This window comes from Acinonyx jubatus, chromosome D1 (genome assembly GCF_027475565.1).
Source record: "Acinonyx jubatus isolate Ajub_Pintada_27869175 chromosome D1, VMU_Ajub_asm_v1.0, whole genome shotgun sequence".
Classification (NCBI taxonomy): Eukaryota; Metazoa; Chordata; class Mammalia; order Carnivora; family Felidae; genus Acinonyx; species Acinonyx jubatus.
This window is the reverse complement of record NC_069390.1, coordinates 111188686-111679726: the sequence shown is the minus strand read 5'-3', so window position 1 is coordinate 111679726 and position 491041 is coordinate 111188686. Positions and strand designations below refer to the sequence as shown.

The 491041-nt window shown below is 42.0% G+C and overlaps 2 protein-coding genes and 1 long non-coding RNA gene across 15 annotated transcripts; 2 read left to right on the top strand and 1 right to left on the bottom strand.

The window, feature by feature from the left end:
* Window positions 1-95268: 95268 nt before the first annotated feature.
* DCUN1D5 (defective in cullin neddylation 1 domain containing 5) lies at window positions 95269-121325 on the bottom strand. Of its 5 annotated transcripts, XM_027051993.2 has the most exons (8): window positions 121187-121321; window positions 119219-119310; window positions 113919-113989; window positions 113427-113518; window positions 99607-99715; window positions 99417-99521; window positions 97730-97832; window positions 95269-95592 (listed from the first exon to the last, which is right to left on the bottom strand). In XM_027051993.2, exons 1-8 carry the CDS (start codon window positions 121270-121272, stop codon window positions 95537-95539), a joined length of 714 nt encoding a protein of 237 aa, XP_026907794.1. In that variant the 5' UTR covers window positions 121273-121321; the 3' UTR covers window positions 95269-95536. The 5 variants fall into 5 exon arrangements, with proteins under 5 accessions (XP_026907794.1, XP_026907795.1, XP_053060164.1 ...); XM_027051994.2 differs by lacking the exon at window positions 119219-119310 and having other exon boundaries at window positions 121187-121325; XM_053204189.1 differs by lacking the exons at window positions 113427-113518; window positions 119219-119310 and having other exon boundaries at window positions 121187-121208.
* A 6-nt stretch (window positions 121326-121331) lies between these two features.
* LOC128311964 (uncharacterized) lies at window positions 121332-130327 on the top strand. Of its 2 annotated transcripts, XR_008290733.1 has the most exons (3): window positions 121332-121785; window positions 128183-128415; window positions 129616-130327. It is a non-coding gene; the product is annotated as an uncharacterized LOC128311964 (long non-coding RNA). The 2 variants fall into 2 exon arrangements; XR_008290732.1 differs by having other exon boundaries at window positions 121332-121800; window positions 128183-130327.
* A 6865-nt stretch (window positions 130328-137192) lies between these two features.
* DYNC2H1 (dynein cytoplasmic 2 heavy chain 1) lies at window positions 137193-477504 on the top strand. Of its 8 annotated transcripts, none has more exons than XM_053204186.1 (91): window positions 137193-137542; window positions 142699-142869; window positions 143295-143430; window positions 145251-145369; window positions 146330-146474; window positions 147476-147708; window positions 149251-149385; window positions 149485-149598; window positions 149703-149814; window positions 150349-150473; window positions 151604-151779; window positions 154776-154971; window positions 159517-159612; window positions 163274-163426; window positions 164292-164390; window positions 166833-166972; window positions 167055-167283; window positions 168104-168231; window positions 173540-173655; window positions 174295-174422; window positions 176785-176934; window positions 177860-178065; window positions 178944-179099; window positions 179190-179304; window positions 179840-180010; window positions 181235-181617; window positions 183558-183690; window positions 183781-183898; window positions 186111-186223; window positions 188156-188275; window positions 192313-192463; window positions 194460-194665; window positions 195770-195952; window positions 196543-196725; window positions 198525-198748; window positions 199443-199558; window positions 202240-202439; window positions 204198-204462; window positions 205781-205988; window positions 207725-207854; window positions 213392-213547; window positions 214318-214577; window positions 215406-215652; window positions 216652-216803; window positions 217777-217921; window positions 219336-219438; window positions 220020-220166; window positions 225632-225762; window positions 226400-226648; window positions 227399-227507; window positions 230039-230152; window positions 231317-231459; window positions 234647-234731; window positions 236423-236577; window positions 238331-238468; window positions 247482-247595; window positions 249202-249362; window positions 250641-250764; window positions 251581-251702; window positions 254624-254710; window positions 258376-258502; window positions 266907-267048; window positions 267603-267712; window positions 275702-275722; window positions 277074-277172; window positions 279067-279190; window positions 286864-287027; window positions 288030-288107; window positions 288513-288632; window positions 289162-289296; window positions 290899-291042; window positions 293621-293731; window positions 301362-301427; window positions 303133-303183; window positions 303934-304011; window positions 310362-310493; window positions 311434-311506; window positions 320318-320478; window positions 323000-323125; window positions 326755-326865; window positions 331580-331735; window positions 342373-342448; window positions 347386-347594; window positions 350202-350306; window positions 371936-372052; window positions 392481-392690; window positions 414415-414504; window positions 429369-429478; window positions 430422-430503; window positions 448705-448821; window positions 475464-477504. In XM_053204186.1, exons 1-91 carry the CDS (start codon window positions 137348-137350, stop codon window positions 475620-475622), a joined length of 13023 nt encoding a protein of 4340 aa, XP_053060161.1. In that variant the 5' UTR covers window positions 137193-137347; the 3' UTR covers window positions 475623-477504. The 8 variants fall into 8 exon arrangements, 7 of the variants coding, with proteins under 7 accessions (XP_053060161.1, XP_053060160.1, XP_026907789.2 ...); XM_053204185.1 differs by having other exon boundaries at window positions 219999-220166; window positions 293642-293731; XM_027051988.2 differs by having other exon boundaries at window positions 219999-220166.
* Window positions 477505-491041: the final 13537 nt, after the last annotated feature.

The window sequence follows — 491041 nt, the reverse complement described above, 5'->3', positions numbered from 1 at the left end:
GGCAGTAGTGAACGAGGCAGTAGTGAACGGTCATGGCCGCTTTACTTCCAGCGAAAAAGTGGACCACATGGGCACCACAAGCTTTAAATTATATTTAAACAAACTGAATTCGTTTGAAGTATGTAAAAGAAGCAGCCAACCCTGTGCTGGTAACAGGTATGGGCCCTTTAGCCAGGGAGGCCAGAATGCATTTCGTCATTTGTGCAGGGGGGATAATAAAATCAGCCTTATAGGATTAGTGACCGGATTTAGTTGTCAAGCACACGGCACATTATAAGACTTCAATTAGCTTTTGTTGTTACCTATATTATTAATACCCACAGCACCCGGCAGTTAGTAAATGCTCAGTGTAAACTGTCCACAGAGATTAAAATCCGAACTGCGTGACTACGGAATTTCTCCAAAGTTCGGTTTTTTGGTGCTATGTTTTAAAGCAACACTAACATTTGCATAAAAATGATACACATGCCAATTGCAAGAATTTCTGTTGATTCAGGAAAGCCTTCTGGCAGAAAGCACTTGGCAAATATAAATATTAGTACGCGGTGGATAAAAACACACACACCTTCCTAATTCCACGCTTGCCCAAGTTAGGGAAATTTTTACACCCGGTTTCCTGAAGCTGGCTAGGTTACTATGTGGGATGTGTCTTCTGTGCCAGCTGGGGCCACAATCACATGTTCTGTTTCTAACAAACAAGTAGAGAGGTCGAAGGGAGACACTTAATGCCTCTACCGCCTAACTCTCAATAATATAATATTTAGTCAATATTTGATGAAGGGAAGGAAAGTGATAGCAGCGAAACATGCAATAAATATCCTTGTTTTCTATCTGAATGACGACATGTTCTATTAGCAAATCGCTATAAGTAATTTTCACCGCATGAAGTTTAAATGACCAACAATTGGTAAACTCTGTTACACTGTTTTCAACCACAGGTGGAAACTGGGTCAGGATGAACTTTCTAGTGTGACCACATACCCCCTGTGGTGTCAGCTCGACCCTCCCAGACCCCAGAGAGCATGTGAGTTGATTCTGTTTTATTGTTGTTTGGGGACAGGAGATGGAAAACACAATGTTTTGGCCCCTTATGTACATGAAACGAGCAAAGCAATTTTCTCCCGAGGGAGAGAATTCTGTAACTTTGACCACTCTCCATGTTCAGTGACTACCCAAGCCCAGTGACCGGGATCACACAGCCTTAACCAAAGAACGTTCACCGTTACCTGAGGAATCACTTGCCTGGAGTTCACTGTCATCCCAGTGAACCCTGTCTCCCAGGGGGGCACCTGGAGGAAAGGCGGGAGCCGGCTGTCCAAAGGACCCGCCAAATGGGACAGGAAGCTCCATGTTGTAACAGGGACACAACTCAGAAAGCAGCTGGGAGAATTGTCAAAACAAGAACAAAACCTATCTCTTCGAGGAGAGTGCATTAGAAAATTGGGAAGTCTTCAATAAAGACAACCCGTTCACCATTACTCTCTGTCTCCAGAGAAGGTGTTGATGCCGGCAGTGTCCCGGAAAACTCTAGAGCAATTGGCTTGGGTCTCATCTCCGCAACCTTGATGCTTTGACAGCAAAGACCTGGAATGCCACTCGCTATTCTGACAAACACACGTGCACACAGAGGCGTTTCAGGAAGCCCCCGAGTGTCACCTTTTAAAGACAGTTGCGCTTTGAGCCTCTGTCCTTTTGATGATTCTTTTTTATTTCCTTATGGAATCAAAAATCTAAGATACACCACAGTATGGTAAAGATGGCCTCAAGTTTGATGTGTTTACAAGTATTCTTGGTTAAAAAGAAATCCAAACTGTACTGTCATCATCCAAGATGTAACCACTGTGAGACATTAATGATGTTAAGTAAGAATGGGAAAATTCCAGTTATGATAAAACATGTGAATTTTGTTTTAATTTCATCAAGGTGTCAGGCCAGAGATAACTGAGAACAACTAATAAATCAGTCTTCAACCTACCCCACGACCAGTAAGTGATACATTAGAAGACTGAACAGGTGGTCCTAGAGTTCTGAGTCACCATCTCAAAGAAATACTGTTTTAAAAAGCTGAAAATCTTTACATGTATAGATTCTGAGAAAGAATCAGCTCCTGAACGCTCACTCACTTTCCCTTTCAAGTACGACGAAACGTTAGCACATAAAGACACTGACGTGTTTCTTTCTCCAACATTTTGCTGAGACTTACACACACTATGTGTGTAAATGTATGTAACCATGTTATGTGTTTAACTATGTATGGATTTAAATGTATGTATTTAACTATGTTATCAGCCTTTAAGTCGATGCAGGTTTACTTTAAAGGGCATTCACCAGTAGAGAAATATCTTTCAGATGCATTTGAAATTGAACACAAAGTTTCTTACCGATCTTTACATCCTTAAGGATTTGGCTCATGCTTCTCACACGTTAGGAGCTCAATTGAGATGTGTCGAATGGATGAACAGATGGAAAGAAAATGAGTGGACACAGATAAAATGAGTGGGCTCAGGGTGATTATCTGCAGCTTTCTTGCTAAATTATCTCAGTCCTAACTGTCTGCTTCCCTTGAGGTGTGATTTAGCTCGCTTGAGAAGGAACCCAGCACAGAGGGACTGTGGCACGTAGCTGTCCCACACCCTGCAGACACCTTTGTCTGGGGGTGTGGGTTTGGGGGGAGAGAACTTGAACAGCCGCCTCCCTGAGCTGCTTTTACAGGGTCAAAACTTAGCATATGATTTGTTTCTTGTCCAGATTTTGTTTGCATTACTTTCTGTTCAAGGACGGGGCAAGTCTAGCACATTTGTTTTTATCCAAAGGAGAAGCTTATCAATAAATACAGAGGCTTCAGTCTCTGTTTCATGACCTTAAATTGTAGAACATAGCTCTGCTTTTTTTTTTCTGGAGGATTTTATCTGTCAAATTGGTTATGCAACAGGGAGCTTGTTATTTGCTCTGTGATGGAGGAAGGGAGGGAGGAAGGGAGGGAGGAAGGGAAGGGGAAGGAAGGGAGGGGAGAAAAGAAATGGTATTTATTCCAAAACAGCCAAGGGCCAAACACTGTCCTTCTGTCTTCCCTCCTACTCACTGGAGAGTGGCCAAGAACCTGAGTGGGGCCGTCCCAGCACCCGGGTGAGGATAGGAACTAGACAGGACTGCAGGGCTCGAGGAACTGTCCCAGCAAGTGTCACTGCTAGTGTGGCTCAACATGGACCCCATCTAATCACCTTGCTGCGAGGACCATCTTCACCATGGGCCCAGCCCTCAATGGGATAACTTCATCCAGATGTAGGAAATGAGCCATTTGCCCGGTAAAGCATCATTAAGGCTATGTGTCAAGTTCTTCCAAAACCAAAATTCTTTCCAGAATTTCCAAAACACTGACAAACACAAATGATTACGTGCAAATGTCCAGCTGATGAGATTGATCAAGAAAGAGGTTAAATACTGAATTTGATCTATTCTTCTTCCAATGATACACATTTACACATTTTGGAAAGTTCTACACCCGCTGGCTTCTGACTACCTTGCGAGTGCTTTCAGCTCGAAGGGTCAAATATGTTGCATAACTGGTAAAAATGGAAATATTCGTCCTATTTATTTCATTTGCTCCCAGGGTATTTTTCCATATCCGGATTAAATACACGATCTGAACCTGTGTGCCCCATCATTAACCAGGATCTTATTACAGAACCACGTCAGTCGATAGGGACGGAGGCAGGTCACAAGCCCCCAAATTAAGATGACCCTCTCCTCCAAAGTGAGGCACGAAATCAGGAAGCGGTTCCCAGAAACCAGTGGTGGTCACACATGGCTTGCTGGTGAGAGCTGGGTTCACTCATCCATTCTCAACCTATTTTCTGCCGTCCCAAGGGACGGCGGACGGTCAGATGCACATTTCCTCGAACTGTACAAGGCACTGCCTCTTTCTCTCCGTTGCAGTGACAGTGACATCATCATAAATGATAACCCAGAAAATGACACAACAAATTTTAAAATGTCAGTCATTTTATTATTATAATGTCAGCACTTTATTATTATTATTCCCCATGACTGACCTCACATAATTAATGGAGACAACGTATTGAATTATAACCAACATCAAAGTGGAAGATTTCCCCCAAAATGTAGGATATGAAGATGAGAATATTGAAAATCAATGCGGGAAAACTTGATCTATAAATGGTGAAATGAAAGGCTATGCAAATAATTTGGTCTTTTATTTTAATAATACCCTTTTTAACTATTTTGATAATTTATTTTGGAAAGATAACACATATTTCAGTGTTAATACATTTTATGTTCTATAATGTTCATAAATTTTTAAAGTAAAATATATTGGGGTGCCTGGGTGGCTCTGTCGGTTCAGTGTCTGACTTCGGCTTAGGTCATGATCTTGAAGTTCGTGAGTTCGAGCCCTGCATCGGGTTCTGTGCTGACAGCTACTCAGAGCCTGGAGCCTGCTTCAGATTCTGTGTCTCCCTCTCTCTCTGTCCCTCCCCCACTTGTGCTCTGTCTCTCTCTGTCTCTTGAAAATAAATAAATGTAAAAACAAAAAAATTTAAACTCTCTCTGCCCTCCCCCACTCGCATTCTGTCTCTCAAAAATGAATAAACGTTAAAAAATTTTTTAAAAAATTTAAAGTAAAATGCATTAACTATTTAATTTCAATGATTTTTAAATGTTATGAATTCTGAACACATTTTTAAAAATATGAGTATTAAACAGAATTTTACAAACCAAGTATTCTCATTTTGTTCTTTTTAGAAATTTATTGAAACCTCTCACGCGCTAACGGAGCCTCCTAATCTCTTGGGTTCCATTGGGCCTTACAAATCTTATTCCTTCTATATCATTTTTAAAGAGGAAGGTTTATATATAGGCAAATTTGCCTGCAGCACTCGCTGTGGTCTTCGGCCCGGGCGCCTAGTCTGTCAGGGAGAAGATCAGGTCTGAAGGAGGCATCCCGTAAGGTCACGCAGGGCCCTTTGCTCTGCCTTCAGATAAGCTATAAAAACCCTACTCTTGGTTCTATTTCTCACATATGTATCTGTCAGTGGAAAAGAACATGCAGATTACTGGATAGAATTTTCCATTAGTCGTATTTGTCCCTAGCAATTGCGTTCCTCGGTCCATGTGAACACTGAGGTGCTGACCCGTCAGCTGCTGGTGAATATTTCGGGTCCACGTTGAGCTGCTATGGTGTGAAGATGGTCTTCAGGGTAAGGGACGTTAGAGCAGAGGAGACACAAGAAGATGTTGAGGTCCCGTCTAGACCAGCCTGACCTACGTTCCCTGTGCAGAAGCGTATTTACGTGCCCTGCCACAGAAGTGTGGCCGCCCGTGTGGTGCACGTACACGTGAGCTTCAGGAAAACCGACAGCGGACTGTGACACAGCTCCCTGGTCAGGACACGAGTAATCAGCAGGAGTCTGAGAGACTGATTGTCGCTGTCTGAAGAGAGTCCTCTGTGAACCTCCTGATGATTCATAATCGTCTTCCCATGGGCTGTATACTATTTGTAATTATTTTTTTAAGTCTTGAATTATGAAGTCGGTGCTCAAGAAGGACTTGGTCGATAGATGGATTAAACATAAAAATCACCGGGGCGCCTGGGTGGCTCCGTCGGTTGAGCGCCGACTTCGGCTCAGGTCACGATCTCGCGGTCCGTGAGTTCGAGCCCCGCATCGGGCCGCTGTGCTGACAGCTCAGAGCCCGGAGCCTGTTTCAGAGTCTGTGTCTCCCTCTCTCTGACCCTCCCCCGTTCATGCTCAGTCTCTCTCTGTCTCAAAAATAAATAAATGTTAAAAAAAAAATTTTTTTTAAACATAAAAATCACCTAGGCTCAATTTCCATTTAAGTTGTAATTAACGTCATATCCAAAATATATAGGGCACTTATACAACTCAACAGAAAATAACCCAATCCGATTAAAACACGGGCAGAGGACCTGGATAGGCATTTTTCCAAAGAAGACACCCAGATGGCCAACTGACACATGAAAACATGCTCAACATCACTGATCATCTGGGAAAGAGAAATCAAAACCACGATGACATATCACCTCACACCTGTCAGAGTGGCTAACATGAACAACTCAGGAAACAACAGGTGTTGGTGAGGATGCGGAGAAAGGGGAGCCCTCTTGCACACATGGTGGGAAGGCAAACTGGTGCAGCCGCTCTGGAAAACAGTATGGAGGTTCCTCAAAAAATTAAAAGTAAAATTACCATACGATCCATTAGTTCCACTACTGGGTATTTACCCAAAGAAAACAAAAACGCTAATTCAAAAAGATACATGCACCCCTCTGTGTGCCTTATTTACAATGGCCAGGATATGGAAGCAACCCAAGTGTCCATCAACAGAGGAATGGATAATGTACGTACACGCACGCGCGCGCGCGCGCACACACACACACACACACACACACACACACACACAGATATGCATCCTTACCGAGAAGGATGCAATTGCGCCATGGGCTGCGACATGGATGCAGCTACAGGGTGTTAGGCTAAGTGATACAACTCAGACCAAGAGAGAGGCAAATACCATGTGATTGCACTGGTAAGTAGAATCTAAAAAAAACCATGAATAGACAAACAAAAAGCAGACTCAGACCTATAAATACAGAGAACAACCTGAGGGTTGCCAGAGGGAAGGAGGTGGGGGTTGCCCAGCATGGGTGGAGGGCAGTGCCAGGCCCAGCCTTCCAGTCACGCCATGAAGTCAGGGGCACGGAAGGCACAGCACGGAGAGCACAGTCTGCGGTACTCGAAGTGTGTTGCACGGTGACAGGTGTGGCACACAGGTGGTGAGCACGGCATAGCCTACACATGTGCCAATCACTATGTCATACGCCCGAAACGGATGTGACCCTGTGCGTCAACAGACTCAAGTCAAAATGATCAATCCAGAAGTAAGCCAATTGTCAGTAACCCTCTTGATGAGAGTGTTCGTGACCTAAATACTGGTTTCATACTATTGACACGAACACGTACGGTTTGAAAAAGCTGTCTATAATGTCTTGTACGTTGATAAGATTCAAGGCACCCAGAGTCACCGCACAATATGAGTCACGTTGTGTGACTTCGGCTCGAGACAGTATTTGTGGTTTGCACTGAAGGCAGGTATGAACACTCTGTGGGCCGCGCCCTTGGGGTAGGCAGCACAGAGCTGCACACCTTTAGTAGAAACTTTGAGGTTGGTTTTATGTGTCTGAATCACCACTGGACTTTCCAGAACTGCAAAATAGGGAGAGAACTCTAGATAACAAATCAATGATTTTCTGTTTCCTTCAAAAAGCCATTGAAGGAAGAGATGTCTTAGCTCAGAAAGGCAGAATAGTTTCAAAACAACGTATAAGGTTGTTAAGCTCACATTTCGGTCTCTAAGTCACAGCAGCACATGAGACACAGAGTCCCCTCAGAAGAGCACGGAAAATGTGAGCCATCAGTGTGCAAGAGAAGCAGGCACCGAGTTTACTCTCGATCGGGGCACTCGAAAGCTGTGCCACTTTGGTAAAATCACGGAACCTTTCTGACTTTCATTTTCCCCATCTGCAAACTAGGAATGAAAAATACCCTTCTTTCAGGAACAACATGAGGAACAGAGACGAGGTAAGTAGAGCCAAGCAGCGTATCTGACACAGGGCAGGGTCCCCACGTTACGTCGTTGGCGTCACTTACTGCTGCTATCTGTTACAGCGAACACTGGTCACCGTACGTGGGGCGTCAATCATGCACGAAGCACGGGACTTGAGGTTTCAGAAGCCACGCACGAAAGAGAAGACGGAGCTTCTCAGACACAAAGCAAGGGAAAACGCGGGTGGACGGAATCCTCTTTGCAAAGCAGGATTTCTCTTACCACGTTCCTTGATATGGGACGGCAGGAATAACCAAGAGCTGGCACACTCAGGGGCAGGCCTGCCGGCTGGAGGCCGTGAATTCCCATCACGTTCTGTGGGGATCTGGAGGGGGGCTCGGACCGCCGGACAAAAGGGCCAAGAGCATTTTAGGTGGCCAAAACGGCACATGCGGCCGTGTACGGAGATAAACGAGATGTCTTCCGGTTGATAAATCACGTGCTTTCTTGTTTTAAGGCAGTCACAGGAGTCTCCCCCTTGACCTTTCTCCTCCCAGTCTGTACCTTGAGCGCACAGTGCACGGGGGTGTCAGCCAAGGCCAATCCGGGAGGTGACTGAAGGTCAGGGTCAGCTAGGTGTACCTGCCAGATGCTTGAACACGGAGGCCCACAGGCGATGGCAGTCTGCTGGCCAAAGAAAGGAAGTAAGGAAATTACAGAACGTGGTCGCCTGTGAGGGCCAGCACTACCCAGAGACTGACGGTCTCTCTCCGTCTTTCCCCTCTCCCTCTCCCTCTCCTTCCTTCTTTCTCTCTCTCTCCCCTCCCTCCTTCTCTCTCTCCCTCCCCCTCGAGCTCTCTGTCCCTCCCTGATATACTCTGAGAGAATCCGATTGGTTCATTTAGACAGTCTCCAACATAGAATCGCTCCTCCTGCATGAAGTTTTCCACAAGCCTATAAATGGCTCCCTTTGGCTCAGGGTCCTGCTAAAGCAGGCGGCCCAGATGACGTTATGGCGGTCGACATAAGGTGTGGCAATGACTCTGTTGGGCATCAGTCTTGGGCAGGCCGCTCTGGGCATAGTCATGAACTCCCCTAAGATTCTGCGGCTTCTCAGTCTTCACTGGGGCTGGCTGGTCTTCCTGTTAGAATACAGAAGATGGGGTAAGATGACCAAAGAGGGAGGGTCAGGTTAACAATTCCCAGAGAGACAGCCCTTACACCAGGCTCGTTTGTGCTGAGGAGTTTTCTCATTGTCTAATGTGTCCCCACAGTGGTGCTGCGTTAGACACGCTCATAGAAATTAAATAAGGGTGATGACAATAGCCGCTGATGCTTATTTAGTCACTAGGCCAGAGAATCTCATTCTATTTATGTGACAACATATAACTGCACTTTGTTATTACTTTTGTCCCTTTCTCATGGATAGTAACACTGGAATTCGGAGAGGTCAGTCACACATGTCAAAGCTAACGAGTGCAGGTGTAGGATTTGAGCCTCGCTCTCTCTGGCACCGAAGCCCACGGGCTTAATCGGTTTCTTACGGTGTTTTGAACCTGCAAGGAAGAATATGGCGGGAGGGAGCATATCTCACGGAAGAAACCTGAGACTAGAGATCGGAGGGGGGGAATACGAAGAGATAAACACTCAAGACTGGGAGATTCAAAAGATCTCTCCACAACACTCAGTCAGCGCCATCGATCTGGTCGGGGGTAAACACCAGTCCAGTCGCTTTGTGCTCATGATCGACAATGTATGCGGGTGACTTGGTTACCCGTTTGCTTTGAGAGTCCTGAGGCAGCAAACAACAGCCCGCATCGACGGCCAAGCTGCGAAAAAATGAAACGTGTCCCAGATTCACGATTCCCTAATAGGTGTTACCCCAGTACCCCGCACCCCCCGGCATACACTAACGCATTTTACCACGATCACAAGTAGCTGTCTTGAAGACATAATGCACACCTAAGTGTGCTGCATAATTCTGAGCTTGATCATGTCTTCCCTACATCAGATTTTGTCTTGTAGGAAGCCAAATGTGTCCACATCAAAATTAACATCCCCCGTGGCAATGACACACAACGCTACCTGTCAGCCTTTGGGGAAACCTGCCCCAAATAATCACCGGGTAAGAGCTCTTCCAACTCCGGGCAGAAAAAAATTCCAAGTCAAAATAAAGAGGGCTTGTCGCCCAGGTCCCATTCTCTGTAAAATCACCAGCAACAAACCGACCAGGAGAAAAACACGAGACTGACAACAAGCAAAAAGCATGAAACATTCATCAAGGTCCCATTACAAGGTCTAGAATATTGTTACTGAGTCAAACATTTCACTGCTTCTGTTTTGAAGAAAGTGTCACATTAGGGAAACAGTTTAACATAATATTTTTCTTTAGGTTCCTGGAAGCCACTGTGCCACGAAAACCTGGCATCACTGTACTGCGGGATGAGATGCCCCCCACTTATGGCTTTTCCTCTTTCCCATACACCACAGCATATAATTGTCACCATACAGACATTGAGCAATGCAATGGGTCTCTGTTTGTCTGGGAAGAAACCTGACGAAATTTCTGTATTTGCTAAACCATTGGAGGGTCTCTCTGAACTCCTGATTCCAGACAACTCATGAAGCTAATGGAAATTGGGGTGTAAACCACCCAGCAGCTCTCCCTGTTGATGGTTCACCTCTTGTCCCAGCCCTTGGGAGGCCACATTCCTTGGGCTTTTCTTTTTTTAAGCCCAGAGGGTAAGAATTCAATACCGACACTAAACTGATCTCCTGACCTCATTCTAGCCCTAGCCCTGCTAACTGCGAAAAACAAAACATTCCTGACCTGAATCTTCACCATGTTGACCCAGTTCCTATTAGTGGTCACCTGTCTTCTCACTGGACAAAGCCACAAGAGATCCATTCAGCCACTGGGTAGGAAAGTCCCCCGGGGGAAAAGTCAGGATCTGAACCATCAATCAGGAGACAAAACCTGGGGGTGGCAAGTCACTTTCAGGAGGCTGAACACGGGGGTGGCCAACTGATAGGACATTGCTCATTGCAAGTCTGAAGACCTGAAAAACAGTCTAATGGGGCCTGTCTCGGGGCTGGCCCATTCCATTGAGATAGCAAAGAAAGGTTACAGAGCAAAGGATTATGACTCACATCCTGGCATCAACATTAGACAACACCTCAGGGTTAATTAAGGAAATAAAAAACAAGTACTCAGGCAATATCATGGTGTATTTTCAATTTGCCTTGGCAGGTTGGGCGTATTCTCGTTCTCATCTTACGAATTACTTTCTTTTTTGAAGAGTTGACATGAACACAACGTCTATACAGCAAAATGGCCCTAGTTCCTGGTTCAGTTCTCTTGTCCCCTTTGTTAAACATGTACTAGGGACAGACAGGAGTCTACTGCTCCGCCTTTGTGTCTTCTCTTCGCACACTACGGTGTGTGTGTGTGTGTGTGTGTGTGTCACATTGGGTCAGGCACCCTCCGCCACGTCCTCAACCGTAGACGTGTGAGTTCTTTAGCCCAAAGAGGCAGTCCTTCTTACCTTCTCACTACTGCCCATCATTATTTCTACACATATTAGGTCAAAACATACGAAATTGCCATGTTTCCTAGGTAAAAAAGGGTCAGTGCCGGTGGTGGGTGAGCCTGTGTACGGATTATATAATGTGTGTGTTTGCACGTGTACGTGTGTGTGAGGCGGAAGCCCTGTGCATCCTTTACTTCAGTGACTTTTCACAACATCCCATCAGGCCGGTCAGCTTCTCTAAGGTACACGTGTGAAAACAAGAGCTGGGAAAACACAGTAACTTGTCTATCTCCCGCATTCTGAGTTCCAGCCCCGGGTCACATACTCCCTCTTGGTTCCCCATATGGAGCCGAGAGCAGGGTCTAGTTGGTTCAGACTACGGAATCCTGTCGACTTCAGAGGCATCTTGAGAAGATACCCGGCCGAGAGCTCCCAAGCTTGCAGACCTCTCTTCCCCCATCTTTTCCCAGGATGTGGCATCACACAGGGGGATACGCCAGCATGTTCCCTGTGTGCTTGGCCCACTCGCAAACACTGCTAAAACTAGTTTGCAATGTTTCTATGACTGAATGCTTATTTCTACAAGAACCTGGGAATAAGTTCTTCAGATCGCTTTTTGGGGGAGGCCCAGGTTTGGGCAAAATCTTGCATTTACCTCAGAAGAATGCTAGTTTTCCCAGAAACTTGAAGGGGAAAAAAATGTGCTTAGGATACAGTTGAGCAAAGGTGTCCAAACACTGTGAAATTTAGTTTCTGTCTTCTCCCAAATTACAGAGCGTGAGAAGTGGTTTCCTTGGCTTCCGGTTCCTGCTCTGTGCATTTTGGGAAGTGAGACCACAGAGTCTAGATTTACATTGTTGGGAGGTTTTTTGTTGTTGTTTTTTTTCAGTAAATTCTGTACAAATCCATCCTTTCCTGTTGGCTTTTGACTAGTTTGCAACTCACATTCTTGGCTGAACTGAAGTGATTAAAGAAAAAAACCCTTACACTAGGTTACGAGAACATTGCATTAAACCCCACTCATGGCTCACGTTTTTAGGACCACTGGCAGCAAGAAAGCTGCGTTTGCAAGAGAAATCACACCATCTTGAGGATTCTCTGAGCAGGGAGTAGGACAAGAAGAGGTCAACGTAACACAGACGAGGACAGCAGAGCGATGACACCAGGTATCTCTGTCCCAATGATCTCGTTCACGAACTGAAAAGTCAGGAAGAGAGAGAGTCACCCCCAGTGCAAACCTTCGGGACCACACTGTGGTCAAACTGAGTTCACCGCATGCTCGCTGGTTTGTTCTTAGGGGTCTGCAAGGTCCCCGAGAGATTTTGTATGTGTGTTCATTTTAATGGGCACCTAAAAGTATCAGCATAAGTATATCCTGGATGATCTGGATGACTGGCCGCCTCGTAACCAAGAACTAGGCAGGATTTCGGGGCCCATGTTTGAAGCTGTCCTTACAAATGACTGAGAATCGTTGAAAAAAAGAACAGGGAGAATTGAATAGGGCCAAACAGTGTCAGGAGCATTATGGAGGAAGTTTCGAGGGGAGCAGAAAGGTGAGAGAAATGCATCCCCGCCCCGTACGCTGAGGAAAGTCAGAAACATAGAGGGGGCGTCATGACATGGTTGCGGCAAAATTATACCAATTGTCACACTAATTAAATGTAGATTATTTAGAACTGGTTGGACTTATAACGTTAAGTGCATGCATGTTGTACATTTGTGTTGCTTTGATGGGTATGAAAGGGCCGTAAGCACTTGGAGTGTGTGACCAGTACCAGTCTGTGCAGCCATAAATGTACTTGTTTGCTAGAGCGGCTCTAATGAAGCGGCTCGGGCTGGGCAGTTCTGGCTACAGAACATCGCATCTCACAGTTCAGGGGGTTAGAAGTCCAAACCAACGCGTTGGCCCTGAATCGGCCCTGAAGGCGTCGGGGAAAGATCTGTTCCAGCTCTGTCTCCTGAGTCTCGTAGTTCCTTGGCTTATGATAGCGTAACTCTGGTCTTCACATGAGGCTCTCCCTGAGTGCACGTCTGCGCCCAAATTCCCCCTTTCTAGAAGGATGCCCAGTCACACTGGAGTAGGGACGCACCCTGCTCCTTGGAGCATGACCTCATCTTAACTAATTACATCCTCTACGATGCTATTTCCAAATAAGGCCACACTCAGAAGTACCAGCATCAGGACTTTGCCATATGGATTCGGGGGGGTGGGGGGGGAGAGGGTCACAATTTATCTATAACAGGAAATCACACAATAAAAATAATTTAAAACATCATTAAAGAGCCCAAATATTTTTCCCTTTAAAAGTAGTCTACATATTCCTCATTTTGAGGAACCAGGAATTATAACTTCTCATTTGCCCACAAGAAACCTTATAACAAACCTTTGGCCATTAAAAATAAATTCCTGATGGATCAATTCATAGAAAATCTGGAAAAATATAGAATTGAACATTCAGTCAGACCTCTTCAAAAGGATGAATCTCTCAGCCTAGAGGGAAAAGAAGAAATTATGATGGAAAAAGACAAATAAGCTTAATGGTATAAAAATTTTGAGGGCACCTGGGTGGCTCAGTCAGCTGAGCTGTCGGCACAAGAGTCCGACGTGGGGCTCGAACCCACGAACTGTGACATCGTGACCTGAGCTGAAGTCGGACGCTCAACCGACTGAGCCCCCCCAGGCGCCCCGTGCTCCAGCACAGGTTAAAGGTCACATTTGCTTCATTCCATCCAGAGAACACACATCGAGCACCTACCATGTTAATCCCTGAGCCAGATGCAGTAGAGACAAGATGACTCTGACACAGTCTCGGCTCTGAAAGTTAACAAATAATGCTGAGAAGACAGGAATGAAGGAAGCCCAGTAGGTGGCACGTCTCCTCTGCGAAGCCAGAACAAACTGAGAAATAGCATCAGCAATAAAAAGTAGGTAGGTAATATGTCAGCTGTATCAACAGCAAAGACTGGGTTGAGAGCCAACCTGGGTGCAGCTCTTCTTTTTCTCACCGCGTTCTGCCCTTCCTTTGTCCTGCAGTCTAGACCTTGGAACAGCCCAACAGAGGGGAAGCTTGAACCTGCAAAGTAGTCACACACACTTCAAGTCTTACCTCCCCCTGGTCCAAGTGGCCAGGAAACGAGACAAGAGACCAAACAGGCACCCTCAGGACCACTGGTGGGTGCACTCCGTCCAGCTAAGATACATGGACCAAAACTGGCACCCAGTGAGCAGGACTTCCTCCATGAGGAAGAAAGTCGGGGAGCAGCAAGGAGCCAGGAATGTTAAGGGAAAAATCCTTCTTGGTGGAAACGAGGAGTGGCAAAGAGACCTTCACCCCCACGAAGACACACACACAACCCTGTACCTCCAGTCTGACTATGATGTCGGTTCTTTTTTTTTTTTCTAATTTTTTCTATTTTCAACGTTTATTTTTATTTTTGGGACAGAGAGAGACAGAGCATGAACGGGGGAGAGGCAGAGAGAGAGGGAGACACAGAATCGGAAACAGGCTCCAGGCTCTGAGCCATCAGCCCAGAGCCTGACGCGGGGCTCGAACTCACGGACCGCGAGATCGTGACCTGGCTGAAGTCGGCCGCTTAACTGACTGCGCCACCCAGGCGCCCCTATGATGTCTGTTCTACAAGTGGTATAAGCAATGCCCTTTGGAGACACAGAAAGGAAAGGAATCCATGCTGACGGGGGGAGCAGTACTGTGTGCAGAGGAGGGGGCTGTGTAATTGCACGGAAAAGATGAGTGGGGTTGGGACAGGTCCGACCAGGGCAGCAATGGTGGGGGGAGGGGCGGACTGCAAGGCACAGGGAGCAAGGTGACTCAAGGTTCACATGTGAACGCTCCCGGAGAGCTAAAGACACAAGTATCCAGAGGAATGGACGGGGTCATTTCAGGAGGCCAATTTCATCTGGACGGTTATGGGGTTGGCCTAAAACGCAAACTTCTTTCAACGTTTTAAATTGTTGAGCAATGGGAAAATGGACTTCTCATGACACAGGACGGGGTTAGGTTTGAGGCTGGGGGAGACTCAATTAGGGACGTGGGAACCAGAACTAGGGATGGAAGAATCTGTTGTCCAGGTGACTGGATGATGAAAAAACAATGATGGATGTCATGATGTGGCCATTTTGAAAGTGGATTGGTCAAAATGTCTCTGACCGCCCGGAATAACCTTTAAGCGAGTTTACAGTTTGTTCCATAGAAAACAGGAAGCGAGAGAGGAGTTTTGAACAGTTATTATATGGCAAGTGCCATACTAGTCACTGGTGTAAAGAGACACCAGCCTTCCAAGCGTTCGTATTCTCATCAGGATCCACACGTATGGCAGTGATCTACGTGTACGTGCGTGGAGGCGTAGGGTGACGCATCAGGCACGTGTCAGAAATAGCCCTCTGGTGACAGGGAGAGCCCTTGGTCGCAACGGGGACCGGAGGCAAGGACTCTGCACAGAAAGCAATCGCGACGGGCCAGGCAGGGATCGAGAGGATCGCGCAGTGGGCTAGGGAAATGAAACCAAACAATAACCCCACGTCATGTCACCTTTCAGATGTGCATGACTTAAAAGGCCCTTTTCACGTTTTGACTCAACAGGCTCTTTTTCAGAGGTTGCGATGGAAAGTATTCAGACCAACTGCTCAGATTCCAAGCAAACAACCTCCTTTTGTGTTGATTTAACTCCAATCTGACCCAGCTGTGAAAGAGTAACTGCGTTGGCCAGGCTGTCTGTTTGTACACTTAGAAAACTATAGGTTTGGTTCCCAGAGGTTTTTATTTTGCCAGGAATCAGAACCACAGTGGATGTAAAATTATGAAACTTGGCGGTCAGGAGGGAAAGTGGCAAGCTCATCGTGAGAGGACAGGGGGGAAGGAAGCACACGTGTCCGTGGGAATCAAAGGTGGCAGACCCCCCCCCCCGCCCACCCCCCGTGGATGCTTGGACAGAAGCCACTGTCCGCAGGTGGCTCTTCAGCTTCCCCTGAACAGCTCACAACATCAACCGCCCGCAGTGGCCCCATCCGTTCAAATCTCAAATGCTGGTGGAATGCCGACAGTGATTCAGGCATTCTTCCAGGGATAAATAGAATAGTGAATGAATACTAGACCAAACTTGCCCTCAAGGAACTTACATTTCAGGAAAGAAGGCAGATGAGCGAACCTGAATAATGGCAGGAATAACCAGTATGGGGAGGGTGGTGACGATTATCGAGGAAACAGCATGGAACGTTGGAGGGGACGGCCACCGCCGGGGTGAGTGGCGCGTGGAGAATCTTCCCTGGGGGGCTGACATTGGCACAAAGACCTGGGGGACATGAGAGAGTGAATAGGCGATGCTCCTCCGCCCGAGCACCCAAAGGCACCAGAGAGTCTGCAGGCTCGGGACTGGGCTCACCCCTCCCTTCGCGGTGACAGTCACGGGCGTTCCCTGGGTTAGCGACAGGCACCAACGCACGCTGGCTCCCAAGCGGTCCTGACCTTGACCGTTCCGTTAGCTCCACACACGGGCTTCCGTCAAGGCCTGCCTACTGCGTCCTGAGCCCCTCTCTGCTTTGTCCCTTCATCCTAAGTCAGCATCAGTCTGTCCAACCGCAAAAGCCCCCAAGCGACTCGCAGGTCTATGCTCCACACCACAGCCTGACTGATGCCGCCCTGTCGAAGCTAAATCCCCGCCGCGCCACCGCCTTGCGTAGAAGGCCGACCCACGGCCCCATTACTTCTGAGACATCGTGAAGCCCTCCGCCACGGCCCACGAGGCCTCGCAGGGGCAAACCCTTACAAGCTCTCCAGTCAGGTCTTCTTCTAAACAAGTAAGTGCTCCTCCCCAACACACACCATGCTCCAATACTGCGGCCTCCTTTTGTTCCTGTGACGCCCTCTGCTTGACTTTGCCCCGTCCGTCCACGGCTGCCTGTCGAGAGCTCCCACACCCAGCTTGAGCACCCTTCTTACAGACTGTTTATGCGTATCTGCTTTTTGCATTCTCCAGGCCGCAGTGTTGCTCTCTGAAGATGTGCCCATCTCCCCGCGGAGCTCAGCAGTCCACGGGCAGGTGGACACGTACCCTTCCTCACAGCTCGTAGCACATTCCCTGTTGAGCTTTTCAAATGAACCCAGTCAGGGCTAAGGTTACTACGGGGCAGGAAGTGCTTATAGTTTAGACCAAAGTTGGAGGTTTTCTCTACTTGTAACTCTGTCTACAAAACATAATCTTAAGGGGGTGTGAAATGGTTCGTTCTTCCCAGTGCGGGAAGCGGGAGAACACTGTTGTTCGTAACTCTCCCCTTGGGCTCAAAGCAGAGGCCACTCTGTGGCCTGCATGTGGGCAGCGCTGGTCTGTGCAGGACAAGGGAGAGAATTTCCTATTCCAGAACTAAGATCGGAGCGGTTGAGGGGTTCAGGGGTGCCCGGATGGCTCAGTCGGTCAGGCGTCCGACTCTTGGTTTTGGCCCAGGACATGATCTCACGGGTGTGGGATCGAGCCCCGTGTCGGACCCTGCGCTGACACTGTGGAGCCTACTTGGGATTCTCTCTCTCTCCTTCTCTCTCTGCCCCTCTCCCGCAGGTACACGCTCTCTCGTTCTCTCTCAGGAACAAAAGCAAATAAACATTAAAAAAAAAGAATCAGAGTAGTTGGCCACTTCACGTTGAGCTGGGAGACAGAGGAGACGGAAGCCAGGGGTTGGCAGAGGCCTTAGGTGTTCACCGTGAAAGTCTTGGTAACTTTTCAAATCTTACCGTGTCTATAAAATGCGTGGTGCACAAGTAGGCGGACCGTGTGCACGTGAACATGCATGTCTGCACGTACAGGTGGGCAGTTTGGGAGAGGGGCGTGGGCGCGTGTGCGGTGACGAGGGGCACGGGAGAGACTGGGTGGAAGCGTGCAGGCGTGCAGACGCTGGGGGCCCCGGCGCTGGCAGCGTTTGGTGTGTTTGAAGCAGGGCAGGCCCCACGGTCTATAGTGACGCGGGCCTTTAGGTCAGAACGAGGCGGGTTCGGGTCCCCACCCGGCTTCCATCAGCTGCTTAACGTCTCTGGGACTTCACCCACATAAAGGGGATAAATCAGACTGCCCTGGGCTGCTAGAGAGACGAACGAAGCACTCGGTGCTCTGCCACGGTGGTGGCTTTCGTCAGCTCTGTGCTGCAGGGCGGTGCATCTGGTGCCACCGCGGACGGAAGCCTGGAGAAAGTACAGACACGTGACCAGACGGCAGCGAGCAATCCCTCCGGAGAGAGAGGGTTAGGTAGCCAGACGAAGAGAGCCGGTAAGGGCAGGACTCGGCCAACCATGTAAGCATACCCAAGAGCAAGGAGGGTCTTCCAGGGAGCCGCGGTGCTGTGCATCTGTGACATGCTGGGTGTTCACCCACCCTGCTCTCCCCATGTTGGCAGAGCCCCCCTCTGATGTTGGCAGAGCCCCTCTGTGTTGGCAGAGCCCCTCTGTGTTGGCAGAACCCATGTTGGCAGAGCCCCCCCGTGTTGGCAGAGCCCCTCTGTGTTGGCAGAGCACCCTCTGTATTGACTTAGCCCCCCCGTGTTGGCAGAGCCCCTCTGTGTTGGCAACACACCTCTGGTGTTGGCAGAGCCCCCCGTGTTGGCAGAGCCCCCCATGTTGGCAGAGCCCCCCCATGTTGGCAGAGCCCCTCTGTGTTGCCAATACACTCCCTGTGTTGGCAGAGCCCCCCATGTTGGAAGAGCCCCTCTGTGTTGGCAACACACCCCCGGTGTTGGCAGAGCACCCCCGTGTTGGCAGAGCCCCCCCATGTTGGCAGAGCCCCTCTGTGTTGGCAACACATCCCTGGTGTTGGCAGAGCCCCCCATGTTGGCAGAGCACCCTCTATATTGGCAGAGCCCCTCTCTGTTGGCAACATACCCCTGGTGTTGGCAGAGCCCCCCCATGTTGGCAGAGCCCCTCTGTGTTGACAGAGCACCCTCTGTATTGACTTAGCCCCCCCGTGTTGGCAGAGCCCCTCTGTGTTGGCAGAGCCCCCCATGTTGGCAGAGCCCCTCTGTATTGGCAGAGCCCCCCGTGTTGGCAGAGCCCCCCCATGTTGGCAGAGCACCCTCTATATTGGCAGAGCCCCTCTCTGTTGGCAACATACCCCCAGTGTTGGCAGAGCCCCTCTGTGTTGGCAGAGCACCCTCTGTATTGACTTAGCCCCCCCGTGTTGGCAGAGCCCCTCTGTGTTGGCAGAACCCATGTTGGCAGAGCCCCCCCATGTTGGCAGAGCCCCCCATGTTGGCAGAGCCCCTCTGTATTGGCAGAGCCCCTCTGTGTTGGCAACATACCCCCAGTGTTGGCAGAGCCCCTCTGTGTTGGCAGAGCACCCTCTGTATTGACTTAGCCCCCCCGTGTTGGCAGAGCCCCTCTGTGTTGGCAGAGCACCCTCTGTATTGACTTAGCCCCCCCCATGTTGGCAGAGCCCCCCCTGTATTGACTTAGCCCCCCCATGTTGGCAGAGCCCCTCTGTGTTGGCAGAGCACTCTCTGTATTGACTTAGCCCCCCCGTGTTGGCAGAGCCCCTCTGTGTTGGCAACACACCCCGGTGTTGGCAGAGCACCCCCGTGTTGGCAGACCCCCCCCATGTTGGCAGAGCCTTCTGTCTGACACCTGCTGTCCTTTGCTCCCTCCTGGAGACCCCTCCTGGCCCCTCCAGGCTTAGCTCTTCATTCCCCAATCAGTTCTGCCCTCCAGTTGCTTAAGGACTGGGTACATGACTATGCTTCCTTCTTTGGGTTTTATATCTGACGTGTGAACTAAATTTCCCACGCTCTGTGCTGAGAACCAAATCTCAACCATTTTTCTATCATTATCACAGCCGGATGGTCCCCACCTACTCGTGGCTTCTGTGCCCTCACATTGACCACTTCCTTTGTTCTGGACCTTCCCCAAATACTTGAGAGTAAGCATATAAATCTGCATGCATGGGAGCCTCATAAAGAAGAGAGGAAGTTTAAGCAAGGTCAGAGGAGAAGCAGGACGGAAGTCCCAGAGAACTGACAAAACTGGCTCAGTACAGATATTTTGTACTCACCACCACAGGCCCCATCGTGACGACCTGCACTAAGGTTTACTGGACACCTGCCATTTCTCAGGTACAGGGATCACCCCGTCTAAACCTCCCAGTAGCCCCGTAAGGTGGGTACTAACACTATCTTCATTTCATGGACCAAGAAATGAGACCTGACTTCCAAATGTTAACAGCTAGTGAGCGATGGGAGATAGACACTCTCGATATTGTCATCCGACTCATTGAGTTGTGCTGGTGACCAGATTAAAGTAACTACTGAGGAGGAAGGTGAATGTGAACCTGAGCCAGGGTGGTGGAGAGAAGGAGCCTAGGAGTCACAGTTCTGGATCGCTAGACCTCCGTGTCCCTCATCTGGAAAATTAAGGGGCCACAACAGACAACCCTCTAAGATACATCCCAGCCCCACAGTTCTCTGTAGAAACATCACCTACTCCTTGATGTGATCAGAGCAGCACTTTTGAAGACAGATGCTTATATTCTAAGGGGTTATTGGAATTATTAGGAGCAGGTTAATCTGGGAAGGTCCCGTGAAGTTTTGAGGAGTGTTTTGAAACCAGAAAGGAAATGGCATGAAGTACAGACATAACAAAAGGTCAGGCGAGGATATGGTCAGAAAAATGACTAAAAGGAAGGGGTGGATGAGTCATGTGCACAGGATAACCAGCAGAATCTCCCGGTGGCAGTGGGGTCCACCGTCGCATCAGGAAAAGGATCAGGTGGTCAACAGTCGTGAAACTGAGGCACTGAGGTCAAAAATTAGTAATTGGGGAAAAAACCTCTACCCAGCAAGGATTTTGAACTTGCGCCGATAAAAGATCATTAGATACATTAATTTCTTCACTCATTAATTTATTACCTGGGTATAACAGGAAGACAGCTTTCTAACAGGAGCCTTTGAAAATGAAAGGTAGGGAAGGGGACACTGCTCTGGTGTCATATTCTACAAGCCACCGGAGCCAAATAAAACGCTCTGGGGATGCAAGGCTTAGCTCTCCTCAGGGCATGTTTACGAATGTGTGTGTGTTGGGAGGGCAGGGTGGATAGCATTGTCTGAGTCTGGTACGTGCACAAACGTGAGAGGAAACTGCTGAGGTCTGCGTGCTAGAGGGGTGGCTTTTTTTAAATGATGGCTGGCACATTTCTTACTTTATTTCCAGAAGGTGAACTTCCCCAATGCACCACAAGTTTAAACTTGGCTTTACCTTTCTAAAATCTTAGTAGTCAGTAAAAGGATCTTTATCCAAGAGGAATATAATTAATGAAACTATGAATTTTTTTTGGAAGATCGCTCTTCTTTTCAATTTAAAATCCTAATAAAATGTTTGGTTTTGATAATAAACTAGATACGCTAGTTCATATCAGACTCAAACATTCTTCCTGGAAAAATACATCATAAAAATACTTACTTTCTGCTCTCCTGTTTCTGAAATACATTTTCTTAAATTATATATGTGACATAGACACACTTAAGATTTGGATTTTCACTCAGATGTGAGATTTAAGAAACAAAAGAAATGAACATATGGGGGTGGGGACAAACGGGGAAACAGGCTCTTAACTGTAGAGAACACACTGAAGGTCACCAGAGGGGAGGTGGTGTGGGGTGGGAAAGAGGCGATGGGGATTAAGGAGGGGACCTGTGACGAGAACCAGGTGAGGTACGGAAGTGCCCAGTCACTACATCGCACATCTAACCTTAATATCACACTGTATGTTAACTAACTGGAGTTAAATTTTTGGGGTTTTTTTTAGTGTTTTTATTTATTTTTGAGACAGAGAGAGACACAGAGCATGAGCAGGGGAGGGGCAGAGAGAGGGGAAGACACAGAACCGAGGCAGGCTCCAGGCTCTGAGCTGTCAGCACAGAGCCCGACGCGGGGCTCGAACCCACGGCGTGTGAGATCATGACCTGAGCTGAAGTCGATGCTTAACCGACTGAGCCACCCAGGTGCCCCTGGAGTTAAAATTTAAAAAAGAAAAGAAGGGAAAGATTTAGATGGCTCAGTGTGTGTATGGGAAGGGTTCTGGGCCAAGCTGAGCTGTGCTGGACCGGGAAAGGAAGAGGTGCGAACGTGAGGGTGCACTGACGTGCCCGGCACCGGGCTGGACACTTCTTTCACACAATTTCACTGAATCGCCGTGATGCTCCTACAGGTGAGAGCAGAGCCCTTGAGGTGCTAGTCTGAGTCGCACACCGTGTAGATGAAGCTGTAAGAACGCAGACAAGTCCCGTCTACCCAACTTCAGGCCCATGACCCTTCAACCAGCAACAGATTCGTACTTCCAAGCACCCCATTTTGCCACCCAGGTGGCAAACGGGGAGCGCCTGTCTGTCGGTAAAATTCTTTGGTGTTAAAAATAATATATGTTGTATATCATGTTATAAAATGATATGACATTAAATGCATACAATACATAGGTGATTTACAAGGGCTATTTAGGACCCATTCCACTGAGCTTTCTCATTTGCTCATTTGCTCCCTTCGGGGTGGGAATGCGGGCTGTGGCCATAAGCAGATGAGTCACCAGCTCTCCCTTAAATCTCATGGCCGGAATCGGCTCCCTCCTCGTGGCCGCCATTGCCACTGCCTGGACCCCGCCTCCCCACCCCTCTTGCCCGGATTGGCGCCACAGTTCTCCGGCTGATCCACCTCATTCAGGCTTGGTCTCCCGTTTACCGGGCAGAGCATCCCGGAGGGACCCTTGACCGGCCGTAACACAAGCTCCTCCACGCAGACTCCTTGGTGGCTTTCCGTCTCACCAGAGTAAGACGCAAAGTGCTCGAGGGGCTGGAAGGTCCCACTTGATGTGGCCGGCGGGCGTCTCTCTGACTTCATCCCCTACAGATCCCCCCGCCCGCCCCCCCCAGCTTTCCTCTCTGCCAAACAGGTCTTCCCCTCCCAGGATACAGGCATGCTCCTCTTCAGGGCCTCTGCCCTTGGCTTTCCTCCCCGCTGCCCAGCTCACTGTTCCTCAAGGTTGGCATGGCTTGCTACATGGCTTCTTTCAGCTCTTCCTGAAATGCTAGCAGCTGGGGAAGACTTTCTCCGACGACCCTGTCTTAAATTCCAGCCCCACCCCCAGCCCTGCCGCTCGTCCTGTCTATCCTTCCCTGATTTACTCTTCTCTGTATCACTATGTCCTTCCATTCACTGCGTTTCAGCTGATCGCCTTTGTTTGTACTATTTTATTTTTGCATTTAAAAGTGCTTTATTTGGGGGGCATTTGGGTGGCTCCGCGGGTTAAGGGTCACTTGATTTCCGCTCAGGTCATGATCCCAGGGTCACGGGATGGGGCCCCGTGGCAGGGGCACGGAGCGTGGAGCCTGCTTGAGGTTCTCTCTCTCCCTCTGCCCCTCTCCCCACTTATGCTCCCTCTCTCTCTAAAAAACAAATAAACAAAATTACAAAATGTTTAAAAAATATGTTATTTCTGCATCTAAAAATGTTCCCAGAAGGGACCCAATACTAAGTTGTCAACAGAATTCATGGCACAAAACCACTAAGAATCCCTGACCTACAGGTTCTACTTTTTATTTTATTTTCGCATTTAAAAATATTCCAAGAAGGGATCCAACACTAGGTTGCCAATGGAATTCATGGCACAAGATCCCTAAGGATCCCTGAACTACATGTTCTACTCTTGAAAAACAGCTTTATCGAGCTATAACTCACATACTATAAAATATACCCATTTAGAGTGTAAAACTCAGTGGTTTCCAGTATATTAACAAAGTTATGCAAACATCACCAAAATCAAAGTTTTGAAGATTTCATCACTCCAAAAAGAAATCCCATGCTCATTAGTCACTCTTCCTCCTCTTCTCCCCACTTCTTGGCCATCACTAATCCACTTTTGGTCTCTACAGATTTGCCTGTTCTGGGCATGTCAAATAAAAGAAGTCATGCAATGTATGATCTTTTGTGACTGGCTTTTTAGTATAATGTTTTCAAGGTTCACCCACCTTGTAGAATACATCAGTACATCACTCATTGTTCTGGCCAAGTCATATTCTATTTTAGGAGGATATTATATTTGTTTACCTGCTCATCGGTTGATGGACATCTGGGGTGTTTCCATTTTTTGGCCATAATGCAGGTGTGAACATTGATATGCAAGTTCTTGTGTGTACATGTGTTTTCATTTCTCTGGGGCAAACACCTGGGAGCAGAATTGCTGGGTCATAGGGCAGCTCTACGCTTGAAGTTACTAAGGAACTGCCATGTTGTTTTCCAAAAGAGGTTGCACCACTCTCCAGTCCCAATACCGATGTATGAGGGCTCTGAATTCTCCAAATCCTCTCCACACTTGCTATTATCTGTCTTCTTATCACAGCTATTCCAGTGGATGTGAAGTGGTGTTTTATAGTTTTGATTTACATTTCCCCCATGACCATGGATGTTGAGCATATTTTCATGTGCTTATTGACCACTTGTATAATCTTTCAGGGGAAATGTCTATTCAAATCCTTTGCCCATTTTAATTGGTTTATTTATTTATTTATTATTGAGTTGCAGGAGTTCTTTTTTTATTAAATATGAAATTTATTGTCAAATTGGTTTCCATACAACACCCAGTGCTCATCCCAACAGGTGCCAACCTCAATACCCATCACCCACTCTCCCCTCCCTCTTACCCCCCATCAAACCTCAGATTGCTCTCAGTTTTTAAGAGTCTCTTATGGTTTGGCTCCCTCCCTCTCTAACCTTTTTTTTTCCTTCCCCTCCCCCATGGTCTTCCGTTAAGTTTCTCAGGATCCACATAAGAGTGAAAACATATGGTATCTGCCTTTCTCTGTATGACTTATTTCACTTAGCATCACACTCTCCAATTCCATCCATGTTGTTACAAAGGGCCAGATTTCATTCTTTCTCATTGCCAAGTAGTATTTTATTGTATATGTAAACCACAACTTCTTTATCCATTCATCAGTTGATGGACATTTAGGCTCTTTCCATAATTTGGCTACTGTTGAAAGTGCTGCTATAAACATTGGGGTACAAGTGCCCCTATGCGTCAGCACTCCTGGATCCCTTGGGTAAATTCCTAGCAGTGCTCTTGCTGGGTCATAGGAAAAATCTCTTTTTAATTTTTTGAGGAAACTCCACACTGTTTTCCAGAGCGGCTGCACCAGTTTCCATTCCCACCAACAGTGCAAGACGGTTCCCGTTTCTCCACATCCTTGCCAGCATCTATAGTCTCCGGGTTTGTTCATTTTAGCCACTCTGACTGGCGTGAGGTGATATCTGAGTGTGGTTTTGATTTGTATGTCCCTGGTAAGGAGCGACGTTGAGCATCTTTTCATGTGCCTGTTGGCCATCCGCATGTCTTCTTTAGAGAAGTGTCTATTCATGTCTTCTGCCCATTTCTTCACTGGGTTATTTGTTTTTCGGGTGTGGAGTTTGGTGAGCTCTTTATAGATTTTGGATACTAGCCCTTTGTCTGATATGTCATTTGCAAATATCTTTTCCCATTCCATTGGTTGCCTTTTAGTTTTGTTGGTTGTTTCCTTTGCTGTGCAGAAGCTTTTTATCTTCATAAGGTCCCAGTAGTTCATTTTTGCTTTTAATTCCCTTGCCTTTGGGGATGTGTCAAATAAGAAATTGCTGCGGCTGAGGTCAGAGAGGTTTTTTTCCTGCTTTCTCCTCTAGGGTTTTGATGGTTTCCTGTCTCGCGTTCAGGTCCTTTATCCATTTTGAATTTATTTTTGTGAATGGTGTGAGAAAGTGGTCTAGTTTCAACCTTCTGCATGTTGCTGTCCAGTTCTCCCAGCACCATTTGTTAAAGGGACTTTTTTCCATGGGATAGTCTTTCCTGCTTTGTCAAAGATTAGACCCATACTTTTGTGGGTCTAATTCTGGGGTTTCTGTTCTATTCCTTTGGTCTATGTGTCTGTTTTTGTGCCAGTACCATGGTGTCTTGATGATTACAGCTTTGTAGTAGAAGCTAAAGTCTGGGATTGTGATGCCTCCTGCTTTGGTCTTCTTCAATATTACTTTGGTTATTTGGGGTCTTTTGTGATTCCATACAAATTTTAGGATTGCTTGTTTGAGCTTCGAGAAGAATGCTGGTGCAATTTTGATTGGGATTGTATGGAATGTGTAGATAGCTTTGGGTAGTATCGACATTTTGACAATATTTATTCTTCCAACCCATGAGCACGGAATATTTTTCCATTTCTTTGTATTTTCTTCAATTTCCTTCATAAAGCTTTCTGTAGTTTTCAGCATACACATCTTTTACATCTTTGGTTAGATTTATTCCTAGGTATTTTATGCTTCTTGGTGCACTTGTGAATGGGATCCGTTTCTTTATTTGTCTTTCTATTGCTTCATTATTAGTGTATAAGAATGCAACTGATTTCTGTATCTTGATTTTGTATCCTGCGACTTTGCTGAATTCATGTATCAGTTCCAGCAGACTTTTGGTGGAGTCTATCAGGTTTTCCATGTATGATATCATGTCATCTGCAAAAAGGGAAAGCTTGACTTCATCTTTGCCAATTTTGATGCCTTTGATTTCCTTTTGTTGTCTGACTGCTGATGCTAGCACTTCCAACACTATGTTAAACAACAGTGGTGAGAGTGGACATCCCTTTCGTGTTACTGATCTCAGGGAGAAAGCTCTCAGTTTTTCCCCATTGAGGATGATATTAGCTGTGGGCTTTTCATAAATGGCTTTTATGATGTTTAAGTATGTTCCTTCTATCCTGAACTTTCTTGGGGGGTTTTATTAAGAAAGGATGCTGAATTTTGTCAAATGCTTTTTCTGCATCGATTGACAGGATCATATGGTTCTTATCTTTTCTTTTATTAATGTGATGTATCACGTTGATTGATTTGTAAATATTGAAGCTGCCCTGCAGCCCAGGAATGAATCCCACTTGATCATGGTGAATAATTCTTTTTATAGGCTGTTGAATTTGATTTGCTAGTATCTTGTTGAGAATTTTTTCATCCATATTCATCAGGGATATTGGCCTGTAGTTCTCTTTTTTTGCTGGGTCTCTGTCTGGTTTAGGAATCAAAGTAATGCTGGCTTCATAGAATGAGTCTGGGAGTTTCCCTTCCCTTTCTAGGTTTTGGAACAGCTTGAGAAGGATAGCTATTATCTCTGCTTTAAATGTCTGGTAGAATTCCCCTGGGAAACCATCTGGTCCTGAACTCTTATTTGTTGGGAGATTTTTGATAACTGATTCCATTTCTTTGCTGGTTATGGGTCTATTCAAGTTTTCTATTTCTTCCTGTTTGAGTTTTGGAAGTGTGTGGGTGCTTAGGAATTTGTCCATTTCTTCCAGGTTGTCCAGTTTGTTGGCATATAATTTTTCATAGTATTCCCTGATAATTGCTTGTATTTCTGAGGAATTGGTTGTAAAATTCCATTTTCATTCATGATTTTATCTATTTGGGTCATCTCCCTTTTCTTTTTGAGAAGCCTGGCTAGAGGTTTATCAATTTTGTTTATTTTTTCAAAAAACCAACTCTTGGTTTCATTGATCTGCTCTACAGTTTTATATTGTTTATTTCTGCTCTGATCTTTATTATTTCTCTTCTTCTTCTTGGTTTGGGGTGTCTTTGCTGTTCTGCTTCTATTTACTTTAGGTGTGCTGTTAGATTTTGTATTGGGGATTTTTCTTGTTTCTGGAAATAGGCCTGGATTGCAATGTATTTTCCTCTCAGGACTGCCTTTGCTGCATCCCAAAGCGTTTGGATCGTTGTATTTTCATTTTCATTTGTTTCCATATATTTTTTAATTTCCTTTCTAATTGCCTGCTTGACCCATTCATTCTTTAGTAGGGTGTTCTTTAATCTCCATGCTTTTGGAGGTTTTCCAGACTTTTTCCTGTGGTTGATTTCAAGCTTCATAGCATTGTGGTCTGAAAGTATGCATGGTATGATCTTAATTCTTTTATACTTATGAAGGGCTGTTTTGTGTCCCAGTACGTGATGTATCTTGGAGAATGTTCCATGTGCACTCGAGAAGAAAGTATATTCTGTTGCTTTGGGATGCAGAGTTCTAAATATATCTGTCAAGTCCATCTGGTCCAGTGTATCATTCAGGGCCCTTGTTTCTTTATTGATCCTGTGTCTAGATGATCTATCCATTTTTGTCAGTGGAGTATTAAAGTCCCCTGCAATTACCACATTCTTATCAATAAGGTTGCTTATATTTGTGATGAATTGTTTTATATATTTGGGGGCTCCCGTATTCGGCACATAGACATTTTATAATTGTTAGCACTTCCTGATGGATAGACCCTGTAATTATATAATGCCCTTCTTCATCTCTTGTTACAACCTTTAATTTAAGGTTTAGTTTGTCTGATATAAGTATGGCTACTCCAGCTTTCTTTTGACTTCCAGTAGCATGATAGATAGTTCTCCATCCCCTCACTCTCAATCTGAAGGTGTCCTCAGGTCCAAAATGGGTCTCTTGTAGACAGCAAATAGATGGGTGTTGTTTTTTTTATTCATTCTGAAACCTTATGTCTTGTGGTTGGAGCATTTAGTCCATTTACAGTCAGTGTTATTATTGAAAGCTATGGGTTTAGAGTCATTGTGATGTCTGTAGGTTTCGTGCTTGTAGTGATGTCTCTGGTACTTTGTGGTCCTTGCAACATTTCGCTCACAGAATCCCCCTTAGGATCTCTTGTAGGGCTGGTTTAGTGGTGATGAATTCCTTCAGTTTTTGTTTGTTTGGGAAGACCTTTATCTCTCCTTCTATTCTGACTGACAGACGCGCTGGATAAAGGATTCTCGGCTGCACATTTTTTCTGTTCATCACATTGAAGATTTCCTGCCATGCCTTTCTGGCCTGCCAAGTTTCAGTAGATAAGTCTGTCACCAGTCTTATGGGTTTCCCTTTATATGTTAGAGCATGTTTATCCCTAGCTGCTTTCAGAATTCTCTCTTTATCCTTGTATTTTGCCAGTTTCACTATGATATGTCGTGCAGAAGATCGATTCAAGTTACGTCTGAAGGGAGTTCTCTGTGCCTCTTGGATTTCAATGCCTTTTTCCTTCCCCAGATCCGGGAAGTTCTCAGCTATGATTTGTTCAAGTACACCTTCAGCACCTTTCCCTCTCTCTTCCTCCTCTGGGATACCAATTATGCGTAGATTATTTCTCTTTAGTGCATCACCTAGTTCTCTAATTTTCCCCTCATACTCCTGGATTTTTTTATCTCTCTTTTTCTCAGTTTCCTCTTTTTCCATAATTTTATCTTCTAATTCACTTATTCTCTCCTGTGCCTCTTCAAACCGTGCTATGGCTGCCTCCATTTTATTTTGCACCTCATTTATAGCATTTTTTAGCTCCTCATGACTATTTCTTAGTCCTTGATCTCTGTAGCAATAGATTCTCTGCTGTCCTCTATGCTTTTTTCAAGCCCAGCGATTAATTTTATGACTATTATTCTAAATTCATTTTCTGTTATATTGTTTACATTGTTTTTGATGAATTCGTTAGCTGTCGTTACTTCCTGGAGTTTCTTTTGAGGAGAATTCTTCCGTTTCGTCATTTTGGATAGTCCCTGGAGTGGCATGGAACTGCCAGGATCTTCCCCCGTGCTGTCTGGAAAAACTTGTGTTGGTGGGCGGGGCCGCAGTCAGACCCGATGTCTGCCCCCAGCCCGCTGCTGGGGCCATAGTCCTACTGGTGTGTACCTTATCTTCCCCTCCCCCAGGGGCAGGACTCACTGTGGAGTGGTGTGGCCCCTGTCCGGGCTACTTGCACACTGCCAGGCCTGTGGTGCTGCTTCGATGGGATCTGGCGTATTAGCTGAGGTGGATATGCAAGGTGCACAGAGGTGGGAGGGGCAGACTCAGCTCGCTTTGCCTTCGGTGGTCCACTTCAGGTGGGGCCCTGTGGCACCAGGAGAGAGGCAGACCCATCAGACGGATGGATCCGCAGAAGCACAGCGTTGGGTGTTTGCGCGTTGCAAGCAAGTTCCCTGGCAGGAACTGGTTCCCTTTGGTATTTTGAGTGGGGGATGGGCGAGGGAGATGGCACTTCCCAGCGCCTTTGTTCCCCACCAAGCTGCGCCCTGTCATCCGGGGCTCGACAACTCTCCCTCCCGTTGTCCTCCAGCCCTTCCACTCTCAGAGCAGAGCTGTTGACTTATAACATTCCAGATGTTAAGTCCCGCTGGCTGTCAGAACACACTCCGTCCAGCCCCTCTGCTTTTGCAAGCCAGACTCAGGGGCTCTGCCTTGCAGGGTGGGCTGGCTGCCCCTCCACCGCCCCGGCTCCCTCCCGCCAGTCTGTGTAGCGCGCACCGCCTCTCTGCCCTTCCTATCCTCTTCCGTGGGCCTCTCATCTATGCTTGGCTCTGGAGAGTCCGTTCTGCTAGACTTCTGGTGGTTTTCTGGGTTATTTAGGCCAATGTGGGTGGAATCTAAGTGATCAGCAGGACGCGGTAAGCCCAGCGTCCTCCTATGCTGCCATCTTCCCTTGCCGCAGGTGTTCTTTTTGCAACTTAAATACCAGCCCCTTACCAAATATATGACTTGTCAGTATTTTTCCCAGTCTGTGGGTTGTCTTTTTCATTTCCATTGCCTGCTCTTGGTTGTAAAGTTCACTTGAACCATTTGGCAATGTTGGTGGCACAAATTAGCATACCTTTAGACTGAACACATAGAAGTGTGGAGTCTAGATCAAAATATACCTATTGGCTGCTAACCTGAGCACTCTGGAATGATGAAATCAGTTAGGGCACCAGAGTGTAGAAGGCATACCCCAGAAAATGAGAGAAAATCTTCCCGGGTTGAACAGGGATCTGAAAATCAGTCCATGTTTCATATGAGGAACAGAATAGGAAGCAGATTATATTTAGCACAGAATAAGAATTCTCCAGCTGGTAAAGGACACCTGCATAATCCTCTGGAAAACAAACATAAAATAAATGGACGTTTGTATCCAAAAGTCAAGCAAGCTGTCTCAACAAGGATTAGGCTCCCATTAGTAAAATGTTCAATGAAGTAAAGCCATGTTGTGCCCTTGTGGTGGAAAGACTTCTTGCACTGGTAGAAAAGACTGGATGAGGTACCCTCCAAAATCTCTTCCACATCTAAGATTCTATTACTTAAAAAACCCCAATCAAGTGGCTGTTGATGGAGATTATAAGTTTTTAATTAATTTTACATTAGTAACATACTCACAAGGAAAATTTTAAGGTACAAAGGGAATACAGTGAAATATTAGATCTTGGGTTTTCCTCCCATCCTTGTGTCCCCATCACTCATCCAGTATCCCTCTCCAGAGGAGCCAGAGATGTTCTTGTTGATATGATTGTTTACCCAGAGACATTCTATATTTATGAAAGTATGTATGACAATACATTTTCACACAAACGGTAGCATGTTACACACAATGTTTTGCATCTTGCATTTTCTACTTTAATATCTACTTTGCAGGTTGTAGGTTCTACAAGTAGAGAATGACTAATTCTAGTCTTATTAAAGGGCTATACAGAACCCCATATTTGGAACCACTATAAATTTAGCCAGACCTCTGTTGATGGATATTTATGCCATTTTCCATTTTTGTTATTGCAGACAATGCTGCCGCAGATATTCTAATGCAGTCTTCATTTTGCATTTGTGAAAATAATTGTCTTTAGGGTAAATTACTAATAGAGCTGCTGGGGTCATAAGGGTCTGCATTTTTGTTTTTGGTAGAGACTGCCAAATTTCTTTCCAGTGATGTGCCACCAATTTACTCTTTCACCCCAAATATTTGGGAATATCTATTGTCCCTTGTTCTTAACCCCTAACACAACATGGTGTTTTTATTTTTTATAAGAGACTCTTAAAAACTTAGAATAAACTGAGGGTTGATGGGGGGTAGGAGGAGGGGAGTGTGGGTGATGGGTACTGAGGAGGGTACTTGTTTGGATGAGCACTGGGTGTTGTATGGAAACCAATTTGACAATAAATTTCATATTAAAAAAAAATCTTTGCCCATATGATGGTTGTAAAATGGTATTCACTGTCACCTAATTTTCATTTCTCTTATGAGTGAGGTTGAATATTTATAGTAATCTTTAAGATTTTAGTTAAAGAGCCAGTTGTATAATTAAAAAAATATATAGATATATAGATATATCTCCTAAGCTAGTTTGTGGTTATTTGCCTTTTCCTTAGTGAGTCATTTTTGAATATTATGCAGTTGAATTCAGTACTAGTGGGTTTTTTTTAATGGCTTCTGAGATTTATTTCAACTTAGATTCCCCATTCCAGAATCATGTTAAATATTATCCTATATATTTTTTATTGCCTTTATGATTTTGTTTTTCACTTTCTAATCTTTGCACCATCTGGAAGTTATTTTAAGTGAAGGTAGATTCAAGTTGCTAATTTTTTTTCCAGATGGCTACCAAAGATGTTTTATTGAATACAGATAATAGATGCATTTCATCATTCTGAGTACAAGGATCATAAATTTTCACATAAATTATCATCTACAAAAGTAGTAAATAGTGGGATAATAACAGCAACAATAAAAGAATAATGCTAGCTATACCTACACAGTGCTTACTATGTACCAAGCACATTTTACACAAATCCTACTAGATAATTATCTCTAATCCCAAGAAATGTCCAGATTCATTAAAATGATTGATGCAAGAAACCAGATCCTTCCTGGACTCTGGGATGACCTGGTTAGAATATGAACGAAAACAGAGAGAACAAAATGTCTCATCTTTACAGTGGAGCTGAGGAGAGCTCCAGGAATTAAAATAACGTATTTAAGTAGGTAAATGAATAAATACTAGTTCAGCTGGTATTTGTTGAGTACAAGGCTTTGCACTAGGGACGTGGGATAAAGACCATGTGATCAGCCAGTGCACCACAGTTCCAGCCCACGTGCCCAGTAGGGCAGACGCTCAGCGGGTACGTGTCACACTCAGCGGGTATGTCCCACAGACACTCGCCGGATACATGTCACAACAGCAGCACCAGCCGGCTCTGTTCTGATGGCCACACACATATTCTGATTGGCCACTGCCAGAGCTATACTGGTGCTAAATATTTGAACGGTACCATCGTGCCAAGTGCTATGGTAATTCTTTACGTGCATTAGAAGTGCTCTAATATCTCCCTATACATTTTCTTCATAACATTTACCACAATTATATACTTGTGTATGATTAGATTGTATCTCTGCCACGTTAAGATTGTAAATTCCCTGAAAGCTGGGACACATCTGTTTGGCTCAATATTTTACCTCAGTGCCTAGCATCGAGTAGGGTGCTGAATAGACATTTGTTAAGTAAATGGCTTCATAAATAGTTCTAGAAGGAAGCAGACCCAATTTCTAATTAACTCTTCCTGTGTGCACTTAGGCATGGATCGTAGTTCTCTATACTCTGGTTTCCTCACTTAAAAATGGACATCGTGGGTGCCTGGGGGGCTCAGGCAGTTAAGCGTCTGACTTCAGCTCAGGTCATGATCTCGTGTCCCCGAGTTCAAGCCCCATGTCGGGCTCTGCGCTGACAGCTCATAGCCTGGATCCTATTCCAGATTCTGTGTCTCCCTCTCTCTTCCCCTCCTCCACTCACATTCTCTCTCTCTCTCTCTCTCTCTCTCTCTCTCTCTCAAAAAAAAAAAAAACATTAAAAAAAGGACATCGTAATAAATATTACCTAATAGGGTTGCTTTCAGAACTAAATGAAATGATGTGTCATCACCAACCACCATATTGAGTGCTTATGATACACCCAGGTCCTCTCAACCCTAGGAAGACCTCCTTGGAGAATGTGGTCTATCCAGACACTCATCCTGAGACTATGTCAGAGCGTTCAGGCTTTCCCTTAAGCCTGTGACCCAAACTCCAACATCTGAAATCCACCAAGCACAGAGTCAGAAGAGAGCGACAGACCAAGTATTTCTTTTATGTATGTGTTCTGATTTGGCCTAAGGTGTTTGTCTGAGACCTTAAAACCACAGAGACAGGCACATGCTGCAGATAGTAAACAGAGAAGGAAGCACAGTACCTGTCAAGCAACTATAAACAACTTTGATAACAAGCCGTTTGTTCTTCCCTGAAGGTTTGTCATTAATATTGTGCAAAACTAAAGGGGCAGTGCAAGGCATCTGTCATGCGTCTGCACCTGAAATGCCCCGAGGCTCCCCCTGCTGGTTTGCTTTCCGTTTACTTTTTCCAGTATGAACTTGACACTCTATCCGGAAGGGCTTTAACACCTGTGCGGAACCTATCTGCTCTCAGGATGACAATTTGACAGAGTTTAAGAGGTCTTTGGACAAAGCTATAACGCACGTTTTGGGGACAAAATGCTCACAGGAGATCATAAAACAACTGAACTCACGGTACATCCCTCCAGTTGCCGTCACTACCCAAAGCCCTGCCTCCCAGAATAATGCACCTTAAAAATGTTCTTCGAACTCCCTGCCTGAACGCATTTCGGAAGGTAGTCGGTGAAGAGCTCACATATCTGAACTCACTTAAATGCCTCATCTGTCCAGGGAGCTCTTTGCCACATCTTGTGACTACAATCTATTGGTTCATTCATTCCACAAGTATTTGTTACACGGCATTTCTATGAAAAAGTAATCTAGTAAGTGAAGATTTGATGAATAAGACACAGTCCCTTCCCTTAAGGGGTATATAATCTAATGAAGAGGACAGTTCAGTGATAACAACGGAGGTGCTGTTTTTGTAAGTTTTTAAGTGCTCAGATGAGTCACCCAGACTTTGAATTTGATCCATGTATCACGCAGCCGTTCGCTGAGTGTCCACAATACATCCAAAGCACTAAAAGGAGACACTAGGGAATCTCCTAGAAGAAGCGGCAGCACTCCTGACCCCAGGAAGCCTCTTCACTTAGCTTCTATATTTGGGAAATGTGTGTGCGTGTCCAGTCCAGTTCTTCCTCCTCGGTTTCAGGCAGATGTATTCAACCGCCCCTTGGACATCTCCACATGGTGTTCCAGGAGCTCATCCACCCGCAGATTCCAGATGGAATTCATTATCCTCTGCCTGGTTCATGGGCCCTCCGCCTGCCCAGGGACCCTCACCAGAAACTTGGAGTGGAGACTGGGTTTCTGTCTCCCCTTAGTCCCCCCACAAGTAATCACTCAGAACACCTGTCAGTTTTACCATCTGCATTTTTCTTGTTTCTTTCTTTCCTTCTGCTCTCCCCTGCCACTGCCTTCACTCCTGTCCCCATCATCTCGAACCTGGACAATCACCGGTCTCCTGGTCTCCCTGGCCCCAGTCAACACTTCCTCTAACTCATTCTCTTCACTACTGAAATGATGGCCCCCAGTGCAAGGGTTATCGTGACCCCTCACGGCCCCCAAACCTTCTGATGACTCCCAAGTCCAGAGGATAAAGTCCAAACAGGGCCATTTGATATGCACACAAAGCCTTTGTCACCACCACTCCTACCTACCGCTGCGTCCTAATGTCAAATTTAAATGCAGTTGCCCGAACACCGTGCTGTTTCATCCCTGTCTCTCAAGCGGTGCTCGTTCTGCCTGGAGTTTTCATTCTCTTCCCGTTCTCTAAAGCCTCATTATCTTCAAAGACTCTGTTCAGACCTCCTCCAACTTGCCTGAACCGTGGTTGATGGCACCCCCCTTATCACACTGGTGAATCCACTTGAGTCTCTGCACTTTCTCACCGGATGGCCATTTGTGTCTGTTGGTACCACGTTCTAAACTCTAAGTGCCTTGAAACTGCACCTTTTATATAATTCAAATCCATCAAGCTCTCTCTCTGCCTCCCACCACTACCCTTGCCAGGCCACCATCACCTCTCCCCAGAACTAGGGCAATGGATTCCTGACGAACTAGGTTCTCTGCTTCCAGTGTGTCCTTGCTCTGCATTTGGGGTGCCTTTTGTAAAGTGTGTGTGTGTGGGTGTGTATACATATATGTATACGTATGTATGTACACACACACACACACACACACACACACACATCCTTCGCATCTTAACATGTGTTTAGCGCCTCCATATGTCCTTAGGATAAAGATCCGAATCTTCAGCATGGTCCTCATGCTCCTCAAGACCTCCCTGGCCTTCTTTGTGCATTTGCTCCTCCCCTCTCCCTCTCTCTACTTCTGCCAAACCAGCTGCATCCAGTCCCTGTATCCTAACGTTAAACACAAAGAGGGGCTGAGATTTTCTACTGAAGGAAATAAAGTCAGTACAGATTTCCGATCATGTGGGGATCATGATGCAAGTATACCAGAAAGACGAAGAGAGCCAGATCTATATTAATCAACTGGATGAATCCTGCGTGACCGGTCGGAAAATTGGTGCAAAAATCCGGGTGTCACTTGTGTGGTGCTGGTGCACACAAAAGAGACAGTAAGAGACAGGAGACATTTCAGAGAAAAGGTCTACAGGACTGGGCACCTGGCAGGTCGTGAAGGATGACGCTTGGTTTTCCTGACTCAGAGGGAACAAGCAGAATGGGGTGTTGGTTTAGAGGTTAAGACAAAGAGTCCTGCTGGACACTCGTTAGGTCAAACGGAGGGACCCCTGAGCAAAGGAAATATTCCTACGGAAGCATAGACCGCATAGCAACACAGATCTGGAAGCATCCACGTAACACAGGGAGGGGCAGACGCTTGAGTAGATCTGCTCTTCTGGGAAGACTGAAGAAAGCAGAGGCCGGAACGTCCAAACAGAGCCTGAGCCAGCACCCAGAGCAACGAAATGAGTCAAGAGGCAAAAAGGAAGCATCAGCAGAGAGGCAGTCAGAGACGGGAATGTGTGGTGTCTTGGAAATCAGAACAGAGGAGGCTTCAAGAAGGAGCAGGTGGTCAGTGGTACCAAGGGGAGGTCATGCAAGGTCACGGAAAACCAAAGACCAAGACAGTGCTTCTGGGTTTAGTAAAAACGACCACCACTCTTGACTTGTGAGAGGACTTCCCAAGAAGGTAAGTAGGAGCAAAACCCAGAGGAGAGAGTGCTAAGGAACAGGTTCCTATTAGCTCCTGGAAACAAAACCGGTTTTGTGATCAGTTTAATTCACATATTTCAAGAAGCTGAGAAGGCAGACCACTTTTCACTGACCGGGCGTCCTGAATCACCTCTTTGTGTTCAAGAATAGGCTGCCGTATTTTGCAAGCAGACATCCAAGACCACACTACACAATTCTCTTGAAACCTCTCAGGCTGGGGAAGCTGTGGAAAATCCCAGGATGAGGTGTTTTCAGACGCTTTCCTCATCTTCCATTTCTGCTTATTCAGAAGAATATCTGCAGGCAGTTGTTCTTTGAAATGATGTCTGCGCTCTGTCGTCGCAACATGCAAAACAGGCATCTGGCTGCATTCTTCCTGTTGATGTTTTCTCTTGAGTAAGTCAGACCATAGTCCATGTCCCCAGCTGTCTTCACAGGCTTCCTCACGTTTTAGAAGACACCTAAACTCGTACCCTTCGTTCTCAGCCTCAGAAATACCTCTCTCTGAGCTTTCATTCAAGGAACTCAAGTGGCTGTATCCAAAATGTCTTTCAATAATCACTTTTAATTCACCCCTCGGTGAATTTCAACGTGTGCCAAACATTATCCTAGTTTCTGGAAAGACAAACGAGTTCCCGGCCTCAAAAAGTTCACACGTGGGGATAACGTATGCCCTTTCCTCCCACAGGAGAAGTGTGAATTCCAAGAGCAGACAGACAGACGCATCACGAGTCCCAGCCCAGCGCCCCCCAGGAGAGCGAGGGAGGGGGACCTCGCTGGCTCCCTGGTGCCCAGCATTGCCCTTCCCGGAAAATTACTTTGTCATCACAATCCTTGAGTGGGGTGTGAACCCGGGTAGAGAGCCAAGGGCTCTGTGAGAACAAACATGATTTCGCTGGACTAGGCACACGGCTTACACTTGGCTCATTTCCCTTCGGAGTAGATGTGAATGATCATTTTCCTCTGCTGACTAGGAACCTGATTACAAAGTGCTCTAAACCGTGCAGGGAATGAGGATTATTAAAGGGACTGGAGGCACCTGAAAGGTCTTGATCTAAATGAGCAAGTGTATTCCTGCTTTTAAATGGAGGAACTCAGCTCGGTCACAGCGACTTGCTTGTCCCCGCCTCCTGAGAAGAAGTGTCAAGCTGAGGAAATCTGCCCGGTCCACAAAGCGTTTAAGATGTCTCATGTGTTCAACCTAAGCCCAGAAGGTTGCCGGAAGGATTGTCCAGGACCTGACCCTACTGTGGATCCCACTTGATCCTTACTATTTAGAGTTGATCGTTGTGTGGTATCCGTGCAGATGGTTTTTCTGCTGCCTGTATCCCTTCTTCTGCCGAAATATGAATTTCGCCCTTTGGTATTCGGACTATCAGTGACCGTGATGATGCCACGGCAAATTTCTAAATGTGTGCTTGTTTGGTACCGGTAATGTTTTCTTAAGGTTAAATTTCATTTCTCCAGTCATTATTGTAATGTACTGGCCTTTTGCCTCTTTATTCTTTATGCCTGGAAATTTCTCCTATTTTTCCGCTCTCGATTAGAAGGCACCACACACACCAGAGGCTGTAGACAGTGCCGGCCTGGAAAGAGATTAGGTCCCACCTTCTTGGTAGAAGAATTCTTGAAAATTCAAGGTTCATTAGGAGTTCCCTAAAGTGGAACAGTGGATTCATCTGGGGCCACCTTGCTTTTCTTTACATCCTGTTAGTTTAAACAGACGCAGACTAATTACTCTCCAAGTGCTCCACGTGTGTTTTTTGGGCCACCTATTAGAGCGGCTTTCTAGCAGGTGCTAATGATTCCAACCAGTCCACGAACTTGTTTCAGCTTCAAAGCTTAGCCTTTACAGTGAGGTTATAAGCTTCTCGAGGACAAGAATTCTTTTTAAATGCTCTCCTCCTGCTGAGTAACTAGCAGGAATCAGAACATTTAGAGTCATAGAGTCGGGGGACCAAGAGGACGTTATACACCACATAGGGCAGCGCTGGCCAATAGAAATACAGGGGGATCCATAACGAGGGCCATGCGTGCAATTCTAAGTTATCTAGTTTTCACTTTTAGAAAGCAAAAAAAAAAAAAATGTGGGGGGCACCTGGGTGGCTCAGTCAGTTAAGCGTCCGACTCTTGATTTAGGCTCGGGTCCTGATCTCACGGTTGGTGAGTTTGAGCCCTGTGTTGGGCTCTGTGATGACAGCACGGAGCCTGCTTGGGATTCTCTCTCTCCTTCTTTCTCTCTCTCTCTCTGCCCCTCCCCTGCTTGGGCATGCTCTGTCTCTCTCCGTCAAAATAACTAACTAACTAACTAAATAAATAACTAAATAATAAAAATGAATAAAGAAAAAGGAAAAGAAAAAAAGAGTGACATTAATCTTGATAACACATTTCATTCAATATCGCTAAAATGTTGTCATTTGAACATATATTCAGTACAAACTATGAATAAGAGATTTCACACTTTTTCACACGAATCTTCAAATTCCGGCATGTGTTCACAGGTGAGCAAGCAGATGCAGAGGGGTGAGGCGGTCAGCCAGCTGAGGAACCAGAGCGACGCTTCAGAGAAAGAGCTTTCACAACTTGGAATTGCAGGATTTCCCCTCCTGGGAAAGTGGTGATGACTTTTCCCACTCAGAAGCCCACGGGACGCCCCTCCCATTCCCCCCCCCTCCAGGTACCTCAACCCCGGGGTCTGGGTAACGATGATGAAGTCACCGCCTTCAAGTGCGGACAAGCAACCAGCTCCCGGGCACTGATGGTGAGATCCCCGCTCTGCCCACAAATGACACAGCACCCCTATTTATGGGGTTCCCCTGACCATTGTGCGGGCGAGCATTCTTAGACTCATGAACTGCTTTCCGAGGGAAGAACACGTTCTAAGGGCTCTCCCCATGAAGGGCTCTCTTGCCCCCTGAAGATAACTCCCTTTCTCACAATTTGGAACTTATTCCTCACGGGGGCCGTGGACAGGGAGCTCCTGTCCGGGGCAGAAGAAGTGTAGGGGAAGACTCATTGCAGGCTGGACCCTGTGTCCGGCACCGACGACATCGAGGGAGAGTAAGGGTCCGGCCACGCTTGATGGCGTGGTGAGTGGAGAGGGTCTGGGCACTCGAAGCCGGGTAAGAAAGGAAGGACCACTGGGAACTGAGAAAAGCAAAAACTGCTTTTTCTGGGATTCGCTTTCTGCAGAAACCTTTCCAGAAAGCAGTCGATAAGTATATTGCCAGTAAAACTAAGATTTAAGTGTAACCGAGAGACTCTGCATTCAAAAATGGGAACAGACCACAGGGAATGGGGAATTTTCAGGACAGATCACCCCGACGAGTGAGGAGGAAGCTGAAGAGTGAAGAATCTGTCCACACGATCGCCGTCTCTCTGGCAGGTTGGCCCGGACTTACAGAGTCCCTGGAGCAAAAGGCACAACAAATCAGGTTACCCCCTTGATGCACACCCCTGCCCACAGGCACAGGATGTGTCCGCACTCCCAGCTGCCTTTCCCGAAGCTTTCACATTCTACGTTCACCAAATTCGGAGACCACTACTCGGCAGCCTCCCCTGAGGCCCCCAGGACACGGGAAGGACTCGGCCCCTCGTGGCCCCATGACCTCCTCTTGCAGCTACGTCAGCACAGTGGACTCCCCCTCCTCTCTGGCCGTGGGTGAGACTTGACGGGTGAGGTTTTAAGAATTATTCAGGCAAGGTCTCCTGGAACAACTCAAATACAAGCTCCGGGGATAGAGCCTGCCCTGTCATTGGTATTTTGCTGATGACAGAGAGATTGCATCGAACCCTGCATCCTGAACACTGAGACACGGAGACCCACCCCCGGGCACCCACGTCTCAGTGCCGCCCTCAGCCCCGGGCAACCTGTCGGTCAGGCTGATTCCCAGAGGAGGGGCCTATGGGCAGTGACATCCGAAGGGGAGGAGGGCAGGACGAGGCAGAGGAAGGAGAAACTGGCGGCCGGCCTCCTCCTTCCACCCGTCAACTCTGTTCACACGGAGTCCGCTCTGCTTCTAAGGGCGTCGCTGGTAAGAAGAAATGCAGAGCCAAGAACTGCCCAGTACTTAAGCAGAGGGTCCAGTGTGGAAGCCGGGCACCGAACTTACGAATGAGGAAACAACGTGAGGAAACAGACAACGCAGACAGAAACTTGAAAAGAATATCATAATGAGCACATGAAAGGGCTCTGCCATCTGGGAGTGGTGACTCTCACGTCCAGGAAACACGGAGTGGATGCTAAGGAAAAAAAAGGGAGCATTCAGAAAAAAGACCGGGAGATCAAAATATACTAACGTTGAGATTTAAGTCAATAGGAGTACTGAGAGAGGAGATTTGAGGGCTTTTCCTAGGGAAGAGAAGAGCGACAGAAGATCACAAAGATAAGAAAAATCACAAGATCCATCCAGGAGATGACAACCAGCTACTGGCAGTTCTAGGGATATCAAATCACGGAGGAGAGAGTCCTCAGGGAAATAATACAGGGGAATGTTCCAGAACAGAAGGGAGATGACAAGCATAGAGATGACATGGGACCCTGGGAGCAGGGGCCCTAACATGGGGGGAGGGGGAGGGACACCCCAGAATTATGACTGCACACGTGACCATAGTGGGCCATGGGAGTGACTCCAGGGGGGTGTCCCCGGGAACAAACATGCTCCTGAGAACTTACCTGGTGTGTTTGACTTAAAAACATTTTGGGGCTCTGCCAGATGGTTCTGGATAGATTAGTGGTTAGTACATAAGAAGTTAAGAAGATGTAAAAGTGAAGCAATTTTGTTTTTGCCTGCAAAGATAAAAAACTTGTACAATATCAGGACATAATCATAGTCATAGTCCATTACGGGGCTCAGCTGTGCACAATTTGTGGGTGGTCCAAATGTACGCACGTCTCAGTGTCTCCACCAGAATGACAACCCCACTGTGTTGCGGGGGGGTGGGGGGTGGGTGGCCTGAGCTGCATGTTAGAACCATGCAGGGAACTCTCCGCCCCAGACCTCTGAGCTCATTGCTCAGAGATACAGTCTGGGCGTTGACAACCTAGAAAGGCCCTCAGCTGGTTGCAAGGTACGGCCTTAGGTCAACTGGGTTGGGGGAGGAAAAGGGGAGACAGAGCGTGACACGAGGGCCCTCAATTCTAATTGGTGGACTAGCCAACATGACAAGTCTTGGTACAGACAGACTCTGACCCCACGATTGTATGGATTGGCTCCGCTCACTTTGCCCCAACCCCAGCCCTGGGATCCTGCTTTTGTGGACGATCGTGATATTTTCATCATGGATTTTTGGCATCACTTGAAGTTTTAAAATATTTCGTTAAAATATTATTTATCTTGATTACTAAGTTTTGGGTCTGAAGCCAGGGTTGCACATGTCCCGCCTGGATTCTGGCCCTTGTAGGGTATAATGTTGAAAGATTAAGTGCTTCTAGAATAAATTTACTACTTAGAAAAAAAAAAAGATGGGACAACCAGGGGAAACTGTTAGAGGCATTAAACACCGCTGCCTCTTGGAAGCAGGAGTCAGAGGTGGGGAGCGGCACAGCTGGGGACCACGTTTTCTGTGTTGACAAGTCTTCAGGCACCATTTGAGCTTTGAGCCTGAATGTATGTATGACTGTAACACACTCTTAAATACAGAGAACAAACTGAGGGTTGATGGGGAGGCGGCGGCGGGGTGGGGAAAATGGGGGATGGGCATTGAGGAGGGCACTTGCTGGGATGAGCACTGGGTGTTGTAGGTAAGCGGTGAACCACGGGAATCTACTCCCAAAACCAAGAGCACCCTTGACACACTATATGTTAGCCAATTTGACAATAAATTATATTAAACAATAAATTAAAAAAACAAATAAATAAAGTGAAAGAGACATATATCAGCCGATTCTTTCTGTGGGCCACATGCCTGCTGATTTTAGACCTACCGTGCTTTGACACAAGAGGAAACTGAGGCACAGAGAAGCAGTTTCCCCAAGATCCCGGCCGGCCATCGAGAACCAAGACCACATATGAATTTCTGGTTTGTCTTTCCTTCTGCCCGAACAAACTTTCTTCTTCAGTCGCAACAACAAAAACCCTGTCCGACCCCCACCGCTACAGTCGCTCCCCCACACGTGTGTCCTTAACTCAGGACTCTGTGGCTCGTCTCCCGCAGGTCAGGGCTGTTTCAAGACCTTGGAAATCCTGGGCATTCAGACTTTCAGGGTCCCGTCCACATCATGGGAGACACATAAAAATGTACCCGCAGCTCCATAAAATACTATTTATTTTCATGTACAAAGGGTTTTTTGAAACGTTCTTGTGAAATTACTTGGCTTGGAGCAACACGTTTGGGCCAGTTAAGAGCTCTCGGGAATAACTTTGCACTCTGTGCGACTCTTGCATAGGGAGAAAACCCACCCATTAATTGCTCTGGAGAGCAGTGAGGTGCTCCCGCTCTTTGTTCCGTGACGAATCCAATGGACACAGCGGGCAACTTGTAGACGTTTGCACTACGCAGATCAACTTCTGGTTTCGCGGTTTTCCATGTCTCAGAGACCATCCCTTCCTTTCCAATCCTCAGGGCTTTTCACGGGTCTCAGAGCAGATGCTCCGCATTTTCCATGGTGTCCAAGAGGTTGAGTCATCCTGCGGGCCGTGCAATAACCTTCTCCCAGCCACCGTCTGAAGGGATTTCCCAGCCTTCTCCCCCTGGCCGGAGTCATCAGATTCCTTCCTGACACACCCCACGAGCAATGTCCTCACACACCTGGCTTCGGCTGGCTCTGCAGCGTCAGCACGGACCCTCCCTGTGGCCCTCCCACCTGCTGGTTTGTTTTCCGCTGAAAGGCCAGGCTGGGTCTCTCCTGCTTATCTGGGTGGGCACGTCCCGCTGTTTGGGCTGTCCTCTCTCCTCCCCACTGACTGCTTCCCCATTACTCCGATCTCATTTGTGAAACTGCTCATTGGTTTTTACTCTAAATGTTCGTGTTGCCTTCGCATAATGTCTGTTATACTACTTAAGTTATCACACTGTCGTGTTCCTGTGGTGGCACGTCCGTCTTGTCTGATAATGCCAGCCAGGCAAGAATCACGACCATCGCATGTCCCCGGCGCCTAGGGAAATGCGTGGCCCCCGGGAAGTGCACGATGGACGTGTCGAAACGAGTGCGCACAGCAGCCCGAAGCTCCCTGACCGGTGGTGGTAACTGGCTAGGACTCCGTCCAAAACACCACAGTTTTACTGCAATGGAAACAAACTGAACTCGGGTGAAAACCTCTTTGGGTTGCCGTCCGCTGGTTAAGTGACTCTAAAAAAACCTTAGTTTTCCCAGCATTTCCGTAAAATTAAGATCATGTTACCAAGCTGCCTCTTTCATAGAGGTGCCAAGGGAATCCAGGGACTCTTGCACAAACACACCTTCATGAAGCCCCACGTGCTCCCCCAATGTGAGGTCAGCTCATGACCATGCCGGTCACATGGTGTCCTGTCAGTGGTGACCGCAGGGGAGGGGCATCTGGAACTTGTCTCTCCCCCTCGGCAGCAGGGACAGGACGGCCCCCCTTGACGCGAGGGTCTGAGGATCAGGGCACAGGAAACCCAGAACCCTTAAAGTGTATCAGCGTTCATTCCAGACTAATGAAAACCTGACAGAGGAGTCAGGAAAGAGATTCTGCCATGATCTCCGAAGAAGAATCAGCACCAAGCTCCGCTGGCAGGAACCACACGGCCCGCAGGGAAGGCTTGCGTGTCCTTGCCCCCCGCCCCATCCAGGCCCCGGGTCCTCAGCGGGGAAAGGACGCTGGCCTGGTGACCCCTCTCTCCCTTCCAGTGGCAGCTGTGTGTCCCCGGTGGCCGCGGACTCACAGCCCTGCCCGGCACTGCCTGGATGTTCCCAGGAACCGGCAGGGCATGAAGTGGTTTTGTGCTCAGTTAAGAAATATAAAGATGGGTCTGTTCATCGTGGCCGGGAAAGCACATCACTTGTGACACAGAGAGAAGACAGAGGGTGAGAAGTGGGGCCAGAGCAGCGAGTCTGAATTGCCAAACCCAAACCGATTTTCCTCTCTGATGTTGGAAGCCAAGTGGTTTGAGAGAGAGTTACATAAAGATGTGTCACTCCCTCATGCCCTGGCCACCTCTCCTGGACCACCGGGAAGGTGGATAGAACATGCTCAATCCTGCCGGAGGCCTGGTAAGTCACTTACCTCTTCAAGGGATCTCTTTCCAGGTGAACGGGACAGTGGGGACATTCGTCCCCCAATGGGGTGAAAAGCTGGGACAAAGATCATGAACAGCCGTGCCATTGGGACGTGAACAGACGTTGTATTTGTTCATTGAACAAACATGTATTTATTGGGCCAGGCATTATTCTAGTTGCCGGAGATATGGGTATTTAAAAAAAGAAACGAAAAAAGAAAAAGCACCAGGCAGATATCCCTGCCCTCTTGGAGCTTCAGGCCCTGTTACGAAGACCATGATAAGGGAAGGAAACAGCAGGACAGGCGGTGGCTACTGCACAATGAAAGGGCAGGGCAGGGCCACGGAGGGTCCAAGGAGGGGAGGACTGCAGTCGAGTACCTGTAGGAGGAGGGCTGAGCCGGGCTGTGGGGAGAGAGCCTTCCAGCAGGGACGGGCAAGCACCGGGCCGCGGCGCACCTCAGGACCATCGGGGTGTCTGGAGGGCTGGGCACAGGGCAGTGGGAACTGGGGCTGGAGGTTCAACAGAGGGCAGGCTGTGTAGGGCTCTGCGGGGCTTTGGTTTTTACTCAGGGCAGGAGAGCAGCAATTGGAGGAATCTGAGCAGAGGAATAACTAAGCCAACTTAGGGTTGGAAGGAGTTCTCGTGGATGTGGAGACCAACTACTGGAAAGGAAACCTTGAAGCAGAGAGCTGGGTTGAGAGGCTACTGCAGTAAGGCAAGGGGCTGGCAGCTGGGGTTGGGGTGACAGCACCACCCTGGGGGACCGCGGTCAGATTCCCTATGTGTAAAACGAAAGGGATTTGCTTTCGTAAAATGATCAGATGCAGGGCCTGAGAGAAAAAGATGAGTCAAGAGGAACTTGAAGGTTTTCTGGCTGAGATACATAGGAGGGTGGGGTTGGCGTTTACCGAATGGGGAAGATGAGCTTTCCCCAGCAGAGAAAGGAGGTATGAAGAGGAAGATCGGAGGTGACTGAGTCTAAGATGTTGGCTATACAAATAGGGAGCTGAAAAGGCAGCCAGATATACACTCCTGGAGTTTAGAAACAAGGATGTCAGAACCAGAAATGTCCGTTTCTACTTTGTGTGCAGATGGCGTACAGGGCGATGTGGCTGGAGGGGCGATGAAGGGAGGGAGAGGAGTGGAGGTCTGAGCACGGGAATATGGGGCATTCAGATATTTGGTGGCCAGCAAGATAAGGAAGGGCCTGCAGGGGAGCCCGAGAGAGAGATGGATGAGGTGGGGGAAAAACCAGGAGACCACAATGTCTGGGAAGCCCAGTGAAGGAAAAAAGTGTCTTTCAAGGTAGTCACCTTGGCCCGATGCTGTTGATAAGCCACAAGGAGGAGGGAGAAGGGATCACTGGATTTGGCAATGTGGTGGGCATGAGTAATGCAGACAAGCAGTTTCAATGTAAACCTGATTAATGCAGCCGTGAGAGGGATGGAAGAGGGGGGAGTTGAGACAGCTGGTATAGGTCACCCAGGGAATTTTTCAGAGAAGAGAACTGGGAAAAGGCTGCATAGGAAATGGTCAAGAGAGTGTTGTATTTTTGAGGTGGGAGACTACACAGCCTGTTTGCCTTCTGATATGAATATTTAAGGAGGAGGAGGAGAAAGGTGAAAGAAAGATAAAAAGGGAGAGAGAGGAAGAGAGGGAGAGGGAGAAGGAGAGAGAGAGAAGAAGGAAGGAAGGAAGGAAGGGAGAGAGGGAAGGAGGGGGTAGGAAGGGAAGGAAGAAAGGAAGGAAGGGAAGAAGGGAAGCAAGGAGGGAGGGAGGAAGGGTGGGAAGGAGGGTGGAAGGAAGGAAGGAAGGAGGGAAGGAAGGAAGGAAGGAAGGAAGGAAGGAAGGAAGGAAGGAAGGAAGGAAGGAAGGAAAAAATGAATGAAGGAGTGAGGGAGGGAGGAAGGGAAGAAGGAGGGAGGGAGGAAGGAAGGAGAGAGTCGAACAGGAAGAAAAAGGAGGATGGGATGGCAGGGGAAGGACTGAGGAGGGAGGAGAAGAGAGAGGCAGAGGGAGAGGGAGAAGGACTAAAAACTAATATTCACTGAAAAGGAAAAAGAGAGAGAAGATGCAAATATCCAAAATCAGAAATGAAAGAGAGGACATTACAACCAATCAGCAGAAATAAAAAGGACTGTAAGAGAATCTATGAACAACTGTAAACCAACACATTAGATAACCTAGATGAGATGAGTAGATCCCTAGAAACACACAGATTACCTAAACTGATTCAAGAAGAAATAGAAAATCTCGACAGACCTATAACAAGTAAGGAAGCTGAATCAGTAATCAAAAGCCTTCAACAAACCAAAGTCGAAAACCAGACAGCTTCACTGGTGAATTCTACCAAACATTTAAAGAAGAGTTAACAGCAATCCGTCTCAAACTCTTCCCAAGAGTAAACTCATTCTATGAAGCTGGCATTACCCTGGTGCCAAAACCAGACAAAGACATCACAAGAAAACAAAATTACAGATCAACCTTCTGAATATAGTTGCCAAGATCTTCAAAAAAGTATTAGGAAAGTGAACCCAACAGCATATGAAAAGGATTATGCACCATGGGCAAGTGTAATTTATCCCAGGAATGCAAAGTGGTTCAAATTAAGAAAATCAACGAATGTAATATATCCTGTTAATAGAAAAAGGGGAAAAACACATAATCATCAGGGTTGACAAAGAAATGTCATTCGACCAAATCCAACAGCTTTTATGCTAAAAACTCTCAGAAAACTAAGAGTAGAAATGAACTAGGAATAGAATAGACCTTCCTTAACATGATAAAGGGTATTTGTGAAAAGCCCACATCTAACATCATACTCAGTGGTGAATTACTGAAAGTTTTTCTTCTCTAAGTTCAGGAACAAAACAAGGATGCCCACTCTCACCACTGCTACTCAACGTTGCACTGGAAGTTGGAGCCAGAGCAAGTCAGGAAGAAGTAAAATTATTTCTACTTACAGATAAAATGATCTATATAAAAAATCCCAAAGAATCCACAAGAAAACTACTTAAGCTAATAAATGAAATCAGCAGTTTCAGGGTCAACACACACACAAAAAATCAGTTGTGATTCTATATGCCCTTAATGAAGGATCTGCAAAAGAATTAAGAAAGCAGTTCCATTTACAATCACATCTGAAAGAATAAAATACCTAGGAATAAATTTAACCCAACAGATAAAATAGTTATACATTGCAAACTATACTGAAAGAAATTAAAGAAGATCTAAATAAATGAAAAGACACCCTATGTTCATGGATATAAAAGTTAATGTTGTTAAGTTAATGTCAGTACTACCCAAAAATTTCAATTCAATTTTTATCAAAATTCCAGCAGCCTGTTTTGCAGAAATGGAAAAGTCAATCCTTAAATTCCTATGGAATTTCAAATAATTCCAAATGACTAAAACAATCTTGATAAAGAATAAAGTTGGAGTTCTCAAACTTCCCAATCTCAAAACTTGTTACAAAGCTACAGGAATCAGAATAGTGTGATCCTGGCATAGGGACAGATATGTACATCAATGAAATAGACTTGAAAGTCCAGAATTAAACCTATACATCTATGGTCAACTGATTTTCGGTGAGACTGCCACATCTCTTCATTGGGGGAAGAACAGTCTCCTTAACAGACAGCCCTAGGACAACTAGAAGTCCATGTGCAATAAAGAAAGAAAAGAAAAGAAAAGAAAAAAGAAAAGAAAAGAAAAAAGAAAAGAAAGTTGGACCCATAACTCACATCATATACAAAAATTAACTTGAAACAGATCAATGACTTAAAATTCCTAAAACTCTTAGAAATAAACAAAGGGGTAAATCTTCAAGACCTAGAATTCAGCAATGGATTCCTAGATATGACACCAGAGGCAGCAGCAACAAAAGAAAAAAATTGAACCTCATCAAAATTAAAAACTTTGTGCACCCGGGGCATTATCAAGAAGGTGAAAAGACAACCTCCAGAACGGGAGAAAATATTTACAAATCACATATATGCTAAGGGTTTCATGTCGCAAATATATAAATAGCTACATGACTCAACAACAGAGTCAATTCAGCTCAAAAAAGGGAATCAAGTTCAAATAGACATTTCTCTAAGGAAGATATGCAAATGGGACATAAGCACATGAAAAGATGTTCAACATCATTAGTCATTAGGGAAATGCAATCAAAACCACAATGAGATACCACTTCATACCTATGAAAATGGCTGTAATCAATAAAGCAATAAGTGTCTGTTAGAATATGGAGAAACTGGAATCCTCATGCACTGCTGGTGGGAATGCAAAATGGCGCAGCCACTGTGGAAAACAGTTTGGTGGTGCCTCAAAAAGCAAAACATAGAATTACCATGAGACCCAGCCATGCCACCCTTGGGTATCTACCAAGTAGCATTAAAAACAGGGACTCAAACAGATGCTTGTACACCAATGGTCATTGAAGCATTGTTCACGATAGACAAAAGGTTGAAACCACCAAAATGTCCACCAACAAATGAATGAATAAACAAAGTGTGGCATATACATCCAATGGAACATTTTTCAGCCATAAAAAGGAATGAAGTTCTGATAAATGCTATAACATGAATGAACACTGAAGACATGCTAAGTGAAATAAGCAAGACACAAAAGACCAGATACGGTATGATTCCTTTTATAAGAATCATCTAAAACAGATGTCAAGTTCACAGAGACAGAAAATAGATTAGAGGTTACCAGGGGCTGAGGGCTGAGGAGAATGAAGAGCTATTGCTTCATGGTGATAGAGTCTGTTTGGGATGATAAAAAAAAAAACATGGAAAGAGATAATGGTGATGCTTGCACAACCTTGTGGATATTAATGCCACTGAAATGAATGGTTTAGTCAAATGGCTTATTTTGTTTCATACATTGAATTTTTTAAATATGAAATTTATTGTCAAATTGGTTTCTATACAACACCCAGTGCTCATCCCAACAGGTGCCCTCCTCAGTGTCCATCACCCACTTTCCCCTCTCCCCCACCCCCCCCCATCAACCCTCGGTTTATTCTCAGTTTTTAAGAGTCTCTTATGGTTTGCCTCCTTCCCTGTCCGTAACTTTTTTCCCCCTTCCCCTCCCCCATGGCCTCTGTTAAGTTTCTCAGGATCCACATAAGAGTGAAAACATATGGTATCTATGTTTCTCTGTATGACTTATCTCACTTAGCATCACACTCTCCAGTTCCATCCACGTTGCTACAAAAGGCCATATTTCATTCTTTATCATTGCCAAATAGTATTCCATTGTATATATAAACCACAACTTCTTTATCCATTCATCAGTTGATGGACATTTAGGTTCTTCCCATAACTCGGCTATTGTTGAAACTGCTGCTATAAACATTGGGGTATAAGTGCCCCTATGCATCGGCACTCCTGTATCCCCTGGGTAAATTCCTAGCAGTGCTCTTGCTGGGTCATAGGGGAGATCGATTTTTAATTTTTTGAGGAACCTCCACACTGTTTTCCAGAGCAGCCGCACCAGTTTGCATTCCCACCAACAGTGCAAGAGGGTTCCCGTGTCTCCGCATCCTCTCCAGCATCTATAGTCTCCTGATTTGTTCATTTTGGCTACTCTGACTGGCGTGAGGTGATATCTGAGTGTGGTTTTGATTTGTATTTCCCTGATGAGGAGCGACGTTGAGCATCTTTTCATGTGCCTGTTGGCCATCTGGATTTCTTTAGAGAAGCCAACACAATTTGAAATATTAATGACATAATGCACCAAAAACAATGGACTCATGAACTTTAAACGGGTCCACTGTATTATATCTCCACTGTGGATTATATTTCCAAAAAGCTGTGTAAAAAATTAATGATGCACAAGGTAGAGGGTAAAAACCACTGGAGTCCTGCCCTTGAGTAGGCAGGAGAAGATGATACCCACCGTGTTCCCACAGGGGCCGGGCTCCGCTAGGAACATGGATAGTTCCTCCAGAGTGACAAGGACAGAAGTCAAAGAATACGGACACCAACACAGGCAGTGGGTTTGGGGGTGGGAGCAGATGGTCAGTTGCAGCTGCCTTAAAGATGCTGTCAAGCCGCCTTTCTTACTGTGCTTATTTCTTTCTGCCAAGTGACCCCTGAGTCATTCTTCCCCTCTCCCACCATCACTCAACTGCACGTTTCTTACAGGTGAACACGATGCCGTATTCGCTTTGAATTTTCATAGAGCCTGGAATGACATGCTGTGAAAGCCTTCTGAACGAGCGGGCACATGAGGGATACGACAGACCATCGGCCTCGAAGAGCTCAGCTGATTTTCACTCCCCACGTTCAATTCATGAGTCCACATTCTCTGCGTCTGTGCCGTAAGTCAAATGGGTTTGGTGAGAAACGTCTGCAGCATCCATCCAACTGCACTCACGTGATACCCTTCTCCCATTCTTGTCACCATTCGTGTGTCTGTTTGTTTTTTTGCAGGATCTTTTATTCTTAAGTGGAATCGCCTCAAGTGTTGCTCATTGCAAAGAACGGTGTGAAAAGTCCCAGGGAAAAGCGACCTAGGGCTTGGAGAACCAGTTGCCTCGTTGCAGAGAGAGGGTGTATGAGCTAGAATTAAAATCTTTATGAATATTACCGTGAACAGATTCTAAATAGTGTTGGCAGCTGGTACAAGCTGCAAACGGCCTCTACCCCTAGGTTTTCTCGGTCAGTTGGAATCAGTCAGAGAAGACTTGGAGCAGCAGGGTTTGGAACCGGTTGTTAAAAATGTGATAAACAGCTTTAAGCGAAAGGAATAAAGATCTTCTCACCAGGGTAAACACGGCTAAAGTGAGCAGATGTAACAAGAAAGCCAAGGAAGGGAGAGGGGCTAGAGAGGGAGAAGTAGGAATAAGTTTTGTTGCGATAAAGCTGAAAGTTAATGGCTTAACATTTCAATCTTTAAGTCTTAATTCTTGGACAACATTTCATTTAAAGTGTAAAATATTGAGAAAACGAATCCAAAAATTACTCACTAACTGAATGATGCAACCCAGGAAATGTTTTGATACACACGAAGGGCCCTATCAAGTCATTATTACTGTGACTTGTGTTCTTATAAAATCTAAATGCCATCACAGCACTGTTTTGGAAATCATAGTAGAGCTAATGTCATTGGGTGCTGACTATATTCCACACTCTGTTTGATGTGGTCCACGTGTTGTTAATTCCTGCAACCATCCCACAGAGTAAGCCTTACTGACCACCCTTTTACAATGGAGGAGATGAGGCCCAGAGAGAAAATTTAGCTCTCAAGGTCACATGATGGGTCAGGATTTGAAGCCAGGCTGACAGGCTATGTGACAGCTCTCCTTCAAAGCAACGATGACAGTTAGGCAAGTTTTCCCTCTTAACAGATTCATTTGATGAGGACAGATTTATACACCAAAAAAGGCAGGAGGTAGGAGAAGAATGAGGCGGGAGAAGTAGTGTATAATTCTAAGGCATAGAATTATTGTGAAAGTACTGTATTATTGAATAAAAGGACATTGTGTGTGATGATACCAGATAATTCAATATGAATATATGAAGATCTATCTATCTATCTATCTATCTATCTATCTATCTATCTATCTCTTTACAGTCGAAGCCAACAGATGTGCTGAGCTCTTCCCATGTAAAGCAGTAGAGGGAATAAAAAGACACATGAATCAGTTATTGCCCCAGAGGTATCTATAATCTGATGGGAGAGCAACAAGCTAATTAACATTTATCCCATGCGAATGAAATAAATCCTGTTCTTGAGGCATAAGTACTGTGAGCTCACAGGGAGAAATATGATTAATTCCGAGTGGGTGGGGGAGAGAACATCAAAGTGGAGCCGGCCTTTGAGCGGAGGCTGGGAGGACGAGCAGGATGTTCGTGAGGAAAAGCAGCAGGGAACACAGTCTGGGCATGAACAAAGGGTGGAGATGGGGAAGGTCACAGACAGTCAGATGCGAACACTGCACAGGGGGAGGAAGGTGCACAACAGGAGTCTGGAGAGGCCCAGCAGTCCTGGGGCTGGAGGGCCCTGAATACCATCACACTGAAACATAGGGACTTAATCTTTCAGGCCATGAGGTTTGGCTTGTGTTTCGAGCTATAACGTAAGCTCTCTGAAAGCAAACACAAGGTTCATGTTTCAATAATCTCTGAATTCCCAGTACCTTATACAACATCTAAAACACAATTCACAGACACAAGATGGATGGATGGATGGATGGATGGATGGATGGATGGATGGATGGATAGATGGACAGGTGGCTGGGTGGGTGGATGGATGGATGGATAGATAGATGGACAGGTGGGTGGGTGGGTGGGTGGATGGATGGATGGATGGATAGATAGATGGACAGGTGGGTGGGTGGGTGGGTGGGTGGGTGGATGGATGGATGGATGGATGGATGGATGGATGGATGGATGGGCGGGTGGGTGGATGGATGGATGGATAGATAGATGGACGGGTGGGTGGGTGGGTGGATGGATGGATGGATGGATGGATGGATGGATGGATAGATGGATGGATGGGCGGGTGGGTGGATGGATGGATGGATAGATAGATGGACGGGTGGGTGGGTGGGTGGATGGATGGATGGATGGATGGATGGATGGATGGATAGATGGACGGATGGGTGGGTGGGTGGGTGGATGGATGGATGGATGGATGGATAGATGGGTACACGGGTGGGTGGGTAGGTGGATAGATAGATGGACAGATGGGTAGGTGGGTGGATGGATAGATGGATGGATGGGTGGATGGGTGGATGGATGGATAGATGGGTACACGGGTGAGTGGGTAGGTGGATGGATGGATGGATGGATGGATGGATGGATGGATGGACGGACGGACGGGTGGGTGAGTGGATGTATGCATAGACGGATGGGGCAGATTCAGTACCAGCCTGAGAAGTAGAAATGACAAAACTTAATGACTAATTGGATATATGAACATCAGGAGAGAGTCAAAGATGGTTTGAAGGTTCCTAGTACAGATTATGGGAGTACAAATGGATGAGCTGCTTTGAGGAGGGTGAGGAATATTTTAATAAGTCTGCATCTTTCACCTGAAAATGTGGAATGGCCAGGGGGTGTAGGGGGAGAGGGAACCACATGGCACAGAAGAAACAGGAAGGCATCAAAGTGCTGTTTGCACAATTGGAAAGACCCCATGGCTATGGGTGGGATACGAGGACACTCATCACTGTCCTGGGCCTGGGCAAGCTTCTTCCAGGGTTTGCTCAGGGATGTGATGAACACAATACCCTTGGGCATGGAGTGAGGGTGTGAATTCCCCTCAAAGCCTCCCCTTCTCCTGTCTCCAGCCTTGCCTGGGATACCCACCCCTACCTACTCATGTCCTTGCTGGCCAATGTTTACTGTTACCCCACAGGCCCACACACTTGGGGAAAGAAGGAAAAGAGCCAGAAATGTCATTTTGAGATTAACAACTTCTCATAAACCTTTTTGAATTCTGTCTAGATTCCTCTGGCATTTCAAAAGTCTGCATAGATCACTCACTCTTTGAAGGAAAAGGACCCAGTTCCTATGCACATGGATAAAAAGGGGAGGGGGCTTCACTGAAGGGAAAAACTGTTAGCAAAAATGGTGGAAAATGTACAGCTTCAGTAATGCTCTGTTAAACACAACTGTTTAGGCAAAAACACATTTCACACAGGAAGGCTCGTGTGAGAATGTCGAGTCCACAGACAGCTCCAAACCAACAGAGTTGGGCTGTCGTGTCGGCACACCGGGTGTGACTCCGGCACCTGTCACGTGTTATCCGTGTAAACTGTAGGCAATTTAGTTGACTTTTCTGAGCCTCAGTTTTCTCAGCCCTTCCACGGGTTTAACGATACCTCCCTTCCAGAGTTATCGTGAGGATTAAGGGGAGGACCGCGTGAGATCAACGTGTGTCATAAACAGGAGCTCCGAGACGTCAGTTCACCATTCCCCACCGTGAACAGACCTGCGCGAGGCTGGGTCATGTCTGCAGACGGAAGGACACCAACCGTCGGCTTGCAATCTGCGGGGAGGTGCGGACGACCCGGAAATAAAAGGGACTCGGGCACGGATCCACCACCGAGACCCTGGCAGGGGACAGGCACACAGATTTCCCGAATCTTTCAAGTTGCTCGTCACATGCCCTCCTTCTCTGGCTCTCCCCCTGGATTCTGATTACTAATCACACTTTGTAGACCTTCGCAAAGAGAGCAGGAAGAAGGGAAGCCCGGCCAACAGGCGCCAGCAGGCCGCTGAACTGCTCCGTCTTAACTGGAATCCGACGACACGATTGCTGAGGTCACCTAAGGACTTTGACATCCCCCCCCCCATTTTGAGAATACAATAATTATGTGAAATCAATGCTGACTGTGTACGTTTTAACCTCCACAACTGCATTTTTGCTAATGGGGCCTTTGCTACATTTAAATATGGAAAACGCTGTAGGAATCTCATTTGTGGCAGAGCGGTCATTTGGGGGAAAACTTTTTTTTTTTAATTTAATGTTTATTTTTGAGAGAGAGAGACAGAGACAGAGACAGAGTGCAAGCAGGGGAGGGGCAGTGAGACAGGGAGACACAGAATCTGAAGCAGGCTCCAGGCTCCGAGCTGTCACACAGAGCCCGACGCTGGATTCGAACCATGAGGTCATGACCTGAGTCGAAGTTGGACACTTAAGCAATTGAGCCACCCAGGCGCCCCTGGGGAAAACTTTTTTTAACCCAACCCCCACAACCTCCCTACTTAGTTTTTCTGCCCCTACAACCTTCTTATCTCCTCTCTGTGTCCTCCAGCTAATACGTCCTGGTTCTTTTATGTATTTATTCATTCATTAGCAAGTGCTAAGTGTCTACTGTATTCCGGGTACTCTTCAGGTACTGAGGATTCGGTACTGAGTAGCCCTGGGCTCCTGCTTCCTAGAGACAAGGAGAGGGACAGAGCATAAACACATAAATATGAAGATATAATCACTGGTGTAGTAAATGCCACAGAGAAAATAAAGCAAGTGGTAGAGTGCGAGGAGGCAGCTACTAGCTTGAGCACCCCCATTCCAAACCCTCCATGCTCTGGACGGCAGGCCTGCCCCAGGGTTCACCGCCCTGACCTCATCACTGCTTACCGGAGACCTGAGCCAAGGTGTGCAAACGAGCGGCGGGACGCCCCCACTCTCCAGGGCCGCCCATGTCAGTGAATCCCATAAACTGATACGAGGGCTGCAAACTTTTCTGCAAATGAATGCAGATTAGATTTGTAATAAGAAAAAAAATAATTCAAGCTTATGTAAAAAATCAGAATCAACTACATCGAGTTCTAAGAGAAAGATAGTGTTTCCATGGCTTTGATGCTAAAGTTTTCTCGGTGTCTGACGATAAAAGGAGAAAGGAATAACGTGGATGCAAACACGAATGGATAACCCAGACCCTGGATACAGACAAAATTTCAACATGTGTCTGCATCAGATCTCTCATAGAAGCTTTACACAGAACAAACTTTCCACACCAGGGAGGGCAAAGATTTGGAACAGGTGTCAAGGAGGAGCACAGAGGTCTAGATAATGCACCAAATCAAGTAACCGGCAACCAAAGAGCCCTTTCTATCCACCCATCCATTCGTCCATCCATCTGTCTACCTACCTACCTACCTACCTACCTACCTATGTATCTATCTATCCATCTATCATCTATCTATCTTTCCTTGTTTTTATTTCAAGTTTTTATTTGAAATCCAGTTAGTGAACATACACTGTAATATTGGTTTCAGGAGTAGAAACCAGTGATTCATCTCTTACATACAACACCCAGTGCTCATCCCAACAAGTGCCCTCCTCAATGCCCACCTCTCTAGCCCATCTCTAGCCCATCTCTCACCTACCTCCCCTCCAGCAACTCTCAGTTTGTTCTCTATCACTAAGGGTCTCTCATGGTTTGTTTTCCTCTCTTCTCTCCCCCAACCCCAATTTCTCATATCTTCATCTGTTTTGTTTCCTAAATGTTTATCTATTTATTTTGAGACACAGAGGGAGAGAGAGAGAGAGAGAGGGTGAATGAGTGGGGGAGAGGTAGAGAGAGAGGGAGAGAGAGAATTCCAAGCAGGATCCATGCTGTGATTGTAGAGCTTAGCATGGGGCTGCATCCCAAGAATCATGAGATCAAAGCCAAAACTAAGAGCTGGACGCTTAAGTGACTGAGCCACCCAGGCACACCCTATTTTGTTTCTTAAATTCCACATTTGAGTGAAATCATATGGTATTTGTCTGTCTCTGACTGGCTTATTCACTTTGCATAATACTCTCTAGTTCCATCCACATCAGTGCAAATGGCAAGATTTCATTCTTTTTGATGGCTGAGTAATATTCCATTCTATAGAAAAATAGGGCACCTGGGTGGCTCAGTTGGTTAAGTGTCCAACTCTTGATTTGGGTTCAGGGCATGATCTCACAGTTTATGAGTTTGAGTCTGATTCCACGCTGACAGTGCAGAGCTTGGGATTCTCTCCCTCTCCCTCTCCCTCTCCCTGCCCCTCCCCTGTGCATGTGCCCTATATACACTCTCTCTCAAAATTAGTAAGTAAACTTAAAAAAAATTCCATTGTATATATACACCACATCTTCTTCATCCATTCATCAGTCATGGACATATGGGCTCTTTCCATAATTTGACTATTGTCGATAGTGCTGCTAGAAACATTGAGGTACATGTGCCCTTCGAATCAGCATTTTTGTATCCTTTGGGTAAAAATCTAGTAGTGAAATTGCTGGGTCATAGGGTAGTTCTATTTTTAACTTTAAAAAAAATTTTTTTAACCTTTATTGATTTTTGAGACAGAGAGAAAGAGCATGAACGGGGGAGGTTCAGAGAGAGATGGAGACACAGAATCTGAAACAGGCTCCAGGCTCTGAGCTGTCAGCACAGAGCCCGACGTGGGGCTCAAACTCACGGACTGTGAGATCATGACTGAGCTGAAGTCGGACGCTCAACCGACTGAGCCACCCAGGTGCCCCCTATTTTTACCTTTTGAGGAACCTCCATACTGTTCTCCAGAGTGGCTGCACCAGTTTGCATTCGCACCAATAGTACAAGAGGGTTCCTCTCTCTCCGCATCCTCGCCAAAACCTGTTGTTTCCAGGTATTAATGTTAGCCATTCTGATGGGTGTGAGGTGGTATCTCATTGTGATTTTGATTTGTATTCCCCTGATTATGAGTGGTGTTGAGCGTCTTTTCATGCGTCTGTTAGCCATCTGGATGTTTTCTTTGGAAAAGTGTCTATTCATGTATTCTGTCCATTTCTTCACTAGATTATTTGTTTTTTGTGTATTGAGTTTGTTAAGTTCTTTATAGACTTTGGATACTAACCCTTTATCGGATATGTCATTTGCAAATACATTCTCCCATTCTGTCGGTCGCCTTTTAGTTTTTCTGATTGTTTCTTTTGCAGTGCAGAAGCTCTTTATCTTGATGAGGTCCCAGTATTTCATTTTTGCTTTTTTTCCCCTTGCCTCTGGAAACATGTCAAGTTAAGTTGCTGTGGATGAGGTCTGTTTTCTCCTTTAGGATTTTGATGGTTTCTTGTTTTATGTTTAGGTCTTTCATCCATTTTGAGTTTATTTTTGCGTATGGTGTAAGAAAGTGGTCCAGATTCATCGTTTTGCATGCTGCTGTCCTGTTTTCCCAAAAACATTTGTTGAAGAGACAAATAGTCCTATTAAAATTCACTATTAACTGTTTAACTGAGAATTGAGGCAACATAAAGTCAAGAGCTTGATTCTCAGACAAATCAGGTTCAAACCCCATCTCCACCCTTTATTGGGTGGGGGACCATGAACAGGTGGAGCCTCCCTTGCCACATTCTTAAAGTTAGAATATAATGATGCCTCCTTGATAGGCTCTAGAATTTGCAATGTCTAGAACATAGTAACTGTTAACTGAATAGGGGCAATTATTAACATTATTAAAAGTTTTCAGACTCATGACCAGTTCCACTCTATAATTCTTCTTAGATGACATCAACATTAATTAATTCATGATTCCTCATATTGTGTTTTATTTTATTTTTATTTTAGAGAGAGAGAATACAAGCAGGGGAGAGGGATGGGGGGGGGCAGAGAGAGAGAGAGAAAGAGAGAGAGGAAGAGACAGAGTCGCAGCATGAAGCCTGATGCAGGGCTTGATCCTGGAATCATGACCTAAGCTGAAACCAAGAGTTGGACACTCAACTGACTGAGCCACCCAGGTGTCCCAATTCTTCATATTGTTTAAATTAAATATATTTTAATAAAAATAATGCCAATTCACTGAAGACATATAATAGTATCCAGATAAATCATAAGAAGGACATCTTGTTTTTAAGTTTATTTACATATTTTGAGAGAGAGAGAGAGAGAGAGAGAGAGAGAGAGAGAGAGAGAGAATACTAAGCAGGCTCTGTGCTGTCAGTGCGGAGCCCCATGTGGTCTTTGACCCCACAAACTGTCAGATCACGACCTGAGACAAAATCAAGAGTCAGATGCTCAATTGAGCCACTCAGTCTCCCTTCATAAAAATGAAATCTTGGGGCGCCTGGGTGGCTCAGTCGGTTAAGCATCTGACTTTGGCTCAGGTCATGATCTTGCAGTTTATGAGTTCAAGCCCTTGGTTGGGCTCCATGCTGACAGCTTAGAGCCTGGAACCTGCTTCAGATTCTGTGTCTCCCTCTCTCTCTGCTCCACCCCCACTCATGCTCACTCTCTCTCTGTCTGAAAAATAAATAAAATGTTAAAAGAAAGAAGGAAATCTTAAAGATCATAATCATCTCACTACTTAGAAACAACTAGAGGTATATATATTTTTTAGATGTTTATATAAGTCAATTTATAAAAATGCAGTCGTACTATTGATACTTATTTTTTATTATTTACATATATATTGATTTATTTATTTTAATGTTTATCTATTTTTGAGAGAGAGACAGAGCATGAGCAGGGGAGGGGCAGAGAGAGAGGGAGACAGAGAATCTGAAGCAGGCTCCAGACTCTGGGCTATCAGCACAGAGCCCGACGCGGGGCTCGAACTCACGAAGCGTGAGATCATGACCTGAGCCAAAGTCGGATGCTTAAGCACCTGAGACACCCAGGCACCCCTATTTTAATATTTTTAAAAGTCTGATATGAAATTTCTTGCAAAAAATTGTTGTAAACTGCCAAGGTCTTACAAACATATGACTAAATTACCTTTCAAAAGCCGGTACTAGTTTATATCCTCATCAGCTGTAGGTGAGAGTGGCCTTTCCCTGCACCTTCAGTCCCGAATTCTTTCTTTCCATAATCTTTGTCGGTTTGATAAGTAAAAATTACGTTGTTTGAATTCACAGTCTTTTATATTAATAAGGCTAAATTTTTATGTTGATTGGCTACTTGTATTTTTCTTCTGTAAGTTGTTAATTGAATTCCTTTAGACATTTGTAAGTTGGTGTGTTCATCTTACAAATTTACACGAGTTTTTATTTATCAAATAACCTTTTGTCTGTGTCAATGTCACAAATATTTTTGCCCACTTTGTCATTTGACTTTAAAAATTTATTTTGTTGTATTTTAAAGTTAGGCTGAGATATAATTTAGAAAAAGTGATAATGTCCCTTTTCTATGAATTTTAACAACAGTATACACTCACGTAGCCACAATCAAAACATGGAATAGTTTCATTACCCTCAAAAAGCTCCCTCTTGTTCTGTCCTCCCCAACCCTTCTCTCTAGGGACCACTGATGTGTTTTCTGTCCCCATCGTCTGCCTTGCCCAAAAAAGTCACAGAAATGATACTGTACTCTATGCAGCCTTTTGAATCTGGCTTCATTCACTTGGCCTAGTGCCTTTAGGATTTATCCATGTATCAGTATTTTTTTCCTTTCTGTTGCTGAGTAGTGTCCACTCTGTGAATGTCCACAGTTTCTTTTTAATTCACCAGCTGATGGACATGTTGAGTGTTTCCAGTTTTGGGTGATTATGAATTAAAAAATAAAGTCTCCATGAACACTCATCTAGATATTTCTGTGTAGGCCTACGTTTACATTTCTTGTGGTCAAGTACCTAGGAGAGGGAAAATGTAGATCAAACTGTGTAACAAAGTGCCAAACTGTGTCCCAAAGTGGCTGTACCATTTTGCATTCCCACCAGCAAGGTGTGAGAGTTCCAGTTGCTCCACATCCTTGCCAGTGCTTGACACGGTCAGTTTGTCTTCTTTTTTCTTGACTTTTTTTCATTTTAGCCATTCTAAGAAGTGCACGATGACATCTCAATGTGGCTTTAATTTGCATTTCTCTAGTGATAATGATGTTGAACACTTATTCATGTATTTATCTGCCATTCTTACATCTTCTCTGTATTTAAATCTTTTCTCTACTTTAAAAATGAGATTGGGGGCACCTGGGTGGCTCAGTCGGTTGAGCGTCCGACTTCGGCTCAGGTCATGATCTCACGGTCCGTGGGTTCGAGCCCCAAGTCGGGCTCTGTGCTGACAGCTCGGAGCCTGGAGCCTGCTTCGGATTCTCTGTCTCCCTTTCTCTCTGCCCCTCCCCTGCGCATGCTCTGTCACTCTCTCCGTCAAAAATAAACATTTAAAAAAATTTTTTAAAAATGAGGTTGGTTGTTATTTTATCGAGTTAGGAGTATCCCTACATACTCTAGATGCTAGTTCTTTACCAGATGTGTGTTTTGTAAATATCTTTTTTTCCCAGTCTGTGGCTGTTTTTTTTTTTCATTTTCCAACAGTATCCTCTCAAAGAACCTAAGTGTTTAATTTTCATTAGGTCGAATTTATCAATTGTTTCCTTCATGATCCCTACTTTTTTTGTCTTATCTAAGAAATGTTTGCCTCTCCCAAAGTTGCGAAGAATTTATCCTATGTTTTATTAAAGAAGTTTTATGGCTTTGGGCTTCACATTTCGGTCTGTAATGTCTTTTCACCTCATTTTTGCCTATGGGGTAAAATATGAGTCAGGGAACCTTTTTTTTTTTTTTGCATATGGATGTTCAGTTGTTCCCTCACCATTTGTTTAAAAACACCATCTTCTTTCCATTGAATTGCCTCAGCGCCTTTCCAAAAACAACCTATTGACTATATATGGGTAGATCTATTTTCGACTCTATTTCTCCACTTGCTTCTTGGATCTACGCTTTGCCAATGCCATGCTGCTTTGATTACTCTCAATTTTATCATAAGTCTTAGCATCAAGAAGTGGCAATCCTTCAACCTTGCTCGTCTTTTCCAAAACTGTCTTGACTCCCTAGTGCTTTTGTTTTTCTATGTAAATTTTAGAATCAGCTTGTAGATTTCTGGAAAAATATCATGCTGGGATTTTGTTTAGAAATGAATCGAATCTGTCACTCAGTCCGGGAGGAAAATTCATCTCAACAAAATTGTCTTCCAATTTGTGAACATCTCCCCATTCACTCTCTCTCTCCATTTATGTAAGTCTTTTATTTTTTGTTTCTCTCATCAGTTTTTTTTTATAGTTTTCAACTATATTTGTGTAGGCGTTTCAAATGTGTTGGTGCTATTGTTAAATGATATTTTAAATGTTTCCCATATTTATGGCAGTTTCATTTATATATTTATTACAATTTGTGTATTTCATAACTGAATTTTATAAATTCATCTGTCCTAGATATTACCAACATTTTTGACTTTGCTTTTTAATTTTGCTTACAGCCAAATATTTAAGTCTTTCATGCATGGTTCCTCCTTTTGCATAGGTTCTTTGTATTTCAAATTATTTTAATTATTTTATCTATTTTATTTCATTTTATATTTATGATAACTACAGTAACAACAAAAAAGTTTATTCTTCCTCTATAGTTTCATACACTGATGTCAAAAGAGTAATTTCTCAAGGTTACAGTTTGCTAGAGGCATTCTTTAAACCAGACCCTTAGGTACTGTGATTCTCTTATAAATACTTTTCACAGACCCTGAACTCAAAGGACACACAGTCTAATAGGAAAACAGATTGAAAAGTGAAATTGATTGGGGTCAGCTGGGAAGACGGTGGGGTAGGAGGACCCTCGGCTCGCTGTGTCCCGCGGACACGACTAGATAACATTCACAATAGTTTAAATAACCCAGAAAATGACCTAAAGACCGGCAGAACAAACTCTACGACTAAAGGCAGAGAGGAGGCCACACAGAAGAAGGTAGGAAGGGTGTGGTCTGGGGGCAAAATGGACTGTGGCCATTCTGGTGGGGAGGGAGCTGGTGGTGCCGAGAAGGGTGAGAAACAGACTTTCACACCGGGGAGCCCATGAAATAGGAGAACAAATCTCTGTAATATTTGCCTTTGAGAGTGAGAGGGGCCGAATTACATGAATTTTTACAATCAGCAGGACTTCAAGCCTAGACTTTCAAAAGTCAGTAGGCTAGGCTCTGGGAAAGGCTGGAGGGTGTTAGGGGCCGAGTCCCTGCCCTCAAAAAGACCGCACAATAAAGAGTCCTTACAGATACAGCTTAGAAGCAGCAGTTCGAAAAACACCTGGGGCAGACGGGAGGGAGAGTGATTTGCTCATCCGGGAGCATGGTTAGACAGATAGGGACCGCAGGGTGGGGGTTAGGGGAAGCACTTCAGGAACTAAGGAGCTGGCAGGTGCCACTTCCTCTCCCCCTCCCAGCATAAACAATGGTCACCTGTGGGAACAAGCACCACACGCACACCTGCTATCTACCTTGCTTGCACCAAAGCCTTGCCACCCCTTTCCCGCACTTTGGTGCATCTGCCTTCCCAGCCACAACGGCCTCAGTCCTAGTGCTGAGGCCTCTCCCCCGGAAGACCAGCCCAAACCCTGCCAAAAGCACCTCTCCTGACCTGGCATGCATCCTGCCAGACTTCAGTTCTGGCGATGGCGCAGAAGTCTCATTCGCAAGCAGACCACTGTATACCTTGTTAGAATGCGCTTTTCCCGCGCTGGGGACCGAACACTGCCTACAACAGGCAAAGAGAGCCTCTGCAGACAACTGGACTGAAGGAAAAAGAGGCCAGGACTCAACAACAGAGCACACGCACGCATGGGAGACACCACCCGAAGCGCCAGGTTCTGGGGAACAGGGGACACTGCACTGCAGGACACGGCAGGCCCCCTTATTCATAAGGCTATTGTTGTTAAGAGCGAGACATAGCTAACTTTCCCAACACCCAGAAGCAGACACAGGGAGTCAGATACAATGAGGAGACAGAGAAACACCTCCCTAACAAAAGAGCAGGATGAAACCAGAGTGAAACAGATATAAGTAATATGCCTGACAGAGAATTTGAAGTAATGATCATAGAGATACTCCCTGGACCAGAGAAAAGAGTGCAGGACATCAGTAAGACCCCGAACACAGAGATAAAAAAGAACCAATCAGAGAGATCAAGCATACAATAAATGAAATTAAAAATTCACGGACAGAATAAATAGCAGGCTAGATGAAGCAGAGGAATGAAGTAATGGCCTGATAGAGTAATGGCAAGTAGCCAAGCTTACCAAAGGAGAGGCAAGAAAATTAGGCAAATGGAGAATAGACTTAGGGAACTCAGTGACTCCATCAAATGTAATAACATCTGCATTACAGGGATCTCAGAAGAAGAGAGAGATAAGGGAGCAGAAAATGTATTTGAAGAAATACTACTAGCTGGAGGGCCACCTGGGTGGCTCTGTCGGTTAAGTGTCTGACTCTTGATCTCAGCTCAGGTCATGATCTCATGGTTCCTCAGTTTGAGCCCTGTATCAGGGCCTGCGTTGACAGTGCAGCATCTGCTTGGGATTCTCTGTCTCCCTCTCTCCCTGCCCCTCCCCCACTCATGCTATCTCATTCTCTCTCTCTCTCAAAAATAAGTGAGTAAACATTAAAAAAGAAAGAAAGAAAGAAATACTAGCTAGAAAATTCCCTAATCTGGGGAAGGAAACAGGTATCTAGATCCAGTAGGTACAGAGATCCCCCCCCCAAAAAAAATTCAACCCAAGGAGGTCCACACCAAGTTACATAGTAATTAAGATGGCAAAAGCAGACCTAAAGAAAAGAATTTGAACGTAGAAAGAGAAAAGAAGCCAGTTACATACAAGGGAGACCGCACCCCCTCCCCATTCCCATAAGGGTACGAGTAGATTTTTCAGCAGAAACTTGCCAAGCCAGAAGGGAGTGGCAGGATATATTTACAGTGCTGAAAGGGAAAGATCTGTAGCCAAAAACACTCTGTGTAGCAAGGCTATTAATCAGAATAGAGGGAGAGATAAAGTGTTTCTCAGACAAACAAAAACTAAAGGAGTTCGTGACCGCTAAGCCAGCCCTGAAAGAGATATTAAAGAGGACTCTGAGTGGAAAAGAAAGACCATAAGTGAGATTATAAAAAGTAAAAAACACAGGGGCGCCTGGGTGGCTCACTTGGTTAAGCGTCTGACCTCTTGATTTCAGCTCAGGTCATGATCTCATGATTCCTGGGTTCGATCCCCACATCTGGCTCTGTGCTCACAGCATGGAGCCTGCTTAGGATTCCCTCTCTCCCTCTTTCTCTGCCCCTCCCCTGCTTGTGTGCTCTCTATCTCAAAATATATAAATATTTTTTTTAAAGTAAAAAACACAAAAGCGTAAAAACAAATATTTCTATAAAAATTTGTTAAGGGATCTTTAAAATAAAAGGATGTAAAATATGACACCATATACCTAAAATGTGGCAGGGAGAGGAATAAAGAAAGGATTTAAACTTAAGCGACCATCAGGGGTGTCTGGGTGGCTCAGTCAGTTGAGCGTACGACTTTGGCTCAGGTCATGAACTTGCAGTTTGTGAGTTTGAGCCCCACGTTGGGCTCTGTGCTGAAATCTCTGAGTCTGGATCCTGCTTTGGATTCTGTGTCTCCCTCTCTCTGTTCGTCCCCTGATCGCACTCTGTCTCTCTGTCTCTCTCTCTCAAAAATAAAGAATAAAATAAAATAAAATAAAAAAAAACTTAAGTGATCATCAACTTAATAGATACTGCTTTATACAGAAGAGGTTATATACAAACCTAGTGGTAACCACAAATCAAAAACCAGCAGCAGATATGCAAACAGTAAAGAGAAAGGAAGCCAAGTGTATAGCTAAAGAATTCCAGCAAACTATGAAAGAGAGCAAGAGAAGAAAGGATCTGAGAAAATCCATAGAAACAACAACAAAACATGTAATAAAATGGCAATAAATACATATCTATCAATAATTATTTTGAATGTAAATGGACTAAATGGTTCAATCAAAAGACATAGGGTGACAGAGTGAACCAAAAAATAAGACCCATCGATATGCTGCCTACAAGAGACTAATTTCAGACTGAAAGATACCTAAAGATTGCAAGTAAAGGCATGGAGAAACATTTATCATGGAACTAGATGCCAACAGAAAGCTGGGGTAGCAATACTGATATCAGACAAAATAGTCTTTAAAACCAAGACTGTAAGAGAAAAGACAAAGAAGGACACTATATACTAATAAAGGGGACAATCTAACAAGAGGATATAACAATAGTAAATATTCACACACCCAAAATAGGAGCACCCAAATACATAAAAGAGTTAAAAACAAACATAATTGACAGTAATATAATAATAGCAGGGGACTTTAATACTCCACATACATCAATGGACAGATCATCAAAACAAGAAAATCAACAAGGAAACAGCGGCTTTGAAGGACACACTGGACCAGATGGATCTAACAGATATATTCAGAACATTCCATCCTAAAACAGCAGAGTATGCATTCTTTTCAAGTGCACTTTGGGCATTCCCCAGAACAGGTCACAAAACAAGTCACAAAACAAGTCTCAACAAATTCGAAAAATTGAAGTCTCTATGCATCTTTTCTGACAACACTGCTCTGAAACTAGAAGTCAACCACAAGAAAAAATCTGGAAAGACCACCAATACATGGAGGTTAAATAACATGCTACTACATAATGAATGGGTCAACCAGAAATATAAGAAGAAATAAAAATTTATATGAAAACAAATGAAAACACCGAAGTCCAAAATCTCTGGGATGCAGCAAAAGCAGCTCTAAGAGGAAAAGTTTATAGCAATACAAGTCTACCCCAAGAAGTAAGAAAAATCTCAAATAAACATCCTAACCTTACACCTAAAGGAGCTAGAAAGAGAAGAATAAACAAAGCCAAACCCAGAAAAAGGAAGGAAATAATAAAACCAGAGCTGAAATAAATGATATAGAAACTAAACTAAAAAACAAACAAACAAACAAACAAACAAAAAACCAATAGAACAGATCAATGAAACCAGGAGCTGGTTCTTTGAAAAAAATCAACAAAATTGATAAGCCTCTAGCAAGACTTATATATACATACATATATATGTATATATATATATATATATATATATATACACACACACACATATATATGTGTATATATATATACATATATACACATGTATATATACATATATATGTATATACATATATACATATATATACATATATATATACATGTATATATACATATATGTGTGTGTGTATACATATATATAAAATATACATATATACATATGTATATAAAAGAGAACCAAAATTACTAATAAAAGAGGAGGAATAACAACCAACACCACAGAAATACAAACAAATGTAACAGAATATTATGAAAACCTATATGCCAACAGACTGAAAAGCCCAGAAGAAACAGATAAATTCCTAGGAACATATAAACTACCAAAACTGAAATAGGAAGAAATAGAAACCTTGAACAGACCAATTACCAGCAATTAAACTGAATCAGTAACCAGAACCCCACCCCCCCAAAGAAAAAGTCCAGAACCAGACAGCTTCAAAGGCCAATTCTACCATTTAAAGAAGAGCTAATACCTACCCCTCTCAAACTATTTCTAAAACTACAAGAGGAAGGAAAACTTCTAAATTCATCCTATGAGGTCAGTATCACCCTGATAACAAAACCAGATAAAGACACCACAAAAAAGGGAACTACAGGCTAACATCTCTCACGAACGTAGATGCACAAATCCTCCACAAAATATTAGCAAACCAACTCCAACAACACATAAAAAAAAAACCCTTCACCGTAATCAAGTGGGATTTATTCCCAGGATGCAAGAGTGGTTCAAAATTCACCAATCTATCAACATTATACATCACATCAATAACAGAAAGGAGAAAAACCACATGATCATTTCAACAGATGCAGAAAAGGTATCTGATATTCCTGATAAAAACCCTCAGCAAAGGAGGGTTGGAGGGAACACACTTCAATATTATAAAGGCCATGTATGAAAAACCCACAGCCAACATCATCCTCAATGGTGAAAAGCTGAGAGCTTTCCCCCTAAGGTCATGAACAAGACAACGATGTCCACTCTCACCACTTTTATCCAAATAGTACTGGAAGTCCTAGTCACAGCAATCAAAAACATAAAGAAATAGAAGGCACCAGAATTGGTAAAGAAGAAGTCAAACTTTCACTATTTGTAGATGACATGATACCACATATAGAAAACACTAAAGGCTCCACAAAAAAACTGCTAGAACTGGAAAACAAATTCAGTGAAGTCACAGGATACAAAATCAATGTACAGAAATCTGTTGCATTTCTATACACCAATACTGAAACAGCACAAAGTGACATAAAGAAAACAATCCCATTAACAACTGCATCAAAAACTATAAAATATCTAGGAATGAACTTAACCAAAGAGGTGAAAGTACTCTGAAAACTATATAGCACTGTGAAAGAAACTCAGGACAATGCAAAGAGGTGGGAAGACATTCCATGCTCATGGGTTGGAAGAACTAATACTGTTACAATGCCCACACTACCCAAAGCAATTTACAGGTTCAGTGCAATCAAAATACCAACAGCATTTTTATTTTATATTTTTGAGTTTATTTATTTATCTTGAGAGCGGGAGAGAGAGGGACAGAGAGAGAGAGACAGAGAAAGAGAGAGAGATGGAGAGAGAGAGGGAGAGAGAGAGGGAGAGGGAGAGAGAACCCCAAGCAGGCTCTGCAATGACAGTAAAGAGCCCGATACGGGGCTTGAACTCACAAAACTGTGACATCATGACCTGAGCTGAAACCAAGAGTCAGACACGTAACTGACTAAGTCACCAGGTGCCCCACCAACAGCATTTTTCACAGAGCTAGAACAATGCTAACATTTTATGGAAGCAAAGACCCCAAATAGCGAAAGCGATCTTGGAAAAGGAAAACAAAACTGGAGGCATCACAACTGCAGATTTCAAGTTCTATTACAAAGTGGTAGTAATTAAAACAGTATGGTACTGATGTAAAAATAGACACACAGATCAATGGAATAGAACAAAAACACTGAAATAAACCCACAATTATATGGTCAATTAACCTATGATAAAGGAGGCAAGAATATGCAATGAGAAAAAGACAATCTCTTCAACAAATTGTGCTGGGAAAACTGGACAGCAACATGCAAAAGAATGAAACTGGACCACTTTCTCACACCACACACAAAAATAAACTCAAAATATAAGACCTAAATGTGAGACCTGAAAGCATAAAAAATCCTGGAAGAGAATACACAGGCAGTAATCTCTCTGACATCGGCCATAGCAACATTTTTCTAAATAAGTCTCCAGAGGCAAGGGAAACAAAAGCAAAAATGAACTATTGGGAGCTCATCAAGATAAGAAGCTTCTGCACAGAGAATGAAACAATCAACAAAACTAAAAGACAACCACTGAATTGGAGAAGACATTTGCAAATCACTTCTGAAGAAGGGTTAGTATCCAGAACATATAAAGAACTGATACAACTCAATATCCAAGAAACAAATAATCCAATTAAAAAATGGGCAGAAGACTTAAACAGACATTTCTCCAAAGAAGACATCCAGATGGCCAAGAGACACATGAAAAGATGCTCAACATTATTTACCATCAGGGAAATACAACTCAAAACTCTGAGATACCACTTCACAGCAGTCAGAATGGCTAAACTCAAAGACACAAGGGGCGCCTGGGTGGCTCAGGCAGTTAAGTGTCCGACTTCGGCTCAGGTCATGATCTCACGGTTCGTGGGTTAGAGCCCCACGTCGGGCTCTGTGCTGATAGCTCGGAGCCTGGAACCTGCTTCCGATGCTGTGTCTCCCTCTCTCTCTGCCCCTCCCTCACTTATGTTCTGTCTCTCAAAAATGAATAAACACTAAACACACACACACACAACCAAAAAACACAAGAAACAACAAATGTCAGCAAAATTGTGGAGAAAAAGGAACCCTCTTACACTGTTGGTGGGAATGCAAACTGTGGAAAACAGTATAGTTCTTCAAAAAATTAAAATAGAACTACCCTATGATCCAGGAATCCCCCCAAATACAAAAACACTAATTCAAAGGTATACATGCACCCCAATGTTTATAAAAGCATTATCTACAATAGCCAAATTATGGAAACAGCCCACGTGTCCACTGAATAATGAATGGATAAAGAGGATGTGCTGTGTGTATACAGTGGAATATCACTCAGCCATAAAAAGAATGAAATCTTGCCATTTGCAAGGACATGGATGGAGCTAGGTGGTGTAATTGCTAAGCAAAATAAGTCAGTCAGAGAAAGACAAATACCATACGATTTCAGTCATATGTGGAATTTAAGAAGGAAAGCAGATGAACAAAGGAAAAGAGAGAGAAAGAGAAACCACGAAACAGACTTTTAACTACAGAGAACAAATGGATGGTTACCAGAAGGGAGTGGGTGAGGGGATGAGGGAAATAGGAGACTAGAATTAAAGAGGACACTTATCACGATTTTTAAAAATGAGAAAAAGAGGGAAACTAATAAAACTCCAGCAGTGGCCAGAGGAGGTATCGTAATCTCACGTCTGAGGTTCGTCAGACGTTGGTTGAGACCCTAAGTCGGCCCGGTAGCGGATGCAACGCCTGTATCATCACATGATAATTCAGCTCCTGATTGAGGCAGAACTGACAGGACTGAATTTTAAGACTTGCTTTACATCACTTTTTGGACTTTTGGCTTGTGTATCTTTTCTACTAAATGAAGACTCACATCACATCCTGTCATATGACAGCTCCCAGATGGGGTAAACCAACATTCTAAGTGCAAATCCATGTATTACTGAAGCGAAAAACAAAGAGCATCGCTCAGAATAACCCAAACATAGAACATATTGCCATCAGGGCTAAACATTTGGAAAAGCTTGCGTGTGGCTCAAAACGTAACATAATATTAATGGTACCGTGGATTTGCCTGGCTATTGGTAAAATGTACCAAGATATATAAAAACATGAACTATACTAATTACTTTCAGATTAAGATCACATAAGACTTCAAGAGAATGACACATATTTTCCACCCTGGAAAATATTACTAATTATCAAAATACAGGAAATAGCAGGGGATTGTGTACAGGATTTCAGCAAACAAGAGGATATTTCCTTAAGCTAAACATAAACGCTGATCAGTGGCCCCAGTTCACTCCATTCCCAGAAAACTTGCCCAAACCCAAATTGCCTTCACATACGACAAAGCCGTCACTGTGACTCAAGAGCTAAAGCTGGTGGTAAATAAGACAGATGATTTAATAGAATATTCTTAGTCTTCTGAGGGAAACAGATCTAGCCTTATAAAAGATCAGAAATCAGAATTACTCAGGAAATTCCTGTTTGGGTCTTTGTCGATCACCCAAATTGCAATAAATCCTCCAGAAGGAAAAGACTTTCCTTTCATTTAAGGACCACTGATCCACTCACCTGTGAACACAATTCGAACAAAATGTGAGTTGTATTGGTTGCAGAAATCTTACTTTTGTTTAGGTAGAAAGAATCAGCTCTTTTTTTTTTTTTTTTAATGAGATGTTGGGACACAAAATTTTATTCAACACACTTATAAATAAACTTTTGGTCAACTTTGGTCCAAAGAAGGGAAGAATCCAGGTAGGAAAAGAGACGGCTAAGAAAAGCAGAACTAAGGATAAAGAGAAGCCTATTTTCGAGAATGCGTTTAAGGACAACTGTTCAACTTGAAAAGACTGGAGTAAGGAGCAAAAACAGGGGCACAGGAAGGGAGAGGAAGGTGATGGATGTGGGGATACGGGACATAATGACGCAGAAGTCAGGAGACAGTAACTGAACAGAAGGTGTGTGAACACTTAGAAAACAAGTAGATGTTACCTATGAACAAGTATGGATGCGTTCACTGAAATCAAATCATATTAGCAGATCAACTTTCTTTCGATAACAGGGCTGTGCCATCTCTAGATAAAGGGGACACTTCCATCGATGTAGGGTACGCCTGACAAACTCTCCCTCTTAGTACTTTCACCGATATAAAGAGGGAAATGTAATTTGAATGTTGGCCCAGGTAGAGGGGTAGATGTCTAGCTGGACAACCATCCCCAAAGCAGGTAACTTAGTATCTCGCCATTCATCCGTCCGCTCCCTCTCCAAGTATAAGCTTCCATCAAGCAGCTACTATCTGCCAGGCACCACGTTAAGCCTCAGGGATGCGAGTCCAAGCTCACGATCTGTGGTCTCACCGTGTGTGAGAGGGACACCGTTCTACCACCCATAACTGTAGTTAATGTTTTGGTAACTGCGAGAGTAATCGAGATTAGAGGGAGATCTTTCATGAGAGGAGGAGACACTCACGGGTCCTCCCGCGTCTTACCTTGTTCCATGTTTTTACCAGGAAGGTAGCTAATGACAGAAAGGACTTCTCATTCTGGCAGATGTCAGAAAACCCACACAGGTAGCTCCACCTTGGCAGCTGAGACCAAGAGGGCAACGGAAGGGCAACGACTTGGAATGTCGGGCTAAAACCACAGCGGATGAAGTATCTACATTTAGGTGAGAAACCACAACCGTGCCCACATGGGCCCCAAAGACCTAGCTCGACAGCCGTGTGGACCTGACTCTTCACAGCACACACTCTCGACACGGCTCGGCCGTGAGTGTCACGGATGGAAATGCTGGTGCCTCACCGAGTGGTGGTACGTCCCAGCCTATGCTGGTGGTGGTGGGGGGGGGGGGGGGTGACAGGGAGGCTCAGCAGCATGGGGCCCTCCTGGGACACACTTCACCCAAACACCTGACATTTCAGACAGGATCTGGCAGGAGGCAGCCAGGAAGAGTGTTTACCTGAAACCCAACCCTTTTATATTTTTAAAAATATGTAAGGAAACAGAGCTCTTTAGTCCAAAGGAAAGAAGATGTAATGAGGCGTGTCATTGTTTTCTTTCACAGCGAGTAGAATCATTCTAGGAAGTCGCAGGCGGTGAAATAGGAACTAACTTTTCTGTTGGGATTTACTCTTTGCAAAGGACTGTCCCGTGCGTCATAGGACAGGCTCTCATAACGACCCTGTGAGTTAGGCAAGGTGGGTCTTTTCATACCTAGTGCCAGTTACCGAAATTTTACAGGTAGGGAAACAGGCTGGGAACGGTTGGGGCTTGCCTTAAGTGAAAACATCGGGTGCCAATCCCCAGGCCCGGGCTTTGCCCACAATTCCATGCCGTCCTTTGACGCAGAAACAGATTTTATCTCAGTATAAGGAAAGCCTTTCTAACGATAAGGACAACACGACAATGAACAGGCTGCCTCACGGATTAACTTTTGCCCTGAAAAAGGCAAACAGGGGCATGTTGGAGGGGACTTCTACTCGTAGAGAAAGTTGGGTCGGGTGATCCCCAAATCCACGTAAGTGTTTACGACGATAAGAGGGGAAAGCAAGCGAGTGAGAATTTTGAGAGATTCAAGGTGATATTCATGAGTCATCCACAGAATTCATTTGTTCCTTCAGCAAAGTTCACCGACTAACTATGGGGTACTTAATCCTGGAATAGTGATGAGAATACCAGACTTGAAAATAGAAATCTTGGCATTAAGTACCCACGGACTTAGTTATCAAGTGTATACCTCTTTGAGAAGAAAACTTTCCATATGTTCACTGTGTTATAAAACCCATCCTGAGGATGACAAGGATTGGATGAGATAACATTTTCAAAGGACTAAGTACAAGGTAGGAGCTCAATCAGTATTCATTCACTTCACCTCTTTAATTATGAGAGGGGCCAGGGCGTTCCTGGGAGGTAGTTTGCCTGAATCAAATACGACAGTAACTCAGGGCCTGGCTTTCCGTCCAGAAAGAGGAGGAACCAGATCAGGGGGCTGGTCTCAGGCTTAACTCTGTAAGTCAGTTCACCAGCCTAGGGTTTAACGTGCTCTGAAACCTGGTTTGACCAAATTCTCCATCTGAGATTTCACCGATCTTTGTCCGCGGCTGAGTGAATTGTTTTATTCTCAGACAGAACTGCAGAAAAGGAGGCTATTAGCCTGGCGGTGGCTTGTGCAGATGAAACGCACGGGGATCTTGTTTTACGGTGATCTGTGCACCTAACGCAGTATCCATCCAAACTCACTTTTGCCTTTTACTCAGAAAAAAAAAAAAAAAGAAGGCATCTGTCTAAAAACAAGGAAATTTCCACTGGGTAGACTCAGCAGTCACACATCTCGGTTCCAACAGTAGAGCTTCTGGGCTGTATCTGAGTGACTGGCTTAGCAGGTCATGTTTGGGGTAGTTTTACGAATTTCGAATTTCGTCTTCTGGCCAGAAATAAGAAAACCTTGGGGACAATGGCTCAGTTGGTGCCTACGCTCACCCAACTAGGGAAACCAGACTTGTAAACAAAACCTTGCTCAGCCCTGCTGAGCTATTCTTCCAGAAATAAATCTGGGCAAAGACTTGATTTATTTATTTTTTTCCTGTTTTTAACATAGAAGTTAAATATTTGCTCAGCTCTCACTTTAAGCTGTTAACAAAAACTATGAATTCTTGCCAAATACACGAGTGGTTTGCCCACATTCATGACCACCATGTACACAGAGGGTAAAAGATACTGAAGACGTCTAAGTGAATCCATGCCTGGGTGTGTTCCCACGTTGAGAATACATACTTAACACACATGAAGCCAATGGGCTACAATATAACATGTACTGATGTTTAGAACAAATATGTACTTGGTATCTAACCTATTATGTGTCACGCACACTTGTCCTTGAGAAACCTGCCGTCTGGTGACGGTGGAGGCTGTGGGATACGGACAAACCTGTAGTAACAGGACAGGGTGAGGTGGGTTTCATTAGAGTGTAGGACTGTGGGACTATCAACAGGCTATGACAAGACAAGATCGCGTGTCTGTATACACACACAGAGAGAGGGAAGTTTCCGGCCAAGCATTGCCCTATCTGAACAGCTTGAAAACTACATAATGCAAAGCTTAACAAGGAATGCAAAACAGGAATTCAGTTTCTAGCACATTATGGGTCAAAACAACAATTCTCAACTCCTAACTATCTAAGGATCACCTGGGAGCATGCTACATGCAGACTGGGCTTCCGACCAAGACCTTTGCTTCAGTAGGTCTGGGATGGGCCCTGGGCTTTGTGGTTTAAAAACACCGGGTGATTCTGATGTACATGCTGCGCAGATGTCGTTGTGAATTATTCTACTAAGGGGGGAAATTTCAGGAAAAATGGGATACAGCTTTTTCAAGTCACAGATTCCAAAGACTTAAAATGCTTTGAACAAAAACAAAAACAAAAATCAATTCGTTAAGAAAAGAATTCTAGGAAAGAAAGAACTGTTCTTAAAAATCCAAATAATTAACCCTGATCGCTGCCACATTTCCCTCTTGATTTCATCCAGATGCTAATATCCACTGCAAAGGCTGTGAAGTAGAATCATCTCTAAGAAGAAATCTAAGAGACTAAAACTCGGATGATTAGAACAAATTATTAAAGAAGAGGAGAGAACCTTTCTTCTCTGGTATAATTAGGTTATGACTACATGCCATGAAGCCATCGAGGAACCTAAAATATTGCTAGAAAGAAACTACAAAAGCACATGAAACACACACATACAATACAATAAATGTATGGTGTGGACTGTAAGCCTTGGACCGGCTCAGTGAGGGGTCATGTGCTCTGCATGGCTCTAGGGAGAAATGGAGGGCTGGAGCCTGACCTGGAGCCTGACCCGTAGATGGAATCCAGGCTGTGCCAGGCAGGAGGGATGCTGGCCGTGGAGCCTGACTCATAGATGGAATCCAGGCTGTGCCAGGCAGGAGGGGTGCCGGGCAACCCCAGCACCCTATTTCGTCTGCCAGGCTGCGAAACTGTGCCAAGGTGGAATCGTGCAGGCATCGTGAGCTCCCCGAACCACACCTTTAGTTTTTCAATGATAAAAACCAGTAACATGAGGTGGCAAGAGCAAGGAGATGAGGCCGACACAAATAACGGGGGAAACGAATTCCAACGCAGAAAGAGTCATTTCTGCACTTAGGCAGACAACACACTTCCTCACTGAATGCTCCTGGGTCGGTTTAAAGGAACGTCTGGAAGGAAACGGCCAAGGTTTCCCGAACACTGATCCTGCACCAAACACCATTCCCAGCACTTGCGTTATTTAATCCCCTGGCGAACGGTCAAATGGAAACTCTTCCCACGGTATTGTCAGGGTTCCTAACAGCCCAGGACCCTCTAAATCAACGAGCTTAAAGCAAAGATCTGGTCATTTTTATGCATCAGAGAAGTTTGCGTTAGGAAAATACCCTTTATTCTCCACAAACAGTGCCTTCAAGCAGTTGGAACGTGAGTGTTACAAGTTATGGCCCTTGATGGGGCGCCTGGGTGGCTCAGTCGGTTGAGTGTCCAACTTCGGTTCGGGTCATGATCTCACGCCTCGTGAGTTCGAGACCCGCATCGGGCTCTGGGCTGACAGCTCGGAGCCTGGAGCCTGCTTCTGCTTCTGTGTCTCCCTCTCCCTCTGCCCCTAACCCACTCGCATTCTGTCTCTGTCTCTCTCAAAAATAAACATTAAAAGTTAAGAAATTTAAAAAAAAACAAGTTACGGTCAGGAAATCCCTATTGAACGTTTAACACAAACTTCACCTGTATTTGCCTTATGTATACACTTTTTAAATATGTCGTATCGATGAGCAACAAAGTATACAAACTGGTGTCTAAGAGAAGGGCAGTCAGGGTGGAACAGACAAAACAGCGGGCAGCATCAGAAGACAGCCAAGCAAGCCAGACAGAGCACAGCCATGACCTCACGGCTGGGTGGGGGGTAGCTGCTGCAACCCTGCATTTATGGGAACAGACCAGTCCTGTCAGTAACAAGTCAAGCGGGTTTAAGAATTACAGCTTCTACTACTTAAACTTCCCAGCACTTCAGAAAAAAAATCAAGGTTGTTTTTTTTTTATGCAGTTGTGTTTTAGGGGAGACTCTTCTGGATAGTATTCACAATTCCAAACATCTCTTCTGATCTACTCCCCAATTCACTGAGCAAAACTGAATGACTTAAATGCAGATTCCGCCTTGCTTAGTAATGGCACGTTCCCCTCTGACACTAAGCAAGCACGCCTTCCTGCCACCTCGGTTTCCCCACAGACACCAAGCGACTCGTCCCTCCAGTGTCTGAAGAGGTTCAAACCACTAAGTGGCTTCACAAGTCAGTGCAATGGTCAGTGATGTGCTAATTACAGTTGTAGAGAACTTCTCGGTGACAAATTTATCGGACGAGCCTCTAATCACGTCGAGCCATCCATCACTTAGGAATTGTGTGACCGCACAGCTCCATGCACCTCTCACGGCTCATCACGGCATACTGCTGTCATTCACGACCTCTCTCAAATTGCTGAACAGCATGTGAGATCCTATACAGTGTCTTGCCATGACTTATCTTATTAGAACATTATGACAAACGCTGGGAATGATCCAGGCAAATCATCTGGCTTCTATTCCACAGCTCTGTCTACTGCTAATAAATAAGGGTTACGAAAATCAAACAGAAGAGTGAACTCCCAGCTATTAATGGTCAGATTTTCTAGTTTCCAGGGAACTAGTTTTCTTCGGCCTAACTTTTGGAAGGCTCAGACCAACCTCACAAAATGGATGTGCAAATTCCCTTGACATATTTATCTCATTCACCACAAAAACATGGACAGGCCATTCTCCCGGAAGCACAGAGTTTTATATTTAAGAGAAGTAGTTGCTGATTGGAATAACCAATTTCTGCGGATCTCTCATTTACTTTTAGACATCATTGGGCTTTTTCTCAACCATTTCTATTTTTTAAAATCTATTTGTTTATTTTGAGAGACAGAGCAAGCAGGGGAGGGACAGACAGAGGGAGAGAGAAAATCCCACTGTCAGCACAGAGCCCGACTGGGGGCTCGAACTCAAGAACTGAGAGATCATGACCCGAGCTGAAGTCAGATGCTTGACCGACTGAGCCACCCAGGCACCCCTCAACCATTTCTATTTTTTAAGTACTTGATAAATTTTCTAAATTCACATGTTAAACAGGGGGAGGCTGTGGCACGGCCAGAATCTGGTTCATGTGGTTTTCTTTTCCTACTTGTCATTCTTTCCATTTAATCACCCTCTGGAAATGGGCTTGTGAGCAACATATGATTGTCCCATCAAGTAAAACAATAAAGATCTGTTAATGCTTCTGAAGTACTTCCTGTTTTGTCTTTCCCATTCCGGTTACAAACGTGTATCAGAAGTCCAAACAATTTACTTGTCTTCCATTAGCCCCGCTGACTTCTTTTCACGCCTTTTTCCAATCAAAGGAACAGGACAGACAGTTCATGTCACTCCTAGCAATAGTTGCTGTCACTTTGCTTTGCCTTTTCATCCCTACTGCACACAATATACTCTGTATTTCTGTTTCTCCTGTATTTTGATCCATTCAGTGACCACCACCTGTACCATAGGCATTTGCTGCATTTGTATTTCAATAATTGGAAGTAACTTATGTAGTTCTGGGAAGGCTGCACATGAATCTATACTGGGAACTGCATCAAATCACAGCTTTTATTTCTAAGAAAGCTTATATCACTTGAAAACATAACAAAGGTTGGGGTGCATGGGTGGCTCAGTCGGTTAAGCATCCGACTTTGGCTCAGGTCATCATCTCACAGTTCGTGGATTAGAGCCCCACATCGGGCTCTTGGCCGACAACTCGGAGCCTGGAGCCTACTTCAGATTCTGTGTCTCCCTCTCTCTCTGTCCCTCTCCCACTTGTGCTCTGTCTCTAAGATAAATAGTTTTAAAAAAATTAAAACATAACTAAGGTTAATAATCACTTAAAAAAATTTTTTTAATGTTTATCTACATCTGAGGGGGAGAGAGAGACAGAGTGTGAGTGCGGGAAGGGGCAGAGAGAGAGGGAGACACAGAATCTGAAGCAGGCTCCAGGCTCTGAGCTGTCAGCACAGAGCCTGACGTGGGGCTCGAACCCACAAACTGTGAGATCATGACCTGAGCCGAAGTCGGACGCTTAACCGACCGAGTCACTCAAGCATCCCAATAGTCACTTTTTTAAAAAAGTCTTACAGATAATTTTTTATGTTAAGGAAAAGCATTTCATGAGTGTAACAGGGTCTTCAAAATGAAGTCACTAAACTATGAGCACAGCTAACTGTACTAAAAGGAGAAAGCATGGAAGTGAAAATGAAACCAAGAACGTGTCAAGAGCTAAGAGTAGTGCCAGAAGGTGAAAGCTCTGCGAACAAGGCAGAAGGTGGGGACCAGAGGGGGACAGCAGAGAAGCCGTGGGAGACACGGCAGCCACAGCAAGGATGGGGAGCCACGTAGGTCCTGGCTGAGGGGGCTCCGCTCTGCGAGTGTGACTCTGAAATTAAGTTAAAAATGGAACTATGCTACGACCCAGCAATTGCACTAACGGGCATTTACCCCCAAATCATGAAAACGGTAATTCGAAGGGGCACATGCACCCCGATACTTATAGCAGCGACAATAACCCCAATACGGAGGGAGCCAAAGTGTCCATCGATGGATGAATGGATAAAGAAGATGTGGTATGTATATACGATGGAATGTTACTCAGTGATGAAGAAGAATGAAATCTTGCCATGCCAATGACATGGATGCAGCTAGAGAATATTATGCTAAGCGACATTAGTCAGAGAAAGACAAATAGCATACGATTTCACTCACATGTGAAATTTAAGCAACAAAACAAGTCAGCCAATGGGTAAAAGAGTGAGACAAACCAAGAAATAGACCCTTAACCACAGAGAACATACTGACGGTCACCGGGAGGTGGGTGGGGGGATGGGGGCGACAGGTGATGGGGATAAAGGAGGGCACCTAGCCTAACGATCACGGGGTGATGTACTAAGTGTTGAATCACTACATCGTACACCTGAAACTACTATAACACTGTATGCTAACTGGAATTAAAGTAAATTAAAATGCAATAAAATAAAGAAGATATTTTCGGGGCACCTGGGTGGCTCAGTCAGTTAAGTGTCTGACTCTGGATTTCAGCTCAGGTCCTGATCCCAGCGTCGGGAGTTCAAGCCCCATGTCAGGCTGCACACTGACCGCACAGATCCTGCCTGCGATTGTCTGTCTCCCTCTCTCTCTGTCCCTCCACCCCTCTTCCCCCTCAAAATAAATAAACGAACATTTTTAGAATAAAAAAAAATATTTTCGAGAATGAGGTAACCAGTCTGCTATTCCTCATACTGGCTGTATCACTTCTGGAGTCTTATGTTTGTATCTAGGTTCAATATTTTAAGAGGATTCAGGGCACCTGGGTGGCTCAGTTGGTTAAACACCTGACTCTTGATTTCGGCTGAGGTCATGATCCCAGGGTCGTGAGATCGAGCGCGAGTCAGACTCCGCACTGGGGGCGGAGCCTGCTTGGGATTCTCCCCCTCCCTCCTCTCTCTCTGCTCCTCCTTCACTCATACTGTCTCTTTCTCTCTCTCAAAATACATAAATATTTTAAGAGGATTCAAGGAGTCACGAAGTACATCGAAGCAACAGTGTATTCATGGGTTCGTCTGTGAATTCACCTGTTCTTCAACAAACACTTCTTGAGCAGCCACTACCCACCAGAACCATGTTCCGTGCTGGAAGGTAGACTCCCTCCCTCACTCATTTGCTCGCGCGTGCCCACCACGTGCTGGGCACTGCGAACGAGCCATTTAGGTCCCCACTGTTGCAGAGCACCCAGATACGTGAAAAACTGAGAACACGGTACAGAAGTCACTGTAGAAAAGGGTGGGTAAAGCACAGTGGAGCACCTGTGAGGCAGAGGCCAGAGCACAAGGTCTGGCTGGGAGAAGGAGGGCCTGGGACTGGGTCCTGAGGGACAAGGATCAAGTGCCGGAGGTAACAGCGCTGCGGGCGAAGAATGCTCGTGCAGAGTTGTGGCGGTGCCAGACGCAAACAGGCTGCATCAGGGAGAAAGAACCATCTGGTCATAAGGGAAACAGGCAAAGAGACTAGAAGTTTCTAACCTGGAGAAGAGACTCGGGGCTGGGGCGTTACTGCTATTTTCAAATACCTGGACGTCTGTCCTGTGGAAAAAGGAACTCCACTACGGAGGACAAACCAGAATCAACCCACGGAGCACAGAGAAATAGGCCCAGGGTCAGGGTCAGAAAAACCCGCAGCAAGAGCCGCCGCAGAAGTGAGGGGACGCCTTCTGTGGAAGTGAGGGCCAACTCCCGAGAACACCGGGAAGCCTGGACAGGTCTGAGGGCCGCAGGGACGGCTTGTGAGCTGGCGTGAATGCTGCGCTCCAATGTCAAGTGCAAGTCTTCAGGTTCTTACACCACAAAAGGTCAAGGCACAGTACTCCAGGCCAGCATGTGAGAGGCTCGTGGACCGGAGAAGCATCTTGATCATTGAACCCCCACCTTTCACGCTCTAGATAAGACACTGAAGCCTGGGGGAGATAACAGCCAGTGTTAAGTCCCCCCAGCAAATCCGGGGCCCCATCTGGACCAAAGCCAGCTCCTCCACGCCGTGTGCGGATCGCACTGCACGGAAGGGAGTGCGTGTCTCTGGACCCAGAGCTCGGGTGCATACACAGGTGTGTAAGCGAAGCAGTCTGTATCGTGAGGGGGTGTGTAGACAGCTGGAGATGACCGTGCATTTTGCACGATTTCTCAAAAAAAAAAAAAAAATGTGCTTCTCCAAAACGCAGCCCCGTGAGATCTTTATCTGAACCCAGGGGAAATTCCTACACCAGCCTCACAAACAGCAGTAAAGACATCACGAGAAACCAACACAAGAGAACAATCCCTTCCAAAATGACCCTTCTCTACTTTTTAACCTAGTAGGAAAATGTATCTGTTTATTCCATCCTTCGTTCCTTCCTTGTATCAACGAGGAGAGATTGGTCTGAAGACCTGTGACGGTCTCGTGCTGAACTAAGCACGCGGGGAAAATGAAAGATCCCAAGTCTGTTACGGAGGAGCTCAGAGCAGCAAAATGCAAACTCGAGAGGAGGTAAGAGACAGTGTGGGAGAGTGGGTGTGGCTGAGGAAAGCCTTTCCAGAAGCAGCAGTGTCTTCATGGGAATTAGGGGTTTTGAAGGATGGGGGAGAGTTTTGAAGGCGGGGGAGGGGGGCGGGGGAAGGATGCCTTTTGAGGCAGAGAAGGCAGCATGTAGAGAATGATGTACCTGGTACAATGGAGGGGGCCCAGTGCTATGCTGTCATGACAGGTTTCCGCAGTGATACTATTGACAAAATCTGTAATCTTTTTGCATAATATAAATATGCTAGATAGACGGGTACTGACTGGCTGAAGGGCCCCTCCCCAAGAGTCAAAAGCAGGAAGTTGATACAACACACGGCCGGGGGTGGGGTGGGGGGCAAGGGTGTGAAAGGTTTTAATTGGCTTTGTCCAACTGTATTTATGAGGCCAAAATAAAGCAAAAATATGAGGGAGAAACAGCTTAATAATGACTAATGTAGGAGTTTCACAGATAGGAAAGCTTTAGTTAACTACAAATTCTGTGAGACAAAGTGAAGCCAGTTAAGGCACCTAAAAACACTAGAGAAGAAATGCAAGCATCAAGTACGAGACTTTTCTTTTCACTTGGAGGACTATCGTGCAAATGAGTGTTTTACAAGACAGGAAGCCCAAGTGACTCTGGCCTAGAAAGAGAATTTCCAGACCGCAGTCTAGATGCGCGATTTACCATCCATTCACTCTTGGGCAAATCTCTTCGGGATCCGTTTTTTCTGTCTCCAAAGAGAGAGGGTTGGGCCGGATACTCTATTAAATTCTCGGTTTAAAAGATAAATGTAGAAGTAGGTGGAGGGGATTAAGAAGTACACACTCCCAGTTATAAAACAAGCAAGCCATGGGTCGGTGACGCACAACATGGGGGACCACTGCAGTAAGTTTGAGACGGACGGTCACGAGACTCGCCAACGATCATTCCATGAAGTCGAAAAACACCCAATCACCGTGATGTCCACCAGAAAGTATGAAGATTTTGTGTGCCAATTAGACCTCAACAAAACCCAACAGAAACCCAAACTACAATTAGCCTTCAAGAATCTGACACTTCTCCTTAGCTCCCAAGCTGTGAGGACCTCCACAAATGCTTCCTGAGTGAGTGAATGAGTGAGAGAGAGTAAATGAATGAATGAGCGTTCCTCTCGTGTGGGCCCCCAGCGTATCTTAGGACACCATGGCTAACTGGGGTAGGCACGTGGGGAAGACGGCCTGCTGCCCTGGGTCCACGTGAACGTTTCTAGTTTAAGGCTGGTCCGTCCTCCTTCACTGGGAAGGTGTGTATAATCAGCAAAGGGCAAAGTATGCGCCTTCATAGGACTTTTATTTACTCCTTGAAATTACAAAAGTAATACATACTCATTGTTAGTATAGAAAATCGAGAAAATGACGTAAAAATTACACCTCCTGGTAACTCCATCACCGAGAAGCCACCATTTTTCCTGTTGTGGTACACAGCCCTTCAGTCTTTCCCAACACACGGACACACACACTGGACTAAGCCATCACACGCGCTGCTGTAAAACCTGTTTCTCCCCCATCAGGAACACAGCGTGGATTTTCCAAGGCAGAGTACCCCAAAGTATGAATATATTATAATTTATATAATATCTTTGACAAATCTGTAATTTATTCTTTAGGATAAATTCCTAGGCATGGAATTGGTAGGTGAGAGAGATAAGCACTATCAAGGCCTTTGAATATAGCTCCCTAAATGCCTTCCAGAAAAGGTTCAGCCAATATATATTCCCTTCAGCAAAACACAAAACCCTTGTTTCCCTGTACCTTTATCAGCAATGAGTAAGAGTAATTTTAAAAATCTTAAAATTGCCAATTCGGGAGGGAAAAACATCGTAATTGTTGTAATACACATTTTTCATTTGGATTTCCATTTGCTTCTAACTTTAAGAGGTCAACGTGAAAAATGAGGCTGTACTGGAATGTCTACCACACAGCGGAAAAAAATGCACAAAAGATGATTACACATCTTACGCAAGCAAAACCATTTTTTGTTCACCTGCAATTGTTCTGTTCGTTGAGAGCTTCCCCTATACTGTGGGAAGGTGTGAACCCTGCAGAGACAAGGCAGATAGACCATCCCCGCTCTCAAGGAGATCACAGTCTAGTCAAGAAAACACATATGTAAGTTACACAATACAGTGCTGCTGACACTCTAATAACAGTCTCTACAGAACTGATAGTGGCTGGAAGATGGGCAGGAAGGGCGGGTTTCAGGAAAGAGAACCAGGATAAGGGGGGAACCGTCAGTGAGAAGGGAGAGGTTACAATAAATCCCATCTTACATCATAAAGATCAAGCCATTACCAATTCATACAACCAAGTTAAAAAAGAATCCTATTTTCCCTTTTTCAGCTGGTGGCCTGCCACCTATTATTTTCAATTATTTTTTTTCAGTTATTGTGTAACATTAGCCCAGTCAATGTAACCATCTTATGACCAAATTTAAAACAAATTACCAGTGAGGGAATCAAGATGATTCATTAGTAAGGAAAGAGGCGAGCAGTTAAAGCAAAGGAAGCGTCCCTCCCTTGGGAAGCTTTTTTTTTTTTTTTTTTGGAAGCTTTTCTGGACGGTTTACTTTGTGGTTTGCCTCTTTCAAGAAGGCAGCATCCTTAGAAATAGTGTCAGCCTGAAAAGCCCATGACTGATTCACTCCTGACATAACTTTAGAGTCTCAAAGGAGTTTCCAAACGATCCCCTAAGCCTTTCTTCGGACCATGAAATTTGGTGGCTTTCCTTATTTACTTTTCTTTCCCTAAGTGTCGACAGGTTTACCGGCATCCCAGGCTCCATTCTTCTCATTAGACAGGATCATCTGTTCCCTGTCATTCGACAAATGACACACGTTCCCTGTCATTCGACAAATGCATGGCATCTGGAAGCCATGCATTGGGAGCCAGGCATCAGGTGTTCCTGAGCGGGTCCCGACACCAGGAAGCAGGGTCTCACAGGAACACCGGTCTTCCTCTACTTCCCGGAGGAGGAAGTGGGAGCACCTCAAGGTCGCGAAGCCTGGAATCAGCAAAGCCAGGACGGTGCTCGGATCCCAGCACTCGGGGCCCAGGGCTGTCCACTCGGTGCCCTCCCTCCGGGGGCCCGGTCCCGGCCTCGTCTTCCGCAGCTGACTAGTTCCCATTTTGTGACACCGGAGTAGCCCCCCCCGCCCCCCGTCAAGACACACCCCCTCCCGAGTCTCCTGGGCTCTGGGAACCCATCCTGAACATCTTGGTCCATCAAACAATCCCTCCTCTGAGCTCCTATAGCTTGTTGCTCATGTTCTTCGACGGGCACAAACTCCAAAAATGCTTCGTGAGGTAACTTCAGTGTCCATCTGGAAACCCCCGTGCTGGGCTGTGCAAGCCTTCCCTGCCACTACTCATGCTCAGTCACTCATTTAATGATTAATTCTGTAAGCAAACGCTTTCATTTTACTGGCCACGTGCTGCCCCTGGTCCCTGTCTTTCCAGGGGTGTGCGGTTTGGGGACAGAAGACAGACACGTGTTTTTGTTCATTCGATAAACCTCCATTAAGCCCTTACTGTTCGGTGAACAGTGTGGGGGACCACACGGGACTCACATGAGCTCTGCGTGGAGACCTGTTTCGCCACCGGAGGACTATGGTCCTCAAAGGCCGAGACTAGGAACTACACTCTTGTTTGTCCTGCAGGAGATGGGGCCACGGTGAAGGCTCAGAGTATAGACACTCATTCGTTCCTTCGTGCATTCATTCACTCACTCACTCATTCATCCCAAACCTCTCTCAGCAGTTCTTACATCTCTCTCCCTTTTAGACCAACCTCGAAAGTGAAGTGGAGACAGAATGATCCTAACTTTTATCGTTCTAGTGTCAACATTTCCAGTGACGCTGTAAACAGCTCCCATCATCCACACTAAAACAATGCCAGCCGAGTTTTGGCTTTTACACAGAGAATGAGATAGAAATTTCTAAATGGATCCACATGCCTTGTTCGTGTGTGACAGAGCAAGCTGCAAATGCGGAAGCAAAAAGTGTCCGTCAGAAAGCTCAGAGTCTCTCCGAGGCTTCTCCGAGGTGACAGTGGTGGTGGGGGTGACAGTGGCGGTGGGGGTGACAGTGGCGGTGGGGGTGCGAGCGGGGAGGACCCGGATGTCCCACTTCAACCGGCGCACATCCAGCTGGAAACACTGGGCTTCTAAGTAAAAGTTCTTTTGGAAAGCAGTCCTGTTACTTAAAAAAAATTTTTTTAAACAACTGGTTTAAGAGAATCAAACAGGGGTGTGTGGGTGGCTCAGTTGGTTAAGCGTCCGACTTCAGCTCAGGTCATGATCTCACAGCTCGTGAGTTCGAGCCCCGCGTCGGGCTCTGTGCACATAGCTCAGAGCCTGTAGCCTGTAGCCTGCTTCGGATCCTGTGTCTCCGCCCTCTCTGTCTGTCCCTTCCCCATTCATGCCTTCTCTCTCGCTCTCAAAGATAAATCTTAAAAAAATTGTTTTAAAAAAATCACTGTAATAAGGCATTACAGTATTTTGACTTTATAATTTTTATCATAAAAAAAAGCCCTTCCTATGAGGTCACACTGATCCCCTTTTAAAGACTGCTAGAGCAGCTAACATTACCCAGCACTTAATACTTGCCGTCAAGTGCACTCCAGACTCATCGTGTCATTTAGTCGTATGTAATATCCCTTTGAAAACTATTTCACACAGCCCTACATTAACAGAACAAATTAGTTTATGTCACTGACATTAAAAACTAATTTCCTAAGAGATATGCATTTTGGAATGGATCTGATTTACTGGGTCAACTTTTGTTGCCATTTGATGCTATTAGATAATAACAACGCACTCAACGAACACAAATCCAACCTACAAAGTCCAATGGTCTGTTGTTTCCAGACAGAATGTGCTAACACTTACTACATGCGCTATTTCATTTCATCCTCTAGAAGACCCTGGTTTTACAGGTAAACCGAGTGAGCAACTAGCATGGACAAGTAGGGACCCTCAAGAAAGTGAGGGAGAAGGATCGCGTGTGGACAAACTTTCTGGGTGAAAAGTGGGAAAAAGAGAAGGGTACCTTATTCCAGAAAGGTCCCTTTCACCTCAAACTTCTTGGATTGTACAAGCCAGACAGAGCGGTCCGTCTTCCACCCCAGTAACCACGAGAAGGCTGGGCCTGCATCGTCTAGGGATACCAGCAGGTTGTTTCTACTTAGTGCTCTTGACCACGGGGCTCGAGGGATGCTCCTGGTAGGGGAGAGGGGGTGGGGGGAGGCAAAGACGGAGAGCTGGAATCCCCTCCACAGCCACTCTCAGACATGTGTTAACAGGAGCGCCTTCCTGCAGGGGGATTTTTCACGAGGAACAAATTCCCTCACTGTTTTTTCTTTTCTATCTCTGCATATACCACGAACTAGCCCAAGTCTGGAGCACTGTCATGGGCATGTGAAGGGGCCAGAGATAAAGGAGTCAGGGTTTCCTTTTTTTTTTTTTTTAAGTTTTTTTAACGTTTATTCATTTTTGAGAGACAGAGCGTGAGCAGGGGAGGGGCAGAGAGAGAGGGAGACGCTGAATTGGAAGCAGGCTCCAGGCTCCGAGCTGTCCACGCGGAGCCCGACGCAGGGCTCGAACCCACGAACAGCGAGATCACGACCTGAGCCGAAGTGGGGCGCTTGACCTACTGAGCCACCGGGCTCCCCGCAGGGTTTCTAACGCTGGAGGAAAAAGGACACGTGAGTAGAGCACTCGATGTTAAGCGCTGGGAGACGCTCCGGCAAAGCTCACTGAGGCAGGCAGGGTACTGTACTGGTCCGTGCAGCCCCCACTCTTCCCACACCTGACAGCACAGAGTTGACAGCTGCACACACGTCCTGAACAAACCACGTGCAGAACCTCTTCTGCCCGACTGTGCACACGTGTGGGTGGGGCCCTGGATCAGACCTCACCGGCAGCGAGCTCCACCCCAGTCTCCTCGTGCCTGATGCGCAAATGCCCACTTCAGTCCCAGACGTCCAGACAGCGACCCGCAGCCTTGTTTCGTGCCCTCCCAGCAACAGAAAATACAGAGCACGTGGTGGGCTTGTCGCCTGAGAGACAGTGCCTTGCTGGGCGGGGGCTGAACGCCAGGACTGCGTGGCCAGCCAACCCGGCTGCAGCCAGCACTGCACGAACTGGGAGCAAGCCCGCCCCCTAGAGCCGACACTGCGCCACTGACTCAGGACAGCGGCTCCCAGCCACCGGAGGCTAGCATCCACGGGTTCCTAGAGGTAAAACCGCACCGTCTCAAAAAAAAAGCTTCATTCCAGGAATAATACGGTATTCACCCTTTAAATTTAAGTGCCACACGCATGTATTTATTATCAATCTCGACTGTTCAATCTCAACTGTTTCCAGAACGCTACAGAAAGCAGTGACGGCTGTGTACAGAAAATACTAGTATCACATTTCTACTTCTAAATCACCAAAGTCAGCCCTCACCTTCACTAATCAGGTATTTTCACTTTGGTTTTATTTTGACTGCACTTATTCTTAATCAGGGATCCGTGTCCTGACTCACAGGAGGGCTGTACAGGGATGACTTCCCCTGACAGCGCAGGGGTGAGAGGCGTCACCCGGCCTGTGACTTCTGACTCCCCCAAACCTTAACTGCTAAGAGCCTACGGATACCTGAAAGCCTGGACGATAGCACGGCCGATTAATCCGTATCTTGTAACACTGTACGTCTTGTAGACTGTATTCTTACAAGGAAGTCAGGTAGAGGAAAATGTTTTTAAATCGTAAGGAAAATGCTACACTGGAGAGTATTTGTCAACAAAAAAAAGTACGTATGAACCTGTGCTGCTCAACGGTCGACTGTGTAAGTGTGTGCCCAGTTCAGACCTCTCCCTTCAACTCCAGACTCCAGTACCCAACCACCAGCTCCACGCACCCCTTGGGACATCTAACAGGTGGGCTCCCTGCTCCCTAACTTGCTCCGCACAGTCCTCCCTAGGTTACCAAGCGGCTGCTTCATTTTTCAAGCGTTTCAAGCCCAAAATCGTAGTCTTCCCTGATTCTTTTCTCCCACCCTCATCCAATCCATCCACATAGACTATCTGCTCTACTATCAAAATACATGCCGTATCTGACGGTTATTTCCACTGCACTTGGCCTCACTTAAACCACACCATGTTTCATCGGGATTGGAACACCCTCCCACCTAACACTGTCGGCTTCCATCCTTGCTTTGATCAGAACCCTAAGCGCTTCCCACCTCACTCAACTGAAGTCTGTCTTCAGAAAGGTGAACAAGGCCCTATGTGATTACCTACAATCAGGTACCATCACTAACCCCAGTCTCTCTAACCTCACCTTCTGGTCTTGGCTACGCCTCTCCTCTTGCTCACTGCAGTTACAACGATCTCCTTGCCGTTTCCGGAAAACACGAAGCACATGCGCAGCTCAGGGCCTTAACGTGGAATATTCCTTCTGCCTGGTAAGCTCTTCCCCAGATATGCAAATGGCCACACTGCTCACTTCTTCAGATCTCTGTCCAGTGTCACTTTGTCAGCGTATGTGTACTCTGTGCTCACACACTCCCCAGACCCCTTCCTCGACTTACTTCCCTTAATTACTTCGTCATCATTGGATAAACTACACACACACCCACACACACAGTCCTAGAAGACCTGCTGGTATATATCAGATGCTTGGGAGTTATTGAAATATCTAGTCCAAGGGGAATGTGAACAAGCCTGATTATAAAAACAAATGGTAGAATAGAAGAAGAAACCCCTTGGACGTGTTTACACAAGATAGAAAACTTGTTTAACAAAACCATTATAACTAATCGTTTTTTGTTCAAATACCTGTATTCATTTAACACTAACTGCTATGCACAGGGCTGTTTGGACTTTCTAACAGTTCTGGTAGGTATTCATGCTATTTTACAGAAGGTGAAACTGAAGATAACAGATGTGAAATGACTTGTCTAAAAGTGACACGGCAAAATGTGGCAAAGAGAAAACCAACCAGGGTTCTCTGATACTTCTATACGCTTTCTCAACATTCAAAGTCTTTTAAGGAATGACATAAATCCAAAACAGGTAAGGTTTCCACATTTGTGGATAAAAGTGTCTGTTAATTTGCTACAAGCCATTTCAATTGCATGACAGAATAATACAGCTAAAATACTCAAGGTCAACTAACTGAATACCCACACAAATCAGTTTTGCTAAGCTTGATAAATAATACTAAGTCTCAGATGACAAACCGTTCCAATAAAGTATTAAAGTCTTCCATCTTACGTGGTTCACACACAACTGGTAGCAATCATATGAAAACAAAATTCTCCTTCCACCTTCAAAATACGTAAAGAGCTTCTATGCGCAATCTGTCTTTTACAAGGAAAAATAAATGACGGGTAAATTTTACACATTCAGTAGTACTCAATGCACACACACACGCGCCCATGGAGTTTCGGGTAAATCTGGCTTTGTACATTTTACTTACTCTTGTTAGCTTTTAAAATTAATTGTAAGTGTGCTATTTGATCATTTCAGGATATCCACGTTCTAAGTGAATACTCGAAACAATCTATGAAACCATCTTCATTAATGCTTTAAAGCTGAGAAAGCCAAAACACGGAATGATGAAACTTCCTCAAAGTGATTAAGTTTGGAGGGAACTAAGGAATTTTTAGTAAAACTTGTACTGTAAGTCTTCCATTTATGCACCATAGTTCCACAAAATACAACAAAGCTCCGATAAAACTGGCACTGTTAGGACAAGATTCTATACTCATATTCATTCAAGTCTGACCTTGTCACAGATTTTTTTTTTAATTTTTTTTTCAACGTTTATTTATTTTTGGGACAGAGAGAGAGCATGAACGGGGGAGGGCCAGAGAGAGAGGGAGACACAGAATCGGAAACAGGCTCCAGGCTCTGAGCCATCAGCCCAGAGCCCAACGCGGGGCTCGAACTCACGGACCGCGAGATCGTAACCTGAGCTGAAGTCGGACGCTTAACCGACTGCGCCACCCAGGCGCCCCTACCTTGTCACAGATTTTAAAGAGTATCGAACACATGGTAAACTAGAACTCATGCAAAAATGAGCCATATCATCAAAGGCTTTAATAAATTACAGACAAAGCACACAAAATAGAGAGAAAATGGTCGAAATAATAATAACTGGTCCAGGAAAGGAACAAGGAAACGCTATAGGATTCAAAGGACTGTAAGGGGTGCCTGGGTGGCTCAGTTGGTTAAGGATTCAAAGGGCTGTAAAGTGGATATAACAATTTTAAGATGTTTTAGTAAGACTGGTCTTTGGGAAAAGGTAAATAAATCGTGCCTTAAAAACTCTATAAAAAGATTCACTCCAATGAAATAAAAGTTCACGAGAAAAATCTCTACAGTGGTAAATTAGGGACAGTTCACCTGTGCTGTGGGGCTAAAATCCATCTTTCCACAATCTATAATCTACAAAAATTTACCATAAAAGCAGATTGCTTTTTGGCTTTGCAAGTACTGCTCACAGCTTAACTGCGACCATCAACAGAAACAACCAAGTCGTAAGCAATCTGTTTTTCTGGTTATTACCAAGCATTTGTGAAACTAATAAAACTACATTCATTTAAAAATCCTACTATGCAGAATAGTTAATGATTCAGACTAGCCTTTCCTACTGAGGAAATCAACGAGACTTTTTTCTCCCTAAGAGGAAATGTACTCTTCGTTGAAATGTTTCCTTGTAACGTTTTCCAGTGTGACTTAAGAAGTAATGCTTCCTCAGGAATTCTTTAGGGGTAAGAATTCTTTATAAGGTTTAGAGATTACTGGGCCTTCTCTCTCAGTTTATCAAATAAATGTGTTCACATTATGTACTGAAACATCCCTAACTTATGGGATACTGTAGTTACGTGATAAATGTATGAGATGTGCCACAAAACCTAAGGTGACAGGAGCCCTCAAAGCCCAAACAAAACATTATCAGACTATGAATTATCCCAGTTTTCAGTGCGCTTCTTCAAGAAAGCAAAGTCCACATTCTGACGATCTGCTTGTCAAGAGGACCCCAAAATATATTTCAGTAAGTCCTTTCATAATTTCACACTAGCAACTAGGCAGAAAGGACACGTTTTGTTACGGAAACACTGGAGTTCCAAGAGAAATGTTTCAGCGCGAATAGGCTTGTGTGTCCTGAATCTAAGCTACTCTACATAATATGTAGCTTTAGAAACTCTAGTTCTCTTAAATCTCCGCTCCCTTCCTCCCCTCCTTGCACGAAGTGAAGGCATTCAATACTGTTAAGGGTAAATTTTTGGTTTACTAGGTGAAAAGGCATTTAAGAAAAATACTCCTCAGGGTCAAGCTAACATCCCACAGAAGGCCCTCGTGCTCCAGGTTAGGAAACACTCATCGAGGGTACTTCAAACAGACTAAAATCCAAATCAGCAAAACCCACACATTACACATGAAAATACTATAACTATCAAACATGTTTTGTCAAGAACTGTATGGGCAGCATTTAAAAAAGAAGAAATCATTAGACCATAAAAGACACTGTAACGTAGACTCAGATCAGCACATAAGCATATACTGGTTTTTTAAATCTCCCACTCAGGTAAAATTATGGTAGCTGTTTAGAGACCACACTGTGTGACTTGAATCCCCGGCAATTTCCTAAAGACACCAGGCTGCGTCAAGAATTACTGGCTCCAAGAGGTAACCGGACAACAGCTGAGAATCCACACCCGCTCTGCTTCCTTCCAGTTGTATGACATCGGTATGCTCTTCTAGAAGAAGCAAGTCCTTTCCAACCATATAGCACCAGTGAGGATTTCATCCTGTACGAAGAAAGTAATTCTGAAAACTGTACAGCAGGATTCCTGGGAAAGCACTTGAAGCTAACTAATAAAAAGGACAGCAGGGCCAGTCAGGAGACATTTATATACCGTAGGCTCCTTACTACTGTCCTTTGCTTAGCCACTAAACGTCTTCTCGTAGATCTTCCAATAAGTTAAGTTGTTCAAACCTAACTTAAGAAATGAAAACCAAGAAACGAGACCACACCCTGACTGATGAATTAGTAAATGAGCCTCCAAAGCAGGTGACTGCTGGGACTCTACGGAGGCACAAGATCTAGAAGGAGGAAGAGTGCAAAGCAAGCCTGGCCTATACAGGGTCGGGCTGTTGACTTTAGGGAAAAAAAGTTTCATTTATTTTCAAATTCCAAAGTCTAAACGTACTTCGGGTTAAGTACAAAGTAAATAGTTTCGTATGTGTATTTTTCAAGTCATCCATATGTTCTGAGTGTTCCTTATTAACGAAGATGACAAAGACGTTACTATTACTTCAAAGGCTATAAATGGACAACTTGGAGGATTTCACTCAAATCCTGTTTTTTGAACTTAAACACAAGTGGTCAACATCCTTCAAGTTTAGAAGTTGTGCCACGGAGGAAAGAGTCGGTTAAATTATAAAGATTCCAATGTCTGAAAATCTGAACACTTTACTCATAAATAAACTTGATATTAAAACGTCACTCATGAATGTTAAATCGTAACACTGTTGGTATATGCTCTGTTCTAATAATTCACTGATTCTAGTACTTCGGAGGAGCATTTCAGGAAAATTATCCCGATTTTTAAGACATAGGAAAAAAAAATGTTCTTTGTTGTTAGATCAGGGTTTTACAGAGTCGTACAAGCAATTTCATTAAAAGTCAAGACAGTATTCATTTTCTCCCAGCTCATTAACCAAAAAGCAAACAAACCATAAGAATCTTTATATCTGATTCTCCCTTAAGGAGTCAATACTGAAAGTCACTCATGCCAGTAGAAATGTCCTTATGGAAAAATAATCTATTTACTTCCTCCATTCACACAATGAAATTAGGCATGCTGTTGGGGATATGGCCGGACTGTGAATGTGGACACTTCTCGTGTTACTGGGACGTCGGGTGGTTTGAAGAGCAGCATCCAAACAGCCCTGCTCCTGGCCCAAAAGGCGCCTTTGATGTGAATTAGAAAGGCTGTCCTTTCCTCAAGAGACTTTATCGCTAACATTTAGAAACTCGTGATAATTAGCAACACAGTGATTGTACCAATGTAACATGGTCCCCTTGAGTTGTGCACCACTCTCCATATCACACGATGATCATACAACTTCAATATTGGTCTTGATTCTCTCAAAAGGCTCATTTGGAGACCATTAATACATGAACCTTGCCCTTTCAAATAGAGATGGAACTTTTAAACTTTTAAAACTTAAGTCACATTAAGAATATACATACAATGCTGATTTACACTAATTGATAAAACTATTTAATGGTTAGGAAACAAAACAGCTGGACATAACATATCCAATTCTAAACTTTTCAGATAAAGTATGTGCATAAGACCATGGTACTTTCACACAAAACCAGAGCTGAAAGCTGGAGAACGCCCAATATCCAGAAATGTATTTATTTCCTGAATCAGAAAATCATCATCCCAGAGGTGAAGCCAACATTCTTCCTAACAGTGCACAGATGAATACATGAGCCATACTATCAGCAGGCCACACTCCCAAATATTAAGGTTGTTCAGAATCTTTAAAATTCCAAATCCATGGCAAGAAAGATCCTCTAAAATTCAAGAATTAAAATTTACAAAAATAAATACCACTCTGACACTCAAGGGACATCTTCACTTTAAGGCCTTTGTCACAAATCTGAATCTTTATTGTTCTGAAATAAATGTTATAAACATAACCCAAAACAAAAACTTGGATACTCAGTCTCAGAAGAGGTGTGGCTCAATGCCCATCACATGTAACAAGAAAACTTCCTTTTAAAAAAAAGGAAAACAAAGTACTAGGAGAAGTCTTTCACATGAAGGAAAATGCAGCCTTTGGATTTCTCCTCTCATCAGCCTGTACACACATGGGCATCAGAAGGTTTGCATTTTCTCTGCAAGAGCTCTTGCTATGATGTCTGACGGATTTTCTGCCACTCAACAAATTCATCGAGAAGAACAGGCCCTAGAAAGAGAGAAGCATTTGTTAGAATTCAGTGACCTCAGACCTCCCACTACAAACACTCTCCCCAAGTTCTGGTGGTAATGAGGACGGACCCCCGCGTCTAAGGTGTGTTTCCTGTCCTGCTGGCTACTTAGCGCTTTTCTTTCTCGGCCTGCTCTTTCCTGATAGAAGAGACTTTCCACAAGGGGTATTTGCTGCAGCTTCCTTCGCAAGGTTGCAATGGCTTCAGAACTCTCCAATAACTAAGTCAAGATTGACTGCTCCCTTTGTCTAAATGCTCACAGCACTGTTATTTCTATTAAGGAATATGGAGAGTGTTCAACATGTTTCTACATCACATCACCAAGAGCATGTAAGCTTGTTGAAGGAGTGGCCATATAAGAGAATTATTTTGTTCAGGTAACAGGACCGAGTATAAATCTAAACACAAAGCAAGTGCCTAATGAACACCTGACCTAAAAACTATACTGAAAAAACATGTGAGGGGTGCCTAGGGGGCTCAGTCAGTGAAGTGGCTGACTTCAGCTCTGGTCATGATCTCACAGTTCATGAGTTCGAGACCTGTGTTGGGCTCTGTGCTGACAGCTCAGAGCCTGGAGCCTACTTCGGATTCGGTGTCTCCCTCTCTCTCTGCCCTTCCCCTGCTCATGCTTGCTCGCTCGCTCTCTCTCTCAAAAATAAACCTTAAAAGAATTAAAAATAAAAAAACAATAAATAAAAAGACATTCACATAAAGCAGGGGGTCCACACTCATTTCCTTACAGAAGCCATTCCTTACATGAGCTCACTGTTTTTGTTCGTTGAAAAACAGGGGAAAACTCGTGGCCAGAAAAGAGTACGCTGGCCCTATTTTTCTTAAAACACATACCCCTCGATGGTCTTTCTCTCATTTTTTATTGACGTACCTCCCTACTCTAAGAAAATCGGCCGACAGGGACAATCATAAACGGCAACCAAAAAGCACCCTAGCTGGTGGCGTAGCTACAAGCCAGCGAAGCGAGACGCAAGTTGGACACAAGCTATTACTTGGCTTCTGTCACTAATTCCTCACATACTTGAGTCAGACTTTGTGCTTTTTCTTTTTTTTTTTTTTAAATTTTTTTTTAAATGTTTATTTATTTTTGAGACAGAGAGAGACAGAGCATGAACGGGGGAGGGGCAGAGAGAGAGGGAGACACAGAATCGGAAGCAGGCTCCAGGCTCTGAGCCATCAGCCCAGAGCCCGACGCAGGGCTCGAACTCACGGACCGCGAGATCGTGACCTGGCTGAAGTCAGACGCTTAACCGACTGCGCCACCCAGGCGCCCCCGACTTTCTGCTTTTTCAAACAAATCTGGAAGCTTTATTTTTATACAAAAATTGTTTTATATGTTGACTCAAAATACGCATGAATATACACATGTGTAGGCCTGCCTGCAAGCTTACTGCTGCTACCAAAGGGCTGTTTCCAAAAATATTACTGAATTTTAGAACATTCCGGGGGAGAGGTCACAATGTAAACTACAGGCAGAATAAAGTTATCCCTTCTTCAGCATTTTGTATGATCTTCAGGGTCGCAGAAGTCCACGTTTCAATTTACTTTTATAGGAATGTATCCTACAGCGTACTTCAAGGATCTGTTTTATGGTATTCTGCCCTTTCCACTGAAGAGTATGGACAGATATCTTAACTTGAACGACTGAAAAATGGTATTTCATCGAGTGTTTACTCAGGCATTTCTGCGGGAACTTATTGTGGCATAATCGCTATGCCATCAGTGGGCACCGTGATTAGCCCTGAAGGTTTTTCTCTTGTACCTGAGGTTTTGCTTTCCTCTATTTAAATCCTGACTGTTCTTTTCTTCCATAGGAAAATGCCAGGGAAGGCAGGAAAGCAGAATTTTAGCTTTTACATGCAGAAATTATCATTTAACCTTAGCTATACTGCTCCATTACATTTCTGAGAAATTGGCAACATTCCACCTGTCAGCACAGACTTTCTAACGTAAGCCCTCCCCCACACCTTCAACATGATTCCATAAGAAAAGTTACCGGCAGCAACTTTAAATTCTTTATGGTAAACGCTACACAAACGCGTGTTCCCACGTAACAGTTTCAAGAACTTCATCTTCCTAGGAAAACACGGTTATTATACTTACAAGCACCATCTTCATCGTAGTTACTAAGATCGGCATGGACGGTTCTGCTGAATTCTAACACATTGTACCACTGATCTTTGTTCATAACACGATACTTCGATTGCTGTAGAAGAGGATATAAATATTTGGAATACAGAACAAGCGTTATCTAAGGCTCTGACTTAAATAAATCTAGTTATGCCATCTTTTTGTGATTTGGTCTTTCTTAAAGCACTTAGTCCTCTTTAGTCACTTGGGCTTCTAAGAGAATCCTCAGGGCCGTTCACATGTTAACATCATCCAAGCTACTTTTTCTTTATCTTTCCTTCATTTTTGAGAAGTAACAGGAGCAACAAAGGTACCGATCTGATAAAACGCCTGAGTGTCTTCTGTGTAGGCACTTCTATAACCGTCACTGAAATCAAGTCATACAGCGTATCCTACATACACCAAGTTCCCTCACGCGGCTTCCCAGGAGACTGCTATGCGTGAGATTTAATGTTCCGCCACATCTTGAAGTTGGTGCTTTTGTAGGCAGTGGAAAGAGTACTGGCCTGGGTTCAAACCCCACTTCTGTCACTGAACTGAGTGGCCTTGGGAACATTACTTAACAACAGAGCCCATTTCTTCATTTGCTGAACAGGGATAAAACCTAATTTGAAACAGTGTCAAACACCCTCCCCATAATCAGCGTTGCAAATACTTTGTCCTCTCAGCTCCCTGTAGAGGTGACTATTTTTAGATTCAGTCCTCTTTATTTTTGCCCCGAACTACTAACAGGAGGAAGACGGATAACATTCATCAAAAACGTCTACTTTACCAGCCTTTCCTAGCCTACTCTATCAGGCTTAAAGATCTAAGTGTACCTGAAACCCACTCGCTCAAGTCCTGGTCATGACTGCCTCTCAGCAGAAGCTTTCAACAAAATTACTCTGGGGAATTCGCTATGATAATCAGCTTTATGAGAAATCATTTTCAAACCAAAAAGCAAAAGCATCTGTATTCAAGAAACGGTGGGATCTATACCAAAAAACCTGAAATTGAAAAGGCACAAAAACAGAAAACCAAAGAAAGCAGTGGAAAAAAAGAACAGTATCTTAAAACCACTGCCGGTAGTAGGTGCTACGCTAAACCTGCTAAATGAACACTTTCTTCATAAATTCAGCAGACATTTTAAAGTTGTTATTAGTACATTTAAGTAGTCATTCTCATATTTGTGGGCATAACATTTTAATTCTAACTATTTAGACTGAACCCAAGTGAAAAGGAAAGTGTTATCACTACACACAACGGGTTCCCTTATGTGGCTATCAGCCTAAGAGCTGGTGATTTACAAAGAAACCTGAAACCCGATTTAGAAGCATAACATTTGTACACGAGCATCAGTTCTCTGTCAAAAACCCAAGAAACTAATTTTGCGTGAAAAACGTCTTTGCTAAAATTTATTTGAGGGTTCATTTTTTTCATGGGGGGGGAGGGGGGCTGCAAGGCTGGAATGAAAGTATCTCACGTACAGAATATATTAATGAACATGAACTTGTGTCTACAAATGACATATGTACACAATTTATCAGAAACTTTTTACTTAAGTTTTTCTTAAAAACACACTATCTAAAAATCCATTTATGTTTCCTCATTTAAAGGTACGTTTTCAGAGTAAGTTTTACAATTAATATTTAATGCTTCCAGACGAGAACAGTGCACATACCTCCAGGTACTGGTAAAACACTGAAAACAGCGGCCATGTCCTTCCAAGCAGCAGGGCGAGCATAGACTTAGCGGTGTCGATATCAAGGCTTCTCTGATCTTTATCCTGCAATGGAAGTAAAAAATTTCCCTAAGTGCGGTTCCGAGATGAAAAAAATGTTAAAATTACAAAACATGGAAATTCTACCTACCCTTGCAAAATCAAAGGCATATCTGTAGATATTCTTAAACGAAGAAATATCATTCAACTGTGAGCGCAAAAAGTCAAATTTGTTCTGTAACTTTTCTGTGCAGTCACACCTTAAATTAAAAAAGCCAAATACATTATACAATCCATAAAATTAAATAAAAGCATCATTAGGGGGTCAGAAGAAACGTATTGAGAAGAAAGTGAGTGCATCTATGAAATCAATCTAGGTTTAAAATTCTGCTTCAGAAATTTAGAGTTACTAACAAACATATTGCCTCGTACTGACCAATGGGATAAAAAGGAAAATAGGAAAAAAAGAGAAAACCTGGCAACCAATGAAATTCAGTCCAATGACCTTTAAAAAAAAAAAAAAGGCTCAATCGAAAGCTCCAGTACAATCATGAGTATGTCTCAAGAAGAGATTCAGAAGATGTGCTTTTACTACATGTAAAGTTAAGAAGATGGCAGAACAGAGGAGATGAACCAGGCCTCGGTCACAGATTTCAGTGGAAATTCTCAGGCACAGCTTGGTGACAGGGATTAGCCATGAGTGGTTTTGAAAGTTCAGGCTATAACACAGAGAAAATTAACACATTGTATTAGTGCTTCTGTCATAAACTCAGATTCCTACGTTTTCAGTGACTAAGCACCAAGGCAATCAGTGGCAGCACCTGACTTCAAATAAGGTACAGATGCCAAGGAAGGAAACCAGTTAAAGGCTCAAAGAGACGCTCTCCCACGGGCTGACACGAGTTCCACTGCTCAGCAAGAACCAGGTCACCACACCGTGAGCTCCGGTCAAGCCGCACTCACCACGCACACTGACCACAGCTATGTGTCAGCACAGCCTCTACTCGACGTGGTGCTCCCTCTAACAGGCCGACGAAACCTAACTCACCAAAACCTAACTGCAAGGTTGCCATCTCTGAGCATACACCTGACTCCCTTTCATCACATGGGCCGTGCCATCTACCGTGACCCACAGTATTCCTCCCAGAACGGACTTAGTTCTCATCATGTACCAGAGATATCTAGCACCCAAATTTAACTAAGACCTTGACCATTCTAAACCCACAATGTGACAGGTGACTCCTAACTTTATTAAGGTGTAAATGTTTTGGATACTTTTCTAATGTTGATTAAACCTTGCGTTCCTAGAATAAGCCAAACTGAGTAATGTTTGTTACCGGTTTCGTACACTCCTAGATTTTCTGGCTATTTTCGTAAGTGAGACTTGCTGGTAAATCTCATTCCTTCACACTCTCTTCACTAATTTTGATAACAAGCTCATGGCATAGGCCTTAGAAAAATGAAATTATAATTATTACTTTTTTTTCTCTTTTCTGAAAAAGTTTACTAAACACTGGAATTAGCATTTGGCCAAAATCAGCTGAAAAGCCATCTGGGTCTTTTCACTGAGGTGAGGTATTTTCTATTCTGTATTATTATTTATTTTTGCTTTCTGTTTTTCTTTTTTTAATTTTTTTCATTTTTTTTTAATGTTTATTTATTTTTGAGCGAGACAGAGACAGAATGCGAGTGGGTTAGGGGCAGAGAGAGAGGGAGACACAGAATCAGAAGCAGACTCCAGGCTCTGAGCTGTCAGCACAGAGCCCGACGCAGGGCTCACACTCATGAGCTGTGAGATCAGGACCTGAGCCAAAGTCGGACGCTCAACCGACTGAGCCACCCAGGCGCCCCGCTTTCTGTTTTTCTTAATCATCTTGGCAGAATTTCTTAATTATTTCAACTGCAGGTTTGCTTTCCCTTTTACTCTAAACATCTTTTTTTTTTAAATTTTTTTTAATCTTTACTTATTTTTTGAGAGAGAGCACGCGCCAGTGAGCACGCAAGCTGGGGAGCGGCAGAGAGAGGTGGAGACACAGAATGTGAAGCAGGCTCCAGGCTCCGAGCTGTCAGCATGACAGACCCTGACATGGGGCTTGAACCCGCAAGCCGTGAGATCATGACCTGAGCTGATGCCGGACACTCAACCGAGACACCCAGGCGCCCCATTTCTCTTCTAATGTAACATTCAAAGCTACAGATTTTCCTCTAAGTACAATTAAAGCTTCAGCCCAGTTCTGATAAGTATTATTGCTTTGATTATTCACTTGTAAATGATGCCTTGACAAGATGGCTTCAGAGGACTGGTAGAGATAAAAGTCTTAGTAGAATAGGTTTAACAGACACTAAGAAGAGAGCAATCAGAGAAAATAAAGGTGACCCTTGAACAAGGGTTTGCACTGTGTGGGTCGACTTATATGGGGATATATTTTTTTCGATACATACAGTATAGTGCTGTAAATATATTTTCTTGATAGTTTTCTTAAGAACATTTCTTTCCTCTAGCTTACCATACTGTAAGAACAGAGTATATAATACATTTAACATACAAAATATGCTATTTGACTGTTTATGTCATGGGAAAGGCTTCCAATCAACAGTAGACTAGTAAGTTTTGGGGAAGTCAAGAGTTACATGCAGATGTCTGACTGTGAAGGAAGTCCCATGCCAGCCAGCAGTGAGGAGGGCTTCCTGCTCTCTCCTGCTGAGGTGGTGTTGGTGGCAGCCAGCTAAAACAGAAGGTTTAATAAATAAGGTCCAGAGTCGGGGCGCCTGGGTAGCTCAGTCGGTTGGGCGTCCGACTCTTGGTTTGATCTCACAGTTCATGGGATCAAAGCCCCACATCAGGCTCTGCACTGACAACACAGAGCCTGCCTGGGATTTTCTCCCTCTCTCTCTCTGCCTCTCTCCCCACTCTGAAAATAAACAAAGAAAAAATAAGATCCAGAGTTTCATAACATAATACTCAAAATTTCCAGGTTTCAATAAAAATTACGTTGTTCAAAGGTCAAGTGTACAGCCAAATGCTTTCAAAGAATCTGGTTCCAAAAGGGAGCAGAGGAAATCGACACTAAATAGTGTGGGAAGGGGACAGAAGGTTCGTTTGTTTTTTTTAGTAGACAAATACCTTCTGCTTCCAGGATGATGAAGTCAACGTACTTTTTATCCTTGGCTCCTGCTCATTCCACTAAAAGCCAGAGACATACACAAAACAAACACAAGACTGAAAGAACTCTGAGATTCTCAGGAACAATACAGTGGGGCGCTTCCTGGGTTTTCTTTTGCCTTTTCTCCACCAGATCTGGAGATGAAGGAGTCAGCAAACCAGAAATGCCAATGGGGTAGACAGAAACCAAAAACTTGCTCTCCCTCCAGCAGAAGTTGAGCAGCCTAGCACGAAAGCAAGCTTAGAAAAGATACTCTTCTCCATTCAAACAGCACAGAAGAAGCCCGCTCAGTGCCCACAGCTGCCAGCAGACTGAAGGAGGACCGCACGGCCCACCCACCCCAGGACGGACGTAGAGGCCCCCCTTCCACCTCCTGCACCGTCAGTGGGAACCACATACAACAAGGACTTCAGCTCCGCTCCCAGCAAGGGGTAAGGAGTAGCGCCCTGGGCCATCAAAGGGTGCCTGGGAGGAGGCGGGGCTACACCATCACGCTCACCCAGCAGTGTCGCCCGTGTCACCCAGAAATTCTTTGTGGAGGCCTCCTGGGGGCGGGACCTCTCCTGTCTGCTTACAACGATGAAGAATCCCCTCCTCCTGATGAGGTGGTGACAGAAAGCTAGCGAAAATGAAGGTTTAAATAAGATCCAGAGTTTCATAACATAATACTCAGTATTTCCAAGTTCCGATAAAAAAGCACTTCTCATACCAACAACCAAGATGGCAAGCAGAATGTAAAAAGAGGGCCAATACGTGCAAATATTGAAATCACAAGATGTGTTTAAAATTATCTGATGCAGATTTTAAAGCAGCTATGATGAAAATGGTTCAATGAGCAATTATGGACCCAATAAAACAACCCTTGAAAATGTAGCAAGTCTCAGCAAAGAAACAGTGAGTCTAGGAAAAGAAATCTAACAAAAAAGAACCAAGTGGAAAAGTCTGAACTGTAAAATACAGGGCAGACTTAAACCTTAATGTACTAATAATTATACTAAATGTTAAGTAGCCTGTACCAATCAGAACACAGAGATTAACAGAGCAGGTCAAAAAAACCCATGAAACCAAAGTGACCCAACCATATGCTATCTGGAAGAAATGGACTTCAAACACAACATAGGCAGACTGAAAGTAAAAGACAAAAACAAACATATTCTGGAAACAGTAACCAAAATAAAGGAGAAGCAGCTTCATCAATATGAGCTAATGTAGACTTCCAAGTGAAGAAAATGATCAGAACATAGAAGAATATTATGTAATGATAACAGGTCAATCCACCGAAAATATGTAACGATTAGTTTTGTTTGTTTCAGAGAGGGAGAGAGAGTGCGTGAGCACGTGCGACCAGGGAGAAAGGCAGAGGAAGAGAGAGACAGAGAGAATCTAGCTGACAGTGTGGAGCCTGACACGGGGCTCCATCCCACAACCGTGAGATCACGATGTGAGCGGAAACCAAGAGTCGGACAGGCGCCCCACAAGATGCAACAATTCTAAAAGTGTTTGCACCAAGCAACAGAACTGCAAAGTGAAGCAAAAACTTGAGAAGTAAAAGGAGAAATAAACAAATATGCAATTATTGTTAGAGATTTCAATACTCCTCTGTTGAAACACTTCCTCAGGAACCGACAGAACAACTAGACACTACATCAGGAAAGAATTCAACACCACCAACCAACAAGATCCACCTGGCACTAACAGAACATGCCACTCAATGACAACAAAACACGTATTCTTTTCGAGTGTCTGTACAACAGAACCCAAGAGACCACAGCCTGAGCCATTGAGAAAATGCTGACAAATATAATAGAACTGAAATCACGCAGGATATGTTCTCTGACTACAATGAAACCAAACTAGAAGTAACAGGAAGATAAAAGCAAAATCTCCAAACACTTAGAAACTAAACAAACTCCTAAGCAATCCATGGGTGAGAACAAGTCTCAATGGAAACCAAAAAAAAAAAAAACTGAACTCAATGAAAATAAAAACGCAACTCAAATTTTGTGAGACCCAAAGCAGTGCTGAGGGGGAAATTCACAGAACTAAATGCAAATATTCTGAGAGAAAAAAATCTCAATCAATAATCTAACCTCCTATCTTCAGAAACTAGAAAAAGAAGAGCAAAATAAGCCTAAAGCAAGCAGGAGAAAGAGCAGAAATCAGTAAAATTGAAAACAGAAAAATGAGACAGGAAAATCAATGAAACAAAGTGCTGATTCTTTGGAAAAAGAAAGTCAGTAAAACTGACAAGTCCCTAGCAAGAATGACAAAGAGAAAAACTGAAGACAAAAATTATCAATATCAGGAATGAAACAAAAGATACCATTACAGACCTGTAGACATGAAAAGGATATAAATATGTCCACTTAGACAAAATAGACCCATTCTTTGAAAAACAAAAACTACTGTAACACACACAGTATGAAACAAATAATTTGATACAACGATCTGAAATAAATAGTAATTTGAGTAGCCCTGTAACTATTAAAAAATCGAATTCAAAAATCCCAAAAATTCTGAAAAAGAAACCTGTAGGTTCAGATGGTTTCACAGGAGAATTCCACCAATCTCTGAAGACCAATTCTATGTTCTACCTTGCAAAAGATAAATTCTAAGGAAAAATTTCCTAATTCCTTTTATAAAGCCAGATTTACCTTGACACCAAAACCGATTAAAGGCAGTATCAAAAAAAATTTTTTTTCACAAGAAAAAAAATTTTACTATGATGATGGATGTTAATTAGACTTATTGTGGTAATCATTTCCCAAAATACATACATATTGAATCGTTACGTTGTACACCCAAAACGAACAATGTTATGTCTATTATATCCTCAGATAAATAAGAAAACAAAAACAAAAACAGACCAATATCCCTCATGAATCCTTAACAAATATTAACAAAAAGAATTCAGCACCATATAAAAATAATTATACACCAAGTGGGATATATTCCAGGTATGCAAACTGATTCAGTATTCAAAACCAATTAATGGAACCACAGTGTTAACACTCTAAAAGAAAAACTACATGATTAGATGATTTAATACAGAAAAAGCACTTAAAATATTTAACATCAACTCGTGTAAACTCACAGAAAAACACGAACAGAGGGCAACTCCCTCAACTTGATAAAGAGCATCTACAAACAACTCACAGCTAGGGAGCAAAGGAATGGGTGTCCACTTTCACCAGGCTTATTCAGCACAATGGTAGAAGTTCCAGCTGATGCAATACGTCAAGAAAAGGAAATAAAAGACATGCAAGAGCGGAAAAGAAATAAGATGGTCCCTATTTCCCTATTTTGTGTTATAATCATAGGACATGACTGTCTATGTAGACAACCCAAGGAAGACACCCATACACACACACTCAGAATAAGTGAGTTCAGCAAGGTCACAGGATACAAGACAACCACACAAAAATCAATTGTATTTGCTACATATTAGAAACTAATACATTGATATTAGAATTAAAAATAAATGGCTCAAAATAAAAACAAAATATTCACATGTAATTCTAACACAACATGTACAGAATCTGTATGCTGAAAACTACACACAATGAAAGAAATCAAACACCAAAAAGAGAGACATAGCTATCTTGCATGTATTCAGACTCTCAAAACAGTGGTCAATCCTCCCCAAATTCACTACGTAGTTTAACCAAAATCTCAGTAAGATGTTTTGCAGATAAAAAGATCATCCTAAAATTTTTGGAAGAGCTAAAACAATTTTGAAAAGAGATCAATCAGTCTTTGTGGTTTCAAGATTCTGTATACAGCAGCACCGCATGGTACTGGCAGAGGCTTAAGGCACAGATCGACAGAACAGAGAGCCCAGAGACAGACCTACGCACAGGCGTGTCCAACCGATACCGGACAAGGCGCAAAAGCAATTCAAAGGAGGAAAAGACCTTTTTCAAAACATGAACTATGGAGCAAGTGGACAGCTGTAGGCAAGGAATAAACCAAAACCTGTCTCTCACCTTTAAGGAAATTAACTCAAAATGGATCACTGATCTAAACGTAAAATATAAAAACATAAACCCTTCCAGAAAAAAAACCGAAAGGTAAAATTCTCTGGATCTAGGGAAAGAATTCTTGGATTTGACATCAAAAGCACAATTCATAGAAGGAAAAACTCATCAAGTGAACTCCGTCAAAATTAAAAGTTTTGCTCTGCCCAAGTTATAAGAAGCAAAAACACAAGTTACAGAGTGGGAGAAAATACCTGCAGTCCACATACCTGATGAAGGGCTTATATCTAAAAAATTCAGGAAACTCAACAGTTTAAAAAATTATCCACTATGTCCCTTATCTTCTTGCCTATTTTCCTCAGCTATTGTAGGTCACTGATTCTATACCCACCTTCTTCGTAACTCATCCATTGATTTTTAAATCTTTAATGTTTTTCACTTTCAGAGATTTAATTATGCATGGGAAATCTGATCATCTGAGGCCGTTCTTTATTCTTTAAACATAGTAGTTATTTTATGCTGAGATTCAGATAATTCAAAATACTAGTCTTAAAGAGTCTAATTATGAAATTTAAGATGTTCCCCAATATGCTTAGTAATTTATGATTGTTAAAAACTGAACCTTTTTCTGCAGAAATTGAGGCTTCTGTTTAAAACGCATTCCTGTACAGAAGAATCACTTCCACCATATACGTGAAAACACTACTCACCTGGGACATTTGTAAAATACATTTTTGGCTTGTGTCATACAAATAATGCATTCCAGCTTTGAATCTGCATGATGAAGAATTTCTGGTAAGAACTCTCTTGGAAATAAGCCCTTCACCGTATGCAGAACCAAGCCCAAGCAATCACATCTCCATCTACTAGCTATGTGTGACATCAGTGACTTAATATGAGTTTTTGATCTGATTCTCACCCTACTCAGGCATTGCCATTTTGTCTCCTATTCAGAATATGCACCACAAGTTAATGGCCAGACGCTAGGTGACTAGAAACAGATAGTAACCTTAAGGTTAAGTGTCAGATCTACATGTCCCTATGGTATCACCATCTCTCCTCATTTCTGGCCTCTGATTATTTTCCTTAATTTACAGTGAAGTCCAGGCATGCTTTTTAAAATATATACATTTTTGGGTTTTATCCTGCATTTAAGTGTTTTACATGACAAATGGCTTCTTTGCACATTTTATCTGCCATATGGCCGGAAAAGGAAATCAAAATTTGGATAGGTTAACCATCCAATTTGTCTGGGGCCTAGTTCCTATGTATGAATGAGGGCACAATATATTTCATGCAGAAACAAGATTCTTACTATTTATTAAAAAATGTATTATTTACTATTTCATTAAGCGGATTTATCAGCGCAAATGTTCTTCGTTATGCGAAAAACAAAGGTTTAATGGCATTGAAAACGTAGTTAACTACTACCAGAAGGATATGCAAAAGGAACAAATTCTCAGATTACATGTGCCTGTGATGCTGTGTGGAAATCTGGGTGTCTTCAGGCCCTCCAGAGTCATGAGCTGGTAAGTTCAGAGGGCACTGCATTTTAAGCAGCCAGTTACATGTACGATCTTCCTCGTGATGATCCATCCTAAGAGGCCTCATCTTCTAAATCTTTGTGGCTTCCTGAAGAAGCGTTTCGCACCTTATTTTTTAATGATGTGATTCACATTTTCACACAGACTCTCCCTTAGAACCTTAATACACCTGAGATTCAGGAAGACATACGATAAAGGCACTTCCCAGCATTCAGGCCTTCCTCTCACGACCACCAGGGTTTAAAATCTTTCTTCAGGGCCTGGCGTGCACAAGCGCCCCACAATTATTTGTTAAACAGAAGTAGGAATACCAAAAATAAGCCACAAAGTACATCTTTATTTAATTACAAAAAGTTTCAAAATCCCTCCCTGGGAAAGGTTAGCAGGAAATTGGAGTTCAAACAAGATTATCAAGTCTGCGAGCAGTGACTTACAAGTTACCAAGGAGAAAAGAATCCAAATACAATGACAGCCTTTTGCAAATAACACTCCCCAGGGACAAAGAGCACAAAGTCATTTAGGGTGGGCTCTCAGTAAGCTTAAGACGGACACGAGGTGAAGAACAAAGTTCCAAGTCACACGGAGAGACACCCCAAAACAGTGCACCTTCTCCGTTTCCACACATGTGGTTTCAGGAAGCTACTTAATCCTTCAGCCTCGGTTTCCTCATTTTTAAAATGACAACAATAGACAACCATGAGTTTGAGAACACACAAGTTCGACGTTTACAACAGTTCCCAGTGTGAGATGCTCCTTTTGAAGGAAATGGCTTAAAAATCACCTCAAAAAAATCACACTGTTGTCTCTGTCCCAAATATCCCACACCATTGCTCATCGTCTACCTAAATCTGGAGCAGAGAAAGAATCTAACCGAACAAAGAACAAGTAATGTTTTCTTGGAGAAGAGTAAAACAACAACAACCACCACCACCTTGCACATCACTGGTCTCAGAGAGACTGAACAGACCTCGCAAAACCAGTGAACACATCACAATTCTTACATTTAACCTGGCCCCAAACAGACTCAGCAATTAATAACGTCCACACCTGATAACTTGCGAGGTTTAGAAAGAGCATTTCCCCCGAAGTAAAAAGAAACGCATACTTAACTAGTGTATCACGGAAAGCAAGGGATAGTTTTTTGAAGAACAACTAAATAAAACCCCACAGATTTTACAGAACGCCGGCACAACAGGACACCATTCTCCAGGCCACCAAGGTGAGAACGAGCGGAGATGGGTTTAAATTTCAACATTAGGACTTGGACATTAATTTCTTGAGTATTGTAAACATCTGATTAACAAGGAAGGCTTTTACATTTCTGCTTCATTAAAGCCCTCTAAAATGAGAAGAAATCACCATCCATGTATTAGCTCTAAGTGAGGTCCTCTTCCTTAATTAGTAAGGTGCTGTGGCACCCCGATCTGTAACAGCAAGAGTTTTATCCACAAAGTTCCGTATTCAGAACTCTCTGTGAATGAGGTCTATTGACCAGAACAAAACAGCACACCCTGGGGATGTCTGGAAATGTGGATGGGGAATTAAAAATCGTCAAGATGAACGTCGGGGAGAGCAGAGGGGAAGAATGCTAACGGCAACTAGCAGTTGGCCCCAAATGCTAAGTGAGCGGCAGTCACACACCACACGCCCCAGAGCACCCCGTCCCCGCGGGAAAATCGGACAGACGCTCCCCAACTCTCCCCCTAAATAAGGTCAGGCCAGACCACCGCCTTCAATCCTCAAGTCCAGGGCCGAGAACGGAGACCAGAAGGCGCACAGCTCGTCACCTACCGACGGGCAGCTGCGTACTTCCATTCCCGTCAGACGCTGTCCTGACGGTTTTCTCAAGATCGCGACCAAGGACAGTGTTCTCCACCAGCATGGTTTTCCGCCCTCGCCCCAACCCCACTCCCAGCGGGCAGGTGTGAGGAGAGCTCTCTGCTGCAGCCAGCAAAAACGCCAAGTACCCGCGCCCTCTGGCACCCACCCGCAGACACCAGGAAGAGGGAGGTCCGCGCGCCACACCCTGCGCCTTCCGGGGCGGGGGAGGGGCCTGCTGTGGTCACGAGAGGAGGCGATCCCGCAGCGTACAACTGCTCGAGCGACGGCTCCCTGCCAACCTCCGACACGGGACCTGGAACACGGGGCGAAGCTCTCTCCGCCGGCCGGCCGGCTCAGGCCCTCCGTCGTGGAGCCGTTACCCCACCCCCCGGGACGCGGCCCCGTTCTGTCAATGTTCTTTCCTTCGCACGTGCTCTCCTTTCGCCGGCTCTGCTCACAGTCTCCTCTTCAGAAAGAACATGTTCCTAGATCCCGAACCGTCGTCATCCTAATCATTCTTCAAGGTCCGGTTCAGGGACCCATACGAAGACTCTCCCGTCTACTCGGCCGACACTCATCTCACCCCCAGCTGTGCTTCCACAGGACGTCATACTTTCACTCTAGCGCCTGTCCCCTCCGACCTGGCTTCCGCCGCAGTATTTCCATGCCGCCCCGGCCCTCTCAGCATGTTACCCAAGGGCAGGGGCCACGTCTCCAGCTTCCCTGTGATCAGCACTTAAGAGGCACAGTAGCTTACACAACGTGTTGACCGTGAATGACTATCAAATCCAATCCAATCTGAGGAGAAATGTGGCTGTTACTACACAACGACACAGAGATGGCAATGGCGCCCTCCGAAACCTACAAAATGGCCGTGCCAGTCTACTTACGTACCAACTCATACCCACAGATTCTCTCACACAAAAAAGGCGATCCAGTTATGAAAAGTAGGCATCAATAGCCTTAACATAAATGAACGTACAAGTATTGGGAATGCTGATCAACACTATATAATTACAGATTTCAACACTATATAATTACAGATTTTAACTACTCATGGCTATCACCGTCTACTACCTTTGACCACGGTGTATGTTTTAACTACCACACTGTCTCTACTCTTTAGCAGAGCTCTAAGGGTTAAAATTAACTAACTTGAAACAATCGATAACTATATTATGATATAAGGGACCACGAAATAACTATGCCCAGATTAAATCAAATCATAAAAATACTAAAAAATCTGGAAAGGGAATCGAGTCTGTGAAGGTTTACGTTTTATGATTATAAGTCAACATAAAACCAAACATACTAAGGCAACTATAAAATAAAGAATTAAGACTTACATATGTTCTTTGGTCTCTCAGTTTAAATTTTAAACTACTGTATTCCTCAGCAAGTTTTGTATAAGGAAATTCAGGGAGTAATAAAGACTTAGCTAATTGGTAAAAGATACTTGGTATTTCACATAGCAATCTAGATGAGGGGGAAAAACACAACTCTTTCCCCTCCCAGTCAAGAGGGCTTGCCTGACTTGAGCAGCTCCAAGGCCCTACAACACAGACAGGGCTCTAGGCAGACAGGCAAGAGAGCATAAAGGAGTGAAACGGAAACCTCTAGGTCAACTGTAAGTGTTAAATCATTGCTTCCATTTTGTGCAGCTTGTGAACTTCCTAGAGAGAAGACGTGCTAATAAAACTGAAGTTCAAGGGTTAAGTCCATTTCTATTCTTGTACCCAAAGCCAGATGCTAGTTATTCAAGAATAATTATTAGAAATGCTTTGTATTTAAAAGTTTCTGTTATACAAAGTCTCTTTATGTTATATCAAATTATGCGGACACATGATGAAAAAATTTTTGGTTTTAAAATACACAAACTGATTATTCAAAACAAGCAATATACAAAAAATACAGCAGGAGTAGTACAAAAAGCAGTTATAGTGCCAACTAAAATGTCTTACAATGAATAAGCCATGTTATAACTGACGAAAATTTCAATAAAACAGACTAAGCTACATGAGAACCAGTTTATATTCTTTGCATACTCCTCCGTATTTTATATTCATAAAAATATTTTATATTTTATCTTTCTCTAAAAAGCTAATTGCAGGTTGGATATTTCCAAGAATTTCAGAATCAACATCATTTTAATTGGTAGGTTATGACACCTAGATGAATGACAGAGTTCACACTTGGTTGTAAACACCATGATTCAAAGTTAGTTAACAGTCTTGCATTTTATAAAGAACGCTAACATACATACAGAAACGTGACGCAAACAAAGCACAGTATGCTAGACTGGTGATGAGGGAATTTAAATTCCAGGTCCTAGCTCTGCCAGTAAGTAGCTACATAAACCTAGGTGAACATTTTCTTTACCTTGGAGTCTGATTCCTCATCTCTCCTATAAGTAATTGAAATGACAGGTTTGATTTTATATTCTATCTTAGAAATTATAATTTGGTTCATATAAGCAAAGGTTTTCCCTAAAATATACATAAGATAGCTATATGTTAAGGCTGGTTAAAAAGGAGAATTACAAAACATTAGATGCTGAAAATTCAAATATAAAAATTTAAGTTCCATATGAACACTTGAAAAAAATAACCAAGGTATTCTGAAATGTAAGGACAGGCAAACAAGTAATAAAAAATAGTTAAATGTGTTAATAAAAGCATAACCACAATAGGAAACCACATGGCTAATTAACCTCCAGTTTTTGGCTCAAAAATATCATCAATTAATGCTTCCTCTATTTTAGAATGTTGATCATTAGTAACATCCTGCATGAACATTAGGAACATGACATAATTTAAAAATAACACATAATTACTAACTGATTCTGCAACTAAGCACACTTTACTCTGGAAAGTCAAGATCAAATTATTATCAAGAGGCAATTCTGTAACTTACAGAAGAATTCAAAGGCAGCCTCAGTAAGTAAGTAACCAGAACTTGGCTGAAAGCTGCAGGTGAGCCATATAAGCTTTCTACTTTTGTTCTTTATAAGATTAATTTGGCAAAAAAGAAACAACAAAAGTGCCATGTAACTCTATCTTCGGATTTCTTTTCAAAATAAAGCATAAAACTGAAGAGGCCCCAGAACTTGGGGCAGCTCAAAGAACAAACTCCTTCCGTGGCAGAACTCTGTATTCAGAGAAGGAAACTGCTCATTGCTCAATCTGTGAGTAAGTAACTTTGATCGCAGACCTCTAATTCACCCACGAAGAGTCAATAATTTTAATAAGACTGTACTAAGGTTCTCAGAGAATAGGAAAGATGGGGTAACTGTTCATTTTGCCAAGACCACAATATAAATTTTATCAAACCCTAACTGATTGTCACAGATCAAACCAATGTGAGTATTTTAAGGTGAAACCTTACTTCTAAAAATTATGAAGCATATAATATCAATTAAGATCTTCAAATAGGCCATCAAATTTGTTTTTTAAAAAAATGTCTTACTGTAATGAAGTCATCCCCTTTAACCATTCTTCCTTGGTAAAAAATCCCATGCTTTCAGCCTCCAATTTCCACGCTAAAACTAACATAATAATCTGGAAAGAACAGAACATAAAGGATAGGGGAAAAGTCAGCACAGAGATAATCATGTCTATATTTTATCATGGAGAGCATTTTTATACAACTATTTCCATCCTTCAACTATTAAAGAGTATAACCTCTGGAATTATTAACTCTGAAGAAGTGGGCCAATTTCTTAAAAGAAGTTCTAACAGTTTCTGAAGGTGGAATCTCTCTCACTCTATCACAAATGACATTTGTATTAAGAGAACAGTGCCCAACTTAAATTGATTAAAAAGACCTTAAATGAAAATCTACAGTATAAGACATGAAGAAACAAAATCTTGATATAAGATTAAAGTGTCCCAATTTTTAGACATTTATAAATATGCTATATCCCACTTGTATTCCATTCTACTTAGAAATAAAACATACATTTTCAGGTTCAACACCAATGTCTTCACAAAATTTTTCCATTCCTTCTGGCCCTACAACTTCATCAGGACCTTCAAAGACAAAAATAATTTATATATTTTATTGTTATAATTTAATACCAACATAAAACATAAGCCATTGTACTAAAGGCATCTATGAATACATCATAACTTTTATAAATAACTAAATTTGAATTTTGATATATCTTTGATAAAGTGTTAAATATCAGCTATACGATTTAAAATGTAAAACTTCTGAAATATTCTTGAAACACCACATTACAAAACGAAATTAAGGAAAGAAAAAATATCAATCACTTGTCTGTATAGTAACTTGAACCTATCAATTAAAAAATCATTCATGAGAGCCTATCTGAACAAAATATTTGGTAATGCATAAATATAAAGTATAAGAAATTCTACAACATGTAGGCCCAACCCATTACTCAAGACAGTAAGCAAAGAACACCTGTTTTCTTACTAAAACAGAAGGTCATTTATTACCCTTTTGAAACACAACCGAATAAAATTTAATACTTTAAAAAGATATACATATTATGAAGATAACGACTTAAAGAAACTACTATTTTCCTGATCATCTTGGTTCTAAAATAGCAAAGCATTAGTTCCACCACCTTAACATTGAAACTAAAGTTTAATTCCTCACTTAGCTTATGTCTACCATTCATCCAAAACTTAATGATACTTAGCTTGTTTCTTATTTTTCTCCCTCTATAACACTAAATATAAATCAATACACCAATTCTCCCACTTTTTTGTGTTATCAGATTCCCAAAAGATAGTGATTTACATCACTGCTGGGTCTCTTTTGTAAGTGAGAGATTGCAAACAACAAAATTTATTGTAAGATTACAACAAATTTGTGACAGCATGGATGGACCTTGAGAGCATTATGCTGTAATTGAAGGAAGTTAAAGACAAATAACATATGATGTCACTTACTTGTGAAATCTACAAACAAGCAAAAACAAGGGCCCCAAACTCGTAGATACAGAGGTGAGAGGCAGGGTTTGGGGCGGGGGGGGACAAAATGGATGAAGGTGGTCAAAAGGAACAAACGTCTAGTTATAAAGCAGGTAAATCCTGGGGATGTGACGTACAGCCAGTCTGATGACTGCAATCACTAATACCATACTGTATATTGGAAAGCTCCTATGAGAGTAGGTCTTAAAGTGCTCATCATGAGAGAAAATGTATAACCCTGTGTGGGTAGAGATGTCAACTAGACTTATTGTGATCATTCTGCAGTATATACATATATCAAATTGTTACACTGTACATCTGAAACTGTCCTTTGTTATAAAAAGATCGAACCATTTAAAGCAATTACGAAATATGATAGAAATATGCTATTACTTCTGATTTTTGAAAACAGTCTTGAAATATTATTGTTAAAGTGACCCAAAAAACCCTTGTTTTCCGTTCTTAAGAACTTATAAAAATACTCCAGCTTTATAAATCACAAGCCAGATCACAGCTACTGGGGGGGCGGGGGCACTTTACACCCACCATCATTCGTTCACAAGTACAACATGAAATCCACGCTCCACAGTTTGTCCTAACAGAAGAATGCAGCCGTCCAGTCTGTGTACCAATATAGTCCTGCAGCTTCAGACGAGATCCAGGCTGCTAAGAGGACGTTAAAACATGGTCTGAAACCAAAATGCTTAATTTTTTGGTTTAAATAAGTACTGCACTTATTTATGCAGTGAGGTGTTAAAAGGTGAAAGGGTGGTAATTATAGGACTTTCACTTCCCAATATATATTTGGAGAAGTTTTTTAATGAGAATGTGTTAATTATTGTAATTTTAAAAGCATACATATACAATAAAGCTGTTAAAAAATATAACTGAGTATGTTCCCCTACATGTGGTTTGGTTGAAAGTAAGTCAGGTAAAAAATTCAGTGGAAGAAAACAAAGGTTTTTTTAAGCCAAAACAAGAATGCATTGTCAATTTTTCTTATGAAAAAGAAAACTGACTTGACCTCAGAGCAGCCATCATCAGAAATCAAAAGACAAAGCTGAAGAGCTGTTATCAAGAAATATCAGTCACTATCATGAAACAGTCTCCCTAGAAACTGGGGAATTGACCAGTGGTTAAAATCTGATGAGATTCAAATTAAATTATGTCATAAGGAGATATATACGACATACACAAGATACATACGACATACACAAATGTTCAGTGCCTTTCCCGAAGCAATGCAAATAATAACAAATTTGAATCTAAAGCAAGGTCAATACTAATATTCTTTTCCCGGACCACATAATGTTAGTTTTACTTTCTCAAGTATACTCTTCCAATAAATCTACTCTGGGGCTGAATTTAACTCTCAGGCAAAAAAAATAGGTTTCCATTCAACTTAAGAAGCTTTGGAAATTATTTAGAATCTATCAGAATTATTTAGGGGTGCCTGAGTGGCTCAGTCGGTTAAGTGTCCAACTTCGGCTCAGGTCATGATCTCATGGCTCATGAGTTCGAGCCCCACGTCGGGCTCTGTGCCGACAGCTCAGAGCCTAGAGCCTGCTTCGGATTCTGTGTCTCCCTCTCTCTCTGCCCCTCCCCAGCTCGCACTCTCTCTCTCTCTCTCTCTCTCAAAAAAAAAAACCAAACATTATAAAAAAAAAAAAAAAGAACTTATTAGATTTATAATTTTATTAGAACTAAGCAATTCTATCCTCTTTTGGGTTCTCTGTAAGATTTAAAAAGTGCCCTTTTACTTTCCACGCTTTTGTTCAGTAACAGGCCCCACGTATTAACGAATCCTTGCGAATGTAAGTATCACTCAAGAGGAGAGGTCTTGTGCAAGAGCCAAACTATCAGGCTTACCACACGTCACCTATGATATTATACTAACCAGATTAGTGGTAAAATAGTTTTTAAACTAAAACAAAAAATCAATTTTTTTTTTATGACCATAAAATGTTCCTAGAGATGTGCAGAGTACAAAACCATGCCAGTCATAGCAGACGCTCAGGAATAAAAATTGTGCTCAATGAAACACACCTTCCCCATGAGCTATACAGGAGCTATGCTGTTAATTCTGGAACAGTACTGTTAAAACACAGCCAGTCCACCTAATGCTGTAATGCTATTACTCCTTTAACAACGGTTTACACGTATGAGTTCTGACTCATTCCAGGTACTGTGCTAAGTGCTTTACGTGCATTATTCCCAGTCTCCATTTTAATAAGGGACACCCCCATTTTAAGACAGAACACCTACTGTTCATTTGGCAAATAACTGGTTCCTCCAGGTCAGTTAGGTCTCCACCCAGAGTAATGTCTAGAGAGGCCTTCCCTATCACCTTATTTGAAAATCATCCAAACTTTCTAACTTTGTGTCCCTACCCCACACCGTATTTTAACATTTATAACCCTCCACAATCTCTACTTATCTTGCTTACTTACCTATTTACTGTCTTCCCCACTAGAAGTCAAGTCCCCCAAGGGTAGGGATCTTGTCTAACTTGTTCCCTACTGTGTCCCCAGCACTGATCAGTGCCTGACACACAGTAAATGCTCAGGAAACATTTACTGAATGAATCGTTCCATACATAAGATAAATTGCCTTCAAGTGCATTTACTAATATTTCTTTGTAGAAGGAAAATGAGTTTCCATGTACATACTGAAAACAGAAATGACAAGACAGTAGTCATTAAAAGCATAAGCTCTGCAAGAGAATGACCTAAATCTGAATCCTCGCTCTTGTCACCGTATGATCCTGGGCCAATTACTTAATCTCAACCTTGGTTTTCTCATCTCTAAAAAGAGGTAACACTGCCTACCTGACAAAATGATTGTAAGGATACATTATATAATTATGATTTTTGAAATACACAGAGCAATTATTATGCTGGCTACTACAAAAATGCTAGCATAGCAAATAAATGTTTAGCTAATTAGAATCTCATGCTACCCACCAAAGTCCCAAGGAGAGGTAATACAAATGAGCAGAAATGAAAAAAAAAATGCACTAATTTTATGGTATCTTAAGGTGTCTTTTTACAAGTGAAATAAGATGAGGGGCTTTTTGATTCTATATCATAAATTCCAGTAAAACCGGCACTTGGAATAATGGGTCACCATTTTAAATGGAGGTCAGTAAGAAATGAATTCCTTTCATTTAATTTGGGTTAGACATTGTCTTGGGATGCCAGTAATAGCAGTTTTTCTGGTCTAGAAAGAATCTGTTCTGTTACTAAACAATTTTTAAATTATACTTTGGGGATCCAGCTGATTCAAGTTACATCAATGGTCTTACCTTCCATACTGTTAGCCTAGGGTTACACTTCAAGTTCAGAGTATACTTTAGACCTTAACGGATTAGCACGAAATGTAAGAGTGACTCCATCTACACTATTCTATGTTAGACACTGAGAATCAGAGTTAAAAAAGGAGGACGGGGAAGCTATAAAATCATGAATTCTAGAAGACCAAAACCTAGATTCTAAGGGAAAAAAATATCTTTATACATACTTATAAAAAAGTTAGTAATAAATGGGAAGTGTTCTTGTTCACACATTTGCTGAACACCAAAGTCTCCTCCCTGGCTTTGGCTTTCACCCTTAAGCTCCAGCCCTACCATGGGCCCAGAGCTTTCACTACCTGCAGGGTTCAGTTTAAGTCACAGCTCCTGCAGAAGCTCTTCCTGACACCATGAGGCTGGGTTCTATGGGTTCTATCGTCCTCTGAACTATCGCAGTGCATCTTCCCAACACAGCATTTATCACACTGTATCACACCAGTGTTTCCGTTCGTAGGGATTACTGCACTGCTGGCAGAAACGATGGGCTAAACAGCAATTATCAAAGGGCAAATGTGCTGTGCCATGACATATCTGCATTTCAAATCTTTTACTACGTTTCCAAAAAGTTTCAGAAAAATATCAGTTTGGGTTCAGAAAATTGTCAACAGAATATGCAAAAGAACAATAAGAACTACATAAAGTGTATAATGTTTTATTACATGGTTTGTTTTTCAGAATATCAACTCTCCTTTAGCTAATGGACTTAAACCAATAAATGCACCTGTTCACAAATGGAATTAATAGTGAATCTCACCCCTCCCACTAGCACATACTAAATTACATATTTAAAGAAAAAGCATCCTGACATAGCACCAAATTCTTAGCCTACACATAATTCTCAGTCTTGACCTTGATCCCAGGTCACAGCACTAACACAAAGCAGGCCTGCAATAAATAATTGTTAAATGAATAAACCAAAACACTTTTTAAAGCACGTGACTGATATCTTCTTATATTAATTTCATTACCTGCATACTCATAAAACCAAGCCAGGCACTTCTTGCTTGAAAAATGTTCCTCTCCACTTATTAGTCTAGCAGGGGGTTGGGATCTGCAATAGCTTAGAAAACACACAAATACCTAAGAATTTTATCAAGTCTCAACTTTCAGTGAAAAGCTAAGTGCAACATGAACTACTTCAATTCAAACTAAACAAAGTGTTTTGTTTTGTTTACAGCTGGTATTATAGGAAAAAATGGGAGTTGTATTTGCAATTGGAAATTGGAAACAGTAGTCTATATGTAAAATTTTCTTGCTAACAAAGCCGGAAATGCTACTTTGCTCACTATCAAAGTCCAATAACATCAACTAAAATCATTTCCCCAGATTTGAAGTGAGCATGTGGAAGTTCAACCTAATGTTCTCGATACAGGACTAAGCTGGGAAAGTATAAATCTTCAGAGCGGTGAAAATTATATTTCTGTAAAATAGACAAACATTCGAAAACAAAATCTTACAAAGTAGATTTTGATACTTAATGAATCAATATTTTTTAAGAATTACATATTAACAGTTGTTGATCATCTGCGAAACTTAAATGGATGATTGAAGATAAAAGACGAGTTAGGACCCAAGAGTATAATTAAATTCCACACATTAAAAACAAAATTGTACAAATAAAAAGATAATACTTGTACAAATAATTGAGCCAAAGCTATTTAACGCCAAAGTCCGTACGTTCCATAAAATCATTAAAACTTGGGAAGCTCAAAATCGGCCTTTAGGGTTTAATGAACTTCAGAGGACCTTTCCCGAAGGAGCTCAAACAGTGACACCTGCACGAGGACCTGGAAACGCCGCGCCTTCGGCAGCTGAGTCATCTAACAATGGAGGCCCGCATGGAAAACTGTAGGTTGATACAGCGAAGCGGCCCCTGGGCTGTAACACCACGGCTCGGCTCTGAGCGTGCTCGGTGTAAATAACTGTGCCACGTTACGCACGGAGGACGGCCACACGTGGGAGCAGTAAAAGCTAACGTGTCTGCTTCATACAGACGGGCTGGCGGCGCAGCCCCGGCCAGTTCTGGGGCGAGGTACAGGGAGGCCCGGGAGGGTCGGGAGGCCGTGTCACCGTGCACCGGCTCTTCTGCTAACCGCAGTGAGACGGGAAAACTTCCGTCAACGACAAAAAGGAAGAGGAGCCTAGGTTACGTACCTCCCGCCGTAAGCAGACGCCTCTGCAAGGGGACAGCTCTGCCATCATGTCTACAAGGCTGACTACCGTCTCCTCTCAATGGCAGCAAGTGAAGTCGTTCCCTCGCGGGCCCGCCGGCGACACAGCCGGACACCCGAGGAGCAGATGCGGGACCACTCCCCTGTCACACCTAGCCTGCAGACCGAGCAGCACACCACGCCGCTGGGCCGCCTCAAGGACACGCCGCAGCGGGATCAAAGAGCCGTGATTACAGCTCAGCTCTCCCTTCTCCTTCTTTCTCGGGGGGGAGGGAGGGGGCACCGGGTAAAATAAGGACCAGATTGTTAACGATCACGTCGACCGCGAACAGCGTCCTCAATGCCCGGAAACAGAACCGCGAGCGGGGCCTTCCCGACGCCGCGCACACGGACTTGGCGCAGGTGGAGCCACCAGACTTCCAGAAAGCCGGCTTCCTGCTGGGACCTTCCGGCACCGGCCGCTGCGAAGACTCGGCGTGCAGCTCCCCCTCCCAGCCCGGGCGGCGGGCAGCGCCAGGCCGCTCCCCTCCTCATCCCCTCCCCTTCAAAGAAATTCCAGAGGCGACCCTTCCGCCGGTCTGCACTCCCGTCCAGGTCTGGAAGGGCGCGGGGCAGGGGCACGGCCCCGGGCGCCGGAGCGCCCACACGGAGCCCGAGCCCGAGGCGCAGCCCGCGGTGTCGGCGGGGGCTCACCCCCGGGCCCCGGACAGCCGCTCACGGGGGAACGCGGGAGGCTGAGGGCGGGGTGGGGGGGGAACGTGATACCTGGAGATTTTACACTTCTTGAGGCCTCCGTCTTCCGCCACTGCCGCTGCCACCCCAGGGGATTTTCTCTTCTTCTTCACCGGCATCTTCCGCCCTCCCTGGCGGGGCGGCCAGGGGAGCCGGGGAAGGGGGTCGCTGTCCGCCGGGGACGCCTCAGTGCCGGCACCCGGGTCCCAGGGACAGCAGCAGGCGCAGGAGCGGGGCCGCCAGCCCGCCCCAGCGCGGCCCAGCGCGGCCGCAGCCCGCCCCCAGGTCCCCTCCTGGTCCTCCGCGCGGGGCCGGGGACGCTCCTGGCCGGGGGGCACCGCGGCTCGCTCCCTCCGGGACGACAGAACCCGGACAGCGCGGCACCGCCACCACTCACACACTCGGAGGGCAGGAGGCTCGCTCTGACCCGGACGCGAACCGCCCAGAGCCGGAAGTGACGCGAGCGCGGCGCTGGCCGCCGGGAGGGGGCGTGGTCGCGGTGCTGCTGCGGCCGAGCGCGCGGGCCGGGCTTCCGTCGGCGGAGGAGGGCTCTCGGCGCGTCTCGGAAAGCGGGGAGTCACCCCGCGAGATGTCTGAGGACACCCCTGGAAGCCTGCGGCTCCAAGTGGCTGGTAGAGCACGCCGAGGTGCACTCGCGCGCGTCCTCGCGAGGGCCGCGCCCTGCCGCTGCCCCCGCGTCCGGGGCACGTTTCCCCTGGCCCGGCCGCGGCCTCCCTCTCCCGCACTGCCGGGCCCTCGCCCTGTTTGGGGGCCGTGGGTGCTGGCCGCCCGGCGAGGAGGGCCTCCCCCGGCCCCGCCGCCTTCCTTCCCCGTTCTGGTGCTCCGGCCCCCAGCCCCGGTGCTCCCCCGCCCCCACCGCCTCGATGCTCCCCCACCGCCCTGGTACTCCCCCCCCCCCCACCGCTATGGTGCTCAGGCCCCACCGCCCCGATGCTTCCCACCCCGGCTCTTCCCTCCACTGCCCTGATGCTCCCCCCACCGCCCTGGTGTTCCTTCCATCTCCCAGATGCACCCTCCCCTCAGTGTGCTGCTTCCTTCCCAGGCCTGGTGTTCCCAGCACACACACCCCAGTGCTGTCTCCCCCATGCCCGGTCCCCCTAACTATAGTTCTGGTTTGGTTTCCCCTCCCTCGTTCCTGGTGCTCTTTCTCCTCCCTCCTCCCCCCCCCCCCCCCCCATGGCCTCCACCATTGCCGAGGCGCTCCCTTCCCTGGCATTCCCCTCCCTCCCCCCCCACCATACTCTCCCCTGCCCTCCACCACCACTGCTCCTAAAGAGGCCACGGGCCACGACTGTGTGCAGACTGTGGGGGAGGGTCTTGGCAGTCGGCACACGTGTGACCCAGGGAGTGGCTGTGTGCAGAGGACCAGTGGTGCGGTGAGGCACCTCCACCTAGGCACTGTCCTTTGGCCACCCAAGAGATCTGGTTTCCTTAGTGCCATCAGAATGCACACGTGACCCAAGGCCGGACAGGCAGTGCCAACCAGGGAGGTCTGGTCGCTTTTCGCGAGTTGTCCTTTTTCTAGACTCCAGCTACACGTACTTTAGTTTTTGTTCACTCTCTCAGTCTAATGTCTTCAAGATCCATCCACATGGGATTTCCCCCCTTCGTTAGGGTGAATAAATAACACTCTGATGTGATACACACACGCACAGAACTTTATCCATCTCTTGGTGGACACTTAGGTTATTTCTGTGTCTGGGCTCTTGTAGATAATGCTGCTGTGAGCATGGGGTGAGGACATCTTTATAAGTTAGTGTTTTTGTTACCTTTGCGAGTACACACCTGACCCTTGAATTGTGCCAGTCACTTCCCTGCAGGTGTTTTCTGTAAATACACCTGGGTACTGCAAATGTGTCTTCCTTCTTTTCTCTGGATGACTTTGTTGTGAGAGCACAGTGATACATGTAACATACAAGGTACATGGTAACCGACTGTTGGTGTCACCTGTCAGGCTCTAGTCAGTAGCAGGCTCTTAACAGTAAAGTTTTCGGGGAGCCCAAAGTTACAAACAGATTTTCACCTGAGCATGGGGGTGCTGGTGCTTGTACCCCCACGTTGTTCACGGGTCAACTGTATTCCCACAAGTGGAAGTGAGGCATCATATGGTAGTCTAAGTCTTTGAGGATCCGCTGTGTGCTTTTCCAGTCTGCAGTCCCACCAGCAGGGCACGAGGCTCCATCCTCCACCCCTGACAGTGTTTGTTCCCTCTCTTTGACGACGGCCATGCTACCATGGCCATGCTACCATACGCGAGGTGATACCTTCTTGTGGATTTGCGATGCACTTCGCTGATGACTGGTGATGGAAAACTCCCTTCCTGTACCTGTTGGCCTTTCACATATTGAGGAGTTTCCTTGTCGAGTTGTAGGAGTTCTTTATATGTTTTGGATACTAACCCCTTATCAGGCATGTGCTTTGCAATTCTCACCTTGGTTCTTTCACTTGATTGTTGTTTTTTTGCTGTGCAGAAGTGTGTTGTAGGCCACTTGTTGATTTTTGACTCTATTGCTTGTGCTTTAGGTGTGACAGCCAAAAATCATCACCAAGACCACATCAAGGAGCTTTATTACCACGCATTCTTCTAAGAGTTTCATCATTTCTGCTCTTACATTTAAGTCTTTAATCCATTTGGAGTTAGTTTTTGTGAGTACTGTCAGATCAGGGTCCAGTTTTATTTCTTTACATGCGGATATACAGGTATCCCAGCACCATTTTTTGAAAAGACTGTCTTTTCTCCACTGAATACTCTTTAAAGAAGAGAGAACCCCTTTAAAAACAATTTTTTTAAGTGTGTATTCATTTCTTGAGAGAGAGAGAGAGAGAGAGAGAGAGAGAGAGAGAGAGTGGGGGAGGGGCAGAGAGAGAGGGAGACACAGAATCCAAAGCAGGCTCCAAGCTGTCAGCACAGAGCCCAACGCGGGGCTTGAACTCACGAACTGCGAGATCATGACCTGAGCCGAAGTCGGACACTTAACCGACTGAGCCACCCAGGAGCCCCAAGAGAACTCCTTTCTAGACAACAATTACCAGTGCTACTTCTAGACATAGGGAAGAAAATCCCCACCCCAGCCACCTGGAGAATTGACTGGATAGGATCTTGCATCTGTGGAATTCTCTGGAATAAAAATAACTGAAAGGCTGAGTCTATGCATGGTATTCATTCAGTTTATTACTCACATAATATCTAATGATCACTTAAACCAGGAACTGTGCTGGGTTAGCGATAAAGGTAGGCATGACTCCTGCATTCATGAAACTTACAGTCCAGAGGGGAAAATATATGGGAAGCATTTGCATTTAAGAGAACTCTAGGAGCAAGGAATACGGCCAGTAACCTGTGCTTGTCAGTGGTGTGAAAGGGATGACAATGTCCAGGGTTCCAGCCTTCTCTGGGCAGTACCTACTGCCACTACCATCTACCTCCGTTGGCAGAATGGAGTATTCTGTCATCCCCCATTACTCACAGAAGGGGCAGACTGATTGCATCACTGCTCATGAATAGTACCCCCGCGTATGGTTACGTGGTTTTAATCTTTCCCATTGCTCACTAACCCATGGGCAGCACATGAATTCACAGCTATTCACAATAATGGAGGGGCGATAGGACACAGCAGTGCGGTTCTCGCTGTGTAGAAGTTTTTAAATGAGAATAATGAGAAAGAAAGGGAAGCATGAAGCCTTACGTTGAGCAGAAACTCACGGGTGACTTTAGGTGAGATACAGAATTTCCTTTATTCTTCATTTCATCCAACTGTTAGGTAGAAGGCTATACAAAAAACAACTGAATATCCATCTATAACAACAGTGGGCGTGTATGCCAAATAGGGCGGTGAGGGAAGGACTGGGACTGAGCCATTGCTCTACTGGTGTCTACTCAGCGTCTTGATTATACCTACATCCCTTAGCTTTTGAAGGTTATAGAATCAAGTGATGAAAAAGATATTTGAAAATAGTTGCATTTGAATCAAGGCAGCCAAAATGGTCCACTGAAAGCTGTTAAGTTATTCCATACACAGTTTATTTTTTCTTAGCACTTCTTTAAAATAGGGCATTTGCACTTGCCAGAAAAAGAAGCAACGCAAAAATTAAGTGATCGATAGGATGCCACGTACATGGTCCCAATTCTACATCCTGTCCTTGCTATACATTAATGTCGATTTATTTTTATTTTTTATTTTTTTTAATGACCATTTATTTTTGAGAGAGGGAGACAGAATCTGAAGCAGCCTTCAGGCCCTGAGTTGTCAGCACAGAGCCCGACGCAGGGCTGGAACCCACGAGCCATGAGATCATGACCTAAGCCAAAGTTGGATACTTAACCCAGTGAGCCACCCAACTGCCCCTTGTAACATTGATTTTTAAAACAACCTTGCCACGGGTGGCTGGGTGGCTCAGTCAGTTAAGTGTTACACTCTTCTTGGTTTTGGGTGAGGTCATGATCTCACGGTTCGTGGGTTCGCACCCTCCGTCGGGCTCTGTGCTGACAGCTCAGAGTCTGCAGCCTGCTTCAGATTCTGTGTCTCCCTCTCTCTCTGTACTTGCCCTGCTCTGATGCTCTCTCTCAAAATAAATAGATAATAGAAAAAAAGAATGGAGCCTACTTAATAACAATAAATCATAATTGGTTCATTAATTGTGAGAAATAAACCATACTAACGTTAGATGTTAACAGCAGTAGAAACTGCAACATATGGGAACTTTCTGTATTGCTGCCACTCCCTTTAAATCTGAAACTGCTCAAATGAAAAAAGTGTATTTTTAAAAGGGTCGAAGTGCACAGAAATAAGTAGATCAGCATTTAAAACTAGCAGAGTGCAGGAAAAAGTAGTAACTCAAGAGCCCTCTAGGCAGGAACCCCTTAGGAAGGTCAGAATTCATAAAAATCTGTATGTGGGGTCGTAGGTAAAAAGCATTGTCTTGTACACCCGGTAGGCAACCCAGGAGGGCTCTGAGCTTGACATCTAACCAGGAAGACTAAGAGTGAGTGTTCAGGGGCCCCTGGCTGGCCTAGTCCATAGAGCATGCCGTACTTGATCTTGGGGTTGTGAATCTGGGCCCCACATTGGGTGTAGAGATTACTTAAAAATGAAAATGGAAGTGCTCAGAAGGGAAATCATATTCAACTGGCCCCTGAGTTGCCCTCTGGTAGGTGAATGTGTGTCCCGGATGAACACCAAGAGTTCCCAGAATTAAAACTACCGGCAAAGAGTGCACGGGTTTCGTGGCTTGCTGCAGAAAAGAGCTGCCTTCTTGGACGCGTAGTATAGTAGGCCAGAGTGGGTGCAAGCAGCTAGGACTTATGTGTGTTCTTAAAAGCATTTCTACGGTCTTAAGCATGGATGACTGTTGTGTTTTGTTACACTTTATACTCCCCCAAACCTAACGTGGGAAAGATGGCATAGTGGAAACGGTGTCTTAAAAGGAGAGCCACCAATGGGGCGCCTGGGTGGCTTGTAGGTTAAGTGTCCAACTTCAGCTCAGGTCATGATCTCACGGGTTGTGAGTTTGAGCCCCGCGTTGGGCTCTCTGCTGACAGCTCAGAGCCTGGAGCCTGCTTCAGATTCTGTGTGTGTGTGTCTCTCTTCTCCCCTCCTCACGCTCTATGTCTCTCAAAAATAAATAAATGTTAAAAGAAAAGGAAAAGAAAAGAAAAGAGAACCACCAACAGACTGATGGGCTTGCCTTTTAAAATTCTGCAACTGTGGATAAACCATCGAATCATGCTGTGACTCGTCTGTATGATAAAGTAACCATGTCTGCCGAATCAAGACGTCACAGCATTGGACTGTGGAGAAAGTGGGAAAATAAACATAAAGGTGCCAACAGAAGTGCCAAGGGGGGTGCACAATCACGTATCGGTTGGACTCCTTGGGGAACACCCAACAGAAGTCAAGTTCCACTCAGCTAGAAAGGGGCTCAATTTCAGGTCGTCCACAGAACCAAAGCCAGGAGGAAAAGGATGCATGTTAAAGGGGTGGTTTGCCCCTTTTTTCGATATTACCACCCAAATTCTGGTAAGGGGGCTTTCCCTCTCGTACCACTACCACCCTTTCTGAATGTCAACAGCCCTGTCTTTGGTTCCAGGGATCTTAGCCATGTTCTCAGCCATTGAAAATCGGGTTGTGGACACAGGGCCGTTTGAATGGGACTGAGCGAATTCTTGGGCCATGGGTACGCATCGTGTCTTTGGATGATCCATAGGTGACTCGGGCGGGGGCGGGGGGGGGGGCAGTTCCTGGAGGTCAGGGAAGACCAGTTCATGTGACTCTGCAGCAGAGGCCATGATTCCTGGAAGACAGGAAGTGGCCCGCACGCAATCTCAGACACTCGCTGGGCAGGCGCGCTGCTCTGTGCTGCCGTTTCTGCTCTCCACGTGTTGTTCACAGAGCTACTCCCTCGCCTCCAGCCTCACAGGGACCCCCTCCGAGGCTGAGTCTTCCCCAGCTCTTGACCCCTTTCCTAGCCCAGATGACCTCCTGCTGCTACAGCATAGCAGATTTGTCAGGTAAAAAGCCAAAATAGACTGGTTTTCTTGGCATTTCTGCTTTTACAGGCATAATTCTGAGACAACAAGAATGACCCTGACTATAACGGCCAGGAGCAAGCATGTGCAGACGAGAAAAGCACACACAAATTTTTTTCTCTCTACAGGCCAAAAATCCAGAGAGTTCTCAGACAACCTTCAGTGAATTCTTCCCCGTTCCATAGCCCAAGGGCTCTATCTGCAAGTCTTCTGGGTATAACCTACCTGTAGGCCCAGCTACATAATCCCTGGGGCCCAGAACAAAATGAAACGGCAAAATCCCTTGTCCAGAAAGTAGTGAGTGCTCTGGAGAGCATGAAACCCCTCTGAGCATGAGGCTCTGTGCGACTGCAGCCTGCATGCCGGGAGGCCAGCGCTGCACACACCTTAGAAGCCAGTCAGGGCCTACAGGTGCATTGAACGGAGCTTAGGGTTTGTGTCACTGAGGACTGTGCTCACTAAAACTCTTTCTCTTACTTCAGAGACACAGCGAGATTACGTTCCCCACTGGCTCAGGCTGTCGGGAACTGCCATCACAGTCTCCTGTGTCAGACTTCACCCTACCTGCCAATCGCCACGTTCAAAGTCCTCTGGAGAGAATTCTATCACCTGGGGGACAGTGGAGCCACACAGTGGAGGACTTGATGCCTGAGTCATCATGTGGAAGGCTGCCTGCCAAATACCACAGTGAACTCCAGGATAAGTAAAATTTCTAGTACGTGAAACCACTGAAATTGTGGGGTTTTTATTGGTAAACACTGCCATACCTAGACTGTACATGTCAGGACAGGGCTATGTTACAGTTACATACAACACCAAAATCTCATTATCTTATAACAAAAATGCATTTCTTGTTTTCGATACACCATCAAGAACACTATACTCAGTGAACAGCTATCTACTCAGGGAGCGAGGCTGATAAAAGTTCCCTCCTGACTTCTGTTTCCGAGATCACCACGGGACTAGGAAAGAACGTGGTAAATGATACATCAGCTTTGAAGGTTTGTGTGCATACGTGACACGTCACTTCTGCTTACGTTTCAAAGAAATGGTCATGCTTATCTTTAAAAAGAGCAAAGAACCGCAATCCTACTTTGTGCCACAAAAGGGAAAATCCAGACACATTGGCGAACGAGAGCGAGGGCTACCGTGTGAATCAACGTTGGTGCCTGGAAGAAGGGCACTGCCATACAGACACTTAAAATACGTCGTACAGAACAAGTCATTGGGCAGCAGGCTGGTCAGCGGGACAGCTCTTCTGTACCCTGGTAACATATTTAGTAAATCCGTCCCCAGTGGGACGTAGAAGGTAGACCAGGAGCCCAGTGAGACTCTAACTCAATGGGAAGTAGATGGAGGCAGTGACGTGTGTTAGATACTGTTATCTGCCTTTAGCAAGATACCGTGACAGCTCAGAGGAGATCTGCTTGGTTTTCTAGAAGACATAGAAAGGTATTAAGGAATTCTGATCCAGGTCCTCTTAGGGTTAGAAAAGCGGGCTGTCCCTAGACCCTCAGTAACAAGACTGTAAAGTGTTGAGTGACAAAGTTACTAAAAGATCTCTGATTTAAAAAAAGAAATGACACAATTTTTCCGCAAAGATGAGATTAAGGGTTCTAAGCTTAGTGTTTCAGAGAGCAGTCAGATAGTCCTTAGTCGAGAGAGAGGGGCACACACGTGAGGAGGCAAAAAGATACATCATCCTTGAGAGTTTTATACAGGAAGGAACTCGAGTGCGGAATTTACAATACGGGAACCAGAAGCACATATAGCAAAAAGGTCACCTTTTAAAGGTAATTGTTATTGTTAAGGAAACCATGGGCATGGATAAAAAGAAGACTTTGATCCTTAAAACAAGCGATCCCTCCGAGTGTCCCTGCAGGAAGCCCAGATAACTTATCTTTCTGGTTTACAGGGTGCCGCTGGACCATAAGGAGCCATGTTTCATACCGGATACAAGACCGTGTATCGTGTGGAGATCTTAGATCCTTTTCTCTAGTCAGGGCCTGCCCCAGATGTGTTTCCATTGACTCTTAGCCCCATTCCAGGCAAGATCATTCAACACACAACAAGAGTGACTTTCCCTCGTTTCAGGGAGCAAGTTTCTTACTGGTGTAAAATCGCAAATTCCGTTATTTTTTAGATGTCTTTAGGGACTATGGGTGCCAAGGTAATACTTGCAAAATGGGACTTGCAACTTGCTCTCTTATCCTTTAAATGTGTCTGGAGCTACCCTGCTGAGTAAAAGGAGGCTGCTAATTTTGTGATGTTCTATTCTCATAGCAACCGGCGGTGACGTCAGAGGGCTATTTTATCACAGAAGCTATCCAAAAAAAGAAGGAGACAGTCCTGGCTTCCTTGCGCTTTATGCAACAATCATTTCACATCGATAAAAACGGAAACAGGAAATAAAAGACTCTAATAGCTTATGTGAACCTTTTTATGAATAGTTGCCATGGTATGAAAAAGCTTTCATTTTAGCACTGATTCGTTTGTATCAGTGGTTATGTATGTGTGTGTTTTTCAAATAGTATTACAGGACATTCAGTTACAAGCCTAAGCAAGATTAGATAAGCTAGGTCAGGCACACAGGAGAGAAAGCAGCATCAAAGCATTTAAAAGAATAATTAGCATCATTAGAGAATATTACCTATTACTTGTTTTGACATTTTTTTTATCAAGAACCTTAAAACAGTAGGTTCACTAGCATACTTAATCACACTGAAAGGCAACATTAAAAGCACTAGCTTTGTTTGTCAGACAGATGACGGGCACCTAACTTGGTACAGGTGCAGATTTCAGGAAGACAGCGTCGTGTAAAGCAGCCTTGCGAACTCACACAGTCAAGTCAATTAGCGAACTGGCCCGGGGGTGTGGGCCGGGTGTGGGACAAGCTCTAACTGCAGCGCTCAGATGGGTGAGTTGGGCCACAGCAACAAAGACACCAACAGCTCCACCGTTTAAGACATGACGTTTGTTTGCTTGCTCACACTAGGCGGTGGTCAAGGGTCAGCAGGAGACTCGGTTCTTTGTCATTAGAGCAGCAACTTTATTCCTTGCTGTGGCAGAAGAAAGAACGAGGGCAGGTTATTTTGTGCGGTCCAAGCGGTATTGTTTCCCTTACTTTGAAAGGTGTTGAGAAGGTGTGCAGTCACTGGGAAGGCTCTCAAACATTCTACAGCTCTCTTCCCCACAAGCCACAGTTGCACTTACCTGTGCACTTGTGGCTAGATGTGACCATGTGACTTGCTTGGCCTAGAAAATGTGAATGGAACGGATGTGCAGAGACGGTCAGAGCCAGTAAGCGCTTTGCCATATGGTTTCTTGTCCCTCAATACCAAGAAGATACTTGTCAATTAAACTCTTACGGAAAGTAAATACAAACCAAACATCAAGAAGTAGAAACAATTTTTACCAAGAAGTATAAAAACATCACAAAACTATACTTAAAAAAAATTCTCTTGGGGCTCCTGGGTGGCTTAGTTGGTTAAGTGTCCAGCTTCAGCTCAGGTCATGACCTCACGGCTCCTGAGTTCAAGCCCTGTGTCAGGCTTTGTGCTGACAGCTCGGAGCCTGGAGCCTGCTTCGGATTCTGTGTCTCCCTCTCTGCCGCACCCTCACTCACACTGTCTCTCTCTCCCAAAAATAAACATTAAAAAAATTTTAAAAAAGAGAATAGATTTAGTTTCTGCCATACCTCCCATAATTCTTACCATTAATATTATGTTGAAAATTAACTTTGATATTTAATTTTTAAAACATAATAAAGCACCAACATTGATAAATAGGATTTAAAATTTGATAGAAGAGTCAAATATTTCAATTATTCAGTCATGTCTGTACTTTTTTATAATGAAACACACACACAAGTATCTGCAAGGAACTCCACACCTTTCATTCTCCTCTAATGTCTGTTTCTGGTTCTCTCAGTGGAGACTGGGGAAAATCTTACCCACATTATCACGTTTCCGGCCCATTCTCCTACCTCCTCAACTCTGCCCAGGATTCGCTGGGGGCAGGAGGCGTGCAGACGAAAGGACTGTCCAGCTATGAGCCCCCTGCTTACATATCTCCCCCTCCCTCCCCGTATCTCCAGTACACCTGACTGCAGGAGCATCTGGCTCCCTATTTGTCCCAGAAGTAGCGGCTAGCAATTTCTCAGGGACTTCAGAAACATTCAGAAAAAACAGAGTTCCTTGTCTTCCATAGGGACACATACACATGCAGAGAGTTGAGTAGATTTCAGTATGTGAGTTGATCATTGAGTGTCCTATTAGAGTGTACATTTCTCTCTGCTGGTGATTGAAATATGTGAGGGCTATGCCCAAGAGTGAGTTTCAGCCTTTGTAAGTGTGAAGGCAAGGTTCTGAAATGACATCTCTCCAGTATGTTCCCCCTAGCATGGTCTAAAAACACGAACGAGATGATTACTGCCTTACTACAAAAAATTGTCTGACAATCCCATGGTATTCTTTCTTTCCATTGGGTAAGTATAAAGAATATATTTAATAAAGGGAGCAATTAAAAAAAATTTTTTTTAACATTTATTCATTTTTGAAAGGCAGAGAGAGACAGAGTGCGAATGGGGGAGGGGCAGAGAGAGAGGGAGACAGAAACAGAAGCAGGCTCCAGGCTCTGAGCTATCGGCACAGAGCCCGACGCGGGGCTTGAACTCACGGACCACAAGATCGTGACCTGAGCTGAAGCCGGCCACCCGACCGACTGAGCCACCCAGGCGCCCTAAGGGAGCAATTTTTATAACTAACATGATAAATAATTTACCCAATATTTGTCAAAGATAACGGATAAAACAGAAAAAGCCCGTTTTCCTGCAGTCACCACCATAGAAAAGATGTAGATCCGTTAGAGATCATCTGGACCCCTGGGGGAACTTAAGACATCTTCAGGGGTTTGGGAGATCAAGCAATTTTCACAAGGTGGGACGTTCTATGCCTCTTTAACTGCTTGACATTTTCACCGGTGGTGCAAAAGCAAGGGTAGCTGAGGCAGGCTCAACTCGGAAGGGGCCCCAAGGTTTCCACTCCCTGGTGGGTACACCCTGTGCAGCCCTCTGACCTTGAGATGGGACGCCACACCTGCAGACAGCATGGGCTGTCATTCCCATGCTTAATTTACTAATCCATTGACTGAAAGTTCATGAAGGTCATCCACTGGGCTTGGTCTAATCAGGTGAACCCTTAAAAGGAATGAGCCTCTTTTCTGTTACAAGAGGTGTGATGGGAGAACCGATGGGTGGGAAAGTTCTCTGGCTGGCCCTGAAGCCAGACGTGAGGAATGTGGCGGCCTCCACCTGCTGAAAGGAACCTCAGTCGACAGCCAGCAAAGCAATAGGGAATGAGTCTCACAACTGCAAGGAACTCAATTCTGCCTCAATGGTCTGAACTTGGGAGAGGACCCCCAAGCTGCAGGGGAGAACTCAGCCCGGCCCATGTCTTGATTTAAGCTACAGGAGATCCTTAGTGGACATCCATGTATGCAGTTTCCCCATTACTGACAAGTGGGACTTCACGCTAAAAGAGGTGTTGTTTTAAGCTGCTAGCTTTGCAGTTCTTGGTGATGAAACACTGGAAAACTAATGCGGCTGCTAAAACTGCCAGCATCTTGGCCCAGATGGAGACTGGGGCACACAACTGTTCTAGAAGCCATCCGGTCTCCACCTCCATGCACGCACAGGAAAGGATCCCCGTTTCCTGGAAGAGTTCCTTAATAAAGGGGTAAAGATTACCATCTTGACTGAGTCCCAAAGCTTGAGGACAAGTCATTTCACGTCCTAGGTGATGAGATGAAGCACACACAAGGCACGCGGGTGGCTCAGTGACCCGCGATCTGCCTGCAAGGAAGGAGCCTGGGCCTGGAGTCCTGATCAGAACCAGCAGCTGTATTCACATAAGGCCATTTATGGCAGAAAAGCTCTGGTTATCGAGACTGAGCCTTTAGCAGACATTTTTCCCAAAAATGCATTCTCTAATAAGGCTATCTTCTTAAAATTTATTTAAATTCTAGTTAGTTAACATATAGTGTAGTAATGGTTTCAGGAGTAGACTTCAATGATTCATCACTTACAACACCCAGTGTTCATCCCAACAAGGGCCCTTCTTAGTCCCCCATCATCCATCTAGCCAACCCCCCACCCTCTTCCCTCAGTCAACCCTGTTTGTTCTCCGGTGGTAAGAGTCTCTTACGGTTTAAGGCTGTTATTTCAAGGAAAACAACTGCCAGTTTTCATTGCCGATGATAAAATTCAAGTTTGCATGCAAAAATTAGAAACTTGTACCCCAACGTTTACAGTAGCACTTTCAATAATAGCCAAATTATGGAAAGAGCCTAAATGTCCATCAACTGATGAATGGATAAAGAAATTGTGGTTTATATACACAATGGAATACTACGTGGCAATGAGAATGAGATATGGCCCTTTGTAGCAATGTGGATGGAACTGGAGTTATGCTAAATAAGTCACATAGAGAAAGACAGATACCATGTTTTCATTCTTATGTGGATCCTGAGAAACTTAACAGAAGACCATGGGGGAGGGGAAGGAAAAAAAAAAAGGTTAGAGATGGAGGGAGCCAAACCATAAGAGACTCTTAAAAACTGAGAATAAACTGAGGGTTGATGGGGGGTAGGAGGGAGGGGAGGGTGGGTGATGGGCATGGAGGGCACCTGTTGGGAGGAGCACTGGGTGTTGCATGGAAACCAACTTGACAATAAATTTCATATTAAAAAAAAGAAATTAAAAAAATTAGAATTTTGGAAAAGTTACATTCTCTGTTGTAAACCTAACAACATCTTCAGACAGAGACTTGTGAGCTGAGTGGTATACTAATGCATGTGATTGTTTTAATATTGTGTTATGAAACGTATCAACATTTGGAAGATCCTCATAGCTCAGTGAACCAGTATTTTCCAAATGACCGATGTATGATGTTATGAAACCGTGCCTAGGTAAAAAATCCATTCAGAGTACAAGATAACCAACGGCTTTTAACGTAGCTGAGTACGAAATGTGGAATCACTGATATGGTTCCAGATTCCAAAGGGCAACAGCCTTTAAGAACTGATGTTTGAAAAATACAAATATAGAACAAAATCAGGAAATTTTAGCTCAGAAAGGTCCTGTCCCTTGTCCTCCACTTCACATTTCATGCTACCTGCTAGCCAACTACTAAACCAATGTCCTACATAAAATTAAAAAAAAACGGGGGTGCATAGGTAGCTCAGTTAGTTGGGTGCCCAACTCTTGGTTTGGGATCAAGCTCCACGTTGGGCTCCATGCTGCGGGTTCGGAGCCTGCTTGAGCTTCTCTCTCTCCCTCATGCTCTCATAACAAACATAAAAACAAAAGAAAACAAAACCCCAAACAAACAAATAGCACCCTACTGCTGAGATCAGTTGCTCTATTGATTAGAGTGGCTTACGTTACTCTAAAAAAACAGATCCACATAAATATAATGTGAAATGGCTCAAACACAGTGAAGGTTATTTCTTGCTTACTTAACAGCTGCTGGCTTTACTCCACATGGAGCCAGGAGCCCTGAGGTCCTACTGGTTTGTGGTTCGGTCATCTCTTATGGCTTTGTTGTCTGTATCCAGCTGGCCAAAGTTGAAGGCACACTCCCTTCTTTGAAACTTCCCTTGTCAATGGCACACATTGCTTCTGGCCGCATTCTGCTGATGAGAGTTACATTATGGCCACACCTGGCTAGTTCTTTTTTTTTTGAAGTTTATTTATTTTTGAGAGAGACAGAGACAGCATGAGCACAGCATGAGCAAGGGGCAGGGGAGGGGCAGAAAGAGAGAGAACCAAACATTCTCTGCATTAGCAGCACAGAGCCCAACGCAGGCTGGAACTCACTGAACTGTGAGATCATGATCAGAGTCAAACCAAGAGTGGGACGCCCAACCGAGAGTGGGGTGCCCTGGTAGTAGCTACTTAGCTGTGGCTGGAGACAATGGATACTGGCGGATAGCTGGCTGCGTACCACTGTGGCGTCGTGCCTAGAGATTGGTTTGGAGTTGGAGCTTGATATGAATCTTGGTTCTACAGCTAATCATTTCTGTGGCTTTGTATAAGTTACTTATCTCTGAGATTCCTTCCTCCTTTTTGAAGCTTCAGGAGTACAGAGACCTTTCCACTCTATGCCTAATTCTAGGTACAGAGCAGTGAGCAAGACATACAAAATTCCTATCCTCACTCGGTTTACGCGTCAGCTGGAGTTTCTATGCTTCTGGACATCCGGGTTAAACTACACTCAAACACTCCAATTTCCTATCTCGTGGAAGCCCAAAGCCCACCCAAGAGTCCCACAAGTTTCTGGAAGGGTAGCATTCGTAGGATCTCAACTGCTTTCCTGACTCCTGTCGCTACACCTGCTGCCTTTACATTTACCACGTTGTCATGGATGCTAAATCCAACCGTTTCTGTTTCCAGCAAAACAACTCCTCCAGACCAAGCATTTGTGAGTAGTGGTGACTTTCCTGAAGACCCTGTGAAGGGTCATAACGCCCGCTGCAGAGCGGGTATCTCTGTATCCATACCAGCCATTTTCACTTTCAAAATCCTTTTTTGGCTAGTCAGTCACCTTGGGTTCTTGTCTGATTTTTTCCCCATTCGGTGACCAGAATCCCAATTCATGGACGCCTCTCTCCCACCATCTGGCACAGCAGTTCAGCTGTCTTTAGTTCGCACTCCCTAATCTTAAGCAAGATGCTCAGCAGATCAAAAGACCCTCTTTGCAATGATAAAATAATATAGTTTCAGCAGGAAGTTGTGACTCCTGAATGCAAAAAAAAAAAAAAAAAAAAAATCCGTAACCTATTTAAGTTCCCGAGGATAAAGCCGGCAAAATGCTTTCCGGGCAGGGCCCATGTCTCCGGGGCTCAGTGTTCTTGGAAGATAATTTTTGGATTCACAAAACCGGGATCAGCGAGCAGCAGTATCGGAGTTCACAATGACGCCACGGCGTAAAAAACGATAACGCCCCACGTCCTATATTTCTCCAGGATTCGGCTGTGCTTGTTATAAGATTAGCCAGCTGGTGTCACAGGTGGCCGCAAGCTCAGGTCCCGACCGCGCCGAAAACCTCTACGTTTTCCTGAAGTTCGTTAATAAAGAGGGGGGGGAAATGGGCAACACAGAGAGGGGAGGGGTAGATGCAACAAGCGAGTTACCGCTGCACTCCACCACTCGTCCTCGGCCTCCTCCGAAAGCGACTTTTAAGGGAGCGTCCCTCCACGCGCGGCGGCCGGCGGCTGCAGGTGCAGCGGGGGCCCCGCGGCCCAGCCCTCCGAAATCCGGGGGGCGCGGCTTCACCGAGGACCGCGTGGACCGCTTCCAACCGCTTCCGGCTTTTGCGACCGGAAAGCTTTACCTCCGCGGCGGCGACCGACGAGCAGCCGCAAGGCGCGGAAGCGACGGCGGCCTCCCAGCGTGGCGCGTGCGCGCACCCGCGCGTTAACGTCCACGGCGCGCGCGCGGCCCGCGCCGACGTCGGGTCCCGTCGCCATAGCGACTGGCCCTGGCAACCGCGAAGCCGAGCGGGCCGGCGGCGGGCGGTGTGAGCGGAGCTGCGCCGGTCGGGTGGCGGCCCCCGGACCCCGCGTGTCCCCGCGTCGTGGCCGCCGCCATGGCGGGAGGGGCCCGGGACGTTCGAAAGGCCTTCCTCCTCACCACCACCCAGAACTACTTCGGCCTCCTGCCGGAGCCCTGCGACCAGCCGCGGACGGACGGCTGCCCAGAGGTCAACAACTTTCTGGACGACGGCAACCAGATGCTCCTCAGGGTGCAGCGCTCGGACGCCGGCGTCACCTTCTCCAACTCGGTACGGGCCCCGCGCCTCCGCCGCCGCCCCTCCGCGCCGCAGGCCCGGCCGGGGTCGTGGGCCTCCTCCGCCTGCGTCCGCGGGTCGTCTCCCTCCCGCCTCACTGAGAGCCCGGGAGTCTCTACCCGTCCCCCGTCCCCATGCCTCCCCGCTTCCCCAGAGACCCCGGCTGTCTCTACCCGCCCCCCTCCCCGCCTCTCCCCAGGGCCTCGCTGTCCCCGCTCCCTCCACTCCCAGCCCTGCTGTCGCCCTCATTACCCCCGAGCCCTGCTGTCTCCCTCACCCCCCCAGCCCTGCTGTCTCCCACACCACCCCCCCAGCCCTGCTGTCTCCCTCATCCCCCCAGCCCTGCTGTCTCCCTCCTCCCCCCAGCCTTGCTGCCTCCCTCATCCCCACTCAGCCCTGCTGTCTCCCTCACCCACCCCAACCCTGCCGTCTCCCTCACCCCCCAGCCCTGCTGTCTCCCTCCCCCCCCCCCCCCCAGCCCTGCTGTCCCTCTCATCACTCCCCCCAGCCCTGGTGTCTCCCTCATCACCCCCCCCCCCCCCCCAGCCCTGCTGTCTCCCTCATCCCCCACCCCTCATTCTCCCCAGCCCTTCCCCCTCCTCCTCTGCCCCCCTGCAGCCTGGGCTGTTCCCCTCCATCCTCAGAGCCTGGTTGTTCCCCCTCCCCCACCCCCAACCTGGTGTTGACCTTCAGGACCCCCTCTGCCTCCCCCTCAGTCCCCCCACCCTCTTAGGGAGCCAGGCTGTCCCCCCCAGCCCTACCCCTGCCCACACCTGTGCACCTGAGCAGAGCACCTTTGTGCTTTTCTGGATTCTTTTAAAGACTGTAGATATGTTACAACTAAAAACGTCAACCTTATTTATCAAAAAAACTTTTTTGTCTGCCTCTTGAAGTTCTTTGAGGCAAATTCTAGGATATCTTTTTTTGGGGTATGCGCTGAGCCTATATCAGAGGGAAAGTTTGGTTAGGAATTTGAATCTTTTAGGAAAAGATATAATACAAAGTTTAAATCATTATTATTATTATTTTTGAATCCTGGTTTGAGATATTTTGATGGACTTACTGCACTGCCTTCACTGGCAGGATTGCTTAAGAAATGGTTCCTTCGGCGATCAGGACTTAAGTAAGTAAACTGTAGCCTCACGGGCAGGGAAGAAAGGCCTCCCACATTACACGGTCTCAGTAGATGGACGAAAGGCGTGTTTGATTTGATTTTTATTTTTTTCGTTGCTGAATTCTGTGTTTTTTAAAAAACATTTGAGTTAACATACAGAACAATATTGGTTTCAGGTGTCGAATTCAGTGCTTCATCACCTGCACGGGACACCCAGTGCTCACCCCAGCAGGTCCCCCCTTAGTGCCCCTCCCCATCCACCCCGCAGCGCCTATTTTATGACCTCTTCCTGTCCTGTCGGCCGGAATCACTAGGTTGAACAGATGTAAGCGTGGAGTGCAGTTGTTTGGGTGATTGAGTCCTCCACTCCCTCCGCTAGGATTCGTTAGTCCTGGGCTTAGACTGATTCTCTTGAGTAGAGTTTTATTTCGAACTGAATACAGGCAAGCTCTTGGCTCCGCGCGTGTGTGGTATGAGGACGCGAGAAGGATGCCTGCTCATAGGTTGCCGCTCCTTTTCTCTCGACACCCGATCGGGCACTGGTGGAAGCACTTGTGCCCAGGGCCTCGTATGATATTCTCAGCAACACTGTGAGACAGGGATTATTTTTATTTCTACTTTATGGGAAATATGACTCCCGGGTGTGAGCTACCCCGCTTCTCTAATTGGCAGTGGATTTCAGAAGAGGATTCTCTGCTTCCGCCCTCCGGTGGCTCAGAGGACACACACTCCTCTACAAACAATGAGTCAGGGCACACTGTGGTAAATGCCACTGAAAGTGTAAATACAGGCCTGGGAAAACGGGGAGGGCGTGGAGGGATCTTGGGTTGGGTATCGAACGTTGAAGCTGCAACTCTGTAAAGTTAATGCCGTTGCCGTTGGAGCCCAACAACGAATTTTATGTGGAGTCCTGTACCGCACGACAGACTGTTAGTCACCTTGGAAAATGTTTTGTTATGTTATGTTATTTATTTATTTATTTGAGAGAGACGGTGTGAGTGAGCAGAGGGCAGAGGGAGAGAACATCCCATGTGGGGCCCGGGCACGGCGAGATCATGACCTGAGCCAAAGTCGGATGCTCGACCGACTGAGCCACCCAGGCACCCACTGTTTTGTTATGTCTTAAGTTGTACCCTAGATGTCTGAGAGTCAGTGTGACTTATGAAGTTCCCAGATGTTTACTGAGTACTTACTCGGGTTTGGCACTGTCCTGGGTGCTTGCAGTAAAGCCATGAACACATCAGAATTTGCACAGAGTAACATTCGAGTGGACAAAACAGGCTACAGACATGCATGCAGATGTGTAACATAATCTTGGGCATTGATAAGTGCTGTTTTTAAAAAAAAATTTTTCTTTTAATGTTTGTTTATTTTTGAGAGAGAAAGAGCGTAAGTGGGGGAGGACAGAGAGAGAGGGAGACACAGAATCCAAAGCAGCCCCTCCAGGCTCCGAGCTGTCGGTGCAGAGCCAGATGCGGGGCTCGAACTCAGGAACAGTGAGATCATGACCTGATCATGACCCAGACGCCCCAAGTGCTGTTTGTTTTTTTAATTTTCAAATGTTTTATTTCTTTTTGAGAGAGAGAGAGAGCAAGCAAGCGAGAGTGGGAGACACAGAATTCGAAGCAGGCCTTCGAGAGCTGTCAGCACAGAGCCCGATGTGGGGCTCGAACCCACAAACCGTGGGATCATGACCTGAGGCGAAGTCAGATGTTTAACTGACTGAGCCCCTAAGTACCCCGTGATAAGTGCTGTTTGGATAAAAATAGAATAACGTTCTAGTGATGGGGGTGGAGCCTGGAACGGCATTAAAATAGGGGCGGAGGGACTACCTGTCTGAATTGGTAAACTTAGAAGTGAGTTACTTGAATGAGTTGTGGGCAGACATAAGGTTTAGAGGAAGAGTGTTCTAAGCAGAAGAAATGAAGAGTCCTGAGGCCCTGAGCTGCGTCTCTCCTTGGTTTCAAGGACCCGGCAAAAGAATTAAGTGACTGCAGCAGTGTCATGGTTGGGGAGTGTGGCAGCTGATGGCATGGGGTGATCCCCGAGAACCTTGCACACCATTTAGACTGAGCTCGAGTTCCCCTGGTCGTCTTAAACCAGAAACCAATGTGATGTGCTTTATCCTGTAGGCTAGAGGTTGACACACATTTTCTGTGATGTGCCAGACAATCCCTAACGTAGGCTCTGCAGGCCGTAGTGTCTCTGTTGAGACTACAGCTCTGCCGTTGTGTCAAAGACAACGTGTACATGAAGCAGTAAGACTGTGTTCCAATAAAACTGTGTTCACAGTAAAATAAAACTGTTCTAGTAAACTGTTTATTTACAGACACTGATAAGTGAATTTCATATAATTTTTAAGGGTCATGAGATGCCGTTATTCTTTTGATTTTTTTTTAAAACCTATTTTGCCTTGTGGGATGTGCAAAAACAGGCAGTGGGTTGTGGCAGGCCGATGCCTCATGGGTCCCAGTAGGTGAGAAGTTATTTTGCAAGCTCAAAGAAGAACAGCTTTGTAATTTGAATTAATAGCTATCAAAATTTAGTCAGTTAAGGGGGAATAGTAGTTGCCACTGATAGGGAAACCAGTGGGAGAGGCAGCTAGGAGTAGTGATTTTGTTTCCCTGTTTTCAGGGAATGACGAGCAGCTGTGGTCAACTGATCCTTTGCTTTAGCTCTGACTTTGTTTAGGACGAAACTCCTCATCCTGGCTGATGCCTGGGAGCCTTGGCCAGTGACTATGGTTACTGTTTTCAAAGTATGATGATACAGTGTGTATTTTCTGCGTTTTCTTTCTTCAGATAAGTGGGGGGAGAAAGTACAAAGGAATGGAGCACTTAATGAGTAAGGAGTGAATTTTTCAAATCTACGTATCTGCAGCTTGTTATTCTCACCTGCTTGTTATTGGAATGATCATGCTAGCAATAGAATTTTTTGTTTTTAAATTTAATGTTTGTTTATTTTTGAGAGAGAGAGTGAGTGAGCAGGGGAGGAGCAGAGAGAGGGAGATGCAGAATCTGAAGCAGGCTCCAGGCCCTGAGCTGTCAGCACAGAGCCCATCATGGGGCTCAGGCTCATGAACCATGAGATCACTACCCGAGCCAAAGTTGGACGCTCAGCCGACTAAGCCACCCAGGCGCCCCTGGCAATAGAATTTTAATGTGTGCAGATGGGAGTTTGAGAAATGCAACAACACCAAATAAATGCCGGTTTCCTCTTAGGGCATAAAAATATAAAGACCAGGATAAAAGTTTCATGAAATCTCATCTAGAAGTCGTTTTCATGCACAGCAGTGAACTTGTTTGAAAGCTTTTAAATGCATATACTTCTCTTCCTGGAAAAAGAAGTGAGAAAAGATGTGAAATATGTATGTAATGCAAAAACTTCTTTTGGGTGATAGACTTTGCAGCTAATGAACTAATTACCATGAACTGACCAACTTTAAACATGGTTGCTTTCGTGAATTCCAATTTAGCTCATCGAGTTCCAACTTTAAATTATCTAGTTATACAACATTAATAAAAAGTTAGATGCTCAAGTACTTTAAGGAAAAATTTTGATTAAGATGAAGATAATCTAGGAGATAGACAACTTAAGTTCCTTTTGGTAGCTTTGAATTGAGTTAAAAAACACCTTTTAAAATGCTAGTTTCAGGTAAGGGTATAATTAACATCGTTTGTATAGACTTTTTGGAATAGAGTGGAGATGACTACTCATCAGTTTGTAGCTGGGGCATGCAACTTTGTTAGTACCGAGTCTGGTTGGAGTGGAGTAGTTGGCAGTGTATGTCCACAATATTTGTATAGTGATTTCTGTTTATGAACCACTTATCACTGTAGCTTTATGATACAGTCACATGGAAGTGGGGATACATTTTAAAACCCAGATACTCTTAAGGAGCAGGGATAGATGGGTTGTAATACGCTGTAATTATTTTAATTATTTTTCCCCCAAGGGGTAACGTTTTAGGGAAAAGTTTGTTTCAAATATTAACTTTTATGAAGGTAACTTTAAGAATCATTTGTTTATCACCTAGATTGATTTTGCTGACACAAAAGATAAAGTGCTGGTGTTTTTCAAGCTGCGACCTGAAGTAATTACTGATCAGAATCTACATAGTAACATTCTTGTTTCATCTATGTTAGAATCACCTATAAATTCTCTCTATCAAGCCGTGCGGCAAGTATTTGCACCAATGTTGTTAAAGGTAAGTAAAATAAAGTAGCTGTACGGTCATTTTTGTTTTTTGTTTTTGGTTTTTAACATAGGGGTTTGCATTAATGTCTCTATAAACACAGAGAAAAATATTATTTTATTTATTAATATCATTAGTGTTTTTGTTTTTGAAAACGTCTCATAAAAATTGAAAAAAATTTTAAAGTCAGCTTCGTTGACAAATAGAAGAATGGGAGAAAGGTATAAATGCAGTCCACATAGCTCTTATGTTGCTATACAGGAAATTACAAAGTTTTAACTGTTGAAAGGACTTTTTTTTCTCCCTTATGTGATGGAGGTAGTCAGGCTTTGAGTGGCATGGTGTATTTGGACTTAGTTCTCTCAACAGTATTTTAAGGGGGCCAGTTTGATTGGGGAACTTGTGGTCAATGTTTGCTCTTGTCTGTTTTTATTTAGGATCAGGAATGGAGCAGAGACCTTGATCCCAAACTTCAGAATCTTTTGAGTGAACTAGAAGCTGGGTTGGGCGTAGTTCTACGAAGATCAGACACTAACTTATCAAAATTGAAATTTAAGGAAGATGACACACGAGGTAGAGAACCATAACTTAAAGTCAAAATAGCTTTCTTACTAGTATGCTAGTAAATTAATGTATTTTTTCACAGACTTTTCTGAGCCTGAGCTTCCTTTAAATGAGTAGATTTACAAGGATTTTGAGAAGAGGAAAGTGCAATCTTTAACAATGTGCAAGTCACGGCAAGAGAAAATGCAGTTGCTTCTCACAATTTGCGGTAGTTACGTTCTGTAAAGTCACTGTGAACACTGCATCGGTAACGACTGAATAGAGCTCCTCGGGCGAAAACAGGATTAGGTTCCTGTGAGCCTCTGGTCATAACATTTTCTACTCAACATAGAACCATAGTTTACGTGTGTTTCTGCTTAAAGACACTGTTATTAATATAGATTGGTGATTACCCTTGAGCTCACTGCCAACAGCCCTGTAACTCGTGCCTGAGTGAAGCTTCTCTAACACAAGTATTTTCTCAGGAAGTCACATCGCAGTGTTCTTGGCCTTGGTAACACTAGGCTGTACTTCGGTCCTGTGCTCGGGGGCCATCTTAAACAGAGCACTCACCAATAAAAAGCCCCCCAAATGAGAAAAACATGCAGCTGGATAGGTTGCAAAAAGGAGACTTGTTTACAGCAGGAGATCTGAAACAGGCAGCGTGGCTTTGTAGAGCCTCAGCTGGGGACGTATGCGTGGGGTGACTTGAATTGTTTGTTGCTCTGCACATGTCTGTGAGCGGTCACAAAAACACCGCAGGCATTGATTTCAGATTACAAGTAAATGTTAGGAAATGGATGAGTTCATAAATCCGGCATCCGTGAATACATAGGATTGACCCCTAATGGTCTACTTGGCAAAGATACTTGATTTTAATTTTAAAAGTGTATTTTATCTGAAGCTAGTTATAATTTTATTGTACTTGTAGATGATATTATTTATATGAACAGTTCACATGAAATGCATGACATACACAAATCCTATTTTACAGTACTGGATACAGTTTTACACTCTGCTTGAGCAGTAAATCAGATACTTTTTGAATCCTATAGGCCTAGAATAGTGCACATATTTGCAGTGTGTGATTAAGCAACTAGAAATTGTCCAGTTCTTTGGGAAATATAAAAGCAAATTGAAAAGTAAGATTATTTTTATTTATTTATATTTTGACATTAAATTACAAGTGTTTATTGATTAAATTGTAATCATTTCTAATTTGGATGGTGTTCACTGAGATGCACGGTATGCACAGTGACCAAATGACGACACATGTGAACTACAGTGGGTCGTGTCTGTAAGTCATTAAGGCCACTTCCTTTGAGTAACTAGAAGAAATGAATCCAAACTTAAAATTAGAGCAAGAGCAAAAGTAAATGAATCGACTTTTTGTCATTCTCATTTTTTCTCCTGGCTGTCATGACATTTATGTTTGCGAGGGAACTTGTAGGGTATTTGCATCAAGAAGTAACCCGTCGACCTGGTCGGAAAAGGAGGCGAAAGTTATATGACAGGTTTTAGAATTGTAGCAGTTGCTACAAAGGCTTCGGAAAGCCGTGTGCTGCAGAAGCAAGTTTGCTAGTATTAGATGCAGACCGACAGCCTGCATGTGGATGGTTGACAAACACATACGGGAAACATACTGAGCACCAAACCTGCAAAGCATAAATTTGATGCTGTTAATTGTTGTTAGTGCATTTAGGTAAGAACTGTCTGTTGACAGAAATCGTAAAACTTTATGTACATCTTCGAGAGTACAGGATAGACGCGTAATCAGCAAATGAACCAGATAATTTTCTGGCTTTTCATTCTCAATGAGTATTTCTTTTTTTCCCTTTATACCTTTTCAGGTATTCTTACACCAAGTGATGAGTTCCAGTTCTGGGTGGAAGAAGCTCATCGTGGAAGTAAACAGATTAGCAGAGAGAGAGCCGGCTATTTTAAGGAGCTGTTTGAAACCATCGCAAGAGTACGTGGTTCCTACACGGTCATATGCCAGGCTTCAGATGGAGGTGCTTAGGGCCCAGCTGCATCAGAGTTCCCTCTGTTTTACAGCTGTTACTTGATGGCTATGAACGAAGTACATCCTTCATGTGTAGCAGGGTTTTCTGAAGGTGTGCATGTAACGTGGGTACAACTTAGAAACGAAAACTTGTACGAAAGGTAGATTCTAATCTCTAGTACTTTTCTCAAAAACGTCATTACTTTTCTGCAGGTAGACAGGAAAAGCAAAGCCTGAAACACTAGCAGACGTTAATCTACGTGGAGGCAGTGGTCCTTTTGAAAGAATGTTCGCTTTATTCAAATTAGCGTTTTGAAGTAATTTGAAGTATGAAAAGTCTTAGTTTTATACTCGATTGATTATTCTTTGAAATATTCAGAGGTTGAATAAGTGAAGATTCTTTTCAAAATAAATGCCTAGTAATTTTCTCTTTATTCCCAAGATTGCTTCAATAATACCATTTTAGTGAAGTGTTTGAAATGGTTTTAAGCTCTTTTTGTGATAATGGTGGAATATAAAATAAGAAATCTTGAACTCTAATTGTATTACTGGTAACGTGCAGCACAGTGACCGAATGAAGACACGTGTGAACTACAGTGGGTCATGTCCGTAAGTCATTAAGGCCACTTCCTTTGAATAACTAGGAGAAATGAATCCAAACTTAAAATTAGGTCAAGAGCAAAAGTAAATGAATTGACTTTTTGTCATTCTCATTTTTTCTCCTGGCTGTCATGGCATTTATGTTTGCGAGGGAACTTGTAGGGTATTTGCATCAAGAAGTAACCCGTCGACCTGGTAGGAAAAGGAGGCAAAAGTGATGTGACAGGTCTTAGAATTGTAGCAGTTGAAAAGTCTGGGAACATGTTGACTGTATTGCCTAAGGTACAGTTACCATTACGTTTAAAAATGAATGCCTTTTGGTTTTAGGAGTTCTATAACCTGGACAGTCTATCCTTACTGGAAGTGGTTGACTTGGTGGAGACCACCCGGGATGTTGTAGATGATGTGTGGAGACAAACAGAGCATGATCACTTTCCTGAGTCACGGATGTTACATCTCTTAGATGTCATAGGTACTGGTAAAGAAGTAAACTTGTGGAACTTTGGAAGCCTGCCTTATTATCTTCTAGTTTTTCTTTCAAGTTCTTACTGAAAGTGCTCCTTAATGTAATAATTGTTGCTTAGGGTAACTTTTAGAGCAAATCATATAGGATTATTTAAATGGAAATTTGTATGTAGTTGGTTAATTTAAATAATATGTGTCAAATTCTTTGACCATGAATACAAGTAAATTTACATAGATTTGTAGTCCCTACACGTGTATTAATTTAAGCTTTATTTTGTAATGATCTCCAAAGTCTTAAAGGGTATTGGTTTGTCAGTATTCAAAGTGCATATGCTTTTTGACCTAGAGAATACCATTGGCATTCTTATCCTCAGGAAATATTACACAAGCACATCGAGGTATATGGGCAGGGACATGTACTGTGGCATCATTTGTAGGAGTACAGAAACATTGTAGGAGTAGAAACAAATAGCATTCGAGAATTGGTTGTATAATGCTACATCCACATGGTAGGCCCTGCAACCTTTTGAAAAAATAACATGTATTTCTGTGCTTGAAAGGTGCACATGGTATATTGAAAGATGCGAAAATAAAAACAAACGTGTGTGTGCATGCATGTCTTGAAAGGTATTTGTTTTTGATAATCTAAGGATGTGGATGTGGTATTTCATAGATCCTTAGTTTGCTAATTTGTATTATTTTAAACTTTGTCATAAGCATGTGTTCTATAATTATTTGTTAAAAAGACATTTCCATTAGAAATTTTCTTTCTTGGGGCACTTGAGTGGCTCAGTCGGTTAAGCGTCCGACTTTGGCTCAGGTCATGATCTCACAGCTCGTGAGTTTGAGGCCTGTGTAGGGCTCTGTGCTGACAGCTCAGAGCCTGGAGCCTGCTTCTGATTTTGTGTCTCCCTTTCTCTCTGCCCCTCCCCCGCTTTTTCTCTGTCTCTCTCAAAAATAAATTAAAACATTAAAAAAATTAAAAAAATTTGCTTTCTCTTTTATTAGGTGGTTCATTTGGAAGATTTGTTCAGAAGAAGTTGGGAACTTTGAATCTGTGGGAAGATCCTTACTATCTTGTGAAAGACCACCTCAGAGCGGGTGTGTCCATTTGTGAACAGTGGGTGATCGCCTGTAACCACCTCACGGGTCAGGTGTGGCAGCGCTATGTTCCTCATCCGTGGAAAAGTGAGAAATACTTCCCTGAAACACTAGACAGACTGGGCAAGCGCCTGGAAGAGGTATCGTTTGTTTCTCTGGATCTCTGACGTTAAGTGTCAGGTAGTCCTCACTTGTTTGGGCATGTATTTATCATTAATAAGCATTACACATCTGAGAGAAATCATTTATTCTTTTGGGAGAGAATAAGAATTAAAGCTCGTGGGAGATAATTTGTGGCGGTCATGTGATCCAGTGCCCGGTGCCCAGTGGGACCACCTAAGTGCTGGTTTCCATCTGCTTTCTTTCTTCCTTCTTTTTCTTTTTTACTCTTTTGAGAGACATTGTGAGCAGGGGAGGGACAGAGAGGGGGGAAGAGAGAGAGAGAGAAAGAGAGAGAGAGAGAGAGAGTCCCAAGCAGGCTCTGTGCTCTCAGTGCAGAGCCTCACGTGGGGCTCCATCCCATGCCCTGGGATGGTGACATGAGCCAGAATCCAGAGTCAGCTGCTGAGCCAGCTGAGCCACCCAGAAGCCCCTGTCACTGTGTAGAACAATGAATAATAAGCCAGTATCATGGTAAGTTCCATACATGACTAACGAAATGCTAGTGTTGTTAGGAAGCTGCACGTTCTTACAGTTTGAGTTTCAGTCTATTAGAGCTGTTATCGTCCTCAGATTGCCTGAGCTTTGTGCAGTGAGTGCCCACTTACGTTGGCTCTTAGGTCATTTTGACAGGAACCCAGTTGTCTCCTTGACGACTCCCTTACTTTCGGCCCCCAAGTATGCCCGCCCATCTTGGACAGTCTGGTGCCTCGTTTCTGGAATTAGTCATTTCTCCCGCCGCTTTTTACTGAAAAATGGTATCTAGCAACAGTTGTGTGGTTGGGGAACGGCTGGTGCTTTCAGGCCTTCCCAGTAGATGGCTGTTATATTGGTGTTTTTGTTCTTAGCAAGAGGAAACTGAATCAGTAGTTTGTAGTCATATTTTGAACTTCGATGAAAGGTTGTAATGTTTTTACTTAATTTTTTAATTGGTGCCGGACATTTTATTTATTCGTTATTTTTTAAATTAAAATACCACACCTTTTATTCATTTAAACTATAGACAATTTTTTTTTTTTTTAAAGTAGGCTCCATGGCCAGCCTGGGGCTTGATCTCAACAACCCTGAGATCAACAGTTGGTTGTGTGTGCTGCCAACTGAGCCAGCCGGGTGCCCCTGATGGGGGAAGTTTTAGATACAAAATACAACAATTTGTTTTCTACTATTGTAAACTACACATAACAGGGTTGTTAACATATTATTTCATTAGTAGAATGGAACTTAATGCAGAATAATGAAAATTAGAAGTTTTTACATGTGTTGAGGACTCTAAAACGTTGCTTAAATGAACTTTAAACACGTTTAAAAACATTTAGATTTGATGTTTTCATGAGGTTTGAGCACATGGACAGTAGTGTAATGATAGATCTTCGAGCGCCACTTTGATGACTGATGAGTCGTAATTCTCAAGATTAGTCTTATCGCTCATTTCAGTGAACCTAGTTTAAATAAATTCTGGCTCAGTATATTTAGACTTTAGATTGATTTAAATAAATTTGTTGTTTTGATATTTTATGTTTTAGGTCTTGGCTGTTAGAACAATTCATGAGAAGCTTCTTTATTTTTTACCTGCCAGTGAAGAGAAAATGATATGCCTGACTCGAGTATTTGAACCCTTTACCGGCCTGAATCCTGTGCATTATAATCCATATACTGAGGTTGAATCCTGTTTTGTCTGTCAATTTCCTGTTTGTGTCGTCCTTCTCAAGGCAGACATTTATATACTAAAAGTCTAATAATGTTGTTAATTTGTTTAGCCTTTATGGAAAGCTGCAGTGTCTCAGTATGAAAAAATTATTGCACCTGCGGAACAGAAAATAGCAGGAAAATTGAAAATTTATATTTCAGAAATTCAGGACAGCCCACAGCAGGTAAAATTCTGAAATATTTCCCTTAAGCTGTTTTAGGAGATATTTATATATTTACTAAGTTGATCAACTTAGGATGAATATATACTGTTTTTATTTTACGTTAGCTTCTTCAAGCGTTTCTGAAATACAAAGAGCTGGTGAAGCGTCCAACTATAAGTAAAGAATTGATGTTAGAAAGAGAAACTTTACTGGCAAGACTTGTGGACTCAATAAAAGGTAAAAGTTTATCAGAGATTATAGCGTTTACCTGAGAAAATATTTTTGTAGGTTACTTTTTCTCGTATACTATTTAGGATTAAGACTGTATCTTATAACAATATAGGTGGAAGATTAATTTACTATTTTTGTTACAGATTTTTGTTTATTCTTTTAAATGTTTATTTTTGAGAGAGTGCGAGTTGGGGAGGAGCAGAGAGAGAGGGAGACAGAGGGTCTGAGGCAGGCTCCGAGTTGTCAGCACAGCTGTCAGCCCCATGTGGAGCTTGAACTCACGAACCACGAAAGCATGTCCTGGGCCGAACTCGGACACTCAACCACCTGAGCCATCCAGGCGCCCCAAATTACAGATTTTAAAAATTAGTTATTTTCTTTCTCTGTCTCATTGGAGGCATGGTAAGGTTCCTGAGGGCAAAGGACCAAGTCTTACTATTTTTCTGTTCACCACCTTTAATGTACTACTTGGTGCATGGAAAGCATTTAGGAAATACTTGCCGAATGTGTGTAATCATTTATTTGACTTAAATGTTACAGATTTTCGATTAGACTTTGAGAATCGATGCCGAGGAGTTCCTGGTGAGGCGACTGGACCGCTTGCTGGCAAAAACCTGTCGGAAGTTGTTAATAATATAGTTTGGGTTCGCCAGTTGGAACTGAAGGTATTAGTTTTGATAGATGTTGAAGGATACTAGTTGTAAAATGTGCCAAAGTAATGTAGAAGGCACTCTAGAACTGGAGTGAAAACATTAAAAACATTCTCTGTTTTCTTTGGCGTATCCATCTAATTTTCTTGTGCAGATTTCCGAAAAAGGGTATAGACGTGGCTGTAATGGTCTACTCATTTTTATGTAGGGATAATTATCAAGTCATTTATTACCCAGGTGCCGTTGTTACAGGTAAAGTGCCTTCTTAGAAATATCCAAGAGGAAACCATCTTTTACTTATTTTCAAAGGATTGTTTTAATCCTTTGAGATTATCATAGTAGAATGTTGGTCGTTGTGAGGTCTCTCTGAAAGTGTATTTCTGTGAGTAAATCATTCTTGGTTGGAGGGAGTTAAAGGAAATGTGAAGGTAATTATGACTTTGCATGAGGTAGTGTCAGCAGTTTCTGGGTTTAACGGCTATTATGTTAATGTTTTAGTATTACTAAAATTGATGTCAGATTCTCACATACTCACTATTTAATGTACATGTTATGGCACTTGACTCATATAATGAACGTTACCTGGTTATAGTCTGTGACTAAGAGCCAGAAGACATAGCGTATTATAAAGGCTAGTATATTTGAGAGTTCTGCCTATTGAAGTTTGTATTTTTGATGTTTTATTTTCTGGAATATTCTGCCCAATTTTGTCAGTCAGCTTTCCAAATTGCTATAAGGTTCTTTGTACAGTTGTGGAAGAAAGGCATTTCTTTCTTTTGATTGCTATTCCGACTGGCAGTTATTGTTTGAGCTGTTTGCGAGAGCACTTAGCACATTATTGCTTCCTTTGTTTAGGGACATTGCTGAATTCTTGGGAGTTTGCCTTGAATTTCCCTTACCTTACCCTTCAGGTTATACCCAGTTGGCATTATCATCTCTGTTTTGTTGTTCTGAGGTTGTCTAAAGCGGAGCAGAGTAGGGGTTGATTTTCTTACATTCCTTGGCAAGTTTTCTATTTTACTGTGTATAGTTGAATGGGAAAATAATTTCTGAATCACATATTAGAGAATGTGGTTCCTTTTGTGCTAATCTTATAATAAGTATTAATACATTCTTGTAATATTCATGTAATTTGGCTTTTTAAGGTGGATGATACTCTCAAGATTGCAGAGGCTCTTTTATCTGACTTGTCAGGATTTCGATCTTTCCATCGAGCTGCCGAAGATCTGTTAGACCAGTTTAAACTGTATGAACAAGAACAATTTGATGATTGGTCCAGGGACATTCAGTCCGGTTTGTCTGATTCCAGATCCGGCTTGTGGTAAGTGTAACTACACTAAACAGTGAAATCTACACAAGGATCTTGTTTCTTATGTGAGTAATCTAAGTGACAGGATGCAATTAATGATCTCTCTTCTCTCCTTTCCCCAAACTTGCTGCTGCTCCTTAAAAAATTTTGTGTTAGTTTTTGATTTTCAGCTTTTAAGTCCTGACAGTTGGGGACTTGGGAGATTGAGTTAGTTGGCCACCCGCCTTGCTTCTTGGGTCTGTTTCTCAGACCTACAGATTCTGATTTTGGAATGAGGCTGTCCTTTCCCATGGTTCTTTGCTATCGATATTCATATATGTTTTTCTACCTTTTTTACATGATGATTATTTACATGGACACACACACAAACACACCATTATCAGTTGTAAAATTTCATAATTTCAAACTCTTTGAGGTAGAGAGTATTTCTTTGTGAAATACTCTTATGGCGCCTACCATAGGGTAAGGGTTTGGTCAACATTTATCGAGCTAGATTGAACCTAATTTAGTTGGCTAACCTAATTACTCTAATGGCTGTTTAAAATGGATGGTCTAGGGGTACCTGGGTGGCTCAGTTTATAAAGCATCTGACTTCAGCTCAGGTCATGATCTCACAGTCTGTGGGTTTGAGTCCTGTGTTGGGCTCTATGCTGACAGGTCAGCCTGGAGCCTGCTTCAGATTCTGTGTCTCCCTCTCTCTCTGCCCCTCCCCTGCTCATGCTTTGTCTCTCTTTGTCTCAAAAATAAATAAAAACATTAAAATAAAATAAAAAGAAAAAATGTCCTGTTTAAAAAAAAAAAAGTATGGTCTGGAAAAACCATTGTTTCTTTGTTCAGGTAAACTTTTCTTAGTGTATTATTATATTTTTAGAAACTAGTCATGTTTTAGTTTTTAGAATCTTGTTACTTTTCAAAAGTTAATTTTGTTCATAATATGAAATTCTGTGTATTTTCCCTATGCTGCTACAAAGAATATTTAGGTCCAAAGATGGTAGCTTCTTAGACTGAATGAATAATTTTCTTCCCCTTATCTTTCATTTTGATTGTGTTCTTCTCTTCAAAGAACCAGAAAGTACCAGGGCATAATGGTTATAACTGTGCCATGTAACTCTTTCCCTTCCTACTGAAACCTGAAATAGGAGAGATGCTGGGGAAAAAAGTTCTGTAGTCAAGTACATTTGGGCAATTTTCACACTTTCATCCGTGTAGTTCTAGTGGAGATCCTCTGTGTATAATAGCATGCCAGAGGATTGAGACTTTCTGGAAAGAAGTCTGTTCAACTTTGTTTATCCTGGTGTTTTCCATTTGCCGATGAAATACTCTGACTTCTGCTTTTTTTTCTGGGCAAAACCCATCACTGTTCCATAAAATCAGTGTGTTTTAGAATATATTTCAGGATATGCTGGTATATAGAAAGTAATTTTGAAGGTTAGTTGCAAATAAAAAAAGGCAGAGAAACTGACCATTAAAATTTTCTGACAGGCTTTACGTTATAGGAAAGTTGGGGCTGAATCATTATTCTAAGCCATTTTAAAGTCTCTACCTTTTTTAACTTTTTTTTTTTAAGTTTATTTATTTTGAGAGAGAGTGTGCTCATGCACAAACTGGGCGGGGGGGGGGAACAGAGAGAGGGAGAGGGAGAGGGAAAGAGAGAATCACAAGCAGGCTCCACGCTGTCAGCACAGAGCCTGTCGTGGGACTCGATCCCACGAACCATGAGATCATGACCTGAGCTAAAACCAAGAGTCAGCTGCTTAATCAACTGAGCCACACAGGTGCCCCCAAAGTGTCTCCCTTTTATTATGCTTTATTATATGTGTTGTTACGTGGGTGGGATAGATTTGTTCTTTGCTTTTCAATAGCTTGCGTTTTAAGATCTACGTGTTTTCTAAATGATAAAAGTGATTCGAAGGAATAAGCATTATATAAACCTGATCCTGAAAGAGAGGTCATGAGAATAAAATACTTGTTGATCACTTTAGCTCAGTGTTGTCACAGTCCACGCTGACTTGAATGACCTGATTTAAAAGTAGCTGCTGTAGCCTTGAAAGAAACACAAAGGCCAGTCCTTAGGTAGAGAAACAAAGATCCGAGGAATGAAACATTTGAGTATCTCTACTCCTACCATTTTTATGTTCTTTGTCACTGATCCTTTTTTTTTAAATTTTTTTAATGTTTATTTATTTCTGAGACAGAGACAGAGCATCAGTGGGGGAGGGGCAGAGAGAGAGGGACGCAGAATCTGAAGCAGGCTCCAGGCTCTGAGCTGTCAGCACAGAGCCCCATGTGGGGCTCGAACTCACAGACTGCAAGATCATGACCTGAGCCAAAGCTGGACTCTCAACTGACTGAGCCACCCAGGCGCCCTATCATTGATCCTTTAATGACAGTATTAAAGGGCCAAGTAGGCTGACTCAAAAGAAAAAAAAAAAATCTAAGGTACCCTTTAGAAGATGAATCAGCACCTTTTCTCTTTTTTTAAATTTTTACATTTTTTTAATGTTTATTTTTGAAAGAGAAACAGAGAGAGAGCACTAACAGGGGAGGGGCAGAGAGAGAGGGAGCCACAGAATCTGACGTAGGCTCCATGCTCTGAACTGTCAGAACAGAGCCCGATGCGGGGCTCAAACTCAGGAATGGTGAGATCATGACCTGAGCCGCAGTCAGTTGCTTAACTGACTGAACCCCCAGGTTCCCCCAAACCTTTTCTGTTTATGGTGAATATGATGTGAGTTTTGAGTCTTAGCTGAAGGCTAAGCAACTGATTTTTCTGACTTCAAAAAACTGCTTGAGTGAAATATTAATGTGATGGTGTAGTTTGGGTATTGCAGTTTATTACCAAGATCTGAATTGTGAGATACTATGTAGAAAAAAAGATTACTTGGAAACTATGATTAAAATTTTTTTTTTTACTTTAATTTTATATTTATAGAAAAGTTATAAACACTATTGTGTTTTTTATGTCAAGAGTGAGAACGTGAAACTTAAGAAGTTATTTTATTTTGTAGCATCGAGGCTAATAGTCGAATTATGGAATTGGATCCTAGTGATGGATCATTAAAGGTGCATTATTCAGATCGGTTGGTGATTCTCCTGAGAGAAGTTCGTCAGCTTTCTGCTCTTGGCTTTGTTATTCCTGCCAAAATACAGCAAGTTGCAAACATTGCACAGAAATTCTGCAAGCAAGCAATTATTCTTAAACAAGTATGGCATTACATTTTTGAATATATGACTGTTCTGAGTTCATTGCATTCGACTGTTTTAAGGGCTTCATTGTCTACTTTTGTTATTTTTAGGCTAATAGAATAGCACCAGTGAGTCTTGTGAAATTATGGTTTGCTAAATGACTACTTTACAAAATTTGCTTTTTAAGCCTATAGAGGAATTCATTAATTTGAAGTATTGATATTCATTCTAAAAACATTTGGAAAATTAGAATGTAATTTTTCTTTTTTTTTCCTTTTTCTTTCATGTTACATGCATGGATATTAAAGGACTTTCTAACCAAAGCGTCCTCTGTCCTTCGCTCACCTTCAGTAGGCAGATTCTTAGAGATTTACAAGGCTGATGGACTAGTCTCTATTTTTGGTCATTTCCTGGGTCTGTCTGTTCAGCACATTGCCATCATATCATTTACCTGTTTATTTTTTTAATGTTTTTTTAAGTTTGCTTATTTATTTTGAGAAAGAGCGGGCACGTGTTTGTTAGTGGCAGAAGCAGGCGGAGGGAGGGAGGAAGGGAGGGGGAGAGAGAGAGAGAGAGAGAGAGAGAGAGAGAGAGAGAGAGAGAGAGAAAGAGAGAAAGAGAAAGAGAAAGAAAGCCAAGTAGGCTGCACTGTCAGCGCAGAGCCCAGTGCGGGCTCAAACTCATGAACTATGAGGTCATGACCTGAGCCGAAATCAAGAGTCAGATGCTTCACCCATAGAGCCACCCAGGTGCCCCACATTTCCCTGTTTAAAGCCAACTATTACCCCTCATTGTGTGTCTCTTTAGCACAGTCCTCAGGCCCTTGTTAATCATGCTCCAACTGACCTGAGTGGCTGTGGCCTTCACCGCCTGGACTCTTCCCTTCAGGTTGTGCCCTATGCTTCAATCACACGAGACCCGGTTCTCCTCTGAACATGTCTCCATGCATGGATACCTGTTCCTTCTTAGTAGAAAACTCAGAGTCATCCCTAATTCCCCACTCAGAAATCTCTTTGTTTTGTCTTCCTTTGGGTGATCTGTCCTTACTCCGTATGCAGTATGCACATCAGTCTTGAACGCTTTTCTGTAGTATTGGATGTGTTTTGTCTTTTCGCTCATGTAATTAACAGATCTTAGAGGTCAGGAATGGTATCTTAGAGACAAGAATAGTATCTTAGAGGCAGGAGTGGTATCTTTGAGGCAGGAGTGGTATCTTAGAGGCAGGAGTGGTGTCTTAGTGGTCAGGAACAGTATGTTAGTGGTCAGGAACAATATATTAGAGGCAAGAGCAGTATCCTGCATGTCTTGCTCTCCATCTGTTCTTTGAGCGAGGATCCACTGAGCACCTGTACTGCTGTGCACAGTGTAGCGAGGGTGTGAGATGAATACGCGGCTGCTGTATTCTGGCACATGGTTTCTCGGCCTCAGCACTGTTAACATTTTGCACCACTTCTTTTCTGTGGGGGCGTCCTGTGCATTTTAGTAGCCTCTCTGGCCGGTAGCACCTGCCTAGTACTGACATTCAAAGGTGTCTCCTGACGTTGCCAAGTGTCCCCTTGGGTGCAAATCAACCATGGTTGCGAACCACTGGTCTAGAGGGAGAGAGCGAAATAAATAATGAATCCTCATAAATATCAGGCCTTCTGGTAGATACCTTATTTATGTTATTTCAGTTAACTCCCCGTTTTTCACATAACTGATTGGGGATCCGATTCATAACACAGTTTTTCTGATGCCACGTAGCTAGTAAGTGATGAAGCTGGGATTTGATACCAAAGGTGGCTCCAAAGCCCATATTTATTCCATTAAGTTTATGTACTGATGACAGATAAGTGAAAACTTGAAAAAACAGGTATTGGGGTACCTGGGAGGCTCAGTCAGTTGAGCATCCAACTTCGACTCAGGTCATGATCTCGTGGTTCGTGGGTTCGAGCCCTGTGTTGGGCTCTGTGCTGACTGTGGAGGCTGGATCCTGCTTCAGATTCTGGGGTATCGCTCTCTCTGCTCCTCCCCCAGTCATGCTCTGTCTCTCTGTCTCTCTGTCTCTCTCTCTCTCTCTCTCTCAAAAGTAAATAAACATTAAAAAAATAGGTAATACATTACGAGTACTCTATTAAAGATTTTGTAAAGTCCCAGGAAAGCATAGAGGTAGCAATTTTCAGTTATTTCCTGGGTAGGGGTAGAGGCAGTATCAGATAAATCCTTATGGAGGAATGCTGTTTGGTGTGAGCCTGGAGGGGTATGTGGGTTCTCTCAGGAGCACGAGGGTGGGATGGGTGAGTGTTACACAGAGGGGCTGCGTCTTCGAAAGCAGAGAGGCTTGCTCACTCTCGTATACTGTGTATTTAGTGCACGACACAGGAGCTCCAAGGATGAGTGTGGTCATGTAGCATCGGCATTTCCCCTGGGGAGATCTGTTTACGCGTACCTTCACTTCTGAGCAAGAATTCAGCCGGAGCAGGCAGTGGGAAGTGGGAGTTGGTTAGAGAGTAGCTCAGCCAGATTGCTGTAATTCTGTGTATTCTTTTGCTTCTAGTGTTCTGGAATAGGCTTTTTCTTGGACCGCGACTGTGGTGTAGCATAAATACCCTGGATATCCTCCACCAAATACAGCCTATTTTTATATGTACTAGTGGCAGGAAGCAGACCATCTATAAAATTAGGAAATATTTTTTAAGAATGTACTCTGGGCCAAGTGTATTGTGAGGTGCTGGGGATACAGACATGAAAAGACCATCGTTTTCAATTCCTTCGACTTACTCCATGGTGTCCACTTGATCTGCTTCCCTGAACCTCTCTTTTTCCCCCAACAGAGTTGACAGTTGCTCTTTCGTTCATCAGTGTACCTTGTGCGTATCTCTGGTTTTTGATTCCTTGATTGAAGAAATAATTACCAAGTGCCTACTATTTGCTAGATGCTGTTCTTGAAGCAGGTGTTGTAATTTGGGAGCTAGTGTAGTGCTAAGTACTGTGAAGCAAAAGAAAAAACGATTGGAGCAGAGACTGCCGTGTTATACAGAGTGGCCAGGGTAGGCCTTGAAAGGTGATATTTGGGAAGAGATACGACTTCAAGTGACACAGAACCTTGCAGGTGTCTGGAGGAAGGCTGTTGGGTGCGGGACGTTCACACGTGGCTCCTGAGGGAGACTCCCCTGGAGGTCACAGGAGCAGCAAGGAGCCCAGCGTGGCCGCCCTGCAGTGAGGCTCTGTGGTGGGGCAGCTTATGTAAAACGTATGTTCTGGGGGAGCGGCATGGCTTGGGGATTTGGGTTTTATTCGACAGCGTATTGGGAAGCCAGTGGAAGGTTTTAGGTGAGAGTGTTGGGATTTGGGATTTTATTCTCACATGCAGTGGGGAGTCATCGGGAGTTTTGGTGTAGCAAATAGAATAGTGTGATTTATCTTTAGGAAGGACCACTCTGGCTTCTTTGAATGCTTTGAACAGACACTAGGAAGCCACCGCTGGAGACAGACCAGTTTGGAGACGGCCACACTGGTCTTGTCGAGCGACGGGGGTGCTCACCCTCCTTGGGGTTGGTGGACGTGGGTGACATGGTTGCCTGTAACGTATGTTGTAAAAGTGTAGGCAGTAGACAAATTCATGATTTCACTCGTGTAATTTAAGAAACAAAACTGACGAACATATGGGAAGGGAGGGAAAAAGAGAAGAAAACAAACCACAAGAGACTTTTTTTGTAAGTTTATTTATTTCAAAAGAGAGAAAGGAAGTGTGTTGGTGTGTGGGGGAGGGACTGAGAGAGAGACAGACAGACAGACAGAATCCCAAGCAAGTCTTGCTGTCAGCATAGAGTCCAATGTAGGACTCTATCCCACAACCTGTGAGTTGACATAATACCTGAGCTGAAGTCAGACTCTCAACGGACTGAGAGACCAGGCATCCTGTCTACAAGAGAGTCCTAAGTACAGACAATACCCTGAGGGCTGCTGGAGGGGGGGAGGGTGGGAGGATGAGTTACCTGGTGATGAGCCCCAGGGGTTGTAGGTGAGAGCTGAATCACTGAATTCTCTCAAAACCAATACTGCTCAGTATGTTACTAACTAGAATTTGAATAAAAAATAAATAAAAACCAAACAAAAAGTATAGTCAGTAGACTTCATTGATGTGGGATGTAAAAGAAAAGTAAAGGACAACTCAAGGATCTCTTGGTCTGAGAAGTGGATTAATTGTTAAAGGCTGACAAAGGAACACGTTTGCAGAGTTGCAGGAGTGGAGTTCAGTTTTTAGCATTTGATATGCTTTACTGGTTTCTTCCATATTTCCCCTGAGACTGTGAACTTCTTGGTCACAGGGACTGGGTTTTCTAGTCTTTGTTTAATCAGCCCCTGGGACGGGACTTGGCACATTGTGGGAACTCAGCAAGGAGTGACTGCGTATGTTAACATGGGCATCAGTGCTGTATTAGAGATGAAAAGCTGCTTCTTGTTAAATCTTACGATGAGAAGCATTGATGTTTCCGTTCAAACAAGTAAAAATGAAAACAGGTGAAAAATTAAGTGTCTTAGTTATTAATGATTGTTGCTAATTGTACTTTTACTTTGTAGGTGGCACATTTTTACAATTCCATCGATCAACAAATGATTCAAAGTCAGAGACCAATGATGTTACAATCCGCTTTAGCATTTGAACAGATAATTAAGGTAAATGGACTTTCTGTGTTATAATAATTAGATTTTACTTGTGAGGTGTTTCTTGTTTCTTAGTTTTTTAGTGTACCCTTCAGCTTAATATTGATCTAAGGTTTTGTTCCCCAGTGACTTCCTTCACTCTTAACAAGTAACACTTGTAGATTTAAGTGGTTGTAGTGTTTCACATATTCAGGTGCTGAGTTTGATCCAGTGAATTAATACATGTAGTATACAACTTGTGTGCTATTATATTTACTTATTCACTGAATTGTGAGGTCTTTTTTTTTTTTTTTTTTTTAAAGTTTATTTTTCATGGGCACCTGAGTGGCTCAGTCGGTTAAGCGTTGACTTCAGCTGAGGTCATGATCTCGTGGTTTGTGAGTTGGAGCCCCATGTCCGGCTCCGTGCTGACAGCCCAGAGCCTGGAGTCTGCTTGGGATTCTGTATCTCCCTTGCTTTCTGTCCGTCCCCCGTTTGCGCTCTTGTCTCTCTCAAAAATAAGTAACATTAAAAAGAATTTTATTTTTGAGAGAGACAGAGACAAAGTGTGAGTGGGGGAGGGGCAGAGAGAGAAAGGGAGATACAGAATCCCAAGCAGGCTCCCAGCTCTGAGATGTCAGCACAGAGCCTTATGCGGGGCTGGAACCCATGCGACCGTGAGATCATGACCTGAGCTGAGATCAAGAGTCAGATGCTTAACTGACTGAGCCACCCAGGCGCCCCTGAATTGTGAGGTCCTTGTATACCAGTCTTTAATGCTTTTCTGTCGTCTCCTGATTTTATACTTTGAGATTTATTTGGCTTTTTTTTATCTGTGCTTGTTTAAATACCCATGCATATGGCATTAGGAAAAGCTACACTAGTTTCCAAACATCCTACTACTATGTGACTTGTAGCTTTTTGAAACCTATAATTTTAGTCTCAACAGACATAAAATATGTAAAGATTAAGTAGGAGAGGAATGTACCCTTTTCTTATTGTTTTATTTGCAAGCGGATCAGTGGTTGGGATTTTCCTCAAGACTGCGCCCGGTTTCCGTGCTTTTGTAGGAGGACTGCTAGGTCATGGTGTAGCTGCACTCGCGGCCAATCTCCTTATGGTCTCCCGCAGCAGGAGGTGCAGAGCAGAGTCCATGCAGGGAAGGGCCCGGAGCGAAGGTTGGGCAAACGGGCGCTGGCTGTCAGGAACCCCCCCCCGTGGACCCACACAGGGCGTCCTCCACCTGCCCCCGCACCCCCGCCCTGCTCCCCATCACAAGTTGTAATACATGGGATGTTTTCTCACCGGGAAGACCATTAGACACTCTGTACCTGGGCACTTTTGGGGGACTCGTCCTGGAGGTATCTTCTGCCTGATGATGTACCACACTTCCAGATGCCCAGAAGGAGATCAAGTGTTGAGTACAAACTGTGTAGTTGAGCTACCCTGAGCTGTCTTACAAGTTAGGGTGGTGGGGGGCCTCCAAGATCCACGTGTGCAGGTGCCAGGGCCTCGTCAGGGTCAGGGTCAGGATGTTAAATAGGCCTTTAAGGGATGGCAGTCGGATCTACTACATTAACTTTGTTCTGCTCACTAGTTCTCAGGCCTACAATTTACAACAAGTCCTATAATTCATATTACAGATTTTTAAATTTCTAAAATTTTTTTAATGAAAAAATTTTTATTGCGAAAGCTCCAAACTTTATAATGCAAAGTTTAAAAAACACAGGTAAACAACAGGAAAAAAGGTGTTTTAAAACTGTATCACCAAGAGATGGCCATTGTTAGCAGTCTGGAGTATATCCTTTAAATTTTTTTTTCTGTGCCTGTTTACAAGTGTACTTTTGAAAATGGGAAATATTTTATTATTTTTTTTACCCCTTTTTACCAAATAGATAATGTTTAATTGCACACCTTTAGGACTTTTTCTTCTCTAATAAATATACTCAAAGAAATATTTGTTGATATTTCTATGAGAAATTGGGTTGTGAGAAGTACATCATTATATTAGCATATGTTAAATGAGACCGAATTGTAGAGAAGAAACCAAGATGGAAGGAGCAAGAACGCCGAGGTTCTTTCTAATCCTCTGGCCACTCGCTGTCTCCGAGGGCAGGGACTCTGACTTACTTACCCTCATGATCTGTAGCAGTGCGACAGTGGGTCATGTGTGGTGGTTGCTCATTGATGCTTTCTAGGCTGTTGCATGGAGTGCTCTGTTGGATTGAATACGATTGCGTTTCATCCATTCAGTGGCTGTATGGAGGGTCTGCTGTATTCTGGACGTGAGTGATCCCCTGCCTTGCCAGGCAGCACGTCAAGGACGTGTAGAAACCTGGCTGCTGTTGGGCACTTTCTCCCCTCCATCCTTACATATTTGTCCTGACTGTGGAGTACTGTCTGTGTGCACACAGCACCAGGCACATGGGGTTTTGATTTTTGCTTCAGTCATCAGGTAGGATTTAAGAAATTCACAAGAAGGACAGTTTGTTTTGTATTGACATTTCCCTAACCCCAGAGTTTTCCTTTGCTTTTGAGGTCCTTACCGAGAGAATTGGCTTTAGCCATGTCTTACGAGCAGCTTTGCAACGGATTCTCTTGTCTTTTCCTTTGTCCCGCAATGTTTGTATTCCCCCCTTTACCGAAGGATATTGTTACCAGGAATGAAAGTCACAGGTGACAGATCTGTTAGCACTTTCAGAATCTTCTACTTCCTCCTGGCTGTCATGGTCTTAGCTTTTGAGTTTGCGGTCCTTTCTGAGTAGCGTTTCTCTGTGACGGAATGAAGCGTAGTGATTCCCGAGTGAGTGTGTGTGCTCCACACTCCGCTGGGCCCCGCAGGAACCGTCCTGGACTTGCTCGGCTTCCCGTGAGGGAGTGGGAGTTGAGTGCCCCGTTCAGGGCACTGACACCTTCCCTTGGGGGTGGTCCCGGCCTGTGCTGCCCCTAAGCAGGGTATGAGCCTGGCCCCTTCTCGAGCCCCGTTCACGTGGCTGGGAGGGAGCACTGGGCTGACCTGCCTGCCCGGGGGTGGGCAGCTCGTTCAGCCAGCCTTCCCTTGGCCAGGACTTGAACACTCCTGGCCTTTGATTGGTGGATGGAGGGTCAGCCCCCTGTTTGGTTCTGCTCAGGCTGCAGAGCTGTGGCATTTCTGTTGGTGTTTGGCCAGAGGAAGGTGGGTATCGCTGAAGGTTCCCTTGGACCACAGTGTTCCCAGTCCTTTGGCCAGAGGGAGCCGGCTTCTTCCGGAGCTTGTGGTGTGTCCTGGAGGTGGCTCCTGGTGGGAGGCGTGTCCATCGCCCTGTCCTGCACATATGGAGACGGTGAGGAAGCGTGCATGTATCTCTCCTCAGCTCTCCAGGCCTCAAGGTCGTCTGCTGCCTTCCACCTGTCATTCCTGTGTGTGTGTGTGTGCGTGCGTGCGTGTGTGTGTGTGTGTGTGTGTGTGAGGGAGAGAGAGAGAGAGAGGTCAATCTAGCTCATCTAGGGCTGTTTCACTCTAAGAGAGGAAACTTGGGAGGGAGGGAGCTATTCATTTTGCCACATTGCCTTATTGTTTATAAAATGGAATCATTACTCTATGCGTCCTCATTGCAGATAGTGTTAGGAATAACTGTACTGAAGATGGACAGTGTGAAATCTTATGGAAAAAAGAAATGCATTGTATCGCTAAATGGCATTTGTTGTACCTTAGAATTCAAAAGCAGGAAGTGGGGGAAAGTCACAGATTACTTGGGATAATCCTAAAGAATTAGAAGCCTACATCCAGAAGCTCCAAAATGCTGCCCAACGACTTGCCACTGAAAATAGAAAACTGAGAAAATGGCACACTACATTTTGTGAAAAGGTAGGTTTTATTTGTACAATTAGATAATCTATGAAGAGTATTATTAAAATGGTAATTGGGATGTAATTTTATTCTTTTTAAATTAAAAAAAATTAAGTTTATTTTTGAGAGAGGGACAGAGCAGGGCAGGGGCAGAGAGAGAGAGTGAGAGTGAGAGAGAGAGAGAGAGAGAGAGAGAGAGAGAGAGAATCCCAAGCAGGCTCTGCACTGTCAGCACAGAGCCTGATGTGGGTGGGACTCGAACTCAGAAACTGTGAGATCATGACCTGGACTGAAATCAAGAGTTGGATGCTTAGTTGACTGAACCCCCCAGGCACCGTGTGTTATAATTTGAAATAGTTTTTACTTATTTGGAAGTCTAATTATTTAACAGACTTACGGTTGCCAAAATAGTACAGAGTTCACACTCAATGACTTCCTCTGTTGTTAACAACTTGAATAACCATACTACATTTATGATAACTAGGCAATAGGCAGGTTTTGAAGTTTACAGCTTTTCCACTGATGTCTTTTTGCATTTGGTCGTTGAGTCTCTGTAGTCTCCTCCTCCTTCTGAGACTTTCCTTGCTTGTCATCACCTTGATACTCGTTACAGAATCGGTCATTTTTTTGTAGAAAGTGTCTCAATGTGGTTTGTATGAAGCTCTCTCATTCTTAGATCACGGTGATGCGGTTCTGACAGAAATACCGCAGCAGCGATGTTTGCCTTTGTCGGGGTACCAGTCAGTTATTTCTATGTCTTACTATCGGTTGAATTAATCTCGATCACTCGGTTGAGGTGGTTGGTATCTGTCAGGTTTTCCTACCGAAAAGTTACTGCTTTTCCAGGGTTACTTTGCGACTGCTGTGCTTTAATTTTTAACAGGTCGTCTTTCTCATGAACATTGATCTGCTTCGGCAGCAGCAGCGTTGGAAAGATGGATTACAAGAACTGAGAACTGGCTTAGCGAGCGTAGAAGCCCAGGTAATTATGTTTTCCTTGGTGTCTACTCTTCGAGTGTGATCTTTTCAGAAGGTAAATATAGGAGTTGAGGATGAGTTCATAAAGGTTATCTGTAAATCTTTACTAAGAAATTTCTAATAAATGTAGAGTTCTACCGAATTGTATATAAAGACCACAAATTAGCAATGCATTTACATTTAAAAATATAAAAATAAGTTTTCATTTATCTTTTGGAACGTCCAGTTTCTCAGTTCAGACTTAGTAGTTTCTTTGACTTGGTGCTTAAACGTTACCATTGTTTAGTTTTCTTTTAGCTGGTGGAGACATGTGTAGAACATGAAGCGAAGTTGGGCAGAAGCCCAGTAATTGAAATAACCGTTTCAGAGTGTTTTCCTTTTTTTGGGGTAAAATTCCATTTCTATACACATTTTGATAAATTATGATATTTATGTAAGTGTAATTAATGCACAGAGCCTCCTGCCCGGTCTGTGGTAGGGGGTCTTAGCTGAGGATGAATTACGTGTCTTATCTGTTTACATGTAGTTTTCAGTTCTTAAATTAAAAAAAAATTTTTTTAATGTTTGTTTATTTTTGAGAGAGAGAGAGACAGAGTGTGAGTTTGGGAGGGGCAGAGAGAGAGGGAGACACAGAATCCGAAGCAGTCTCCAGGCTCTGAGCTGTCAGCACAGAGCCCGATGTGGGGTCAGACTCATGAACCATGAGATCATGACCTGAGCTGAAGTCGGATGCTTAACCGACTGAGCCACCCGGTGCCCTGAGATTTTTTTTTCAATTCTTTTTAAGTTTATTTCTTTTTTTCTTTTGAGAAAGAGGGAGCATGTGCGCGCACACACAGGGGTGGAGGGTGGCAGGCAGAGACAGCCGGAGAGGGGGAATCCCAAGCAGGCTCTGTGCCGCCAGCACAGAGCCTGATCCAGGCCTTAAACTCGTGATCCCCGAGATCATGAGCTGAGCTGAAAGCAAGAGTCAGACACTTAGCCGACTGAGCCACCTGGGAGCTCCCAATTCTTAGATCTTGAAGAAAAAACAAGTGTTAGCATTAATGTATTGATGGTTATATGGAAGCACAAAGAGTGTAAACTGTCTTGAGCATCTTCATATTTTTCAGTTGATTATTTTTTAAAAATGTGCGGTGGATTATTTAGGGGGTGAAGAAGGAAGAGAAGAGCTGCACTCGATGGGGGTTTTAGAAAGAGGTCTAAGAAGTTGATCAAATAAACCACTGACTTTTTTTTAGCGCCATGGTATAAAACTCATATATAACATCCACTTAACGTTAATTTGATATTTTAAGTTTTGCCGGTCTTTTTGTGGACTATTTAAAAGCATGAAGCTTGGAAATTTTTATATTTGACTTTATATAACCTGTCCTACTACAGGTAGCAGTGAAGGAGTTGCATGTTTTAAGATGTTAAAAATGGGTTCTTTTTTTTTGTTTTTTGCTTATAATTTCACTATATACGATATAAATGCTTTAAATGAAGACCCCATTTGTCGTAGAATCTAAGTCTAAAGTTCTCTCTTGTGGAGCAAGAGAGTGGGACGCAGGATTAAAGCGAGAGATGACTAATGTCCAGAAAAGACAAGAGCCCCAAATAAGGGCCCTTGCTCTGCTTTTATTAGCATCAGAAGGCTTACAAACATGGCAATGGACACGCACAAAGGGACAATGAATCTGTGAACGTTAACTTGTGGATATGAGGGAAAGGGGGTCTTGAAGACATTCGGGGTTAGGGGTTTGGGTTAATACACAACAACGTTGGGGCACTGGCCAGCCTGGCGGAAGGTTGTTTACAGAGGGCAGGAGGCAGCACCTTTGTTTATCTTAGCCTAGGGGACGAGGCAGGTAGGACACGTGACCTCAGGGTTGCCAAGGCACCTTTCTTTTGTTGTTGTTTTTTTAATATGAAATGTATTATCAAATTGGTTTCCATACAACACCCAGTGCTCGTCCCAACAGGTGCCCTCCTCAATACCTATCACTGCAAATGCACCTTTCTTGTGTTAATCATCTCCGCTCTGGGCAGCTTCACTGCCCCACAGGGTCTATAGCCCAATTTACCTGTTTACCTAACTTCAGCCTTCCCTCCTGCGAAAGCAGCTTTCTGCTCTAGTACTAAATGGGTGGGGGGGGGGGGGTGTTTTTGCCCTGAATGCCTAATCTTGTTTACCTCATATACCTTTGTATTGGGGGCCTTTGTCCCCTCTCTCTATTCTGGGGGCCTTTGCCCCCCCTCTCTATTCTGGGGGACTTGGCCCCCCTTCTCTGTCCTTATTTGCCCAATCTTGTTGTTGTAAACTTGGATGAGAGCATCCCATGGCCTTGTAATTCTCTGTGCCTTGTTAACCCATGGGTGCAGGCCCAAGGAGTTCCGAAGCTTATTCCCCACATCCATTCTGTCACCTGGTTTTTAAATAAAAAACGTGACTCTAACCTATCAGGGGTTCCAGGCCGGTGACATGCGTGCGTGGAAGCAGCACTGGAATCACCAGCTGTACAAAGCCCTCGAACACCAGTATCAGATGGGCCTGGAGGCACTTAATGAGAACCTGCCAGAAATAAGCATAGACCTAGTGTACAAGTAAGCTTTCTTACAGCCCCTTTCATTTTCAAACCATGTTTTTCCAGTAATTCATATGTTAAAGCTATTTCTTTGTTTTCAGACAGGGACGGTTACAATTCAGGCCTCCTCTTGAAGAAATCCGGGCTAAATATTACAGAGAAATGAAGAGGTTCATCGGCATTCCTAATCAGTTTAGGGGAGTGGGTGAGGCCGGAGATGAGTCTATTTTTTCTGTTATGATTGATAGAAATGCAAATGGATTTTTGACTATTTTCAGCAAAGCAGAAGATCTGTTTAGGAGACTATCAGCTGTTTTACACCAACATAAGGTATGGAACTTGTAATTGTCTGTTATTCTGTTATAATGTTTCATTTGATTGGTTGAATGAGTATTAAGTGTACTGATCTACGGTTTATCTTATGTGGCATAATGTAAAAGTACGGCAAGATGGGGAGCCAGTGTGAGGATTCCTGTACAACCCAGATTTACACCACAGATGAGAACCAAGATTTTTTTGTCTTTGACTTTTCGAAGATTGAGAAACTAGTTGCATCAGCTTGGGATGTGACAAGATTCTGTTGTGTCAATTTTAACTCCTCTTGGGAAACTATCTCCTTTCATTCAGTCTTTGAATCAACTGGCCCTTGGAGTGAGGTCTCAGATGTAGTGAGGTGGAGAGGATTTCACTTCCTCCTCGTGTTGGAGTGAACCTTGGCTGCTCAATGGGGAGAGACCCCAGCTGTGTCCCTCGTCCTTCCTTTCGCTCCCAAGACGCGTGACTGAGACATCAGCCGGTCTCCCAGTTGCCACCGGGTGCTGCTTCTGACTGTCGGGTTTCTAGGACTGATTGAATGTGCATACGTTCAAATTTGTAGCCTTGGCTTTGCCAAATGATTCTGTATTTGGGTACATCAAATTTGAGAAGAGAATCTGAGAAAAGGGTTTTGTGGTCTTTTAAAAAAAGTTTGATGATCACTTACTTTTATATGTTAAATAGTTTTTTTAGGCTCTACAGTAATGGTTATATTTGAGTACTTAAATTGAAATTTACCTGAATACCTTAAATCTGTACCTTTTTATCAGTGGGCTCTAATATTTTATATGTTAATAAATTCTGTTTCTTTAATATGTTTTCCATTCTTTAATAGGAATGGATCGTAATTGGACAAGTTGATATGGAAGCTCTAGTGGAAAAACATCTCTCTACAGTCCAAGATTGGGAGAAAAATTTCAAAGCACTGAAAATAAAAGGGAAAGAAGTAGAACGACTTCCGAGGTATGAGAAGTTAGAGTCGAGTTTCGGTCCCATTCAGTAAGAGGGAAAGAAGTAGGGCGGCCTCCGGGGCCTGAGAAGTTAGAGTTTCTGTCACGTTCCAGTGTTGTCATGACATGGTGAGGGTGCTCGTCAGTAGTGGCCTCGTGTCAGTCACCTTCTGCCTCCCGTAAAGCTTGGCCTTGGCTCTCGGGTATCGTCTGCGTCGGGTGCCGAGACGAAGGTATTTTTCTTCTGGAGGTTCTGCCGGCTGGGACCTAACTGGGGGGAGTCGATCGGGGCCTGAGGATGTGACATTTGACATACACAGGCATGGGCTGCGAGCGCTAAGACTCGCCCGTGAGAATGTGCTCCGGGATATCAAGCCAATGCCGTTGGACTCTGGCTTTGTACTGCTCGGCCTCCTTTCGGGATACCGTGGCAGTCACACAGCCTGGTGCTGCATCGACATAGGGCCCGAGACGTGGTGGAGACCCTCTGAGGGGCGTGTCATAACCCAGCTACTTGAGAACGGAGTCCCCCTCCTACCTGAAATTCTTACCACTGGAACCACTCTTGGTAGGAAGCTCTATGACAGGCCTGTTTAACTGTGCATGTATTTCCTCTAAAGGATAAGACCACTTGCGTTAATCTCCTTGCTCATTCTCTCAACAAATATTGGGTGAGTGTGGATAATATGCAGAGCTTGTCCCGTGGGAGGATAAAGATGAGGAAGAGAGGACCTCACGTTGCTTCCTGTCTGCCAGTGCAGTGACACATGACTCAGTACTCACCGGGGTTAAGGGAGTGGACTCTGGGGGCAGATGGCTTGTCCCAGCTGCGTGACTGCGACTGCCATTTACACCCCGTGAGCCTCGATTTCCTCAGCTTTCCAATAGTTAATACAGAGGTGCCTGGGTGGCTCAGTCGGCTGAGCATCCGAGTCTTGGTTTCGGCTCGAGTCATGATCTCCTGGTTCATGGGAGCCCCATGTTGGGCTCTGCGCTGACAGTGTGGAGCCTGCTTGGGATTCTGTCTCTCCCTCTCTGCCCTCCCCTGCTTGTGCCCGCTCACTCTCTCTCAAAATAAAAAAAAAATAGTTAAGACAACTGTAATATTGATCACACGGTGTTTTGAGGATTAAATGAGTAATTTGAACACAAAGTACTGGTACGGGTGACATTTGCAGTGTATGTTACTTACTGTTAATTGTTATTAATACCAGATAGAATAGTGTGTCTCATTTTAGAGATTGAACTAAGGGCTGGGGAAGTGTATACAGCATGGCGGTGACATCCCATCCTTTCTGGGCAAAACTAGGGAAAGTTTCATTCAGATAGAAATCCTTGAACTGGAATTTTGACAGGAAAAGCGAGAACTGGAGGTTGCACCAGGGCGTCTCAGGAGAGGGGTTTGTATGCTGAAAATAAGTTGGTTAATTGAGAATTTGATGAATTAGCGTTTTATTAGGGGCTAGAGGGCCTGTTCCTGGAGAGGGGTAATGAAGGTACAGATTTGGGAGAGTTTTGCGTTCCCATTGGGCAATTTGGATTTTATTCATATCAGAGTGGTTAGCTCTTGATTTCTCGTCCAAAAGGTGTCAGTACCTGCACATTAGGGGTGTTAGTCTGGAACGAGAGAGTTGTATGGTGCGAGAAAGAGACCATGGAGGAAGGGAGCTTAGTCTGTCATCACCCAGAAAACCAGCAGTAATTAATTAAATTAAGTTGTTGGTACTCCAAATGGGGAAGGGAAATATTATGAAATAGGAAACAGTATGAGGTATTAAGAGGTCTTAATTTTGGAGGAAGATGAGGGATGAGGAACAGAAAAGAGACAAATGTCCTGTGGGTTTGAGGTCAGAGGAGTTAGATGATGATATACCATTAATGTTGGTTGGAAGTAGGGAAGAGAGTGCTTTTGTAATGTTTGGGTACAAGGTTTCTCTTCTCTATTGGATACAGTCTTTGGTTTTTTTGTTTTTTTAATTTTGTTGTTGTTGTTGAGAGAATGAGAGTGCCAGTAGGGGAGAGGGGCAGAGGGAGAGACAGAATCCCAAGCAGCCTCCACGTGGAGGCTCCATAATTTGGGGGTAGCCTATCTAGGGCTATCCCATTTTATTTGTGGCTGAAGGGAGCCTCATTTTCTTTCTTTCTTTCTTTTTTTTATATTTTAGATAGGCTTTATTCTAAATATTTTTTTTTCAATATATGAAATTTATTGTCAAATTGGTTTCCATACAACACCCAGTGCTCATCCCAAAAGGTGCCCTCCTCAATACCCATCACCCACCCTCTCCTCCCTCCCACCCCCCATCAACCCTCAGTTTGTTCTCAGGTTTTTAAGAGTCACTTATGCTTTGGCTCTCTCCCACTCTAACCTTTTTTTTTTTTTTTCCTTCCCCTACCCCATGGGTTTCTATTAAGTTTCTCAGGATCCACATAGGAGTGAAAACATATGGTATCTGTCTTTCTCTTTATGGCTTATTTCACTTAGCATCACACTCTCCAGTTCCGTCCACGCTGCTACAAAGGGCCATATTTCGTTTTTTCTCATTGCCCTGTAGTACTCCATTATGTATATAAACCACAATTTCTTTATCCATTCATCAGTTGATGGACACTTAGGCTCTTTCCACAATTTGGCTATTGTTGAGAGTGCTGCTATAAACATTGGGGTACAAGTGCCCCTATGCATCAGTACTCCTGTATCCCTTGGGTAAATTCCTAGCAGTGCTACTGCTGGGTCATAGGGTAGGTCTATTTTTAATTTTTTGAGGAACCTCCACCCTGTTTTCCAGAGCGGCTGCCCCAGTTTGCATTCCCACCAACAGTGCAAGAGGGTTCCCGTTTCTCCACATCCTCTCCAGCATCTATAGTCTCCTGATTTGTTCATTTTGGCCACTCTGACGAGTGTGAGGTGATATCTGAGTGTGGTTTTGATTTGTATTTACCTGATGAGGAGCAACGTTGAGCATCTTTTCATGTGCCTGTTGGCCATCCGGATGTCTTCTTTAGAGAAGTGTCTATTCATGTTTTCTACCCATTTCTTCACTGGATTGTTTGTTTTTTGGGTGTGGAGTTTGGTGAGCCCTTTATAGATTTTGGATACTAGCCCTTTGTCCAATATGTCATTTGCAAATATCATTTCCTATTCCGTTGGTTGCCTTTTAGTTTTGTTGATTGTTTCCTTTGCTGTGCAGAAGCTTTTTATCTTCATGAGGTCCCAATAGTTCATTTTTGCTTTTAATTCCCTTGCCTTTGAGGATGTGTCAAGTAAGAAATTGCTGCGGCTGAGGTCACAGAGGTCTTTTCCTGCCTTCTCCTCTAGTGTTTTGATGGTTTCCTGTCTCACATTCAAGTCCTTTATCCATTTTGAGTTAATTTTTGTGAATGGTGTAAGAAAGTGGTCTAGTTTCATTCTTCTGCATGTTGCTGTCTAGTTCTCCCAGCACCATTCGTTAAAGAGACTGTCTTTTCTCCATTGGATGTTCTTTCCTGCTTTGTCAAAGATGAGTTGGCCATACGTTTGTGGGTCTAGTTCTGGGGCTTCTATTCTATTCCATTGGTCTATGTGTCTGTTTTTGTGCCAGGGAGCCTCATTTTCATGCTACCAGTATTTTCAAATGAAAGGGGAATGTTGGTCTGTCCCCAGGATTTTATAGTCGGTGAGTAAAACTCTGCTGTAATCAGACCATGTAGTGATGCTAATTCATTAGCAAAATATGGCATAATTATTTTAGTGTTTATTAAAAGCATCTGTTTACAAATTTTTTTAATATTTTGTTTTTTGGTTTTTTTTGAGAGAGCATGAGCATGAGCAGGGGAGGGGCAGAGAGAAAGGGAAAGAGAGGGAATCCCAAGCAGGCTCTGTCAGCGCAGAGCCTGATGCAGGGCTCAATCCCACTGAGTCACTTGAGTGACTGACTGACTGAGCCTTCCAGGTGCCCTTAAAATAATGTGTCTTTATCAAATATTAGAAATCTCGACATTTTATATGTCAGAATTTCAAAAATTGTATAAAATTTCATGTTTAAGTAAATTGGTATGTCGTACTGGTTAAGAACTGGAGTTAAAACCACTCTAGTCAGTGGGTGATTGAGAATAAATAAATCTTTAAGAGAATAAGATTTTTATAGTAAAAGTGAGTATTTAACTCTAGAATTTACTTTGTAAAATGTCACCTGGATCTGTGTTTCCAAAAGGATTAGTAGCTTTTTAAATGATCTTTGTGACCATAATTTCCAGGCTTTTTAAAAATTTTGTGAATTTAAGATAAATATGAGATTTTTTCTGATGAGCAAGTCTGGTGCAACGTTTGCTTAGAATATGACAATTTGCATTAAGGATATTGTGCAAAGAATTAATATTCTTAACAATATATGCCTTTTTTTCTGAGTTAAAACAATGTTTCATAAATTTTTTAGAGTGTGGGAACTCTTCTTAATGTTTCATGTTACGGACATATTAGTACATATACTGAAAAATTTGGATCCTACTATATCCTGGTATTTTTATTTAACACTAATCTTTAGTATTTTGTCCTGTTATTAGCCCTCAAAAATGTGATTTTTTAATTGTGTGGATATATCATAAGCCATTTTTGTATTCAAATTATTCCTAATTTTTCACTATTATAATTAATGCTTTGAAGCAGATACTTGTATATAAAATATCGGCATCTGCTCTGAAAATTTCCTTGGGATAAATTCTCAAGGTGAAGTTAGTTAAAAGTGGCCTGGTGTTCATGGCTCACTTGCTCCCCGTGAAAGCCGCATGGTCTTCTGCTCTGATCCGAATTTCTGAGAGTTCTCTTTGCCCACACAACTGAAGACATGAATTAGCAATTCATTACATTTTTGTTAATTTGATAGTAGAAAATGATGGCGTGTTGTTGTCTTAGTGCCTTAATAGTCTCTATTTGCCTTCTGTCTTTTCTGTCCCTTGTCACTGTTGTTTGTACTTAGCAGAATAGCGAATTTCTGTAATAAATATTTAAATAAGTACATTAAATGCTGTGACAGATACAGGGTTTGTAAATGTTTACGTATATTCATGTTGACACTCTAGGAGTTTTTAATGTGCTGTCCTTTTAAAAAAACTGATACACTGGGTGATAAAAAACTTTAGTATTGTAACACAATCATTGTTTCATGAAAACTTCTTGATAGTACGTGGAAAACATTTTGCTAAATGAAATCTGAATGTGCTTAGAGATTACAATAATACTTTTTGAGTTATTTTGAAATGTATTATATAAAATCATTATAATGAGGTTCTTTCCCTCTAATAAGTCTTTCTCATGTCAAAATCTGTCATTTGGCATTTTTCAGTGCGGTCAAGGTAGATTGTTTAAATATTAATTGTAACCCTGTGAAGACTGTGATTGATGATCTCATCCAGAAGTTATTTGATACGCTTGTTCTTTCTTTGAAGAAGTGCATCCAGGGTAAAGACGCTTTTTGATTTTCATTTTAACTTAATGTTATATACAAAGGCATGTACTTTGATAGTTATGAAATGTGAATCCCAGTGATTAAAATCGACCAAGCTGGAAAGTATCATGAAATGAAATGTGCTTCAAATGGCAATTTTCATAACGTGGGAAAGCCCATGCCCAACTGTTAAGAGTCTAAAAGTGGAGGCGGTTTTGCTGTTTGCAATATGCGCCAGTATCAGTTTGGTGCCTGTAGTACTGAGGAAGGTAGGCGGTTCTGCCATCATGTATTTCTTCTCATCTTTTCAGTTACTAAGATTTTCCAAAATTCTGCACTGTGTCTTTTTCCATGAAACTGGGATGCTTTAGCATATTAGCTAAAGGATGGGAAAGGTTACCAATTTTGAATGAAATATACTAAGAATGAGTACATTTTAACTTTGTCAAAATTTTGAGGTATAACGTAAAACAACTAGTATGGTGCATTTCTTTGCTTATTTTGTATTTTAAAATTCTGTCGTGTGAGCAAATAATAATTTAAGATTTAACGTATGCCATATGGTGAGTACTTCCAATGCTCTTTGATTTTAAAATGATGCAGCGAAATATTTTTAGTGATAATAACATTCTATGTCACTGTTACCTGTTCAGCTCACTTACATGAAATTGATGCATTTGTAACCGAGGCTATGGACGTCTTAACAGTTATGCCCCAGTCTGTGGAAGAGATTGGCGATGCAAATTTGCAATACAGTAGGCTCCAACAGCGGAAACCAGAGGTGAGCATCGCCAAGTAAAGTTATCGATTGATTTTTATTGGACTGGAATGTTTCAATCAGGTAATTTTATGTGACCGTTGAGAAACATCATATAATTTCAGTATTGTAAGGAAGTCCACATAATCTGGCCCAATCGCTGAGCTCATGGTCGGACTCTGGTGCTATGTTGGTGCAGTGAAACAGTCTGAGTCAGAGTTAATATTCAGGAGTAGGTACAGTCTGCTAGGATGTGGCACATCTGAGTCAGACTAAACTTAGTAATTCATGCTGTTCCCTCCGGGGTTGTAACCTGAGGGGTGCGGTTTGAGCTGAGTTAGGAATACACACGTTCACACACGTACACACACACTTGCATATGGAGTTACTATATTATGGATGGTTTTAACTAAGTTTAGAAGCAGCAAGAGACATAACTCAAATCACAAGAGAAACTTTGATGTGTCCTTCCTGCGTCATAGACTTCATATGATAAAGCTCACTGAGAGGTGAAATCGTATGCTTTTGTGGCGCATTCCACAGTGAGGGTTAGAGAGGAGTAAATGTGTGTCCGAGCTGCTGGGCTTGGGCCCCTGGAAAGCTGATGGTAGCATTTCCTGGGAATGTGGGTGGCTGGAGGGGGAAGGTGTCTGGAGACTGGAAGTGGTGGGGGGGTTGGGACGTCAGATGGAAGTTGAGTGAGGAATAGGGACTTCAGAGTGGAGACTGTTTATTAATTGGATATAAATTTAAAAGTCATCTCTATGGGGCGCCTGGGTGGTGCAGTCGGTTAAGCGTCCGACTTCAGCCAGGTCATGATCTCACAGTCCGTGGGTTCGAGCCCCGCGTCGGGCTCTGGGCTGATGGCTCAGAGCCTGGAGCCTGTTTCCGATTCTGTGTCTCCCTCTCTCTCTGCCCCTCCCCCGTTCATGCTCTGTCTCTCTCTGTCCCAAAAATAAATAAACGTTGAAAAAAAAAAAAAAAAAAAAGTCATCTCTCCATGCATGAACAGTGAAGCCAGGGGATTGGATGAGACCATGTGGTTGATGGCGGACCATGGAGGGTGCAGAGCAGGGTAGGACATCCCAGCATTTACTGTGGGGATGTCAGAGGAGATGGCAGAGGACCCTGTGAGTGAAGCGAGAGGAGAGACAGAAAAGGTACCCTCGTAGAAACTAGGAGGAGAAACAGAGACGCTGTGCTGTTCCGCCCGCGAGGCGGGAAGTGGCAGCGGTGGTAGGAAGAGTCCCTGTCACTCGAGCCACAGTCAGGGGCCTGGGGCCGACCCGTGGGTGCGGGGGAGTCACGCTGCCGGGTTTGAAGCAGCAGGGGCCATACAGAATCGGGCTGTGATGTCTCTCGGGTGCCGTGTGGACTTGCAGGGGAGGACAGGAGGGCCCCGCCCGGGAGTCTGTTGTACTGACTTCTCAGGCTAATCTGGGTTCTGTCCACGTGTGGAAACCACAACCTGACTCTTCGTTTCTGCCTTCTCTGGCCTTCCTAGTACATCATGACTCAGTTTCACTTTCTCCGTTGTCCTTTTCTTAAATACTTTGTTTGTGACTGTTCCTTCTGTTCCTGGAATAGTTAGTTTATTTCTGTTCTTACCTAATCCCTAATCTTCATTCTTTGAGAAGCCTCCTTCTAACAGTTCCCTGTGAGTGGAAGATTTCTAATAAGAACTTCACCTGGAATAGTTAGAGCATTGTCTTTACAGACTCACAGGTTCCTTCAGTCCTTGTGACCATCTTTAGGATCCTTTTAACCTCTTTGGTAGAGTGCCATAGTTGAGTTTGTATATAGTAATAAGTAAGTATTAGGAACTTCATGTCCAGGAATTTAACAAATTATTTAGAACAGAAACCTTGATTTTTAAAAAAGCAAGAACAGGTTAGAATAGAATCTTTTTTTAAAATTTTACTTATTTTTTATTTTAATTTTTTGGAGAGAGAAAGAGTACAAGTTAGCGAGGGGCAGAGAGCAAGGGAGAGAGAAAAGTGGGGCTCACCCGATGGGGGGCCATGCTCACCTGAGGCAGGGCTGGAACTCACAATCCATGAGATCATGACCTGAGCTGCAGTCAGATGCTTAACCAACTGAGCCACCCAGGCGCCACTTACTTTTTTTTTTAAGTTTATTTATTTATTTTGAGAGAGAGAGGGAGGGAGAAAAGAAGAGAGAGAATCCCAAGCAGATTCTTGCTGTCAGCATAGAGCCTGATGCATGGGCTCCAACCAATGAACTGTGAGCCTATAACCTGAGCTGAAATCAAGAGTCGGATGCTTAACTGACTGAGCCACCCAGACACCCCTAAAATAAATGGAATCTTGCAAGAAATTTGATAAAATAGGTTATTTTTTTATGTTGTTATTTCTTCAACCTTTAGATTTTGCCCTTATTCCAAGAAGCTGAAGATAAAAACAGACTTTTACGAACTGTGGCAGGTGGAGGTTTGGAAACAATTAGCAATCTGAAGGCTAAGTGGGATAAATTTGAGTTGATGATGGAAAGTCACCAACTTATGATTAAAGATCAGGTAAGAACCTTTTAGTCATTGTGTTAACATGGAAACTTGATTTTTTTCTCACTGAAGATTCTGGCTTATCTTTATTCCATTGGAGCTCAGGTAGGTAGGAATTTTATATTGTGGATGAAATTGGCCTCCCTCAGTATTTCCGTACCGTAAAACGCTTTATTTAAATGATCATTTCCCGTACTTTGTCTTTATTTCCTACCATATGGAGAATTCAGGTAATCGTATTTTTGGTTTTCCTTATGAGTGAATATGTTTGCCTGCTATGTATGGTGACTTTTGAGGGGACACCTGGTAGTTAAACACACCTGTTGTACTCTCCTGCGTGGACACTGGGACACGCCTCCTCGGTTATGCAGCTCCCTGCTGGTGTGGCACAGCTGGTGGTCATTGGCCAAGCGTGTCTTATCACATCAACTTTGCTGATAGTTGTGGTGGATGCTGCTGATGACATGAATGAGGTTTTTTTTTTTTTTTTTAATGTTTTATTTATTTTTTGAGAGAGAGAGTGAGAGAGAGAGAGCATGGGAAGGGGCAGAGAGAGAAGGAGACCAAATCTGAAGCAGGCTCCAGGCTCCAGGCTATCAGCACAGAGCCCGATGGGGGGCTCGAACTCATGGATTGTGGGATCATGACCTGAGTCGAAGTTGGACGCTCAACCAACTGAGCCACCCAGGTGCCCCTGACACGAATGAGTTTTTAATGATGATGCAGGCAGTATATCTCTCATTACTGAATATTTATAGTCTGATTCTATGTTTTTGACATCAAAATTTTATTGTACTTGAAGTCAGTAATTGAAAACAATCTTTTGAAAAATTTGTTTTGGTGGTGTTTCACCTCTACCTAGAAAGTGTTAGAAATAAAATGTGAAAATAAAGTGAGATTTTACTATAAACTGAATTACATAAACTCTTTTGGCTCATAGATCGAAGTGATGAAAGGGAACGTTCAGTCGCGTCTTCAGATCTATTACCAAGAATTGGAAAAATTTAAAGCTCGTTGGGACCAACTAAAGCCTGGTGACGATATTATTGAAACTGGCCCACAAAGTACTCTTGATAAAAGCGCCAAGTCAATAAAAGAGAAAAAGATTGAATTTGATGATCTTGAAGTCATAAGGAAAAAGCTGGTGTATGTTTTTTCTTTAAAATGGATAGTAGACATTTTGATTTATATTTCTCTGTATTAGGCCACAGGCTTTCTTGTATCTGTTTGTCTTAATGTTTTTCTATATAAACTTCTGAAGTTTTAAAAATGATAATTCTAAGTGCTCATGCTACTACTTTCTTAGTTGTGGGTGGAGTCTATAAGGACGTTAAAGGAAGCAAATTTCTGGTTAGGCTTAGAAACAGAACAGAAAATTAAGTTTACTTAGAAGTTACATTGGGAGTTGGAATACTTGTTTTCTGTGATTTCATTGTATTTAAAAATGAGGCCTATAAAATTAATGGAAAATTGCTTTCAGAGACCCGGAGAAGAAAAATGAACCTACAACAATAATATGAGGTTTCCAAGGAAAAAACCTGTTGCTTTATGTTACAAGTATTAAGGTTAAGTAAGCAGTGTTTCAGGTGTCGTCTCTTAGGTAAATGCTTCCATAAGATAGTGGTCTTCATGGGTGAGTGAAGGGTTTAGTACCAATTAGATGAAGGGTATCTTATATTCTAGAATCTAATCCTTGGGTATTAATATTAATGAGATCTTTTATCAGTCCATGATATATGTCATTTTGAATCTTTACATTATTATCATTTATGACGTATGACGGACATAAAATACAGATGTTATCAATTCCACTTTGACTTCTTTGGAGAAATACATATTTATGAATTTAAAAGAGGTTATACTTAAGTAGTTAAAGTAAAATTCTTATGCAGTCCCCCACTGTCTACCTTCACTATCAAATATGCACACACACACACACACACACAGGGAATGCAGTTAAATAAACTTAGTGATATTTGACAGTTTTTTAAAATCTAATGATATTTCACTCTTTGTTTCCATAGTGATGATTGCCGTCATTTTGGCCTAGAAGAGCCCAGCTTGTCTTTGGCAGATAGCATCTCCAAGGACATTGAGAGCTGTGCACAAATTTGGGCCCTTTATGAAGAGTTTCAGCAGAGGCTTGAGGAAATGGCCAATGAAGATTGGATTACTTTTCGGTTTGATTCATAAACACTATTTAGATTCTTATAATTTGGTAGTGTTTTTTTGGGAGGTACATTTTGAGGTGTATTCCTGGTCTCTTACAGGACTAAGACATATCTGTTTGAAGAATTTTTGATGAATTGGCATGACAGATTAAGAAAAGTTGAAGAACATTCGGTTATGACAGTGAAATTACAATCAGAAGTTGACAAATACAAAGTAAGATGGTTTTACTTTACTATTTTAGAATGAGGTTTGCACCTTTCACGTGTCTTTTATGCAGCTGAGTGAGCTGTACTTTTAGTTTCTGATTTTCAGTGACTCCGTTACATGAACACACTAGGAGGTATGGAGTAAACCATAGAAATTATTGATCTTTCTGCTACTCTTTTGAAAAGTTAGAACTAAGAAATTTATGGTTAAAGTTAAAAATTGGAGTGTTTATACCTCTTAGAGCAGTTTAGGATCTGAGTCATTTAGCATATTTAGGATATAGGTTATTTCCTAAATAATAAAGATAGAAACATTTTAGGTCATGTCTTCAAATCTGTCAAGCTACAGCAGGAAGTTTGCATGTATCCACAGTAGTGTTTAATAAAAAATCATACACAATTCTGTTTGAGAATTTGATTTCGAGTTTGTTAAATAAGATAATAGAGTAATTAACATTTTGTAACTAATCATTAAAGGAAATAACAGTTTGCATTTTGACATATATTCTTGTGTGTACGTGTGTCTTTTTTTCTTTTAACAGACCGTAATTCCTATCTTGAAATACGTGAGAGGGGAGTGTCTTTCTCCAGATCACTGGCTTGACCTTTTTCGTCTGCTTGGCCTTCCTCGGGGGACTAGCCTGGAGAAATTAATGTTTGGTGACCTGCTCAGAGTAGCTGATACAATTGTTGCCAAAGCTTCAGACCTTAAAGTAAGAATCACTTGTATAAATATCTCATGAATATGACCTTTGTTAACAGATGGTTTTGCTTTGTGTTTTATGTAAAAAAAACAGCAAAACTTTTTTTTTCTCTTAATATAGTGACAGTGTTCCGCTAGTCCATTATTCTTTCTTTAGTAACACATCTGAATCTGTATAGGAGTATAGAAGCAGCGTAAACCCCTTCCTTGAGAGAAAAAAGACAATATGAAATAAAAAAAAGTAATCTTGGTTTAAGAAGGGAGTCAGCTTCGGGGCGCCTGGGTGGCTCAGTCGGGTGAGCGTCCAACTTCGGCTCAGGTCATGATCTCACAGTTTGTGGGTTTGAGCCCCACATCGGGCTCTGTGCTGATGGCTCAGAGCCTGAGGCTGCTTCAGATTCTGTGTCTCCCTCTCTCTGCCCCTCCCCCACTCGTGCCATGTCTCTCTCAAAAATAAATAAACATGAAAAAAATTTGTTTTTTGAAAAAAAGAAGGGAGTCAGCTTTAATCGAAAAGCAAACAAATACAAATCATTTTATATAAAATACATTTAAAATCATGGGGTGTATTATAAATACAAGCTAAGAGATAGCAAAATCCAGAGAGCTAAACCAAGAACCAGTTTGCAAATCAGGGTTAGGAAAGGTCTGTGGTACAAGGAGAAATGGTACCGCCTTCGGCCGTCTTAAGTGTCGGACTGTGTGTTGTGATCTGCCCGTTTGATGTAAAAATAAAAGGACTCTTGATGTCACATTGTTTTTTTCCTATTCAACATGTTCACCTTTGTGTTTGTTCAGAACCCTGGAGCCTGTTAGGTAATTGTGAGATCATAAAGCACAGTTGCTGTAGAAGATGGTTACTAACCACTTGAGCTGCCTCAGAAGTTAAATTTAAGTTACAGTATCATTGTTGAGGGCTGCAGAATTTTAAATAAGCCTGTTTTTGTGTTTTGCAATGGATTCTTGATTTTTCTTTTTTTAGAAGTAAAAAGCTTATGGCAGATCTTTAATATCGTACTTTGACTATGTGAGATTGGATACTTTGTATCTGATATCTCCTGATACATTAGCTAGTGATTAATTCTCTTGGATAACATGTAAAATATATTCACTTATTTTTTCCTTTATTGTGAAAAGCCAAATAAAAATGTATTGTGTTATAAAATAAATATTGTATGGTTTATTTATAAAATTAATGTGGAAATAATAAATATGAATATTTTATGTTAAATAGGATTTAAACAGTCGGGCACAAGGTGAAGTTACGATCAGAGAAGCTTTACGTGAACTTGATCTTTGGGGAGTTGGAGCGGTATTTACATTGATTGATTATGAAGACAGCCAGAGTCGAACTATCAAGCTGATTAAAGACTGGAAAGACATCGTAAATCAAGTTGGAGATAATAGATGTCTTCTTCAGTCCTTAAAGGATTCTCCTTATTATAAGGGATTTGAAGATAAAGTGTCCATTTGGGAAAGAAAACTTGCAGAATTAGATGAATACCTGCAGAATTTAAACCATATTCAGAGGAAGTGGGTGTATTTGGAGCCCATATTTGGCCGTGGAGCATTGCCGAAAGAGCAGACACGCTTCAGCAGGGTTGATGAAGATTTTCGGTGAGCACGGCTACGTGGGGCAGAGACACACGCAGCAGCTTTTTATTCGTGTTGGGAGGTGCTTAACACGAGCCGATTACTTTTATGTTATGAGTGTTACCTGTGTCTTCAACCTCTTTCTCTTTTGGATCCTTGTGAGGGCTGTTTTCTCTCATTCAGCCATTTGCTTCTTGAACCGTGTTGATCTGACCTCTGTCTTTACCTCGTGACCTGATACTAACAGTAATGTTACTACAGTAGGAGAGGAATCATAATAGTACTAACATGTAGCTACTGTTGCCAAAAGTAACACATTATTCTCCTGTTGTAAATTTGATGGGCATTTTTCGTGCCTCATTTTACTTCATCTCTGACAAGTATTTAAAAGCATCGAGCATTTCTTGTTGGAGAGTTTTTTCCCTTGGCTTCTGGGGTACTGCAGGTGGTTTTCTGGCCATCTGTCCGGGTCCCCTTCTAGTTTCTAGTCCTCAGGCCTCTCTGAACATCCAGCTGTGGACACTCCGCGGGATTTCGGTGCCGGGTCTCCTGTCACTGTGTCACGCTCCATGGGCGGTCTCATCCCCTCTTCTGTCCTTGTCCACCTGTCGAGCCCTCCTTCTCTCCTGAGCCCCAGTAGTGTGGACACCCTCACTGTGCCAAAAGCAGGTTCACAAGCTTATCCCTTTAGCTCAGGTCCTCTTCCCTGTGTCTTTCTCGATAACTGACTGCTCAGAGTGGAATCATAGGGGTATTTGACCTCCCCCTGTACCTCCAAATCCAGTAGGTCACTGCATTTGTTGATTCTGACCTACTTCATGTCTTTATGTCTCTCCTGGTTTGCCTTTATTCTGAGCTACTTTTGTCATCACTCCCTGGGTCCGTGGCCTCACTTGGGTTTGTGCTCATCCTCAGCAGTGAGCCTCGTGTGTGACCACCAGAGTGGTCTTGTGCTGGTGACTTGTTGTGGCCCGTTTCCTTGAATTCTTTAGTAAACGTGTAGAGAGGTTTCCTGTTGTTCTGAGGATAGAGCATAGCCTCTCCTTGTCCATTTCTGCAGCCTGCTCTTGTGCGTTCTCTGTTCGCTTTGGGGACTCCAGCCTTGACTTGCTCCAACATTTCGAGCCCTTCCCAGGATCTTTGCCAGAAGGTGCTCCCCTCCTGCTCACTGATGTCTTTTTTTTTTTTTTTTTAATTTTTTTTTCAACGTTTATTTATTTTTGGGACAGAGAGAGACAGAGCATGAACGGGAGAGGGGCAGAGCGAGAGGGAGACACAGAATCGGAAACAGGCTCCAGGCTCTGAGCCATCAGCCCAGAGCCCGATGTGGGGCTCAAACTCACGGACCGCGAGATCGTGACCTGGCTGAAGTCGGACGCTTAACCGACTGTGCCACCCAGGTGCCCCAACTGATGTCTTCTTTCTATTCACCATGCAGACTCAGCCTCAATCACTTTCTCACAGAAGCTGTGGATTAGGGATTGCTCCGTTAGCTGCTTTAAAATACATTGTACTTTTCCTCATTAGTATATATCAATATTTTATTTAAATAATTTGAGAAAATATTTAATATCTTTCTCACTGAACCATTGTCTTTATGAGATGGGGCTAAATATTTGTTTAGAGAATGAACGAAATAAGCGAATTTGCAACATGGGAGGTTAAGAATGGTAATGGAGGGCACCTGGTGGGCTCATTCGGTGGAGCATGCAACTCTTGATCTCCAGGTCATGAGTTCGAGCCCCATGTTGGACGTAGAGCTTCCTTACAGGAGAAAAAATAATTAAAAAATGGTAATGGGACATTACTAATTTTTGCCATTATTTCTTAGAAGAAACACAGCGGTGTTTTGCTTTTATAGTAGCGTTACCTCTTTAAGTAGATAAAAAATAAATGTCTCAGTATTTCTCTTTCAGTCAAAAACTGTTAAAATGGAGGTAAAAATAACTTTTTTTCTTCTGTAGATCGATAATGAGTGACATCAAGAAAGACAATAGAGTCACAACATTAACGACTCACGCAGGAATCAGAAATTCGCTGCTAACCATACTCGATCAACTTCAAAGATGTCAGAAATCATTGAATGAATTTTTAGAGGCATGTTCTTTAAAAATATTTATGTAAGAAGTTGTAAAGTACTTTATTAGTTATTTGAAAAGATAAGGCTATTCTTTTTGTTGTTATCAGGAAAAACGCTCAACGTTTCCAAGGTTTTATTTCATCGGTGACGATGACCTGTTGGAGATCCTGGGCCAGTCTACTAGCCCGTCAGTGATTCAGTCTCACCTCAGAAAGCTGTTCGCCGGTAAGAGCCAACACTCCTTCAACAGGTCCTGCGTTTCACGTACCTTCCAGGCATAATGTTAGGCTCTGACGTAGACTACTGAATAAAATGCCTGTCCTGCCCTCGGGAGGGATTTATATCTTGGTGGGACAGGCAGCCTCACGAGTTGGCCGATCGATGGCCGTGGCTGCGGCCGACAGGTATGTGCTGTCGTGGCTCGTCTGTGGGACCCGTCGCTCACGTCTGCGGCATCTCAAGGCTGACATCTAAGGGTGGATCTGAAGAAGGCATCGGTCTTAGCTGGAAGAAAGGTGTGAGGGCAGAAGGAATTGGCCGTGCGGAGGCCTGGGAGTGATGGGGAACGTGCCTCTTCATTGTCGAGCTGAAGGTTTCCTGCCCGACGTCCAGGTGGAGGCACCCAGAAGGCGGTTCCTGAGAGCAGAGAGGTCTGGGACGGGGGTGGACAGTCGGGGGTCCACTGTGCACGGGTAGTGGTTAAGCTGTGGGACTCGGTGAGGTTACCTGGTGACAGGCGTACGGTGATGGGACCCTGGGCTCCAGCAGTGTTGTCACTGTAGGCAGGTTATTGAATACTAAAGGTCTGCCAAAGAAATAATGATTATTTTCTCAAAGCATTCCATTTGTGGGAAGAGAGCTGTGTTTTTCAAAATAACAAGAAAAAACTTTCATCGTGATCTTCACTTCTGATTAGGTATCAGTGAACTACACGCCCACAAGCCAAATCCGGCTCACAGCCTGATTTATTTTATTTTATTTTATTATTTTACTATTTTATTATTTGTAACGTTTACTTACCTTTCGAGTGGGGGGCAGAAGATCTGAAGCAGGCTTCAAGCTCTACGCTGACCGCAGAGAGCCTGACGCGAGGCTCGAACCCGTGCACCATGAGATCATCACCTGAGCCGAAGTCGGACGCCCAACCGACTGAGCCCCCCAGACAACCTCACAGCCGGATAGTTGAAAGTAGAGTTTCGTTGGAACACGGCCATGCCCGTCGTGGTCCAGAGCCACTTTTGTGCTGCAAGTGGAGAGCAGAGAAGTTGCCCCAGGGAGGGCAGAGCTGTGAAAACCTAATGTATTGAGTTTCTGGTGCTTCACAGAAGCATTTACTCACCAGTGTATGTGTGAAGCTTTCAGGTCCTTTATCTCAGCTGTGATTTGGGCTGTGGGAGGCTTGGAGAGACCTCTTGGCATCAGCAGGCTTGCATCCAAACTCTGCCTCCACTCTCTCAGTGTCATCTCTTACTGTCATTTTTCTAAAATGTTTATTAATTTTTGAGAGAGAGAGAGACAGAGCGTGAGCAGAGGAGGGGCAGAGAGAGAGGGAGACACAGAATCTGAAGCAGGCTCCAGGCTCTGAGCCGCCAGCACAGAGCCCAACATGGGGCTCGAACCCACGAACTGTGAGATCATGACCTGAGCCGAAGTCGGATGCTCAACCGACTGAGCCCCCAAGGTGCCCCTTGTTTCCTATTTTAAATTGGAAAGAATAACTTAGAGGGTTTTTCCTAAGATCAAAATTGGGTAATGTATTTAAGCTTTTGTTGTATACTGTTAAATAAAGTGTACAAATCTGGGGGAGGGAAGTCCCATTTGCCCTCCCTCTTTCTTTTGTCTCTTGTATCATGTTAGTAGAGTTAGCAGTATATGTTCTTTTCTTTTTTTAATGTTCATTTATTTATTTTGAGAGAGCACACATGCATGTGAATCGGGGAGGGGCAGACAGAGAGGGAGAGAGAATCCCAAGCAGGTTCTGCACTGTCAGTGTGGGGCCCTATGTGGGGCTCAAACTCACAAACCGTGAGATCATGGCCTCGGCCGAAACCAAGAGTCAGATGCTTAACTGACGGAGCCCACATGCGCCCAGTCAGTGTGTGTTCTTATGCACCTGTTTGTGTCTGGCCTGTTGTGCTCATTAGAATGGTTGGGAGGTCCCTGCAGGTACGTTTTGTTCCTTTTCATCACGGAGTAGTTTTCCAGTGTTGGAGTGTGTCAGCTGTTCGTTCACTGGCTGGTGGGCATTTGGGGGCATTTGGGTTGTTGTCAATTTTTGGTTAGGAGAAGCCGTTCTGTTGTATAGGGGAATTAATATAATTGTCATACGTAATGCATATTATCAGGTGTATATTATGCATTCTGTGGTAATGATGTGTCTTGTTTAATAATGATATCTTTGATCTTTGTGCATTTCAACTGTTCTTTTATATTATAGGTATTAACAGCGTGTGCTTTGATGAAGAATCAAAACATATAACTGCAATGAAATCTTTAGAGGGAGAAGTTGTACCTTTTAAAAATAAAGTTTTAATTTCAAATAATGTAGAGGTAAGTAATTCTTTTTCAACTATGAAAATAAAAAGAATTAACTGTATGAACTTTGTATCAAAAATAAATTAGTCGATTTGTAGGGTAAACTTTGGCCATTTAGGAAGCTCCTCTTGTGTCTTAAAAAATAACAGGGCACCTGAGTGGCTCATTTGGTTAAGTGCCCGACTCTTGACTGGGCTCAGGCCATGATCTCACCGTTCATGAGATCGAACCTCATGCCGGGCTGTGTGCTGACAAGACTGGCTATTAATCTGAGCTCCTCAATTTACTAGCTGTGTGACTTAGAATCACAACTTTTCTGTCTATCAGATACTCATCTTACTATATGTTGCAAAGCCTGTTTATTAAAAATATGGCTTTATACCATATAGTGTTTGGAACATTAGTATTCAACAGGTACTTGTATAAGATGAGTTTTTTCAAGAGGTGGAATTAAAATTTCTTCTTGACTCTCACACTCCCAAAATGTGTTGTATGAGATGATTGTTTTATAAGATGATTTAGGTAAGCCTGAAAGTAATGCACTTATGGAACGACTGTTGATTACTTGGCCCTGGAGCACTGGATGCAAACTGTCTGGGACATCTGACTGGTGTGCGGCGAATGCCAGACAGTGGTGGATTGCATCATATTGAACTGCAATCTTCACATTCCACAATTATCTTCAAACTTGCAGTTGGGGCCCGTGGCTTATCCCACGCTTAGCCGTATAGTTCAGCGACATGCCCGTTCCTGGTTAAGGCTCGGCATTTTATCGGATGTCGATTACACAAATGAGGTGATTGAAAGCACATGCTTGTTAGGTAGCTCCCATGTTTGTGCTTGGTAAAGAGGTGTGTTTCTGTTGTTTGCCCTCCCTCCCTCCCTCCCTTCCTTCCTTCCTTCCTTCCTTCGTGTTTATTTCAAGAGAATGACAGAAAGAGCACAAGCAGAAAAGGGACAGAGAGAGGGAAAGAGAACCCCAAGTGGGCTCTGTGCCATCAGCACAAAGCCTGACATGGGGATCGAGCCCATGAGCTGCGAGATCAAGACCTGAGTTAAAATTAAGAGTTGGATGCTTGAGTGACTGAGCCACCCAGGCGCCCCTGTTGTTGTTGTGTTGGGACCAGATGCATGGAGAGAGGAAGAGCTTCAGCAGGAGCCGCTGGCCAGAGCAGGTTTGCCAGCAGAGGAATGGTGGGGTCTGGAAGCCCTGACTGTGATGAGCAGAGCTGTTGGTACCCTGGAGAGTGCTCTAAAGATAAAAAAGTCTAGAACTTTAAGTCTAGAACTTAGAGCCATTTAGCATTGTAGATTTTGTACTCCTTTTATTGCGCATATAGTTTCTTAAAGTGATCAATAAACATTCACTGCTATTTTTATCAGTCTTTTTATGTTACCTTCCATTACCTTTTATTATTTTACCTACAATCAAGTGAAAAAAATGTGTTATTTTGACTCGGAAACAAAATTAGTTTTGTGTAAAGGAGCAGCGTAGCTCCCTGAGTAATAGACATCACCCTAATGATGCATTTCCTGTTTACATCACAGCCTTCTGAACATGGGCTCACCAGGAGAGCCTGAGCCCCGACACTTAGCCAGTCACTGTGGCCCTGATTTCCTGGCCTATCTAGCTTGATTTCTTAGAATGATGAAACCATGGGGTTACGTTGCTCGTAGTACCGTCATTTGTAGAGTTGATGATAGTGGCTGACTACACTTGTATGGGTTTTCACGCTTAACCATGATCCCCAGAAGTGAAAAAATTGATTTCTTCCAATTATTTAAATCTTTCATTAATAAAATAAGTATGTCCTGTAAGACGATTGTGGGAGTATGAGGGGCAGTAAGAAATTGTAACCCTGCTTCCTGAAATAAATGAATAGGGTCACTCAACAGGGTAGGTGTTTGTTTTACGACTGCGTTTGTCATTGGTAATTCTGTTTCCAGGCCTGGTTAAATGGTTTAGCCATGGAAATGAAGCAGACCTTGAAACAGTTGTTGGCGGAATGTGTCACTGCTGCACGCAGTCCTCCAGGTGCCGTGGACCCGTCCTTGTTCCCCTCACAGGTAAGCGGCCTCTGTCTGGGGCGGAGGGAGCCCAGGGCGTCACACGGCAGGCGGCTCTTCATCCGGCGGTTCGCACTGACCAGCTGCCTTGCTTCTGTGTGTTCGCTCCGTCAGCTGTGAGGTGTGCCGGACGAGCTGCTTGGCGGCCACGTTCTCTTACAGCCCCGTCAGCTTGCTGTCACTCAGATGCCTTCACGCCAAAGGCATGCCGAGAGCCCAGCAGCACGGGCCGGTGGGGCATGAAGCGGGAGGGGGGTCAGTCACGTGGGAGTGCTCTGGTTCCCGAAGATTAGCCCGTCGTTGATGGAGAGGCCCGGAACCCACAACACTGTCCCTGCTGCTCCCGTGGGATCATCCTGGAGACGGGGCTGGCAGGAGGTTGGCGGGGTGTCGGTGCAGGTCAGAGATCCGGCCTGGGCCCTGAGCCAGAATGCCGGCCGGCAGCTGGGAGCCAGGGTGCACACGCTCGCTGGTCACAAGAACGCCCACCTGAAACACCAGCCGTGGATCTGCATCGTGTGAAACGTGTTCCAGGTCTCACCCGAGCATAGTGCTAAGACCCGCGCTCAGTGCCCTGCGTCGTTCAGGGCTTGCTTCCTGGCTGGCTGGGGCTCAGCCTCCAAGCGGAGGGCACCCGGGACTTAGTTCTTGGGGCCTGTGAAGGGCGGGCCTTGAGGTGTTCTCTGATCTCTCACAGGAAAATCTACCCTGCTCAGCGTTGGTTTCTTTCCACACTAAAGCATGTGGTAGCTTTGGCACAAGTTTCATGTTGGTTCTTTTAAAGCGTGAGACCTTAGATAGATTCTTAGCCATTTTATCTTTCATTCTTTGGTGCTTTCTAGCCTTTTGAGTCAAACTAAAATATGTTTTAAAAATTCTCGTTAAGCTCTTAGAGAAAAGTAAGAGTAATCAGCAACGAATAATAATGCCGTTGCAAAGTCAAAGGTAAGCTGCTGTGTTACTACTGAAAATGCTCCCTGTTCCTGTCGACTTCCAGGTAGGATTTAAGTGAACTTAGGCTAAAAGACAAAAGGTGAACGACTCCACAGAAGTAAGGATTGCATAGCGATGGACTGGGAGAATGACCCTCGTGTAAGGAGATGCACGGGAGAGACGGGCAGAGGAAACCGGGCTGCACCATCAGAGCCCGCAGCTGACCTCAGGGCTCTCGAGCGGCCAGGTGACAGTGTGGACGGTGGACACTGTGAACAGTTCATTATCTCTGTGCAAACATGGACAAGTGCCAGTAGGAGTAGTTCATTTTCAACCCAAACCAAGTATTCTAGTGTCTTAGCAGTTAATGCTTAAAAAAATTTGTCTCAAGAGCATTTATGTAGGTGATTGAATGGTGCACCTGGGTTCATGTACCTGATGCAGGCTGTTAGGTACTCTTCTTGTCTTTGAGCTCTTCTGTTTTTTTTTTTTTTAAATTTAATTTATTGTTTTAATTTACATCCAAGTTAGCATATAGTGCAACAATGATTTCAGGGGTAGATTCCTTAATGCCTCTTACTTATTTAGCCCATCCCCCCCTTCCATAATCCCTCCAGTAACCTCTGTTTGTTCTCCATATTTAAGAGTCTCTCATGTTTTGTCCCCCTCCCTGTTTTTATATCCTTTTTGCTTCCCTTCCCTTATGTTCATCTGTTTTGTCTCTTAAAGTCCTCATATGAGTGAAGTCCTATGATATTTGTCTTTCTCTGACTGACTGATTTTGCTTAGCGTGATACCCTCCAGTTCCATCCATGTAGTTGCAAACGGCAAGATTTCATTTTTTTTGGTTGCCGAGTAATACTCCATTGTGTATATACCACATTCTTATCCATTCATCCATCGAGGGACATTTGGGCTCTTTCCATACTTTGGCTCTTGTCGATAGTCCTGCTATAAACATGGGGGTGCATGTGTCCCTTCGAAAGAGCACACCTGTATCCCGTGGATAAATGCCTAGTAGCGCCATCGCTGGGTCGTAGGGTAGTTCTATTTTCAGTGTTTTGAGGAACCTCCACACTGTTTTCCAGAGTGGCTGCACCATTTTGCATTCCCATGTTACATACTCTTCATTCACTTCTGTAAAGGCATTTTTGTAAGGACCTCAGGTAATGTAGAACAGAACTTTCTGCTCTGGGAAGGAGACAGCATGCAGAGTGGAAAGAATCTCACAGACCTTGGTTCAAAAACTGCTTTTGTCAGCATACTCTGATTCTTCTAGGCACGCGTTAAGAGGGTATGACGATAGGAACATTGCCAACTTGTTTTGAAGGTTAAATTGTACAGTGTTGGCCAAATCCTGTCAGTGATGGTTACATTTTGGGCAGTTAGTAGCGTGAGTGCCTGTGCACACATCCTGATGGCAGCATGACTTCAGGATTAGCCTGGACCGTATCTTGGCTCCCTTTTTGTAGCGTCCTATGGAAATCGTATAGTAGGCTGCTAAAAGCTGAGATTATTGACGTGCGTTGATAATACAGAAATTCGGTGGTGGTGTCTGAAAGGAGGTTCCTGTGTATGAGTACTAGTTTGGGGGTGGCAAGTGAACATTTTCATACAGAAATTCAAGGCAAAGTCTTTTCTCCAGAAGTAGATTTGGATCTTCTTAAATGTTTCTCCTTCCTTACACCTGATGAAAGACACTAATGAGTTTGTCCTACAAATCTGGGGGGGTTGATTTTGCCCCAGACAGAATTACTTTTCCTTTAAAGAATGATATTTAATGCTGCATATACAATGATATTTATACAGTGTTTGATGATATGTGAATACCAGTAACACACAGCTTAGCCTGCTGTGTTAAGTCATAAAATGTATACAGAGGTGACTAAATTTGATGACATATGATATTCATCTGGGTACTGAAAAGTATGTACCAGAAAAACACTCTTCCATAGTAGTTGGTCAGCAGGTCTAGTGTTTTTATGTGATGATGTTTCATGTCTTTAGTTTCTGTGTTCATTTAGGAACTGTATCAAGGGGCGCCTGGGCGGCTCAGTCAGCTGGGCGTCCGACTTCAGGTCAGGTCACGATCTCGTGGTTTGTGGGTTCGGGCTCTGTGCCGGGCTCTGTGCTGACAGCTCAGAGCAGCTCAGAGCCTGGAGTCTGCTCTGGATTCTGTGTGTCGCTCTTTCTCTTCCCCTCCCCTGTTCGCACTCTGTCTCTCTCAAAAATAAACATTAAAAAAATTAAAAAAAAAAAACTGTATCAAAGAATTTGACTCTAAGTTGTCAAAGGTTAGCGTTTAAATGTATAATTGCTTTATCAGTAGCCATGCTAGATTGGTACCGTTCCAGAAAGCCTTTCAACTAGTGTTACCATTTTATGTTTTTTGTAAATATAAAGGTTGTATCATAATCCACACCTAGTTTCTATTTATGGGTATTAGAATGAAAGATTACGACAACTTAATTTAAGATAAAATTTTGAGGGACTCCTGGGTGGCTCAGTCGGTCAAACGTCCAACTCTCGATTTAGGCTCAGGTCATAATCTCGTAGTTCGTGAGTTCAAGCCCTGCGTCAGGCTCTGTGCTGACAGTGTAGAGCCTGCTTGGGATTCTCTCTTGCTTTCTTTCTCTCTCTCAAAATAAATAAATTAATTAATAAATTAATTTAAAAAGTTAGAATTTGGAAATTCGACACTTCAGTAGTATACTGAGATTATTTTGGAACGCTAGAATATTACCATTTTACTAGATGGAACGCATCATACGCTGGTATCCTTGCGTCCTTGAAAAGAAGCTATTTATAAAGGGGAGAGTGCAGAGAAGAAAGGGCAGACGTCTTGGGTTGCATGAGCTTGGTGGGTCTTAGGACGGAACCCAGGTGTTGTGAGAGGGTCGCAGGAGGCGGGTCGGTGGTGGACTTGGTGGCAGCACACGGTGCTTCCCTGCAGCCGTGCGGTCCCGTGCGGTTTGAGGTGCCAGTGACACATGCCCATAGACCTCGCAGGCGAGTGCAAATCCAGAAAAGTGTCTTCCCTTACATTTATGAAATGTTTCTAGGTAAATTTACCTTGTAAAATATTTTTTCTCTTGATCCATTAGATACTGTGTTTGGCAGAGCAGATTAAGTTCACTGAAGATGTGGAAAATGCTATCCAAGACCATAGTCTTCATCAGATCGAAACCCAGCTGGTGACTAAGTTAGAGCACTATACTAGCATCGATACGAGTTCGGAGGATCCAGGGGGCACTGGTATGAACAATGTTCCATTTTTTTGCCTCCTTTTGGGTTACTGGAACTTTTTTTGTTAGTTTATCTTATCTGTCGTGTTTCTGACTATCAGTCATCTGTTTCAGAGGTTAGTTTAGGAATTACAACGTACATACTTGAATATTGTACTTACAATTGGTGATTCATTAAAACGCGTGTAGAAACCTTACCCCGTACTAATTTCCTTGTCCTCTTCTAGTTGTGTGGTAATTGTTTCATTTATTACATCTGCATACTCTGAAACCTCGGAGTTACATTGTTGCCTGTAAACATGGAGTGTATCTTTAAGGACCGGGATGCACAGTCTGTTGTACTTAACTGGGTGCTCACCGCTTCTCTCGCTCTGCCTCCGTCCTGATGCTCCAAGCTTCCTTCGGGTACCGTTTTCCTTCTCTTTGAAGGACATCCTTCAGCATTTCTTTTAGAGCAGGATTGCGGGCTGTGATTTCTTTCCTACAGATTTTCCTTCATTGGAGAATGTTTTTATTTCATCTCTGCTGTCGTAAGTGAATTAGGATTGTTTTGGTTCTTTGCATTTTTTTTTTTTTAACTTTTTTTATGTTTATTTTTGAGACAGAGAGAGACAGAGATTGAGTAGGGACGGGACAGAAAGAGAGGGAGACACAGATTCCAAAGCAGGCTCCAGGCTCTGAGCTGTCAGCACAGAGCCCAACGCGGGGCTCGAGCCCATGAACCATGAGATCATGACCTGAACCAAAGTTGGAGACAACCGAGTGAGCCCCCCAGGCGCTCCTATTCTTTGCATGTTGAATGATGTGGGATGATACCCTGGACGTTTTCAACATTGTGTTATGAGCGTCTGGGTCTTGTCAGTCCTTGAGACAGTGTTGATATTTTCTGTTAGCAGTAGATGTTGGGTTCGGGCCCCACGTGCCAGCCAGCCTTCTGTGGTTTGTGGTTCTGATGCCAGTTCTCCTTCCAGAGTCTCTGAGTCATGTGTAAGATGTCAGATCACTATGCTGTGCTCCTGAATCGGTCACAACACCATAAGTCAACTGTGCTTCAAAAATGAAGTCTTTGCAGCACTGTTGAGATGGGCTTCACGTGTGCGCCATCTAGCGGCCAGTTCTCAGAGTGCCTGCTTTGATGGTTAGGGTGCCATCTGTGTTGCTTGGGGGTGAGCGCAGCAATCCTAAACAAGTTTCCAGGGTCATTTTCCCAGCCCTCCATCTCCATGCTCTTCATAGTACTTGGTGGTTTTCTTGGGCTCCTTTTCTGTTCTCCTGGCCAGAAAGCTGGGTTTCATGTGCCCTGACCTGCTCACTTTCTGTGACTGTGTCTGTGTCCTGGGGCAGTTGGTGGCAGAAGAGAGAGGAGGAGAGCACGTGGGGTTTGTCCTAGTCTCCAGGGATCCCAGGTTCTGTGATTTCAGAGGAAGGTTCCCTTCCCTCAGGGTTTTAGCCCCTCGGTCTCCGGGGCCAATGCTGTAGCCCCCAACAGATTCCTTGTCTGCTCCTCACGCCTGAGCCCCGGGCCCTCCCCGGGAGTCTGCCTGACTGCGCCAGTCCAGGTTGCTGGCTGCGTTGGCCCAGGCCTGGGGAGACCAGAGAGATCAAAAGAAAAGGGTAAATCCGCCACTGGTTTGGTGACACGTCTAATTCTGATCTTCCCCAGTTGGCCTGATACTCTTTGCTTTTCAGACTCCGAAGTAGCAGCTGAGTGCCCATTGTCCATGTCTTATACTTGTGTTCACAGGGAAAAGCCGGATGGGGTGTGCTTGCTTCTGGTGTAAGGGACCGCAGCCCACTCTCACTGAATTTGATGTCCTATTCTTCGCAGGGGAATTCTTGTTTCTGACTGGTGGATTTGACATCGGTTTAATTTGTTACATTATTGTGTCATTCATTTGTATCATGAAAATTAACATTTAGGTTCATTTTGAAGCTCTGTGTATGTACGTACTGAATACAGAAATCTCAGGCTAACATTTTCTCCAAACGTTTTACTTTGCATACAGAGTCTGGCATTCTGGAGCTTAAACTTAAAGCCCTGATTCTTGATATCATTCATAACATTGATGTGGTAAAGCACTTAAACCAAGTTCAGGTTCATACAACTGAAGACTGGGCCTGGAAAAAACAAGTCAGATTTTATATGAAAAGTGATCATACTTGTTATATTCAAATGGTGGATTGTGAACTTCAGTACACTTATGAGTACCAGGTATGACTCGTGGCAAAAGTGTTTCATTTTTTCAATTAAAAATTATTTATTTTAACGGAAATTTGCTGTTGTATGGAAGAATTTTATTTGAGTCCTAACTTTGAAGGATATATTTGTCTGTGACTGTTTTTTTCTGTTTCATCATAACTAAGAAGACGTTATGTTGGAGAAATATTGGCAGAAAATCTAAAATAGTGGCAGGGTTGTACTGCATTGCGGCAGAAGCCGGGCTCTCCCTTCAATCTGGGAAGGGTGGAAGACCCATCCCACGAAAGGAGCCCGGCCGGGCCCCACGCGAGGCCGTGGTTAGCGCCGTCTCACTTGCCGAGTGTTTTCAGTCTGTGCCATAGAAGAATTTCCAAACAGACAGACAACCTAGCTCATGGAACCTGTTCTCCAAACACCCCGCTGCATCCTCTCTGCATGTCCCATCCCGAGTCAGTCTTCGGAATGTATCTGACGGTTGGGTTAATAAGTGCATGTCAGGAGAGTTGCCAGCTGGCTCCTTCAAGAAGGGAACGTATTAGGAGACCACGTCTGTGTCTACCTCCGTTGAAGAAAAGCCCTATAAAGAGCAACTGGGATTGGTTCTGTTTTCCCGAAGACTTAGGAGAAATTTTGAGACCTCTTTGATGAGATAAAATTAGTAATTTCACGAGGCATTTTTCAAAATAATAACGTTGGAGTTCCAAAGTTGTTCTGACTTAAAAAGATCATAAGATTCAGGGAAATAATTTACACGAATGTTAAAATACAAAATAGGATGATTATCGTATCATATAGTTTTGGATTTTTTCACCTTAGCAGTATGTCTGTACCATTACCAAGAACCGGAGAGAATGTTTGGAAAACCTAACTGTATATTAATTGAGGAAGGCATAAACCACATGCCTGAGATTAATTAAGTTTAGTTTTTACCGCTGTGCGGTAAAAAGTTTCTTTCCCTAAATAGTTTCTTTTTAAAAAGTTTTTAAAAAGTTTCTTTCCCTAAAAAAGTATTTCGGGTATTTTTCTCTGTTAACAGCTTTTTAGCTAGTGCCACAAGGACACGTGTGGGACGTTGAGTACAGCGTGAGCATTCACCCTTTCCTCTCCCTCGTGTAGGGCAATGCTCCCAAGCTGGTCTACACGCCGCTGACGGACAAGTGCTACCTGACGCTGACGCAGGCCATGAAGATGGGCCTGGGCGGGAACCCGTACGGGCCGGCCGGCACGGGGAAGACCGAGTCGGTGAAGGCCCTGGGCGGACTTCTCGGGAGACAAGTCTTAGTTTTTAATTGTGATGAGGTAGAGGAAATCATTCGCAAACTAGATGGTAGTGTGTTAGTTATGAGTCTGGGTTAGTTTTCGTGTCCTTACATATGAAATACTCTATCTTGAGATCACTTTGCTTTTGGGTAGCTTGAAAACAGAATTTGTTTTGTTTGAAAAGCAACATGGAGAAAGGCTGCAGATAATATAGACTCCGAACTTTTCTAGAGAGAACTATTGCAAATAACTTTAGATACAGAATGAAGATTTGAGGGTGCAGAAATGCTTATTATAGGAAGGAAAAGAGTGAACAGAAAAGAGAAAAAAGTAAACTAATTTTGAAATTACTGTTTTTAGAACATTTTGTGTAGGATTTCTATTTTAACATAAAGAATAGCTAAGAATCCTGTATCTATTTAGTTCTGTGTCCTTCGCAGAACACTTGTACATGAGTTCCTTTGTTTATTCTTTGAAACTCCCCTGGAAAGTGTAGCTATTGAACCTGTGCGAAGAAGAGAGAGAGAGGGGTGAAACGATGACCTGCTCACTAAGTGACCAAGTATTCAGTTATTTTTAGAGATCTTCATTAGTTTTTAACGGATGTAATTTTTGTTGTAATTTTTTAGGGCATCGATGTGAAGTCAATGGGACGGATTTTTGTTGGTTTGGTGAAGTGTGGGGCCTGGGGTTGTTTTGATGAGTTTAATAGACTGGAGGAGTCTGTGCTGTCGGCAGTGTCCATGCAAATCCAGACCATCCAGGATGCCCTGAAGAACCACAGAACCGTGTGCGAGCTGCTTGGCAAGGAGGTATGGCACGTGTTGGGAATTGAAAGAGTTGAAGTATTCTTTGAGACTGCGCATTACTCATACTCAGGCAAACGGTCTGTCTTTATCTCTCCTGGCATCCCTGCTTCTGACTTGTTTGTTAAACCTTTTTGCCCATGAATCATCCGAGGTTTCTCACCCTATTTTGGTTGCACCTCACCATTCACCTTCAGACTTCGAGTGCTGTGTGTCTGTGGGAATGCTGCTACCGTTTACCGGGCACTTACCCTGGGCTGGCACCCTAGTGCTCCTGTGTATGCTCTCACTTCATGCTGGTAACCCTTCCACATGGGTACTGTTGTGCTTTTCTTCTTTATGGATGGGGAAGCAGAGCTTGGTGAGTCGGGAGAAAGCATTGGGGCTGCGAATTGAACTCGGGTCTAATTTGGAAGCGCATGTTCTTAATCACTAGTCTTTTTTTTTTTTTAAAGATTTTTTTAAATGTTCATTTATTTTTGATAGAGAGCATGAGTGGGAGAGGGGCAGAGAGTGAGAGAGGGAGACACAGAATCTGAAGCAGGTTGCAGGTTCTGAGCTGTCAGCACAGAGCCCGATGCAGGCTCGAACCCATGAACCATGAGATCATGACTTGAGCCGAAGTCGGACGCTTAACCGACTGAGCCACCCAGGTGCCCCTTTAATTACTATTCTGTATGCATCTTAGAACAGTAAGCACTTAGCTATTTTTCTGTTCCTCACTTTTCCCCAGAGGAGATCCACACTCCTGTCAGGAGAGCGTGAGCATCTGTGTATGGAAGTGTAGCGCTGACAACACTGGAAGTTAGCTGTGAAGTTACCCGCTGAGCCACATAGTGTCTTCACAGCACAGGTTTCTCAGGGCAGGGCAAGGAAGGAATTGCGGTTCTCATTTAGTAACAGCTTGCTCACGTGTTGCTTAAACTCTTCATGAGGAAACGAGAAACTATTACGTTTCTACCTTTGTGCCGTCACAGCTGACTTTCTTCCGCACTGAGTGTGTTTTCTCCTCTCCCCCTCTTACAAAGAAAGGGTTGTCCTTGTTCCCGGTCCACACTAACCTGCCCACTTGCTGGGGCCGTGTCCCTGTGTCCTCTGTATTGAGGACTTAGCCCTCCCTCCTCTGCCTGCTCGTCACTGGCCTTTAACACCACTGCATCTTGTCCTCTTTAATAATGTATGTCGTGTAATAATACTATAATGTTTGATGTAATGAACACACAAGCAGACCTTCCCCTCACTTACCTGTCCATTCATTGTTCTTCCTCTTTTGTCTCCTTTGTAGCCAGATTTTCTTACTCCAGGTGTTTCTACCTAATTGCCCATTCACTGTCTACACTCTGATTTTGCTTTAAGTGTGCTGTGGAAAACGCTCCTGCTAGGTGCTCTCATGATACGCTGCCCTGCCCTGCCCTGCCCTGCCACAGCCTCGATCATACCGTGATTGCTCGTAGACCGTAAGCTGCAGGAGGACAGAAACCGTTACTTACTTTAGGTCAGAGTTGTGTTGTCTCCCGATACAAGGAGGCTTGTGGTAAACACAGACAGGAGCAGAAGGGCAAGCGAGTCACCACCTCCGAAATTCCAGCCTCACGGAACTGATTATAAAGGGCCTCCGTAAATGCCGCTGTTCCTAAGGCGGTTATTGTATGTCGAGCAGGGAGATCCTTAGCTCATTAGCGTTTACCTTTTGCCGAGTTCTAAGATCTGTGTGTCGAAGTATGCACAATAAAAATCTGTTGGCAGTGTATTTTATATTTATAGTTACAGATACTTGGTGCCCATATTGTAAATTAATATTTCAGGTGGAAATCAATTCAAATTCTGGGATTTTTATCACCATGAATCCTGCTGGAAAAGGTTACGGAGGAAGACAGAAGCTGCCTGATAATCTTAAACAGCTTTTCAGGCCGGTTGCCATGTCCCGCCCAGACAACGAGCTTATCGCTGAGGTCATTCTCTATTCGGAGGGCTTCAAAGAGGCCAAAGTCCTGGGCAGAAAACTGGTAGCTATCTTCAATCTATCCAGGTGAGTTTTCCTGTGTTAAATATTTTTATAATTTTTGGTTCCGATGATTGATTATGACCATTTTTCACGTTTGTCAGTGATTTTCATATTGGCGATTGTATTGCACTTAAGGTGTCAATAGGGAAGATTTTAGTCTGAATAAGGACACATCTCACTGAAAACTACTTGTTCCTTCAATGCTATCAATTTGATCTGACTTCCTTTCTGCAAAAATATCTTCACTGGGGCGCTCCAGCTAAATGATGCTAATTGAACAAATCAGCAGACTCCTTAAAACCTGTCCTTTGGAGGGAGTCCTCCAGTTTTTCTCGTGTCGTATTTCTAGTAATAGCGGTGGGCTTCTGGCTTCTCTGGGCATCCTAACATTCTGTTCACGTTACTTACGAGACAACTGGAGTGCCAGAAACTGAGGGCCACAAGGCTGGAGTAGAGAGTTTAGGAGTAAAGGTGATAGGCACTTGTCATTTAGTGTCTTCATGAAGGTGATTGGCCAGGTCATGACACGATTGTCCTGATCCTTGGGAGTCATCCGTCTTCAACACTTTTCTGGAGTGATCGTTTTCTGTGATGGCTCCTTTGTATAGATTAATGGAGTATCAGTACCCATTTCTATGTGTCAGTGGTTACCACTTCAAATACAATGAAAAAGTAATTTCTGGCTGTCATTGCTTTGTGATTTCCATGTGTCTTTAAGGGAACTTTTGACACCTCAGCAGCATTATGACTGGGGTCTGAGAGCCTTGAAGACGGTTCTTCGAGGAAGCGGAGGCCTTCTTAGACAGCTGCAGAGAGCCGGCGGGAAACACAAAGGTAAGGTCTGCGATTCAGATGCGATCTTAGTTTTTAAAATAAACTTTAATTTGGAATAGTTTTAGATTTACGGAAAAGCTATAAATACGGTAAAGATGGTTTTGAAAACCTGGCCCCGTTTCTCCTGTTGTTAACATCTTACGTTAGTGTGCTACATTTATTGCAACTAGTGGACCGATATTGAGAGGTTATTTTTTCAGCAAAGTCCATACCTCATTCACATTTTCTCTAGTTCTTACCCAGTGTCCTTAACTTTTAAATGTGCATTAGATACTAAATAGTTGTGATACATAGAAGAATCATCTAGTCCACTTCTCGGCCTTTGATGTGTGGTAGAATCACCTAGAAGCTTGTTAAAACACTGGTGTTGGACCCTTACTCCCAGCTTCCTGATTCTGTAGGTCTGGAGCAGAGCCTGAGAATTTCACTGGTCTGAAAATGAGAACAGAAACCATAGAAACACATAGGGATTTTCTTTTTTTCTTTTTTCGAGTTTATTATTTGAGAGTGAGAGTGTGTGTGAGCAGGGAAGAGGCAGAGAGAGAGAGGGAGAGAGAGAGAATTCTAAGCAGGCTCCATGCTGTCAGCACAGAGCCCGACACGGGGCTCGAACTCACAAAATGTGAGATCATAACTTGAGCTGAAACCAAGAGTTGGGCGCTCAACCAACTGAGCCAACCAGGGGCTCTGGGATGATTTTCTCTTTCAAAGAGATAGTATACCAAACAAAATTGCCCTTTAAAAAAATCTTAAGATTACCGAAAAAAAACCCTTTTAGCCTAAAAATAATTTTACAGTGAAGTTGCAAAGGTAGCATCCCATTGTTTCGTCTTATTTACTGTGGTACATTTGTCTATACTTGGAAACTGAGGCTCGTGTATTAATATTAACTAACGTCCAGACTTGATGTGGATTTCACCCGTTTAATCATTAATGTCCTCTTTGTGTTTGAGGATCGGATCTAGGGTGCATTTAGTCATCATGTTTCCTTAGTCTCCTCGGCCCTGTGACCGTTTCCCCTTGTGTTTTGTTTCCATGACCCTCGCATTCGTTAAGAGTACTGGTCACATGTCATGTAGACTCTTCCTCAGTCTGGGTTTTTTTGTGATGTTTTTCTCATGATTAGACCTGGTTGTCCACATTTGGAAGGAAGAGCAGAGAGTGAAGGGCCTGTCACATCACATCACATCCTATCCGTGGGTACACAATGACCACATGACATCACTGGTGATGTTCACCTTCATTGAGTATTGTGGTGGTATTTGCCAGGTTTCTCCAGTGTGATAGTAACTGTACAGTTACTGTTTCCCACTTTCCCTCCCGTACTCTTTAGAAGCTGGTTACTGAGTGTGGCTCACCTTCTAAGTGGGGTGGCAAGGACTAAACTTGATCCTTTAGCTCAAGGAGTATTTGAAAATATTATTTGAAACTCTTCTGTAAGATTTGTCTCTTCCCTATTTATGTATTTATTAAATCATCTATTCGCATCAGTTTGAACTCATGATATTTTATTGTACTTTACCACCTTTTTTTCCCATTTACATAAAATAAATTATTCTCCCTCACCCATGGATGTGTGCTTTCATGAACGGCTGAATATTCAGCTCTTCAGATGCCAGTAAAACTAAGTTAAAACACTGAAAATAAGACAACATAGAAAAAGGGACCATGTGAAATTATCTATTTGGACTTAAAATGATCAGAGTCTACATATTAGAAAAGAAAGTTGCTTTAGCTTTATTATTGGGTTGGCATTTGCCAGGGAAGATAGTCATTTGGTGAGTTGCTTAAATTACTGTTTTTCTGTTGTCTGTCTCTGCTGATTGTTGAGAAATGTTGAAACCATACCTGTGGTAATCAAAATGGCTTATTAACGAGTTCAGTGCTTAAACTCCAGTATGGCCATGCCTCTTTGCTTACAGTTAAATATGGGAATATTAAGCAATTTTGGAGAAATATCGGACTTTAAAAGATAGTTTCTTGCCTTCATAGATATGTGTTATCAATCTGCAGCTAATTATTATCCTTGAAAAAATAAGAATCTAACAATGATATTAGCATTTGTATTTGTTTAAGGGATGGATTTGTAAACAGTTCTGAGTAAGGCTGATTAAAAATTATTGCTCAGTTTGTTAGTTGTTAGTCTCGGGACTTAATATCTCTGGGAGGGGGCAGTTTTGGTATATTTGGAGGCACTTGAGTCTGGAATGCATTGGTCTGGGTGTGAATATCCCAGCTCTAATACTGCTGTGCCTTCGCAGGTATATCACTTGATCCCTTAGAGATTCGTTATTCTCATAGATAAAATCAGAGTAAAAATGGCAATACCCCCTTACTTGATGCAGTTATTATAAGGATCACATACAAATGGTAAAGTTTTATACAAATATAAGTGATCGTGATTTTTATTATTGATTAAAGTCTGGCAATGCTGGGACTCAAGTTCTGCGGAAGAGAGTCCCGAGCTGTACCTAGGGATCTTTATTTCTCAGCAGACAAGACAGTAAGTAAGGTGAGCATGCCAGTTCCCGTGGTAGCATGTGGCTTTAACTGTTTCTAGGTTCTTGCACATCTATGTCATAACTAATAATGGGTATCACGGCTCTCAACGACTGTTTTACAGTCACTGAAACTTTCTGAAGTCAGTAACTAACCATTTTAAAATGAAACTTTTTCTCTAGTTGATGAAAGTCATATTGTGGTACAAGCATTGAGGCTTAATACAATGTCAAAGTTTACATTTGCTGATTGCGCACGGTTTGATGCACTGATTAAAGATGTATTTCCTGGGATCGACTTTAAAGAAGTAGAATATGATGAGCTCAGGTCTGCGTTACAGCATGTCTTCGAGGAAGCCAATTATGAAATCATACCAAATCAGGTACCTGTCAATATTTTATAATATGTTGATCCTTTCTTTTGGCTACTTCCTTATTAATAATCTTTATCTTTCATCTGTCCATTTTGTTTTATTGTTTTTAAAAATTTTTTTTAATGTTTCTTTATTTTTGAGACAGAGACAGACAGAGCATGAACAGGGGAGGGTCAGAGAGAGAGGGAGACACAGAATCCAAAGCAGGCTCGGGGCTCCAGGCTCCAGGCTGTCAGCACAGAGCCTCATGCGGGGCTTGAACTCACAGACCGTGAGACTGTGACCTGAGCTGAAGTCGGACGCTCAACTGACTGAGCCACCCAGGCGCCCCTTATCTGTCCATTTTAATCTTGCTAACTCGGGGAAGCCTTCCCTGATCTTTGAGTCCACATTAGGTTTCCTTGCTGAGTATTTTCATTACTTCTTTATGTGTACTTATTAATGCTTAATTGTATGTTTGACTAATACTGATTTTCCCCACCAGATATTAGTGTTCATGGAAGGTGGAATCCATGTCTCTTTTCATTCAGTATTTTACTCCTAGTGCCTGTTACAGAGCCTGGCACATAATAAGTCATTATTTTAACGTTTGTTTATTTTTGAGAGGCAGAGACTGAGTGCGAGTGGGGGAGGGGCAGAGAGAGAGGGAGACACAGAATCCGAAGCAGGCTCCAGGCTCCGAGCTGTCAGCACAGAGCCTGATATGGGGTTCGAACTCACGAACTGTGATATCATGACCTGACCTGAAGTTGGGCATTTAACTGACTGAGCCACCCGGGTACCCCTACATTTTTTTTTTTTTTTAATGTTTATTCAGTTGAGAGAGAGAGAGAGAGAGCGAGAGCGCATGAGCAGGGGAGGGGCAGAGAGAGGGAGTGAGAGTGGGACACACAGAATCTGAAGCAGGCTCCGGGCTCCGAACTGTCAGCACAGAGCCCGACGTGGGACTCGAACCCACAAACTGTGAGATTATGACATGAGCTGAAGTTGGATGCTTAACTGACTCACCCACCAGGTGCCCCAGCCTGGCATATAATAGACCATCATGCATATTTTTGATAATTGATTACATTACTTCTGATGTTTTACTTTGATGATTTCTTTTTTTTTTTTTTTTCAACATTTATTTATTTTTGGGACAGAGAGAGACAGAGCATGAACGGGGGAGGGGCAGAGAGAGAGGGAGACACAGAATCAGAAATAGGCTCCAGGCTCTGAGCCATCAGCCCAGAGCCCGACGTGGGGCTCGAACCCATGGACCACGAGATCGTGACCTGGCTGAAGTCGGACGCTTAACCGACTGCGCCACCCAGGCGCCCCTACTTTGATGATTTCTTAGGAGAAATTCTTTTTAGTAGCTTTTGTATGTAGCGCAAGTGTGTGTTCAAAATGAACATTTTTCCCTCAGGTTTTATCTCCCTTTTTTTTTTTTTGAGAGATATAGGACATAAATGAATGCATCAGCAAGTGAATAAAATAATGAATATATTTGAATGAATGAGTGAAGAAAATAATGAACATATTGTATTGTCCAATGACTTGGGAAGCATACTTGTTTCTTTTAAAGAAATACTGGATTTAAAGATGACCCTGCAAATGTGTTCAGATTTATTTAGGTGTACTCTTATTTAAGGCTGTATCTTACACTGAAGAAATCAAAGACTTAATTTTATGTGTTTGGAATACGACAGTTGTTAGAGAGTGAGAACAGGACTGTGCATGATTATGTTCTATTAGCCATATTCAAACATGTCTCCTTTCTACTAGATCAAGAAGGCTTTAGAATTATATGAGCAGTTATGCCAGAGGATGGGAGTGGTCATTGTTGGTCCAAGTGGTGCTGGAAAGTCAACCCTTTGGAGGATGTTAAGGGCAGCACTTTGTAGAATTGGCAGAGTGGTGAAACAGTACACCATGAACCCCAAAGCCATGCCTAGACATCAGCTGTTAGGCCACATTGACATGGACACACGGGAATGGTCGGACGGCGTTTTGACAAACAGCGCTCGCCAAGTCGTTCGGGAACCTCAAGGTTGGTCCGTGTCCTGTGACTCCTTGTTGTACTTCATGATTTTTAGAGGATGATAGAATTGTCTTTACTGCTGTCCCTCTCAAGTCTTACATGTGACCATAAACTGCCTTGTAAACGATGTTGTTTGGTATTTTATTTCAGAGGGACCCAACATGTGCTGTCATGTTGATCTCCACACTATAGGAGCTTCCGTTAGAATAGAAACTCAGAGTAGTCTGGGTGACGTGTGATTCACAACTACATTAATATACTGAAAAAAATATAAAATCTTTGCTGGGTTGATGCATTACTTAGTGCCTCATAAATAAGCAAGATGACAAATTTTTATTTGGGATTAAAATTGGTTGTGTGTGTGTATGTGAACACTTTTCACGCATTAATTTCAATACAGTGCTTTGAATAATTTTGAAAATTTAAGTCGTAAAACTGTAGACTTCCTGGTCTCAAATGTCTGGCTTGATCTTTAAAGGAATTTTTGGCCAGGGTCTGAGAAGACTCTCCAGTTTTTGTTAGATTGTAATTAACAGTTGTTTTTCTAAGCCCATGAGTGAAACGTTTAGAACTGTGTGACACTAGAAGAGATTTCAGTGAGGTTTTTCATTTTCACTGAAGTTAATAATATCACACTGGGGCAAATCCAGACATTGCCTGTATTTACTTTTCACACTTTCATTGGTGATAGTTTCTTCTTTGACGGTTTCAAATGTCCAAGTTCAAGTTGAAACTGCTCTCAGTTTAGGAAGGATGGATAAAAAAGAAAGGTTTGTCTCTGAAAAGACCTCTGTACACAGCGCTGCTTCTCCCCTTTGAGGTCACCTTTTTATATACCAAAGAAATCAGGTGAGTTTTGTATTTCTCAGGTAGGATGCTAAAAATGGACTTCCTGTATTTTCTACAAGAGATGTGACGTAGCAAGCACTCATACATTCTTAGGACGTGGCGGAAGACAAGGGTGTGGACAATATGTGCCAAGGTCATGGGGCGGGTGATCCCCAAGTCTTGCACACCATCTTGTGTTTAGCGAGATTCCAGTTGTGTGTTGGGTGAGTAGAACGTTACCACACGGTACGTAACCAGGTCTCTGGCCACCTGAGCCAAGACTTCCTTTGGGTGTTCAGCCTCCAGGACGTTTGTAGTGCAGATTCACGTGGAAAATATCAGCTTGTTCAACTTGTGCTCCTGGTGTTCTGACGCAGTAATATAAAATCACACTTCCTGGACATTACTTCTAAAGAAGAAGATAATTATTTTATTGCTTATTTTTAATTGTCATCACTGCACGTATTTGTGTTTTACCTCTTTTTTGTTTGGAAAACAGATGTCAGCTCATGGATAATATGTGACGGCGATATTGACCCTGAATGGATAGAATCTCTGAATTCTGTTCTGGATGACAATCGACTCCTCACTATGCCCAGTGGAGAAAGGATTCAGTTCGGCCCAAATGTTAACTTTGTGTTCGAAACTCATGATTTAAGTTGTGCCTCGCCAGCCACAATATCTAGAATGGGCATGATCTTTCTTAGGTAAACCATAAGGCATTTGCGAGTATTATATTAGGATATTCTTCAGTTATTAGTTTGGTTTCATAGCTAAGTGAAGTAAGTGTTGTATGAATAGTATATAAATATGCATTGTCCTCATTTTTGATTAGCTTCTTTTCTTACTGGGTTTTAATTCATTCAGAGAGTTTCTGTTTTATTGCAGTTAAATTGTTTGAGCAGTTCAGGCATAGTACAGTTATTAAATATTTTTGTTTGCTTAAGTGAAAAAGTAATTGGTTTTGTTTTCTCTTTTTTTTTTAAAGTTTATTTCTTAAAGAGACAGAGACAGCATGAATGGGGGGTGGGCAGAGAGAGAGGGAGAGAGAGAGTCCCAAGCGGGCTCTGAACTATCAGCGGGCTCTGAACTACCAACGTGGAGCTCGAACTCATGAAACTACGAGATAATGACCTGAGCTGAAACCAAGTCACATGCTCAACCGACTGAGCCACCCAGGCGCCTTCCCTCCCGTTTTTTAAAAGTATTGTCCCTCTTTTTTTTTAAAGTTTATTTATTTTGAGAGAGAGTACATGTAGGGGAGGGCCAGAGAGAAAAAGACAGGGAGAGAATCCCCAGCAGGCTTTGTCCTGTCAGTGTAGAGGCCGACTTGGGGCTCGAACTCATGACTGTGAAGTCATGATCTGACCTGAAACCAAGAGTTGGATGCCCAACTGAGTGAGCCCCCCAGTTGCCCCACTATTCCTTTGTTTAAATGTTAGAACTAAGTGCAAAGAAGTGAACATACTAGATATGAGCTAGAGGCTAATAATCTAAAACTAAGTAGCAATATTTTTATCATAGATCTTAGATTGATAGAATTTTAGGGCTAACCTAGGATGAATAGGCCCTGTGGTGCAGCCTTTTGTTTCACAACTGGAAACCTCTTCACTTAATGTTTTCTTTCTTCCTCAGCATGTTTGGAAGACGCTTGAAGAACAAATAGGAAGAATAAGCTGATTTTAGAAATCATGTACAGTAGTCGCATATGAGAACATCAACATTGCAGGGAATGGCAAAATATTGAGCCCTTGTCAATTCTAAAATTATTAATCTAGCAGTTGTGTTTGCCATCGTTTTTTATAGTTATTTAAGCTATAGTTTTGAATAAGATGTTAGTGTTAAATTTAATTTAATTCATTGGATGTGACATACAATTAGGTGCTTTGCTAAAAGAATCCTATTTTACTTCGGGAAGATCTTTGAGTTTTAATTAGTGGCATGAGAATTTAGGTAGTTGGCCTTTTTTGGGATAGAGAAGAAGAAAAAATATTTTTAAAGATCTGCATTAAGGTACAGGTGTCCTTGAACTCTGTTGTGTGTTTGAATCACCCAGGAATTTTGTTAGAGTGGAGATTTTGTTCCACTAAGTCTGGGATGGGACTTGGGATTCTCTGTTTCTTTGTTCCTAAGGATTTAGATCAGGTTTTGGCTAACCTGTGTGTATGTAATTCCTCTTTAATTTGTGTTTATAATATTGATGAAATTTATTTGCTTTATTTTACAGAAAATGACATATGTATATACGTATACATATGTGTGTGTGTACATATATCACTAATATACACACACATATACATATAGAAATAATTAAAATCAAGTCTCATATATAAGCAGATACAATACCTGTAGAATAATGTTTATTGGAGCAGGAGTTTATTTTGAAAGCACACTGACATTGTCTTCCTAAATAATTTCTTACATGTTTGTTAATCTATTTCAGCGATGAAGAGACAGACGTTAATTCTCTGATAAAATCTTGGTTGAAGAATCAGCCTCCTAGTTATAGGAATAATCTTGAGAGCTGGATTGGAGATTACTTTGAAAAGGCTTTACAGTGGGTTCTGAAGCAGGTAAGTTAGCCGTAATATTTCATAATTAACCATTTAGGCAAGAAGAATAACGATGAAGATGTGATGCTCAGCCAGGATGTGGGGTACAGGGACAGCTAGGTGTCCTCATTGCTCTCCTGCTCATTGTCTTGGCTTTTAACTTTTTACTATAGTAATCTTTTTTTCCCTTCAAATTTTTATTTAACTTCTAATCAGTTAACATACAGTGCGATATTGGTTTCAGGAGTAGAATTCATGATTCATCACTTAACATCACCCAGGGCTCATCACAGCGAGCGCCCTCCTTAGTCCCCATCCCTCACCCACCTCCCTCCATCAGCCCTCAATTTATTCTCTCTCGTTAAGAGTCTCTTACGGTCTCTCTCCCTCAAATAAATAAATAAATAAATAAATAAATAAATAAATAAATACCTTAAAGAAATAAAAAAAACAGAGTCTCTTATGGTTTGTTTCCGTCTCTTCTCTCCCCCCTTCCCACATATTCATCTGTTTTGTTTACTAAATTCCACATATGAGTGAAATCATATGATATTTGTTTTTCTCTGTCTTATTTTGTTAGCAGAATACACTAGCTCCATCCACATCATTTCAAATGGCAAGATTTCATTCGTTTTGATGGCTGAGTAATACTCCATTGTGTCTCTGTGTATGTGTGTGTGTGTGTGTATATACACACCACATCTTCTTTATCCATTCATCTGTCCATGGAGAAATGGGCTCTTTACATAATTTGGCTACTGTTGATAGTGCTGCTATAAACATTGGGGTACATGTACCCCACTGAATCAGTATTTTTGTATCCTTTGTGTAAATACCCAGTAGTGCAATTGCTGGGTCATAGGGTAGTTCTATTTTTAATTTTTTGAGGAACTTCCATACTTCTTTCCAGAGTGGCTGCACCAGTTTGCATTCCCACCAGCAGTGCAAGAGAGATCCTCTTTCTCTGCATGTTCGCCAACATCTATTGTTGCCTGAGTTGTTAACGTTAGCCGTTCTGACAGGTGTGAGGTGGTATCTCATTGTGGTTTTGATTTGTATTTCCTGTATGATGAGTGATGTTGAGCATTTTTTCATGTGTCAGTTGGTGATCTGGATGTCTTCTTTGGAGAAGTGTCTATTTGTGTCTTTTGCCCATTTCTTCACTGGATTATTTGTTTTTTGGGTGTTGAGTTTGATAAGTTCTGTATAGATTTTGGATACTAACCGTTTATCAGATACGTCGTTTGCAAATATCTTCTCCCATTCTGTAGGCTGCCTTATAGTTTTGCTGACTGTTTCCTTCACTGTATAGAAGTTTTTTATCTTGATGATGTCCCAATAGTTCATGTTTGCTTTTGTTTCCCTTGCCTCCAGAGTCATGTTAAGTAAGAACTTGCTGAGGCCAACGTCAGAGAGGTTTTCCTTCATCCATTTTGAGTTTATTTTTGGGTATCGGTGTAAGAAAGTGGTCCAGGTTCATTCTTCTGCATGTCGCTGTCCAGTTTTCCGAGCACCACTTGCTGAAGAGACCGTCTTTATTCTGTTGGGTATTCTTTCCTGCTTTGTCAAAGATTAGTTGGACATACTGTTGTGGGTCCATTTCGGGTTCTCTATTCTGTTCCATTGATCTCACGGTCTGTTCTTGTGCCAGTACTGTACTTTCTTGATGATTACAGCTTTGTAGTATAGCTTGAAGTCTGGGACTGTGATACCTCCTGCTTTGGTTTTCTTTTTCAAGATCGCTTTGGGTATTCGGGGTCTTTTCTGGTTCCATATAGATTTTAGGATTGTTTGTTCTAGCTCTGTGAAGAATGCAGGTGTTATTTTGTTAGGGATTGCACTGAATGTGTAGATTGCTTTGGATAGTGTAGACATTTTAACAATATTTGTACTTCCTATCCATGAGCATGGAATGTTTTCCCATTTCTTTGTGTCCTCTTCAACTTCTCTCATAAGTGTTCTGTAGTTTTCAGAGTACAGATCTTCTACCTCTTTGGATAGGTTTGTTCCTAGATATCTTATGGTTTTTGGTGCAGTTGCAAATGGGATCAATTCCTTGGTTATTTTATTGATTTATTTTTTTTGCTGCTTCATTATTAGTGTATAAAAATGCAACTGGTTTCTGTACGTTGATTTTATATCCTGAAATTTTGTTGAGTTCATGTATTCTAGCAATTGTTTTTTTGTGGAGTCTTTTGGGTTTTCTACGTAGAGTATCATGTCATCTACAAATAGTGAAAGTTTGACTTCTTTGGCGATTTGGATGCCTTGTTGTTGTTGTTGTTGTTGTCTAATTGCTGAGGCTAGGACTTCCAGTAGTATGGTAGATTGTAACTGTGGGAGTGGACATCCTTGTCTTGTTCCTGACAATGGCTCTCACTTTTTCCCCATTGAAGATGATACAAGCTGTGGGTCTTTCACATATGGCCTTTATGATGTTGATATATGTCCCATCTATCCCTACGTTGTTGAGGGTTTTTATCAAAAAAAGATGCTATATTTTGTCAAATGCTTTTTCTGCATCTATTGACAGGATCATATGGTTTTCATCAATCCTTTATTGTGGTATAGCACGTTTATTGATTTGCAAATATTGAACCACCCCAGCAGCCCAGGAATAGATCGCACTTGACCATGGTGAATAATTTATTTAATCTGTTGGATTTGATTTGCTAGTATCTTGTTGAGAATTTGTTATGGTAGTCTTAAGACACTTTAATTCTCTGACCTACACTATCTTGAACTGCTTACCTAAAAATCTTGAATAGTGGAATCTCTCATGTTTCTAGTAAAACCATCTTGCTGTTACATTTCACTGTCAATAAGTACCAGCATATATTTCATGCTAAAAACTATGTCAAGTTAATACTACAGTAGAAAAAGGGTGATGAGTTATTTACAATGTTATTAAAAACATCTGTTTATTCAAAAAATTAATGGGTATCTAGTATACGTATCAAGCATAGGACTAGATAAGACTTTAAGAGGTGGACATTAATCGGACAGTCTGTTTCCTTGGGGAGGGATTTGCCTAATGGAGAAAAATGAGATTTAGAAAAATAAACAGGATGAAAAGAGTGTTACCATCCTCCAGAAGAGTTCAAAAAGTTGATAACACGTAGTTCTGAATTTGAAGCATGAATAGAAGTTTGACGTGCACAGAAGACAATGTAGGGCTTTCCGATATTCTATACGATTTTTTCAGTTTTTTTTTCTTGTATGTCATTGTTTCTATGAAAAATGTAAACATATAAAAAAGTAGAGGAAATAGGTAGCATTGAAAGTACTTTCTGAAAGTATCTGATTATTAACCTGAAGTTGACTTAGTAGTCATTGTAGAAGATTGTAGAATGACAGAAAAGTGGAGATCTCACTTGAGTTTTCTCAAGGTGTCTCTTTCCTGTCTGTAAGGATGAGATGGAGGGATAGGGATTTGTGAGGAGAAGACGCACATGAATGGGTTCCTGGAGGCCTCGGGGAGAGGACCATTCCTTCCAGCCCTCAGTCTGACAGATCGGTCTCCTCCTTGCTAGTATAACTGCGTGCATTCAACTCCAAGCCCCTTGGAGGGCAGGACCACATTTTATTGTATCCCCAGAACCAAGTACCATCATGGAGTAATGAATGAATGAGAGTTTATGTACTGCCTTAAATACCTGCTGCCTCCCTTGTAGCAACTTTTCAGCAGATATGTTATTTCATTCATATAGAATATACAGAGCCTAATAAGGCTCTCTAGGACAAATACTTTGAGGTCATCCACTTGTATGCTGTTGATGTTAGAAACAGAAATAGAACACTGGATGGGACAGATTGGTATGTAGGGGTTTTGTGGCTATAGATACAATGACCAGATAAGATGGTCAAGCCATAGAGTGGATATACCAAAGATTCAGTTAGAAAATAAACTGATTGTTTTGAGGTCAGGTCCCTGTTACAGTTTGAAATTTTTTTTATGTGTTGAGACTTCCTTCCTTCTTATTTTGTAGTTTGTTCACTGTGTTCATGTTCTGAGAGCTAGACTGTCATGAATACTCCAACCAAATGCTGATTTGATTTTAACTAGAGTTTTTCTTTCTTGTATTAATTCAGCAAATTAGACAATGCAGAAATAAATATATTGCCTTTAAAGTGTAGAACTCTTAGTATGGCTGAGGCAGCTGGATTTCTCCTCATCTTTTCCTTTTTCCTGGTCTTCCTCCCATTTATACAATCTTGTAGAAACATTTCTTTTGCAGGCAGAGTGATCTTGAAAAAAATGCAAATTGGATCTTTTTACCCTCTTATTTAAAACACCTTATAAGTAGTGAAAATAAAATTTGCACCCTTTCCATGGCCTGTGCACTTGTGTATATTCTGGCCCTTGCCCATCCCTTTGACTTCAGCTTACTCTCCTTTGCTTACTCAGGCATAAGCTGCTTTTAATTTCTTACCCACACTGGTGGCTTACATTTGCATATGCTACCCTCTCTGCATGCCCTGCGGATCTCATCCTTCAGGTGTCAGTTTCACTGTCCCCTTTTACAAAGAGGCTTAAGCTCTCTGAGTTACTCTCTTCTCCTCTGTAGCCTTTTTTTTTTTTTTTAACCGATAATTTTTTTTAGCGTTTATTTTTGAGAGTGAGGGAGAGAGAGGGGGAAAGAGAGAGCGCAAGAGAGCACATGGGTATGCGCGCGCAAGCGGGAGGGGGGGCGGTGGTTAAGAGAGAAGAAAACACAGACTCCAAAGCAGGCTCCAGGCTCTGAACTATCAGCACAGAGCCCAACGCGGGGCTCGAACCCATGCACCATGAGATCATGACCTGAGCTGAAGTCGGACACTCAACCAACTGAGCCACCCAGGCGCCTTGCTCCTCTGTAGCTTTTACCATAAGTTGTTGACCATGTTCTCTACTGGACTTGAGTGACAGGAACATAAGTTCTCTGGGAAATTCACCTTTTTTTTTTTTTTTTTTTTTTAAAGAAAACACCTAGCACCACATGGACATCCTAATGCATAATTGGGTCTCAGTAAATACTTAGAGATTGAATGAATGAGAACCTTTACCCCTTTTAACCTCTGGCAGTTACACAGGGGTCCCAGGGGCCCACAGATCAAAGTCATGTACACACTGCACCCCAAAGTTTCATTTTAAAAGTCTGTGTAAAGAGCTAACTTCAGATGTTTTTTTGTGTTAAGTTCACTTTTACGAGCCTTTAATGTCCAGGGTCTTTGATCGAGCCCTTACCTCTAGCTTCCTCTTTATCAGGAAGAGATTATGAGGGACTGTTATTTTCAGACCAGTGATGTACTTTTATATTCTTCAGACTTAGGAAGTAAAGTATATATCTAGTTAAAGTATATATCTAGCACTTGAAGCTAGAAATAGACAATTGCATTTTTATGATTACATCTTAATTTCAAAATTTATATGTATAAACTGAATCAAATGTAAACTTTCTACACCTTGAATGGAGGGATATATTTAAAGATCATAATTGAAAAGATGTGTGAATGTAAATCTCTGGGTTTCCATGATAATATTTGTTTTTTGTCTGTCCATGGATTTTAATCAACAGAATGACTATGTGGTTGAAACCAGTTTGGTTGGGACTGTGATGAATGGTTTGTCACATCTTCGTGGATGCAGAAATCATGAGCAGTTTGTTATTAGTCTCATACGGGGGCTTGGTGGAAACCTGAACATGAAATCCCGCCTGGAGTTCACCAAAGAGGTGATGCATATTTAACACATGTGTTCAGTCAGTGTTTTCTTTAATTTTCATCGACTCCTACTTGTCAAAATATAGTGATTTGTAGCTGTACTAAGCCTGTTACTTTTGAAATGAAGCATTCAATAGAATAATAATGCGTTTATCGATATGTACATATAAACATATATACTTACTTTCTCCTTTGAACTAGTTTATGATATTTTATGATTTTATTAAAATTTTATAAAGTAATGTTTTAACAGGCTGTAGTTTGGACCATATCTTTATTGTTAGACATGTTTGAGGCTACTTAGCCATATGACTAAATATAATTATTTAAATCATTTTTAATTGTAGAATAATACATATTTTTAACCATGTGCTTAACCAGAACAGTTTTGGCAGTTAAAAATGCCAGGATGGATTCAGCATATTTTCCTTAATAAATTTAAAGGTATATTTCAGAGCCACTGTCCTCCTCTCCCTCTGCCCCTTCCCCACTCACACTCTCTATTTCTCAAAAATAAACATAAAAAAAACCCACGTCATTTAAAAGTTGAATGTATTTATATCTTGGTGTATGTGCAGACTAGATGACTTATATTTTTTGCCTCAGTGATGATTTAGAGAAGAATAATTGACATAAAATGTTATCTTAATTATCAAAGATATTTGGTAGCAAATTTTTGTTGTTAAACTAAGATGACTGACTTTGGGACATTTACTTTGAAGAACTAAAATTTCACATACTCGTGGAGTTGGAGTATCTATCACAACTTTTTCCTCTTAAGGTTTTTACTTGGGCACGAGAGTCTCCTCCAGACCCTCACAAACCAATGGATACCTACTATGACTCAGGTCGGGGGCGACTAGCATCTTATGTGCTGAAGAAGCCGGAAAACTTGACCGCCGATGATTTCAGCAACAGCCAAACTCTCCCCGTCATTCAGATTCCTGACATGCAGCGAGGCCTGGATTATTTCAAACCCTGGTTAAGTTCTGATACTAAACAGCCATTTATTCTTGTAGGACCAGAAGGATGTGGCAAAGGGTAAGAGCAGAAAAATGTTGACTGAAGTGCATATTGTGGATTTGTACTCCTCTCCTCACGTGAAATCGTTTCACAGCCCTGTTACCTTTCTTTTGGTTAAAGTAGCATTTACATTTTCATGGAGGACTCTTTCCATTGTCACTACTTGTAGAAATAATACGACTTTAGATTAGATTAGAGAAGAATATATCTTTTTTTTCCTGCCAGGTTATGTGTTTTCTAGGGGAAAGAGAACGATCTGGTAAGATAGTCTTCAAAAGAAAATGAGTGTACAATCACCACAAAAACTGAACCCCTTCGATATATTTACACATTATTATTTGCTTTAGTTATAAAAAATGAATCTTGAAGTTAGCTTTCTACTTAAAAATAGCTTTTATATCAGTGTAATTCAGCTGTTTTTCGTGTCTACTGAGTGTAGTTTCTGAAAGGAAAAGAGACATGGCTTATTAGGTTCACATTTTTAGTAGGAATTTAAAAATTCTATAAAATCGTTGTACTTTTTTTTTTTAACTCTTCAACTATAGGGAACCAGTTGGTATCTTTTGTATGTACTTTATCAAATTAAATTATTTCTGTAAACTTTGTTTTTGCTGAAGGAGTTTCAAGGGTGCTTTAACATACAAATGTATTTTTTTATATTGTAAAAATTAGAAAGTTGCCTGTTTGTTAAGCCACATCCGTGTTTACCACTTTCCCTGTAAACATCATCATATATAATTTAGAAACTGCAATATTTATAAAAAGAGGAATTTTATGTGGAATATAAGCGGCATGTTATATTTGAGCACGTTCAACACACAAAGGCAAATGTCCTTCCTCTCCCAGGATGCTGCTGAGACACGCCTTTTCCCAGCTCCGGTCCACTCAGATCACCACGGTTCACTGTAGCGCGCAGACCACGCCTCGACACCTCCTGCAGAAGCTGAGCCAGACTTGCCTGGTGATCAGCACCAACACCGGTCGGGTGTACAGACCGAAAGACTGCGAAAGACTTGTTTTGTACTTGAAAGATCTCAACCTGCCCAAGCTGGATAAGTGGGGGACCAGTACTTTGGTTGCTTTCCTACAACAGGTGGGTCTTATTGCTTGAATGTTAGGATATAACTGGAAACAACTTAATTTCATTACCTTTCCTTAGAAAACCCGCTTTCCTCCTCAGGGCCGGTTTTGTCCAGTATGTTAATGGAAACTCAACCCCTGACGCATGTAGCGATCTTGTTCCCGGGCTGTCTTTTTTCTTTTTAAAGTTTTTATTTTTAAGTAATATCTCCACCCAACGCAGGGCTTGAACTCACGACCTGAGATCAAGAGTCTCGTGCTGCACCAACTGAGCCAGCCAGGCGCCCCTAGAAAGCTACTTTCTTCGACCTTCTTCCTTGTAAAAGTTAGTATTATGTGGAGGTGATACATGACAGGAAGAGTGAAAACAGCCTTGCCCTATGCTTATTACCTGTCCTTTATTCCTAAATAGCAGGGAAGCAGAAGCTGGGGTGGATGTGGGATTTAGGGGGAGTTGTGGCTTCATTTTTCTCGTAATTCCTTCTTCAGAGAACAGGTAGACTCGTGCCCCTCTCTGGCTTCTTCAGCTCATGGCTCTCCGTCTTTACCTGTGGAATGGCAAAGGTTGGAGACCATATGTTCTGTCAGTGTGGTTTCCATTACATTAGAAGCCCTAACGTCTACATTAGAGTTTATTCTGTTTCTGTGGGTTCAAATTTAGCTTTACTATGTAACCGTAGAATATGATACAAAATTTATAGAAGAAAACCAAAATATTTTCCTTATGTTTTTCCTGATTTCTTTTACTTTTTTCCCGATAATTGCTGGTAGATTTATAGTGTCATCTGGTTTTTAATGTTTATTAGAAAAAACATTTTTAAAATGAGGCTCATTCAGCTAACATTAATTGAATACATAGTCTTCAAGAGTATTCTTCAAGCTTAAATTCTTGAGTTGGATAGAGGATGATGGCTGCATTTGGAAACACTTGAATTTCGTGCAAAAAATTTTTCTATCAGAATTAGAAAAATCCTAAGCATAAAACATTTAAAATACATTTATTTTCAAATAGGTATTGACATATCAAGGATTTTATGATGAAAATTTGGAATGGGTTGGTTTAGAAAATATTCACATTGTGGCTTCCATGTCAGCTGGAGGAAGACTGGGAAGACATAAGCTTACCACCCGATTTACTTCTATTGTCCGTCTCTGTGCTGTGGAGTATGTATCTCTGTGTTTTTCATTGTTTTTCCTTTGGGGAGCTGTCTTATATATTTGAATTTTATTGAAGGTATCCATTAATGATATTTCCTCAAAATGAAGAATATAAAAATACTCAGAACTTAAGTTCTGATATTTTTTTCCCTGTCCTTCCTAAACTGAAGGTGTTAATCAGCTCTTCGTAAATATTAGAAATAAAACACAACTGTTTTGTATTATTTCTGTTCTAAAATATCATATCAGTGTTAGGAATTTGAATGGTCGATTTTAGAATTAAATATTTTATGGGTTTCATAAAACAAAAGCAGTACCCATTTTATGCAGAGTGCACGAGGTGGAGTCGGTCACGTTCGCCGTGGCGGCATTAACCCTGACGCGTGCATCCAGTGCCACGGCCCATCGTTGTCCCAGGGACTTGCGGGCTGTATGGTTATAGCACTTGTCCTGTGTTCCATTGGGCCTACACAATCTTATTTTCATGCTAATTGAAACTATAACCATCTATAACATTCTACTTTCAGAAGTGTTAAAGCCATCAGTTAAGCTGTAATGAAATAGATTTCGGTTTGAGAGAAACAAGTTGATTTCATTTGTGTGAATAGTTCTACTTTTATGGTTCTGAGATGGATTAGTGCTCTATGGGTAGGCTCTACTCGACTCAAAATACTTTTTTTCTTGAGAAAAATATACCTTTTTGTCTTTTCTAAAGATCATGGTTTTCAAATAATTGTGTTTCTAAGTAATTTCACTGGGATCTTCTGATAGGACCCCCTGTTTCACAGCAGATATGTAGAGAGGTCTAATGTGGTTGAAGTCAGAGTAGGGACCATGAGCCTGTCCTTAGTCCCCGGGGAAACCTCTGGTGTCTAAATCTCAGGGCAGCACATTGGGAAAACCACTGCTGTAAGTGAACATTAAAATAATTTAGAACGTTGATTCTTCTAAAATAATTTTCTGATATGTCCTTTTTCAGTTACCCAGAAAGAGAGCAATTACAGACAATCTATGGAGCATATTTGGAACCAGTTCTATATAAAAATCTGAAGAATCATCCTATTTGGGGTTCTTCATCAAAAATCTATCTCTTAGCAGGGTCTATGGTACAAGTGTATGAACAGGTATATATATTCATTTATGTTGTTCTTACCATGTCTATTGGTTCCCGTCCCAAAGGACTGCCTTTAGTGCTGGCTTATGTCGACACTTCAGCTTTCTTTCCCTCTTCTTTACTAGACTTTTCTACTTGGGGAGTGGGCTCTGTGAGGGCATGTGCTCCGTGTGCTTTCTTCACTATTGACTCCCCTGGCACGGTTTCTAATAGACAGTCAGTATTGAATGAATGGATCACTGGTAGATGGTTGGTTATTCTGTTACCTGCTAAAAGCATGTTCAGAATGTTCTTCTTCTTTCCCAAACTACATCTTTCTCCTGACTTCCATCAGTTTCTGTCCTCTAGGCTTCAAACCCGGAGTAGTCTTTGAGGTTTCTTTCTTTCTTGTTGCCTGTGAGGAAATGTCTCAAGTGTGTTTCCTCGGCAAAGTGGGGACAGTGCTAAAAACAGGCATTGCGGATGCAGAAGACGTCTGTTGAGTACCTCCTTTTCTAGCACTGGTCCTAAGGGTGCAGAGATGATGGAGTCTCTGTTCTCTGGAAGCTCACAGTCCAGTGAGGGGCCCAGTCACGTACGTGAACTATTAATACAGTGTGATGAATGTAACAGTGACAACATGCACAAGTTGCAGAGACAGTGTAGAAGTGAGTAACTTTGTTGTGCATGGTAGTTGTTAAGGAGAGCGGAAGTGTGATGTGAGTTTTGAAAAGTGAACAGAAATTCAATGTGGCTAGAGAGGAAGGATCTTCCTAGGAAAAGGGACCGGTGTGTGAAAGTCAGGTTGGTATGTGTGGAAGGTGCCCCGTGTAGTTTGGAGTAGAAGTGGGGAAGTAGAGTCAGCAGGCAAGGGTTCCTTTGTTTCGATTTTGAGTGAATGGAGATGTTACGTGACCAAGGCCACAATGAGAGCAGTGGCTCTGTGGGTGGGGGAGGGAAGGCACCGGTCCCGGCGGGTTGTGCATCAGGCAGTGACACTGTGGTCCCTTAGAAGTTCAGTGACTCTGTGAGCAGAAGGCAGCTCTGGAGTTCCCAATGCTGGGAGCTGTGTTTTCCGGGACCTGCGGGGCTGTGGCATCGCAGCCCCTGTGCAGAAAGCTTAGGTTTGCCTTCCTCAGGCCCCTTTCCTTGGCATGGTTCTTTACCTCTCATGTTATTTTTTCTGTGGTCAGCCTTTGCAGTTTGCTGAAGCCTTTGAACAGCCCCTGTTGGATGTTTTTAAATGCATAAAATATTAAGATAACTACGGAAATCAGTTCTATTGAAATACAGTTTCTACTGACTAGTACAAATTGGGAATTCCTGTGAGTCTACGGTGACTGAAAAGCTTATAGCATTATTACATATTTGGAAATATATTACAAATACTTACATATTACATATTTAGACAGCAGACAGATGGTTTACTGCACTGTCTTTTCCAGGTACGGGCCAGATTTACAGTTGATGATTATAGTCACTATTTGTTTACTCCGTGCATCCTTACCCAGTGGGTTCTTGGCTTATTCAGATACGATTTAGAAGGAGGTAAGGTTTGCTTTCATTATTTTAAATCACTTACCTTTCTCTGGAATGCCACAGCGTATCTGTGTGTGCGCACGTGTGTGTTTATGTTATGTACTGTGTTTGTAATAGGTATGTTAAATGAGTATTTAATTGATGACAGTATTCTAAAAATTACAATTAAAATTATGTTAATATTAAATTTAAACATTAACATTCAATTTAAACCTTAATATTGAAATATAACATCGTGGCTTTTCTTCTAAACTTTATGATCGTCACTGTTAAAATTTGATTTGGGAAAAATAAAATCATTATTCGTGTTTGATACTCTTTTTAGAATTAGTATTTTTATTGAACTAGGGATAATGATGCTTACTGTATTTTATAAATGATCAAAACAACTTTACCAACTTATTAACACATTGAATTTTAATTTTTTCCCCTTTTCTTCTTTGTATCTGACGCCAACGTGATGGTATGCAGATTCTCATTCTTTATTTCTTTCTAATACTGTGTTGAAACAGACTATTTGCAAGTCATTTGAACTTTCTTAGAACTAAAGAAAATGTTCTCTTTTTTAGGGTCCTCAAACCATCCACTAGATTATGTGTTAGAAATCGTAGCGTATGAAGCACGGCGCTTATTTCGTGACAAAATTGTTGGTGCAAAGGAACTTCATTTATTTGACAGCATTTTAACATCAGTGTTTCAAGGAGATTGGGGCTCAGATATATTAGATAATATGGCAGGTAATCTTTGTGGAGTTTATGTGAATATATAAATGTTTTGAGAACCGTACCCTTATTTTTCTTACTAATAGCATGATTTCATATACTATACAAGTGAAAAGTTTGGATAATTTTAATGTTTTTTTAAACTATAAGCAAATGCTCTTTTCCTTTTTGCTAGATTTCAATAATCATATGCTAAATAAAATATAATGACAATAATTGTTTTCTTGGATTTAGCCATAGTGTTTTATATTTTTAATTCAGAATTCTATTTCCTGAAGGATTTTTACTGGCAAATGTTTTTCTCAAGCCATATGTGTAGGAAACTTTGAGACCATTGGGAAAATCCGTATTTTGATTATAGTTAAGCTTTGCATTCTCCTGGCTGTCACTGCTCAGGACATCGTCAGCATAGAGCTTCTCTCAGGCTCTGGTTACTGGCTTCGCCCCTGGTAGGACAGGCTGCGTGTAACGCCACTCCCCGCCAGCAGCCCAGTTGCTTTGGCATCTGTTACCGCTTAATCACCAGGCTGCGCTCTGAAGATTGCTCAGGGGGTGGTTTGTGTGATTGGAAAGCCATCACAGCGAAAGGGCTTTTGGTACCGTAACGTGGAGACCGTAACATGGAAGTATTTTCCAATAAACCCCTTTCAAGCTGCAAAATGAGTTTCTATCCCGTTAGACTGTCTCATGTAGTACGTTCTACATCTACGTTACCAGATTTGACTGGTCCCAGGGTCATGGTTGCATACAGCCAAAGGGGATCTGGACTGTTAGGAAGATGTTGAGCCTGACAGAGGGAATTTTCTTGGAGCTGCTAGAGTTTCAGAATCAGGAAGTGAGTTGGAGAAGTGAGGCAGGTTGGCGTGCCTGGTGGTAGTTGGAAGTTGGCTTGATTTTGAGTGTGGGTTTGTCAGGGCTTCCTGGAGTTCTCATTGTGTGGCGTGGAGAGCTTTGTTTTCTAACCGGTGCGGTCTTTCTCAGTCTGAGAATTGTGTGTGTAGTGTCTCTTCTTGCAGAGAAAGGAGCATGTCCTTTGGGCCTTAGATAGTGTCAGTGTCTTATTGGGTATCTGAATTCTCTAGCGTTTGTTATCTTTCAGAGACTCCTTTGTAGGACTCAGTAAATAATATATGCTTTTTTTCCCTTACCATTTTACTTTTCAAGGAAAGATTGCATTTTAAAAAAAGTATAGCCTTGATATATGTTCTGTGTAGGCAAATAAGATTTTCACATAGTGGAGTATTAAGAAAAATTTAATCTTGGAGAGTTAAAAATAAATGAGATACATTCCTGTGCTCAAGAAACGTGTAATCTAGTGGTAGATGCAGATGTGAAAGTCTTTGTTTGCAATGGTAGCTATTGATAGTGTGTTTAGACGCCATGAAAATTTGTGCAAGTAGTTAAACTGTTAATTATAATAGAGAATGAAGTGTTGTACGATTAATCTAACTTTTCTGAATATATTTGGGATAAATGCTAGATGGTAAATATGTAGAAGAGGTAGAGACTAATTCTTTTTTGAGGGAGCTACTTTCAAGCTTTTTAAAATGAATTTTTTTGGGACGTCTGGGAGGCTCAGCCTGTTGGGTGTCTGACTCTTGATCTTGGCTCAGGTCACAATCTCATGATTCATGGGCTCGAGCCTGGAGTTGGGCTCTGCACTGACAGTGCGGAGCCTGCTTGGGATTCTCTCTACGTCTCTCTCTGCCTCTCTCTGCTCCTGCCCTGCTGGTGTGCTCTCTTTATCCCTGTCTCTCTCAAACAAAACAAACTTAAAAAGAAAAGAATTTTTTATCTTGTGATCATCATAGATTAACCTACAGTTGTAAGAATTTACACAGACCGAGCACACGTGCCTTCTACGTGGTCTCTCCATGGTAACAGCTGGCAGAATTACAGTAGAACGTCTCGGACAGGGTGTTGGCATCGCTCTAGTTTTATACAGAATATCACCACAGAGATCTGTCGTGTCGCCCTTTTGTGGCCACATCTGCTGCTCTGCAAACCACCCTTCTGTTCTGTGTTTAATTTTGCCGTTTCTTACTTTCGATCAGAATAATTCTCTGCAGACCCATGCGGGTGGCTTGGGGTTTCAGTGGTTTGTGCCTTCTTAGTGCTGAGTAGGTGTTCAGGTACACTTCCATTTCCCAAACGCTTTACTTGTTGAAGGCCATCTGGGTTATGTTCGGTGTGTGTTAGACCGTTAGGAGGAAGGCGCTAGAACAACTCATGTAGGGATTTTTACGTGAAAATACATTGTTTGTCTGGGATAAATGGTCATCCGTGCACTTGTGGGAGCGTCCGGTGCTTCTGTGCTCGGTGTTTGAAAACCACCGCCGACTCTTTCCTACAATGGCTGTGCCACTTCCCATCCCCATCAGCAGTATGGACGTAAGCCAGGTGCTGCACATCCTCGCCAGCGTTTGGGGTTGTCTCCACTGTCCTCCAGTCAGCCGTCTGGTAGCGTGTCTGGGTGTGTCATCGCAGTCTGTGCTCTGCCGGCCGCCACTGCAGCTGGACGTCTTCTCGGGCTCCTTTGCCGCCTCTGTATCCTTTCAAGTGACATATCTCTGTGTGCGTCTTATTCACTTTCTCTTGGGATGGTTTATCTTTATTGTTGAGTTTTGAGCGTTCTTTGTATATTACTGACACTAGCTTTTCATTAAATACATGGTTTGCAAACACACTCTCCCCCACTGTCACTTGTCTTTTCATCCTTTTAACAGGGTCTCCCACAGCTAAGTATTTTAATTTTACGAAGCACAACTTACTATTTTTTTAATGGTTATTTATTTTGAGAGAGAGACGGTGTGAGCAAGGGAGGAGCAGAGAGAGAGATGGAGACAGAGAATCCCAAGCAGGCTCCGAGCTGTCAGCACAGAGCCCAATGTGGGGCTCGAACTCAGGGAACTGTAAGATTGTAATCTGAGCCAAAACCAAGAGTCGGACACTTAACTGACTGAGTCACCCAGGCACCCTGTCTTATTAATTTTTTTTAAGGATCTTTTGGTGTCAAGTTTAAGAATTCCAACTGGTCCTATATCCTGAAGACTTTCTCCTACATTTTTTTCCTAAAAGTTTTACGGTTTTGTTTTAAGTCAGTGGTCTGCTCTGAGTTAATTTCTGTATAAAGAGTGAGACGGGGTCACTTTACTTGCTGATGGATGCCCACCTGCTCCAGGGCCATTGTTTGAAAAGGGAACTTTGCTCCCTTGACTTGGTTTTGCCCCTTTGTCCAAAACGGGTTTGTGTGACTATATTTCTAGGTTCTCTATTTTTTTCCATCGATTTTATGTCTGTCCTTCCACCAGGACCCCGCTGTCTTGATTCCTGTCAAATAATAAATCTTGAAATTGGGAAGACTCACTTCTACTTTCTTGTTCTTTTTTGGAGTTGTTGTAGCTATTTAAGTTCCTTTGACTTTCTAGATCTATTTTACGGTAACCTTACCTATAAATATGGTTGCTAAGCTTTTGATAGGAATTGCATTAACTCTGTGTATTGGTTTGGGGAGGATTGACACCTTCATTATGTTGAGTCTTCCTTTCCGTGAACATGATATATCTGTTTATTTGGATGTTCTGTGTTTTCTTTCCTCAGTGTCGTCTAGTTTTCACCATGTAAGTGTCGTACGTACCTTGTTAGATTAACACCTACGGTTGTACAGTTTTTGAGCACTGCAGACGGTGACAGTGTGTGAAGATGATTCTACTGAGTGAAGTGGAGGGAAGGGCATTCCAGACACGGGACAAGCATATGCGTAGAATCACTGGCTAAGGGAACTGGAGTGTGCAGTGGGATGCGGATGCAGACTGGAGGTGCAGGTGGCCAGTGGAGGCAGATTAGATGTAGATGAGGAGTTGGGCTGTTTGTCCTCAGGCGGTGGGGAGCTCTGTGCCGGTGGAGTGTTGGGGCACAGCCCGCCTGCCGCCTGTCGTGTGCTTCTCTGGGAGTGGCGAGGGTGTAGCCAGAGGGACAGAGGCTCGAGGCAGGGATCTGAGCCGGGTGAGGCACGATGACACATGGAGACGATGAGTTCAGTTTTCTGTGTTTCAGGTTTGCAGGTGTCTTGAGTGTCTTTGGGGGCATCCTCGTAAGGTTTGTCAGGTCTGGGAGGGTAGGGTAGCGGCCGTGTCTTTCTGTCTCCTTCTCTCCAGCAGGGTTCTCCCTGCAGAGAAGTGCAGGGTTGAAACTCAGGTGTGCCGTAGGCAAGCCTGTCAGGCATGTCTGGAACACCTGGAAGTTTGCGAGCACACGAGAGCTTGGGACACTTGCCCGGAGAGAGGTGGTGAGTAGGTTTGTGCCTAGAGGCCGTTGCTGGTTCAAGGCACAGAGCAACATGGAGTAATTCAAGGGGGGTGGTTAGGATTAAAGAAGAGCAGGCTGAGTTTGGATCCCAGGGGCGGTGAAAGTAAAAGGGATAGGCAGGAGACTGATGACACGTGGCCGGGGCCTGATGAGCGCGGGTGTCCAGGGGCAAGGGACACGCTCCGGGAGCCCAGCGGGTGATGAGGGCGCCTTGACCACGATGGAGGTGTGGTCTGGCGGTCCCGGCGGGGTTTCCCAAGGCAGGGCTGTCGTGCGGTGCGTCCACAGCTGACAGATGAGGCAAGAGAAAGGAGAGAAGCTCAAAGAAGCTGGGGTCCCGGATCTTACGGCCTCGGGGCCCAGCCTGCGCCGGTGAGGGTCTGTGCCCACACGCGTCGGGAGGGGAGAGGTGTGCAGACTTTCCTGTGTGCTCATGGGGGCGCCCCTGTGAGGGCTTTCAGGGGGAGTTTCTGGGGGGTTTGTTTGCTACTTAAAATTCAGCGAATTTTTCTTTGAGAATTAGGGCTGTTGATGGTAGTAATAAATTTGTGTTCTTGCACACGGAGAGTTTTGAGTTTGTTTTATATGCCAATTTTATATGTTTTAATCTACAATTTATATGGACATTCTGGAGAAGGAGAAGGGAAAAGGGAGAAATGGTGGAAGTGAGAACCCTAGGGGATCATTAGGAGGAAGATGTTTCATTTGGGGAAGAAGCGGGGTTGGAGATAGAACAGGGACACCATCAGTTCCTTTTCAGTAGTAGTTTGATAGTGCAGTGAGGTGTGGGTGCTGTAACTGAGTTGATTGATCTTATGAACTACGCTGTGTAGGAATTTACCTTTGTGTTTCTGGGGATCGTCTTACTTGGGCTGATGAACTTTTCAAGTTTAGTGAGCGGGGTGCACGGGTGGTGCAGGCAGTTGAGCATCCACCTCTTGGTTTCGGCCCAGGTCTTGATCCCAGGGCATGGAATTGAGCCCTGCGTTGGTTCCATGCTGGGTGTGGAGCCCGCATGAGATTCTCTCTCCCTCTGCCCCTGTCCCACACTCTTACGCCGTCTTTCTCTCTCTCAAAATAAAAAATAAAAGTTAAAAAGGAGCAATGCAGTTCCTGATGCTGCCATTACAAATAACACACAGAAAACAGAAGAATACCTTTTATTTCTACAGACAGTTTCTATGTTACGTGGGGAGCCCGACACAGTTCAGGAGCAAGGCCAGCCCCTGGGCAGCCCCTGCCTCCACACGGAAAACCGCTTGGGAAACTGAGCTCTGCAGATCTCAAGGATGTTATTAAGAAGGTATAATCTCAATCAGGAATTTGAGTTGGGGTTTTGTTATGATTGCAGGCATTTAAAAAGCATCTTGTGGGGCGCCTGGGTGGCGCAGTCGGTTAAGCGTCCGACTTCAGCCAGGTCACCATCTCGCGGTCCGGGAGTTCGAGCCCCGCGTCAGGCTCTGGGCTGATGGCTCGGAGCCTGGAGCCTGTTTCCGATTCTGTGTCTCCCTGTCTCTCTGCCCCTCCCCCGTTCATGCTCTGTCTCTCTCTGTCCCAAAAATAAATAAAAAACGTTGGAAAAAAAAAAATTTAAAAAGCATCTTGTAAGCTTTTTGAGACTTGCAAAGATTATAAATTGACATTTTTGTAATTAAACTGATACTTCTCACTATGTCTTACTAGTTATATTGATGATGTCCACAAGTATGTGACTATTGTGAGGCCTTGAACTTGCTTGGCCTCATAGAAGTCTTTCTGGAGGAAGTGCCATAGACCTGGAATCCTGGTTAGGCTGTGGGGTGTGAGATGACATACAGTCACACTGAAGCCTTTCCCAGAGTGTATCAAAACTACACATCTTACTCTAGATAATTAACATTTTTATTCTATAATTGAGTATATATTAATTACAAAATATTCTTTGTGATTTTTTTTAAAAGGGCCTTATTCATTATGGACGAGATAACCAGATGTTAGATATTTTACTTTTCCAAGAAGTCCTGGAGTATGTGTCCAGGACAGACAGAGTGCTGAGCTGCCCCGGGGGCTCCCTGCTGCTGGCGGGACGCAGCGGGGTAGGCCGCCGCACCGTCACGTCCTTAGTGAGCCACATGCACGGGGCCACGCTGTTTTCTCCGAAGATCTCCAGAGGGTATGAACTGAAGCAGTTCAAAAATGATATCAAACATGTGAGTTACTCAAAGTCTTTTGCTTTATTTGGTTTTACATCACAATTAGTTATTCTAGAAGCCTTCAGAGAGAACTTCACGTCTCTGAGATGCAACATAATCTTTAATTTTGATGACTATTTTCCCCGTGGCTATTAGAAAATTCTATTTTTATGTACACATAGAAAAAAGATTCTTCGTACGGTTTCTAGCTTTCAGGTACCCCAGATTATGAGACATTAGGTGGGCATGGAAGATAAAAGGATAGAATTTCTGTAGGACATATGTGGATATGTTTAAAAATGATCATCTGTCTTAGTTGTAAAATAATTAAGATTTCCCTCAACTATTTGTTCGTGGACTGGATTTATTTTCCAAACTCTATGGCTAGAGTTTAATTTTTCGTTTTGGTAACAGAGAAGAAAAGGAAGTGGGGGGGGGAAGGAGGAAAGTGGGGGGGAAGGAGGAAAGTGGGAGGGGAGGAAGGAGGGATGAGGGAAGGAAGGAGGAAGGAAGAAGAGGAGGAAGGAGGGAGGGAAGGAAGGAAGGGGGGGAGAAGGAAGGAGGGACGGAGGGAGGAGGAAGGGGGGAGGAGGGAAGGGAGGAGGAAAGAGGGAGGGAAGAAGGAAGGAAGGATGGAGGGAGGAGGAAGGGAGGAGGAAAGGAGGAAGGAGGGGAAGAAGGAAGGGGAGGGGTTTCCTTACATAAAGGACAGAAGTCTGCCCGTGCTGCCGTGTGATTGGTGCGAAATGAGATTTTGTGATGGTGCAGGTGCTGTATCTTGCCGGTGTGGAAGCTCAGCAGGTGGTTTTCCTTCTTGAGGACTACCAGTTAGTCCATCCCACCTTTCTGGAGATGATCAACAGCCTCTTGTCTTCAGGCAAGTGCATGATTTCTATTCCGAAAAGTAAAAATAGTGATGTAAAAATTATTCAAATAAATTACCTTGTGTAAAAGTATGTCTCAGAGAACATTTGGCTTGGGTTTTACTAAGTTGACATGGGGTGAAACGCTCCCACAGCTGGAGAGTTGAGAAGCCTCGTTTTTATAAAACCAAGAGACGGAAGGATTACATAAACAGGATTATTAATGTCGGTGAATGTTCTGAAGAGCTGCCATCTCACCTGCTTCTGGTGGGACTGCTGGCTGTTACCTTTTGGGAAAGCTCCCAGCCAGTGCTTGTTTAAAAAAATGTGCCCTTGAATACAGCACTTTTATTATCTGTGGAAATAATCGAGTTAGTGTGCAGGGAAACACATGGTCCAACTTATAAGAAAACAATCTGATGGGCCCTCACTGTCCAGCATTAGTGCAGTTGCTGAATAATGGCCTTTGTACGGGTGTGTGAATGCGGGTACATTTTCAGCCTCTGAGGCCTCCTGTTTCCCAAATTGTGGTCCGCTCCTGTTGTCTGTTGAGCCACCTGACCTTTTCTGTGGCTTCCTGGAGAAGACACTTGCAGTTTCCCACGTGTCTCCCTTTTCCGAAGAATTTATGAAATTTATTAGAATCTCTTCATGAGTAATCATGGTTAGAGTTGGTATGAGGTGGCTTAGTTTTAGACTTGGATCGAGATTGTTTTGTTATTTAAGTACAAAATAAACCTTGTTAAAAGCGAGTTTCAGCTGCATGAGTTAATCCATTGTGGAGACTTGCAGACAGACCTACGTGATGCGTTGGCCCTGGTAAGCTCTGAGATGAGTGGTCTTTTTTTTCCAGAACTTAGCAGCTTTGGTTGATGAAAACATTTAATTTCTAGGCCAAAGTGTCTCTACACTTGGGTGTTCCACTGAGAGCAGACCGGGACTCTAGAGGACAGGTGGCCGGCCAGTCTCTGGCACAAGTTCCGCGGCTGCTGCGGTAGGAGCGAGAGGTCCTGGGCAAGCTTGGGTGTCAGGACCTTCTTACGGCATAGCCTCCTGAGATCTTGCTGCTGTGTTTCCTGCACACCACTTCCCTTGTCACTAGATGGAGGCCTTTCATTAGGGATGAGATAGACTGGTCTACCAATACACAGCTTTTTGTTTGGGGTTTTTCATTTTGTTTTGTTTGTGAAAGCAAACATGCAGATGAGCGCTGATGTGGGAATTATTGTTTTTATCTTAAGATAAGTTGGGCGTTGTCATCAAGTTATAACTGCAAAAATCATAAGCTAAATTTTATCGACATTTTTAGCAAAAAAGTATTTGAAAAATACTTTCAGAGAAAATAGACCTTTGTCTCTTTTTTTGTGTTTTAAACTCTTATTTTCTATAGAGGGGGTTTACGCATGTAAGTAGAGCTAACTTTTCTTGTTAATTTGAAGGAGTCAAAAGTGTCTAGGCATGGCTGAAATTTATGGCAAGACGTAGAGTAGATTTGTGTGTGCGTGTGTTTGGATACGTACCAGCTTGGGGGATGGGCAGCATTCCCACACCTCTGAGTTGACCCTGAAGAAAAGTAGGGTCTGCCTGTGGTGGGACCTGCATGAATGCCCTGCTTTGGACATGTGGCCCAAGGGTCATCTTAGAGTTTCTTGCAAACTTTAAATATACTGGCTTAACGGAGATTTATTAGACACCTGTTATGTGCCAGATCTGGTTCTAAATACTGGGTTTATAGAGGTGAATAAGATATAATTCAGCCCTCTATTAAATACTCATAGTCTTAATCCAGTTTGATTTGCCTTTCATCACTCTGTTGCCTTATAGCAGGACTATGGGTTAGTTCTCCTGATGCATAATGCAAGTACACCCATCCATCCATCTATTCATCCATCCATCCATCTATCCATCCATTCATTCATTCATTCATCTAATAAACATTCATGTTTCAGGTACTTTGCTAAGTATGTTCTAAGATAAATGTTGAACATGATCAAATATTTGTCCTCTGGGAATTCAGAAGCTGATTGAAATACTTCATGATTACATGATGTGATAAATGCTGAACTGTGATATGTTTAGATGCGTGGAAAAAAAAGATCCTTCCCCAGTGCACGGGAGTCAGGGAAGGCTCATGGGCATGGGGGTCGGTACCGGAGTGTCTCATAGGGCAACAGGAAATATGGGGGGGGGAATGGGCAGAGGAAGATTGTGGGTATAGATTCACTATATTTATGGAACACACAGAATTCAGATGCTGGAATACAAGGTCTTGAATGCGAGGGGCAGAGAAGCAGCAGGAGAACCTGGAAAGATGGCTACATGGCTAGATTATCCACTGTCTTGAATGGCTTGCTTAGGAATCTGAGTTTTATCAAATGAAGGCGACAGGTAGGTTTGTGAGTATAGAGGTGATAGGATCATGTACTTTTGGAAACAGCTTGAATAAGAGCAGACTAGTACAAACACAGAGAAGGTATTGTAGATGTAAAATGTGTTTGGATTAGGGTATGCAGCTAAAATTCAAAAGAAATGCAATATTCCATAGGTGAAGTTCCTGGACTTTATACCCTTGAAGAATTAGAGCCTTTGCTGTTGCCTCTTAAAGATCAGGCTTCACAGGATGGTTTTTTTGGACCAGTCTTCAGTTACTTCACATACAGTAAGTGACTATATTCAGTTAATCAATTCAAACTCTGGTTCATGTGAAATAAATACCATTTAATTTGCTGTATTTGCTAATTAGGTTGCAAAGGTATCTTAAATCTTGGGTCTGTTTGGTATTTTGGTACTTTTTTCTTTTTCACGGTGCTTTTAGAAAACACGTAAGTAGCCTGAAGGCTTACCTATAGTAAAAGCATGTTAGCACAATTTTAGCAGAAGAGAAGGCAGAGAGTGTTCTAATGTTCTTTGGAATATTTACTTTGCTGCTTTTCTTTCTGTATGGTAAAAGTGGTGCTTAGGACCTCCTATCTTAGAAAATTCTGAAACTGTTTAGATTTTACCAGACTCTATGCTTTTTTTTTTTTTAATGAAACAACTTTTTATTATCACAGAAGCAGTTTTATGTGCACTGTAGATATCTAAAATTGAATAAGTAAGTATAGGCAATGATATCATCACCCAGACATCACTACTACATTTATTTCCTTTTTTTCCCTAAAAGACCATTTATTATTGACATAGAGGAGTTGTTAGAGAGCTACCCTCCCTTCCCTGTCTGTCAAGTTTACAAGGTAATTCTACCACATCGCTAAGAAACAGATCATCCCAGTGCTATTTGAAACAATTTCAGAACATAGAAAATGAAGGAAAAGTTTCCAAATTCCTTTTTATGACTTATTTATATTGAAACAGGGAAAATATGTCTCCTAAAAGACAATCAGAGATCAATTTGCTTGTGAATATTGAAACTAAAATCCTTGAAAGAAAAATTGTAAAGTAGAATCCAGTATCATAGTTGAAAAATAACATACAAAACATCAACATGGTATATACACTTCTTCCTGAATTCCTTCTGGATCTTTCTCTTAACGTGAACATGCATGCGTGCGCACACACACACACAAGTATACACTTCTTCCTGAATTCCTTCTGGATCTCTTCTCTTCACATGGGTGTGTGCATGCGCATGCACACACACACAAGTATTTTTTAACAAAAGAAAAGATCATAAGTATAATACTGTTTTATATAGCTTGTTTTTTGTAACAGCTACCAATGTCATTTCAGAAATTGTTAAACTCATAAAAGTAGACCACATAAGGATTTCTCCAGTTACTATTGTCATAATATGCATGATAATGATTTTCTTATTTTTTTTAAGGAATTCAGCAAAACTTGCATATTGTCTTGATAATGGATTGTACGAATTTAAACTTCATAATAAACTGTGAGAGTAACCCAGCCTTGCATAAAAAATGCCAGGTGTTGTGGATGGAGGGCTGGTCAGACAGCAGTATGAGGAAAGTAAGTTCAATCCTGAAGTATGGAAATGAAAAATAAGCATATTCTTTCTGAAGTTACTGATTTTCACAACTCCCTCTGGTGTTTGTTATAATGTTGTCTTAATTGTGCCACTGACCATAACATGTTTGAAAGCCTCTCCCTTCTCTTTATGTCCTGTACTCAACTTTAGTTGAGTACAGAAGTTCACGTTGAAGATTATGTTCTCAGTTGAGGACTGCGTAGAAAGCTACTGTACCTTAATAATTGTATTCCTTTCATTAACTAGCCTATCATAAGCCAGCTTATAATAGAACATTGCAGCAATAATTTTAGCAGTTTTTTAAATACGAATTTTAAATCTCTTAATATCTCCCGTTGCCGTGCTCAGTGTCTGGAGGGGAGTGTGTTTAAAGTGTGAATGCGAACCACCATCTTTGCCTGGAAACCTTACGTTGCTTGATCCATAATAGTTTTAATGTCTCTGAATAGTACGTATATTCTTGACCATTCACGTCTTCATTTTTGGGTGATCGAGGTACAGGCTGTTGAGTCAGACCATGAGTCAGAGGGAGGAATGTGATTTGGGACAATGGATGGGGTTTTCCGGAAGAGATAACATTTTAGTTAGATTTCAGCAAGTAAGGGACAGGAAAGTCATTCTAGTCTGAGGAGGTCCCGCGAACGAGGGGCTTCAAGAATTAGTGATTACTGGGTCTGTTACAGGTGCCGCCGTTCTGCACGTTGGGTCACAGCAGAGAAAAAGCAGACACCGGCCCCCGCCCTGGTGGGAGTCACAGTGTCGCGGGGGAGGGGGGTCCTCGGGGGCCGCTTGCTTTGTGAAGACCCCGAGATGAGAGCGTGCCTGGTGATTGTGAGGGTCAGCCGGCAGCCCAGTGAGACGTCACGAGTGATTCAGAGGGAGCGCGGTTGGAGAGGGGGTGGGGGGTAAGAGGACCGCGGTTAGGATGGGGCTTTGGAAGCTCTGCCTGGGGTTTTCCTTTCCCTGGAACGAGCCAGGGAGCCTTTGGAGGCTTTTCAGCAGGACCATTTTAATAATGTGTGAACGCGCTTACGTTGGCTTCCGGGGTGAGAACGGACCGTAGAGGGCGAGGGTCGGGCTGGTTTCAAAGCTGCCGCAGGCGCAGGCGAGAGGAAAGGACGACGTGCCTCGGGGACGTCGGGGAGCGGTGGTCGGATTCGGGACTGTTTTGCAGTAGAAACAGCAGGATTTGCTGACAGGTGTGCAGGGAAGCGAGCACTCCGGGATACTTCCAGGTACGTCGGCTCGAATCCCGGAGGGACCAGTCACCTGAGGAGAGACTGAGAAGAGCACGTCGGGAGGAGAACGTGAGGCTTCCGGTCTCCGACGTGCCTCGTACGAGACGCCGGACGTCCACGTGGCAGGGCGGAGCGGGCGTTTGGCTGGAGGGGCCTGGAGAGGAGGGGGAGGCCGGACGTCGGGGATCCAACCCTGGGGATTGTCACGCTAGAGGCGGTGGCTGGAGCTGCGAGAGGGGACGATGCCGCCGGGGGACGGGTGTTGACGGACACCCGGGGGAGACGTTCAGGGCCCCGACGCGGCTCTTGGCCGTTCCCAAGTGGGCGTGCAGAGGGGGCGCCGCCGCGGCCGCGGAGGGGGCGCTCTGGGAAGTGGGAAGCGGTGCGGCGTCTGGCAGCGGGTGCCCGTGCCGGGGTGCGGGGGGCCGCGGCGGGGCCGTCGGTGACCGCAGTCAGGCAGCGTCAGGTGGCGGTGGAAAAGGCCGTCTTGGAATGTGTCCCAGAGAGAAGAGGAGGAGGAGGGCTGGAGAGAGCGAGTCCCGTCACCTCTCGTGAGGGAGAGAGAGACGGATCGGGAGCGGAGGGGAGGGGGGTAGAAACCATGCCCGTTTAGGTTTTGAATGTGAAGACGGGATTTCTGGCACCGTGCACGAGGAGGTCGCAGGATGTGACCCTTGGAGGTGGGGGCGATGGGCGGGGTGGGGGGGGGGAGGTGGGGAAGGGAACAGGAGAGGAGCTCGAGGAACCGAGAGGCTGACGTGTTAACAGGAATCCTGAGAGTTACGCGCCCTTTCAGTGCCTTTAGAGAGTGCTGTTTTTATCTCTTGGGGGGGGGGGGGGGAATGGAGGCACGGGGAACTGCGGGCCAGTCCAGGTAGGAGAACTTGGCTCAGGTGGCGTATGGTCTGGGGACGACTCTCTTCCGGCCAGCTCTGCCGAGGTACGTTTGACGAGCGTGGTGCCTGTTGAATGTGCGCGACGGCACGTTTTGATACGTGTGCGCGTCGTGAGACGTTCACGACAGACAGGCTAACGGACGTAAGGGACAGACCGTTTTTAAGCAAGCGGGCTGCCGAAGAAACACACTTGAGTGGATTTAGAGGGACATACTTAAAATGTTCTCACAGAGGCTCCGACGTTTTGGCGGAAGGCGGTGAAGACGTTTGAGGAAAGCGCCGTGCTCCCGGGTCGGGCACCCCGCTGCCTTCAGGTTCTTCACCCGTTGCGGGATCTTTTGTGTGACCTGTGTTCGGTCTGGGAGATTCAGAAGAGGATGTTTTGACCTGCACACCCCTGCTTTCCCGTTGCAAAAATGTCAGAGCTCTGCTTTAGTTTTTTCCTCAGGAAACTAAGACTTCTTTGCCTTTTTTTGTTGTTGTTGTTATCTTAAATGAGTACTCTCACTAGATTATCGTATGTTCTATAATAATGATCTGTTGATGAAACGTGATTTTCTTATTTGTGATAGTGCAGTAACACAGCAGTAGCTTTTAGGATTATCAAGCATGACATTGTTAATTCCCGAATGATTTTCATTTGCTTTTAGTTGTTAGTCAAGAGACCTCAGAATCCTTACCATTCCTTTATGCCTTGATGCCCGAAAAAGCATTTTATTATTATTACTTTATGATCTTCATTGCTATTTGTGATTATTTTGTAATTTAATCCAAATTGTGATTTCCCTCATTTCTTACAGTCTAATCATTTTTCAGGTGAGGTGTTGCCATTAATTTGCAATCAGTGGCTGACATGTGTCACATGTCTAGGAAACCATGTCTTCTGACCATGGCTATCTTATTTCGCTGAGTGTGGTGCGAAACCTGGGAGAAAAGGGTTGTTTTTGTTTGTTTTTTTTTAACCTCTGACATTGGATTTATGTAAACTTTTCCATACTGAGTTGAGGTTTGAAGAAATGCTCTTCCTGTTTTAGATACCTGAAATGTTATTCAGTGAAACAGATGGTGAAGAAAAATATAGTGACAAAAAAAGGAAAGAAGAAAAGAAAAAACACTCAGGTACTCTTTTGATGAAATCGACTCTGGGTTTTATTAGTGAAATAATTGCCAGTCTCTAATATTACAACTTCCTTAACGATTCACAATGATTATAAATTTGAAAAATGTTAAGGTAACAAAGTTAGGTTTCTTTTAAGGAAAACCGAACTTTGAAGCTTTCTATATTTTTGAATTCGTGTTTATGTCGTTTTATATAGGACCTAGCACAGTATCTGTTGTTCGCAGCTAAGCAGTGAAACAGTTAGATGTTTGACCCAAACCGTAGGATGTTCTGCTTCCACTGTTACAGGGTCTTTGGCTGGTGGGCCAAGTTTTCACTTTCCATTCGATATGTCCTGTCCTCCGCTCGTACATGAGAAAGTTCTGTGGTGTCTTTGGGCACTGACATAATGTTTTCTTAATTGTACTCTCATTGTTTTTTCCAGTTCAAAATAATTTTGAATGTGGTCTTTTTTATATATATCATAGCACATTCGTTAATTTATTTCTCTAATCATCTAGTCACCAAATAGTTACTGAACTCAGTTCACATTAGGTACTGGGCTGGATACTAGAGATGACTCAGGAGCTTATGGTGGAGTGAAAAGTAGCAAGAATTATGTTCTGTTATAAAAATAAACTCTGCCGTAGCGAGACAAATGATGGTAGGCGTTTATGGGAAGTGCCCTTGAGGGTGAGGCCTCTTACTGGCAGACGTTACAGCAGACGGGCCCTGGCACACAGGCACTTGGGGCCGTGGGGTCTGGTAAGAGTGAGTTGCGTGCAGGCATAGAACAGGCACTTGGCCGGATCTGCACGCCGCCCACTGGCTGGAGCATGGACATGTGGGTATTAGCTGGAAGAGGAGGAGGGGCTGAGAAATTTTGCTTCCAACTTGGGGGTGATGCGGGGTGATGGAGAGATCTTAGCGGAGACGTAACCAGAGTCTTGTTTCGGAAACAGAAGTTTCTGGGTCCATGCCTTTCTTCAGTTACTGGAAAATACGTCGGTGTGGGGAGGACCTGTGGAGGGACCGCTGAGGTCACCTGAGGGGAAGGAGTGGACCCGGGGCGCCAGGCCATGCCCTGGGGCGGGGGGGGGGGGGGTTGGTTCCACCATGGCTGTGGTGTGCCAGGCAGGGGTTCTGGCTTCAACGTTGCTTCGAAGTGGACTTTCTGGACTGAGGCACGGAACACGGAAGGAAGTGGATGGAGACGGTGACAGGAAGATGGTGTGTTGAGTGAACGGCGTGCTGCATCTAGTGGGGCCTTATTCTCCGTTTTCTGGCTGCTGAAATCCTGCTGGTCCCTGCGTCAGTTGACAGTGGATACATGTTACTTGGTTTGATCCTTCTTTTCCGTTGAAGCAGCTTTTATTGTGCTTTCTTCTGGATTACATGTCATGTAGTTCTAACTAATTTATGTTATGACAGCAGATTTATCTTTCTTGCAGCAATAAAAGTGTTCAGAGGAAATATGTAACAGTGGAAGGGCAGAGACCACTCCTAAGTAATTCAAATCTGTAAGGAGAGTGGGAGCTTGAATAGTGAATAGATACGTAGGAATGTGTGTATACTTTGAAGACAGACGATGTCTGCCACTTACAGTGGCGGAGGTGGAGATATGTGTGTGTGATAAGTACAGTTCACGTTGTTCTCGCTAATTCGTCATGGATCGTATGTATATTAAGTCATGTTTGTTTTTTCTTTTCAGTTGATCCCGATTTTCTAAAATCATTTTTATTAATCCATGAATCTTGTAAAGCATATGGTGCTACACCAAGCCGATACATGACCTTCTTACGTGTGTATTCTGCCATTAGTAGCAGCAAGAAAAAGGAATTATTAAAAAGACAAAGTCATTTGCAGGTACAATATTTTAATCAATCATTTCGTCTAGACACAGGGTATAAGGATTATATCACAGTCCTTGGTTGTGGCATATATTTAGTATAAATAACTACCACACTATATTACAGGTATTACAGGCCTTAAAACAGTCTCATCTACCTGTGGTTTTCACTAGGCATAGGAAGGGTTTTGTAATTTTTTTGATTCAGTAATTATTCCTTTTCTTCACTGGGTGGCATTTATGTGCTTTTGATAGTTTCTGGTGATCTTTAAAAATTTCTTTAATGTGAAAGCATTTTTAGAAATTCAGCAATGTGTCTTAAAACATGGAGAGTAAGCTTTATAATAACCTTTAAAATTAAAATTATACCTCCTAAAATAATACTTTTTATCTCTGTCACTTAGTATATTATGAACAGTTTTCGTTCTGTAATTACAGAGCTTCAACTTAAATGTGACATTAAAATGCCAGCCTTGGAAGTTGTCTGAGAGCATTTCCTTTCCAAAGTCATAGAGTCTCTGTTAGTGTAATAAACTAGGATCCCTCCCAATTGACAAAAAGTTACCTTTGTCTGTCTCTGTAATGATACACTTTCATTCGTAGCAAGCCACTAACTATAAAGGTCGTTGTACTGATTTAGTTCTCTTTGGTGCTGTGGGTAAATTACTTAAACTCATTGACCTGCAACTTAATTGGGTCAGTTGTATGTGAGCGTATTCAATAAAATATATATGCAGAGAGCCAGCCTGATGCTGTCCTCTGTGTTGGGTGCTCAATAAATATTGTTGATTTTTCCTTTTTGCTGTTACTATCTCCCCAAATCTTCTCATTTGTTAGGTGACAAAAACCTAACTCCTATTATAGGAGAGCGGGCATTTTTTTCATGTCCATTCCTTCATTATTCATGGGCAATGGGGCATTTTTTTCATGTCCATTCCTTCATTATTCATGGGCAGTGGGATGGGGTAACATAATGGCTAGCCCAGGGTCAAATGTCCTCCCCAAGGAATAGGTAAGGTATTTTCATTCAGAGCCCACCAGAGCCCTATGTGAGGCAGCCTCTTATAAAAAGGTAGCTACTGGACAGACAGAACCAAATGATGTCCAGGATAAGAAGACTAGTCCTTGAGTCCTTTTACTCAGTGAGACTGAACAATGGAGAAGGTTTATGGACTTTTTCCTTGCTCTGTTTCCTCTCTCAGAACGCAGTGGGTAAAAATCCTGGTCTTCAAGCTGCCAAATATGTGTCGATCTGTTCACGTTTACTGTGATACTATAAAATCTGACTGTGTGTGTGTGTGTGTGTGTGTGTGTGTGTGTGTGTGTGTTTTAATGCCTCTGTGGAGTCTTTTACTACATCTTACTGGGTGTATGGTTGAATAAGTCATAACTGGCAGTAAGGAAAAACCCAAGTTCACTTGCAAGTGTTTGATGGGTACACACATTTTTTCTTGATGGTTTCTTACAGGTTTTATTTACTGTGTGTGTATGTAATACCTGTTTTTAATGCTACCAGTCCATATTTTATCGATCGTGTACCAGTCCATATTTTATCGATCATCTGTCAGTCCATATTTTATCAATGATCTACCAGTCCATATTTTATTGTTCGTCTACCAGTCCATATTTTATCGATCGTCTACCAGTCCATATTTTATTGATTGTCTACCAGTCCATAGTTTATCGATCGTCTATCAGTCCATATTTTATCGATCGTCTGCCAGTCTATACTTTATTGATCATCTGCCAGTCCATATCTTACCGATGCAGGCTGGTGTGTCTAAACTGAATGAAGCTAAAGCGCTTGTGGATGAGCTGAACAGAAAAGCTGGCGAGCAAAGTGTGTTATTAAAGACGAAGCAAGACGAAGCAGACGCCGCCCTTCAGGAGATCACGGTGTCGATGCAGGTGATGTTTCTGGGGCGCAGAGATGCAGGCGGTAGGGAGACCATTTCCACTTGATCAGTACTGGGAGAAATTACATTTCTACTTATGTGGATATAAAAAATACTTCTTGTCTGCTGAGTCACACTGATGGTATTAAACACTGAGCTTTTTGGAAAGAGTGTGGAAGTTTCCCATGTTATTTTAAAATCATAACTAGGGGCGCCTGGGTGGCTCCGTCGGTTAAGCAGCCGACTTCGGCTCAGGTCATGATCTCACGGTCCGTGAGTTCGAGCCCCGCGTCGGGCTCTGTGCTGACAGCTCAGAGCCTGGAGCCTGTTTCGGATTCTGTGTCTCCCTCCCTCTCTGACCCTCCCCTGTTCATGCTCTGTCTCTCTCTGTCTCAAAAATAAATAAATGTTAAAAAAAAATTTAAAATCATAACTATATTTTTCTCAATTCACCATATACTAATTTATCTAAACCCTATAAATATGCAAATATGAACATTTTAGGTTGGCGTAGATGTGTCTGTAAACAATTTTGTTTACCCTCTGTTGTATGTCTTTATTTTTCTTAAAATCATCTCCTCAGGCTTCAAGGGTTTTTTCTCCTGCCTTTAATATTTTCAGGATTTAAGAAATAAGTCTTTATTCATTTCATTTATACTTTCATGATTATGTTTTGATGGTGTCACCTTTCTTCCATTGTCTTCAATGAACCTTTGTTGATGGTTGAACCTTTCAGAGGAGATTTCTTTGAAAGTCTTCTTTGCCCAGGTTGTGGGTTGTGTCTGCACTCCCTCTCAGGGTGTTCTTGTCTTGGCCTCTTTCCTGCTGACTCTGTACTGACTGCCACCAAATTCATCGTTTTTATCCTTCAGCCCTACTCCCTCATCCTGGCCTCAGACTAAAATATGCAGTATTTTAGTAAACGTGTCTTCTTAGAAGTCTCATGAGTATTATGGCTGAATAGTATTCCATTGTATATATAAACCACGTCTTTTTTATCCATTTGTCAGGTGATGGACACTAAGGCTCTCTCCATACTTTGGTTATTGTCGATAGTGCTGCTAGAAACATTGGGGTGCACGTGTCCCTTTGAGTTGGTATTTTTGTGTTCTTTGGGTAAAAACCTACTAGCGCAATTGCTGGGACGTAGGTAGTTCTATTTTTAATTTTTTGAGGCAACTCCATACTGTTTTCCAGAGTAGCCACACCAGTTTGCATTCCCACCAGCAGTGCAAGAGGGTTCCCCTTTCTCTGCATCCTTGCCAACCTCTGTAATTTTTTGTGTTATTGACATTATAGCTAATTATTCAAGACAGAACTGAAAAATTATATTGGACTTCTGTTCTCTCAATTCCTACCTTTTTTTTTTAATGTTTATTTTTGAGAGAGAGAGACACACACACAGTGCATATGGAGGAGGGGCAGAGAGAGAGAGAGGGAGACACAGAATCCAAAACAGGCTCCAGGCTCTGAGCTGTCAGCACAGAGCCCGACATGGGGGTCCAACTCACAAACTGCGAGATCATGACCTGAGCTGAAATCAGACAGTTAACCAACTAAGCCGCCCAGGTGCCCCTCAATCCTTACCTTTAATGAATCACTGAATTGTTCGTTTACCTCCTTGATTAGGTCTCATGTATGTTTGTCCATCTTCATGTTGGTGACTATTAACCTTACTGCAAGTCTAATGTCTCGTTTAATTAACTTCAATAGTCACTAGAGTAATGTATAAATTTCAATAAAAGTAAATGGCACAAAAACTCACAAAATAGTAAAGTTGGAGGACTTAGCATTTAAAGATTTACTACTGAGCTGTGGTGGTCAAGGAAGCATGACATGGGTGTAATGACCCCTACAGGGTCACTCGAGCATTATGGAGATCAGAAGTAGATGAATGTGTACATAGTTGATCGATTTTATACAAAATACCAGTTAAATAGTGAAAAGATTGGTTTTTTTTAATGATATTTGGATATCCAGGTAGAGAACAAAAAACAGATCTTTACCTTAAACTTGTATAAAAATTAACTCAGTATGGATCGTAGATCTAAATGTATACCAAAAATTATAAAACTTTTGAAGAAAACAGGAGAAAATGTTGAAGATATTGGGTGAGACAAAGATTTTTTAGGTGTGATACTAAAATAGAACAAGAAAAAATTTGATAAATTGGACTTATCAAAATTAAAAATGTAGGCTCTGTGAAAAAAGCTCTGAAGAAAATTAAGAGGCAAATCACAGACTGGGAGAAATTATTCACAAAACATAAATCTGATAAATCACTTGTATCCAAAATAGACGGAAACCATGATGTACACAATAATAATAAAACAAAACATCTAATTTACAGATGGCCAAAATGTTTGAAGGTACCCTGTGTGAGAGAAGAAGGGCCAGTAAACGCATGAAGGGATGCTTAACATCATTGGTCAGGAAGAAAATGTAATCCCTTTGTTTTTAGACATTGAAAAGTGTTACTCCATTTCCTTCCAACTTCTCTTGTGACTGAAGTTCTCAAAGTTAGGTTAAGTTCTGATCCTTTTGCGGTGATCTTTTTCTTTTTTCCTCTCTTGAGGTTTTTTAGATTTGTGTTTTCATTGTTCTGAAAGTGACATGATCTGCCTTGATTTAGGTTTATTTTCGTTCACTGTGTTGGACACAGTGTGGATTCTTTGCACCAGAACGCTTCTGTCCTCCAGTTCTGGGAAGTGTCCTTAAATTATTCTGATGGTGCTTCTGTACCTCCCTGTCTCTGTCTTCACTTTCTAGAATCCCCGTTACTTGCACTTTGGACTTCCTGCCTTGTTCGCTAATTTTCTTTTTTTCTCACCTTTTTTCTTCTCTTTTTGCTCACTTCCTTTAAAATTCTTCATTTTCTAATTTTCCTATTAGTTTTTCATTTCTGTGACAATATTAAAAGATTTTTTTTTCAGCCTCTGAATGTCTGCTTGTGGCAGTGTCCTTTCTTGTTGGTTTGTGTCATTGTTGAGTTGTCTCCACGTAGCTCTCATAGGATACTTGATGCGACCTTATGTTTCTCAAATATCTTTTCTTACTGCTTTTCTCCTACTTGACTCTTTTATACTTACTCACAAAAAAGCTTTCTTCTTCTCTCTCTCTCTCTCTCTTTTTTTTTTTTTTTTTTTTTTTTACTGTTTATTTATTTTGGGAGAGAGAGGGAGAGAGAATCCCAAGCAGGTTCCACTCTGATAGTGTGGATCCTATGCAGGACTCCAGCCCATGACCCTGGGATCATGACCTGAGGTGAAGTCAAGAACCAGACACGTAAATGACTGAGCCATGCAGGCACCCCAGAAGATTTCTTCTTCTTCTTTTTTTATATGAAATTTATTGTCAAATTGATTTCCATATAGAACACAGTGCTCATCCTAACAGGTGCCCTCCTCAATGCCCATCACCCACTTTCCCCTCCCGCCCACCCCCATTAATCCTCAGTTTATTCTCAGTTTTTAAGAGTCTCTTATGGTTTGCCTCCTTCCCTCTCTGTAACTTTTTTTCCTTCCCCTCCCCGATGGCCTTCTGTTAAGTTTCTCAGGATTCACATAAGAGTAAAAACATATGGTATCTGTCTTTCTCTCTATGACTTACTTCACTTAGCATAACACTCTCCAGTTCCATCCATGTTGCTACAAAAGGCCACATTTCATTCTTTCTCCTTGCCACGTGGTATTCCATTGTATATATAAACCACAACTTCTTTATCCATTCATCAGTTGATGGACATTTAGGCTCTTTCCGTAATTTGGCTGTTGTTGAAAGTGCTGCTGTAAACATTGGGGTACAAGTGCCCCTATGCATCGCACTCCTGGATCCTTGGGTAAATTCCTAGCAGTGCTATTGCTGGGTCATAGGGTAGATCTCTTTTTAATTTTTTGAGGAACTTCTACACTGTTTTCCAGAGCGGCTGCACCAGTTTGCATTCCCACCAACAGTGAAAGATGGTTCCTGTTTCTCCACATCCTCTCCAGCATCTGTAGTCTCCTAATTTGTTCATCTTAGGCCACTCTGACTGGCGTGAGGTGGTATCTCAGTGTGGTTTTGATTTGTATTTCGCTGATGAGGAGTGACTTTGAGCATCTTTTCATGTGCCTGTTGGCCATCTGATGTCTTCTTTAGAGAAATGTCTATTCATGTCTTTTGCCCATTTCTTCACTGGGTTATTTGTTTTTCGGGTGTGGAGTTTGGTGAGTTCTTTATAGATTTTGGATACTAGCCCTTTGTCCAATATGTCATTTGCAATTATCTTTTCCCATTCCATTGGTTGCCTTTTAGTTGATTGTTTCCTTTGCTGTGCAGAAGCTTTTTATCTTCATGAGGTCCAATAGTTTGTTTCTGCTTTTAATTCCCTTGCTTTTGGGGATGTTTCAAGTAAGAAATTGCTGTGGCTGAGGTCAGAGAGGTTTTTTTTTCCTGCTTTCTCCTCTAGGGTTTTGATGGTTTCCTGTCTCACATTCAGGTCCTTCATCCATTTTGAGTTTATTTTGGTGAATGGTGTAAGAAAGTGGTCTAGTTTCATTCTTTTGCATGTGAGAAGAATGTGTGTGAAATGGTGCTTTCCATTTCTCCCAGCACCATTTGTTAAAGAGACTGTCTTTTTTCCATTGTATATTCTTTCCTGCTTTGTCAAAGATTAGTTGGCCATCCATTTGTGGGTCCAATTCCGGAGTCTCTATTCTATTCCATTGGTCTATGTGTCTGTTTTTGTGCCAATACCATGCTGTCTTGATGATGACAGCTTTGTAGTAGACGCTAGAGTCTGGGATTGTGATGCCTCCCGCTTTGGTTGTCTTCTTCAAAATTACTTTGGCTATTTGGGGTCTTTTGTGGTTCCATACAAATTTTAGGATTGCTTGTTCTAGCTCCGAGAAGAATGCTGGTGCAATTTTGATTGGGATTGCATTGAATGTGTAGATTGCTTTGTGTAGTATTGACATTTTAACAGTATTTATTCTTCCAATCCATGAGCGTGGAATGTTTTTCCATTTCTTTGTATCTTCTTCAATTTCCTTCATAAGCTTTCTATAGTTTTCAGCATACAGATCTTTTACATCTGTGGTTAGGTTTATTCCTAGGTATTTTATGATTCTTGGTGCAATTCTGAATGAGATCCTTTTCTTTGTCTTTCTGTTGCTTCATTATTAGTACATAAGAGTGCAACTGATTTCTGTACATTGATTTTGTATCCTGTGACTTTGCTGAATTCATGTATCAGTTCTAGCAGACTTTTGGTGAATTCTGTCGGGTTTTCCATGTATAATATCATGTCATCTGCCAAAACTGAAAGCTTGACTTCATCTTTGCCAATTTTGAAGCCTTTGATTTCCTTTTGTTGTCTTAGTGCTGATGCTAGAACTTCCAACACTATGTTAGAGAGTGGACATCCCTGTCATGTTCTTGATCTCAGGGGGAAGCTCTCAGTTTTTCCCCATTGAGCATGATATTAGTTGTGGGCTTTTCATAAATGGCTTTTATGATGTTTAAGTGTGTTCCTTCTATCCTGAACTTTCTTGGGGGGTTTTATTAAGAAAGGATGCTGAATTTTGTCAAATGCTTTTTCTGCATCGATTGACAGGATCATATGGTTCTTATCTTTTGTTTTATTAATGTGATGTATCACATTGATTGATTTGCGAATATTGAACCAGCCCTGCAGGCCAGGAATGAATCCCACTTGATCATGGTGAATAATTGTTTTTATATGCTGTTGAATACGATTTGCTAGTATCTTATTGAGAATTTTTTCATCCATATTCATCAGGGTTATTGGCCTGTAGTTCTCTTTTTTTGCTGGGTCTCTGGTTTGGGAATCAAAGTAATGTTGGCTTCATAGAATGAGTATGGGAGTTTCCCTTCCCTTTCTAGGTTTTGGAACAGCTTGAGAAGGATAGGTATTATCTCTGCTTTAAATGTCTGGTAGAATTCCCCAGGGAAGCCATCTGGTCCTGGACTCTTATTTATTGGGAGATTTTTGATAACTGATTCCATTTCTTTGCTGGTTATGGGTCTATTCAAGTTTTCTATTTTTTCCTGTTTGAGTTTTGGAAGTGTGTGGGTGCTTAGGAATTTGTCCATTTCTTCCAGGTTGTTCAGTTTGTTGGCATATAATTTTTCATAGTATTCCCTGATAATTGCTTGTATCTCTGAGGGATTGGTTGTAATAATTCCATTTTCATTCATGATTTTATCTATTTGGGTCATCTCCCTTTTCTTTTTGAGAAGCCTGGCTAGAGGTTTATCAATTTTGTTTATTTTTTCAAAAAACCAACTCTTGGTTTCATTGATCTGCTCTCCAGTTTTTTTAGATTCTATATTGTTTATTTCTGCTCTGATCTTCATTATTTCTATTATTCTGCTGGGTTTGTGGTGTCTTTGCTGTTCTGCTTCTATTTCCTTTAGGTGTGCTGTTAGATTTTGTGTTTGGGATTTTTCTTGTTGAGATAGGCCTGAATTGCAATGTATTCTCCTCTCAGAACTGCCTACGCTGCATCCCAAAGCATTTGGATTGTTGTATTTTCATTTTCATTTGTTTCCATATATTTTTTAATTTCTTCTCTAACTGCCTGGTTGACCCATTCATTCTTTAGTAGGGTGTTCTTTAACCTCCATGCTTTTGGAGGTTTTTCAGACTTTTCCCTGTGGTTGATTTCAAGTTTCATGGCATTGTGGTCTGAAAGTGTGCATGGTATGATCTCCATTCTCTTATACTTATGAAGGGCTGTTTTGTGACCCAGTATGTGATCTATCTTGGAGAATGTTCCATGTGCACTCGAGAAGAAAGTATATTCTGTTGCTTTAGTGTGCAGAGTTCTAAATATATCTGTCAAGTCCATCTGATCCAATGTATCATTCAGGGCCCTTGCTTCTTTATTGGTCCTGTGTCTAGATGATCTATCGTTGTCAGTGGAGTATTAAAGTCCCCTGCAATTACCACGTTCTTATCAATAAGGTTGCTTATGTTTGTGATTAATTGTTTTATATGTTTTGGGGGCTCCCATATTTGGCGCATAGACATTTATAATTGTTAGCTCTTCCTGATGGATAGACCTCGTAATTATTATACAATGCCCTTCTTCATCTCTTGTTCCAGCCTTTAATTTAAAGTCCAGTTTGTCTGATAGAAGTATGGCTACTCCAGCTTTCTTTTGACTTCCAGTAGCATGATAATGAAGATTTCTTCTTAAGTGTGCTCATCCTCACTGGCGATCTGAGGGTTGGATGGACTGTGGGGGTGTGAGCTTCATGGGAGGGTTGTCTGGAAGGTCCCGAGTGGTCCAGTTAAGACCATCTTTGATGCATGTGGTCATTCTCAAAGGCAGTAACATTTCCAGAAACATGACGGTTATGTACACATTCAATGTTTCCAAGATAATGTTATTGAGTACCTGACCTGGTGAGTAATGTAATAGGAAAATCAAATGTAATTTTCATATTATAAAACTTTGGCATGTTTTTTTCCTCAGGGTATTTTGGAACCAAATTAATACGGATTTTTTTGTAAAGCAGCCAGCTATATTTATTGTTTAAAAAAAATCTGTCAAATACTTACCTTTAAAGAGTAATTTGGAATATGAAAAAAGTGAAAGCTCTGTAGAGGATAATAGTGTTGGTAACTGTGTGTTTACTAGAGGGGCATAGTCAGCCCTGTGTGCCTGTGTGGTCTCACACTAGTGGGCTGGAGTCGGGTACGCTGGCCGCCATGCCCTTTCTCTGTCTGGGCCCTTCCTAGAAGAGGTTTTCCTAAGACTGTGGCTAATTGTATTGCCTAGCAGAGACGAGGAAGAATCACGGTGCATCTCGTAAGTTGGTAATTGTTCTTAATTATGAATAGCTGACATTTTCTGTTATAAAAAGGTATAGTGTGGACAGACAGCTTAAGTATCCAACTGTGTAATTTCCAAAGCTCGCAGCTCTAGGTTTGTGACATAAGAAAAACAAGAAATAAATGCTATAAAATCTCAGAATAGGGAGAACCTCCAGTTGGTAGAGTAGGCTAATAAAACAAGAAACACATGAGCCGGGCCTTTGGCGGCTCTTATGTGGAGGTGGAGAAAACGACTTCCTCCTGAGCAGCGAGGGGGAGATGTGCAGGTGGGAAGGCTTGTGGCCCGGGGACAGTTCCACCTGAGCTGTTGTGGAAGGTGCCTCCCGGGAAGGGCAGGGGGAAGCAAGGGTCCACTCCTCAGTGAGTCTCCGTTTGGGCCATGGATTGGAGCCACCTGACAAGTCTTTAAACAGTTCTGTGCCTCAGTTGCATCCAGACTATTTCAATATATTTGGCAATAGAACACAGGACATTCCTTGTGATTGTAATCGAGTTGAGAACCACTGAGGCGAGCACTTGTGAAAGGTTTCTTGACGGATTTCCTCTTTGGATTTTCAGTTAGTACAGATAAACCAAATACGGACATTCACAACGATTCATAGCATTTTCATGTAGGTGGGACCCTTGATATTTGCTTTCAGGAACAAAGAGTTCATGACTTAGTGTTTTTTGAATCTGTAGTAATTTTTGTTGATTATTCGCCATCGTATTATTGTCATGATTTCAATTAATTTTTGTCTAAAAGTGTAGAAACACAAACTTGCAATATAATGTAATTAGTCCCTAAGAGTTAGTCTTTACTGTTAGAATTATAGAAGAATTTATTTTTACTTTATGAAATGAACACAATAGTACTAACTTCTCTGGGTTATTTATTACAAGTGTTAAATGTGTATTGTGATAATTTTATACATTATGCATTTCTGAGTTGATTTTTATATAAATAGCATTTATTGCTTTGCTATTCAGAAAAAACTAAAATAAAGCAGAGAAACCTCCTGATGGTACATATACAGTAAATTATATGTTTGGTTTCCCAGGCATTTTAGAAACTCTTATGTCAATTAACATGACAAAAGTATTTAATAGAAGATGTTATTTTAAAGTAACTTATTTTGATACTATGCTTTTAAATATTGAGTGCATTAAAATTAATTGGAATGCCTTATAAATACTTCTATAGGATGCTAGTGAGCAAAAGACAGAACTTGAAAGACTGAAGCACAAGATAGCAGAAGAAGTTGTTAAAATTGAAGAAAGAAAAAACAAAATTGATGATGAGTTAAAAGAAGTACAGGTAAGCTACAAAGGAAATTTCGTGGGGCACCTGGGTGCTCCGTCAGTTGAGTGTCTGATTTTGGCTCAGGTCATGATCTCACGGTTCGTGGGTTCGAGCCCCATGTCCGACTCTGTGCTGTCAGTGCAGAGCCTGCTTGGGATTCTTACTCTCTGACCCTCCTCCTTCCCTGCTCTTGCTCATGCTCTCTCTGTCAAAAATAAAAATAAACATGAAAAAAAAAAACTCCGAAAAATGGTAAGAGCCATTTTTGACTACCAGTGGTGTCTAGGAGTTCAAACATTACTTGTTGACTTATTTTCTAACAATATTACCAAGTGTGGCTTTCAATCAGGGTATTATTTGTAGAAGAGAAGCAAGATGGAGGGTCCACCAGGTAAAGTCAGTGAATGAACCAAGTCATCAAAAACCATCTTTGTTTTTCACAAGCCGTGTTGTCTGAAGAAAAATGCATTGTAGGGAAATCAAGTCAAAGTCTTAGGCTCTTTTTTTTTTTTTTGGTTCCTCACTAGGTTAGCCAGCTTGTCTTAGAATATAAGGAGCCTCTTGAAAATGGCAAATTGTCCATTTGCAGTAATGTGGTTGGAGCTAGAGTGGATTATGCTAAGTGAAATAAGAGAAAGACAAATACCATATGACTTCCCAGTATGAGGAATGTAAGGAACAAAACAGATCAAAGTATGGGAGGGGATGGGGCACCTGGGTGGCTCATTCGGTTGAGCATCTGACTTCGGCTCAGGTCATGATCTCGTGGTCTGTGAGTTCGAGCCCCGCGTCGGGCTCTATGCTGACAACCTCAGAGCCTGGAGCCTGTTTCAGATTCTGTGTCTCCCTCTCTCTCTGCCCCTCCCCCGCTCATGCTCCGTCTCTGTCTCTCTCTCTCTCTCTCTCTGTCAAAAATAAATAAACATTAAAAAAAAAAAAAGTATGGGAGGGGAGGGGGACAGACAGGGAAACAAACCATAGGAGGCTCTTAATGATGGAGAACAAACAGGGTTGATGGAGTGGGTGGGAGATGGGCACTAAGGAGGACACCTGATGATGGGCACTGAGTATCGTGTGTAAGTGATGAATCACTGAATTCTACTTCTTAAACCAATAGTGTACTGCATGTTAACTAAAATTTAAATAAAAGTTTGAAGGAAAATATAGCAAATTGTCTCAAAACAAATTGAATTTTCTAAATTAGACTATTGCAATTATGGTGGTAAGAACTTAAAGATTTTGTATTTTGCGTGTTTTAAAGCATTTTGATATTTGAAGAAAAAGGATATTAGTAACTAGAGTTATTAAAAAAATTTTAACATTTATTTTTGAGAGAGAGAGACAGAGTGCAAGTGGGGGAGGGGTGGCAGAGAGAGAGGGAGACCCAGAATCCGAAGCAGGCTCTAAGCTCTGAACTGTCAGCACAGAGCTGGATTCTAAGCTCAAACTCAGGAACCCTGAGATCATGACCTCAGCCCAAGTCAGATGCGTAACCGGCTGAGCCACCCAGGCGCCCCCTACAGTTATTTTTAATAAAATGACAGATATTCAATAATTTGTAAAGAGGTAATGATTTTTATATACATATTTTTGAAAGTAATAAAGCCCTTTGTCTTTTTAGCCTCTAGTCAATGAAGCTAAACTAGCAGTTGGAAACATCAAGCCAGAATCTCTTTCAGAAATTCGCTCACTGCGCATGCCACCTGACATCATCAGAGACATTCTTGAGGGTGTTTTAAGGCTGATGGGGATCTTTGATACATCTTGGGTGAGCATGAAAAGGTAAGTTTTTGAATTTGTGAAGAATTCCCCTATGAAGTACACATTCACATTTTTATGTATGTATGTATTATTCATTTAGTTTTAAAGATTTTATTTGTAAGGAATCTCTACACCCAGTGTAGGGCTTGAACCCACAAACCCACGATCCAGAGTCACATGCTGTACTGACTGAGCCAGCCAGGCACCCATCCTTCGTATTTTTATTTTTTTATTTTTTTTAATGTTTATTTATTATTGAGAGAGAGCAGGAGAATGTGAGGGGCAGAGAGAGAGGGAGACACAGAATCCAAAGGAGGTTCCAGGCTCCGAGCTGTCAGCACAGAGCCCAACACGGGGCTTGAACTCACAAACCGTGAGACCATGATCTGAGCCAAAGTTGGACGCTTAACCGACTGAACCACCCAGGCGCCCCATCCTTCGTATTTTTAAATATTTCTTTTGTTGCTTTTCACACTGTTTCATTAATTACCTAGTATACCCTTTGCCATCATATTTCAAGATACTTTATAAAACCATACAACATCTATGTTTTTACCCATAATAAGGGATTATTTTAAGTGTCCAAAGAGGAGAAAGGAGTGCCTGGAAATCTTGAAGAACATCTCAGTAAATACACTTCTTTGGTCCTCACACATTACAGAGCATTGTGTTTACTGTGATTCACTGACGAAGAAAATATAGCCACTATTGTTAGGGTCAGAGGACAGAAACAGGAGGCGGGAGCCCCGGAACAGTACAGATGTGAGCTGAAAGAGAAGAGGCTGTGTGATAACTAAATATGCAGCCAGATAGCTCCAGAGCTTACGTTGCAGCAGCATGATGGGCTTCGTTCCGATGCGTGGTCCGCGGTAGCATGGAGGTTGACAGTAGAGTCCTTTCCTGTCTCGAGATGGGAAGGGGATGTGGTCGAGGGCACAGCTGAAAATACCTTTCTTAGAAAAGAGTCAGGAACTTTTCTGACATCTCCTAGAACGTGCACGTACCTGGCGGTTCTCAGAAAGGGATGTGGGTAAAATGAAAGGACTGTGACCCCTTCATTTCACTGCTCCAAGTTGTTCACAGAACCCAGGAAAGGCTGCGGTGGATCTTCCTGGAGCTCTTCCTCGTCGTCTGTAGAAACGACAGATGCTGCATTAGAAGCTGGGATACATTAGTACCCTGTTGTTTGATAACTAACAGATTGAACGTATTGTATGTGCCATTTTGTGACATTGGTATGTTCATCAGAAATAGCAAATGTTATTTAGCTTCACTTTAAGTAATATGCTGTAATTTTAGTTTCCTTGCGAAAAGAGGTGTGAGAGACGACATAGCAACCTTTGACGCACGAAATATTCCAAAGGAGATAAGACACAGTGTTGAAGAACTTCTTTATAAAAATAAAGGATCTTTTGATTCAAAGGTAATTGTTAACAGTTATGCCGCCAATTCCTTTTCCATACTGTATAATATTCTGCTTGTTAAAATGTGATAACTTTAAGTTATTGATTATTTATATTGCCTGGAAACCAAAAGTTAAAAAAAAAATAAGCTGTAGATGTTATGTGTCAGAAGCATTTACCAATGGGTGGACCGGAATCCAGGTTGGGTCTGGGGTGCACATTTATTGTCGTAAGTGGTTTTTGAATCTTTGTGCTGTAAATTCTCAGTCTGTCATTTCTTAACCTCCAACTTGCTGGTCTGTTTTTCCTTCTTCCTGTGTATTTTTTAGATAAGACCAGATATCTCTGTTAGGATTCTTGTGTCTCTTTTCAGTGAATAGGTTCAGTTACATGACTCTGGTATTTTTTTGAGATCTCTTATTCAAAATGTCATGTGCATTGTCTCTGGCACTAATAGCAATGGTTTCCGAATTGCTTTTTCTAATTAAGTTGTGTCCCATGTACACAGGAGGAAGAATTGATGCTTGAACATCATTGTGGACAGACATAATAATTTATGATAATTTATAATAAGGAATGTGGCTAATGGAACACTTTTGTCACTAAAATATCATTATATTAAAGATTTATGTGGTTCGAAATCACTAACTCTGAAGCAAAAATTCTAGATTACCTTAATGAAATTAACACTTTATTGTTATTTTAGCTATAAGCCAAACACTTTATTTTGGGAGATAAATTATTAAATAAAGGCCTACAGAAGACAGACTAGAATTAGCTTTGCTTTTATTTGAAATTAAGTCTGGGTGCTGGATAACTCGTGATGGGTTTTTCAGAACGCGAAGCGAGCCAGTACTGCGGCGGCTCCTTTGGCCGCGTGGGTTAAAGCGAACATCCAGTATTCCCGCGTCTTGGAACGGATCCAGCCTTTGGAAACTGAACAGGCAGCATTAGAATCGTAAGTGAAATATAAAATAGAAATAAGTCTGACCTTTATTTTCATCATTTTAATGGCTGAGTTAATTATTCAGATATATTTATGTTTCATTTCTTGTTTACATCTAAAAAGGCAGCTGACAACATTAAAACATATAACATGGGTCAATTATATAAAATTAAATACTAAACAGGGCAGAAGAAAACAATTAGAAGCAGATGGAGGGTAGGACCCACTCTCTTTTTCCCTTGTCCATTGTGTATTGTTGGGAGAGGTTCTTTCACAGAGAGCTTGGGTTTGGGGAAGGAGTAATATTAACATACAGGAAGTAGGTTTTGGAAATTTAGGGCTTTTGAATTTCTTTTCTTCTTTTAAGTTCTAAGAAATGTGTCATAAGTATTTTTCAAAGCATAGTCTGTCAGAGTAGGGGGGCAATTTAACTATTTACTTTGGGGCTTAAAATTTTAATTGGCTATTGTTCCTAAGTCAGCGTTTTGTTTGTTGATTTAAATTTATTTTTTTAATTTATATCCAAGTTAGTTAAAATATAGTACAACAATGATTTCAGGTGTAGATTCCTTAATGCCCCTTACCCATTTAGCCCTTCCCCCCTCCCACAGCCCCTCCAGTAACCCTCAGTTTGTTCTTCATATTTAAGAGTCTCTTAGGTTTTGTCCCCCTCCCTGTTTTTATGTTATTTTTGCTTCCCTTCCCTTGTGTTCATCTGTTCTGTGTCTTAAAGTCCTCATATGAGTGAAGTCCTACGATATTTGTCTTTCTCTAATTTTGCTTGCATCAGTACCCTCCAGTTCCATCCATGTAGTTGCAAATGGCAAGATTTCATTCTTTTTGATTGCCGAGTAATACTCCATTGTATGTATATGTGTGTGTGTGTGTGTGTGTATGTGTATGTATATATATACATATATATATATATATTTGTACACACCATATATCTATATACACCATATATGTATACACGCCGTGTGTGTGTGTGTGTATATATATATATATATATACACACTATATACACACACACACACACACACACATATGTACATATACCACATCTTCTTTATCCATTCCTCCACAGATGGACGTTTGGGCTCTTTCCATACTTTGGTTATTGTCAATAGTGCTGCTATAAACATGGGGGTGCATGTGCCCCTTCGAAATAGCACACCTGTATCCCATGGATAAATGCCTACTAGTGCAATTGCTGGGTCGTAGGGTAGTTCTATTTTTCGTTTCTTGAGGAACCTCCATACTGTTTTCCAGAGTGGCTGCACCAGCTTGTATTCCCATGTTATGTTCTTGACTGATGAGTTTTTGACATCATCTATTCTTATTCTGGGCAAAGAGAATTTTAGCAGTTTCAACATCTTAGTTCTCTCAGTATAATTATATTACATTTTTGTGTTAGTTTGTCACAGATTTTTGTTTAATAAATGTTAAATATTTGTTATTTTGTGTATATGAATATTTTTCACAGCTGAGACATATATTTTATGTGTATATTTCCTTTCTTGTACATCTTTTATTCTTAATAATTTCCTCATTTTTTCAATTGATTGGGGGTTTTTTTGTTTAATATCACATATTTTCCACAATCTTTTTATCAGATGCTAAAGCATATTTGGGATCTATGTGTTGTATGTATTTTTTCTTAGTATTATCCCTTCTAGAGCCTTTGTCCCCCTGTCCCAACATGGACCAGTTCTTCCCCCAGGCTGCTGCTCCCATCTGTGGGGACCTCTCTTCACTGTGATTCTGGCTGTTTCTCTGAATCTCTTTTCTGATGTGTTGTCTTATTAGGGGTCCTTGTCTTTCTTAGTTCCGTCCTTCATTTTTCTAGGATACATCCTGCACTTTAGAAAGGGTGTATTGGATGAAAACTGTTTTGAGATCCTGCGTGTCTAAAATTATCTGTGTTACGCTGTTCTGTCTGGTCAGTAATTGGACTGGGTTTATAGTACTGGGCAAGAAATGGTTTAGTCTCACAATTTTGAAGGCCTTATTCTATTGTAGTAGTTCTCAGAGTGTGATCCCTGAGCTAGCAGTGTCCGTGTCACCTGGACACTTGTTAAAAGTGCACATTTTTGAGCTCTATCCAGACTTTACTGAATCAGATACACTGGGGGTGCTGGGGTGTGGCACCTTACAGTCTGTGTTTGATTTGTGTGAAGCACGGATGCGCAGCAGAGCGTAGCAGTGTGCACTGGTCCTAACAGGACAACCTCTCAGATACTGTGGGAATTTTTTTTTTCAGTATATGAAATTTATTGTCAAATTGGTTTCCATACAACACCCAGTGCTCATCCCAAAAGGTGCCCTCCTCAATACCCATCTCCCACCCCCCCATCAACCCTCAGTTTGTTCTCAGTTTTTAAGAGTCACTTATGCTTTGACTCTCTCTACTGTGGGAATTTTTGAGGGGAGAAGGTAAGTCATGTCTCTAGAAGAGTCTTCACACTTTCTGCCTAGATGGGAGTGGAAGGGAGTGAATGGGGATTATAAGTTTGCCTTTCTGGGATGTATTAAGAGGATAGTCCCTTCTCGGTGGGCGAGGGAATCTGAGGTTGATGTATTTATTATATCGACTGGTAGAAAATTCTCTATATTTAGCTCTATTGTCTTCTAAGTACCTATTGTCCACAATTCCTGAACATTTGGAATTCTCCTTTTTGACTTTTCTTCCTGCGGCTACTCAACTTTTAGCTTTTTGCATTCCGTTATGTCAGTTACCACCTTTCAAAATTATTGAAATTATTCCACTGCAGTACTTTGCTCTTCTGTTCTCTTTATCTGTGTGCATGTATATCTTCTTTTTATTCCCTTGGTTCCATTTTGGTAGGGTTTTAGAAGGGATATGAAGGTGTTGTTACTTCTGCTGGTGTTGATATATAAAATAGAATAAGTTTTATAAAATTGAATTGTTTTAGAAATTTGAAGAAAACTGAAGACCGAAAAAGGAAGCTAGAGGAACTTCTAAATTCTGTCGGCCAGAAAGTATCAGAACTCAAAGAGAAGTAAGTTAAGTTTAAAATGTATTTTGAAAAAAAAATTGCATTGTGCGTATTCGAGAACATACCTCAACTGATTTTTCAATTTTGAAAAGCTTAGTTATAATCATTATTTTCATTTCTTTTTGTGATTTTTACTCTAAAATGGGGAAGCATATGAAATAATGTAGAAGGTATTCTTCTTAAAAAAAAATGTTTTTGGTAAGAGCAAACATATTTGGGGTCTCCATTTGTGGAGTGGTCCCTGTAGACATTGCTGAGCCCGGGGGAATCCAACGAGAGGGACAGAACGTAGCAAGTTCATGCTCCGGGTTTCCATTGGTATCTGTGTATCTGTACTCTCCAGACTTAGGGCTTCAGGCTCCTTTATTTTGAATGATGCTGTAGTCCAACCTATTTGGTGATCTTCCTGAGGCTGCGCGATCATATTTAAAAACTTGTCTTCTCTTAACTTTGTGCCTTTTAGTGTTGAGAAAAATATTCCTTTATGCAGTATTGTACTTAAGTTTCAGGACCATTTATGACTATTATTGATTGTAAAACCTCTTCTGTACCTCTGGCCTCATGTGATTGCTCTTGACTGTAGGATAGAAGATACTGGTGTGGGTATCCTAACAACTGTAGGACAGTTTTCCTATAAAAATTGTGAGGATTGAAAAACTGGAGGATATCGGGGGCGCCTGGGTAGCTCAGTTGGTTAAGCATCCGACTTTGGCTCAGGCCATGATCTCGGGATTCATGAGTTTGAACCCTGCGTTGGGCTCTGTGCCGACAGGTCAGAGCCTGGAGCCTGCTTCGGATTCTGTGTGTCCTCTCTCTGCCCCCCCCCCCCCCCCCTCTGTCTGTTTCCCAAATATAAATAAACATTAAAAAATTTTTTAAAAACCTGGAGGATATGTGATTAAATATTATGTATGTTGTTATTTGCTTACAGCTTTATAAGACTAAAACTTTTGTTTTTAAAAAAAAATTTTAATGTTTATTTTTGGGAGAGAGAGAGACAGACAGACATAGCACCCCAAGATCATGACCTGAGCCGAAGTCAGATGCTTAACCAACTGAGCCCCCCAGGCACCCCAAGACTAAAACTTTTCTAAATGCATGCTTTTTTTTTTTTGTAATTTTTAAAGTTTATTTTTATATTTTTTTTGAGAGAGAGAAAGAGCAGGGGAGGGAGAGAGACAGAGAGGGAGAGACAGAATCCCAAGCAGGCTTCAAACTGTCAGCACAGAGCCCAGCATGGGGACTCAAACTCACAAACCACGAGATCACGACCTGAGCCGAAATCAAGAGTTGGGCACTCGACCGACTGAGCCACCCAGGCACCCCATTGCATGCTTTTTTTTTAAGTGGTGTGTTACATTTTGCTTCTCTTTTTGTGGAAGAAATACAAATTATTGTACCAAGAAAGAAATTCATCAGGTTGAAAACTATTTTTTCTCTATACAGGAAACAATGATCTCTATTTATATTTATATATATTAACTTACAGAGAAAAAAAACAAAAGCCTCAAACCTATAAATCCAGTGTCTTCAATATTTCTGAATTTTTTTGTGTTAGAGTTATACGAAAGAAACTTCACTTTTTTCCAGATACTGAGAACTGTAGAGAAAATGATTATTCCTTTCAGTTTCATTATGTTCAGCCTTAGTGCTTCATATTCAACCGATTGTCAAATATTTATTGAGTAGTTAGCATGTGGTAGCGATGTTTTGATTCCATTTGTTAGTCACTTGTACAGGGGTCAGACGTTGCCCTAGGCACTTTACATACTTACTATTTTTAGGACTCAGAGGTGGGTATTCTTTCATTGTGCAGATTAGGAAGGTTTGTGTGGAACAGTCTAAATGACAAAGCTAGCCTTAGATTGTTGCTTTTTTCTAACTCTGTAAAGTACCTGTTCTTAATCACTATGTCATACTATCAATATTTTGGAAGGATTGTTTTCAGAACCTTCAGAATTAGCTTTTAATTTTAAGTGAAACAGGAAGGAATTTTCCATTTTTAGAGTTATTATCAAGAATGAATTCATGCTGGTTAATAATCGTTTACTTGAACCCTAAGATTTAACTGACTCTGGGTTGTGAGTGACAGTCTTTTCTGGGATACTTCCAAAGAAAAGAGTAGTTGAAAAATGAGTATGGTCTTTCAATTTTAAATTCTAATCTGACAAAATGGAGACATTTGCCATTTTAATACAACTTCTACAGAAACGTGCAAGTTGGCTTAATTCAGCCCACATTTATGGTAAAACTGTGTCCACAGAATGAATTGTTGAGGTGAGTGAGTATGTAGTACGTGTTCCCAGGGCTAGAGTGAGGCTGCACCATGGAACAGGACGAGATGGTGGAGATGTTCTGTAACCTGCATTATCCAGTCTGGTAGCCACCAGCACTGCAGTGTGTGGAATTCGACCGAGGAATTGAATTTGAAGTTTTGTTTGCTTTTAGTAATTTAAATTTGAAAAGCCCCATGTGGCTAGTGGCCACCATACTGGAAACCTCAGTTCTGTCTAGTCCTATGTGCAGGAGAACAAGGTATGTAGAGCACTTAGAGAGGTGATAAAATGCACTGTTGGCCAAATGGAGCTTAGACACACCCATGTATGAATTGTAGATCTTCTACTGATGATTGGTGAAATGTGAAATAATCTGTTGGGGTCTAAGTCTTCATTTTTGTAAGATGAGAATCATAATATTCATTTTGAACTGTGGTTCTGAGGATTACATGAGACATGACATGCTTTTTTTGTTGCTGTTTATTGTTTTGTCTTTTAAAATACTTATTTTGAGAGAGAGAGTGCATGGGTGCTAGCGGGGGAGCAGCAGAGAGACAGGGAGAGAGAGAATCCCAAGCAGGGTCCGTGATCTCAATGCAGAGCCCTACATGGGGCTCGATCTCACAAACCATGAGATCCTGACCTGAGCCACAATCAAGAGTTGGATGCTTAACAGTGTGAGCCACCCAGGTGCCCCTTGTTTTGTTTTGTTTTGTTTTGTTTATATTTGTCACAGTCTGGGGCATTTTGTAAGTAGTTACATATTTGTTGAAGGACTGACTGGGTAATAATCTGGAATAGTACTGTTCTATTTGATAAAATAATAAATTCGTACAAGTATTTCTTAAGGAAAATAATTTAAAAGGACAGTTATAAACTTGGACAAACAGGCACGTAGGTAGAGAATTGGATTTTTGAAATGAGTTTTAAAATTTTATTTATATTTTTGTTAAATAGAGATTTCAAGGAGTTAGAGTGAGGGGTGGGGTAAGGATAAGAGGGGCTGACTGTATTCCAGGCACATGGGGCACCCTGAAGAAGCAGACAGAGGACAGGGTGTTTCCGGAGAATAGAATTTCTAGAGATTGACATGTGGTGCTGCTGGACTGGCCTCAAATGATGTACAACTGAAGAGACAGATAGGGTCAGTCTTCTGACAGGGCCCTGAATGTCACATGGAGAAATTGGCCCGCCAGCAGCGGGACGTCGCCACCCTGTAAGAGCCGGGCTTCAGTCCTCCCAGTTCGTGCTAATGATACTTCAAACGCAAATATTGGCAGTATTATCGTTAATTAAATTCTTATATAGAAGCTCACTGTAGTATCTAAGGATAATGTAGTCAAATCTCTCTTAAACCCCTTGGCCTTTAATTAAATTTTAATGTTTTCCTAGATTCCAGAGCAGGACTTCAGAAGCCGCCAAGCTGGAAGCTGAAGTGAGCAGAGCGCAGGAAACAATTAAAGCCGCAGAAGTGCTAATTAATCAGCTTGACCGAGAGCACAAAAGATGGAACGCACAGGTTTGTCTGAGAGAGACAGAGGTCAGGAAGAGGCTTCCTTTAAAACACAGAAAAATCTGTAATGTGTTTGTTAGAAAAAGAAAAAAAGGGGCGAAATATCCCTCAACTTTCCACTAGGTTAGGATAAATGACCTAGATTTTAATGGCCATTGTGTGAGTTGATTTTTAAGCAGAATGTTTTTATGTGAGTGGGTTTTGGACATTGTGGCCTGTTCCTCTTCCCGTTGCATACGTTACGGAGGGAAAGGCAGGGGTGACGATGACTTGAGGGGAAATGTCGTAGTTCTCTCCAGAGATTACCCTGAACTTCACCTTCCAGGACAGCAAGGTCAGGATTTGACAGTGCTGGCCACTGATTTCTTCTACAAATAATCTGTTATTTTGACTTTGTTACCATGTTGTCTCATTTTTTTTGGTTGATAGGTTCGTTTTTCTTAAACCAGTTAGATCCCTCCCTACGGGATTCCCTCCTGTGCTCACCCTGGAGTGTTTGAGTGCCTCAGCATTCCCTTCCTCAGCCCCTGTCCCTGCACCTGTTCTGGGCTTGTCTCGTCTAGTCTCAGTAATGTCCTCCATGCCATGTTGGTGACCAAAGCTGTATTTCCAGACTGCTGGGTTGTTAGGGGTTTGTTTTTTGTTTTTTTGTTTTGGTCCAGCCTTCATTTTCATTTTATTTTTAGTTATTTTCTTACTGAATTACAGTTGACTTACAATATTATATTAGTTTCAGGTGTTCAACATAGCGATTCAACATTTATGTACATTACAAAATGTCTAGTTACCATCTGTCACCACACAATTATTACAGTCTTACGGACTACGTTCCCTATGTTGTATATCACATCCCCATGACTTACTTATTTTCTAGCTGCGAGTTTGTACCTCTTAATCTCCTTCATGTCTGGCAACCACCAGTTCTGGGTATTCACGAATCTGTTTCTGTTTTTTTCTTTGTATGTTTGTTTGTTTATTTGTTTTTTAGATTCCACATGTAAGTGAAATCCCATAGAATTTGTTTTCTTTGAGTTATTTCACTTAGCATAATACTCTTAGGCTCCACCCATGTTGTCACAAATGGGAAGAGTTCATTCTTTTTTTAAGATTTTTTCCATTCTTTTTTTATGGCTGCATAATACTCTCTTGTGTGTGCATGTGTGTGTATCTTCTTTATTCATTCTCTTTATTTATAGTAAGTTTTTAATTTTAATTTCAGTGTGGTTAACATACAATGTTATATTAGTTTCAGGAATGCAGTACAGTAATTCAGCAGTTCTGTACATCATCATTCGGTTCTTGTCATGAGGAGTGTACTCCCAGTCTCCTTCACCTATTTCCCCCATGGCCCTGTCTACCTCCTTTCTCATATGCTTTGTTTTAAATGAGTTCCCTCACTTAAAGGTACTGGTTTTTTTCAACAAGAACATGTTTTACTTGGAGTACACTTCAGAATATATGGTTCTAAAAGATGCATATAAAACATTCCATCCATGAAAAATAGAATACACATTTTCTTTGAGTACATACAGAAGAATCCCCCTGGTTGAATCACATAAAAAGAGACATAAGAAATATTACAAACTTAAGAAGACTGAAATCCTACCAAGTATATTTTCCAACCACAATTGGACAAAACTGAAGATCAATAACAAAACAAAGCTGGAAAGTCTACAGCGTAAATATTAAATATTTACGATGTAAGTATTAAATGATAACACTGTTGCACAGGCAGTGGGCCAAATAAATCAAGCGGCAAATCAAAATATGTGTCAAAGCAAAAAAACCAATATTCCAAAACCTATCAGATGCCACAAAAGCAGATGTTAAAGTGAAATTTACACTGTAACTGCTTGTATTAAGAAAAAGTTCAAGTAAACAACCTTATACCACAAGGAACTAGAAAAAGAAGAAAATTAACTGAAATTTACTGGAGGAAGGAAGTAACACAGAAAAATCAGAAATAAATATAATAGTGACCTGAATAGACAATAACATACAACATTGAAAGCAATGACCAATTTTTCCAAAAAATAAAAATTGAAAACAGAATGAAACTTTAATTAGGAATCAGAAATCTCCCAGCATAGAAATGTCCAAGACCACATGGTTTCATTGGTGAATTGTACCAAACATTTGAAAAAAAATTAATGACAATCTTTATCAAAATATTACAAATAATGGAATAGAGGGAATACATTCAGTCATTTCATGAGGCCAGTGCAGGATAAAAACAATACAATATCAAAGTCGAATTTGTATGACATAAGTATTGCCAGTCTGACTTTCTTTTGACATCCATTTGTGTGCTAAATATTTCTCCACATCCTTACTTTCCATCTGCAGGTGTCTTTAGGTCTAAAGTGAGTCTCTTGTAGGCAACATATAGATAGGTCTTTTTTTTTTTTTTTTTTTTAATCCATTCTGACACCCTGTGTCTTTGATTGGAGTGTTTAGTCCATTTACATTCAGAGTAATTATTGATAGATACATGTTTATTACCATTTTGTTACTTGTCATTGTCTCTGGAGATTTTCTGTGTTCCTTTGTTGTCTTCCGTCACTTTTGGTTTTTCCTTCCACTCAAAGAGTCCCCTCTAGTATTTCTTATAGGGCTGGTATAGGTCATGACCTCCTTTAGTTTTTGTTTGTCTGGGAAACTCTTGATCTCTCCTTCTATCCTGAAAGATAGCTTTGCTGTCTAGAGCATTCTTGGCTGTGGATTTTCCCCATTATGCACTTCGAATATATCATGCCACCCCCTTCTGTCTTCCCCAGTTTCTGTTGAGAAATCTCCAGCTAGCCTTATGGGTCTTCCCTTTTAACTTAAGGGCTTCTTTTGTCTTGCTGCTTTTAAGATTTTTTTTCTTTACCACTATAGTTTGCAAATTTAATTAGAATATGTTTTGGTGTTGGCCTGCTTTTGTTGATTTTTATGGGAGTTTTTACTGCCTCCTGGATCTGGGTGTCTGTTTTCTTCTCCAGATTACGGACATTTTCTGGTATTATTTCTCGAAATAAATTTTCTGTCCCCTTCTCTCTCTCTTCTGGGACTCCTATATTATGAGTGCCATTATATTTGATGGAGTCACTGAGTTCCCTAAGTCTATTTTACTATTCCGTAATTCTTCTTTCTTTTGTTCAGCTTCATTATTTTACATTATTTCATCTTATAGGTCATTGATTCATTCCTCTGCTTCTTCCAGCCTGTGTTCATTGCATGAAGTCTATTTCCAGCCTCATTTATTGCATTCTGCATCTCTACTTCTTTTTTAATTCTCTTACCTCCGTGGTAAGTGTCTCCCTAATTTCTTCTATTCTTCTCTCAAGTCCAGTGACTAACCTTAGGATTGTTGCTTTAAATTCTCCATCTGGCATGTTACTTCTATCTGTTTCTGTCAGATAGCTGGCTGTAGCCTTATCTTGTTCTTTCATGTGGGATAAATTCCTCCATCTTGGTATTATGTCTAAGTCTTTGCCTTATTCTGTGTGTCAGAAAAGTATATATCCTGCTCTTGAAGGCAATGGCCTTATGAAGAAAGGTCATGTAGTCCCCAGGGCCTGGCACTTAAGAAATTGTCTTCAGAATGTGCTGCGTGTGCTCTGCTGTTGTGTTTTGGCTGCTCTGTCCTTCAGTCCAGTCATCTGCAGATGCTCTCCTAGCCTGCTGTGGTCAGTGTTTGGTCCGTGGCCTGAGTGTGGAGAGTTTTAACTGCTTGCTCTGTTCTGCTTATGAAATGAGACCTGTCACCACCTCCACCAGAACTGAAGCCCTGTAGAACACTCTGGTTTGGAGACATGGTGTGGGTGGGGGTTTCTGTTTGTCTCTGAGGAAGGGGCCCCCCACACTGAGATTGAGGCAAACTGGTGTGGGCGCTGTGCTGTTTACCGCAGGTGGCCCTCTGTCGATGCAGAGAGGCAGGGGAGGGAAGGCCACCAGCTAGCTCCTTTGTCCCCTGGGAGGGAGAGGTGTCTCCCAGAATGCTGCCTCACAGGGAAGCCCTGTGTGCCCCAGGCATTTTTCAGATCCTGTTTCCATGCTGTCCGCCTCCAGGTTGTTTGCCTGCCTTCTCCCCAGGTAACTCTTACGGGCTTCATCCCAGCCAGGCCCTCTGACCTTTGAAACTACAGGCTTTAAATCCTGATGGTGGCAAGAACTCATGAAAATCTGCCCCTCTTGTTTTCCAAGCCACTGGCTTTGTGGAATCATTCTCCTTGTGCATTCCCCTGTGTGTGCCTGTCTTTCTCTCTCTCTCTGTTGCCCTTCTCTGTGACCATGGCTCCTTCCTATCCACAGCACCTGCAGTCCGTTTCTCCCCCAAACCACGTCTCCACACTTTATACTTTCTTCATTGTGGCTTCTTCTCTGCTTTTGGTTGTTGGGTTGTTCTGTTAGTCTTCAGGTCGAATTTTGAGTATTTAAGATGATTTGATAGTTATCTAGTTGTGTTTGAGGCACAAGATGAGCCTGGGTTCCTCCTACTCCACTGCCATCTTTGATCACTTCTTTATCCATTCATCTTCTTTTTTTTTTTTTTAAAGTTTATTTATTTTTGAGAGAGGGAGAGACAGAGCACGAGCAGGGGAGGGCCAGAGAGAGGGAGGGAGAGACAATCTGAAGCAGGCCTCAAACTCTGAGCTGTCAGCACAGAGCCCATTGTGGGGCTTGAACCCATGAACTCTGAGATCATGACCTGAGCCGTGGTTGGATGCTCAACCGACTGAGCCACCCAGGTGCCCATATCCATTCATCTTCTTTATCCATTTTTGATAGACACTTAGGTTGCTTCCATATCTTGGCTACTGTATATAATGCTGCAATGAACCTAGGGATTCATTTATCTTTTAAAGTAGTGTTTTTGTTTTCTTTGGGTAAATACCAGAAGTGGGATTATTGGACCATATGGTATTTCTCTTTTTAATTTTGTGAGGAATTTCCATACTGTTCTCCACAGTGGCTGCACCATATATATTCCCACCAAGAATGCAAGAGGATTCCTTTCTCTTTACATTGCCAACAGTTGTTATTACTTGCCTTTTGTTACTAACCATTCTAACAGGTGTGAGGTTAGATCTCATGTGCTTTTGATTTGCATTTCCCTGATGATGAGTGATGTTGAGCATCTTTTCATGTGTTTGTTGGCCATCTGGATGTCTTTTTTTGGGAAAATGTCTCTTTAGGTCTTCTGCCCATTTTTAAATTGGATTATTAGGATTTTTTGGTATTGAGTTGTATTAATTCTTTAGGTATTTTGGATGCTAACACCTTATTGGCTATGTCATTTGCAGATATCTTCTCCCATTCAGCCTTTGTCTATTGTTGATGGTTTCTTTGCTGTGTAAAAGCAGTTTAGTTTCATGCAGTGCCATTAGTTTATTTTTGCTTTTGTTTCCCTCACCCGAGGAAACATATCTAGCAAAATGTTGCTATGGTTGACATCCAAGAGATTACTGCCTGTTTTCTTCTAGGAGTTTTATGGTTTCATGTCTCCCGTTTAGGTCTTTAATGCACTTTATTTTGGGGTATGATGTTAGAAAGTGGTCCAGTTTTATTCTTTTGCATTTAGCTCTTCAGCTTCCCCAGCATCGTTTACTCATTGTATATTCTTGCCTCCTTTGTAATAAATTAATTTGTGATATACGTGTGGGTTTATTTCTGATCTCTGTGTTCTCTTCCATTGATTTGTGTGCATATTATTTTGCCAATATCATACTGTTTGATTACTATAGGTTAATGTTATACAATGAAATCTAGGATGGTGAGATCTCCAGCTTTGTTTTTCTCAAGATTGCTTTGGTGATTGAAGGTTTTTTGTGGGTCCTTAGCAATTTCAGGATTATTTGTTCTAGTTCTGTGAAAGATGCTATTAGTATTTTGATAGGGATTGCACTGAATCTGTAGATTGCTTTGGGTAGTATAGACATTTCAACGATAATAATTTTTCCAGTTAGTGAGTATGGTATATCTTCTCATTGGTGTCATCTTCAATTTCTTTCATCAGTGTCTTACAGTGTAGGGCTTTAACTTCCTTGGTTAAATTTATTTCTAGGCATTTTTTTTTTTAGCATAATTGTGAATGGGATTGTTTTCCTGATTTCTCTTTTTGCTACCTCATTATTAGTATACAGAAATACAACAGGTTTCTGTACATTAATTTTGTATCCTGCAACATTATTGAATTCATTTATCAGATTTAATAATTTTTTGGTGGAGTCTTTAGGGTTTTCTATGTATAGTATGTCATCTGCAAATAGTGCAAATTTTACTTCTTCCTTACCATTTTGGATGGCTTTTATGTATTTTTTTCTTGTCTGATTGCTGTGGCTAGAACTTTTAATACTATATTGAATCTAAGTGTTGAGAGTGGGCATCCTTGTCTTCTTCCTGGTCTTAGAGGAAAAGCTTTCAGTTTTTCACCCTTGTGTATGATGTTGGCTGTGTGTTTTCATTAACGGCTTTATTTATCTTGAGGTATGTTCTCTCTAAACCCACTTTGTTAACGTTTTTATCATGAATGGGTGTTGTATTTTGTCAAATGATTTTTCTGTGTCTATTGCGATCATCCTGTAGCTTTTACCCTTCTTGTTAATATGTGTCACATTGATTTTCAAATATTGAAGCACTCTTGCATTACTGGAGTAAATCCCATTTGAACATGGTAAGGGATTTTTTTAAGTTGTACTGTTGAATTTGTTTTGCTATTATTTTGAGAATTTTTGCATCATTGTTCATCAGAGATAGTGGCCTGTAGTTTTATTTATTTTTTTATTTATTGTTTGTTACATTTTTGTCTGGTTTTGGTGTCAGGGTAATGCTGGCCTCCTAGAATGAATTTGGATGCTTTCCTTCCTCTCTATTTTTTTGAAATACTTTGAGATGAGCAGTCTATTTTTGTTTGTTTTTTAATAATTTTTTATTTGAGTATAGTTGACCTCCAATGTTAAGTTGGTTTCAGGTATACAGCATAGTGATTCAACAGCTCTACACATTACACTGTGCTCACTCAGCACATGTGCAGCTACATTTGTCACCATGCAGTGCAATCACAGTATCATTGACTATGATTCCCTGTGTTGTGCCATTTATTCTCATGTATTATTCCTTCCCTAACTGGAATCCTGTATCTCCTGCCCCCCATTCACCCATTCTGTCCATCCCCTAAATCATCAGTTTGTTCTCTGTGTTTATGGGGCTGAATCTGCTTTTCGTCTATTCATTTGTTTTTTAGATGCCACATATAAGTGAAATCATACAGTATTTCTGTTTCTCCTACTGACTTATTTCACTTAGCATAATATGAGAAAAATAGGTATTAACTCTTAGATGTTCGGTAGAATTTACCTGTGAAGCCATGAAGTCCTGGACTTTTGTTTGTTGAGAATTTTTTTTTTTTTAACGTCAGTTTATTTTTGAGAGAGAGCAAGAGCATGAGCAGGGGAGATGCAGAGAGAGGGACAGAGGATCCAAAGCAGGCTCCAGCCTGTGCGATGACCAGAGAGAGCCTGATGTGGAGCTTGAACTCACACAGAGACACGAGATCATGACCTGAGCCAAAGTCTGTTGCTTAACCCACTGAGCCACCCAGGTGCCCTTGTTAGGAGTTTTTTGATTAATGATCGTGTTTAACTACGAGTAATCTCACTGTTAGATTTCCTTGTTTGCTTGTCATGTCCACTTGCAAATATCCTTCAAATTTGTCTTCTGTCTTTAGTGCCAGTTTGTTTGTTTGTTTATTTACCTAAATTCTCCTCTAACTGTCCCCCTCCTATCTGACCCTTAAATTGGTTGGTTCCTCATTTGTCAGCTGAATAATCTTTGTAAACCCAGTCTCATTCTATCCCTGTCTGCCCTGTTTGAACACTTGCAGTGGTTCATTACCGCCCCGGGTTATAGCAGAAGCTCCATTGTGTGCATGGCCAGCCCGCTCTGCCTCTCTCTTTCCACCTTTTCTGCATTGCTACTCTGCCTGCTCACATCTATGCTGCAGTCACACTGTGCTTTTAACTAAGGCATCTCCATGCATTTTTAAAATTTCGTTTTGTACCTTTGCTCTTACTCTGTGTACTTAGTTGTAGTTTCCAAAGTGATGCTAATTCACAGTTTTTAACTGTAATTGGGATAAAATTTCTGCTTCATAGGAACCATTATGAACTTTCAATGACAAAATATGTTCATCTCTACAAATAATGTTGGTATTTCATACATTTTAAAAATTTCAGCAGGGTCTGAGATCTTGTGGCTGTTTTTACATTTTCACAATTGCATGCACAACAGGGGTTATTACTTTAAACTGGCAACTAATTTTTTTTTCTACAGTCAAAACTCTAATTTATGAAGCTGTCATGCTTTTCACGTTTTAGAACATATCCATCCCCCCATCCCCGCCCCTGCTCTCTCTCTTCTTGTGCAGGTTGCAGAGATAACAGAGGAATTAGCTACTCTTCCTAAGAGGGCTCAGCTGGCTGCCGCCTTCATTACCTATCTTTCTGCTGCTCCTGAGGGTCTGAGAAAAACCTGCTTGGAAGAATGGACCAAGTCAGCTTGTCTTGAAAGTCTGTACTTATTCATGTTTTGAAATTTCAATATACTAAAACTGTATTTTTTGATAAATGAGGAAAATGTTCTATAAGCTAAAAGAAACCAAATCTACTTCAGATTTGCTCAATTCTACAATTGTTCTCTGAATTGTTTTGTTACAATGATCTTACATTCCCGAAATGACTCTCTGAAACTGAGAGCTTGGGGTATTTTTGGTAATGTATGAATGCATTTAAATATTTTAATACATTGATTTTCACAATAATTGCATATCATAAAATGGGATGTAGGAATTCCAACATTCCTTGTGACTTTTGTGGTTTTCACAAATTATTATAGTTGTGAAACGTTTGTTAAATATACAAGAAATATAATTTAACTGACTTTCATTCCTTTGTACTTTTTGTTTTAAACTCCTCCACTGCCACCCTTAGCTTTTGGTGCTAAAGGGGGAGGAATGGATGAAGGATAATTCTGTGACTTTTGTTTTAGTGTATTTTAAATAGTTTTGTTCCCTTTCCTTTGTCAAGTCCATGATCACTGTAGTGAGATATTAATATCTTTTCAGAATTTGATCTAAGGAGATTTCTTTGTACTGAAAGTGAGCAGTTAATTTGGAAAAGTGAAGGCCTACCATCAGATGACCTTTCCATAGAAAATGCTCTTGTTATCTTACAGGTAAGTAATCAATTTTAATTTCTCATTAGAATTATTCCTTCAGAAGCTCGCCCCAGGAAGTGCCTTGTTCAAGTTCTTAGGCTTTCAGTTTTTTTTTTCGTAACCTTAAAGTGAAGGTATTTTGGTAATGAAAATCCTCTTAGGATTCAGTTGGTGAATCTATAATTTTCGGTATAATTTACTTTTTATCTTAATAGAAAAGTATAAAGCGGTATTATCTTGATGACAAAAAGTTCTAAATTGAACTCCCTATGTAATAGAAATAATTTAGGGGTACCCAGTTCACCTGGTTATATAGTTTCCGCATCTACAGTATGATTTTACATTTTTATTTTGTTTTGCAAAACAAAGTTATACAAAGTGAAGATAAGATAAGTTTTGGCTTATAAGAGATGGTGATATGCATTTTTTGAAAATCATTCTTTCAGATAATGTATATTTCTTTTTTTTTTCTTCAATATATGAAATTTATTGTCAAATTGGTTTTCAAACAACACCCAGTGCTCATCCCAAAAGGTGCCCTCCTCAATACCCATCACCCACCCTCCCCTCCCTCCCACCCCCCATCAACCCTCAGTTTGTTCTCAGTTTTTAAGAGTCTCTTATGTTTGATTCTCTCCCACTCTAACCTCTTTTTTTTTTTTCCTTCCCCTCCCCCGTGGGTTTCTGTTAAGTTTCTCAGGATCCACATAAGAGTGAAACCATATGGCATTTGTCTTTCTCTGTATGGCTTATTTCACTTAGCATCACACTCTCCAGTTCCATCCACGCTGCTACAAAGGGCCATATTTCATTCTTTCTCATTGACACGTAGTACTCCATTGTGTATATAAACCACAATTTCTTTATCCATTCATCAGTTGATGGACATTTAGGCTCTTTCCATAATTTGGCTATTGTTGAGAGTGCTGCTATAAACTTTGGGGTACAAGTGCCCCTATGCATCAGTACTCCTGTATCGCTTGGGTAAATTCCTAGCAGTGCTACTGCTGGGTCATAGGGTAGGTCTATTTTTAATTTTCTGAGGAACTTCCACACTGTTTTCCAGAGTGGCTGCCCCAGTTTGCATTCCCACCAACAGTGCAAGAGGGTTCCTGTTTCTCCACATCCTCTCCAGCATCTATAGTGTCCTGGTTTGCTCATTTTGGCGACTCTGACTGGCGTGAGGTGATATCTGAGTGTGGTTTTGATTTGTATGTCCCTGATGAGGAGTGATGTTGAGCATCTTTTCATGTGCCTGTTGGCCATCCGGATGTCTTCTTTAGAGAAGTGTCTATTCATGTTTTCTGCCCATTTCTTCACTGGGTTATTTGTTTTCTGGGTGTGGAGTTTGGTGAGCTCTTTATAGATTTTGGATACTAGCCCTTTGTCCAATATGTTATTTGCAAATATCTTTTCCCATTCCGTTGGTTGCCTTTTAGTTTTGTTGGTTGTTTCCTTTGCTGTGCAGAAGCTTTTTATTTTCATAAGGTCCCAGTAGTTCATTTTTGCTTTTAATTCCCTTGCCTTTGGGGATGTGTCAAGGAAGAGATTGCTACGGCTGAGGTCAGAGAGGTCTTTTCCTGCTTTCTCCTCTAGGGTTTGGATGGTTTCCTGTCTCCCATTCAGGTCCTTTATCCATTTTGAGTTTATTTTTGTGAACGGTGTGAGAAAGTGGTCTAGTTTCAACCTTCTGCATGTTGCTGTCCAGTTCTCCCAGCACCATTTGTTAAAGAGACTGTCTTTTTTCCATTGGATGTTCTTTCCTGCTTTGTCAAAGATTAGTTGGCCATACGTTTGTGGGTCTAGTTCTGGGGTTTTTATTCTATTCCTTTGGTCTATGTGTCTGTTTTTGTGCCAATACCATGCTGTCTTGAGGATGACAGCTTTGTAGTAGAGGCTAAACTCGGGGATTGTGATGCCTCTTGCTCTGGTCTTCTTCAAAATTACTTTGGCTATTCGGGGCCTTTTGTGGTTCCGTATGAATTTTAGGATTGCTTGTTCTAGTTTCGAGAAGAATGCTGGTGCAGTTTTGATTGGGATTGCATTGAATGTGTAGATAGCTTTGGGTAGTATTGACATTTTGACACTATTCTTCCAATCCATGAGAAGGGAATGTCTTTCCATTTCTTTATATCTTCTTCAATTTCCTTCATAAGCTTTCTGTAGTTTTCAGCATACAGATTTTTTACATCTTTGGTTAGATTTATCCGTAGGTATTTTATGCTTTTTGGTGCAGTTGTGAATGGGATCAGTTTCTTTACTTGTCTTTCTGTTGCTTCATTATTAGTGTATAAGAATGCAACTGATTTCTGTACATTGATTTTGTATCCTGCAACTTTGCTGAATTCATGTATCAGTTCTAGCAGACTTTTGGTGGAGTCTGTCGGATTTCCCATTTATAATATCATGTCATCTGCAAAAAGTGAAAGCTTGACTTCATCTTTGCAAATTTTGATGCCTCTGATTTCCTTTTGTTGTCTGATTGCTGATGCTAGCACTTCCAATACTATGTTAAACAACAGCGCTGACAGTGGACATCCCTGTCGTGTTCCTGATCTCAAGGAAAAAGCTCTCAGTTTTTCCCCATTGAGGATGATGTTAGCTGTGGGCTTTTCATAAATGGCTTTTATGATGTTTAAGTATGTTCCTTCTATCCTGAATTTCTGAAGGGTTTTTGTTAAGAAAGGGTGCTGAATTTTGTCAAATGCCTTTTCTGCATCGATTGACAGGATCATATGGTTCTTATCTGTTCTTTTATTAATGGATGTATCACGTTGATTGATTTGCGAATGTTGAACCAGCCCTGCATCCCAGGAATGAATCCCACTTGATCATGGTGAATAATTGTTTTTATATGCTGTTGAATTCGATTTGCTAGTATCTTATTGAGAATTTTTTCATCCATATTCATCAGGGATATTGGCCTGTAGTTCTCTTTTTTTTTACTGGGTCTCTGTCTGGTTTAGGAACCAAAGTAATTCTGGCTTCATAGAATGAGTCTGGAAGTTTTCCTTCCCTTTCTATTTTTTGGAATAGCTTGAGAAGGATAGGTATCATCTCTGCTTTAAATGTCTGGTAGAACTCCCCTGGGAAGCCATCTGGTCCTGGACTCTTATTTGTTGGGAGATTTTTGATAACTGATTCCATTTCTTTCTTGGTTATGGGTCTGTTCAAGCTTTCTGTTTCCTCCTGATTGAGTTTTGGAAGCGTGTGGGTGTTTAGGAATTTGTCCATTTCCTCCAGGTTGTCCAATTTGTTGGCATATAATTTTTCATAGTATTCCCTGATAATTGCTTGTATCTCTGAGGGATTGGTTGTAATAATTCCATCTTCATTCATGATTTTATCTATTTGGGTCATCTCCCTTTTCTTTTTGAGAAGCCTGGCTAGAGGTTTATCAATTTTGTTTATTTTTTCAAAAAACCAACTCTTGGTTTCGTTGATCTGCTCTCCAGTTTTTTTAGATTCTATATTGTTTATTTCTGCTCTGATCTTCATTATTTCTATTATTCTGCTGGGTTTGTGGTGTCTTTGCTGTTCTGCTTCTATTTCCTTTAGGTGTGCTGTTAGATTTTGTGTTTGGGATTTTTCTTGTTGAGATAGGCCTGAATTGCAATGTATTCTCCTCTCAGAACTGCCTACGCTGCATCCCAAAGCGTTTGGATTGTTGTATTTTCATTTTCATTTGTTTCCATATATTTTTTAATTTCTTCTCTAACTGCCTGGTTGACCCATTCATTCTTTAGTAGGGTGTTCTTTAACCTCCATGCTTTTGGAGGTTTTTCAGACTTTTCCCTGTGGTTGATTTCAAGTTTCATGGCATTGTGGTCTGAAAGTGTGCATGGTATGATCTCCATTCTCTTATACTTAGGAAGGGCTGTTTTGTGACCCAGTATGTGATCTATCTTGGAGAATGTTCCATGTGCACTCGAGAAGAAAGTATATGCTTTGGGATGCAGAGTTCTAAATACATCTGTCAAGTCCATCTGGTCCAATGTATCATTCAGGGCCCTTGTTTCTTTATTGACCGTGTGTCTAGATGATCTATCCATTTCTGTAAGTGGAGTGTTAAAGTCCCCTGCAATTACCACATTCTTATCAATAAGGTTGCTTATGTTTGTGAGTAATTGTTTTATATATTTTGGGGGCTCCCGTATTCGGCACATAGACATTTATAATTGTTAGCTCTTCCTGATGGTTAGACCCTGTAATTATTATATAATGCTCTTCTTCATCTCTTGTTACAGCCTTTAATTTAAAGTCTGGTTTGTCTGATATAAGTATGGCTACTCCAGCTTTCTTTTGGCTTCCAGTAGCATGATAAATAGTTCTCCATCCCCTCACTCTCAATCTGAAGGTGTCCTCAGGTCTAAAATGAGTCTCTTGTAGACAGCAAATAGATGGGTCTTGTTTTTTTATCCATTCTGATACTCTATGTCTTTTGGGTTGGCACATTTAATCCATTTACATTCAGTGTTATTAGAGAAAGATACAGGTTTAGAGTCATTGCGATGTCTGTATGTTTTATGCTTGTAGCGATGTCTCTGGTACTTTGTCTCACAGGATCCCCCTTAGGATCTCTTGTAGGGCTGGTTTAGTGATGACAAATTCCTTCAGTTTTTGTTTGTTTGGGAAGACCTTTATCTCTCCTTCTATTCTAAATGACAGACTTGCTGGATAAAGGATTCTCGGCTGCATATTTTTCTGTTCAACACATTGAAGATCTCCTGCCATTCCTTTCTAGTCTGCCAAGTTTCAGTAGAGAGATCAGTCACGAGTCTTATAGGTCTCCCTTTATATGTTAGGGCACGTTTATCCCTCGCTGCTTTCAGAATTTTCTCTTTATCCTTGTATTTTGCCAGTTTCACTATGGTATGTCGTGCACAAGATCGATTCAAGTTACGTCTGAAGGGAGTTCTCTGTGCCTCTTGGATTTCAATGCCTTTTTCCTTGCCCAGTTCAGGGAAGTTCTCAGCTATGATTTCTTCAATTACACCTTCAGCACCTTTCCCTCTCTCTTCCTCCTCTGGAATACCAATTATGCATATATTATTTCTCTTTAGTGCATCACTTAGTTCTCTAATTTTCCCCTCATACTCCTGGATTTTTTTATCTCTTTTTTTCTCAGCTTCTTCTTTTTCCATAATTTTATCTTCTAGTTCACCTATTCTCTCCTCTGCCTCTTCAATCTGAGCCGTGGTCGTTTCCATTTTATTTTGCAGCTCGTTTATAGCGTTTTTTAGCTCCTCCTGAGTATTCCTTAGTCCCTTGATCTCTGTAGCAATAGATTCTCTGCTGTCCTCTATACTGTTTTCAAGCCCAGCGATTAATTTTATGACTATTATTCTAAATTCCGTTTCTGTTATATTGTTTAAATCCTTTTTGATCAGTTCATTAGCTGTTTTATTTCCTGGAGATTCTTTTGAGGGGAATTCTTCCGTTTGGTCATTTTGGATAGTCCCTGGTGGTGCGGACCTGCAGGGCACTTCCCCTGTGCTGTCTTGAGTAACTTGCGTTGGTGGGCGGGGTCGCAGTCAGACCCGATGTCTACCCCCTGCCCACCGCTGGGGCCACAGTCAGACTGGTGTGTGCCTTCTCTTCCCCTCTCCTAGCGGCGGGTTTCACTGTGGGGTGGCGTGGCCCGTCTGGGCTACTTGCACACTGCCAGGCTTGTGGTGCTGGGGATCTGGCGTATTAGCTGGGGTGGATAGGCAAGGTGCACGGGGGTGGGAGGGGCAGGCTTAGCTAGATTCTCCTTCAGAGATCCACTTTGGGAGGGGCCCTGCGGCACCGGGAGAGAGTCAGACCTGCGGGAGGGATGGATCTGCAGAAGCACAGCGTTGGGTGTTTGCGGGGTGCAAGCAAGTTCCCTGGCAGGAACTGTTTCCCTTTGGAATTTTGGCTGGGGGATGGGCGAGGGAGATGGCGCTGGTGAGCGCCTTTGTTCCCCGCCAAACTGAGCTCTGTTGTCCGGGGCTCAACAACTCTCCCTCCCGTTGTCCTCCAGCCCTCCCGTTCTCCGAGCAGAGCTGTTAACTTGTAACCTTCCAGATGTCAAGTCCCGCTTGCTGTCGGAACACTCCGTCCAGCCCCTCCACTTTTGCAAGCCAGACTCGGGGGCTCTGCTTGGCCAGCGGGCCGCCCCTCCGCCCCGGCTCCCTCCCGCCAGTCTGTGTAGCGCGCACCGCCTCTCCGCCCTTCCTACCCTCTTCCGTGGGCCTCTCGTCTGCGCTGGGGTCCGGAGACTCCATTCTGCTAGTCTTCTGGCGGTTTTCTGGGTTATTTAGGCAGGTGTAGGTGGAATCTAAGTGGTCAGCAGGACGTGGTGAGCCCAGCGTCCTCCTACGCCACCATCTTCCCTTGTCTCAATGTATATTTCTCAATAGTCATTGCTTAAACATTAAAGTATTACAACCTTATTAGCAGTGAACGTGAAAATCACATTCCAACTAATGTATACAAACTGATAGTTTCTTCAAATGAAGTATGAAGTTTGCCACTAACTTGGTTTACCTTTGCATTAGGTAACAGATGATTGGAAGATACTTTTTCCCCTCAGTGATAGGTTTTTGTCTGTTTTTTCTATTGCAGTAGCATCCTCTCTAATACCAGTTTTCTCTTTCCTCTCTGCCCTGTTCTCTGCCCACACACTGTTTCCTTATTCTGTAACTCCATAGCTCCAAAGGTAGCATGAACATGAAATGCTCCTTTTTAGGTAACATACTGTAGTATTACAAGATTTGTTTCGTGGGCCCAGTATTCCTGGATTATTTTGTTTGGTTAGACCTATTAATCAGCTGACTTATTTTGGCTCATTACGTGTCCGCCTTCCCAGGGGAGAGGGTGCTGACTACAGATTAAATGGTTGTGACTTTCTCAGAATTTGATTTGGCTTGTTCTCTATTTTTAAAACATTTTCCCTTGTTATATTTACAAATGTGGCACTGTATATGTGTAGGTAAATAAATTCATTACATTGTGTAACAAGTATGTGCTTTTTATTCTATTCGTTGTTCCTTCTCCAAAGTTTTCTAATGACCTCTTCCTTTGTCAGCAATCCAAGAAGACAGTCTTTTGCAGATTTAAAAAACACACAGTTTAAGTATTATTCTTTTTTTATTCCATGAGAAGTAGGGGATGAGCATTTAGAAAAAAAGTATTTGTCACAGTAATTGTTTTTTCCTGATGATAGTAATTGAAAATACTTACTTTTGGATTCTGAATTATCTTTTATGATGAATTTAGGGAAAATTGTGAAATTAATTTTAATAATAAGCTTAGGTTTACTTTGTATTTAACATTGCCATGTTTCTTGTAGATAGATACAATTATATGAAAAAACAAAACCATTTGGAAAAATTTGCTAGGGCAGTTAGTTATTTTGTTGGGATGGGCTACTACAGTCAACTTTCTGTGTCAGTTGTAAAGTATTCTAGATTTAGAATAAGCTCTTGCATTTAAGGCTGTGAGTGGATAGCACGTGTCTGTGAAATCTTCTCATGTGATATAAGATCGCATAGTTAGAAGATCATGTAAGATGTTCTAAGACCTTCGAGTTTGACCTGAACTGCTTTCTAGCAGCTTGCCCTGACTTCACCTGCTCCACCATAGAATCTTGTGTGCTCTTTATTATAGAATTTTTAGGTTGTGTTTCTTTATGGGATGTGAAGTCATGAAGGGTAAGGGGATATTTATATCTTACTAATTTCTGCATCCCTCGTATCGTCTTAACATAGTAGTTACTCCCCACGTGGGAGTTGAAGGAATGGATGAGTGAATGACAGCTAAACATTTTGGGATCTATTTCACTTTCTTATGTATAGAATTTACATTTAATTATGGATCACAGACCTAAAATATACCTTAGAGATTTTGTCTAAATCTCTCTGGAGGAATATAAATAAGATTAATTGAAACCTGTAAGTACTCTTTGAGGTTCTAAAGCTTATTTTTGGTCTAAAGACATGATTTTTTGAAATATTATCTTTTTTTTTTTAACTGCATCAGATCATTGGTTTGAAATCATGGGTAAGAACTTTTTTTTTAATTTAAAATAATTGTTTTTGTGGTTGGGCAAGATCTCATAGACTTGTGACGCGTTGGCTATGGAATACATAAAATCAGATCTAAAACCAAGTGTAGTATGTAAGAGATGCTTATGGGGCTGTTTTCTAACCACCTCATTTGCCAGGAATAGCACATTTATAAGATGGAGCTGGGTGCCGATCACACAGCAGTGGGCCACCTTGGGAGATCGAGATGCGGTGAGAGTAGTTCATTCTCAGTGCAGGCAGAACCAGGCTGTGTGGTTTAGAGGGACTTTTAAAACAATAGCAAAGCTGTTTTAAAGGCAGTCAGCTCTTTATTATCACCATTTCCTGGCACTTTTGAAAAAGTTTGGTAATGAATGCTGTTCGCCTAGGACAGATAGTCCCCACCCTCTGCCTTCTTGATAAGTCCCCAGAAGAACCTGTGACTTCTTAAGGGACATACCTCAGTTTGAAGTCTTCATTTCACTTGGATTTCTGTTTGTTTTCTTATCCTAACAGCACACAACTGCATTACCTTTTTCAAATATATGTGAACATTTAAGATAAATTAGGCCAGTTGTTATTCAAATCTGATTTACTAGGTAACAGTGATTATTACCTCTTAAATTTACCAAAGCTATTAATTTACGTATTTACATTTAAATTAATCCTATCTATATAATTGTCTTCCTCTCACCTGCCTAGTGGTATTGTGTGTTCAATGTATTTTCCCTAGTTTCCAGCTTTCTGTTTGGTTCAGGGTATTCTGTAATGAATTTAGTTTCTAGTTCATTAGATCTTAATCTATAAGATACATAATTTTTTCTTCCAGGATGCTCTGTCTATATAGTATTAACTATATACTGCTTTATAAGAATTAATGTCTGAAACATAACCAATGATATTGCTAATTATTTCAGCAGTACTTTTATGATTAGTTCATACTTCTCTTTTAAGGTCTTTATGGTTTATTTGACCAAAGAATATATAAAGTTTGCAAATAATTTGTGTATTTTAAAAGCCACAAAGAGGTGCAGACGGCATCAGGTGGGGACTAGAGGTCTTGCTTGCTGTATCGTTAACACACACTTCGTTACTGTGTAGTAAATAGGACTCTTCTCCATTTACTGTGGTTGCATTTAATTTTCTAATATTCCTGATAGCTATAAATTTATTAATGTAGCCTCTGTGTGCAGCTAAAACTGGCATCTTTATTTCCTCCTTATGGTTGTATATTTATGTTCTCCAAAGCCTGAAAGAAAAACCCCCTCAGTAATTGATGCATAATTTTTAGGCAATTTTTTTCCACTTAATGAAAGCTTATAATTTTTTTCTTTTTTTGAAACTAGAGTCGAGTATGCCCATTCCTTATAGACCCTTCTTCTCGAGCTACAGAGTGGTTGAAGACACATTTGAAAGACTCAAGATTGGAAGTTATTAACCAGCAGGTGTGTAGTACTTATAATTGAGATGCTGACTAGGGATAGCATCTTACGGTAACAGAATTCTGGGTCCGTATTCACAAAACATAGGCTTACTGCTGTAACTTACCTGGCTTGGGACCTGGGGAAACAAAGATAATGATTTTAGCTTTGGTTTCCTCATTTGTAAAAACGGGAGGAGAATATTTGCTTGATTCCTCACGTGTGCTGAGCATTAATGTAAGACCTGGGAATTTACTGGTGAGTGACACATTCACCATCCCTGCCCTCAAGGAGATACCAGTCTGGTAGCTGGAGAGACTATTAAATAAGAATTCACACTAAATTACAACTAAAGACATCAGTATAGGATCCCACAGAAATGAAAGTCCCTAACTCCACTTGGAGAAAGTCTCCTGGACTTCTAGCATTCATGTGGTTTCTCTCAATGCCTCTTACTGTCTCCTGCTCCTCACCCTCACCAACAAGCATCTCCACTGTGTCCAAGATTTGACATGCTGCTCAGTGAAATGTAATCATAGTCTTTTGGGGGGAGTGACTTCTCACTGTCATATTTATCTTGCTGAGGAAATTATCTGGGGTCAGATTTTATTTTGTTTTGTTTTCTTTGAAGAAGGCCTAGTGTATGATTAATTTTCTTTTAAAAATTTTTTAAACATTTTAAAAAAGATGTTAATTTTTGAGAGACAGCAAGTGGAGGAGGGGCAGAGAGAGAGAGAGAGAGAGAGAGAGACAGAAACAGAGACAGAGAATCCTAGACAGGCTCCATGCTATCAACATAGAGCCTGAAGTAGGGCTCAAACTCATGAACTGTGAGATCATGACCTGAGCTGAAATCAAGAGTCAGATGCTTAACCAACTGAGCCACCCAGGTGCCCCATGATTTTCATAGATATTCTTCAGGTGCTTGACCAATTCTCTCTTTAAAACGTATTTCATTTTTAAAATGGAGGTATTTACCTGATTTGTGTGTATTAAGTATGTATATATATATGTGTGTATATATATGAAATATTATTTATATACAATATATATGTATGTGTATATATATAATACTATCTATATACAGTGTATATATATATGTGTGTATATATATATAATGCAATATATAAAATACTTTATGGACAGCTGGGAGGCTCAGTTGGTTTAAACATCCAATCCTTGGTTTCAGCTCAGCTCATGGTCTCACAGTTTGTGGGATCAAGCCCCACATTGGGCTCTGCTTTGACAACATGGAACCTGTTCTGGGTATCTCTCTCCTTTTCTCCCTGCCCCTCCCCACCCACACTGTCTCTCTCTTTCTCAAAATAAACAAGTAAACATTTAAAAAATACTTTAATGCCACTTGGGTTTACAGGAGGAGACTTTAGTAATTATGATTCCAAATATTTAATTTTTGTAACCATAGTTGGAGGTTTAAAACTCTTTTGCTAGCTAGAAAGCCTTAAAATTCTTGCATGATTATAGATTTTTGTCCAGAGGTTGTTTTCACAAGAAAAGTTCACTAGAAGTCATCATTTGCCTTTCCTCTTCCATTCAGTGTTTGATTTTGAACATAAGCAAAAAAAAATCAAACTAAAAAAATAATTGTGCATCAAGTTGAAATTTTAAATTTAGTAGCAGGTTGAACAATCAAGCTTTTTTATTATTGTAAAAATCTTTATTTTTTATGTGTGTTTAAATTATGAAATCTATTTGATAATTTATTTGACTCTAATGATTCATCACCAAGTACTTAAAACTAGAAACACAATCATGAATAATTTGAATTATTAACATGCATACTAACTTTTAAAATATTCATATTATTCTTATTAACATCTTCCTTCATTATCTTTGAGGACATTTGTAAATATTAAGGTGCTAAAGGAATTAATATGTATTCTTTTTATTCCCTCAGGATAGTAACTTTATCACAGCTCTCGAGCTGGCAGTGCGGTTTGGGAAAACCCTTATTATACAGGAGATGGACGGTGTAGAAGCTGTTCTCTATCCGTTATTGAGACGAGATCTGGTCGCTCAAGGTAAATATTTGACAGTTTCCACAAAATGGCTATTTTTAAAATTTCGAAAGTAATTAGCTTCATAACTAACTTTGACCTTTCTCTGTCTTGCTACTGAATCTAACCAAAAGGAAACTTTTCAGGGGGACTATGAGCATGTCCTCCTAGTCTGTGGCAAGTAAATGAATTCTTGAAGTGCCTTTGCAGAGGGGGTGCTGTGTCGGGGTGTCCCGGGCGCTTCCGACTGGAGTGACGCGGGGGGGGGGGGGGGGGGCGGCGCTGTGTCGGGGTGTTTTGGCCGCTCCCGGCTGGAGTGACATGGGTGGGGGGGCGAGGGGGGCACTGTGTTGGGGTGTCCGGGCCGCTCCCAGTTGGAGTGACTCTGGGGGGAGCTGTGTCGGGGTCTCTGGGCTGCCCCTGGCTGGAGTGACGCGGCAGGGAGGTGGGGGGGAAGGCTGAGGGGGGGGGGGGCGCCGTGTCGGGGTCTTCTGGAGCACAGTTGGTCGGAACAGTCTCACACTCAGGGCTGAGATTGTTTGCAGGGAAAAGATAGAAAGCAAATCAGCAAAGAGAAAACGGACCATAAGTGAGGTCAGGAGTCCAGAAACAAGGTGCAGGCCTCTAAGTCCTCTGCCATTGGAGTCACACAGGAAGTGCTTACTCTCCCAGGACCAGGTTGTGAAATGTCATATACCAAGGAAGCTTACTGCATACAAACTCAGACCCTAGTTTTTACTGGGGTAATTTTTTTTTTTTTAATGTTTGTTTATTTTTGAGAGAGACAGAGACAGAGCATGAGTGGGGGAGTGGCAGAGAGAGGGAGACAGAATCTGAAGCAGGCTCCAGGCTTGGAGCGGTCAGCACAGAGCCCTATGCAGGGCTTGAACCCACAAACCGCGGAGCTGAAGTTGGTAGCTTAACCTGTTGAGCCACCCAGATGCCCCACTGGGGTCTAATTATGTAAGCTTGTTTGGCCTGGCATGTAGCAGATTTCCAGGTTCCCCAAACAAAAACACAAGTGTTCAGCACAAAGCACATTATTTGTACAAACAGTGAAAATGCAGTGAGCCACTCTTCCACCATGTTCTGGGTAAGGTAAGAACCCTCCCCAAATCCAAATTCCCAGAATCCTCTTAGGGGCCCATCTCGTAAGCAGGATGGTGTGGGGGTGGCCCAGTCTCAGGACTGCTTTGTAGGTACCTGAGCCAGCCTTTGGCGAGTAGAAAGGAATGCATTTAAACTCGAGACCGTATTGTCCTGATTCATACCACACACATCACTGCCACTACAGCATTTATGTTCACGCCACAAGGTTTAAATAGAAACTGGAGTCATTGGGCAAACCAGGGACAGAGCGAAAAATGCATTCATAGATCACTTGCTGTTTTGCACATCAGTGTGCTTGGGCTGGCAGTGGCTGTGTGTTGTGAAGCGAGCTTTGGTAGGGGCTCTCGTGACCTGGAGTTACCTTCGACATCAGTCTCCGGTCTCAGTTCGTCTCTACTGGTCCTTCCTCAGATCTGTTGACCAGCTCCTGCTATTCTGTCTTAAAGGGGAGGTGGGAATGAAGCTTTAGGGCCGTCTGGATTTGTCCCTTCAGCCTGTTTGGCCCTTGAAGACTCCCTGAATCTGAGCCTCTGTCAGCTGTGACTGGTGTCGGGTGTTGGCAGTGTCCGTAGCATCATCTGAGAATGGGTGTTGACAAGGTCCCTTGAAGTTGGATCTGGTGCAGAGTTACATATTTCACATCCTGAGCGGTTCACATTATGAACCCCTCTTCCCCCTGGCTGTGCATGGCTGTTTGGGTTAGTCTGTTTATTTCAGTATTAGGGAAAGAGAGTTCGTCTCTGCCCTTAACTTATTTTTTCTGCCTTTCTCCCAGGGTTGCACTTCACAGTAGTTGGAATCTTTTATCCTCTTTGCATATATTTCAGATTGTTGTCTTCTAGCATGTTGAGTTGCCTGTGAATTGCCATTTTGTCATCATATGTTTCCTTTGGGGACAGAGGATGGCTGTCCTAGAACCACATTAAACAGTCTGTGTCCAATTTTAGTTACATCTCCTGTCCCTAATCTAAGCAGTATGAACTGCCTGTCTACATACTGAGGTCAGTCAGCACAGATAATAGGATTGGAATGTACTTTTCCTCCTCACATTTATGCTGTTCAGAAATCCCTTCAAATGTGTACTGATGGAAAAGAAGGGCAAGGGACAGCTCCTCTTCAGATTCTCTTTGTTTTTACTTCCGGAGTCACGCGTGCCTCGTGACTCTGCCCAAGCAGAAGGTTCATGTGCCAGTTTGCAGTTGGTAAGCAACTAAAGACTGTGGACCAGCCAGCCTCTTAGAAGTTGTTGAGGGAGAGGCTGGTGTGGTGGGCAGATAGTATAAGTTTTGCTAATAACAGACGTCAAAAGCATTTTTCATTGATTGTTTCATTCCAGTGGTTATTTCATTTCCATTTTGGGGTTGGGTCTGGATCGGGAATTATTGTAGAGATGAAAGCTGAACATTTTGGTTGGCTTTTTAGTCTGGATGCTTCCTTTTAGAAGCATACGGGCATTTGTATGTACAACAGAGATGAAGTTTGTGATCAGTCGTTGTATCTGTTTCTCGTGGCTGGTTCTCCATATGGGTATGTCTCCCTGGTGGCCCAACTGGACCCAGGACCTGAACACAGCCAGACCACTGCTTCTCAAACAGGAGTGATGTTGTCCCCCAGAGGGCATTTGGCAAGGCCTGGGGACATTTTTGGTTGCAACAGTTTGGGTGGTCTATGGCAGAGACCTCTTAAAATGCTCAGGACCTCTCCTTCCAAGAAATGGTTTTCCAGCACAAATTGCCAGGAGTGTTGAAGTTGAATAATGCTAAGTTAGCTCACTCGTTCTGACTCATAAATCAACTGCACTGTTGTATTTTAGTAACTGTCACCGTGGCCTTATTGCCAAGAACACTCCCTGATATTATGCTAAGTGAAATTAGAGAAAGACAAAAATCATATGACTTCACTCATATGAGGACTTTAAGAGACAAAACAGATGATCATAAGGGAAGGGAAACAAAAATAATATAAAAACAGGGAGGGGGACAAAACAGAAGAGACTCATAAATATGGAGAATGAACTGAGGGTTACTGGAGGGGTTGTGGGAGGAGGGATGGGCTGAATGGGTAAGGGGCACTAAGGAATCTACTCCTGAAATCATTGTTGCACTATATGCTAACTAATTTGGTTGTAAATTTTAAAAAATAAAAAATAAAATTAAAAAAAAAAAAAAAAAAAACCCGAATGCTCCCTGAAGTCAGCTCATTGGACAGGATCCTCACTGCTCTGGATTCCCAGAAATTTTGTCTATGGATAGTGTATGGGCTGTAGCATGCCTTTGGATTTTCTTATGTGAGATTATTTGCAGACGTCTGTAACGCTGTGCATCTGAAGGACACGGGGTCAAAGGCAGCAATGTTTTACACTTGCTCAGTTTTCTTCCAAAGTTGCCTTTTGCAGTTTTGCAGGAGCAGCCTTTCAAAACCAGCCACACGTTTGTTGACCAGATACATAGGCTTTTATAAAAATTCCAGGAATGAAAGATGCTGCTTCTAGTAGGCCAAGAAAGGAATCGTTATTCTCTCTCTTTGTATATGGTAGTTATAGAGACAGCAGTTTATTCTTAACTTGCTTGGGCAGTGTCGCTTTGGTTATTTGATTGGCAGGGTTTTGTATTTGTCCTCACTTAAGTCCTATTCATCTTTAGTCATTTGGGCTTGGATGGTATTGAATACAATGTGGGCAGTTCTGTTGGTGGAGACCATTACCAAAAGGTTATCCCTATAATAGGATGTTTGGGCCCATAGGACAGTTGACATGGTACTTTGGATTTATCTAGCTCAGATGATGATAAATTTCTGGAGAGTTTGGACCTGTGGGGGTATACTGTATACAGTGTCCGTATCTGTTATAAATGTTGATGAAACCAAACCAAACAGTATTCTCGAACGTGGATCAGGATTGGAACTGAGATACTGAACAAATAAATTGGGACTTTCCCTGGAAAGAGAGCAGGCAACCAAATTTTGTGCTTATTCCTAGTCATTCTGTCTCCATAGTTCTCTAAAGTACAGTAAAGATTTTGTGTCCAGAAGAAAAAAAATTAACTTTATTCTCTACTCCATAGGCTAACTCCAGTGTAAGTCAAGACTTGATGCAGTTGAGACTGTGTTGGGTATTATGATATAGGGCTTATACATAAGGGTCCTTTTGGGACAATGAACCATTTCCTTTGGGCATTTTTTTAAAATTCTGTATCAAAATAATACATGCCTAGTTGACAAAATCAAATAGTGCAGAATGGCAGCTGAGTTCCGTTCCTCCCCTCCTCATGACTAGTCCTACTTACCAGAGAAAACCAGTTATTTTTCAATTTTAACATTTTATTAAAATATACACATGCATGTGTACAGTTTATGCATTTTTACAAACAGAATACACCTGTGTAAGCGTTCAGATCAAGACATAGACCTGTGTCTACACCCCAGAAGCCCCCTATTTGGCCGCCCTCCTCAGTGAGGATGACCACGGGCCTGACGCGCAGCAGGATGGATAATTTTGCTTGCATTCTCACGCTGCGTCAACGGGAAAGAAGGAGCGAGGCCCTGAGTCCCATCGCACTGGCCTGGTTCTTGTGGCCTGGCTGTGCTGTTGTCCTGGTGAACGTGCCTCGTTCCGCAGCACCAACATCCCATGGCTCCTCCTGTGACCGTCCTCATGTCTAGGCGCAGAATCAAGGGTACTCCCCGTACCAGAAAAATAACCAGACATCTTCGTCTCCCAGCTAATTTGGTGACTTCTGATTTTTTTTTTTAACCATTTATAACGTAGTCCCCCTCTATTTCTCTCACCTCCTAGATAAACATTATTAAGATACCAGTCACAGAATTGGCTGCTGTTTCTGATAGCATCCGTTCCCCAGCAAACCACACTTCCCTTGAACCGTCTTTCAGTCGCCTAACATAAGCCCCAGTCCTGTAACAGGTGGCCAATACCCTCTTGCCAAGATAGCACGTTTTCTTAGGATGATCTGTCTTTGGTTGCAGATTGGCAGCAAATGTGAGCTGAGGACCTTTAAGCACTGGATTTATTTTGTATGTTTGTGTCCTATAATTTGTGTGTATGTCAGGCTTGCTAAAGTTCTGTGTATTTTCAAACATTTGTTCATTTCATCCAAATTGTCAAATGTTTTGGTGTATTTTTTACATAATGTTCTCATAACTTTGTAATTTCAGTTGGCTTTGTAATGATGTCTCCTTGTTTCTTGACATTAATAATTTTTTTTCTTTTTTTTCTCCATTAGTCTTTGATAAGGGTTTATCAGTTTTACTAATCTTTTCGAAATACCAACTTTTAATGTTGTCAGTTTTTTTCATTGTATTTTTAAACTGGGTCTTTGCTCTTCATTATTTCATTCCTGTTACTGCCTTAGATTTCCTTTGGTGGTTTTTTTGCTAGATTCTTGAGATGAAATTCAAAATATTGATATTCAATCTGTTTTTTAATATATGCATTTATGTCTATAAATTTCCCTCTCAGCCCTTTGCCAGCTTCGTACCATAAGTTTTGACTTTTTCTTTGATTCGTCAGATTACTTGGCTCTTTTGTTGTTATATAATTTCCAGGTAGTTGGAGTTTTTTTAGATTCCTTTTTTGTTGTTGATTTTCAGCATAACTCTTTCATGGCCAAGGAGCTTACTCTGAACTACTCACTTGTTTACATCCTGTTGAAGCTTTCTCTGTGATTGGACATTGGTTAATTTTCATGTGTGTTCCATGTACAAATGAAAATTATGTGAAATTTGCTCTTTGTTTTAATTTTTTTCTAAAGTCAGTTAAGTTTATTAGTAGTAGTGTTATCTGCTATATTTTGCTTTTTTCTATGATTTGTTGAGAGATTTCTTAAAGGCTCTATGATTTTGAATTTGTTTCGTTTTTATATAGTTTCTTCAGTTTTTGCTTTAAGTATTTTGAAGCTGTGTTTCAGGATGCATACATATTTGAAAATGTGATATTTTCCTGTTTGGATTCTTTTCTTTACCATTATGAAACGTCCTTCCTTTTCTTCAGAAGTGTATCAGGTTTTAGAGTCTGATATTAGAATGGTTACAGTACTTTGGGAGGCTAGTTTTTGTACTAGTTTTTTCACTTCTTTTATTTATTCTTTTACTTTCAATTTTCTGTTGGTCTTGTTTCTAAAGGGTGCCTCTCATTAGCAGTTTGTCATTTGGTTTTGCATTTTCAGTCACCACGCTGCCCTAATATGTCATGTAAGTCAATGCAGCTGACCTTGTCATAGAATACCTGATACAGTTTTCTAATTGACGTGATTTTTTTTGTTGTTAAAACATTTTCTGTATATTTTTAATGGTCATCCTGCATATAACAATATATATCTTGGACTTACCATTTTAATACAAATAAATACTTTGCCACTTCTCTCCTGTGCACTTTAACGCCACATATCCCCTGCCTGTCTTTGCATTATCTCTATGGCCCATGTGATAATTATTGTTCTTCAAGTCCGTACGTCCACACATTTATCCTTTCTACTTCTCTGAAATTCTGCCAGCATTTCATTATCTTGTTTCCAGCGAGGTTGTTTTTCTTTTTCTACATTTTACTTCCAGTGTAGTTAACATCCAGTGTTGTGTTAGCGTCAGACTGCGATGTCCTGACTCTGCACTCTGCCCGTGGGCTGTCAGCCGGTGCTCCTGGTGGTGGGAGTGCTCTTAGTGCCCATCTCAGTTATGTGTCTTCTGTCTGAACTGTTTCCTTTTGTGCTTCATTGAGTGAAGGTCCACTGGAAACAAATTTTTTTTATTTTTGAAGGATATTTTTTTTCTGCCTGACATGGAAGTTGGGGTTGGTTTTTATTTTCTTTAGCACTTTTGGGTTTTTATTCCTTCATCTTGTAGTTTATGTCATTCCTGTTGAGAGGTCACCTGCTGAGTTTATTCTTGCTCTTTTGTAAGTGAAGTGTCATTTTTCTCTAGATGCTTTAGAATTTTTCTTGGTCATTGGTTTTCAGTGGTTTGATTATGATATCCTTCAGACTGGTTTTCTTTTCATTTATCCTGCTTAAATTACCTTGAACCATTCCAGTGAATGTAGAAGTATTTCATTGATCTTTTAAATTTGGGTTTCTCTGATAATGACTCCGGTTCAACATTGTTTTGATAGATTTTTGGACAGAGGTAGACCATTCTCCATAAAGTGCTCATTGAATTATTTTCATATTAACTTGAAGTTTTTAAGTAAAAAATTTAAATCTATTCTGAGGTTCTCAAAAATTCTGTCCAGTATTTTTCTTAACCTTTGAAAATCTCTGAAAACATGTATTTTGTTCTTAAAAATAAATTAGTTGTAAAATTAAAATTGTAAGTTATGGTATAATTGTTGATTCATTCCACTGTACATGATGTATAATGGATATCATTGTTTATCCCTATTTGTATAAGAGCTGATTTATAGGGCATTCTGGGTAATAGTCTCTTGGGTAGCCTAACTGTTGCTGTTTCATACTCTATTGAAAAGCCTATAAACTACCAACTATTTAGAAATACCAGAAAATATACATTATACTTTTTAATGTCATGTAGCAAAAGATAGAATACTGAAGCCAACTGATAATTTCATTTTTAAAACATAGGGCCACGTTACGTGGTACAAATAGGTGACAAAATTATCGACTACAATGAAGAATTCCGCCTTTTCTTGTCAACAAGAAACCCCAACCCCTTCATCCCGCCGGACGCAGCCGCCATCGTTACGGAGGTTAACTTCACCACCACTAGAAGTGGATTGCGAGGCCAGGTGCGTGCAGGTGGGCGGTGCGCTGCCTGGAACATCTTCTGTAGCTCTGTGAATACATGATTCCTTGTTGGAGTCTGTCTCGAGAAGCTGATGAGCATGTAAACTTCGGGAAACACCTTGAAAATGTATTTGTGAGTTAGAGTAGTAAAGCATTCAGGTTTCCTTTATCCTTTGCGTGAGACACTTGTCGTTAACATCAAGCTGCTGCCTTTGGTTTTATGGCCTGTTTCCGTCGTGTGTAGTGGAATTGAAGAGAAAGAAGGATCATAGACTAAGATCAGCTACTTTTTCTTTTTTAATGGAGAAAACTGAGGTTTCACTGTGAAAATTGCATTTCATTGACTTATTTGGCTAGGGGAGCAAGGGTGTCTGATTCCTCACGTGACGTTTTTTCCCCCACTAGAATATAGGCCTCTTTGAATTCCCTGCATCTGTGTATGACTTACTGCACTTCAGAATATTTTATGAATCTCAGAGTGAGTTTTTATATCTAGACTTTTATTTACAGAGTTCCTTCCTCACTCTCTTTTTAAAGGCATTGTGCCTGTTGACTTGTTAATCTGTTTTAAAGTTTATTTGTTTATTTTTAGACAGAGGGCATCAGCGGAGTAGGGGCAGAGAGAGGGGGAGAGAGTAGAGTAGGGACAGAGAGAGAGAGAATCCCAAGCCGATTCCACACTGATTCCACACTGACAGCACAGAGCCCGTCTCAGGGCTCAAATCCATGAACCATGAGATCATGACCTGAGCCGAAGTCGGACGCTTAACCGACTGAGCCACTCAGGCGCCCTGACGTTGCTCTGTAAAAATAACTTTATTAAGATTCAATTCACATATCATACAATTCATCGATTTAAAGTGTACAATTCAGTGTTTTTTACTTATTTTTTTAAAAAGTTTTTATTTTTTTAGTGGACTTGAGGGTTTATGGTAACTCTATGTCTAATATTTTGAAGGACAAACTTTTCCAAAGTGACTGCACTTTTACTTTTCCACCAACAGTGTGTGACGATTCTCCTTTCTCCCCATCTGGCCAACATCTGTCTTATTAATTGTAGCCATCCTAGTGGACCTGAAATGGTATCTCATTGCAATTTTGATGACACAGTCTTTTAAGGAAGTTATTTTTTAATTTCTTTATATGAATGCTTACCATTAAAAAACTAGTTTCCATGTTTTTTATATATTTAATCTAATTTTATAAGTTTAGAACTAAGAATTACATATTGATAAGTAATACAATTACGTACAGGTGTCCTGTAATATTTAATACTTTATTGATCAGTGTAACTATTTTGCCTCTTTTTCTGGTCAGAAATAATTGTGAAGTGTCTCATGTTTAACTCGAAAGAATCAAACGAGGTACATAATATAATAATTATTGTGATATTTGGTCAAACATAAGACCTGTGTGTGGGAAGTTTGTTTTGTTTGAACTTCATCACTAGAATAATTTTGACTTAAAACAAAAATTTTTTTTTTAAGCTTTTGGCTTTAACTATTCAGCATGAGAAACCTGACCTAGAGGAACAGAAAACAAAACTGTTACAACAGGAAGAAGATAAGAAAATACAGTTAGCCAAGCTTGAGGAATCTCTTTTAGAGGTAAGATATAGTTATTCAGGAAACTTTCTTATATTACATTTTTAATGAATATAATTAGCAGTATTTTTTAATAGTGCCTTCAGCATGTGTTTTGTTGTGTCAGGGATGTGAATATATATCTTAAAATCAGACTTCAAAGAGAAAAAAGTAGGTATCTTGGGATACAAGATCTTAAGGAGTAATAGTAATGTGTAAGACAAGTGATTTTTATGTATTACTGTCTTTTTATTGCATTATTTCACTAATATTTATTGCATGCTCTGAATTTCGAATGACATTAAAATGCAGCATGAAATTATGATTTATTCTGTAACTTTAAGTAGTTTTTATTAGATTGCTAAAATTAATACATATGCATGTAGTATATCATGATTTACTGTACCATTCTTATAAACTATAAAATGTTGAATTTCTTTTAAAATAATGTAAGTTTTCATAAAAACCATCAAATTAATGGTAGCTAATATGGGCTTCTTTTATTTTAATACGTATAACACTATTCATGTTACTTTGTTAATTTTTGCTACAGACTCTTGCCACATCTCAAGGGAATATTTTGGAAAATAAAGATTTGATTGAATCTCTGAATCAGACGAAAGCAAGCAGTGCACTTACTCAAGAGTCACTTAAAGAATCTTACAGACTCCAGATTTCTCTTGACCAAGTAATTATTTCCTTTCTTTTGTGGTCTTTTATCATGTTTTCTTCACCTTTTATGTTAATCTGATTAAAAAGTGTCGAATGAGGACCTGAGGGGAATGACGATTACAAAATAGAAAGCACTTCAAAGCCCCGGAGCCTTGGGGGTGCTCCTTCCTGCCCCAGAGGGGCTGGTGTGGTGCCCGCGGCATCAATAATACGCGCCGCTGCCTTCTGCTGATTTCTGGCGTCACGCTGGCTCACGTTCTGCAGCTCCAGTCTGTACTGAAGTTGAAAATTAATGTTCACAAATAGCCAACTTTGCCATTCCTGGAGCTTTTTAAAATTAAAGCATGTTTAGTGTATTAATTGAGAGTTTTCAGGTTTTTTTTCCACTAACAACATTTTTCTTCCCTACTCATCTTGGACCCCATGATTGTGATGACCTCTGAAGTACTTTCTTGTAAATGCTCAAAATGCTTTTTGGCTTATTCTTTTGATAGTTCCTTTTGCCAAATTCTAACACAAATCCATAGCATAAATATATCCTGTCTTCTCCTACCTTCTAGTGATTGAACTTTGCTTGAGGAAAAACACCCCCAAACAGATGTATGTGACTGTGAATCTCCAGGCTCCAGCCTGACCACAGCTCTCAGGGACATCCTTTAATTCTTTGCCAGTCATCTCAGTGACCTTTTCACGTTTCCTTGGAGTACTTTTCAGCCCTTGCTCAAATTGTACCCTTACGTATCGTTACTTTTTCAGTCTTTTCTTACAGGAAGGGCTCTTTGGACACCAAAGCACGAACAGATTTACAGCCCAGTTCTCATCCAGCCACCTCGTTTTCTGTCCCAGGGCTAAGCTTGGCAGATGTTAAACCTGTCATTTCTGATCTTACCACACAAGGGTTTTGGACTTTCTGACCTTCTCTTTCTGAACAGGCGTTGCTGAGTCACACACATAATTTTACTAATACCGTATTTGTAATCCTGGTGCTCGGATCAGAATGACAGTGCCATGGAGAACCTCCTCAGAGTCCCATTCAGAGCCTAGAGGCCATTTAATCACCCTTTACTTTCTGTCAGAGCGAATGTCCCCGTGGACACTGGCTTGTTCTGTGCTTATGTCCAACAGTGCTAGGTGGTTTTTGGTATTTGGTGTGGACACCTGTAGACTGTCTGGTCCGTCCGTCTGCACACACATGTGATTCACAGCTGTAACTTTCCTCTCCTGCAGGGATTGTAGCACGGTGCCCTTTTTATTACTATGCTGGTTCTCTTTTGGAATGTACACTCTTGTCACTTAATTTCTGATCACGACTGTGTGGCCTGTCTTCGTACCCTTTCCCTAACGTAGGTGCTGGTGGTCCTCATTCCGATCCACCGTGAGCCACTTCTACCTCTGTAGGCGACTTTAATCGGAGAGGCAGATAATTATCTAAATACGTTGCCCTCTGTTCTATAAAAATAAGAAAAACTGGGCCCTATTGTTCCTGTTAGTCATAAAATTGGTCCTCTTCCTTGGTTGTCGGGGGGGGGGGGGGGGGGCTCACATGGGTGCGGCGGTCTGTGGGTGGCAGTAAGGCGCTACTGCTGAGGTGTTTTCCTGCCCCGCCCATGGTCCGCAGGAGCGGGATGCGTACCTTCCCCTGGCTGAGAGCGCCAGCAAGATGTTCTTCATCATCTCCGACTTGGCCAAAATTAACAACATGTACCGTTTCAGTTTGGCTGCATTTCTCCGACTATTCCAGCGGGCTCTGCACAACAAACAGGTACACTCTTGCTTGCCCCGTAGCTGATACTGAATAGGAGAGATCACTTTACTATGTACTTAATTTGTAACAGTAATTTCCTGAGAAAACTTGTTTAGAATTACATTTTAGAAGACCCCACGTAACAATTTTAAGCCATATTTAGAGAAACGGGCTCCTTAGTGTATTTTATGTTCTTATAAACTACCCCAGTGTGACACTCCTTTGAATGGAAATGTTTTAAATTCTGAGTACAAATTAACATGTAATAGAGTATCATTAAAAATGGTAGAAAGAGAAATTGTCTACATAATCTCCTCACTTGGGGAAAAGAACATTGAACATTTCATACACGTTTCATACACGTTTGTCGTTTGAGGCTTTGCTACATTCCAGGGATTGTTCTAGTTATCGGGGCTGCAGCAGTGTATGCTACGTAACAAGTGTATGTGCTCGTAGAAGGAAGGGAATGTGAATGGATATAGGTTGTTTTAATCCACAGGTATCACATGGTCTTGAAAGTAAGTGTCAGTATATCACAGACAACTTTCACGTCATATACAGGAACCTGCAGTCTTTTTGAGAAACGGTGAGGCTGTACAGTACTTCGTGTAACCAGGTGCTGTATGGACACTGTCTGCTTATCTGTGCTGAATAGCATATTACCCCAGTCTTGGTGGTGTTTTTCTTCTGCTCGTGGATCCTGTGGGGAATTTGGTCAGGGCGGAGCAGAGATGGCTTATCTCTGTTTCACCATGTTTGGGGCCTCAGGTGGGACTGGAGGGGGAGACAGGGAGTCTTTACTGGCAAGTCTGGTACCTGGGGCTGCTGGGAGGGCTGCTGACTGACGTACCGTCTCTGCTGGGCTTCCTCACCGCGCGGAGCAGTGCGTTCCTGGTGGGACATCTGGGGGACCAACGTGTGTCTTCTGCTCGGTAAGGCAGAACCTTCACGACCCGGCCCCGGGTGGGTGTCCCTCATGCTGTGTTGTGTGTGGTGGAAGCTGTCACAAACCTGCCTGTGGTCAGGAGGAGTGACAAAGAATCTGGCCATGTTTTAAGACAGCTATAGAAACTTGTGGGTTTTCTCTTTTCCATTGTTTTCCTTCTCTCGTTTTTCCCCTGGGTAAATTCCTAGACATGGACGACTGGCACAAAAGTACACGTTTGTGAGCCGTTACACAGTTGCCATCTCCCTACCTGTGGAAGCACGTGCCATTGGTGCAGTAGACTGAGGCAGCAACAGTGTCCTTTTCAGTCTCTTAACCAACAATGGATTATATAGATCTTTGAATAATTTTTCATTAAAAGTTTCTCATAAATTACTTAGAAAATATGCAAGTATAGGTTTGTTTTAGATGTTTCTTTATCCTTTAGTCAAAAAATATTCACATTAAAAGTGAGTTCACTAGTATGAGAACTGGTAACTAGGTTAGCAGTTCTGACTAGACCCAAGGAGATCATTGGTTATTCTGTGCTCCTTACAAAAGTGTGTAGCCCAGCGTCTCCTCGGTAACCGCACTTCTTGGGTAGCATGGTTATCGAATACCACTGACCTGTGTGTGTGTGTGCGTGCGTGCGTGCGTGCATGTTTGAATTTACTTTAAAAAGCAATAGAATCTTGAAGATGTAGAGTAAAAAACTTGATTTCCAGTGTCTTGGAAATGCATTAAATCTTGTAGTGGGGTCTCTCAGTGGATCCAGGGGTCTATTTCACACGTGACCTTTGTTAATAGTGAAACGAAGACGATGTCTGCCACGTGAACCAGAAACAATGAGCTGCCTCAGAACATGCTGCTAACAAGGCCCGAAACCGAGGTCTGACGGATCTGAGCGCTGGTTCATTAGTTTTGTACCAGTTTCACACATTGCACGTCTTATCCTGGATGTCTTTCTCTAAACTGTTAAAATTACTTTACTAGGCTTTTTCCTTGTCCATTAAAATCACAAGGAAGGGAGGAAGTTAAGCCTAAATATTATACCACAATTGAAGTTTTCAAGGCATGTGGGCTGCAAATGCTCCCTGAGGTGACATGAAAATTCACATGACACTTAGAGAAAGACCAGCCTTGACATCCTTCTTCTCCTCTTCAGTAGTCAAAGGAACTCCCCATTAGTGGTATTTTTCAAATCATGGCAATCCTGTACAATGGAAGTACAGAAACAGATAAAAAAAAAACAAAAAAACTACAGGTGGTATGATTTCTAAACAGCATCAACATCAGTGTTCGTGTTCATCATTAGTTAACACAAGGACCATGGTTTAAGATCATTTAGGTTCTTATATTGAGGATGAGAAAATTGTGGTCACACCATTTCAGGACTTGATTGATAATTATAATGTGAGTAATGAAATGGGTTTAACCCCTACGAAAGCAGTACTTTTAATGCCATTAGGTATCAGAGTGGTATGGTCAAATTCAATTCATACTGTATTATTGGAAATAATTATTTAGTCCCTGTATCATTTAGTCCCTTAAGTTGATTGACAAAGATAATTATTCTAGAATCAGCTTTGAGTCTGGAGGAACATTTTATAAGTGTGATTAAACTATGGGGTATCATTTAACTGTTTATAAATTTTTTTAATGGTTTTTCAGTTTTCAAATTGTAATCTACAGGGTTCCGAAAGTACAGAACGGAGAATCCAGTCTCTTGTCAGTTCATTAAAACATATGGTCTATGAATACATATGCCGTTGTCTGTTTAAGGTAAGAAATATTATTTTTTCATGTATAAAATACTACCTGAACTTGTATTTAATACAGTCTTACAGTGAAATTGTGGAATCCTTTCCCAACTGGAAACATATTGAAATCGGCCTTTCTGATATTTTCCCAGAGTAACATTCATTGCTAAGTGGGGCGTCTTCTGGCTTTCTGGGATGTGGTAGGAGAATGACGAGTGCGGAGGCTTAGCTCCCTTCCTTCTGAACGAGCCCGTAGCTGCCGCGGGACCTTGTGATGAGTCATCTCCTAGCTCGGGTCTCTCCGCCTCAGCACTGCTGACATTTTGGACCACGTTTGTCATGGGGTCTGTTGTGTGGCACTGTGTCGACACAGCTGTTGCAATCAGAAATCTCTCTTGAAATTGCTTGGGGGCAAACTTGGTTTCTCTTCCTGGAACCTGATCCTGAGACATGAATGTCATAGACGTCTTCATATTAAAAGGGCCCCAAGGAATAGAAAATGAAACATATTTTAGAAAATTATGAATGTTGTAGAAAACACAGAGGCTTTTTACTTTAAGATTTTTTTTTCAGGTGTCAGTTTTTGGGTATTGGTTGAGATATGTTGAGGAAGGGCTTTGTAAAGACAATTAAGTGAGAGAAATAGAGTTGTTATGGCACAGTTATACAGCATTCTCAGAAAATCTTGGAAAAGATCTAGTTACTACATTCTGTAGAAAGGGATAGTAATTTTTATGATTAGAGTGATAATGTTGATGATCTTTACTGGAGACTGAATAAATCTTTCAAATGCCAAGGGCTGTTACCGGAAGGTGAGAGTTACAGCTGGGCATGTCTGCAGAGTTTTTCCTTAATGAGAACCGTGGAGATTTCTCTTCAGGTGTCTGTACAGTGTATGTGTATTCTAGGTGCCGTTCAAAGAATCACCTGTTTGGCCCTGAGTTTTAACTTGTACACACGACAAATTATAAGCAGATGACGTCAAAGTCCGTTTGGTCACTAAAATGTTAGGGTTCTAGGTCTGAGGATGACACAGCAGTAGAGTTTCATCCATCCTTGATCTCACGTCTCTAACGTGTACGATATATTAGCTCACATGATACTTAAAAATTGTTAGTACACGAACTGAAACATATTTTCTTGAAGAGTTTCCAACTTGGTGGACCTATAGAGAAAACGCTCGGTCGCTCCTGCCTGCAGTCGCTGCGTTAGACTTGGCCTGTCCCACGCTCGATCGGCTCCGTACCGTCCCTGTCCTTTCTCTTCACGTGCACATGTACACCTAGCTGACGTTTTCAGTTTTCCTTGGTAGGTGTTTTCTTCTGTTGCCTCTCTTCTCATGCGACGGGTCCTCAGGATCTTGCCATGAGTATAAATATGTTAACCTCATTATTCTTAGCATGTGTATTCTGTAATGTGGCTCATCCTAGTTTATCTGCTACTGTCTTGGTGGATTGAGGTCTCTCCTTCCTTGCATCCTTTTCAACCCTGGATGTTATCAGTCTTTCTATTTTTTGTCAAGTTATGGTTTGTAAATATTTCCTGCCTCCTCTGAATTTTTATTAAATGTCTGTTTTTACTGTCCTCCCTTATTTGCCCCATCTGTTTGTTTTCTTGGTATTTTAAAGAATAGGCTTTGCTTTACAGAACAAATCTACTTGATGGTAATTGTTTTATATTTTATTTTTTAATCATTGGATTTATTTTTTGATTTCTGTGTTAGTGAATTTTCATGATTAGTTTTTTAATGTAGTTTTAATATTTATTTTCTAGTGAATATAGTAAGGTTGCAGAGTTTCATTTCGATTCTTCTTCTAGTAATATATTTAGTGCTTTTTCACTTTTCTTTTAAAACCTCTACACTAAATGTGATTTGTGATTGTGAATACTTTGTGAAAGTATTATGGACCTACACTTACTTCAAGGTGTCACCAAAATCCTTATGGAAGTACATGGGCTATAAAATATTATTCCTGAAAAATGTTTAAGTCAAAAGATAATATAAAATTTCTTACTCATTCCAAAAAATAGTAGCTTATTGGGAATTTCTTACTGTTGACCTATATATCTGCACCTCAGTTTATATATTCTTATTTATTTTTAGTAATACATTATATCTACTGATGAGATTTAAATCTCTATGTCCTATATTCTGTAATGTAATTAGGGAGGGGAAGATACAGTAAATGTTGAATACCAAAGTGATGTAACGTATAAGTGAAGTTTAGCTAGGGTTACTTCTTTTAAGTCACATTGTCTTTTAAAAATACGTGTAAGTTAGGCTAAAGCCAACGTTTTATTGCACTAGGGGAGAGCTTGTAAGGCTTCACATCCTTAACATTTTAGTGCCCAGCTGGAATTTTTTATTGCCTATCTTGAGACATACTTTTCTATTGTCAACACTTGAAAACATTTTTTAAAAGCTAACGTCTATAATTCTTAACATATGTTTTTCATTGGTGATGGAATATGTTTTATAATGTTGATATTTCTGTGTCAGTAATAGTAAATATATTCGACATGAATTCAGCATTCCATGGAGTTTCAGTGGTGAATAACAATTAGAAAGCATATTAATTGTAAACCAATGAGGTCCATTTTTGAAGATTTAGCATTATAATCTTACTTAGGATGGAACTGATTTCGTATTTAGTGAAAGCTTTTTGGATTTTTAGCAACCACCTTCACATTAAACTGCCTTTTCCTCGTGCTGATGTTGCTGTTGTGTTGCCGACGGTGGTGTGGCAACACCAGACCCTTGAAACAGAGCCTGGGATTATTAGTATTCACATCATACCCACGTGAAAGCAAGTTGACCTGGAACAAAAAAATGATTGACTTGTTTTGTAGCAGGAAATTTAGGCCTGTAATAAACTAAAACAAATGGAGAAGGCTGTCTAGCAATTTCAGTTCAGACTATTGGCTCTGTCATTCTTTTTGTCCAAGAGATCAGAGCATTTATTTCAGTAACCCAAGTATTTTGGACAATTATCGGGTAAGTAGCATATTCAGTTCCCCAACACTTGCGGTTCTGTCGGACTGTGCACAAGCTGGCGCCTTTACGTATCCTTTCTTCCTCCCACTGTGTCATTTGGAACAGATACGAAGTAAGGGAAGTTGCTGTTGGGGTGTGAAGTGATTTTCTCATGTACTGGATGAGAGCACAGAGGAGGTTTGGAGAGCATATGCTCTTGCCGTGTCCCTGTCCTCGTGGAAGCATGGCGTACCGGAGCACTGGCATGCAGGGAGGGTGCCGGTGAGGGAAGACGGGTCACCTGGCCTTCCTCTCCAGTGGATTTGCCAGCTGATTCAAATGCAAATGGATATTACATTTTAAAAGGAAATTAATGGCATCTCCTGACTGTATTTATCCTACAAATCATTTAGTTTGGATTCTGGTATTTTTTTTTTTTTTCTATCAAAATGTGTTGTCTTTTAATAGAAAAGTGGAAGTTCTCTGATATTTACAAATTTTATATTTACAAATTTTATAGCCTTTCATTTTATTAAAATGAACCCTGATAATTTGAATCATTTTCTTCTGCTTAGAAGATTTTGAAACTTTTAGTATTATATCTAACCCTTTAGATTTTCTGGAAGTAGAGTTGAATGTGCATAGAATTGTTAACTAAAATGTGTGACCTACCACCTCAAGCACAACTGTGAGTACTTGGGTTTTTTTTTTTTTTAAGTTTATTTATTTTGAGAAGAGAGAGACAGGGAGAGGGAGAGCGAGACAGAGACAGGGAGAGGGAGAGACAGAGAGAGAGAGAGAGGGAAGAAGGGAGGGAGGGAGAGGGAGAGGGAGAGACAGAGACAGAATCCCAGGCAGGCTCCACGCTGTGCAGAGCCAACACAGGGCCCAGTCTTACAAACCCTGAGATCATGACCTGAGCCAAGATCAAGAGTTGGGTGCTGAACCCACTGAGTCCCCAGGTGCCCCTGCCTGTGCTTGGTGCTATGCTATCTACGTATTTGCTAGATTAAAGCAAGACTTCATATGGTAGCAGGTACTTTACACATTACCTTGAAGTTGTTTGAAAGCAATGAATAGTGTCGAGTACAAATAAAAGGAATAGATTTCTTATTCTTGCTACTGCTTCTCAGTCTCTGAGAATCAGGAGGTTTATAGAAGATTTTTAAGATAAATTTCCTTTCCGGTACAGTAGTATGTAGTGCATCAGGTGACTGTAAAGCAGGTAGCAACTGTGTGTCACCTTACGTGTTCCAGGCACCGGGGAAGCACCTCACATACGTTGTTACTCACTTCCTACGACAATCCTATTCTCTAAAGGAGGAGACCAAGATGCAGAGCTAGCACCCGTGCTGTAGGTTATTCCTGTGTGGAGGGTGTTGGAACTGGGATTTAAGCCCATTCTGCTTGATGCCTGAAGACTCAAGGCTAACAGGGTGCAGTTCAAGCAAAATCATCCTGTCTGGAAACACTTGACCTCATCCTAAAGTGGGCTTTAAGACTCCCTTCTACCATGTTACTCGTGTGCTAACAGTTTCACCCTTCCTGCATATTCACTGGGGTGTGTGTGATGCCAGGGTGGAATTTATGGGATGCCATGTGGCTGATTTATACTCGCTAATCTTCTGCCCTCTCTTACTGATTTTTCTTCGTGTCGGTGATCAGTTGATATTTTGCTTATATCCCCATGATATTAAAGAATTTTGTTAACAGAACCAAGCCTAATGAGATGAGTTGACATTGAATTAAAACAACTAAATTGGGGCGCCTGGGTGGTGCAGTCCCTTGGTTTCTGACTCTTGATTTCAGCTCAGGTCAGGATCCCAGGGTTGTGGGACTGACCCCGTGTTGGGCTTCATGCTGAATGCGGAGCCTGCTTAAGATTCTCTCTCTCTCTCTCTCTCTCTCTCTCGCTCTCTCGCTCTCTCGCTCTCTCGCTCTCTCGCTCTCTCCTTTGTCTCCTCTCCACAGCTCACCTGCTCACTTGCTCGCTCTTTCTCGAAATCAGGAAATAAGTAAATAAAAGACTGAAATTTTTTGGTCTGAAAAGCAGTGTAGATCAAGGACGTCAGAGGTACAAAGTAATTTCTCAACTCTGGATGATGACAGGGTTTTTTTGTTGTTGTTTTGGTTATTGTTTGAAGCAAATATTCAGAAAATCCATAAGCTTGATTTGTACATTCTTAATTTGACCCCGGCTTATTTGGAAATAATGTGTCCTCTTGTCTCTCAGTAAATTGTATTTTTAGGTGTGTTCTCGAGTCATAATTGTTTTTTATTATAACGTTGTTCTTAAATCCCTGGGGCTGAAAGGATTCCTTGGTATAGCTGTCAGCCAGCTGCCAGAAACGGCTTCTGCCGCCTCCAGTTTGGGAAGGCGATGAAGGTCCGGGTTAGTCTGGTGTAGTTCCCGTGCCGTTATCTGTGGGGGATGCGATGGGAGAGGCTCAGCTACGATTGTGTGCTCATCCCTCAGGCTGGAAGTCTTCCATCTCCAGAACACAGGGAGAAGGGGAACCGCCACTACCCGTTTGTTGACTCTGTGTTATGTGGCTATTCTTTGCCAGTGTTTTGGAGTTTGGCCTCAGTGATGGAATTAACAGTCAGCTCGCTGAACCCAGCGCCTGATCTGAGAACCCTAGAGTGCCAGGGCCCTGCCGTCTTTGTACTAACCCTAGAGACAGAGACCGCATTCTTCTTCCTCAGGTCAGAGGAAGCAGTGGCGGGGTAAGGGTAGTAGTACTGGGTGTGAATTTGTGTGTGTATATCTCTGGAGTAGAGAATTAAGTGTGTTATTAAGTGATAAAGCCTTCAGAGTAGTACCTGTATTGTCTTATTTTTGTCTTAATCGTTACCTACCTTCGGTGAGGGATGCTGTGATAATCATTTGAAACATGCATTAATTTATAAAATAAGCATCTTAGTGGCTGGCTTATCCAGCCAGTCCCCAGTCAGCCAGCCCCTCACCTGAATTCTTACTTTCTCATACCTAAGAGCACTCCACATCTCCCCAAATGACAGGTCTTGCTTTTTATATTTTTAAAGTCACATGTAGTTGTTTCCTACACATGCTAGTTGGCTCTAACTCTTTTCCCATCATCTGAGTGATGGCCATCTGCCCAAAGTTTTTCTATTTGGAGAAATTTTTTTAAGTCATTAGCTATGTTATGGTTGTGAACACATGCTTTTTATTTATTCACTTAATAGGTATTTACTGACTACTTGCTGCATATACATACACAGCATGTACTTTTATGAAATAAACTGTGCTTTTGTATTGTATGATTCGAGGCACTGAATCTTTCCAATAGAGGGGTGATTCTCTTGCAGGTGAGGATGTCACTTGCTGTAAGATTTATAAGAGCATCTTTTTGTGACAAATGTATCTTCTGCATATTATTGCGTCGTCATGTCTTTAAATTTTTTTTGTAATACTTATTTTTGAGACAGAGACGGAGCATGAGCAGGTGAGGGGCAGGGAGAGAGGGAGGCACAGAATCGGAAGCAGGCTCCAGGCTCGGAGCTGCCAGCACAGCTGACAACCGATGGAGCCACCAGGCGCCCCCGCATCTTCATGTCTTTATAGTTATCTCTTACTTGTAGACTTACAATCATATACACATATTAGATATAAAGTATTATTATACTGCAGGAGACCCTGGTTATAAAATGCTTACATTACAGGGGCGCTTGGGTGGCTCAGTCGGTTGAGTGCCCACCTTCGGCTCAGGTCACAATCTCACGGTTCATGGGTTCGAGCCCTGCGTCGGGCTCTGTGCTGACAGCTCAGAGCCTGGAGCCTGCTTCGGATTCTGTGTCTCCCTCTCTCTGCCCCTCCCCTGCTTGCTCTCTCGCTCTCTCTCTCTCTCTCAAAAATAAATATTAAAAGAAATTGTTTTTAAATGCTTACATTATAAACTGGTGGGAAAGATGCTTGGGTAGATTTTTTTTTAACAGAAGTGAGCTAAGCTTACTTTAGAAAATTTATAATATACACGTCAGAAAAAAGAAGGAACCAAAAATGACATGTAGTTGTAAAAATAAATTACTGATAAAAGGTGATGTCATTTTTCCAATTCTTTTTGCAGACATGTGTCCATATACGATTATACAAACATATTGCCACTCCTTCCACAATATGGGCTATGCTGTATATTTTGATTTGAATATTATTTATGATCACCTTGGAACATTTAGGTTGTTGGAGTTTTTCCTCTATAATAAAAAATCTTGCAGTAAATATCCTATGAATACATTTATCATCCCTTTGCATAAATTTCTAGAAATGAAATGTTTTGATTCACGGGTATATAGAATGTTCTGGATCATGTAAACATACACCGGACACATTGAAGATTATTAATGCAGGAGGTTGATCTTATTAGTAGTGACCAATTCAGACCTCACAATTGGGTTTCAGCTAGTTAAATAAACCTTTTTTGATGAGATGTACGTGACGCTTCATCTGTAGCATTTTGTCTAGAATGTTGGGTACTTCCTGTGTCCTTCCCACCCCTGACTCAGAAGTGCCCTGTGTAGGTACCATCTCAGTAGTCATTTCTTCTATTGATAAAAGTGGGCAATTTAAAAATAGAACACTGAACTGAAATGTCAGGACTGTGCTTTTCCAAACACACAAATGTAGAAACAGCGCGGTAACATTTCTTATTCTTTTCAGGCTGACCAGTTGATGTTCGCGCTGCACTTCGTTCGGGGCATGCATCCGGAACTTTTTCAAGAAAATGTAAGTGGAAACAAAGGAGGAAAATATAAGAGTTACGTAGAGTTTGTAAGGTTCATGGTTAGATTAGAAATAACTTTAGTCTGGAAATTGTGTATCAACCTATGAAGTTTTAACTAAGTTAGACATTTAAAAACGCTGGTTCCTGCTTGTCCTCCCCTCTGGATGAGCCCAGCGTTCTGAAGTGACGGGAGGCAGAGAAAGAAACTCGAGTCGCTCACGTTTCTGAGCCACGTCCGCTACTTGTCCTCATGCAGGCACATAGGAATGTGACACAGTGTGGATAGACGGCTACATTATTTATTACCCTCCCCGACTTGCTCTGAGTCAGCAGGTGAAGCAAGAGGGTGGGCACTTTGCAGTAGCTTCTCGCAGCCTGAAGCTTTGTGTTCATCATTTTATGTATAATTTATCTTCTTTGTAACTTTCTTTCTCATCTGCCATGGAACTCACTCCAACTTGAGCCTCCTTCAGGTTAGAGATAACTAATCCATCTCTGGTGAGCTCGTGTTTAAGGAAATTATACGTAGGTGATTTTTTTGTTACTCTGCCATTATTGTCCGCGAGAGCACAGTGGCCGGGGGTGGGGAGGAGCGGGGACAGTGTGTGGACAGCGCACCTGTGACCTCGGAACCTTTCACTCCACTCGGTCAGACTTGGTTTATGTCCCGGATTCCCCTTATTTGGCTACTTCCTGCAGACTGTTCCCCACGCTCTGGGGACTTGTGTTCTTTCTCCTGAATTTGTTGGACTCCTTTTATTTGATGCCGTTCCTTCCTCCTGTGTAACGTGTTTCACCGGCATCATATGTTCCACACTGTGTGAGAAGACTTACTGTCCTAGTTTTCCCTCTTGGAGTATAAATAGGAATTGGGGAGAGGAGAACATTTTTCTCTCACGTAGAGGAATAGTAATCATCCCTATCCTATTGACTATACTTTCGGTGAAAGAATTGAGTGGTCACGGAGTGTGGAGGCAGGAAATAATTTTGTTTTTTTCTTTTTGCCCTCAAATCTTAGTAAGTTTTTTCCTTATTTGCTGACCAGTGAGTAACAATAATATGCTAGTGCCTATTACTATCTGATTGAGAAGGGTTCAGGGTGAGGACGGAGATTTTCTTGGAGGGCTAGCTGACGTCACACTGGGTTGGTTGTGATTCTGTGGATTAATTAAAAAAAAAAATGAATGATGGCAGCCTTCTCCCAATCCGTTGGAAAAGATAAGTTAATGGATGTACTTTCCTCTATTTTCCCCCAGCATAGACAATTTTTAAATTTTTGCTGCAACTTACGCTTTTCTATTAGTGAAAATTCGCACGTAATAGGACAGATTAATGGGTAGTGACAAATGATAATTGAACGTGATGTACACTTTCAGATGTTGAGACCCATATACCTACACACGCATGCACACACACACACACATACACACACACACACACACACACACACACACAATGTAGGTGTACTTCTTCCTTCAGTACAATTGTTTGTAGCAGTTTTTGTACAAATGTTTTATGTTGTTGGTACACAAACAGATTCTAGATGGTAATGTTGTACCAGGAGTAGGAGATGTGAAATGAGTTTTATTTTTTTCCATGTCCTTAGAGAGCTGTATTATAAGCTGTCTTATAGGGAAATTAAGAAAATTCTGTGACCTGGTTAGTATTTGTCTATTTTTTTGTATTATTTCTGTTTTTATTCGTTAGGAATGGGATACGTTTACAGGTGTGGTTGTTGGAGACATGTTGCGGAAAGCTGTAAGTAAAAAAACTTAGGTCACTCTTAGGGAAAATAGTTTTAGCTTTGCCTTCATGAAATACTGTTTGCTCCAGAAGAATTTTAAAATACTGTTGAAATTATATTTTAATTAGAGGAATGTGTCTTTGCCTCTACTCCCTTACTATAAAGGGTAGTCTATATAAAGACATATATTCTTATGAGAATAATACTAATTAAATACTAAGAAACTATATTAGTTTCTTAGTGTATATGTTTTATTCCAAGAACACTTATAATCCTAAGAAAATAGAATTTTGTATTAAAACAAGGAAAATTCTCATACAATTGGAAGTGTAAAAAAAAATTTTTTTTAATTCTTGATCACTTCATGCAAGTTTAGCTTCTTCTCTACTAATTTTCTATTTGAACATGTCAGGGGATAATATTTGTCTCCAAATTAACATACCCGAAGTGTAATGCAAAATCTAGATTATGTCTGAAATGCAAGACACTGTTAAAAATAATGTAAATTTATGGCAGTTTTTTATTAAATGCCCTTAAGTTTTCTAAAAGATTATGTACCATGAGAATGTGTACAAAATTTATGTAAGTGGTTATCTGTACCTTGTTATATGGAATTTTATAATGGTGACTTGTAAAATAAGTTACAATAATGTATAGAACAAGTTTTTCAAAATAGCATTCATAAAATTAGCTAGTCAATTGTTAATTTTTCTAAGTCTGAATGTTGCCACATATACCAACAAAAACAACTGCTCTTACCGAAGGACTCTCAGCAGCGAATCCGCGAGCAGCTCCCGTCGTGGATAGACCAGGAGAGGAGCTGGGCCGTAGCAACGCTACAGGTATGTCACGTGTATGCTGGGGGTTCAAGAACTCTTTCCCTGCTGAGTTATTTCTGTTTATATTTTTACGTGCTCTCTATCCATACTCAGTGTCGATATTTCTGTGAATCTGCCGTAAAATCCCTGGGCCAGAGGATATCAGAGAATTATTCTGTTCTGATTAGTCCTTTAATCCTTAGTTAAATCATCCACTCAGCACTCACACGTTTGGCGTGTCCATTGTATAGGGTCCTGTGCTGCGTACCCACAGGGAGCATGAAGAGGAGTAAACTGAAGACCCCCTAATATGGTACATGGAGGTCTTATTTGTAAAGTAATTAGGGATTGGTCATGAGATGCAGTATGATGCTTAAACGAGTTTCGAATACAAACTGTTTCTCTTGCTTTTATGCATCTTTAAAATCTCTGTCACCCTCAGCTCTTCTCCATTCTTGCCATCACTCGTAGTTGTGACTCCCACCACTCACCTGGGCTTCTCTGTGGAGTCCCCCCCTTCTGCTCTCATGCCTCTCTATTTTATTATACCCTTTAGGTTTTAAAGTGTAGTTACGATACAGTGCACGCGGTGGTTCACACCTCTTAACGGTTTCTTGTCACCCACAGGGCAGAGTCCACAGTCATTTGCATAAAGGATAAGATGCTCCATGATCTGCTCCCTGCCCACCTCCTCAGTTTTATTTCCAGTCCATCCTCTCACTGTTTTCTGCACTTACTGGTCCTGTTACTCCCTCTGCCTGGAATGCCCTCTGACCTTTTTTACCTGTAAAACGTCTATTTAACATTTTAGGACGTACCTAAAGCACTACTTTCTATGTGACTTTTTGCCTCATTTCTTCCTTCTGTACTTTCTCGTAGCGTGTATCTTGAACGTTGCCGTATCATAGCACCTGTCATACTGATTCAGACGATTTGGTGTGTCTGCCTCTTCTCCTAGGTTGTAAGTCCGTGGAGATTAGGATCCAGGCCTTATTACACTTTCTGTCCCCAGCATTCAGGCCAAACCTGACTCCTGCCTTCCTTTGATTATTCAGCTTGCGCCCACTGTGTGCCAAGTGCGTAGTTTCTGTTACACACTTTCTTTGGTTGAACAAAGTGAGGTTATGAGTAGACAAACTGATGACGAAAGAGGTGAGGTAAATTTTGCATTGTTCATGTAGTTCTCTGGGTTAGATGTTTATTAAGTGTGCATGAACTACTGACTGAGAACGAAGGGCATGGATGTCTAAAGGCCTAGGATGGGGTGCTGGGGCGGCTCGGTCACTTCTGTGTCTGACTCTTGATTTTGGCTCAGGTTATGATCTTGAGGTTTCTTGAGTTTGAGCTCTGCGTCAGGCTCTGCACAGGTAGCATGGAGCCTGCTTGGGAGTCTCTGTCTCTGCTCATGCTCTCAAAATAATTAAATATAAAATAAAATGGAAGTCTTGGTTCCTTCTTCCCGGGACTTTGTCACCTAGTATAGGAAACACTTACGACACAATTATAATAGAATGCAAAAAAAGAAAAATAGTGACAGTGTTTTTATTCTTTTTATGAATACAATTTATTGTCAAATTGGCTTCCATACGACACCCAGTGCTCATCCCAACAGGTGCCCTCCTCAGTGCCCATCACCCATTTTCTTCTCCGCCCCCCCCCAATCAACCCTCAGTCTCTTCTCTGTATTTAAGAGTCTCTTATGGTTTACCTCCCTCCCTCTCTGTTTGTAACTATTTTTTTCCCTTCTCCTCCCCCATGTTCATCTATTGAGCTTCTCAAGATCCACATGAGTGAAAACATGATATCTGTTCTTCTCTGACTTATTTCATTCACCATAAAGCCTTCCACTTCCATCCATGTTGCTGCAAATGGTGAAAAATAGAGACAATTTAAAGGGAATTATAGATTATTGAGCAGGATTTCTGAACTATCACATGAACTCCTAACGGAAAATAATAATCGGCATGGTACAGATAATATTACCACATTTGGGGGAAAAAAATCTTACATTTTTAAACTAAAAATTGTAATGATGTTTCTTTTCTTTTTTTAACCTACTCATTTCTGTTTAAATAAAGGAATCCAAAACTTTTAGGAAAGTAACTTTCATATTCAGAGAAGGTTATAGTACACATTAATGTTTTATTATCATTTTAGTTTACAAAACACTTAAAAAATTTTAATGTTTATTTTTGAGACAGAGAGTATAAGCAGGGGAGGGGCAGAGAGAGAGACACACACATGCAGAATCTGAAGCAGGCTCCAGGCTCTGAGCTGTCAGCACAGAGCCCGATGCAGGGCTCGCACCCATGAACTGTAAGATCATGGGTTTTAGCTGAAGTCAGGCGCTTTAACTGAGCTGAAGTCGGACGCTAAACTGACTGAGCCACCCAGGCACCGCATTTATAAAACGTTTTAAGTGGATTATCTCATTTATTTTTTTTAAGTGTTTATTTAAATTCCAGTTAGTTAACATAGAGCATAATCTTGTTTTCAGGTGTACATGAATTATCTTACGAGTTATCTTATGAGTATCTTATGAGTGTGACTTATCATGTGAGTCAACATGAATTATGCGATTATCATACCAACCCTGAGAGACGGGTATTATTAAATTCTTTTTACAGATGAGAAATGAGAACCACTAGTAGCGAGTTCAGTGAAGGAACCTAAGGTTTCTTGTTAATCTCACACATCTATTGGAGGGCGTGTTACGTGCCAAACATCATATTAAATACTGTACACACATTATCTCATGTTATCATCACAGCAGCCTAGACGAGAGGAAAGCGAGGTGTGGAGAGGCTAACGGTTTACCCAAGACAGACAGGCAGACAGACAGGTGGGAAGTTTGCACTATGATTTCCATCAAGGCATTCACCTGACACCGTAGTCGATGCCTGAATTTTCCAACTGCAGTGTTTCTTTGTCACTGTCTCCCCCCACTTCCCATCCTTCGTCCTCCATCCCTCCTGCTTCTCTATTCCGGAGTGGGAAGTGGGGGCCAAGTATGCGGGCGAGCGGAAGAAACAGCAGCTCGGAAGCCCACCTCCTGACAGTCCCTATGTTGTTTACGCAGCCTCAGTGGTATTTTGTGGGGAACGAAAGAAAGACTGCTGTCAAAGTATATGCATGCGTTGCTCTTCCTTCTTTCCTTCCCTGCTCTTCGCAACCCTTGTAAGGTCTCAGTGGCACATGGTGCCAACAGTTAGAATAGTTTGCATTTATTGGGGACTCGCTGTTGAAAGCATTCTGAAGAATTTGAAAACAGATCCCCTCGGTAGATATTTTCAACATCCTCACAATCCTGTTCTCGTTTAACAGATGAGCAAAGTAGACACAGAGCAGTGCAATCACTTGCTTACGGTCACTTAGAAAGTAGAGTCAGGATTTGAAGTTGGGCTCCTTGATGCAGAGTCTGGGCTTTTCATCCCCATTCTTTCTTGCCTTTCCTTCATAAATATTTGTTGAATAAAGTAAATGGATTCTGCTTTATTATCACTAATTGTTTCATTAATCATTTATTTAGCGTCCGTACTGGTGAGCGTAGTGCCAGTGGAGTGACAAATACATGTTGTGTAACACATAGAGACGGCACTCGGTGAACCTACACCATGGAGAGTAGGACAAATACTTGTGCTGTGGTGGCACCGAACCAGAGCTCCACCCCGGGTGATGTGAAGCCAGAGGGCTTCCTAACTGCAGTGTAGCCGGCTCTAATTCCTGGCCAAATCCATAACGATTATAGAATGTGTAGCCTAAATTGGTAGCAGTAGGCCCTTATACACTAATTGCAACTAAATTTAATGGACCGCCATCAAGTGTTGTCCTAATAGGTTTATAGATCACTTATTAAAAAAAATTAAATTGAAATGTATTTAATTTTATGCTGTATAAATTTAATTTTAGTTAACTTACATGATGAAATTTGGGCACTATCGTGGGTTAATTACATATGAATACGACTCTTTGGATGAAACATCCTTAAGTACTTGGTTTATGTTTATTTTATGTGACATTCTAGCCCTGCAGATACAGATCTTCCCAATTTGCCATCATTTTCCATAAAAATCCTCCATCTCTACAGATTTACATTTCTGTTCTTGTAGCCCACTGTTGATAATTGGAAGAGAGCTTGCCAGGGGTGGGGATGGGCAAAGTGGGTGAAGGGGAGAAGGAGGTACAGGCTTCCAGTTGTGGAATGAATACGTCACGGGAATAGAAGGCACAGCAGAGGGAATGTGGTCAGTGGTATCGTAATAGCGCTGTATGGTGACAGACGGTTGTCATACTTGTGAACGTGGCATAGTTTACACATGCTGAATCACTGTTGTCTATCTGAAAGTAACGTGACATTGTGTGTCAACTGTACTAAAAAAAAAAAAAAAATTTTTTTTTAATGGACAAAGGACCTGAATAGACATTTTTCTAAAGAAGACACACAAATGGCCGACAGGTATATAAAAAGGTGTTCAATGTCATTAGTCATTAGGGAAATGCAAATAAAACCACAATGAGGTATTATTAATTCATTACTGTTAGGATGGCTATAATTGGAAAGACAAGAGATAACCAGCAATGGCCAGGTTGTGGAGGAAAGGGAAACCGTGCACTGTTGGTGAGAATAGAAAATGGTGCAGCCATTATGAAACAGTGTGGAGATTCCTCAAAAAAATTAAAAATAGAACTACCATGTGATCCAGCACTGCTACTTCTGGGTGTAAATCCTAAGGAAAGGAAATAGGTGTCTGAGATATCTGTACTCCCATGTTTATTGCAGCATTATTTAGAACAACCAAGATATACAGTAAAATATTGGTTTGTTAGCATAATTTGTTCTGGAAACTTGCTTGTAATCCAGAGCGCTTGTATATCCAAGCGAACTTCACGGACCATTGGCTCAGTTGTGACATTGGGCATCACATACTACTCATATTGCAAGACATCGCTCATTTATCAAGTTAAAATTTATTAGAAAAGTTTCCTCATCTTGTGGAACACTGGCAGAACAAGTTCCTCGCACACCAAGGTTTTACTGTGTTGTAACAACCTGCATGTCTATCAGTGGATGAACGGATAAAGAGAATGCAATCTATCCCTCTGTAATAGAATATTATTCATCCATAAAAACGTGAACTAAGTAAAGCTGAGAGGAGAATGGAGGCTGCCATTCCACAGAATGGAGCTGGGGGTTGTGTGAAATGGGGAGAGAAGTTGGACATTGGGTACAAATGTTTGACTATAAGGTGAGTAAGTTCTAGAGAATCTAATGTAACATGGTGGCTCTATGTAACAGTACCGTATTGTATACTTTAAATTTACTAAGAGTGGATTTTGAGTGTTCTTATTACAAAAAATGGTAACTTTTGAGTTAATGTGAATTTGTTTCATTGTGGTAATTATTGCAGTGTAAATAAATGCTTATCAGAGCACTCAAATAGGTACTGTTTCGTCAATTATACCACAAAGAAGGCTGAAAAAGATTAAAAACAAAGTTTGGAAGAGAGAATACTATTTGAGGTAGAAGGAAATGAATATGTTGAAGAACATCCCTGAGAGATGATAATTGTTTAAGGAGAATATTGAACGCCCAGTAGAAATTTATGAGGACTCTTGTGTAGACATTAATAAGTAGAAATTTAGAACATCTAGAGGCAAAGGAAGCAACGTGCTCATGAGTGCAGCATAAATGAATGTGGTTTAGAAAAGCCATGTTCTATTCAGGATTTGATGTTGATGTGAAATTCAGCATATTTTTATAATCTCTTGTAGAACTCTGTTGTGGTGCTTAACGTGCCCGTGGACATGTCCGTCAGGACTCAGTAAAAAATGTACTGGGTTTTAACAAAGGATTCCTTTCTCCACAAGGTGGAGATAAGTACAAATGTTTTTATGTCAAGAAAAGATTTGTTAACTTGCAAATATTGAGCTGATACTACTTTGGAAATGTCGAATTTTATCTAATTCTGGATTGGATAAGTCTAACCATACTATTTTTTTAAATGTTTATTTAGTTTTGAGAGAGAGAAAGAGCGTGAGCGAGGGAGGGGCAGAGGGAAAGGGAGACGCAGCATCTGGAGCAGGCTCCAGGCTCCGAGCTGTCAGCGCAGAGCCCAATGTGGGGCTCCAACGCACAAACTGTGAGATCATGACCTGAGCTGACGTCAGACGCCTAACCGACTGAGCCACCCCGGCGACCCTAACCATACTACTTCTGATCTAGAAATAATTAGATAAGCCAATATAAAGGGGAAAACAACTGATAAGCATCTATCAATAATTAGTTTCCATTTACCTTTTTAGTAATACATATATATACACACAGACTCACATTTGCTTGTAGCTCACCATGTAGGGTTATTTTTGTGTTGTAGATTACTCTCCCTAGTCTTTATCAGACCCTCTGCTTTGACGATGAAGCGCTGTGGCGTACTTACTGTCACACTTCAATGTGTGAGCAAGAGTTTCCGTCTATTCTTGCAAAGAAAGTTTCCTTATTTCAGCAGGTAAGTTCTCTAAATGCGTAAAAATATCTGATACTTCTCTTGTCCAGAAGCCACTTAAATGAAAGTTCTGCCTTTGGATGTCATGTGATGTCAACGTGGGGAAGGGCTTTCTGCTTTTGCCGTGGGCCCAGACGGTGTGGTCACTGGCAGGCGTGCCTGGGTGTCTCCGTGTGCTGTAGCCCAAAGGGTGATTTTTCAGGAGAGAGAGAGTCTCACAGGAAGACATTAAAGTTAGAGTGTGCGGCTGCTTCTCTCATTTCCCGGGTTCTGTCAGTGGGAAACACCGCCTCGTGAGGCCCGGGCCCTCCTCTCCCGTTTTGTATCAAACGGAGCACTGAACTTACTGGAGGGTTCTGGTCTTTGGGGTAGGCCAGGGCTTAGAGCTGGCGGGCTCTCTGGGAAGGGGTGTCCCCGGTCACCATGCTGCTGGTGCTGGTGTCTTCTTGTATCTCCTTGGTCGGTGCTCCTGTACCAAGCGTGGCTTGAGATGAAAGGAAAGGAAGCTAGGAAGTACGTTTCTTGAAAACTTAAACACCTGGGTGTATACATGTTTGAGCATGAAAACAGTGATTTGAAAATTTTAGACAAGATTTCTGGGCCTCTGCTCTACGATCATCAAAGGTGCCTCACCTTTATACCCTCGTTGGCAGCTGCCACGTGGCCACTTCCTGGATACTGAAGACATAGCTGACCCTGTGACAATGACATGCTCATGTTGACTTCTGATGATAAATTTGAAGAAATAAATGGACTTTTAGTTAATATTTTCCTTGTTAAAAATATGTCTTTGTATATACTTACTGTGACTGTGTAAGTAAATATTGTGCCACATTGATCAGTGCTGACATGTTAGTAAATACATGTTTCATTAACTAACATTATTGTTTAAACCTGTTGTGTGAACTGTATTGTTTAAAACTACCCTGCACTTTCTTTGAAGGTTCTCGTGGTGCAGGCGCTCAGACCAGACAGACTGCAAAGTGCCATGGGCATGTTTGCCTGCAAAGCTCTGGGTAAGTGTGGGACTCTTCTGGAACTTGAGCACTGACCTGAATTATTTTGTTAATTTACATTTTATTTTATGTTGACCTTAGTTTAGAATATTAGAAGGTCTTACCCTTCATTCTGCTTATCTTACCGCCTCTACTGGATTAAAGATAAATGGGTGTTGGATGTAACTGTACTTAATGTATTCACTTTGATGCATAGTTGACAGCCTGCATTTAGTTAAGGTGTTTGAAATTTAAAAACTTATTTCTTGTGAACGCCCTTTAGACATTTTTATACATTTGTTCTTGATTAGGACTTTAAAGCAGGGAATCAAATGTTTGATTTAGACAAAATAAAACAAGTAAATGACCGTAGTCTGGGGTCGGGGGGAAGTCTTCAAAACGAGTTATTTTTGCTGTAAAAAAATGAAGAGTGTGTGCGTCTTTCAGATTACAAACTATGCAGTCCATTATTTACATCTTAGTGTAGTCTTAGAGGATTAAAAGGTAGGGTTCATTTGTAAGTAAGTTCTATAGACTGTATTTTGATTTGCTCAGGAAAACGTGGAGAAGCCGTGTTAAGGCCCGTATTTTAGCGAAAGGAGCCCCTTCCGAGAATAGCGGTCTTCATCCCGAAGCAGGTGTAAAGTAGAAGATCGGGCCTAGGTAACCAAGTGCCCTGGCGTTGTCGCTAGAAGTTCTCCATCGGCCCCCAACATCTTACTCGTGTGTGACACTGTGTATTCCAGCTGTGTGCGTTCCAGTCCCGCGAGCCTAACATGACTTAGCGACGTCGTCTTCGGGAGCTGGGGGCAATACACCGGGTTTTGCACGCTTGTCACTGGCAAGTTCCCGTGCCGGCGACCGTCGTCTTGTCCCGGAGGACTGATGCGGCGCTTGCGCACTCGGGCAGCGGTCACTGGCGACACCGAGAGCCTCTGTGTGACTGAGAACAGACACGGTCACATGCCGGGAGGTGATCGAGTCATCAGCGCTGCGGGCGGACTCCGTCTCCAAGGACAGGGGTGCGGGGGAGTCGGGTGGGCGGTGCTTCCCATATATACTTCTTGCGGGGACACCCGCGTGCTGCAGGAGCCCCGCCCCTGCAGTGACCCGCCTCCACTCATGATCGAGGACCTGCGAGGACAGCCTCGAGCCTCTTCTTGGGGGATGTGCCGGCACAGGCTGTCTATGCCCCCTGCCCCGCCCCCTCCGCCAGCACGTGTACGTGTACCTGAGCTTGCGCACACGGCGTGAGGCCCGCCCCCTGCCCCCCCTCCCCCCCCCGCCCCCCGCGGATGGGTCACGTGGCAGGCTGCGGGCAGGAACGCGGAGTTGCGAGGGCGCGTGCTGGGCCTCGCGTCCCTTTAGCGCGGACGGCGCGTGGAGCGCTCGCCTCCTGCGCTGTGGTCGCTGCGCTCTGGCAGGATGCTCGGCCCCGTGACTTGTGGTTGTGAGCGACACATGCCCGTCCCAGGCGTATGGCAGTGAGGAAGGGGGACCCGCGGCGGGGGAAGGGCAGGACTCTCCCTTCTCCGCTTCTGTCTGTCTCCTCCTGTATCTGTCCGTCCCTGTGCCCCGCGCAGCTTGTGGAGCCCCGTTCGTCCCTGCCTGTGTGTTCCGTGCACGGGGCCGGGCCTCCTGGCCTCCATCTGAAATGTCCCGCCGTGCTCCCCTCAGAGTCCCGGGGATGCCTCCCCGAAAGAAGTCCTGGCGAGGGGGGGGGGGGAGGAGGGGGTGTCCAGCGGGCAGTAGGCGCCCGTCAGGTGCTGTAGCCGATGCTCCTAGCTGGGGACTTTGCACGCCGACACACGGATGTGAACAGGACAGCTTGACAGTGACTCCTGCACCGGTTACAGACGCGTGACGTTGGAACAAAGGTGTGAGCGTCCCGGTGCGAAGTACCCGCTCACTTCGCTCACTTCCTGTTGTAACTGAGGCCCTTCGCCGTGGCCCGCGGCAGACGCTCCGGAGGGAACGGCCTCGCGGCGGCAGGTTTGAGAAACCAGCAAGTTTTCTGGGCTCCGTCTCTCAGGTTTGCCGTGAATTAACTCCCTTGGTGTCATTGCTGCCAACCGAGTGCAGCGTCTCAACACCTCTCCCCTCAGCTCCCGTCGTGGCTGTGGCTGTGCCGTCAGAACATACACAGGGCGCGGTCACTGTCACGTGAGCAGGGCTGCTGGTTTTGAGGCTGCTTTTCTGCCCATGCCCAGTTTATTCTCAGCATGCCAGCAAGAGTGCCTAGGTGACATGGGTCCTCAGTCCATCGTCCCCTGGTGAGTCGCTCCTTTCCGGAGTCCTCACGGTGTTCTACCACTCCCACCCTCGTTCAGCCCCTTCCAGCCGTGACCGCCGTCCGTTTTCCTGTTCTTCTGCAGCCCCCAGTGCGTTTCTGCAGTCTCAGGGCCTTTGCATTCGCTGTTCCTTCTTCCAAGGGAGCTCTCCCCCTCCCCCGGTGTCTTCCCCACTTCTCTGCTCAAATGGCCTTTTTCCACCAAAGATTTCCCTCAGGGCTCTGGAACTATTAGTACTCTCTGACATTCTGTTATTAATGTGTTTATTAATTGTTCTCCAACTAGAGTAGAAGCCACGTGAGGGCACACACTTATTTTATGGTTGTGTTCCTCTGCCTTAAACAGCTTCTGAGCACAGAGGCTATAAATGTATGTTCCATCAGTGGCTCTCTTCTTACTCAGTCTCCCTACTTTAGCTCTTGCTTCCTTTCCAGTCCATTCTTTTCATAAAGCTGTGTAACCTTTAAAAAGTTCAAACCAAATTATCTCTCTTTTTGCATAAAATCTCCAAAATCTTCTCAAAACACTTAGAATAAAATCCAGCTTCCTTACATAAGCTTATAAGACTCTGCTTCTCTGACCTCATCTTACATTGTTCATGCTTCCCCCTTTGCCTAAGTGGGCAGAATAGTCTCAGGACCTTTGCACCGTCTGTTTGCGGCATTTTCTCCTTTTTTTTTTTTTTATTCTTAATGCTTTCTTGGAGACTTTATTTAATACAGGGATACCTTCCAATGTCCTGAATAATAGTTCCGAGTTCTCCAGTAGTAAAGATTACTATTCTCTTGAATACCTTTTAAGAAAAAATGTTATTTTTTAAAAATTCTGTTACGGTTTACATACAGTGTTCCAGGGGTACAATTTGGTGATTCAGCACTTTCATATATCACTTCTTGTGATGAGCTCCAGGTATTGGATGGATGCACCTTTTTTTTTTTTTTTTTTTTTTTTTTTTTTTAAAATGCATGGCTCCTTTGTGTCATTCAGATGTTAACTTACAATATTGCCTTTCCAGAGAGGTCTGTCTGGGCCATCTGATCGGTACCAACACATCAGCCTGTTTTAATTCTCTTTGTGGGACTCAACACTATCTAATATATTTCTGGCTTATCTATATATTTATTGTATGTTTCTATAACTTGATGTGAGTTTAAGTAAAACGAGGCACTTTTCGGAGCAGTTGGTAAGAGTCCGTTCTTTCCTCTGTCCCCCAGTCCTTGTACCGCGTCGCAGCAGATCTTTCCTGCTGACCTTGTAGCGTGACCTCGTGCCCACTCTTTGGAACACTTCGTGGCGGTGCTATTTCACCTCCAGATTAAATGGTATTTAAGGCTGAACAGCATTAACTAAAAACCTCCTGGTGTTCACATATTCAAATGCTTTGTAAGTTTAATACACTTCTAAAACCATATTCTGCCTAATTTTAAGCAAAAGTTATATAAACTGGTATATGGGGAGATGACTTTGTATTTGGTCAAATGGTTTTATTAATAGAGTTTTCATATAAAATTGGAGTTTTTATTGTATGAATAAGTTTTAAAAATTCAAATTGCTAGAGAATGACAAGCACTTATCTTTCCAATGAAATTCTAAAGATTTGATTTCAAATGTAATTTTTCAAGCATCATTCATACAGAAAGATTTTTATTAAGTGTAAGCAATCCTTTTTATAATGTATAAACTTTAAAGCAGTAACTTAAACAGTTGTGTTTTAAGTGGTGTCCATTTCGGTGTAGTAGAGCCGTCCCAGAAGCTTAGGCACATCACTAGAGTCCTCCAAGCTCGCGTATACCAGCCACATCTGTTACTTTTTCACGATAGCAGTCACCACATGCACATACTCCGACTTGAGTTATTCTGATCACATTTGGCTTTGAGTAGCTGCTCTGAGCAGGGTTTGTGCTGCATGGTGAGGCTGGTAGGAGGCGCGTTTGCGGAGGGCGCCGCGGCCGCAGGAAGACTCTCCAGGGGACAGTCTCCGAGCCTCGCAGCCCTCCGCTCCCCAGCCCCTTCCCTTAGTCGTGCCTGCGTCCCATCCAGGGGGACCTTGCTTCCACGGCTCCATCTGTCTCGTGAAGCTGTGTGGGAGAACAAGGGGAAGGACAGAAGGACATGCATATTCATCTTCTGTTGCCTCTGTAACACATTGCCACCAATTAGCAGCTTAGAACAACGTCCACGTAGTATCTCCCGGCTCTAGAGGGGAGGTCAGTAGCCCGGCGGCTGGCCTGGGTTCTCCGCTGCAGATCCCACAGGGCTAAGTGCAGGCGTTGGCCGCTCTGCTCTTACGGGGAGGCTCACTGAATTGCACGATTCAGCCGCGTGCCCTTGCAGGATTGAGGTCGGCATTTCCTCTCTGTCTCTGGAGTCCGCCTCCAGGTTAGAGGCCCTTCCTCCGCATCACAGCCAGCAGTGGCCGACTGATGCTTCCTCAGGCTCCCCATATGTCCCTCTGCTCTCTCCTCCGCCTCATCCTCCCTGCCTCTCTCTGTGGCGTCTCCTTGACTTTGCAGGCTTTTCAGGGTCCTAGTGATTCATTGGCCCGCTGGGATAATTGAGGTTAATGCTCTTGTAATATCCCTAACCAAAATTCCACCTGCAGAGTGCCTTCCCAGCAGTGCCTAGGTGAGTGTTTGCACAACCAAGGACAGGAATCTTGAAACAGTTAGGGTTGGGATTCGGCCTCCACAAAACGTGTGGCTTTGTTTCTAGGTTCGAGGACTAGTCCGTTTCTAAAGGGCATCTTACGTTAGATAGTGGTTGTCGGTTTTCTTTCTTTTTACTGACATTTGTGATATGTTTTATCTCTAATGAGGAAGTGGGATTTTGTACACTAGAAGCTTGTCGGTGTCTTTGTTGGGGAGGACGAGGCGAGGGAGCAAGAATGAGTCTGTTACCCTTACCTCCTATAATAGTTTGATGTTAATTTGCTGCTTTTTTTACTCAGGTATTAAAAAGTACAGAATTGATATTCTTTCCTTTTTAAACTGCAAATTATTTCTTTTTTATTATTTCAGTATTTTATCTGAGTAAAATAGAATGCAATAAAGGTTTATTTCTTTGACTCATTTTTGTTCTTTTTTTTTTTAATTTTTTTTTTTCAACGTTTATTTATTTTTGGGACAGAGAGAGAGCATGAATGGGGGAGGGGCAGAGAGAGAGGGAGACACAGAATCGGAAACAGGCTCCAGGCTCCGAGCCATCAGCCCAGAGCCTGACGCGGGGCTCGAACTCCCGGACCGCGAGATCGTGACCTGGCTGAAGTCGGACGCTTAACCGACTGCGCCACCCAGGCACCCCTCTTTTTTTACTTTCAAAAGAAATGACATGGTTTAAAGATGAATGGTCAAAATTTTAAATTCCAGTGATTTTTTTTTTAAAAAATCTTATTTTATTAGAGAGAGAGAGAGGGAACAGGGGAGGGGCAGAGGGAGAGAGAATCATAAGCAGGTCTATGCTTGTCAGCACAGAGCCTGACCCAGGGCTCGATCCCACGACCTGGCATCATAACCTGAGCAGCAAAAGCAAGAATCACACACTTAACTGACTAAACCACCCAGGCCCACGATCCCAGTGATATGTAAGTAGTTCTGTACTGTGATAATTCACAATGCAGTGAACATCTTTGACTCTTCAGTTTCATGGAATAGTTCTGGATGATTCACACTAACAGTCTTAATGATAGAATGAATTGAAGTTGCTTGGGTTAATAAAACCAATGATAATATATAAAGATTAGTTCGTTTAAAATGCAGTAGGGTTATAATATTGGAGTTTTGTGGGCAGAATAGCTAATATGAAATTCAAAGTAGCATGAACATGACTTGAGTCATAAATGGTATATTTTTCAGGATTTTTTCTCTAATCCAAAATGTTCCAATAGTTTGAAATATTGTGTAAAATGAGCTAATGAACATATATTTTTCTGTGGAATTTTAACTTTAGAAGGAATATTTGAATTTATGTTAGAGTGTGCATGTAAAATGGTGAGCACAAGACATGACTCCTGTCCTCATCGAGTATATGGTCTGTTAAGACATGATGTGGCAATCTGCATTTAAATTTTTTTTAATTTTTAAATTTATTTTTGGGAGAGAGCGCGTGAGCCAGGGAGGGGCAGAGAGAGGGGGACAGAGGATCCAATGCTGGCTCCAGGCTCTGCATGGAGAGCGTCGAGCCCCACGTGGGGCTCAAACTCACAGATTGCAAGATCATGACCTGAGCTGAAGTTGTACGTTTAACCACCTGAGCCATCCAGGCGCCCCTGTATTTTAAATTTTTAGAGTTTTATATTGGCATATAATTTCCAAAAGAACACGTTTCAGTCAGTAGTTATTTTGTAGGGAAATATATGTATCCTGACATTTTTATCACATGATACGTGTAAACAGAGCTCCGTGAGGAGATGGGGAAGAATAGAAAACAGGAAACACTTGTTACTAGTCATTGTTAATGCAGTTGTTTCTATTCTGTTTGAGCACGTAAGTGTGTATATTACAATGTGGACTGTTGTCTGTTGAGTAATCTGCTTTTCAGGAAAGTACCTCTAAATGCACCGTTTCTGTAACTTCAGCCCTCCTGTATGGCTCTCAGACTCCTCAGTGTGTTGCCCTCTTGCCACTAATATCAACAGCCTGGATGAAATCCTCTGTGCCTGCTTCTGCACTCACATCCTGGATTATTTCTTAAATTATTGTAATTTAAATTCCTGAGTCAAAGGCCAGGCCCATTTCTAAGACTTATGATATATTTCACAATATCCGGTAGTGCATTTATTTGGCCTAGAATGTTTACTGAATTTAGGAATAAATGTGTTGAGTAAATGAAAACATTTCTAGTTACACTGTCGCAAGTCTGTAAGAATTCCTTTTGATTAGGTCTTAAAACAGGGTGATTGTTAGCCATCACCCTTAGTTAAAATTAAAATTCGTACAGTATGCTACAGACACAGTTCAACTTTCAGAGGCTATTGGGGCAAATTCCTGGAGATTAGGGATATTTCTGCTCTTGACATTTCTTACCATTCTTTCCTCTTGTGAGGAGTGGAGGGCGTGGGCCACATGTGAAATGTGTCTTTTCAGCGTGGTTATCTAGAAGGGCCTTTTTAATGTTCATTCTTGAGAGAGACAGTGCGAGTGTGAGAGGGGCACAGAGAGGGACAGAGGATCCGAAGCAGGCTCCATACTAAAACACAGAGCCCAACATGGGGCTTGAACTCAGGAGCTGTGAGATCATGACCCAGGCCAAAGTGGGACGCTTAAGTGACCAAGCCGCTCAGGCGCCCCTGAATTTATATTTTAAAGTGCTTGCTACAGAAAGCTTTAAGAGTGTCCTTTTCCAGTGATTTTAGAATTTTTAGGGTGCAGTATTTCTAGGGTGCAGTGTTGAAGACACAGGAAAGCCCCTGCTGCCTCTGTAGGCATTCTGTTAGGTTCTGCTGATCCTGGTTTCAACTCGTGTCTAGTCCGTTTTGTTTTGTTTTGTTTTGTTTTGTTTTTTGTTTTGTTTAGCTCAGTTCATACAAGTATGAACAAGTATTAATTGAAGTGGGTCTTCTTTAGCTTGGCTTTCATTCAATACATTAATCATGGAAACATTTAAATTTTAGTTAAGGAGGTTTAAACATAATAGCAAAATTACAGTTTCTTGTCTGTGTAGGACTTGAGTTTGTGAAAAGCTTCAGAGTCAGAGGACGCACAGGTGAATTGTGTTGAATACAGTCAGCAGCAGCTGGGTGGCCTTTGGCAAATTCAGTTTCTTTGATTATTAGTTTTCTTATATGTAAAATAAATATCTGGCATAGTGCCTAGCATAGAGTAGGTGATGAATATGTGGAATCTTTTTTATTATCATATCCTGTTTTGCTCCCAAATGGCCTATGTATTGTTTTATGCTTTTTTTTTTTTTTTTTTTTTTTTTTTTTACAACCAAGGACACTGGGCACAGAGTATTTTAGTGATTTGTACAGGGTCAATGGCTAAACTGAGAGCTTATGTATTCTGTCTCCAAACTTATATTCTTTTCCTTCTGTACCACTTTTTTTTTTTCTCACAACGCGTGGGCGTAAGACATAGCCCTCGTGTATCATGATGGTGAAATCGTTCACTAGGTCATGCGGAAATCTGATTCCCAGTGCACAGCACAGAGCAGGCACCCGGTTATCATAGAAATGAGTGAATAGTGGTAGAGACGGGTGGTTGGGTTCAGTCTTCTCTTGTAGGCAGAAAGTTACCTATCGAGGCCACAACCCTGATGGTGTGTTTCTTCCTGTGCTGGATGAGGCAGTCAGGGTGCCTGCCTGGTGGTGGTGCAGTGAGTCGCTGATATCCCAAGTGTAGAGCATTCAGAAAAATGTCTGGCACCTCCAGCATCCGACAGATGTGAGTTATTGCTGGTGAGTGAGGGATCTCGCAGGGAGAAAACTGTACGGGATTAAGTCAGGCGGTTCTTCTCTGTATTACATCCTGCAATTAGATTTAACAGACTTTTGTCTGAATCAGGTTGCTACAAAGTTTTCACGTCTCTAATCTGTATCTTCCAGGACTGAAAGAGCTGTCCCCGCTCCCTCTAAATCTCAAACGCCTCTACAAAGAGACACTGGAGATTGAGCCCGTCTTGATAATCATCTCCCCGGGTGCAGATCCTTCCCAGGAGCTGCAGGAGCTGGCTAATGCTGAGCGCGGAGGAGAGTGCTACCACCAGGTGAGCACAGAGACCTGCTGCTTCTGCCCAGCTTTGGTCTCCCTGCCATGGTCCATCCTGTTGGTGCATCCTGTTGGCCCCCCCACAGTGCCCACATCCTGGTCCCCAGGCTCCCCCCAGAGGGAGTTCTGCCATGTACTTCAGTGTCTGCATGCCCTGCTAGGGGGCAGCTGGGGAGGGGGAGTGGAGGCAGGGGCAGGGGGAGGGGGCAGTGATGGAGCAGTGGGGGTCAGCCCAGGAGGCGGAGTCAGGGGTTGGGGGGGCTGGTGATGGAGCCGTGGGGGGCAGCCCAGGAGGTGGAGTGGAGGCGGGGGTAGGGGGGCCAGTGATGGAGGGGTGGCCTCAAGGAGGAGGTGTGGCAGGCTTCCAGGAGCTGGGAAAGTGCCCGAGGGATTCTCTCCCAGAGCCTCCAGGAAGAGCGCAGCCTTGTGATACTACCTTTATATTAAAGCCAGATCCCTAGTGTTAGATCAGAAATCTGATCAGGCATGTTCCTGGTTTTACCGTACTAAGTGGTGATAATTTGTTGTAACGGTAATAGGAAGCTAAAATAATTGCTAACCTTTTGAGAATAATTTTACTTGGATGCTTTTACAGTAAATCACAGCAATATTTACCTGCAGAAGCTGAACTATATAAATTGTTGAGTAAAACTTGTGTAATATAGCACATTTTCTCAAGGTAAATCTAGGGGCTTAGTTTGTTCAGATTCAGTCTGCGTGCAGGTCTGAAAATGTATTCATTTACCGTCAGTTTTTGACAACTGAATAAATAAACTGCTTTTATTGGGAAAATTATAATGATTACAAAGCAGACACTTGAGAACGACCAAAACTGGAGAAGTAGAAATATTGTGGGGACCCAGACACAAGGCAGCCAGAGGGTAGGGCCTGGGCCCATGGGCAGGTGCCTCTCCAGCTCCTGGGCATGGGGTTTCACCCTGCTCCTGCTGTGATAAGGACACATCCCTCCTCAGTCCCTGCCCTGTCTGTCGGGTGGATGGCCTGGCCATGGATTCTACTGTCAGCAATGCTTTTACCAGAAGCACAAAGCTGTTTGCAGCCGCAGTAGTTTTGACTGTTGAAACGTCCTCCACAGTTGTTGGAATGTAGGAAAGCCTTTAAATATGGATATAATTCTGTTATTTTAAAGTTTTGTTGCTTTGTTGAGTATATATGCTAAGTTAATTTTTAATTTAAGAAGCAGTGGTGTAGATTTTTGAGGGGATGAGTGGCTAACCGTCTTCTCAAACATTCCTGATGTGGTTTTTACAAAATATTTTAAAATTTTTGTAGTAAATGTTTTTTTCTGAGGTTTTATGACTCTTCAAGTTTTTTTCACATGATTGAGGCTTCCTGGAGAATCCTAAGTTGTCTATTTTTATTTTTTTTATGTTTATTTTTGAGAGAGAGAGAGAGTGAGTGAGCAAGCATGAGCAGAGGGAGGGGCAGAGAGAGAGGGAGACACAGAATCCAAAGCAAGTTCCAGGCTCTGAGCTGTCAGCACAAAGCCCGACATGGGGTTCGAACCCAGGAATCATGAGATCATGACCTGTCAGATGCTTAACTGAGCGAGCCACCCTGGCGCCCTTGAGTTGTCTGTTATTATCTATAATTTCTGTTCAGCAAATTGTTTTTTTTTCTGTTTTTTGTCTTTTGTGGGTTGTTTTTTTTTTTTTTTGCATTTTAACAATGGAAGATTAATAGGTGCATCAAAACAGTTCAAGCACTGTTTGTTTTTAATAAATAGAAAAGTATTAGAAATCTTCTGTTAAGGAAGGACAAAAATAAGACAGCTGTTGGAAATGGCAACACAGTGGTATTTCTTATTAAAAATTTAGAACCCTCGGGGCACCTGGGTGACTCAGTCAGTTAAGCATCTGACTCTTGGTTTCTGCTTAGGTCATGATCTCACGGTTCATGGGATCGAGCCCCATGTTGGGATCTGCGCTGACAGTGCAGAGCCTGCCTGGGATTCTCTCTCTCTGTCTCTGCTCGTTCTCTCTCTTTCAAAATAAACAAACATTAAAAATTTAGAACCCTCATCAAAAAAACCGAGTTGGTTCAGTATGTAAAGCAGGATAATTTGAATCTCTTGTGTTCTGTGTTATCAGATCTGTTTTTTGTATTATATTTTTAATTTTCTTTCTTTCTTTCTTAATTTCTTATTTACTTACTTACTTGTTTATCCTGAGAACCCAGATAAGGAACCTAAGCAAGGCATTCCTAGTTCCTCTCAAGCAGGATGGCCACTGGGCCGCAGGCCTCCCGCTCTCCGGGTCTGCTAGCAGAGCACGGCCTTTGGGCTTCGTGGCAGGAGGATGGACGGGGCAGTGGAAGCTTGACTCCCTCACAGGTCAAGGTCACGACTGGACTGCGTGTGCAGCTAGTCTCAGGCGGGGCCCGCCCTCAGTCCTCATCGGCCTAGAATAACGGTAATTAGTGGTCCGTCAGCGCAGTCCCCATGTGCTAGGCACTGGAGTGGGTGTTTACTACAACAAGTCTTGTGTTTTGTCTTGCAGGTTGCTATGGGTCAGGGTCAAGCCGATTTAGCGATTCAGATGCTGAAGGAATGTGCCCGCAGTGGGGACTGGCTGTGTTTGAAGAACTTACATCTTGTGGTGTCTTGGCTGCCAGTTCTGGAAAAGGTAGATTCAGATGAGTGTGGTGTAAATAGTACGGAATGTAGTCAATTGGGTGATCTCCAAAGAGTGTCATGCGTTATGTAATGTTTTTTTAAGTTAACGTTTAACGAGAAATCATTTAAAACCTGTTAATCGTTTAATATATACATTTGTACAAATGAAGGTGGGGGCCTTTTTATTAGGATGTGTACAAAAGTGTCTATTTTGAAAGCGTTTAAGGGGAACCAAGAAATTATTCATCAGGATCGAAGGGAGGCTTAGGGAGCTTTTCCCAGAACTGAAGTAGGTAGCTGTTTTAAAGGGTTACAGGAGGCCTTTCCAAACCATTGCTTTCTCCTGATGCTCTTGGTCTGCAGTGTCTGTGTGGGGAGAGAGGATGGAGAGGAGTCAGGGGAATAACAGGACTTCCCTGGGAGGCTAGGATGTTAACCGAAGCAGTCACTTGACTGAATTCACACAGACCCAGAGCAAAACTAGCCTCTAGACAGAGCAAATTGCTGGCCAGGTTTTAAATGCAAACCCTAACTTAATTCTGTCCCTTAAAAAAGATGATTGTGGCCTCGGATAGTTAGAGATGACTCCTAAGACAAGATGTTGCTTGAAAGTTGCACGTGATTTAGCTAAGTGTAGGGGCAGAAAGAAAGAAAGAAAGAAAGAAGAAAAAAAAAGGAAGGAAGAAAAAAAACGAGAGGGAAGAAGGAAGGAGGGAGGGAAGAAAGGAAGGAGAGAGGGAGGGGAGGAAGAAAGGGGGGAGGGGAGGAAGGAAGGAGGGAGAGAAGGAAGGAAGGGGGGAAGGAAGGAGGGAGGAAGGAAGGAAGGGAGGAAGGAGGGAGGGAAGGGGGAAGGGAGGAAGGAGGGAGGGAAGGGAGGACGGAAGGAAGGGAGGAGGAAGGGAAGGAAGGGAGGAAGGAGGGAGGGAAGGATGGAAGGAAGGAGGGAGGAAAGGGAGGGAAGGAAGGGAGGAGGAAGGGAACGAAGGGAGGAGGGGAGGAAGGAGGGAGGGAAGGGAGGGAAGGAAGGAGGGAGGAAAGGGAGGGAAGGAAGGGAGGAGGAAGGGAGGAAAGGGAGGAAGGAAGGAGGGAGGGAAGGAAGGGAGGAGGGAGGGAAGGAAGGGAGGAGGGAGGGAAGGAAGGGAGGAGGAAGGGAGGAGGGAGGGAGGGAAGGAAGGGAGGAGGGAGGGAGGGAAGGAAGGGAAGGAAGGGAGGAAGGAAGGGGAGAGGGAAGGCAGGCAGGCAGATGAGGATAGCCTGGTTAATTCCAGTAGAGACCTAGTGGGGGAGACGAACAGGCCTAGTACAAAGAATAAAGATGGCCTTGAATGTGCTGGGAGGGCTGGGCGTGGCAGAGTGGTGCTGGGTTGTGGAATACCCTGAGAACCATGCAGAAGAATTTGGAAATTTTTTTCTTAGGATGAAGTCAAAGGACGTCTTAAGCAGGAGGGTGAGTTAATTAGTTTAATTGATCTGGCAGACATATAATTGAGAATAGAATAGATTGACAGAGGCCCTTACCTAATTGTAATGTGTCGAAAAATTGTGTGGTCCTAGTACATGGCACCTGTAGCACCTTTCACAACATGTAGGCGATCACATCTTTGAATGAGTTCATGACTCAGTGAGTTAATTGATGGACGGTGGTGGTTCATAAAATCAAAACAAGACACAGATTTGGAAACTGAGGTATATGTAAATATTTGAGGAATTCTATTATTAGGACAGTTTTCTGAGAAAACCATTAATGTGTAAAAATATATAATTCATGTCTGATAAATCACGAATGTTTTAAAACATGTAAAGAAGACCTGTAAATGCTTAAATTCTGCTTTTTCTTCCAAATAATAGATCGATAGCTATTTATTTGTGTAACACACAATTACAATGATTTCTCAGAAGCAAATCTTTTTTTTTAACATGTATTTTTTTTTTTAAACATTTATTTATTTTTGAGACAGAGAGAGACAGAGCCTGAATGGGGGAGGGTCAGAGAGAGAGGGAGACACAGAATCCAAAACAGGCTCCAGGCTCTGAGCTGTCAGCAGAGAGCCTGATGCAGGGCTTGAACCCACGGACCGCAAGATCATGACCTGAGCTGAAGTCGGCTGCTTAACCGACTGAGCCACCAGGTGCCCCAGAAGCAAATCTTTTTTAAAAAAATTTTTTAAAGGTTATCCATGTTTTGAGAGAGAGAGAGAGAGAGGGAGAGACCAAGAATGAGCGGGGGAGGGGCAGAGAGAAAGGGAGACACAGAATCCAAAGCAGGCTCCAGGCTCTGAGCTGTCAGCACAGAGTCCGACGTGAGGCTTGAACTCAGGAACCAGAGATCATGACCTGAGCCGAAGTAGGACACTTAACCGACTGAGCCCCCCATGCGTCCCTGGAAGCAAATCTTAATTAGAACTTTTTGAAGCATATAAGGTAGATGATAATAAAAAAGTTTTAACTTTAAAATATTTTTTTAAATTTTCTTTTGGGGAGTTAGGATAAATTGTTTAGGTATAAATTTGCAAATTTATTTTCAAACCAACTCTATCATGAATGTGTGTTTTTTACCTTTCTTTAAAAGTGTGCTAACCTAAACCAAAATTTCATGTAAATTTTACCTTCTTAAATTGTTAGTAAGTGTAGATACATTTTACGATATACAATGTTAAGTAAGCACAGTGTTTTTATGGCCAATTCTTTTGCCTTTTTTTTTTTTGTGGTCACCTTCTGTATTTTGCATTAAAATAGTAAATATTAGAATCAGACATAGATTATGTTTTTTAACATAAATTTTAGTTTTCACTCTTTTAGAACTCTTAACAAGTCTTTTGTCATTCATTCATTTGTTTATTCTACAAACACTTGTTTAGTACAGAAAAAAAGACAGCAGTTGCCGTAAGTGCTCAATGCATACAAAATTTGTACCTGCTCGTAGGAAAGAAGTTGGTGTAGAAGAGACAGCCCACATTAGTAACTATATTGTAGCATAGTGAATACTACAGAAGACCGTTCACAAAGTGTCTTGAGGGATTAATGTGCCTGGGACTGGTACTGAAGAGTTGGAGAAAATATCCCCCTAAGACTTGGACTTAACTTGACAGATGAGTAAGAATTTTCAGGTTCCAAAGAGCATAACAGGTAGAAAGGAAAAATATTCAAGAGGACACAGACATGAAATTTGAATAAGTGACTGCAGCAGATAGCACAGGCCGAGGAATTTGTGTGGTGAAGTTTTGACTTTATATGATAGGCAATAAGTAGGATACAACAAACGTTCCCAATAAAGGAAGCGCTCTCATGCTAGAACTCTCTGGAAGCCCTAATCAAAGCGGTGAGAACCTAAGGTCCAGAAGGTGGTGACCAGTTGAGGTGCATCGGTTACCGCTAACACTTGTCTTGTACTTGCTGTGCATCATGTGCAGTTACGAGTGTTGTACACGGTTCACAAGATGCGCACTCATATTATCCTTGCTCAGCATTGGTGTAAATCCTAGAACCCAAGGTCACAGAGCAAATAAGCAGCAGAATGAAATATATCAGAATGTCACAGAAGGATTTCAGTAGGAAAAAGTTACTACTAATACATTTCTAAAATGGAAATTAGTGTGTATATTGAAGTAGATTTTTATTGTTGCTGTTTTTATAAACCAGGAATTAAATACTCTTCAACCTAAAGATACCTTTCGTCTGTGGCTGACTGCAGAAGTTCATCCCCACTTTACTCCTATTTTATTACAGTCAAGTTTAAAGATCACATACGAGGTAAGAAGATTTAAACCTTGAATCACTAGTTGTCTAAGTGCACTAACCTCCACATGCCTCCTACAGCTCTGTAAAGGACTGTCTGTCCTACAGAACACGTAAAACTGTCTTGTTCAACAAACAATTCGATTAATAAATGGGCAGAGGACCTGGATAGATATTTTTCCAAAGAAGACAAGCAGGTGGCCAGCAGACACATGAAAAGATGCTCAGCATCACTCATCATCAGGGAAGTACAAATCGAAACCACCTCGCACCTGTCAGAGTGGCTAACATTAACAGCCCAGAAGACCACAGGTGTTGGCCGTGATGCGGAGAAACGGGAACCGTTTACACTGCTGGTGGGAATGCAAACTGGTGCAGCTGCTCTGGAGGTGCTCTGGAGTGTGGAGGTTCCTCAGAAAGTTAAAAATCAAACTACGACCCAGCAGTTCCACTGCCGGGTATCTACCCACAGAAAACAACACACTATTTCAAAAAGAAACATGCACCCCTGTGTTTATTGTGGGATTATTTATCATAGCCAAACTATGGAAGCCGCAAGTGTCCGTCGTAGATCGGCGGACAGGGAAGGCGTGGTGTCTGCAGTGGCTGATTACTCGGCCGTGACGGGGTGAGATCTTGCTCTTTGCGACACCGTGGATGGACCACAGGGTATTAACCAAGTGAAATAAGTCAGACTGAAAAAGACGAACACGTGAGTCCAGTCTAAGTGGAATGTGGTGATTGAGTCTACAAACGACAAAAAGCAGACGGACAAAAATAGAGGACGGACTGACGGTGCAGGGGGGACGGCGGCGGGAGGTACAGACTGCCAGCGGTAGTGAGTCTCGGGGAGGAAGGGCACAGTGAGCGGGACACAGTGGGGGGGGTGGTGACAGCGTTGTGTGCCAACAGGCGGCAGCTGCGCTTGTGGCGAGCACGGCGTGATGCCACCCTCGTCCAGTCACGTGCTGCACACCTGAAATTATTGTCAGGTTGTGTGGCAGCTGTACTCAAACAAAACGAAACACATTTTGTGTAGGTCAGGTAAAAGAACCATAAATAATAGCATCAGATGATGTTTATCCAAATAAATTTAAATCTTCCTTCTAAATTTTATTTCATTTTTCGGTATTTGTATCGGTAAAAGACACATAACATAATATTTGCCATCTTCACCATTTTTGATGGCACAGTTCGGTAGTGACATGTGTGCTCTCTTGTGCAGCAGAGCCCTAGAACTTGTTCATCTTGCCCAGCGGAGACTGTCCGCCGCGGACCGACTCCCAGGTCCCTTCTTCTCCCGTCTCTGGAGGGGGAGGGGCCTGGCTGTCCCTCCTCCACTCTGTGTCTCCAGGAGTTTGCCTGCCTAGGGGCGCCTGGAAGACTTGTCCTTGAGGCCTGGCCTGTCACACTGTCTGTGGGAACGTCCTCAGGGTTTTTCCCCATCGATGCACACGAGGGGGGTTCCTTCCCTGTGAGGGTCCGCGATTCCATGTGTGCGCATGTGGCGTCATCTTGATCCAGCAGTGCGGAACACGGGGGGGGGCGCGTGTCTCTGCACAGCTGTGCGTCATGCTGCAGGGATGACGACGGGCACAACTGGTTCTCCACGAGCTGGTTCTCAGGGCTTCTGTGGAACTGCCAGGTCAGAAGTCATTCTGTGTTTAATTGTTGAAGGATGCTGCCTTCTGATCCCTGCAGTGCTGTCTGTCATTTGTGTGTATGTGTGTGTGCGTGTGCGCAGCAGCCATCCTAACGGTGTGAGCGGTGTCTCACCACATTTCCTTCGTAAGTAGTGACGTTGAACATCTTTTTGTGGACTTCTTGCCTGTTTGCATATTGGCTTAGAGAAAGGTCTTAAGTCCTCTGCCCATTTTTAACTGGGTTTTTGATTGAATTGGAGGAGTTCCTTGTCAGATGTATAGTTGACAAATATTTTCTTCCTTTTCATGGTGCCTCCTCGCCACTGTGCTGTTTCCTTTGTAGCCTAGACGTCTTTAAAGTTTGACGTGTCCTGTTTGCCTGGTGTTGGCTTCTGTTGCCTGTGCCCCTGTCATATCCAAAGAGTCATCGCCAGAGCCAGTGTCATGGAGCCTCCTTCTATGTTTCCTTCTGGTTTTATTGTTTTATAGCCTTACGTTTAGGTCTTTAGTGCAGAGTGGATTAATTTTTATATGCGGTATAAAGGGACGGTTCAACTTCTTCTTTTGCACATGAGTATCTGGTGTTCTTATTGGTCTTCTGACAGCAGCTGAGCAAGAGTTCCAGTGTGGGTTTCCTGTTTGAGCCCATCGTTCTTCTGACATATCCAAAACTATGTGTGTTTGCAATGTTACCATGTAACTGGGCCAAGTCATAAATAAAATGGTAAATGGAATTAAAACTTTTTAAAACTGGTGGAAGAGGTTCTGCTTGGTTTTTTTCTGTTTGTAGAAATTTGTTTTGTGTGATCTTTGTTATGAAGAAAAATGTCTTCATATTGATTATAGTCACGTGTTTCTTTAGGTCAGTATTTCTTGTTTTTTATCTGAAGATGTTAGTCTCATTTAAGGAAGAAAAAGGATAATGGTTAATCCACAGAATGTAAAGTTCATTTACTATTTGGAAACATGTCAATCGAAAGTCTTTACGATGTCTAGTAAAATGAACTTTTCCAAAATCGTCTCAGCTGCTCTCCCAGTACACTCTGACTGTATATTCTAGCGGTGAATTGTTGTAGCCAAAAGGATAGGGGCTATTTTTTCTCTTGAGCATTGTAGTTACTGCATACTACCTGGCACGTACAGTACACGAAGAATTAATTTATCAGGAGAACTGTTCTTGAATATTTTCATGTACAGCCTTTGCCAGGATTTTCTTTCAGGAGGTGATTTGATTACTTCTAATGGAAATTTTATTTGAATTGGTATTTTTTTCTAATTCTTAATTCCATATAGATAATTAACTATTTTAGAAAATAGTCTAGTTAATTATATTCAAAATTATTACTGTATACGTATGTACACACGTGTATATTATCTTTAAAGGTTGTTACATCTCTATCTTATTGTTTGTTTCTTCTTTTGATTAGTTGACAGACTTTTAAAAATTCACTCCAAATACCTGATGTCATACTTAATAATTTGCTTTTTTTCTCCTAATGCTTTTCACTGAATTTCCTGCTTTATTCTTCTTTTTTAAGTTTCCCTTAGATTTCTATTTGCCTTTGGTATTCCTGATTTCTTGTGTTGAATGCTTAACTAATATATATTTACTTGAGGTAATATTGAAATTATTTTATGTCTGTGAATTTGCAGTTGACTACATGCTAGGCCTTATCCCATAATTGGACATGTTAGTGTCTTCATTTTGTTATTTTTCAAAAATATTTGTGTCTGATTTTCTCTAATTCTTTATGATTTGTTCATTTTATGTAATCTTTAGTGCTTTAAAAACTAAGTGGATATTCAGTTTTCTGTTATTTTCACTTTTTATCAAGTAGTGCTCAGAACATTTGGCCTATTTTGTCATAATTTTTGTTACTGTTTCATAAACACGAAACATTTTTATTTTTAAAAGTATATGGATATGTACTTAGTAAATCAATGGTATTTTTTTCTAATGTTGAAGAAGTCTTTTTATTTGAGAAAAACACAGCATGGAAAGGATCGCAGAGGGGACTGACTGTAGCAGGAATTCTTTAAAGGAAAAGTTTTACTTTTTAAAAAAGCTAATTAAAATAAATTCAGATAAATGCACATTTTTTTAACATTAGAAGAATTCTCCAGGAAACCTATGATTAATAGACAAATGTGTTTGATTAAAAAAAAAGGATTTTTTTTTTTAACACACACACAAGACGTGGGTTTAGTTTACACTTTTCCAAAAAGAATTTGAAATTCATCTTTCTCATTTGGATAATTCAACAATATAAACCGATCCTGCACCTGTAGATAAGTGCTTTCTGACTGAGTACTAGTTCAATATACACTTTGTGGATTTGAATTTGTGTTTATGAGCCTAGTGGTATCTGCTAATCCCCACTTGAACTCCAGTGGTCTAATGTGCTGGGAGTGTTAGTTGGCGTTGTATGTCAACAGTGCAGGGAGGGCCCAGAAGCTCAGATAGCACCTGCAGAAGGGGGCGTGTTCATAGCAGAGGGAAAACCATGTGCCCCTAACAGTCAGTGTCACATTCCTTGTGTATGATTTAGTTTCAGTAAAATACCTCAACGATCATATAAAATTTAAATTTAATGTTTGTTTATTTGGGAGAGAGAGACAGAGCTCAAGCGGGGGCGGGGCAGAGAGAGACACACACAGAATCCAAAGCAGGCTCCAGGCTCTGAGCTGTCAGCACAGAGCCCGATGTGAGACTTGAACTCACAGGCTGTGAGATCATGACCTGAGCCTAAGTCGGACTGAGCCACCGACTGAGTCGGACTTAACCGACTGAGCCACCCAGGTGCTCTGGCAATCACGTAAAATTTATTGGGTTGTTCTAAATATTGTTGCTTTTATAGTTTTTTTTAAATTTGAAAAGTATTGAATTTGTACTGGATATAAATTTAAACTCCTTTTTACAAGGAGTTTAAAACTAGTTTTAGGTACATACTTTTTGAAGTAATATAAAATAAGTCAAATTGGGTGGTTAATGGTGAAAACTTTTCTTTATTAAAGTATGTTCTCAAACATGTTAAATATTAATTTGGAAGATTTGAGACAATAAGGGGTCGATCTTTTGTCTTCAGTCACCTCCAGGTTTGAAGAAGAATTTAATGCGCACTTACGAATCTTGGACTGCTGAGCAAATCAGCAAAAAAGACAGCATCCATCGAGCTCACGCTCTCTTTAGTTTTGCGTGGTTTCATGCTGCATGTCAAGAAAGACGAAATTACATTCCACAGGTGAGTGAGAACATGTGTTGGACCTCTTGTAAGTTGTGCATATTTTTGTATCAGAGCATTCCTACCAATTTAGTTTCAGTGACTGGGATTACTTAATAATTTGGTTCATGGTTTACGACTTTCTATCTCTAATTCTGTCTTTGTTGTTTATCTTCAGGACTGTATACATAGCTCACATCTCTGAATTACATTGTTCGCCACAAGGCATGAACCATAATAAACCCTCAGTGATTGTTCGGTGTCATTTTTGTGGTTGATCCATCACAGACATCTCAAAGTTCAGAACTGAATTCCGCATATTGTTTTCCTTTCATGTTTCCCTCTCAGTAAAAGGCATTGATCCTTTTATTCATTTATTTATTTATCCATTTATTTCCTCATGCTAGAAACCTAGGAATTGTTCTTGGTATGTTTTTCTTTCTTAGCCTACCTACCCGGTTCATTCCCGAGTCATGTGGATTTTACTTACAACATACAGTTCAAATCTGTGCATTTCTTTCCACTATTTTCTCTGAGTACCTTACCGCTTACCTGCACTACTTTCTGAGATCATTTCCTGTTCTTTTTGATTTTTCCATTTAGCAGCCAGAATCATTTTCCTAATATGGCAGTTTGATTATTTCACTACTCTGCTTACAACCCATCAAATGACTTTCTAGTGTACTTGTGAAGAAATAGGCACATTTCTGGTCCTTTGTCTTCAGCATCGTCCCAGAACCCTCTTCCCACTTGGTCTCTGCAACTCAGCCACAGTGGACTTCTTCCTGGTCCTCGAATTCATCCAGCTCTTTGCCGCCATAGGTGTTGCCTGGTATTGTTCTCACGACCAATAGGCCACCCTTTCCCACTGCCGTGGCCATCTTTGCTGGAACATGTTCTGTTCTTCTTGCCAAATGCCTATCTCAGCCGTAAATTGCATCCCTTCCAGATTTAATTTTTCCCATCTTTTTTTTAGCTTTGTCCACTTCTGTTTGTTCCTCAGCCTGCCCCTGTTTTAGCCTCTCTCTCTGTTTCAGTTACATGTCAGAATAGGGTCGTGGGTTCCGAAGTCACAGACTTGGGTTTGAGTCCTGCCTCTCGAATTTCCTAGCAGGTGACCTGGGGAAAGTTACTGAACTCTAGTAAGCCACAGTTTCCTCAGCTGTGTAATGGGGATTACTCACCACGCTTACCTTTCTTGTGAGGATGAGATGGAGCAGTGTATGTGTACAAGTGCCTTGCACGTGACCTGCCAATAAAGATGTGTCTCACTGATGCGGTAGTAAGTAAAACAGTGACGTGTTGTTTCCACACAGTCTGCACACTGCCCGTAAAGGAGCGTGTGCTTGTTCTCGTCACCTTACAAAGAAGGCCCGTGGGTCTTGATGGCAGTTAACTTGCCGGAGGACTCTTACCTCAGCCTGCAGAGCTTGGCAGTGGCCGGGCCCACCTCTTCTAGAGCCTCCGCCCCTAACAGCAGCTCGTGCTGACGGGTTCATGAACAACAGTGGTAGTGAAAGAACTGTACTGAAAACAAGGAATTGTTTTTTAAATGAAATTACATTTTTTTATTATGTGAGACATGTACCTGATATAAATTAAAAAGCTACAAGATGATTCGCACCTAAAATTTAGCCTGTTCCCTTTCTCTCTCCCTGTCACCAGTTTCTCTTCTCAGGACAGCTGCTGTTCACCCCTTCTTGGGTGTCCTTCAAGAAAGATTGTATAAATAAACATTTTATGTATCTACACTCAGACATGCATACAGTCTTTTTGACTTAAATAGCATGTTACAAATACAGTTTTGTATTTTGCTTTATTAACCAAAACATTACAGAGATTTTTAAAGATTACTGACCAATAGGCACACCTGTGTGGCTCAGTCAGTTGAGCGTCTGATTCTTGTTTCGGCTCAGGTCATGATCCCAGGGTTGTGGATCCAGCCCCATTGGGCTTGGCACTGAGCATGGAGCCTGCTTAGGATTCTCTCTCCCTCTCTCTCAAATTAAAAAAAAAACAATTAAAGATTAGTAACCATTTAATGCCTAATTTTAAAATATTATTTGTATTCACCATATCTATGTACTTACTTATAAGCAGTTTTGTTAGATGGGCATACATGTTCTTTTCAGTCTTTGCTGTTACAAAAAACATTGCAGTGGATATCCTTATATTTGCCTCATTTAATGTTTATTCAGGGTGGCAATTTCTAAATTTGGAGAGTTTGGGTCAACATATACTTTTATTTTAGTTTAGTTCAGTTTACTGAGAGACTGAGCACACACGAGAGTGGGGAAGGGGCACATGGAGGGAGAGAATCCCAAGCTGGCTCCTCACTCAGTGCAGAGCCCAACATGGGGCTCGATCCCCCAACCCTGGGATCATGACCTGAGCCAGAATCAAGAGTTGGACGCTCAACTGCCTGAACCACCCAGGAAGCCCAGAGAGAATTTGTACATAGTACCAAAATGTCCTTTTTTAGAGCAATTTACTTTCACACACAAATATTTGAAAGTGTCACTTTTTTTAACACATTAAGTTTGCTTTCTTTAAAATGAAGAAATTGGGAGGAAAACCCAGTCAAAACATAAAATACCATTAAAATTGTTAGAGATAATGTCGTACAGATATGCACTCCACAAACTGTTTTACTATTTTTCCTCCTTTTGCTTTAATCACCAACTTCTAGAAGTAAAGATCCACCACCAAGTCAACTTGGTTTTCATTCCTTGTGTTAATGAAAGGTGTTTCGCTATTTTTCATTGCAGTGCTGTATTGGGTCGCAGAATTAACTTCCTCTATTTTACACATGTGTGCTGTACTTCTAATACTACACTTAATGTAAGGTCTTTTTGATTGATGCTTGTTACTCTTTGATACCTTACTGTTCTTACTACACGGTGGGTACCTTGGTAATGGGGTTCTTCTCATTCATGTTTACAAGACCACTTAACACCCTGCCTGGGTTTCCAGGTGGGCTAAGTAAGATTTGATGGGCTGTCTAGAGAGCCTTCCCACAATTTACATTATTTCTATTAGAAAATATGATATGAAAAACAAAAATTACCTTTTGAATTTTTTGTACCGTATTTTACAAATCCTTAATCATATGCCACTGTGTCAGTAACTATGCTACTCAGAGTGTACAGTTCTTACCATTTTGGAATTAGAACCTCAATAGGAAATTGCTGTGTCAGGTAATACTGAGAGTTGAGGCCTTCTAACTTGAGAGTGTTATAAATATTAATCTCTGAAGTATTAAAAAAATTTTAAGTAAACACTTATAAATAAGGTTTAATAGTGATATAAGAAATATTATCAATACTTTATTTTGAGTAGGTAGGAAATGTATTTAATGTATTACAGGAAGCAAGCAGAAGTTAAGATGGTGGAGTAGTAAGGACACCCTGGACATGTCCCTTGAACTCAGCTAGATCAACATCAAACCCTTTTGAACACATAGGAAATCAATCTCAGGATTCACACAATGATCTGCATAGTTTGAGGGAGAGAACGCAGCAGGTGCATGGTGCTGAGAGGTGAACTGGTGAGCGAGAAGAGCCAGGGTGCCTCAGAGGGGAGGCAGTCATTTTTGCCGAGAGGAGAGAGAGAGAGAGAGAGAGAGAGCAGTGCCTCCGGTTTTTGCAGGAAAGCACTTGCCCCAAAAGCAGATAGAAAGAGTGAAAACACTCTCTGGGGACTAGATAAGAAAATGTCCCCCAGAACCACCGATGAGGGAAAGGAGAGGTTTCGGTACCACCAGGTTTTTATAAATGGTGGGCACCGAGTGTGACGTTTCAGAGGTCAGCACCTGGCGGTGTGCAGTGATGAAGGAGGGCGGAGTCCCCAGAGCAGCCACAGGGTCTGAGGGTCCCAGGGGTCACACCGGGAGAAGCGGTTCCCCTGCTTGCAAGAGCATTTGGTGGAGGTGATTTGGCGTCTCATGGGCAAAAGACCCAGGGAGCACCATCAAGCCCCACGCTCACCAGCATAGGAACAAAGACTCCTGATGAGGGCAGCAAACCCTGGTTTAGCCTACTGACCATAGACTGCTGCAAAGCTCCAGTTCTAGGAGAGATGGGATCTAGCTTCATTTGGGTTTTTTTGTTGCTTATGATTTTTTTTTTCCTCCACCTTGGATACAGAAAGAGCAAAATTATTTTTAAATTTTATTATTTATTTTTAAATTTTTAATTTTTTCCCTCTTTTGTCTTTTTTCTTTCAAGCTTTTTATAAGCAGACCAAAACACACCTAGAATCTAGGTTTCTTTACTTGAATTTTTTAAAAATTAAAAATTTTTTATTTGTTATTTTTTTACTTTTTTAATTTTTTTCTTCCTCCAAAATGACAAGATAGAGGAATTCACCCCAAAAGAAAGAACAGGAAGAAATGACAGCCAGGGATTTAATCAGTACATATATAAGTAAGATGTCTGAACTGAGATTGAAAACAGTGATTATAAGAATATTAGCTGGGTTTGTAAAAAGCTAGAAAACCCTAGAGAATCCCTTCCTGCCAATAAAAAGAGCCAAAATCTAGTCTGGCCGAAATTAAAAATGCTATAACTGAGATGCAAACCGGATGGATGCCATGACAGTGAGGATGGCTGAAGCAGAGTAGCGATTCAATAATAAAGAAGATAAAATTATGCAAAAAAATGAAGGTGAAAAGAAGAGGGAAAGAAGGGTAATGGATCATAAAGGTAGACTCAGGAAACTCAGCATCTTATTAAAATGGAATAATATTCATATCATGGGAGTCCCAGAAGATGAAGAGAGAGAAAAGGGGGGATAAAGTTTATGTGAGCAAATTACAGTGGAAAACTTCCCCATTCTGGGGAAGAATGCAGACATAAAATCCTAGAAGCACAGAGAACCCCCATTAAATTCAGCCATTGCCAGCCATTGCCAAGTCATATCACAGTCAAAAGCCAGCCATTGCCAAGACATATCAGAGTCAAATTCACAAAATACAAGGAAAGAATTATGAAAGCAGCAAGGAAAAAAAAAAGTCCTTAACCTACAATGGAAGACAGATCAGGTTTGCAGCAGCCAAGAATTCTTTATTAGGCAAGGCTGTCTTTCAGAATAGAAGGAGGGTTAAAGACTTTCCTAGACAAAATCTTAAGGAGTTGGTGACCACTAAACCACCCTTGCAAGAAATTATAAAAGGGGCTCTTTGTAACATCACCAGAAACACCAACTCTACAGGTAACACACTGGCACCAAACTCCTATCTTTCAGCAATCACCCTGAATGCAAATGGACTATATGCTCCAATCAAAAGACATTGGGTATCAGAATGAATAAAAAAAATAATACCCATCTATATGCTGCCTACAGGAGATTCATTTTAGATCTGAAGACATCAACAGATTGAAAGTGAGGGAATGTAGAACCATCTATCATGCTAATGGATGCCAAAAGAAAGCCTGAGTAGCCATACTTCTATCAGACAAACTAGATTTTAAACAGAAGACTGTAACAAGAGCTGAAGAAGGGCATTATGTCATAATTAAGGGGTCTATCCATCAAGAAGCAATTGTAAAGATTTATGCCCCTAACTTGGTATGCCCAAATATATAAATCAATTAATAGCAAACATAAACTCATTGACAGTAATACAATAATCGTAGGGAACTTTAACATACCACTTAGATCAAAGGACAGATCACCTAAGCAGAAAATCAACAAGGAAACAGTGGCTTTGAAGGACACGCTGGACCATATGGACTTAAAAGATATATTCAGAACATTTCACACTAAAACAGAATACACATTCTTCTTAAGTGTTCCTGGGACATTTGCCAGAATAGGTCACATACGTGGTCACAAATCAGCCCTCAACAGGTACAAAAGGTTGAGATCATACCATGCATATTTTCAGATCACAACACTATGAAACTTGAAATCAACCCCAAGAAAAAGTTTGGAAAGCCTTTAAATACATAGAGGTTAAAGAACATTCCACTAAAGAATGAATGGGTTAACCAGGAAATTAAAGAAGAAATAAAAAAAAAAATACATAGAAGCAAATGAAAATGAAAAGATGACCATTCAAAACCTTTAGGATGCAGCAGAGGCATTCCTAAGAGAGAAATAATATTGCAATACAGGTCTTATACCTAACTTTAACACTTAAAGGGATTAGAAAAGGAGCAGCAGTTGAAGCCTAAAGCCAGCAGAAGAAGAGAAATAATAAAGACTAGAGCAGAAATAAATGATACAGGAACAAAAAACCCAGTAGAACAAATCAATGAAACTAAGAGGTGGTTCTTCAAAAGAATTAATAAAATTGATAAACTCCTAGCCAGACTTAATGAAAAGAGAAGAGAAAGGACCTAAATAAATAAAATCATGAGTGAAAGGGGAGAGATCACAACTAACACCAAAGAAATATAAACAGTTAGAATATTATGAAAAATATGCCAACAAACTGGAGAATCTGGAAAAAATGGATAAATTTCTAGAAACATTGAAAGTACCAAAACAGGAAGAAATAGAAAATTTGAACAGACCCATAACCAGCAAAGAAATTGAAACAGTAATCAAAAATCTTCCAACAAACAGGAGTGTAGGGCAGCAAGATGGCTTCCCAAGGGAATTCTACCAGACATTTAAAGAAGAATTCATAACTATTCCTCTCAAACTTTAAAAAAATAAATAGAAATGGAATGGAAACTTCCAAACTCATTCTGTGAGGCCAGCATTACCTTGATTCCAAAAACAGACAAAAACCCCACTAAAAAAGAGTTATAGGCCAATATCCCTGATTAACATGGATGCAGAAATTCCCAACAAAATACTAGCAAATCAAATTCAACAATACATTAAAAGAATTATTTACCATGATCAAGTGGGATTTATCCCTGGGCTGCAGGGCTAGTTCAGTATTCAGAAATAGATGAATATGATACACCACATTAATAAAAGAAAGTGTGCAAACCATATGTTCCTGTCAATAGATGCAGAAAAACATTTGACAAATTACAGCATCCATTCTTGATAAAAGAAACAAAACCCTCAACAAAGTAGGGATAGATGGGACCTAACCATATACGAAAGACCCACAGTTAATACTATCCTCAGTGGGGGAAAACTGAGAGCCTTTCCCCTATGGTCAGGAACAAGACAAGGATGTCCCCTCTCACGATTACTATTTAACACAGCACTGGAAGTCTCAGACTTAGCAATCAGACAGCAAAAAGAAATAAAAGGTAGCCAAGTCAGAAAGGAAGAAGTCAGATTTCCACTATTTACCAATGGCATGATACTCTATGTGGAAAACCTGAAAGATTCCACCAAAAAATTACTAGGACTAGTACATGAATTCAGCAAAGTTGCAGGATATAAAATCAACCTACAGAAATCTGTTGCAATTCTATACGCCAATAACAAAGCAACAAAAAGAAATGAAGGAATCAATTCCATTTGCAACTGCAGTTAGGTACCTAGAAATAAAGCTAAACAAAAAGGTAAAGATCTGTACCTGAAAAATATAGAAGGCTTATGAAAGAAATTGAAGAGGACACAAAGAAATGGAAAAACATTTCATGCTCATGGATTGGAAGAACAAACATTGTTAAAATGTCTATACTACTTAAAACAATTCACACATTTAATGCATTCCCCGTCAAAATGCCACCAGCATTGTTCACAGAGCTAGGACAAACCTAAAATTTGTATGGAACACAAAAGACCCCAAATAGCCAAAGCAGTCCTGAAAAAGAAAAACAGAACTGGAGGCATCACAATTCTGGGTTTCAAAGTATATTATAAAGCTGTAGTCAGACCGTATGGTACTGGCATGAAAATAGACACATAGATTGATGGAACAGAATAGAAAACCCAGAATGGACCCACAATTATATGGTCAACTGATTTTTGATGGAGCAGAAAAGAATAGCCACTGGAGGAAAGACAGTCTTTTCAAGAAGTGATGTTGGGAAAACTGGACCACTTCCTTCTACCACGTACAAAGAATAAATTCAAAATGGATGAAAGACCTAAATGTGATACAGGAAACCATCAAAATCTTCGAGAAGAACACAGGAAGCCACCTCTTGACCTTGGTCAGAGCAGCTTCTTACTAGAAATGTTGTTGGAGACAAGGGAAACATACTGATACTTCATCAGAATAAAAAGCTTCTGCACAGGAAAGGAAACAATCAACAAAACTAAAAGGCAACCTACAGAATTAGAGAAGATATTTCCAAATGACATATATGATAGTTATCCAAAAGCTATAAAGAACTTAGCAAACTCAACATACAAAATACAAAAAAAATAAAAATAAAAAAAATAACCCAGTTAAGAAATGGGTAGAATACATGAATAGACACTTTTCCAAAGAAGACATCCAGATGGCTAACAGACACATGAAAAGATGCTCAACATCACTCATCATCAGGAAAGTATAAATCAAAACCATGATGAGATACCACCTCACACCTGTCAGGTTGGCTAAAATTAACAACGCAAGAAACAACAGGTGTTGGCAAGGATGCACTGTTGGTAGGAATGCAAACTGGTGCAGCCACTCTGAACAGTATGGAGGTTCCTCAAAAAGTTAAAAATAGAACCACCCTAGAATCCAACAGTTGCACTCCTAGGTATTTATAGGTATTTACACAAAGGATACAGATACACTAATTCCAAGGGATAGATGCATACCAATGTTTATAGCAGCACTATCATTAATAGCCAAATTATAGAATGAGTCTAAGTGTCTACCAACTGATGAATGGATAAAGAAGATGTGGCATATGTATACAATGGAGTATTATTCAGCCATCAAAATGAACGAAATCTTGTCATCTGCAATGACATGGATGGAGCTAGAGTGTATGTTGCTAAATGAAATAAGTCAATCAGAGAAAGACAAATACCATATAATTTCACTCATGTGGAATTTAAGAAACAAATCAGATGAACATATATGAGGGGAAAAAGGAAAGGCAAGAAACCAGAAGAGATTCTTTTTTTAATTTTCAAAAGAGACTCTTATTTTCAAAAGAGACTCTTAACGACAGAGAATAAGCTGAGCATTGATGGAGGGAGGGAGGTGGGCAATGGACTGGATGAGTGATGGGCATTAAGGAGGACACTTGGGAGGAGCACTTGGTGTTGTGTGTAAGTGCTGAATCACTGAATTCTTCTGAAGCCAATATTGCACTGTATGTTAACTAATTAGAATTTAAATAAAAAGTTGAAAGAAAATATATTGTCACTGAAGTTTGTTATTGTTGACAGGCATGTAATCCTTACAGATCTCTGATTCTTACCTGTACTGAATCTTAGCGAGTGAGGTTTAAATCTCGTGTGTGTGTGTGTGTGTGTGTGTGTGTGTGTTTACAATATCTATAATTTTAAAAAAGTATCCAAATGTTAGTGACCCCCAAATTTATGTATCCAGCTCAGACCCGTTCTCTAAGCCCTAGGTTTTTGTGTCCAACTCTTTATATGTGCCAGTTTGTTTCAGAAATTACTGAAAACCCCTGTGTTCTGGGTGTGAGCCTTAGAGCACAGACTTCTCCAGAGCATGGGTTTTTTCTCTTTGCTTCAGTGGTAGATTCTCACCGACCAGACAGTGCCTGGTGTGCAGCAGGCCCTCAGTAGCTTCCAGTAGCTTCTCCTCTCTCATTTTACACAAATTCTCTAACTTTATTGTCCTGAGTGTCCATGTACTTACTCCTTCCTGTGTGTTCTACTCCCCGCTCCCCACCAAGGCGGCGGTGCCTTAACTCCTGGATGAGCTCAGACCTCTTTCTTGTGCAGACCATGTATGACTCTTTGCATCAAGCACGTTGTAGTTGTAGCCTGTAGTTGGAGGTGTGTTTGAGTGGTGGATTGTGCCCACCCACTTTTCCCCCTTGCCCACATTTTACTGACAGCCACCTGAGGGCAGAGATTATGTTTTGGTTCATTCTTTCATTCCCAGTGCTTTACATATAACATGCATTTTGTACATATTGTTTTGAATGATTAATGGATGAAATTTGTTTTGATATTCCTAAATACTATTAAAGTCTAAATAGATTTTAGTTTCAATGCATTACATTAAACTAAATTAGTTAGAGTGATTGGAAGTACCATCAGAATTTTTTTTACTTTTTTCATATTTTTATAAAACCTAGAGCTCTATGAATGTTCTTTTTATATAAGCATTGTAGCTTTTAGCTGCAAGTTTATAATTTAGTTCCAACATGAATGCTTCATGGGTGAAATGTACAGGAAATAATGCTTTATTTTTGGGCCTTTAAAAAATTTTTGTAACATTTCTTTTCTCATGTTTATTGACAAAACCCACAAGTCTGAAAGATAAAATTATAGAAAATATCTCACTGAATACACTGTACTTAGACTCCAAAATTTACTATACCAATTTGTTCCCTCTGTGACTGAATTGCCACAATACTTAAATGATAAAAACTATTCTAGTATTAAAAGTCCTTGGCATGCTGTGATGTCAGTAAATTTCTTTTAAAAAATTACTGTTACTTTAGAGTTATTGTTTTTATTAAAAAGTTTTGGGAGTTTTCCTTTTATTTCATTAGCATATTTTGAACATTCTTAAGATTATAAAGTCGATGATGCCTACATGTGTATCTTTGAACACTGTTTGTAGGTCTTTAATATTTGTAAATTTGTTTTGATAGGGTTGGACCAAGTTTTATGAGTTTTCTTTATCAGATCTTCGGGCTGGATACAGCATTATTGACAGGCTCTTTGATGGTAAGTTCTAGTGATAACTGTCCTCTCTGATATTAATGGGAAAATTTTTTTGAGGTCTTACTAGCAGTGTGGTTTTTTCAAAATTGACTTCCTATCATGAAACTTGTTTTTGCTTTTCATTTTGTGTTTTATGTCCTGGCTGCTGTGCTTATGTTAGTGGCTAGTTCTCTATCTGTGATGGTCATTAGTTTTACATGCCATAGTTTTCTGATCTTTCTGTAGCTCTCAGGAAGCCAAAACCTGGAGAGACGTTGTCTTCACTTTGTGGCCTTCCTAGGTTTCAGGCTTAGGAAGAATTGTTCAGCTCTCCGGAACTGTGAAATCGGGGACTATGCTAGACTAACGTCTAACGTCAGTACTACACATCTGTAGAATCTAAACTTATGGTTAAGTAGGAGTTAAGGATCAAGGTGCAAATAATAGACTGTAATAGATAAGACCACGTGATGTGATCAGTTGAGGCCATCCTGCCCTCTGCCCTCTGATGTGTATTGTGCAGGGGTGCAGGGGCACGGCAGGGGACGCGAGGGTTTAGAGCAGGGATGGATTGGAGGAGAGAATATATTCATAGGGATCTCAAACTTAAAAATGCCCCTGGAGCCCCACCAAGCCCTTCCCTGAATCCCCCGTTTCAGTAAACACCACCACCAGTCGTGTATTTGTTCAGGGTCAGAACCTGTGAACCACCTGGGTTCTTTTTCTCATCCTTAAATGTCCAGTGTCTGGGCAATTTCTGTCCCTTCCATGTCCAAACCGGATCCTGATTCTGCTCACTGACTCAGCCTCCTCAGTGCTTGCTGGTCCGAGAAGAGCTGCTTACGCAGGCTTCTTTGTGATCAGCACTCTCTGAAACATTCGCCACGCGTAAACCAAGTGTTGAGAAAAGTAAAATGAGGTACGTCGTCCCTGTTTAAAACCTGCAGCCACCTTAGTCCTTTCTTTTCCTCTGACAGGCCAGGCCTGTTCTCCCTGAAGTTCTCGGTGGGTGCTCTTCTGAAGTGCCTCTGTCCCAGACCTGTATGTGATCCCTTCGTTCACATCTCCACTTCGGGGCTCTTCTTCAGAAAAGCTTTGCGTTACCACCAAATCTAAGTCATTGTAAAAGCTCTTCTCTACCCACTTGTTCTGTTGTGTTGTTGGAGCATGTCAGTGCGACCTTGTTCATCTGTCCCCACTAGAGCACCATCTACCTTAAAGCAAAGTTTTTGGCTGTATGTCCTTAATGCCTGTAGCAGGACCCAGGGTAGACACTCCGTTATTGTTAGTTGAATTAATATCAGACACCAGAAATTATTCTGTAGCGTATCTTTGGCAGAATGATAGGGATGGACATCTAGTATGTAGCCAAGTCCCAGTTTAATTTATATGTTTATGACATTAAAGTTTTAAATGATATATGTACAAAAAGTACTTATAAGATCATATCTCAGTGAAATTTCCAGAAAATGAGCAGACTGACGTAGCCAGCACCTTAATCAAGAAATAACATCACCAGTAATTCTGATTCCACTCTATCTCATGCTGCCTTACGGTCATGACCATCCCCAACCCTCACCGCCACCCCCACTGCCCTGTCCCTCCGCTCCTGTGGTAAACACCAGGCATCTCCTAACTATATACAGCAATTTTGCCTGTGTTCGTACAGCTGGGATCGTATGTCACGTACTGCTTAGTCCTTAGGTTCTTTCAGTTCACGTTGTCTTGAGAGATTCGTCTGTATGGTTACATGCAGGTACAAGTCATTTATTATCAGTGCAATGTAGTGTGTCATTCTTTGATCATGTGACTTCTGTCAGTGGACATGTGGGTCCTGTGGGGTGGTGGTGATCTCGCTGCTACCTTCAGTAACAATTTGGATATGTTTGTGTTGAGTCTGTATGTAGGGGTAGGTGGGACATTCGTTTGTTCACCATTAGTGAATGCCAAATAATATTCTAAGTGAGTTTTTCTGCGTGGTACAGATTTCTCAATTACACGTGGTAAAAGTGTATATGAACTTAAAATTTAGTAAATGGGCATATATTGAATCTTTGTAATTAACCCCAGTTCAACAGAGTGTTACCAACCTTCCAGAAGGGCCTCCCCTGCTCCTTGATACACATGACCCCACAGTGCCCTAGTGCATGCCAAGGGTAGCCACTTTTCTGACTCTTCGAGTGATCGTTTTCAGTATTAATACAGTATGTACTAAGGCTTTAGCTTGCATTGAAACTTGGTCATTTTTCTTTTTCTTTGTATTTTCAAGTTTTTCTTTAAAATTTTTAATGTTTATTTATTTTTGAGAGTGAAAGAGACAGAGTGTGAACGGGGTAGGGACAGAGAGAGGGAGACACAAAATCTGAACCAGGCTCCAGGCTCCCAGCTGTCAGCATAAAACCCGACATGGGGTTTGAACCCACAAACTGTGAGATCATGACCTGAGCTGAAGTCGGAAGCTTAACTGACTGAGCCACCCAGGTGCCCCTCAAATGTTTCTCTAAATTCCTTTTAGTTAGGGGCACCTGGGTGGCTCAGTTGGTTAAGCCTCTGACTTGGTTTCAGCTCAGGTTATGATCTCATGATTCATGAGATAAAGTCCTACGCCAGGCTCTGTGGTGACAGCATGGAGCCTTCTTGGGATTCTCCCTTTCTCTCTGCTCCCCCCTGGCTTGTGTTTACTCATTCTCACTCCTTCGCTTGCTCGCTCGCACTCTGTCTCTCTCTCTAAAATAAATAAACTTTAAAAATAAATAAATTCCAGTTAATATGCACTGTAGTGTTGGTTTCAGGAACTTAATTTAGTGATTCATCACTTACACACAATGCCCAGTGCTCATCACAGGTGCTGTCCTTAGTCCCCATCACTCATCTAGCCCATCCCCCACCCTCTTTCCTCCATCGACCCTCAGTTTGTTCTCTGTCGTTAAGAGTCTCTTGTGGTTTTTTCCCCTCCTCTTTTTATTCCCACACTTCCCGTAAGTTCATCTGTTTTGTTTCTTAAATTCCACATATGAATGAAATCATACGATATTTGTCTTTCTCTAATTGTGCTTAGCATAATACATTCTAGTTCCATCCATGTCCTTGCAAATGGCAAAATTTCATTCTTTTTGATGGCTGAGGAATATTCCATTGCATACATACACCACATCTTCTCTATCCATTCATTAGTCAGTGGACACTTGGGCTATTTCCATAATTTTTCAAAATGCTTTAAACTTTATTTTTATAGTATCACTATGAGATCATTATTAGTGCCCTTTGAGGATGAGGATACCAAAGCAAGGAGTTTGAATGATTTGTCATTATGTTTGACACTTGTGATGGAATTAATTAATAGCCTCACATTATTTTTTACACATATCACACCATTGAGTTGTTGTGAATAAGAGGCCCGTGCTTTAAAGTGATAGTGCATCTCATGGTAAAAATCTAACTGTATAATCTTAGGATTCTAGAATTTCTTCGCATGTACACAATTAAGTACAAAAAAGAGAAAAAGCTCTAATTATATGGGTGAGAAATTATGTAGCTCATAAGACCCGGGCCACATGTATAATCTTGATGCCTGAGTTTCCTGATCTGTAAACTAGGGTGATAGCAGTCGCATGTCCATTGATTCAATTTTTGAGAAGGTTGAATGAGAAAAGCCCCACGAAGCATTTGATATTTAGTACATTGACTATATTGAGTAAGTTAGCAGTAATTGACTGTTTTTGCTATTGCTATGATTTCAGTTCTGGTTTTTTAATCTTAAACAAAACTCACCTTGAGAACAGTGGGTGTAAGACACATAAGGTCTTAAAAGTTATATAAAATATATTTTACATAATAGCTAGTTGTATTTTATAGATTGAAGGTTCATTAATGTTTCTCTGTGCCCTGGTGGCCTACCTATGCATGAATGGCTTTTCCATTACTAATCTATTACTTAGTAAACAGCAAGGTAGCACTAGAAAATGGAGTCCTGGTGAAGTCCCTTGTTATAGCTGTTTGGCCACTGTTGATCATAAGATGTAGGCAGGAAGCAACTTTAATCAGTCTTCCATGCTGCAGACGCCCTGTCCGGCAGGAGGCCACCTCGATCACCTGTGCGCTGTGGCCTGAAATAGCACAGAGATCTTTGTGCGATCTCGGACTTTATAGTAATCAAATGCAACTAGACCAGCCCTGCTAGTAGTGAGGGGAACCAGCTACTATAAATGTAATGGTTTCCTATAGTTACTGCGGACGTGAGGTTTAATTCTTACATTTTAAAATTACCACTGAACTGTGGTTAAGAGAATGCTTTGTCGCAAAATGAAATAATGACTTGAGAGTCTCGTGTTGTTTTATACTACATTTCTTTACTAGAATAGGAAATGGACAGTTGACTGTTAAAATCAGGACATTTAGAAGATTACAATATGTGAAGTGATTTTTTCAAGTTTCCTTATTCAGATTTTTTTTTATGAACTGAGATTTTCATCGTTATATAAAAATAGGCTTTGGATATATTCTAAATAGGACTTTCCCATCTGAGGAGGCAGTGCTGTGTGGTCGATAAGAGTACAGCTTTGGGTCCAGATCTTTGGGACTGCGTGACTTTCTGATTTTGGTCACTCAGCCTCTATTCCTCAATTTATTCATCAGTATAATTAGATCTTTTTAATATTTCTATGTTATGAGGCTTAAGTGACGTTTGGGGAATTTTACTTGATTAAATAATCTCAATACATACTACCCGTTCTATGATTATATTAATATTAATTATTATTAAGAATTTATTAATGAGCTTTACATTCATATTAGTGAGATTGTAAGGAATGATTTAACTTGGTTAAATGTATATTGTCATATCCTATAAATATAACTGGAGCCAAGAATTTAGTTAATATCTCAGAATAATTTAGAATATTTTTAGAATATTTCTAATATGTTAGAAATAAAGCTAATAAAAGTTTGCTTTAAAATTCTAGGTACCAAAGATGTTCAGTGGGAATTTTTACACGGTTTACTTGAAAATGCTATTTATGGCGGACGCATAGATAACTATTTTGACCTTAGAGTTCTTCAGTCATACCTGAAACAGTTTTTTAATTCTTCAATAATTGATGTTTCAAACCAAAGGAACAAGAAAAGTGTTTTTCCATATTCCGTATCTCTCCCCAAATCCTGCAGCATTCTGGTAGGTAAAATTCATCGTGTGTAATCTATTCCCAAATACCTGAATCCTTTTCTTAAATTGTTGAATACATACATGTTTATTTTCAAATGCACAAGTAATTCCCTTTCACAAGTATGGATTATTGTTATGCACTGTGCGGCCTATTTCTGGTGTCTTACACACTTGTGAATACTTACAGGAGATTGATGATAACCGGATGCAGTGTGTAGGGAAATCTTGGAGGGAGTGGCCAAGGGAAATGTTACAAATGTAAGAGCACTGTGAAGATCCACGAGGAGAGGGTCCACGAGTTCCCAGTGGGCACAGGGAAACTGAAAGAAGTCCAACACTCTTCAACAAATCTGTCTTCATTTGCTGGCTTATAAGTTTAAATCAGCTCTAACCATATGAGGGTTACACTCTTGGTGGCTCTGGTAGTAACGTTGTCGTTGAGGGGTATTTACTTTAGCCAGCTGGAGCTTTCCACCTTGAGTCATCCCATAAAAGCCGGTAGGATGAAGTCCTCTTTTCCACAAAGTAGCGCAAAATGTGGCCCGAAGATGTCAAGTCTCATTTATGTGGCCTCAAACTTAATCTTGGCTTAAAGTCCAAATAATGTCCTAGAACATTAAAATCATTTATCTCTTCATGAATTACAGGGATACATATTCAGTTGTATACTTCTCTCGGAATTATGCATTTTTTTTGTCATCTAAGTATTTTTCAAGAAGATTCTTTTGTTTCAGTGACATAATTGTCAAAAGTAAAAGTTTCGAAATCAATATTGAATATATTACCAAATGTCTTACCTGTTAAGTATCCCGTCTGTTTTGTTTTCCAGTATCTTTCACTCATTTAGTCATGTATTCAGTACATGACTAAGCGCCCCCAAATATCCGTGCGCCTGCCGGTGGCCCTGTTCCAGACCGTGTGGGCACCGGGGCATCTGTGGGGCTGACCTCCTAGCGAGAGGGCCTCACCCAGCAAATAGAGGCGTCACATGGCTATTCATGGCGCGCTCATTTCACACAGTGCACTGACTGGTCTCCCCTCTCTATTTGAGGTTTAAACTGAAAAGTAAAAGCCCCACAGAAAGTGCACATCATTAATGTCCTCGGCAGTGAATTTTATACGCTGAGCATGTGAGTGTAACCAGTACTGGGATCCGGAAACAGAACGTGACCAGCTCCCCACATGTCCTCCTCCTGCCCCCTGTCATTGCCGCGTCCCCCTCACAGATGAGGCCCTTCTAATACCGACGTTAGTTTCACCTGTTTTTGAGCTTTGCGTAAATGTTCTCATGGGGTGTATATCCTTTTGCCTCGAAGTGCGGAGAAATCCGTGTGGACGTGCAGCTGCGTGTTACGGAAGAAACGTGTCGGTGTACAGTTGTCGGGGAGAGCAGACGTAGCCAGTAGAGATGAGAGAGGTTGACAGCCATTTTGAAATGAACAAAGGGAAGTGATAGACAAAAGTTGCTCTGTATTTATAGGATGATTTGTGAGAATCAGTGTTTGGCTTTCTGTCTAGTAGAGTCCTACAGAAGGAGGAAGCCAGAGCTTCCCGGGCGGGTGACGACACCTGCGTGTGCCCTACACTGCACACGCATATACAAGCCTGCCCTGGGTGCTCCTGTACGCACGTGCTTACACCCCTCTATGTATTGGGATTCAACAGTTTGACGAAGTTAACCAGGGTTCGCTTACAGATAGGATGGGAAAGATTTCCAAAAAAAAAAAAAAAAAAGCATGCCTTTCCAAAATTTGACAGGTTTGCAGGCCCTGGGCTTCCTGGAGTTCAACTGTTGCCCTGGAAATAGTTGTCAGACAGCCCCCAAGGATGGGAAAGAATGCTGGAGTCTCTTTAACAGCTGTTCCTCCTAGTTCAGCAAGAATGGTGTAGACGCACACGCAGTGTCCCCTTGAAAATAATTCGTTCTTCCTGACAGCAAGCAAACAAAACAGGTCTTACCTTGAGCCAAACCGAATAAATTCTCCCTCTTGGTCCACACTTAGGTTTCTCATCTAGAGTTTTGACTCTAACTGTGCTTGGTAAATTGAGCCTTTGCAATGCTGACAGTAATTTGGGGTGAAATGAGAGGATTATCAGTGCATTTCATTACACTTCACCAGCGGACTGAGGACTGACTGGGTAATGGCTTTATGGAAAGTGTTTACAGAGAGCTTTTTGCTTTCCAGAGTAAGTGTATGGAGGTTTCTGGGGTGTCAGGAATATTTATCTTAGGGTAAGCGGAGCTGCGCTCTGCACATCGGTCGTGGGTCGGATGCATGGTAAGTAATCACGGGGCTTTCCTGGAAACATGTTATGTGACATCTGACACAGTAGCCACAGCCACTCAGGTAGTTCGGTTTAATAAGTGCAGGGTCCCTTTGAATGTGCGGAGTTGAACGTAAAAAATCCAGTATCACATAAGCTAGGGATGAACAAGTGGTAATGAGCATATTTTCTGAAGATGACTAAGTGAGTGTTACCCAGACTGAAAGGGAGATTGACCTGGAAAGCGTAATCATGTGAATAACCGATACTTCAGTACTTGCCAGTATCTGATTTCAGTGGTTGTAAGTTCAGTGCTTACCGAAAAGCTGGTTTCCACTTGTTCACATTTAGGACTACCGTGCTCTCATCGAAAAGCTGCCGGAGGACGACAAGCCTAGTTTCTTCGGTCTTCCTGCCAACATTGCTCGCTCGGCCCAGCGCATGATCAGTTCTCAGGTAACCTAGGACAAGGGGTGCTGGAGGGAAATGTCGCTCGGGAGCCTGAGAGCAACAGCACGAGACTTGCTTTAATCTACAGACCCCACCAGCTCATACTGAAAATTTTTATTTTATTTAGCACAGTACATTCCGGTCCCACCCTAAATAAATTTTAAAGGAGCCAAATGGCTCTATATTAAGAGATTTGTTAAAATCAGTAAAATAACACACTGAACACTATTGCCTCATCCAAAATACATGTATTTTACCTCTTGTGATTATTTTTTTTAAGTTTTTAAATGTCAATTCCCGAATTTTTAACCATACAGTGTAGTATTAGTTTCAGATGTACAATGTTGTGACTGAACACTTGCACACATCACCTGGTGTGCGTCACCACAAGTACCCTCCTTCATCCCCATCCCCCACCCACCTCCCCGCTGGTGACCAGCAGTGTGATCTCTAGAGTGAGGAGTCTGCTTCTTGTTGCCCTCTCTCTTTTCCTTTTGTTCACTTGTTTTATTTATTAGATTCCACACATGAGTGAGATCCTATGAGATTTGTCTTTCTCTGACTAGTTCACTTAGCGTAACACACTCTGGTTCCATCCACGTCGTTGCAAATGGCAAGATTTCATTCTTTTTGATGGCTGAGTAATATTCCTCTGTGTGTGTGTGTGTGTGTGTGTGTGTGTGTGTGTGTACGTGTGTGTGTACACACCACATCTCCTTTATCCATTCATCAGTCGAGGAACAGTTGGGCTCTCTCCGTATTTTGGCTGTTGTCGATAGTGCTGCTGTAAACATCTTCTTTGCACCTTTCTATGTAAGATAAACCTTTTTAAACAGAACAGGATACTGCAGAAGAGTCAAAACTTCCTTAATTATTAGAAAATGTATTGGCCATCCTTACTGTGTGTGTCAAGAATTCAAAAGATTGAAATAATTTCTTTGGAAAATGACTAAAGAGTATTTTTCAGTGTCTGTTATTTTACCTGGCATGCCTTTCATTTAACATCCAACATTGCATTTTTAAGCCATCTTTTGGCATTTTACGATTTTTTTGTTTAGGTCAGTGTTGGCGTTTCCTTTTTAAGAAAGAAAAAATGAGGAAATGGAATGAATAAGCAGCTTGCAAGTTAACAGGATGCTAATGACATGTTTTCCTGGTCTTCTCAATGCCAGCCAGGTGTGATTGCTTGAGGCCGTGCATCACAGGATCGCCTAGTGTGCTTTACACGGGATGTTTCAGTCAGAGGCTCCTCCCAGATTTAATAGTGGAAGCATGAATCACGTAGGCATTGTATAAGAATCATGATCTAGGAATAAAGGAGAAAATTAGGATGTTTTGAGGAAATGAAGGCTAGTTCTGGTCCTAAGACATTAGGAGCAAGGAGAAAAATAGATTGGAAAACTGGTTTGTAGAATCCCTTTTGTCTCAGAACAGTTAGTTTTCCTAAAATGATGTCCTGTACTGTGTGCACTCCTGACATCATATTACTAAGCAGTGTCAGTCAATAGCTTTACTTAGGTCTTTTTTAAATCGTGATTTTTGTATTCTCCCACGTAGTGTCGTTTAGGTCCTTGTTAATACACGTTTATCATGACGATGGTAGTGGTGGTGATAGTTTCGTACTTACCTGCCTTCCGAATTTGGCTTTGCTAAGCACTTTACGTGCATTACCTCATTTAACTCTGAAAACAATACTGTGATATGAGGGTCATTATTGAACTCACTTTACAGTTGAGAAGATCGAGGCCACAGGAGATTATTTTTCCCAAGATCACACTCTTAGTAGGTGAACAAACCGGGTCAGTGAGCATGAGTTCACGTGTACACGGCCCAGCCTGCCCCCACGGCGGTTCCAGCCCTCTTCCATCATGAGAGTCCATACTTCTCTCCACAGAGGTTTCCTGTTTCGCACCGCCTCCTTTTCGTGGGGGAGAAAAACCCTTTTGCTAGGTAAACGTCTTTGGTAAAATAGTCTTTTTTGCATTTTGTCACCTGTTGACCTAGGAACTCAGGTCATATCTTAATCACAAACATGTTGTTTTAATAAACTTTATGAATGGGAAGTCTGGAAGATAAGTGAATAAATTAATGAAATATTTGAAAAGTTAAGAAAATCTCAAGTATCTTGACATTAAAATGTAATGCAGTTTAAATCAACTGCCTGTGGAGTATTATCCGGCATCTGTATTCTCAGGAATCCTTCAGAGCTTAGAAATTGCTTTATAGCTAGACTTAAGAGTCTTTAGCGCAAGCAACAGTTTTTACAGAAATAATTCTCTAATTCACTGCGTCATGAAAGATGTACCACTTCCTCATTGTGATTCAAAAGTGCCATCGTGATTTTATAGTGAATATTCATTACAAGACTAAGTAGAATTTGTGTCCATTGTTGATCTAAATACCATGGTACCTGCGTATCTTAAACTCATGGTGATACCTTAAACTCGTAGAGGATGAGGCTGTGTAGAAGAGGGGCCATCGTGACTCCTGCCCACGTAGTGTGTGCAGTGGGACAGCATCTGGCACTGAGGCTGGTGGAGATCAGGTATTCGCTACAAATGTTCTTTCACTTTGCAAAGAATTGAGAAAGTAGCGGCATAAAAAATTACAGCTGCAAACAAGTGAATAAGACCACGTGATGGATGAAGGAACCTCATAGTATTTCTAAGGCTTGGGGATTAAAAATTCCCACCAGAAATTGGATATTAAGGTATGTAAAATCGATAAGGAACGTGAGGCTTTAAGCATATTGGTGAAACCTCAAAGCCAGAATGAAGTACTCGGAGAAGTAACAAGGGTATCTCCTTGGTTCTTGTGGGAGCTGTGTTCCGTAACCACGCGCACTTGTCTGCTCCAGTAACACCCAGCCCCGGTCTGTGACTCCACCTGTTTACATTACTGTTCCCTTCACAGCAACGGGCCATAGGTCTGTAAGATCTCAGAGATCCAAATCTGTTGTTTTCTCTTTCTTTTTCCCAGATTTGTCTCCTTGTCACTGTAAAAGCAACAGACCCATGTCTTTACCGTTTCTTTTTTCTTTTCTTTCCCTCTTTTTATATTTAACTGTTCACCCACGATTGCGGATGTGGATTAATCCTCAAACTGACATAATTGTTTTTCTAAGTTAAAGCCTGGAAAATGTCTGAGGGTGGTGGTGCTGGCCACTTACATGAGAATTATTTGGCAAGTTTATCTTCAATAGGTGGATTGCTAAGCAGCATCCAAGATGTGTAAAATTGGACTGTTGAGTAGGGCTTTGGAATCTGTTTTGGCATGAATTCGTAGGCACCCTCAACTTTGAAAGCATCTGTACTACAGTTGTGAGAAACTGAGAATTTCTCACGTTGCTATTCTGAGTCGCACAAAATCCTCATATTCGTTCATCCCTGGATATCTGCATGGCTTGCTCTTTTATTCCCTTTAGGTGACATCATCACAAAGGCCTTTCAGACTTACTTTAAATAGCAACTTCCCGCAAACCTTGGTATTACTTCTCCTTTGAATGGGCTTCATTTTTCTCTTAAGATGCATGTTTCTGCAGGACCCGTGTATGTTTCTTTAGTTCTGAAATTTTTACTATCTTTTCAAAACACTATCTTTGATCTATATAAAAGATTACATATGTAACATTTATATATATGTATATATATATATGTAATTCATATTAAAAAGTATGATGATGTAATGAGACTCATGAACCAACAAGCAAGAACAAGGATATTACCAATAGCTTAAATCAACTTACATGATTCTTCTGTTCATCTCCCTTTCTGCTAAAGGAGCTACCATTCACTTTTGTTTTAAACTTCTTTAATACCTTTGTACTTCTTAAACACTTGTATTACGTGCATGCATTTACACACACACACTTGTTCTTACAAGTATATTGCTTCCTTTAGATAATTAAAAAAAATTTTTTTAGGGGCGCCTGGGTAGCTCAGTCAGTTGAGCTTCCGACTTCAGCTCAGGTCGTGATCTCGCAGTCTGTGAGTTGGAGCCCCGCGTCAGGCTCCTTGCTGACAGCTTGGAGCCTGGAGCCTGCTTTAGATTCTGTGTCTCCCTCTCTCTCTGACCCTCCCCCCGTTCATGCTCTGTCTCTGTCTCTGTCTCTGTCTCTCTCTCTCAAAAATAAACAAATTGGATTATTTTTGAGAGAGAGAGAGAGAGCGCGCGTGCGCGGTCAGCAGGGGGAGCGGGGGGTGGAGAGAGGGAGACACAGAATGTGAAGCAAGCTCTAGGCTCTGAGCTGTCAGCACAGAGCCCGAGCCCGACGCGGGGCTCGAACTCATGAACCATAAGATCATGACCTGAGCCGAAGTTGAATGCTTAAGCGACTGAGCCACCCAGGTGCCCCGCTAATTTTTAAATTATAAAACAGTGTCTTTCATGTGGTGTTCTAGGACTAGCATATCTCATTTTACATTATTTTTCTAAGGTGTGTACGTCACTGGCTTAGCTGTAGTTTCATTCATTATTACTGCAGTGTAATCATACATAACATCATGTATATTACATAATGTACGTATAATTATGTAAATGACGCACTGCTACACACGATGTTGCTGTGTACCTGTGTGTACGTCTCATGGTCTGTCGAGTGCAGGAGTTTCTCACGATGTGCATCCCCAAATGGGCCGTGTGTGCATGGTTTCAGGTCTGTGCTACTGTACACTGTCCCCAGAAGGTCTTGTGTCCACACCCTTTAATTCCCACCAGGTGGTATTTTTGGATGCCTTCATATTTGTTAAACTGATGGGTTACACTGCTATCTCGGTGTGGTCTTAGCTTGTATTTCTTATTTTTGAGATTGAATATCCTTCTGTGTATTTATGGGCCATCCCTGATTTTTAAGTGCAGGGACAGCAGTGAGACAGATGTGTCTGCAGCCCATTTGGAGGGAGCGACATGGTGGGATGTGAGGCCAGGAGGCAGCAGGGGCAGCGGGGGGCCACACAATGATGAGCCTTGTGACTGAGCCACCTTAGGAACTGGCCTGCTGTGTGGCGCTGACCTTGGGGGATAAGACCTGCCAGAGAGCTGGTGTGGGAGGGATGCCTGTGCTGCTGCTCGAAACTGCCAGCAAGTTTGGGGAGGCAGCTTTTACTGATGAAATCCCTTACTAGCTATAATTCGTTTAGAAAAAGAAGTTCAATTAAGGTAGCTTACTTATTTTCCTACAAGAGCTGTATATTTTTAAGTGCGAGCTACGTATTCAGTTTTTTTTCCCCCTAACATGGCGTGAAGTTCCAGAACTTTATGATTCTTTAAGACTCAATAGCAGCTTCATAGCAAAGTTCTTAAAAGGATTTGTGTTCATTCTCTTTTTTTTTATTATGAAATTTTATTGTCAAATTGATTTCCATACAACACCCAGTGCTCATCCCAACAGGTGCCCTCCTCAGTGCCCATCACCCACCTCCCTTCCCTCCCACCCCCCATCAGCCCTCAGTTTATTTTCAGTTTTTAAGAGTTTCTTGCGGTTTGGCTCCCTCCATCTCTAACCTTTTTTTTTTTTCCTTCCCCTCCCCCATGGTCTTCTGTTAAGTTTCTCAGGATCCACATAAGAGTGAAAACATATGGTATTTGTCTTTCTCTGTATGACTTATTTCACTTAGCATAACACTCCCCAGTTCCATCCACATGCTACAAAAGGCCATATTTCATTCTTTCTCATTGCCAAGTAGCATTCCATTGTCTATATAAACCACAATTTCTTTACCCATTCATCAGTTGATGAACATTTAGGCTCTTTCCATAATTTGGCTATTGTTGAAACTGCTGCTATAAATATTGGGGTACAAGTGCCCTTATGCATCAGCACTCCTGTATCCCTTGGGTAAATTCCTAGCAGTGCTATTTCTGGGCCAAAGGGTAGATCTATTTTTATTTTTTGAGGAACCTCCACACTGTTTTCCAGAGCGTCTGCACAAGCTTGCATTCCCACCAACAGTGCAAGAGGGTTCCTGTTTCTCCACATCCTCTCCAGCATCTATAGTCTCCTGAGTTGTTAATTAGCACGACCCTCGAGAAAGTCGAGATAGAAGGAACATACTTAAACATCATAAAAGCCGTTTATGAAAAGCCCACAGCTAATATCATTCTCAGTGGGGAAAAACTGAGAGCTTTTTCCCTGAGGTCAGGAACACGACAGGGATGTCCACTGTCACCGCTGTTGTTTAACATAGTGTTGGAAGTTCTAGCATCAGCACTCAGACAACAAAAGGAAATCAAAGGCTTCAAAACTGGCAAAGATGAAGTCAAGCTTTCACTTTTTGCAGATGACATGATATTATACATGGAAAACTCGGTAGACTCCACCAAAAGTGTGCTAGAACTGATACATGAATTCAGCAAAGTCGCAGGATACAAAATCAATGTACAGAAATCAGTTGCATTCTTATACACTAATGATGGAGCAGCAGAAAGACAAATAAAGAAACTGATTCCATTCACAATTGCACCAAGAATCATAAAATACCTAGGAATGAACGTAACCAAAGACGTAAAAGATCTGTATGCTGAAAACTATAGAAAGCTTATGAAGGAAATTGAAGAAGATACAAAGAAATGGAAAAACATTCTGTGCTCATGGGTTGGAAGAATAAATTGTTAAAATGTCAACACTACCCAAAGCTATCTACACATTCAATGCAATCCCAATCAAAATTGCACCAGCATTCTCCTCAAAGCTAGAACAAGCAATCCTAAAATTTGTATAGAACCACAAAAGACCCTGAATAGCCAAAGTAATATTGAAGAAGAAGGCCAAAGCGGGAGGCATCACAAGCCCAGACTTTAGCCTCTTCTACAAAGCTGTCATCATCAAGACAGCATGGTATTGGCACAAAAACAGACACATAGACCAATGGAATAGAATAGAGACTCCAGAATTGGACCCACAAATGGATGGCGAACTAATCTTTGACAAAGCAGGAAAGAATATCCAATGGAAAAAAGACAGTCTCTTTATCAAATGGTGCTGGGAGAACAGGACAGCAACATGCAGAAGAATGAAACTAGACCACTTTCTTACACCATTCACCAGAATAAACTCAAAATGGATGAAGGACCTGAATGTGAGGAAACCATCAAAACCCTAGAGGAGAAACCAGGAAAAAAACCTCTCTGACCTCAGTCACAGCAATTTCTTACTTGACACATCTCCAAAGGGAAGGGAATTAAAAGCAAAAAATGAACTATTGGGACCTCATGAAGATAAAAAGTTTCTGCACTTCAAAGGAAAGAGTCAACAACACTAAAAGGCAACCGACAGAATGGGAAAAGATATTTGCAAATGACATATCGGATAAAGGGCTAGTATCTAAAATCTATAAAGAACTCACCAAACTCCACACCTGAAAAATAAACAATCCAGTGAAGAAATGGGCAGAAGTCATGAATAGACACTTCTCTGAAGAAGACATCCAGATGGCTAACAGGCACATGAAAAGATGCTCAGCATCACTCCTCATCAGGGAAATACAGATTATGTTCATTCTTAATGATGGTTTTTCTGTTGCTTAAGATTGCGGATTAATCGCTAGTATAATAATTTTAGCAATGTTGGATTGAATGGCTTTTATGAACTCGGCAGCTGCACTTATCCTGACTCAAAACTTTTTTCATCAGTTATTAGGGAAGTCTCAAGTTCCTGGTAAATTTATTTTTTGGAATCAGGGAGCCCAGATGCTCTTCTCTGTTGAATGTATTTCCTCATATTTCAGGAGCTTGTTTGTAAGTCACAGCTTCGCCAACAGCGCCATCAGCAAAGAGAGGTGGTGTGTACTTTCCTGCACCACGTATCGACTTCTGACTGTTAAGTGTAGGCTGGTCCTTGTTAGAGTACCTGCTACTTTTCAAGTTCTGAGACCACTCAAGACAAAAACAAAAGGATCAAAAGACATTCTCAGTCTCTTTAGTTTTGTGACTTGCACAATGATGTCATATTTGTTATTTTTGAAAGTTTATAAAGAAACGCTAAGTTCACCAATATTATAAATTTCATGTTTTGCTTACATGTGTTATCGTTTAGTAAGAAGTAAAAATGCCTCTTCATTTGAAAAATAGCTCTTAGAAAGGAAACAAACTTTTATCTTTGCTTTGTGAATGGTATTTCACGATCATGGAAGAAAAGTTGAGAAAGAATGTTTTTCTTTATTGAATAATTCTCAATAATAGGGAAGGAATGGCAGAATTTGAAAAATCATTTTTATAAATCTTAATAAAATCACTGATTCATAAAATCACGATTCCCAGTTTGAAACCACTACTTGGAAGATTGATGGGGAAATTTACAAGAGAGAGATTATTTGGTGCTACTTGAACTCAGGGACTGGCCTGCATGCCGACAGCAGTCGAGCATGCTCCCTGTGCCTCCTGATGTGTCACAGGATGAAGTACGCTTCCCAAAAATGTCTTCTAAAAAAGTGAACTTGAATCTGATCGAGACTTTAGAACTAATTTTTGGTTATCAGGAAACACCAGGGGTTAAGGGAACAAACTAAAAACACTGGATCCAGAATGTGAGACATTCTGCAGGACAACTGACTCGGTTTTATCAACCTGTTAATGACATTCAAAAAAAAAAAAAAAAAAAAAGGAAGCTCAGAGAAACTGGTCTATGTTAAAGGGACTTAAATACATAAAACTGCATGACCTTTTGTGGATACTGATTCAAGCAATCTGAAACAAATGTTGAGGCCATCAGGGAAATTCAATATGGACTAGGTGTTACGGGACCCAAGGGAATTTTTTTAACAAATGTTTGTTTGTACTGACCCTAAACACCACTTTTCCACTTTCCTGGTTATTCTCTGAACTTCTTAACATTTTTTAAAAATTGTAATTGCATACAATATCCTGTTTCATTTGTACAGTGTAATGATTTGACTTTTGTGTAATTGCGAACCGATCACCATAAGTCTAGCTACCATCTGCTGCCACACAAAATGAATACACTGTTACTGACTTTAGATCCCATGCTGTATATTATGCCCCTAGCACGTAACTGTCACTGGAGGTTTGTGCCTCTTCATCGCTGTCACCCAGTTTTGTCCACCCTCACCTTCTCTGGAAACCACCATTCTGTTCTCTGCATCTAGGAGTCTGGGTTTTGTTCTCTTTTTCAGATTCTACATATATATGAAATCATACAGTATTTGTCATTCTTTTAGCACAGTACCCTCAAGGTACATCCATGTTGTCTCCATGGCAAGCTCTCATTCTTCATGGCTTTGTATTGCATTATATGTATGTATTATGTTCCATATATATCACGACATATACTTATATGTATATAAAGTAGGCACACATTTATTCACCATATCTTTATTTAGCCATCCATCTATCAGTGGACACTTACATTGTTACTGTATCTTGGCTGTTGTAAATAATGCTACAGTGAATGTAGAGGTGCATTTGAAAAGGTGCATTTTCAAATCACTGTTTTTAGTTTCTTGGAGGAGATACCCAGACATGGCATTACTGGATCGTATGGTACTTCTATTTCTCATTTTTTGAGGAAGCTCCATACTGTTTTCCCAAGTGGTCACCCCCGTGTACATTCCCCCAGTAGTACACGAGGATTCCCTTCTTTCCACATCCTCACCAATGTATTTTTTTTTGGTAATAGCAAGTCTTGTAGGTGTGAGGTGCTATCTCATTGTGGTTTTGATTTGCATTTCCCTGCTGATGAGTGATGTTGAACATCTTTTCATGTGTCTATTGGCCATCTGTAGTTCATCTTTGGCAAAGGTCTATTCAGGTCATCTGCCCAATTTTAAATCACATTGGTTTTCGGTGTTGAGTTTTATGAGTTCTTTCTAAATTTTGGATACTGACCCCTTATCAGATAATATGGTTTGCAGATATCTTCCCATTCAGTATGTTCCTTTTCAGTTTGTTGATGGGTTCCTTCACTGTGCAAAAAAGCTTTTTAGAGTGATGTGGTCCCGTCTGTTTATTTTTGCTTTTCTTTGCTTTTGTGGTTGTCAGATTCAAAAAATACCACTAAGACCAATGTTGAGGAACCTACCAACTATGTTTTCTTGTAGGACTTTGATGGTTTCACGTTTTAAATTCAAGTCTGTAATCCATTTTTAGTTACTTGTTGGGTGGAGGATAAGAGAAGTCATTTCATTATTTTCCATTTTGATGTCTAATTTTCCAACACCATTTACTGAAGAGACTGTCCTTTCTCCGTTTGGTATTCTTGCCTCCTTTGTTGTAAATTAATTAACCACATACATGTGGGTCTCTTCTTGTCTCTCCATTCTCTTCCATGGATCTATAAGTCTACTTTTGCCAGTACCAAACTGTTTTGATCACTACAACTTGGTGGTATAGTTTGAAATCAGGGAGTGTCGTAGACTCTAAGTCTCAAGTACTCTCTTGTCCAGCAAGAGAGCAGGACACAGGATTAAAAGAGAGAGACGGCTAATATCCAGGAAAAAACAAGAGCCCCTAATAAACAAGAGCCCCTTGTCCCGTATTTATTAAGATCAGAAGGCTTACAAACGAAGGCTTACAAACAAAGGCTTACAAAGAGACAAAGAAACTGGGAACATTAACTTGGGGATGCGAGAGAAAAGGAGGGTTTTGAAGATACACGGTGTTTAGGGTTTTGGTCAATGTAAAATCCTGGCACCTGGCAGATGGGCAGATGGGCAGATGGTTATTAATGGCAGGCAGGAGGTGCCGTGTCTGTGTATCTTAGCTGGCCCAGGGGATGAGACAGATAGGGGGGATAACCTCAGGGTTGACAGGCCGCCTTTTCTTTTGTTAACCATCTCTGCTCTGGGCTGCTTCACCCGTAGCACAGTCGTCTATAGCCCTATTTACCTGTTTATCTAACTTGGTCCTTTCCTCCTGTGAAAGCAGATTTCTGCTCTAGTACTAAATTGGGCATTTTCATCCTGATTCCTAATCTTGCTTACCTCATATACCTTTGTATTGGGTGCCTTTGCTCCCCTGTCTATTCTGGGGCCTTTGCCCCTCCCTCTCTATTCTGGGGTCCCTGGCCTGTCCCTCCTTTATTCTGGGCATCTTATTTTGTTTACCCAGGCTTGGGTGAGGGCACCCCATGGCTTTGTAATTCTTTATGCCTTGTTAACCCATTGGTGCAAGCCCAGGGAATTTCTAAGCTTATTCCCCACAAGGGAGCATGTTGCCTACAGTGTTATTCTTCTTTTCAAGACTGCTTTGGCTGTTCAGGGTCATTTGTGGTTCCATACACGTTTTAGGACTGTTTGTTCTGGTTATGTGAAAAATGCCATTGGAATTTATATAGAGATTGTATTGATTCCTTAGATTGCTTTGGGTGGTGTGGACCTTTTAACATTTGTTCTTCCCATCCATGAGCATGGAAGGTCTTTCCATTTATTTGTGTCTTCTGTTTCTTTCATCTGTCCCATTGTCAGTGTATGGTGTATTTTCACCTCCTTGATTATATTTATTCCTAGGTACTTTATTCTTTTTGATCAAATTATAATGTCTCTTTCTGATGTTACGTAATTTGTGTATTAGAAACACAACAGATTTATGGATGTTGATTTTGTATCCTGCAACTTTATTGAATTCATGTACCAGATCTAACAGTTTTTCCATTAATTCTTTAGCTTCCTGTGTATAGTATTGTTATGTTCAAATAGTGACACTTTTACTACTTTACAATTTAGATACTTTTTTTTTCCTTGCCTAATTGCTGTGGCTAGGTCTTCCAATGCTGTGTTAAATAAAAGTGGCAATAGGGGGCATCCTTGTCTTGTTGCTGTTCTTAGGGGAAAAGCTTTGATCTTTTTTTCAACGAGTGTGTTGTTAGCTGTAGGAGTGTCCTATATGGGCTTTATTATATTGACATATGTTTCCTTTTTACCCACTCTCTTGAGAGTTCTTTAAACCAGATATAGATGTTGAATTTTGTTAAATGCTTTTTCTCCGTCTATTGAGATGATAATAGGATTTTTAACTTTTAGTTAAGTGATGTACCACATGGATTTGCAGACGTTGAATCATCGTTACATTCCTGGAATAAACCACACTTTATCATGAGTTATCATCCTTTTAATGTATTATTGTGTTTGGTTAACTTTTTTTTGTTTGTTAACATTTTATTGAGGGTTTTTGCATCTATGTTTATTAGTGATATTAGCCTGTAATTTTTTTGTAGTCCATCGCTCTACCACTGAGCTATATGGCCATGACCTGTAATTTTTTTGTAGTGTTCTTGTCTGCTTTTCTTACCAGGCTGACACTGGCCTTGCAAAGGGTGTTTAAAAACTTTCACTCCCCTTCAGTGTTTTGGAAGAGTTTGAAAAGGATAGTTATTAAATCTTGTTTGAATGTTGGGTGGATTAATCCACTACCTATATATTTTTCCATTGAGATTATTACTCTCATATTTTTTGTTACTAATTACTGCCATCTTTTCAGTTTAAAGAAATTTCTTTAACATTTATTGTACATCCAGTTTAGCAGTGAAGTTCTTAGCTTTTGCTTATCTAGAAAATTCTTTTTCTTTCATTCAATTCTTAATGATAACCTTGCCAGGTGGAGCATTCTTGGTTGGAAGATTTTTTCCTTTTAGCACCATTGAATGTGTCATGCCCCTCTCATCTGCTAATGTGAAGAAATTGATGGTAGCCTCATGGGGTTTCCCTTGTATGTGACAAGTTTTTTTTTTTTTTTTCCTTGCTCCTTTAGGGCTCTCTCTTTATCCTTAACTTTTACCATTTTAATTATAATATGTCTTGATCTAGATCTCTTTGGTTTCATCTTATTTGGAACTTTGCTGGCTTTTCTGTCCATTCCCTTGCCCAGATTAGGAAGTTTTCACCCCTTATTTTTTCTGATAATTTTTTTTGTCCCTTTATCACTCTCTTCTTCTAAGATCCCTATAATGTGGATATTATTCTGCTTGATGTTGGCCTCCACAACATTTAAGATGTATTCACTTCTTTTAATTCCTTTTTCTCTTTGTTGCTCTATCTGGGAGAATTCCGTTGCTTTGTCTTCCAGTTCACTGATGTGTTCTTTTGCTTTATCCAGTCTGCCATTAAGCATCTCTAGTGTATTTCTAGTGCAATTATTGTATTCTTTAGCTCTGTGACTTGTGTTTGGTGCATTCTTATATTTTTTATCTCTTTTTTTTTTTAATTTTTTTTAACGTTTATTTATTTTTGAGACAGAGAGAGAGCATGAACGGGGGAGGGGCAGAGAGAGGGAGACACAGAATCTGAAACAGGCTCCAGGCTCTGAGCCATCAGCCCAGAGCCCGACGCGGGGCTCGAACTCACGGACCGCGAGATTGTGACCTGAGCTGAAGTCAGACGCTTAACCGACTGAGCCACCCAGGCGCCCCGATTTTTTATCTCTTTGTCGAAAGTCTCATGTCTTCATCCATTCTTTGAGTTCTTTATCATCCTTATGACCATTTGACTTCTGTATCAGGTATATATTTGGCTTTGTTTCATTAAGTTCTTTTTATGGAATTCTGTCTTTTTCATTTGGAATGTATTCCTCTATGTCCTCATTTTGCCTGTGTGTATTTCTCTGTACTAGGTGAAACAGCTTCAAGTCCCATCCTTGAAGGAGTGGTCATATGTAGATCATTCGTGGATCCCAGGTGGACATTGTGCCATGGGCACCAAGGCCCGTACTCCGGGGGTGAGGAGTCTGTGGTAGAATCCTGGCTGCAGTGTTAGGTGGGCGGGACCCCCACCGAGCTGTCCATCGGCCACGGCTATGGGGGAGAATGAGAGGGGAATCACGTGCCCCCAGATGGCTGTGATAGGGCCACATTGAGAGGGGGTGAGGTGCTTGCCTGGCTGTTAGATATGTGGCTGTGTTACCAGGGGCAAGACACTTACCCTGTCACTGTTATGCGGCTGTAGCACAGTCGGCTGGGACCACACTTGGCAGTGCTAGAAGGATAGAGAATGATTGCCAGAATTGCACCTGCTAGTGTCGGCATTAGCAAGGTGGAATGAGATTGCAGAAATGATGCCCACAGTGCTTTGTCCCCAGTAAGAGTCCCAACTTGTCCCTGTCTTTCCAGCTGTCAATTTAAGGTTAGCAAGTAGGTCTCCTTCACCAGTGATCTAGGTGCTGTTCAGACTGCTGCTTTTGCACTTGGTCTGGGGTGGGTGTCTTCTTCAGGAGCTGTCTTCTGTTCCAGATGTTTCTGTTTCTCCTTCTTAACTATTCATTGCTTTCCAAAGCCCAACATTGGCAGGGCTGTGTCTTTGGTGTAGGGCCCAAGGTTTGGGTGCCTCATGGGGAGGAAATACTTCTCTGGGGAGGTCCCTCCTGATTGTGGGGTTTTTAGCAAGGGATGTCTACCTCTTCTACCCATCTTGAGGCAGCTCTTGTAACCTGTGTTTGAGGAGGCACCGTTCATCAAGTTTTCAGAACTTTTTCCAAGGACATGATTCCATATGTAGCCATAGATTTGTTGTGTCTGTGAGACAAGTTGAGTTCAGGATTTTCCTACCCTGCCATCTTGAAATACGTCCTGCTAACGTTGTTTTAATAATTACCTTTTTTCAGTTTTTACAGCTTTATTGAAGTTAGTTGATATTTAGTATCAACACATTTAGAGGGTATGATTTGATAAGGCTTTACGTACGTACATACACACATATATATATATATATATATATATATGTATGCACACACACACATACATGTATATATATATATCTGTTAGAACCTCACAACATGAAGATAATGAATATTCCCATCACTCCTGAAGTTTTCTGTAACGCTGGAGTCTCTTCCTCCTGTCCCCTTCCACTACTGATTGCTCTTTTGTCATTTGCAGATTCATGTGCATTTTCTAGAGTTTTACTTAAAAGTATTATACAATTAAGTACGCCCCTCTGTCTGGCTTGTTGTTCAGCATAATTATGTTGGTTGTGTGTATCAGGAGTCTGTTCCATTTTCTTGCTGAATGGATGTACCACAGTTTGCTTATTCATTTGCTCCCTGAAGGACGTTCCTATGTCCAGCTTGAGGCTTTACTAAAGTGACGCTGCCACTCATTTGAGAGGCTGCAAATACATTTTTTTTTATTTGTGTGTTTGGATGTGTATATATAACATAATATGTTTGTCCGAAGTTGTATCTAAAACATTACTATGTATTATTCATAATTGAGTGTTCAGCCTCCTACCTTGGTATTTAAAACTGGTATATTTTTCTAGTCCCAGTAAAATTGAAACATCATCGTTGAAAGGGAAGTTCATATCTAATTTGCTTAATTAGATTGTATAAGCTAGGAGATCTCCTGAAATTTTAATTTCAGGCTTTCAATATATTGCCTTGAAAAAATGGGTGATATGAGTTCTTAACATGGTGGAGTGAATGTACATTTCCTTTTTGATCTTGAGTGAAATCTCATCTCACAAATCACAGTTTGGTCTTGTGTGTGAGCAGCATAAATATTTTTATTGAAAGACGTGAGAGACGTAGAGGACGGTTTTTTCCTTCTTATTAACATAAAGATAAACTTCCGATGTTCTTCCAGAGCCCATTCTCACGTGTGAGTGACTGCTTCCTTTCTGCGGCATGTGGGAGTTGAGCAAGGCTTGTTACACCCTGTTGCACTGGGGACGCACCCCGCGGGAGTGTGAAGATCTTAGGGGCGGGGGTGAGAGTACTGACTGAGGAACATTTTAAGGGTTCCCCAGTTACTGTTGATAAAAGACATAATACTTGAGCTGAAGTTAAAAAGTATTATTATGTAATAAATTTCTATTTATTTCAACTACAAATAGAAAAATATATAGTGTATATAGCATGAATGTAATATATGTGAAAACATTATAAGTTACTTCATTTTTTGCTAAATTGTATTGTCTGGGAAAATGATTCAAGCTTTTTTTTCTTTTCCAGTCTCTCCACATTTAACTGCCTTTACTTGTTTCTTGGGGTAGCTAGATCCCTGTGTGCATTATTGAATAAAAGTCATGATAGCCAACATTCCTGTCTTGCTCTGATTTTAAAGGGTTTCTAACATTTGATTATAGATTTTAATACTTGCTGTGTTTTGTGGATACCATTTTTAAGGCTGCATTAATCTGCTTGGGCTATTTTAACAAAACACAGATCTTTCTTGGCTTACGGTGTGATGTAACATCTTGGCCAACCCCTCATGAGCTGACAGTATTGTAAGTGGGATGCGTTTGATACACCTGATCTAGTAACATCATGGCTTCCCTCGCCTCTGTTAAGCGTGCTCAGAACACTTACATGAGCCTACCGTCAGGCAGTCTTCTAATGCGAAACCTATTGTATAATAAGGTGTTGAATGTGCCGTGTAATCACTGAGTCCTGTTCTGACACTGAAGAACACAACGGTTGTGAGTGTGTCCGTTGTTCACTCTTGTGATACCCTTGTTTACCACACTGCCGCCAGCCTTGTGAGAGAGCATTGTGGCGCCTGTCCAGAGCCCAGGAGAAGATCAGAATTCGATACGTGGTTCCTACCGAGGTAGGATGTATCACGTTGGCATCATCGTCAGGTTGAAAGTGTTCAGTCGAGCTGTCCCAAGCTGCGGCCATCTACCACAGACAGGGCAGCTGAAACTACAAAATGTATTTTTTCACAGTCCTGGAGGCTGGGAGTCTGAGATGAAAGGGCCGGTATGTTCAGTTTCTGGTGCTTGTAGATGGCAGTCTTCTCACTGTGGCCTTGCATGGCTTTTCCTCTTTGCATGTTTGCAGACAGACCGAGGTCGATTGAGAGCTCTCTGCTGTCCCTTCTTCTGCGGAGACTGGCACTGTCAGCTCAGAACCCCACGCATGGGACTTCATTTAGCCTTAACTGCTTCCTCAGAGGCCCATCTCCAAATGCTGGGGACGCGAACTTAACTCTGAATTTCGCTGGGAGTGCAGACACTCAACCCACAACATGGGTTCAAGGAGTTTTCTGCTTTTCTTGATGATTCCGTTAGTCTTCGCTGCACAGCCAGCCATCCCAAAACTTTGTGACTTGAAACAGTCATATTTATTGCGTGACTTTTTTTAGGATTCTGAGGGGAGGCTGCGTAATTTCTCTGCGTCCATCTTTGGCATTGCACACGAGGCTGCCCACATCTGCGGGGCTGACGGGGCTGGGAGGCCCGAGGCAGCCTAGTCATGTGTGCAGATGACCCTGGCTCCCGGCTGGGGACATTTGGTTTCCTCTCCCAGAGGCTGGTGTGCTGTTTCGGGGCCCCAAGGCCAGAGCGGGAACTGCTAGTTTTCTTCAAGTGAAGGCTTTGGAAGTCACGTGTCGCTTCTGCCGCGGTCTGTTAGGCAAAGCGTGTCGGCAGATGAGCTGGCTTACAGGTGGTGGGGCAGACCCTCCAGGAGCAGGCAGAGCAGAGGATTTCCATTGCGGATTCCAGTTTTTCCTCTCCTCCGTTTATGTGGTGAATTATATTTCCTGTGATTAAACCATCCGTTCGGAATTGTCGTGTGTCTTTTTTAGAGGTTGATTGATATTTATTTGTGTCTGTGTTCAGGATTAAAATTGATCCTTGAACATCTTTTATTTCTGGTAGTGTTTTTCCTAGTCTCTGTTACTTGACTTGAGGATCGCTGCCTCGTTTCTAGTCCCTGAGGGGTTCGTGTGCGATCTGAGCTCCTGTGACGTCAGATCCCTCAAGTGAACTGCTGGTGTCTGCGGTTAAGACGGTGGTTATTAACTTTTCATTTAATTTTTTAAACTATGCCCTGATTTAGTTTTGCTGTTATTTCTTGGGGCTCTTTTATTAGTTTATATATTCCTAGGAATTTCTGTTGGCCAAATTTGTAACTCTTTATGGCATAAAACTATTCAAACTAATCTCATTAATGTCTTTTAGTCACTCCTGTATCTGTAATTATATTCTTTTTAAAATTGGATTTTAAGGGGCACCCGGGTGGCTCAGTCAGTTAAGCGTCCAACTTCGGCTCAGGTCATGATCTCATGGTCAGTGAGTTCAAGTCCCACATCAGGCTCTGGGCTGACAGCTCAGAGCCTGGAGCCTGTTTCAGATTCTGTGTCTTCCTCTCTCTCTGCCCCTCCCCCACTCACTTGCGCGCTCTCTCTCTCTCTCAAAAAATAAACATTAATTTTTTTTTTTAAATTGTATTTTTAAAATAAACTTTTAACTCATTTTATCTTTATCTTATATCACCCAGTATACTCAGAAATCTCATGATTTTATTAGTCCTTTCAGTAAACTGACTTTTTTTTTTTTCAAGAGAGAGAGCATGAGCAGGGGAAGGGCAGGGAGAGAGAGAGGGGGAATCCCAAACAGGTTCCCTGCTGTCAGTGCAGAGCGCGATACAGAGCTAGAACTCAAAACTATGAGATCATGACCTGAGCCGAAATCAAGAGTCAGACACGTAACTGACTGAGACATCCAGGTGCCCGTGACTTTTGGTTTTTTATCTGCTCTCTTTTCTATCAGTTGTCTTTTCATTAAATATTTTTTTCTCCTTTTACTTCCATCTCCATTTTCAACTTTGTTATTTAAGTTTGGCTCAGTTTTAAACTTTGTGTCTTTTTAAACATAAGCCTTTGCTGCTGTAATTTTCTTCCAGCGTCTCATTCACTGAAGTTTGATGGTGTTGATGTGTGGAATGTTCGTGATGATGGTGTTTCCAGCAGCCCACACTGTCAGCCCGAAGCCGTGGTGGAGCAAACCGTGTGTCCCAGTCATTCCAATCTGGGTTTCTAGGTCTTAACGTTGGAACTCTGACCCTTAGGAACTGGACTCACATAGGGGACATTTTACAGAGTGATTGACCAGTATGGCTTACAAGTGTCAAGGGTATGAAAGCCTTTCCTTGACTTTCATTGTTTTGGGTGGGACTACAGATAAATTACAACTCAATACGATCCCAGATTCTCCTCAAACAGAAAAAGGACATTCGTGGAAAAATTGGTGAGGTTGAAATAGGGCTTGTAACAGCTTAGTTGGTAGTACTGTGCCTTTGTTAGTTTCCTGGTTTTGATCATTGTGCGCTGATTGTAAGATGCCGACGTAGGGGGGCACGGTGAAGTCTCTGAAGGGAGTTCTCTGTACTATTTGTGCAACTTTTCTGTCAATCTGAAAGTCACGCATAATAGCAAGTAAATCAGCAACGCAAGCTCCAGGCCCTTTCGGAGGGGCCGATGTCACAGGGCAGATGCTGCCTTCTGGATGCATAGGTCTAGATGAGCTGCACCACCGTGGTTCACTCAGGGGCGTGGAATCACGGTATTGTATGCATGAGACTGTGAGAACGCTGCACTAGCCACACTGGATTAAAATAAAATACTTAATGGTAAAAATACAGACTTCCCTTAATGTTCCAGGTACTTCAGTCATAAATCTTAAAAGGTTTTTTGTTGATTCTGTTGTGTAATTGTGGTTTTACACGTGCTGTGTTACAGGATTTCTCCAGGTGTTTCGTCTGACGCATCCCTGGAAACAAATATGTAATCTGTTCAGTTTCTCTGAAAGTCCATTTTCTCATCTGTAAATTGAGAGTGTTTGTTTTCAAATATTGTATTCCCTCTCATTCCAAGAAGGATGACACCAGAGGTGACTTACAAAATGTAAGCAGTCTGTCAGTGTAACATTAGTACTGGACAAAGTCAGCCACAGAGAAGACAAGGGAAGGAAAGGAAAGCCAGGGAAGCATTTTATGCCAAGAGAAGGCAAAACGAACAACAAAGTAAATGTGTTGTTTGTGGAGAATCCCACCCTGTTTGACACCATTTTAATGGAGTGTTAGCAAATAAAGTACTTTTTAAAAAATATTTATTTATTTTTGGGAGACAGAGGGACAGAGTGCAAGCCAGGGGAGGGGCAGAGAGAGAGGAAGACACAGAATCCGAAGCAGGCTGCAGGCTCCGAGCTGTCAGCACAGACCCTGACGCGGGGTTTGAACTCACAAACCGTGAGGTCATCACCTGAGGCAAAGTCTGACACTCAACCAACTGAGCCACCCAGCCATCCCTAAAGTAGTTTTTAATTGGTTTAAAATGTAAATAATGGGAAGATTTTATTACCTGTGCTTTTTAAAAAGATAAATAAATATGTGAGATTTTGTAAAAACAAAAGATGGTCCACAATTCTAAGTTATAGGTCTATTCTCATGGTAAAAATATATCATTATGTATTTGAACTCTCTTTTTATTAATCTGTTTGTTAAAGATTATAGTATATTATCATAGTGTTATTAGGAAAAGCAAACCTCACATATTGTTTTTCTAGGACAGAAAGCATGGCCTTTTGAGCTGGCAAGTATTTTATTCTTAAAATAGTTTTTAGCATCTTGTAAAAAAGTTTGCATCTCTTTTCCCTTAGACATCCCTTTGCATCCTTATTTGTTTTCTGGCTTGTTTGACAAATTTAAAATACAAATAAGTGATAGCGAATGTTACCAGAGTTAAAATAGCACTTCTTCTGACTACCAACTAGCGGTGTTTTGTGGTGTGGCAAAGTTGATGAATTAGCTGCTGTTGTAGGGTTCAGCTAGAGCAAATGAAAATAATTTATCAGAAAAACAAAGAAAATGAAACCCTGAATCACCATGATTTTTTCAAGATTGGAGAATCAATCAAAAGCTTCTAGAAGTAACTTGAGTTTTACAGCATGATGGTGGATGTTTAACAATTGAGTAGTGTGTTGATTTTGAAAGATTTATGGCCCTTATTTTGTTAAGAACTTTACTAATACAAGCATCCAACAAATATGAAATATAGCCCAATCTGTTCAAAAAGGAAAAACAATCTACATCTTTCGAATCTTGCAATCTACATCTTTTATTTTTCAAAAAATAAAACAGAAATGTAGTCAGCATGCTGCAAAGGTTGGTGTTAAAAATAGTAGCTTTGGAAAACACATGCCTCTCGTTTTGGGTTTATTTTATGTCAGAGAAGCACTGAGAGCATAATTTTGACATTGAGTTGAAGTGCTTGTAAAGAGCAGCCCGCAGATACCGCGCTGATTTTGTACCCACCCCGATACCTCCAGCCCGGTATCAGTACCCTCATTACCTCTGCCTCGTTGCTGGAGAAGTAGCAAGTCAGTTATCGTTGCCGAAGCCCACGTCACAGAGCACGGTGTTAGGAAATGTGTGTGAGTGGATTTCGATGGGGATCAGCAGAAAGTCGCGGAAGGGGCGCCCCCAGTGGGAAGCACTGTGTACCTCGCCTGGTTTGCACCCCCCCCCCCCCCCCCCGTCCATGCGTCTTTCATTAGAGTCTTCGTGCAGAGGAAACGTTTACGTGGCAACTTAACGTTAATACAGAGCACGAAAACTTGGGTTTGTAATGATTTGTACCAACAAATAATTACTTAAAATTGTTTTGCTCTTTGATGTAGTGTGGTATGCTATTTACTATCTTTCCTACCATTGCCTCTTTTCAGAAAAACGATCTTTAATCAATCAGCATGTTGAAATTATAAAGTTGAGTCAATCAAACGAAATATATTTGTCTTTATTTTTTAACTGCTTAAGTAAATCAGTTACATGTTAAGGCAATTGAATAGAGATAATGGGATTAAAACTTGTTTATATTTAGTCTCTATTTTTATAAAACAAATATAGCTATTTTTGGGCCCATACTATTTCTCTCTTTTCAATTTTTTCTGCTTATTATGTTTTTATTTTAGGTTATTTCACAGTTGAGGATCTTGGGCAGATCAGTAACAGCTGGTTGCAAATTTGATAGAGAAATCTGGTCTAACGAACTGTCCCCTGTCCTCAATCTCTGGAAGAAACTAAACCAGGTTAGTACTGGAACAGTATTCGGATCGGGCCCCCTTTTTTCTCCCTGTCCTTTTTTTCCATTTTTATCCCCAAATTTTCCCTGATGGTAAAATTCTGTGTCGATCTGCCTCTTATGTACACCAGTGTCCTGGAAGGAGGTGGGGACATAATAGTAACAGAAGCAGATCAGCCCAAGAAGTGGGGTGACCCATGTGATTGTCATATCCTGGTGACGTGCCAGGTCATCCCCTGTACCTGCTGTACGTCACTGTATTCGCTGCTTGCCTTGTCTTTCCTCTTTCTGTAAAGTCAGCGCCTGCTGGTGAAGGTGGTATGTTTCACAGAACTGACAGTGCTGAGGAGAAACAGTTCATCGCCTGGAACCCACTTAGTTTTGTATTGTAGGGTACGGTAGATGATAGAGTAGTTGCTCACGAGGCAGTCGTTAGCATATTGTGGTTCCTGTTCTTATTGAATAGGGATTTATTCTTTCGAATTCAAAAACAAAACTATACATTCCATCAGTTTAGTGTTAGTGTAAAAATGCCTCTATCTCAGGTCTAACCTTTTAAAATGAGGGATGTCAAATAGAGCTAATTTCAGAACCTATGAAAAAGGTTAAAAGCTTCTAAAAATTCAAAATCCTCAAACCTTACAGTATTGTGATTTTGAGTTGTTATGACATTCTCAACACATGGGGATCATCAGGAATCCCAGGAAGCACTGCCCCCAGCTCACTGGGATCACTGCTTCCATTCGGATCGCCCCACTGGTAAAGCTTGACACAGTCAGTGTGAGGGGCGTCTAGCAGGGACAGCGCTTCATGCCCTGGTGTCCTGCGCCGTGCTCCCCTCTGCCCTGGCCATACAAGGAATCACCTTGCTCGTATTCCTGATATGGAGTCATGGTCCTGATCCGTTCTTTGTACTGGTTCACAGGAGAGTTACTATTCTTAAACCAGCCTTTGCTTTCCTTTAAATTAATAACCAGGAGGGGAAGTGTGGGAAGTTAAATGCATTTAGTGCCACAGTCCTTTATTATACAGGGAAATTTGACTGCCTTTTTCCCTCAGAAGGCTTGATTTTACAAAGAAATTGTATTTTATAATTTTGGGATTATGTTTGTATTATGTTTGGATTTAGCTTTCTGAGTGATGTTTACGTTGTTTGAAACTAAAGAAAGAAGGAAGTAGAAAATGACCATGCATTTTGGGTTAATTTGCAGCCTTTATGAATCATGAACTGGTTTTATCATAAACTGCAACAGAAGCAGGGAAGAACAAATGACTTCTGCTTTGTGAAGTGAACTTGAATGTGAGACATCACTGAGAATGGTTGGCCAGCACTCGCATCTATAAGTGCATAGGCACTAAGCATGTGTGAACTTTCTTTAGTGTGAAATGTAGTCCTGGCCCTGGGAGCTGCGGGAGAGTCAGCGTCCTCTCAGGTGGCATCAGATGGGTGGGTGTGGGAGAGACAGGCATGTTCGACATTGCTCAAGGTCTGTCTGGATCGAGCATAAGGACCACTTTCCATTACGAAGACAGGATCAATGGGGTATCTCAGCCATGCTGGATAGCAATTTCAAGTTGTTAGGGGTATGTGTGTGTGCACCACAGAAAGAGAGAGAGCAAGCGAGAGAGAGCACAAGCATGCTACCAAGACTAGAAACAGACCTCACAGTCTGTTGCCTTGGGTAGTTTGCACGCGTTAACAGTGTTTGTTCTTTGAATCCATGAGCACGGGATGTTTTTCCTTTTTCCTTCCCGTGCCATCCTCAGTGTCTTTCATCATTGCTTTCCGGTTTTCACAGTACAGGTCATTGACCTTCTTGGCTAAGTTTATTCCTAGGTATTTGGTTATTTTTGGTACGCTTGTAAATGGCACTGTTTTCTTCATTTCTCTTTCTGTTACTTCATTGTTAGCGTAGAGAATTGCACCTGATTTCTCTATGATTTCTTATCCTGCAACCTTATTGAATTCATTTATTGAGTAGTTTTTTTGGTGGCATCCTTTGGGTTTTCTACATATGGTATCGTATCATCTGCACATAGCGGAAGTTTATTTCTTCCTTATGAAGTCAGATGCCTTTTATTTCTTTTTCTTGTCTGAATGCTGTGACTGGCTTCCAGTAGTGTATTGAATAGAAGTGGTGAGAGTGGGCATCCTTGTCTTCTTCCTGAACGTAGGCTAAAAGCTCTCAGTTGTTCACCCTTGAGTACGGTGTTACCTGTGCATGTTCTTATGTAAGGCCTTTATTATGTGGAGGTATTTTCCCTCTAAACCTGCTTCCTTGAGGGTTTTTATCATGGACAGATGTTGTACTTTGTCAGATGCTTTTTCTGCATCTATTGAAAGGATCATGTGGTTTTTACCCTTTGTCTTGTTGATGTGGTGTATCATGTTGATTGATTTGTAAATACTGAACCAGTCTTGCATCCCAGGAATAAATCCTCCTTGGTTGTGGTGAATGATTTTTTTAATGTGGAATTGGATTCAGTTTGCTAATACTTTGTTGAGGATTTTTATATTGATGCTCATCAGAGTTATGGGCCTATAGTTCTTATTTTTCTTGTCTTTATCTGGATTTGGTGTCAGGGTCATGCTGGGCTCATAGAATGAATATGGAAATTTTTCTTCCTTTTCTATTTTTTGTAGTAGTTGGAGAAGAAGAGGTATTAACTCTTCTTTAAATGTTTGGTAGAATTGATGTGTGAAGCCATCTCGTCCTGGACTTTTGTTTGTTGGGAATTTTTTGATTACTGATTCAGTTTCACTGCTGGTAATCGGTCTGTTCAAATTTTCTGTTTCTTCCTGCTTCAATTTTAGGAGGTTATGTGTTTCTAGAACTTTATCCATTGCTTCTAAGTTGTCCAATTTGTTGGCATATAATTTTTCATAATATTCTTTTATAATCCTTTGTATTTCTGTGCTGTCAGTTGTTACTACTCCTGTTTCATTTCTGGTTTTGAGTCCTTTGTGTGCGTCTCTCTCTCTCTCTCTCTCTCTCTCTCTCTCTCTCTCTTTTTTGATGAGTCTGGCTAAGAGTTTTCAAAGAACCACCTCCTGGTTTCATTGATCTATTGTTTTGTTAGTTTCTATATCATTTATGTCTGTTCTCATCTTATATTTTCTTCCCTCTATTGATTTTGGAATTGTTTGTTCTTCTTTTTCTAGCTCCTTTACGTATAAGGTTATTAGGTCTTTTTACTGAGGAAGTTCACTGTTAATCCAATTCTTATTTCTTTGTAACTGATTAATATTTTTCCTCTAAGAATGTTCTGTCTCTTATATCCTTACGTTTTACCATAGTATAAACAGGTGTGGATTTGTTTGTATCTGTTTGTTTGATAATCTCAGCCTTTGTACTGGAACCTGTTTAGCTCCATTTCCAACACCAGCTGGACTACGTGCTGTGTCATATCAACTACCTTGCTATCCATGACTGTGGCTTCATATTGCTGTTTTTAGCGCTGAAGTGGTGACGTGTTGGACAGTGATCCATTCAGGGTGGTGGTAAAGTCAGCAACCCTGAATTCTCCCTTGCCTCACCCCAGCCTGGGGCCCAGCTCTCTTCAGCGGTGGGTCACCGTACCCTACTGTTTACAAGGGTCTCCCAGATGTTCCCATTCTCAGGGTCCCATCTTCTGGTGTAGTGTTCTCTTGTTGTGTCCAAGACAGGATTCGCAGGTGGGACATAGTTTGCTCTCCTGTCTGGAAACAAGCGTAACTTTTAAAATTTCATTCTGATTTTTGTTTGTAAGATAAATATAGATTATTTCAAAATTACCATTATGTTAAACTCATACCGGCCATATTAATGTAGCAAGTATCTTACACTTCATTCTGCTACAATTTGTTTTTTATCTCTTCCGTTTCTTTCCTGAATTTATTGTCATAATTTAGACTTCTGTTCTCTCATATGGATAATAGAAAACTCCAGATTTGACTCTCCTTCTAATAGATACTTTCTGAAATCATATTTCTTATTATTATCACATTAATTTTACTAAGGGAAAAAGAATTTTTCACCACATGGCTCCATCTCCAACCTTACTTCTAAGCTTCTTTCACACTCTAGCAGACCTGAGTGCTGTGTGCACAAACCACCTCAGATTTGTGTATGAGGAGTTTCCGAGGGCTGTTTCCATATCCTTGAATAGGCTCGCCATGCCAGCCACCAGTGATGGCCAGATAAGATCCCTGCATTTTACTCCTTTCCCTCTCCATGTTTCCCAATACTAATTTATAACTTGCACAACAATTCTCATGAAGGTCGTATTTTAAACCAGGCAAATTAAGATGTGGCCCTTAGGAATAGGAATTCTGTTTTGTAAGAGTTTTGAAATTTATGCATATAAATGTTTCAAATGCAACAACTTAGTACTACATTCCTTTTTTAGTTTTTCATCATTATTTCTATGAGGTTATGGTTAATTACTAGCTAAACTTAAAGGTTAACTATATCTAAGCAATAATAATAATTTTTTGAAAAGTAATTATAAGGGAGTCACCCAGGTCCTAATCTTTTCCCATTAAATAGCTAGGAGACATTAATTGAATCACTTCTGGACTCTATGTTAGCTTTTTCTTAAAAAGGGACGTCAACCTCTTCTCTGCATTCATGCATTAACTCATTTTTCATTCATCAAGTATCTATTGATGTTTCTCTTAGATGCTGTGTGCTATGGTTTATTAAGATTTGATAATAATACTCAAAAATAGAGGTATTACAATGTTTTGGGGGAGCCCAGGTGAAGGCATACTTAATTCTGCTGAAAGGAAGCCAGGGAATGTTACACGACGAGCGAGAAATCCTCTCGGTTAAAGACAAGGTGTGGTGTCGCAGAGAGATGGAAGAGTGTGCCATGTCTGTTAGTCTGACCCGTGAGGGACAGGAATGCTTGGAGCAGAGTGACTGGATGGACAGTCAGGACTCTTCTGCAGGACCGGGTTGCAGTGGGTACACGTCATTCGCCAGTGCTGTGGCAACGCGAGCGCGGAGCAAGAGAAACGCGTCCAAGACATCTCCCAAGTAGAATCCATCCCTGTAGGACTCTGGTGCCGATCTGATAAAAAATGGATGTGAACAGTTTGGAAAGCATGAACTCTTCAGACATTAAACTTTTTTGTTCTCAGTTCTTTAAAGATTTGTAGCTTTGTAAAACTTAGTATAACAAGCCCTAATGGTCCTGATACCATGGCCGTATTCAAGATCTTTTCTTAATTTAGTCTTTCATGCTTGAAGTGGAATCTCTAAATTTTTAGTGACTGTATTAGTGATTATATCTATTTCAGGAGAAAATGCATATAAATATGTAATTGTAACTTTCAGCATCAGTTTGTTAATCATTAATTTATGTCACATCATTTTTTAAATAGTTCAGATGCATAATTTAGTATCATCTCTTATTTTGTGACATTTTTCTTAGGATTTCTGCTAAAAATAGTAACTTGAAAAACAATTTAATGAGCAAAATACTGAAAAGTATAACAGATAGAGAAGCCAGTTTCATTCAATATTATGCATGCTTGCATTTGAAAGATCATTTCATGCTTTGAAATTTTTATTATGCGTGAGCTACCTCTCATCAATTTTTAATACCTGGTTGATGGTGACAACTGATGAGAATTACTGACATTCTGACCAATTTACATCTCCTTTACATAGCTTGAGAACTCCCACGACCTCTCACTGAGATTACCCACATGATAAGAGGTACACAGAAAACTGCCTCTTTTAGGCTGGGAGAATTGTTGGGAAAAAAATAGGTGATGGAATTTTTTCTGAACAATAATTGAACCTGTTGATCTGGTAACTATTTTACTATTTCTTTTTTCAGATGGTAGATTGTATGTTTGTCAAATTAATCTTTTAGGCCCAATAGCTTAATTTTAAAATAGTGCATTGCAATTAAAGTAAAATAGAGAATTCTGGAATAAACAGTAAGACTAGTACTTTCTTATATTCTTAAACTAAAATTATCTTTTAAATATATTATTTCTTCTCAGACTGCTTTTCGACTTTCTTCCCTTTTAATTAAGGTGAAATCCTATAAAATATGATGACTATGTCCTAGTTTTAGAAAATTTAAGGTAGGGAATATATCTATAATATATACCTTTGTTGGATAAAAACATTTCGCAGTTGTACTTAGAGCTATTTTGTTTTGTGGCTTTTTTTTTTCTTCCTAAAACATCTAAAATTCAGCAAGTATGATCTCCTGTCTCATTGATTCTCCAGGTGAAAGATGTCCTTTGGAATTTAATTCTTAGTAAAGCTTTACCCACCACCACTCCCACTCTCCTTCCCCCAGACCCTGACAGGTTTCACTCCTTTTGACAACAAGGAATGTGTAGCTTACATTAACTTAGATTCTCTCTGTCCCATTGCAGACAGCACAGTAGAAAACACACTAGGTATTTCAACAGATGATTTAATACAAGGGAATTGGTTATACATACGTTGCATGGCCAGAAAAGACAAAAAGGAAGAGTTGGAAGCACATGTTTGCAAGAAGCAACCACCTTTTGTTTGGGCTGGGGGACAGCAGGGAGGAGTCTGGGGTGAGTGGCAGGCAGAGCCCCATGGAGGGGCCCATGGACCGGCAGGGACTCAGGTGCAGGAGGGCGCTGCCCCCTCAGAAGTGCTGGAACCTCTGTTGCTGGGGGTGCTGTAGGACTGGTGCCGGGAGCACCCCCAGGAGAAGCCCCTGGGTTTTCCCTTCTCCTCTGCAAATTCCACGTGGCTGAACCTCATGGGGCCTCAGCTGGCAAGAAACCCTCAATTTGCGGGAGTCTCAGCCTGGGCATCACAGAGCTACAGGAAGAAAAGCAAAGTGGGCGGATGGGAGCTGAGAAACAACCTCCCTTCCACAAGCCAGGCATGCTCTTCGTTTGTTCTTCGTTCTGTTGTGTTTGCTTCTTGACTGGGTGTTTGCTTCAGTGATCCCCCTCCTCCTATTCCTAATTTAAACACTCTTGCAACTGTACCCCTCAAATTTTTACTTTTATGTTTTCATTGCTACTCACTTTTAAACAGTTTCTAAGTTGTGTTATGACTTTTACTTCTTTCATGCGTTTTTATTCATAAGTGGCTTTCCTGGTTACTTTTAGTCGCAGATTTCTACTCTTTGTGATCAGAGAATGCTGTCCTATGACACGCATCTTTGAAACTTGTTGAGACTTGCTTTATGGCCCATTATATCATTATGAAACATTTTTTTTGTGTTATCTTTGAAAAGAATACGTGTTCTGCTGTGGTTGACTACCATGTTGAAATTATGTTAAGTTTTTAAACTTTTTCTTTAATGTTTATTTTTGAGAGAGAAAGAGCATGAGCAGGGAAGAGGCAGAGAGAGAAGGAATCACAGAATCTGAAGCAGGCTCCAGGCTCTGAGCCATCAGCACAAAACCCCATACGGGGCTTGAACTGACCGCACCGAAGTTAATTGCTTAACCGACTGAGCCACCCAGGCACCCCAAAATTAAGTTTTTTAAGTGTTTTGTTCACGACTCATACATTTATAAAATGGTTTTTTACTGTCACTTTTTGAGTTATGTAAAATCAGAACACTATCTCTTGATAGGTTAAACTTAATCACTGCAAAGTAATTTTCTGTAACTCTTAAAGTGTTTTTCTTCTGATATTAGTAAATCTGCATGAACCTTCTTTTAATTATTCTTGGTTAGCTCTATCTTATTTCATACTTCTATTCTCAGCTTTTGGACCTTTTTATATGTGTACATCTTACAAAGAGCCCATAGGTGGTCTTTTTGTGATCTTTAAGTGGATCATTTCATCTATTTAATATTACTTTGGATTACTTCGTATTATTATGTCTTGTATTTTTCTTCTTTTCATTCCTTTGTTAATCTTCCTTTGGACTGATTGTTTTCTCTGATATCTTTCTCTCACAGTTTACAAATTGTACATGCTTTCTACCTTTTTAGTGGCATCCTAGATAGTTTATCGTACCAACTTAGCTTATCAAAGTTAATGTAAATATATTTACTTATATGGAAGACAATTGAAGAAGCTGAGAACATTATACACAACCCCAGCCTCATATGGAGTTACTGTTACGTGTTTCAGTCTTGGCTGTTGTTTCCACTTCATGCTCGTTCTGACCGGGTCCCATGCCTTCACTCTCCTGTACTCCTTCCTGCCTCCAGGACATTTCGGGTGAGTGTCCTCCCCTTCTTCCTGAAGTCACAGGAGTCCTTTGGTGGGAAACTCTTTGCATCCTTATTTCTCTGAAAATGCCTTTAATGTATCCTCTGTTTTTATATATTTTTTAAATGTTTGTTTACTTCTGAGAGAGAGACCGAGCATGAGCAGGGGAGGGGCAGAGAGAGGGAGACACAGAATCCGAAGCAGGCTCCAGGCTCCGAGCTGTCAGCACAGAGCCCGATGCGGGGCCCGAACTCACAAACTGCGAGATCATGACCTGAGCCGAAGTTGGACATTCAACCAACTGAGCCACCAGGCGCCCCGTCCTCTGTTTTCAAATGTTTATTTTTCCATATTAACAGTTACTGTCTCATTATATTGAAGGTACAGTGAGATGATTCTGCTCTTTTCTGCTCTCTGCTTTTGCTGCTAAGAAGTCCATTTTTGCTCCTTTGATTTATGTTTACTTTCATACTGCTTTTAAGATCTCTTTGCCTTGGTTTTCTGCAGTGTTACTGAGACTCAGCATGGATTTGTTTTCTTTCTTTAATTCATTCATTTTGAAATCTTGCTTAAGATTTAATGGGCTTTTGAATTTAGATTGCTCCTGTTCATCTGTGGGCAAGGTCAGTTGGACTCTTCACTCTGCTCTACTCCTCCTCTTCTGGAACCTGAGTCAGGAGTCGGCCCACCCTCTTCTCTTTACTCACCGTGTGTCTTAGTTCTCTTGTTTCCCACTTCCTGGTGTCCTTGTGATACATTCTTAATAAACTCTACACATGTGTCTTCCGGTCCACTCCCTCTTTACTCAGCCAGATGTAATCTAGTATGGAAGTTTTACATTTTAACCCTTACTGTTTTGATTTAATAACATTTTTTAATGCTTATTTATTACTGAGAGAGAGACAGAGCACGAGCAGGGGAGGGACAGAGAGAGAAGGAGACACAGAATCTGAAGCAGGCTCCAGGCTCTCAAAACAGAGCCTGATGCAGGGCTCAAACCCATGAACCATGAGATTATGACCTGAGCTGAAGTTGGAGGCTTAACTGACTGAGCCACCCAGGCACCCCAATAATTTTTAATTTTTAAAAGTTTGTTTCTTTTCCAGATGTTCTTGTTGTTTATTTTAAGAATCTCTGTCAGTTCTAGAAACATTTACCATAATTGCTTTATGGTTTGTTGTGGTTATTCCTATATCTGAAGTTTTTGTGGATTTGATTCTTCTCTACATTGTATATGATAATTTGATGGCAGTGCCTTATTTACTTATATAGTATTTGGGTTTTTGTTAAGCCGTGACATGTAATTATTTTGGTAACATGACTTACAAAGGAGCTATTTGTAGCCTGGAATTAAAACGTATTGAACCATTCAGTTTAGAATGTAGGCTTAGGGTTTAGTTTAGGTTGGGTCAGCATCATGCACCCTTCAAATACTTTGAGATACCTCTAGTCTGGAACTATACAAATTAAATTATCCTCTTGAAGTTCATTAGAACCTCCAAAGTCGCGCATACAAACTAATGTTAAAGTTCCAACGGTGACAATTATTTTTTGAGGAGAGAGTCCTACATATACACTCACCACTCCACAGTTACTACCAAATTTTGATACGCACTTTCCCTCATAGTCCTTGGGGCACAGGTGAAGGCAGTTTATTTCTCTTTGACTCTTCTGCTGAAAGTGTAATCATTCAGGATTTTAATTGGGGGGGGGGGGGGGAAGGCCGTCTTTTATCCTCTCCATTGACCAGATAGTGGACCTCATGTCTGTTCTCACAACCCGTGATTATGAATGTGAAAGCTCAGGGTCACCAGCCCCAGTGACCTCAGGGCCGTGCTTGTTGTTGTCTCACTTGCAGTGCTGGCGCATAAAAAACCCTTTCTAGATTTCTCCGTGTCACCCCAAAAAGAGCCCGATTCTTATTTCACATACCATGAGAATTAGCTTTGTAGACATTTGTCTACAAAATTGCTCTGAACACAAGGGATGATAAAACCTCTCTTATTTCTCTGAGAGGACCACAGGTTAGACCTTGACTCAGTTCCTAAGCCCCAAGATGCTGGAGAGACCAGAGCATTATCTCTCTGGGTTTTTAAAGGTCAAAAGGGATAAAGCCCAAAACTGAGTCATCTCTTAGATCACTTGGCTCCTGGAGAGATTTTATTTGCACACCACAGTGTTGGTTAGAATTCAAGCCCATTGCATCTCCTAGAACTCCGTCTTTGGAGGGGAAGAGGAAGTCTGTAGAAGCAGAGCATGACCGGTCTCCCGTCCCCTGTGTACCTCACCCAGGGGCATCTGGCTCACCTGGCCACCCCAAAAGGAAGGCCTTGGTCAAGGTACAAGGACAGTAACAGCACACTTATTTCTTATTGTGAGGTAATTAGTAAGTGATATCTCTAATGCAGAATACCTTGTGTTTGCATTCGGGATAAAATTAATAAAGTTGAAAATTGAATACTCAGCATTTCGTTGTTTGAATAATTCTTCCTTCTCTCAAGGTTGCTTTTGGGTGTGTGGAAGAACATGCTTTAATATTTTATTCAACATAGCTGTTTATGGCAGAAAATAGAAGCTGAAATTCTCTATTTCTTACTTTGAGCAGTTGCAAAAACCATGTGTATGTGTCCTGTCAGTGACTGCACTTTGTGGACTGTCCAACAATGCATTCATTGTTGGAATGGTTTCTCACTGGCTCTCTGCCCTGACCGTTGAAACCTGAGTGCTCCATTTACTCTGAAAGTCATGAACCAGTTCGCTTGCTGCGTTAGGATGTTGCCTTTTCTCAGACTTGGAAACAACGCGCACTCACACCAGCATCTTGTGCTGTCTTGTGTTTCTGAGAGTCTGTCGTACACATCAGCAAACCAAAGCATTTTATTGTCGTGAAGAAATACCTCATTTTGAGGAGGGCGTGGAAGAAAAGACTGCTCAGCCAGTTCGAGATTTTCAGATCCAGTGACGTTTTTTCCTCGTTTGGAATCCATTCTTCTCTCTCTGCTTTTTGAATTGCTGAAACTGTTAGTATGTAACAAGATAACTTCACATGGAAAGTCATGGTGCGCCTGGCACATAGTCCCTATGCTAGAATGTTAGTCATTCCTGTCCTTCGATACCGTGGTCTGTGTTCAGTCTCTCAGTGTGCGACTTGTGGCTCTGTCATCCTTTCCTTGTCTGCTGCGTTCCCCTGGCGCAGTCACGGGGCAGATCACCTGTGAAAGATTCTTGCCTAGGAGTCAATACGGTCTTGTTAATGTTCTGTTTTGTACAGGGGACAAATGGTTTTTCAAAAAAACACGTACCATGTTATTGTGCATACCCATGTTTGATGTGAAAATGGCTGCCAGGGAACCTAGGGGTAAGGACAGCGGGGAAAGGGCCATTCACAGCGACATCCTCCAGTGCTATGCCTTCCTCCCAGGGACCGCTGCTGGGTTTGCTTTTGTGGACATCTTTGGTTGGTACATAAAAGCTATGACATTTTCGAGGCGCCTGGGTGGCTCAGTCGGTTAAGCGTCCGACTTCGGCTCAGGTCATGATCTCGCGGTTCGTGAGTTCAGGCCCCGCGTCGGGCTCTGTGCTGACAGCTTAGAGCCTGGAGCCTGTTGCAGATTCTGTGTCTCCCTCTCTCTGACCCTCCCCCATTCATGCTCTGTCTCTCTCTGTCTCAAAAATAGATAAATAAAAAAAAAAAAGCTATGACATTTTCAAGGCATTAGGAAATTAGCAAATAATTTATACCTGAAACAAAAACTCCTTTCTTTTTTTTTTTTTTTTTTTTTTTTTGATGTTAGCTCTCCCTAGCTTCCTGTCGTTTTCTTCTCAGAAGATGTAACAGCTGCTCCCCTCCCTTGTTGTTCAGCCTTGGCCTTGCTTGCTGTCAGTGTCACTAGCGGGGCTGCCCCTGTACTTTAGTTCTTCAGCAGTTTATTGGGTGATGACACCCACCTATCCTGGTTGAGCTCTGCTTGCTCCATTAATAATAATTGCAACTAATCGTAACTGAACTAAATGAAACTAAATGGATCTAAACTAAATGAAATGAGCATTAAGACGTGGCTGAAGCAGAGCCCCCGAGTCTGGCTGGCAAAAGCGGAGGGGCCCGATGGAGTGTGTTCCGACAGCAAGTGGGACTTAACATCTGGGAGGTTATAAGTTAACAGCTCTGCTCAGAGAGTGGGAAGGCTGGAGGACAAAGGGAGGGAGAGTTGCTGAGCCCCAGGACGACAGAGCTCAGTTTGGCGGGGAACAAAGGCTCTCGCCAGCTTCATCTCCCTCGCCCATCCCCCAGCCAAAATCCCAAAGGGAACCAGTTCCTGCCAGAGAACTTGCTTGCTCCATGCAAACACCCAACGCTGTGCTTCTGCAGATCCATCCCTCCGGTGGGTCTGACTCCCTCCTGCTGCCACAGGGTCCCTCCTGAAGTGGATCACCTAAGGAGAGTCGAGCTAAGCCTGCCCCTCCCGCCCCCGTGCACCTTGCCTATCCACCCCAGCTAATACGCCAGATCCCCAGCACCACAAGCCTGGCAGTGTGCAAGTAGCCCAGACGGGCCACGCCACCCCACAGTGAATCCCGCCCCTAGGAGAGGGGAAGAGAAGGCACACACCAGTCTGACTGTGGCCCCAGCGGTGGGCTGAAGGCAGACATCAGGTCTGACTGCAGCCCCGCCCATCAACTCCAGTTATACACCACAGCGCAGGGGAAGTGCCCTGCAGGTCCGCACCACTCCAGGGACTATCCAAAATGACCAATCGGAAGAATTCCCCTCAAAAGAATCTCCAGGAAATAACAACAGCTAACGAATTGATCAAAAAGGATTTAAATAATATAACAGAAAGTGAATTTAGAATAATACTCATAAAATTAATCACTGGGCTTGAAAAGAGTATAGAGGACAGCAGAGAATCTCTTGCTACAGAGATCAAGGGACTAAGGAATAGTCAGGAGCTGAAAAACGCTTTAAATGAGATGCAAAATAAAATGGAAAGGACCACGGCTCGGATTGAAGAGGCAGAGGAGAGAATAGGTGAACCAGAAGATAAAATTATGGAAAAAGAAGAAGCTGAGAAAAAGATAAAAAAATCCAGGAGTATGAGGGGAAAATTACAGAACTAAGTTTTACACTAAAAAGAAATAATATACGCATAATTGGTATCCCAGAGGAGGAAGAGAGAGGGAAAGGTGCTGAAGGTGTACTTGAAGAAATAATAGCTGAGAACTTCCCTGAACTGGGGAAGGAAAAAGGCATTGAAATCCAAGAGGCACAGAGAACTCCCTTCAGACGTAACTTGAATCGATCTTCTGCACAACATATCTTAGTGAAACTGGCAAAATACAAGGATAAAGAGAAAATTCTGAAAGCAGCAAGGGATAAACGGGCCCTAACATATAAAGGGAGACCTATAAGACTCGTGACTGATCTCTCTACTGAAACTTGGCAGGCCAGAAAGGCATGGCAGGAGATCTTCCATGTGATGAACAGAAAAAATATGCAGCCGAGAATCCTTTATCCAGCAAGTCTGTCATTTAGAATAGAAGGAGAGATAAAGGTCTTCCCAAACAAACAAAAACTGAAGGAATTCATCACCACTAAACCAGCCCTACAAGAGACCCTAAGGGGGATCCTGTGAGACAAAGTACCAGAGTCATCGCTACAAGCATAAAACATACAGCCATCGCAATAACTCTAAACCTGTATCTTTCTCTAATAACACTGAATGTAAATGGATTAAATGTGCCAACCCAAAAGACATAGGGTATCAGAATGGATAAAAAAACAAGACCCATCTATTTGCTGTCTACAAGAGACTCATTTTAGACCTGAGGACACCTTCAGATTGAGAGTGAGGGGATGGAGAACTATTTATCATGCTACTGGAAGCCAAAAGAAAGCTGGAGTAGCCATACTTATATCAGAGAAACCAGACTTTAAATTAAAGGTTGTAACAAGAGATGAAGAAGGGCATTATATAATAATTACAGGGTCTAACCATCAGGAAGAGCTAACAATTATAAATGTCTATGCGCCGAATATGGGAGCCCCCAAATATATAAAACAATTACACATAAACATAAGCAACCTTATTGGTAAGAATGTGGTAATTGCAGGGGACTTTAACACTCCACTTACAGCAATGGATAGGTCATCTAGACACACGGTCAATAAAGAAACAAGGGCCCTGAATGATACATTGGATCAGATGGACTTGACAGATATATTTAGAACTCTGCATCCCAAAGCAACAGAATATGCTTTCTTCTCGAGTGCACAGGGAACATTCTCCAAGATAGATCACCTACTGGGTCACAAAACAGCCCTTCATAAGTATACAAGAATTGAAATCATACCATGCATACTTTCAGACCACAATGCTATGAAGCTTGAAATCAACCACAGGAAAAAGTCTGCAAAACCTCCCAAAGCATGGCGGTTAAAGAACACCCTACTAAAGAATGAGTGGGTGAACCAGGCAATTAGAGAAGAAATTAAAAAATATATGGAAACAAACGAAAATGAAAATACAGCAATCCAAACGCTTTGGGATGCAGCGAAGGCAGTCCTGAGAGGAAAATACATTGCAATCCAGGCCTATCTCAAGAAACAAGAAAAATCCCCAATACAAAATCTAACAGCACACCTAAAGGAAATAGAAGCACAACAGTAAAGGCAGCCTAAACCCAGCAGAAGAAGAGAAATAATAAAGATCAGAGCAGAAATAAACAATATAGAATCTAAAAAAACTGGAGAGTAGATCAATGAAACCAAGAGTTGGTTTTTTGAAAAAATAAACAAAATTGACAAACCTCTAGCCAAGCTTCTCAAAAAGAAAAGGGAGATGACCCAAATAGATAAAATCATGAATGAAAATGGAATTATTACAACCAATCCCTCAGAGATACAAGCAATTATCAGGGAATACTATGAAAAAATATATGCCAACAAATTGGACAACCTGGAAGAAATGGACAAATTCCTAAACACCCACACTCTTCCAAAACTCAATCTGGAGGAAATAGAAAGCTTGAACAGACCCATAACCAGCAAAGAAATGGAATCGGTTATCAAAAATCTCCCAACAAATAAGAGTCCAGGACCAGATAGCTTCCCAGGGGAGTTCTACTAGACGTTTAAAGCAGAGATAGTACCTATCCTTCTCAAGCTATTCCAAGAAATAGAAAGGGAAGGAAAACTTCCAGACTCATTCTGTGAAGCCAGTATTACTTTGATTCCTAAACCAGACAGAGTCCCAGTAAAAAAGAACTACAGGCCAATATCCCTGACGAATATGGATGCAAAAATTCTCATTAAGATACTATCAAATCAAATTCAACAGCATATAAAAAGAATTATTCACCATGATCAAGTGGGATTCATTCCTGGGATGCAGGGCTGGTTCAACATTCGCAAATCAATCAACGTGATACATCACATTAATAAAAGAAAAGATAAGAACCATATGATCCTGTCAATCGATGCAGAAAAGGCATTTGACAAAATTCAGCACCCTTTCTTAATAAAAACCCTTGAGAAAGTCGGGATAGAGGGAACATACTTAAAGATAATAAAAGCCATTTATAAAAGCCCACAGCTAACATCATCCTCAATGGGGAAAAACTGAGAGCTTTTTCCCTGAGATCATGAACACGACAGGGATGTCCACTCTCACCACTGTTGTTTAACATAGTGTTGGAAGTGCTAGCATCAGCAGTCAGACAACAAAAGGAAATCAAAGGCATCAAAATTTGCAAAGATGAAGTCAAGCTTTCACTTTTGGCAGATGACATGATACTATACATGGGAAATCTGACAGACTCCACCAAAAGTCTGCTAGAACTGATACATGAATTCAGCAAAGTTGCAGGATACAAAATCAATGTACAGAAATCAGTTGCATTCTTATACACTAACAATGAAGCAACAGAACGACAAATAAAGAAACTGATCCCATTCACAATTGCACCAAGAAGCATAAAATACCTACGGATAAATCTAACCAAAGATGTAAAAGATCTGTATGCTGAAAACTATAGAAAGCTTATGAAGGTAATTGAAGAAGATATAAAGAAATGGAAAGACATTCCCTGCTCATGGATTGGAAGAATAAATATTGTTAAAATGTCAATACTAACCAAAGCTATCTACACATTCAATGCAATCCCAATCAAAATTGCACCAGCATTCTTCTCGAAACTAGAACAAGCAATCCTAAAATTCATATGGAACCACAAAAGGCCCCGAGTAGCCAAAGTAATTTTGAAGAAGAAGACCAAAGTGGGAGGCATCACAATGCCAGACTTTAGCCTCTACTACAAAGCTGTCATCATCAAGACAGCATGGTATTGGCACAAAAACAGACACATAGACCAATGGAATAGAATAGAAACCCCAGAACTAGACCCACAAACATATGGCCAACTAATCTTTGACAAAGCAGGAAAGAACATCCAATGGAGAAAAGCCAGTGTCTTTAACAAATGGTGCTGGGAGAACTGGACAGCAACATGCAGAAGATTGAAACTAGACCACTTTCTCACACCATTCACAAAAATAAACTGAAAATGGATAAAGGACCTGAAAGCGAGACAGGAAACCATCCAAACCCTAGAGGAGAAAGCAGGAAAAGACCTCTCTGACCTCAGCCGTAGCAATCTGTTACTCGACACATCCCCAAAGGCAAGGGAATTAAAAGCAAAAATGAATTACTGGGACCTTATGAAGTTACAAAGCTTCTGCACAGCAAAGCAAACAGTCAACAAAACTAAAAGGCAACCAATGGAATGGGAAAAGATATTTGCAAATGACATATCAGACAAAGGGCTAGTATCCAAAATCTATAAAGAGCTCACCAAACTCCACACCCGAAAAACAAATAACCCAGTGAAGAAATGGGCAGAAGACATGAATAGACACTTCTCTAAAGAAGACATGCGGATGGCCAACAGGCACATGAAAAGATGCTCAACGTCGCTCCTTACCAGGGACATACAAATCAAAACCACACTCAGCTATCACCTCACGCCAGTCAGAGTGGCCAAAATGAACAAATCAGGAGACTACAGATGCTGGAGAGGACGTGGAGAAACGGGAACCCTCTTGCACTGTTGTTGGGAATGCAAATTGGTGCAGCCGCTCTGGAAAACAGTGTGGAGGTTCCTCAGAAAATTAAAAATAGACCTACCCTATGACCCAGCAGTAGCACTGCTAGGAATTTACCCAAGGGATACAGGAGTACTGATGCATAGGGGCACTTGTACCCCAATGTTTATAGCAGCACTCTCAACAATAGCCAAATTATGGAAAGAGCCGAAATGTCCATCAACTGATGAATGGATAAAGAAATTGTGGTTTATATACACAATGGAGTACTACGTGGCAATGAGAAAGAATGAAACATGGCCCTTTGTAGCATCATGAATGGAACTGGAGAGTGTGATGCTAAGTGAAATAAGCCATACAGAGAAAGACAGATACCATATGGTTTCACTCTTATGTGGATCCTGAGAAACTTAACAGAAACCCATGGGGGAGGGGAAGGAAAAAGATAAAACAGGTTAGAGTGGGAGAGAGCCAAAGCATAAGAGACTCTTAAAAACTGAGAACAAACTGAGGGTTGATGGGGGGTGGGAGGGAGGGGAGGGTGGGTGATGGGTATTGAGGAGGGCACCTTTTGGGATGAGCACTGGGTGTTGTATGGAAACAAATTTGACAATAAATTTCATATATTGAAAAAAAAAAGACTGTGGCTGGTTTGGGGGCGCCTGGGTGGTTCATTCAGTTGAGCGTCCAACTTTAGCTCAGGTCGTGATCCCACGGTCTGTGAGTTCGAGCCTCGCGTCGGGCTCTGTGCTGACCTCTCAGAGCCTGGAGCCTGCTTTGGATTCTGTGTCTCGCTCTCTCTCTGCCCCTCCCCCATTCATGGTCTGTGTCTCTCTCTCTCAAAAATAAATAAACTTTAAAAAAAAATTAAAACTAAATAAATAAATACACGTGGCTGGTTTGGATTCCTTTGGTTCATTCAGGACCTTGGCATAGATCCTAGGAATAGTCCGTCGTTACCATGTTTAGTAAACCTGTGTTTGACCAGTGAAATGAAATGACAGAGCAGCCATCTGACCTGGTAACGGGCTGTTGGATCTTTCTGCCCTTGAACTTCCTCTTAGAACTTAGTCCTATTTTATTTCCTTTTTTGTTCCCTTCCTCCCCTTTCCCTTCCACAATCTTGTCAGAAATCCACTTCTGGAGAGACATAGTTTCTTCCAGGAATTTCAAACTTTTGACCTTTCTCATTAAGAATGCATTTATACTTATATGCATTACATGTATGCAGTACATACGTGTGTCTGATTAGGAATGGGTTTGTATGTAGATTACATGTACGTGTTAATCTACGTGTGTCTGATTAGGAACACGCTTATATATGTGTTACGTGTGTGTGTGTGTGTGTGTGTGTGTGTGTGTGTGTGTGTGAGAGAGAGAGAGAGAGAGAGAGAGAGAGAAAGAGAGAGAGAGACAGAAAGAGCCGTCCCCCTGTTGTCCCAGAACCACTGCACCTGTTCTCTACCTTGGGGTCTCCTAGTTTCCGGCTTCTGGAAAGAAACCATTGTCTCTTATCCGGAGGCCCAGTGGGATCTGTGTGGCCCTGGGGTGTCTCTCGTTAGCCGTGTGCTCTCCCCGAGCCTCTCCGTGATCGCGAGAATGAAGCACTCCATTAACTGAAACCCTAAGTCACACACTCATTTCTGTCTTTGAGTTGAGTAAACTCTTGGTTTGGGCTTAAGCATAGGGACTAAGACTCAGGAAAGGTGGTTTCTGCCCCAGAAAGATTTTAGGAAATAATTATCTGGAGAAGAATGAAGAATTACCAGAGGATGAAAGTGAACTTACTACTGCATGGAAATGAAGACATTACCCCCTTTTCTGTAACCTTTGTAGAACTACCTATCTGTTGTGTCTGTTTCTAGTTTGTTTTTTGGCTCTTTAAAATGATTGTATGTTGAGTCTTTCAATATCTTCCTTATCCTAGAAAAAATATGTTGGACAAAGACATGGCCATGTGACCAGGAAAAACCACCGCCTCTGTGCACTTGTGGTCATTGTTGTATACACCGCGGGTAACGCAGTCTTACCAGTGTCATCGAGTCATGTATCTCACAGGGCCTTGATGTCACATAGACCAATGCATGAGTCAGTGATAATGTCCCCTAGAGCCTGGCAAAGTACTGCCCAAGGGACACACCTGCCCTCATTTTCTGGAAACAGTTTTATTGAAACCCTGCCTTGTCTTTTCATTTCTGTGCTGTCTGTGGCCACTTCGACACCACAACAGCATATTTGAGTAATTATGACAGAGAACTTAGGACCCACAAAGCCTGGTGTGTTTGCTCTCTGGACCTTCGTGGGAAAAATTGCTAACCTTTGGCCTAGTCAATGCTAGAATTTCCATGGGTGACAAAAATACTCTGAGAGAGAACCATCTTCTAAAATCTCTGTTAAAAACAAAATACTACTTCATGTGTCATTTTACTTAAGTCTAATATAGTATCCTAGTTAGAAAATTATTTCAGTTAAAATACAAAATCCTGGATTTGCACCTATTTTGTGCCCAGTTAGGGTAGGTTTCCTTGTCTAAAAGATAATCCTTGCTTCATAGTTAAGATTTAAAGTATCCATAACCATTTCCCCCAGCAGCTCCATAATCACATAATGATTTTCTCTGAATACACTTAGCTTTTTAATGACAAGATGAACTTTAAAATGTCAAAGCCATTCTTCAAAGGAACACAATTTACTCAAATGTATTTAGTCATTAGAAAAAGGCTTTCCCTAAAATAATCAGCTGACTAAAGATACGACTGTAATCCCTCAGTAGTTTCACCACAAATTATGCTGTTTGGATGTTGTAATTTATTCATGGTGGTTTTAGCTCATACGTATTTGAATTAAATATCCATTCACATTTGTTTGAAAGCGTGATGTCTTCTCTGTGTATTCACAGTGTAGCTGTACTGTGCTGTCTGCATTGGCTCAGAGGGGCCATCGATCCCCATTCTTGCTCCTGTGCGGACCACTGCTGCTCCGTGTGGCTCCTCCAGACCCCTGCCTACCCCTTTCCTGTGCGGTTCCACATGTAACACATGCGGCCACCTTAAGACACCAGGGTTTCAAAACCGAGTGGGACCACAGAGGATCTTAGTACCTTGTGAAGTGTTGTGGTGTCAGTAGTTTATGCCACGTTTCCAGAAGGATGACATGGCATACTGTTCTTTTAGAACTCCAACCTGATTCATCAGAAGGTGTGTCCTCCTAACGATCAACAAGGGTCTCCAGTACTGTCCTTCATCGTCCTGGAACAGTTCAATGCCATTCGCTTAGTGCAGACCGTCCACCAGTCTCTTGCCGCTCTCAGCAAAGTCATCAGAGGAACTACCTTACTGAGTTCAGAAGTACAGAAACTGGCCAGCGCTTTACTAAACCAAAAGGTAAGCCCAATTAAGGACACGTGTTTTTATTCCCTTATAAAAAGTGACTGTTCCATTATGTATACATTTGTCAAGTCTTACAGTTAACAGTAATAGAAAATCCAAGTCAAACTAGCTTAAGCCAGGTAGGAATTCATTGGCTGATGTAAGTGGAGGATCCCAGGGGGGCCAACATGAAGTCACCTTGAGGCAGGGGCTTCAAATTGTCACTAGGATCTTAGCTTGTGTTGTTTATCTACCTGTCTAGGCACATTGTATGTGAGTGCATAGACATACACACATGTATATGTGTGCATGTGTTTGTGTATATATGTGTGTATGTGTATATATGCATATAGGTGTGTATGTTTGTATGTGTGTGTGTGTGTGTATGGATGTGTATATATGAATGTGTATGTGTGTATATATATGTATGTGTATATATGTGTGTATGTGTATATGTATGTGTATATATATATATGTATGTGTGTATGGATGGGTGGGTGTGTATATATGTACATGTGCATGTACATATGGATAGATGTGTATGTATGTGCGTATATACGTGTATGTATGTATATACGTATATGTGTGTGTATATACATATGTGTATGTATGCATATGTGTGTATACATGTAGGTGTGTATGCACATGTGTGTATATATGTATGTGTATACGTATGGATGGATGTGTATATATGCATGTGTGTATATATGTATGTGTGCATGTGTGTGTATATATGTATGTGTGTAAGTATGGATGGGTGTGTATGTGTGTATATATGTATGCGTATGTATATATGTACGTGTCTACATATGGGTGGATGTGTATATATGTATGTATGTATGCATATATGTATGTGTGTACATATAGATGGATGTGTATATATGTATGTGTGTGTATATATGATGTGTGTATATGTATGCATGCGTACATATATATGTATATGTGCATGTATGCTTGTGTATGTATATGTGTGTGTGTATGTATGGATGGATGTGTATATATGTGTGTATGCATGCGTGTGTATGTATATATGTATGTGTGTATATGTGTATGTATGTGTGTATTATGTATGCATGTGTATGTATGTATGTGTGTATATATGTATGTGTGTATGCATGTGTATGTATATGTGTATATATGTATGTGTGTGTGGATGGATGTGTATATATGTGTGTATGTATGCATGTGTACATTTATATGTATGTGTGTGTATATGTATGTGTGTATGTATGAGTGGATGTGTATATATGTATGCGTGTGTCTATGTATGTGTGTGTGTTGATTTCACTTTGGGGCAGGTTCTCTGTACATGGTGGTATCCTGGCAGTCTGAGTCTTATTATCCTCTGAGCTCCAAGTCCAACAGAAGAGAAACGTTTTTCCCAGTAACTCAAGCAAAAATCTTGGGATTAGCTGTAATCCAAAATGATTGGCTTGTGTAGTCCCTTGGTTGTTCTCTGGGCAGGATTTGCAAAGCTCTCATTGGCTAGGGCTTCGCCTGAATGCCTGTCCCAGCAGCTGGAGATAGATTCAGCTTCATCTGTTAATGTGTATACTGCAAGTAAGGGAGGGATGGTTATCTGGTGGAAAAATCAAGGTACTTTTAGCAGAAGAAAGGGAAATCATGTCTCTTGCTGAATAATTAGCATGTGTGTGACATGTATGTATGTGTGTACGTACAGACATGTACACATGTCAGTAAAATCCATGTATTACAGATCCATGGGGAGAAACAAAATGATTGGAGTATCTGCCATAGGTTTATTTTAGTGACTTGGAGAACATAAACCCTGCAGAACTTGGCATCTGGAGAAGATGTCCCTGGGTTCTATAGGATCTTAGAAAAGAGTCTGATTCTCCCCCCATGCCCTGACACTGTTTACCCTTAACATAGGGAAAACCCTGATGCTCAACTTAAAGTCTGGTCTATTTGAACATAGAAGATGGCGTTGCTACAACTACTTGAGTCAATCATAATCAAAATACTGTAGTATGTTACACTAGAAGTTGTATCTAATTGATTTTTAATTTAAAGTAGATACATCACCTATCATGAAAGCTTCTTACCATTTCAAGGAAACACAGGATTCTAAGAGCTTTGAAGAACTTTCCGTTAATTAGCTCATTAATCACCACATTAACAATACAAGGTGGTGCTACTGTTAACATTATTCTAGTGTGAGGATCCTGAGGCAGAATGTGTTAAGTGACCTAACCAGAGACACAGAGGTATTAAATGGCTTAACTATTATACCAGTAGTTGTACAGTCAAGATGAACCCAGGCAGGTCTCCCTTCCATATAAATGTAAAAGATGTAAATTTATCAACACTTTAATCTTCATGAGAGTGTATTTCTTTAAAATCCAACTACATGCTGCCTAAGGACAAGATGTATGGTATTACATTTAATTACAGCGGAATTAGGTGTAGGAGGAGAGTAACACTGATGGCAGAACACCGCTTGTACAGTAGAGAACAGAGTTCAGGGGGACTCGTGTACAACGGAGTGTAGAGAATTAAGCTTAGGTCAGATCTTCAGGCTTTTAAAAAGCCGAAGAAAAGGTGTTGGGATTAAAATCTGTAGGCAATAAGAGTATTTTTATGTAGAAATAATGACACAGAATGGCTAAGAATGTGGCCTGTGGAATAGGTCTGTCTGCCACTTAGGAGCTGTGTGACTGTGGGCAAGTCATGTAAACCTCTCTAAACTTTTTTTTTTAAGTTTATTATGATTTTCTAATATAATTTATTGTCTAGTTAGCTAACCTACAGAGTTTATAGTGAGCTCTTTGTTTTGAGGGTAGATTTCCCATGGTTCATCACTTATGTACAACACCCAGTGCTCATCCCAACAAGTCCCCTCCTCAGTGCCCATCCCCCATCTAGCCCATCCCCCAACCCACCCCACCCCCCTGCAACCCTGTTTGTTCTCTGTCTTTAAGAGTCTCTTATGGTTTGCCTCGCCCTCTATTTGACACCATTTTTTCCCCTTCCCTTACCCCGTTGTCTTCTGTTAAGTTTCTCAAATTCCACATATGAGTGAAAACATGTTATCTGTCTTTCTCTGACTGACTTCTTTCACATAGCATAATACTTTCCAGTTCCATCCACGTTGTTGTAAATGGCATGATTTCATTCTTTTGAGAGAGAGGGAGAGACAGCATGCGCGTGCATGCCAGCAGGGCAGAAGCAGAGAGAGGGAGACAGAGAATCCCAAGCAGGCTCCGCATCACGGGGGGCTCCATCCCTCAAACCATGAGACCATGACCTGAGCCGAAATCAAGAGTCGGGTGCTTAACCCACTGAGCCTCCCAGGTGCCCCTAAACTTAGTTTTCTTACTTGTTAAATAAGGATAATAATGGTACCTACTCTAAGGGATTGGTATGGAAATTAAATTGACTCATAGGTAAAGTGCTTGGCACCTTAGAGCAAGCACCCTCTAAATTTTAGTTGTTTTTGTTACTGTTACTTTAAGAGAACTTTTTTATGTAAAAAGCTGCTTTTGGAGTAGCTGAATGGTAACACTGCAAAACGAGTTAACAGAAGTAGGGATGCCACATACGTTATTGTGTAGTCACCCTACCAAGAGGTGGTTAGGGCCTGGAGTGGGGTAATCGAGCGGGTCGTATGTGGTGTTAATCGGCATACCTGGCCTGTAAACCATCTGGGTGAATTTGGGCATAAACACTTGAAAAAATGAAGAAATATTTTTTATAATTGTATAATAATGTGGTTTACATTAAGACCATATTGAAAGATAAAAAATTCATTGGGCTTTATTATGTGAACATTTCCCTTGAGTAGGACCAAGGGATGGTGTTTTTCGCGAGGTCATAGATTTTTCATTCTTGATAGCAAGTCTTTCTCTTCTTTGGCTTACTGAGCTCTACTCAGTGTTTGCACGCTTGGCACAGCACCAGGGCCAGATGACTTCTTCATTACGGTGAGTTTAGGGTGTAGACAATCTTCATTAATGTATTAAATGAAGGTTTGTGTGTTACACTTGGAAGTGAGATATACAGCCTCTAAAATATCACTGTTTTTGAAATACTTTTTGTAATTTGCCAAAAAGTATTTCAAAAACAGTGATATTGAAAACAAATTGATTAAACTTCTTTCCGAGGTTGAAAGTATGTTTTGCAAAGCACATTTATATTATACCCCAGAGAGTGTCTCGAGATGTGTCCGGGTGTCTGATGAGACTCCGCTGAGACCAGGCTGACCTTCACCAAGACAAGATCCGTAAAATAGTTTCTGACATTTACTTCCCAATGAGTTTTACCAAAAATTGTGGGTCCAGTACTATCCCATTTCTTTCAAGATAAAAATTAAATGTTTTATTACATTTGAAGTGACAAGTTCTGTATTAAGTGATATGATTTAATGTAATTTAGGAAATAGTTCAGTACTTGACATTTTCTTTACTGTGTCTGACATGATTGGAGTAAGACTTAAGAGAATTATGACTTTTATTTGTTTGACAGATTCTGATAATCTACTAAAACTTCTTTTGTAAAAAGTCACAATACTTACAATGTTTGTTAAAGACAACAATACTGTAAAATATTGTTACTCTTCTTTTCATATTAGGACATAGGCTTTAAATTACAATTTAAAAGCTAAGAATTGAAAAGATACAATACAAAATCATTTTGTCCTTCTGGCTGAACAGTGCACTCTGTTCAGATGGGCATCTCTACATACGGAGCTGCACTACCGAGGCTCAGGGCATCTAAGAGTTAAGATCTCCTCTGCTGGACAGTGTGTCCTTTACTCCTGTCCCTGCCCTGGTCTCCTTGACAGCAGGGGTCTCACAGTGGGTCCTCCAGACCAGGTGCACCCACAGCACCTGGGCCCCAACCCTGACTGTGGTGATCACACTCTGTGTTACCCTGACTCTGCGTGTTGTCAGACATTGACGTGGTTCTGCTGCGTGCCCACGCCGTCTGGTCAGAACTCTGTGAAGACAGGTGGGAGCCGTGGTCACCTTCAGGCTTCCCTGCCCCACCCACCAGTGTCGATGACCACCCCCATCATTGCTCCCTCTTCTAAAATTTACCTACCTTCATGCAAATAGTGCTTTAAAAAGTCATCAAATGTTTAACCGAATGATAATCGTTAATAGTGAATGATTGGCGTTTTTCTATTAAAGTAGTAGCACACGTTTTACATAAACTTTACCAGTCCAGAGCACTTTTGTAGCCCTTTGCTCATCTTCTGCTCTCATCATCCCCCTTCTACTTAGAAAACTAAAGCAGAAAGGGGATGCTATCCTATAAAGTGTCAGAGCCCACACTGCAATCCACATGCTGTTTCCTACATCTGTGTTCTTCCCACCCTGTCCGCCACTTACTCATTACTTATATCACACAGCTACACGGTGGTCTTTGTTCTAAGAGACACTCCCCTGCTTTGTGAGCATTGAACTCCACGTACTCCTCTCCAAAGGCTTATCAAATGCTGGCATGGAATTGCCCCATCTCCTCATCTCTCGCTTCACTTATAACTAGAATTCTGTTAGATACACGTACAAATGGAAATCAGTTCCTACTGATGTACATAAGAGCACAGGGGCCTGTGAAGACCCAGAATCTCCAGTATCTTGGAATTCTCTTTCAGTATACCTAACTTAATACCATTTTTGTGCATGATAAGAGAACATATACTTTTTCTTTTTGGAAGAGATTTTAACTTTAGAGTTTATTCTTCTCTTTGTCCTTTTTTCTTAATTTAGCAGTGGAAATGGAAGTACAATGTTATAAGACTTTCATGCTATATGTGAAGTTTCATTAATATTATTTGAAGTTTTATTAGCATCCCTTAATATTTATTGTTATTTGAAGATAGACCATAGTAAGTTAAAAGTGTGTACTAGGGAGGAGCCCAGATGGTGGAGCAGGTGGAAGTTCTCTGCTTCTCTCGTCCTTGAAATGCAGCTAGATCAGCACCAAACCATCCTGCACACCTAGAAAATTGATCTGAGGATTAACAGAACAATCTGCATAACTTGAGCCACAGAACTCAGCAGATATGAGGCCCGAAGAGGTGAACTGGGGGAGAGAGAAGCCATGGAGGGTAGGGAGCTATTGCAGAGAAAGGACAGAGATGGGGGGAGCGCAGGAAAAGCATGCCCCCCAAGAGCAGCTGGAGAGAAAGAGAAAGAGTGGAAACATCCACAAGGGATTGAACAAGAAAGGGAGAAAGGAGAGGGTTTCGGCACTATTAGGACTCTAGAAACGGGGGAGCACAGAGTTGGAAACTCCAAAGCTCGATAGCTGGTGGAGCTTTGGTGGCGAGGAAAGGTGAATCCCCATTAACAGGCAGCCTCCTCGGGGCACATGGGGAGAAACGGTTCACCTGCTTGAAGGGCATTTGGTAGAGGCTGTGTGGTCTCTCCATGGGCATAGGTCCCAATGGACCCTGGAGAATAGCCACGTTTGGTGGTGTTGGAACAAGGACATTAGGGTACAGTGAAGCCTGGTGCCATTTGTGTGTTGTGATTTGTCACAGTCCCTGAACCACTACTGCTACACAGTTGTGCGTACTTTTTCTAGGGCAGGCTGGCACCTGGTGGCAGTCTCTGGACCTCTGCAGTGGCACGGTTGCATGAGCATTCCTGGAGGCAGCCAGCAGCCAGCCATTGCTCAGGGAGACCCTCCCCCAGAAGGTTAGAGCAGGTCCAAACTGCAGGGCGCTCAGAAGTGAGGGGTTTGGAAGCACAGCCCCATCTGACATAAAATTTGGGAGAGAGGTACTGCCTGGCAGGCTGACAGCATGGACATGGACAATGTAGAAGCGGGGAGTGGATGGAAACCGGAGACAAAGGAGGCATGCCTGATGACTGCTTGGTGAGAGCACAGAATTCTGGTGTTAGAGACTGGGAAGCTGGGTGATGCCATTTTCACCTCTCTTGCACACGCACATGCGCACCACACTGATCCACCCCAGTAACCTAAGCAGTACCACTTAGTGGAGAATGGAGCTATCACACCAAGTGCTTACCCAACTGTGCCCTCCAAGAACATGCTCTACAAGACCACTACAAGTCCCTCTGCCTGCTTAGTGCACAGACTATAAAGTGCTTCATAGTTAGATTTCTAGGGGAAACTGAATGTAATTTCATTCTATGCGCTGGTCCATCGAGTCCTTTTTTTTTCTTATTCTTGGGTGCAAAAAGAGAAAAAAATTATTTTCATTTTCTGTTTTTATGAAAAAGTTTTAAAATTTCTTTTACTATATACTCCATATTTTTATTTTTTTGTGAATTGTTTGTTCTATTTTACTTTATTTCATTTTATTCTATTTTATTGTATACCTTTCTATTAATTTTTAATGGTTTGTGTTTTTTATTTTCTATCCCTTTTTTCTCTATTCTTTCAAGCTTATTTCAACAACCAGACGAAAATACATGTAAGATCTAGCTTCCTTTATTTGTTTTTTTTGAATTGTTTTGAATTTTTTTAATTTTATTTTTTATTAATTCTTTTTTTTTCCTCCAAAATGACAAAAAGAAGGAATTCACCACAAAAGAAAGAACAGGAAGAAATAGCCAGGGACTTAACACAGATATCAACAAGATGTCTGAACCCACATTTAGAATCATAAAAATACTAGAATACTAACTGGGGTTGAAAAAAGCATAGAATCCCTTTCTGTGGAGATAAAATAAGTAGTCTAGTCAGGGCAAAATAAAAAATGTTGTAACTGAGCTGCAATCTCAAATGTATGCCACAGTGGCAAGGATGGATGAAGCAGAGTAGCGAATCAGCAGTGTAGAGGACAAACTTATGGAGAATAATGAAGCAGGAAAAAAGAGGGAAACTAAGGCACAGGAGCATGATAGAAGAATTAGAGAACAAAGTGACTAATTAAAAAGGAATAACATCCGAGTCATAGGAGTCCCAGAAGATGAAGAGAGAGAAAAAGGGGTAGAAGTGTTATGTGAGCAACTCATAGTGGAAAGCTTTCCTAACCTGGGGAAAGACACAGACATCAAAATCCAGGAAGCACAGACTTCCATTAGATTCAACAAAAACGGGCCATCAACAAGGCATATCATAGTCACATTTACAAAATATACAAAGAATCATGAAAGCAGCAAAGAAAAAAAGTCCTTAACCTATAAGGGAAGACAGATCAGATTCACAGCAGACCTATCCACAGAAACATGGCAGACCAGAAAGAGTGGCAGGATATATTCAACATGCTGAATTGGAAAAAATATGTGGCCAAGAATTCTTTATTCAGCAAGGCTGTCTTCAAAATAGAAGGAGAGATAAAGAGTTTCCCAGACAAACAAAAACTAAAGGAGTTTGTGACCACTCAACCAGCCCTGCAAGAAATTGCAAAGGGGAGTCTCTGAGGGGAGAAAAGATGAAACAAAACAAAAAAGACCAAAAGCAACAAAGACTAGAAAGCAACAGAGAACACCACCAGAAACTCCAACTCTACAGGCAACACAATGGCAATAAATTCGTATCTTTCAGTATTCACTCTAAATGTCAATGGCCTAAACGCTCCAATCAAAAGACATAGGGTAATAGATGGATAAGAAAACAAGATCCATCTATATGCTGTTTACAAGAGACCCACTTTAGACCTAAAGACACCTTAAGATTGAAAATAAAGGGATGGAGAACCATCTGTCATATTAATGGTTGCCAAAGGAAAGCGGGAGTTGCCATACTCCTATCAGACAATCTGTATTTTAAAATAAAGACTGTAACAAGAGATGAAGAAGGGCATTATATCATAATTAAGGGGTCTGTACACCAAGAGAGTCTAACCATTGTAAACATTTATGCCCCTAACGTGGAAGTACCCAAATATATAAAACAATTACAAACATAAACTCACTGACAATAATAGTAGGGGACTTCGACTCCCCACTTACAGCAGTGGACAGATCATCTAAGCAGAAAATCAACAATGAAACAGTGTCTTTGAATGACGCATTGAACCAGATGGACTTAAAAGATATATTCAGAACATTTCATCCTGAAGCAGCAGAATACATTCTTCTCAAGTGCATGTGGAACATTCTCCAGAGGAGATTGCATACTGGGATACAAATCAGCCCCCAACAAGTACAAAAGTACAAATTGAGATCATACCGTGCATATTTTCAGACCACAACACCGTGAAACTTGAGATCAACTACAAGAAAAAAATTGGAAAAACAACAAATACTTGAAGATTAAGGAACATTCTATTAAAGAATGAATGAGTTAACCAAGAAGTTAAAGAGAAAATTAACAGGTACATGGAAGCCAATGAAAATGATAACACCACAGCCCAAAACCTCTGATGTGCAGCAAAGGTGATCAGAAGAGGAAAGTATATAGCAATCCAGGCCTTCCTAAAGAAGGAAGAAAGGTCCCAGATACACAACCTAACCTTACCCCTACAGAGCTAGAAAAGAGCAGCAAATAAAACCCCAAACTGGCAGAAGAAATAGGAAATAATAAAGATTAGAACAGAAATCAATACTGCTGTCCCCAAAATAAAATAAAATAAAATAAAATAAAATAAAATATAAAACAGAACAGATCAATGTAACCCAGAGCTGGTTCTTGGAAAGAATTAACAAAATTGATAAACTTCTAGCCAGTTTGATAAAAAGAAAAAGGAAAATAAATAAAATCAGGAATGAAAGAGGAGAGATCACAACCAACACTTCAGAAATACAAACAATAATAAGAGATATTATGACCAATTATGTGCCAATAAATTAGGCATCCTGGAAGAAGTGGACAAATTAGTAGAAACATAAATTACCAAAAGTGAAACAAGAAGAAATAGAAAATTTGAATAGAGCCATAACCAGTAAAGAAACTGAATTAGTAGTCAAAATTCTCTCAAAAAACAAGAGTCCAGGGCCTGACAGCTTTCCAGGGGGAATTCTACCAAACATTTAAAGAAGTGTTAACACCTACTTTTTGAAGCTGTTCCAAAACCTAGAAATGGAAGGGAAACTGCCAAAGACATTCTAGGAGGCCAGTATTACATTGATTCCAAAACCAGACATAGACCCCACTAAAAACGAGAACTATAGACCAATTTCCCTGATGAACATGGACGCAAAAATTCTCAACAAGACACTAGCCAACCAGATCCAACAATACATTAAAAGAATTATTCACCACGATCAAGTGGGACTTATACCTGCAATGAAGGGCTGGTTCAATATTCACAAATCAATGTGATTCATCACATCAGTAAAAGAAAAGAGATCCTCTCAGTAGACACAGAGAAAGCACATGACAAAATATAGCATCCCTTCTTGATTAAAAACCCTTAAGAAAGTGGGGATAGAGGAGCATACCTCAAGATTATAAAAGTCATATACAAAAGACCCACAGCTAATATCATCCTCAGTGGGGAAGAACTAAGAGCTTTTCCCTTAAGGTCAGGAACACAACAGGGATGTTACACTTGCCACTGTTATTCAACATAGTATTGGAAGTCCTAGCCTCAACAGTCAGACAACACAAAGAAATAAAAGGCATCCAAATGGTCAAGGAGGAAGTCAAACTTTCATCCTTTGCAGATGACATGATACTCTATGTGGAAAACCCAAAAGATTCTACCAAAACACTGCTAGAACTGATCCATGAATTCAGCACAATTGCAGGTTGTGAAATTAGTGCACAGAAATCGGTTGTATTTCTATACACCAACAGTGAAGCAGCAGAAAGAGAAATCAAGGAATCGATCCCATTTACAATTGCACCAAAACCCATAAAATACCTAGGAATAAACCTAACCAAAGAGGTTAAAAATCTATACACTGAAAACTGTAGAAAGCTTATGAAAGAAATTGAAGAAGACACACAAAAAATTGGAAGACATTCCAAGGTCATGAATTGGTAGAACAAATACTGTTAAAATGTTGATACTACCCAAAGCAATATACATATTCAATGCAACCCCTATCAAAATGACATCAGCATTCTTCACACAGCTAGAACAAACAATGCTAAAATTTTTCTGGAACCAGAAAAGACCCCAAATAGCCAAAGCAATCCTGAAAAAGAACACCAAAGCAGGAGGCATCACAATCCAGGACTTCAAGCTGTAGTACAAAGCTGTAATCATCAAGACAGTATGGTACTGGCACAAAAACAGACACTTAGATCAATGGAACAGAATACACAACCCAGAAGTGCACCCACAAACATATGGCTAACTTATCTTTGACAAAGCAGGAAGGAATATCCAATGGAAAAAAGACAATCTCTCCAGCCAATGGGGTTGAGAAAACTGGACAGCGACATGCAGAATATTGCACCTGGACCACTTTCTTACACCATACACAAAAATAAACTCAAAATGGGTGAATGACCTAAATGTAAGGAAGCCATCAAAATCCTAGTGGAGAAAGCAGGCAAAAACCTCTTTGACACTGGATGCAGCACCTTCTAACTCAACGCATCTCTGGAGGCAAGGGAAACGAAAGCAAAAATGAACTACTGGGACTTCATAAAGATGAAAATTTCTGCACAGCGAAGAAAACAATCACCAAAACTAAAAGCAACCTACGGAATGGGAGAAGATATTTGCAAATGACTTATCAGATAAAGGGTTAGTATCCAAAATCTATAAAGAACTTATCAAACTCAGCACTCCCCAAAACAAATAATCCAGTGAAGCAATGGGCAAAAGGCCTGAAGACACTTCTCCAAAGAAGACATCCAGATGGCCAACCGACGTATGTTGCGACCGGCGCAACAAACACCGAGATCAGGGTCCTGAGGGTAGGGGAGTGTAAGAAAAAGAGAAGAGAGGCCAGTTTGGGAACAGGAGGGTCCCCTGGGCTGATGGCCCAAGTGACGGCTTTATTGTTGCTGTACACAATCTTTTATAAGACTCTTATGGATCACGTCATTCTAAGAATAAACAGGTTTCACATGATCACTGCCAGCCAAAACATTTAGTTCTGTGTACCTTGTGAACTTAATAAACGGGTCACAGCAAGACCTTGTTGATAGATTGCTAGCAAAACACAGTTCCCATGTTTGTTTCTGTTTGACCCGGGGTAGAAAAGGGGTGGGGGGGAACATTACTGCCAACACCCACAGACCACAGGCTTCAGGAATTAACTTTTTCAGCCTTGACAAGGCTTTTGTATGCCCTTGCAAGTGGGGGAATGGGAGGGGGAACCACCGGGTTGGCTGAGTCAACAGGGAGCCGTTGCTCGACCCGGTTTCAGCCACAGATGTATGAAAAAAATGCTCAACATCACTCATCATCAGGGAAATACAAATTAAAATCACAATGAGATAGCCCCCTCATACCTGTCACGATGGCTAACATTAACAACTTAGGCAATGACAGATGTTGGTGAAGATGTGGAGAAAGAGGAACCCTTTTGCCCTGCTGACGTGAATGCAAACTGGTGCAACCACTCTGGAGAACAGTATGGAAGTTCCTTAAAAAATTGAAAATAGAACTACCCTATGACCCAGCAATTGTACTACTAGGTATTTATCCAAGGAATACAGGTATGTTGTTTCAAAGGGAGACATGCATCCCAGTGTTTATAGCAGCACTATTGACAATAGCCAAAATATGGAAAGAGCCCAAATGTCCATCAACAGATGAATGGATAAAGAAGATGTGGTATATATATACAATGGAGTATTACTCGGCAATCAAAAAGAATTAAATCTTGCCATGTGCAACAATGTGGATGGAACTAGAGGGTATTCTAAGTGCAATTAGTCAGAGAAAGACAAGTATCAAAGGACTTCACTCATATAAGGGAAGGGAAGCAAAAATAATATAAAAACAAGGAGGGGGACAAAACATAAGAGACTACTAAATATAGAGAACAAACTGAGGGTTGCTGGAGGTGTTGAGGGTGGGGGGGGATGGGCTAAATGGGCAAGGGGCATTAAGGAGGACACTTGTTGGGATGAGCACTGGGTGTTATATGTAGGGGATGAATCACTGGATTCTACTCCCAAAATCATTATTGCATTATATGCTAACTAACTTGGATGCAAATTAAAAAAAAAAAACGATGTATACTATAAATCCCAATGCAACAAATACAAATATCACAGAGGTATGCATGATGAGTCTATATAGGACATAAGATGGAAACATATGCTTTACTTAGTTAGTCCAAAAGAAAGACGAGGAAATAAGGAAGTCAGAAGTTACCAGTATCAGGAATAAGATAGGGACATCACTACGTTTCTACAGACATTCAAAGGATAATAGAATATCTTAAACAACTTTATGCTGATAAATTCAACAACTGAGATGAATTTTATGAATTTCTTGAAAGATACACACTACCAAAGCTCACTCAAGGAGAGACAGATAGCCTCTACTCCCTATTAAAGAAGTTGAATTTTATTAAAGTTCCCATAACTCTTAGAGTTTACTGCTGAAATGTAATAAATACTTAAGAAATAATACCAACTCTGTGTAAACACTTTCAGAAAATAGAAGAGGCAGGAATATTTCACTACACTTTCTGAGACCAGCATGGCCTGATTGCAAAAGCTAACAGAGGTATTGTAATGGAAGAAATCTGTAGATTAACTTCCTTCCTGAACATAGACTCAAAACTTAACAAGATATTAGCAAATTGAACATTTGTTTCTAATTGTTTTTGCAAAAATACAAAATTCAACAAAATGTAAAAATGGATTCTAAGTGGGATTTACTCTAAGAACACAAGTTAGGTTGAATTAAAAAAAATGTTAATTATCATTTTAGTAGACTAATAAGAAATTACATGTTTATCTCAATAGACACAGAAAAGGCATTAGACAAAAGTCAGCGACCAGTCATGATTAAAATTTTCAGCAAATCAGGATTAATGGACCTTCTCAACCAGATAAAGGGCATCCATGAAAAAGCTGTGCTAACATAATAGTAAAGGACTGAATGCTTTCCTCTAAAGACCAGGAATAAGGCATCAAGGTCCTTTCTCACTGCTTCTGTTCAGCATTGGGCTGAAGGGTCTAGCTAGCATGACAAGTTAAAAAAAAAACAAAGATAAGGCTGGAAAAGAAGAAGGAAATCTGTATTTATTTGCAGAACTTATGGTTATCTATTTTCAACGTCTTACAGAATGTACAAAAAAGTTCCAGAGCTAGTAAGAACATTTAAATTTAGCAAGGTTGTGGGATACAGAGTAAGTATGTCAAAATGATACATATTCTGGAAACAAACTATTGAAAATTGAAATTAAAAGTACTACTTGCAATTTCAGGATGAAATTGACCAAAAATGTGTAACGCTTTTGTACACATTGAAAACCACAAAGCTTTGAAGAGTGACAGTAAACAAGAGTCAAATAAATGGAAAGATGCGCTGAAAGGTGTACTGTGTTCATGTATCCGGAGACCCAGTATTGTTAAGATGTTAATTCTTTCCAAATTAATTGAGAAGTTCAAAACAACCCCAATCGGAACCACTACATAATCTTTTGTAGTGACTAACATTTGCTTCTAATTTTTTTTTTTTTTTGCAAAAATACAAAAGACCTAGTGTATGCTAAATAGTATTGGAAAAGAATGAAATGAAAGATCTTACTCAGCATGATTTCAGGAACTGTTAGGAAGATACAATTGAAGCACTATGGTATTGGTATAAAAATAGATATATAGCTCAATGGAATGTAATAAAGTCCGGGAAAAGACCCACAGATGTATGATCAATTGATTTTCACCAAACATACTATGTCAATTAAAAGGGAGAACGGAAAATCTCTTTAATAGTATAGAGCAATTGAAGAGCCAAAGCCAAAAAAAATTAATTAAAAACCTACACCTGTATCTCCAAACATATAAAAATTACCCCCAAATTGATTATACTGTTTTGAATATAAAATGTAAGCCACAGACAGAAGAAAGATTAACTAGACATACTCAACAAAGGAACATGTATGTAGAAATTTTTTGAAGTATAACTAATAATGAGAAGACAAGCATTCCAAATTTTTAAAAAATACTTGATTAGACACTTTAACAAGAAGGTATACATATACCACATTTTATTTATCCATTTATGTATGGGAGGACACTTGGGTTGCTTCCCTATGTTGGCTTTTGTAAATAATGCTGCAGTAAACATAGGGGTGTCTGCATGTCTGCATGTATCTTTTCAAATTCTTGTGTTCATTTTTGTTGGGTAAATACCCATTAGTGGGATTACTGGATCATATGTTAATTCTGTTTTTCATTGTTTGAGTAATCTCTATACTGTTTTCCACAGTGGCTGCACCAATTTACATTTCCACCAACAGTGCACAAGGATTCCTTTTTCTCTACATCCATGGTGACACTTGATTTTTATTTCTTGTTGTTTCTTGTGTTTTTGATTGTTGCCATTCTGACAGATGTGAGGTGGAATCTCATTGTGGTTTTGATTTGCATTTTCCTGATGATGAGTGATGTTGAGCATCTTTCTAAGTATCTTTTGGCCATCTGTATGTCTTTGGAAAAATGTCTATCCAGGTTCTCTGCCCATTTTTAAATTAGATTATTTGGTTTGTGTGTGTGTGTGTGTGTGTGTGTGTGTGTGTGTGTGTGTGTAGAGTTGTACAAGTTCTTTATATATTTTAGATATTTACCCCTTATCAGATAGATTATTTACAAATAGCTTCTCCCATTCAGTGTGTTGTCTTTTCCTTTTGTTGATTATTTCCTTTCTGTGCAAAAGCTTTTTATTTTGGTGTAGTCCAAATACTTTAATTTTGCTTCTGTTTCCCTTGCCTGAGGAGCATCATATCTAGAAAAGCGTTTTCTATGATGTTAAAGAAATTGCTATTTGTTTTCTTCTAGGATTGTTATGGTTTCAGGTACATTTACATATTTAATCATTATTCAGTTTATTTATGTGTATGGTGTAAGGATGTGGATGGTTCATCCACACACATCCAGATCAGTAGATACAGAAGATATGGTGTGTGCATGTGTGTGTATGTATATGATGGCATATTGTTCAGTAGTAAAAAAGGATGAAATCCTGCCTTTTGCAGCAACACGGATGAATCCCTAGGGTACAGTGCTAAGTGAAATAAGAGAGAGAAATACTGTATGATTTCACTCATGTGTGCAATTCAAGAAACAAAATCAGCAATGGAAAAATGAGACAATCAGAAAGTCTCTAAATACAGAGAACAAAATGGTGGTTGCCAGCAGAGAGGTGATGGGAGTATGAGTGAAATGGATAAAGGGAATTAAGAGTACACCTAATCTAGATGAGAACTGAGTAATGTATAGAATTGTTGAATCATATCGTACACGTGAAACTAAGATAAAACTGTGTGAACTACACTTAATTAAAAAATAAAAAAGTACACAGATAACAAGGAAACGTGAAAAATTCTTAGTATCATTAATCATTAGGAAAATGAATATGAAAGTTACAATAAGAATATAAATATACTGAAGTCAGTTGCATTTCTATACAGTAGCAGTGAATGCTAGATTTTAGTATTTAGAGTATCCAAAAGGAAATTAGGAAAGCCATTCCACTTATGATAGTATTGAAGAGTAGATACAGGGAAATAAATTAAGAAAAAAGAGCAAGACTTGTACAATAAAAACTGCAAAATATCATTGAAAGCAATTACAGAAGGCTAAAATCAATTAAAAATCATCCTCTGTTAATAGGGAAATGGAGAAGTGACTACATAGATATAGATTATTTTTAGAGTGTAATGAAAGTGTTCTAGAATTAGAAAGTAGGTAAGTTGATTGATTTGTGGATATTGAACCATTCTTGCATTCTGGTAGTAATTCCACTTGGATCTTGGTGAGTGATTATTTTAATGTATTGCTGAATTTGGTTTGCTAATATTTTATTGATAATTTTTGCATCTGTATTCATCAGTGATACTGGCCTTTTTCTTTTCTTTTGTAATGTCTTTGTGTGTTTTACGCTGGCCTCATAGAATGAATTTGGATTGTGTTAGTATTGATTATTTTGTTTATTATGTTTGTTTATAGTTGCTTTATGTATTTGGGTTCTTTCATTTTGGGTGCATAAATATTTGCAATTCTTGTGTCTTCTTGTTGGATAGTGTCATTTTTTTTTAAGTTTATTTATTTATTTTGAGAGAGAGAGAAAGAGAACGCGATCAAGCACGAGTGGGGTAGGGGCAGACAAAGAGGGAGAGAGAGAATCCCAAGCAGGTTCCACACTGTCATTGCAGTGCCTGACATAGGGCTCGAACCCACAAACCACAGGGTCATGACCTGAGCCGAAATCAAGTCAGACACTTAACCAACTGAGCCACCCACTGGCCCCTACAGTCTTTGTTTTAAAGTGTATTTTGTCCAATTTAACTGTTGCTACCCCAGCTTTCTTTTCTCTTCCATTTGTATGAGAAATGTTTTTCCATCCCCACACTTCTAATCTGCATGTGTTTTGGGGTCTAAAAGGAATCTCCTCTGGCTACATATAGATGGGTCTTGGTTTTTCATCCCTTCTGTCACCCTTTGTCTTTTTATTAGAGTGTGATTCCATTCACAATAAAGTAATTATTGATAGGTATATTCTTTTTTATTATTTATTTTTTTTAATACATCCAAGTTAGTTAGCATATAGTGATTTCAGGAGTAGATTCCTTAATGCTCCTTACCCATTTAGCCCATCCCCCCTCCCACTACACCTCCAGCAACCCTCTATTTGTTCTCTAAGAGTCTCTTCTGTTTTGTCCCCCTCACTGTTTTTATATTATTTTTGCTTTCCTTCCCTTGTGTTCATCTGTTTTGTGTCTTAAAGTGCTCATATGAGTGAAATCGTATGATATTTGTCTGTCTCTAACTAATTTTGCTTAGTATAACACCCTCTGGTTCCATCCACGTAGTTGCAGATGGCAAGATTTCATTCTTTTTGATTGCCGAGTAATACTCCAGTGTGTGTGTGTGTGTGTGTGTGTGTGTGTGTGTGTGTGTGTGTGTGTATACACCACATCTTCTTTATCCATTCATCCATCGATGGACATTTGGGCTCTTTCCGTACTTTGGCTATTGTCGATAGTGCTGCTATAAACATGGGGGTGCCTGTGTCCCTTCGAAACAGCATACCTGTATCTCTTGGATAAATACCTAGTAGTGCAATTGCTGGGTCGTAGATAGTTCTATTTTTAATTATTTTTAATTTTCTATTTTAAAACCTCCATACTGTTTTCCAGAGTGGTTGCACCAGTTTGCATTCCCACCAGCAGTGCCAAAGAGATCCTATCTCTCCGCATCCTCACCAACATCTGTTGTTGCCTGAGTTGTTAATGTGAGCCATTCTGACAGGTGGAAGGTTGTATCTCAGTGTGATTTTCATTTGTCTTTCCCTGATGATGAGTGACGTTGGGCATTTTTTCATGTTGGTTGGCCATTTGGATGTCTTCTTTGGAGAAGTGTCAATTCATGTATGACATTACTTTAATTTCTCTATCAAGCATATTATCTCCCTTTCCTTTAGGTGTCTTTCTATGATTTCATCCTGTTCTTTCATTTGGGATGGATTCCTCTATGTCCTTATTTTGTCTAACTCTCTGTGTCTGTTTCTGTGTATTAGGAAAGTTGACTATGTCTCCCGCTCTTGAAACTAGTGTCCTTATGAGGAAGAGGCCCTGGCGTGTCCTTCCAAGGTGTCTCCCACGTGTGTTGTGTGTGTCCTTTTGTGGCCGAGATCCCTTTGCCTTCAGGCCAGTCGTCTGCAGAGGCTGTCTTTGCCTGTTGTGGGCCAGGTGTGGTCCCTGTGTTGTTAGTGAGCCAGTCTGGGGCACCTTTGGCTAGAGTTTGGTCGGACCGGTTGTTTCCCAGAGCTGCAGCAGTGCCGAAGTACAGGGCACTGGGCCAGCCTTGTCCCCCCAGGTTTCATCGGAGGTGGGCCTGCAGTCAGCCCAGGTGTCTGCCCCCAGCCCACTGCCAGGGCTGCAGTCGAAGCTGAAGGTGTGTTCGGTTATCTTTTCTTCTCCCCAGGGCAGCAGTCACTTGGAAGTGTCGCTGGCCCTTGTCAGCGCTGCCGTTGCGGTGTCCTGCTTGTGACGGTGCGGCAGACGGACTCAGGCTGAGGGCCGGTTGGCTGGAGCACGGCCGCCAGTGAGCTCAGCACGGGAGGTACGCCGTTAGCCAGCTAGGTGGGGGTGTTCTCACTCATCCCCACTGTGGGAGCGTCTGTGTGCATGCAGAGGAGAGAAGGGGTGCCCACCAGATCTTTCATTCTTGGAAAAGTTTCCTGAACACTCCTGCCCGTCCTGCACATGTTCACAGATTAGCACTCTCCACACTCCTTATGGAAGTGCCGAGTTGAACAATCAAGACTTCCACATCAGTGGCGTGTAATAACCTGACTGACACACAGGTAGTTAGCTAACTACCCTGACACTAATATTGCTAACTCTCTCTGTTACGTGTTGCTACATAGCAAATTGCCATAAAACTGAGTGGTATAAATGACCAGAATATATAGCGTCTCAGTCTCTGCAGCTCAGGAGTCTTCGTGTGACTTAGCGAGTACTCGGGTCTCCTGCACCTCCACAACCAGGAGGGCTGGAGGGCTGTGGTCCTCACAGCTGCCAAGGGCATCAGCAGCCTGGCTGTTGGCGGGCCTCTGGGCCCTACTGATGGGGGACTGATCATATGTCCATGGATGTCTCCATAAGCAGGCTCACAGCCTAGCAACTTTTTCACCTAGAGCGAGCACGGGAGAGAGAGAGCACAGAAGCTACAGTATGTTGTAATGTAATCTCAAAAGTGGCATCCTATCCCTTTCGCTGTATTCTTCCATCAGAATCCAGTCACTGGAACCAGTTCATCCTCCCGCTGAGGGGGTTTCACCAAGGCATGTGTGCCAGTTGGCGGGGATCGTTGGGGGTGTCTGCAGTAACATACCATTTATGTAATAAGCCAGGAAAAGAAGCTGTCTTTCTACAGGAAGAAATCAGAATACTGAAGAGTGTGAAAGCCTGGTGTATCAATTACTTATTGCTACCTAGTAAATGATCCCTAAACTTAATGGCTGAAAACAAGAAGAATCGACGTATTTAGCTCATGAATGTAGAGTTTTGGCAGGATCTGGTGGGGCAGGCTTATCTCTGGTCCGTGTGACACCAGCTGCGTCTGCTCAGCCTGGACCCAGAGGATCTTCTTGCAAGATGTCCATTCACAGGCTGGCATGTCGTTGCTGATGAGTGGCTGGGAACTCCGCAGGACGATGGATGGAGACACTGCTACTCCTCGTGGGGGCATGTCTCTGTGGGCCTCTCCGTTCGGGCCGCTTCACTCCCTTACAGCGTCGTATCTTGGTTCTGAGATGGTATGCCCCATGACACAGACGATGAAAGGTGCTCATCGTGAGGCCTGGACCTGGAAACCACAACACAGCATCACTTGTGCCTCATCCTGCCTGCCAGCTTGCCGCTGAGCTCGTCCTCACATTGGGGGACACTGACCTCACTGTCGACGGGAAGGTACCGAAATCTGCATCAGTTGTCTTGCCATATGACAAATTCCACCAAAATCTGCTGGGTTAAACATTATTTTAAAAATTCATTTATTTTCAGCTTAAAAACCTGAAATTTGGGTGGGGCTTGGTGAAGAAAGCTTGTCTGTTCCACACAGCTCCGTCACAGGTCTGGCAAGTCTGTGCCGGCTGGAAGCAGGAAACCTCAGCCCGTCGCCACGTGGGCCTCTCCAAAACTTGGGCTTCACCAATGGTGGATGGCTTCCAAGCTGAAAAGTCTGAAAAGACAGAAAATACAAGCAATCGATTTCTTGAGGCCTGGTCCCGAAACTGTACATGAAACTGCTGCTGTGGTCACAGGACCCCCGTTTGAGGAGAGGAGCGCCCAGGTCAGGCCTCAGTGGGAGACGTGTCGAAGGATTTGGAGTCATGTTAAACTCCCCACACCTTCAAAGCACAGTTCCGGCACTTCTCTGGCACATTCCTGAGAAGGCTCACTTTACACATGGAAGGTAACGGAACCACATGTTTCCGAAGGTCGTCCTGCCCCCTGAATTCCATCGTCATGTTTGTGTTCCATGCATTGTTGATACATTCTACAGTGTTTTTTCTCAACGACACAATCAGTGTTCTGGGGTGTGACATCGATGTTCTCTCCTTATCGCTCAAGTTCAGAAGTTTGAGTGATGTTTTTATCATGTTTGCAAAGTCCAGCAAACCCTCACAGAAGAGGTGTGATAGGACGAACATGAACTAACTTATATTGTGCAGGAAAGAAGTGTACACAGTGGAGAATGAGGTCAAGTGTTAAACGGAAAACTGATGTAGAATGGTTTTATTTACTTATTTAACTTTAATTTAGAGCACTTTTTAAATGTCTTCTCTTCTGAGTGTGGTTTTGGGATGGAAGTTCTATTATATTTTGTTCTGTTTATAGTTTAAGGAATGTCTGTAGGAGCCAAGACTTGTTAAACATTCTTGACCACTGATAAAATGAACTTGTCGGATTTGATGTGACTTCTTTCTGGACTAAGTATTGTCGTGGGACAACTGGCTTGCTGCTCTGTATCTGCCTGTTGATGCTTTTATTCTTTCAAGAATTTTTACTTTAAAGAATCTCTTTTGAGAGAAACAAATGAATCCATTCTGTGTCATTCATTTTTACTGTGATAAGAGAAAAAAAGACATATTGCAAGAAAATACATTCATGACACACATAACGTGGATTATGCCAAAACATTTTCCCCATCACACCGCTGTTGAAAGGTCTTATATATGTAACACTGGAGCCTTTTTCTGTTTCAGTGTCCTGTGGCATGGCAGAGCAGGTGGGAAGGCCCAGAAGACCCCTTGCAGTACCTGAGAGGCCTCGTGGCTCGTGCCCTTGCGATACAGGTAAGGGTCCGTTGGTCAGTGACCCCGGTGTCTGACGCGGTGTTACAGACATGGGTATGGAGATCACATGTGTGCGGCAGCTGGTGAGAGTGATTTTGTACGCGAAGCACCGCACATTCATTTCTCATTCTGTCGTCAGGGTTTATGTAGCATTCTTTAAAAATAGCGAGTAATGAGGGAACCATGAGTTCTTATCAACAGGGATCTCTAATTTGGGGGGAAGGAGATAGATTAAAAAAAAACAAATAAATAGATTACTATTAGAATTCATGAAAAAAAAAATCTTGGCCCAAACCCTGAGATTTAAGATGAATATACAGCTAAACCTTAAACCGTTGTCATGATCCTAGAATGAACGTAGGGTACATAACTGAAATACTACCCAGTAAAATAGAGCTATTACTATAGCGATAGCATCACGGGATTTTAGGAGTTAAATTGTACAGGGACGGTAGCGTCTCAGCACTTTCAGCTCATAACTTCTGCCTGCGCTCAGCTGGCTTGCGCATCTGGAGTAGTAAGTGGCAGTCTGTGGTCTGTGATGATCTGCAGTTTTAGGGAAGCAGTCCTATCCACTGTGCTATTTGTGCACAAGATAAGCCTTGGTTCTAGAAATGTGACAATACAGCAGCCTAATTGGCTTTCAGGACAACAAAGTCTTCCCTGAATTTTTGTCTGCATCTCGCTCTTACCACATGCATACCAATCTCAGCAGCTCGCTGGACTGGCATAATGAGCAGATGTTGACAGCAGCAAACAGGCAGAGGATGTTTAAACGGCAAGCGTGGTCGTGGCAAACTGTCCCCCTGCAAGTACCCAGTGAGTGCTGGTAAGGTCAGTAACCTGGGCACCCGTACCAGTCAGGACTTCTCTGGGCGTCTCAAGTCTTGGGTCATATCTGCCAGAGCCCAGGTTATTAGTTGCATAGCAAGACAACTCCAGAGTGTGATCCGCGTCCTGTAGCTCTGTGACCTGCCATGGAATGGCGGTGCGCTGACCCGACGTGTTGGGGTCTCGGTGGTTTCTTCCCTCCCACCTGGTCATTGTCACAACCCCTCCCGACTTTGCACGCATGCTCCAGTTGGCCATCTTCCCGGGAGGGCCCACGTGGAACGGGGCGGGACGCCGCAATGCAAATGATGTAGCCACCTGCGGGTGGGTTTCTTTGAGTGCCCTGCTCACATTGCCGTCTGTCCTTGTGGCCCAGTCTTCTGGGTCAGCCGGGGCTGTGCGGCCGGAGGGGGCGTGGCCGGCAGGTGCCCGGGGGGGTGGGGGGGGGTGCTGCTGCAGTTGGAGGCTGTCCCATCTGACAACGCGGGACAACACCCCAGGGGGCTGGGAGCAAAACTCCAGACGTTGGCTCCTGACCCCATGACAGCTTTCCCTGTATTTGTCAGTGGTGGTGACCCGACGACAGGATCCTGGCTGTGCCTCTTGCCTGGGTCACTGTGCTCTGCTGTGCTCAGTTCTTCACAGCTGCAGACTCCGGGGCAGGCGAGGGAAGTGGGCATCCGCGCTGGTGTGAGTGCGCCTGCCCCCCCTTGAAGGACGCTGGGTTGTGCACGCCCACCAGATTGGGGTTGCACACGACACATGCCCACCAGATCAGGGTTGCACATGACACCCGCCCGCCAGGTCGGGGTTGCGCATGACACTCGCCCGCCAGATCGGGGCTGCACATGACAAGCGCCCGCCTGAGTGGGATTGCGCACGACACACACCCCCCCTGATGTGGTTTCGCCCGTGAGCCTGTCATATTGGGGTGGCACATGACGCACTCCCACTTAATTGTTGCACACGCCACGCGCCCATCTAATTGTGGTTGGACACTGGGGGCGTGGACTGTGCAGTGGTACTACCACTAACACTACTCCTGTGTGCACAGTGCACACAGTTCAGGAAAGCGTTCTCAGTAATACAGTGTCTAGGAAGAACCTGGACGTAACATCCACTCCTTAAGTAAATCTGCAAACTCCTTTTGTACTCCTGTCCTGGAAACACTACTTGAATGACGTGTGAAGGTTTTTTTTTTTAACCTTCCTGGATTTTTAAAACCTCAGTAGAAAATTTTCCCAAATAAGTATTCTTTTAATGTCCGTTCTGTGAAATCTTACTAAGTGAGAAAATATTTGGTGGGTCTCATTTCTTCTTTTTCTTTTTTGTTTTTGGGTTTCAATTGAAGATGACTTCTGTTAGATATTCTGGTAACAATAGGAGACGTTTTCCTCCTCGGGAAACTTTAAGGCAGCACAGCTGAGGGCCATTGTTCTGTCTCCTCTCAGATTGGATGTAGCCCCAGCTAGGACCTCCTCTCGAAGGACTCGTGCTGAAAGACAACTCGCTCACCTAGAATTCACTTTTTTTCTTCAGTGTTTTATTTAATGTTGCAGGTGCAAATATGTCAAACAATTTTACAAAGATTTGGATTTCACCATAGCCAAACAGGTATACCATACTTTGTTATTACATTTTTATTAATATTTTTTTCCTAAAATGCTTCCAACATTATTCCTATGCTTATCTAGCTGTTGCATTCTCTCTTTAGATTTCTATTATCATCCTGTTTCTCCCCTTACTGAAATACAGAGTTCTTAATCTCTTCCCATAACATGAATAGTTTCACAGTTGTTATTTTTAAAATTTTATTCTTGCAACAAGTACATATTTATACTTGAGACCAAGAATTTCAACCTATAGAGCAGATAAGAGGTTATTTACACTCCAAGTGTCATATAAAATGCCTGATCCATATACAATGGTAAATAAAGTAAAGTAGATCTAAATGTCATGGCTGGTTGCCATTAATAACATCACACTTACTGGATTAGTAACATCTGTGCTTTACAAACACGAGTGTTCATTTCTGGGATGTCAGGAATTGTTTATAGCCGGCCTCTACTTACTCGGATTACCAGAGAGTGAAGGCAAGTAATAGATCTTAGCCAAATATTAAAGTGGAACTGATCCGTATTTCCAATTAATATTAGGATGCTCTGAAGAAGATTGGTGTCAGTTAAGGGAGCTGGAAGGTGAGTGGGTCGGAGAGGGTGGAGCCAGTGTGCTCAGGTGAGGCCTCTCTTAGGAGGGGACGTGTGAACAGAGGCTTGAGCTGAGTGAGAAGGCAAACCGTGGGTGTGCCAGAGAGAAAAGTCTAGGCGGACGAGCCAGCACGTGCAGAATCTGGGACAGGAATGGGCTTTGCTTACCTAAGGAATAAAAGGCCCAGTCCACGTGGCCGGAGCGTGTCAGTGAGGTGTTGAGACTAGGCCTGAGGGGCACCTGCACGGAGGGCTGCTGGGTTCCGCCAGCAGGTGCACACGGTCTTCGACATATCTTCTTTAAGTTTCGTTATTTGTAGTGCATGCATCAGACGTGCTTGATTTAGTTATTCATGGAGTCCCCCAGACGCCACTTAGTTATCAAAAGAGAACTGTTTTATCCAGTTTTTCCCTAAAGTAATCCATTTGAAGAATACAATTGCCTTAATTTCAACCACATAATCTGTGAGTCGAGCACTATTGATAAACCAAGTCACACTGAATTTTATGTTTATCAAATATTCCTCACATACATAAATTATGATTAGAAATTATAGTTGTTATCACATATGACTAGAATATTTGTAATTAAAAATAATCTTAACAGGCATGATTATGGTAAAAAAATAAATTTTCTTATTTTTGAACTTTCATTTAAAAACAGTATTTTTAAGTTTCATCTAAAAACAAATTGAAGCCATAATTTTACTCACTGAATTCTATTTTTGTCTTGAACTCTAAGATTTTCTTATATAAGACATGGCAATTTATAAGCTCAGTTTTTTCCTAAATAAGAAAATAAGCTATCAAGTATCATTTTTATAAACATACATATATTCAAAGCCACCAACTAAAAGACAAAAATTATCAGATTGGAGAAAATAAAATTGAAATATGACTGCTATAAGGCATCAAGGCATTGCCCTTTAAATATAAAGACACAAATTGATTAAAAGTAAAATGATAGAAAAACTATGCCATGATCACATTAGTCAAAAAACCCCAAAACAGCAACAAAAACATTTAGCTGTCTTAATATCAGGCAAAACAGGTTTCACAGAAAAGAATATAACAGGAGATAGTGAAGATTATTTTATAATGATAAGGTGATCAAATTATGAAAATAACAATGCTAAACATTCCATTTCTAATAGTTTCAAACTACATGCAGCAAGAACTGATAGAAATGCAAGGAGAAATAGGTAAATCCATCATTAAAGTTGGAGATGGCAGAACATTGCTCTCAGTAATTGAATAAGAGGCAGAAAATCAGTAAAGTTATCTAAGAGTTGAACAGCATTTAATTAACTTAATAAAAATGGAACATTACAACATCCAACATCAACAGAATATACAGTCTTTTCTAATGCAGAACATTTACCAAGGTAGATCATAGATCAGGTGTCCAGTAATCTAAATGGATTTAAGCCACACAGATATGCTTTCTGCTCACCTGGTGATTTGACAAATTTATGCATTATGCACAGTGTGGCTGCCATCTGGCCCACGTTCTTGTTACAGTATCCTGAACTGTATCCTCTAGGCTTTGCCTTTACTCCTGTGACTTACTCATAAGTGGAATCCTGTACCTCCCTCTCCCCCTCTCCCAACTTGCCCATCCCTAACATCCCTGGAAGCTGTCAGTTCTACGTATTTGTAGGTCTGATTCTGCTTTTGTTGGTTTATTCATGTGTTTGTTTTCTTTATGTTTAACTTATGAGCAGAATCATATGGTATTTGTGTTTTTCGGTCTGACTTATTTCACTTAGCATGATACCCTCTAGGTCCTTCCATGTTGTTGCAAATGGCAAAATCTCATCCTTTTTATGGCTGAGTAATACTCCCCTCTGTGTGTGTGTGTGTGTGTGTGTGTGTGTGTGCGCGCGCGCGCGCGTGCGTGTTCATGCATGCACACGCATACATCTTCTTTATCCATTTACCTATTGATGGACACTTAGGTTACAACCCTGTCTTGGCTATTGTAGATGATGCTGCAATAAACATAGGGGTCAATGTATCCCTCTGAATTAGTATTTTCAGTTTCTTTTGGTAAATACCTAACAGTGTGTCTCTATTTTTAATTTTTTGAGGAAATTCCACATTGTTGTCCAGAGTGGCTGCACCAGTTTACATTTCCAGCAACAGGGCATGAGGGTTCATTTTTCTCCACATCCTCACCAACACTTGTTATTTCTTTTCATTTTGATTTTAGCCATTCAGACAGGTGTGAGGTGGTATCTCAATGTGGTTTTGATTTGTATTTCCCTGACGATGACTGATGTTGAGCATTTTTTCATGTGTCTGTTGGCCATCTGCATGTCGTCTTTGAAGAAATGTCTGTTGAGATCCTCTGAGCATTTTTTAATTGGATTGTTTATTTCTTTATGTATGCTGGATATCAGCCTCTTATCAGATATATCATTTGCAAATAATTGTTTCCCATTCAGTAGGTTGCCTTTTTCGTTGATGGTTTCCTTTTCTCTGCAGAAGCTTTTTAGTTTGATGTAGTTCCAGTAGTTTGTTTTTGCTTTTGTTTTCCTTGCCTTATGAGACATACCTAGAAAAAAAGTTGCTATGGCAATGTCAGAGAAATGACTGTCTATGCTCTCTGTAGGATATTTGGTGGTTTTCTGTGTCACATATAGGGCTTTAATCCATTTTGAGTTTATTTTTGTGTTTGGTATAAGAAAGTGGTCCAGTTTCATTCTTTTACATGTAGCTGTCCGGTTTCCCAGTGCCTTGTATTGAATAGGTGTCTTTCCCCATTGTGCATTCTTGTGATTGCCTAAAATATTTATTTACCTTAAACACTTTTTCCAAGAAAATGGTACCCTAAAACAAAATAAAGTGACATCAGTTTATTAATGCGTTTCTTTTTATACTAATTGCTTTTATTTATAAAAAAATATATTTGTTAATAGGCTATTGGCCAGGCCTAGCTAAAATGATATATTTTCATATACTTTTTTCAGTATTTTTTACATATTTAAATGTTTTCACATAATTAGGTTCATACTGTGTATCTGTTTTTACATTCTGATGAATACATTAGGTCATGAATGTTTGTAGTGTCATTAAATATTTTTCAAATACCAGTTTTTATTGCTATGTAATTTTTATCATATTGATTTACCACATTTGAATTTCTAATTTTTATTACATTTATTACCCTTACAATTTCTTAATATTACAAGTAATTTTAAATTAGCAAGCTATGTATTATAGTCTCTTCTTTGTTTTTTTTTTAAGTTTATTTATTTACTTTAACAAAGAGAGAGAGAAAGTGGGTGAGTGACAGACAGAGAGCGAGAGAGAATCCCACACTGGCTCCACGCTGCCAGCACAGAGCCCGACACACGGTTTGAACCCACTGACCATGTGCTCATGACCTGAGCTGAAATCAAGAGTCAGATGCTTAACTGACTAGCCACCCAGGTGCCCCTCTTCAGTGTTTCTTTAATTAGCATTCTGAGAAAAGGAATCACCAAGTAAACCACCTTGCATATTTTTGAAGGTCTGGCACATTTCATCGTTTCTTTATAGAAATACTGTATCAGTATACACTCCTACTAAAATTCTGTCCACATTTCATACTACCAAACTTTGAGCATTATCATTTCTTATTCTGCTATTCTTTTGGACTAAAATATTATCTTAGTTTTAGAATTTATGTAAGATTAAAGATAATCTTACCTTTCATGTTTCAATAAGTGTAAACAGTCTATGATTGTTATTAATTTATTTTCATATATGTGAAAACATATTTCCAAATTTACTTTCAGTGCTTTTTACTTTATGATATTTTTATATATTCAAAATAGTATGTACTGTAACTTAAGTTTTTTCTTATTTATATTTTTTAATTTTTTAAATGTTTTTATTTATTTTTGAGAGAGAAAGAGACAGAACATGACTGGGGGAGGGGCAAAGAGAGAGAGAGAGTGAGGGAGACACAGAATCTGAAGCAGGGTCCAGGCTCTGAGCTGTCAGCACAGAGCCTGATGCAGGATTCAAATTCACCAACTGTGAGATCATGACCTGAGCTGAAGTCAGACCCTTAACCAACTGAGCCACCAGGCACCTCTCTTTAAAAAAAAAAAAAAAAAAAAAAAAGTCCCCCATAATAGATACATCATCTTTACTTCCTCATCTTAAGTTGGTTTTCTTTTTTTTCCCATTAATCTGTGGAATAATATTCTACTCTGATTGCTAAGGGGTGTAATTTTAGGTTGGAAAGTGAATTAAAGACTTAACTTTTCTCAAGCACTAAACCATTTCTCGCCAACAATATCAATTGAATATTTTTTCCATTCCCCAATGATCTCTGATGCTACCTTTATAAAATACTAAATTCTTACATTTTCATCTCATTTTGATCGGAGATGGAAGCTCAATTTTTTTTGTATGGATACATGATATATTTCATAAGTGTGTATGAACACTTGAAGTGGTATTTTTGTTTTTTTGGTTTATGTAACTGATGTTTTTTGGGGTTTTTTTTTTGCCCTTTGAAGTCACCTCAAAAAGTTTATTATGGGGATTTAATTTGTTATAGAAATCATATAGATTTAATTCTATATGTAACTGATTTCATTACTGATAACCAATAGCTTTAGCCTCTGATTTATACATCCTTAAAAATCTTAGTTTTGACTAAATATTTAAAACAATTAAAGAATATTTTTGAGTAATGTTTGAAAGAACAGATATAATTGTGGTGTATTTATTTTCTGAACTCTAGCCTGCATATATATAGGCTTAGTTGTGATACTTAGTTGTATTAACAAATGAAATGTAAGTTAACTAGATACAAAATTTTTTTTTTAATTTTTTTTTTCAACGTTTATTTATTTTTGAGACAGAGAGAGACAGAGCATGGACGGGGGAGGGTCAGAGAGAGGGAGACACAGAATCTGAAACAGGCTCCAAGCTCTGAGCTGTCAGCACAGAGCCCGACGCGGGGCTCAAACTCACGGACTGTGAGATCATGACCTGAGCCGAAGTCGGCCGCTTAACCGACTGAGCCACCCAGGCACCCCTAGATACAAAATTTTTAAGGGAAAAAATTTTTCCTTCAAAATTCTATATATATTGGTTCATAGAGGAGTAGAACTCTCATGAGACATTATTCGTTTCTTTTGTGGCTTTCCACATAATACCCTTTTTATTTAATTGAATTATAATTGACATAGAACATCCTGCTGGTTCTACATGTATGTCATAGTGACGTACGTCACAGAGATGTACAGAACATTATATGACTATGTACAGTTTAGACATTACACAAAATATTCAAACATGACTATTCATTTAATAATGATCCCCATAAGTCTAGTTAACAATGTGTCATATTACAAAGTTATTACAATATTATTGACTGTATTCCCTGTGCTGTACAATACATACCCATGAGTTGTTTATTTCGTGACTTTAAGCATGTACCTCTTAAATGTCTTTCTCTATTTTGCCTGGTCCACCATAAACTTCCTGCTGTCGTAACCAGAGGTTTCTTTCCTATATCTGTAAGTCTGTTCCTGTTTTCTCTTGTTTGTTTTGTTTTTTAGATTCCACATATAAGTGAGATTGTACTGTATTTGTCTTTCTCTTTCTCTGTCTGATTTGTTTACCATACCTTCTAGGTCCACCATTGTTTTTGCAAATGGTGAGATTTCGTTCTTTTTTATTGGCTGAGTCATAGGCCATTGTATATATATCCAGTCTTCTTTATCCACTTATCTGTTGAAGGACACTCAGACTGCTTCAACATCTTGGCTGTTACAAATAGGGCAGCAGTGGTGAATATATCTCTTCAAATTGGTGTTTTCAGTTTCTTGGAGCATATATCTAGAGATGGAATTGCTGCATTGTATGGTATTTCTATTTTTAATTTTTTGAAGAACCTCTATACTGTTTTCCATAATGATGGTAGCAGTTTACATTCCCAGAAATAGTGCGTGAGTGTTTCATTTTCTCCACATTCTTTCCAGGACTTGTTACTTGTTGTCCTTTTGATACTAGTCAGTCTGACTGGTATGAGGTGATAGCTTATGGTGGTTTTCCCTGATGATGAGGGATGCTGAGCGTCTTTTCACATGTCTATTGGCCATTTGTATGTCTTCTTTAGAAAAAAAAATGTCTAAGTCCTCTGCTTGTTTTTTTAATGTTTTTTTGTATTAATTTATGTAATTTTTTATGTATTTTGAAGATTAACCCTTTATGAAATGTGTGATTTGTATAAATCTCCCATTAGGTAAGTTGATGTTTTGTTCATGGTTTCCTTCACTCTGCTAAGACTTTTTAATTTGATGGAATTTTACTTCTTTATTTTAGCTTTTGTTGACTTTGCCTGAGGTGACTGTTGCAAAAAAGACATTGCTAAGAGCTTTCTACCTGTTTTCTTCTAGGAGTTTTATGGTTTCAGGTCTTAAATTCAAATCTTTAATCCATTACTAATTTATTTTCATATATGGTATGAGAAAGTGGTGCAGTTTTATTCTTTGGATGTACCCGTCCAGTTTCCCCAGCACCATTTCTTGAGGAGACTGTCTTTTCCACATTGTATATTCTTGCCTCCTTGTCCATTAATTGACTATAGAAACATGTGTTTATTACTGGGCTCTCTATTCTGTTCCATTGATCAGTGTGTTTATTTTTGTACCAGTACCATACTGCTTTGATTAGTACAGCTCTGGAGTATATCTTGAATTGTGGGATTGTGATAACTCCAGCTTTTTTCTTTTTTCTCAAGATTTCTTTAGCTGTTTGGTGTCTTTGATGGTTCTATACAAATTTTAGGATTCTTTGTTATAGTTCTGTGAAAAATACTATTAGTATTTGATAGGGATTGAATCTGTAGATAGCTTTGGGTAGCACAGACGTTATTTTTAATTAAAATTTTTTTTAAATGTTTTTATTTATTTTTGAGAGAGAGAGAGAAAGAGAGCGCAAGTGGGGGAGGGGCAGAGAGAGAGAGACAGACAGACAGACAGACACAGAATCTGAAGCAAACTCCAGGCTTTGTGCTGTCAACACAGAGTCAGATGTGAGTCTCGAACTCACAAGCTGTGAGATCATGACCTGAGCCGAAGTCGGACGCTTAACTGACTGAGCCACCCAGGCGCCCCTGGGTGGCACAGACATTTTTAACAGTATTCTTCTAATCCATGAACATGGCATATCTTTCCATTTATTTGTGTTTTCAGTAGTTTCTGTCATCAAATATCTCAATTTTCAGAGTACAGGTGTATTACCTCCTTGGTTAAATTTATTCTTAGGTATTTCTTTCTTTTAGATATAATTATAAATGGGATTATTTTCTTAACTTCTCTTGGAATTAATTATTAAGTATAAAAATGCAACAAATTTCTGGGTTTCTTAGTTTTGCATCCTGTGACTTTTCTTAATTCATTTATAGTTCTGATAGTTTTTTGGTGGCATCTTTAGGGTTTTTTTATATATAGCATCATGTCATCTGCAAATAGTGACAGTTTTAAGTCTTCCATTCCAATTCAGATACCTTTTATTTCATTTTCTTGCCTAATTGCTGTGGCTGGGACTTCTAGTACTGTGTCACATTAACGTGGGGAGAGTGGACAATCTTGTTTTATTTGTGATCTTAGAGGACATGCTTTCAGCTTTTCACCATTGAGTATGATGTGTCTGTGGGTCTGCCATATATGGCCTTTATTATGTTGAGAATGTCTTCTTTCCGTATTAGTCTATGTGCCCTTTAAACCACTGTTTTGTTGCTCTGTCCCAGGGTTGGCACTTGTGAGGGCAGGCCCCTCAGTGATATCTCCCCACACTGGCGGTCTTCACATTGGGAATGAGGTTCCATCATTGTCTTGTTTCACATGTCTTCTGCCCTTCTCTATAAGTCTCTTTTTTGTTTATTGTACAGAAGCTTTTCATTTAGTCCTCGGCTCTTCTCCAGGAGGAATTACTCTATAGGTGCATGCAGATTTTGTGTGTCTGTGGGAGGAGGTAAATTCAGCATCTTCTTGGACTGTCTCCACTTAATACTTTTTATCAGTCATTTGTGCAAGTTTTATCTCCTCTAACAAGATAATAGGCTCCTTGCTTTCGGTAAATGCTTCTAAATGAGTGAATGAATGTCATTTGAATTCATAAGTTCTCCTTCCATCACTAGCATATTTTTTGATAAAATATTGCAGTATTTATTTTAACATTTATTTCTTTTACTTTTGAGAGACAGACACAGGGTGCAAGAGGGCGAGGGGCGGAGAGAGAGGGAGACACAGAATGTGAAGCAGGCTCTAGGCTCTGAGCTGTCAACACAGAGCCCGATGCGGGGCTTGAACCCATGAACCATAAGATCATGACCTGAGCTGCAGTCAGCCACTCAACTCACTGAGCCACGCAGGCATCCCAAATATTGCATTATTTTAAAACTGTCCTATATTGCTTAGGAAAACATCATTATATTTGTGTGCTAATAAGGGAACTGTACTAGATGATCTCTGTGGATCATTCCAGTTTCGAAGTTATACTGCCTGTAATTCTAAGTGTGTGTGTGTGTACACACAGTGTTCAAAAACTCACCCAACCCTTTATTTGCGTATCTCCGTAATTACATTTATTATACATCATTTGAAGAATTAGAGGTAAACAGTTTCATAATCATAGAGACCCAGATGTTTCGTTCATTCTCAGATTTAATCCTTTAAAAAGAAAGTGGCTAATAGCCAAGGGGAAAGAAAAACACTTACTGAGAAATATTTTTCAACTAATACACCTACAACTTTGTTGAAAGCCCAATCCATATGTGCATATTGCTGCTCATTAAAGATTATTATACTTGTGTCTTTATTTCTATTCTTAAAAATGAGTTTAAATGCTTTCTTCAAATTTTTTTTAATGTTTGTTTATTTTTGAGAGAGACAGAGATAGAATGCGAGTGGGTTAGGGGCAGAGAGACAGGGAGACACAGAATCCGAAGCAGGCTCCAGGCTCCGAGCTGTCGGCACAGAGCCCGACGCAGGGCTCGAACTCAGAGCTGTGAGATCATGACCTGAGCTAAAGTCAGATGCTCAACCGACTGAGCCACCTAGGCGCCCGGAGTTTAAATGTTTTTAAAATAGCCTTTACTGGGGCACCTGGGAGGCTCAAGTGGTTAAGTGTCTGACTCTTGATTTTGGCTCAGGTCATGAGCTCATGGTGGTGAGAATGAGCCCCACGTTGGGCTCCACACTGGGCATGGAGCCTGCTTGGGATTCTCTCTCTCCCTCTCCCTTTGCTCCTCCCCCACTCAGGTAGGTGAGCATGCACACTCTCTCTCAAAATTACATGCATACATAAATACATAAAGCAGCCTTTACTGTTTTAGATGTTTTAGGTTTATGAGAAAATTGAGGGAGCGGTGCAGACATTTCCCATATACCCCATGCTACCACACATGAATAGCCTCCCATTATCAACATCACTCACCAGAGGGGAACTTTTGGGGTTGTTTTTTTTTTTTTTTTTAACAGAGGATGAACCTACATCAACGCATTATAATCACCCAGTGTCCACAGTTTACCTTCAGATTTGCTGTTGGTATTTTCAGTCTATGGGATTGGACAGATACATAATGATACATACTCATCATTACTGCACCTTACAGACTGTTTTCACTGTCCTGCAAATTCCCCATCCTCGCCTGTTCATCCTCTCCTCCCCTATCCCGGCTAACCACTGCCCTTTTTATTGTCTCCATAGTTTGACTTTTTCCAGAAGGTGGTTATGTTATTGGAATCATATACTAATGTCACCTTTTCTGATTGGCTTCTTTAACTGAGTCCTTTGCATTTAAGATTCCCCATGTCTTTCCATGGCTTGATAGTGCTGAGTCATATTCTGTTGTCTAATGCTCCACGCTTTATTCCTCCATCCACCTGCTGAAGTACACCTTGGATGCTTCCCAGTGTCGACAGTTAGGAATAAAGCTGCTGTAAACATCCATGTGCAGGTTTAAGTGTAATCTTTCAAATGTCTTTCACTGTGTCCTTTACTGTGAAGTTTGTTATTCAAAGACAGTATACATTAAAAGAATCTTTGTTATTTAAACTTTATCTTACCAAATACGCCTTTCCTTTAGTCTACCTTTAAGATTAACAGACCAAAAAGATCCCTCACTGCCACTTGCGGGTGAATAAAAACATTTGTACTATAGAGGCTTTTCCTGTTTTTGCTATTTTATTAATTCAGACTTGAAGTAAAAATCTGATTATCAGCCACACTTTAATTTTTAATTAATTTGAACATATGTGCATCTGTTACTGGCAAGAACTCTTCTGAAATTTTTGAATTAAAATTTAATTTTAAGAAATTAATTGAATGATAGTATTAATTTGAAATATGTATGCTTTAAATATTACTTATAACAAAAGATCACACAAGCATAATTTGTTAGCTGTGTTCAGCTAATGAAAATAGAAGGCAGAGATAATAAAAACATTTCATATGGAGTAAACAAAATAAACAATGAATAATTTAAATGTACTTGATTGAAAATAGGTACTATATGAAGTGTTACTGTTTTAAAGGATAATATCCAAGAGGAAATCATTGTAGTCTGTTAAAGGGCTCTCTTTTAAGTTGTTTCTGCTTTTTCAATAAGCATATTTTCAACTGACAGTAGGGACATAGGAACATTTTTGCTGTGGGGTAGAAGGACTAGTCAAGTGCGTTAAGATGTTAATGCAAACAGTAGGTTTGTAGAGTTTAGTTTCTCCTGTTCTACACCTGGCTGACAGGTATAAATGCAGGGTATTACAGTGCATGAAACACAGCTTTTCTGTACAGTTATAAATTAAATAAATACAGTTTTCCCTAGACTGTTTATAAATCATACAAAATGGATTACTGAGTAAATGACGTTTCTGCAAGTTTGTACCCACAACGTTACCCTGGTACCATTTCTGTGCACAAGCTGAGGTGACAGACCGACTGAGACGTTACCAGGAAGGTATCCTCCTCTAAAGTCACCTGAGCACCTGCCAGGGGTATTGCAGAGAAACAAATCACTTAAGGCTCCCGAATTTATTTCCTCTGCCTCCGTTTCCTCACTTGACTATAAAACGAGTACCACACTAACTTCCAGTGCTGTCGTGAGCATAAAATGGGTTAATACAAGGAAAGCTCATAGTAAGTGTTGCACAAGACTTTGTTGTTTTTGTTATTTGTTCCAAATGGTAATTTTTTATTTTACTCATATACTTGATGGTGATGTGTGTTTCATCAAATGGAGTATAAATGGATTTATAAAATGCCAGATAAGAAGAAAAGTCTGTTCAAAAACACCTTTTAACACAGAATCCTTTCTTCTTGGACGTTACCCTCCTCTCTAATGCTTGATTCAGTGAGGGGGCAAATTTACACTGAGATCTGGAACTGGATCCCAGCTGAGTCGCATTTCCAGGACTGGGAGGCCCTGAGGATTCCAGCCGCACACCCAGTGCTCCGTTGGTCAGCTGAGCATACTGGGGGTGACCGCCCAGGACCAGGCAAGGCGCCAGCCCACGCTCACATGCTGTGTGTTACGTTATTTTTCATCTTTTAGACATTTTATTTTGAGTGGATTTTTACCAGCAGAAGGTTGTGCAAGGAAGCTTTTTTTATGATGGATAAATATGTCAAAAAGAGTACAATAGACTTCACAGTGTAAAGTAGAAATCTCTTTTTTTTCCAGACTCTATTTCAAAGCAATTTGAAATGGCATAATTGTCTTATTAAATGTTACTTTTGCATAAGAGTTCTTTAATAGTTTGTCTTTCAAGTTTACAGAGGTTTTAAATGGGTTTCTGTCTTCTTTTTTCCCTCTAGAGCTGGGTAGAGAGAGCCGAGAAACAGGCTCTTCTCTCTGATACACTTGACCTGTCAGAACTGTTCCACCCAGACACGTTTCTCAACGCTCTTCGCCAGGAAACTGCACGGTAAGTGAAGGTCTCCGCTTACTGTCCTTCCTTGTCAAGAAGTAAACCGACTATTGAATTAAGGGAGTCGTGTTATTTCCTAATACTTGACATTTCTTAACACAGTTAACTTTGAGTTTAAAAAGCAGTGCTTTTAATGACGATGTTTTTTATTAGAATTGAAACAGGTGAAATTTGGTTTTTAAATGTTGCTGATTGATCCGGACATGCCTTGTCTGATAGGACTGGTGGAGGTGCTATGGAGCCATGTATAGTTAAAGGGGTCAACACGAAGTAAAAGTAAAAATGTAATTTCTCACACCAGCCACATCCGGTTGCGCAGTGGCTTCCACTTTGCGCTGCATGAAGATGTTTTTATTTCTGCAGAAAATTCTGTTGGACGTTGCTGACCAGGCTTCTTGGTGGGGGGCAGGATTTGGTAGTTAAGATCGAGCTCTTTTTTAAAACACACTTGGATGATTGTGTCCTGTATACACTGATTTTTTTTTTCAATAAATTAGAATGTAATAAAAGAGCTGCACGGTGGAAAAATAAACTGAACCAAATTTAGTTGTTGTTTACAGACTTGGGGGATTTCAATTTGTAGTGCCTTAGGATCGTGGTATAAATACCAACATTTCAGCTCAACTGATAAGCATTTATGAGACACTTACCACGGGCCTGCATTTCAGGGTCACGGTCAAACGGAGACGGTAAAATAAAAACGAAAGGCCGAATGCTTAAGGGACTTGTGCTGCCTTGAAGAGGAGACTGACGTTACTGGTTAACTTGACAAACTTAGTAGGAAGCCTAAGATACTGTGCATCGTTTAAGAGCTCTGATAACTTGCACATTGTGAATATTTCAATTACAGATAAATAGGGAATTATCTGTTTTCCGTTACTCTTGGTAGTTTAATTGTTGAGGATTATTTTTGCTGACATTTGACACTTTACTTTTCCAGGGTGATGGGCTGTTCTGTAGATAGCCTGAAATTTGTAGCTTCGTGGAAAGGCCGACTGCAAGAAGCAAAGCTGCAGATTAAGGTATTTTATTAATTTTTGATGTTTATCTGAGTCTAAAACTAATATTACCAAGTGTGACTCCAGTCTCAAACTCATTGCTCTCTTTAGTACAAGGTCAGCAGAAGTAGATTGTATTTCCTATGTGAAAAATCCAAGTTAAGATTCAGGATGAAACAACTTGTACAAAACAATCTTTTCTAATGCAAAAATAGGAATCTTAGGGACACAGCATATTTGCAAATGTAACTTTTGGTACAGAATGATAAAAATCTTCAACTTCTGTTGGGCTTCCCGCTCTAGAATTCAATCCAGTAAGGATTAACTCTGCAATAAAGCACGTGTAAAATATTGTAATAACAAACAGACTGAGTCCTATCCTCGGGGACTTTACAGTCTGATAGTTAGTGCAGTGTCAGTCCAGGCCGTCCGTATTAAAGGAAAGTTAAGCCGTCTTTTGCAGCATAAACGTTCCCTGGTAGCTTTCCTGTGAAAACTCCATTACTTTTATTGTAATGAGGGTGCAACAGTAGGCAATCATTTGAATGTCCGTAACAAAACTGGTTAAAGTCTGCAGGGGGCCCTCTCCAAGCTCCGCCCTCCTCCCTCCACACCAGCCATGGGTCCTAGCCAACCTCTCCTGGCCCAGCCCTGCACCCCGTCTATACGCTGCTGCTGCTGACGGTCACGTGTGGCCTCTGGTTGCTCTCCACATGTGCCCCCTGGTCCTGTCTTAGGACACGTGTTCCCCACCCCACCCCCGGTCCCACCTTAGGACACGTGTTTCCCCTGCTCCATCCACCCTTAGGATACGCATCCCCCCTGGTCCCGCCTTAGGACACACCAGCGCTTCCCACTGTAAGTCCCCAGGATCTGTCCTAGTGCAGCATGTGTAATTCAGTTTTTCTTTTTTTTCCTCTTCATTTTTAAAAAGTTTATTTATTTATTTTGAGAGAGAGAGTGCAGTGAAAGGCAGAGAGAGAGAGTCAGTCAGTCCCAGGCAGCCTCCATGCTGTCATCACAGAGCCCGATGCAGGGCTTGTACTCACAAACCATGAGATCATGACCTGACCTGAAACCAAGAGTCAGACGCTTAACTGACTGCACCACCCAGGTGCCCCCGATTGCGTTTTTAAATAAATTAAACCCAAGACTACAGTTCTTGGACTTAGTCAACCTTAGGCCACTGGCTTTTTGTAGGTCCTGTTTTCATTGTTGTGGCTCCCAATTTAGCAGTTTTCTTTTCATCTCACTACTACTTGATAACATACTATAGAATTTATTTGTTATGTTTGTTCTCTGCTGTCTGTCAGACTCCACTGGATCATAGTCCCACGAGAGTAGTGATGTTTTCTGGTTTTGTTGTAGCCCAAATACGTGAAGCTGTTGCCGTGGCCTAAAGGGTCCACAGTTAAGCCCTGTGGAACCGGTGGTTGGGGCGCAGGGGCGAGTGGCTGGGCTGCGGGAGGTGTAGCCACAGCTGAAAGGCTGTTGTACCCGTGCCAGAACTCTCATCGCTCACGATAAGCTAGACCCTTCTCCTCTGACTCTCCACAGATTGCTATAAAATTCTCCCTTTAAGCTGAGGAAATTAGAAGGGTTTTCTTTCCTACCATTGCATTTTATTTGAACCTTCGCCCCTAGCCTGTGTTGCTGGTGGTCATACACCTTTGCCCGGCGGTTAAGGAAAGTGGTGGGGGGAGGGGCGCGGGGGAACACGTAGAATCCAGGAGCCACTCACTGGACCAGGTTGCATGGTCTCTGGCAGCTGTGAGGCACACATACAGTATGTGACATCACTGTTCAGATATACAGCGGTATAAAAGCAAGGAAATGAGTTATATTCGGAGTCAGAGCATGTTAATATTTCCATAACTGTGTTGCCTCTGTTCTTACAAAATGGGAATAAAATATTCTATAACCAGAAAGCACCAGGCTTCTACATTATGCCTTGTAGGTTGGGGGGAAAAGGCTGATAGTTAGTGAAACAAGATTGTAATCTTAGTTTTCCAAAAAGAGTCGTGTGCCTTTAAGCAATTTTAATGGAGTAATCTGAGTCCTTGTTGTCTCGTTTATCGATGGATTTAAATAATAACTTCCTTGAAACATTTATTGTGAGGATCTCCGAAAACAGGAGGGTTTTTAAATCGTATTTTTAAGGGGATTAGTTCACTTGGAGAACTTTGGATCTGAATTGTGTTTGAGAGCTCCCGTTGCTTTGGGACCCGGTGGAGGCAGGGAGCCACGCAGGGCTGCCACTTGACTTCAGCTGCTTCCTGCTGGGCGGGGGCCGCCCAGGTACCGATCCCCTCCTTCATGGAGCTTATGGAGAAATAGAAGTGAAAAGAAGGAAGGAATGAGACGTTTGGGTGCTAAGGTCTCCCGAGGAGACCTGTTCGCCAGAATTGGGGTTAGGAGCTCAGACACATCCTCCCCAAGTGAGTGTGAGCGGCGGTTGTACTCGATTGGCCCAGCAGTGGAAAATCTACCACAAAAACAAAAACAAAAACAAAGCAAAACAGAAACAACCAAAAGAGCGCTTAAACTATTCAGATTAAGACATGTATTTAAGATAGTTTTCATTTTTCAAATAGCACTTAATGTAACCATGCCTAGATGGTCATCTTATTATCAAGTGGACACTGTTCTTCCAAACACAGGGGAGTGTAAGGTAACACAGTGCTGAGTGTGGGTGTCTGCACGATTTTGTGTGTGCAAACTAATAAGGTCATCTAAACCAGCTCCACAGGGGCGTCTGAGGGGCTCAGCCAGTTGGGTGTCCCAACTTTGGCTCAGGTCATGATCTTGCAGTTTGTGAGTTTGAGCCCCACATCGGGCTCTGTGCTACAGTTCTGAGCCTGGGGCCTGCTTCAGATTCTGTGTCTCCCTGTCTCTTTGCCCTTCCCTGCTCGTGCTTTGTCTCTCTCTTTCAGAAATAAACATTAAAAATAAATAAATGAAGCTAGCTCCACAAAAATGGTTTTCCTTAAGTGATGGAAGCAGCCAGAAGTTTTAAATTGGTTTGATCTTCTCATAGTATTAATGGCTTTGAATGTCTTAAATATTTCCACCAGTTTAAAGGATTTGTCATTTTAGTTTACTGCTTAACTTGCTTTGCCAACTTAATGCTGTTTTCTCATACTGACTGAATATAGTGGGTTAGGACTGGCCCAAATACCCTGTTCGTAAGGCTCTGTTCTATGAAACTTGAGAGCTTTAACTGATACCATGCCGACAAAATCTGTGTGCTGGGATATTCTGCACTAAGTTCCATCTCCAGATCTATCCAACCCCAGCTTTCAACCTTGTAAGGAACCTGTTCATGCTTCTTTCTGCACTACAGCTGTGTTTTCCTTCCCTCAGCTATATCCTCCCAGCCATGTATGTGTGTGTGTGTGTGTGTATATATATATATATGATTTTCTATTTCCTTTTTTTAACTTTATATTTTCTAATAGTTATATTAAAACAAGATGAAATTAATTTTAATACATTTTATTAAACCTAATATAGGTATGTGATACTGTTTCCTTAACATATAATAAATATATTTAAATTGTGAATGGTACAAATTACCCTTTTGAGCAGTTGGTCCTTTCTTTGTACAAAGTCCTTGAAATCCAGTAAATATTCTGTATTTTTATAGCACCTCTCATTTCAGACTAGGAACGTTTCAAGTGCTCAGTAGCCCCATGTGGTGTGGCTAACAATTGGATATTAGCTCTAGACAGGGAAGGTAATTTCCTAGAGAAAATTTAAAAATCCTTCTGGTCTTCAATGTTTTCCTAATTATTTTTAATATTTTCTTTTAGTAAACATTTCAAACAAATGAAATAAATCAAACAAAGAAGGAGAATAGTACAATTAATCTGATTATTGAAAGTTTTCAAGATTTAGGACTTACCTTTTTAAATTTTTTTTTTCATTTGAAGATAGTTGACATACAGTATATTAGTTGCTGGTATATGTCATAGTGTTTTGACAATTATATACAACACTAAGTGCTTGCCACAGTAAGTCTCGTTGCCATCTGTCACCACACAAAGTGCAGTTTTCACTGACTATATACTCTCTGCTGTCCTTTTCATCCCCATGACTTATTTTATAACTGGAAGTTTGTACCTCTTAGTCCCTTCACCTGTTTCACCCATCCTCCCACCCCTACCCTCTGACAACCACCAGTTTGTAATCTGTATTTATGTGTCTGTTTCTGTTATTGTTTGTTTGTTCGTGTGTTTTGTGTTTTAGGGTCCACCTGTAAGTATACTCATACGGTATTTCCCTTTCTCTGTCTGCCTTATCTCACTTAACATACATAATACTCTCTAGGTCCACCCATGTTGTCGCAAATGGCAAGATTTCGTTACATTTAATGGCTCAGTAATACTCCAGTGTGTGTATACACCACATCTTTCTCCATCCTTCTATCGATGGACATTTATGTTGCTTCCATATCTTGTCTCATGGAAATAATGCTGCAATACATGTAGAGGTGTGCCTATACCTTTTTGGATTAGCATTTTTGTTTTGGGGGGGTAAATACGCAGTAGAGGAGTAATTGGGTTGTATGGTTATTTCTAGTTCTCATATTTTGAGGAATCTTGATACTGTTTTTGATCGTGGATGGAACATTTGCATTCCCACCAACAGTGTACAAGGGATCTCTTTCCTCCACATGCTCACTGACATGTATGATTTCATGACTTTTTATTATCATTATCCATTCTGATTTGGATGAGGTGATATCTCATTGTGGTTTTGACTGGCATTTTCTTGATAATTGGTGATGGAGAGCCTCCTTCATTTGTTTATTGGCCATCTGTATGTCTTCTTTAAAGAAATGTCTCTTCAGGTCCTCTAGGCATTTTTTAGGCAGATTCTTTGGTGGGTGTGTGTATGTGTGTTTGTGTGTGTGTGTGTATGTGTGTGTGTGTGTGTTGGTGTTGAGTTCTACAAGTTCTTTATATACTCTGAATATTATCCCCTTATTGGAAATATCATTTGCAAATATTTTTTCCCATTTAGTACATTGCCTTTTCATTTTGTTGATAGTTTCCTTCACTGTGGAAAAGTATTTTAGCTTGATGTCTCAATAGTATACTTTTGCTTTTGTTTCCCTAGTTTGAGTAGACAGATCCAGAAAAATGTTGCTAAGGGCAATGTCCAAAAATTTGCTGCCTATGTTTTCTTTCAGGAGATTTATGGTTTCAGGTCTTACTTTTAGGTCTTTAATTCATTCTGAGTTTATTTTTCTGTATGGCTTATAAGAAAGTGGTCCGGTTTTATTCTTTTGCATGTAGCTGTCTAGTTTTCCTACCACCATTACTAAAGGGACTCTCTCCCCACCCCCCTTTGTATATTATTACCTCCTTTGTCACAGATTAATTGACTACCAGAGAATGAGCTTCCTTCCGGACTCTGTATTCTGTTCCATTGTTTTGTGTGTCTGTTTTTGGGCCAGTACCATACTGTTCTGATAACTACAGCTTTGTAGTGTATCTTGGAATCTGGGATTGTGATACCTCCAACTTCGTTCTTCTTTCTCAACCCACTTAGGGTCTTCTGTGGATCCATACAGATTTTAAGATTCTTTGTTCTAATTTTGTGAAAAATACGATTGGTAATTTGATAGGGATTGTGTGCATTCTGTAGATTTTTTTTTAGGTAATATGGACATTTTAAAATATTCCTGGAATCCATGAACATGGAATATCTTTCCAGTTGTTTGTGGCATATTCGGTTTTTTTCATTATCATAATTTTCAGAATACAAGTCTTTCACCCTCTTGGCTACATTTTTTTCCTAGGAATTTTATTCTTGATACAGTTGTAAATGGGATTGTTTTCTTATTTTCTTTTTCCTGGTAGTTCATTATTATTGGATAGAAGTGCAACAAATTTCTGAATAATTTTATATTCTACAAGCTCCCCAAATTCATTTATTTATTGTAAATTTTTATTATTAATTTTTTTTTTGGTGCCGACTTTAGGGCTTTCTGTGTATAGTGTCATGTTGTTTCCAAATAGTGACAGTTTAACTTTTTTTTTTTTAAACCAATTTGGGTGCCTTTTGTTTGTTTTTCTTGGCTGATTGCTGTGGCAAGCACTTACAATGCTATGTTGAATAAAAGTAGCAAGAGCGGACTTTGTTGTCTTATTCCTGATCTTAGAGGAAAAGCTCTCCATTTTCCATGATTGAGTATGATGTTAGCTGTGGTTTTGTCATATTTGGACTGTATTATGTTGAGATATATTCCCCCTAAACCCTTTGTTGAGGGTTTTTATCAGGAATGGATGTTTTACTTCGTCAAATGTTTTTTCTGCGTCTGTTGAGATGATTTCAGGGTTCTATGGTTTCATGGTCCCTGAGTTGAATACCACTTGATCATGGTGAATGGTCTTTTCAATTAAGTTTATTAATATTTTGTTGAGAAGTTGTGCATCTATGTTCATCAGGAATGTTGGTCTGTAATATTCTTTATTCTTTTTCTTGTGTCTTTGTAATGTCTGTATCTGGTTTTGGTATCATAGTAATACTAGCCTCATAGAATGAATTTAGAAGTTTTCCTCCCTTTCCTATCTTTTGGAGTAATTTGAGAGGATAGATATTAACTCTTCTTTATATATTTGGTAGAATTCACCTGTGAAGACGTCTGGTCTTGGACTTCTGTTAATTGGGAGATTTTTTGGTTACCAATTCGGTTTTGTTACTAGCAATTCATCTGGTCAGATTTCCTCTTTTTTTTGTTTTGGAAGATTTTACGTTTGTAATAATTACCATTTTTTTCTAGATTTTTCAGTTTATTGGTGTATAATTTTTCATAGTAAAATCATAATTCTTTGTATTTCCCTCATTTTTGTTTTAATTTTTCCTTAATTTCTTTTTTCTTTTTATTTCTGTTTAATTTTTTTTTTCTTCTTAACATTTATTCATTTTTGAGAGAAAGAGAGACACAGAGTGTGAGTGTAGGAGGAACAAAAAGAAAGGGAGACACAGAATCTGAAGCAGGCTCCAGGCTCTGACCTGTCAGTACAGAGCCCGACGCAAGGCTAGAACTCACGAACTGTGAGACCATTATTAGAATTGAAGTTGGATGCTAAACCTACTGAGCCACCCCAATTTTTCTTTAATTTCTAATTTTGCTTGGGCCTTCTCTTTTTTTCTTAAGGAGTCCAGCTATAGGTTAATGGGTTTTGTTGATCTTTTTCAAAGAACCAGCTCTTAATTTAGTCTTTTCTATTGTGGTTTGGTTTTTTGGGTTTTGTTTTGTTTTTGTGGGTTTTTTGTTTGTTTGCTTTCTATTTCAGTTTTCTCTCTCACCTTTATTCATTATGTCATTACTTCTAACTCTGGGCTTTGTTCCTTTTTAAGCTTTTTTAAAGTTTATTTTATTTATTTGGAGAGAGAGAGAGAGAGAGAGAGAGAGAGAGAGAGAGAGAGAGAGAGAGAGACAGCACTATTGGGGGAGAGGCAGTGAAAGGGGGAAAGAGAGAGATTCACAAGCAGGCTCTGCACTGTGAGCATGGAGCCTGATTAGGGTGTCAAACTCATAAACCATGAGATTATAACCTGAGCTGTAATCAAGAGTCAGACACTTAACTGACTGAGCCACCCAGATGCCCCGTTCTTTTTAATTTTTTTAATTGTAGGTTTAAATAATTTATGTGCATTTTCTCATTTCTTGATATACACCTGTATTACTATAAATTTAACTCTTAGAACTATTTTTGCTATATCCCAAAGATTTTGAAGCATTGTGTTCCCATTTTCATTTGTCTGTACATCGTTTTTTAATTTGTTCTTTGTAGCCTCCATGTGTATGTGGGTTGTTTTGTTGTTGTTGTTGTTGTATTTTGGTTTTGTGTGTGTGTGTTTCTTTTCTTTTCTTTTCTTTTTTTTAGTTTTATTCTTGTGGTTGATTTCTAGTTTCAAACTATTTTGGTTAGAGAAGATACTTGATATGATTCAATCTTATTACATTCACTGTGGCTTGTTTTATGGTCTAACATGTGATTTGTCCTGGAGAATGATCCATGTGCACTTGAAAAGAATGTGTATTCTGTTTTTGGACGTAATGTTCCTATATATGTGTTAAATCCATTTGATCCAATGTGTGGTTTGAAGCCACTGTTTTCTTACTGATTTTCTGTCTTAATGATCTACCCATGGATGTAAATGGGATGGCTGCTAAAATTCCCTACTATTACTACTGTCAGTTTCTCTTTTTGTCTGTTAATATTTGTTTTATATATTTATGTGCTACTATGATGGGTGCATAGATATTTACAATTGTTATGTTGGATTGATTCTTTCTTCATTATTTAGTGCCCCTCTTTTTCTCTTCTTACATAAAGCCTATTTTGTCTGACATAAATTTTGCTAGGTGTTTTGTTGTTTTTTTTTTTTCATTTCATTTGCATGGAATATCTTTTCCCATACCTTGACTTTTAGTCTGTATATGTCTTTAGATCTGAAGTTAGTTTCTTGTAGGTACCATACAGATTATAGATGGCTCTGGGTTCGGGAGTAAGGGGTTTATCCCTCCAGTCATCCAGTGTCTTTTGATTGGACCATTTAGTCCACTTACATGGAATTATTTTTAGGTACATACTATTATCATTTTGTTAATTGTTTTCTGATTAGTTAGTTCCTTCTTGATTTCTTTTGGTTGATGACTTTCCTGTAGTGTTATGCTTTTCTTTCTTTCTTTTCTTGTGTATCTGTTAAAAGTGCTTCATTTGTGGTTGCCATGTGAGGTTCTTCTATAACATTCTATGTTTATGGTAGTCTATATTAAGTTGATTATCAGTTAAGTTCAAACACATTCTCAAAGCACTACATGTTTACTCCTCCCCTTATATATATATATATGATATATATATATATATGATATATATATGACATAATGATAATGATATATATATAATGATATAATGTCTTATCTTCTTATTTTGTGTGTCCTGGCACTAATTTTTGTAGATATGATTTATTTTACTACTTTTGTTTTTTAACCTTCACACTAGCTTTATAAGTGAGTGATCTACTTCCTTTACTATATGTTTGAATTTGCCAGTGGAATTCTCCTTCTATCATTTTCTTCTAGTTTTTGGCCTTCTTCTTTGAAAGAAGTCCCTTTAACAATTCTTATACGGCTGTTTAGTGGTGACAAACTCTTTTAACTTTGTCTGCAAAACTCTTTATGTATCCTTCCATTCTGAATGATTCCTTTGCCATTTATTCTTATTTATTCTTGGTTGTAGATTTTCTTTTTCTTTTTCCCAGCATTTTGAATATATCATGTTACTGCTTACTGGCCTACAAAGTTTCTGCTGAAAAATCCGCTGATAGCCTGATGGGGTTTCCCTGGTATGGAACTAGTTGCCTTTCTCTCCTGCTTTTCAGGTTGTCTCATGTTTAATTTTTGATGTGTGAATTCTAGCGTGTCTTGGCGTGGACCTTCTTGGGTTCGTCTGATTTGGGCCTCCTGAGCTCTATGAACCTGGATGTCTTTTTCTCCAGGTTAGGGAACTTTTCAACTATTATTTCTTCAAAGAAATTTTCTGTCTCCTCTCTCTCTCTTCTTCTGGAACACTATATTGTGAATGTTAGTGTGCTTGATGTTGTCTCAGAGGTCCTACCCTATTCTCCATATTTTTGGTACTTTTTTTCTTGTTTCTGTTTAGCTTGACTTCTACCAACCTGTCTTCCAGGTTGTTCACCCATTCTACATCCTCTGTTCTGCTGTTGATTTACCTTAGTGTATTTTTTATTTCATGATTGTATTCTTTAGTTCTCACTGGTTCTTTTTTTATATTTTCTATCTCTTTGAAGTTTTCACTGAATTCCTCCACTCTTCTCTCAAGTCCAGTAGGTATCTTTATCACCCTTACTTTGAACTCTTCATCAGGTGGATTTCTCGTCTCTGTTTCATTTTGTTCTTCTTCTGTGGTTTTGTCACTCTTTCTTTTGGAACATATTTCTTTGTCTCCTCTTTTTGTCGCTCTATTTTTGTTTCTTTGTATTATGTCGGTCACTTATGTGTCCCAGTCTCGATGGTAGTGGCCTTACGTAGAAAGCATCCTGTGTGGCTCGGAAGCACCATCCCTTTGTCACCAGATCGGATACTCCGGGAGTATCTGTCGTGTGGGTTGCATGTGCCCACCTGCTAGGACTTGGCAGTTGTGCCAAAGAGGAGGGCCGGCCTCCCGCCCTCTGGCCGCAGTGTGTGGCTCTGACTACTCCAGGCACCCTGGTGGCAGGGTCACCTCTAGCATAGCTGTTGAGGGGTCCGTATGCACTGCGGGAGGAGCGATGTTGGGTGGGGCTGGGTCCCTCTCCCCGCCACGTCTGGAGGAAGTCACCTTCAGAGGGCTCTGGTCCTGGCCCGGGTTGGCACCAGGTGTGGCAGGGCAGCAGGGTCTTGGGGGGATGCTGAGACCGCCCACCTGGGTCTAGCAGGTGGCAGCAACTTGAGAGGCGTCCCTGCGAGGGCTGGTCTGCCGGGGAGAGCCGAGCTGAGGCAAGCAGAGCCACCAAGGTATACGGAAGTGTCACAGCTGCTTTCTGCTAGCATTGGGCCAGCCTGGCTGATGGGGAGCAGGTAAAATGGCCCCCGTGAGTGCTTCCGTTCCCGGAGAAAGTTCCCACCGATTCATGACCCTCCAACACGTGCCCTACAATTACTCAGTAAATCTCCTGGACAGACACGCCACACACTTCTCCAGCCTCCACTTCTGCGCTGGGTCTCGGCTCACAGTGTATGCTGGCCCTTTAAGAATGGAGTCTTTCTTTCCCACCACCTCTGGCTCTCCCAGAATTAAGCCCCACTGATTTTCAAAGCCAGACGTTTTGGGGTCTCATCTTTCCAGTATAGACACCTGGGGGGTGGTGCCTGATACGGGCTTGATCCCCTTGCTGTCCAAGAGGAGCTCTATGCCCACGGCCTCCCACCTGCCTGCGGCCACAACACCAGGGTTTGCTTCCTGCTCTTCTCCACGTGGCTTTTTCTATGTATCTTGAGCCTTGGACGAGCACGTCTGCTGGTCTTTACTTTCAGAGTAGTGTTTTATGTAGTTATGGCCTTGGTGTCTCCATGGGAGAGAGGTGACTTCTCTCCCCAAATGAGTTAAAAAAAAAATACAACTCTTGGTGGGGAAGAGAGAAAGTAGGCAAAGGATTTCAGTAGGCAGCTTACATGAAGGTCAAGAAGATATGGCGAATAAACGTAAAGTACTCATTTCCACTGGTAATCAGGAAATGAAATTAAATCTAATATATTGGCAGAATTCATAAATGTCAACAGACCAAGTATTGGCAAGGGTGTGGCACAGTATAAATCTTAAGCAGGATAAGTTAACCATAGGTGATTAGCATGATTTTGGGGAAACAGTTTGACAATATTACGAAAAATTGAGAATGACCATACACTTCACCTTAGCAACTTTATTGCGTGCGGTCAGATTTATGCAGATGTGGTTAAGGAGATATGTACCATCATGTTTATTGGAGTGTTTACTAGTAAACAATTAGCAGCGACTTAGATGTTCATCAGCAAAGGAATGAATCATTTGTTGAATGTTGACACAGCAGATATTCTGCAGCTGTTAAAAGTGAAAGAACAAAATGAATGCACCTAGACCAGGGATGAACAAAAAGAGCAGGTTGCAAATTCTGTATAACATACAGGTTGCAAACCTGAGGAACTACCATTTATTTCTTATGGCTATATGTATATTTAACAATGATGTAGAGCTAAATTCCAGATAATGATGAGGTCATGTAAGGGCAAAGAAGAACAGGAAAGGCAAAGTATGTAGACAGGATTTTAACCATGTCTATTTCAGTTTACGTGCTTAGAAATATGGGACAACCATGGCAGTATGTTAATGTCCAATAACACCGAGTCATAGGAACATGCACATTTAAAAATGTTTTTCTGTGTGTTTGAAATATTTTAGTAAAGATTTTTTTAACATTTATTTTTAAGAGAGAGAAAAGGAGAGAGAGTGAGTGAGAGAGAGAGAGAGAATCCCAAGCAGACTCCATGCTGTGAGCACAGAGCCTGATGTGGGGCTCAGACTCACAAACGTTGAGATCATGACCTGAGCCAAAATCAAGAGTCGGCCACGTAACTGACTGGGCCACCCAGACACCCTGAATACTTTTATTTTTAAAAGGGGAGCATTCTGGCAAGTAAATCCATATAATAACTTATCAAAATAAAATCTGTTTTAATATCAAATTTGCCATTAAGTCCAAGATAAATTTAAGTTCAAATCAGAAGTATTCAAGAAATTCAGCATCACATATGAAACAAATTAATAGCTTTAATTCTGTTTTTAGTGAACTGTTAGCAACTCCTTTTGAGGTGAGAAGCTAAGAGTTAGGGGTGCATGGGTGGCTCAGTTGGTTGAGTGTCCAGCTCTTGTTTCAGCTCAGGTCATGATCTCATGTTGCGTGAGTTCAAGCCCTACATCAGGCTCTGTGCTGACAGTGTGGAGACTGCTTGGGATTCTCTCTCTCTCTCTCTCTCTCTCTCTCTCTCTCTCTCTCTCTCTCTCCCTCCCTCCCTCCCTCCCACACTCTCTGTCTCTTTCTCTCTCTCTCTCTCTGTCTCTCTTGCTCTCTCAAAATAAATAAATAGACTTTAAAAAAAGAAGGTAAGAGCTAAATGAGATCTTATGAGTAGCCTTTTTTTTTTAAGTTTATTTTTGAGAGAGAGAAAGAGAGAGGGCCCGAGCAGGGGAGGGGCAGAGAGAGAGGGAGACACAGAATCGGAAGCAGGCTCCAGGCTCTGAGCTGTCAGCACAGAACCTGACCTGGGGCTTGAACTTACAAACTGTGAGTTCATGCCCTGAGCCAAAGTTGGATGCCCAACTTACTGAGCCACCCAGGTGACCTACAGGTAGCCCTCTCAAAGTAGATTGGGGTCTTGGTAGTTAGTATTTGGGATGTACTTATGCCTGACCTACACTAACCCTTACATGGTTTTGAAACTAAACCAAATCAAATGTGTATGGGGGTGTTTTTTTTTTTAATTTCTCTTTTCTAATTGCCTCTTTTTAGATGTTTTAATCGGAGTTTCCAGTGTAAATAACATTTTTGCATGTAAATATTTTCTTTGTTGTGAAACAACTTTCTGTTAAGTTGAAACCTATGCATTTATAAGCAAGAGTAAAGAAAATCATTTAATGACAAGAAATGTACATTTAGATGCCTTTCACTTAATATTTGGGTTTCGCTCAAATAGTACATTGGCACAGATGACAGGAGGTAGCCTCAACAATGTGGCTGTTTAAATTGAATGTAAACAAAAAGGTTTGATCTCGATAATAATTGATAATTATTTCTTTGCCTCTAAGAGGGATGTGTCCTGCAAGAATAAGGCATTAATGGCTAAAACAGACTTCTGGCAAACTTTTATTAGAAAGTATGAAGTGTGGAGGCGCCTGGGTGGCACAGTCAGTTAAGCATCTGACTCTTAATTTCACCTCAAGTCATGATCTCGAGGTTCGTGAGTTCGAGCCCCACATTGGTCTCTGCACTGACAGTGCGGTGCAGGCTTAGGATGTTGTCTCTCTGCCCCTCCCCCACTCATGCACACTCACTCTCAAAATAAACTTTAGAAAAAAAAAAGTAAAAATGAAGTATGAAGTATACACTCATACATAAGTACAAATAGCACTTAATACTGTTTATCATTTAGTGGAGGAGATGAAGAGTGGAAACAGTGCTGATTAAATTAGAAGGCGTGCTCTGACATGTCACCTAACTCAGCATAAATGAAGTGATGGAATACATTCAGTTATCTAGAATAAGTGTGGAAAATACTGTGCAAAATTAAATATTCTAGACAAAAGCTTTTTCACTGGAAATTATCCAGATTTTTCTCAAGCCTTTGTCTCACCTAAATGGATATATCTGTATAAAATAATTCCAAATTTCTAAAAATTAAAAGATTAATTGGGTTAAGTAAACAATAGTAGCTGATACTTATTAAGTACTTAATCTGTATCAGAAAGTTTTTGAAATATTTTAAATATATTATTAGAGGGGAATTCTCATTTCCCATTCCTGTTGGGCTTTTTCCCCTGTGGAGGAGTATTTACTAGTACTCGTACTCCTAGATTCTCTCTCTGCCTTCTCTCTTGCTCTTCCCCTTCCCAGGAAAGGAGCTAGTCTCTCTGCCCTGGGTCGCTGACTCAAACTGAATATCACATACTGTGTCTTCCTTGTGGTTTTCTTTTGGGTATAACGTTCTGCTCTGCTCCTTGGGGGCCATCTCCGCGGCTTGGTCCTTAGCTCAGTACTCTTGTAAATAGAAGTTAAGCCTCCTGAATTCTTTTTTTCATATGTGTGTGTGTGTGTGTGAGAGAGAGAGAGAGAGAGAGAGAGAGAGAGAGAGAGGGTGTGTATATAATTTATTGTCAAGTTAGCTAACATAGAGTGTGCTCCTGGCTTTGGGAGTAGATTCCCATGATTCATCATTTACATACAACACCCAATGCTCCTCCCAACAAGTGCCTTCCTCAGTGCCCATCCCCCACTTGCCCTCTCCCCCACTCTCCTCCATCAACCCTCAGTTTGTTCTTTGTATTTAAGAGTCTCTTACGGTTTGCCTCCCTCTCTGTTTTTATCTTATTTTTGCTCCCTTCCCTTATGTTTATCTTTAACACTTACTCATTTTTGACAGACATAGACTGTGAGTGGGAGAGGGGCAGAGAGAGTCACAAAATCCAAAGCAGGCTCCAGGCTCTGAGCGGTCAGCCCAAAGCCTGACATGGGGCTGAAACTCACAAACTGTGAGATCATGACCTGAGCTGAAGTAGGACGCTTAATTGACTGAGCCACCCAGGCGCCCCTTATCTGTTTTGTTTCTTAAATTCCACATATGAGTGAAATCGTGATATTTGTCTTTCTCTGACTTAATTTCGCTTAGCATAATGCACTCTAGTTCCATCCGTGTTGTTGCAAATGGCAAGATTTCATTCCTTTTGATTGCCGAGTCATACTCCATTGTATATATATACACATATCTTCTTTATCCATTCCTCCATCGATGGACATTTGGCCTCTTTCCATACTTTGGTTGTTGTTGCTAGTGCTGCTTAAACATTGGGGTGCCTGTGCCCCTTCAAAACAGCACACCTGTATCCCTTTGGATAAATTCCCAGTAGTACAATTGCTGGATCATGGGGTAATTCTGTTTTTATTTTTTTGAGGAACGTCCACAGTGTTTTCCAGAGTGGTTGTGCCAGCTTGCATTCCCACCAGCAATGCAGAAGAGATCCTCTTTCTCCATATCCTTGCCAACATCTGTTGCTTCCTGAGTTGTTAATGTTAGCCACTCTGACGGGTGTGAGGTGGTATCTCATTGTGGGTTTCATTTGTATTTCCCTGATGATGAGTGACATTGAGCATCTTTTCATGTGTCTGTTGGCCGTCTGGATGTCTCCTTTGGAGAAGTGTCTATTCATGTCTCGTGCCCATTTCTTCACTGGATTGTTTTTCAGGTGTTGATTTTGATAAGTTCTTTATAGATTTTCGATACTAACCTGTATCCAGTATGTCATTTGCAAATATCTTCTCGCATTCCGTCAGTTGCCTTTTAGTTTTGCTGATTGTTTCCTTGGCAGGGTAGAAGTCTTTTATTTTGATGAGGTTCCAGTAGTTCATTTTTGGTTTTATTTGCCTTGCCTCTGAGACGTGTAGAGTAAGAAGTTGCTGTGGCTGAGGTCAAAGAGGTTGCTGCCTGTGTTCTCCTATAGGGTTTTGATGGTTTACTCTCTCACATTGAGGTCTTTCATCCATTTTGAGTTTATTTTTGTGTGTGGTGTAAGAAAGTGGTCCAGGTTCAATATTCTACATGTCGCTGTCCAGTTTTCTCAACCCCATTTGCTGAAGAGACTGTCTTTTTTCCATTGGATGTTCTTTCCTGCTTTGTTGAAGATTAGTTGACATATAGTTGTGGGTCCATTTCTGGATTCTCTATTCTGTTCCATTGGCCTCTGTGTCTGTTCTTGTTAAGCTTGATGAATTCTTGATTTTAATATTAGGAATCCACTTGCCCAGAGACTTATTAGATCCTCCATGCTGTCTTTTTCAGTAATAAGGGAAATATTTGGGGCCTGTCTTCTTTCACTCCTTTCTTTAAAGAATAACTGCATTTGGAGCAAGGGTAGCGTTTGTTGATATCATTCCAATCCCTAATATGTTTACATTATTTCATTCTAGGGAATGGGGAGGTCTTTGAATTTCACAGATGGACTTTAAATTTCATGACAGGGTAATCTGAGCGGGTGTGGAGAGAAAAGGAAAGATTTCGAAGGTGCTGATTGCAAGTGGCGGGCGTGGGCAGTTTGATGGCATGTTGGAGGGTTGGGGGAGTTAAGGACGTCTGTCGGAGACCCATGAGGAGCCGCAGGCTAGGGAGGGGTAGGCTCCGGAGAGGCCTGTTTCTCAGCAGCCCTTCCTGGTGAGGAGAGAAACAGCAAGAGTTTCTATCCCCGTATACTCATCTTACATAGCCAGCTTGTGGCACCGTCAGTGGGAAGTGTGTTGACAAATTTCTAGGCAGACTAATGGAGCTTGAAACTTGATGGAATTTTTAGAAGAGGCCTTACCTCTTACCTAGGTGGAGGTCTTACCTGGAGAGGTTCTAGCACTGAAATTAGCGGGTACTCTCAATTTTAATTAACATTTTTTCAAGGCCAACTTGCTTTACCAGCTCTTAAAGTAGCCTGTACATCATCACGTCAATGCTGTTGGAGAATATTAAAGTTAGGCGTTCCGTCATTCTGTCGTTACTCCAGCTCTCGCGCAAGCAAACACGTCGTTTATCTTTCTGTGGAAGGGCAACTGTGCTGTAAAATTAGCTGTTCAAAACTGTTGGTCAAAGCGTCTGCTAGTGTCTCCCCACACCTCCAGCACTCCCTAAAATACACACTCCACCAGCGCAAAGTGTTGTCATGACTCTAAATTCTAGAGCACTTTCATTTAACATGTTGAAACATGTTTAATGGTATTTGACACTAGCCATTAGGGCAGGTTGAGCACTCATTTACATGTTGAAACTCTGTCACACTCGTAAGATTGTTTTGTATTTTCTGAGACTGTAGGTGTGGCTCTGAATACAAAATGATTTTAGATTTGATGTCTTTAAAAAACTCAGGGTAGATTCACAGTGCAGAAACTAAAAGAATGAATACTTTTGAAGAAGAAATATGGAACAAATATTACCAAAAAAGTATATTTCTAGTTTCATAATTTCCTAAATGTACACAAAGGTTAATTTAGAGAAAAAGATTACTTTTTTTTTTTTTAAGTTTACTTACTTTGAGAGAGAAACAGAGAGAGAGTGCTTGCACACAAGTTGGGACAAGCAGAGAGAGAATCCCAAGCAGGCTCCACACCATCAGCACAGATCCTGACACAGGGCTTGGTCCCACGAACTGGGAGATCATGACTGGAGCCAGAATCGAGAGTCAGATGCTTATTAACTGGCTGAGCCACCCAGGTGTCCCTAACTCTTTTTTATTCTCTCAGCTCTGCATGGCATGTGTAAAGTGTTTTTCATTCAACTTTCTGACTTTCGTTCTGTTCTTTTAAAAATGACGTCAGAGGGGCGCCTGGGTGGCTTAGTTGGTTAAATGTCTGACTTCGGCTCAGGTCACGATCTCGCGGTCCGTGAGTTCGAGCCCCGCGTCGGGCTCTGGGCTGATGGCTCAGAGCCTGGTGCCTGCTTCCGATTCTGTGTCTCCCTCTCTCTCTGCCCTCCTCCCCCATTCATGCTCTGTCTCTCTCTGTCTCAAAAATAAATAAAACATTTAAAAAAAATTTTTTTTAATGACGTCAGAATTCCAAGCAGGGAGCACCTAATCTCCTTTAATTATGCTTTTATTTCACCCTCTTGGAGAAAGAGTAACTTTTTGGCATTTTCCGTTATATTTCTATTAATCTAATGCCCACATACCTGCAGTTGTAACTAATGACATTTGTATTTTTTTCTAAACGATCTGCTCAGTAAATAAATAATAAAGTATCCACTAAAATCGAGAATTCAGTCTACAGCAAGATCACTGTGAACGCCGGTCTGGGTCTTCCCATTTTTGTTTTCAGATTTAATACCCTCATCTCTGTTTTCACAATACTTGGCATCCAGGGTCGTTAGAATGCGGTGACCTGACGTTTCCGGCTGTGATCTCACAGCTTGTTGTTTCCCCGCAGATGGGCGGCTTGCTGCTGGAAGGCTGCAGCTTTGACGGGAGCCGGCTCGCTGAGAACCAGCACGACTCTCCCAGCGTGTCGCCCGTCCTCCCTTGCTGTGTGGGCTGGATCCCCCAGGTAAGGCGCCTCTGCCTTCGTGATGGCGTAGTCTTGTCTGTGTATTGTCTCTTTACTTTCTGACCTCACCTGCACTGCAACGGATTTCTAGTCAAGATATTGTGCCGTTTATCATTTTTACAATGTACAGGACATTTTAAAATCTTTATTTTGTTATAGGAAGAGTGACAGTATAGTTTTTAATTTCTAAATCACATATATCCTGGTAAGAAAAAGCCTTTAGTGATCATGTGGATTGCCACGTGTTGTTCGTGTGTGGTCACAGTTAGCCATGCGGTGGCTAACAGTGTTGGCAGGTTCATACACATCTGGTTTCGGTCACACGGGGTCACCATGCTGGGCGTAGGCACGTGAAGAAAGCAGTCCTTTTTTGTAAATTGAAGTACAGTTGACACACCATGTCACATTAGTGTCAGGGGTGCAGCACAGGGGTTCAACAGGTCTGTGCTGTGTCCCCCACGAGTGTAGCTGCCATCTGTCCCCACACAGCATAGAACACCATCGACTGTACTCCCTGTGTTGTACCCTTTGTCCCCATGACGGATTCATCCCAGAGCTGGAAGCCTGTACCTCCCACAATGCTCCACCCATTCTGTCCGTCCCCCATACCCTCTGGCCACCACTGGATTGTCTTCTGTGTTTACGGGTCTGCTTCCGTGTTGTTTATTGGTTTGTTTGACTTGTTTCTTAGATTCCACATAGAGATGGAGTCCTATGGTATTTGTCTTTCTCTGACTTACTTCACTTAGAGTAACACTCTCTCGGTTTATCCATACTGTCACAAATAGCCAGATCTCATTCCTTTTCAGGACTGAGTTATCTGTTCTCTGTGTGTGTCTGCACATACACACTCTCCATTCATACACTCTGCTGCGTCCACTCGTGTCATCTCTCAGGAGACACCGAGGTTGTATCCTCATCTTGGCTATTATAAATTATGCCACAATAAATAGAGGGGTATATTTATCTTTTCAAATGAGTATTTTTGTTTTTCTTGGGTAAATATGCAGTAGTGGAATTACTGAATAGGTATGGTATTTGTACTTTGAGGTTTTTAAGTAACCTCCATACTGTTCTCCACGGTGGCTGCCATCTGAATTCCCACCAGCTGAGCACAAAGGATCCTTTTTGTGCACATTCTCAGCAACGCTTGCTATCCCTGGTCTTTTGACACTAGCCATTAGGGCAGGTGTAAGCTGGTAAGTCCCTGTGCTTCTTTGATGTTAGTGATGTTGAGCATCTTTTCATCTGTATGTTTTCTTGGAAAAATGTCTACTCAAGTTCTCGGCCTAGTTTGTAATCAGAGCATTTGTTTTTGGCAGGGAAGTTGACTTGTGTAAGTTCTTTACGTGTTTTGGGTATTAATCCTTTATCAGATATGTAATTGCAAATACCTTCTTTCATTCAGTAGGTTGCCTTTTCGTTTTGTTGATGGTTTCCTTGCCGTATTAAAGCATTTAATTTTGGTGTAGTTCCAATACTTCATTTTTGCTTTTGGTTCCCTCGCCTGAGGAGACCTACCTAGAAAAAGGTTATGGCCCATAACACCGAGCTTACTACCTGTGTTTGCTTCTAGGAGTTATACGGTATCAGGTTTCACATTTAAGTCATTGATCCATTTTAAGTTTATTTTTGTGTGTGGTATAAGGAAGTGGTCCAGTTTCATTCTTCTGCAGGTAATGGTCAGTTTTCTGAGCACCCTTTATTGCCTCAATTATTGTTTTTTAATTGGTATTCTTTTTAATGGGTTGACCATATGAGCTTGGGTTTGTTTCTGGGCTTTGTTTTCTATTATCTGTGTGTCTCCTTTTATGCAAGTTCCATACTATTCTGATCACCACAGCTTTGTAGGTTATCTTGGAATCTGGGAATGTGACACCTCCAACTTGGTTCTTTTTTCTCAAGATGGCTTGGGCTATTTAGGGTCTTTTATGGGTCCATACAGATTTAAGGATTCTTTGTTCTAGTTCTCTGAGAAATGCTGTGGGTACTTTGATAGGGATTGCATTGAATCTACAGATTGCTTTGAATGGTGTGGACATTTTAGCAACATTAGTTTTTCCACTTCTCGATCTGGATATGTTAACACTGGTTTGTGTTGTCTTGCATTTATTTCATCGGAATTCTGTACTTTTAGGTTACTGGTATTTCACCTCCTGGGTTAAGTGTTTTCTTGGTGCTTTTTTCGTGTTGGTGCAACTATAAATGGAATGGTTTCCTTAGTTTCTCTGCTCTTTTGTTAAGAGTGCATAGAAACGCAACAGGCTTGTGTATATTGATTTTGTATCTTGCAGCTTCACTGAATTCATTTATTTTAATGGTATTCGGTGGAGTCTTTAGGGTTTTCTACATGCAGCATCATGTCATCTGCCAACACTGACAGTTTTAGTTCTTTACCCCTTTGGATGCCATTTCTTTCTGTTGTCTGTTATGTCTCGGACTTCCAGTGTGACTTTGAATACTTGTGGTGGGAGTGGACTTCTTGTCTGGTCCTTGATCGTCAAGGAAAAGTCCTGTTTTTCACTACCGAGTATGGTTAGCTCTACGCTTGTCCTTCACGGCCTTTATTATGTTGAGTTATGTTCCCTCTAAGCCCTTTTTGCCGAGAGTTTTTATCATGAGTGGATTTGAAATTTTTTTGCTTTTTCGGCACAATTGAGATGATAATGTGATTTTTATCCTTAACTTTGTTAATGTGGTCTATGACACTGAATGATCTGCAGGTCATCGAACCAGCCTTATGTCCCTAAAATAAATTCCATTCGATTATGGTGAATGATCCTCATTATTTATTGTTGAATGTCCTTTGCTGATATTTTATTGAGGATTTTTGCTCTATATTCTTCGGGCTTATTGGTCTGTATTTCCTTTTTTTTTTTTTTTTGGTAGTGTTTTTGTCTGATTTTCATATCAGAATAAGGGTTTTGTACAATGAATTTGGAAGTTTTCCTTCCTCTTTGATTGTTTGGGATAGTTTAGGGAGTATAGATATTAAGTCTTACCTAAATGTTGGGTAGATGGGGCACCTGGGTGGCTCAGTCGGTTGAGCGTCCACCTTCACCTCAGGTCATGATCTCACAGTCCATGAGGTCGAGCTCTGTGCTGACAGCTCAGAGCCTGGAGCCTGCTTCGGATTCTGTGTCTCCCTCTCTTTGAACCTCCCCTGCTTGTGCTCTCTCTCTCTTAAAAGTAAGCATAAAAAAAATTTAAATGCTTGGTTGAATTTATTTGTGAAGCCATCTGGCCCTACACTTTTGTTTGTTGGGAGTTTGGGATTACTGATGAAATTTGATTATTAGTATTCAGTCTGTTCAGATTTTCTATTTTTTCTCGATTCATTCTTGGAAGATTTTATGTTTCTAGGAGTGTCTCCATTTCTTCTAGATTGTCCAGTTTGGTGGCATGAAATCTTTCATAGTAGTGCCATATCATCCTGTGTGTTTCTGAGGTGCCACATGTTACGTGGGTCTCACTTTGTGTATTCGGGTCTTCTCTGTCTTCTCTGGGTGAATTTGGTGAAGGGCATGGCAGTCTTGTTTATGTTTTCAAAGAACCAACTCTTGCTTTCACTGTTCTTTTCCATGTTTTTTACTATTTATTTCATATATTTCTGCTCTCATCTTTTTTTCCTTCTACTAATTTAGGGTTTTGTTGTTTTGTTTTTAACAGTTCTTTAGATGTAAGGTTAGATTATTTGAGGTTTTTCTGGTTTCTTGAGGCAGGCGTGCATCAATATACATTTCCCTCTTTTACAGCTGCTTTGGTTGTGTGCCAGTGTTTTTGGACTGTTGTTTTTTCATTTTCCTTTGTCACCATGAGTTTTTTATTCCTTTTAGATTTTATATATATAAAATTATTATATATTATATTGCATGTATATTATATATTACATATATATAATATTCCTTTTATATTTTATTTATTTATTTATTTATTTATGAGAGCATGAGCAGCGGGAGGGATGGGGGGAAGCACACAGAATCTGAAGCAGGCTTTAGGCTCTGAGTTGTCAGCACAGAGCCGGATGCGGGGCTCGAACCCATGAACTGTGAACTCATGACCTGAGCTAAAGTTGGACACTTACCCAACTGAGCCCCCAGGCACCCCCATTCCTGTCAGATTTCTGCATTGACCTGTTGGTTGTTTAGTAGCATGTGGTTTAGCTTCCGTTTTTTTTTTTTTTTTTTTTTCCAAATTTTTTCTTATAATTTCTAGTTTCATATCTTTTTGGTCAGAAAAGAAGCTTGATATGATTTCACTCTTCTTTATTTAGACTTGTTTTGTTGACTAACAGGTGCTCTCTTACAGGGAAAACTCCATGTCCACTTGAAAAGAATGTGCATTCTGTGGTTTTTGTGTGGAATGTTCTGAATATATCTGGTCTAATGTGTAATACAAGGAAATGGTTTACTGATTTTTTTTTTTTTTTTGCCTGGATGATTTCTTTGTTGAGGAAGACAGTGTGTTAAATTTCTCTACTATTATTATATCTGTTAATATTTGCTTTGTATTTAGATGTACAAATGTTGAGTGCCTCGATATTCACACTTGTTATATGCTTTTGTTAGATTGATCCTGTTATCATTCTACAGTGCCCTTTCTTGCCTGGTTACAATCTTTGTTTTAATTTGTTTTGTCTAACATACATATTGCTACCTCAAGGTTTTTTTTTATTCCATTCTCATGAATTATCTTCTTTCCATGTCTTCATTTTCAGTCTCTGTATGTCTTGGGGTCTAAAGTGAGTCCCCCACAGGCAGCAGATTCATTCACCCCATGTCTGTTGATGCAGCATTTAGACTATTTCCATATAAAGTAATTGTTGATGAGAATTATTGGCATTTTGTTCATCATTTTCTGGTTGTTTTTGTAGTTCTTGTTTCTTTCATCATCTCTTGCCCTATTTCCTAGTGATAGATGACTGTCCATAGTGTTCCACTTGACTTTCCCTTTAGTGTATCTGTTGTACATTTTTGTTTTGTAGTTATCATGAGGTTTATATATAGGATGCTAAGAATATAGCAGTCTGTTGTGTGTTGCTGGTCACATAAAGTTTGAATACTTTCTAAAAGAACTTCATTTTTACCATCTCTTTGATTTTGTAAGTCCCTTAACACTAATTTTTAAAATAATTGATTTTCCTATTTTTAACCTTTATACGGGCTTTTTAAGTGCTTGCTCTCCTACCATTACTGTATGTTTGCTGGTACGGATAAAATTTTTTTCCATTCATCATTTTTGTCTGATTATGGCCCTTCGTTTTCCCCTTAAAGAAGTTCGTTTTCACATTTAAGGCCTGTTCAGTAGTGATCGACTCCTTTTAAGTTTTTCTGGTAAACTCTTTCTCTCTCCTTCAATCTGAATGGTAAACTTGAAGGGGAGGTATTCCTCTAGTGTTTTTACCTTTTGTCACTTAGACTGTATCGTGCACCTCCCATGTGGCCTGCAGATTTCTGTTGAAAAGCCAGCTGATAGCCTTATGGGGTTTCCCTGTCTGTAACGAGTTGCTGCTCTTGTGCTCCTTTAAAAATTCTCTTTATATCTAATAGTATTTTAATTGTTGTGTTTCATGATGTGGACCTCCATGGGTTCATCGTGTTTGGAACTTTCTGGGCTTCCTGAACATGGATGTCTGTTTCCTTTCCCAGGTTAGGGAAGTTTCTACCTACTACTCAGATCAGTTTTCTGTTCCTTTCCCTCTCTTCTCCTCTGGGACTCCTGTAATACACGTGTTGTCCAAGAGATCCCTTACTTCATCCTCATTTTGCTGTGCAGCTTGGGTGTTTCCATCACCCTGTCTTCCAAACAGCTGATGCATTATTCTACATCCTCTAATCTTTTGCTTCCCTCTGTAGTTTCATTTCAGTTATTGTGTTCTCCCTTTCTGACTGGTTCTCTTTCATAGTTTCCCTTTGTTGAAGTTCTCCTGGAGTCCATTCCCTCTCCTCTTTGACCATTGCTTTCACCTCTCTTGGTCACCGTGCTTACCTTCACTCCATGTAGTCCTTCTCTGAGGTTTTCTCTTGTTTTTTCATTCAGAGTATATTCTTCTGTTTGCTCATTTTACTTGACTGCGTGTGTTCCGGCAATTAGGCAGACAGCTATTTCTACTCAGTGTGAACGGTCTGTGTGTGCTCATCCCCTGGGTAGACTCTGTGTGCCTGGGGCTGGGGCTTCCCTCGTGGAACGGCCACAGCTAATGTGGCCAAAGGCTGGGCCCGCCCCAGCACTGTTCACACGGAGGGCGCCCTGGCAGGACAGCTGGAGTGTCACCGGGCAGTCTATACCAGTGCAGGCCCTGACACATCATCTGGAGCTGAAGCGGTGCAGGCCTGGGGTGTGTCACCATGGGGCCACAGTTGGGGCTGTAGTGAGTGCTGACAAGGGGTGTCCCAGTGTGTGTCAGACAGGGGCTGGTTGGGCTGGCATCCCAGGGCTCACTGAGGCACCCTGTTCCCGTCTCCTCGAGCAGGGTGGAGGGAAACGAAATCAGTCATGATCACCAGCCTCTCCCTCCCAGAGAGAGTTCCAGAAGCTCCCCCCACCCCCCCAATTCAGCAGACGTCGTCGTAAGGGCTGGATCTTTTATATTCTAGTTGCTCTTTTAAACTGTAGCTTTTTCTCTATGAGCTGGGAGGGGCTAGGGGCCCGGGGCTCGCTGGGCAGTGCCTGGCCATGGCACCAGACCTTGGCCTGGCTGTGCCGTCAAGGTGGAGGGGAATGTAAACCATGGGATTTCCCAGCCCCTCGACCAGCAGAGAGTTCCAGCAGCTGTCTCCAGATCAGCGGGGTTCTAGGCCTGATTTCCTTACAGTTCAGTTGTCTATTAATCATGGCTTTTCTGTGCAGGGGTGTTTGCTTGCCGTCTCTCAGGACTGTCCCTCCCTTGCAGTTCATCATGTAGGAAGACATGTCCTCTGTTACCTGGTTCCCCCTCCCTTTTCTCTGTGTCCCTGTCCTGCGCAGCCAGCTGCTTCTTCAGGATGAGCTGCTCTGCAGACAGCTGAGGGTCCGGTCCAGGGTGGAGTGGAGTTTATTCAGGACCCTTCCAAAGATGGAAGAAAATGGTCTTGACATAGACTTAACAATCCCCACTTTAAAACCCTCAATTATTAAAAGAACTTTTGACAGTGGAACTTGGGAGATATTTGCACTTAAAACGGTACATAGTTGTAGATGAAGCATGCAACTTTTACTTAATAAAATTTTAAAATACGAGTATATGTCAGTACACTTTAAAGTTTTAATGCTGCATGTAATGACTAAAAACTATTTCATATACTGCTTACCTCAGGAAAATGTGTTTTCTCGTTGGGTTGTAGTGCATTGAAGTTTCCAGTAATTAGAATTCTCTTTATTAAAAAAAAAAAAGCATCAGAATATTTAAGAAATGAACCCGTAGTAATAATTATCAGTCATTGCTAAGAGAGCTAACAGAGCACCCTCTGGCCTAAAAGAGCATACGTTTTTGTAAAATACTTTTTCTCCCACATCAGCTTCATTTCCCCTAGGATTTGAGTGATTTATCATATAGAAAGGGAGTGGTTAATATTTCATTCTATTAATTCTGGTAAGAAATTTATTTCAAAAAGTGGTAAGTTACAGATTACACAGGTATGTGAACAAAACTGAAAGTTATATACAAAAGATTGGAAGTTGCTAAGGGTTTTTATCCATAACATGTAAAGTTGTACATAATCACAGAGATTAATTCAAATGGATCCAGATTAAGTGTGAATTCTCTGGAAGACAAAATTAAATGCCATCTAATCACCTAGATCGAGAAAGTAGAACATGTATAAGCCATAGTGACAGCCAAGCAGCCACACAGGCAAGCAGAGCATGGAGACACACTGGGTAGTTGTAAATGCAGAAGAAAATGACCTCGAACAACAGTCACATAATTGGGCACAAACTGAACGCAAATCAAGAACATGGTGTTGTTGGGGACAGTGCGGGTCTGTTGTTGGGCTGTATGAAAAGCAACGTGATATTACAGTACTGAACATTTATCACCCCATAATATTTTATCATTTCTATCCAATTCTATTTACCAGATTTTAAAAATCAGGATTGAAATAGAGCGCTAAAAATAATTTAATGAGAAAAATAGCCCATGTACAGAGAGGTAAAACGAATTCAGATATTTAGCCAGTAAAAGAAATGGCTCAAAGATAATACGGATTTTTTACTTTTCTGAAAGGGATTTCCTTCTCAATGGAAGGCTAACCCCCTTTCCTTTCCTTTATGCTGACCTCCTTCCTTCTGTATAAACGTAACCATGGTCTTGTAGAAGGTGAGGCACCCTGCCGCGGGCTTCACTGCACAGTGTTGGCAGCCCCACCTCCCCAGCTGATGAGCCAGGCCGTTTGGGCCAACTTACCTGACCTCACTGACCCCAGTTTTCTCATTTGAGATTGCAGACCATGATGCTCCTACAGCACCATGTTGAAGGTTAAATAAGTTCTTGTGCATCTGAAGCATACCTAGCCCTGTGCCTCACATGTCGTAAGTCTCATTTATCATGATGCTACTGTGTTGGAAGGTTTTTACGATAGTGTGATAACAATTACATTCCTGCGTACCGTGTATCATCCTGAACACTGGGCTTCCACAGACAAGCTGGGTTTTTTTGTCAAGTCGGAAACCAACTTGGGTCGAGTTGGCAGGCAAACAGCTCCTGTCCAGAGTCTTAAGTACAGTTACAGAGGTTTACGTAAACTGGTAGCTGAGAGAGGCCTCACATGTGTAACAGGTACGCAGATGAAGCCAAGTCACGAAAGGAGGAGGCAGCTTCTCTCACGGCCATAGGCACAGTGGGAGTAACAAGAGTTCCAGGAAATACAAGAAGGTGGAGGTGAGGCGTTTCAGATAGAAGGGGCGGCACGTGCGAATGCGAATGCGAGCCGGTAGGGTCTGAAGGAAGACACGGCCTCCTGGGAACTGCAGGTGCATCGTCTGGGATGCACGGGTCCTATCAGAGACCGGAGCGGATGTAGTTAGAAAGGTCGGCCAAGATGGGGTCTAAGTTGGCGGCAGAGGAAGACCCTGAACTCACGTCCTCCAAGACACACCGCGTGTATTCCTCTTATGAAGCAGTTCCTACTGACGGAGCCCGCGGGCCGACTGGACATCTCTGCACAGCCACGTTGTACGGGGATCGCACAGACAACGGCGCACAGACCACGTGGAGAACAGCAAGAGAGACGGGATCAGGGAACGGCAGCAGTGAGGGACGGCGCCAAGGGACTGCGGGCACAGCCATCCGTCCTGGGGCACACGGCAACAGCAGGGATAGCAAAGATCCAGCCCGAGATCCCTGCCCGCGCGCTCGGGGCGGGAGGCCCAGGTAGCGCCACGGCACACCTTGCCGGTCCGCCTTCAAAGCACATTTGGGGACGGGTCCGAGCGCTGTGGCCAGCCTGCTTCAGCGTGCCGTGGGTCCTAGCCCACGCCTTTCTCAGGAGTCACGCCCCGGTGGCAGCCCCGGAGATGGCCCCGTCCAGCACTCGCTGCAGCTCCCGCCACTGCCCCAAGGTGACACAGGTGCATAGTACATACCCCAGAACGCTTCCCAGGGCTTGCGGGGACTCCTGCCCCACACGGCCCTCTGAGACCTCGTGGGTCATGTCTGCCGAAGCTCCAGAGGCCCCATCCAGGTGCCCCTGCCCCTGCCTTTTGGTTCCAACTGCCCTCCAGGACACCCCCACTACGAAGCACCATAAAACACCCAGCCCACACCCCAGGTGATGGCAGTCACCTGTCAGGGTGTCCCCTGCGGGGAGCCCCTGGGACAGCCCGGCCTGTGCCAGCTTCAGATCCACTTGCCATGTCAGAGTAGCCCTGAGCAGAGCGCCCTGCCATCCCAGCTCACTACCAGCACAGTTTTTCTGACCTGGTGGGGTGCCCCTTATCCAGAGCACCCTGGGGCCCCCTGGCCCACCCTCCACTTCGCCGTCTACAGCCTCAACAGGAGGCCCCTGCAGCCATGCTCAGAGTGCCCCAGGGCCCCAGCCCACGGCTCAAGTCCTCAGGCACACAGTCTACACGGGACGACCACCGAAGAACACTGAGGTTCAAGTAGCTGGTGCACCCAGTTTACAGAAACACACAAAGTCCAGCACAGCGTGCAGAGTGTTGCTCCAACCCAAAGAACAAGACGTGAACCCAGCGAGAACCGAATGACATTGAGGCAAGCAACACACCTGATACATAATGGAAGATCGCAGGGACAACATCAACACACCTAGAAAAGGTATTTAAAACCAGTCAGAACTGAAGACTGTGATATCGGAAGGATAAATACACTAGAGTGAATCAACACAGGATGCAGAAGAACGGATTGCTGATCTGGAAGACAGGGCCATGGAAAGCACCCAAGCTGGACAGTAAAAAGTAAAAACAATTTTTAAAAATGAGGATAGCGGGGGATCCCTGATTAGCTCAGTTGGTTAAGTGTCTGACTTTGGCTCAGGTCATGGTCTCACAGTTTGTGGGTTTGAGCCCGGTGTTGGGCTCTGTGCTGACAGCTCAGAGCCTGGAGCCTGCTTCGGATTCTGTGTCTCCCTCTCTCTCTCTGCCCCTCCCCTTGTGTTCTGTCTCTCTCAAAAATAAACATTTAAAAAATGAGGATAGGTTAAGGGGTATCTTGGACAACGTAAAACACACAAACAAACATTAACATTATAGGAATCCCAGAAGCAGAAGAGAGAAAGAGGCAGAAAACTTATTTTAAGAAATTGTGGCTGAAAACTGACCTAACCTGGGGGAGGAAATAGACATCCAGGTTCAAGAAGCATAGAGAGTTCCAAACAAGATGAAACCACACCAGTTGGTCCACACCAATACTCAATTATTATAATGGCAGAAAGTAGTGTTAAAGAGAAAATTTTAAAAACAGCAACAGAGAAGCAAAGTGTTACATCTCAGAGAAACTCCTTAAGGTTTATCAGCTGACTTTTCAGCAAAAACTTTGAGGGCCAGATGACAGTGGCATGATATATTCAAAGTGATGAAAAGAAAAACCTGTAACAAGGACTACCCAGCAAGTGTATAATTCAAAATTGGGTAAGGATTTCCCAGACAGAAGTTAAACAAGTTCATCACTATACAGCTGGCGTTACAAAAAATGTTAAAGGGACTTCAAGTGGATGAGGAAAGGCTAGAATTAGAAATAAGAAAATTATGACTACAAAGATGTAAAATATGATAACTTGTAAATAAAACATGGAGGATGGAGTCAAATAGAAGTTCTTTAAAAATATGTTCAAACTTAAATGACCATAAACTAAATCCAGAGTTGCTAAATACTCATGGCAACCACAAACCCAAAACCTATGATAGATACACACAAATTTAAAGAAGTGAAGCATAATACTACAGAAAAAACCCATCAATCATTAAGAAATAGGGCAAAAGGAAAAGCAGATAATAGAGAACTACAAACAAACTTGTGAACAAAATGACAGTTGAATTCCTATCCATAATTACTTTAAGTGTAAATGGTCCAAATGCTCCAATCAGTAAACACAAGGTGACCTAATGGATAAAAATACAGGACCCACCTATATGCTGCCTACAAGAGACTCACTTGCAGACCTAGAGACACAGACTAAAAGTGAAAGATATAGAGTGGAGGGGGACAAAAGCCAGGGTAACAATACTTACACAAAATAGACTTTAAAACAGACTGTAACAAGAGGGGCGCCTGGGTGACTCAGGTAGGGTTATAAGTTCGATCCCCACTTTCGGGGTCAGTGCTGACAGCTGAGAGCCTGGCGTCTGCTTTGGATTCTGTGTCTCCCTCTCTGCCCGCCCCCCCGCCCCCCCCCCGCCCCCCCCCGCCCCCCCCCCCCGCTCGTGCTCTCTTTCAAAATAAACATTTAAAAACATTGAAATATAAAACCCGACTGTAACAAGAGATAAAGAAGGGCATCACGTAATGGTAAAGGGTCAGTCCATCAAGATTATGTAACAATTGTATTTATGCATCCAACATTGGAGCACCTAAATACATAAAACAAATATTAATAGAGAGACATTGATAGTAATACAGTAATAGTAGGGGACTTTAACACCCACTTACGTCAGTGGAGAGGTCGTACTTGCAGAAAATCAAGTGCATGATGAGCACTGAGTCATGTATGGAATTGTTGAATCACAATATTGTACACCTGAAATTAGTATAACACAGTTTGTTAACTGTACTGGAATTGAAATAAAGAGTAATAATAAAATTTTTAAAAATAAAACACAATTGTCCAAATTCTTTGGAACACAGGAAAAGCAGTTGTAAGATGGAAATACCTATGTATTCAGGCCTACGTCAAGAAACAAGAAAAATTTCAAATAAACAACCTAACCTTGAACCTAAAAGAGCTAGAAAAGAAGAACAAACAAAACCCAAAAGCAGCATGAGGAAGGAAATAAAAAGATTAGAGCAGAAATAAGTGATATAGAAACTAAAAAACTTTAAAAAGTTCAACAAAATTGATAAACCTCTAGCCAGACTCAGCAAACGACCAAGAAATACAAGCAGTTGCCAGAAAATACCGTGAAAAATTATACACCAACAAATTGGAACTGAGAAGAAATAGATAAATCCCTAGAAACGTAGGAACTTACAAAACTGAACCAGGAAGAAACAGGAAATTTGAACAGACTAATTACCAGCAATGAAATGGAATCAGTAATCAAACTCCCAACAAACAAAAGTCGAGGGCCAGATGGCTTCCCAAGGCAATTCTACCAAACGTTTAAAGAAAAGTTAATACCTATTTTGGTCAAACTATTCAAAAAAAATAGAAAAGGATGGAAAATTTCCAAATTCATTCTACAAGGCCAGCATTACCCTGATAGCAAAACCAGATAAAGACTTCCCTAGAAAAGAGAACTATAGGCTAATGTCTCTGATGAATATGGTTGCAAATATTCTTAATAAAATACTAGCAAACCAAATTCAACAGTACACTAAAAAAAATCATTCACCACAATGAAGTCAGATACATTTCCATAATGAAGGCAAGGGTGGTTTATCATTTGCAAATCAGTCAACTTGATACATCACATCAGTAAGAGAAATGATAAAGAAAAACAGGCTTTCAGTAGTTGCAGAAAAAGCATTTGACAACTTCGATTCATGATAAAAGGCCTCAACCAAGTAGATTTAGAGGGAACCTAGCTCCCTGTAATAAAGGCCATGTATGAAAAACTGACAGTGAACACCATACTAAATGGTAAAAACCATTTCCCAAGAGCTTTTCCCAAGACAAGGTTGTCCACTCTCACCACTTTTATACAACATAGTACTGGAAGTCCTAGATGCAGCAGTGAGACAACAAAAATCAAAGTCATCCTAATCGGTGAGGAAGAAGTCAAACTTTCATCATTTGCAGGTCGTGACATGATGTCATAGGGATAACTGTAAACAGTCCACCCAAAAACTACTTAGAACTGATAAATGAATTCAGTAAAGTCACAGAATACAAATCAATATACAGAAATCCATGGCATTGCATCAGAGAAATGCAAATCAAAACCACAATGAGATATGACTTCCTACCTTGTCAGAATGGCTAAAATCGACAACACAAACAAGATTCGCAAGGGTGTGGAGAAAAAGGAACCTTTGTTCAGTGTTGGTGGGAATGCAAACTGGTACAGCCACTGTGGAAAACAGTATGAGGTTCCTCAAAAAGTTAAAAGAGAAAGAACTACTGTACAATCCAGTAATCACACTCAGGAGCATTTACCAAAAAATGCAAAAACCAATTCAAAGGGATACATACATCCCTCTGTTTATAGCACATTATTTATAACAGGCAAATTATGGAAGCAGCCCAAGTGTCCATGGATAGATGAATGAATAAAGAAGATGCAGGGTGTTTGTGTGTGTGGGGGGGGGGGGTGCCATTGAATATTACTCAGCCATAAAAAAGAATTCTTGCCATTTTCAACAACATGGATGGAGCTAGAGAGCATTATGCTAAGTGAAATAAGCCAGAGAAAGACAAATGGGATATGATTTCACTCATGTGGAATTAAGAAACAAAACAAACGAGCGAAGGTATTTAAAAAAGAGAGGAAGAGACGAGCCAGGAAACAGGCTCTATATTAACTCTCAGGAGCACACTGAAGGTTCCTGCGGGTCAGGAAAGGGTATTGGTGGGGGGGATGGGGAAACAGGTAACAGGGATTAAGGAGTGCACCTGCTGTGAGGAGCACTGAGTGATGTATGGAATTTTTCAATCATTACATTGTACACCTGAAACTAATATAACACTGTATGTTTACTATATTGGAATTAAAATTTTAAAAAGAATTCCATTGCTTTTCTGTACACTGATAATGAAGCAGCCGAAAGCAAAAATAAGAAACCGATCCTGTTTACAATTGCAGCCCATAATAAGATAACTAAGAATAAACGTAACCCAAGAGGTAGAAGACTTACACTCTGAAAACATCAAACATTGATGAAAGAAATTGAAGACGACACAAAGCAACCAACACAGTCCATGCGCATGGGTGGAAAGAGCAAATGTTGTTAAAATGTGTGTACTGTCCAAAGCAATTTACACATTTAATGCAATCCCTAACAACACATCAACAACATTTTTCATGGAACTAGAATAAACAATCCTAAAATACGTATAAAACCAGAAAACAAAAAAGCCAAACAATCTGAAAAAGAAAAACAAAACTGGAGGTATCACAATTCCAGACCTAATGGTATGTTGCAAAACTATAGTAATCAAAACCATATGGTCCTGTCACAACAATAGACATATTGATCAATGGCACAGAATAGCAGGCCCCAAAGTAAAACCAAATTTACATGGTCAGTTAATTTATGACAAAGGAGCCAGGAATATGCAATGGGAAGAAATCTCTTCAACAAATGGTGTTGGGAAAACTGGACAGCAAGATGCAAAAGAATGAAAGTGGACCATTGTCTTACACCGTACACAAAAATAAACTCAAAATGGGTTAAAGACATAAATGTGAGACGGGAAACCATGAAAATCATGGAAGAGAACACAGGCAGCAATTTTCCTGACATCGGTCACTACAGTTACTTACTAGGTTTGTCTCTTGAGCCAAGGGAAACAAAAGCAAAAATAAAGTATTGGGACTACATCAAAATAAAAAGTTTCTTTCTGCACAACAAAGGAAACCACCAGCACAACTGAAAGACAGCCTACTGAATGGGAGAAGATATTTGCAAATGACATATCCAATAAAGGGTTAGTATCCAAAATATATAAAGAACTTGTACCACTCAACACACACACACACACACACACACACACACACACACACACACACAAAATCCAATTAAAAAACGGGCAGAAAACATAACAGACATTTCTCCAAAGGAGACATACAGATGACCAACAGACATTTGAAAAGATGCTCACCATCACTCATCATCAGGGAAATACAAATCAAAACCACCATCCAATATCCCTTCACATCTGTCAGAATGGCAAAAATAAAAAACACAAGAAACAGCAAGTCGTGTTAAGGATATGGAGAAAAAGTCTTATGCCCTGCTGGCAGGAATGGAAGTTGGTCCAGCTACTGTGGAAGACAGTAAGGAAGTTCCTTAAAAATTTAAAAATAGAACTACTTTGGAATCTAGTAATTGCACTACTGGGTATTTACCCAAAGAATATGAAAACTCTCTAAGTGAAATAAGTCATACAGAGAAAGACAGATACCATATGTTTTCACTCCTGTGTGGATCCTGAGAAACTTAACAGGAGACCATGGCGGCGGGGAAGGGAAAAAAAAAAAGAAAACTCTAATGCAAAAAGACACATGCACCCCAGTGTTGTCTACAGTAGCCAAGATATGGAAGCAACACAAATGTCCATCGATAGGTGACTGGATAAAGACGTGGAGTACACACACACACTGGAATAGTACTCACCAGTAAATATGAACAAAATCCTGCCATTTGCAAGGACACGGATGGAACATAAGAATACAGTACTTAAAGTGAAATAAGCAAGTTAGAGAAGGACAAACCATATGATCTCATTCATATGTAGAATTTAAGAAACAAAACAAATGAACAAAGAAAAAAAAGAGAAAAACCAAAAAACATTCTTAACTATAGAGAACAAACTGGCACTTAATAGAAGGAAGGTCAGTGCAGGAATGAGTGAGACAGATCACAGGGAGTTTGATTACACTTATCTTGATGAGCACTGAGTAACAAGTAATATATAGAACTGTGGAATCACTATACTGTTTATTTGAAACTTATGTAACACTCTAGGTTAACTATGCTGCAATTAAAATAAAAATAAATTTAAAAAGAAAATCCCATTTACAATTGCACCAAAAATAATAAAATACATAGGAATAAACTTAAATAAGGAGGTGAAAGACCTATAGTCTACAAACTATATAACATTAAGTAAATCGAAGATGACACAATTTGAAACATATTCCATTCCTAATGTGTGAAATGTGTAAAAGTATTGTTAAATGTGCATCTTACTGAAAGGATTCAATGCAGACCTTATTAAAATACCAACATTTTTCACCTACCTAGAATAAATAATACTAAAATTTGTGTGGAACCACAGCGGACTCCGAACGGCTGAAGCTCTGTCAAGAACAAGTCTGGAGGCATCACAATCCCAGATTTCAAACTATAATATGAATCTTTAGTAATCACAACAATATGGTACCAGCCCCAAAATAGACACATAGATCAATGGAACAGATTAGAGAACCAGAAATAAACCCGTGCTTATACGGTCAGGCAATAGACAAGAGAAGCAGTAATGCACAATGTGGCAAAAACATCTCTTCAACAAATGGTGCTGGGAAAACGGGACAGCGACATGCAGAAGAATGAACCTGGACCACCTTCTTACACCACACACAAAAATAAACTCAAAACGGATCAAAGACCTAAATGTGAGACAAACCGTAAAACTCCTAGCAGCAAATACAGGCAGTAATTTCTTTGATATCAGCTGTTGAAACATTTTTCTAGATGTGTCTTATGAGGCTAGGGAAACAAAAGCAAATTATGCCAGAAATAAAAAGCTTTTGCACGGTGAAAGAAACCTCTACCAAATGAAAAGGTGGTCTACTAAATGATACATCCAATAAGTATATGAAGAATATATGAAGAATTTATTCAATTCCAGAGCAAAAGAAACAAATAATCCCCTTGAAGATGGGCAGAAGACATGAACAGACATTTCTCCAGACATCCAGATGGCCAACAGACACGTGAAAAGATGCTCAACATCACCCACCCTCAGGGAAATGCAAATCAACACTATGAAGAGGTATCACCTCATATCTGTCAGGATGGCTAAAGCCAACAACACACAAAACAACACGTGCTGGCAAGGATGTGGAGAAGTTGTTAGTCTCAAGCACTGCTGGTAGGAATGTAAGTTGATGCAGTCACTGTGGAAGACAGTATGGGCTTCCTGAAAATCGTAAGAATGGAACTACCCTACGATCCAGTAATTCATCTACTGGGTATGAAAACACGAATTCAAAAAAGGTGCCTGCACCCCTATGTTCATTGCAGCATTATGTACAACAGCCAAGATAATGGATGCAACCAAGCGTTCATCCACCAACAAAGAAATAGAGAAGATGTGTATGGTATACAACGGAGTATTAGTCATAAAAAGGAATGACATCTTGCCATTTGTGACAACATGGCTGGACCTATAGGGTATAATGCTAATTTCAAGAAGTCAGAGAAAGACAAAGGCCATATGATTTCACATCTATGAGGAATCTAAAAACTAAAAGACACACGTAAATACAAAATGGAAACAGACCCAAAACTACAGAGAACAAACAGGGCTGTCAGAGGGCAGGGCCGGGGGGGTGGGTGGAGGGAGGGGGAGGTGCAGGCTTGCAGTTATTGGATGAATACATTACGGGAATGACAGGCACAGCACAGGTAATGTAGTCAGCGGAGTTTGCATGGGGACAGGGGCAGCCACACTGTGGTGACCCACTGGAACGTGTAGACTTGTCCAATCACGTGCTGTATCCCTGACGCTGATGAAACACGTCCTATCAGCTACACTTCACTAGAAAATGAAGGAAGGCCGAGACCACATATGACAAGGCGTATAACCACGCCCGGGGTTCACAGCACGTATGGCCAGCAGGGTTTAGAACAGGACTGTGGTAAGGTGTGACGCAAGTCAGTCTGGCTCTAAGAGGATGGATGTGGTCACAGCATGGAACACACGACCCCTTTCATCACAGGCCTGCGGGTCTGGTCAGTTAGCAGTTTTCCTGGTTGGCTGGTGAAGTAAGTGGCCATCCGGTGAATTAAGTGATTGTTCATGAGCCCCACAGTGGGAGTGCTAGTGTCAACTATAACAATTAGCATTTATTCGTACTGATTATGTGCCAGGCACGTATGTGTGAAATACAGAATATGTAGGCCTTCCAAGAAAGTCTGAGATAGGATTTTCATCTCCATTGTAAGCCAAATGGAAGCTTCAAAGATTGTGCATTGTGACCTGGACAGCGTGCTAGGCCATCAGGCAGTTAACGTTCAACCCGGGGCACTGTCTACTTCTCGGGCCCAGGCCCAGACTGCTGAGCGGCGTGAGCCTGCACGGCCCCGCTGTGCAGCTCATGGCCATTGGACCTGTGCGTGACTTTTCCGTGGTTACTATGGCCGACAACTGAGAACAGTAGTCATGATGTGAGAAAATTGTATCAAGTTCAGATCTCAGTATCCACGAATAAAATCTAGGGGGAGACATCCCTGCCTGCTGACGTGGATCTCATCTGCTTTCAGACAAGAGCAGACTTGAGGAGCTGCATCAGAAACCACAGGACTCAAACTCTCCAACTTCTGTTTGACAGAAGCAATACTTTGTCGAAGAAAAAAAATTTTAGGGCCGTTGTAGATGTTTTAAAATGTTTTACAGAATTTAGGGGGGAAAGAACATTAACATTTAGTGCATTTTTACTAGGAGAGAAGGAGCCAGCATAAAATGAAAGGAAGCGTCACATCAATTTACATAAGCCAGTAAAAAAAATTTACTTTTTCATTTACTCTTAAAGTTACTCTATGGCAGGGGTGCCTGGGTGGCTCAGTCAGTTAAGTGTCCGACTTCAGCTCAGTTCACGATTTCGCGGTTCGTGAGTTCGAGCCCCACATTGGGCTCTGTGCTAATAACTCGGAGCCTGGAGCCTGCTTCGGATTCTGTGTGTCCCTCTCTCTCTGTCCCTCCTCCACTCACACTCTTTCTCTGTCTCTCAAAAATAAATAAACATTAAAAAAAATTTTTTTTTAAAAGCTAGTTTATGGCAGAGGTCTACAGTCCTTTGATAAACTCAGAGGAGATAAGCAGTTCAAACCTTTGGTGACTCTTCCTCTTTGGACCAGAAGAAGGTTCCTTCCCAGTTGTTTCTACCTTATCTGCCCCCTGACAGCCCTGGGTAGCTCCATTCCTGCAGGAGTGTGGCCAGCCCTGCTGTGAAGCACACGGCCCCTCTGCTGTCTCTAGAACATTTTAGATTGCCAGAGTTTGTTATGTTCCAGCATGCGGTACCAGCTGAAGGGTAAGAGCAAGAGATTCTCCCGATTTTACTGGGGGAGGGGCTCTACCATTCTTCTGTTAATAAAGGCAATGCACTTTGCCAATTAATGATAGAATTAGGAATTCTCAAGAGGAATTATAAATAAATAAAATACACATGAAGCTCTTTTCATTGTTTTCCTATGCACATGATCTGTGTGCACTAAGGTGACGCTGTTCATTTACACACTCACTCATGCACAATTTCATTTACACACTCGTTCACAATGCAGATTCTTAACATTGCTGCAGTTCTAGCTCAGGAGTTCAGGTTGAAATAATCTACATGCAAAGTGGGATTATCTGAGGGGGTTTTACCCAAGAAAATACTTGCTTTCTCTAAAGCATTTCCCAAAACTGTTGTATACGATGTTATTCCATGGTTCTCAAGAGACCCTATTCAGTGCAAATTTAATAAACACAGCGTTGTCTGCTTACCCTTGAAGATTCATTACATATTTGAGAATATCAGCAGATACCGCCACAGACAGTTAAACTTCAGAAACAGCCTTCCTAGGGACTAAAACGGGATTCTGTGCACTGCTCACAAAAAGTCTTTGTATTCGTTTTATATAAAAATATTATCACCTTGTGTGTCAACAGATGTATGCTCAAAGCTCTGTCTTGTATGCACCCTGGTTTAAAATAATAAATATTAATATATTTTCTATGTGATGTTTTTCTCTGTTAGGGACTTGCTGTGAAAACTATTATTAGCATTATATTATTGAAATATATGAAGAAAGTATTTCTCTGTCAAAGTACATTTTAGTCTTGACCAAGCAGCATCTTTCATGGTACTCACTGCTGGCAAGTTGTCCATTTCCTGTTTTGAAATATTGTTCTGAAGTTAGATCACTAAATCGTGCCACTTTCATGTACATTAACGCTGATTTTCTAGTATCTTCTTTTCTAAAAAAAAAAAAAAAAGTATGTTTTAGAATAAGTTAGTTGGGTTTATGCATCAACTGATGAGAAATATTATAAAACCCTGGCTCAGTGGGTAAAGGATGCAACTCTTGACCTCAGGGTTGGGGGTTTGAGCCCCACATTGGTCATGGAGATTACTTAAAAACAAAATATTTACAAAAAAAAAGAAAGTATAATGAAACATATTAGCCAAATACTTAAAACGTAATCAACCTAGATCATTTTGTTTTCTGGTGTTTTCTCGTTTTGTTGTTTTCTTTGGTTTGTTGGCAAAGTTGTTTGCTCATCTCTTCATTTGCCTTTTGTGAAACGAATTGTCTTCCTTCAAATACTAGCCTGCTGCCTGCTGTTCGTAACACATGCACACTTCTGACCTACTCTCCGGAGCTCAGAAAGGAGTATGAAATCCAAATTTTAGCCTCATTATTGAACTGAAAAAGTGGACCAGATTCTACTTTAATAAAGTAGGATATATGAGGATATTAACCACTATTAAGAACAACATACAGGTTTTTAATTACTAAATTTTAGTCATGTCAAACTGCTTTGTGTTCATGGCCTGTAACATTGTAAGGCTTCCTAATGAGTCTTCTTGTTTGCATTCATTTGTGTGTTTGTTAATAGCACTCATCGAGTTTATTAATAGTATTTAGTACAATTTTAGTTTCGTGCAAATGTTTCTTACCTAAGCTTGTCTGTTACTAGAAACATATTAAAGTGGGATTTGGGTCATAAGAATTTGATTCAGCTAAACGATATCGACGGGGCTTCTGTCTGCACAAGGTACTGTGCAAACAGCAGAAATGCCGAAGGACTTAGCTGTGCTCCTGTGACCTGAGAGCAAGTCCATTTCACTTCTTCACAGGTTCTAATGATTACCAGGAAAGAGAGGTTGAGAAATGACCGGCAAAGTTGTAGGAAGCAACAGTGGGCCTGGGTGAGACAGGTGACGGGGCTCAGGAAACGCTTGCCCTGATGAGCACTGAGAGCTGCTCACAGTCGTCGACTCCTATCGTGCACGGGAAGGAGAACGCTGTGTGCCACATACACTTGAATAAAAAATGCCAGCAAACAAGTACGACAAAGAACTTAGGAGACAACAGTGCTGCTTTGCTTTGAAAACACGGTACAAGGGCGCCCGGTGGCTCTGTCGGTTACGTGTCCGACTCTTGAGTTCCCCTCGGGAGTCCTGATGTCATGGTTCATAAGTTTGAGTCCTACGTTGCGCTCTGTGCTGAGAGTGCGGAGACGGCTGGGGACTCTCTCTCTCTCTCCTTCTCTCTGCTCCTTCCCGTGTGTGTGCGCTTGCTCTTTCTCTCTCAATTAAAAAGAAAAAACAAAACAAAACACTGTAGGTTTTGGTAGCAAGATTTGTACCCCCACGTTACAACAAAAACCAAGCAAGAGTGGAAGGATTTGGAAATATATGCAAAAACTAGAAAATCGATAGTGAACATGCAAAATATCAACTGCATTACTGTTAAGTCCTAATTTAAAGACAAAATCACTTGGCATCACAGCTAAGAGGAAGGACTAGCATGGTGACGTTTCAGTATGCCGTTTCTATTTTCATGTCTCCCATCAAAGTGATGGCCAGCAAAGCAAATGTCAGGTGACAGATAATTTAAGACCCTTCTGAGGTCTGTAAACAGGTATTCATAGATGTAGATCATTTCATCCCAAGAATATACAGTGTGTGTGTGCTCTCTGCTGAGGGATGTGACAGTACAGGCCTGCACTAGGTTACAGATTCAGGAGTGGCTACGGAGTCGTGAACATTACAGAAACTTCTGGAACCTGAAGCTCTGCCATGGAAGCAGAATTGGAGAAGAGGGAAGAGCTTAGGCACCAGCTGATAATGGTGAAAATTCTCTCAGCTCCAAATCCTGTATTTTCTCTGAGGTGCAAGTGAGGATTCATTTTCTTCCTTAATCTTTGTAAGTTTAACATATCCCAGAGTAATATATTATTTTGATTTTCCAAAATACTCATTTTCCCAAAAGTTACAGTCTGTATGTTTGATGAATATAGTGTTTCCTAAGCTGAATTTTAAGCTTCAAAGATTATTTTTCTCTTTATTTGGCTATATACTAAAATGCTTAGGCTTTATAATTCTAAGCATGACATTAGCATATAAAATGCTGTTAAGTGAAATGGATAAAAACCGACAGAATCACCAATACAAAAAGAGAAAAATGAGATGCAGGGCAGATGGTCTCTTTATGTATCTGGGCAATGATTCTCCATAGAGAATGGGTTTTGTTCTGTGCAAATCAGGTTAAGATTTAGGCCAGTTACGAATGAATGAGCTTTCAAAGGGACTTAACTGATATAGGTCAAGTACCAGAAGAGGCAGAGGTTGAGGCAGCATCTGTGTAAGGTGGGGGGGGGGGGGGGCATATTGGAAAAGATAATCAAAATTTCACATAATGCCCTCTTATCCTTAAAAATAGAGTGTGTGTTGTAAATTTTTCCAGGTAGGAAAAAGTATTTTTGTTTCTCTCTGTCCTAACACCATCCACGACATGTAGTAGAAGCTAAAAAGCTGGTTTTTTGTTTGTTTGTTTTTTTTTTGTCTGGTTCATCTGAGAATTGGTAGGGAGTAAAAAAAATGATTTGTATATGTAGCCCAAAGAATTAGAGATATGTGGATAAATGCTTTATATTTGAATTATTTCATGTACCGTTGAGTCCTTTCAACATCCTATTAGGTGGACAAGTACCCTTGAGAAATAGAGAAACTGGTGCTCAGAGAGGCCAGGTACTCCAGAGCCCGAAGCCGATTCCTTTTCCATCGTCCAGTGTCTTCTCTTCTGAAAGCAACAAAAGAACACAGTGCCCTGGTGCCAGTGTTCATGTGGCAGACCTTTCTCCGGCTGACTGTCTGCGGCTCCTTACCACGGTGCAGCCTCCCTGGGTTTCCCATTCTCCATGTGACAAATTCTAGAATGAGTCCAGCTTTTCCCCTTAAGTCTCATTTCAAGTCTAAGAAGTAATCATTAGTGGAATAAAATTGTATATCAACTCAAAAAGCACATTAATCCAAAATTGGAATTGGAAATTCCATGAACTCATGACATTTCTCTTTAGAAAATAGGTGCTTCTAAGCCCCCATCACAGAATAATCCTAGAGGGGGGTGAGAAGGCATTCCCATGTCACAATCCCTGCCGCCACTTCCCATTAAAGGAATCTCAAGGATCCTCACAATCACGACTCATCGAATTTCTGAAACAGCAGATGTACAAGATGGGCTATCACCCACTGACATACCAGAAAGCAAGAAAGCTGAAGATGACCTGACACATAGCAAAAAACAAACAATAAATACTCAAGAGCCAATTTCAAGAACTCCCCCTGTGCAGAGATTGACAGTTTTAGTAGCAATGCGATAATAACGGCACCAATGGAAACCCACCAGGTATGCTGAAATCCACCAATTCGCCGTAATACTTTTAAGGAAGGAGGAGGTCATTAATCACCTTTACAGCATACTAGGGAACAAATTTACTTGGAAAGCACATAAATAGAGGGAACTTAGGGGCATTTCTTCGGCGTTTTCTAAGTGAATGATGCCTCATGATGATCCAAAGATTGGTAATGGGAGTTTCTCCTTGTACATCCCTGTCTGCCTAGAAGTGAAGAAGGGTTAGTGGAATTAGATTCCTGTTGTGTGATTCTGGTGTGATAGAATCTCGTGGCTCCTCATCTAAAGAGAGACCCAAATACTGCGTGCCTACTTGTGAAAGCATACAGTGCCACCTTTGCAGAGTTTGTGCCAAAAATTCAATCTGAATCCAAACTCACCTCCGGATCCAGTTCCCAGGAATCCAGGGAATGGAAGAACGTGATGCCATGGGAATGGAACCAACCAGGGTGTGGTTTCTTCAGCAAATAAACTTCAAGGAAAACAGGAGGAAAACCTATAAATTTAGGAGAACTAAGAGACCTGTCAACAAACTGCAGCATGTGGGCTTTATTTGAATTATGGTTCCAGCAACAACAAAAACTTAGAACTAGGTGGATAATGGAGAGAAGAGGACATTAAGGAAGTACTGTTGGGAGAGGATCTGAGATGGTGACGTGGGAAAAGACCCTGACTCCCCTCCTTCACAGACACGCATGGAGTCAACACCGATGCACCGGGCCAACCGAGCAACGTCTCTGCAGGACAGAGGTTAGAAGGACCATGGAGAGAAGAGCAGGGGGGACCAAGCCCCGTCCCCACCGCCATCCACCCCTGGAGGGCCGGCCCTGAGAGATGCTGAGCAGATTGGTCTACCCTGGGGCACAGGAACGAGAGCTGTCATTTGATAGGGCCGCTATGGTTTAAAGGATCCAGGCCTGCAGTGTCTGCCTAATAGCAGGAGATGTGTGGACCTCTCTTGTGGATTGGGGGGAGGGGAGCTGGCTGGAGCCACTGTAACGTTCCCATTCCACATTGACAGCGCAGATGGGCACAGGCTATGGGGGCCCTGGCTAGCCAGCTGCTGTAGCGAGTCCCAGATCCCCAGCCTCCACCAGCCCCGGCCATCCCAAGATGGCCCTACCATGGCACACAGCAGGACATGCTCTGACAACACCCATCATGGCTCCAGATGTCTTGCCAAGGTGACGCAGGTACCCACTTCAGTTCCACATGACTCAGCAGGCAACCCTTGTGTGAGACACCCTGGGGTCTTCCAGCCCCTCCCTGCTTCAGCAGCACCTGCCCTGCCAGGAGCCCCCAGCCAGGTTACCTTCAGCTCCGGCCGTCCCATCAGGGGGATACTGGTGAGAGATGCCCCAGGACCCCAGGCTACAGTCCACCTCCACATAGTCCACCAGAGCCACCAGGCACATGCAGTCTACCCACAGACCATGCCCACAGGGGCCTTTCTTTGAAGACTTCTAAAAGCTTTCCATGTAACCCATAGGAAGTCAGACAAAATGAGGCGACAGAGGAATACATTTCAAATGAAAGAAGACATATCTGCAACAAGAACTAAACAAATCACAAAGCTGGTGTGAAGGTTCAAAGAGCTAGTAAACTCAATCACATATAGAAAATTAGTTAAGGGACTCACAAAATAGATGAAACAGCACGTGTCCTTTGGGAGTGCGCGTGAACTGGAGCGACCATCAAGCTGATACAGAAGCATGTGTTGTTTCAACCCAGAAATGAGACCCGGAAGATGAACGCGATGCCACCGCAGCCCCCCTCTCAGCTTCAGCGCCTGTCCCTGCACAGAATCCAGGTCCGGCCCACGGTGCCACGTTCAGGTACCTTTTTCGTCTGGGCCCGTGGGGGTCCCCCTCTCAGCCTTGGCTCTCTGGTGACTTTCCCCCATGCCGGGCAGGAGGGCACGTTTGCCACAGGTGGACTTCTGGAGATGGTGGGCCTCAGGGCCACAGCAGCCCCACAGTGTGAGGGGCTCACCGTGACGCTTTCCAAGTGATGACGTCCCTTCATCATCTTGTTTCCATGGCCGAGACCAGAGAGCCCAGATGGCAGTACGTTTAGGGAGTTCTCCATCTCACAGTCACCGGAGACCAAAATCTATAGTAAAAAGACGAAATACACACCAAGGAAGAACTCCAGCCTAACACTAAAGAATGCCGTCAGTCCCGCAAGAGGACAGCCCTGGGGGTAACAGAGAATGACAAAAACAACCAGCACACAATTAACAAAATGGCAGTAATCTGGGCCCCTGGGTGGCTGATTTGATTGAACGTCCAGTTCCTGATCGCATCTCAGGTCACGATCTCACATCACAGTTCATGCGTTCAAGCCCTACATCAGGCTCAGTGCCAACAACCTGGCCCCTGCTCGGGATTCTCCCCCGAGCCCACCCCCGCCTTCACCTCTGCCCCTCCCCTGCTCTCGCTCTCTCTCTGCCCCTCCCTCACTTACTACCCTTGCCCTGTTCATGCTGCTCTCTAAATAAGTCAACCAATTTAAAAATAAAAGCACATTTGTAAATGATTGTTACAGCTGGATCATGGGGTTTATGATGCTAGTGTTAAAACATTTCCTAATATATTAAATCTTATTATTTGGGAGAGTTTTCTTTGCTTCTCTACTGCTCTGCTTCAAAATAGTGTATTGCCATATTTTAAAACAAAGTCATTCTTTTTTGCAGGGTGCATACGGTCCCTATTCCCCTGATGAGTGCATATCTTTGCCTGTTTACACGAGTGCTGAGAGGGATCGTGTGGTGACCAACATTGACGTTCCGTGTGGGGGCAGCCCGGACCGGTGGATTCAGTGTGGAGCTGCTTTGTTTCTAAAAAATCAGTAGAGTCTAATGACAGTAAAAGCTGTATTAGCAAAAAAAGAAACATTTGCTACTTTAAACTTTGAATAAATATGTGGCCAGTCTGCATTTAAAATGTTCAAAAAATTATCACATAGCTAAGTACCTTATGTTACTGATCTCCTTGGGTTGTGTAGTGGGTCATGACAGACCACGCAACTTTCAAGCGATAGTTTAATGGAGTTAATGTTAAATGGAGTATTCCCTTCATAACATTAAATATTTTTGTGAAGCAGTTCAGGTTTCCAGGGGCTCAAAAATTTATGTACGTAAGAGGTTGAAAATGGTGTACTTAAGGAATCAGTAATTAATTCTTTGGCTGTTTTTTGTATCCTAATTTGTGTTAATAAAATAGAAGACCAGTTTTTCATTTAAACACTTAAGAATATATTCTATTTTAGTTAAAATACACAGCATCTCGGAGTAATCCAGAAGAAATGGGGCACGACGGCACAGAGGGCAGGAGGAAAATTTTATAAATGGACTAAACAATGAGAAGTTACGATTTCTCACGTATGTGGCCGTTTGCCAGCTGTTTCTATGAAACAGGAAAATTCTACAATGTCTGGAAGCTTAAATAAATATATTTTATGGTGTAATCTTTGAGTTTCTGAGTGATTTGAATTGAATTCAGAAATGTTAACTACTTTTAATTCTATCACCGTGTGTATGGCCAGATCAGGAGAACAGCCCCAGGATGTCAACAGTGAGCTCACTCTAAGGGACGAAGGGAGACGAGGACTGTGAAGGTAGAAGCGCCACGGCTGTGGCTGGGCTGCAGGGAGCCACCGGGCAGAGCCAAGCCCACACGGCGGCCGGGCCTCCCAGAGCCTGGCTCCCACCCGCTGGAGGAGGTCTGCCCGCCCGGAGGGGGGGGGTGTCATCCAGGGGTTTCCGGTTTCCTGTGACTGCTGCAGCAGGGACCCTTTGGGCGAGCCCCCGTGGCGCCCCTAGAAGCACCCTCTCTAACAGAGAAGCAGGAGGAGACTTCCCACTCCTCCATGGTGTTGGAGATCCCAGCCAGCACAACACAGAGGTGAAGGGGCAAAGGCACCCGGAGGAAAGTGCGTTTGGCGAGAAGACGGTGGGCCGCAAGCACCTCCTGCCACCAGCCCTGCAAACACATGCACACAGAAATCAGTTTCAAGAGCAGAAACTGAACCTGCCTTAACGTGTTTCCAACCAAATGTTCAGAGGTTTGATTTTTCTGAGGCTTTCTACTGTCCTTCCAGAAACAGGTGTGGGGATGGAAGTGAGAAAATGCAACAGACAGACCCCTGCAGTCACCCCCCATGGCTTCTCCCATTTGACCCGCATGAGCCTCATTCAGTGTGGTCGGCATGACGTGTGGGCTCTGTGTTTCCCATCCTCCTCCTCGGGAAAGTGTGCCCACAGACGAGTCCTGGGAGGAAGGCTGCGCGAGGCCCTGGGGACACGGCCCTGGGGACGCAGAGCCACACTCCGAAGCACCTGAAACCCAGAAGATCAGCCCTTGGGCTCCTCGTCATGTCGGCATCGGCGAGCAGGAAGTGCACGGCCCATGCCCTGGTTTCTGCCACTTGCTTACGTCCGAACTCAACACACGTTTATTCAGTCAATGGCTAAAGCTGCTTCCGGACAGCTTAACCGTCAGATCTGTCTCCGGATTGTTTTAGATCGTGCCCCCAAATCAAAACCATCCTCAGAGACTGTTGTCCATCGCTAGAGACAGCGGAACACTCTCCAGAATTCCCAAGGACATCACAGAGATTCCTTCCAAAACATCTGAGTCACTTAGGGCAGCATCATTGTCCCTGTGTGATCGCTGTGAAAACACAACCACTTTCCCTGTAGCCCTTGAATAAAAAAACTTTGGAAATTAAAAGGATGTTGGAGATGGTCTGGTTGAATTTTTATCTTATTCTTACTTTATCGTCATACCTTCCTAAATGCTTCACCGACCCTTGCACAGTAGGAGGGACATTAATTCTCAAAGTTTCATGAAAGAGATGAATTTTGTGCTGGACAATCACGAATCTACATTATAAGGAGCAGAGCATATTCCTGCGAGGGTCCAGAAGCTCCAGCCAGTTCCCTGCCTTAGTGTATCTGGAGCCTTTCCAGATGGCAAGACTGAAAACTTCCCAGTGGATAAATGAACATACTCAAATACTTAAGTGGTTGCTGTAAAGACAAGAAAAACCCAAGCAGAGGGGGTTGGGGAGGAGAGCCTGTGGGGAGGAGAGTCAAGGCCTCATAGCTATTCCCTACATGGAGACACGCCGGTCAATGTTTGGTGTTTACAAAATGGAAGAATGAGTATCAACCAGAGTATTATGCTGCAACCATTACCCATTCTGATTATTCTGTGCCTGATTTGTCTTCTCCTCTTTTCCAGTTCCTGAGAACTACCGCTAAAGGGATCAAGTCAATAGAGGAAGGTCCAAAGGTAAAAGCAGAGATAAGGAATTTGCTAGGATTCAGCACCGTGGGTGGATGATCTTTCCTTTCTCCTCAGTTTTAGAGGTGACTTACGTACTGGTTAGCACGGTGGGGTAAAGAAGAAAGTGTTGACAGGAAAGCCGAAAGGTAATGAAGACCCCAACTTAATCAAATATTATATTTAGGCTGTTGTCTGATCCCATTATCTTTCTCTGGCTTATTTAAAAAAGCCAACGACACCAGTGTGAGTTTGGAGGTTGCCTTTATTTCTACTTGAAATAACCCATAGTTATGAAAACGGGGTTTGTTTGAACAAGAGCGGACTCTGCTAGGGTGGTAACATTCTGGGCAATGCTGCTAACTGGTCTGTACTTTTATTTCTTATTCATTTTTTTTACAAATAGACTCTTTAATGATTATTTTAGAGACAGAGAAAGAGAGAGAGCATGAGCAGGAGTGGGGCAGAGAGGGAGACACAGAATCCAAAGCAGGCTCCAGACTCTGAGTTGTCAGCACAGAGCCTGACATGGGGCTCAGACTCACGAACCTTGAGATCATGACCTGAGCCGAAGCCGGACGCCCAACCGACTGAGCCACCGGGTGTCCCACTGGTATGTACTCCTAAGGTTGCTTCCCTGCATAGAAGGCATGACTGTCTGTGAGTCAGACACTACTGTGCATCTCCCGGTTTTCACTCTCCCTGTTGCCAGAACACCATAGTGTTTACCTGGGCTGGTGGACACTCAGAACAAAGCTATAACCCTTCTCTGCCTTCTACTCGAGTGGAACCTGGTGACTCACTTTTGGCCAAAATGCTGAATGCAGATATGATATGGTAGCTTCCTCACAGGGCATGGCCGATATGCCATTTCCTCTCCTCTGCTGCCCGGACAGAGACACTGTGACCTTGGGCCACGTGTTTGCAGCCACAGAGGATGGAGACACTGTGGAAGAAGCTGGGACTCCGGGGGGGGGGGGGGGGGGGGGGGGCGGAGCATAGATGCCCTGGAGCATTTAGCTGTGGACTTCGTTTATGCAAGAGAGATTCAGCACCCCTAGAGGAGAATGTTGTGCTCTCATAGTTCAAACAAAACACTAGTTTTTAAAAATCAAAACCATTCAGAGATAAAATGTAAACCTAAAAATTACAACGTGTCAAGTTAGCCTTTCACATTCTGAACTAATTCCGTTCCGATTTCCTTTATCTGCAAACTTTCTAGTCTGTTTGTAACATATGTTATTACGGAAGAATTTACTCAACTTTTTATAACCTCAACTAAGAGTTGGTTGGGATTTGACTGTAATTTGCACTTGATTAGATTATTTTAGAGAAAAGCAAAAATAGCATTGTGCCTTGGCAGACAGCTACAACAGACATGCAATACCCACGTTTAAGATCGCTACACAGGAGGGAAGTGGTTGGTCAATGGAACTTTCACCGAAGCCAGCTTCCAGCCATGCGTTTAACTGCAGAGTGGCTAGAATCCCGACCTATAGGGCCAGGCTCCCAGTCTTTACTTGCCCTGTCCCTTCTACCAAAACCCTGATGCCTCAGAGCTTAGATTTTGTGTCTGTGAAATGTGGGTTGTTGTGCACGTCAGGAAGTCTGACTTAAATAGCCAGTGAACTGTCCTGTGAGAACACAGCAGGGACTAGAACTTAAATTCAAGGTACCATCTGTCTTCTTGGGACTGGATGTGAATTTAAAAACGCTAAGATAAAACATAAATCACTGTTTTATACAAAACACGAATTCACTGTTGAGAAAAGTTAAGCTGGGAATGATCTGATTGTAATATCTCCCACTTTTACATGATCTGATTTATGTGTGATTACACATCTAGTGTTAAAGGCCCACATCGTTTGCACAAGATGAACCACAGATGCCTGTCTTTCATAGAATTTTGTTCAAAACCCAGACTGTGTGTGGTCACCACATAACAGCAGTGACACCTAAGTCTCAGTTAGTACTGACCACATGTGAGGCTCTGCTCCAGACAGACAGCCAGATGGCTATATTCATGGTGATGCCTGTTTCACTAGCGACAACAATGACACAGTTCAGGTGAGTCACTCAGCTAGTAAACCCTAACGCAGCAGAGAGGAAACCCTCAGTTTCCCCTCCGTGAGGAAGGAACAGCAAAGCTGGATCCTCCGGCATGTATCGTCCTGGAGGCAGGGCGCTGAAAGGAGGGAACCTGGGCCGATCAGTTCCTCATCTTGACAAATGTTTGCTACAGCAGTTTCTGGCAAGAAGATAAAATGAATCAACAGAGTCAGTCAAAATACTCATTACCGGACATGTTTTCATTGAAAAGTCACCTCTGAGATAAAACTCAGGGGGAGGCTATGGGGGGGGGGGGTACTTTCCTTGGTGAACCCAGCTGCGAGCCTGAGCTCCCCTTTCTGCTACACGGAGCACCCTCTGCGTGCACAGGGCTATTCTGGGTCACAGGTATAGAGTGGTGTTTACTATTTCTGCAACTTTTCTGTAAGCTTAGAATTATTTCCAAAGAAAAAATGTAAGAACATAGCTCTTCAACTCCATCCACGGAACGCAACCTCCTCTGTCTGTGGCTGATTTCCACTGTGTCACCAGCTCCGCAGCTCCTGGGAGGGTGTGATTCCAACTTTAAGACAACCTTATCGGGTTTATCCCAGACAGAACCACAGGATCTTGTTACTGCAAACGAGCTCCTTACATTTTGGAAAAGGACTTTACAAAATACTGGGGGGGGGGGGGGGGGGAGGAGGGGGGGAGAAAAGCCAAAAAGAAAATGAAATAAATACATACAATCTTTAAAAAAAAAGAAAAAGAAAGAAAGAAAGAAAAGAAACATGCTTAGAAAACATAGGTCTCAGACCCAAAGAAGAAGGAGGAAAGAAACATGTTTAGAAAACATAGGTCTCAGACCCAAAGCATTGACATGATTTTCTTCAGTCACGACCACCTGAGCAGTCCAACTCAACAAGGGCATTTCAATCATAACATACAAAGTTTGGAAATACTACACAATTGAAGCACCAATTTAAAAAATACTCTGAAAGTTTCAACTGTTTTTGTCCAGAAGAAAAAAAAAATGGTAAGAAATTTATCTTAGCATTAGCTGCAGTGGAAACAATGTCTGTAAGATCAAGTTAAAATCCCTATTATCTTAGCACCTAATACAGGTGTCGCGGCTGGAACGTTGTCTTTCCTGGGTTATCCTCCAGGGACAATCTGGTAAGACCTTAGGCAGAATGACACCACTAGATGTTTTTATTGCAAATAGAACTTAGAATAGCCCTTATTCCTTACTGTTCAGTTGGAAAGCAGTGAGCACTGATGAGGATCCTAGGATGCTACGTGAGGAGACAGGAGGGACTTGGAGAAAGTCAGTCTAACATAAAGGGATTCAGACCGTACTGGAGCAAGAACCATGCTGGACGTAGTCAGACACCAGAGTTAGTGATTTGCCGGGCAGACTGCAAGAAGGAAGAGGAAACGGAGAGGAAGCATCTGTCCACGGCAGGGATGAAGGACACCGATGATGAGGTGACATCTGAGTCCGTGGAAGTCTGCTGTGTGGATAAAGTGGGGTGTGTGTTGGGATGGGGGAGTGCTGGGGCAGTGGGGATGGGCACACGGCATTCCAGCACCTATGAAGTGGGAGGTGTGAGAGTCACACTGTGTGTCCCCTTGTGAGATACTTTCTGAGAGTCCATCAGTCTGCATGAGACCCCTTGTACCTTGTCCTACGTGTGTAATTTATTGTAGTTATCACTGTGGTAACTAATGATTTGTGTGTCTGTTGGCTTACGATGGGCTTCTCCCCCCTGACTCAAAACCCCACGAGAACTGGTATTTGCTGTTGTCAGTGCCCTTCTGCCCCCATGGCTGGAGCAGGGTAGGGTATAATATATATTTGTGGGATGGCTCACATGTGAGTGAATGAACGCATGCATGAATGAATGAATGACGTGTTCCAGAAGGACAAAAGGTCCAAGAAGGAAGAAGGAGCCCTGATGTGTGGCAGCGGTGTTAGGGACAAGGATGAATAAACAGATTTGGAAGGTATTTTAAGGAAGAAGTAACAACACCTGATGACTGCAGGAAGCTCAGGTTTCTAGCCTGGGTGGCGGGTGCCATTTCTGTCTGAGACAGAGCAGAGAGGAGGACCAACAGGTCCCAGGGTGTAGGTGACTCTTCAGGAAGCCGGTGTAAGAGAAGCCACAGAAAGACACAGACCCCTAAATACAGACTGCTGGTGGCCAGAGGGATGGGGCTGAGGTGGGGGTGGGGGGAAGAGGGGGCGAAACAAGCTTCCAGTGATGGAATGACTAGGTCACAGGGACCACAGTCAACGGTGACAGCACAGCACTGTATGGGGGTAGGTGGTGTTACGCCCTGGTGAGCACGGCACCGGCATAATGAGCTGGTCTGGTTACCAGTTGTGCCTTTGATGAGCATGTGAGTGTCACATGGTGTGTCCACTACACTCAGGACAAGAAGAGTGAGAAGCAGCAGAGGGGGCGGGGAGAACAGGACAGCCTGTTGCTCGGGCTTTTGCTTCCAGGCTCAGACGGACCCCATGCTTCCATGAGAGGTGAGAGTCCCGGCCCAGCCCAGACCTGGCCCAGACCGCTGCCTCTCCGGCGGGATACCTGGGAGTCTGGCTTTCACTGAATGTCTTGGGTTATTTTCACGACCGTGGCTGCTGCGGTAGAGGTATCCCAGACCCCCAGGCAGAGCGTTGTCAGGGAAGATGCTGGTAAGATTTCCATCCCCACAGAAACCCTGAAGAAAATCCAGAGGGCAGGCTGACCACAGGATTCTGCAGTGGGGAATGACTGGAGTCCTTGGCGGGGGGGAGGGAGTTTCATACACCACGTGTAAATGCTAGATTGCTTTCTAGGTCACAATCGCCCTTTTTTTCTGAAGACAGACACGTGAGGGTGAAAATTGTAGACTTAAAAATCTAAGGTTTTGTGCTTTTTCGAAATTTCATTTATTTAATTCCTCCTGTATTGTGTCCCACTCTCCCCTGGGAAATGTCACTCCCCTTTCTTCCAGCCATTTACTTAAACCTCTTAGGGTAACCTTAAAAACCAACTTTCACAATTCTTTTTCTTCCTCCTTTTAGTTCAAAGATAAGAATTTCTTGAAGGTTATGAATGCCACTAGCTGTTTTGATACTGTTGTGTCCTTATTGTCTTTCTTCTGGGACCAAGGGATCAATTTTAAGTTTCTAAGTTTTCTGAGCATTGTTGTAAGTTTTCTTCAGTTACACTCCTGATAAATTTCTCCCATTTGTCCCACGTTCTCCTTTAGGAAACCCGATTCATCTTGGGCTGCTCCTTCATGTACCGTCTTCCATAAGTTTATCACCCTCTCCCGAAGTGTCATTTCTATTATTTCCTCTGCAGTCTGTGTATGTTTACAGAGTCTGTCCTCTGTCCCATTAATCTGGTGTTGAAACTTCAATTCCACGACGCATGGTTCCAATGAGGACTTGTTTATCGGGGAACCTGGGCTGATCTATCCTCGTTTCTGATCTGTGCTCCCGGCTTCTGTCCCCCTGACAACAGATGACAGGGATTTCCATCAGATGAGATGTTTCCTCCTCCTCTTTCCTGAGGAAACGCCACCCCACCCCATACAACTGGGGCAGATGTGGGTTTGGTCGCATGAACACCTCCTTCTGGCAGCCAGCGTGTTTTCTTACGCTTCGTGTCAGGACTCTGATGACCCAGGGGGCCTGGCCAGGGCCCCCGATGTGCAGGTGGGAGGGCAGAGCGTGGTGAGGGTGTCCTGGCATCAGCTCGCTGCCTCTCCACCCCACCCAGGGATGCAGGCTTGGCCGCACCCCTGCGGGAAGCAGCCCCTCTTTCTTATGGTCAGAGGTGCTGTGACCCGCCCAGTGCCAGCAGAGCCTCTGACCGGCTACATGCAGGGCGGCTTGAAGACCAACCCGGTCATTTCCGTTTGGGAGAAGATGACACATTGGAGCTCAGGCGTCCTTCCAAGGTCCGCGGCAGATCGGTGACCGGGGATAGTGGCTGAGAGTCCTTCTTTTCCGACTCCCTTTGTCCACCCAGAGGTCAGTCCTGGACTTCCTGGTGGATTTTAGATCCCAGCAGCTTTGAGGGCCACTGGTTTTCACTAGGGTCGTATGTTTGAAGAAATTTGAGGAGCAAAGGGAAAAATACCAGCCGTTTTGTCGAGTCCCCTTGAGGTCGGCCCTGAGGATGGAGCTGGGTCACATGGTCGTGACGGCTCGTGTCTCATCTGTGGCCAGGATCCACGTGACAGCCGACCACTCACACAGGTGATCCAGCCTTTATCCTTCCTTACGTGCTCCTGTCGAAACCGTGCCATCACTCGTGGGGGATGACTCTGCGCACTCAAGAGGGCACTAAGGGAAACTATCAAAAGACTGATTTGGTGAGGGAGGATCGGGGTTAGATTACTTTTACAACGTCCCTTAATGAATCAGGCTCCGCGGCCCTGCGTCTCTACAATGGGGCTTTGCCGCAGCTCCCCCCATGGAGCCCCCTGGCCTCGTGACTTGCTTTGACGATGCCACAGGTGAGGTCATGCATCTTCTGAAAGGAAGCCTTTTGAGAACGTGCAGCTTTCTTTTCTCCTCCTCCGGGTCTTTGCTGTCTTGTGAGTGGCCTGGATGCCTTCCTTTCTCATGTAGAACAGGAGAGGTCAGAAAGACCCCGTGGAGAGTGAGTGTCAGCTCCTTAGGGGAACTGATGGAATCCAGCCCAGCCCCACTGCCGACACAGTGAAACCTCACGAGTGAACTCAGGTCTGGGCAACAGGGCGACCCACAGAATTCGGAGACCCCATGATCTTTGTTGTTTGAAGCGCGAAGCTCAGGGCTGAGAAACCGATGAAGGATTTAGCCTAGATGGTCCCAGGAAGCAGAGCCTGAGACCAATCTTTGCTTCTACTTTTCAGGGGCGCTGGGATGAGGGCACAGGGGTGAGGGAGGGCGGGAGGCTCCAGCCTCACGACCTCGGCACCAGCTTTAGGCTGCACCTGTTAGCATCACAACACTGGGCATTGCCAGTCACCCTGTGACTCTGGGCAACCCAGGCATTCAGACCAGAGCTCCGAAGTCAGTAGTGGCTTGGGGACCGGTGGTGCCAGAAGAGCAGGAAAACGGACAGTGACCTCTGGCATAAGGCTTGTTTTCCGGTGATAAAAACGTTGTGGTTGGCATTAGTGGTGATGGTTGCACCAGTTTGTGGTTGTAGGAAGACCCATTGAACTGTTTAAGTGGGTGAATCTCGTGGTTTGCAAACTACATAGGACTCGAACAGTTCAAAATGCGTCACGGACGTTTCACAGGTCGTTACTGACAAAGTCGTGCATTGTAGGTGCAAAATAACATTCTAGAGTCTGCATCTGCTGAAATTTATTGTAGCATTCTTAGGTGAATGGAACTCAGGTTTTTTCCCAGTGTTTTTCTGCTACTAACAACACTGCTTCAGTAAATATTATTGTGGGTGTATGTTTGTACGTCTCCCTGCTAGATAACACCTAAAATTGTTGGACCAAATTACCTGTACCTATTTAATTTTAAGAGATGCTGCCGGGTTAATTTATGAAAAGAAAAGAGCAATTCACCCTTATAGCAATAGTAAACGAGACCATTCACTTCGTGCCCGGGATGGAATCAATCTTTTTAACTGTGGCAAATATGGAGGGAACAGCAATGACTCATTATGCTTTAATTTCCATTAAAAGACGGTGAGATTAAACACATTTTCTTCTGTTTATTAGACCTTTCCATTTTCTATTGGTGTACATTTCCTCTCTAACATTTTACCAGGTTTCACTAGATTTTCCTTTGCATCTTTTTAATAACTTGAAGAGCCTCCTGATTTTGTGCTATTAATCCTTTACCTGCCATATTTTTCCAACTCTTTTTTCTCATTCTGTCTTTATCTTTCAGCATAATAAATGCTTATTGTTGGAGATTTGAAATAAACAAATGCAATAACCTAACCAGGTTACCTGTAGACTGTACCCTTGTTGTTATGACAACCTGGGTTGAAATTTCAAATAAAAAGTGAAAATTTCTTCTTTTTCCACTTTATTTCCTACCACACTTTTGAAAATATTAGGTAATAGAAAAACGAATAACACTGTATTTTAACCGGAATTAAGGTAAAAACTTTTTAAAAATCAAGGGGAAAAATCCGGTTTTGATTTTGCTTAGGAGTCTATGCCAGATGGAAAATTTCAATTTTTAGGAGGTAAGCTATCAATATTTTCTTTTGTAACTTCTGGGTTTTCCATCTGTCTTAAAAATTTGGATTAAATATCTAATTATGAAAAATGAAACTAAAACATAGTATAATCTTTCTATTAATACAAGCTTGGGGGTTGAGGTAGAGAGAGAAGGTAGTTTCTGTCTATGACACAGACATTATATCTAATTCTTAATTTTTCCAGATGGCGTTCTCCTTAAGCCAGTAAGCAATAAATTCAGCTTTGGCATGTTAACAGGTTTTGCTGTGGTTGCTGGAGGAGAAGACACTCAGCATTGCAAAATGCAAGCATCGAGCCCCAGTCTCCACCTTGGTCAGTCTTCTGGCTGCATTTGACTCACTCAGCATTCCCGTCTCTTGTTATCCTCTTGGCCTCAGGGGTAGCGAGAGACTCCTGGCTTTTGTCCCACCTCCTGGCCCTTCGATTCTCTGTCAACGTACCTTCTCCGATCACACTCTCAAAGTACCAGGCTTAGCTCTGCATTGGCCTCTGTAGCTGATGAACATCAAATTTATACCCTTCTTCTCAATTCCAGATGCATATTTAATGTTTACTCCACATCTGCCTCAAACATTTAGGAGTCTTCTCCATTCGAAAGTGAGCTGTTGATTGTGACTGCCCTCCCCAGCCCCCTCTCCTCCCTTCTGTTGTCCATCTTCCCGAAATACACCCCCAGTCACCCAGTGGTTCGGCCAAAACCCTGGGAAATCAATCCTGATTCCATTCCTCCTCTCAAATCCCACATCCAATCTAGAATCAAGTTGGTTGGCTCTGCCTTGGAAATACACTGAGAATCCAGCAATTTCTCGCTGCCTCCAGCAGGTGGCTCCAGCCATGATCCACCTCCAATGTCTCTCTTCCTCCCAGAACGTTGGAACAGACCCCCACCTGGGCTCTTGCATTTCTACTCTATTCCCATCAGGCTACTTGCCACATGGCTGTCATAGTGATGGATTTGTTTACAAAAGAGGCGAATCTCCTCAAACCACCCCAGAGACTTCCCAACCCACCCAGAGTAACTGCCAGCAAAACACATTTTCTGACCCTGGGAAACTGAGGCTTGAGACATACTGGTGGTACAGGATGATACAGAGATCCATTGCCAAACAGTGTCTTCAGGCGGGATTCTCAACCTTGGCTCTGGGACAGGAGCTTGTCCCAGGTCATACAGCTAAGAATAATGGAGCCAGAATCTGACCACCAGGTGTCTGCTTTCAAAGCCTAAATCGTTTGGTCACATTGTGACACTCTAGGCTCCGAATTCAGAGTTGAGGCACAGACCTCCTGGTTTCGGAATTCCTAGTACATGGCAAAGCGAAGTGATGCAGTGAAGGAGAGCAAATGGAGTCGGGTCAGGTTTGGGGGAGCTCAGGGTTGTGGAAAACCTCAGGAGACGTGGGATGAAGGGTCAAGAGAAGGTGGAGCTCGTTATTGGCTTTGGCAGCATCTGTGTGGTGTGAGTGAGAATCCTGGGGCAAACTTATAGGAGGCACCTCGCATGCCCCTTATCCCTGCATCATGTGGTCAGAAAGCCCAGGTCTGCATCCTTGGAGGAAGGTAATTTCTGATGCACCTGTGTGCCGATCTCTCTTGTCTCCACGCACCCTCCAGCTTGCCTCTCGGGCTTGCCATCCACAGGCCCAGAGGACTCTAGACGTGTCCCTTGTCTGTGCACTGGCCGGGCTGCCCATCCTGAGAGAGAGCTGTTCTTTGTAGAACAGCTAGAACAGAAACTGGTTTCATGTTAGTATTATAAAACTTGATCAGCTGCCAGGAATGGATGGATCACCTTCTGTTTGATAAGAAATATTCAAGATCAATAAATAACACGAAAGGGACAAAAAATTTTCACAAAGTTCCAAGTGGAGCAATATGCATTTGAGACCTTTCCAGTGTGTCTACAAACCATTGTTGGACTTGACTCTGGAGAGTCCACCAAGGAGAGGACATTTGTACCACAGGAGAGAATAAAATGTGCCTTTTTCAGGGAATGATAGCAAGAGCGTTAAATAGATTATTCTAACTCAGCCCCATTTTATTATATAAGTAATTTATCTAACTTTTGGAGTATTGTTAGAAATTCATCACCCAAAATGTACTATAGATCTTCCTTTAAACTCTTCATGTTTAAGGAATTAAGGCATTCTATTCTCATTTCTTAAAGAAGGTCCTACAAATTGTCATATATGTTAGCAATTCCATTTATTTTTAAAATTTTTAATGTTTATTTTTGAGAGAGAGACAGCAGCAAAGCAGGAGAGAGAGAGAGAGAGAGAGAGATTGAGAGAGAATCCCAACCAGGCTTCAAGCTGTCAGTGCAGAGCCCGATGTGGGGCCCGAACCCACAAACCAAGAGATCATGACCTGAGCTGAAATCAAGAGTCAGAAGTTTAACCAACTGAGCAAGCCAGGTGACCCAGCAATTCCATCTAGAAAGAATTATTTTGGAGGAAAGAGTAATTGCATAAAGGATCACAGACTTAATAGAAGTGACTGCAGGGTGTCAGTGATGACAGGGTTTGGAAGGGAAAGAGGAAAAGCCAATAAAGTTACTATGCTTATATTCCAAAATATTTTGAAGTTGATTGCTGAATAGAAGTCAGTGACAACCAAGCAAGCAAACCCTACAAGCCCATTATAAGGTTGAGCATCACTGTAACTGATGAGGAATGGAGAGCATAGTACTTAAGTGAGCAAGTTTAGACGCACATCAGCGTCTGACAATGCGTTTTTGGTTCAATAGTCCTTAAAACAAATGCCCTGTCTTCGCCGTGTTTTCCTTCTTCGTTGCAAGATGGCCTTTGGTCCTCTGACAGGTGGTGCTGGTGGTTGGGTGACTGTGCTGCACCCCGTATGGATACCCTTCCTTACCCCAAACTTATGGGGTGTGGGCTTTTATGATCCTCATTTAACAGTTTGGATGTCAAATTATGTGCAGGACACATTCAGGACTACCATAGAATATTCTTGAGAGAAACAGAAGATCCAAATAAAGGAGCAACTACCATATTTCTGAATTGGACTCCATATTGTCTTTATGTCCATTCTCCCCAAACTGACCTACAGAAACAATGCAATCCTGAGCAAAATACCAGCAGGCTTTTTTGGTGGGGGGGGGGGGGGGGAGGGCAGAAATTTTAACTTATCATAAAACTTGTGTAGAAAATCAGAGGACTTAGAACAGTCCCAACCAATTTTAAAAAATGAACAAAAAAGACCAATGTTGGAACTCTTATATTACTCAATTTTAAGACATTATGAAACTAATAAAAATATTGTAATGACATAAAATAGATACATTGGAACAGACTACACCTCCAAAAATAGACACCTAATTCTACGGTGAATAGATTTTTGACCAAGTCATCAAAGCAACCCAGTGAGGAACAAAAACTACCTTCAGTGAATGATGTGGGGCCAGTGGACAGCCATGCACAAAAAAAAAAAAAAAAAAAAAAAAAAAAAAAAATGAGCATCGATCCTTGGCTCTCTCTCGAAGAAATTCCCAAGAAAATGGTCCTAGGCGTAAATGCAAGTGCTAAACCATAAAACCACTTAAAGCATCAGAGAGGTTCTCAGTATTCCTGACTGTGGCAAAGATTTTCTAAAAGAATGCAAAAAGTTTGAACTATAAAAGAAAAAAATGATTAAAGTGAATGAACTTCATAAAAAATTTCATTTCTTGTTCTTCATAAGACAGTGGTATGAAAATAAATAAATCTTGACCTATGATAAAACATTTGGAAGACATAAATCTGGCAGAGGATTTTAAAAAAATACATAAAGAAATCCTATCTCAGTAAGAAAACAAATGACCTAATATAAAAGCAGGTCAAAACCTCGAACAGCGCACTACATAAGGTACACTTGGCAGATAAACACGTAGAAAGATCTTCAGCATCTTGGTTATTAAGAAGCTGTATGAAGACCATGAATTACCACCACACACCCTCTAGAATGTCTCAGTGTCAAACCATTGTCTCCAACAATGGTTCCTGAAAGTGAGAAGTTCCAAGATTCTTGTGAACTGCTCGTGAGGGTGTAAAATGGTACCCCCACTTCGGAGGACAGGTCTTCAGCCACAAAAAAGGGACATACCTGTCCACGAAGAAACCGCCGCATGAATCAGAATGGAAGCTTCATTTCTAAGAAGCACAACCCAGAAATAAAATGACAGATAAGTGCATAGATGAAGGAATTATGGTAATCCACATGGTGAAATAATGCTCAGCAACAAATAGGAGTGAACTATTGGTAAACACAGCCACAGAGAAGAATCTCAAAATAATTATGCCGGTTAAAATAAATGAGAGAAAAGATGTTTTGCCTGTATGATTCTATTTACATAAAATCATGGAAAGTGCCAACTAATCCATAGTGATGTGATGCAGATCATTGTGGTTGCCTTTCAATGGTGATGGGTGAGGCAGGAGATTTTAAGGGCTAAGAGGAAATTTTGGGTGTAATCCATGTTCACTGGGGGAAGTCGATGCTTCACAGTTGTACACAAGTTTTAAACGTACCAACCTACATATTTTAAACATGCAAAGGTATTTGAAGCACAATTATTCCTAATTAAAACTTTAAAATTAAAAAAAAATCATTATCGTTTTAATAAAGGTGGATTTTCTGTGCCTTTAAAAAAATGATTTTGTGTTTGCACCATTATGTTTTCTTTTTTCTTCGACACTCTAAGACCACACCACTCTTGTCT

Excerpts from the sequence above, each read along its gene's own strand:
- DCUN1D5 (XM_027051993.2), bottom strand. The coding sequence starts at position 121,272 with ATGCCGGTGAAGAAGAAGAGAAAATCCCCTGGGGTGGCAGCGGCAGTG. Across the intron at positions 119,311-121,186 it reads AAGAAGTGTAAAATCTCCAG|CTATTGCAGATCCCAACCCC; the intron begins GTATCACGTTCC and ends GTGTTTTCTAAG. Across the intron at positions 97,833-99,416 it reads TGTTTTACCAGTACCTGGAG|CAATCGAAGTATCGTGTTAT; the intron begins GTATGTGCACTG and ends CCTCTTCTACAG.
- DYNC2H1 (XM_027051988.2), top strand. The coding sequence starts at position 137,348 with ATGGCGGGAGGGGCCCGGGACGTTCGAAAGGCCTTCCTCCTCACCACC. Across the intron at positions 159,613-163,273 it reads CATTTGAACAGATAATTAAG|AATTCAAAAGCAGGAAGTGG; the intron begins GTAAATGGACTT and ends GTTGTACCTTAG. Across the intron at positions 231,460-234,646 it reads CAGACAGCAGTATGAGGAAA|ATACCTGAAATGTTATTCAG; the intron begins GTAAGTTCAATC and ends TTCCTGTTTTAG.